Source organism: Symphalangus syndactylus, chromosome 13 (genome assembly GCF_028878055.3).
Source record: "Symphalangus syndactylus isolate Jambi chromosome 13, NHGRI_mSymSyn1-v2.1_pri, whole genome shotgun sequence".
In the NCBI taxonomy this organism is placed as follows: Eukaryota; Metazoa; Chordata; class Mammalia; order Primates; family Hylobatidae; genus Symphalangus; species Symphalangus syndactylus.
Genome location: NC_072435.2, coordinates 88,941,122 through 89,487,146, shown reverse-complemented (window position 1 = coordinate 89,487,146; position 546,025 = coordinate 88,941,122). Strand labels below are relative to the sequence as shown.

The following is a 546,025-nucleotide window of genomic DNA, read 5'->3' as shown; positions in this document are numbered from 1 at the left end:
ACCCTCCACAGCATAGTAGGGGATTTATGCGCTGGTGTTTTGACGCTTTTCTCTGTGACTGATGCAGAACTCAGTGACCTTCACTGGCTCCATGAACCGGCGATGGCAGTGTCGTTATGTGCTGAGAAGCAACAGTTCAATTCCATTCCAGAGATAGTTTTACTTCACTGGTAACCAAGTCATTTCTCTAAGTCCCGTAGAGTTGGTACAATCAGTCGCAGACCATCTTGGGAGCTATTTGGATTAAACATACTCTGTGGTGCGGCATTTTGATCACTACTCAATTCATTGCTGCTTCATTTTGAAAAAGAAACAACATCTTAAAAATACTACCCACAAGAAGTATAAATGGCTTTGATGGCTACAGTTCCCTGCCATTCTACTGGGACCATAAGCCCCACTCTTAAGAGTGGGCTTCTTTTTCCTCCCGTTTAATTGTATGCAGACTCCTACAGTGAAAGAAATCAGAATCTGTGCTAACTTTTTGGCATGAAAAACGTAGGCGACGAGAAAGCATATAAATGCATTCTTTGCTGATTCTACCCCCATTTTGTACAAACATGTTTGCCCCTTCCCAATTTTCTTGTGTACTAAAGCTCCACCTTCAGGACACAAGTTCACATTTGAAAAGTGTGGGAAATACGAACAACCGAAATAAATATTTAGGCGTGCGGGTTCTGTATCTCTTTGATCACTTTCTCTTGGACACCGCTGTCTGGCCCAGGGGTGCAAGTCCCCTTGGTGACAAAGCTTCCCTCTCCAACTGGCCGAGCCCATCTTGTTGGGTGTCACTTATAGCACATTTCGGAACTCCTTGTAACACAACTGGCTGAAACCCAAAAAAAAAAAAAAAAAAAAAGAAGATGGTGCAGATTTATCCTCCAGACAGAGGCCTGCTACCACGGAAACAGGCAGTTCAGACCGATTCTGAGCAGTTTTATTTGCAGTGTTCACTAGATGGGAAAGTCTTCATAATGAGAAAATATCAACTCCCTCAGGCACCGAAGGCAACCTGGGTTAACCAGGCCATCCACAATCAGACTCATTTCTGGTGGACAGGACTTTATAGATTCAGTGGTTTCCTGCTGGGGCCCAGGACATTAAGAACTGTTCAGTAGGCAATTGGTCACAGTCACAAGATGGCTATCATTGGTGCTTCAGTTTTCTTTCTGATTTTCATTTTTTTTTTTTTTTTTTCATCTGACAGTGGTCTGTAGCATGACTTGGCTGGCAGAGATTGAAAGCAACTGAGAATATTTGTTCTGGTGGTCAGTGAATTCTCTCTAAGCCTCATCTACATAGCTACAACCCCCTGGGCAGAATTTGGGAAATACCACCCAGTGGGTGGAATAGTACCTATATTGTCTTCTTAGGTTTTAAGCAGACCATTTCTTCCTCCACAGCTTTGCTGATATCTATGTGGTCTTCCACATCGAGGCCCTTATCAAAGCTCCCAGGCCCTTTTGGTGGCTGACAGGAAAAAGAAATGAGCCAGTCTTCTTTCTAGTCTGCTGATGAGTAGATGGTTGAAAGAAGATTAGAGGAAGAGCTGTTTAATAAGTTCGCATTGGTGCTCAGAGACGAGTTGGACACAGTTCAATCAACATGAAAAGTCTCTCTGACATGGCACAGTTAATACGTGGCTGAAGGAACTCAGTGCCTCATCCTCTCTGCCCACCCAACATGGCCCCAGACGATTGCTGGGCATTCTTACGCTTGGTGATAGTGCCCCCATGCCATGGTTTAAAGTGAGGAAGGCTTGTGGTGTTTCTTCAGTAGGTGGGACTTGGGGGTCACTCCCAACATTACAGTTGTCATCTTTTTCTATGTCATGATTTAATAGCTCATGATCATTCGCCAGCAGAGTGCAAATGTACATTGGAGGGTGGAGGGGAACGTACAAGAAAATGATTCTTTACTCAAAGTCCAATGACTGTCTTTAAGCTAAATAAGAGCATTCACTCCGCTTTAGGGAGGGATGAGCTATTGCCTAAAAAGACATAACAACATAACATAACATAACATAACATAACATAACATACATAACATAACATAACATCATAACATAACATAACATAATGTCAGATATGTTTAAGAGACTGCGAAGTCTAGGACATCACCTTAGCATTCTAGCACCTCTCTTCTCAGGGAGTATGTTTAGTGTCATGAAGTTTCTCTCGAGCCTTTTCTCCAAAACATTCACCAAAACCATCAGTTAAGAATCTGAGACAATTACTGGTTGAAAGTGAAGTATGGTAAATCATCAACCATCACGGTGTTTTTCTAGACCGGCTGGAGTTCACCCTGCAGGAAGTATGCAAACTCATCAGTTAATTACTTCTTCAGATTTGGGGAATCTCTGTAACTTCAGCAGTCTCTTGAAAATCTTTTCTCTGATATTCACGGGATTCCAGTCTGTCTCTCCTTGTATTTTCCTTGCTGTTCTTCGGAAATAGGGAGCCAAAAGGGCATCAAGGACTAGACAGAAAACGCTGATTCCTCTTTAATACAACGTTGTTTCCCGTGTCTTTGCCCTCCCATCACAGCTCTGAGACTCACTGTCAGCGTAATCCTAGGCTCTGAATCCTCTGATAACTGGCAGCTTGGCATAAACCCATTCTAAGAGAAGAGCTGCCAGAAACCAGGCCTTCATATTAATAATAACTCCGACTCTTGAAATGAATAGCAGAAGATAAGATAAACACGCAGATAACTTCACAGCCACTTGTACTTCCGCTTCCTTGAGATTCTGGTGGGGAGATGCTCTGAGCTGACAATAAAGTTGCTGGACTTCGCAGTGAGCCCTCTAGTGCTCTTCACCAAGCTGGTGTGCCTTCTCATTCTTATGTCCTTGCCACTCCCTAGAAAATAGCCCCACCAAGGTCGGGAGGAAGCAACCAATATCAGCTCTGAGCATGGGCTCTTGCGGTCCGGCAGCTTGGCGTATGGCCCCAGGGTGGGGGCAGCCCCTCTCATCACCCATCCTGGGGAAGCCCTGGGAATATGGCAGTCCAAACAGCATCTCTCAGGCACTCAGCCCCACACACAGAATCCCAAATGCAAAGTTCATGGAAGACCGAGTGTTTGCCTCGCCCTCCTGCCCCTAGTCTTTTTTTTTTTTTTTACAAAGCCTTCATTGAGGTATGACTGTCATATAAAAATCCTTACTTATTTATTATATACAACATGTTGTGCTTGGAGATAAGTCTACACCCTTGAAACCATCACCACAATCTCTTCCACCCCTTCCCTAGTCCTTCCTATTTATTTCTTCTTCCCCATCTGTGCTGAATAGTCTCTTCTTCTCCCTGCAGACCATTTCCCCACTCCTCCCCCTTTTGTTCGAGACTGAGAAATTTGACATTTATGGACATCACCCTTGCCTTTTGGCTTCTGGTTGGATTCAGCCAATGGGAAGCCCCAGCCAGAGATCTAGGGGTGGACAGCTAGGGTGAAGTTTGAATATTTATTCTCCCAGCTCCCTCTCTGCTGATCTATGCATTGGCCATGGCTCTGTCCCTCTACAAGGCCACAGCTCCTGTGGGCAGTCCTCTCTCACAGCTACACTGTAGCCACAGCCTTTCGTGGGCCCAGTAACCACTCCCTCACCCTCCTCCTCGGCCTGTGGGATTCCATGGTTGTCGCTGTGGCTAGCCTCTGCTGGTCTCCCTTCATCCGGGCATGGCCCAGCCATGGTCCCCTCCATTAATGTATCTGTTTGCATGTGTCACCTGTTTCCTGCCAGAATCATAACTGACAAACCAATCTACCTCCAAACATGGGTCTAGAGGTGACCCCAAATGATGTTTAAACCTGTACATTCACTTTGTCCACTGATGGAAAGCAGAAAGGCTGCTAGTCAAAATGGAACTCCTTTGTTTCCAAATGGTTGGTTCCCCTGAATCTGGCAATGGAAAAAAAGCTACATTTTTATTCCCTTTGCACAGGCTTTCCTACACTAAATTCAACCCGGTGATAAAGACAGATGGAAACCTGGCTGGGCAGGATTTTTTTTTTTTTCAGTTAAAACATAAAACTAAAAGAATCTTAAAAGTAAATCAGAACTACTGGGGACTAAGGGTTCAGAAGGTGGTGGGGGCAGAGGGTGGTTATGAGCTCTAAAATTCTGCTGAACGTTTGAAATATATTTTCAAACAAGATACAAAACCAAGCATGCCGCTTTTTCCTTTTTAGACATTTCTCCTTAAGTCTGAACTCCAGCAGTCCCTTCAATAAAGTTGAGAAATTCCATTGATATTCATTATTACCAAAGCAGGATTGTTAAGAGATTGCTATACTTCCTCATCTCCGGACCTCACCCTATGCCACCCCCTACTAATAATGAAGAGATAAATTGGATGTTTTTGGTTCCTTTATACTCAAGGAAACCTATGTAGTAGAGATAGAAACCCTCTAAAGATGCTACTTTTTTTAGGAGGTTTTTCTTTTTTAATTTTTAAAACATGTTGAAAAGTAAATCCATGTCTGCATAAGTTCCCAATCCCCATTTCTCCTAGCTTGTGGAAGGTGGGCCTGGTGGGCACCCTCAGCTCCTTAGTGTTTCCCAGCTGGCCCCTGAAGACAGAACTTCCCTTCCAGTCTCTGCTGCTGTAAGGCCCCTCTGCCCACCTCCCCCTGCAGCCTCCCTTCCCACCTCACCCAAGACTTATTGCTAAAAGAAGGGAAGAGGAATGAGAACAGCCAGCACACCCAACTGTCCTGTCCCACCCCCACGCTAAGGTCCCTACCCCCGACACACAAAGGGCAGGGCCCAGAGGCCAAGCCCCAGCCAACTAGGAGGCACCCATTCCAGTCCCAGCAAGGAAGCAAAAGTGCCCTTAGTCCAGCTCAAAGGCCCCTGAGCCCAGGTCATGGCCCCAAGAGATAGGCCCAGCTGCCAGGAACACATGCAGAACCCACAGGTCCGGGCTGGGCTGTCGGCAGCTCTGGGTCTTGGAAAGACCTGGCAAGAGCCCTAGCCCCTTCTGTCCTCAGTGACACCAGAGATGCCTGGGGATGGCCAGCAAAAGGGTCCTGGAGCCTGTGGTTGGTGGAGGACCTCAGGATTCAGAGTGAGGGCACTGGGGGCTCCAATCAGGGTGGGTAGGGGCTGAGGGCCAGGACGGGCAGCCAGAGCGGGGAGGTTGAGAGGCGGTGGGCACTGGTTGGGGGCCAACCGAGGCTGGAGAAAGCGGCCTTGCTGCATTGTGGGTGGCTGTCAGAGCAGAGTGGGAGCCGTGGGCAAAGGTGGCCTCAGCAGCAAGGGGCAGCTAGGGCAGAGAGGTGGGAGGTGGAGCGGGGGTGGTGCAGGGGGGCACTGATGGGGACACAGACATGGAGACCGATGTAATCTGGACCTCATCATCTTCTTCTAGGGCTGGGGCTGGCAAGGGAGCCCCTCTCCTAGCCTCCTCCATGGGGACTGTGGCTCCACGGGCCCCATCCTGCTCAGCCTCCCATTCCTGCAGCACCTCCTCCAGATTGAAGCAGCACCAATAGCTCACAAAGAAGGTCTTCACCTGGGTCAGAGTCTCGTTCCCAATCACCTCTGCAATAGCCCCAAAGTCTTTGCCATACCTCCGGATGGCTTGGGCAGCCAAAAGCTGCTCCTCTGTGGTCCAGCAGGAGTTGAACTTGGCGTTGGCCTCCAGGGGGCGGAGTGGATCAATGGCGCCCTCCGGGGCTTGGCGCAGGCTGCCGTTCCTCTGCTTTATGCTCTGTACCTCTCTCTTGGGGTCTCCAGCATCGGGCTCTCCCTCACTCAGGCCTCCTCGACTCTCTTCAAACTCATCACTGTCTTCTTTGTCCTTGCAGCCCCTCAGCCGCCGGGCCTGTTTGTCCATCATGCTAGTTCGGCTGTGGGTTTTCTTCCAAGAGTAGTGATATTTCACCAGGCTGCAAATCAACTTGTCGGGCAGCATCTGCTGGATCCACACTTGTCGTGGAAGCCAAAGGCCTGTTCACACAGCACCTTGTCTTCTACTGTCTACTCCTCAGGGAATGGGGTGAAGTTGGCCAGGTCAGCCAGTGACTTCTCCACATGGTGCTTATTCCACAAGAGCATGCCCAGCGTCTGCTCAATGCTGTCGCCATGCTTTTCCGTGGCCATCACAATATACTTGTTAAGCTTGGCATCTGACACACAGTGGTTGGGTGACCACACCAGCATCCCCTTCAGCTTCTTGTTGCTGTAGCGTGTGAGGCTCTCAGGCTTGCACTCCGGAATTACGGCCTGGTAATTGGTTCCAACGCAGATCATGCTGTCGTGCGAGTGCTCCTCCTCGCTGCTGTCATCCTCAGAGTGGGGCTGTCCGCCGTTGGGCACCGTCTTGGCCCGGCTGCGGGACGCGCATTCTCCATCACAGAGGGCATTACCCCGCTCAGCTGCCCCAGGGGGTGCGGGAGCCTTCGGAGAGCGACAGTGGTTGCCGCATTCGCCCCAAGTGCAGTGCCCGGCCTGGCCTGGAGAGGTCCCCACCTGCTATCTTCCATCTTGCCCCTGCCCCCAAGATGCTACTTTTTTAGAGGGTACTTTATTTTTACCCTGCTATGACTTCGGTACTTTAAGCATCTGAACTAGTCAATTTGAAACCTGATTCCCCTCATTTACTGGACATTCTTAATGGTGATTAAATATTTATGCTGTCGGAGGCCTTTTTTTCCCCACCATGAAAGCTGCAAATTTGGAACATTCAGGACTTTAATTGTGAGGACAGGCACACTTACAGTCATAGCCAAATGGTCGAAGATGCATTTCTCATTCTCTTTGATTTGGTGGGAGGAGGAGGAGGCATGGGGATGATGGCGAAAGGACAGGTGTCCTAGGGGCACGATCCTGGCAAACTGGATTTCTTGCTGACTGAGGACTGGACACGGAACTGTTCTGGGGCCAATCAGAAATAAGCAGAATTGCCATAAGACAAGGGCCTCTTGTGGTTGTCCTGTAGGACCACTGGAAGCCCACCCACATGGGTCCCAGAACTCATGGACCTGGGCTTCCATGTATCTCATTCCCAGCCGTGAGGGAGGTAAGGTTTGCCTTGCCAGCACGCACAGTCCCTTACATGCCCAACTGATCCTACCTCGATGGTGGCAGTTGTTACCCCCAGCCACCCTGGCCCACTGAGCAGTCCGGTGTAATGATTAAGAGCTTGGGCCTCAGCCTGGGCCACCCTGAGGGGCTTAGGTTTGCACAAGGGCACCCAGCCAAGGAGGAAAGAGGAATTAAAACCCAGCCTGTCTTCTGTTTACCAAATCTTGCACCCTGGCTTGGGGCTGGGTGTTCCCAAAGGAAGTGGCACCTTTTTCTTTGTACAAAGACACTGTAGGCCAGCAGTGATCCCAGTCAGGCCTAGGTTCCAGACCCTGTCCCACTACTCAATAACTACGTAGGCTTGGGCTCTCTGACCCTCAGCATCCTCATCATGGGTTGGAAAAATCGCATCCATCACATGGGATTTTCATGTGTATTAAATGAGATAATATGTGTAAAGCCTTTAGCACAATGCCTGGCACACAGGAAGTTGCTCCATAAATAATAAACATTATTATTATGATTACCATTATTATTACCAGGACTCTAGTGCTGTGTTAGCACTATTAGTATTAGGAGTTTGCTAGGACTGCCATAACCAAGGATCACAGACTGGGTGGCAGTGTATTTCCTCATAGATCTGGAGGCTGGATGTCCAAGATCAAGGTGTTGGCAGGGTTGGTTTCTTCTGAGGCCTCTCTCCTTGGCTTGTAGATGGTCATCTCTCAGTATCTTCACATGGTCCTTCCTCTGTACATATCTGTGTCCAAATTTCCTCTTATAAGAACACCAGTCAGATTAGATTAGTGTCCACCCTAACGACTTCATTTTACTTCTTTAAAGACCCTACCTCTAAATACAGTTACATCTGAAGCTACTGGAGGATAGGACTTCAACGTATGTATTGGGGAGATGGTGACAATTCAGCCTGTAACACACCTATTCTCCATCTCAAACCCTATCCTTAGGAAAACATTTTAACTGGCATTTGTTGGGCACATGTTTCCGCTCAGTACTGAGCCAATTTACTTCAGTTTCTTCATTTAGTTTTTCCAATAACCTCATAAACTAAAGTGCAGAGAGCTTAATGACAAGCCAAGGTCCCACAGTACGGTAGGCCCAAGCTGGGTCTTGAACCCCTTCTTCTGGCCAAGTCCATGGCTTCTACATCAGGTTTGCTGATGGATTCTCACCATATGATATTAGTGGCTGATAACACTTAATCTGTTACCCTCCCTGGTTGTTCTGTTGCAGTGGCGGCTGGCGGCCAGCCAGCCACAGCAGAGCAAACACTCTGTTCTCATAGTCTCTTCCTCTATAAAGGTTTTCCTCACTTCCCATTGCTGTGTTCTCACTGGATGTCTCTGCCTCTTCATTTCTCACCTGTTGCACTATCCTGCCAACCCCCGTATGTTCGCAATTCATTTACCTGCCTCTTGGTCCTACCGGCTTGAATTTCATGAAGGTTAAGAGGGGATGCCACTAGAGTTAAGAGTAGATGTGGGTGTTAGGTACATCAGAACCAGCAGGAACAGGGGAATGGCAACATCTGCAATCAAGTCTACATCTGTAATTGGTGGATGAGCGGCTCAGAGTCATCTCGGGATATCAAGAAGATACACGCCAGGGTGTGGTGGCTCACGCCTGTAATCCCAGCATTTTGGGAGGCCGAGGTGGGCAGATCACCTGAGGTCAGGAGTTTGAGACCAGCCTGGCCAACATGGTAAAACCCCATCTCTACTAAAAATACAAAAATTAGTCAGGGGTGGTGGTGGGCGCCTGTAATCCCAGCTACTCGGGAGGCTGAGGCAGGAGAATCATTTGAACCTGGGAAGCAGAGGTTGCAGTGAGCTGAGATCATACCACCACACTCCAGCCTGGGTGACAGAGTGAGACTGTCTAAAAAAAAAAAAAAAAAGAAGAAGAAGAAGAAGAAGAAGATACACAGATCTGTGATTTCCAAATGGCATAAAGAATAGGTCAGAAAAGTAACAACAGGAGGAGGGAGTGGAAGGGTTTTCAAGAAATGCAAGAAAGCCAGGGAGAGCAGCAGATTCAGGGGCAGGTACTTACAAAGAGGTGAGAAAGTGACCAAGAATACAAGTTGTTATAAATATTACAAGCAAATAGAACATATGAAACAGGATAGCAGATGGCAAAGCTGCCCCTGTGCTTGGGAGTAGTCCTTTTAAGCAAGGGAAGAATCTTTATTAAATATTAAATTTTGGGGTATACTGCTTTAAGAAATTTACCATCGAAAAAACCAGACTTTGAGAATAGGCAAGCATTACTAAAGCTTTATTACTAAATGCTATTTGCTGCCCATTAAATGTGTACCCCATGAATGCCGTGAACTATAAGGATGTGTGTGGGTGTGGGTGTGAAATTTGATTAAGTGTCATAGATACAGTACAAAGCAAAGAATGCTAATGGCAGTAGTATTATTTATCTTTTTAGGTAGTAGTATTATTTATCTTTTAAGGTACAAGTCCTATCTTTTCACCTAGACCTTCAGCCTCTGTGAACAGGCTATGTGTTGTTAACAGTATTAGGATTATGAGATCATTTGATTGCGAATGAAAGAGTATTCAAAAAAACATTGCTGGTTGTATGTGAATGGGAGTGACAAAACTAAAACCCAAAAGACAAAATATGATTAATGGAACCAGATTTTACCTAGTTGAGGAGAGGCTCACAGAAGTGACACTCAAGGGCCTGTAGGAGGTGTGCAGTTACCATGAAGGCATGAAAAGAGGGGCCTCGGCTGGGCACGGTGGCTCACGCCTGTAATCCCAGCACTTTGGGAGGCCAAGGCAAGCAGATCACTTGGGATCAGAAGTTCAAGACCAGCCTGGCCAACATGGTGAAACCCCCATCTCTACTAAAAATACAAAAATTAGCTGGGCGTGGTGGCACGCACCTGTAGTCCCAGCTACTCAGGAGGCTGAGGCAGGAGAATCGCTTGAACCCAGGAGGTGGAGGTTATAGTGTGCTGAGATTGTCCCACTGCACTCCAGCCTGGGTGACAGAGTGAGAAAATGAGACTCCATCTCAAAAAAAAATGAAGAGGGGCCTCAAAGAAATAGGTAGTGACTGTGAGCACTTTTCTCTGGTTTTGTTGTTAAATAGACTGTGTAGATGAAACAAAACAGGCCATGGTAACAGGCTGGTGGGAAAGGGCCTTCTACTGTATGGAGGGTTCTGTGGCCTCAGCACACAAAGTCCAAAGATGTTGCCCATAAACTGACCCCAGTGAGCAGATCCTACTAGCCCAGATAACACTTTCAGCTTCATACTTGTCCAGCACTTAAAACTTGTGCTCATCGCCAAATCATGAGTGAACTCCCATTCACAATTGCTTCAAAGAGAATAAAATACCTAGGAATCCAACTTACAAGGGATGTGAAGGACCTCTTCAAGGAGAACTACAAACCACTGCTCCATGAAATAAAAGAGGATACAAACAAATGGAAGAACATTCCATGCTCATGGGTTGGAAGAATCAATATCGTGAAAATGGCCATACTGCCCAAGGTAATTTATAGATTCAACGCCATCCCCATCAAGCTACCAATGACTTTCTTCACAGAATTGGAAAAAACTACTTTCAAGTTCATATGGAACCAAAAAAGAGCCCGTATCGCCAAGTCAATCCTAAGCCAAAAGAACAAAGCTGGAGGCATCACGCTACCTGACTTCAAACTATACTACAAGGCTACAGTAACCAAAACAGCATGGTACTGGTACCACAACAGAGACATAGATCAATGGAACAGAACAGAGCCCTCAGAAATGATGCCGCATATCTACAACTATCTGATCTTTGACAAACCTGACAAAAACATGAAATGGGGAAAGGATTCCCTATTTAATAAATGGTGCTGGGAAAACTGGCTAGCCATATGTAGAAAGCTGAAACTGGATCCCTTCCTTACACCTTATACAAAAATTAATTCAAGATGGATTAAAAACTTAAATGTTAGACCTAAAACTATTAAAATCCTACAAGAAAACCTAGGCAATACCATTCAGGACATAGGTGTGGGCAAGGACTTCATGTCTAAAACACCAAAAACAATGGCAACAAAAGCCAAAATTGACAAATGGGATCTAATTAAACTAAAGAGCTTCTGCACAGCAAAAGAAACTACCATCAGAGTGAACAGGCAACCTACAGAATGGGAGAAAATTTTTGCAACCTACTCATCTGACAAAGGGCTAATATCCAGAATCTACAATGAACTCAAACAAATTTACAAGAAAAAAACAAACAACCCCATCAAAAAGTGGGCAAAGGACATGAACAGACACTTCTCAAAAGAAGACATTTATGCAGCCAAAAAACACATGAAGAAATGCTCATCATCACTGGCCATCAGAGAAATGCAAATCAAAACCACAGTGAGGTACCATCTCACACCAGTTAGAATGGCCATCATTAAAAAAGCAGGAAACAACAGGTGCTGGAGAGGATGTGGAGAAATAGGAACACTTTTACACTGTTGGTGGGACTGTAAACTAGTTCAACCATTGTGGAAGTCAGTGTGGCGATTCCTCAGGGATCTAGAACTAGAAATACCATTTGACCCAGCCATCCCATTACTGGGTATATACCCAAAGGACTATAAATCATGCTGCTATAAAGACACATGCACACGTATGTTTATTGCGGCACTATTCACAATAGCAAAGAGTTGGAACCAACCCAAATGTCCAACAACAATAGACTGGATGAAGAAAATGTGGCACATATACATCGTGGAATACTATGCAGCCATAAAAAATGATGAGTTCATGTCCTTTGTAGGGACATGGATGAAACTGGAAAACATCATTCTCAGTAAACTATCGCAAGGACAAAAAACCAAACACCGCATGTTCTCACTCATAGGTGGGAATTGAACAATGAGAACTCATGGACACAGGAAGGGGAACATCACACTCCAGGGACTGTTGTGGGGTGGGGGGAGGGGGGAGGGACAGCATTAGGAGATATACCTAATGCTAAATGACTAGTTAATGGGTGCAGGAAATCAACATGGCACATGGATACATATGTAACAAACCTGCACATTGTGCACATGTACCCTAAAACCTAAAGTATAATAATAAAAAAAAAAACAAACAACAAAAAAAACTTGTGCTCATCTTTGGACTCTTACCATCATTATTGTTAAAAAACAACAAGTATTTATTAGGGGACTTTCATATGTAGGGCCTTATGCTAAGAGCTAGGAATATATTTGGTACTATCTCCTGTTGCTAGCAGTAGGATTTTCATGCTTCTTTAAATGAGTCAGGCTCTTTCAAGCCCCTGTGTCCTTGCATTTGCTGTACATTTCACCTAAAACACCCTTTCCATCTTCTCAGCTTTGTGAACTCTCACTTACCCACTAAAGTCCAGTGTAAAAGCTACTTTCTCCTGGGAGTCTTCCTTGAAATTGTACTAGAATGCCTCTACTAAACTATAAACTCCCATTTAAAAAATAAATAAAACTAGAAACTAAGTGCTGTCTCATCTTTGTGCCCCCAGGAACTAGGCCCTGTATACAGTAAGTACCCATTCATTTATCACAAAATAGTGAAGTGTGTCTCCTTCATGCCAGGCTCTGTTCTAGCAGTGTAACCAAACTTACCTGAATTTGTTTAATGGGGCCAGTTCCTCCCTTTGGTTATGAATTCCCTGCTCTGAATTTGAAGAGCACTTTATCTGTAAGTTGATAGCATTAAAATCTGGTGATTCACATCATACACTATGCATGGTTGTGTGTATAGCTCTTTCACTTAATATAATTTCTTTGAGATCAGAGATGCTGTCTTATTTAGTTTATCTCCATATTCCCTTTATTCCTCAAACTTTCTGTTCATTAACTCACTCCATCTTTTAACAGATACTTCCTGAGAACCTACCATGTGCTAGGCATGTGTTGTGGGCTGGGGTTACGGCAATGAGCAAGACCAATGGTGTTATTTTAGTGCAGATTACTGGGCCTTACACGGAGTCAGTATTCAATAAATGTCAGTTGAAGTGTAATGTTAAGGCTCTATACTCCTTAGGGGCAAGGGTCATTCTTTGAGGTACCCACAGCCCCACATACAATGACATAACTTGGCATCTCCACAATGCATATTTACCAATTCATGAATTGATTATCTCTGCAGAGACAGAGAATATAAAAGCAGAAAAACAACTCCTTGCCACAAAAAATATTATTGATAACATGGAGGAGCATCCACCGAACATAGCTTTTAAATTATTTGTTAATTTACAGCACCTTTCAAACTTTGTTTGAAAATGGCTTTATATTGAAAAGGGGAGAGTCTTATACTGTAATTATGTCAGGCAAGCTTATAATAATTATAATAATTATCAACTGAGTGCCAATAATACTTTAAGAACTCCACTGAGCATAAAGATCGCACTAGCGCCTAACAGGTATTTAAAATTAAGCTCTTTAAAATTGCAAAGGCACAGATTTGGTGTTTTCTATTTTTTAGTAAGTAAAGATTCTGACAAATAATTACCCTCTTTTTCCTGGTAGAAACTTGTTTACACGGAAAATTTTCTCTAAGATGGATTTCTTCTAGTGGGAATTTGAGCAATTTATTTTCTTTAACATATCTTGAATGATATTTTCTCTTCTGTTTGAAAAATATGATAACATGCCAGATCTCGGAGCCTTTCCAGAGTAGAAGACACACCCATGAATAGACAAGCAAGTTTTCGTGGGTATGTCGTTCTACTAAGCATAGAAAAAGGCAGACTTTGAAGCACGCTAGGATTCCCCCTAGTGGATGTAAAAGGTACTTGATTAAGGAAAAAAAAAAATCCACATCTGAGGGGAGTTGGTGGGTACTGTGGTTTACAAGCATTCATTCCTCCCTAGCATCTGTTCCTGAAAGTTGGAAGTATGTCACCGATTAATAAAGGTTTGATTAGCACTCCTCTTTCTATCTGGCATCCATAGTAATTAAGGTGTCTGCCTGCAGGCTTGCAAATGCAGCATGAAATTACCATCAGCCGGAGAACAGAGAAATAAAATGAACACTCTTTAAAACAACACCATCTAATTTCCATAAGACACTCCCCAAATCAAATTCTCATCTGTGACTGTTTTGGTTTAAAGTGATATGGTGCTTTTATCCAAATCATGAAAAAGATTGGCTCTTTTTAGAGACTCTATTATTATCTATGTCAGTGGTGGCCAGCTACTTAAAAAATGTGCTTTTGTGTATTGTCCAAATTAGATTCCTGGGTGTTGGTCTTTGTCCTGTCTTTTACAAATCCCCATTACTTATCATGTGTAGTGTCTATGAATTCATTCCATACACACTTGTTGATTATAGGCACAAGGCTAGGTACTAGATAGTGGGGGATAAAGGACACAGATAAGAATAAGACACAGATCTTGGCCTCTGAAAAGCTGTTAATCTATTCTGAGATACCAACTTTCTGTCTCCTTTACTGGCTCCACTTTCTCCTCCTCCTTTTTAAAGTGTTGACGTGTAGGTGACCATGATAACTATTTTTATCTGCCCAGAAAGGTTTACCATCCCTGTTCTTCTCATAAAGAAGCTGTACCCTCCTTCCAACCATACGGGGGCATATGACATGGGTCTGGCCAATCAAAGTGCTCCTTAGATTTGGTCTAAGCATGGGTCACGTGATTCTAGCAAAGTCAACCAGAGTTCTTTCCAGGAATTGTTATAGAGATGGTGGGAGAAAAGAGTTTTTTTAGGGGGGTGGCTAATCTGGGGCTAGCAGTGACTTTGCTCTCTGCCTAGCAGAAAAGTCCAGTATGAAGTATGAGATAGAGACAGAGAGAGATAGAGATATAGAGATAGAGATAGAGATAGAGATAGAGAGAAAGAGACAGATAGACAGAGACAGAGACTGACTGTTGAGGCTCTCCAGGACTGAGTCCTCAGCTCACTCTTGGTCCTTTGACATCAATCTCTTCTTCTGTCTTTGGCACCCTCTCATTCCTGCAGTATTCTCCCTGGTCAGTATCACCAATGCACACGGGCTTCTATCATTACTTACCTGCTGATGACTCTAAAATGTCTACACAAAAGTGATCTCTTGATCTCTGAACTTTAGGCCTTGAATTTTAGATCTACATGTCTAAATGCCTACTGGCCATTTCCCTTGGACATTCCATACATACTTCAAGTCAAGTCAATTTTCTTCCATACCTTTTCCCCACATGTTCCTAGTCTTATTGGGTGACACCACTGCCCATCCAGGTTCTTAAATCAGAAGGTGGAAGTCATCCTAGATACTTCCCTCACCTTCTATATTTAATCAACAAGCAAGCCTGCTGATTTGTATAATGGGCTTGATTTCTCATCATAAGATGTCTTATTTCCCAGATCCTCTCTGCTCTTTCCTTCCTACTCCTTAGCTTGCCCTCTCATAATTTCATCACTAGGCTATTTTAGGTGAGACTGGTGGTCCTGGTCCCAGATTCATTGCCCACCTCCTCCAACCCAGCCTTCGCATTGCCCTTTCATTGTCTTCCAAAATGGAAAGCTGATGGGATTACTTCCTGTTAAAAATCCTTCAGTGACTCCCCATTGTTTCCCAATTGTTTTATGCCATGGCTTCATTGGGCCTCACTCTTCTTGGCAACACCTTCCTATGCCAAACAAAGGCACTGGCTGCTGGAGGTGACCAGCCTAAGAGCCCCCTCTGTCAGGTTCCACCCAGCAGTCCCAAGGGCTGCTGAGGGCAGGGTAGTATCTCAACACACTCTATGGAACACCTATTGGGAAGCCCTGACTTAGAGGATACAGCTTATATTTCTTAGCTTGATATATAAGGTCCCTGCCTGACCATTCTTGCAATATTATGTCTCCCTTTGCTTCATGTGTACATGTGACTGGGCTCTGGGCTGAGCTAGGTGAACAGTAGCTGCTTGGGGCCAGCTAATCTGAACTCTGGGGATCTATTGGCACAGGCTGTTAAGCCTGCAGATGTTTGTTGCTGTTTTGGTCTGTCTAAAGGAAGAGGTTGACGCTAGCCTTCTATGGAAAGACACAAAGGAAAGTAGATGAAATTAGTATGCTTACTATTCCTCAGACCTTCCTTAATAGAGAGCAGGGGTAGTCAGGAGCTAGAAGGTATATGTTGACCAAAAGTTGATGACATTCAGGGCATTTACGTTGGGGTCCGATTCCATGAATGGAACTAGACCCATTCACCTTGGGGTCTAGTGACAGAGTGAAACACAGAGTCAGAGAGAAGGGCTTTCTTACTCTCCTTGCATCAAAGGGAGGATAGAGAGAATCAGGGAAGAAGCTACATCTCAAAGATATTCCCCTGGAGACTCCCCAAAATGACTGCAGAGATTGAAGGAGGAAGAGGTTGAGTCCTAGAGTTATACAAGTTAGGGATAATCAGGCAGAAAAACTCAGGGGGGTATTAGTTGTGACCCCATTGATACCCACTGGGGAGACCTGTGCAAAATAGTTTTCAGAAGCTGTATAAATTGGTTATGATGTGTTTAGCTATAAGGGGAAAAAACCCCTAATTACTTAGAGCATAGGCAAGTAGAGGTTAATCTTTTCTTACACAAGAAGGAGCCCAGTTGCTAGTACTGGTTGCTATTCAGTGTTACTATCAAAGAGCCCCTCCAGGCTCTTAATATCTTTCTGCTGTCACAGGATAACCGCCACAACTGTAAACATTGTATTTGTTTTCAAAACGAGGGGAAGGCTAATTTCTCCTAGCAAGACTCTGTCTTTTTTTTTTGCCCAAACAGAAATCCCTGAGCAGACTTCCCCCTTAGACGTCATTGACCAGAATGTGGTTGCATGCCCACACTATACCAACATCTGGTGAAGAGAAAAAGAATGACTGTAATTGGCTCATGAGCCCAAGTCTGGAGGAGGAACTTACCTTCCTTGAGATTATCCCAGATACAAAACTAGGGTTCTTTTAGCAGGGAAGAAATGAGTGTCCGGTATTTAAAGAATGCTTGTGTATTGCTCCATCCTGAAAGAGTAACAGTTCTTTGATGCTGGAATTCTCCCTGTCCCTCTTGCCATTGCCTAAATCCAACCCATGCTTTGGGTTCCCACTCCAGCATCTTCTCTGACTCTCGTTCTCATTCTCCAGAAATGACCAACCCTTGCCGGGTGTCACCAACATACATAGTCCATATGCCTACACTTGCTCGTTACACTCCATTGCGATATGTATTTGTCTAGTGTCCCTGTGACCTCAGAACTCCTTGAAGGAAGTTCATATTATATTCATCTCTGTCTCTAATATCTAGTATGATGCCTGGTACATAGTGTTCAGCATTTGTAGAAGAGATGTTCCATAATAAAATCCAAATAGACATAAGAAATCCAAGGCAGAAAATAATCATGTTAGCACTGGCATCTTCAACCATGAAGGACCACTGGATATGTACCATAGACAGTGATTCATTTCAGCCACACCTATTTATGGAGGATCTATTGTCTGCCAAGCACCAGGGGCAACACAAGAGAAGGAGAACACAGGTTCCGTGGGAAGACCGTATGCAGAGCAAAGATAACTAACAAACAAAAATAGCATCTGATAAGTGTCTCATTAGAGCTACAGGAGAGTGTGGTGGTGAGGAGACACAGGACATTGGGACAGTGGTAGAATGGTAATTAAAATCCACAGGTAATTCCAAGCCTTAATTTAATCAACACTTTCAACCTCCACTCGTCCACAACTTCTTAGCGATGTAGGAAAATTGTCAGATTTGAATGTCATTTCCTCGGGGAGCCCTGCCTATCTGTCAGTACACCTGTGACCCAGTAGTAAAAGAACCACATGGTAAACAGCCAAAGAGGAAACCAGGGAGAAAAGGGGACCTTGATAACTCACAGCTTAGATAGTCAGCTCTTGAATAGCTGAAAGCTGATGCAGTTTTAACCAGCGATTTGAAGATCAAATGATTCCATATTTTACAATTGTACTGCATTTGAGGTTTTTGATAAGATGTGTTATTGGAAAAGAGGTGACTAAAACTGTGTGAAAGGCACAGTGAAATGCACTAAATGGATCATTTTCGAGGCCCTTCACTGAATGGAAACTGTGCTTGCAGTGGGTCAATACTGAGAGTCTCCTAAGGCATACTTAACATGGCGGCGGGGGGCAGGAACCCCTTTGACAGTGTGGCGAAATCTATGGACTTTTAAAATGCATACAAATATAATACATAGAATTATAAAAGCCATCAACTATGTTGAAATACAGCTACAAAATAATTTTTAAAATATGGCATGGTAAAGTGTTATTTAATAACAGTTTAAATAACAAAAACTAGTAACATCTCTAATATTTAATCATTATCTGAAGTAACAATAAGTATAAATCAAGATAGCTGCAACAACTGTCATGTGATTTGAAAGATTTGTGATTTCTCTTGGTGACAAAAAGTCACAGGTGCTACTAATATTATTCTAGTTTGTTGCCTATATTTGTAATTGCAAGGAATGTTAAATTTCAGTTAGAGGTAAGAGAAAATAAAGATGTCATTTTATTTTGCCATCCAAGTTCACAGACCAGGTTAGAAACTGCTGTTATGAGGTCCCTCTACCACATGGCAACCATGTTGAGAACTAGGGCCCACACGTGTTTTCTTGACATTGATGTACACAGCTCTAGGAGGTCATGTCCCACCTATTCAAGCAATTAAATCACAATTTATATCATGCATCTTTAAAAAAATGTGTTCTTAGATAGATAAGTTCAACAACAAGAAGAGAGAAAGGATCCTATTAGGCTGCTGGTTGGAAAAGACCTTTATTGAATTCATTGCCATGAACTCTCCCTAGCACGTAGTTCTCTAAGACTGGCATTATTGTGTTTTCTGCTGAGTTAGTAGCTTGTTGGATCCTTTACATCCTCTTGTGATGTTCTTGCCCCATAAGATGTGGGCAGTTCAGATATAGGAAATGGTTCAGGAAGGGGAAATTCAAACTCTCCGCCTAGAGAAGCTGTTTGCTCTTTGCATGAAAGTGCTCTTTGAAAATGGCTGAGGGATAAAGACAGGCCTCTCTGGAAGGGGAATTTTGTGCCCACTAAAATACAAATAAGGAAGTCATCTTTTTTTTTCTTCTCATAAATGCAAAGTTGAAATCAATTCACTGGGCCGATTGCATAGGGATAAGAGGTACAGTTCCCCTTTCCTGTTTATTTTAGTACTTACCTAAATGAGAAGGGTGGAGGAATTGTGGGAAGTGTCTTAACACGGCGTGGAAGGGCAGATCACTACTTTATTGTTGCAAAAATGATGTTCCTCTTTAACTTAGAAATTAGCGCATCAGGCAACAATTCTCCTTCAACAATCACCATTTCGCTGATTAAGTGTGTCTTCAAAGATTAGCTTTCATACCTGTAAATTAAAAGGAAAAAAAAGGTAAAATTCATTCAACAATAGAAAAATCTACATCTAAACAGTAGGCCATTAGTGAAAAAACTGGGGGATTTGGAAAAAACAAAACAAAACAAAACAATTCTCAGACCAAATTTATGAGGGCAACACATTATAAAATATGGAGCTATCATATCTTCATATTGAAAAGACTTGGCTGGGCGCGGTGGCTCACGCTTTTAATCCCAGCACTTTGGGAGGCCGAGGCGGGCGGATCACGAGGTCAGGAGATCGAGACCACAGTGAAACCTCGTCTCTACTAAAAATACAAAAAAATTAGCCGGGCGTGGTGGCGGGCTCCTGTAGTCCCAGCTACTCGGAGAGGCTGAGGCAGGAGAATGGCATGAACCTGGGAGGTGGAGCTTGCAGTGAGCCGAGATCGTGCCACTGCACTCCAGCCTGCGCGACAGAGCAAGACTCCGTCTCAAAAAAAAAAAAAAAAAAAAAAAAGAAAAGGCTTTTGACTACTTACATACTTATTTAAACAACAACAAAAATGTAAGGCTAAGAAAACACCTTCTGGGTAGCTGTCTACTTGACTCGAGATCATACTTTTTCCCAATCACTTGCATTTGTATTTTGATTATAAGACAAGCAGAGCCTATATCTTACTCTATTACAGCTATTTGTGTGTTTTTTTCCTTGATTTTGAATTTTTGGAGCTGGCATTTCCAGAGTCATGCCAGGCAATTAGTAGGTTCTCAATAAACCTTTGCTGAATTGAAGGGAATTCAGAGAAGCATTGCTGATGAGGGAGGATACAGAAAGGGATTTTTCTATAAAGCCTGACCAGTAGTGTTAAAAAAGTTTTCCACCAATAACATGAATAATGGATTTTTTAAAAGAAACAAGCTTTTAAAATTTGCAAAGAACACAGAAGAAGTCTACTAAAGAGGCTCTCAATGAGCAGTGTAAAGGTCAGAAATAAACAAAATTAAGTCTGCCAGAAGTCTGAAAATGGTCATTATGCTATTATTGATGAAATTACTAATTCCAATAATAATCGTGACCACTATTGCATAGTGACTTGTGCAGTTTCTTCATCTGTGAAATAGGGACATGAATAGACCCTCCATCCTTGCGTGGTTATGAGGATTAAATGAGTTAATGCACATAACACACTTCCAGTAGCACCTGGCACATGAGAAGTGTTAGTTATGCCAGGTGTGGTGCTGAGTGCTTCTCGTACTTTACTAGTGGAAATAACAAAGAAGCCAGGATGAAGCGAAACCTTAGGAGCTGGGAAAAAGGAGAAGGGTCGAAACTTATGTTCTAGAGTTTTCATGTCTTAGTCTTTGTATGACTGTTGCTGCTGCCTGGCGCAACCTTCCGCAGGCTGGCTCCCGTGGCTGGCTCCCTCTCATCCTGCAGGTCTCAGCTTAAAAGCCCAGCTCAGACATGCTTTCCCTCACTCACAGTCGAAAGTCACGTCCCCTATATTATTCCCTCTTTCCACACAGTGTTTCTTTTTAGAACACTTAACACTGTGTGTAATTGCATAGCAATAGTTTATCTAGCTAGTGAATGTCTCCACCACTAGCCTGTTCACTCCACGAAGGCTGGTTGTGTTTACTGATTATCCTCAACTCCTAGCAAATTGCCTGGCACATACCAAATGCTTAATGAATGAAATGAAACTGTACCTGTTGCAGAAAATGAATGAATAAAAGTATACCCATTGTAAACAAATGGAATAACTGAATGTATCAGGGTTTCCATTATACCCAAGGTCACTTCAAGGCAGCATGGCATCCTCTTGGTCTACAAGATACTTGCCTTTTGAAAACACACCAGCACTTAGAAAAGTGGCGCTACTCCAAACTTTGTAATTTAACACTGGATCCTCTGATAGCTTCTTCTAGGATCCTAAAGTTTGTGTGTCCCATCTCCAGAGAATGTTCAGCCACCCCTACCTACATCACTATATACTTCCTGATTTTCATCAGGCTTACAGAGACAGGGGTGAGAAAGTAGGGTAAAGTTACCCTGATAGCAGCTGAGATATGAAAGTGGAGGAAGGCAAACTATAGAATTTGAGAATTCACTGCCCTTTTACTAAGAAACACTTCTTTTTTTTTTTTTTTTTTGAAACTTCTAGGGTGGCAGGAAGTACTTGCCCAAACCTCAGAGTCTGGGGCAATCGACAGTACCCTAACCTCCCTGAACAGGTTCAGACACCCAGGGCCGGGTATAGGAATAACCCAGATGTTTTTAAAGTTAAGACCCGAAGTGGAGAAAAGGAAAAAATGAAGAAAGAGCTCCAACTCCACAGTAGATGTCCTGGGATTAGTAGGGACAACACAAACAGAGCTCAGGGAAGGAAGACAGAGAGAGAGGGGAGGGGAAGTTTTTTGTTCTCAAAGTGTAATGTAGAAAAAAATAGCTCTGGCTGGGCGTGGTGGCTCATGCCTGTAATCCCAGCACTTTGGGAGGCCGAGGCAGGTGGATCACTTGAGGTCAGAAGTTCGAGACCAGGCTGGCCAACATGGTGAAATCACCTCTATACTAAAAATATAAAAATTAGTCAGGTGTGGTGGTAGGTATCTGTAATCCCAGCTACTCCTGAGGCTGAGGCATGAGAATCGCTTGAACCCGAGAGGTAGAAGATGCAGTGAGCCGAGATCGCGCCACTGCACTCCAGCCTGGGTGACAGAGTAAGACTCCATCTCCAAAAAAAAAAAAAAAAAACAAAAAAACAACAACAACCTCACAAAGCTCCTCACCTCAAACTGACCAATAAGAAGCCAGACTACTACTTCCACTTTTATGCTGTGGCTGGCAGACCACAGGGGGCCTGCCCTGGAGAGGGCGGAGAGGGAAAGCCCAGCTGCTGCTCACTCAGCCCTTCTTTGACAGAAGACTTGTCCCCAGATCAGGGATGACCAGGGAAGAGATCAGTGGACAGCGTAAATCCACAGCCATTTGATGTAGGGACATTTTAATTTGTGAAATCAAATGCAGGAAAGATATTACCTTACTGTTCATTTCAAGCATCTCACACACACCATTAAATGCCCCAAACCAGGCTACTATTGAACCTTAACCACGTACAAATTATGTATTTACTCAAATACCCCAGCATGCTAACAATCCTTTCTGGGTTGCATGTAGCCCAAACTGCCCCTGTGTGTGAATTACAAAAGGCACACTCCCACCCCTTCTTCAAGACACTTGGCTTACTTCTGTTGGAAAATTGTTGTCATGGGCTGATTTATTAGAATAAGACACACGACTATCATCTGCCAGAAAACTATCACAATAAATATACAAACTAACTGTGTTTACTATCAATGATAGTCCTTTAGATGTGGTGCCTTTGTGCAGAAGTCAGTTTGAAATAGAGAAGTTTGAAATAGTTATATCAGGGCCATCAAAAGCTTAACTTCTTTGTCCCAGTATCCTTATTAATGCTTTGCAAAATCATGATCCTTAATGCATTTCTCATCTTGCTATGGTCAACTTGTGGTACACTGAATGAACAAAATAGAATGAACAGAAATGAAGGATCTGTTTGTCAGATCGGTTAAACCAGGACGTTTCAAAAGAAAGGATTGTTAGCATGTTGGGGTATTTGGGTAAATATGTAATTTGTACATGGCTAAGGTTCAATAGTAGCCTGGTTTGGGGCATTTAATGATGTGTGTGAGATGCTTGAAATGAACAGTAAGGTAATATCTTTCCTGCATTTGATTTCTCAAATTAAAATGTCCCTACATCAAATGGCTGTGGATTTACCCTGAGCATTAGCTCTGAGGTTGGGAATAGACGACCTGTGTACTCCTGCCTCCTGATCATGCCTGGGGCTTTCTAATCTCATGGCCTAAAGGTCTCAAAACAGGTAAAACAAAAATGAATGTTCTCAAATTCATGGGGGAATCTCACCAGTTATTTTGGAAATAAATATAGCTGCATGCAGACAAGCTTCCATTTGTCCAGAATTACCTAACTAAGTGGAAGCTGCCCACACTATTACACTGGAGTTAAAGTATTCTGAGCTCCACCCACTCTCTACCCATTTTTAGCATAGTGTGATGGAGGCAAGCAGACCATGAGAACCCAGTGGAAATGTCACCAAGTGACCAGATCCCAGGCCTGTTTGCAGGTGGTGTCTGACTGCTGGTCACCAGATCCCTCCCACCATAAATATAGAAGTTCCTTGTCAAAATTCTTTCACACAAGTTCTCATGCTTTAAACTCACGAAAGGAGGACAGGGCTCTTATCTCTCCATTTTACAGAATGGGAAACAGGCTCAGGGAGGCTAGTGTGTAGAAAAGTCAGGAACCAGAATGTGGGTCTCTTGATTCTTTGGTCCAATATTCCATGAGTCTCAGCTCTTAGCACTGAAATCATGTGGGGGAACTTTGAAAAATGCGGATGCCCAGGCTCAGTCCCAGCTCTTCAAGGGATAGAACCTGGAATGTGTATTTTTCTTTCTTATTTTTTGAAACGGAGTCTCACTCTTATCGCCCAGGCTAGAGTGCAGTGGTGCGATCTCGATTCATTGCAACCTCCGCCTCCCAGGGTCAAGCAATTCTCCTGCCTTAGCCTCCCAAGCAGCTGGGATTATAGGTGCCCGCCACCCCAACTGGCTAATTTTTGTGTTTTTAGTATGGGGTTTCACCATGTTGGCCAGGCTGGTCTCTAACTCCCAACCTCAAGTGATCACCTGCCTGGGCCTCCCAAAGTGCTGGGATTACAGACATGAGCCACTGCGCCCGGCCTGGAATGTGTATTTTCTTTAAAGTGCCATGAGGGCAGGGCGTGGTGGTTCATGCCTATGATCCCAGCACTTTGGGAGGCCGAGGCAGGAGGATCACTTGAGCCCAGGAGTTCGACACCAGCCTGGAAAGATGATGAAACCCTGTTTCCACCAGGGGAAAAAAAAAAACAAAGGTGGGCATGGTGGTCCACGCCTATAGTCCCAGCTACTCAAGAGACTGAGGTGGGAGGATTGCTTGAACCCAGGAGGTGGAAGTTGCAGTGAGCCACTGCACTCCAAGCTGGGCGACAGAGTGAGACCCTGTCTCAAAATTAATTAATTAAACTAAAATAAAGTGCCACGAATTCAGATATGCAGCCAAAATTTGGAACCATTAGTCTGACATGTGCTTAATCGGAGGATCCAGAAAAATAATAAATAATCAGAGGATCCAGAAAAATAAGAAATAATAAATAAAAAAATCAGAGGATCCAGAAAAATAATAAATAAATAATAAAAAAAAATCAGAGGATCCAGAAAAATAAATAATCGGAGGATCCAGAAAAATAACAAAATAAAAAATCGGAGGATCCAGAAAAATAAAATAAAAAAATCTGACATATGCTTAATTGGGGGATCCAGAAAAATAATATGAAAACAAATTTAACTGGAGCATAAGGAAAAAAAGGCTTGGCTTGTTCCGTTTAGAACATCCATTAGAGTAATACCACGGTGTTGTATATTGTATTAAATAAGAAGGCACCTCTGAATTGTGCAAAGAGCAGAGATCCTGTGAGAAGGAAATTCATTGACAAGATCCCTACAAATACAGTTAGAATGCAAGAAGGATCAGGATGGCCCATTAGAGCTCTGGAAGACAGATACTGCTTCAATTCCCTAACACATTCCAGCTTCCACAATGCTAGGAAATAATATACTGTGCACTGTCTCCACAATGACTCCCTGCAGGCCTGAAAGAAAAGAGCCTTGTTGGAGACATGGCCAGTCTATTGGGGGTGATTATGGTCTGCTCTCTTCTTCTGTCATGTTTCCTCTCTAATCAGGGCTGACTCAAATATTCCAGGAGAAGTTAGGAGTCAGAACACCTGGTGCTGGTCCCAGCTCTATCATTCTCTGCAATGCGATTTTCTTAGCTAAGCTGACTTTGGTTTTCTAATTTTTAAAATGAGAAGCCTAATTATTGTTCCAGTCACTTTACATGCAGGATGCGTTGTGATGATGTATCCATACACATATACAAGCAGAGTATAGTGCATTATTATGATTACTTTGAATAGCACCATTGGATGTATTAGTTCCAAATGGGGCGTGTGCATTCTGAGTCCCGTGTGCCATTAAAGACCCTATTTTCTGGTAGCCTGACACCTTATCCATCCCTAATGGGGAAACATTTGGGAAGCATTGGTTTCCTTCTTTTGAACCACCCAAGCCAGAATATTCCAGAGAGTTGAAGAAAGGAGAGGGAGTCAGGGATCTAAGGTCAAAACAAGATATTGGAGGCCAGGTGTGGTGGCTCATGCCTGTAATCTTAGCACTTTGGGAGGTCAGAGGTGGGCAGCTCACTTGAGCCTAGGAGTTTGAGACCAGCCTGGGCAACATAGTGAGATCCCCACAAATCATAAAAAAATTAGCCGGGCATGTGGTCCATGCCTGTGGTCCCAGCTACTTGGGAGGCTGGGCTGGGAGGATCACTTGAACCTGGGAGGTAGAGGCTGCAATGAGCTGTGATCATATTACTGCATTCCAGCCTGGGTGCCATAGTGAGACCCTGTCTCAAAAAGAAAAAAAAAAAAAACCACTGTAAAGAGTGTAATTGGATTGTTTGTAACTGAAAGAATAAATGCTTGAGGGGATGGATACCCCCTTCTGCATGATGTGCTTATTTCCCATTGCATGCCTGTATCAAAACATCTTATGTACCCCACAAATATATACACCTACCATGTACCCCCAACAATTAAAATTTTAAAATTAAAAAAAACCAATGATTTAACACCCCCTTAAAAATTATTAGCTTGGAATGGTGATATGCACTTACAGTCCTAGCTACTCAGGTGGCTGAGATGGGAAGATCATCTGAGCCCAGCAGGCTGAGGCTGCAGTGAACTATGATCATGCCACTGTACTCCAGCCTGGTTGACAGAATGAGACCAGGAAGAAAGGAAGGAAGGAAGGGAGGAAGAGAGGAAGGGAGGAATGGGGGGAGGAAGGGAGGAAGGGAGGAATGGGGGGAGGAAGGAAGGAAGGGAGGGAGGGAGGGAAAAGAAAGAAAGAGGAAGAAAGAAAAAAAGGGGGCTGGCCATAGATCAGACTATTTGAGAATTAAGAGAAGGTCCTGAGAGAATAGGGAGAAAAACCAGGCTCTAGGCCTGTGCTGTCCACTACAGTAACCATTAGTCTCATGTGGCTATTTAATGTAATGTAAATAAATTAAAATGAAATGCAATTTGAAATTCATCTCCTGCTTCCTACCAGTCACATTTTGAATGCTCACTGGCTGCGTGTGACTAGTGGCTACCGTGGTTGCCGGTGCTAGAAAGCTCTTTTGGCCAGCACTGCTCCAGGCCTTATTAGGGGTGGACAGGCTGATTTTTTCCCACAGTGTATCCAGATTTCAGTCTGTTCTCAGTGTTCTAATGCCAGTGCACCTGGAGGCTGGGCCAGCTAGGCTGTTTCACTCTTCTTCCCGGCCTGCAACTGCTCCCAGCCCCAACCCCTCTCTCTGATTCAGCAGGAGGTGAACCAAGAGGCAGTGGTGGGAGTCTCTCTCTGTGTAAAGCTGGACTATGGGAGCCCTGGACAGGACTTTCTGGTGGCACTTAGGTTAGTGAGGACCTTCCCCGGACCTTGGGAATAGCCAGGGTCAAATGGAAAATATTTCAAAACCAAATTAAGACCATTGAGAGATTCCCTTCACATATCAGCTCTCTAAGGATGCCAGCCAACCTCTGCCAGCTACTGTCACATCTGTGAGTCTTGCAGGTCCTGCCCGTTAGGGCTGGGTGGGAAGAGAATCACCAGAGAATCGAAGGCCAGAGGTGGGCAGGGCCCTGGAGCCTGGAGTCCCACCCCTTCTTGGGAATTGACCTGGGCCACTTTGGTCACGCACTACATGTAGGTTCTTTTTGGAGGATAACAGCAGCCAGTAGAGAACATGAGGGATGAGGGTTATCTCTTCCCCTAAACCTCACATCCTCATTGAACAAAAGGTAAGGTTCAAGCCAAATTCTGCCATGCTTCCAGTTGTAAACATAAATTCTTTTTTAAAAATTTTTATTTTATTTATATATTTTACTTTTTTAGAGGCAGGGTCTTGCTCTGTTGCCCAGCTTGAAGTGCAGTGGTGCAATCATGGCTCACTGCAGCCTTGACCTTCTGGGCTCAAGCAATCCTCCCATCTCAGCCTATTGAGTAGCTAGGACTACAGGCATGCGCTACCAGCACACCTGGCTAATTTATTGATTGATTGATTTTTAATAGAGACGAGGGCTCACCATCTTGTCTAGGCTGGTCTCAAACTCCTGGGTTCCGGTGACCTTCCTGCCTTGGCCTGCCAAAGTGCTGGGATTATAGGTGTGAGCCATAGTGCCCGGCCTAAAGAGAAATTCTTTAGCCACACAGGCATCAAGCAGTTTTGTAGGTCTGATGAAGTTCCAGCTCTCTGTCCTTTGCTGTGCTCTGATCCACCTGGATAAAAGATCGCAAACCTTCTGAGGCAGGATTCTGTGCCCTTAAGCAGGCATCATGCAATTAAAAATTCCCTAAGCCAACGGCCAGAAAGTGATGAGTGCTAATTAAGAAATCATCAGCTGTTGATTGAGAAGTACTGCCTCTGGAGTTGGCCCTCTCTGATATAATGCTAGCTGACCTCGCTGACCTCCTTGAATGTGAATTCCTGATAGTGTGTTAATTGACCACCAGGCAGATGCATCGTATCATCCTGATTTTGCAAAAGTACTTAAAAGTAAATTACAAAAGTATAGTATGCCTCTGTTGTAATAGGAATGCTTAAGCAGAGCGAATTCAAGAGACTTAAAATCACAAAGAGAACTGAACAGATTCTACCTGTTCTGAACCCTGAATTGATTCTCCTAGTTCCCATTACAGCCTGTGTTCCCTCAAACATGATGTGTGTGTGTGTGTGTGTGTGTGTGTAACTCACCCTCGGTGATCTTCTGAAAGCCTCCGTCAGTTTCCTCTGGCCCTCATTCTTCTGGTCAAAAGTTCAAGACTTTGCTTCTTACTAAAGGGTATCTTTCTTTTGCTTTTCTTTTCTTTTTTATTTTTTGAGACGGAGTCTCGCTCTGTCACCCAGGCTGGAGTGCAGTGGTGCAAGCTTGGCTCACTGCAACCTCCACCTCACAGGTTCAAGTGATTCTCCTGTCTCAGCCTCCGGAGTAACTGGGACTACAGGCACGTGCCACCACACCTGACTAATGTTTGTATTTTCAGTAAAGACAGGTTTTTGCCATATTGGCCAGGCTGGTCTCCAACTCCTGACCTCAAGCGATCCACCTGCTTCAGTCTCCCAAAGTGCTGGGATTACAGATGTGAGCCACTGCGCCCGGCCCTGAGGGTATCTTTCAAAATTTCATCTTGTCCCAACTCTTTGGAAGATTGATTTTTGTGGACTGAATCTGAAATGATTCTAATTCTTTGTTCTCCTTAAGACTCATATTAATTTTAACAATTGTCATATGATTTTTGCTTAGTTTAATCTTATCCTTATTTAAACATGATCATATGTTGTTTTCTTAATTTAACTTCAAATTCCAAATACATTAGGGATAGGAAGCTCTTTGAAGAGCAAGGACATTTTCTTATTTTTTATATTTCTAGTGCCCTATGCAGTGCCTGGCACTTATTTGCCTTAAATAAATCATGCTGGGTAAAGAAACACAACTGATATAATAATTTCAAGGTGCAGAGTTAAAGTTTATTCCAGTGGTAGTTTGTAGAATGGAAGACTATTACTCATATAATAGGCCACCTTTGTATAACCCTTATTCTATACCAGGCTCTAGTCTAAGCACTTTATATATGTTCACTGATTTCATCTTTACAACAATCCTATTCAATAGATACTGTCATCCTGGTTTTACAGATGAGGAAATTACGGTGCAGAGAAGCCAAATGACTTGCCCATGATCATCACATAGCCAGGAAATGAGAAAACTAGGATTCAAATTCAAACACTCTGACTCCAATTCATGTGTCTGTTGTCTCTCTACTCTCTATTCTTTATGATCTACTAATTAGGGAGAAAATGGAATCTTTACCCCTATCTCACGTCCTACACAAAAATAACATATTAAGTGGTTTCATATGATCTTCTGCCAATCAAATAGCTAAAAGGCAATAAATAATCAACCTGGGAATTACCAGTGAATTTGGGCCAGCAGTGAGGCACATAAACTATGGGAATTAGTGAGGGAAGACAGAAGCTGTCTTCATCTCCTGGAGGTATGTACGTGTTTATGAGTGTGTGTGTACGTGTATGGGTGAGGAGGGATTGCGAGGGAAGAGAGAAGAAAGAGAAGGTGGAGAAAGGGCCGAGAAATCTTAGAAAAGGAGGAACTCCCTTTCTAGCCTTTGTCTCCGAGGCAGCCCCAGTCACAGAAGTGCAGGGGTAGGCCCTAGTATCAGAGAATAGCCACTCCTGTGGCCTATGGTCACCTGATTATTGCCACTCAGAGATGTAGACCCGGTTTTCCAGATCTTTAATTTTTAAAGAGAACAAGAAACCTGCATTTTTATGTGAAATTTCCTGATTTTAAAAACAAAACACCTCTCCCTACTGAAGGCCAAGTCTATCAGCTTGAAGACTCAGATCTTAGACTTCAGGAGGTTCCAGGATTCAGAACTGTAAAGACTTATTTATGATCCAGAATTAAATGGAAATGTCTACATCTGAGTTACGGCAATGAACCATCTGATTTTTGGGGCCCTTCCCCAGGAGCTGAGTTGGATTTGTTGTGGAATTCCTACTCATATTTTCCAAATATCATGCACGTAGACCCCACATCACAGTTTCTTCCTACGTTTGCTTACCATGCATATCATGATTTACTGAATACTTTTCTCTTTATTGGCTCTATATTAATTCCCTTTTAAAAACTTAGACTGACATAGCCTATAATAAAATCATAGGTTTCATGTGCTAGACAGATTTTTCTCTAAGTGCATTAAAATAAATAGACAGCTAGTAGAATAAATATTGCTCATTTTGTCTACCACTTAAAATCGTCCTCTGATAATATGCTTTTCATCACTGGAAAGCACTGCCATTCTGAAAAAGACTCTTCAGTCAAGGCTAAGATGGAACGTTAGAGAAGGGGAAAGAGACATTGATTGTGCTGGGCTGGGAGAGGAGGAGCAGGAGGAGCCCTGAGAGAGACAAATTTTATTCCACTCGATAAGAAATATGGGAACTTTACAGCTTAACTGTTAAGGACGCACTGGGATTTTATGAAAGAACTCCCCGGCCCCCACCACTGGTTTAGAAAAATCTCTGCCTATCTCCCATATTTTATTTGCCTGTTATCTCCCTACTGCTAAAAACAATTTGCATGAAAACAATCAGACTCTTAGCTCACAGGAGTCCTTGGGCTCCTGCTGTTTTCTTGCTTGCTCAGGCTGGTGCTTTGTCTGTGGTTTAATCACAAGCTCCTGCTTTGGGTACAGTTAGGAACCAGCAAGTAGTGGAGCCCAGTTTCAGAAACGTGGGGACGTGGCATTTCCATCTAGAATCCTTGAGGGCTGATTCCCAGGAGAGAATCCTTGGAAATGTACCCTCAGGACGGCTGGAAATGAAGTGACTGTAAGCATGCAGGAAGGTGGGGACTGAATTTTATAAAGTAAGTGGTACAAGGGGCTTTCTACTCTAGGGTGATAGAGGGGGGAGTTTTGTGTCACTGCCAGGAAAGAGTCCTTGTTCCAAGCATCTCGCTTTGGGCAGAAATGACAAATGGATATTCACCAAGGTTCAGTCCTTGGCACTCTCGGTGGGTGACACTTCAAGATGCTGCTAGATAACACTTACCCTGGAGAGAATTTGTTTTCTAGGAGTGATGATGAATATTCTTTCTTCCCTTTTTTTTTTTTTTTTTTTTTTTGGAGAGAGGGTCTTGTCCTGTCACCCAGGCTAGAGTGCAGTGGCATGATCATGACTCACTATATCCTTGACCTCCTGGGCTTAAGCGAGCCTTCTACCTCAGGCTCCTGTAGGTGGAATTACAGGTGTGCGCCACTACGATCAGCTAATTTTTAAATTTTTTGTAGAGATGGGGTCCCATTATATTGCCCAGGCTGGTCTCAAACTCCTGGGCTCAAGCAATCCTCCTGCCTTGACTTCCCAAAGTACTGGGATTATAGGCATGAGCCACCATGTTTGGCCTATCTTGCTTTTTAAAATAAATTAAAAAAAAAAAAACTATAAAAACAATTTTTCAGGACAGAGACCACGTTTATGTTCTGCCTATCATTAAATTGCTAGTGATGCCTCGTGTTTAATAAGTGCTTGAATTTTAGTTCAATTAAATCAACTCACTAATTATTTATTAAGTTAGCACATTTTGGGAGAAATGGAGTAGTATAAAAAGGAGATAAAAACTAGCAATAGTGTCACTAATAGATAGCCTGTTAATATTTTGCTGAATTTGCTTCTAGCCTTTTTATTTGCATATACATTTTTCCAAATACAATTTAGATCATGCTTTATGATGAATTTTGTATTGTCTTGAAAATTAATGTTCCATCAAGAGACATTTCCAAGATCATTAGTCTGAAGAAACATCACCTTTAATGATCATATGACACTCCAATATTGTGTATACCATTGTTTATTTAATCATTCTCATATTGAGTGGTCAGAATGTTTTCAAGTTTTCAACTGGGACCCAGAACAATAGAGGCTCATTGCATGCATTGTGCTTTTCTTTTCTTTTTTTTCTTTTCTTTTTTTTTTTTTTGAGACGGAGTCTCACTCTGTCGCCCAGGCTGGAGTGCAGTGGCGCAAACTCGGCTCGCTGCGAGCTCCGCCTCCCAGGTTCACGCCATTCTCCTGCCTCAGCCTCTCCGAGTAGCTGGGACTACAGGCGCCCGCCACCATGCCCGGCTAATTTTTTTGTATTTTTAGTAGAGACGGGGTTTCACCGTGGTCTCGATCTCCTGACCTCGTGATCCGCCCGCCTTGGCCTCCCAAAGTGCTGGGATTACAAGCGTGAGCCACTGTGCCCGGCCCTTCTTTCTTTTTCTTTTCTTTTTTTCCCGAGACAGAGTTTCACTCTGTCGCCAGGGCTGCAGTGCAGTGGCACAATCTCAGCTCGCTGCAAACAGCACAACAGTGTGGCAGAGAAAGAGAAAAGAGAAGGAGCATCTGAACGCCAAGAGGAGTCCAGCTGGGGGCGGTCAGAGAGGAGTTCGGCCACCAGACAGCCAAAACTCCAGGGGAAGGCTATCTTCCCACTCCATCCCCCTTCCAGCTCCCCATCCATCCCACTAAGAGCCACCTCCACCACTCAATAAAACCCCACATTCATCCTTCAAGTCCGTGTGTGACTTGATTCTTCCAGGACACAGGGCAAGAGCTCTGGATGGATACAGAAAGCTGTCACACTGGCCCACTGCCCTTGTGAAAAGGCAGAGTGCCCATTGAGCCGGTAAATACATCAGCCGTCTGTGGATGGCAAGGCTGAAAGAGCACAGTGTAACACGTGCCCACTTGGGCTTTGGGAGTCGCAGACACCCACCCCTAGACGCTGCCATGGGGCAGGAACCCAAAAGCACTCACTCCGGCTCCTGCACCTGACCTGTCAGGGGTTCGAGCAGCAGCAGAAGAAGTCTTTGGAAGAGTCTCCGTCCATGACAGGCAGGCAGAAAGCAGTGAGCGGGAAAGGAGGGAGATCTGTTAGAGCTACAGATGAAATGACTGAGAATCCAGGGGCTTGTCTGGTGGCGATACTGTCAGCCATGGAGGAATCCATTTCTAATAGCTGCTTCTTATACATTATTCATGAAAACAGGAAGACAGAGCCGATAACATCAGAATGATGCCACTGTCCAGCAAATCTAATGACTGTAGCTTGAGGGCATTTTAACTAGCATGGAAAAATATTTTTGCCAATTTGAGGTCCAGAGGGTTAGAAAGCTAACTCAACTTGAAGGGCTGGTGAGTTTCATTTGGAAAAAGGTGTGGCCTTCCACCAGCAACATCTGTTTTGTTGTGGTGTCTGGGCCATTCCTACCTTCTCATTTCTTAGTTTTTAATGGAAGAATTATTGCTGCTCTAGTTAAATAGCCCTAGGTTTTCAAATCAGTCTCTATTTTCCTACTTGTCATTCAAAAGACAGGGACAAGCAATAGGACTCTGTGAAGGGCTTTGCTGGATTTCTGTATAAATTATTAGCTTCTAATCTCTCCAAGCCTAAGGGACAAGTGCTTTTTAAACAGTAAGAGAATTCTGCTGCTGCTAAAATCTGATGTTTTCCCCCAATTTCTGATTCATTACAACTGCAAGATTCATTCCATCTTAAAAACCCCTTCAACTTGCTGTCAAAAAGCCAGGAGGTTAGTTTGTTGAAAGAGAAGAGAGGAAAATTAAGAGTGGAAGCCATTCTCATTGTCCCGGGGTACAGGTGGGAAGAGGGAGGCAGCAGCTCACATCCGTTCTTAATTTGCTATTTTATTTCACAATTTGTTTATTGTGAAAATCTTAATTTATTATTTTCTGACCTTCATGTAGAATGTTCTGGGTTCCTGAACATCGGTTGATGCATTTCAATCAACTACATTCATTCATCCATTTCACTAACAGTTATCAAGGGTGTGTGACGAGTCTAGGACAGCAGTCCCCAAACTTTTCGGTACCAGGGACTGGTTTTGTGGAAGACAGTTTTCCCACAAATGGGAGGGAGTTGGGAGGGATGATTTGGGATCAGGGATTAGATTCTCATAAGGAGCGCATAACCTAGATCCCTCACATGAGCAGTTCACAATAGGGTCTGGGCTTCTGTGAGAATCTAATGCTGCAGCTGAGCTGACAGGAGGCGGAGCTCAGGCAGTAATGCTTGCTCACCTGCACTCACCGCTTGCTGGGTGGTCCAGTTCCTAACAGGCCACAAACTGGTACCAGTTCGTGGCTTGGGAGTTGGGGACCCCTGGTCTAGGGCACTTGTAAACTGTTTGCAGAGTAAAACATGAATCCAGCTTCGGTGCCTGCCTTCATGCAACTTATAATCTCCGCAGACAGATGAATGAATGATTGAATAACATCATAAAACAATGTCATTCCCAGTGTACTTGGAGAGGAAATAATGGTGAGGAATGGTGGGGGTGGAGTTCAGATGATCAGGTTTTATTTAGATCATTATGTATTTTATTTTCAATTGTATTATATAAACATAACTAGCCCTTCCAACCTGTAATTCCACAGACACTGCTCAGGAGACTGATGAAGTTGATTTAAAGGAAGTAATAGTCCAAGTGGTATTAGGATGTAGAAAAATCACCAAGTTGGTAAATAATAGTAATAATGATTATAACAGCCAACGCTTATAAAGCGATTAGTATGGGCCAAGTACAATTTCTAAGTGTTTTTTGTGTTTTCGTATAATCTTTATAACCACCATGCAGTACAATTGTCATCCCTATTTTGCCAATAAGGAAACTGAGCAGCGAACTTATGTAACTTGCCTAAGGTCACACAGGTACTGGATTTGAATCCTGACATTTGGCATCTGCGTGCATGCTTAGAGAAACCAAGGTGTGGGACCCCCAGGAGATAAGGAGCAAACCAGCCTTGGGAGGTGAGAGCCAGAGACAGTTCAAGGCAGAGGTGGTGTTTAAAGTAGCTAATTTAGGATGAGTACTGTGGACCAATGGACAGGGGGCAAGGGCATTTTAGGTGGGAGGGCTGGGCCACAACAGGTGCACGGCGTGTTTGGGGTTGAGAGTGGTGGGCTGGGAGTGGCATGGTGGTGTGGCAAAGGGCACGTGATGTGGGAAATGAAACAGGGTTCATGCCACTGAAGGCCTCATGTGTCTGGCTGGACTTTACCCTCTGAGATATTGACTAAATTTTCACTCTGGAAAGAGACTTCAATGGCCATGGAGGGGGCTGGCCATGTCGGGGGCTGGCCACATGGGGGCTGGATGACTCAGAGAGGCCTGGGAGGGGAGCTTTTACTCAGTTGCTCAGGAAATGGAAACTTCATGAGTCAGAAGGAACATCTGCCCCCATGATCGCTCTCCATTGAGTGGAAGCAGTTATGAGATTGGTGAGATTGTCTGGTGGGGCCAGGGGAACACAACCCTATCCCTCCATTCTCCTTCCTCATCCACCCTGCAAAGCTCTGGTCTCATAAAGGGACCCACGCTGCCTGCCTCAAGCTGAGGCCCCTCTCCAGTCTTACTTCCAGATATCCAAGAGGCCTTCCTTACCCTCTCACTACACTGGCTGCTCTCTTTCCTAATCCTCATGGATGAGGATGAGGATGGGGGCGGGGGTGGGGGGTGGTGGGCAGCCTGGCATACTCCCTGAGGCTGCCTGGGTGTGGGTCTGCAGATACAATCCCTATCCTCCCAGGTCTCAGGACCTGGGGGCTTGGGGAGGGTGGAAGCCCAGTTTTCAGCCTGAGTACTTACTATCTTATTCATCAACCCAGCTGTATCAATAACAAATCAGTTACCATATTTCAGTCCCCACCTAGTACCAGGTCTGGTGTGATGAAGACTAAAAGGAAGGCATGCAACTGATTCACAACAATAGCCATTCCTTACTACAACCTCATGCATTATTATTGTCCCCATTTGGATAGGAGGAACAGGCTCAAAGGGCTTAAGCAACCTGGGGGAGGTCATAGCTAGTGATGCCAAAACCAGGAATCAAGCACATGGCTTCTCTCACTTAAAAAAAACAAAAACACAAACAAAAACAAAAAAACCCAAAAAACCCCCATATTTCAGGTTACTAAGCTAGCCTTTAAAAGTCTCTCATATACTAGTATAATTTAACTGTTAGATATCAGAAAGTTTAAAGAAATATTCTGTCTGCATAGTTTTGGATGTGCAACTAAAAGTCTTACAAATAAAATAATCATGAATGATGAAATTCTAATTATCCAAGAAAGGCAGCTGCCTATTTGGATAGACTTACACATTTTATAGAACTCAGTGTTAACACTGGCCAATTTTTTCCCTCTTGGTTCTTCTCTGAATTTCAATGAATTTTTCATCAGCATATCAATTAGTGCAAATCTTGGATTGCACTTTGTAATTAAGATCTTATGTGTTCCTCTAGATTTTACGTTTGAGTTAAATGTTAATTTTTCAAAGAGAAAAATTAGGAATTTGATAACTGCCTTCCTTCCTGGCAATAGAATATACATGCTGCCTGTCAAAAAAGATGGAATGCCTGAGTTTCTAAGATAGGGAGTGATAGATTATTCATCATGAAATTGCAAACTCATTTGCCCCACATCATAATCAATTGCTGACAGCAGATTTTCTGGAAACCCATTTGTGAAACGCATTTGGGAGTCTAGTCACCGAATGTTAACTCAGATTCCTTGACTTGCCATTAGTCTTTGTAACTTTTCCTTAGTCCATGTCCTGATTTGCTCTAATTTCTATCAATTTTAAAGGCACCAGAAGAAAGTTATGTAGTATAAGTTCATTTTTCCATAGTAATAATAACAGTTCTTACCACATGCTCTTGAGAGGCAATTCTCCACGGATCGCTAATATTTCTGCACATCTTACGAGCAGGAGCACTGACTTTTTGTTGTGGGTTATCTTTTCAAAGATGCTTATTAGCAAACAGCCTTAGAAGACAGAGATAGTATCTTCTCCTGGAGCAAAGGGCAGCCATGCTTACTGCCCATTATAAAAGATTTGGGTTCCCTAAGCTCAGGGTTCCCCTCCTGTAATGCAGACCACTGTATGTGCCGGTGATGCCTTTGTGTCACTCCATGGGAACTGAGCTCAGGGAACTAGCACAAATACTGATGTTACTGCTATAGCTGTTGCTGTGAGTAATAAAGTCCTTTGCCTCTGACCAGGGGTCTCGCGTCACCCACCATCTTCTATGAAATGTGGCAGGCTAACTTGTGAGCTTGCAAGTAGGGTAAAAATTCCAGAACTTTCACAGTCCTTGACACATGCCAGGCACTGTTTTCTTTGTGTGTGTGTGTGTGTGTGTGTGTGTGTGTGTGTGTGTGTGTGTGTGTCTCTTATAGCAACTGTATGAGATATTATCCTCATTTTACAGATGAGGAAACTGAGGCACAGAGACATTATTCAAGTAGGTGGCAAAGCCAAGATTTGAACCAGGCAGTGTGATTCTGTTGTCTGTGCTCTGCTTCATTTCTTCTCTCTTGAGCACATGATCCCAGAGCTTGCCTTAGCTACTGAATTGCAATTTAAAAGTGGAGTGCTGCCCTATACGTCTTAGAACAAATTGATCAGATATTGGTGTTAATGATGCTCCTTCAAAAGTTCCAAGAAGTTTCTGTGCATTCACCTTGCAAATATTTATAGAGCAAGAAACACCCTGGTTGTTGCCTGTGGTGTAGTCTATGCTTTTGGTGCCTAGGAGGGGATTGGCCTGAGAGTAGCCAGTAGGTATTCTTGTTCCTTCTTGTAGCTTCCACTGGTCAATCCATTTAGGATAGTCCTCCCCTGCCCCACTCCACTCTCAGGGAGCAACTTCTCCTTATCTTCTGCTTTCTAATGCCACTATTAATAACAACAGTAAATAACAACGATACCACCATCATTCAGCAAATATGTATCATGTGCCTAGTTTGTACCTGGTGTTATTATAGGCACTTAGAATGTACCAGTCAATTCAACTAAGACCTTGCTGCATCTAGCTGGGGAGACAAGCAATGAGTGAATAGACAAATATATAATACCAGGTATGGTTCCATGAAGAAAATCAAAGCAGTCAGGGGATAGGGGGTGATTGGGGGGCTACTTTAGATAGAATGGCAGGTGAGGCTCTCTAAAAGAGGGGACATTTGAGCCAAGATTTTAGTGCATGACCGAGATTTGCTGAGTGCCAACTATCTGCACTGTTGCAGGGCTTAGGGATACTTCAGTGAGCAAAAAAAAAAAGCATTCTAATTAGGCAAGGCAGACAATAGAAAGCACATAAATGAAACCCTGAGCATGGCCACAGTGGGAAGTGCAAGAAAGCAGGGAAGGGGGCAAGAAGCCCTGGGGGAGGGGGCAAGAGTGGTTCAAATTGAAACTGAGGAGATCAGTGAAGGTCTCACTGAGGAGGTGACACTGAGCAAAGTCCTGAAGGAAGGGAAGGAATGACCCGCAAAGCCAACTAGGATAAGAGTGTTGCTGGTAAAGGAATGTGTTTGGTGAATAGCATTGAGGTCAGGGTGCCTGGAGCAGAGGGAACCAAGGGAGAGGTAAGTGTCAGGCCAGATTGTGCATGACCTCATGCTCATAGTTAAGGACTGTGGCTTCCACTTTGGGTGAGATGGAAGGCGACCAGGGTGTTCTGAACAGAGACATGTCATTATCTGACTTATAAAATAGTAACCATAATCCTCTTGGTAGCTGTCATTTGTTAATGCTACTATGTGCCGGTCACTTGGATGTCATCTCAGGGAACCCTCGATAAGGTGTTCTTAGGGAGGCATTACTATTATTTCCATGGCACATACTATGATTTGAATGTTTGTCTCCTCCAAGCTTATGTTGAAACTGAATCCCTAGCATGGCAGTATTGAGAGGTGGAGCCTTGAGGTGATTGGGTCACGAGGGCTTGGGCCTCAGGAATGGATTAATTTATTTATGGGTTAATGGATTAATGGGCTATCCTGGGAGTGGGACGGTGGCTTTCTAAGAAGAGGAAGAGGGACCTGAGCTAGCACGCTCAGCCCCCTGGCCGTGTGCTGCTGTGCACCATCTTGGAACGCTGCAGAGGGTTCCCAGCAGCAAGGACGCCCTCAGCAAATGTGGTCCCTCGACCTTGGACTTCTCAGCCTTCATAACTGTAAGAATAAATTCCTTCTATTTATAAGTCACCCAGTTTCAGGTATTCTGTTACAAGCAACAGAAAATGGACTAAGACAGTACAGATGAGTTAACTGAGGCAAAGAATAATTGAGGACATTTCCCCAAAGTTGCACCATTTCTCCACACAGGATTCTTATCCCCTAACCCCATTTGGGCCCTCAACACAGCTCAGTGATCCTTTGGCCCGTTGACCGCCATCCTCCCCATGCCTCCATCCCCACAGAGAAACCCCATCCCTACCCCAGCTTCTCCTTGGCCTCGTGGTCCAGCCCTACACTTGTAAACATCGGTGCACCGCTGGTCTTCAGCACCTAGGCTCGCCTTCCTTCTCTGAGAGCCTCACGATCCCTACCTATCCCCTCCACTTCCGCCACAATCTAGGTTCAGCAGGCACCACGTGGCTGCCCGGCTCAGCCATGTTTTTCAGTCACGTGTCTAGGTTTGCACCAATGGAATGGGAGGGGAAGGGCTGTGTGAATCTCTAATTCCTGCCCTATTTTTTTCCTTTTTTCACAGCCACATTGCTAAAGAACAATCCCCACTTCCTTGCCTTCTGTGCATTCCCAGGCTGCAGTCTGGCCCCCTCCTTCCTCATCCTACTGAAAGGAGCCCTGCTGAGCCCACCATTGATCTGCTGGTGACTAGGTGTCAGGCATGTGCACAGACTTTTTCCATTTGAACTCCTCCAAGGCTGGCTGACGGCCACCCCCTTGGACTTCTGTCCACCCAACACCCAGTCAACCATTCTGGTGGCTCTTTCTCAGTCTCTTGGGTCCCCCAGTGCCCAAAATGGGTACCTTTTTTCTGAGGCAGAGTCTCACTATGTCACTCAGGCTGGAGTGCACTGGCACGACCTTGGCTCACCGCAACCTTCACTTCCTGGGTTCAAGTGATTCTCCTGCCTCAGCCTCCCAAGTAGCTGGGATTACAGGCATGTGCTACCATGCCCAGCTAATTTTTGTATTTTTAGTAGAGACAGGGTTTCATCATGTTGGCCAGGCTGGTCTCTAACTCCTGACCTCACGTGAGTGCCTGCCTGGGCCTCCCAAAGTGCTGGGATTACAGGTGTGAGCCACCGCACCTGGCCAAAACTGGGACATTTGAAGTTCTGTTCCTGACCATCTTCCCATTTTGCCAGCATCATCCCATTACTTCATTGACTCATGTACATTTAACGTTGTATTTTTAGCCCCAATGTACCTCCTACGTTTTAGTCTTTCTGTCTATGTGACATTCCACTTGGATACCCCACAGATGTCTGGACTCTCATGATCCAATCTGAGTCAATCCTCCCCGAACTCACCTCCCCACAGTGATTCCACCTCATTCTCTGCCCTCCTTCCTTTCCACCACCCCTGTCTGATTACTCAGTTCTGTAGTTACCACCTGCCTCAAAGAGTGCCACACCCGCTCCCTGTTCTCATTGCCAGTGCCTTGCTTGATTTTATCAGCCACTCCTGCCTGGACTACTACAGTGACCTACTTACAAGTCTTCCTATTTCTTGCTTGGTGGTTATCACAAAGATCACTTTGGAAGCTTCTTGAAAGTGCAGATTCTTAGGCTGTACCCCCAGAGAGTCTGATTCGGTAAGACCAAGGTACAATCCAGGCATGTGGGTTTTTTAATAAGCTCACTGTTGGAATCATCCAGTGCAGATGGTCCCCAGACCACTCTGTAAGAACCACATGACTTGCTCTCTCCTTATTCCAGTCCATTAACTACATGATTAATTACTAAAGCTATTAATTACTACCTAACATTTTTGGAACACTTATTATATCCCAAGGCTGTGTTGAACTTTCTATATGCCTATGGGCCACTAACATAACAACTCTATGTTTTAACTATGATTATGATTCCATTTTACCTTTGGGAAAACTGAGGCACAGAGAGCTAAGTTAACTAGCCCAAGGGCACATTCTCTCTGATCCAAAGCCAAGTTCTCATGAGTACATCTTACCATCTCCTTTGCTCCCCATGGTCCAGCTATGCCGAATGTCTTTAGTTCTCTGAATGACTTTAGTTCTCTGCTTCTTTATGGCTTAGAGCATTTGTCATGTGGTTCCCCTCTTTGAAATGACCATCTGTATCAGTTTCCTGTGACTTCATAACACATTGCAAACATAACAGCTTAAAACACCCATTTATTAGTTCATAGTTCTGGAGGTCAGAAGCCTGACTGCAGCATGACTGGGTCCTCTCTTCAGGCTCCTACAGAGATAAAATCAAGGTGTCAGCTGGGACTAAGTCTCATACAGCTTGGGGATCCCTTCCAAACTCCCTGCTTGTTGGCAGAGTTCAGTGCTCTTGCGGTGGTAGGACTGAAGGCTGGTTTCTCTGCTGGCTGTCAGGCAGGGGTCGTTCTGAGCTCCTAGAGTCAGCCTGCATTCCTTGCCACGTGGCCCCTTTCATCTGTAAAGCCAGCAAAGAAAATCTTGCCAATGATGAGTTCTTGCCACTTGTCAAATCTCTTCTGCCAGGACAATCCAGTCCCTTTCAAAGGTTCACCTGGCTAGGTTAGGCCCACCCAGGATCATCTCCAGATCTTAAGATCAATTAATTTGGGAACTTTAATTACATCTGCAAATTCTCTTCACAGAAGCACCTAAATTGTTTGATTGAATAACTGCGCAAAGGTGTGTGTACACTGCGAGGGGCATGGGCTGAGAATCTTCAGGGGTCATCTCAGAATTCTGCCTAATCTTCGAAACTCAGCTCAAGGGTGACTTTCTTTCTTTCTTTTTTTTTTTTTTTGAGACGGAGTCTCGCTCTGTCGCCCAGGCTGGAGTGCAGTGGCGCAATCTCGGCTCACTGCAAGCTCCGCCTCCCGGGTTCACGCCATTCTCCTGCCTCAGCCTCTCCGAGTAGCTGGGACTACAGGCGCCCGCCACTACGCCCGGCTAATTTTTTTGTATTTTTAGTAGAGACGGGGTTTCACCGTGATCTCGATCTCCTGACCTCGTGATCCGCCTGCCTCGGCCTCCCAAAGTGCTGGGATTACAAGCGTGAGCCACTGCGCCCAGCCTAAGGGTGACTTTCTTGATGCCTCTAGGCCGAGCTAGGTCCACCCCCTGTACCCCATAACATCAAATACACACTCTTTTACTGGTCCATTTCCCACCAGCTGGGCTGTGAGATTCTTGAGATCAGAAAACCAAGCCTTGGTCATCTCTGTGTGCCCAGCTCCCGGAACAGCACCCGACTCTATATTTGCTGCCTGAGAGCTCAGGATGTGCTCAAGCAAGCTCTCCAGACGAAAAGGGCATTTTCATTAGAATTGCATGCATCGCAGGTACAGGGCTGTTGACAGGGGACAGCAAGTGCTTCCGGGAGGTCCCAGGAAACGTCATCGGCACCCTAGGCTCCAAAGTCTTTTAGCAGAGAACCATGGGCAGGCCAGCACGCCTTCTGAAAAGCCCAGGGAAACCAGCATCGCCGTGACGGTGAGGCGGATGGGCCACTAGGTGTCACTCAAGATTAAATAAAGAGAAACGCGGGTGCTTCGAAAGCCGTTTCCGCCCTTCTAGGGAAGGGAGCTGGTTAGACGGTCCCCACCCATTATTTTCTGGTTCACGCCCCAAGCCTTCCGCGGCTCTTCATTTCCCTTCGCGGACAAGTCTGGGTCTAAAATAGGACCACACAATTCGAAGCTATAAGGCTGGGGGCCACCCGACCGTCTAATTCAGCCTCCCGATTTTGTGGACCAGCAACCAGAGCCGGGAGCTTGCGCAGGGCGGGGAGCAGAGACCCGCTTCAGCCCCCACGGGGATCCGCGTGCTCCTGCCTACCCTCGAGCAGCAGTGAGGAGGCGCCGGCTGGTCCCGGCTCTCGGCCTGGGTATCCAGGGTGTCCTGGGTCGTCCCGGGGGCTGCACCGCGAGGTGACCCTCAGGACTACTTTCAGATGCCCAGGCCACATTCAGCTGATTCAGCGCCCGTGCTCCAGAACCTAAGACGAGGAAGGTGAAAAAGAAGGTCCCGTGGATCTGTTAGGACCTGACCTTTCTTCAGATCGTCTCAAACAATCTCTTCTTTCTTTGGATTTTAGGGCTGGGGAGTGGGGACGCACCTGGCTTCCTGACAGCATCTGCAATTGACCACAGTCCTTTCACTTGTGCCGGGGGAGGTTCGGGGCTGAAGGGAGGGGGTAGCAAAATGCTTGTGCAAAGCACCTTCTTGTCGGGAGTTTGGTTTTTCTGCCCCCACCCTCCTACTTTCCCCGTGGAAGAAGTGGATGTCCACGCGCGAGGTTCGAACAGGCTGCAGGACCAAGGCACCGCGCGTGCGGACTGATCTTCCTCACCCCCGGCAGAGGGCGCCCTTCTCCCGCTTCAGCGCCCCGCCGGGCGAGCACCTCCAGCCGCGTCCCGAGCCCTGCCTCGTCCAGGCCGGGCCTCCAGCGCCAGGTGCCTGCAGCCCTACACAGGGAGAATTACAAAGCTACTTCTGTCTGACCTTGGGCACAGCCTTTGAATGTCCCGTTCCTTTTGCTTCTAGCTGACTTACTGCTCATTTTTATTTTCCTAAGTGAATATTGAAACTTACTTGCATTTTGTGGAGCTCCTGGTAACAGAGGGAGCTTACCTGGCAGGGTGAGAATCCCGCTAAGGAAGTTGGCTCAGGACGGAGGTTCTCGCCAGGGCTCACCCACAAAGGGAATAATCCTATCTATTAGACAAATAATTTCCTTTAAAGCTTGCAAAGGCGGGCGCACGCGGTCGCTCATGCCTGAAATCCCAACCCTTTGGGAGGCTGAGGCTGGCGGATCACTTCAGGTCAGGAATTCGAGAGCAGCCTGGCCAACATGGTGAAACCCGGTCTCTACTAAAAATACAAAAATTAGCTGGGCATGGTGGCTCGTGCCTGTAGTCCCAGCTACTCGGAGGCTGAGACAGGAGAATCACTTGAACCTGGGAAGCAGAGCTTGCTGTGAGCCAAGATCGTGCCATTGCACTCCAGCCTGGGCCACAGAGCCAGACTGTCTCAAAAAACAAACAAACAAACAAAGGGGTTTTCCTGTGTCAAGCTTAACCGATTCTATTTATCTCTTTCCTCTTCATGAAAAGGTTGATTTATTCATTTCTCAACTGATATTTTACTAAGTACCTTCTGTGTGCCAGGTACCAGGGTGAAAAAGGCAGAGTTGGTTCCTGGTTTGGGTGGAGCCGATGGCCTAATAAGGGAAGATGTATTGAATAAACACGTTAATTGGTCATACCTAAGATAAACGCTACACAGGAAAAACAGAGACTTCTGGAAGAGGCTGCAACAGGGAACCAGCTGAAGTCCTCAGCTGAATCTCAGGCATCCTTTCCCTCCCAGAAGCTCTCTTCTCACTTCCTGCTGCTGGAAACTGATAAAAATCATAGCCTCCCAGAAGCGGATGGTGAGTCAGTGCATTAAAGGCTGCACATCCCCAGGTAAGGTAACAAGAGTCAGGGTCTGGCTGAAATCTCCTCTCCCCGCTCGCACTCCTGGGCTGAGTGCCACTCGGCAAGGCGTGAGCCATTTTGCATGATGAAATCCATATTACAGATTTCTTCTGACGCCTGATGACTAACAAGGTCTGAAAACAACAAGATACCTCTGGGTGCTGCATCCTCCTCCTCCTCTTCAGTGTTTATGGAACACCTCCTAGGTATCTGGTGGGTGTTTTGTGCCAAGGATGCAAGCCAAACATTAGAGACAAAAGGCGGAATAGAATATGCCAAAGGCCAAGGAGTGTATGAACTAGTGGTTCCCAGAGTTTGAGCTTTTATGATCAGCTAAAAGTGAGAGCTTTATTAACTAGGATCAGACATTGCTAATTAGGTCAAAGGATAAAAGAGGTTCAGCCTAACAGTGGCCTAAACAAGACAGAAAATAAAAGTTTATTTCTATCATGAGAGTCCAGAGTCCAGAGTCCCACTGAGTAAGGGAAAGGTGAGGGTGAGTGCTTTGCTGCCCTTCCTGTGATATTCCCAAAGGAAAGATGGCAGAAAGAGGAGACTCACACAATCCATTCTCCACCCCGCAGCTGCAGCCTGCGTACTCTTTGAAATATGTCATTCAGATCGTTATCCTGCTTCTCATCTTCCTGTGGCTTTCTATAACTGGCCAGAAGCCCTCCCACAACCCCCACTGCCCTGCCTGCCTCCACCACCTGCTCCTTGCTCATCGCACTCTGGCTGTAGTGCCTGCCTTCTTCCTGCAACTTGCACACACCAAGCTCTTCCTAAAGCTATGCCTATGCATGCACAATGTCCTCTGGTTGGAAGGCCCTTTCTGCAGTTCCTTCTATGGCTTGTTCATCTCTGCCTTAGGCCTTAGCTCAAGTATCTATCACCTCCTCAGAGCACCCTTCCCTCAAGCCCTGGTGGGCAGTGGCTCTGTCACCTACATAGCCTCATAGTCACTCCCTCTCTCATGTTCCTGGTTATGTCTTTTTCTTTTAAGAGACAAGGTCCACTCTGTCATCTAGGCTAGAGTGCAGTGCGTGATCATAGCTCAGCGCAGCCTTGAACTCCCCGGCTCAAACGATCCTCCCACCTCAGCCTCCTGAGTAGCCGGGGCTACAGGTGTGTGCTACCACACCTGGCTAATTTTTAAATTTTTTTGTAGAAATGGAGTCTCACTGTGTTGCCCACGTTGGTCTCTAACTCCAGTCCTTAAGCGATCCTCCAACCTCAGCCTCCCAAAGTTTTGGAATTATAGGCATGAGCCACTGTGTCGGGTCCCTGATCGTGTCCTTGATAGGATTTACCACGATCTGAAGCCATCTCATTTGTTTGCTTGCTGGCTCTTTGTAAGTGTATGATCTCCTTGAGTAAAGGAACCTTGTCTGTCATGCTCACTTCTGTAGCCCCAGTGACCAAAAAGATGTCTGGGAAGGGTGTCACACATGCTCTGCAAATTTGTGACAGATGAACTGAATAGGAAAGAAGGATAAATTCTTTCAAACTCCATCAAAGATGCTGTTCCATGCTCTGACTAAAGTCAGAAGGTCTGAAGTCTGAGGTTTGTTGAAGGCTTTCACTGACGTAGATGAATCTAGTATGGTGGTAAGGTTGGCGTGTTCCACAACAGATAAGCCATAAGCCAAGACATTTACATCAACTCTTGTGTCCCAGCTCCATCCCCAACACACCATGAGCTCCAGTATGAAAAAAATGCTTTTCCTAAGAGTGAGAGGTTTGAGATTTCACATGCCTGAGTCATCTTCATGGCAGACCTGACTGGGGCTCGTTTGCATTATATGGAAATGATCTTTCGGGGTGTGAGGCTGTTGATGAAAGAAAACCTTTAGCATCTGCATCTTTTTCGTAAAGCTGGAGCACCCACTGGCTTTGTTCCATGTTGAACAGACATTTAGAGACATCTCTTTTTATTTTTATTTTTTGAGATGGAGTCTTGCTCTGTCATCCAGGCTGGAGTGCAGTGGCATGATCTTGGCTCACTGTGACCTCTGCCTCCTGGGTTCAAACGATTCTCCTGCCTCAGCCTCCTGAGTAGCTGGGATTGCAGGTGCCCACCACCACGCCCGGCTAATTTTTTTATTTTTAGTAGAGACAGGGTTTCACCATGTTGGCCAGGCTGGTCTCGAAAGTTTGACCTCAAGTGAGCTGCCCACCTCGGCCTCCCAAAGTGTTGGGATTACAGGCATGAGCCACCATGCCCGGCAGGAGAGGTCTTTTTTTTTTTTTTCCTGGCAGCATTCTTTGGTGATCACAGAAGACCTCCGAGGCTGTTTGGGAAAGATGGGTCAGCTGACTTGCTGGTGCTAGGAGAAATCAGCCCCCATCATCAAAAAGACTTTCTATTGCACATTGTAAAATTTAAAAACTCTCGGGGAATACTGTGACCCTGTCTTTAAAACATGCATCTAAACAACCCAAATGTCAATTGATATGAATGAATAAACAAAATATGGTATATACATACAATGAAATATTATTTAACCTTAAAAAGCAATGAAATGCAGATAGATGCTACAACATGATGGAGTTTGCAGACATTATGCTGAGTGAAACAGGCCATGAGCAAAAGGACAAATACTCCATGTATGTGAGATACTGACAATGGTCAAATTCATGGAGATAGAAAGTAGAATGGTGGGGTGGAGCCAAGATGGCCGAATAGCAACAGCTCCGGTCTCCAGCTCCCAGCCTGAGCAACACAGAAAACGGGTGATTTCTGCATTTCTGTTCGAGGTACCGGTTTCATCTCACTAGGGAGTGCCAAACAGTGGGTGCAGGACAGTCAGTGAAGCGCACTGTGCGCGAGCCGAAGCAGGGCGAGGCATTGCCTCACTCGGGAAGTGCAAGGGGTCAGGGAGTTCCCTTTCCTAGTCAAAGAAAGGGGTAACAGATGGCACCTGGAAAATCGGGTCAGTCCCACTCTAATACTGCGCTTTTCCAACGGGCCTGGAAAACGGCACACTAGGAGATTGTGTCCCGCACCTGGCTGGGAGGGTCCTATGCCCACGGAGTCTCGCTGATTGCTAGCACAGCAGTCTGAGATCAAACTGCAAGGTGGCAGCGAGGCTGGGGGAGGGGCGCCCGCCATTGCCCAGGCTTGCTTAGGTAAACAAAGCAGCCAGGAAGCTCGAACTGGGTGGAGCCCACCACAGCTCAAGGAGGCCTGCCTGCCTCTGTAGGCTCCACCTCTGGGGGCAGGGCACAGACAAACAAAAATTCAGCAGGAATCTCTGCAGACTTAAATGTCCCTGACTTACAGCTTTGAAGAGAGTAGTGGTTCTCCCAGCACACAGCTGGAGATCTGAGAACAGACAGACTGCCTCCTAAAGTGGGTCCCTCACCCCCGAGCAGCCTAACTGGGAGGCACCCCCCAGTAGGGACAGACTGACACCTCACTCGGCCAGGTACTCCTCTGAGACAAAACTTCCAGAGGAACTATCAGACAGCTGAATTTGTGGTCTCACGAAAACCCGCTGTTCTGCAGCCACCGCTGCTGACACCCAGCCAAACAGGGTCTGGAGTGGACCTCTAGCAAACTCCAACAGACCTGCAGCTGAGGGTCCTGTCTGGTAGAAGGAAAACTAACAAACAGTAAGGACATCCACACCAAAAACCCATCTGTACATCACCATCATCAAAGACCAAAAGTAGATCAAACCACAAAGATGGGGAAAAAACAGAGCAGAAAAACTGGAAACTCTAAAAAGCAGAGCACCTCTCCTCCTCCAAAGGAATGCAGTTCCTCACCAGCAACAGAACAAAGCTGGATGGAGGATGACTTTGACGAGTTGAGAGAAGAAGGCTTCAGACGATCAAACTACTCCGAGCTACAGGAGGAAATTCAAAACAATAGCAAAGAAGTTAAAAACTTTGAAAAAAAATTAGACAAATGGATAACTAGAATAACCAATGGAGAGAAGGGCTTAAAGGAGCTGATGGAGCTGAAAGCCAAGTATCGAGAACTACGCGAAGATTGCAGAAGCCTCGGTAGCAGATGCAATCAACTGGAAGAAAGGGTATCGCTGATGGAAGATGAAATGAATGAAATGAAGCGAGAAGGGAAGTTTAGAGAAAAAAGAATAAAAAGAAATGAACAAAGCCTCCAAGAAATTTGGGACTATGTGAAAAGACCAAACCTACGTCTGATTGGTGTACCTGAAAATGACGGGGAGAATGGAACCAAGTTGGAAAACACTCTGCAAGATATTATCCAAGAGAACTTCCCCAATCTAGCAAGGCAGGCCAACATTCAGATTCAGGAAATACAGAGAACCCCACAAAGATACTCCTCGAGAAGAGCAACTCCAAGACACATAATTGTCAGATTCACCAAAGTTGAAATGAAGGAAAAAATGTTAAGGGCAGCCAGAGAGAAAGGTCGGGTTACCCACAAAGGGAAGCCCATCAGACTAACAGCTGATCTCTCGGCAGAAACTCTACAAGCCAGAAGAGAGTGGGGGCCGACATTCAACATTCTTAATGAAAAGAATTTTCAACCCAGAATTTCATATCCAGCAAAACTAAGCTTCATAAGTGAAGGAGAAATAAAATACTTTACAGACAAGCAAACGCTGAGTGATTTTGTCACCACCAGGCCTGCCCTAAAAGAGCTTCTGAAGGAAGCACTAAACATGGAAAGGAACAACTGGTACCAGCCCCTGCAAAAACATGCCAAATTGTAAAGACCATCGAAGCTAGGAAGAAACTGCATCAACTAACGAGCAAAATAACCAACTAACATCATAATGACAGGATCAGATTCACACATAACAATATTAACTTTAAATGTAAATGGGCTAAATGCTCCAATTAAAAGACACAGACTGGCAAACTGGATAAGGAGTCAGGACCCATCAGTGTGCTGTATTCAAGAAACCCATCTCACTTGCAGAGACACACATAGACTCAAAATAAAGGGATGGAGAAAGATCAATCAAGCAAATGGAAAACAAAAAGGCAGGGGTTGCAATCCTAGTCTCTGATAAAATAGACTTTAAACCAACAAAGATCAAAAGAGACAAAGAAGGCCATTACATAATGGTAAAGGGATCAATTCAACAAGAAGAGCTAACTATCTTAAATATATATGCACCCAACACAGGAGCACCAAGATTCATAAAGCAAGCCCTGAGTGACCTACAAAGGGACTTAAACTCCCACACAATAATAATGGGAGATTTTAACACCCCACTGTCAGCATTAGACAGATCAACGAGACAGAAAGTTAACAAGGATATCCAGGAATTGAACTCAGCTCTGCACAAAGTGGACCTAATAGACATCTACAGAACTCTCCACCCCGAATCAACAGAATATACATTTTTTTCAGCACCACACCACACCTATTCCAAAATTGACCACATAATTGGAAGTAAAGCTCTCCTCAGCAAATGTAAAACAACAGAAATTATAACAACCTGTCTCTCAGACCACAGTGCAATCAAACTAGAACTCAGGATTAAGAAACTCACTCAAAACCGCTCAACTACGTGGAAACTGAACAACCTGCTCCTAAATGACTATTGGGTACATAATGAAATGAAGGCAGAAATAAAGATGTTCTTTGAAACCAACGAGAACAAAGACACAACATACCAGAATCTCTGGGACACATTCAAAGCAGTGTGTAGAGGGAAATTTATAGCACTAAATGCCCACAAGAGAAAGCAGAAAAGATCCAAAATTGACACCCTAACATCACAATTAAAAGAACTAGAAAAGCAAGAGCAAACACAGTCAAAAGCTAGCAGAAGGCTAGAAATAACTAAAATCAGAGCAGAACTGAAGGAAACAGAGACACAAAAAACCCTTCAAAGAATTAATGAATCCAGGAGCTGGTTTTTTGAAAAGATCAACAAAATTGATAGACTGCTAGCAAGACTAATAAAGAAGAAAAGAGAGAAGAATCAAATAGATGCAATAAAAAATGAAAAAGGGGATATCACCACCGATCCCACAGAAATACAATCTACCATCAGAGAATACTACAAACACCTCTATGCAAATAAACTAGAAAATCTAGAAGAAATGGATAAATTCCTCCACAAATACACCCTCCCAAGGCTAAACCAGGAAGAAGTTGAATCTCTGAATAGACCAATAACAGGTTCTGAAATCGTGGCAATTATCAATAGCTTACCAACCAAAAAGAGTCCAGGACCTGATGGATTCACAGCCGAATTCTACCAGAGGTACAAGGAGGAACTGGTACCATTCCTTCTGAAACTATTCCAATCAATAGAAAAAGAGGGAATCCTCCCTAACACATTTTACGAAGCCAGCATCGTCCTGATACCAAAGCCTGGCAGAGACATAACCAAAAAAGAGAATTTCAGACCAATATCCCTGATGAACATTAATGCAGAAATCCTCAATAAAATACTGGCAAACCAAATCCAGCAGCACATCAAAAAGCTTATCCACCATGATCAAGTGGGCTTCATTCCTGGGATGCAAGGCTGGTTCAACATATGCAAATCAATAAATGTAATCCAGCATATAAACAGAACCAAAGACAAAAACCACATGATTATCCCAATAGATGCAGAAAAGGCCTTTGACAAAATTCAACAACCCTTCATGCTAAAAACTCTCAATAAATTAGGTATTGATGGGATGTATCTCAAAATAATAAGAGCTATCTATGACAAACCCACAGCCAATATCATACTGAATGGGCAAAAACTGGAAGCATTCCCTCTGAAAACTGGCACAAGACAGGGATGCCCTCTCTCACTGCTCCTATTCAACATAGTGCTGGAAGTTCTGGCCAGAGCAATCAGGCAGGAGAAGGAAATAAAGGGTATTCAATTAGGAAAAGAGGAAGTCAAATTGTCCCTGTTTGCAGATGACATGACTGTATATCTAGAAAACCCCATTGTTTCAGCCCAAAATCTCCTTAAGCTGATTAGCAACTTCAGCAAAGTCTCAGGATACAAAATCAATGTACAAAAATCACAAGCATTCTTGTACACCAATCACAGACAAACAGAGAGCCAAATCATGAGTGAACTCCCATTCACAATTGCTTCAAAGAGAATAAAATACCTAGGAATCCAACTTACAAGGGATGTGAAGGACCTCTTCAAGGAGAACTACAAACCACTGCTCCATGAAATAAAAGAGGATACAAACAAATGGAAGAACATTCCATGCTCATGGGTTGGAAGAATCAATATTGTGAAAATGGCCATACTGCCCAAGGTAATTCATAGATTCAATGCCATCCCCATCAAGCTACAAATGACTTTCTTCACAGAATTGGAAAAAACTACTTTCAAGTTCATATGGAACCAAAACAGAGCCTGCATCGCCAAGTCAATCCTAAGCCAAAAGAACAAAGCTGGAGGCATCACGCTACCTGACTTCAAACTATACTACAAGGCTACAGTAACCAAAACAGCATGGTACTGGTACCACAACAGAGACATAGATCAATGGAACAGAACAGAGACCTCAGAAATGATGCCGCATATCTACAACTATCTGATCTTTGACAAACCTGACAAAAACAAGCAATGGGGAAAAGATTCCCTATTTAATAAATGGTGCTGGGAAAACTGGCTAGCCATATGTAGAAAGCTGAAACTGGATCCCTTCCTTACACCTTATACAAAAATTAATTCAAGATGGATTAAAGACTTAAATGTTAGACCTAAAACCATTAAAATCCTACAAGAAAACCTAGGCAATACCATTCAAAACATAGGCGTGGGCAAGGACTTCATGTCTAAAACACCAAAAGCAATGGCAACAAAAGCCAAAATTGACAAATGGGATCTCATTAAACTAAAGAGCTTCTGCACAGCAAAAGAAACTACCATCAGAGTGAACAGGCAACCTACAGAATGGGAGAAAATTTTTGCAACCTACTCATCTGACAAAGGGCTAATACCCAGAATCTACAAGGAACTCAAACAAATTTACAGGAAAAAAACAAACAACCCCATCAAAAAGTGGGCAAAGGACATGAACAGACACTTCTCAAAAGAAGACATTTATGCAGCCAAAAAACACATGAAGAAATGCTCATCATCACTGGCCATCAGAGAAATGCAAATCAAAACCACAGTGAGATACCATCTCACACCAGTTAGAATGGCCATCATTAAAAAATCAGGAAACAACAGGTACTGGAGAGGATGTGGAGAAATAGGAACACTTTTACACTGTTGGTGGGACTGTAAACTAGTTCAACCATTGTGGAAGTCAGTGTGGCGATTCCTCGGGGATCTAGAACTAGAAATACCATTTGACCCAGCCATCCCATTACTGGGTATATACCCAAAGGACTATAAATCATGCTGCTATAAAGACACATGCACACGTACGTTTATTGCGGCACTATTCACAATAGCAAAGAGTTGGAACCAACCCAAATGTCCAACAACGATAGACTGGATTAAGAAAATGTGGCACATATACACCATGGAATACTATGCAGCCATAAAAAATGATGAGTTCATGTCCTTTGTAGGGACATGGATGAAACTGGAAAACATCATTCTCAGTAAACTATCGCAAGGACAAAAAACCAAACACTGCATGTTCTCACTCATAGGTGGGAATTAAACAATGAGAACTCATGGACATAGGAAGGGGAACATCACACTCCGGGGACTGTTGTGGGGTTGGGGGAGGGGGGAGGGACAGCATTAGGAGATATACCTAATGCTAAATGACGAGTTAATGGGTGCAGGAAATCAACATGGCACATGGATACATATGTAACAAACCTGCACATTGTGCACATGTACCCCAAAACCTAAAGTATAATAAAAAAAAATACAAAAAAAAAAATTTTAAAACTTTTAGAGCAGGAAAGAAAGAAAGTAAAGTACATTTGGAAGGGGGCCAAGTGGGTGACTTGAGATATCCAAGTATCCTGTTTGACCTTTGACTTGGGGTTTTATACGTTGGCATGCTTCTGGAGTTTTGCATCTCTCCTCCCTTGATTTTTTCCTTGGGGCAGGCCGTCCACATGCGCAGTGGCCTCCCAACATGGGAGGGGCCGCATGTGCAGTGCACTTATTGAAGTTGTATGCATGCTCACTTGAGGTGTTTTTACCTTATCAGTTGAGCATTCCTAGAGGAAGGTCATTTACCAGTTAAACTCCACCATTTTGCCTCTTAGTGTCCATGCTTGAGCCCACTTGCCCAACTCCTGAGATCTTATTGGGAGGCGGCTGATCACGCACTTCAGATGTTTTCCATCTACCAGGAGACTGCCAATAGGTCTGTTAGGTGCTGTCTGTGATCAATTATTATTTTAGAGAGACGTTTTAGCAACCACTCAACCATCACTTGATGGTCGCCTGACATTCCTGAGGGGAGGGAGCCCTCTCCTGCCATGCTCATGTCTGCCTAACTGCCAACTTCAACAGTTTTAGTTTTTGTGGTTTACACATGTGTCATTGTCCGGGCAACATCTTAATTTTCTTATTCTTGTGAACAAGGTACAGGGGCTTCCTTAAGTCTACCAAGCAGTTATTCATAGAAAGATGATTCAGAAGACTCAATTTTCTGAATTTACCTTTTATCTCTGCTTGTTAATAATGACTCTATTATATGCCGGTGAGGCTAGACAATGCTGCAGTAACAAATAAAGCCCTGAAGTCACAATGATGTATCAGAACAAATTTTTTTTTCCCCCTTCATAGAATGTCTAGGAAAGGTTTCCTCCATGCGTTGACTCAGGGATCTAGGCTGTTTCCACCTCGTGGCTCATCAAAGGCTTTCATGGTCACAGCCAAATGAAATCGGAGAAGTGGAGGGACTCTCCTAGTGAACTGCCTTGACCTACATTTACACACTCCTCCTCTGTTCAAAGTCCATTAGTCAGACTTGTCACATGGTTCCAACCACAGCAGGTGAGGAAGTAGGAGGAACACATGGATTTTCTCTTCCCAGCACCCTAATGGTCTCTACCTCAATGCACAAACCCAGCTTATGGCCCTAAGTGAAGAACTGCTAGTTGCTTTATTAATCAAGTAATGAGAACCTTTTTCTTATTAATTATGGTCATGTATTTATTTGACTGAGACATAGCTAATTTATTCACTCTTTCAATAAGTATTTGTTGAGTATTTCCTCTCTACCAGGCACTTTTGGGCCCTGGGGATATGTCAGTAAGTGAAACAGAACAAAACCACTTCCTTCATAGAACTAGTATTCCAGTGGGAAATTGTGAAAGATAGATAAATAACCCAAAAAATAAGAAAGCGATATATTAGGCATTGATACGTGCAATGGAGAAAATAAAACAGGGAAGAGCTTTCAAGATGCAAGTGTGTGTATCTGTGTGTTTGTGTGTATTGAGGGAGGAACTTAAAATTAGATGGTTAGTGAAGACCTTCTTGCAAAAGTGACATTTGAGTAGATGCCCAAAGGAGGCAGGAGAGCTCTGGGGTAAAAGCCGTCTGTGAAGGGGAAGAAGGGAGTGCAGAGGCCCTGAGGCAGGAGAGTGCCTGGCATGCTGAGGGCAGTGAGGATGTCAGTGCGTCTGAGGATAGTGGTGGGATATGAGGTGAGGAAGGTGATGAGGATGTACTCACCCTGGAGGGCCTTGTAACCCGTGTAAGGATGTTGCTTTTACTCTTGCTTAAAAACCTCCAATTTTCTTCCCACTTCCCAACATACATACTGTACGTCTGTCAGTTCCCCTACAGCAGTGGTTCTCAAATTTTAAATGGCATTAGAATCACCTAGAAGGTTAAAATCAGACTGCTGTGGTTCACCTCGCAGGGTTTCTATGGTAGGGCCTGAGAATTTGCAATTCTAATTGGATCCCAGGTGCTATGGTCTGAATGTGTGTGTCCCCTCAACTCATGTGTTGAAACCTAATCCCCAGTGCAATGGTACAAGGAGGTGGGACTTTTGGGAGGTTACTAGGTCATGACAGCAGAGCCCTCATAAATGGGACTAGTGCCCTTATAAAAGAGGCTCCAGAGAGCTACCTAGCCCCTTCCACTGTGTAAGGTTGCAATAAGAAGGTGCCATCTATGAATCAGGAATAGGGCTCTCCCCAGAAGAGAGACCCGTATTCCTCACTGCCCCTCAGCATGCCAGGCACTCTCCTCCCTCAGGGCCTTTGCACTCAATAATTCCCCATCTCAGACGGCTTTTACCCCAGAGCTCTCCTGCCTCCTTTGGGCATCTACTCAAATGTCGCTTTTGCAAGAAGGTCTTCACTAACCATCCTATTTTAAGTTCCTCCCTCAATACACACAAACACACAGATACACACACACTTGCGTTTTGAACCAACGACCTTCTGTGTTTTATTTTCTCCATTGCACTTAACATGAAACCTAGCCGGGCACAGTGGCTCATGCCTGTAATCCTAGCACTTTGGGAGGCAGAGGTAGGCGGATCACTTGAGGTCAGAAGTTCGAGACCAGCCTGGCCAACATGGTGAAACCTCGTCTCTACTAAAAATACAAAAATTAGCTGGGCGTGGTGGCAGGCACCAGTAATCCCAACTACTGGGGAGGCTGAGTCAGGAAAATCGCTTGAACCCAGGAGGAGAGGTGGCAGTGAACCAAGATCACACCACTGCACTCCAGCCTGGGCAATAGAGTGAGACACTGTCTCAAAAAAAAAAAAATAATAATCAAATCTGCCAGTTTCTTATCTTGGACTTCCTAGTCTTCAGAACTATGAGAAATAGATATTGCTGTTTCAGCCACCCAGCTTATGATACTTTTTTATAGCACCTGAGTGATGTTGATGCTAAAGAGACCACACTTTGAGAACCACTGCTCTAGTGAAACAAGCTCCCTCTTGCTTTCCTACTTCCCCACGAAAACCTGCCCTGATTTTTGGACAAGGCCAGCTACATAATTTTTGTGGCTCAGTCAAAATGAAAATGCAAGGCCCCTGTTCAAAAAGGCAGGGAGAAAAAGGGCAGTATAAGGTACTAAAATATCAAAATTATCCTTCTAAAATATTTTATAGGTGGAGCATCCTTAATCCAAAAATCCAAAATAAATGTTTTAAAATCCAAAACTTTTTGAGCACTGATATGACACTCCCCCTAATGAGCATTTTAAATTTTAGGTATTCAGATTTGGGATGCTCAACCAGTAAGTATAATGCAAATATTCCAAAATCTGAAAAAAATCTGAAATGCGAAACACTTTTGGTCCCAAGCATTCCAGATAAGGTGTATTTAATACACTACATTACTTAGAAAGTATAATGACAGTAATAATGGCACATGAATAACAACACAAGTTTTTAAATAGCCAAAAAATATTTTTGGTGTTGTAAGTTTATATAACACAATACATAATAGTATCTTATATTAATGTGACATTATAATTAATCTGGCTTGCTTTGCTGCATATTTGTTAATTTCTGATGTGTTTTCTTGCATATTTATTTATTTATTAGATCATAAAAATTTGTACTTTTAACAACTTAATTTTCAATTGATCTAATTCAAAGCAATGTCAGTTGCTATTGGCAAATGCAAGATCATGAATACTTTTTGATAAATTTAATTTTGACAATTAAAATCTACTGATGCAACTCTTACTGGAGCAAGTTTATTTTTTTAGGCTGTAATGATATTGGGGTACATTTCTGATAAATTATCTTGAAATATGAATTTTAGTACATCTAGAGGTGATGATTCCTATAGAAATATTTTCTAAAAAGATTTAACTCTTCATACAAATCAGTTTCTTAAAAATCTGAATTTAATTGTACATGTAAATTTTAATATTAATTAATATTTCCTCCAGCAATTCCTGCAAGTTGTGGCAGTTACACAAGAAACACAAAAAGGCTTCATAATTTTTGTATAATTCAAGGCACTTGTTTATGCATTCTATCACTGCATCTTCGAATATAAGAAAATTTAATTTTTTCTTTTTTCGAGACAGAGTCTCGCTCTGTTGGCCAGGCTGGAGTGCAGTGGCACAATCTCGGCTCACCGCAACCTCCACCTCCAGGGCTCAAGCAATTCTCCTGCCTCAGCCTCCTGAGTAGCTGGGATTACAGGTGTATGCCACCACGCCTGGCTAATTTTTGTGTTTTTAGTAGAGATGGGGTTTCACCATTTTGGCCAGGCTGTTCTTGAACTCCTGACCTCAGGTAATCCGCCAGCCTCGGCCTCCCAAAGTGCTGGGATTACAGGCATGAGCCACTGTGCCTGGCCAGGAAATTTAATTTTTAAATTGTCTTGCTAATTTTTGGTTTAAGGTTTTCCTGCAAATAATAATGTTCTTTTCCGTTGAATAGGACAATCTTTAAATTTAATTTATATTTCCAAGCCTGTGGATATTTGGTTTGCAATGTTGCAATGGTTTTCAAAACTCTTTGAAGAATCTTAATACCTCCCTGATATGCTTTATTGCAATGTCTGTGTGTACATCCTTGTTTTATAATAACTTACTGACAAACTTTGCTGCCTGAGTACCAGCAGTTCCTGTTGCAGTGCTTAGACTAGAGAGTTAATATTTATGCAGATGCTGCAGGAACAGGCTCTGGGGACAGACTCTCCCGGGGCTGCCCCTCAGTGGAACCCCAGTGCTGCTCCTCTCTGCCACAGCCTCTACTTCTGCTACTTCCATGCATCTGCTGCTGCTGCTACTACTGCTGTCACCACCAATCTAGGCCCAGGTCCCAGCCCAGCTGCCCCCTCAGTTACCCCTGGTGCCCAGGATAGCCCCAGGTATGCCCATGCATACCAGATGGCCAGGCCATCTCCTGGTGCTGCCCTTTGCCATGCCTGTAGGCATGAGCCTGCACGTGTACACTAACACCTGGAATCTCCTCTGCTCCATGCATGCTCCATTGTCTGATCTGACTTCACAACACAAGGTCAAAAATAAAATTGTCAAGAATTTCAAGACAGTAACAGCAGAATATTAAACCAAGCATGGGATTCCTTCTGAGAGTAGGCCCTGTGTGTGCAGGTTGCACACCCAGAAGCTGGTCCTGCTTTGGATTAAGTGAATTACCATAACTTTTGCCCATGTACCTCTTATATTATTTTCTAACAATGTGTTACACTAAATTGTTTAAGGTCTATCTATTTTCTCCACTAAATCAGAGGTCAGCAAACTATGGCCCATTGGCTCAATCCAGCCATTTGTTATTTTTTAAATTGTTTATATTTAAGGTGTACAACATGATGGATTTTGTTGTTGTTGTTTGTTTGTTTTTGAGACAAGGTCTCCCTCTGTTGCCCAGGCTGGAGTGCAGCAGTGCTATCTCTGCTCACTGCAACCTCCACTTCCTGGGTTCAAGTGATTCCCATGCCTCAGTCACCTGAGTAGCTGGGATTACAGGGGTGTACCACCACGCCTGGCTAATTTTTGCATTTTTAGTAAAGATGGGGTAATCACTATGTTGGCCAGGCTGGTCTTGAACTTCTGGCCTTGTGTGATCCACCCACCTTGGCCTCCTAAAGTGTTGTGATTACAGATGTGAGTCACTGAGCCCAGCCAACATGATGTTTTGGTAAACACATACATGGTGAACAATACATGATATACACATACATTATTACCATCAAGCAAATTAACATACCCATCATCTCATATAGTTACCTTTCTTTTTGTGTGATAAGAGTCCCCAAAATCTACTCTCTTAGCAAATTTCCAATATACAATACAATATTAACTTAGTCCTCATGTTCCACATGAGATTTCTAGATTTATTCATCCTATAGGAACCACAACTTTGTACTATTTGACCTACATCTTTCCATTTCCTTTATTTACCCCCTCCCGTCGTCACCACAATTTACTCTTTGCTTTTATGTATTTAACTTTTTGTTTCTGCCTGTTTTGTAATAAAGTTTTATTGAAACACATAGACACTCATTTGTTTACATATTGTCTATGGCTGCTTTCAACAGAAGGTTTGAGTAGTGTGACAAGGAATGTTTGGCCTACAGAGCCTATAACATTTGCTGCCTGGTCATTTATAGAATAAGTTTGTTGATGCCTGCATTGGACTATAGGATCCCTGAAGGCAGGAATTATATCTCTCCAGTTCACTTCTGTGTTCCCAATGCCTAGAGCAGGGCCTGGCATATAGAAAATGCTCAATCAACCCTTGCTGAAAAAAAAAAGAATGAAACAAAAAAGTGAATATATGAAGAGCCTAGCCTTTTTTGAAGTAACTCATTTTATCTAAAAGAAAATCATCTTTGGCTAGAGTCACAGAGTAGAAAAAAAAGTAAAAGAAAATCCTGTAAATTTTGATTCCTTTTCTGTTTTGTTTTCACGTAAAAATGATGTTTAAAATTACTTACCTTATGGTGAAATTGACTCTCCAGGGAAATCTAAGGTGATTGTCTTGTAGCTTGGCAAGCCCTCTGGCACACACTCCAGTCTGGAGAGGCATAGGCATTGAATAGAATAGAATAGCATTCATCATTCAACAACTATTTATTGAGCAAAGCATGGGGCTAGGCATGATAACAGAAATGATAATGATTCCACTGTGTCTTACTCAATAGACGTGTAGAGCCTATAGACCAAAGAAAAAAAGACTCACAAATATATATGAATACTCATATATAACTATACTATAAAAAGTGTTAAGTAAAAAGGAAAATGTCTGGATGAAGTGCTTTGAATTTTCAGAGCCAGGACAGATTCCTTTTGGCTGCAGAATCCGGAAAGGCTTTGTGCCAGTCATTCTCTATTTGGTCTCAGATCCGATCCCTGCTCTTCTGCATTGCTTTGCACCACAAGATGCTGGCCCCTGCAAACTACATTTCCGTGGCTGCCCTGCCAACTGGCTCTATCTAGGCTCTGTCAGTGGGAGGCCATGGAAAGAGATCGGAGGACTGGACAAAGAGAGGAGAAGTGCCACGGCTCCTTTCTTTCTCGTGCTCCAGAGAGAGGAGGAGCCATAGTATTTCTCTTCTCTCTCTGAACCTCAGTTTTCTCACTTTTCCAATGGAAAAAGCAATTGTGTCTATTTCACGGGGTTTTTTATGAGAATGAAATGAGATCATGAAATGCAAAATGCTTAGCACAATACCTGATAAGTAATAAGCATTTAAAGAATACAGGCTGGGTGCGGTGGCTCACACCTGTAATCCTGGCACTTTGGGAGGCCGAGGCAAGTGGATCATTTGAGTCAAGTAGTTCGAGACCAGCCTCGGCAACATGACGAAACCCTACCTCTACCAAAATACAAAAATTAGCCCAGCATGGTGGTACATGCTTGTAGACCCAGCTACTTGGGAGGATGAGGTGGGAGGATTGCTAGAACCCGGGAGGCAGAGGTTACAGTGAGCCGAGATCACGCCATGCACTCCAGCCTGGGTGACAGAGTGAGACTCCATCTCAAATAAATAAATAAATAAATAAAATACAGAATAGAGCTGTTCTTGCTTTTGGGCTTGTTCAGGGAAGTGGGAAGGAGTGCAGTGATCAGTGATGTCTGCTAAAGGTGAAAGGTGAGAGAGTAGAGCTATGTGCAAGGAATATTTAGTAATGTATATTAAAACTGTATTGATATAAACAGTTCACTGATATTAATATATCAAAACTGTATTATAGAGATAGAACTGAAGGGACCTGGCAAATGGACCGGCAGAGTCTAGAAAGGGATTAGGAAAAATCAAAGACCTGGAATGGTGATACCAAAGCACACACAGTCAATACACAAGAACCAGTAGGCTCAGGAGAACAGATTATGAATTTACTTTTAGACAATGGTGTGCGAACCTTTCCAGTTGCAAAAAAAAAAAAAAAAAAAAAAAACCTACAGTAATACATTCAAGACACTTTAACAGGTGGGGATTTTTGTTACAGATACAAATATATGCAGTGAGTTAGCAAAACAAAAACAAAAACAAAATATTTCAGCAGTTGCACATTCTGGCCTCATGGAGAACTGGAAAACTATCCAGGAAACCACAGCAACTGCAGTTCCTAGAGCCTGGCCTATTCTGAAGAGGAGAAACCATTGTTTTTTACTTAGCAGTTCTACCTTGCCCAAGGCTCCTACTGTTTACAATCTCCCTCTTTCTGGTTTTCCCTTTCTTGCCTCTGTTTCTGTGGCTGGATTATCTGTCTTGCATTCAAGATGATTAGGTGCGATATTTACCACCCAATATGAAGCTTCCCAACTGGGCTGCATCCTCAGGTTGGGTCCGGCCCGTGTTGGATGCCCTGGGCTCAGCATAGCAGTTGTGGTCAGCACAGCAGATTCACCTGAAACAACGCAAAGACCCACCTTTCTCAGAAGGAGCTGTGTAATCAGTAGGTTTTATAGCCAGACTGGTGAAGACAGGGTGAATTAGAGATGTCAGTGGGAGCTCCAAGGAGCTGAAAAGGTAAGACTGGATTGTGATTGAGGGAATATTGAGGATACCTAATTACTTTTGATATTCTACATTTCATATGGATTTGTTCATATAAGATCAATATCTGTCCAAGGTTTAGGGCAGAGCAGGCAGAAGTTATTTCTGGTAAATATGATTTTTATTTCTGGTAAAGATGATTATTTCAGTGGGACCCAAAACTTAGATGATTTGCAGAGGGAGGAATTTTATTACTGTCCCTTATAAGGACTTAACTAATTTCTTAGAAGAACAACTTTGAGATTGGTTTGGAAGTGGGAATGTGGTAAGGTTAGGATTTCTTTACTGTATTGAGAGTAAAATATTCTACAGCTCAGGAAAACAAACAGAACAGCCCAACCCTCTGTGATTCTTCCCAGAACTCTTCTCATCCATCATCCCTCTTGATACTGAAGAAACCCAGAGCTTGCAACACACATATTCCAAAGATAAGTTGACACAAGCTCACTTATGCGAATTTCTTTAAAAAGGAAGAGAGAAAAAAGTGGAGAGACAAAGGACAAAAAAAAAATACATAAAAGAAAAAATAGCTAATATTTGGAAAATCTATTATTGATGGAGCTCTAAGGGGCAGATGAATCCTTATTCTTAAAATTCCAGGTGAGGAAAAAAACAGAACAATTGTTTATGCAGCTGTACCCAAGAGGTGGTGTGTGCGCTTTTCATCTAACTCTTAACAGAGAAACACCACAGCACTCAAAATCCTCTTTTAGAATAACTTGAATTAAAAATAATGAATTTCATAAATATCACTGAAGAAGTAGAAATTTTTAAATAAAAGAAAAATAGCCAGTATCTTATTATCCTCTAATTCTGCCCCCTTGTCTTGTAAGTACATTTATAATTCTAATTCACATGCATACACAATTTTTATGTAATTGTCATCAGAAGCCCTTGGGCTTACTACGCAGACCTTCTGAGCCTGAATGCTGTCTCAGCACTTCTATGTGATTTGGCCAGTTACTTAAACTCTCTGGGCCTCAGTTTCCTCATCTGAGAAGTAGGTATAATAATAATACCTACTTGAGGATTAAATGAGACAACATCTATAGAGTACCTAGTTCAATGCCTGGCACATGCTCAGTCAGTGGTAATCACTGATTGTCCATCATTAAAATCAGGGAGCTTTGTAAGCCAGACTGGTTGGACAGGAGAGCTTAGCAGTTAAAGTCTGTGTTTGCTCCCTATTTTTTCCCTCCCCACAATGATGCAATCCTGTATCTCTTTCCTCTGGCTGCCCGGCCCCACCCAAACCAAGATGAAAGACGTAACACACACAAGAAACATTACGTGAGCACCTGATACGTGCTGGAAAGGCCCTATGAGGACTGGGGAAATAAAATCCTGCTGCTAGCTGCTGCTGTAAACATACTGCCATGCCCCAACGCCATGTTGAGCACTTCATATGTGTAATCTAAACCAGCACCCATAAATGTGGCCATAGTGACTCTCATGCAGTTGAGGAATCCATTTCTCAGGAAGGTTACAGTTATGGGCTGAAGTATGTTCCCCCCAAATTCATATGTTGAAGCCCTAACTCCCAGTACTTCAGAATGTGACTGTATTCAGAGATAGGGCCTTTGAAGAGATGCTGAAGTTAAAATGAGACCATTAGGGTGGGCCCTCATTCAATCTCCTGATAGTGTCCTTACTGATGTCCTTATAAGAAGAGGTAATGTGGACACCAGGGATGCACACACACAGAGAAAAGACCATGTGAGGACACAGCAAAAAGGTAGCCATCCGCAAGTCAAGAAGAGAGGCTCAGAAGAAACCAACCCTGCCAACACCTTGCTCTTAGACTTTTAGCCTCCAGAACTGCTGTTTAAGCCACCCAGTCTGTGATATTTTGTTATGGCAGCCCCGGAAAACCACTATAGTTATATAATGTTTAAAAGCTTAGAAGGTATTCAGCCTTAAAAAGCAAGGAAATTCTGACACATGCTACAACATGGATGAACCTTGAAGACATTATGCTAAGTGAAATTCTAAGCAGAAGAACAAAGCCAGCTTCAAACTATACTTAAAACCCAATTTCAAAGTATACTATAAGGCTACCAGAACCAAAACAGCATGACACTGGTCCAAAAACAGACACATACAGCAACAGAACCGAATAGAGAGCCCAGAAATAAAGCCACACACCTACAGCCATCTGGTCTTTGAGAAAATCAACAAAAACAAGCAATGGGGAATGGACCCCTATTCAATAAATGGTGCTGGGCTAACAGGCTAGCCATATGCAGAAGATTGAAACTGGGCCCCTACCTTTCACCATGTACAAAAATTAACTCGAGATGGATTAAAGACTGAAATGTAAGACCTAAAATGACAAAAATCCTACAAGAAAACCTAGGAAATACCATTCTAAACACTGGCCTTGGAAAATAATTTTTAGCTAAGCACTCAAAAGCAATCGTGACAAAAACAACTTGACAAGTGGGAGCTAATTAAACTAAAGAGCTTCTGCACAGCAAAAGAAACTATCAACAGAGTAACCAGACAACCTACAGAACGGGAGAAAATGTTCACAAACTAGGCATCTGACAAAAATCTAATATCCAGAATCTATAAAGAACTTAAATCAATAAGCAAAAAACAATTAACTCCATTAAAAAGTGGATAAATGACATGAACAGGCACTTCTCAAAAGCAGACATACAAGTGGCCAATAAACATATGAAAAAACACTCAACACTACTAATCATCAGAGAAATGCAAATCCAAGCCAAAGGAAATACCATCTCATACCAGTCAGAATGGCTATTTCTAAAAAGTCAAAAAGATAACAGATGTTGCTGAGGCTGTGGAGAAAAGGGAACAAATATATACTGTTGGTGGGAATGTAAAGTAATTCAGCCACTGTGGAAAGCAGTTTGGAGAGTTCTCCAAGGGCTAAAAATAGAATTACCATTCAACCCAGCAATCTGATTACAGGGCATATACCCAAAGGAAAATAAATTGTTCTACCAAAACGACACATGAACTTATATGTTCATCACAGCACTATTCACAATAGCAAAGACATGGAATCAACCTAGATGCCCATCAATGGTGGATTGGATAAAGAAAATGTGGTACATATACACCATGGAATACGACATAGCCATAAAAAGAACGAAATCATGTCCTTTGCAGCAACATGGATGTAGCTGGAGGTCATTATTCTAAGCGAAGTAATACAGAAACAGGAAACCAAATACTGCATGTTCTCACGTATAAGCAGGAACTAGACATTGGATACACATGGTCGTAAAGATGGAAACTTTATCTGCCAGAAGGGGAAGGCAAGGAGGGCCAGAGGGTTAAAAAACCACCTTTTGAGTACTATGCTCACTACCTGCGTAATAGGCTCATTCATACTCCAAATCTCAGAATCATGCAACATAGACATACCCATGTAGCAAACCTGCACATGTCCCCCTGAATCTAAAATGAAAGCTGAAATGAGAAAAAAGAAGACATGCTAGTAAAATAAGCCACTCACAAAAGGACAAATACTCTAGTCCGCTCATATGAGGTACCTAGAGTAGTCCAATTCTTAGAGACAGAAAGTCCAATGGTGGTTGCCAGGATCTGGAGGGGAGGGAGGAATGGGAAATTATTATTGAAGAGATACAGTGTTTCAGTTTTGCAAGACGGAAAGTGTTCTGGAGGTAGATTGTGAAGACGGTTGCCCAACAACGTGAATGCCTCTGAACTGTACCCTTAAAAATGGTTAAAATGGTAAGTTGTATGTTGCCTGTATTTTATGCAATTAAAAATTAACTTTTTAACAAGTTTAGGGGGCTCCTACTCTCTGTAAAGTTCAATCTGATTGAATTCTTAACTAATTGCTTTTGGGGACAATGAAAGCAAGGAGTTGGAGGAGGGACTGGGGGAAGGCAAGAGAGGGCTCAGGATGAGGAAGGCCTGTTTGCTTTTCCTGTTCTGCGGGAACATCTTTAAGTGAATGCTGGCATCGCAACAGCTGTGCAGTGATCGCTGCCTCTGTCAACAATGATGATAGAAGAGAACAGGATTTCCAAATGAGTGGCCGAATTCCCTGAGCGTTTTTTATTTTTAATGAGTTTTTCTCTTCTTGTTTTCCAACTTTTGGGCCTGCTCTTTATCGCACACAAAAAGAAAACATTTCCCCTCAGTGGTGGCCAAAGCTCTTTTCAGATTCTTCCACAGCAACAATAAATCAGCACAGCCTCTCCTTGTGGCCACCGTAGATTTGCTGACCCTCTGCGTCTGCTCCCTGCCAAACCCAAGAGCTGAGGGTTGGGCTGTCAGCATCTGCCCCTTTATGCAAAGCGTTTTTGAAATGACAAGTCATGCCCACAGGACCCTGCTGTAGAATTCCTCGGGGCTGGGCAGGGACTGAGTGGGACAGAGAGAGACTCCAGTTCCCCTTCTTAGATGTGTTTTCAGAGAGATAAACATTTCTATTTGGTGGGAAAGGATCCCACCAAAAATGGGCTGCTGGTATGGTGTCTGAGCAGAAAACCACTGAAGGGTCTTCCACAGGGCAAATCAGGAAAACGTGGGCATCAAAATAAATAACAATGGGTCAGGCGCAGTGGCTCATGCCTGTAATCCCAGCACTTTGAGAGGCCGAGGGGGGCAGATCATTTGAGGTCAAGAGTTTGAGACCAGCCTGGCCAACATGGTGAAACCCCATCTCTACTAAAAACACAAAAATTAGCCGAGCATGGTGGTGGGCACCTGTAATCCCAATTACTCAGGAGATTGAAGCAGGAGAATTGCTTGAACCCAGGAGGTGGAGGTTGTAGTGAGCCAAGAGATCACATCACTGCACTCCAGCCTGGGCAACAGAGCAAGACTCTGTCTCAAAAAAATAAAAAATTAATAATAATAATTATAATAATGGCAGCACATTGAACCCATTAAATATAATAGGAAGCCATGACTCCACCTAACTGAATACATAAATGGAAAGTTTAATGAAGAATAGGATATATGTATGTTTTTAAACTACCTCACCACAAAATACTTATTAATTACTAAGAATAACTTATTAATTACAAAGACTAAACAAAATACTTATTCATTACAAAGAGTACAAGAACCAGTGGAAGGCCTGACAGACCTTAAGCTTCCTTAAGCAAGAGATCAAAGAGAACACTATCATGATGGGACAAGCTGCGCTCATGTGTCACCTGACAGGATGCAGCGAGATGACCCCGACATCCCGTTGATGACATTCCTGCCAAAGACACATAGCCTGAATCTACTCATGGGGAAACACAGACATACCCAAACTGAGAGGCATTCTACAACACAGCTGACCTTGAAATATTCAAAAGTGTCAGGATCAGGCCAGGCACAGTGGCTCATGCCTATAATCCCAACACTTTGTGAGGCTGAGGCTGGTGGATTGCCTGACCTCAGGAGTTCAAGACAAGCCTGGGCAACATGGTGAAACCCCGTCTCTACCAAAACAATACAAAAAATTAGCTAGGCATAGTGATGTGCACCTGTGGTCCCAGCTATTGAGAGGCTGTGGCAGGAGAATCGCTTGAGCCTGGGAGGCAGAGATTACAGAGAGCCAAGATCGTGCCACTGCACTCCAGCCTGGGAGACAGAGTGAGACCCTGTCTCAAAAAAAAAAAAAAAAAAAAGTATCAAGAAAGACAAAGGCTGAGAAGGTATTCCAGACAAAAGAAATAAAAAACACAACCAGCCTATTGTCTCAGCACTTTGGGAAACCAAGGCAGGAGAATCACTTCAGCCTAGGAATTTGAGACCAGCTTGGGCAACATAGTGAGACCCCGTCTCTAAAAAAAAAAAAAAAAAAAAAAGAACCAACTGTAACTTGGTTCTGGACTGGATTATTTTGTTGTAAAGAACATTATTGGGACAATTGGCATAACTCAAATGGGATCTGAGGAATAGACAGCAGGGCTGTGTCAATGTTGATTTCCTGATTTTGCTGGTTAATGTGGGGTCATGCAGGACCACATCCTTTTTTAGAGGAATTCCACACTAAAGTATTTAGGGGCAATGGGACATCAAATTGCAACTTACCATCAAATGGTTTAGGAAAAAAATAATTCTTTGTACTGTCCTCCAATTTTTCCATAAATGTAATTTTGTTTTTCAAAATAAAAAAAATAAAAAATAAAAATGAGAAAAAAAAGAAAGAAGTCAGTGGTTGTTTGGTTGGGAGGAAGGCCATGGTCTTGGGCACAAGCCTGCGATGTTTCTCGAAATTGAATTGCCTCTTTGCTGACTCCTGTGGGGACCTGGGTGGAAATGGAGGGGAGAGGCCTAAGATATCAGATGAATAAGTTTGCTCATAATCTTGCTACTCAGTTAGAAGGATTCATGATGATTTGATGTGTAACCTTTTAGGAATGTGTGTGTGTGTGTGTGTGTGTGTGTGTGTGTGTAGAAACCTATTTTTTTTTAACTGGACAACATACTATGCCTACCATTTATGAGCTTGCCTCCTTAACGGTATTCTTCAACATTATTTTTAAAGGTTAGCTAATGAGTATCCCATTGGATGTGAATCATCGTTTAGCTTACTAACCCCAGCTGGAGTTGGATTTGACATTCCTTGGTCCACCCTCCATACCTCATATTTTCAGTTCATGCTGTGCCTCAATGAGAAAGAAAAGAGGGAAGAGCTGCCAGGTTCTTTCTGGAAGGCCTTATATTATTTCCCACTTTCCCATGAACAGAATTGGGCTATGGGAGGAAGTTTTGAGGAAAGATTAAGATCACGCTCAGATGAGCTAGGTTTAATGACCAATTCTCCTCTTACCAGCCATGTGAGATTGGACATGTTACCTGACATCTGTGTGCCTCAGTTTCCTCATCTGTAAGAGGGGGTGAAATGAAAAGTACCCGTCTCACAGGGTTATTGAAAGATGAACAAACTGTAAGTAGCTGGCACATGGTAAGTGCTCATTGGTGTTGGCCATTGTTAATACTATGAATAAATGTAAGAGGCAACTTTTGAGGTCTGCAGAAGGTTAAAAAGACACCAAGTGGGGCAACCTCCTCTGCCGAAGGGGAAATAGTCCTCTGTGTTGGTGGTGAGGCATAATTATGATGGAAAAAACATTTTCCAAGGTCTGGAACTGACGTGTACTTCTTGTGACATTTTAATCTCTGAGTAATAGATTCCATTGCCTACAGGGCTGCAATTTTTCCATTTATTGCTTTTTCCTCTTCTCTCCCAAACCTGGATACTGCCTTTTCTCGGCTCCAGCCTGCCTCTAGCAACCATGAACTGTTTCTAGATAATCCCCTTCCCACGCCAGCTTCTCTACTCAACTCAGGCAAGGAAGCCTAAAGCCCCAGAGCCACACTGCCTTCCTCAGGGAAAGTGGAGAGGACCTAACCATTTTTTCCATTAGTTACATTGCTTTCCATTGCTCATGATAAGTCTCTAATGCAGACACTGCAATGATCCAGGGTGCAGCAGAGGGGTTCCATGAATGGGCTTTGGAATCAGCGAGCACAGGACTGGCTTTGCCTCTCGTATACTCACTGTGAAACCTGAACATCTGAGGCTCAGTTTTCTTATCTCTAGAATGAGCGGGATAATAATAATGACCTCAACAGGACTATTAGGAAGATTGAGTTAAATCACACATGTAAAGTATATGCTTGTATTAGTCTGTTTTCACTCTGCTATAAAGAACTGCCTTAAACTGGGTAATTTATGAAGGAAAGAGGTTTAATTGACTCACAGGTCAGCATAGCTGGAGAGGCCTCAGGAAACTTACAATCATGGCAGAAGGTGAAGGGGAAGCAAGGCATCTTTTTCACAGGTGGCAAGAAGGAGAAGTGCCAAGTGAAGGGGAAAGAGTCCCTTATAAAACCATCAGATCTCGTGAGAACTCACTCATTATCACAAGAACAGCATGGGGAGAATTGCCCTTATGATTCAATTACCTCCACCTGGTCTCTCCTTTGACCTATTGGGATTATGGGGTATTATAGGGATTAGAATTCAAAATGAGATTCAGGTGGGGACACAAAGCCTAATCATATAAATGGTTAATTAAACCTATTTCCTTCAATGGTACAGCCCCTAGAGCACAATGGATGCTCAATAGATGCTAATTACCGCAATTATCATTATTTGGAGTTGAAAAAAATGAGCCTTGGGGTAATATAATTATTATAACTATAATTAATAATTATAATATTCTCATTACATTTTGGAGGTGCAGAAACCCTGGTATACCTATCTCTAAGTTTAGTCCTTTCCCACTGTACACAGCGGCTTGTCCCACTGTGCTGAAAACTACCATTCACCTATCTTCTGTAGTAATAGAAATTCTAGATGATTGTATGACCACCAGCTAAGATTACATTTCCCAGGCATCCTCGAGGCAAGATGTGGCCATGTGACTAGTTTGGCTGGTCGAATGTGCATGGAAGTGATATTTGAAGCTTCCTGGTTAGGTATTTACAAGGAAAGGGCCTGCTTTCCCTTGTCCCTTTCCCTCTTGGGTTGACTGCGTGGACTTTGACATAGAAGAATATAAACTTCCATCTTGTTTAAGCCATTGTATTTTGATTCTCTTTGTTACAGCAGTCAAACCCTCAAAGAGAGGGAGTAGCAGTGTTGGTAGTAACAGGACTCAGGCTAGTAGTCAGGAGACTTGGCTCTATCCCTCATTTGCTTCATGGCTAAAATATTCATTTGCTCCCTTATCTGACAACATTTTGCCAGCACCTGTACAAGACATTAGCAATAGAGATAAAACATAGCTCCAGAAATTATCTAATCCATCTGCAGTCTTGGTGATGTTATCCATGTTAATCTTGGAGGACAATATGCTCCCTTATAGAGGATATGGAATTCAGTTGCAGATGCAGACCAGGGCTCTTAAATAATTGCTCTGCAGGTTCCAAACATTTTATGGGTTCAGAATGGGTTACAAGTCTGTTAATATACTGAGCAAAATGCTTGAAACAATCATAGATGTTGAGACACTTGCCAATTGCAAATCCTTTGCAAGATATTGAACCTCAGTTCCAGTTGTCATATGGAAATAATGGTATGGAGGGAATTAAATTAGAGAACACATATAATGTACTTAACACTCTATCTGACATTTAGGAAGCAGTCAATAAGTGCTGTTGACAATGACAACAATGAAAACGATGACAATGATGATGATGATGAAGGCATAGGCTTGATATTCCACTGCCCTGGAAAGTCGGCCAACCAAGGCCCTCAGAAGAGCGGTCATCACCAATACTCTGCCACCCATGTGTACTCTGAGGGCCAAACAAGGCTGTCTTTGTTAAAACACTTTTTAAGAAGGGAGATGTGATAGTGGGGGGACATCTTTGACAACATCCAAACCTGCAGCATTCTACTCTACCTACCTTGGTCCCTCAAATTACTTTTCTTGTCTTTGCCAAGCTCTCATCTGATGACTGCTGCTGCATTGCAATGCTTTGCTATTAATTCTGAGGGGTTATTATATTGACTAATGATCATCATCTAGTCTCCATGTCCACTGGGATCTGTCCACATACATGCATAATTAATCAGATAAAAGTCAGGAAAAGAAAAAAGTTTTAGTCTAATGATTATATTAAATGACCTCTCTACCTTTGAATATTCATAATGAGTTACCTTTTTGAATTTTGGAATGCTGACTCTCAATACAAGGTGCTATACATGTAATTTCATATATATTGTATCGTATGTTCCTTAATTCCACACACTAATGATTATTATCCTGACTGCACATAAGGAAACTGATTCAGGATGTAACTTCCTAGGTACACAGAGGCAAATCAAGAAACTAATAAAGTTTAAGCTTAGCCCTCTTATTTACACAATCCTCTTCCAAGGCCCTGTACTGATTTTGAATCCATGTTTGTGCTCTTTTTCTTAAAGAGCCCCCCAAATTTTATCAGCTACAAGCCCTACAAAATCTGGATCTGTCCCTATAAGTCATATAGATGCTAAATATTGGAGGCAGAATTTGAACAGCAATTATTTAGTATTTTAATTAAGTTTAACTTGAATTCATTGTAATTTATTAAAATAGTGGTATAGGCGCACAAAATTGTGCCAATGAACCAATGCTGGTCCATGAGTTTGGGATTGGAATCTCCCAGTGATATGCCCAAATGATATGCTGCATAAATTTTATGGAGTCAATATATTGATATCAGCACTTCCTATTGTCCAAGGTTCTACGCTTGATAATGACCATAATACCTTGGTTTTATAGAACATATATTCTCTACTATGCTCAGAGATTGCATCCATTATTCTGATGAGGCAGAATTATCTCCTTCACATTGTAATTGCTAATCAAGCTGAGAAAACAAACAGCTTAATGGGAGAACCAGAGTAGACGATAAAGGGACTGATCAGGAACACATAGGAGACACCCTCTGGGAATTCCAAGATATGACTCAGTGACCTGTCGAGTGAGGGCATTGGGCAGTTTGTCTTTAAAAGTGAAGAAATACACCTGACTCCAGTCTGTCCCCAGACTTGAAAGTTCTAACTGATCTCATTTTCTCTTTCACATCTTCAAGTCTTGGATTCCTGTATTCATCTCCTCTAAACACCACACCCCCAACCCCCATCCTTCAGACCTAGAATTGGGCATGGCAGGGGAGCATAGAAAAGAGAAGACAGCCACCATCATCCAACAGTATAGGAATGTGAAGATGGGAAAAGGATGCATGTGGCCACCTTTTTTGTTGTTGTTTTTTTCTTGTTGGTTTTTTTTTTTTTTTTTTTTTTTGAGATGGAGTCTCACTCTGTTACCCAGGCTGGAGAGTGCAATGGCATGATCTTGGCTCACTGCAACCTCTGCCTCCTGGGTTTAAGTGATTCTCCTGCCTCAGCCTCCCAAATAGCTGGGACTACAGGCATGTGCCACCACACCTGGCTATTTTTTGCATTTTTAGTAGAGACGGGGTTTCACCATGCTGGCCAGGCTGGTCTCAAACTCCTGACTCAGGTGATCCGCTCGCCTCGGCCTCCCAAAGTGCTGAGATTAAAGGCATGAGGCACTGGGCCTGGCCACATGTGGCCACCTTTTGCCTCCCATTATGAACCTGGGTTATGTTGATGGTTGAGCTGAATGCTTCTGTTGTGACACCAACCCTATCCTTCAGGATGGTTAGCCAGAGAGAACTCTCAGATTCTCTTTCTCTCTCATCTGCCGCCACAGAGTCTTCCCTGCCTAACAATCTCTATGTGTGGTTTAAATCACCTCCAGAGCTTCACCTGGTAGAGAAAAACAAACTCACCTAAAGTTTCCAATTCTTCTAATTTAATTCCAGGAAAAGTGCCATCTGCACATCTTTGGTATCAAGATCTCTGCTTATCTCATCAGCAAAATGTCAGCAAACAACAGTAAAAACTATGACTCACATTCAAACAAATCTGGTATTAAAGATAGGGAGGCGTGACTTTCTTTATCCCTTGAGAGGAGAGATAAAACTAATTCTTTCACATTTTTCCAGGAAAGCAGGGTGAAGGTTGGGTAAAAAGATGGGTGGAGGATAAGCCAGAACTTCTGAGTCCTGTGCCAACTGCTCCAAGCTTGGCAAAGGCATGCCAAGAAAACAAAGACATGCTTGAGGTACTCCACAGGTCAAGGTCCCTGCGGGGACCTCAGTGGAGGCAATGGAAATATGTGGCGATTCCCCTCATCCAGCACCCTCCCTTGGAGTCAGAGAGGGATGCTATGTAATGTGCCACTTTCCAGAACAGCTACTGGAGTGGTGTTTCTGACTATTTGACAAGGCTTTGAAATCCTGACCCACCTCCATTATAGATAGAACAGCTCTTTCTTTTTTTTTTTCCCCCTACTTCTTCAACATTAAGGCTGGGCACTGTGGCTCATGCCTATAAACATAGCACTTTGAGAGGCTGAGGCAGGAGAATTGCTTGAGGCCAGGAGTTCAAGACCAACTTGGGCAACATAACGAGACCCCCCATCTCTACAAAAAATAAATATAAAATAATTAGCCAGGCATGGTGGTGAGCCTGTAGTCCCAGTTACTCGGGAGGCTGAGGCTGGAGGATCACTTGAGCGCAGGAGTTTGAGGCTGCAGTGAGCTATGATCGCCACTGCACTCCAGCCTGGGTGACACAGTGAGACCCTGTCTGTCAAGAAAACAAGCAAAAACAAAAACAAGCAAAAACAAAAACAAACAAAAACTCCCCCACCACCACCCCCAAGCAACAACAACAACAAATTTAAATACTTAATTAATACACACATGGGGGAAAATTAAAAAGTTAAGATGAGTTTGTAATAAAAAGAAATAGTTTCCTGCCTTGCTTCACCCTAGCCAGGTCCCTTTTTTTGTTTTTTGTTGTTTTTTTTTTTTTTTTTTTGAGACAGAGTTTCACTCTTGTTGCCCAGGCTGGAGTGCAATGGCACGATCTTGGCTCACCACAACCTCCACCTCCTAGGTTCAAGTGATTCTCCTGCTCAGCCTCCCAAGTAGCTGGCGTTACAGGCATGCGCCACCACGCCTGGCTAATTTTGTGTTTTTAGTAGAGATGGGGGTTTCTCCATGTTGGTCAAGCTGGTCTCGAACTCCCGACCTCAGGTGATCCGCCTGCCTCGGCCTCCCAAAGTGCTGGGATTACAGGTATAAGTCACCACGCCCAGCCAACAGGTCTCTTTTTTTAGATACCATTTTTTTTTTATATTTTAAAGTTTTAACTTGTCTAGTGGTTGCCTTCGTATTGGTAAATACATTTGCTATACTGACGTTTCATGATTTATCAACTTTATAATTTAAACACTGACTTCCTGTGAGGATAAATTATTGTTTCACTCACTTAATTCCTCCTCTAATCCCCTTACCCTTCACAAAGTTGCATCACTGTTTTCAGTTCACAGCTTTTGTACTTCAAAATGTTACCTTTGAAGGATGATTTATCTTATTATATCTTATCACCTAAAACCAATTCTTGCTAATTTATTCCAAAAAATGAGGTTTTTTTTTTTTTTTTTTTTTTGAAGGACAGATACCCATACAAATCAAAGAAGGTGGCTTTGAAGTCGGGTTTCAGAAAAGCCAGCAGTAAGAGTTGTCCTGAAAATTTCAGGAGCAAGAATTAACGCATTGTCTCTTTAGGGCATTGCACAGTGTAAAGTAATGGGGATTTAACTTTTTATTTCTGAGAAAGAGAGAGTCTGATTGGCTTACATTGGGCCACATGCTCACCCATCGACTAAGCAAGGTAGGGCAGGTTGAAAATCTCATGAAGACTTCATGTGTTGGGGATGGTAAGTGACCCAAATAAAAACTGGAGTGCTGTTACTCAAAGACGAAAATAAGGTTGCTGAGTACTCAGCTCCTCCCTTTGTGAGACATTATACATTACATGATCACCCCTTCCTTCCCTCCACTTTTCCTTTCCTATGTCTCTCACTTAAATCTGTGGTCTTACACTAAGAAGATTCATTATATTTATATCTTTTTTGTGCATACTTTGTTTTTTTGCTGATTTCAAAAATTAAAAAGTTATTACACAGGGCTGGGTGTGGTGGCTCATGCCTGTAATCCCAGCACTTTGGGAAGCTGAGGCAGGTGGATCACTTGAGGTCAGGAGTTTGAGACCAACCTGGCCAACATGGCTAAACCCTGTCTCTACTAAAAATATGAAAATTAGCCAGGCATGGTGGCAGGTGCCTGTAATCCCAGCTACTCTGGAAGCTGAGGCAGGAGAATCACTTGAACTTGGGAGGCGGAGGTTGCAGTGAGCCGAGATTGTGCCATTGCACTCCAGTCTGGGCAACAGAGTGAGACTCTGTATCAAGAAAAAAAAAAAAGAAGAAGAGATAAAAATTATTGCACAGTTTTTACAGTACTATCTTTTTGGAGAGAAGAAGAGTGTGCTATGATTAGATTCATTTTCTTATAGCTTTTTATTTTTCCTGGAATTTCTAATTGCCTTCATTTTGTATTCTCTGCCTTTATCCTATGCTTATGCTCCTAAGAAGTCTCAAACACCCTGTCTGTTAAGGAAGCTCTTTTCTCCCCCAGAGCCCTCCTCTTGGAACGCTCCATTTATCACTCCCCTCATTTAGACTGACTGCCTTCTGGGACTGATCATAAGTTGTCATTTTCCTTCCCTTCCTTTCTCCCCTAAGTTGGGCACATCATTCCCTAAATCTCATGATTTCATCTTTCTTGACTCATGTGTCTTCTCAAGTAACTCCCCAATGAAGAATGAATAAGAAGTAAGCTTTTCAAGTATTGCATGTCTAAATATGTCTATTCTGCCTGCATTGTTTAATGATACTTTGTCTGGTATAGACTTCAAAGCAAAGATAATTTTTCTTCAGTTTTATAGGTTTGTTCCATTTTCTTTAAGCACTCAGTGTTGCTGTTCAGAATTCAGATGTCAGTCTTTTTCTTTCTTGTTCCTTTCTAGAGAAGATTTTTTTGTTGTTGTTCTGAAGCTTTTTAGTATGGTTTCACCTTGGAAAATTTTTTGGCTTTATTTCTTTTTCTCCCTTTTCTGTTTTCCCTTTTTGGAACTCCTATTAGTCAGATGTTGGATCTTCTGCATCGATCCTTTATGACACTTATTTTTTTCTCTCAGATTTTTGTCTCTTGTCTCAACATTTTGGAAGTTTCCCTCAACTTTATCTGTCTACCCCTCCCTTGAAACTGACATAGCAGGAGCACTGTCATCTCAGACAAACACCGCCACTTTAAGTGCCAGCTCCCTTTCTAGACTCATGTATTTCAAGGAAATCACTTCTGTTCTAATTACAAGCAGCCAGAAAGAGCAGACAGTAAAACACAGATAAGACAGCTCAGGCACAGAGGGAGGTGGGGGGAAAGTCTCTTGGGTAACTGCCAAACTTCACCCTCATACAGTAAAACAGTGGGCCTTAATAAGCACATTCATTTCCCTTCAGGTGCACTAAGTTAGGGAAGCTAAAAGCAGACTAGGGGGATATGCCTGCAGCTACAGAAAGATGTATGGGAACAGATACATAACTCACCCTCCCAGATAAGCACAACAAAGAGATACAGAAGCAGCCCAAGCCTCTGATAAACTCTCCCACCCTGAATCCTTAAAATCTCTTAGTCAGTAAGAGAGTGGGCTCTGACCTAACATGCCCAGAAGCCCCTCTCAGGTTTATTTAAAATAAACTTGTCCCTGTTGACTGAAAAGCCACCCTTTGTGTTTCTCTCCTCTTTCTTTAATTCTTACAGAAACTTTTATTTTGGCAATCATATTTCTAATTCCTAAAAGCTCTTATTTGTTATATGGTTGCTCATTTTTCCCAGCATACCATTCTAATTTTAAGGATGCAATTGTTTCTGAAATTTCTTTGAAGACATAATTCAATTTTTAACATATTCTTGTTTTTTAATATATCTCTCTCCTCTTGGATCATATTTTTTGTGTATTTTGTTATTTTTCATCAGTGTTGGAAGCTTTTCTGAAATGTATGATGATCTTGATGTTTTAAAGAAGAAAGAGGCAATGTAAAGCTGAGTCTTGAGAATGTGGCTGGAGCTTGCCGAATAATTGGCTCCACATTACAGAGAGGGTGGGAAGATGACCATGGCACTGGGGTCCCACAGTGTCAAAACATAGAGGTGTTTGGTGTCCATTACCCATATTGGTTACTCATCAATTTCTTGATGAGTAAAATGAATTGTTACGTGACAACTCATCAATTTCTTTAGAGAATAGATAAGTAAATGTTACAGGCTGAATTGTATCCCCCTAAAATTTGCAGTAAGTCCTAACCCCCAGTATCTCAGAATGTGACTGTATTTGGAGATAGTCTTTCAAGAGGTAATTAAGTTAAAATAAGGTCATTAGGGTAAGCCCTAGTGCCAATTGACTGGCATCCTTATAACAAGAGGAAATTGGGACACACACAAGAAGACCATGTGAAGATACAGGGAAAAGACAGTCATCTAAAAACCAAGGAAGAAACTGACTCTGCCAGCATCTTGATCTTGGACTTATGATCTCCAGAATTGTGAGAAAATAAATGTCTATTGTTTAAGCTGCCCAGACTGTGGTAATTTATGATAGCAGCCCTAGCAAACTAATATAATACTCTTCTTTTGGAGGCATAGATGGTAAACACTGGGTATGTGATGTAAATGGACTGGTCCTGTTTTAGGACTCAACTCTCACTGCATCCCTGTGCCCCCTCTGAGCATAGTCTAGCTTTTCTGTTCTCTACTCTGGTAGATTGGTCAATATTATTTCATCTGATTTTCAGAAATTTGTTTAAATTTCAAATCTGCTGATAGCTCTTCTCTTGTTATGAAATTGTACAATTTTGTTATGAAATTGTAGCTTTTATTATAACATCAGTGTGCTCTCTGGAGGAAAAGGACAGAAATGTATGTGCTTGGTTTGCCATATCAAACCTCCAGTCTAGGTCATTTTACTTCCACCATCTTTTATTAAAAGCCTACTATAGACCGGGCATGGTGGCTCACGCCTGTAATTCCAGCACTTTGGGAGGTCGAGGCAGGCAGATTGCCTGAGCTCAGGAGTTCAAGACCAACCCAGGCAAAATGGTGAAACTCTATCTCTACTAAAATACAAAAAATTAGCTGGGCATGGTGGTGTGTGGCTGTAGTCCTGGCTACTCGGAAGGCTGAGACACAAGAATTACTTGAACCCAAGAGGCAGAGGTTGCAGTGAGCTGAGATTGTGCCACTGCACTCCAGCCTGAGTGACAGAGTGAGACTGTCTCAAAAAAAAAAAAAAAAAAAAGCCTATTATATACTAGGACCTGTTCTAGCTACTAAGGATACAAGATGAACACCACAAAATACCTGCTTTTTTAAGGAAGTCAACAAGAGAAGGAGATAGTGATGTTATGGCTTGTGGCAGATGTAATTGGTTGGCTCACTCAACATACCTTTTGGCTTTCCATCCTCTGCTATAGAGACTAGCAAACTAAAATATACGTTTTGCTGAACCTCTTGCAGATAGGGTTCAGGTATATGGCCTGTGTTCTTCTAATCAGATGTACTAGCATAAGTGGAAACAGAAGTGCCACATGAGGTGGCAGCCACACACAGGGTGAATGAATTTTCTGATAAGAAGAGTGGTAGAAGTGTCAAGTTCTTCTGATGTGGCTGTCACCATGCTTATATCCTCAGGCCTTCAATGGGTAATTAATGATAAGGATCAACAGCAGCAGCCACCATGGCTCACTCAAGCAGCTAGTGTGGTTGAGCTCTTTCCTAGCTAGATAGCATTGAAACCTGGTTCCCTATCCCTCCCAAACACTCTTCGAGCCACCCCAATATCCTTTAACACATTTATTTCTGCTTGAACTAGCCAGAGTAACTTGGTTGTTTGTGTATAAGAACCTTGACATGGAGGCACATACTGGATATATGGGAATGGAGGCAAAGAGGCCTTCCCCTACCTGGAACAAAAGAAAGTATTTAACAGAATGAATAGCAACTGAGCAGAGACTTATTGGATAAGGAGAAGTTTACCGAGTGAGCAAATGTAGGAGATTTCAGGCAATAGTACATCAGTGAGAAAGCTCATATTCATTCATTTATGTATTCAATACTCATCAGCACGTATTATGTTCTAGGTACCGTGCTAGACTCTAGGCATACAACAATGAGTAAGACAATTATAATTCCTACCCACAGAATGTTTACATTTTTCCAAATTGTGCATGCAGATTATGCTAACCTGTAACCCTTTAGATATGGAGATCCCTGTTCATCCGAAGTAAGTGCCTTTTGAGAGGTGAAGAAATCCTAAGACTACTGAAATATTTGGTTATATCCAGGTAAAAATGATTGTCCTTTTCTGAATAGTCCTGTCGATCTGATATAGTTTGGCTGTGTCCCCACCCAAATCTCATCTTGAATTGTAGCTCCCATTATCCCCACGTGTCATGGGAGGGACCCTGTGAGAGGTAATTGAATCATGGGGGGTGGGTTTTCCTGTGCTGTTCTTATGATAGTGAATAAGTCCCATGAGATCTGGTTGTTTTATAAAGGGCAGTTCCTCTGCACACGCTCTCTTGCCTGCAGCCATGTAAGATGTGCCTTTGCTCCTCCTTCATCTTCTGCCATGATTGTGAGGCTTCCCCAGCCATGTGGAACTGTGAGTCCATTAAACCTCTTTTTCTTTATAAATTACCCAGTCTCAGGTATGTCTTTATTAGCAGCATGAGACCAGACTAATAATACACTATCCTGCTTAATCAGTCCCCAAAGTAGTGTGTGTTGGTGCTTCAGAAAGTCAGGGCTAGAGGAGGATAGGCATTGACAAGAGGCATAAAAACATGCCAGTGCCATGGCCCACTTTTCCATATCAGGTCTGATGGAGAGAAAAATCCAGTTGTCAAACCTCAAAACCACTTCAGACATCCACTATCATTATAGTCTCTTGGCTTTGTGTCTTAGACTCCAAATGGCCAAGCCCTCAGTCATGGAATGACAAGTCCCAAGGAACAGCATATGGTGGGGTTGATGTTCCTAGGCCTGAGGAAATTTGCTGTCAATGGCCTTCTGTGTGCTGATAATCCTTTTACCTGGAAGGCTTGAAGCTTTGGCTGGGTTTTTGATATATGAATGACTTGAAAGATAATGTCCCTTCCTGATTCACAGTGAGTTATTGTCTATAATACCATCCTTACTTTTCCTTGGCTGTCTCCCTCTTGAGAATTGGCTCAGTCATATGCTCATTAATTAAATCCATGGGAACTGGTGGGTAGCCAATGGCAATGGCAATCCAAGAAGGCAAATTTCAGATTCCAATAGCCAGTTGCAGAGTCTAATTTTCAAAGATTTCATTGTTAGAACATTTTGTGAAAGCAATCTATAATAACAATAGTTAACATTTATAGAATGCTTCTTATGTGCCAGTAGCTATGATAAGTATTGATATGCAATTTCATCTTTAATCTTCACAAACTCACTCTGACATTGGTATTCTTATTGTTGCTGGATTAAGATGATGACGTTGGGGTGGTTAAGTAAACTGTTCAAATTGAGTCAGCCAAGAAGTGGCAGAAACAAGATTAGAACCTGGGGCAGTCAAAATCTAAGGCCTGAGCTCTGAAATACTTCATTCTATTGTCTCCCTTTTAGAGTTGGTGCTTTGGTTCTGATAATTTATCCTCCGTTGCCCTCCTACGCCTCCTTGCCCCTGGCATAGAGTTTAAACAAAATTAAGGTTTACTTAAGCCAAAGATTTGATCATAATTATGAGTTGAACTTAATCAAGTTAGTTTCACATATAGGCACAACCTAAAATACAGCATTGGAAGTTTCTTCTCTGATGGGTCTAACTGGCATATGAATTGCAGCATTCATGGCTCCGAAACAGTTGGGATTTTAACTCAATAGAAAAAACAGGGGTACATTATTTAAAATATCCTTTCTAAGGTGCCATCACTTTGCAAGGTGTTTTACAACATTCAGTGATAACCCATTGGTGTTACTACTATGTGTGTGTGTGTATGTGTGTATTTATATATTTATATTTATTTCTAAGATCTTTACATAGAATATTACAGAAATTCAGCTGGAATTTGATCTTTACAAATCTGGAGATAACCAAATGGTTTTCCGGATTTAAGTGAAGACACTCTCTCTGCTAAAACAGCACTTTTCTTAGATTCATTTCTAGAATTGCATTAGTAATGCATGAAAGTAGTATAAATGTGTTGCTAACCCATCTGCAGATGGAGGTTCTCTCTTTGGTAAACATGCAGGGGCTGTAATAGCGCTGTCTAGAACAAATGGGGTAGGTTCTCTGATTAAGACTGATCACAACTAATTTAACCATTTCTCTACATTATGAGGAGATGGGAATTGAAAGCGATCACTTCCTTTTGATATATTTCCTTAATATTATTTAGATTTCGCCCTTGAGATACAAATGCTATAAGTTATTTCAGCCTCCTGAGCACAGGCAAGTTAGATGGCCAGCATCCAGATCGGATAAGGGAGGAAAAGTGGCTTAAATGCAATCTCTTCCATTGCAAACTCCCGAACTGTGAAGGACAAAGTCCAGTTTAGAAAATACAAATGGCAGTTTCTCTCCAAAGACTCTTGGAGGTTTTCTAAATAGATCCCAGAATTCCAGGAATTTATAAGAAGAGGACCTGAAGGATCATCCAGAGCACACAGGAGAGCCCATGCTGGGTCTAGTGTGAAAACCAATCACACCTCAGTACAATCTCCCTAACCCTCATAATGAAAAGGAATATGCCCTGACTGCCATTTCTCATTTAATTTATTTTATTGTGTTGTTTTTTCCTTAAAAAAGAGAGAGAGAGAGAAAGAGAGACAGGGTTTCCCTATGTTACCTAGGCTCATCTTGAACCCCTGGGCTCAAGCAATCTGCCAGCCTCAGCCTCCCAAAGTGCTGGGATTACAGGTGAGAGCCACCACACCCAGCCTGTGTTATATTTTCCTAATAAAATAAGTTTGTTGTAGAAAAGTAGAAAATAGTCCACTGTGAAAAGTTAGATAAAAAGATACATAAAACAAAGAAAAAAGAGGAGGCGAGGAGAAAAGAAGAAGAGAGAGAGAGAGAAAGAAAAAAGAAAGAGAGAAAGAAGGAAGGAGGAATGAAGGAAAGGAAGGAAGGAAAAAGAAGGAAGAAAGGAAGGAAGGAAGGAGGGAAGGAAGGAAGGAAGGAAGGAAGGAAGGAAGGAAGGAAGGAAAAAAGGAAGGAAGGAAGGAAGGGAGGGAGGGAGGGAGGGAGGGAGGCAGGGAGGAAAAGACCCAGTGATTCTACCACCCAGAGGTAACCTCTATGGATTTTGGGTATATATCTTTTCATTGTTTTTTAGTAGATCCATGTAGTATTTTTTCTGAGAGGAATCCTACTCTGAATAGGATATAAGAATATGATGCTGGGTGCTATGGTGCATACCTGTAATCCCAGCACTTTGGGAGGCTGAGGCAAACACTTGAGGCCAGGAGTTCAAGGCCAGCCTGGGCAATATAGCAAGACCTCATCTCTACAATTTTTTTTTTTTTAATTAACCAAGTGTGGCTGTGCACCTATAGTCCCAGCTACTTGGGAGGCTGAGGCTGGAAGATCGCTTGAGCCCTAAAATTTGAGGCTGCAGTGAGCTATGATCACACCACTGCTTTCCAGCCTAGACAGCAGAGAAAGACCCTGTTTCAAAAAAAAGAGATATAAGTCTAATCACTTAGGTAATTTAATTCATCTTATAAGCCTGTATTTTCTTGGGGGATAAAAAAGTAATTTTAGTTCAGAGTTTCACCACCACCCTTTCCCAAGGCCCCAAAAGGTCACATCTTTGTAAGCCAAAAATAAAATTCTAAGCTCCACCACAACCATCTGAATGGACTTCTTCCTCAGCCAGGGCACTCTTGAAATTTAACCTGAAAGACTGGTTCAAGCCATGATGGGAAGTCGGGGTCAGACGTGTTTCATTATACCTCTCCAGCGTTAACATCAACACAGACTCTAAGTTGGCTGAGAAACACTGTACAACCTATTCTCTCTGAAGCCTACTACCTGAAGGCTTCCTCTGCACATAAGAACTTTTGTCTCCACAATCCTTTATCTTAACCCAGACACTTCCTTTCTATTGATCCCAGGTCTTTAGATAAACACAACCAATCGTCAACCAGAAAATTTTTAAATCTACCTGTAGCCTGGAAGCCCCACTGCTTCCAGTTGTTCAGCCTTGCTGGACAGAACCAATGTATTTCTTTTTTTTTTTTTTTGAGATGGAGTCTCACTCTGTCACCTAGGCGGGAGTGCAGTGGCATAATCTCAGCTCACTGCAACCTCCACCTCCTGCAATTCTCATGCCTCAGCCTCCCAAGTAGCTGGAATTACAGGTGCCTGCCACCATGCCCAGCTGATTTTTCTGTATTTTTAGCAGAGATGGGGTTTCACCATGTTGGCCAGGATGGTTTCGAATTCCAAGCCTCAAGTGATCTGCCCATCTCAGCCTCCTAAAGTGCTAGGATTACAGGCATGAGCCACTGCTCCTGGCCCAATGTATTTCTTAAATGTATTTGATTGAAGTCTCATGTTTCTGTAAAATATATAAAACCAAGCTACAGCCTGACCCCCTTGGGCACATGTTCACAGGCCCTGTTCACTCATATTTGGCTCAGAATAGATCTCTTCAGATATTTTACAGAGTTTGACTCTTTTGGTCAACATCTTCATTCCTGGGTCCAGTTGCAATGTCAAGGCATCCAAGACCTGAAGCTGGGTCCTCACCTCCTATGTGATCATCTCCTTGTCTCTCCAATCCTCCACCTGGCTGGTGCTCTGAACACACAGCACTGCTGAGACCTGCCTTGTTCTACTGCTGGTCCCTCCAGGGCCCCCTCTCTTTCAGCTGTGTCTGTATCTCTCTTGAGTCCTCCTCAGCTGCAAGAAACTCAGTGAGCTTGTCCGAGGCCCTGCTGATTGCATAGCACTCTCAGATACATAGGTCCATCTGCCACAACCAGGCCACACTAGGGCCCAGGACATGCTCCCTGGTTACTGAAAGCCCTTCCGGCACACAGGCAACTCATCCCTGGGTCATTTCTTCTTCCCAGTCTTACCAAGAAAATGCAGCCTTCCCTTCTACAAATGTCCATGTATTTGAGAAAAGAAAAATGCTCAGAGCAATTTGAGCTCTGTGAGGTATGCCGGCCTGGATAGACATGAGTATGAGACGTCAATCATCCTCCCCCAGCGTCCCCCACTTCAATCATCCTCCCCCAGCATCCCCCTTCACTTGGCAGACAATTGTTTAAAGTTCATGTTCTTGGAAATTGTGGCACAAAGAACAGCATATCATAAATAACCTAACCAATAGCTTATGTGATTTTCATGTAAATTCTTGGCAAACAAAACAGGAACTGCCTCTTCCTTTCCTTTAAAAACCCACTTGTAACTGTGGCTATTTATTCAGAGTATTTATTCAGGGCATCTTGAATCTATGCTCCTGGGTTGCAATCCTCAAGCTTGACCTAAATAAACTCTCTATTTATATTAATTTCGTCTCAGCTTCTTCCTTTTAGGTCAGCATATTCATAAGCTCTCCAATTATTTTACCCCTCCACCCAGTATCTGAAGGCACGAGAATCTGCTTGAGCTCGGGAGGCATCTGAAGAACATTTATAAGAATCTTTTCTCTTTCTCATAGGATCTTCCAAATCTATTGTTCATGCTCTGAATTTTTGTTGTAATTGTTGTTGTTCTTCCCAAGGGCTCAACTTTTAAAAGCCAGGGCCTGGCACAGTGGCTCATTCCTGTAATCCCAACACTTTAGGGGGCTGAGGCTGAGGCTGAGGTGGGAGGATTACTTGAGGTCAGGAGTTTGAGGTTACAGTGAGTTATGATCATGCCGCTGCACTCCAGCCTGGGTGACAGAGTGAGGCCCTCTCAAAACACAAAACAAAAATGTCTTCTTGCTGTTCAATTTAATTGCTCAGACTGAAACTGTCTTTGCAAAAATTATAACCATGAATAAAGTATGACAACAAAAGAAATCTGATTTAAGCAACCCCTATCTTGCCTTTAGCCTCCCAATTGCCCTTAATCATTCCTGGTCTTGGGCCAAACTAACTTTGAGAGATATTTAGTTTATAGTGTAAATGATAATAGACCTTCCCCAGTACTAAACCACCTTTGTAAAGCTAATGAAAGACCACCAAGTTAGGAGAATGAGAGGAGCCTGAATTCTGCTAAGGAGTAAATGATTACCAGCCATTAATTCTGGAGGTCACAAGATTTGCAACTTCTCCAATTACTCCTGCAGATAACATCACTCTTGTAGAATCTGAAATTGGCCTTTTGAGATGTCTTCTCAGGTTTTTGCATTTCTGATGACTCATGGCTCCACCTGGACCTGCCAACTGCTCCTTTGGCCCCCACCCAGGGGTCAGACTCAGCACCCACAAGGACCATTTTCCACACCCCTATGATTTCATCCCCAGCCAATCAGCAACACCCATTCCCTGGCCAGCCAAACTATTCTTGAAAAACCCTAGCCTCCGAGTTTTTGGGGAGACTGATTTGAGTAATAAAACTCCAGTCTCCTGTTCAGTTGTCTCTGCATGAATTTAACTCTTTCTCTATTGCAGTTCCCCTGTCTTGATAAATTAGCTCTATTTGGGCAGTGGGTGAAATGAACCTGTTTGGGTGATTGCAAGGCAAAAACTCAAAATGGCCTTATTTGAAGAGTGGAAGGGCCACAGGAGGAAATGAAAAAGCAGGAAAGGAAAAGAACACCAGCTACAATTTTAGAATGGGGTCCCTCCAGTTGTGCTTACAGGACTGTAGCTCCTGCATTTCTCCTAGGGAGTTGGCTAGCACCAAGTGAAGGTGGCAACAGGCACATACCTGGAGGAGGTGAAAAGTAGAGTGACATTTGCTATAATCAAACATAAAGGAGGAAAGAGCTTTCTAAGAGAGGCTAGGGTGTCCCTTAGGTGTTGCTTGTACCTAAGTCCTGCTGTTGAAGCCTTTGCTTATGTAGATGCAAACACACAGGCACTTCCCTGGTTCTAGACTTTGCCCTCTAGATCCCAGAACAAAGGTGTCCATCCATGAAGAACCAAGTTTTCTTATCTCTCACCCTCACTGTGGGGATGGAGTGGAGGCAAGGGAAAGGGGGGAGAAAAGGAAAGCCCTTGAGCACAATAATCTAGAGAGAAATGTACTTTCTACCAGCAATGTAAATATGATTTATGTGACTCCTCCCGGCTAGGTTCCTTTTATTTCCTCGAGTTGGAAATGCAGACCAGAGGTTTGTACTTATTTTCTGTCCCAGAAGGCAACTCTCTTGGTAGAGGAAGGTTTGATATTGGTCCAGGATCTGAGGTAGAGATCACAGCCTTGAGACAATGCCAAGGCAGCCAATTAAGACGGTGTTGACAACACTTTCCAGGAACAATTTTCTAGATGCTTAACTTTGACCGAAGGTTTAAGCTTTAATAATCCCCAGGAAACACATTTTCCAGGGACTAGTGCCTGGACTCTTAAGAACTTCCAAGAAACTTGGGTTCTCAGAAGACTGCAGCCACCAAGCACACATGCCCATTCAAGAGCTTTAAGGAAAAAACAAAAGGCGATGTAAACTAGATTTCCTCACATGCCCTGGGAGAGTTGGACAAGTAAAGTCACAAAAGAAACTAATTAGGCCACTACACTGTGCTTGGGAAACTAGAACTTACCCTACCCTCCCTTCCTTTAACCACTGGCCATAACAAGGTTGGAAAGCCACAGTCTGTCAGCCCAAATGGTTCAGGTTAGTGCTGGTCAGGCCTTGCTTCTTTCATCTGGGATTTTCTCGGCATCCTTGCTCAGCTGAATATCACTCAAAATTATCACAAACTAGCTACTAAAAGCTGAAGCGTATATGCCTATCAACCCAGCGACCTCACTGGAAGTCCTGCGAGGTAGGCATCCATCTCCATCTTACAGATGAGAAAATTAAGACTCAGAGAAACTAAGGGATTTGCCCAAAGTTCCGTGCAAGTACAAATTAGAGGCTGGTTGTTCTGATTCACACTTGAGAATTTCCAAGACTAGGTAAGAGCAACAGAAGACCTTGGCCAGGGTGTGGGGGAGGATCCTGCTGCTCCCAGCATTAATCAATCCTTCAGTGACTACATCCTGGGGAGGCCTGGAACTGGCTGGAGTGGAGAAACAGAAAGGAAGCATGTGGAGGTCTTGGGACAGCAGCCTTTTATCAACCCTCACAGAAGTGTTTCTATAATTTTACAATCAGTGCTGCCAACATGGTGCCCAATGGTTGAATATCAGCCTAGTCATAATTACATTAATCGAGAAATAGAATAGTGGGATAAAGATGGGAGGAATGAACTCCATTTGGGTGGGAAGTGGAAGCATTAACAACAGGGTCCACCAGACCATCAGAACCACAGAGGGGAAGGGAAGGGCATTTCAGGGAGAAAGAAGAGCACAAAAAGGCTGGTGGCAATAAATGAAAACAGGGCCTACAACCTGTTTTCTGTGGTCAACTAAGGAAGTGAAGTTAGCGGTTCAGAGGGTGGGGAAGTCAAACATTTATGACAGATGAGACTGGAGGGACATAGAGACCTGGTACCTGATGTCTTGACAGGGAATTCTGATAAAACCATTTTTTGTTTGTCTTAGACATGTAGACATTTTTGGGTTATTTCTTCACTCTAAAGCATAAATTATTGAATCTTTGAATAACAATTTTAACCAAGTATTATGTATAATGAAAATCTTCATCCCCCAGAGACCTCCATTGTGTTCTCAGTGTCTCACATGCCCACTGAGGCACAGGGTCCCACTGGCCACTTCCTGTTGGGCTTGTCTTACAACTGCATTTCACCTCCCAACAATCTTGCTGGAACTGGATTTCTTTGCAAAACACCAGACTGCTTAGGTGAGTGCCTGACTTTTGCCTACATATTCCCAGGCCTCTTCCCTGGGGCTGGATCCTTGCTACTCCCCTTTCTCAACCAGGGGCTGCAGATTTGCTGTGAATGAAAGTATCATTCAGAATCACACCATGAATTCCCAACTGCCTTTAACACCCCCTTTCACCTGGATTCCCACTGCTTCCATTGATCTGCTGATTTGTATTCCCTTATATTACCAAGGCCTGCAGGTAGGACACCTGAGGTCAACATGGGTGCTCTAAAATGTGCTTCCTGCTATTCCCCTCAGAGGTCGGATGCCATAACCACGTGAATTTCTTCAACTCTTCATTCCTGTCTTACAGAATCCCAAATATCCCAAGTGCCTTGCTCTTTCCTGCTCACCCTTGTTAATGGAGAGGCATCACGCATTGTGCAAGAGTCCGATGATGTGACAACAACAAAGACAAGCAACTTAAGTGGTGCTTATCTCTACAAGATGTCCAACTCTCAGTGCAAATATTTAGACAGGTTTGGTCTTCATGAATTTGATTGCTCTTGAAAGAGAGGATGTACAACGCTCTAGACAGCCAAATGGAGACACATGCTCAGTGCAGGCAGGGGTCTGCTAAGGGGGTCTACTAAATCCATATATCATCCGTTCTCACACTGCTATAAAGGTATTACCTGAGACCAGGTAATTTATAAACAAAAGCGGTTTAATTGACTCATAGTTCTGCATGCCTGGGGAGGCATCAGGAAACTTACAATCATGGCAGAAGGAAAAGGAGAAGCAAGTAACTTCTTCATAAGGTGGCAGGAGAGAGACAGAGACAGAGAGAAAGAGAACAAGGAAATGCAACACTTTAAGACCATCAGCTCTTCAGAGAACTCACTCACTATCATGAGGACAGCACGGGGGAAACTGCCCCATGATCCAACCACCTCCCCCAACACGTGGCAACTACAACTGGAGATCAGATTTGGGTGGAGACACAGAACCAAACCATATCAGTCCCTATCTGTTTTAACAGATTTTGTTTTTCCTGCTCATTTTAAACCCTGGTGACCTAGGTTTATCAATTCAGAGTAGAAATAAGGCATAGTAGAAAAAGGTCTTGAGGGTTGTGAGGACTGAATTCTAGTCTTGACCATATGGACCTTAAGCAAGCTGGGTTACTCAACCTCAAATACCTTCTCCTTCTATAACTTTAGTTTCCTTAGACTTAAGGGGGAACTGGGGGCTTGACACCTTACTAAGGTGGTGATTCTCATTCTTCTAGTGCTTGCAGCACGCTTTCAAATAAAAGAATGTGGATAGCACAATTGAAAACTTTTTTTTTTTTTTTTGAGACAGAGTCTCACTCTGTCGCCCAGGCTGGAGTGCAGTGGCGCAATCTCGGCTCACTGCAAGCTCCGCCTCCCGGGTTCACGCCATTCTCCTGCCTCAGCCTCTCCGAGTAGCTGGGACTACAGGCGCCCGCCACCACGCCCGGCTAATTTTTTTGTATTTTTAGTAGAGACAGGGTTTCACCATGGTCTCGATCTCCTGACCTCGTGATCCGCCCGCCTCGGCCTCCCAAAGTGCTGGGATTACAAGCGTGAGCCACCGCGCCCGGCCTGAAAACTTTAAAAGACTGAAAACAATACAAAAATATCAGCAGTCACTAAGTACAATGCTGACTGTAATACAACAGTGTCTCCCAGTTACCGTAAAATTATCCACAGTTATGGCTCAATAGCTGACCAGCTTCACTACTTCATGGGTTCTTTGAATGGAATGGTTTACAGCCCTGACCATACTCTCTTATATACCCCAGAGTCAGAGGTTTCCTACATTCTGGAAGCTCTGCAATCCTTCATTAGCCTTGGCTTGACATCACACCCATATCCCACAGAGCATATTTGTTCCAAGTCACGCAATCCACACATCTCAATGTTGTATCAGACACATGAGCTGAAATATTGAGGACTCAGATGAACCCAGACTAGTTTTATATATTAACAAAAATTGGGCTAAATACTGAAGATGACTGCTCCAAGGGCATGCCAGCTAAAAACTTTTATCGTTCTATGAATTAAAACAATACAACATTTTGAGAAAAGAAAATCTAATTGAGGTAGGGTATTTAATTAAGATATTGAGTCTATGTCAGTTAAAGAAAGAAATCCTTGTTGATAAGACAGAGAGCTCTGAGGGCTTAAAGGGGCCCCAGTGAACCTACAGAGTTTGAAGGGCATTGTCAGAAAAATGAACGGAATAAATCACACAGAATATGGGTAGTAATGAGACAGAAGTTCAGCTTCTCTCTGTTTCTAACAAGTATATATATTTTAGAAAGTAGCATTTAAAGGTTTTTTTTTTTGTAGTAGGAAGCAATTATTTTTTATATTCTTAGAGATTATTATTTTGGGGGTACTAAACTATTGGCTCCATTGTATTCCTATAAATTATTTTTCATTTCCTCTAATGCCCTTTCCAAACATCTGTTGGTTTATTGTTCTGGGCACAGAAAATTATGATCAGTTTAGTAGTTGCATAATACAGATTCAGATTCGTTTGTCAAGGAATGGAAAAAAATCAAAGCATTTCAGAGCCAGGCAACAAATGGATCAAAGGAAATCCTTATTTCGTATCCTATAGTATGTGATTTATCTTTACATATCAAAAAATGGACATTTGGAGTTTATATTATTGTCATAAAAATACTTTTCTGCTTCTGAGAAAACAAGCTACCCAGCTAACAACCTGCACTTGTGCCAAGAAATGAGGTGGGTGTGACTAACGAGGACGGTGATTTTTCTTTTCCTCTCTAGTGAGCCTCATTCAATGGGTCAATGAGTTTACTTTAGTGTCTTCTCTATGCAAGACATGTGCTCGATGCTGAGGACACAGAGATGAGTGAAAACAGACAAGGTCCCTGCCCGCATCTAGACCAGCTGGGAAGACAGGCAACTGTGTAAGCAATTGCCTTAAATTGTAGTGAGTGTTACAACCAAGAGCGTAGACACACAGTGGAAGGCCCATAAAGGGAGATTTAACCTGGCCCAGACATCCAGAACACCTCAGTGAATGAACACCTGGGGGACAAGCAGAAGTTAACAAGTGAAGTCTGGGCCATGGAAGAGTGGGTCACAAAGAAATGAGATAAGGGAGGGCATGGTTCCCAGCAGGAAGTGAGTGGCAGTTCAGTCTGGGTGAAAGACAGAATACAAGGCGATATTGTAAAAATGCTAGGACTGAGAGGGAGGCCGTCAGCAGGTCACACAGGGCCCTGGAAGCCACATTAGTTTGTCTAGGAACAATGGGAAATGGTTGGGAGACTTTAGAGAGGAGGCTAGCATGAATGGATTTGTATTTTTGAAGAATCCCTGGAGAGGAGAACCTGTAAAAGGGTATGTGTCTGTGTGTGCATAATACACAGACTTCTACCAGTCCTGTCCGAGATGTACCTGCGCACATACACACTAGGCAATCAGAGAATCTATCTACAAAGCCATTTTCCCTTTTCATTATCCATCCACAAACTTGATGGCTTTCAGTTGAGGAATTGAAACAGGGTTCTCCACTTGAACAAGATGAGTGAGTAGGGGTTCCTTGCCAATAGTAGGGGCTTGATTTCCATTTCACAGATGTTGAGAGACAGTTTGTTCTTCAGTAGCAGTATATTTATTATGACACTGTGCCCATGGCAGGTGTTTGGCCAAAACTACCTCCAGTGCACTGCCCGACATCTGTCCTCCTCTTGAGAATCCCTCTGGAGGCACCTTGCTCCTTTCTTTCTACTCTTCCTTTTCTTCCCCTCCAGATCTGGAGACTTTCACCTGCCCTCAGCCAGGGGCAATATGGACAACGTTGGTGTTTGGGCTCCAAGCTACTTTTTATACCCAACTTCTCTTCCATTTGTTTTCTTTCCATTTTATAGCATTCTCATCTCTCCAGTTACACCAACTGGCCCCACATCCCCAAATATTATCAGAAGTCTTTAAAAAATGACCCAGAGCATTTTTTTTCAGCTTCTCCTAGTTGTCTATCTCCTCTCTTCTTCTGACCCCTGTTAGGGTTGTGTGAAAACTAGCATTACAATATTTCTGTTCCCTCTATATCTGATTACCATAAAGTGCAATGACTATGCACATCACTGTGTTGGATTAATTTGGGCTAAGCTTTATTGGTCACTATGTCATATTCATGTGGTTACTGATGTAACCTGGCTGTTTTTATACACTGTGATCAAAATCTAGGGCAATGATCATAATCAGGGCATAAAGTAGGGGCCAGTCTGCATCGTATCTCAAAAACTGTGCAGTATTAAGATGACTGTTGGGCTTCTATTAAAGGTAACTGTTGGCCGGGCATGGTGCCTCGTGCCTGTAATCCCAGCACTTTGGGAGGCCAAGGCAGATGGATCACCTGAGGTCGGGAGATTGAGACCAGCCTGACCAACATGGAGAAACCCCATCTCTACTAAAAATACAAAATTAGCCAGGCATGGTGGTGCATGGCTGTAATCCCAGCTACTTGGGAGGCTGAGGCAGGAGAATTGCTTGAACTCAGGAGGCGGAGGTTGCAGTGAGCCGAGACTGCGCCATTGCACTCCAGCCTGGGCAACAAGAGCGAAACTCTGTCATAGAAAAAAAAAAAGTAACTGTTGGTGGCTTCCTGGAAGACATCATGTTGAATGAATGAAGTCATAAGTAAATAAATGGAAATGTGGAGCTGCACTGCCAGAATTAACCCCCTGAACAAAAGTAAAGAGCATCCCAAGTTCAACGAGAAGTGCCGTGGGTAAACAAGGAACTCGTTCTGAGAGATGAAAAAATCCAGTGCCTGCACCCTACACTGGAACTTTGGTTAACAGTGCAAGGAGGAGAGCTTTTGGATATGATACTTGATGTTGCTATACAGTGTCCCCTTAGTCTCTGAGATTCTTATCCCAAGTAACCCAAAGAAGGGAGATAAAAAGGAAAGAGCAGGCTCCCATTTGGAAGTCAAAAAGGCATTATAATCTCTTCGGAGTACACCCTGTCCTAAATTCCAGGGCCTTGGCAGGGAAAACACTGATATTCATGGCAGCCAAAGAAAATGACCATATCAACTGAACCAAGAGGACACAGCAGCAGCAGAGATCAAGAGGGTCAGTGGCAGCTGGACTGCAGCGGTAGTTACAGAGGAAGGGAGTAAGCCACACAAGAAATTCTGGAATAAAGGAAAATGGCTTGAGGGCCTTGCAATTGCAATGATCTCCTGGGGTTGAAGCTTAAGTTCACTCACATTGTGACTGTCACCAAGGCTTTAGGTCATTCATTTAGTTTTAGTACCTCATTTACACACCACCTATGTGTCAGGCACAGTGGCAGTATTGGCCTAGGCCAGGGGTCAGTGAACCTTTTTTGTATAGCTCCAGAGAGTAAATATTTTAAGTTTCATGGGCCATATGGTTCCTATCACAACTACTTAACTTTGCTGTTGTAGTGCAGACACAACCACAGACAATGAATAAACAATGATTTGCTTATTGAATTTTTCTTGTAGAAACAGGTGGTGGGCCACATTTGGCCCATGAGTCTGCTGAGGCTCAGAAAATGATCCCCAATGTGAAGGCCTCAGAAACAGCCTCAGAAGTAAAGTCTCTTTTGGACCTTCTCCTGCCCTCCTGTCTCTCTCGCCTCTCATTCTCCCTGAGGCTAGCCATAGAAATGAGAATTCCTCTTCCCCAAGACAGGTCACAGAAACCAGAACCCCTTCTCCAAAGCCAGCCACAAAACCTATTACTCTAACTTTCTCCTTGCCTTTTTGTGTGGGAGTTGGCCATGAAGAAATTCTCTGACATTGGCCGGGTGCGGTGGCTCACGCCTGTAATCCCAGCACTTTGGGAGGCTGAGGCGGGTGGATCATGAGGTCAGGAGACCGAGACCATCCAGGCCAACATAGTGAAACCCCATCTCTACTAAAAAAATACAAAAATTAACCAGGCATGGTGGTGCATGCCTGTAATTCCAGCTACTCGGGAGGCGGAAGCAGGAGAATCCCTTGAACCAGGGAGTTGGAGGTTGCAGTGAGCCGAGATTGCACCACAGCACTCTAGCCTGGCGACAGAGCGAGACTCCGTCTCAAAAAAAAAAAACAAATTCTCTGACATGCCTTGTCTGATTGCAGATCATAAGCCTCCCATTCCAGAATTCCAGAAAGGATCCTGTCCCATATCCACAAAGAAGCAATGCTGCACAGAGAGGCCAGGAAGAACCTGAACAGACAGGCCTTGCTGGGTCTCCCCACTCAGTCTATTCCCGTTAGCTCTTACCCTTTTTATCCAGTTGCAGGCCTACACAGCTGTCCATTCTTCATCAAACCCAAGCATAAAAATGGACAGTTTTCCCCATGTATTTGTGTCTTCACTCTGAAGGATCCCATGTCACATAAAACTATGATTAAAGAAATTTGTTATGAGTTTCTCTTGTTAATCTATCTTTTGTTAAAGGAGTGTTGGCCGTGACCCTTATGATGGGGAGGAGAGGGATCACTCCCTTTCCACCCTTACAGGCAAGAGTTTGCCAACCCCTGATTTACAGGAACAAAGTGTGCTAGTTATTTTGTTGCCTTTCAGATCCAATCCATAGACTCCTTCTACCCTGCCCTTTATTCCAAGAGGCTGCCGTCTGCAGACTGTGCGACCCAGGCTCCCTGCCCTCTGGCTCCTGGTTAGGCTTTGGTAATCAGAAGCATGGGCAATAAATCAGAAGTTGGGAGGAGAAAGGGGTGGAGGAATGTCATCACTCTACACCCTCCCTCCTGGGCTGGGCTGTGGCAGTGGCTGTGCTCGTCTATATCTGGTCACAGCTCTGCCTGGTGGCCCATACCCATGGCTACACCTCTCACTCAGTTCCCATAACAGCTCCCTCATCATTCACCTTCAGCCCTAGGGAGTTGGAACTACTGTCCCCCTGTTCCCAGCCCTACGTGCTTCTCCATCCTTTGTCTGTTTCCCTTTGTTAAACTCTCTTCAATTGCTCCTTTGAGTGTGCCATCTATTCCCTGCTGGACAGTGTTTGAATACGCCCTCGTAGTGGACATTCACTGTTTTTAGATGTAACGGTATTGTTCCAACCTCAGATCCAGGATGGGACACGTAATCTAGACATGGCCAATTAGGGCACTGAATCACTCAAGCCACAATAGTTGGTTCTGGAATGTTCACATGAACCAAGTTGTTTCTTTTTTCTTTTCTTGGTCTTGCTCTGTCACCCAGGCTGGAGTGCAGTGGCATCATCTGCTCGCTGCTGCAACCTACGACTCATGGGCTCAAGTGATTCTTGTGCCTCAGCCTCAGAGTAGCTGGGATTACAGGTGTGCACTACCATGCCTGGCTAATTTCTGTATTCAGGTTTTTCAGTCAGAGGAAATACTAATACTTATATAGAAGCCACCAAGAAGCACCATCTATTCCACTGGATTTGAACCTAGAAGAGTAAATCTGAAGCTTCCAGAGGCCACTATGTGAAGCCTGAGGACAAGGCCCAACATGAAAGAAGGCAAAGTCCAGAGGTGGCCTTGTTTGAGTCCTTGGAACTGGCTGAAGCTAGCTCTGCTCCTCAATGATTTGTCAATAAGACAGTAAAATTCCTTAATTTTTCCTCAAGAAATTCTGTCACTTGTATTCAAAAGCAAAACTTATTTTTTTAAAAGACAAAACCCTTAACCACTTTACACCAATGTATTACATTCCCTGGATTATCTAAGCAAGGGACCAGTCCGATGTCATCTTTGGATTAGATACACACTAAGGCAGTGTAGATAAACCCCACTGAATTTCAGCAGGGATAGAAGCCAGAGAGTTGGTTTGCCATCAACCCACTTCCAAAAGGAAATGGCAGGAGTCCAGCAGCATCATGTAGTTATATTCTCCCATGCCAGGAAGAAACATCTCCCAAGCTCAAATTCCACCCACTTTGACACTTGAAAAGTAAAACATCTTCATGCGAATGAATGGGGAGATGGGTGTGATTACTGGCAGTGCAACAATGAGTTGAAACTTGATTGTTTATTAACTGTTGTAAACAAATTATGAATTTATGCCAGTAGCCAAAATAGAGACAACTGGGCATAATAAACATTAATTCTCAAGGAGATCATCTAACAAACTACCTAAAAGATCCTTTGTGGACTCCAAGGGTGTTAATTATATGAGACCTTATTCTCTATTCATTAATTCATTCAAGATTTTGTTGAGTGAATGTCAGCCTGCTACAGTACAGGGCTGGCAAATTGTTTCCATCTCCAGTGCTAATTGTGGTTATAGCTGCTCAGTGGGCTGTATTGAAAAAGACTGTGAGTCCAAATCTGGGCTTCATGAGAAAGAGTATCATAAAGATACTCTTCATTATACTCTACATTAGAGGCATCTTCTGTGAAGTGGAACAAAGGAGTGTCTGAGGTATTTGTCATTCCCGCAAGTTGGAAAAGGCCTTATCTGGAGTGAGAAGGAGTAGATTTGGGGTAAATCATTTCCATCCTATGTGTCTTTATTTCCTTAAATTGGTAAATCGAGCAAGTTCATCCAATAATTTATAAGGTTCTTCCTTCCTACACTTATTTATTCATCCATTATTTTATCTGTCCTTGCATTTGGGGTGATATCTCACCTTGTGAATGCATTCCTCCCTAGCATAAAAACCAAAATCTCATTTTCCTAGCCTCCTATGTAGTAAGAATACAACTATGGGATCTAGGTCCATCAGTCAGATACATCTGTTCTCCATTTGTTTAGAATATTATGTAGGAGATGAGACTATTTCATCCCAAAATATGACTGTAGGAGACCAGAATGTGTACCCTAAATATGCCTCTTTAAAATAAGGATCATTTCTAGCTGATTATTTGGGGAGACAGTAGACACAGGAGAAGCCCTGAAAACAGAGTAGAAGTTACGCTTTTGTACGAGAAATTTGCATCTATAAAGGAAATCTCCTTCGTAAGGGTGTCTCCTCTCTGTAGAAGAAAAAGGATGAGTCTAAGTTACTAAAAACTCTTATCAATAGAGAAGGCAACTTAAACACAGGTAAGGTTTTTTTTGTATAGTTACCCTGTTTAGGGTGCTTTTCCTCCCTCTAACTGAGTAGGAACTTTCTTTGTTTCAGGGAATAATATTTAAGCTTGAAGTCAAAGCTATATTACTTCTGAGATTTATTCAAAAGCTTTGAGATATTTCCTGTATTATTTCATGTATGTTGCTATAAAGGAATACCTAAGGCTGGGTAATTCATAAAGAAAAGAGGTTTGTTTGGCTCACAGTTCTGCAGGCTGCACAAGAAGCATGGCACCAGCACTTGCTTCTGGTGAGGGTCTCAGGCTGCTTCAACTCATGGTGGAAGGGGAAGGGAAGCTGGCATGTGCAGAAATCACATGGTGAGGGAGGAAGCGATGGGGGTGGGGGAGGTACCAGGCTCTTTTTAACAACCAGTTCTCGAGGGAACTAATGAGCAAGAACTCACTTATTACAACAAAGATGGCACCAAGCCATTCACGAGGGATCTACCCCATGACTCAAACACCTCCCATTAATCCCAACCTCCAACACTGGGATCAAATTTCAACATGAGGTTTGGAGGCAATACACATTCAAACTATAGCATTCCCCGTGAAGGATCCCAGGGAATTTCACACCACAGTATGGCACTCTGGTATGCTGATTGTAAACATTAAAGGCCCTTTAAGATCAGCAAATTCTGGGAGACACTTCACACTGATATTGCCTTATTTACCTTAAGACCAGCCCTGCCAAATAGAATACAATCACCTTCCATTACCCTCCCCTGAATTTGATTATCTATCACAGGTAGAAGACTGAAGAATCTACATCTGGATGAACTTCTTCACAAGATAATATCTAATTCTGAAGACAATAATTTACAAGCTAATTTCTGTCCCTTGGTTCTTTCATTTTCCCTAAGAAACATTTTACTACCCCTCAAAAGAATTGCCTACCATTCTCCATCCCTCCTCTTCCCCCTTATGAAGAAGTGTGTGTAATCATCTGGACCTCATTAGGTATTTGGGTTATCACTCTCCTGTGATTTTCCCTTGTGCATTTTAAAATTAAATTTGTATTCTTTTGCTCCTACTAATCTCGTTCTTATCAGTTCACTTTCAGTGAACCTTCAGAGGGTGAAGGAGAAGCTTTCCTTCTTTGACCCTACACCTGAATATCTCCCATATGTACATACATGAGGTATGCATGTTATTAAACTTTGTTTTTCTCTCATTTTGTTACAGCAGTCCATTCCAAACAAGAGCTCAGAAGGGGGAGAGGAAAAATTATTTTTTTCCTCCCTCATGCTAGTGATGGTGCACAGAGTCCATCTGGCAAGGATAAAGGTAGAGACATTCTGTTCATTAAAGCAGCAGTGATAGGGCCGGCTCTGGTGGCTGTCCCAAGCAGGGGGCAATGATGACTTCACTGAGCAGCTCTGCAGCACAGGTGGAGGCACTGTTCCTGTCTGCTAGCCTCTAATCCTTTGTCTCTGGGCCTCCCTTGGAGCCCTTCAGCTGTTTAATTCTTTTTTAAATAAACTCATTTTACTGCTGAAATGAGCCAGAGTGGATTTCTTTGTCTTCAAGGAACTCAAAGACTTATGATCGGGACTACGTGCCTTCAAATAGAATTGATTCTCCTTTAAAGATGAAAAAATTAATTCTGTTTTATCAATTATGAAGAGGATGCTTAGCTAATGGTTTTCAAAATGTATTTTATTGCAATTATCCGCAGGATAATTGTTGCAAATGGATAAATATATGTTATAGAGAGGTTATTCTCACTTGTATCGTCTTCATTATTCTAAGTGCACTAGAGAAAATGTAATTCCTTCAGTGTTTTTGTTTCATAGCTTTACATTGAGAGAAGAAACCCTCTTCTTAATCATTGCTAGTGTGATTTTCAAGAGTTTGCAGGAGCATTTTGGTAGGATTTTATAGTTTTTGTAATTCCTTTAATTTTCTAATGAAGATTAGAGCTAAGTATCTCATAAGGATAAATGGCCACAGCAAAGAAATTCACTTGACTAATTGCCCTTATGGAGAGTTTCTCTAAAGGATCAAAGAAGTTCTTGAGACTTACCCCCAAATTCTGTGTACAAGAAAGATCACATAGTTTTATTTTCTTTAATAAATCAAAATTCCCCCTCTACTTCCAGCCCACCATGCTAAGGAAACATAGGGTTTAATGACTCGTTGCAGGGTAATGGGGCTTAAAATGGCTTTACCTCCTTCATATTATCCATCAACAACCATGCTCCCACTTTTCAAATAGTCAATAGATATATTGTTGACTTTTTATGCAAAAGTGGTATTTATATGCAAATTCAAGCTCCTTCTTTGTAAACTGATTGTTGTTCTCAAGGTCTTCCAGTGCTGAAATTTTGGCACCTAAACAGTTAGGTTTCTTCCTTCTCTTGTCCTCCCAGCCATTCCTCCCCTAGGAACCTTAGAAATTTCTGGTGTCTTACAGCAGCACAAAGACTTACTGGATACAACTTCTAATTCCGGCCATGAGAGAAAAATAGATACCAGACTTGCCTTCCCACTTTAATGTATTTTTGTGTCCAAGTGTAATGTTGGACACAATATATGAAGAAGTGGTTTCCAGGCATTATAAAACAGACAATAGAGGAATATAATTCTTGAGAGAAGAAAAACACACAAAGAGCTTCCCATTCATTGCCATGAACATTCAATTTATAAGAAAAAAATTAAATTAACTAGGGGCACATTGCAAATAAAGGCAAAGGGACGTGGAACCCAAAGAGAATAAAGTGTTTTTCTGGGCAAAGTAAAGAGACATCAGAGTTCAGAAATGCTCAGGCTGCTTGGAATTTTCAAAGTAGGGTACTTGAGAGGAGAAAGTCCCAAATTTTGAATATGGGTCTCCTTGAGTCTTTAGCTGAGTACTAAGCTGCATGTGCTCAGGGTTCTCTGATAGAGAACAACTACTAGTAGATTATGAGCTAAATAAGGGGTTCAAGATATTCCAGTTTTGATGAACCAGAGGGGAAAGACTTCACTAAAAATTTACAGCAATTAGTTGACCATTATAATGACCAAATGTTAGAAGTAGGGCTACTTTAGCCCTAGAGTAAGAACAACTTTAAACTTACCCAATAAAGCCTAAAATCAAACCCTGATTGTCTTAAACCATTTGGGCTACTATAACCATTAAACCATTTGTGCTACTATAATAAAACATCAAAGCCTGGATAATTTATAAAGAAGAGAAGTTTATTATTCACAGTTTTGGAGGCTGAGAAATACAAGATCAAGGTACTAGCAGGTCAGTATGCGGTGAGGGCCCAGTCTGTTCTTCCAAGATGGCACCTTATTGGCTTATCCAGAGCAGAGGAACACTGCATCCTTACATGGTAGAAGAAAGGGGAAAAGAGGGCAGAATGCTGACTGAATCCTCTTCTATAAGGACCTAATCCCATTCCTGATGGAGGAGTCCTCATGACCTAATGGCATCTTAAAGACCACACCTCTTGATGCTATCACACTGGCTATTAAGTTTCAACACATAAATTTTGGAGGGGACACATTCAAACCATAGCACTAACAGACCAAGTGAAGTTGCAAGTAAATTAACTGCTAATGAGAATAAAACTCAGCACTAATTAAAGGAGGATTGTCAACCAAATAGCATTCTAAAAATTCAGCACACAATAACAAATTACTAGATAAACAAATAAGCAGGAAAAATGCGTTACATATCCAGGAGAAAAAAACAGTCAATACAAACAGATCCAGAATTGACAGAGATGTGAGAATTAATGAGTCAGGACTTCAAAATAGATATAATAAATGTATTCAAGAATTTGTTAAAATATTGACATTGTGTACAGAAGAGAAACCTAAACAAGGAAATGGAAATTATAAAAAAGAACAACTATAAATTCCCAGAGTGAAAAATGCAATATGTGAAATTAAAAATTCTCTGGATGGGCTCAATGGCAGATGTGCCATTGCAGAAGAAAAGTTCAGTAAACTTGAAAACTGGTTAAAATAAATTATCCAAACTTTGAAAAAGGATTTAAAAAATAAATACGGACTTAGTGACCTGTAGGGCTGTATCAAGAAGTCTAACATATTAGTAATTGTAGTTGCAAAAGGAGAGAAGAGAAAAACTGGGAAAGAAAAATACATTTGAAGAAATAATAACTAAACTTTTTCCAAATGTGATGAAAAATAACAACCCACAAGCCTCAAAAATCTGAACAAATTCCAAGTGGAATAAGCACACAGAAAACTATTTCTAGCCATATCATCATCCAATTGCTGAGGACAACAATGAAACAAACCAAAAATTCTTAAAGGGATAAGTTATCCCAGGAGAATGATAAAAATATGCACTAACTTCTCATTAAAATCAATGCAAACCAGAGAACAATGGAATCACATTTTAAAAGCTAAAATGGTTGGGACACCCTATCAACCTATAATTCTATATTCAGCAAAAATACCTTTCCAAGGTAAAGTAGAAATAAAGATACTTCCATAGAAACACATGTTGAAAGGATTCATTACAATAGGCTACACACACTACAGAAAATGTTAAAAGCAGATCTTCAGGTTGAAATAAAATGATAACAGAAAGTTGGGCTGGGCATGGTGGCTCATGCCTGTAATCCCAGCACTTTGGGAGGCCAAGGTGGGCAGATCACTTGAGGTCAGGAGTTCAAGACCAGCTTGACCAACATGGTGAAATCCTGTCTCTACTAAAAATACAAAAATTAGCCAGGCGTGGTGGTGTGCATCTGTAGTCCCAGCTACTTGGAAGGCTGAGGTGGGAGAATCACTTGAACCCAGGAGGCAGAGGTTGCAATGAGCTTAGATTGTGCCACTGCCCTCCAGCCTGGGTGACAGGGGGAGGCCCTGTCTCAAAAAAAGAACAGAAAGTTGAATCTACATGGAAGAATGAAGCACACCAGAAATGCTAAACATGCAGGCACATATATAAAATGTATTCATTGTTTTTTTATTTGTTTAAAAGACAATTGACTATGCAATATATAAATAATAATATATTGAGGAGGTTTGTAACATATATGGGAGTAAAATATCTGACAATAACAGCAGAAAGGATAGGAGGACATAAAGGAGTGTATATTGCATAACCGTACTGTGTATACACAAGGTGATATAATATTACATTCATAGTAGACTAGAATAAATTAATGGTGTATATTGTAGTTCCTCTTAAAAAGACAAAATAAACAGGCATAGCTAAAAGTTAATAAAAAGATAAATAAAATACTAAGAAATATTTGTTTAACCCAAATTAAGGCAAGAAAGAAAGAATAGCTGTAAAGGACAAATGTATCGAAAAGAACAGAAATAGCAAAATGATAGGGTTAAATCCTGTGTTATCAATGATTACGTTAAGGCAAATGGACTAAACACTACAATCAAAAGGTAGAGCAGGGCACAAATATATGTTGTTTAAAAGAGACATGTCCTAAACATAAAGATACAGATTAGTTAGATGTTAAATCTGAGGGAAAAAATATGCCTTGCAAATACTCATTGTAGTAAAGCTAGAATGACTATATTAATATTAGACAGTAGATTTCAGAGCAAAGAATATTGTCAGAGATAAACAGGAACACTTCATAACTGGGTCAATTAATCAGAAATCTATATTAATTCCAAATAAGCACACACCTATTAACGGCTTCAAAATACACATAGTGAAAATCTGACAGAACTAAAGAATGAAGTAGACAAATCCATAAATATGATTAGAAATTGTAATACCTTTTTCTCAGTACTTTAAATTATACAGAGTAAGTTGTCTGATTACCCATAATTAAGTTACAAATCAGTAACAAAAAGATATCTGAAAAATTCACACATCTTTAGAAAGTAAGCAACGTACTTCTAAATAATCCATGGGTCAAAAAAGAAATCATAAGAAAAACTTTAAAATATTTCAAAATGAATGATAATGGGAAAGTACAATATGTTAAAACATGTGGGCTGCAGCTAGAAAAGTGGTTAGAATGAAATTTATAGTTTTAAATGCTTTATTGAAAAAGAAAAAATATTTAAAGTCAGTGATCTGAGCTTCTATTTTAAAAAGCTACAAAAAAGAGCAAATTAAAGCTAAAGTAATGAGAAGATAAGAAATACAGAGCAGAGAACAATGAAATGAATAAAAGCAAATAATAAACTTGATATACCTCTGGCAAGACTGATCAATAATAAAAAGGAAACACAAATTACAAACACCAGAAATGAAAGTGAAAACAGCAGTTCAGATACTTCAGACAGTCAAAATATAAGATAATACTATAAACAATTTTGTGCCAGTAAATTGGACAACTTAGCTGAAAAAAAAAAACAAATTTCTTGAAAGATACCAACACTGACACAAAAATAAATTAAAAATCCATATAGTCTCATATCCGTTAAAGAAATTAAGTTTATAATTGAAACCTCCCCGACAAGAAATTTCTAGATTAGGTTTGCTCCACTGGTGAATTTGTCAAACATTTGAGGAAGAAATAAAATTTACCTTACACAAACTCAGAAAAAAGAGAAAAAGCGAACACTTTCCAACTCATTACACGAGGCCAACATAATACTGATACGAAAACCAGGTGAGGATATTACAAGAATAAAATTATAGACTAATATTGTTCAGGAACATAGTAGGAATAAAAATCCTTAACGAAATACTAGCAAACAAAATCTAGCATTAGAGAAAATAACACATTTTGACTAAGTGGGTTTATTCCGGGAATGCAGGGTTGGTTAAACATTAAAAACTAATCAGTATAATTTACCACATTAACGAAATAAGAAAATGTGATGAACTTAAGAAAGTATTTGGTAAAATTTAGTACCCATCTATTATAGAAATTCTCAGAAAACTAAGAATGGAAAAAATAATCAGTATGATAAACGATTTTTATGAAAAACTCAGCGTTATTATGAATAAGTCTGTTTGAACGTTCATAACAACCTTATACATCATGGCTCTAATCTGGAGACTATCCTAATGTCCACCAACAAGAGAATTAACATACGAACTATGGTTTATTCATACAACGAAATAGTACTCAGCAACAAAAAAAGATAAATTACCGATACATGCAACAAAAATGATGAGTCTTAAAACACTGTGATGAATACAGGATGCAAGACACAAATTGCACATACTGTGTGCCTCCATTTATATAAAGTCCTAGAACAGATAAAACCTATGTATGTTGATAGTAATCAAAACAGTGCTTTTCTTGATAGTGCTGGGATTGCAGAATATGGTGTCTAATGAATGCACATCACATCCACATCATCGTAAAGTTGAAAAGTCCTAAACTGAAAAATCCTAAGTTGGGGTCATTTAATACTTTTTTTTTTTTTTTGAGATGGAGTTTTGCTCTTGTTGTCCAGGCTGGAGTGCAATGGCGTGATCTCGGCTCACTGCAACCTCTGCCTCCTAGGTTCAAGTGATTCTCCTGCCTCAGTCTCCCCAGTAGCTGGGATTACAGGTGTGCGCCACCATGCCCAGCGAATTTTTGTATTTATAGTAGAGACGGGGTTTCACCATATTGGTCAGGCTGGTCTCTAACTCCCGACCTCAGGTGATCTGTCTGCCTTGGTCTCCCAAAGTGCTGGGATTACAGACGTAAGCCACCACGCCTGGCCCATTTGATAAATATTGATGTGCACTTTCTAATATCTGCCAAGTACTATTTCTGAAAGAGTGACTCTACAGACTCAGGCTAAGACCACACTATACCGGTTACGGTCAAGAGATCTGTATTGGAGGCGTCAGGTAGGGAGCCGAAGAGGAAGCAGAGAGAGAGGGCTTCCGGGCTTCGGTTTTTTATACTCTGAGACGTTACGTGGAGGTCAATGGTTGGCTGGGGGGCTGGGCTCAGACCAAGACGGGAAGGCGTCTCTTTCTGATTGGTTTTTCTTTGGCGGGTCTGTATCGAGGAGGAAGAAGAACCCGGAACCAGCGCCATTAAGGTACCCCTGTTACCTAACAATTTCTACGTACCGGTCATAGTAAGTTATGTAAAAAAATAGTGCAGAAGAAGGGAAGAAACAGTGACGGTGGTGGGCAATAGAGTGTGCTATTTTGTGTAAGATATCCTTTGACCTGAGCAGAGACCTGCAAAGGGTAAAAGAGTGAGGCATGAGCGTATCTAGGGAGAAAGCTTTGAAACAGAGGGAAAAGCATGTGCAAAGACTCAGAGATGAATGTGCTGGGCATGTGTGTGGCACAGCAAAAAGGCCAGTGTTGCTAAAGTGGCATGAGTAATCAGGACAGTGGGAAGAGATGGGGTGAGTGAGAGGCTGGGAGAACATTTTCATTCTAAATGATCTGAGAAGTCATAGAGGGTTTTCCATAAGGAGTGATGGCAGCTGACATTTTCATGGTATCACTCTGACTGTTTTTTTTTTGTTTTTTTTTTTTTTTTTTTTTTTTTTTGAGACGGAGTCTCGCTCTGTCACCCAGGCTGGAGTGCAGTGGCGCAATCTCGGCTCACTGCAAGCTCCGCCTCCCGGGTTCATGCCATTCTCCTGCCTCAGCCTCTCTGAGTAGCTGGGACTACAGGCGCCCGCCACCATGCCTGGCTAATTTTTTTTTTTTTTTTTTGTATTTTTAGTAGAGACGGGGTTTCACCGTGGTCTCGATCTCCTGACCTCATGATCCGCCCGCCTCAGCCTCCCAAAGTGCTGGGGTTACAAGCATGAGCCACCGCGCCCGGCCCACTCTGACTGTTTTAATGAGAATAAATAAATTACTAAGGGGGCGCAAGGCAATAATAGCGGCAGTTACTGCAATCTTCTGGACAAGAGATACTGTTGACTTTGGACTAAAATAGTAGTGGTGGGGTGATGAAACATGGTCAAACTCTGATCATATTTAGAAGGCAGAGTCATCGGGGTTTGCTGATGGATTCGATGTGGAGCATGAGACAGAAGTCAAGGACAACTCCAAGGTTTTTCTTTGGGAAATTGTAAAGGTTAATTTTATGTGTCAATTTGACTGGGTCACAGTGAACCCAGACATTTGGTCAAACATTACTCTGGGTGTGTCTGTGAGAGTGTTTCTGGATGAGACTAACATTTGAATCAGCAGAATGAGTAAAGCAGATTGCCTTTCCGATTGTGGGTGGCCCTCATCCAATCGGTTGAAGGCCTGAATAGAACAAAAAGGCTAATCCTCCCTCCAGGAAGAGGAAAGTCCTTCTGCCAGACTGCGTTAGGACACTGATTGGATCTAGCCTTCAGACTCGGACTGAAAAATCAGCTCCCCTTGGGTCTCAAGCCTGCTGGCGTTCAGACTGGAACTTACAACACTGGCTGGAACTTACATCACTGGCTCTCTTGGTTCTTAGACTCAGACTGGACTACACATTAACTCTCCTGGTCTCCTGGTCTCCAGCTTGCCAACAACAGATCTTGAGACTTCTCAGCCTCCATAATCACATGAGCCAATTTCTCATAACCTCTCTCTCTCTCTCTCAGTTCATTTATCTGGAGAACCCTGAATAATACAGCAATTAAAATAATGCATTTGCCATTTATGAAGAGATCAAGATTTCTGTTTGGCCATGTTAAGTTTGAGATGCCTCTTAGACATGTAGATGGAAATGTTCAGTAGGCAGTTCAATATATAAGTCTGGGGTTTAGGGATGAGGTCAAGGCCGAAACTAAAAAGGTAGGAGTTTTTATCATTTGATAAAATTTATATCCACTAGACTGAATGAGAACACCTAGAGAATGAATACAAAGACGAGAAGTGGTGTAAGGACTGAGCCCTCAGATACTTCAATATTTAGAGATCAAGAAGATGAAAGAAGTCTAGCAAAGGCAGCTGAAAGGGAGCTTGTTAGCAAGAAGACTGAGGGACATCCTAGAAGCCAGGAGAAGAAGTGTTTCAAGGAGGAACAAGTGATCAGCAATACCAAATGCTACTACTGACTTATGGAGAAACGAGATTGGGCCATTAAATTGGCAACAGGCAGGTTACTGCTGACTTTGACAAGAACATTGTCAGTGGAGTGGGTTCAAGAAACAATGGCAGGAGAAAGTGAAGACAAAAAAAATAGAAAAATACTTTACAAAGTTTTGACCCAAGACAATTAGAAAGATGGGACAATAGCAAGAGGAGTTTTTGGAAGTCAGGGAAAATTTTTCAAAGATAGCTACAGCATATTTGGATATTGATGGGAATGATCCAATAGAGAAGAAAAATTCTGTGACAATGTAGGGAGAAAAGGGGGAGCATTGCAGGTATGAAGTCCTTGTGTAGGCGAGAGAACATGGGGTTCAGGGATTGAGGTATTGTTCTTAGGTAGAGCCTGGAAAGATCAAATATAGTGGTAGGAGGGAAGACAGAACTTAAGGAAAAGATGCAAATAAGTTAGTGGATTTGATAGTGGGTGAGTATGAAAGTTCTTTTCCTAGTGCTTTTATTTTCTTTGTGAAAATCCAGATTACACCAACCTGGGTTTTAATTCCAGCTCTGACACCTTTTAACAGCTGTGTAATTTTAGTCCTGTCGCCTCACTTCTTCATTACAATCTGGCTAGATGAATTTAGAAAATTTAACTGACTCTGCAATGGTGGCATTGTACACTGTGCAATTTGCAGTACACGTGATTTATGATATAGACCATGGAAACTATGTCATAGTAGATTATGTGATATTGCAAGCTCAACTTAAAATCATAAATTCTCACAAATTTTATAGTTCAAGCCTCCTCACCACATTTAAATACATTTTCATAATTTTCTCCTCCAAGTTGGGTGAGTATGTACTTCAACTCTTGTATTAGTCCATTCTCTCACTGCTGTACAAAGAAATACCTGAGACTTGGTAATTTATAAAGAAAGGTTTATTTGGCTCATGATTCTGCAAGCTGTACAGGAAACATGGCTGGGAAGGCCTCAAGAAACTTACAATCATGGCAGAAAGCAAAGGGGAAGCAGGCAAATCTTACATGGCTGGCGCAGGAGGAAAAGAGAGTGGGAGGTGCTGTGTACTGTTAAACAACCAGATCTCACGATAACTCACTCACCACAACATCACCATGGGGGATGGTGTTAAACTATGAGAAACTGCCCCATGATCCAATCACCTCTCACCAAGCCCCACCTCCAACATTGGGGATTACAATTAGACATGAGGTTTGGGTGGGGACACAGATTCAAACCATATCAACCCTTTAAGTTCATTTCGTTTCCATTGAGGAGTTCCTTTTAAAGTCCCCAAAATAGTTCCTTTTTCCTCTTTTTGTGAATTACATATTAGATACTTCTCCCAGTAATTTGAACAGTGGAACTGGGTTATGATCCTCTCCTCATTCCAGGCAATAGCCTCTGCTGATGATTTCTGTGCTGTTGGCTCAGCTTCTTTGGTGTAGCCATTTGATTTTTCATAGAGACATCCTGGCAGTAAGCATCTTCATATTTTCTAAAGGAAGTTGTTTGTTAACAGTGCTCCCCAAATCTGGGTTGATCTGTTCTCAGCTTTGATTGCTGCACTCATGAAATCTTCTGTAATCATTTATTTAACCTCTGCAGAATTCAGATATATTTGGCTGTAGCACATGCCAAGATCCAGCTCATTCTTTAGTCTTTCCCTGACTTTACCATTGTGAGACTCCTGGCTGCCCTTCCTATTTGTCTGCAAGGATTGGCTTGCCAAAACTCTGTGGCCTACTTCAGTGATTTTCGTTTTTTTGGTTTCTCTGTAAGTTTCATGTTAACTTGTTATTTGGTCAGTTTCATTTCTTCTTTTTATTTGAAGATTATTATTTTTTAAGTTACTACTTATTGGAAACTTTTTATCTCAAGCCTATTAAATTTGATATAGAAATCAGATTCTGGCTTAGTACTCTGGTATATTTCTCATAATCCTCCTGTTCTATTTCCCCTTCTCTCAATGACCTTCTCAGCTGATGTCATATTTGGGCTAGTTGCCCCAAGAAATGGGAAGAGTTGGATATGATAACACCAAGCAAGCATCCCTAGGCCATGCTGAATTGTAGAATGACAGAATCTTAAAGCTGGGAGGATACCCAAAGTTGGTTAGTTCAATTTCTCTCCCAACGCAAGAATTTATTCTATGGCATCCATTATTACCTCCTCTGCTGAAATCCTTCTAAGCAGGGAGAGCTAATTAGTTGGATAAGTATATTTCTCCCTTTTTTCCAGTTCTAATTATTAAATTTATTTTTTTCTTTCATTGAATTGAACTCTACCTCCCTATAACTTCCTCCCATTGGTTCTATGTCTGCCCTCTGGAGGGCTAGAGAAGTGGATTTAATCGCCTAATAATATAATAGTAATTGCTACCATGTATTGAGTACTTGTAGGGTTCTGTACCAAGTGTCTTATGCACTGTATTAGTCATGGTTCTTCAGTTGCAAGCAATAGAAACCAACCTGGCCAACTGTTTTAGTTATCTTTCGCTACATAATAAATTACCCCCAAAATTAGTGTCTTAAAAAAACAAACATATACTACCTCAGTTTCTGTGGGTCAGGAATTCAGAAGCAACTTAATGGGTGCTTCTGCATCAGTCTTTCTCAAAAGGTTGCATCCAAAATGTCAGCCAGGGCTGCAGTCATCTGAAGGCTAAACTGGGGTTGGGGGATTCACTTCTAAGCTCCTTTACATGGCTGATGGCAAGAGGCCTCAGTTCCTCACTAGCTGTTGGCCAAAGCCTTCAGCCTTGTTGCCACAAGGACCTCACTATAGAGCAACCCTAACACAGACAGAGAGAGAAGCCACAGTGCCTTTTATGACCTAATCTCTGAAGTTACTGATTATATATATATATATAAATCTCACAGTAAACACAAGGCTTCTAGGTCAGAGACAAACTGATTATTTAGTTACAGAATATTTTAGTGGCAGTTACTCATGTCCCATTTCCCCCACTCCGGGGTAACATGGTGAGAGCCAGGTGGATCCTGCTCATGTTAAAGAGAGAATCTATATTTTAGGAGATGAATTATGAAATTATGAATCTCAAATCTTGTATAGGAGCTGGAACATCTACCCTTTCTCCTCTCCAAGAAAAGGGACAGAGGACTTGGAATGTAAACATATCTCTTGGGGGAAAGGAGGAAGGTCTCTACCTACAAATATAAGCATTTGACTCTGGGGAAGATAAGAAAGGTATTATTATGATTTGAATGGGAGTAGATGGCTCCATCAGAAAAGAAACAAGTGGTCTCAGTCTGTCTCCCTTAGAATGTGAAAAGCAAATGGCTCTTGGGAAAAAGAAAAATATTATCTATCTTCATGGCATGTCAATTTCCATTGCTCAGAATGCTCTGATCATGCAGACACATGAAACTATTCATACTGTTTTCCAACAGTCACTACCATTACTTCTTCTTCATTGTAGTATTAGGAGCAAGTCACTAAATTTCCCTGATGAACATAGATGCAAAAATCTTCAACAAAATACTAGATAACAAAATTCAACAGCACATCAAAAAGATATTACATCATGATCAAGTGGGTTTCATCCTAGGGATACAGGGATGGTTTAACATACAGAAGTCAAAAAGTGTGACACATCACATAAACAGAATTAAAGACAAAAACCATATGATCACCTCAATAGTTGCAGAAAAAGCATTTGACAAAATCCAGCATCCTTTATGATAAAAACTCTCAATAAACTAGGCATAGAAGAGACTTACCTCAAAATAATAAAATATATATATGCAAACCCGCAGCCAACATCATACCAAATGGGGAAAAGTGGAAAGCATTCCCCCTGAGAACAACAACAAGACAAGGATGCCTGCTTTCACCACTCCTATTCAACATAGTTCTGGAAGTCCTAGCCAAAACAATTAGGCAAGAGAAGGAAATAAAAGGCATCCGAATTGGAAAAGAGGAGGTGAAACTATTGCTGTTTGCAGATGATATGATCATATACCTAGAAAATCCTAAAGACTCCAACAAAAGACTCCTAGATTTGATAAAGGAATTTAGCAAAGTCTCAGGTTACAAAATCAGTGTACACAAATCAGTAGCACTGCTACACACCAACAATGACTAAGCTGAGAATCAAACAAAGAACTCAATCCTGGCTGGACATGGTGGTTCACACCTGGAAACCAAGCATTTCAGGAGACCCAGGCATGTGGATTTCTTGAGCCCAGGAGTTTGAGACCAGCCTGGCCAACAAGGGAGACCTTGTCTCTACAAAAAATACAAAAAATTACCTGGGTGTGGTGGTATGCATCCATGGTCCCAGTGACTCCGAAGGCTGAGGCAGAAGGATGGCTTGAGACTGGAAGGTCAAGGCTGCAGTAATTGCACCACTGCACTCCAGCCTGGGAGACACAGTGAGACTCTGTCTTAAAAAAAAAAAAAAAAAAAAAAAGAACTAAAGCTCTTTTACAACAACTGCAAAAATTAAACTATCTAGGAATATACCTAACCAAGGAGGTTAAAGAACTCTACAAAAGGAACTATGAAACACTACTAAAAGAAATCATAACTGATACAAGCAAATGGAAACACATATGCTCATGAATTGGAAGAATCAATATTGTAAAAATGACCATACTGCCCAAAGCAATCTACAGATTCAATGAAATTCCCATCAAAATACCAACATCGTTTTTCACAGAATTAGAAAAAACAATCATCAAATTCGTATGGAACCGAAAAAGAGCCCAAATAGCCAAACCAATTCTAAGGCAAAAAGAACAAATCTGGAGGCATCACATTACCAGACTTCAAATTCTACTGCAAGGCTATAGTTACCAAACCTTTTATAATTGTATAAAAGTAGACATATAGACCAATGGAATAGAACAGAGAACCCAGAAATAAAGCTAGATACATACAGCCAACTGATCTCCAACAAAGCATACAAAAACACAAATTGGGGAATGAATACTCTATTTCATAAATGGTGTTGGGAAAACTTCCAAACCACAAGTAGCAGAACGAAACTGGTTCCCTATCTCTCAGCTTATATAAAAATCAGCTCAAGATGGATCAAAGACTTAAATATAAGGCCTGCAATTATAAAAAGTCTAGAAGGCGACATTGGAAAAATTCTCCTAGACATCGGCCTAGGCAAAGATTCATGACTAAGACCCCAAAAGCAAATGCAACAACAATAAAAAAACTAAATAAATGACACCTGATGAAACTAAAAAGCTTCCACATAGCAAAATAAATAATAGAGTTAACAGACAACCCACAGAATGAGAGAAAATACTTGCAAACTATGCATTTGACAAAGACTAGTATCCAGAATCTACAAGGAACTCAAACAAATTATCAAGAAAAAGACAATCCTATCAAAAATTGGGCAAAGGACATAAATAGACGTTTCTCAAAAGAAGATATACAAATGGCCAAGAGATATATGAAAAAATTGTCAACGTCACTAATTAACAGGGAAATGCAAATTAAAAAACAATGAGATACCACCTTACTCTTGCAAGAATGGCCATTATTAAAAAATCAAAAAATAATAGATATTGGCATGGATCTGCTGAAAAGGGAACACTTATACGCTGCTGGTGGGAATGTAAATTAGTACAACCCCTATGGAAAACAGTATGGAGTTTCCTTAAAGAGCTAAATGTAGACCTACCATTCGATCCAGCAATCCCACTACTAGGTACCTACTCAAGGACAAGAAGTTGTATGAAAAAGACACTTGCACATATATGTTTATAGCAGCACGATTCACAATTGCAAAGATGTGGAACCAACCTAAGTGCCCATTGACTAATGAGTGGATAAAGAAAATGTGGTATATATACACCATGGAATACTACTTAGCGATAAAAAGGAATGAAATAATGTCTTTTGTGCCACTTGGATGGAGCTGGAGGCCATTATTCTAAGTGAAGTAACACAGGAGTGGGAAACCAAAAGCCACATATTGTCACTTATAAGTAGGAGCTAAGTTATTCAAAGGCATACAGTGATATAATGGACTTTAAAGATTCAGAAGGAGAAGGGTGGGTGAGGGGCTAGGGTAAAAAATTATACATTAGGTACAATGTACACTACTCAAGTGATGGGTGCACTGAAATCTCAGAATTCACCACTATATAATCTATATAATTTGTCTGTGTAACAAAAAAAAAAAACCACTTGTACGCCCAAAGCTATTGAAATAAACATTTAACAAAGGAAGCAAGTCACTAACTCCAGCCCACATTCGAAGGGAAGGGATTTAGGTTCCACCACTTGAAGACAGAAATATCAAAAAATTGGGGGACATTGTAAAACCACCACATTCTGCCCCAAGTTCACACACATGCAAAATATAGGCACCCCCTCTCAAGATTCCCAAAAGTCTCATCCTATTATATATCAGCTTAACTTACAGATATGTCATTTAAACCAAGATCAGGTGCATATGAGGTTACTTGGTTGTAGCTCCCTAAGTATAGTTCTTTTTTTAGAGACAGGGATCTCACTTTGTTGATCAGACTGGTCTCAAACTTCTGGCCTCAAGTGATCCTCCCATCTCAGCCTCCCAAAGTACTGGGATTAAAGGTGTGAGCCACCCTGACTGGCCCTTAAGTACAGCTATTGATCCAAAGATCTGTGAGCTAAAGTGAAAGTTATCTTCTCCACACACCCAACACACATGGTTAGGCAGGCATAGGATAACTGATATTGATACTTCTGTTCAGAAAAGAATAAAACAAAAAGCATACAGGAGTCACTGGTTCATAGCAATTTTGAAATCCAGTTGGGAAATACTAGAATTAGATTAAGGCTCAAATTATGGGAATAATTCTCCATAACTCTTATCTCTGTTTTTTGAGTTCTTAGTTCTGCCTTCTTAGTCATGCTTCCTTTTTCATGAAGATATTGGAACTCAGAAAACAATATCCCAAAGTGAAGGTGTCAGAAGCAGCCTCAGAAGCAAAAGTTTTTCTCTAACCTTCTCGTGTCCTCCTGTTTCTCAGTCGCATTTTCCCTTAAGGGTAGCCATAGACATGAGAATCCCTCCTCTCCGAGGCAGGTCATAGAAACCAGAACTCTTTTTCCCCAAAGCCAGAGAAGAAAACTAAAAATATTACTCTAACATTCCTTCCACCTTTCTGCATAAAAACTGACCATAAAGAAATTACCTGGTCTATTTTGTTTGACTGTAGATCATAAGACCCTCATTCCAGAGAGCGTCTTGCCCCACATCCAGAAGGAAGAAATGAACACTCAGAAAGACCAAGAATCTACACAGGCAGGCCTTGCTAGGTATTCCTGATCACTCTATTAGCATTAGATCATACTGTTTTGTCCAATCATATTTCTAAAAAGCTGCCCATACTTTGTTGAACCTAAGCATAAAAATGGACAATTTCCCATCTATTTTTGGGTGTTCATTCTGAGGGTTCTTATTCACATAAAACTATGACCAAATACATTTGTATGCCTTTTCTCCTATAAATCTGCCTCTTGTCAGTGAAGCACATTTTTGTAGCTGAACAGTTTTGTCAGCCTGCTTCCTCCTATTCATAGAAGTTTGGGGGTGCAACCTTCATTTTGTATTATCTCTATCCCTTTTGGTCTAAGCTGGTGGTGTTTCTGTGGATATAATTCTCTTAAAAACACTGTTAATCTTGTTGGGGTTTACTTCACTTGGCAAAAGCCACTCTTACAAATCATCTGGAGAGAAACTCTTCTCTGCCTTGAGCTTTTGCTGAGTTGACGACATAACAAGACCCTTAAGCTTCTTAGAAGTCCTATTATTTGATTGACAGGATCTGTGAGGCCCACCCTTAAACTCTTTAGAAGACCTTTGGTCTGAGTGAACAGATGTTGAGATAGACCTTTGGTCTTTCTGACATCTTAGAAAAGAATTCTAGAGTCATACCTTTGGCTTCATCTTTAGACCAAGCTTTCTTGATAGTGCCCTGGATTTGTATTTTTACTCAGAAGCCATTTTTCAATGTTAGTATTATTTGCTATATTGGGAGACTGAGAATTTTAAATCATCAAGTCCCAGCTCCTCCATGTTTAACATTACTTTTGTTAATTTTTTATCCTACTATCACATTTTATATAAGTAGCAAAAAGAAAACAGGTGGCAGCCTCAGTATTCCCGCTGGAAACCTCCTTACCTAGGTCATGCAGTTCATTCGGTATATTTTCTACTTTCCACAATACTGCAGGTGACAGTATTGCTAAACTTTCTACCACTGCATAATAAACATTCCCTTTCATCCAGTTTCCCAATAAATTTCACTTCACTTTCCTTTAGGCCTTCACCACAGCCTCTTGAAAGGACAATAATGCTTCTACAGACAATAGTTTCAAGGCTCTTGAGACTTCCTCAAATATTTCAGAGTTTCTACTCACTTTCTGGTTTCAAAGTCACTCCCAGATTTTAGTTATTTGTTATATAGCATCCCATTTCTAGGTACCAAAATCCATATTACTTATTTTTGCTATATAACAAATTAACACTTGGTGGCTTAAAACAAGGTACATGTATTGTTTCATAGTTTCTGTGAGTTAGGAATTTTGGAGCAGTTTAGCTTGGCAGTTCTGGCTCCGGGTTTCATGTGAAGTTGCAGTCAAGATGTTGGCCAAGACATGTACAGAAAATAGCTATGGGATCAGAACCCCAGCCTCCTGGATGGAATCCAGGGGAAAGGTCAGTTACACAGTCTGGACCTCACAGTGAGGGATGAATGGGAAAACCCTCCCCTCCAAAATGACAGGGAGCCCATAGGCCAAGAATTCTGATTAGAATTAGGAGCTGGGTCAGGCTCTGCCTGGCATAGGGAATGCCTGGGACTAAGTCTGTGAGTGGCAGAACTTTGGTGTCCAAAGCCAGGCAGGGACAGGCTCACATTAGGAGCTGCTGCATGATAGCCCTCTCAGCATTTGGGGTTAGTTACCACGTAACATAATATTCAAATTCTTCATCCTTTGGTGGCCTTTCTCCAGCCACACTCTACTTCATCAAAGTCCTTCTGATTCTGTGGTAGTTCATGCCTCAGGCATAGTCTGTCCAGTGCAGAGAACAGAGGGGCCATTAAGCGCATCCAGAAACTACGCCCAAGGTGCTTATTTCTGGGATGAATCAAACAAAAGGAGATTGTCATGACAAGAACTTGGGTAAGGATTGAGAAATGTCTCTAGATTCATAGGAACATGTCCAGTTTAAGTTCACCATTCATTAGAACCTTTTGTAATCCTAGCCCATCAAATTAGCTCTTGAGGTACAGACATGAACACCCACATATATTTCTTCCCAATTGAGAAGCACCCATTCTTGATTCTCAACTCCTTCAGCCTGCTTCTCTACATCAACTTCTTATGTACACTTGGGATTTATCCACTCCTCTCCCTCTCCTTCCATGTCCAAGCCATCATCATCATCATCGTTCACCTGAAAGACCACAGTAAGCTGACACATCTCTTTCTTACATTCCTGTGTTCCTCCAATTCTGTTCTCCCCACAGCATCCAAAGTATTCTTTCCAAAAGTTAAATCAGATGTTTGTACACAATATAAATAAAAAATCATTCCTCTGCTTAAATGTCTTCAATCACTATTTAATCCACTTTAATTTTGTTGTTGTCGTTTGATTGTTTGTTTTTGAGGCAGGGTCTCACTCTGTCATCCAGGCTGGAGTGCAGTGGTGCGATCTCGGCTCACTGCAACCTCTGCCTCCTGGGTTCAAGCAGTTCTTCCACTTCAGCCTCCCAAGAAGTTGGGTCCACAGGTGCCTGCTATCACACCTGGCTAATTTTTTGTATTTTTGGTAGAGACGCAGTTTTGCCATGTTGCCCAGGCTGGCATTTAATTCATTTTGGATTAAATTCAGACTTATAACCAGGGCCCCCAAGGTCCTGTGGGAGCTAATGCTCACTTCAGCTACCTTGTCTTTTCCCGTGCCCTCTTCACTCACTGTGCCACAGCCACACCAGCCTCCAGGACCTGGAGTTCTCGGGCATTACAAGTCTTTCACACCTCAGGACCTTTGAATGTGTCAGCTCCCAGCTGGAAGGCTCTTCATCATTCTGATCACACCCCAACACACATGTGTACTCTGTTCTTTGCTTGATTATGTCTATTTCATCCTCTAGACCTTCCTCAATCATCCTATCTGTACTATTTTCTTACTCTCCAATGAAGGCATACTTTGTTTCCATCAGATAATGCATCACAAGTTGTAATTATATGTTATTTACTTGCTTATACGCTATTTTTCTCCACCAAACTAAAAGCTTCTTGGGGTAGAGACTGCTTTGCTGCCCATTGTGTACTTAGGACTTAGTGCAATGCTTGGCCAATAATACCAGGCTCTTGACAGATACTTGTTAAATAAATATTTGTTTATCATTCACATAAATTACAAAAAGAAGTTATTAATTAGGATACACAATATATTTCCAGATTTTTATAAAGATTAACTTTACTGTTGTGAGGTATAAATGAGATATGTGAAAACATTTAACAGTTTGCCATCCGCCCCTTATCCCTCCATTCCTCCCTCCCTCTTTCCATCCCTCCATCCCTCTATCCTTTCCTCCCTCCTTCCCTTCCATCCCTCCATCCCTTCATCCTTCCACTCTTTCCTCCCTCTTTCCATCCCTCCATCCCTCTATCCTTTCTTCTTTCTATCCCTCCCTCCCGTCATCCCTCCACTCCTCCCTTTCTCTTTCCATCCCTCCATCCCCCATCCTTTCCTCTCTCCTTCCTTCCCTCCCTCCCTTCATCCCTCCCTCCATCTCTCCATGCCTCCCTCCATCCCTTCATCCCTCCTTCCCTCTTCCCATCCCTTCATCTCTCCATCCCTCCCTCCCTCCCTCCCTCCATCCCTCCATCCCTTCATCCGCCCTTCCCTCCCTCCCTCTTTCCATCCCTCCATCCATCTCTTCCTCCCGTTATCCCTCCCTCCATCTCTCCATCCCTCCCTCCATCCCTGCCTCCATCCATCCTTTTTTCCCTCTCTCCATCCCTCCCTCCTTCTTGTACTAAGAAAAACATGGAACTCTCTTGACTTTGATTTTCTTTTCTGCCTACCTTCTCTCTCCATGAAGTTTGACTACAATTAGATTTTTAACTCCCTAAAGAATCTCTCTTTCAAAGGATATGGATTATAGAGGAAAGAGCATTTTCTTAATGCTCTGTTAAAACCACCTATAAAGAGATCGCTCTATAAAATGTTGACGTCTCCTAAGACTTCACAAGCAATTTTTAGATAAAGTCATCACCTGGAATTTTGAATTCACTCTCAAGGATCAAAGCATAGAACCACACCTGAAGTAAACTTAGAAATAACAACCGCCACAACTAGTACTCAGTGAGGTTTTCCTCGCGCCAAGGCTACCTCGTCTCTTTTAATCTACCTAGTAGCCTGGGGAGAAATGGGCTGTGATTACTCCATCTCCCAGAGAGAACCTAGAGCTTAAGAAGCAGAACTCGACTGCAGGACTGTCTGACTCTAGAACCCTCTGACACTTTCCTGCATGGATTCCCAGCATTTATTCCTCTCTCTCTCTGTTTTGTACTTCAATCTGGCTCAAGTCTAGGCCTCTCCTTCTCTTGTTACAGCTCTTTAGGATTCCTTGTGGCAGCCAGCCTGGATGAGTATGCCTAGTTCTTCTGTGAATTCTCTCTACTTCATAATTGTTGACCTCGTCTTCCCACCTTCTTTCTTTCAGGTTATTCTACATTCCACATAGATTAATGTTGCTGAATTTACGTGTTTTTGTATATCACCTCAACTCAAAAGCTTGTACCAATCCCCCTGTTTAAGATGTCAGATCCAGTTCTGCCTTTTATTAGTTGTATCTTTGAGCAATGTAATGAATTTTTCTGAGTCTCAGTTTTCTTATTTCTAAAATGGATATGCACATCTGTAATCCCACATTTTGAGAGGCCGAGACATGCAGATCGCTTGAGCTCAGGAGTTCGAGACCAGCCTGGGCAACATGGTGAAACCCTCATCTTTAGAAAACATACAAAAATTAGCCGGGTATTGTGGCACACACCTGTGCTCCCAGCTACTCAGAGGGCTGAGGTGGGAGGATCACTTGAGCCTGGGAAGACAAGCCTGCAGTGAGCTATGATTCGGCCACACTGCACTCCAGCCTGGGTGACAAAATGAGACTCTGTCTCAAAAACTAAATAAATATAATTAATATGATGATATCCACTCCATGAAGTCATTAAGAAGATTAGACAAGGTTGTCATTCTGGACAGGTGAGGCTGTGCTGCTGTGATAAACAAGCCCTAAAACTCCGTGGTTTTGTTGTAACTCCTGTTACATGCCCCTTTCAAGCTCCCATCTTTACTTCGGGGCTCAGACTGACAGAGCAGCCTTTATCTGAAATGTGGGCAGATGTGGGCCAGTGAATATGAATGCTACAATCTCCTACAGAAAATGCAGAGCAAACACCCGCACAGTGTCTGACGCCTGGTATGTGCTGAAGGAACGTTCTTTCCTTGGAGCTCATCCTCAAGTGGGAAGTCTATTACACCAACGTCTAAACCTTTATGGGAAGCCTGATCCTGCAAGATGTGTGAAGTTCAGACACCAACCATTACAATCTTCTTTCAGTGGGCTTACACTATTGAATGATTAAACTGTTCTTTATGTCTCCTGGCTTCAAAATCTGTGTGGGTTACTACATGTGTTTCCTGGGGCAGCCATACCAAATAACCCCAAACTCAGGGGCTTAAAACAATGACAATTGATAAACTCACAGTTCTGGAGGCCAGAATCGAAAACCCAGGTGTTGGCAGGGCCACACTCCCTCCAGGGGCTCTCTGGGGAATCTGTTCTTGGTTTCTTCCAGAACCTGGTGGCCACACCACTCCAACCCCTGCCTCTGTGGTCGCATCGCCTCTTCCTCTTCTGTGGGTTTCCTCTGTGTGTCTCCTATAAGGACACTTGTCATGGTATTTAGGGCAGACTCAAATAATCCAGCATGGCCTTCTCACCTTAAGATCCTTAATTTAATTACATCTTCCAAGACCCTTCTTTCAGAGGACACATTCACAAGTTCTGGGAATTACGACATGGGCATATTTGGGGAGGGGGACCTCCAATCAACTCACTACTGTCATCAGGTGCATACTCTTAAGCGTTTTAAAGTTTGCAACTCGGTTATTTTTCACCTATTTTAGAAAGAGGTTGATTTTACACACCACATTGTTCTTTCAGTGACAAACATCTTATAAAAACCCAGAACTAAGTAAAGAGCATTTATTGCCATGGTAGCCAGTTTTGTCACTGAGAAACAGCCCAATGTATGTTCACATTGTCGTATTAGGAAAGCAAAAAAAGTAATTATATTAAAATAAAATACAGCTGCCTCTCTTCTTTCTTTCCTTTATTACTTCTGTGATTGACAGTCTATCAGGTGAGGCTTTTTTACATACAGACCATGTTGATGTCTCCAGAGGTTCTGCATGTAAGGAAAGCCAGATTTTTCACCTTTGACAAAAGTAGAATTTTTCCATTTAATTCTGCATTGACTAAGGTCTTCTGGGAGATTCTGTGCAGTCTCTGTACCTGAAATGCAAAGTCATTATGAAAGAAGCTCTGTGACAGAATAAAAATTATTACAATTCCAAAGGAGTTGGCCTATAATTAATTGTATTTTAAAAGGAGTTTCATTTGCTTTACTGCTTTTTTGGAAGAATTAAATGCAATTTGATCTCTGGGAGAAAATACCAACCTCTTCACGTATATACTTGTTTGTTTTTTTCCTAGCATTTGGTAAAAGTTAATGAGGCACATTTTTTTTGTATTGTTAGCACAAGTCCTTACTCTTGGTGTGAAAATATGCTGATATTTGCTACTGTTTCTATATCATGTGTAAGTGATAGAGGAAGGGAAAAAGAGAAAGAATAGTAATTTGTTGTCATGGAAATGAATTAATACAAAACTGGTGGTTTGTACTATGACTTGAGATGCTTGGGAAGGAGGAGGAGGAAGAATGATAACATCTATATCGTCACGAAGCCAAAATTCTTAGAGAAATACTGGCAAATATCTGGAGAGATTTTTATTCCCCATCTTTCTAAACCCCTCACGTGTTAAACCTATGATGATCTAACAGAACCAGACAAGGCCCTAAGAACTTTTACCATCTCTGAGCAAGGCACAGCCAAGTGCAGTGTTTGGAGATTCTGCATCCAGTCTCTGCATTTCTTGGACAAGTTTGACTCCAACTTAGAAAAAAATAACAGAGGCATTTTCGGGTGGGCGCAGTGGCTCACGCCTGTAATTCCAGCACTTTGGGAGGCCAAGGTGGGAGGATCACGAGGTCAGGAGATCGAGACCATCCTGGTTAACACAGTGAAACCCCGTCTCTACTAAAAAAATAAAAATACAAAAAATTAGCCAGGCATGGTGGCGGGCACCTGTGGTCCCAGCTACTTGGGAGGCTGAGGCAGAAGAATGGTGTGAACCCAGGAGGCAGAGCTTGCAGTGAGCCAAGATGGCGCCACTGCACTCCAGACTGGGCAACAGAGCCAGACTCCATCCCAAAAAAAAAAAAAAAAAAAATAGAGAAGCATTTTCAGCAGCTCCCCTTCACTTCCTGCAATTAGATTGGCTGCCCAATTTCCACTAATGCCCCATTTTCTGGCAAGTAAAACCACCATCACAGGGTTAACGAGAATTACAAGTCAGGTTTTAGGCAGAATTATCTTTAGGCATTGACCAGGGCACACTTTGACCACTCCCTTGCAGTTGCTAACTGAGAGTCATAAAAATAATAGCACACTGACTACCTGCACCCATCTGGATCCCATTATTCCTATAGATAGGCCTTTTTACCCATGAATTGCTTAGGGTGTTTTTCAAATCCAGCAGAATGGCTGACGCCAACCAGTCTAAAGACCCCCACCAAGGAACCAATTCAGCACAGGAATGCGGTTTCTTCATCACCCTGCCTGTCCCGTGACTTCACCCTTCACTTCTCAACTAATCAACAATCCCCACACATTAGTCCATCACCTGTACAGACTCCTTAGAAACAGAATCCCCAAACCTCTTGTGGAGGTGGATTTGAGGTTTTTTCTCATCTTCTCCTTTGGCTGTCCTGTGATTATTATACTCTTTCTCTGCTGCAACCCCCAGTGTCTCAGTATGCTGACTCACTGTGTATCAGGCAATGAACCTATTATAGTTACAGAAGGACCGTAAATCACAGAGTTGTCCCTTGTGGCCATGTCTGGACTATTGACCCTATATCCTACATCTACTTCCAGCCATTGGTTCAGGGGTGGAACCTGGCTTAATGTGACCAATTGCAGTAATTTGCTCTTTTGGGCATGGTTCATTGGTCCCGGAGTGGCCATCTGAGACAAACCAAATTAACCACGATTGTTCCCCAGAACTTTTCAAACTGGAACTAAGAAAAGGGAGCTGGTTTCATTTTGGAGGTGAAGATGTGGGCTCTGAGGCCTGGAATCTAAATGTGACCATGTGACCTACCTGTTAAAGCGATCATTTTAAGAGAATGAAGCATGGAGTGGCAGATGAGAGATGGGGAGAAAGTCTACTGGCAGAATGTAAGTTCCCAATTCAGTTGTCCTCATGGTCCAGCTGCACTTCACATCTTCCCGCAGTTATGAGAATCCACCTATGATAAATTCACATTGCTTGACTAAATTATTTAAAGATGGGTTTCCATCCATGGAAATCAAAACAAGTTCTAACTGGCTGGGTGCTGTGGTTCACACCTGTAATCCCAGCACTTTGGGAGGCACTGGTGGGTGGATCACTTGAGTTCAGGAGTTCGAAACCAGCCTGGGAAACATGGTGAGACCCTGTCTCTGAAAAGAAAAAAGAAGTTTTAACTAATATACCTCTCCTTACCCTTTCTGATTGTGACTTAAAGCATTCTCAGTTAAGTTCTAGGCATCTTAGGAGATGCTAGAGGCATGGGTGAGCCAAACAAATGAAGTCACAGAGCCCCGGCATATTTCTGTGTTATGTGAGGCCAGAGGAAACCCAGGGAGTTCTTCAATGGGAATATTCTATTTTGATTTGCTGAGATCTGCTGAAGGCTCCCTCTTGGGTTAAACACAAGCATTCCCCCAGCTTGCAGAGACGTTTTTGTTTTATTTTAAAAAGTACTATATCAAATGCAGTCCTTTGGTTGGCAGAGCTCCTTATATATCTTCTACATCTCTTGTGGCACTTTCACATCCATTATCACATTTTTACCTCTTAAGCGTTCCTAGAGGTGAGTGAGGCCAAATGGTACATGACTATTTTAAAAGGAGGAAGCAACTGCATTCCAGAAGGATTAAGTGTTTTGTTGAGAGCTACTGAGTTAGTCCAGGACAAAATCAGCCTGAAAATTGAGTTTCCTGACTCTCAGGATTTAATCCGTGCCCTACCCACATTTGACCAAAAACAAATGAGTCTTGTGGCTTCTCGGGTTCTTAGTCTGAGAAGGCAAAGACAAGGGGCTGGGAAATACCCCCCCAGCTGGCCACGTGGACTTGTAATAGGCATGTAAATATCATACTGGGACATGGCGGCAAGGCTCATTTGCTGCCTTCTCACAAAGTGGAATGGGAGAATTCGTTGCACGGTATTAACCAATTGATTGTGTAGTAGTCTGGTGAAGTGTATTAGGGACATTACCAGAGCAATGTAAGCTAAGGCCAAGGAGGACAGTCTGACCAGAGGAAGACCACAAAGTATGTGTTTCTACATTTACATATGCCTCAGGAGAATCATAGCTGGGACCATTTTCCAAACTGAAAGAAGGAATTTCTCTACTTGCGAGGGTGGCTGGGCAGGCTCCATGGAGGCAGAAGTTTGCCTGAAGAATTACTTGGCTTTGTGTATAGCTAGAGGTGGTCAACTACACTTCCCCTTCCAACAGGCAGCCAATTGGAGAGGGCTAGGGTTTGCAGATGGCTCTTCTGCTGTTCTCACCATGGCCCTGGTAAAAGCAACCATTGAGTCTCCATTTGTGGTGAAAGGAAACATAGTTGAAGGGTATGTTTTACCAGGGATGAAAACCAAGTGAACCCAGGAATATATCATGAGGCTCCTTTTTTACAGCTCAAGGCCCTGAAAAGAAAATAAACTTTGTTGATAGTATTTGACCATTGTTCATGTTTAAGGGCCTCCAAAATTTGGGAATGGGGGAAATAGGACTGACTTTTTAAGTACTTAACTGTAATAACTGTAGTATTGGACTAAATGTGAAAGATCAATGGAAAAAGACAGGATGATTTCCAAAGCCCTTGGACTGGCTGGGAGTGGGAGGACAGTGGTGCAAGAGGAGGCAGTGGTTGGGATGGGCAATTGTGGAAACAGAGAAAAGACAGACACAGAGACAAATATTGGCGGTGCTCATTCAAACCCTTCCCAATGGAAAAGAATCCTTAGCCAATAGATTTTGAGGGTGCAATGCCACTCCTAGTGGGTAAATGTATCTAGAAGGGTATAATAGCTCTTGTGTTTGTGCATTCACATTCTGTCTGTAAGACTATCTCTGTGTGACATGAATGATGTACTAAGTAGCTTACTTTGCTACTGCATACCTTTGGCTTATCCAATTCTCTTTGATCTGATGTCACACTCAACAAGTAGTCTCCTGATTACTGTTTAGCTCCTACAGGGAAAGAATGTATTGATCCTAGAAACTTCAGATATTCTTGTCCTTCTAAAGATGGTTTCTTATGAGAAGTGAATAACTTGGCATTCTGATGTTTTATATCAGCCTCTTGAATGTAATTAGCATGAGCCTTCCCTGAGAGATGCACTGCATGGTGTGTTGAAAAAGTCAGGTCTGAGCCCACCAGGCTAATTATCTGACTACTGATGATTGTAAATTTGTAAGGTAATAAATGATACCCTGTCAGGCCATTTGGGAGATGGCCGGCCAACCTTTCCACAGTGGGGTATCCTGGTATCGCCCTTTAACTGAGAAAGCATATTTGGAACTTTAATACAACCCTCTTTGAGAAAGAAATAGCTACAGCAAGGTAAAAATAGAGTGTTAGTGATAGGAAGTGGGAGTGGTGCTAAAAATGTTTATGGCATGAATATAGTAGCCGTGAGAATGTGTCTCACAGACTTCCAACCACAGGGAAGTAGCTGTGCTCTGAAATCTATTGTCATATTTGCACAGAGGCCACACTTCCAGTGGGTTGCTCGCAGTCAATGACTGAGCACAGCAGGAATACTAAGGCAGATCCATTCCTAGAAACACAAGACTCCTCTGATGGCTGATGTTGGCTTGAGAACTCCCCAGCAGCCTTGCCAAACCTCTTCTAGATTGCCTAGCAGTCTAGAATGCTTCCATTCAAGCTTCCTTCCCATACTCCTTCTCGGGGTCAGATTTTCATCATGCTCCTTACATATTAAGTCTTGTCTTTTCAAATTCCCTAAACAATCACAATGAAAAACATTGGATGAGATGTGAAAGGTCAATGGAAAACGATAGGATGACTTCCAAAGCACTTAGACTGGCTGGGAGTAGCCAGGATCCCGGCAGGAAAGAGAGGGTGTACTCAAATTGGGATACTTTGAGTACAGTTAAATAAAGGAATTGTTTTCAAAGTTATGGGCAGGGTATAGAGAAGCCACAAGGGAGAGTGTAGTTGTTCATGGATAGCTAGGTACTGCTCTCCATCCTAGGCCTGAAGCAGCGAGGGGAGAGAGCAGTTACTGAAATCCCAAGATTAAGAGGGCTGTGGGTAGAAGCTTGCCTTAAAGGAGCTAGGATCTTTGTATAAGGAATGCAGCCCATCTTCAGAGTCCCCAGCTGGAGTTGCTAAAGGAATCAAGACCCTTGCTTCCATGTACTGTCTCCCTCTGATCTCTTGCTTGCAATTGGCCCAGCCCAACTGGAAGCTGCAGAGAACATGAGCCTATTGATACCTCATGCGTCAGCCTCATGTATCCTACACAGGGAGAGAAAGGTGGAGAGTGGATCTGTAAAGCAGGTGGGATGTCTCCAGCCACAAGACAATAGTGCGCTTTTATGTGGTAGCAGCAAGCCTTCCCTTAAGGCTTCCCTATGGCAGCAATGATAAAAGAGAGCCCCAACCTGGGAAATGAAAGACACAGACTCCATTGAAGATAGTGTTGGGTGAAAGAAACAGCAAAGACTGTGAAAGAAAGTCCAGCCCTGCTGTCCTGCCTGGACCTAGACAGGACCTAGCCTTGGTTTGTTTTCAAACCAGGGCTGGTAGGAGGAGACCATTGGTTTTTAAGACTTGGGATATGGTGCTTTCTTCAGGATTGGACTCATGCGGTAGTCTCCAAAGAGGTCAGTAGGTGGGAGGATATCTTTTCAGCCCAGAATGGGCTAATAAGATAAATTCAGAATTAAACTGCTATGACTGCTCATAGACACAGAAAAGAAAAGGAACTGGATGGAAACAAAGGGAGAGCCTGCTGCTGGCATCTTTCTTTTTACCACTCTCCCCTGGGAGGTTTGTCCCTGTGGCATTGCAGTCTCAGTTGGAGACTTCTTGGAGGGAGCAGAAGAGCTTCTTGAGTCTAAATTGATGTTGAAAAAACACTCTGTATTACAAGAATACATCTGAATTCATCATGGAAGTCAACAGGAAAATGTGATTGAGGGAATTCTTAAACTCCACCCTGTCTCATCATCCCATGTCCTTATCAAGCACCATGTTTCATGGAGCCTTCCCCTGTCTCCTGGATCTGCCTACTTCTCTTCGTTCCCATGGCCACTGCCTGAGGCCAATTTACCATCATATTTGCTTGGATTACCACAACGGCTGCCTCACCAGTCTCCCTGCCTCTGGCCTGACTCCAATATCAGCCAGGAAGCTGTTGGCTATGAGAACACTGTGACTAAAATTGGCTTGCTGTTGCACCTAACCACAGGTTCCTTGTAGGGGCAGGCTCCAGAACAGCCCACCAAGGCTCTGTCTCTACTTCTCTCTGCACTTCTTAGCCTTAAACTCACCCACGTGTAACTTCGCCTGGCTGGTAGATTGATAATCACATCCATTCCCAGTGTCATATCCGGTCTCTACAAAGTCCAGAGGTAGAAAAGGCCATCACTTCTTGTGTGCTTCACTTATGCAGGAGGAAACCTTTCTAGAAGCCCTCTAGGAGACTCCCCTAATGCACTTGGCCACCCAGAAGAGGGGGATTTCTAAACAAGCTGGGAGTTCTGTTAGGAAGGAAGAAGGTGGCTGCTACATCCATTTTTCTACACAGCAAACTTAGTGATCTTTCTAATGCAGAAATCTGATCATATCATTTTCCTGCTTAAAGTCCTTCAGTGGCCCCCACTACTCTCCCACAAAGCCCAAATGTCTTACGTGAGCATATGAGGCTATTTTTGCGATGACCCCTGTCTACCGCCCCAGCCTTACTCCTCTCCCTGCCCTCTGTCCTGCAGCCATGCTAAACTCCTTGTATTGATACAAACAAGCCATGTTTTCCCCTCTATCAGTTACTTCTTGGCTTCTGCTGGGTCCTTTGTTTGGAGAACACCTTGCTTCTTCTGGCTTACTCGGGTCATTTTGGGAAACTCCATATAGATACCAGTTCTTCTCAGGAGGCTTCCCTTGGCCCTGCTGTGTGCTTACTCTTACACTATCCCTTGGCCCACCTTGGCCAAGCCTTCCCTTGGCCCATCTTGTGCCTACTCTTACACTATCTGGCTGTATTCAGATGACCTATTTGCCAACCCGTTTCTCTTCCTAGACTCCAGGCCACAAGAGGGAGAAGTCTGTGTGCCTACTGTAAGGAGCTGTCTGGTGCCTCAGGTAAGACTCAGGTTCTGGCATCAGACAGCCTGGATTTGGCTCTTGCCTTCAACTACTATAACTCATCATATTCAGTTACTATGAGTAACTAAGGTCACTAACTACTTTGAGTACTCAAGGTAGTTAGTGACCTTGGGCAAGTTATTTAACTCCTCTGAACGTTTGTTTCTTCATCTATAAAGCAGGGACAATAACAGTAACTACCTCATGCAGTGATTGTGAGGGTCACGTGGGATGATTTCTGTAAAGCACTTAGCACAGCGCCTGGCACCAAGCTGGTGCTCGGTGAATGTTAAGCTGAATGGTGATTTGGTGAACACAGCTGAGTCTCTCCTACTGTTCTGAGAATGTTAAAAGCACTCTGATACACGTGCCTGGATACAGGGCTGCCAAGGCTAATCTTATATACATAATTGAGGAGGATGTAGGGATACGTTGGCTTCTCAAATAATTATTTTACTAGCCTATGTTGCTGAATTCTTAATCCTGCCATTACAGATTGACTATTTCATGTTAGCAATCAATCAATATTTACTAAGAAAAAAATCCTGATAGTGCAGTGGCAAACTCACTCATTTCCTCCTCCAAAAGACATGGCCTTGTCCCACTAGTCAAGGTGTAGACAGCCAGTGCTATTGGACTTCAGAGAAGAACTCTACATTGAACTTGGAGGATGATGACATTTAGACAGATGGAGACGGGAGAAGAGGGCCCAGAAAATGAGAAGAGAAGAGGCTGGAGAGCTCTGTGCATGGTAGAGGATAGCATATGAACCTCTGGTGACCAGAGGGTATTGCAGGTACAGACTTGGGGATTTTCCCTTGAAAAATGTGAATTCACTTGAATTGATATTTTATCATAGAATTGTAGAACCAGAAAAGAATTTTAAATCCCCTTATTGAAGAAACTGGAGCTCAGAGAAACTAAATACTGGGTCCAAAGTCACCCAGTTAGTTGGTGAGAGAGAGAGAGACTATAAACCCAGGTTATCTGATCCCAAATCTAGACTTTAGAGCTCTTTTACCCACTACCAAACCACCTCTTAATTTGTTCTGTTCTATTTCTTCTAATAAGATGCTGAGATAATGAAGTGAGAGAAATTGGGGATTCATTGTGGGTGGAGGGGATGGGTGAGAAGGGAGCACAAGAGGAGAGAGAAGAGGAGACCCAGGAGGAAGTGGGGAGGTCGGAAACATGTGTCTCTAACCCTCAGCCTCATCTAATCCTCTTTTCCTTCTGAGCAGAGCCTAAAATGCATTCACACAAAAGCATAAACCACCCAAAAGCCAGAATCAAAGCATCGTGCTCAAGTAGCCTGTTATCAGGAGGGGCCTGGAGTGGAACACTACGTTGCAAGAGCCAGCACTTCTGAAACCCAAATTTCAATTCCAGTCTGCCACTGACTCACATTATAGCCTTGAGGAAAACATGCAGCCAATGGAACCACATAGAACATTCTAAAGGAATAATTCTGAAGTTATATGAAGACTGTTGCCATCATCCAGCCCTCCTCCCGAGGCTTCAGGTCTTCAGGCTAAATACCTTCCGTTCTTTATCAGTTCCTTAATTTCCAATTTACCCTGATTGCCCTCCTCTGGATGATTAGCAATCTGTCAATGTCTCTTTTCAAGGCACCATGAATAGGACATAGATTCCAGCTGGGTGGGTAGATCAGTCCAATTCTCTCCTTGCCATGCACCTCAGACTTGTATTAATGGAGTTTGAGTGCGGGGCCTCTTTGGCACTTTGTCTTACTGGTACTTTCCTCCCATGTGGGTGCAGATTCACTCAGTTACACATGCATCCATCCAACGAGGCTATCATCTACTACAGACTCCTCCATTTTCTCCAGAAACAAATTCAGAAAGACTTTGTTAAATGCCTTGTGGAAATTCAGATATGTTATGTGCACAGACATATCTTGATGTACCTGTCTGTAGTCACAACCAAAACAAAAAATTATATTTGGTCTTTCTGAGCTTATGTTGCCTCCTGCTGGTCCCCATCTCTTATTCCAAATGCTCATGGATCTTCCTGGTCTACAACCTGGCTCAGGTCACCTCCATGCTTTGTCAGGACCCATCTGCTTTCTCTAAAAAAAAAAAAAAACAAAACAAAAACAAACAAAAAAGAAACTTGTTCCCTACTTTTGGTTGTCTCTAGTTTTCCAGCATCCCCTCCATTTTCCTGATTACTGAGAGGATTACAAGCAGTTCAATCATCTCATTGCAAAATGCCTGATTATCCTGGCATGTAATTTTTATTTATTTATTTTAGAGATGGAGTCTTGCTCTGTCACCCAGGCTGGAGTGCAGTGGTGTAATCACAGCTTACTGCAGCCTCTAACTTCTGGGCTCAAGAGATCCTCTTGCCTCAGCCTCCTGAGTAGCTGGGAACATAATGGGTGCTACCACACCTGGCCCTGGCATGTAATTTTTTAAACATCTTTCTTATAAAAGACACTTCTGATAGAATTTAGGATATAGGTGAAGATGCAACATAATTTTTTTTTTTTTTTGAGACTGAGTCTCGCTCTGTCACCAGGCTGGAGTGCAGTGGTGTGATCTCAGCTCACTGCAACCTCCACTTCCCGGGTTCAAGCAATTCTCCTGCCAGGCTGGAATGCAGTGGTGCGATCTCAGCTCACTGCAACCTCCACTTCCTGGGTTCAAGCAATTCTCCTGCCTCAGCCTCTCAAGTAGCTGGGATTACAGGCACGTGCCACCACACCCAGCTAATTTTTGCATTTTTAGTAGAGACGGGGTTTCACCATGTTGGTCCGGCTGGTCTCGATCTCGTGATCTCATGATCCATCCACCTTGGCCTCCCAAAGTGCTGGGATTACAGGCGTGAGCCACCGTGCCTGGTCTTTTTTTTTTTTTTTTTTTTTTTGAGACAGAGTCTTGCTCTATCGCCAGGCTAGAGTGCAGTGGTGCAATCTCAGCTCACTGCAACCTCCGCCTCCTGGGTTCAAGTGATTCTCCTGCCTCAGCCTCCCAAGTAGCTGGAACTACAGGCATGTGACACCATGCCAAGCTAATTTTTATATTTTTAGTAGAGATGGGGTTTCACCATGTTGGCCAGGATGCTCTCGATCTCTTGACCTCGTGATCCACCTGCCTTGGCCTCCCAAAGTGTTGGAATTACAGGCATGAGCCACTGTGCCTGGCCCTGATGTAATTTTTTAACACCTTTCTTATAAAAGTCATTCCTGGTAGAAATTAGGATATAGGTGAGGATGTAACAAAGACTTGTGATCATAAAGAGTTGGCACAGAGAGAGGATCTCTCTGATGCCCACACCTCTGTAACAGTCCACGTGTAAGCAGTCCTGGGCTCCTATGGCAGCATCAGTGACCAGGATCCTTTGATCTTGCTGTTCCATCTCTAGAGAGTTGCTTTTGCCCATGTGGTTCAAGACGGCTCAGCAGCATCATTTCATAAGCCTCCCTGGAAGTGGAAAGGGGAAGAAGGGAGGAGGAAGGCGCAACCCTCAACTTGCATATGTTGCTTCTATTTATATCCTATAGGCAAGAACTTACACACAGGCACTGAGCCGAAAGGAAGCCTGGAAATGCAATCTTTATCCTGAGATGTAATATGCTCAGCTAAAAGTCTGCAATTCTGGTTCTATGGGAAAAGAGAAGACAGATATTAAAGAAAATTAGCGGTCTCTGCCACACTTCAACTTCCTCTGTAAATCTCTTACATTCCCCATTTTCCCATATCTGAAACTATAGAGTCACTTCTACTTTTCCTAATTCTTTTTTAGTTACTCACGAAATCCTATTTATTTTATTCTTTTAATCAATTCTATTTTACCTCCTAAAATATTTTTATCCATCCGTTTCTTCCTATATTCACAATGATTGACATCCAGATACAGACACTCATCAGTCTGGTTTTGCCAGCCCCAACCCAGAGTCCACACTGGTCATCTTCCACCTGCTGGGGGCTTGGCAGGAAAGGACAGAGGATAGCTCTCCCCATTGGCAAGTGGCATGGGACATAGTTTTCTGTTGCTCTCAATACTGATGCCTATTTGGCATTGGACTGGGGATGGGGAACCAACATTCTTCCTTCTTAGCCCCCTGTCAGGAGGTATTAGAAATCACTGCTTCCACCACTGCGACATCCTTCCCAGGTCCAGCTAATTCCTACTGACACTGGTTCAGCCTCACTCCCCAGAGAACAGTCCTCCTCCAGCTTATGTCATCTTTCTCCCCATCTTTTGGGAGCTGTGTTTAGCCATTTTGTCATTTAACAAGACAATAAGAGCCTTTTAACTTGTGTCTCTGGAAACATCTTGTCCTCCTCTCAATCATTCTGTGCAGAGCCAAATTAATCTCCTTAAAATAATGATCTCATTTTTAAAAATCTCCTACTTAAAAATTTCTAAAGGGTGGACCATTTGTCACAGTAGGGGTAGCAATAAGCAAATGCATGTTGCCTTGCTCAAGGTCAGTTTCACTAATTGATCAAGATACTCTTTCCAGCTCAACGCAGATGAAGCTTTAGAATCCTTTCCCACAGTTGGCACTACACTACCAACCGATTAGAATTGGCATGGAAGATAGATCTTGTTTATCACCCTTAGCCTATAAAATTATTTCCAAAAGTTAGGCTTTTGACAGTGCTCTATCTCTGAATGCTTTTTGTGTGTTTCAAACCTTGTTTGTCAATATATGCAGGGTCTATTTCCTCAAATAAACCATACATTCTTCATTCTGGTTTTCTTTTTCCCTTAAATGTCTGGGTTCTGCTCACAGAGTTGTTTATAGCCGTCCTTGGTCAAAGAGGAGATGGTGAAGGTGCTGAGGGCTGAGCCAGTGGCAGAAGAAAAGAAGACCAAAAGGAAAATCTAAGCTCTCATCAAGAAAGGCAGTAAAAGGCTGTAAGCAGAAAACTGGTGCCAGATGTGAGATCCAGGGAGCGAGGCAAGGTCAACAAATGGAAAAACCAGAGCTCAGGAGCCAGAAGGATGGGAAGCAAGTGGGGTTGCAGAGTGCAAGTTGGGACAAGGCAAATTGTTCAGACCTAAGTGTTTCTTGGAGCTCTCAGACCTGCCTCTGTGCAGGGTCAGCCATTAAACAGAACTCCACATGTAATATGCACTCACACGTGAATAAGCAAAAACATAAATCAAAGTAATACCATCTAACCGTATGTTGAAATGCCATATTGAACATCCATTTTCTAGTTTCCCTCAGTCTTCTATACCCAAGTTCATACAAAAATATTGGCTTAGCAACTTTCCTTTAAATTACTGGTTCTTCTCTAAATGTCTTTAACATTGTATTTAAACCAGAGAGGAAAAGATAACTCTTGGTAAGTGCAGTAATAATAAAACACCATTTAAAAGGTGGCAGATGGAAACCAGAAAGACTCCACCCAGGGAATTTTGCAGATTAGATTCACATGAAGCTTTAGTTCCTACTCTGCTCCTGCTAAGGCTAAGGGATGGGCTTCTTGCCACAACTGCCTTTGCAAAAAATAACATCTTGCTGCTACCAAGAAAGCAGGTGACAAGCTCAGCAGCTGTGCTTTGGTTTGTTTTTCTTTATGGCAGGAACATGTGCCCCTGAGTGGGCACTGTTTGTGGAATCAGTAAGACAGCAAATGCAAAGGCAAGGAGATAAAGGTCAGTCAGGAAGGAGAAAGTGGCACTTGGGGGCAGAACAAAACACCAAAAAAGCCAGGTGATGGAAGCAAAGCGAACTATCATTCGCCCAAGTTAACAGAAGCAAGTTGACTCATGCAACTGTGAGAAAAGCTAAGACTGTTTGCATGCACGTGGTGAGTCATCTAATGTGTAAGTCAAGCTACCAGCTAGAATTAATCTTGTGCATGGAAACAAATTCGAGTATTTTGAACATGAGCTAATGAGACTGACCTGTAGGATCACGCAGCTCTAATAGCTGAATAGGCACGTCAAGGATAAAGGCAAAAGCTAGAGGTGCCCTCGGGAAGTGCCTTTCTTTATGGCCTGTGCATTCACTCTGTGAGGGATGAGGGCTGAGCTGAATAAGATTTGCCCCACCCATGCTGCCCTCAAGTTCCTCTTTATTTATAGTACTATTCCAGGTAAGAGGTCTTCTGGAGTACAAGTGCAAAAGCTGTGTTTATGGCTCTTTCCATTTTCCAATGAACTTTCCTACTGGTTGTGGAATTTAGCGTGATGGGATGACCAAGTGCTAGTTGCTGTTGTTGTTTAGATTGGTAGGGGTCATTTGCTGGTTATTTTGGCAGGCCATTGTCCAGTCCACATTCCTTTGGCAATAGTGCCTAGTTCCTTCTGGGGATTTGCCTCTTCCCTTGGAGATGGTCTGGTAGGACTTTGATCAAGTTGTGCCACTCTCCCTCAGTCAAGGAGCAGGCACATGACCTGGGGATCTATGGGCTCCCTCCCTACACTTTCGGCCTTGACCAGAAAGACAAACAGATTGAAAAAGAGTAGACCCATTTTGACCAGGAATAGCTCCCAGAAAAGAAAGTTGGGTGTTCCTGTCACCATAAAGATCCATATAAGGTTTCCCTGGTGCAAAGCCTGGTGCTCCAGCCATTTCTGAGTTTGATCTCTGAGCCTATTGTTTTTGCTGTCCTACTGCCTTCCAAAAATCTCCTGTTTTGCTTAAGTCCACAAGAAAGAGTTGGTTTCTGTTACTTGCAACCAAAGAACCCTAGCTGCTACAGATTCATGTACTCAAAGTTTCCACTACAGATGTTCAAGGGAATGGAGACTATTGGTAAATCCAATAAGCTGATTATGTGAATATTGATTAAGAAAACTTCTACATATTTTATAAGGGTTATTACACAATACCATATCTTGTCTTCCTTATATCTCCCTGGCTTGAAGTCTCTCTTCTAATTTGTTGTTTATTTCAACTCCTTTAACAAACATTCCCCAAGGTATAATAAATGGGCAATATATTACCTAAAACCCTGATTATCCACAATATCTTTCACCCTGACAGATCTTATGGGAGTAGAAGGGGGTGGTACTTTGATTTTTAAAAATAATATATAAGGTATATGTATTTGACTATCAATTTATAAAATGAAAGGCAATCATTTGTGGAAAACAAAAATATAGCAAAATATTCAAAAATAATGGGAGAAAAGGGGCCAAGTGATAATAATAATGTATTTTATTGAATCAAAAACAATATCAGTTGTTGGAAACACTATTATTTAATGTACTACTAAGAAGAAAAAACATGCTACCAGTGAATTTATGGCACACCATCCACTCTAATCTAAATTTTTGTGTATCCCAAATTCATATGTTAGATCCTTCTGCCCAATTTGAGGTAGAGCCTTTGGGAGGTGATTACATCATGAAGACAGAATCCCCCTGAGATTAGTGTCCTTATAAAAGAGATTGCATATGCCCCTTCTTTCTGCTCCTTCTGCCATGTGAGGTTACAGTGAGAAGAAAGCTGTCTGTGAGGAAGCAGGCCCTTACTCTGAATCTGCCAGTGCCTTGATCTTGGACTTCCCAGCCTCCGGAACTGTGAGATCTAAATTGCTGTTGTTTATAAGCCATGCTATTGTATTTTGTTATAGTAGATTAAACAGACTAAGATACCATCCCAACTTCAGAGATATTGCAAAAAGGCAAAAAAAAAAAGTTTTAAAGTGATGAAATTTGGTAATAAAACTGATAACTCAATGTATGGAGTTCTAACTAAATGGTAGGCCCTGTTTGTTTATTTTTTTAAACTTTAAGTTCTAGGGTGCATGTGCACAACATGCAGGTTTGTTACATGTTTCTACATGATGGCAGGCCCTGTTCTAACTGTTCTACATGTATTAATTCATTTAATACTAACAATCTAATGGAGTAGCTATACAAGTATACAGGTATGATACACAAATAATATCCATAATTAGCCAAACAAACGGCTTGGAACCAATGTAAATTCAAAGTAGGGTTATTAAAAAGCTTTATTTGAACTGACAAATTTATGTTTCGATCAAAGCAATAATTAAAATTGTGTGAGAAAGCAGTGCTCTGATTTTTTTTTTTTTTTTTTTTTTTTTTTTTTTTTTTTTTGAGACAGTCTCACTCTGTTGCCCAGGCTGGAGCACAGTGGTGAAATCTCAGCTCACTGCAACCTCCACCTCCTGGGCTCAAGCAATTCTCATGCCTCAGACTCTGGAGCAGCTGGGACTACAGGCGCCCACCACCATGCCTGGCTAACTTTTGTATTTTCAGTAGAGACAGGGTTTCATCATGTCAGCCAGGCTGGTCTCAAACTCCTGGCTTCAAGTGATCTGCCACCTCAGCCTCCCAAAGTGCTGGGATTACAGGTGTGAGCCACCACGCCCAGCCTTGATGTTTTTTTTTATGAAATCAATATCAAAAATTGTAACCTTGTTTTTACTGAAAAATTCATTCTTAGTTTGTTTCAATCCTTAAAATTTAAAAACAAAATGCCATTGCTTCTAAGCTTTGTTTTCTAAATCTTGAAAGGCCCCTGGGCCAAAAGCAATCAATATTTTGCTTCTTTCCCTACCTCTATTCTAGGTTGTGTAAGTTGACAGTGTTATTCAGCATTTCTCTAAAGGTATTTTGTGGAATACTGGCATGGAGATGTTCTGTTGTAACTTGAATAAATCCCGGGGCCTACGTGGCCAGTCTCAACAGAGTTAGCATTCAAAGAAACAGTTCAGTAACCAAGTGTGATCACTCTTTCACTTTCTTTCATTTCTCAAAGAATATTAAAGGAGATCCAATCCATAATTCCTAACTTCATTTCTTAAATTTTTCTTTTCCTCATTCTTCTCCTTATATAATTGTCTCACATCTCAAAGCTTTCTCAACACCTCTCTTCCCCCATTTTTTTTCACTCAGCTCCGCACCAAATTATCTTGGACACCCTCTACCTTTGTAGGATCTTCTCTTTTCTTCCTCTTCCCCTTTCTCTCCATCATTTTAAATTTCTTTCAAGAAAGCCCTGACCCTGTCTGATGACAATCCCTCATTCCAGATACCCTGAGTCTTCCACTTCTGATTAGCTGAGGATGTAGAATGAGGACCATGAGATAAATATCAAATTGAGGGAAAGGTGCTGAGTGAACAATGTTAGACGTTTTCATTGAGGGTACAGGTCAAGAAAGAGGCAAACCATTTGTTCATACATTAATGATATTTTGTTTCTTTACTTTAAAAAATGCACTGTGGTCATTTATATTCATGAACTCTAGGTACTTTTTGAAAATTTACTGACACATTAGTATATCAAAGGCTCTGAGAAGTCTTGCAATTAAGGATCTTAATTATCTTTGTTTTATCTAGTATTTCTCAAACACGTTTCAAAATGATAATTTTCATCTCCCTTCCCCGCTTCACACATGTAAGTACCCATGAAGACGATTAGGGTAAAGTGGTCTTAAATAATAAAAGATGTAACAAAAACAATTGAAGGTATATTTGTAACATACACATAGCTTGGTTGGATGGATGTTTCAATGAGGACAGTAGTTTGAATGCAGTATGCATTTTTCACATAACATGGAAAGTAGTGCCATTTTGCTCTTTGTCTTGCAGTTGGAATATGAGATAACCAATGCAGAATAGCTACCAACTGAGTCTGTCTGGCCAGCGTTTACACAGATACTGTCGCACAACTGGCCCTGTACAACAGTTTTCCTTGAATTTGATTTGTCAAGATGGTTTGTGTTATTACCTCTGTGGTATCTTGATTTACCTTGGGTAGTGGCCAGTCCCTTAAGTTAATGTTGGCTATTAGCCCATTAGCTGTTATATGAGTTTACTGTCAGTGGGTGTGGAGGGTATGATTATTTGCAGATGGACTTGTCCACAGCTAGAGGTAATATGTACCTGGGTGTCTGAGCAAGTTTTCATGAGGGATCATCTGGAAAAGATTGGAAAACAGCACCTGAAGCCACATGTGCTCAGTTTGGCATGCAAAACCTTGCACACTAGATTCAGTAGTGGGGGCAACAGATGATGAATAATTTGTAAACTGGTAAAGTTTTAGCTGGACCTGATAATATTGGGGGAATCTTCTTATATAAAGATACAGAATATTCATTATTAACAATAAAAAAACAGACAATAGGCAAACAGATTTTAGGCAATCTAAGGAGCAAATTTAAGTATTCTGGCTCTTTTTTTGCATGTTTTACTTTGGATTGTTGGTATTTGGAGCAATGCTGGATGCCAAGACTCAAAATCATTATCATTGCTTGAGACTTATAATTTGTTTAAGATTTGCACCACCTCAACATAAATGGCTGGTTTTACTAACATTCCACCTGAAATTTTGTATACTTCCTTGATCTTCTTAAAAAAAATATGTATCCACAAACTTGCTCAGCTTAAGGAAAAATTAGAAAAAACTTAGATGCCCTAAAATAGGGAATCCTTTATTATATTACATTCATATATGGTAACCATATATTTCCACCAAATATTTCCAATTCTCCTTCTGGACACATAGTAGGATTTCATTTCTTTCCCACCTTAGGTTAAGTGAGGCCATGTGACTAGCTTTAGCCAAGGAAATGTGAAAGGAAATACAATGTGGCATCCAGGCAGAAACTTTAAGAACCAATGTATAATTTTTTTTCCTATGGTCAGTTTTTCTTCTACCTGGGTCCTGCAGTGAGAACATTATGTGACAGAGCCAATCCCTAACTGATCTGCAATTGACACACGGAGTGAGCAAGAAATTAAAAATTGTTTTATGTCACTGAGATTTTGGGGGTATTTGTTACTACAGCTTAACCCAGACCATTCTGGCTGATAGGCCACAATGGGACACTAAACAGTTCATGAAAATTACATAGTAGAAAAATGTCAGATGATAAAGGATACAGATTATATATTCAGTAAAAATTGCAAGTTTTAAACAAGTATTGGTTAATCATTGAAAAATACATATGAAATGGAGTTTCCTGGGATAGATTGGATCTTTAGAATTCTGAAGCTGAAAATAATTCAGTCAAAAAATATGTCTTTGGCAAGTGTCCGTCAACACACGGATAAGCAAAATATGGCGTATACATGCAATAGAACATTATTCAGTCTTAGAAAAGAAAATCTGACATGCTACAACATATGAGGACATTACGTTAAGTGGAATAAACCAGTCATAAAAAGATAAATGTTGTATAATTCCACTTATAAGAGGTATAAGTGTAGTCAAAACCACATAGACGGAAAGTAGAATGATGCTTGCCAGGGACTGGAGGAGAGGGAAATGGAGAGTTGGTGTTTAATGAGTACAGAGTTTCAGTTTTACAAGATGTGAAGAGGAAAACAAATCATTCCCTTTTCCTGGGCTTGGGAGAGGGCTTTGGGTCTCTCCTGCGTGAAATGGAGAAGCCTGATGATTCCTGGTGTTGAAGAGTAAGCTCACCCTGGCCTCAGAGAGGTCAGCTGGTGGTTGGGTGGGAGCCAGCCTCAACCTGTGATTCTAAGATTAGTGTGGGGGCTGAGGCCCTTGGTCCCCTAAAGGTTTGCTGTAAGATCACTAACATGAAGCAGATTGATGAATAGGAGAAAAGGCATACACATTTATTTCACATGTATACATGGGAGGCTTCAGAATGAAGACCCTAAGAAAAAATGAAAATTGTCCATTTTAATGCTTAGGTTCAACAAAGTATGGACAGCCATGTAGAAATATGGACAAAAAGGGTCTGATGTACTGTGAATAGACTGAGCAGGGAGACTCTGCAAGGCCTGTCTGTTCAGGTTCTTCTTGGTCTCCCTGTGTCGCATTCTTTCCTTCTGGGTATGGGGACTTTTGCCCTCTATGGAATGGGGGCTCTCTGCAATGGGGGTCTTCTGACCTACAGTCAAACAAAGTAGGTCAGATCATTTATTTCTGGCCCGTTTTTGTATGGAATATTTTTAGGTTTTTTGGCTGGCTTTCAGGAAAAGGTGTTCTGGTTTCTATGCCTCGCCTTGGGGGAAGAGGGATTCTAGTTTTTATGGCTAGCCTTGGGTTGCAGGGGAGAAAGGAACTGCAAGACAGGAGGACAGGAGAAGATCAGAGAAAAACTTTTGTCTGTAGCTGCTCTGAGGCCTCCATTTTGGTGTACTGTTTTTTGAGCCCCAATATTAGCCACTTGGTCTTGGAGCTGGAAGGCCTGTGTTGCCGTTGAGAGGGAAGAGCCAAGGAAAGAGTGTGTCACTTCCCAAGGCTCTCGTGGATGTATGAGGACCAGTCAACAGCGAAGGGTGGCTGACTGCGACACAGCCAGCAAGAGAGGATTCAGTCACAGAGAGAAAAATGGAGGCCCCCAGCCAGGGTCCTCCTGCAAAGTATGACAATTCAGAACTACTGGGGATGATACAGACAACATTCAGCCTCCAGTGTGTGTTCCTGTCTCTCCCTGTAGAGGACAGTTCTGGCTGTCAAAGTGCGCTCGGTGTGTCGTCATGGTAAAAAGGCGAGAGACAGCAAGCGCTTGATCCGAGCTGCGCCATGCCTCATTTTCACTCTCCCTGAAGACAAAAGAAGGTGGCAAGTAAGGAAAGCTCACCCCAGGGAGTTTTCTCGCAGGACATAAGCGGTCCCAATAGGGTAAAGGAGAAAATAATTATCTGGAAAGGCTGCAATTAATAGTGTCAGGTTTAACCTTTGTGCTAATATGGGAATCTAAGGCACCAAGTCATCCTCTAAGACCTAGTGCTCTCTGTACGACAAAGCTTTAGTCTTTTCATGTGGAAGTCAGTGCTTATTACATCCAATGCCTGAGTTCCCAGCGGACAGAGTTCCTTCTCAGGCAGCCTGCCAAGGACACCAGAAATTAAGCAGGGGTCTGTGGCTCTGTTATCTGGCTATGACCAAATTTAAATTTGTTCTTTTTGTCTTGCCTGCCAGTGAACCTGCTGCTAGGCTCAGATGTAAATGCCATTTTTGGTGTACATTAAGTAAATGTGAAATAATTAGCTCAAAGCCATGCTTATGGAGCAAAAATATTAAAAACATAAGTTAGAAAATCCTTGTGACAACGTTCATGTGAATGGTGAGGGTAGGGAGTCCATTGCATATATGTGTGTGCATGTGTGGAGGAGTATGTGTGTTGAATAAATATGCATAAAGAGTGCATTAGCAGTAGATCCAAGAACTTATGTATGGGGGTGGGTGTGGAAATCCACATTTTAGTAACATTTTTTCCTTCTTCACAGTCAAGTGACGTTTTTTCAAACATCTGTTCTGTGAGCAAAGTAGGGAGGGACGTACATCAGTGTTAAGTGCTTGGGAGAGGAATTCTGGAGGAACACTACCCACTTAATTTAGCTCAGCTCTATGAAAGATTACAGGGTTTGGGACTATTTCTAGCCACATCCGAGAGTCTGTGAAAAGTGGAAATAAAGTCATTAAGCGGAATGGGCATTTATACATTTGGTAATTTGTCTTGAGTCAGAAAGTCTAGACATTCCCCTGGGAGTGGGGGGAATGTGGGCCATGGTTGTAACCTTCAGGACTCTGGAAACAGGAATGACAAAGACCTGGAAGGTCCTGAGGCAAATGGTGGGCTCAATAGATCTTTTTCTTTTTTTTTTTTTTTGAAACAGAGTCTCACTCTGTCACCCAGGATGGAGTGCAGTGGCACAATCTTGGCTCACTGTACTCTCCGCCTCCCAGATTCAAGCGATTCTCGTGCCTCAACCTCCTGAGTAGCTGGGATTACAGGCACACACCACCACGCCTGGCTAGTTTTGTATTTTTAGTAGAGACGGGGTTTCACCATGTTGCCCAGGATGGTCTCGAACTCCCAGGCTCAGGCTAACCACGTGCCTCGGCCTCCCAAAGTGTTAGGATTACAGGCATGAGCCACCACACCCACCTTCTTGGTGAAGGCACATAAAGCAAAATGAAAGCCCACTGGTCTGGTGTTCAGACACAAGCCAGGCCTCACCTGACTTGGAGACAGGCAGCCCCAGCCAGCAAGAGAGTTACAGACCTCCGCTAGATCTGGGGACCACCAATTTCCTACCAGGGCAACCTGAGAATGTAATCTCTCTGTGCCTCAGCTCTTTCCCCTCTTAAATAGGCACAACCATTGTAACAACCAGAATAGCTAACATGGATGAAGAACTTCCTGTGTACCAGGCACCATAATAAATGCTACATCCATGTACTCTTCTTGATAATCCTACAATGTAGCATTATTATATTTCATTGATTCTAAGTATTCTTTTTTATATTTTAACATTCTCTGTTATCAGGATGAATAATTGATATGAAAGCATATAAGTCATGGTTAAATTTTTTTTTAAGAGACAGGGTCTTGCTACGTTTCCCAGGCTGGCTTTAAACTCCTGGCCTCAAGTGATTCCCCTGCTTCAGCTTCCCAAAGTGCTGGGATTACAGGCATGAGTCACCACACCCCGCCAGTCATGATTAAATTTATACTTTTAAATCTTTTTTTAGTGATATATAAATTGATGATGTGTTAGATTCAGTGAGGAAACTGAGGCAGAGATTTGAAAACTGAGGCACAGGTAGGCTGAATAACTCGCCTAAGTTCACACAGTTAGAAAGTGGTAGAATGAGAGTTTGACTCAATGCTGTTTCTAGAGTTGACTTTCTTCTAAGGTGGTAGACTTCCTGGTCCCTCCACTTACCAGCTGTGTGATCTTGGGCAAATTCCTAACCTCCCTGTACCTCTGGGGTTTTTTCATCTGTGAAATGGTGATAATAATATTAGCAACTGCTTCATAGGATTGTCATGGAGGTTAAAAATAGGATTGTCATGGAGGTTAAACATACGTAAAGTTCTGAAAATAGTGCCTGACATATGGCAAGTATTCAACAAACTTTAGCTACAATTACTTTTTATTCTTCTAAAGAGAAAACCAGCATCACTTGTTATGTATAGAAGACAACTGGAAAAAAGAGGGCTGAAACTAGCAAAAGGAGAATAAGTTCATCTCTGTGTCCCTAAAATCATCTTGGCCCCAGGACAGGTATGCTTACCATATTTTGGGAAATGCCTTTTTGTTCTATCTCTCCAAAATTGAGAGATCAAGTAAAAGCAAGATGGGGAAAAGTGGCTGAGAGGGAGTGGCTGTGAGAGGTGAGGAGGGAGAGACAAACAGAAGGACAAGATAGGGCAGCAGATCTAGGGCTGCCTTGGGTTTGCTTCAGAAGGTGGGAACAGCATGGTGCTTATGCTGGGGTGGCCATAGCAGTTGGAAGGAGCTATACTGACTGGTATGAAAAAGAGTTTCAATCTGCAGGTTGCAATTCATTAGTAAGTTATAGGATGAACTTGGTGGGTCACAATCAGTATCTTTAAAAATATAGGAGCAGAGGCCAGGTGTGGTAGCTCACAAATTTAATCCCAGCACTTTGGGAGGCCGAGGCGGGCCTGATCATCTGAGGTCAGGAGTTTGAAAATAGCCTGGCCAACATGGTGAAACCCCATCTCTACTAAAAATAGTTTTTAAAATCAGCCAGGAGTGGTGGCACACACCTGTAATCCCAGCTACTTGGGAGGCTGTGGCACCAGAATCGCTTGAACCCGAGAGGCAGAGGTTGCAGTGAGCCGAGATTGCACCACTGTACTCCAGCCTGGGCAACAGAACGAGACCCTGTCTCAAAAAAACAAACAACAAAAACAAAAAAATACAAGGGAAGGCAGGGGAATGCAAGGGAAGGCAAGGTAAGTATCAGAGGATATCATATGTAATAACAATACATATTGTTTTATTGAACTTGTATCTCAGTTAAGAGTGTATAGATGTGCGTAATGGGTTGGGATACAAAAGGTTCTCCATGGGTCTCAGTGCAAAAGTTTGGAAGCCACTGGACTAAAGCAAAGATAAGATTAGGTGTTGGCTGAAAAATAAATATACAGTATAAATTTAAAGCAATATGTTTTATATTAACAACCAGGGACCCCTGCTTTCACATGAGTGTAGCTTTCTAGAAGCATTCAGGGACCCTGACACACCACATGACATCTGTAAAACACTCTCCCTTCCTGCACCTCTTGGCCTTGGGGAAACTACTCACCCCCCACACCACCCCTCAACCCTGCCCAGATCCTGGGCTGACTTTGACTTTGCCTCTCCTTGGCTCAGCCACTTTGCCTTAGACCCAATTCCTGTCCCTCTCTCCTGCATCTTTCCAGATGTCCAGGATAAGGGCCAGCTTTTGTTGATCCACATAGCCTGGGACTCCACACAGGAACCTAGTCACCTCCAGAGGCTGAGCTGTCCTCTTTTGTGTTTTATGTAAGTGTTCTCGAAATATACATGACAAGGAATGACAGTGAATTGGAGAAGTAACACTCTCCAGTAGTGACAGAAGCTCAAACTCATGTGGGGCCTGAGTCTGAACAGGCTCCAAATCATGGGTTGGGTGATGGATCCTAAACCAAGAATTATGGCTCAGATTGGAACCAGGTAAAACAGCTCTGAAAGAATAGATCTAGCTTCATTTATACTAAAAAGTAAACAGAGACAAGTATTAAATCTGAGTCAAGTTAACATTGTTTAAAAACATACACATGCGGCCAGGTGTGGTGGCTCACACCTGTAATCCCAGCACTTTGGGAGGCCGAGGCAGATGGATCACCTGAGGTCAGGAGTTTGAGACCAGCCTGACCAACAGGGTGAAACCCCATCTCTACTAAAAATACAAAAATTAACCAGGCATGGTGGTGGGTGCCTGTAATCCCAACTACTCGGGAGGTTGAGGCACGAGAATTGCTTGAACCCAGGGGACTGAGGTTGCAGGTGAGCGGAGATCACACCACTGCACTTCTGCCTGGGTGACAGAGCAAAAAAAAAAAAAAAAAAAGGACACATGCAAATTTCAGAATAATGAGATCAAAATGCCTGCCAAAAATTTGGGAAGCTTTTTCTCTGACAATACTGAACAAGGCCAAGTCCAAGCGGTATAAAGCAACTCTCAATAAGATGCCTGGCACAGGACCAGCCGTTGATTCCTTCCTAATGTCTATACTTATCAAACCACATGAACTTGTGTGTTCAAGTTATTTTTAAATAACTTGAATAACTTTTTAAAATTATTTTTAACCTGCAGGTAAAACAATAACTGGAAATCATCAGCATCACAGGGAGGTCCCCAGAAGAAAAAGAAGTCAAATCTTATCAATATGTAAAAATGGAGGTGATCAGCCTGTTTTGCAAAAGATGAATGAAACATAGACATTAGCAGACTCATTATAATTCATTAAAATTACCTCAAGTTTAAAGAAAAGACAAAACCTGGGCATCATTGAGCGTGATAAAGACTTCACATGCAAGAATTCCCATAATGAAGGCATTTAAAACACAGCTACTATATTTGTAAACTTATGTTGTTTGCAATTCAAGTATACCTTATTATTCAGTGGCTTCTTTTTGGTCACTATTACATAAGTAACTTTTTCATTAACTATTTATTCTTCTTATTAATATGAAACAGAATAAAAGATTAAGATTCTACAATATATCCCTCGCCTTTAGTTCATTTTTGAACTGATTTTTATATAAGCTTTTACAAATTTCCCAGAATTTATAGAAACCTAACTATTGAATAAATTGAGACATGAATATATTACCTCTTAAGTCTTGTAGAAAACCAGGTCAAAGTTGGCAGGAGACAGGAGAAGAGGTTGGCCAAATCCCTAGGGTCTAAAAGGGATAAACAGCAAACTGGTCTTATCCTGAGGCTCCGTACCCAGGACCTGAGCTTAGAGGAGGCCCAATTTCTTCACAGCCATTCCTCAAAAGCATTCCTGGAAATCCTTACTTGTAAGCTCCTTTAGGGCCTGTGCATATTCTCTGGGATTTTCTTGGAAGTAGCTAACCTTCATTCTTTTCAAAATGGCCAGAAGTCAGTTGGATTTAGATCTGGTGAATCAGGTCAAATGCATTTAAACAAGCTGTGACTTTGAAGTGACAAGTCTGTCTTTCTCATTTAGTTCATAAACAGATCCTGTAGGAATAAACACATCAGTTCCTTAAGGGACATGGAAAATTGCGTGGTGGGTGGGGAATAACTAACAGAATTATTAATCTTAATGGCATGCAGCCATGATTACAGCTAATAAAGTTGATGCCAAAGCTTGACTTTAATGTTTAACAACAAGGAAAAAATAAAGATAAGGAATAAATTCTATCTCTTCTAATAAGAGCTAGATTCCAGGACAGTCAAAAATTCCAAGGAGAAGAACTGAGAGCCAGAAAGATCTCCCAGAAATGTTCCCTTCTGTAGGTAATTCCTCTTCCCTCTCAGGATTGAAAAATAACCAACCCAAACTGGGGAAGGGTGATGGAAAAAGGAAAGAAAAGTTCAGCACTTTCTTTGTTGATGCAAGTCACAGGTATAATATCAAAAATTAGAAAATAAAGCCACTTGTAAGCCTGGCATGGAGAGATAAACCCTATTAATATGTTTGGGCATATCTCCTTCAAAATGCTGATTATAACATATTTGTATAATTCTGTATTTATTTATATATGTACATATAAGTAGACATACACACATAAAATATATTTTTCTTTTAGATGGTATGCTATGGATGCTTTTTAGTAATTTTGTTTTCTGTTAATAAAATGAATATTTTACATGTCAACAAATATGTACTTATTTTATAATTTTAGATGTCTACTTCACAGTATTTTCATGAATAGATCATAATTTATTTAATCAAAGCCTAATTTTGAACATTTACATTTTTATAAGTATTTACTGTTTATGAATGCTAAGGTATCCCTATTCAGGCATACAGCTTTAAGCATTTGTTCAATTTCTTCCTCCCCATGGTGGAAGAAGGTCTCCTTGCTATGGTCTGAATATTGTGTCCCTCCAAAATTCATATATTGAAACCTAACCTGCAGTTGATGGTATCAGGAGGTGGGGCTTTTGGGAAGTGATTAGGTCAGGAAGGTGGAGCCTCATGATTGGAATTAGCAACCATAGAAAAAGAGACACCATGTGAGGACAGAGCAAAAAGGGCAGGCTGCCTATGCAGTAGTAAGCAGGCCCTCATCAGACTCTGTTGGCACCTTGATCTTGGACTTCCCAGCCTCCAGAATGGTGAGAAATAAACTTCTGTTGTTTATAAGCTACCCAGTGTTTTGTTATAGCAGCCCAAATGGACTAAGGCACTCCTGATATAAATCAGACATTGAAAATTGTACAATAGGAAGTCCTAGCCAGAGCAATTAAGCAAGAGAAAGAAATAAAAGGCATCTAAATAGGAAAAGAAGAAGTCAAACTATCTCTCTTTGCTGATGATATGATTCTATACCTAGAAAACCCTAAAGACTCTGCCAACAGGCCCCAGAACTGATAAATGACTTCAGTAAAGTTTCAGGATACAAAATCAATGTACAAAAAGCAGTAACATTTCTCTTCACCAATAACATTCAAGCTGAGAGCCAAATCAAGAATGCAATTCCATTTACAGTAACCACACACACAATATATATACCTAGGAATACATCTAACCAACAAGGTGAAAGATCTCTATCATGAGAACTACAAAACACCGCTGAAAGAAATCAGATAACACAAGCAAATGGAAAGATACTTTCCATGCTGATGGATTGGAAGAATCAATATTGTTAAAAAGGCCATACTGCTCAAAGCAATCTACAGATTCAATGCTATTCCTACCAAACCAACATCGTTTTTCACAGAACTAGAAAAAATGATTCCAAAATTCATATGGAGCTAAAAAAGAGCCCAAGTAGCCAAAGCAATCCTACACAAAAGGAACAAAGCTGGAAGCATCACAGTACCTGACCTCAAACTATACTATAAAGCTACAGTAACCAAAACAGTGTGGTACTGGTACAAAAAACAGACACACAGACCAATGGAATAGAATAGATAACCTAGAAATAAAGCCACACACCTATAGCCATCTGGTCTTTGACAAAGTCAACAAAAATAAGCAATAAGGAAATGACTTATTATTCAATAAATGGTGCTGAGATAACAAGCTAGCCATATGCAGAAGAATGAAACTGGACTTCTACCTTTCACCACGTACAAAAATTAACTCAGAATGGATTAAAGATTTAAATGTAAGACTTCAAACTACAAGAATCCTAGAAAAAAACCTAGGAAACACCATTCTGGGCACCACCCTTAGGAAAGAATTTATGACCATGCCCTCAAAAGCAACTGCAACAAAAACAAAAGTTGACAGGTGGGACCTAATTAAAATAAAGAGCTTCTGCACAACAAAAAGAAACTATTGACAGACTAAACAGACAACCTACAGAATTGGAGAAAATAGTCACAAACCAGGCATCTGACAAAGGTCTAATATTCAAAATCTATACAGAATTTAAACAATTAAACAAGCAAAATCAGATAACCCCATTAAAAGTGGACCAAAGACATGAACAGACATTTCTCAAAAGAAGACATACAAGCAGACAACAAACATATGAAAAAAATGCTCAATATCACTAATCATCAGATAAATGCAAATCATAACCACAATGAGATACCATCTCGCACCAGTCAGAATGGCTATTATTAAAAAGTCAATAGGTAAGAGATTGTGGAGGGCTGTGGAGAAAAGGAAACACTTATATGTTGTTAGTTGGAATGTAAAGGGAATGCTTATACACTGTTGGTGGGAATGTAAATTAGTTCAGCCACGGTGGAAAGCAGTTTGGAGATTTCTCCAAGAACTAAAAACAGAATTAACATTTGACCCAGCAATCCCATTACTGGGTATATATGCAAAAGAAAATAAATTGTTCTACCAAAAGACACATGCACCTGTATGTTCACTGCAACACTATTCATAATAGCAAAGACATGCAATCAACCAAGGTGCCCATCAATGATGGATTAGATAAAGAAAATGTGGTACATACACACCATGGAATACTATGCAGCCATAAAAAAGGAAGAAATCATGTCCTTTGCAACAACATGGATGCAGTTGGAGGCCATTATTCTAAGCAAAGTAATACAGAAACAAAAACCAAATACCGCATGTTCTCACTTAAAAGTGGGAACTAAACATTGGATACTCATGGACATAAAGATGGCAGCAAAAGAAACTGGGGACTATTGTGGGGAGGGGGAAGGAGAAAAAGGGTTGAAAAACTAACTATTGAGTACTATGCTCAGTATCTGGATGAAGGGATCATTTGTACCCCCAAACTCAACATCATGTAATACATTCAGGTAACAAACCTGCACATGTACCCCCTGAATCTAAAATAAAAGTTGAAATTTAAAAAAAAAGAAAATTGCAAAATAATAAATACATTAAGGAAAAATGTAAAAGCCACCTTTCTGAGAAAACATTTCAGTGACGATTTTTCCATGTAACTCTTTCTGCATTACGTACACATAGGCATAATATATGTGTGTGTGTATGTGTGTGTGTGCGTGCTCATTTATGTGTATTTTTATACACACACAAGGTTTAAGGGGGACATTTTTAAAGGGATTGGTGATATATAATTTTCTGTATCTTAACAATATATAATGGAAATTCCTCGAGGTCAGGTAGTATAGGTAATTAATTTTTAATTCTTGGATAGAATTCTACTGCAAGCATTATTATCATTCAGCTATTCTTTTACTAATAGAGTTTTGATTTGCTATCAACTTTTTGTTATTAAAAATAATGCTGCAGTACATACACACTCATACACACACACTTATGTATACTGGGGCTTTTATTTCTATAGTATAGAGTCCCAGGATTGAGATTCTGGGTTGAACTGCATGTGCATTTAAATTTTTAATAGAGATCACGAATTGCTTTTTCACATTTCTACCAGTGATATGTGAAAGTGCCCTTGCCCAACGGACATGAACAGACACTTCTCAAAAGAAGACATTTATGCAGCCAAAAAACACATGAAGAAATGCTCATCATCACTGGCCATCAGAGAAATGCAAATCAAAACCACAATGAGATACCATCTCACACCAGTTAGAATGGCCATCATTAAAAAATCAGGAAATAACAGGTGCTGGAGAGGACGTGGAGAAATAGGAACACTTTTACACTGTTGGTGGGACTGTAAACTAGTTCAACCATTGTGGAAGTCAGTGTGGCAATTCCTCAGGGATCTAGAACTAGAAATACCATTTGACCCAGCCATCCCATTACTGGGTATATACCCAAAGGACTATAAATCATGCTGCTAGAAAGACACATGCACACGTATGTTCATTGCAGCACTATTCACAATAGCAAAGAGTTGGAACCAACCCAAATGTCCAACAATGATAGACTGGATTAAGAAAATGTGGCACATATACACCATGGAATACTATGCAGCCATAACAAATGATGAGTTCATGTCCTTTGTAGGGACATGGATGAAACTGGAAAACATCATTCTCAGTAAACTATCGCAAGGACAAAAAACCAAACACTGCATGTTCTCACTCATAGGTGGGAATTGAACAATGAGAACTCATGGACACAGGAAGGGGAACATCACACTCCGGGGACTGTTGTGGGGTTGGGGGAGGGGGGAGGGATAGCATTAGGAGATATACCTAATGCTAAATGACGAGTTAATGGGTGCAGGAAATCAACATGGCACATGGATACATATGTAACAAACCTGCACATTGTGCACATGTACCCTAAAACCTAAAGTATAATAAAAAAAAAAAAGAAAGTGCCCTTGCCCTGACTCCCATCTCTGCTAATAATAGGTGCAGTTACTCTTTGATTTTTGCCACTCTAATGGCTATGATCATGGTAATTTTCATTTCCATTTCTCTGCCTATTGGAGGAGATTGAACATTTTATCATACTTGCTCTTCTGCCAATTGCCTATTCATATCCCCAAACTATTTTGCTATTGGGTTGATTATCTTTATCTTTTTAAATTGTGATATAGCTTTTTTTATATATAGATGCAAATTTTTATCTATCATTTGATTTATAATATTTTTTCCAGCTTGTTTACCTACTGATTTTGTTTTTGGTATCTCTTGCACTACAAATAATATCTTGAAGTTTTATAAAGGTTAGGTTGATCACCTACCTTTGTTTAAGATATTTCTTTAATTCTTAGGTGTACAGATAATAACCTAATTTTTTTATAAAATGGTTATTTATTTTTACTTTCAAGTCAAATTCATTAGGAATTTACTTCATAATTAATGTAAACTGGGGGGGTCCACATTTATTTTCTTCCTAGAGCATATCCAATTGTGATAAGATTATTGATTAAATTTCCCCACAATGAAATAATGAAGTATCATCTTCATGAGGTATTACACAATTCTGAGCTCTCTTTATTATTATTTTTTACTGATTTTTTTCGAAGTCTTGTGCCTATATTGTACTTTTTTATTATACTGGCTTTTAAGTAGTTTTAATACTGTAATTCTTTTTGTTTTTGAGACAGAGTCTCGATCTGTCACCCAGGCTGGAGTGCAATGGTGTGATCTCAGCTCACTGCAACCTCTGCCTCCTGGGTTCAAGCGATTCTCCTGCCTCAGCCTCCTGAGTAGCACACCACCACCCTAGGCTAATTTTTGTATTTTTAATAGAGATGGGTTTTCACATGTTGGCCAGGATAATACTATCATTCTTCATTCATCAATTTGAATATTTTATCCAATTAAAATTGACAGAGATTCTGTGGAAGTTGAACTAAATTTATATACTATTTTCAGGAGAACAGATCTATTTATGAGAATAAGTGTTACTTTTCAAGAATGTGGTATAAATTTCTAGTTGCTCAGATCCCATTTTTGTCCTCCAGTACGATTTTATTTTTTACATGGGTCCTATTTCTTTCTCATATAATTTATTCCTATTTTATGATTTTTGTTACTATTATTAATGGAATAGTTTCCTCATTTTCATTTGTATGTGGATATGGCTTATATAGAAAAAGCTAATGATTCTATATCTTTATGTTGTATCTACCCAATCCATCAAATTCTTTTTTTTACTTCTATTTATTTTTTTACTAGAGTTTCTTGATGATATCAGGTATAAAATTATATTGTCAGCAAAAAGTTTCACCTCTTTCTTTCCATATTTATACTGTGCATATTAGGTTTATTGCATTTACTAAAATATCTAAACAATATTAAATAATAATAGTAATAGTAGGTGTGATTTGTAAACTATATATTTGGTCTTCATCCTGTTTCCTGGCATACAACTCCTAAAATCCTTGGAATCCCCAAAGTGATAAATGTCTTTTTGTATGCTAATAAGTTGACTGGTGGCTGGCAGCCCCTAGATAGCTTCATGATGGGGGCTGGTCACCAGAAAAACTAATGGTCAATTAGAAAGTTGGGACTTTGCAACCCTGCTCCTCAACCTCTGAGGAGGGTAGAGGGACTGAAGGTTAAGTTGATCACCAATGGCTAATGGTTGAATGAATCATGCCTCCATAATGAAGCTTTTACAAAAGCCCAGATGGACAGAGTTCAGCAGAGCTTCCAAATAGTCAAACACATGGAAGTTCCTGGAGGGTGGCTGCCCAGGGAGGGCATGGAAGTTTCCCTCCCCTTCCCCACACCTCACCCTATGCATCTCTTCATCTGTATTCTTTGTAATATCTTTATAATAAACCAATAAACACAAGAGTTTTCCTGAGTTATATGACCTGACCTAGCAAATTAATTTTAATCCTAGAAGGGGGTCTCATGGGAACTCCGATTTACAGCCAGTTGGTCAGAAGCACAGGTAAAACAACCTGCGGCTTGCAATTGGCATCAGAGTGGGGCTCAGTCTTGTGGGTCCGAGTCCTCAACTTGTGTGATTGGATGCTATCTCCAGGTAAACCATGTCAGAATTGAGTTGAATTAAGAGGACACCCAGTTGGTGTCTGCTGCAGAATTGTTTGCTTGTGTTCTGGTGTCAGAAGCAGGTTGTGAGAGAATAGTGGGAGAAATTGAGTTAGTTTTTTCTACAGTAGACATTCCTGTCTTGTTTTTCATTTTAACAGAAATAGCTGTAACTATAGGAATATAAATGTATTAGTCATATGGTGTTATATAACTTCGGCTTTGCTGCAATAATAACCCTAAAATATCAGAATCTTGCAGCAACAATTTTTTTTTTTTTTTTGCTGACTTTATATGCTGGCCACTAATAGGCTGTGGGTTTGTGCCATTTGGTTTTCAGTCTGAATCTACACTAAAGGTAAAGAATCCATCTGGGATCTGCCATTCTGTGATAGAAGGAAGGAAAGAAACAAAGGCCAAACCATGAGATGGTTGTTAATGCTTCTGCTCAGAAGTGACATGCATTCCTTCTACTCACATTCTTTGGCCGCAGTAAGTCACAAGCCAAGCCTAATGTCAATGTTGTGGAAAAGAATAACTCAGAAAGAGAGAGAAGCAAATAACTGGAGACAAGAGTTTACCATAATCTCCTCCCAGCTTAAAAATATTTGCTTTCCTCTCTTTTGCTGAAAAAATGAACTCACCCCTTCCCCAAGGAAGTCCCCTAAAAAGTCTCATCCAATTGTGAATGACAAGGCTATTCAAGATTTTTTTCATAGTTCTTATACCAAATTTGGATGTGGCTCCCCTTGATCTCGAAACCTAAAAACTACAAAAAAAAAAAATGCTCCCAACATACAGTGGTAGAAAACAGGGATGAGCCAATTCATACTCCAATTTAAAAAGAAGAACGACGAAAGGTACACAGCAGTCACTGATCCATAGCAATTCTGAAATTCCTCAGAGGAAATGCAAGAACCTCAAATCCTGGGTGGAGGGGAATTTCTTGATTAGTCATCATCTTTACCCCTTGCAAGTAGCTTTTTGTCTTGTTTTGTTTTGTTTTCTGTTTGAGAGGCTCTGCTGTCTCTGAGATCTTTCCATTTCCATTATCCCTCTTAGTCATAAATATATATATATATATATATATATATATTTTGAGATGGAGTTTTGCTCTTGTTGCCCAGGCTGGAATGCAATGGCATGATCTTGGCTCACTGCAACCTTCACCTCCTGTGTTCAAGCAATTCTCCTGCCTCAGCCTCTGGAGTAGCTGAGATTACAGGCGCCTGCCACCACACCTCGCTTATTTTTATATTTTAGTAGAGACGGGGTTTCACCATATTGGCCAGGCTGCGCTCGAACTCCTGATCTCAGGTGATCCGCCCACCTCAGCCTCCCAAAGTGCTGAGATTACAGGCGTAATCACTGCACCCGGCTTGGTCATATTTTTAAAGGGCATTGGAGAATATGCCTTCCTTTGGGGGTCAACACCTGTCTTTCTCCTCTTGCCCTTTGTCAGTGGTAGAAGTTTGAAAGTCTAAAAGTTGTTTCCAGTCTTGAGTAGCCACTGACCACTCCAAGCTAGTGGCTCTTTTGGTGGTACAACTTTCTCAGAGTGGTGCCCACTTTTCTCTTGATTTTATTGGAAGTAACTTGGGCTTATACATTTCTGTAGGAAAGTCATAAAGTGGGCATTTTGCCCCTGAGCCATGTTTTCCAACTGAAAAGATTTGCTGAGTATCACCTTAATTGATTCTGAGGCTTTAACAGGAGATTTGATGGCTGTAGTCTTGATTTGGTTCTTGCCAGAAAGCTGTCTTATTGGTCCTTGTTGCTTGAAGCATTTCTCAATTTTATTTTATAATGGTTGGGGATGATAAACAATTGAATTTTCTAATCATACATGTAAACCAGGCAATTCTTTTCTGAGTTTATTCCCTCCTATTAATTTATCAAACTAAGACAATAGCTACCAAGCCATAGTTGTAACATTTTGTTTCCCAACCTCTTCCTAGAAATCCATAAACTCATTTGGTATATTATCTGTCTTCTGAGATACCACCAGCAATAATTCTGAGAATGTTTTACCATTAGATAACATCAGCTATCTCATCTTTCCATCTTCTAATGACAATTTCCTTGCTATAACTGCCTGGCTCTGAGAGCCAATGCCCTGTATTTTAAGTTCTCATTGTTGGTTGGTTTTTCCTTTCTTTGTTTTTGGCAGCACTCTACTTCTGGTGGCAATTTTTGTATTATGTAGCGCTTGCTATGATATTCTGTGGTAACAACCAACCCAAAAACTACAGTGGTTTATAGCAATCAAGTTTTATTTTTCAGTTACCTTACCTATTGGCTGTGGGTGAGCTGTGGCCCTGCTCTTGTGTTTTCTCATTCTTGGATCCAGGCTAAGTCCAACTTTTCACTGATATTTGCCAATTATATGATAAAAAAAATAGCAATGGCCAATTTATACAATGGCTCTTAAAACTTCAACTCTAAAGTAACATACATCACTTCCCCTCGTATTCACTGGCTAAAGCAAATCAAATGGCCAAATCATGGCCCAATGATGTTAATATGGCTAAGAAGTACGATATAATCCTCTCACAGGGAAGGGAATAAACAATTGAGAACAATAGTACAATCTACCACAGCATTTCATCATTTGCTATTGCTTTTTCATGCAAAATCTTTATCATGAACTGAGCAATTTTCTTCTATGCGTATTTTAGTCTGCAAGTGTGTATGTGTGTGTGTGCATACATATTTTAAAGATAATTGTTGAGTTTATCCAAACTCTTCACAATATCTAATGATATAAAACAGTTGTCTACTTTTAATTTATTGATGTAATATTTATAATTTTTCCTATACTTAACTACCCTTGAATTTCTAGAATAACTATGGATTATCCTCTTGGTAATCCAGTGAATTCTATTTAATACCGTGTAAAATTTTTGCTTCTATATTCATCAATATATAGAAGCAATTTTTGCTTCTTTTTTCTAGTATGATTGGTTGATAATGTTCTTTTTTTTTATAAAAAAGTATGGTTTTATTATTTGATCGATTAAACTTTTACTTTTTTATTTGATTAAACTTCTTAAGGTATTACATAGGTTCCTTTGCCAAAATGCACTTCAAAACATTTTGCATTTATAGCTAACATTTGGGATTTATTTAATGCAAATCTAATAGTATTCAGGATTAGCCAGTTATGATAATTAGACTGGTAGGATAATTTTCAGCTTTTTTTTATATATACTTCAAGTTCTGGGTTATGTGTGCAGAACGTGCAGTTTTGTTACATAGGTATATACGTGCCATAGTGGTTTGCTGCACCCATCAATCTGTCACCTACATTAGGTATTTCTCCTAATGTTATCCCTCCCCTAGCTCCCCACCCCCTATAGGTCCCTGTGTGTGATGTTCCCCTCCCTGTGTTCATGTATTCTCATTGTTCAACTCCCACTTATGAGTGAGAACATGCAGTGTTTGATTTTCTGATCTTGTGGTAGTTTGCTGAGAATGACGGTTTCCAGCTTTATCCATGCCCCTGCAAAGGACATGAACTCTTCCTTTTTTATGACTGCATAGTATTCCATGGTGTATATGTGCCACATTTTCTTAATCCAGTCTATCATTGATGGACATTTGGGTTGGTTCCAAGTCTTTGCTTTTGTGAACAGTGCTGCAATAAACAAACATGATTTACAATCCTTTGGGTATATGCCCAGTAATGGGATTGCTGGGTCAAATGGTATTTCTAGTTCTAGATCCTTGAGGAATTGCCACACTGTCTTTCACAATGGTTGAACTAATTTACATTTCCACCAACAGTGTGAAAGGATTCCTATTTTTCTACAACCTCTCCAGCATCTGTTGTTTCCTGGATTTTTAATGATCACTATTCTAACTGGTGTGAGATGGTATCTCACTGTGGTTTTGATTTGCATTTCTCTAATGACCAGTGATGATGAGCATTTTTTCATATGTCTGTTGGTGGCATAAATGTCTTCTTTTGTTCTTTTGAGAAGTGTCTGTTCATATCTTTTGCCCATTTTTTGATGGGGTTGTTTGCTTTTTTTTTTTTTTTTGTAAATTTGTTTAAGTTCTTTGTAGATTCTGGATATTAGCCCCTTGTCAGATGGATAGATTGCAAAAATTTTCTGCCATTCTGTAGGTTGCATGTTCACTCTGATGATAGTTTCTTTTGCTATGCAGAAGCTCTTTAGTTTAATTAGATCCCATTTGTCAATTTTGGCTTTTGTTGCCATTGCTTTTGGTGTTTTAGACATAAAGTCTTTGCTCGTGCCTATGTCCTGAATGGTATTGCCCAAGTTTTCTTCTAGGATTTTTATGGTCCTAGGTCTTATGTTTAAGTCTTTGATCCATCTTGAGGTGATTTTTGTATAAGGTGTAAGGAAGGGGTCCAGTTTCAGTTTTCTGCATATGGCTACCCAGTTTTCCCAACACCATTTATTAAATAAAGAATCTTTTCCCCATTGCTTGTGTGTGTCAAGTTTGTCAAAGATCAGATGGTAGTAGATGTGTGGTGTTATTTCTGTTCCTTTGGTCCATATCTCTGTTTTGGTACCAGAACCATGCTGTTTTGGTTACTATTGCTTTGTAGTATAGTTTGAAGTCAGGTAGCATGATGCCTCCAGCTTTGTTCTTCTTACCCAGGATTGTCTTGGCTATGCAGGCTCTTTTTTAGTTCCATATGAAGTTTAAAGTAGTTTTTTCCAATTCTCTGAAGAAAGTCAGTGGTAGCTTGATGGGGATAGCATTAAATCTATAAATTACTTTGGGCAGTAAGGCCATTTTCACAATATTGATTCTTCCTATCCATGAGCATGGAATGTTTTTCCATACGTTTGTGTCCTCTCTTATTTCCTTGAGCAGTAGTTTATGGTTCTCCTTGAAGAGGTCCTTCACATCCCTTGTAAGTTGGATTCCCAGATATTTTATTCTCTTAGTAGCAATTGTGAATGGGAGTTCACTCATGATTTGACTCTCTGTCTGTTATTGGTGTATAGGAATGCTTGTGATTTTTGCACATTGATTTTGTATCCCAAGATTTTGCCATAGTTGCTTATCAGCTTAAGGAGATTTTAGGCAGAGATGATGGGGTTTTCTAAATATACAATCATGTCATCTGCAAACAGAGACAATTTGACTTCCTCTCTTCCTATTTGAATACCTTTATTGCTTTCTCTTGCCCTGGCCAGAACTTCCAATAATATGTTGAATAGGAGTGGTGAGATAGGGCATCCTTGTCTTGTGTCGGCTTTCAAAAGGAATGCTTCCAGTTTTTGCCCATTCCGTATATTGGCTGTGGGTTTGTCATAAATAGCTCTTATTATGTTGAGATACATTCCATCAATACCTAGTTTATTGAGAGTTTTTAGCATGAAGGGCTGAATTTTGTCAAAGGCCTTTTCTATATCTATTGAGATAATCATGTGCTTTTTGTCATTGGTTCTGTTTATGTGATGGATTACGTTTATTGATTTGTGTATGTTGAACCAGGCTTGCATCCCAGGGATGAAGCCGACTTGAACATGGTGGATAAGCTTTTTGATATGCTGCTGGATTTGGTTTGCTAGTATTTTATTGAGGATTTTCACACCAATGTTCATCAGGGATATTAGCCTAAATTTCTCTTTTTTTGTTGTGTCTCTGCCAGGCTTTGGTATCAGGATAATGCTGGACTCATAAAATGAGTTAGGGAGGATTCCCTCTTTTTCTATTGATTGGAATAGTTTCAGAAGTAATGGTACAAGCTCCTCTTCATACCTCTGGTGGAATTATGCTGTGAATCCCTCTGGTCCTGGACTTTTTTTGATTGGTAGGCTATTAATTATTGCCTCAATTTCAGAACCTGTTATTGGTCTATTCAGAGATTCAACTTCTTCCTGGTTTAGTCTTGGGAGGGTGTATGTGTCCAGGAATTTATCCATTTCTTCTAGATTTTCTAGTTTATTTGCGTAGAGGTGTTTATAGTATTCTCTGATGGTAGTTTGTATTTCTGTGGGATTGGTGGTGATGTCCACTTTATCATTTTTTATTGCATCTGTTTGATTTGTTTTACTTTTCTTCTTTATTAGTCTTGCTAGTCGTCTATCTATTTTGTTGATCTTTTCAGAAAACCAGCTCCTGGATTCACTGATTTTTTTGAAGTTTTTTTTTGGTGTGTATGTCTCTATCTCCTTCACTTCTGCTCTGATCTTAGTTATTTCCTGTCTTCTGCTAGCTTTTGAATTTTTTTGCTCTTGCTTCTCTAGTTCTTTTAATTGTGATGTTAGGGTGTCGATTTTAGATCTCTCCTGCTTTCTCTTGTGGACATTTAGTGCCATAAATTTCCCTCTACACACTGCTTTAAATGTGTCCCAGAGATTCTAGTACGTTGTGTCTTTGTTCTCATTGGTTTCAGAGAACATTTTTATTTCACCTTCATTTTGTCGTTTATGCAGTAGTCATTTAGGAGCAGGTGGTCCTGTTTCCATGTAGTTGTGCGGTTTTGAGTGAGATTCTTAATCCTAGTTCTACTTTGATTGCACTGTGGTCTGAGAGACAGTTTGTTGTGATTTCTATTCTTTTACATTTGCTGAGGAGTGTTTTACTTCCAACTATGTAGAATAAGTGTGATGTGGTGCTGAGAAGAATGTATATTCTGTTGACTTGGGGAGGAGAGTTCTGTAGATGTCTATTAGGTCCGCTCGGGGCAGAGCTGAGTTCAAATCCTGGATATCCTTGTTAATTTTCTGTCTCGTTGATCTAATATTGACAGTGGGGTGTTAAAGTCTCCCATTATTATTATTGTGTGGGAGTCTAAGTCTCTTTGAGGGTCTCTAAGGACTTGCTTTATGAATCTGGGTGCTCCTGTATTGGGTGCATATAGATTTAGGATAGTTAGCTCTTCTTGTTGAATTGATCCCTTTACCATTATGTAATGGCCTTCTTTGTCTCTTTTGATCTTTGTTGGTTTAAAGTCTGTTTTACCAGAGACCAGGATTGCAACCCCTGCTATTTTTTGCTTTCCATTTGCTTGGTAAATCGTCCTCCATCCCTTTATTTTGAGCCTATGTGTGTCTTTGCATGTGAGATGGGTCTCCTGAATATAGCACACCAATGGGTCTTGACTCTTTATCCAATTTGCCAGTCTGTGTCTTTTAATTGGGGCATTTAGCCCATTTACATTTAAGGTTAATACTGTTATGTGTGAATTTGAGCCTGTCATTATGATGCTAGCTGGTTATTTTGCCCACTAATTGATGCAGTTTCTTCATAGCATTGATGGTCTTTACGATTTGGCCTGTTTTTGCAGTGGCTGGTACCGGTTGTTCCTTTCCATGTTTAGTGCTTCTTTCAGGAGCTCTTGTAAAGCAGGCCTGGTGATGACAAAATCTCTCAGCATTTGCTTGTCTGTAAAGGATTTTATTTCTCCTTGACTTATGAAGCTTAATTTGGCTAGCTATGAAATTATGGGTTGAAAATTCTTTTCTTTAAGAATGTTGAATATGGCTCCCACTCTCTTCTGGCTTGTAGGGTTTCTGCCGAGAGATCCACTGTTAGTCTGATGGGCTTCCCTTTGTGGGTAATCCGACCTTTCTCTCTGGCTGCCCTTAACACTTTTTCCTTCATTTCAACCTTGGTGAATCTGACAATTATGTGTCTTCGGGTTGCTTTTCTCAAGGAGTATCTTTGTGGTGTTCTCTGTATTTCCTGAATTTGAATGTTGGCCTGCCTTGCTAGGTTGGGGAAGTTCTCCGGGATAATATCCTGAAGAGTGTTTTCTAACTTGCTTCTGTTTTCCCTGTCACTTTCAGGTACACCAATCAAACATAGATTTGGTCTTTTCACATAGTCCCATATTTCTTGGAGGCTTTGGTCGTTTCTTTTCACTCTTTTTCCTCTAATCTTGTCACTTTATTTCATTAATTTGATCTTTAATCACTGATATCCTTTTTTCTGCTTGATTGATTCAGCTATTGAAGCTTGTGTATGCTTCATGAAGTTATCGTACTGTGGTTGTCAGCTCCATCCAGTCATTTAAATTCTTCTTTACACGGGTTATTCTGGTTAGCCATTCATCTAACCTTTTTTCAAGGTTTTCATCTTCCTTGCGTTGGGTTAGAATATGCTCCTTTAGCTCAGAGACGTTTGTTATTACTGACCTTCTGAAGCCTACTTGTGTCAACTCGTCAAACTCACTCTCCATCCAGTTTTGTTCCCTTGCTGGTGAAGAGTTGTGTTCCTTTAGAGGAGAAGAGGTGTTCTGGTTTTTGGAATTTTCAGCCTTTCTGCTCTGGTTTCTCCCCATCTTTGTGGTTTTACCTACCTTTGGTCTTTGATGTTGGTGGCCTGCAAATGGGGTTTTGGTGTGGATGTGCTTTTTGTTGATGTTGATGCTGTTCCTTTCTGTTTGTTAGTTTTCCTTCTAACAGACAGGACCCTCAGCTGCAGGTCTGTTGGAGTTTGCTGGAGGTCCACTCCAGACCCTATTTGCCTGGGTATCACCAGCGGAGGCTGCAGAACGACAAATATTGCTGCCTGATTCTTCCTCTGGAAGCTTCATCCCAGAGTGGCACTCACCTGTATGAGATGTCTGCCAGTCAGGCTACATGGGCGTCAGGGACCCACTTGAGGAGGCAGTCTGTCCGTTATTGGAGCTCAAACGCCACCCTGGGAGAACTATTGCTCTCTTCAGAGCTGTCAGGCAGGGACGTTTAAGTCTGGAGAAGCTTTCTGCTTCCTTTTGTTCTGCTATGCCCTGCCCCCAGAGGTGGAATCTAGAGAGGCAGTAGGCCTTGCTGAGCTGCGGCAGGCTCCACCCAGTTTGAGCTTCTCTGCCGCTTTGTTTACACTGTGAGCATAGAACCACCTACTCAAGCATCAGCAATAGTGGATGTCCCTCCCCCTGCCAAACTCCTGTGTCCCAGGTCAATCTCAGACTGCTGTGCTAGCAGCAACCAAAGCTCTCTGGCTGTGGGACCCGCCGAGCCAGGCACGGGAGGGGATCTCCTGGTCTGCTGGTTGCAAAGACCATGGGAAAAGCATTTTGGCAGGAATGTACTGCTCCTCCAGGTACAGTCACTCACGGCTTCCGTTGGCTAGGAAAGGGAAATCTCCTGACCCCTTGTGCTTCCCGGATGAGGCAACACCCCGCCTTGCTTCATCTTACCCTCCGTGGGCTGCACCCACTGTCCAACCAGTCCCAGTGAGACGAACCAGGTACCTCAGTTGAAAATGTAGAAATCACCCATCTTCTGCATCGATCTTGCTGGGAGCTGTAGACAGGAGCTGTTCCTATTCAGCCATCTTGGAAGTGACTGATAATGATTTTTCCTGATTCAGTTTCAGTTTGGTTATTAAATTATGCTAGTTTCATATGAATTGGGAAATTTTTAATCTTTATGTTTATGAATTACGATTTACCAGAATTCTCTATTCTTAAAGCTAGCTACAACTCAGGTTTGAAATTACCTGATCCTGAGGCCTCTAACACAATAGTGTATTAGCTATCTATCCCAACCTTTTTATTGCAAATGATCTCTTAAAGTTTTCTACTACTTGGGTCACTTCTGAGAACTTAAAATTTATAAGAAAATCTTTTGTGTATTATAGGTTTTCAAATTTATTGTCAAAGAGTTGCATGCACATTTTATTATATTTTTTATTTTGAGAGCTTGTTTGGAGGTTTGAGCAGGGAAACACAGCTACTCATAGACCCTTGACTGAAGTCCTTCTCAATCAGGATGGTCATCATCTTCAACTGAGCATGCAGCTTTGGGAGGGAAGCACATAGAGTGGTGAGGGAGGATTGGGACACCTGCCTAGCCAGCCTGATCAGCAGCCCTGGCAATCAGTGGGTGATGGATGTCCCAGGAAGATCACCCTCACATCCACCTTTTTTATTTTGTATCTGTGATTATGTCTTTTTGTTCATTCCAAATGTGTAAATTTTTATACTTTTTTCATAATCACTCCTGTGATTTACATATTTATTTCATTGATCAAGAAGTAGCTTTTGAATTTAGTTCACCTTTTACTATTATTTTCTGAATCATTAATTTCAGCTTTTATCTTTATAACTTTCATTTTTAGCTTATTTCCTTGTTCAAATTTTAATTTTTTAAGAAAAGTACTACCATTTTGTAAATGTTTGTCTTCTTAAGTAGCAGAGAAAATTGCAACTATAAGCTTTTCTTTATCAGTCTTTCATGTCTTATGGTGTAAATGGACTCATTTTCATTATTTTCTATTTATATAAATTCATAATATAAATTTTGTCACTTCCCCACACTATTTGTCTTCAGACACATAAAGTTATGGTTCTATATTCTCTTTTTGGTTGATCTCACCTACTGCTATGATTTAAGCTACCACTTTTAAGCTGATGGTTTCCAAATTTTCCAGAAGCTGCAGGCTCTGATAACTACCTTGCCTCATGTATATAACCAGCTCGATATGCTTAAACTTGTCAACATTTCCCCAAATCAGCAATAACTATATATTTTCTCAATTATTTGTATCATTATCCACCCAGTCACTCAAGTTAGAAATAGAATTCATCTTTCAACTGTGCCTTGCCCCTCACACCCATATCCTACCAAACACTAAATCCTGATGACTTTACCTTCTGTATAAAGTTTATCTTCTGCTGTTGCTGCCCCAGTTTTAACCCTCATCATTTATGGTAGATTATTTCAAAGGTGCACCTTTGATCAAGGACTTTTCCACCACAAACTCTACGTAGCCTACAAGGCTCTTTATATTCCCTGCTGAAAAGAAAAGCAACTACCAAAATAAATAACAATGTGAACCATTTAATGAGTTATTCTATTAATGTGCTTTTGTATTAAAAAAGATATGTAAAGCACTGGGTAGAGAAAATGACTAAAATTTATTCTCTATCTACTGTGAGCCTAGTCTTGTGCTAGGGTGTTACCATCTTATCTCATTTAATATTATACTATGCTTGTGGGTTGGGCAGTTAAGAATGCTTTCAGCTGCAAGTATCAGAAAATCTCACTGATGGTAGTGTAAATCATAAAGACAGTTCATTCTCTTATGTTACATAAGTCCAGAAGTTGTTGTTTCCAGCTCAACCATGCCATAGAAGACTCCCAAACTCTATTTTTCAATTTTGCTATACTTAACACATTGCCTTTTCAACCTTATGCCTGTTTCTTTGTAGAAGCATGAGGGCTAATGAAGCTCTAGTTTTCATGGGAAAAGAGAAAACAAGGCCGGGCGCCGTGGCTTACGCTTGTAATCCCAGCACGTTGGGAGGCCAAGGCGGGCGGATCACGAGGTCAGGAGATCGAGACCATGGTGAAACCCCGTCTCTACTAAAAATACAAAAAATTAGCTGGGCGTGGTGGCGGGCGCCTGTAGTTCCAGCTACTCAGAGAGGCTGAGGCAGGAGAATGGCATGAACCCAGGAGGCAGAGCTTTCAGTGAGCCGAGATAGCGCCACTGCACTCCAGCCCGGGCAACAGAGCAAGACTCTGTCTCAAAAAAAAAAAAACAAGAGAAAACAGGTGATGCTGGTGTGCTCTCTTTCTGAGTCTGGCCCCTTGACAAAGAAGCAAAAGTTCTTCCAGAAGCCTCCAACAGGTTTCTATTTACATCTGAATGGCTAGACTGGGCCACCTGGCTCCTCCCAGTTGCATGGAAGATGAGGGAGCAAAGACTTAGGGTTTCCAGTCTGCATGGTGAATGGCACTCAGGGAAAGGGGGAATGGGAGTGGCTACCAGATGAGCCCAGGATAGAGACTTCACATCTGCGATTGTAGATGAGGTCAAAGATGCCCAAAGGGCTACTGCTGGTAATTGGTGGAAACTGGATTGGGAATTAAGTTCTGTTTCCAAAGTTAATGCTGTCTTGTCTATACCACTCAGTCTCTCCAAATACTCTTTCTAAGAATAGAATATTCTTAGACATGATTTGAGTGACATTTCTTGGCACCTGCTGGTTTCTCCAAAATCACACAACAACTCTCCAACCCAAATGTCCAACAACGATAGACTGGATTAAGAAAATGTGGCACATATACACCATGGAATACTATGCAGCCATAAAAAATGATGAGTTCATGTCCTTTGTAGGGACATGGATGAAACTGGAAAACATCATTCTCAGTAAACTATCGCAAGGACAAAAAACCAAACACCGCATGTTCTCACTCATAGGTGGGAATTGAACAATGAGAACTCATGGACACAGGAAGGGGAACATCACACTCCGGGGACTGTTGTGGGGTGGGGGGAGGGGGGAGGGACAGCATTAGGAGATACACCTAATGCTAAATGACGAGTTAATGGGTGCAGGAAATCAACATGGCACATGGATACATATGTAACAAACCTGCACATTGTGCACATGTACCCTAAAACCCTAAAGTATAATAAAAAATAAAAATAAAAAAAAAAAACAACTCTGACATTGGATAGAATTATACCAGAATGTTCTAAAGATGAAGCCACCCTCTTACTTCTTTGATGAAGCCAAATGTAAACTGTGTTCCTTTTGTAAACTGAAACATTAGGGACTATACCAAACTTGTCTTAGATTGACTTTAAAGTATAGAATTTAAAAAGTATTTAAACTTGTATGGTATGCTTTCTGTGACCCTTAGATCCCCAATTGGGAAACCTTGCCAAATTTAATCTTTTAGTTGTGAATAAGCTTTTGAACACGGTCATCCTGACCTTTGGACATGTCACCTTGCCTAATGAATAGCTTGTAACTTAATTAATAATGATGGTTAAACCTCCTCTAATATATTGGAGAAAAAAATTTTAAATACTCACTTTAGAGTGATTCATTTCAACACAGAATTCATAAGGAGGGAAGATCTGCACATGAAACTTTATATCTTATACTCCTTTTCTCTTTGCTTTAATAAATGAGAATCCACAAGGCAAAGGTTCAATGTTTTGCTGCTATAAAAGGATTTAAACCTTTTACTAGTTACTGTGTCACAATTGTGACCTTACAATGAGAAGACTATGACTTTGGGTCGTAAGAAGTGGAGAAAGTACATATATAAACAGTAAAAACATAAATGTATACTAATTCTGACCTCATTGGAAATCATTCTTTCCTAACAGTAATTTTCAGTTCTACCTGCTGAAACTCATTTTCTATAAAAATGAAGCCACAGGCAACTTAATAGTCTAGGTTACCAAAAAAGGGGGTCTCAAAAAAGTGTCTGTCATTGGTGAACAATTTTTTTTTGCAAATCTTTTTCTTTTGAAGCTAACCAATCTTGACCATTAAAATGGACTAAAAAGACCTGCCTCCACCATCAAAGACTGGGTGATCAAAAACATTCATGTCACTCTCTTAGCACCATTAGGTTAAAAATTGCTATATTGTTTCCAGACTTCCTAATAGTTTTAATGATGTCTTCATTTTTCTTTTAAATGTAGACAGCCAATTTTCCTATGATGGGAGCATATTACTACTGGTGAAATAAGACATCTTGCATAGAAATGTTTGATGTCTTTGAACAAGGGACAGCCATTTCTTTACACAGTCTTCCCAAAAGCATTTGAAAGACTTGCATTTCTGCTGCTACATGAGTTTTCAGAAAAGAAAAATGTTAGCAAAAACAATTATGTATATTTATAACAATATAGATTAGATGTATATATGTAATCTTGAGACCCTCTGTAATTTATATTCAGAGATAAAAGAAATACATCACAGAGGCAAACCCTCAACATTCTTCAAATTTAGTTTATGCTACAATAAGCGTTGCTATAGAAACATTAAATCCCCAACAGAATTCCTGGAAGTTAAAGATCTGCCTGTAGACTTGCTTCCAGATGCTGGCTTGCTGGCTTGTTAAATAAAACTCGGCATTTATCATATGGGAGATTTTATGTCTAAACATGTTATGAGGACTACCTGGGACATTGAGTGCCGTGCTCACAATGGGAGAAGTGTTTATATAATAAGAAGGAGTCTCAGGACTTCCGATGTGGTGCCTATCAGGCTGATCACTTTTCCTCTTTCTCCATCAATATTCCCTATAAATAAGCAGCTCTAAAATAGGAAACTCCCTAAATGACCAGATGATGGAAAATCACTTTATTAATAAAAATTGTTCATCTGTGTTAAGCAGGTTAAGTCTTTCTGGATACCAGTGAGAAAATCACGTTTTCCTATAGACATTTTGCAGCTTCTCTTTAAGAGCAATTTCCCCCTGGTAATTATACAGCAGTTTGTTCTCAGAAAACAGACTGATTAATGAGGAAGCAGCTAAATGAGTTCTTTAAAAATGTCTAAAAACGTTCTTGCTTCTGCTTTTCTAATCCTCCTCAACCAAATTGACAGCTTTTTAAAAGAATCTCCTTAGTGAATGCATGACAATTACATTGGAACTCAAAGAATTACCACAAGCCTTAGTTTAAGAAGACATTTTAAATCATAAGAGTATTCATTACAAGGCCATCTGTCAGATGTTCTCCATCACTGACATCACCCACATCTCTACCTTCTTCTCTTCCTGTTGTTTTAACCTCATTTGACTTTTTTGACTGCTTTGGAAGAAAATCAGCCTATCTTGGCCAGGTGCAGTGGCTAATGCCTGTAATTCCAGCATTTTGGGAGGCCAAGGTGAGAGGATCACTTGAGATCAGGAGTTTGAGGCTGCAGTGAGCTATAGTCACTCCACTGTACTCCTCCTGCCTAGGCAACAGAGTGAGATCCTGTCAGAAAGAAGAAGAGAAGAGGAGAGGGGAGGGGAGGGGGAGGGAGGGAGGGAGGGAGGGAGGAAGGAAGGAAGGAAGGAAGGAAGGAAGGAAGGAAGGAAGGAAGGAAAAAGAGAGAAAGAAGGAAAGAAAGAGAGAGAGGGAAAGAAAGAAAGAGAGGGAGAAAGAAGGAAAGAGAAAGAGAGAGAGAAAGAAGAAAGAAAAGAGAAAGAAAGAAGAAGAAAGAAAGAAGAGAAAAAGAAAAGAAAAGAATAGAGAAAGAAGAGAAGAGAAGAGGCTGGGCATGGTGGCTAATGCCTGTAAACCCAGCACTTTGGGAGGCCGAGGCGGGTGGATCACCTGAGGTCAGGAGTTCAAGACCAGCCTGGCCAACATGAAGAAATTCCGTCTCTACTAGAAAATACAAAAATTAGCCAGGCATGGCGGCAGGCACCTGTAGTCCCAGCTACTTGGGAGGGTGAGACAGGAGAATCACTTGAGCCTGGGAGGTGGAGGTTGCAGTGAGCTGAGATGGCACCACTGCACTCCAGTCTGGGCAACAGAGTGAGACTCCAAGAAAGAAAGAAAGAAGGAAAGAGAGAGAGAGGGAGGAAGGAAGGAAGGAAGGAGAGAGAGAGAGAGAGAGAGAGAGAGAGAAAGAAAGAAAGAAGAGAGAAAGAAAAAGAAAGAAAGAAGAAAGAGAGAAAGAAGAAAGATGAAAGAAAGGAGAAAGAAGAAAGATAAAAAGAGAAAGAAAGAAAGAGAGGGAGAGAGGGAGAGAGGGAGGGAGGGAGGAAGGAAGGAAGGAAGGAAGAGAGAGACAGAAAGAAAAAGAAAGAAAGAAAGAAAGAAAGAAAGAAAGAAAGAAAGAAAGAAAGAAAGAAAGAGAGAAAGAAAGAAAATAAAACTTGCTTATCTCCATTAGGCCATTTGTCCTCAGGCTGTGAGCTCAGCCTTCCACTGAGATGACTTCCTGCCTTGCCAGCCACTGCTCATTAGTCACATTTCCATTTTTTTTTTTTTTGAAACGGAGTCTTGTTCTGTCACCCAGGCTGGAGTGCAAGGGCACGATCTTGGCTCTCTGCAACATCCGCCTCCTGGGTTCAAGTGATTCTCCCTGCCTCAGCCTCCTGAGTAGCTGGGATTACAGGCGCCCGCCACCATGCTCGGCTAAATTTTTTCTTTTTTTTTTTTTTCTTTTTTTTTTTGGAGATGGAGACTTGCTCTGTTGCTCAGTCTGAAGTGCAGTGGCGCGATCTCGGCTCACTGCAACCTCTGCCTCCTGGGTTCAAGCGATTCTCCTGTCTTAGCCTCCCTAGTAGCTGAGACTACAGGTGCATGCCACCAGGCCTGGCTAATTTTTTTGTATTTTAGTCGAGACGGAGTTTCACCGTGTTTCCCAGGCTGGTCTCGAACTCCTGAGCTTAGGCAATCTGCCTGCCTTGGCCTCGCAAAGTGCTGGGAGGCGTAAGCCACTGTGCCTGGCCAATTTCCAACTCTTTTTTTTTTTTTTTTGAAACAGAGTCTCGCTCTATCGTCCAGGTTGGAGTGCAGTGGCGCGATCTCCGCTCACTGCAAGCTCTGCCTCCCAGGTTCACGCCATTCTCCTGCCTCAGCCTCCCGAGTAGCTGGGATTACAGGCGCCTGCCACTGCGCCTGGCTAATTTTTCTGGTATTTTTAGTAGAGATGGGGTTTCACCATGTTAGCCAGGATGGTCTCAATCTCCTGACCTCATGATCCGCCCACCTCGGCCTCCCAAAGTGCTGGGATTACAGGCATGAGCCACCGCGCCTGGCCCCAATTTCCAACTTTTAATACATGTATATAAATATAGTAGAAAGTAATTTATCTTGTGGCCCTCAAAAGGGTGGTTGGGGTAGGGGGAAGCCCACTCCTTAAGTGTGAGCTGTACATAGTGACTTCCTTCCAAAGAGTACAGTATGGGAAGGAGGAACAAAAGAGTCAGTTTACAGTGGAGACAGCTGATAAATATGACCTCAGCCAGGTGATCATGGCCAACATTGGCAGTCATAAATCATGTTAATAGTTTGCACCTTTGCTATGATGTGAAGAAAACTGCACTTCACCTCTGATCTTCCCCAAAATCCATAACTCAAGTCTAATCATGAACAAAATATCAGACAAATCCCAAGAAGGAGACATCTCATGATATATCTGACCGGTATTCGATTGTCCAGATCCTTAAAAACAGAAGTCTGAGAAACTGTCACAGCCAAGAAGTGCCCAAGGAAAACTGATAACTAAATATAATGTGGTATCCTGGATGGGATCCTAGGGTAGTAAAAGGACATCAGGTAAAAATTTTATTTATTTATTTATTTAGTTTTGAGACAGGGTCTCTGTTGCTAAGGCTGGAGTGCAGTGGTGTGAGCATGGCTCACGGTAGCCTCAGCCTCCCAGAGTCAGGTGATCCTCCCACCTCAGCCTCCCAAGTACCTGGTAGTACAGGCACACGCCACCATGCCTGGCTAATTTTTTAAATAATTTGTAGATATGGGGTCTCCCAATGTTGCCCAGGCTGGTTTTGAACTCCTGGTCTCAAGCAATCTTCCCACCTCAGCCTCCCAAAATGTTGGGATTACAGGTGTGAGCCACCATGTCTGGCCTAAAACTTTAAAAATCTGAGTAAACTATGGACTTTAGTTAATAATAATAATGTATCAATATTAGTTTATTAATTGTAACAAATATACCATACTAATATTAGATGTTCATAATAGAGGAACTGTGTGTGGGTGGGGGAACTCTGTACTTATCTGCTCGATTTTTCAGTAAATCTAAAACTTAAAAAAAAAACTCTATTAACAACAAAAAAGGAAGAAGTGGATGAAGGGGTTCAAAGTATTCCACTTGAAATATGCCATTCTGATATAAAGATAATTTTGAGCTAAAGGAAAGTGAGAAGCAGCAAATAACTCTCTGGTCTCCTCTTCTCTGCAAGGAACAGCAGAACAATTTTTAACCACCAAAGACACTCTAGACTCAGCAGCACAGAGATGGCACCAGAGGAATCTACATAGCAAACCTTGCTAAAACAATCCTTATCCCTCTCCATGAGTTTTCCCATATATTGACCTTCCCATGGTTGGCCACACCTAAAGGCCTAAACTCCTTTTCCCTTGTCACTTCTCTACAAATTTATTGCTCTTTGTTAAGATGCTATATAAGCCCCAGTTAACCATGCCTTTGAGTTACTCATTGATGTGGTTTGGCTCTGTGTCCCCACCCAAATCTCCTGTCAAATTGTGATCCCCACATGTCGGGGTAGGGGCCTGGTGGGAGGAGATTGAATCATGGGGTCAGACACTCACTTCTCATGATAGTGAGTGAGTTCTCGTGAGATCTGGTTGTTTGAAAGTGTGTAGCACATCCCCCTTCACTCTCTCTGTCTCCTCCTCTGCCATAGAAAGATGTGCCTTGCTTCCCTGTCACCTTCTGCCATAATTGTAAGTTTCCTGAGGCCTCTCAGTCATGCTATTTTAAGTCTGTGGAACTGTGAGTCAATTAAACATCTTTTTTTCATAAATGACCCAGTCTCCAGTAGTTCTTTATAGAAATGTGAAAACAGACTAATACAGAAAACTGGTGTTAGGAGAGTGAGGCACTGCTATAAAGATACCTGAAAATGTGGAAGGGACTTTGGAACTGGGTAACGTGCAGAGGTTGGAACAGTTTGGAGGGCTCAAAAAAAGACAGGAAAATGTGGGAAAGTTTGGAACTTCCTAGAGACCTGTTGAATGGTTTTGACCAAAATGCTGATGGTGGTATGTAAAATGAAGTCCTGGCTGAGGTGGTCTCAGATGGAGATGAGAAATTTATTGGGAACTGGAGTAAAGGTCACTCTTGTTATGCTTTAGAAAAGAGACTGGCAGCATTTTGCCTCTTCCCTAGAGAGCTGTGGAACATTTAACTTGAGAAAGATGATTTAGAGTATCTGGCAGAAGAAATTTCTAAGCAGAAAAGCATTGAAGATGTAATGTGGCTGTTTCTAAAAGTGTATGCTTACATGTGTGAAGAAAGAGAAGGTCTGAAATTGGAATTTATATTTAAAAGGGAAGCAGAGTATAAAAGTTTGGAAAATTTGCAGCCCAACCATGCAGTAGAAAAGAAAAACCCATTTTCTAGGGAGAAATTCAAGCTGGCTGCAGACATTTGCATAAGTAGTGAGGAACTAAATGTTAATACCCAAGACAAGGGGGAGAATATCTCCAAGGCATTTCAGAGATCTTCATGGCAGCCCCTGCCATCACAGGCCCAGAGACCTAGGAGGAAAAAATGGTTTTGTGGGCCAGGCTCAGGGCCCTGCTGCTCTATTCAAGCTCAGGACATGGTGCCCTGCATTTCAGCTACTTCAGTTCTAGCCATGGCTACAAGGGGCCAAGATACCGTTTGGGCCATTGCTTTAGAGGGTGCAAGCCCCAACTCTTGGTGGCTTCCATGTGATGTTGGGCCTGTGGGTGCACAGAAGGCAAGAGTTGAGGTTTGGGAACCTCTACCTAGATTTCAGAGGATGTATGGAAATGCCTGGATGTCCAGGCAGACATCTGCTGCAGGGGTGGAGCCCTCATAGGGAACCTCTACTAGGGCAGTGCAGAGGGGAAATGTGGGGTCAGAGCCTCCACACAGAGTCCCCACTGGAACACTGCATAGTGGGTCTGTGAGAAGAAGGCCACTATCCTCCAAACCCCAGAATGGTAGATCCACTGACAGCTTGTACTGTGCATCTGGAAAGGCCACAGGCACTCAATGCCACCCTGAGAAAGCAGCCACATGGGCTGTTCCCTGCAGAGCCACAGAGGCAGAGCTGCCCAAGGCCTTGGGAGCTCACCTCTTGCATCATTGTGCCCTGGATGTGAGACATGGAGTCAAAAGAGTTTTTTTTTTGGAACTTGAAGATTTGATGACTGCCCTGCTGGGTTTTGAACCTGCATGGGGCCTGTGGCCCCTTTGTTTAGGTCAATTTCTCCCTTTTGCAGTGGGAGCATTTACCCAATGCCTTTACCCCCATTGTGTCTTGGAAGTAACTAACTTGTTTTTTATTTTACAGGCTCATAGGCAGAAGGAACTGGCCTTGTCTCAGATGAGACTGGACTTGGACTTTTGAGTTAATGCTGGAAGGAATTAAGACTTTGGGGAACTGTTAGAAAGGCACGATTGGTTTTGAAGTGTGAGAAGGGCATGAGACTTGGGAGGGGCCAGGAGCAGAATGATATGGTTTGGCTCTGTGTCTCCACCCAAATCTTATGTAGAATTGTAATCCCCTAGTGTTGGGGGAGAGGCCTGCTAGGAGATAATTGAATCATGGGGGCATACTACTTCCCCCTTGCTGTTCTTGTGATAGTGAGTGAGTTCTCATGAGATCTGGTTGTTTGAAAGTGTGTGGCACTTCCCTCTTCACTCTTTCTCCCCCTCCTCCTTCACCATGGGAAGATGTGCCTTGCTTCCCCTTCACCTTCTGCCATGATTGTAAGTTTCCTGATGCCCGCTAGCCATGCTTCCTGTTAAGCCTGCAGTCAATTAAATCTCTTTTCTTCATAAATTACCCAGTCTCAGGTAGTTCTTTATAGCAGTGTGAAAAAGGACGAATACACTAATCACTGAGTTTCTCCCAAATATACGCATGCTGCATGTGTTAATAAATTTCTGTTTGTTTTTCTCTTATTCATCTGTCTTTTGTTAGTTTAATTTGAAGAGCCTCAGTTGGAGAACCTAGGAGGAGAGAAGTAAAAGCTTTTTCCTCCCCTACGTGGGAATGACTGAGGAACATGTGTGGCTAATTAGGTATACAAAGCTTGGTATTTGCTGCCATCGAATTTGGGAGCAAACATGGACCCCCAAATGGGAAGGATATAAGGCACAAAGCCCCCACAGGGAAGCCGGCCTGGTTGAAGTAGCCTGGATTCAGTGAGCACGGGACCTATGCTTTCTTCATGTCTATAACTTCATGCCGATCTCAGCATCTTCAACATGAGCACTGATATTCATCAAGTATCCACTATGGGCCTGATACTGCACTAAGCACTTTAGATACGTTATCTCAGATGGTCTTCATCTTAGTCTGTTTACATTGTTATAAAGACATACCTGATGCTGGGCAATTTATAAAGAAAAGAGGTTTACTTGGCCCATGACTCTGCAGGCTGTACAAGAAGCTTGGCACCAGAATCTGCTTCTGGTTAGGGCCTCAGGCTGCTCCCACTCATGGCAGAAGACAAAGGAGAGCCAGCAAGTACAGAGATCACAAGGGAAGAAAGGAAGCAAGAGAGTGGAGATGTGCCAGGCTCCTTTTAAAAACCAGCTCTCATGGGAGCTAACAGAATGAGAACTCACTCCCCTCCCAGGTAGGGCATTAGTCTATTCATGAGGGATCTACCCCCATGATCCAAACGTCTCCCATTAACCCCCACCTCCAACACTGAAGGTCAAATTTCAACATGAGCTTTGGAAGCCTCAAACAAACTATAGCAAACTATAACCCAATTGTACACATAAGGGAAACTGAGGAAACAAAGTAGTTTACCCAAGGAAACACAGCTAGTAAATGACAGAGCCAGGACTTGAACCCAGGCAGTCTGACTTCCTAGTATCATCCTGTGTACCACCATGAGCAGATACTAAATACATACTGGCAGTTTGACATGATTTTCTGCTCTTACAGGTTACATTTCAAGTTTGAATCACTGGTTTTAAACATTTGAAATTCCCAAGCTGTGTTTGGCAGACCCAGTTGATCCTTAGCTTTGGAGATTTATGGTTCTTGGATTGGCATATCGGGGAGCCACCTAAGAGTCCATGACATGTAGCAATTTATAATATTGTTGAGACACAAACCAGAATCACCTTCCTGTGAGGCTGGATGGTGAGATTCCATTTAACAGCAGTTATTTGTTTTGAGCACTCTCAGAGGTAACCCGTGCAGAAGCTGGGTGGCCAGGTCCAACCTCCTTGGCTGCAGCATGTCCAGCAGCTCAGCATGCTGACAGAGGGTTACTCCTTAGTGGGAGGACTTGGGAGTGATACCAATGACAATCTTGTATGTGGATTTCTTACCTTGATGTCTAATTGGCAGCCCTACAGTATTGACTGGACATGTGATTAAACAAAGATCGCTCTATTTGAACATATCACTAAATGCATTTCCTGTATGCTTAGACCTGATGGTTTACCCAGGACAGTCCCAGCTTACAACTATTGTCCCCACATAATTATCATAGAGTCCTCTGTCACTCTCAGAAGTGCTCCAGTTTGAACAGTGACTTGTACTGCCTCCATATTTATAACACAAACAGTCGTCTGCTACTCCCAAGCTAAAACCTCTAGAGACCACACTAACTGCTATTCTAGAATATCAGTGACAGCTGGGACTTCTCTTCCTAGAGGTTTGGTAGAGTGAGTTCATCCGGGGAAAAAAAGGTGATTGTGAAAGAAACCATGATTTTCAGAAGTGTGATTATTCATTCATTCCAAATGGGAATTATTTTGCAACTTTCATAAATTTCAACTACATTTTATGCACTAAATGGTGAAACTACTGCAAAAACCACACGTATTTTAAAATAAATATACATTTGACTATCACCTGAGTTCCAAAGCCAGACAGTTGCCTTTAAGATGTGACAGATGGCATCATCCTCTAGGAGGACAGTCAGCATGATCACATGTGATGCCACACTGAGCATCAGGGCATCAACAGCTAGCCTGTTGGAACAGGGCCTGGAGCAAGAAATGCAATAGTTCGACCATAATTGTCTTGTCATTGAAAATCTTTTTGTAGTTCTCGCCCTTGACACACATCCTGAACTTCTTTTCAGGTCTGATATACCTTGTCATACACTGAGTGTACAAAATGTGACAGTGCTGCCACATCACCTGTCATCACAGAACTCTTCTATAATGCTTTACATTTCTCTCTCTTTCTCTCTCTCTCTTTTTTTTTTTAGATGGGGTCTCACTCTGTCACCCAGGCTGGAGTGCAGTGGCACAATCTCTGCTCACTGCAACCTTTGCCTCCTGGGTTCAAGCAATTCTCTGCCTCAGCCTCCCGAGTAGCTGGGATTACAGGCACCCACCACCACGCCTGGCTAATTTTTGTATTTTTAATAGAGATGGGGTTTCACCATCTTGGCCAGGCTGGTCTTGAACCCTTGAGCTCGTGATCCACCTGCCTCGGCCTCCCAAAGTGCTGGGATTACAGGCGTGAGCCACCGCGCCCGGCCACATTTCTCTTCTATCTATGTTGTTTTGTTGTTGTTGCCTTGTCCATTTCCTTACCATTTGTGAGGTCAACACATTCACTGAAAAATATGGGATTTCACTTCCAAAACCTTCTAAGGTAAGTATCAGCTATTGATTCCTATTATTTTCCTTCTCTCAAGAATTCTGATTTATTGCAAAATTTTCTTCTCCCATGGTCACAAATTTGTAGTAACCTCCAAAAATCCAAATATGCCCTTGATTCTAAGCCTCAATTAAGGCTGTTGATGAAATGTGGTCTTCTGTCTGGAAGAAGCTACTCTTGGGGACTGTAATGAGAAATTTTAAAATGTAGAACAAACCAAGTACTGGAGATGGATGATGATGATGGTTGCAAAATAATGTGCACATAGTTAATGCCACTGAATTATGCACTTAAAATGGTTACAATGGGAAATTTTATGTCATGTATATTTTACCAGTGTTAAAAAAAATAGAAAGAATACATCCGTCAGAAGCATTCGGGGACAAAATCTGTGAATACGTATGCAGATGTGTGTAGATGCTACAGGGCTTGGCTGACAAAAAAAAAAAAAAAGCAACCAAGAATTAGAGAAGAGGAAAGGTTCCTGGAGAATGTTTGCCCATTGTTGGATGGTCTGAACATGCAGCGAACTTTCATAAGGACAGATATGGGCGATGCCTTACTCACCAGAGCACACAAGTGACTGCATAAAGGCTGTCCAGGAGCTGCAAAAGACCAAAGTGGAGAGAGATTGAGTCTCTAAGTCTCTGTTGCTTTGAGCCACTGTCAAGACAGATAGAGAGAGACAAAGAGAGGCCGATAAACAGACAGAAAGCTCTCTGTAGTTAAACCAGCAGCCTTGACCCAAATACATGCCTATCTGGACTCCCATGACATCATGCTTGGATGACTGTAGAATGCAGAAGTGTCTTAAAAAGAGAGAAATAGATCCAAGACCCTAAAAGAAGAAGAGTTTCTAGAGCCAGAAAGAAACTGAAGCTTCACTCCAGGCCCTCCTGGAGAGAATCTTTCACAATTGTAATTCAGGAAGGGATTGGTAATTACTGCCAGAATCACACTGTATATAAAGACATGTGTTACTTGCTGTCTATAGTATATAACATATTTTATTTAACCATTACTTAATTATATACATTTCCTCCCATATTGTGGGTTTAATTCTTATCCCTAAGTTAAGTCTTTATAAAGCCCAAGTTAAAAGAATACCTTCTGGAAAGTTTATATAGAGACACTGGAATCACAGTCCTGCTGCCCAGAGCAGGTATGTGACACACATGTACTAAAATGGTGACCAAACAGGGACCCCTGGGGCACTAGTAGGAAAAAACACTACATAATATGGTGTGAGTGTGTGTGGCTTGGCAGGAGTGACCCATAATCAATAGGATTAGGCAGAGGATTAGGCTCAGAAAATATAATTGCAAGTGCAATGGTCCTTTAACGAATGCCATTAAGGTAAAATATTTTAAAGAATACCATCTACTTGGAATAGCTTTGGGGAAAGAATTTAGAGGAATTTCAAATGAAGAACCTTGCTGTGATTGTTGCTTTAAGCACCATTTTTGGTTTACAAATTACATGCCATTTTACAGACAACCAAAGAAACATGATCCAACTGTATTATTCTGTTACCCCATATTTTAACAGTTCCATATGGTTAACATCAGTTGGGTGGTTTCTTTAGAAACAATCAAAAATCTTGCCAGACACACAAGAAGCAACCATGTGAGCATGTTTTCTGCTTGCTGGTGACATTTTATCCCCTCCCCATCCCTTTTGTCTTTAAAGAATTACTCAGCCTGCTGGAGTAGGATCCCTTAAAGGCTGGGAAATGACAGTCCCTTCTTACCGCAACCCAACTTAGGTCTTTAGGCAAACAATAATGCAGAAGGACATCTGTTTTGTTTCTGTGGCACCCAAATGACAGTATTAGAAAATGAAGCCAGTATGAAAAACAGCTCAAAATGCAGTACACCATCAAGGGAAAGGAATTGACAATAAATCAATAGAATGTGAACCCATTTTGGAGGTTGCATTGATAAGGATAGTCTACATTTTGCTGCAGTAATATCTACCCCCAAATCTTAGTGGCTTATGATCACAAAGGTTCATTTATCCCTCATGCTGTCAGCTGGGGTGGGGATGATCCCAGCTCACTGCCAAAGTCATTGCTCTGAGACTCAGGCTGAAAGAGATGGAACCATCTGGAAAGCTATCAATCAATATGGCAGAGGGGAAAAAGAAAGTGCTAGGTTTGCTGCATACACTGTCTTACTCAACCTTTCTGACATCCAGTGAGATAAGTAATAATTTCCCTATGTTATAGATAAGGAAACAAGCTAAGAGTTGTTAAAGAACTTATTCAAGTACCACCTAGTGAATGGCAAAGAGAGAATTCAATTCTAGGTCTGTCTGTCTGAATGTGGCAGGCAGGCTCTAAAATGGCCTGCAATAATACTGGTATTCAGGTCCTCCTGTAATCTTCTCCCCTTGAGTGTTGACTGGACTGGACCCAGTAACTTGCTTGTAATGAGTAGCATATGGCAAAAGTGATGGAATGTTGCTTCTGAGATTAGGTTATGAGAGATAGTAATTTCCACCCTGCTAGCAGAATCTCTTTATTGACACACTCCCTTGCTAGCTTTGATGAAGCAACTTGCCAGGTTTGATAAACCTGCTTGGCAAGGGACTGAGGGAAACCTTTGTCCACAGTCCTAAATGAATGGAATCCTGCCAACAACCATGTAAGTGAGCTTGGAAGCTGATCATTCCCCAGTTAAGCTTTCAGATGAGACCCAGCCCTGTTTAACACCTGGATTGTGGCCTCACGAGAGACTTTGAAGTAGATGACCCATCTAAGCCATGGTCAGATTTCTAATGCAGAGAAGCTATGAAATAATAAATGTATGTTGTTTTAAGCCACTAAATTTGTAGTGGTTGGTTACACAGCAATAGATAATACACTGACTACAGAGTCCGTACTCTTCCCACTAAATTATTTAGCCTCTTTTTTGCAGAGTGAACCACCCGAACCTGTTCCTTATTCCACATTCTTTGTTATGGTTGGTGGCATTCTGTACATCAACACTCTTAAGCCATAAGCTTGAAAGTCATCCTAGATCCCACATCTTCTCTCATTCTTCACACAAAAAGAGTTACCAAATTTTATGAACATTGGATTCTATAATCTCAAAACTCTGTTGTGTCCTCTCCAATCCCTCTGTTTAAGTCAGGCCTCGGTGGTCTTTGCCTGGACTGTTTCCATGGCTCCTGTCTCCCTGCATCCAGACTTGCTCCACTCCAATCCATTCTCACACCCACCGCTGTCTTCCACATTGCTTCCAGTGTAGGTCTACACTCTATAGCATCTTAGTATGATATTGTCATCTGGTGATATTTTGCTCCAGACTCCCTGTTGCCTCCAGAACCTTCCCTTTCAGGCCCCAGGTTAATTGCTCCATTTACTGCTTCATGGAAAGGTTGTTGATGCAGAAACAGAAAAGTAAAATCAAGAAAACCTCAGCTTTTACATATTAAGATTGGGTAAAAGCCTTGAAGGACTGAGGGCATACATTTCATGCCATGTAATTTTTGAAGGATGTGTGATCAGTCACAATCTGTTTTCCTCACCTGAGACTAGACCAAGTTTCTGTGAGCTGGGGCACAAGAAGGATGCAAGGAGAACATGAGACCTAGATATATGTGTACCTGAGAAGAGGTTTTGCTTCCCGACCACATGCCCCATCCCAGTCTTGGGGAGAGGAACGACAGAAACCACAGGTGGGTTTCGGGGATCAGAGAATGGAGAAAGACCTTCACCTGGCTTCTGGGACCAAGAGGAAAAAGAAAGTGCAGGGAAAACCTGGCAGAGTTCTCTGGTATTCTGTGAGGCTCGGCTGTGAGCATTAGAGACCCAGCTAAGTGGGGCGCCTAGGCAGACAGATGGCCATCTGAGTAGACTCTCAATGGGAAGCCAGATGAGAAGGAGGGCATATTAGTGAATGATAGCACAGACAGGTGGGGATGAAGGACCAGCCCCTTCCCCTCTTCTGACCCTCTGTCAATACTTTAGCATGTTGGAAGCCCCTAACTGGACACAACTAAGGGACTGCAAAAGGGTCTTTAATTAATGGAGACTTAGCATTCATTGCTGGACAGATGAGAGATCAGAAACACAGGTTTCACCCTCACCAAGTTTCCCCCTAAAACTCTTTCTATGCTTCCCCCACTTGAAGAGAAAGCATTTGAGAAACTAAATGTCATCCTAAAAGTTTGTCACATTGAATAGGAAAGCGATTTATTATTATTATTATTATTATTATTATTATTATTATTATTATTTTGAGACAGAGTCTCGCTCTGTCACCTGGGCTGGAGTGCAGTGGCACGATCTCAGCTCACTGAAACCTCCGCCTCCTGGGTTCAAGTGATTCTCCTGCCTCAGCTTCCTAAGTAGCTGGGACTACAGGCGTGTGCAACCACACCTGGTTAATTTTCGTATTTTTAGTAGAGACAGGATTTCGCCATGTTGGCCAGGCTGGTCTCGAACTCCTGACTTCAGGTGATCTGCCCGCCTCAGCCTCCCAAAGTGCTGGGATTACAGGCGTGAGCCCCCGTGTCTGTCCACATGATTCTTAATAACTATGAGATGACACGAGAAGATCTAAGTAACAGAATCACCACCAAGGTTGAACCCACACACCCTTGTCTCCTCCGGCCCTTTCCACAGTATCACTGGCTAATTTTCCATCAAGTTTTCTCTACCACATCCCTTCCCTGCCTGCTCATCCTTTGGCCTCGAGGACTTTCTCCATGAATTCTCCTCTACTAGATCTGCAGAGTCATGGAAAGAAGCATGTCCATGAAACTATGTATGATCACACTCTACTTGTCACTCCTATTTGGTGTAATGGTCAGGAGACGAAAGGGATACTTACAGTTTCCTTCTATTTCTCTTTTTACCCCTCACTATAAATCTCTCTGTTGCCCATGCTGTGACTGGCAAGCATGATCTTCCCTGGCCAGCAACCCCAACCCCTAGGCTGCTGGTGGACTTTTGTAAGAGTCTAGAATCTTAGGGAGCTGGAGTGAAATTTTCTGGATTGGGGAAGTTGAAATGACAACATTTGGGGACTTGTATCTATTGGTCTTTGAGTGTGATTACATGTCCAAAGGCAAGGGACAGAAGAGCTTTTGGGCTAGTAAAAAATAGACAAGTAGAACAAAAACAATCCAGATAACTACTCATTCAGAACTTAATTGACTGGGTGTGATGGCTCGTGCCTGTAATCCCAGCACTTTGGGAGGCTGAGCCAGGAGGATTGCTTGAGCCCAGGAGTTTGACACCAGCCTGGGCAACACACCAAGACTTCAACTCTACAAATAATAAAGAAGTTAGCTGGGCATGATGGGGCATGCCTGTGGTCCCAGCTACCTGGGAGACCGAGGTGGGAGAGCCTGGGGGGTCGAGGCTGCAGTGAGACATGATTGCACCACTGCTCTCCAGCCTGGGCGAAAGAGCAAGACCCTGTCTCAAAAACAAAACAAAACAAAAAAAGTTAATTGCCGATTCTCCTAACCCCTCCATCCAATGTAGACAGGGACTCTCCATAGAAGAAGAGAATGACAGAAACACTGATTCTTTACAATGTGATCAACAAGCACAGTGAGTTTCAGTGAGACATTCAATGGTTGGTCTTTTGATCTGGTCCTAACAAATATCTAGAAATGCTTGTGTGATGATAAATCTGGGATCACAGAGGAAACCATGGAGAATAAAAATAAAACACAGGTTTGTTGTTGTATAAATGCGCTGTGTGTGTGTGTGTGTGTGTCTGTGTGTGTGTGTGTGTGTGTGTTTGCTGTCCCCGTGAGCTAAGGAAATCTAACCGACATGTCAGCCTTGGGTGCAAGGTAACTTACTGTTGTTTTTGTGTCTTCCTGTCATGAAACTGATTTCCTTTTTCCTCTCCCCTCCCATCTGTTGAATCTCCTCCACTTCAAGGCAAATCCAAACTTTCCTCTCCACATTCTCAACCAGTTTTCACTCATTTCTTCTAGTCTCTCTCTGTTCTTTGTCATCACTTTTGGGGTAATGAAACAATCCTTCCTCACTCCCTCCCTGGCCATTAAACCATACACACTGTGGCCTGTAAGGAAGGGCATAAAAGGAGGGGGGCCTGCACAGGGCTCTTAAAAGCAAGGCCACCCCAGTATGGTCTTGGGAGGACTGCATCAACATAATCCAGGAGCTCCTTAAAAGTGCAAAATCCCAGGCCCCACCCCACACCAACTAAATCTGAATCTTTGGAAGTAGCGGGGTGGGTGGCAAGTATCTGGGTGGGTATTTTTGCAAAGCTCTCCCACATTCCTTTGCATGCGAAAGTTGGAGAATCACTGCTATAAAGCTTGGGTCCTAGAACAGGGACCCTCCTCCTTTTGTGCTCTTGCTTACAGGGTACAGTGTCTATGGTTTAAGAGCCTGTACCCATCCACAGCCTAGACTCCTCCCCTTCATCTAGAATTCTAGCCAAGATGGAGTCAGTGATGTTGGGGTTTTCTCACTGTAATAATTTTGCAAAGGCAGTTTTAGTTTCCTCATATGTAAATTGACGGTACCTCACTGGGTTTTGTGATGAATAAATGAGTTGCATAGATAGAGCACAAAAAAAACAGTGTGTGGAAAATTTAAAAAAAAGCAGTCTTAGTTTTTATCTTAGTTTTATCTCCTTCAGGTTGCAAGGACAGAAATGATTTATCTCCCCCTCTGCGACATGTTGCCTCTTACAAGTCCGGAAGCAACATCCAGCTCCTCTGTTGCTTCTGTGAATGAAAATCAATTTCTAATTTAGGACACTTTTGGCATCAGTACTTTCTCATTTTCTCCTCTGGCAGGGTATTACTATGAACTAAGGATTTATATAGCAATTTTCATCTGAGGGAGCTCTATTTTTTTAACAGAGTGAATTTATTAAATCACCCACTAACCATCATAATAGCCCTTCAGATGGGGCAGATGCATTTATTGCATTTACGTATTTTGAACATCAAATTGTAGTAGCCTTCAGGAGCCTCTACTCAAGCTGGGAAGAAACACCATAGAGTTCAGGAAAACTGGAAAGACCACGCTGTCTTTTAGGTATAAGAATTAGGGAACCCAGTTGAATGGTCCCTTTTGGGGAACAGGGAAAAGGGGTTTGTTTCAGCTTCCTCAATCTCTTTGTGGACCACAGACTCCTTCAGAATGGAACTGGTCGATCCCAAGAATGGTTGTCCCTGGAACAGAATTACAAGTCCCAGGTCCCAGTTCAATCAGTCTGGATGGGCATGATTTTGCTATTGTAACAAATAGCACCCCAATTCTAAGTGTTTTAAAACACAAAGGTTCATTTCTAGCTCATGCCACAGTTCCCGCATGTATTGGCAGTGTTCTCTGCCCCATGGCATCCCACTCTAGGACTCAGGCTGATGTCTCCAGACCGGCAGCCAAAGAAAGAGAACATGGAAAAATTGCAAAACAGCCCTTAAACGTTTTTGCCAAAAAGTGACCAACCTCACCTCTGCTCATCTTTCGTTGGCCAGACCACATCTTACACCACAGAATCTGTCCCCCTCATGTGCCCAAAGTGAAGGGGAACTGGATAGATATCAGATATCGATGAACATAGTAATGTTTTTCACTCTAATTAGCTTTGGCTGCTTTACCACCTTGGTTCTGACTTATTTGCTTCCCTGTCAGCATTTGGAACATGACGTAATTTCCTTCCACTTCACCTCTCTCCTAACTTGACAACATCCCTAATATTCTCTGAAATCTGTGCACAGGAACTAAGCTCCTCAGCAGTATAATTTTTTTCCCTGAAATCTAAGGCTTTCTACAAAGAGGAACCTTCAGTGTTGTCAAGATTGTTTGTTTTTCCTCCTGAGTTTTCCACCTCACCCAGCCCCCACCCAGGTCTAGTTGTAAAATGTATCTGCATGTTTTAAAAGCTCATTATGTAAGTGTATCAGAGTCCATATCCATCAACAGATAATTTAAAAGACTCTATACATATTTATGAGTTCGCTTAATATGGCTTTAATGAGGAGGTTTACTAGAAATACCAAATCAAGGAAACAAGAAGAAAAACGCTCATCACAAAGGTGAGCATGAGTTTTCAGCCATTCTTGGTAGTTCTGAGAGCTGTCAGAACATTCAAAGAGCTGCCAGAACTGAGGCTTCCTGTTAGCCTACCATATATGGTAAAAAGCAGCTGGGGAAAGAGGTAAGTCATGTCGCTCAATATTTCTTTGAATCTAAGGCTAAACTTTTTTTTGTTTGTTTCAAACTGAAGATATTTGATGAGCCAAAGTCTCATGTTTCCACCACCTCTAGAAGCAAAGTCACTGTGGGAGATGGTCAAAAGTCTGACATAGCCCCCAGCAATGTCAAATACATTCAGAGAGAGAGTCACAGCTCTAGCCCATGTGGCTCCATTGTGATAATTAGATAGAGGTGCTTCCTAGGCAATGAGGAAAACTTGTGTCTCCCTCCAGCAGACAAAGCTCTAAAGGTACTTGGCTTGGTGAGGAGAAGGTGACAGAGATGTAGGTACCCCTTATTCCAGGTGGATAAAGTCAGTGGATGAAGCCTAGTGCCAGGACAAGCAGCTAGGTGAGTGGGACGTGGGCTAGAATTTAGCCTTCATGTGCCCTGACAGCCAGGCACATTAGTTTAGTGCATAATCTGCATAGTGGCAGCCCTGTCCGAAACTCATGAGTTCTCACCAAGAGCTGGTCAAACTCTGTAGGAACAGAAGACTTTTCCTCATTCTACCAACTAGTCTCTCCTGTTTACCCAAATGTCTGCTCAACCCCACCTCTGGGGCCTCTTAATTGCCCCTCTCTTCATTATTCACACACATTTTATTGGCCAGACCTCAGTCACATGGCACCACCAAAGTCCAAAGAAAAATGGGAAGTGTTGGCTCGCTGAGTGACCAGGAAGAAAAGGAAATCAGGTTTGATGATCACATAGCATTGTCATTGTCTGCCACAACTTACCTATCTGTTCACCAAACATTCATTTCACTCCTTTCCCATCATGTAGAACTCACGCATCCCAAATGAGACACCCTAAAAAGACCATGTAGATACTACAATCATCTCAAAGTCCAGGATCTCAGGGATGTTGTAGAGTCCTCCCCATTGGGTCCAGATTGGCTCCCTATGATCTGGTGACCTATGAACTAGAAGACGAGTTATCTGCCCACCCTGCCCCCTACACACTGGTGGATTAGAAAGAGGATATCCAAAATTAAAACTCCCATTCAGTCAAGGGAACCAAAAAAGAAGCAGTCTTTGCCCATAGCAATTCTGAAATCCTGGCTGTGGGGGAAGTTCCTTGATTTGACCTAATGCTGGACTCTGGGAAGCGCTGCCTTGTCTGTCACTCTCCTTTGCATGTCCAAGCTGGATGCTGACTAGTATGTTCTCTTGGGAAGCTTCACCACTATGGGACCCTGGTTCCTCCTGGAGCAAGTTTAGAGGTCTAAGGTTGTTTTGCAAGTTCAGCAATTGAAGGCTTCTTTTTTTCTTTTAAATTCAGGCTTGTCATTTCTTGGCTTAAACATAGTATATACCCAAAGGAATATAAATCATTCTATTACAAAGATACATGCAAGCGTATGTTCATCACGGCACTATTCATGATAGCAAAGATATGGAATCAACCCAAATGCCCATTGACAACAGAGTGGATAAAGAAAATGTGGTACATATACACCATAGAATACTATGCAGCCATAAAAAAGAATGATATCATGTACTTTGCAGGGACATGGATGAAGCTGGAAGCCATCAAATAAATGCAGGAACAGAAAATCAAACACTACATGTTCTCACTTATAAGTGGGAGCTGAACAATGAGAAAACATGGACACAGGGAGGGGAACAACACTGGAGCCTACTAGGGGTGGGGTTGGGGAGGGATAGCATTAGAAAAAATAACTAATGCATGCTGGGCTTAATAACTAGGTGATGGGTTGATAGGTGCAGCAAACCACCATGGCACATGTGTACCTATGTAACAAACCTGTACAACCTGCACATGTACCCCAGAACTAAAAATAAAAATAATAAATAATAAAGTGTGTAGTTCAATGGCTTTTAGTGTACTCACAAATCTGTGCAACCATCACCACAATTTATTTTAGAACATTGCTATCATCCCCTAAAAGAAACTCTATGCCCTTAGCTGTCACTCCCCAATTCCTCCTCTGTCCCCTATCCTAGCCCAAGGCAATCACAAATCTATTTCTGTCTCTGTAGATTTTCCTATTCTGGATATTACAAACAAATGGAATTATAAAACATGTGGCCCTTTGTGACTGGTTTCTCTCACTTGGCATAATTTTTAAAGATTCATCAATATAGTAGTAGCATGTATCAGTACTTTATTTCTTTTGTGTCCAAATAATATTCCATTGTATGGATATACCACATTTTATTTTTCCATTCATTAGACAGTGTACATTTGGGTTGTTCCCACTGTTAACTATTATGAACAATGCTGCTATGAATATTCGTGTACAAGGCCATGAGTGGTGGCCCATGCCCGTAATCCCAGCACTTTGGGAGGCCGAGGCAGGCAGATCACTTGAGTTTAGCAGTTTGAGACAAGCCTGGGCAACATGACAAAACCCCATCTTTACAAAAAACACAAATATTAGCTGGGTGTGGTGGCATGTGCTGTAGTTTCAGCTATTTGGGAGGCTGAGGTAGGAGGATCGCTTGAGCCCAGGAGGCAGAGGTTGCAGTGAGCCTTGATTGTGCCACTGCACTCCAGCCTGGGTAATAGAGCGAGACCTTGTCTCAAAAACAAAAACAAAAACAAAAACATGTACAAGATTTTCTGTGGACATACGTTTTCATTTATCTTGGCCATATGCTTATGTATGGAATTGCTGGATCATGTGGTAATCTATGCCCAACTTTTTGAGAAACTGCTAGACAATTTTCCATGGTGGCTGCACCATTTTACATTCCCACCAGCTGTGTATGAGCATTCCAATTTTTCCACATCCTCACCAACACATGTTATTACCTGTCTTTTTATTATAGCCATCTCAGTGCGTGTGCAGTGGAATCCAATTGTGGTTTTGATTTGCATTTCCCTTGTTGCTAATGCAAGCCCTTCTTATACTCACTAAGAACTCACTATCTGACGAACTCTGGGCAAATTATTTAACTTTTCTGTGCCTCTGTTTCTTCATCTGGGAAATGATGATAACAGTATTCTCTACCTCATCGGGTTGTTGTGGTGATTAAATGGGTAATTTGTGTGACCTGTGCCTGACACAGTGCAAGTTCTCACTAGATGTTAGCTCTTGTTTATAGAAGAACAGCACTAGAAATTTGAGCCACCTGTTTCTGTGAGTTACATCTTAACCACTGACAAGACCCCAGTTCCTGATGAAGAATAGAAAGTTTCACAGGCTTAGATTTTTAGAAACAAAATAGACACTAGTTCTGACATCCCAAGCCCATCAAGAAGTGTTTATGATAAATAATGAAAGTTGAGACTTATTCCAGCACAGATTTGGATAAATGGGTACCATCTAGGCATTCCAGGGATGCATTGGCAGCAAGGTTGAAACGGAGAAAAAAAAAATTCTGATAGCTCTGGATTGAGCTAGTAACGATAAATGTCTCTTCTTGAGAGTAAGCCCTCTGAAGATCAGTTTCTGATTGCCAACATCATTTTCTACCTTCTGTACAAAGTCAACCCTTCCACATAGCCTACCAAGCAGGGCTTGCTGCACACCTGTATCATGACTGTGCAAATTAGAAAAGGGTGCTTTTACAATATGAGCCAGGGTGGATGGCTTGGTGAGTTTAGCATGGGCTGAATTTTACCCACACCAGCCCACTTGGTTGGGCACCCTTTTGCAGTGCACAACCTGAACAACCATATATGAGCAGCCCTGCTACCAAGCACTCTGCATTCCAGAGAGTAGGTAACTCTCTGTATATTAATAACTAGATAGTCCTAATCCTGGTGGATATAAGAATCTTGGCAATCAGGAAGCTACTTGCCATAAATCAAATAATGAGTTGCCAAAACCTCCTCACTCTTCATAATCTAGAGGAAGAAACAACTATAGGAACAATAAATGACTGACAAGAGCCTTTGTCTGGCATAATGGAGATATAAGCCAATAAAACTCAGGTATACACAATTCAAGCCAAAGCCAGAATTCAATGCCAAACTCATTCATCTCCACTTCAGTACCTAATCCAGAAAGCCAGGATGCCCTTGGAATCCCACAAGATAGAATATAACACCAACAAAGAACTGGAGGTTTGCAACTCAGAGCTGCAGGCAAACTGCCTACCATGGGGCCAAACCATCTTCCAGCAACACATCCTGCTTCTTTAGGCACTTGACAGAGCCAACTTTAACACAGACTTTGAGAAGTGGTCCTGAGGAAACCCTGGCCAACAGCCAGCCAGCCACTACCCAAAAATGTCTGCCTGAAAGCAGCTCCAGGAGGCAGGCCATGGGGAGTGGAAGTGGGGGAGAAACTTAAGAGGCGCCAAGCAGCTGTCAGGGGAAGTGATGACACGGAGCAACACCAACTCTTATTTTCTTTTCCCCCCAGCTTCAAATGATGTGGCACAGTGGTGGCTTGCCAAGGAACTGCAGTCACAGATGGAATAGCAGTGTTCAGAAAGAGAGAAAGATGGTACATGCACAGAGAGGAAAAGCAATAGATTACAGCAGGTAGTACATAAACATAGGCACAACTCTAATAACGGTAATAATTATTTATAATAAATAGACTAATAAAGTTACTAATAAATTGCTAAACCTGTACTGTGCCCTTTACTTATATTATCTCACTTGCATTAATAAGGAACCCAACAATCCTAAGAGGTGAGTGTTATTAACACAAGCTTCTTATAGGTGAGAATGCTGAGACACAAAGAGGCTAAATGACTTATCCAAGATCCCACAGCTCCCAAGTAGTGGAGACTGAATCTGGAGCCCTGTGGTCTGAATTCAAAACCCAAGCTCTTAACCAGAGCCCTATCTTGTTTCTCAAAGGACTATCTATGGGTAAACATGAGGTGTAGTAATGATTGGGGTCACCTGTGAGTCTGTGAGTCACAATCACACACCCTGGGCACGTTTTCCATCTGCATTACGCCATTCTTGCATTGCTATAAAGAAATACTTGAGACTGGGTAATTTATAATGAAAAGATATTTAATTGGCTCTTTAGGCCAGTTAAGCCTCTGCAGGCTTTGTAGGAAGCATGATGCTGGCATCTGCTCAGCTTCTAGAGGGGCCTCGGGAAGCTTACAATTATGGCGGAAGGTGAAGAAGGAGCCGACACAACACATGGCAAAAGCAGGAGCAGGAAAGAAAGAGTGAGAGACAAATTGGATGCGGAAATGCCACACACTTTTAAATGACCAGATCTCATGAGAACTATCAGGAAGACAGCACGAAGCCATGAGGGATTCGCCTCCGTGAGCCAAACACCTCCTACTAGGCCCCACCTCCAGTACTGGGGATTACAATTCAGCATGATATTTGGGAGGGAAAAAATATCCAAACTCTATAACCATCCATCTATCCACAAATGAATACATACAGTTATTTAAGGAATATTCGTTGTGCTTAGCTCTTTGTATACATTATTACATTTAATATTCCCCAAAACTCTTAAGAGTTTGGGAAATACATTAAGAATAAAACATGGTCCGTGCAAAAATGGTTGCAATAATATCTTCCACTCCTCATGTCTTTTGTAATGTGACTCTGTCAATCCTCTCATTAAGAGGTAGAATCTATTTACCCTCACCCTGAATCTGAGCTGGTGTGTGACTTGCTTTGATGAATAGATTACATTAGAAGGAATATTCTGAGATTCAAAGTCCAAGGTTTAAGAGGACTGGCAGCTTTCACTTTGCTTGCATCCTGGCTACCATGTATTAGTTTGACTACTCTGAGGCCACCATGCTGAAAAGAAGCCCAAGCTAGCCATGTAAAGAAGGATTGGTCATATACATATACATATATACAGAGAGAGAGAGAGGTTTAAAGAATTAGTTCATGCAATTATAGAGATTGGTAAGTGTAAAATCTGCAGGGTGGGCCAGCAGGCTGGAGACCCAGGGAAGAGCTGATATTGCAGTTCAAATCCAAAGGCCATTTATTGGAGAATTCCTTCTTGTTTTGGTAAAGTCAGTCTTGTATTTGATTTGGGCCTTCAACTAATTGGACAAGGTCCACCCATCTGATGGAGGGCAATCTGCTTTATTCAAAGTCTACTAATTTAAATGTTTATCATGTCCAAAAGCACCCTCACAGAAACACCAGGATAATGTGTGACAAAATATCTGGGCACTGTGGTCCAGGCAAGTTGACACATAAAATTAACCATCGTACAGTCCAACTCAACCACTAGCATAATATAGTTGAGTGACCCCTGCTGACACCATGTGGAACAGAAGAACCACCCAGCTGAGCCATGCCCAGATTCCTGGCTTATAGCATCATGAAAACTAATAAATTGTTGGTTTTGAGCTACTAAGTTTTAGGGTCATTTGTTATACAGCAACAGAAAATTGAAAACTGCCTTAATGAAGCTTACAATTTAGTGGCCCTAATCAACAGTAAACATATAGATGTATAATTATATAATTTGATACATATTAAGAACAGAATTGGGCCGGGCGCGGTGGCTCACGCTTGTAATCCCAGCACTTTGGGAGGCCGAGGCGGGCGGATCACGAGGTCAGGAGATCAAGACCATGGTGAAACCCTGTCTCTACTAAAAAAAAAATACAAAAAATTAGCCGGGCGTGGTGGCAGGCGCCTGTAGTCCCAGCTACTCGGAGAGGCTGAGGCAGGAGAATGGCGTGAACCCGGGAGGCGGAGCTTGCAGTGAGCCGAGAATGCGCCACTGCACTCCAGCCTGGGCGACAGAGCGAGACTCCGTCTCGGAAAAAAAAAAAAAAAAAAGAACAGAATTGTTCCTTCACTGCATTTATTAAAAACCCACTGGGTAAAATTTTCCATGGTAGTGTCAGACAAGGCTATGGTGACAAGATCTTCCTTTTCCAGGCTCTGACTAATTTGTAGTGGTGACTGAGCAAACCACTGACCCTTTCTGGACCTTGGCTTCTCCATCTGTAAAATGGACATGGCAGCAGACAGCCTCTCTTCCTCACAGGCTGTTATGAAAATTAAATGGGACAAGAAACAAAAGTGCTACCAATGCTGAAAAGTCCTCTGCAAGCTACATCATAACCGAATAAATAGTCCCTTGTGCCAAAAATGCAAAAATGTTTCACAATTTATTGCTTAAATGGAAACATCTGGCTAAGGAAACTTGAAAGAGGCAGCAACCTTTCCGACCAAAGCAATTTCATCTAATAGCTGGTCTCTGGAGTCTCCCCTTCAGCTCTGATTTGTCCATTGCTGAGAATTTCACTTTAAAATATGTGAGCCTTGCACTTTTTTTTTTTTTTTTTTTTTGCACTTCTGCTTTCTCTATATTTTTGACAAGGTTAGAAAAGGAAAATGTTATACACGACAAATATACATTGTTGGGCATTCCAGCTAACATATAGGAATTGTGTCCATAAATTTATTCACCAATGTCTTTTAATTGTAGAGAAAACTGGAGGGAACCAGAATTACATAGGTATCTTAGAAGCAACCTCCGCAGGCTACAATTAGTCTACAATGAATGAGATTCCCACCTGGCTTACAAGACAGTGAACCCAGAAGCCAACTCCAACCACATTTTGCACCTGTTTAAAAACTTGTTAATGACTTACAGTGCCCTCTGTATAAAGACCAAGCTCCTTGGCATAGCACTGAGGTCCATTCCAGTCTGACTGTTCCTTACCTCTCCATCCCTGCTGCTCACCGCTCACCTTCTTGGGCTTCTAGTGTTAATGCAACTGTCTCATCTCTGGCCTTTGCATATACTAATCTCCCACCTAGTACACTTTTCCTGCATCCATCCCTGCCTAGCTAACTCCTTTGTCCTTCATATCTGACTTTAGATGCCCTCTCTGAGAAAACTTCCCTAAGCCCCTAAGACTGGATTTCATGTTTCTTGTCTTTCACCCCTTACCATTAAGGTGGTCTTACCTCTAAGGTGTCAGATGATAATTTCCAAGAAGTTAAAGGTGTGACTCTCATGCAAATACATCAAAGTCTATGCCAAAGATTTATTTAACTCATTAATGAGAGAACCAGCAGGATGATAAAGTTGGATCGAAGGAACCTATGAGAAGCTGAGTATATACAGAATAGTCAATGAAAGCAAGGATGCTGAAGTAAGACTGCTGACCTAGGTACAAAACTGAATAACGTCCTAGAAGCAACACAATTATAACCCTTTAGAACTGTTTATTCCAATGGATAGAAATCATTTACATCTCTGCCAGACAAAAATCATTTGCAACTTATCAATTTCCTACAAATTAAGATCGAACTTTTCAGGATCTAGACCATAAGAAGTTGTGATAGTGAGCCAAATCAAGGATTTCAGATGACCCTTGGGCTGGCCCATTAGACAAGGCTTTAGAGTGACACTGAAGGACACACAGACATCTTGCTGGGTAATTTCTAATGTGCGTGCGTGTGTGTGTGTTTGTGTGTTTACCAGTGACATCAATACTCCTTTGTAACTACCTGTTATCTTGTCTGAAATTCCCGGTAAACTGAAAGCATCTAGGGACAACAATTGTGTTTTGTTTACTCTTGTAGCCTCTCACCCTAGTTTAGTGCCTAAGATGTAGTAGGCACTCAGACAGTTATTACTGAACGAGTTAAAAGACTTTTCTCTTTCAGCATTGAGGTCCCCCCTCCAAGGAGCCTACCAGTTTCCCATAGATCCAGATTATGAATGATGAGGATTCTAGGCATTGATTCCAGCCCAGTCTTTCCCCAACTCCGGCCAAGTGTCCCCTGTGACCGGCATCCCCTCAGTCATTTCTCCTGCTTTGTTCTACCGCACAAGCCCTAATAGTCACCTGGATGATCAGGCACAGAAGGCAACAAGAAAGAAGCATGTCTCTGTGCAAGAAACAGGGTCTCGCCTTTCAAGGCCCCCTGCCTAGCCCCAGTCCCAGCAGATTGGCTAGAACTGGGGCCTGATGCCTGGTGCTGCCTCTGGGAGCACAAGGGCTCCTTCTATTCCTGGATTCAACTCCTCAGGGACAGCTACTGGGGCTCCAGGCACGTTGCTCATCATTCTCATTGGCTTACAGGGCAGCCAGATTTTCTCACAGATAATGAGCCTGTATAATTTACATCAAGACTAAATTATGCACTTAACAACGTGTTGTTCAGCAGGGATAAACTGCCTGGTTTGTGAATTGCTTTTCTTCCCACAGGAGGGAGGTACAACAGAGGGAGTGGAGACAGGGTGTGCTCCACACACCTTCCAGTTATTAGGGGTCTGGAAAGGTCTGGAAAAAAAGAAATTGAAATAGCATGGGTGAGAGTGACATTACCCACTTTGTATGTTGCCATTGTCAATCCTGTGAGGGTCTCTGAAAAAGCTCAGAAAGAAACAGGGAGCTGTCTGGGTTCAGACAAAAACCACAGGGAAGAGTTTCAGACTTCTTGGCTAAGTCTTAGGCTCCACTCACCCCAGGGGTGTTGGTAGAAAGTGGATTAGGACTGTGTGAAAAGGCAGCAGAGAGAGATCAGAAACGCACCAACAAAGGCTTTGCGTGCTCTCAGAAGCAGGGCAGGTCACTGGAAAAGCTGGGAAGTGCATGCAGTTTGCCTTTAGAGCTCCAAGTTTGCTCTTTCTGGGCCTCCTCCTTACTCTAGGGAACCTCTTTCACGGCAAGTGCTCCCTCCAGTTCTGCCTACCCCACCCCCCCAAACCCTGGGTTCACCATTTACCCTTTTACTGTGAATTTGAAAGCTGTGTATTTTCTCTCTCTCTCTTCCAGAGACATCCACACTGAAGCTTTTCCTCTGAAAAAGGAAAATAATGTGACCAAATAATTTATCATCCATCCAAAAACATTTTTGAGTACTCTTAAAAATTACACCGGAACCACAGGAATAAACCACAGCTGCTCTGGAAGGGTCCTGGACAAACTGGACCTAAGAGCACCCCAGAAATGAAAGGCTTTGTTTCTTTTTAAAAAACTGTAGACATCACTGAACAGGTGAAAAGGGCTCTCTGATTCTTTCCAAAGGGTAGAGTATCAAGAAAGGATGAAAAGGAGCAGAGATATATCAGTTAAGATGCTTCCAGTTGCACATAACTGAGTAGCCAGAGATAATGGGCTTAAATTAAAGGGATTTCTTTGTCTCACATAACAGTGGTCCAGTGACAGGTGGATCAATGGCTTAACCATATCAGGTGTATTAGTCCATTCTCATTCTGCTAATAAAGACATACGCAAGACTGGGTAATTTATAAAGCGAAAAAAGAGGTTTAATGGACTCACAGTTCCACATGGGTGAGGAGGCCTCACAATCATGGTGAAGGTGAAGGAGGAGCAAGGACACATCTTACATGGCAGCAGGCAAGAGAGTGTGTGCAGGAGAACTCTCCTTTGTAAAACCATCAGATCTCATGAGACTTATTTACTATCATGAGAACAGCACGAGAAAGACCTGCCCCCATGATTCAATTACCTCCCACCGGGTCCCTCCCACCACACGTAGGGATTATTAAAATTAGAGGTGAGATTTGGGTTGGGACACAGCCAAACCATATCATCAGGGCTTCTCAGAGACTCTCCCTCACTACTGCAAGATGGCTGCTAAGGCTCCATACACAATGTCTTGACATTATGTCTTCACATACAAAATGCTAGGAAGGAGTCATGGCTTTTCCTCTTACCTATTTCCCTTATCACATAGAATATATCTTGCCCAGGCTGGGCGCAGTGGCTCACACCTGTAATCCCAGCACTTTGGGAGGCCGAGGCAGGTGGATCATGAGGTCAGGAGTTCGAGACCAACCTGGCCAAGATGGTGAAATCCCCTCTCTACTAAAAATAAAAAAATTAGCTGGGCATGGTGGTGGATGCCTGTAATCCCAGCTACTTGGGAGGCTGAGGCAGGAGAATCACCTGAACCTGGGAGGTGGAGGTGGAGGTTGCAGACAGCGGAGATCGCACCACTGCACTCCAGCCTGGGTGACAGAGAGAGACTCCATGTCAAAAAAAAAAAAAAAGGAAAAAGACTATATCTTGCCCAGAAGCTCTCCAGCACAGCTCTCCTCTGGTTTAATTGGCCAATATTGGGTCACATGACTATTGTCATAGCTGCAAGGGAGGCTATGGAAGTGAGAATCTGCATTGTCTGCCTCTATGGGCAATGAACTCTGCTGGCCTGAGAAAGGGTAAGAAAATGGCTACTTGGTGGGCAACCAACAGCATCCTCCAGAAATAACCTCCCGCTAGGTCTTGTACTAAATCCCATGAGTCCTGCCTAGAATATAACCTTCAACTGGGTTCCCAGTGAGAGAAAAAAGTTTCAAGCAGACAATCTTCTATAAGTTAATATCCCCAATGAGATCCTGAGAAGTTAGCCATGAATCCACTCAAATGTTGCCACTGACTGCCATGGTCTTTTCAGAAATGCTTGGTCTTCATTCTGGTTCTCTGCTGCCCTTGGTTTCTAAGCCTTTATCTGGGAGTTGTTGTCTTCCTGAGCCTGACAAGAAGTCAGGGATCTCTAAGTGGGGACTGGAATGTGCCAGAGAGGGTTGGGGACAGGTGAGTGCTATTTACCAGAAACACTTGGGCCTCCAAAGGGTACACTGGGATGGAGCCTTGAAGTCTGACGAGGAATGTCAATCTGACCAGATTTAAAACAGATTTTAATAGACAACGCTTTCTGCAAAGGCCAATGAGGAAAACAAATCATCTTGGAAAAGTATTGGCTGAATCAAGAGATGAGACCCAAGTCCTGTGCCTGTCCTCCTCCTTCCTCCCAGGAATAACCACTGTTTCCTGGGAGCTAACTCTAAGCCAGATTTGGAGCTAAATTCATTTAATCTTCTCAGCATCTCCATGAAAGGGGTACATTGTTATTATCACTTAGCAAATGGGAAAACTGAGTTTTAGCAAATTTCAGTAACTTGCCCAAGGTAACTGTTTCCCAACTCTTAAGGTGAATAAAGGGCATAGTACAGGTCTAGCAAGTTATTAGCAATTTTATTAGCAAGTTTATTATTCATAATTATTATTAATGCTAATGCTCCCAACTCCTTATAGGTCCTATGTGATTTCCTCTTTCCTCTGTCCACGCTTCCCCTTGGTCACTATGCATCAGTGATACAGGCCTTATTTCCATTTCTCCACTGTCTCAAACCCTGTCCTGCCTCAGGACCTTTGTACTTGTTTCCACTGCCTGAAATGTTCTTTATCTAGCTACTTCCTTTGTTCAAGCCTTAACTCAAAAAGCTTTCCCTAACCACCCTAAGGTCCCCCCTTATTTTCTGTAACAGCACCCTATTTCTTTTGTTGGGTTTACCATTGATATTGTCTTCTTATTTGCTTGTTCATCTCTTTCAAACCCTGCCAAAGCCTCTCTGAGGTCAATTTATTATCAATTATCACCTTTGGTTAGAACAATGCCCAACACATAATATGTCCTCGGTAAATTTGCTGAATACCCTTGGCCGGGTGCAATGGCTCACTCCTGTAATCCCAGCACTTTGGGAAGCTGAGGCAGGAGGATCACTTAAAGCCAGGACTAGCCTGGGCAACATAGCAAGACCCTGTCTCTACAAAAAAATTAAAATTTTTTTAAGCTGCAACCCGAATCCAAGTTTGAGTAGCTCAAAAGCCTGCAGCTATGATCACCTAACTAGGAGTTTCTTGGAACACAAATTAGAAAACAGTGATCTAATCTAACCTCTCATTTTAAAGATATGAAAATAAGGCCAAAAGGGTTTTTTTCCCTTAAGATTATAAAGTAAATTAGTAGCTGAGTTAAAAAAAAGAAAAAAGAACATTGGCATTGGAAACTGAAGACTCCACTTTACAAGTCAAACCACCTTTGAAAAGCCAGTTAACATATCTAGCCTCAGTTTTCTTATTTGTAAAATATTGATAATGCAGCCTACCTCACAAAACAATTTTGAGGCCTGCATGAAATCAGGTAGGCAAGAGGCCGGCACAGTGCCCAGCCCACAGTAAGCACTCAGGAAAGGACAGCTTCACTTGAATCCCAGGCTAGTGTTCTTCATTTCTACCATGTTCTCACAGTGAGCGAATCCCTTCACAACATGATACATTACTCTCAACAGATCACTTTTGCACGGGCATGTTTTTGCACTGTTTCTTTCTTTCTTTTTTTTTTTTTTTTTGAGACAGAGTCTCCCTCTGTTGCCCAGGCTGGAGTGCAGTGGCATGATCTCGGCTCACTGCAAGCTCTGCCTCCCAGGTTCACGCCATTCTCCTGCCACAGCCTGCCAAGTAGCTAGGACTACAGGTGCCCACCACCACGCCCAGCTAATTTTTTGCATTTTTTAGTAGAGACAGGGTTTCACCATGTTAGCCAGGATGGTCTTGATCTCCTGACCTCATGATCCGCCCACCTCGGCCTCCCAGAGTGCTGGGATTACAGGCGTGAGCCACCGCGCCCGGCCTGCACTCAGTTTCTTATGGCGGGACTATGGGAGACTCATCAAACAATAAATGAGTAGAGTCCTGCCTCAGTTCATTTCTGCTGCTATAACACAATATCCAGGACTGGGTAATGTACAAAAAAGAGAGATTTATTTTCTCACAGTCCTGGAGGCTGGGAAGTCCAAGATCAAGGCACCAACACATTCAGTGTCTGCTAAGGGCTACTCTCTGCTTTCAGATGGTGCCTTATTGCTATGTCCTCGTATGGCAGAAGGCAGAAGGACAAAGGGGATCTAGTTAGTTCCCTTGAGCCCTTTTATAAGGGTACTTATCCCATTCATAACAGGCAGAGCCTTCATGACTTACTCATCTCCTAAAGGCCCCACCTCTTAATGTTATCACATTGGCAGTTAAGTTTCAACATATGAATTTGTTGGGGGGGAAGGGAGAGGGAACACATTCGGACCATGGCAGGTCCTAATAACTTATTTGTGAATTCCTGGTTCAGAGCTCAGCGTGCAGCCCACTGTATCAAGTCCTAGGCCAGCCAATGAAAGCTGCGTTAAACCTATCCTGCAGCAGAAACACTGGTGGAGAAGCCTGGAGAAACAGAAGCCTGCAGTACCCAGCAACTAACCAGGTAGAAAAGCAGCCATCTGGTGTGTCAGGACTGGGGTGGGTGGGGTGACAGAGAGTTGTGAAGGGAAAGTGGAAGTGGAGGCAGGTGACTATACCTTCAGCTGACCTGAAGTCAGCTGGCGTGACTTCAGCTGATATGATGAAATCCAGCTGGTTTCCCAGGCTGGGATGCCTTTTGCTTTCCACAATAGGAATGGCCAGTAGCTGCCAGCCCGTGGTGGAAAGAAGCAGCTGGAGATTGCAGACTCTTCTCTGCTGCCTTAACAGGCAACAGGATATTGGGGTTGCCACTGCAGGTTCTAGGGTCACAAAAACACAGGTTCAAATTCTACCTCTGCCCCTTACCAACTGTGCTACATTGAACGTATAACCTGAATTTCTCCCTGCCTTGGTTTCCTCCTCTATGAAATGGGAATAACAACATAGCACTGAGTTATTGAAGTTCAAAAGGAATAATACATGGGAGGCTCCCTGCATAGTTTTTGGCATAAACCTGGCTTCAATGAGATTAGCAATTGATATCAATTTATACAGTTCTAAATAGAGAAATTTTTCAAAGTAAAAGACTGAGAGATAGGGATACACAAAGGCACACAAAGGGAGGTAATTTTGCTTTCTCTGCTTGTCTTTTTGAACTTTGCAAGCAAGAAGGCAGGCAAGATTCAGCTTGTGCTCAGCATTTATGGCCACTTCATTTGAAAACAACCTCAGGCTACAGAGATGGAACCTGCAGCTTTCTCAGAAACCAAACTTTTCCGTTTCAGGCTGCACGAATGGAGCATGAGAACACCCTACAGCCTGTTATTTGCTGCATGTTTCTACGGGTGCCAGCAAAGCACAACTTCTAGTAATGGGATCAGTAACCCAAGTGAGGGAACTGAAAAGGCAAGTCTGAATTTATCTCCATCTGTCATGTTCCAGTGAACAATAAAAGCACAGTAAAGGGAAACGCTGCTTCTTACATGTTTGTGCCAGTCCTTCCCTGCTAGGTACCATTATTAGCAGCATTAATAAATGCCTCTGACTTGCAGTAAAGGTTCAGAATGCTGGATAGTTACAGGGCACGCCAAACACATAAACTGCCTGCCCCCAGGGCTGATGGGCACGAAGGCTATAAGATGAAGACCAAATGACAGAAACATTCTGACCAGGGAGGAGTGATTGCAGGTGAGGTAGGAATTTTTTTTCCAGGGCTGTGCTGGAAAGGAAAGAGACAAGCCTTCGCGCCCACTATTTGGCTGCTCATCCCATTCTATTCTTGGGAAATCATCAGAGAGATGAGAGAAGACAAGTGACAGTCCACTTTGAATGTCACCTCTACCATCCTGAACCCTTGGGGAAAAGCTAAAGATGTGTCCAGCCTTGTGGCTAAATAACGTTAGGCTGGCACAGAGACTGCTCATTGTTCCCCAGAGGCTATACTCTAACTTTTAGAAACACAGCTCTGAGTTAGCAGGGAACTCTTAAGACATGGAACTCCTCAAGGGTGACCTAGAGACACCCACCCAGGACTCTGTGGCAGTAGGTGTGGTCACAGGATTGGGCTCTGGCCAATGGGTTGAGCACAGAATTGATGAGCACAACTTCCAAATCACGGTGTTTTTGGTGGTGGTGGTGGTGGTGGTGGTTGCTGTTGTTGTTGTTTTAATACAGAAACACCAAGCCTTCCATTCTTACTTTTCCCCTCCCACTGGCTGGAAAATTGGAACAACTGAAGGAGCCACCTCAGGCCCAGAAAAAAAAGCCACATTCTGAAAGTTGCACATCTATCCAGCCAGCAACCAACTACACCAGCTCCAAACCTCTCACCTTCCTCTACCCCACTGCATGGAATAAAAGCAAACTTCTCTCCTACTTAAGCCACTCTGTTTTGGAGTCCCTTTCTTATAGTAGCTTATCTGATACCACATTCACAGATGTGGCTTTGAACTTGAGTAAGAGAGCAGTGTCCTGTGTTTGTAAAAGGTTAAAAGTTTATCCACATTGCCTTCCTCTTGTTCCTCTCTCCATCCCTCACCTGCTGGGCTCTAGCTGGACTGGCCACTTTTCTGTTCTTGAACTCCTTCACTTCTTTCCCATCTCAGAGTCCTTTGCCAGGAACTCTCTGTCTTGTCACTCTTCCCTTGGTTGACTCCTCACCCTCATGTCTTAGTTTACAAGTCACATTCTCAGAGAGACCTTCTTTGACCACCCTATGTATATTCATTTTCTATGGTACATAACCAGTGACTGTAAACTTAGCAGCCGAAACACCACAAATTATTATTATTATTATTATTATTATTTGAGACAGAGTCTTACCCTGTCGCCCAGGCTGGAATGCAATGGCACAATCTCAGCTCACTGCAACCTCTGCCTCCTGGGTTCAAGCAATTCTCCTGCCTCAACCTCCCAAGTAACTGAGATTACAGGCGCACACCACCACACCTGGCTAATTTTTGTGTACCTTTAGTAGAGACAGGGTTTCACCATGTTGGCCAGGCTGGTCTTGAACTCCTGCCCTCGTGATCTGCCCTCCTCGGCCTCCCAAAGTGCTGGGATTATAGGTGTGAGCCACCACACCCAGCCAACACCACAAATTTATTACCTCACGATTTCTGCAGTCAGAAGTATATGCCACATGTTATCTGGGTTTTCTTCTCAGGATCTCACAAGGCTGCAGTCAAGGTGTCAACTGGTTGTATCCTCATCTGGAGGCTCAACGGCGAAGAGATCCACTTCCAAGTTTCCTTGGATGTTGGTAGAATCCATTTCCTTCTGGCTGTGTGACCAAGGTCCCTGTTCCCTTGCTGGCTGTCAGCTCCTAGAGGCCACTCTTGGCTTTTTGCCACACAGCTCCCTTCAAAGGCAGCTCACAACAATATGGCACCAATCCAATAAGATAGACTCTTATATAATGTAACCTAATCAAGGGTGACTATCCCATCATATTCATGGGCCCTGCTCACATTCAAGGGGAAGGGATTCTACAGGGCAAGAAGAGGGTGGAGGGAACAAGCTCTTGGCAGCCATCTTAGAATTCAGCCTAGCCTATGGGCAAAGACTTCATGACTAAAACACCAAAAGCAATGGCAACAAACGCCAAAACAGACAAATGGGATCTAATTAAACTAAAGAGCTTCTGCATAGCAAAAGAAACTATCATCAGAATGAACAGGCAACCTACAGAATGGGAGAAAATCTTTGCAATCTACCCATCTGACAAAGGGCTAATATCCAGAATCTACAAAGAACTTAAACAAATTTACAAGAAAAAAACAAATAACCCCATCAAAAAGTGGGTAAAGGATACGAACAGACACTTCTCAAAAGAAGACATTTATGCAGCCAACAGACATATGAAAAAATGCTCACCATCACTGGTCATCAGAGAAATGCAAATCAAAACCACAGTGAGATACCATCTCACATCAGTTAGAATGTCAGTCATTAAAAAGTCAGGAAACAACAGGTGCTGGAGAGGATGTGGAGAAATAGGAACGCTTTTACACTGTTGGTGGGAGTGTAAACTAGTTCAACCATTGTGGAAGACAGTGTGGCGATTCCTCAAGGATCTAGAACTAGAAATACCATTTGACCCAGCAATCCCATTACTGGGTATATACCCAAAGGATTATAAATGATGCTACTATAAAGATACATGCACACATATGTTTCTTGTGGAACTATTCACAATAGCAAAGACTTGCAACCAACCCAAATGTCCATCAGTGATAGACTGGATTAAGAAAATGTGGCACATATACACCATGGAATACTATGCAGCCATAAAAATGGATGAGTTCATGTCCTTTGCAGGGACATGGAGGAAGCTGGAAACCATCATTCTCAGCAAACTATCACAAGGACAGAAAACCAAACACCACATGTTCTCACTCATAGGTGGGAACTAAACAATGAACAGCTGCTCACACCAATATCCAGTCTTCACTTCTCCGCCCCCTCTCCAATGTGATCCTTGCGGTCATCCTTGGTGACTGTCTCTCTCATCCCTCACATCCAATCCATCATTCAATAGTGGCCACTTCTCATCTCCCCCAGCACCCATCTTGCTCTCTTGCCCCTTCAATTTATTCTCTTCACAGTAGCTAGATAGGAGCTTTTAAAGCATTAACTTAGTCCCCTATTCAAAATCCTCCAGAATCCCCCTTCTTACTTGGAGGAAAATCTAGTTTTGCAAAGCCTATATGCACTTAGATGCTCCAGTCCCCACCTGTGCACCCTGAGCCTGCCCTGGCTCTCTCTATGGCAGGCTTGCTGGTCTCCTTGTGGTTCTTTTTTTTTTTTTTTTGAGACAGTATCTCCCTCTGTCAGCTAGATAGGAGTGCAGTGGTGTAATCACGGCTCACTGCAACCTCTGCCTCCTAGACTCAAGCGACCCTCCTTATCTCAGCCTTCTGAGTAGCTGGGACTACAGGTGTGTACCACCATGCCTGGCTAATTTTAAAAAACAATTTTTTTTCTTTGTAGATATGGGGTTTTGCTATGTTGCCCAGGCTGGTCTTGAACTCCTGGGCTCAAGCGATACTCCTGCCTTGGCCCTTGAAAAGTGCTGGGATTACAGGTGTGAGCCTCTGCACCTGGCCTTCCTGTGGTTCCTTGAACACAACAAGCATGCTCTCCCCTCTGGGACACTCAATGTTTTCCTGCCTGAAACACCCTTTCCCTCACTATCTGCTTGACTTGCACCTTCACTTCTTCCAGTCCTGTGAAATGTCACCTTACCCGTGATCCCTAGCCAGCCCTTTCTCCCCTCAGCCTGCCTTCTTGTTCTCCAGTGCATATATCACCATCCTTTTTAAAATAAATTATTTGCAATTCTGTTTATTTGCATATTGTCTGCATGCCCTGTATTGGTTTGCTGGGGCTGCCATAACAAAGTACCATAGACTGTGTGGCCCAAACAACAGAATTTTATTATCTCACAGTGCTGGAGGCTAGAAGTCCAAAATTAATATGTCAATAGGGTTGGTTTCTTCTGAAGGCTGTGAAGGAAGGATCTGTTCCAGGCCTCTCTCCCTGGCTTGTATGTGTCCATCTTCTCCTTGTGTCTCTTCAGATCATCTTTTTTCTATGTTTGTGTCCAAATTTCCCAGGTATATAAGGATATCAGTCATACTGGATTAGAGCACACCCTGATGAACTCATTTTTATTTAATTACTTCTAAAGACCCTATCTTCAAATAAGGTCACCTTCTGAGATACTGGGGGTTAGGACTTCAACATATAAATTTTGTGAGGACACAATTCAACCCACAACATTCTCCCAGAAAGAACATGAACATCATTCATCTGGTACAAAGAAAGCACTCGTTAATCTTTCTCGAATGAATCAATGTCCAAATATTCACCACTTTTATGATCATCAACATTATTATCATTATCAACCAGAAAACTTTAAATGGCATTTCTACACTTCTATAGGATACTGATGATTGGTATTAATCACGGTATCATGAAATTCTGTAAAGATTCCCAGACATCATTTGACTAATTGGATAAAGATTACACAAAGGCTATAAGCTCAGTATACTTTTAATGTTGAGTCTATTTTGTTGTATTCTACCCAAAATAAAATTTGGTCATTCATAGATAGGATTTTTTATTACTTGCCAAATATCTCGAATATTTGTTTTTACTCTAGTCTAAAAGAACTTGAGGGTTTAAGTAACATACCAAAAACAGGATTGCAATAAAATGAGAATAAAAACAGATAAACCTGGATTAAGCAAAGAAAAGCAAATGTACTTGTCATGGGAGTCACTATAATTGCTCTATTTCAGCACAAATTCATATTAAAAATTGGGGGCAACACAGCAGCTGGTAAAAACAATACCTCAGATGTAGATTTATAGCAGTCCTTCAGGAGACAGAAGATTGTGACTTGTGTGAAACTTAAAGAAATCTCCACGTCAGGCAGCTATGGGGTACAACTGTCTGATGCATCATTTCAATATCTTTCCCAACAGCTTCACTAAGAATTCAGAAGAATCCATGCTGTTTCTTGCATCCAGCATCATAAAAGGCAACAACATTAAAACATTAGTGCAGGTAGTTTTTGAGGTCTGTGATGCAAATTAAGAATAGCACGTAGACTATATAGTGGACTAAATAGATACCACATTCCTTAAATTCTCTCCCCAAATCTCATTGCTTTTCAGCTGGGCTCTATGCAGGAATGGGCTCTAGCACAATGGTTAAGAGAGTCTGATTCTGGCTTTTAATCCAAGTTCCTCCACCTCTGAGCCGTGTGACCTAAGACAATTACGTATCTAAAAAATGGGATGATTATAATGCTTATTTTGTAGGTTTGTGGATTAAAGGATTAAATTACATAATGTATATGAAGCTTTTAACACAATGCCTGGCACATGATGAGCACTCAGTAATGTTAGCAGTGATTCATTGTAGCGTCTTCATTTTTGGACCACAGGGGTGTGTGTGTGTGTGTGTGTGTGTGTCTGTGTGTGTGTACGAAAATACATAGGTGAGTGCTAGAGTTCACATTCCATTATGAAAACCAAGGTGTCCAAATGGTATGCCTGCTTAAGTGGAAGGCTATGCTCTGTTCACATGTTCCCATGAAAGAGGGATATAGGGGAATCTATTCTAGTTTCACTAGAATACCCTGTTCTCTGATAGACAACAGTGTGTTCACAGTATTTATAATTTCCCAAAAGTAATGTTCTCATTATGACCACCAGTTTCATTTCTTGGTATTAATTCACTCCATTAAATGGAAAACAAAGAGACTCTAATTACCCAACTCTAATTACACCACCAAAAACCTTTGTACGGACAACCCATCTGTTGTATAATCAAGCATTTGACTGGCCTTTGTCTCTGGCTTCTGGGAGGGAGACTCTAAGTTCCTGGAATTTCCTAGGTAATAGGTGTGTCTGTTATTCACACGTCTCTTGTATCACACCTGAGTGTAAAAGATGAGGTAGCTCAGGGTGGGATATGATCTCAGAAATACCAACTATGTGATTAGAAGGCTGGAGCTATGAGCCAGCTCAGTCTCTGGAGAGAAGGGGAGGGTTAGGGGTTGAGTTTAATCACATGCCCATGATTCACTCAATCATTATGCCTACATAATGAAACCCCAGGAAAAACTCTGGACACTGTGGCCGGGTGCAGTGGCTCAAGCCTGTAATCCCAGCACTTTGGGAGGCCGAGGTGGGTGGATCACAAGGTCAGGAGATCAAGACCATCCTGGCTAACACTGAAAGGGTGACTCTGTAGGCTCAGACTCAGACCACACCACACCGGTTGCAGTCAAGAGATCTTTATTGGAGGAGTCCGAGGGAGAGCCGAAGCGGAAGAAGAAAAGAGAGCGAGGGCTCTGCAGCCTCCATCTTTTATGCCTAGCGACGTTACATGGGGGTTGCTGGTTGGCTGAGGGGCTGGGTCTAGGCTGAGGCGGGAAGGCGTGACCTCTGATTGGCTCCTTTTGGCGGGCCTGTGTTGGGGAGGAAGAAGAACCCGGAACCAGCGCCATTACGGTGCTTTTGTTACCTAACAAACACGGTGAAACCCCATCTCTACTAAAAATACAAAAAATTAGCCAGGCGTGGTAGTGGGTGCCTGTAGTCCCAGCTACTCAGGAGGCTGAGGCAGGAGAATGGCGTGAACCCGGGAGGCAGAACTTGCAGTGAGCCAAGATCGTGCCATTATACTCCAGCCTGGGTGACACAGCGAGACTCTGTCTCAAAAAAAAACAAAAAACAAACAAACAAAAAAAACAACTCTGGACACTGGATACCAAGGCTCAGTGGAGCTTGCTGGCTGATGAACACATTGATGTGTTGAAGAGTGCTGTCCCCTGGCTCCATGGGGACAGGACATGGAAGCTCTGCAATCAGGGCCCTCCCAGACCTTACTTATGTGTGTCTTCTTTTGGCTGGTCCTGAACTGTACCCTATATAATAAAACTAGAATCATAAATACAGCACTTTTCTGAGCTTTGCGAGTCATTCTAGCAAATTGCTCAAACCGAGGGTGTTGTGGGGAGCCCCAAGACTTGTAGTTCACTGGTCAGAAGTGCAGGCAGCCTTGCTACTGAAGGAGAGGCAGTCTTTTTAGAAACCACGCCCTCAAACTTGTGGAGTCTGATGTTAACTCCAGGTGGTTAGTGTCAGAACTGAATTTCAATACACCTGTTGATATCAAAATACCATCTGAGTGCTCTTGGGGTCTTCAGAACGCCTAATCCTGGCTGTGGAATACATACCTGAGAGATAGGAGAGGCCTCAGAATGTTTGAGGTCTCCACAGTCCTATTTCAAAGCTGTCAACAATTCCTCTTTTTCCCAACCACCACCATCACCACCACCACCAGAGGGATCGCCACTGGCACATGGCAGTCAGCACTCTCAACAGCATCACTTACTGACCCCTTGCAGCAAGTCCTCTGTTTATGGTGTGGCAGAATTCACCAAACCCTGGGCTATCCTTCCATGAGGAAAGAACTTGAGAAAGTTTATAAGGCTGATGAGACAATTTTCATTCAGATTGCAGGTTCAAATTAAGCCCACATTTATGATGATGGAATATTACTAGCATCTTTCTTGTTTTTAAGACAGAGTCTCACTCTGTCACCCAGGCTGGAGTGAAGTGACACAATATTGGCTCACTGCAACATGTGCCTCCCAGGTTCAAGCAATTCTCCTGCCTCAGCCTCCCGAGGAGCTGGGATTACAGGCATCCACCACCATGCCTGGCTAATTTTTATATTTTTAGTAGAGATGGGGTTTCACCATGTTGGCCAGGCTGATCTCAAACTCCTGACCTCAAATGATCTACCCGCCTCAGCCTTCCAAACTGCTGGGATTACAGGTGTGACCCACCACACCCAGCCTACTAGTATTTTATTTACAGTAAAGAACTACAATATAAATAGTTACTAATTGCTGCAGATTGTAGTAGTTACTTCCTTGTTCATCTGTTGCATTCCCAACACATTTTTTCTCTCCCCTTTCTTCTCCTAACAGACTCTGCTCGTCTTCCATTGCCCAGTCGTAAGAACAGGCATGAGAGTACCTGTCCAGTCAGAGTATTTGTTTTAGTTAGGGTAGGTTAATTGCTATAACAAATCAGCCACAAAGCATAAGGGCTCAAACACAATAAAAGTTTATTTTTTGCTCACATAAAGAGTTCAAAGCTATTAAGGCCAGATTGGGGAGGAAGAGGGCTTTGTTCCACATATTCATTCAGTGATCAGCTGTCTAGCAGCTCCTTCCACGTGCTTCCATGATGACTTTCGGTATTAATTTCCAGCTGGTGGAAGGGAAACATGAGGGTGAAAGACCATCTGTTTCATAATCTCCATGAGCCAGAAGTAAGTAATACATATCAATTTCATTTGTATTGCTTTGATAAGAACTAGCTAAATGGCCTCATCTAGATGCAAGGGCAGCTGAGAAATGTAGTACTTGCCTGGCCTTCTGCTTCCCAGAAAGACTCCTCTACTGTGGAAAAGACAGTACAAATTTTGGTAGATGGTTAGCCATCAGAGATTGAATAAAGGGCGGAACCATGACCCAAACTGAACCAATTAAAGTACATTTGTGGGACTGATACTTAAAAGATGGGAGAAAAAGAGAACTTTCCTTCCCAGCCAAGTTGCAACACTGGGAGGATGCAAATCTGGACTTCTGTGGCCACACTCTCCACCATGAGGTGAAGTGCCTACAAAGTGAAGCCAGGGAGAGGGAGAGAGAATGAATGGGAAAGTGAGCGAGTCCTAATGGCCTCATCTCCCAGTTCTGATCTTGGAGGGTCAGCTTCCCTTTTTGGTCCTCTGTTTATGGTGAGGCAGAATTCACCAAACCCTAGGCTATCCTTCCATTAACAGAAAACTTGAGAAAGTTTATAAGACTGATGAGACAGTTGCACTCAGATTACAGGCTCAAACTAAGCCCACATTTATGATGATGGGATATTATTCCCAGCCACACAAGCCAATGAGTTCCTCTCTTTAAGGGTCAAATTTAGTTTCCATCACTTGCATCATTCTTTGAGCCTCAGCTATATGCCAAAAGCTACTAGGCATTTTATATAATTTCCCAAATGAATCCTTAAAACAATTGTAGGTATTATTAGTTTCATTTTATAGATGAGAAAACAGAAATAGGAAGTAAGGAGAGAAACAGTCCAAAATCTAGATCTAATGTCATAGGGCAAGGATTGACAAACATTTTCTGTAAGGGGAAGAGAATAGATATTTTAGGCTTTGTGGGCCATACGATCTCTCACAACTGCTTAACTATGCCACTGTAACACAAAAGCAGCCACAGGCAATAGTATATTAATGGACGTAGCTGGGTTTCAATAAAACTTTATTTACAAATCAGGCAGCAGGCTGGATTTGACCCATAGGGCATAGTTTGCTGACCCTTGATATGATGGGGTGTGGGGAATGAAGAATGCTAACCTGAAAGTCAAGACAACTATGGTTTTGTCTGTAACTAAATTTGTGATTTTGAACAAATTACTTGACACCTCAGCTGCTCTCCATTTCCTTATTCATTTCAATGCCCTCACCAGCCTTCCATTCTATTGCATCCTTTTCAGTTCCCACATGCATAATATATAATTAATTCATAATTTAAGCTGGAGTTCAACTGAGAATTACTAATGTATTTTTATTTTAACTTTGCCTTATCACAGAGTATATAAAACATAAATTAATCCTTTTTCTTGATGCCCCTAGTTCATGGAAGGTATCTGTGATTTGCGTGATTTCGTCCCTCACGTGCCCCTGGGATGTGCAGGGCCATTGGCCCCCATGCTATGTGCCGTGAGGTCAGCCATCAGTTTGTCTGGTGGCGCTGCCTGTTGCCTCTGCCATCACTTCTCACTGGTGCTAATCTGCTCCCTAATGAACACTCATTTGCTTAGATCAAGGTCCAAGAATGTGTCCTTGTTCGTCCCTCCTTCGAGTAAACTACAACTATGCCCCTAGAGACCATTCCCTTTGACTTCAAATTTCAGGGCCTGGGGGGTTGGCACTCCTAGAAACATGATCCTGGAGGAACAGGGCATTGTTTAAATGCCTGCCTGGTTAACTTGTTTAGCCAAAAATATGACACTCAAGTCATAAGACTAATTTTACGAACTACTCTTTTCTTAAGCAATTAGGCTTCCAGAAGTCTCTGGCACATGAAAATTTTCCATGAACTCCAAAAGCCAATTAGAACAGAGGAAAACAAAAGTTGGAGACTCCATATCCTTCATCTCAGTAAGGTCATGGAAGTCCCCTCAGGGCTCTCTGGAGAAAGTCCATTGTCAACATACTTGTGTACTGTCAGTGGGATCAAAAGAGCATCAAATCTGTTGGGAATATTTGGAACGAGAGATCTGAGGGTTAGAATGAGTCAAGGAAGGTGAAATGGTAAATGTTCATAGACTAGGCCTCCCTCCCTGATAAAGGGCAGATAGCAGATAGGCAACTGGTGTTTAGAAAAGGGCCAGATAGTAAATATTTTTAGGCTTTGCAATCTACATATTCTGCACACAGTCTCTGTTGCATAATTTTTCTTTTCTTTTTTTCTTTCTTTCTTTTCTTTTCTTTCTTTCTTTTTTTTTGCTTATTGGCTTTTTTTTTTTTACAAAAAAATTAAAAATTTAAATTAGAAAAACTATTATTAGCTCAAGGGTTGTACAAAACTAAGCAAATTTGGCCCACAGGCTGTAGTTTGCTGACCATTGCAACATGAATCCTGGCTTTGCCATCACTAGCTGTATGATCGGGAATGAATAACTATCCAATTTGTTTGTTTGTTTGTTTGTTTGTTTGAGACAGAGTCTTACTCTGGCACCCAGGCTGGAGTGCAGTGGTGTGATCTTGGTTCACTGCAACCCCTGCATCCCAGGTTTAAGTGATTCTCCTGCCTCAGCCTCCTGAGTAGCTGAGATCACAGGCACACACCACTATGCCCAGCTAATTTTTCTATTTTTAGTAGAGAGAGGGTTTCACCATGTTGGCCAGGCTGGAATCGAACTCCTGACCTCAAGTGATCCATCCGCCTCGGCTGGGATTACAGGCATGAGCCACCAAGCCCGGTCCTAGGGAATGAATAACTATGCATTCTGAGTCTCAGTTTCATCACATATAAAGTGAGAATGCCACCGCCTATATTGTAGGATTGTTGACTGGGATGCTGCTTCACAGCACTACCACATAGCTCCATTCAGTCCATGAACAGTAGCTGGCATTGCTAATTTCTGAATCATCATAGAGTCTCTGTTTTCATGTGGCTACTACTTTTTCTTTGTCTCTGCCTTCCCTGAAAAGGCCCTTAAATGCTAGTCTTAGGGTTTTAGGTAAGGGATAGATTTATACACAGGTAGGCCTTGAGGAATAAGATGGTGTTATAGTTTGGATGTTCTCAAAATGTCATGTTAAAATTTGATCTCCAGTGTTGGAGGTGGAACCTAGTCGGGGGGGTCTTTGGGGCAGATCCCTCTTGAGTGGCTTAGTGCCATCCTTGGGGTAATGAGTAAGTTCTTGCCCTATTAGTTCCCATGAAAGCTGTTTGTTGAGAGCCTGACACCCCTCGCTCTTACTCTCTCACTCTCTCTCCTCTCTCTTGTTTCTCCTCTGACCACGTGACCCTGCACACATCTCCTCCCCTTCCACTTCCACCACGAGTGGAAGCAGCCTGGGGCCCTCACCAGAAGCAGATGTCAGTGCCATGTTTCTTGTACAGACTGCAGAACCATGAACAAATAAGCCACTTTTTAAAATAAATTCCCCATACTCAGGTATTACTTTATAGCAACACAAACGGACTAAGACAGATGCATTTAAGACTCTGCTAAAAATAAAAAAATAAATTTAAAAAAGAGTAGTTCCTTAATATCTTTCCTGCCAGACTGCAAAGGCATGAATTTCCACCTGTGAATTGCCCTTTTGCAGCACAATATTCAGTCTGCATAGTCTCCTGTTACAAGACAAATCTATGACTAGAAGAGACAGGGGCCACCTGGCCGGCCTCACTAATACCACAGCACAAGGTTGCTTAGCAAATTAGCTCATCTTTGATCATAGAGCCTGAAGGAAATGCCCACAATGAAGACCACGCTAGCCAGAAGACAGTCTGTAGAGGAGTCACTCAAAGGCTTTACAAGAAACAAGGGCTGGAGGGAGACTCCCAGAGAGGAGGTGAGAGAAGACAAACTTTGTGATCTGATAGTCTGTACATTTCACTGTCCTCAACCGTCTCTCTCCCCACTCATAGGTTCTGGCACCTACTCCCTCCATTGTTGGTGCCTGAAATTTGTTTGCTCTCCTAATCCCAAGTTCGGTTAGCCACAGCCTGCCTCCATGACTTCCTCAAAATTCACCCCATGTCCCTTGCCAACAGGGCAGCTTGCATTTCCAGAAAGTCCTGTGTGCTTAAGTGAGGTGAAAGTGGATTTTATGTTATATTGTTTGTCTTTGTGATTGTGAAATCTAACTAATGTACTGAACAGTACATGGAGCATGAACCTGCATGAAAAGAAACCCATGGACGCCTCCTGCTCCTACGCACACTTCATGCCCCTTCCTGGTCATAACACCCTCTCTCCCCACTCACAGTCACCACTGTCCTCAGCATACTGGTGTTCATTTCCTCTGCCTTTTAAAAATAGTTTCCTTTCCTCATTATGCACACCTGGACAACATATTTAAATGTTGTCTGTTTTTGGATTTTATGAGTGGAATTGTGCAATGTGTATTATTAGATGCCTAACCTCTTGCTCAATGTTGTGTTTAAGAAGCATACCTGTTGTGGTGTGAAACGGCACTTGTTTTGATAGCTAAGTAGGATTCCACTGTTTGAACACACCCCAGTGTTTACCCATTCTACTACTGATAGACACTCGGGCTATTACCATGTTGGGACAATTGAAGTGTGGCTCTGAACCTCTTAAATTGTATATACTGGTGCTGTAGGCATGCATTTCTTATAGGCCCTAGGGAATTGGGGTCATAGATATTTGTAGCCAATAACCAATTGTAGCCAACTATTACCAATTTTTTTCCAGCAATTTTTTTCCTAGGCTTTTCTTGCAATTTTCAAGAAAATATTTCAATTCATATACCAAGAAGAAAGAAAGTGATTTTTTTTTCCACAATAGTCTTTTAAAATTTTTTATTTTTTTAACCACAGTCTCACCCTGTCACCCAGGCTGGTGTGCAGTGGCATGATTATAGCTCACTACAGCCTCAGCCTCCTGGGCTCAAGCAATCCTCCCACCTCAGTCTCCCAAGTAGATAGGACTTGGGACAACAGGCACATGCCACCATGCCCAGTGATATGGTTTGGATCTGTGTCCCCACCCAAATCTCATGTTGAATTGTAATCCCCAGTGTTGGAGGTGGGGTCTGGTAGGAGGCGATTGGATCATAGGGGTGGAGTTCTCATGAATGGTTTAGTACCGTCCCCCTTGGTACTGTATAGTGAGTGAGTTTTCAAGAGATCTGGTTGTTTAAAAATGTGTACCACCTCCCCCCTTTTTCTCTCTTCCTTCTGCTCTGGCCATGTAAGACGTGCTCACTTCCCCTTTGCTGTCCATCATGACTATAAGTTTCCCGGGGCCTCCCCAGAAGCAGATGCCACCATGCTTCCTGTACAGCCTGCAGAACCATAAGCCAATTAAACCTCTTTTATTTATAAATTACCCAGTCTCAGGTATTTCTTTATAGCAGTTTGAGAACACACTAATACACTCAGATAATTTTTTTTTAAGAGATGAGGGCTCACTATGGTGTTCAGGCTGGTCTAGAATTCCTGGGTTCAAGCAGTCCTCCCACCTCAGTCTCCCAAAGTACTAGGATTACAGGCATGAGCCACCATGCCTGGCTGTTTTTTTTCACAGTATTCTTAACCAGCTCTTATGCTTATATTGCACCACAGTACCTTTATTTCATCATTCACTCACCAAATATAGTAAGCATCTATCATATGCCTAGTACTATGCTTACAGTCATGAACAAAACAAGCAAATACCTCCAACCTTAGACAGCTGACATTCTAGTAGTGAGACAATTACAAATAAATAATACCTTTTTAAAAATACACCAGATGCAGAATATATAAAGAACTCCTACACCTTAACAACAACAAAAAACCTAATGAAAAAATGAGCAAAGACTTAGACATTTCTCCATTGAAGATATACAAATGCCAACAAGCCTATGAAAAGATGCTTCACATCAGTAACCATTAGGGAAATGCAAATCAAAACCACAATGAGATACCACCTCACATCCATTAGAATGGCCACAGCAAAAAAGAAAATAATAAGTATTGATGAGCATGTAGAGAAATCGGAACCCTTGGGCAAAGCTGGTAGAAATGTGAAATGTTACAGCCATTGTGGAAAAGAGTATGGCAGTTCCTCAAAAACTAAAAATAGAATTACCATATGATTCAGAATTCCACTTCTGGATAAATACACAGAAGAATTGAAAGTAGGGGCTTGAAGAGACATTTGTTCACCTATGTTCATAGCAGCTTTTTTTTTTTTTTTTTTTTTGAGACGGAGTCTCGCTCTGTCGCCCAGGCTGGAGTGCAGTGGCGCAAGCTCGGCTCACTGCAAGCTCCGCCTCCTGGGTTCACGCCATTCTCCTGCCTCAGCCTCTCCGAGTAGCTGGGACTACAGGCGCCCGCCACCATGCCCGGCTAATTTTTTGGTATTTTTAGTAGAGACGGGGTTTCACCATGGTCTCGATCTCCTGACCTCGTGATCTGCCCACCTCGGCCTCCCAAAGTGCTGGGATTACAAGCGTGAGCCACCGCGCCCGGCCTGTTCACAGCAGCTTTATTCACATTAGCCTAAAAGTAGAAGCAACCCAGGTGCTCATTGATGGATGAATGGATAAACAAATGTGTATATATACCACAGAATATTATTCAGCCTTAAAAAAAGAAGAAAATTCTGACCCATGCTACAATCTTGGGGACATTATGTGAAGTGAAATAAGCCAATTACAAAAAGGCAAATATTGTATGATTCCACTTATATAAGTAGTCAAATTCACAGACAGAAAGTAGAATGGTGGTTGCCAGAGGTTGGTGGGGGAAGGTGAGAGTAGTGAGGTAGGGAGTAGTTGTTTAGTGGATGCAAAGTTTCAATTTTGCAAGGTCAAAGGACTTTCAGAGATGGATGGTGGTGATGGTTGCACAACAATGTGAATGTACTTAATACCACTGAACTGTACACTTAAAAATGGTTACAGTGGGGGTGGAGGCAGAGCAAGATGGCCAAATAGAAGCCTCCAGCAACAGTTCTCCCCTTCCCCACAAGAACACCAAATTGAACAACTATCCACATGAGAAAACACCTTCATTAGCACCAAAAATCAGGTGAGCAATCACAGTACCTGGTTTCAACATCATATCAAGGAAAGAGGCACTAAAGAGAGTGGGAAAGACTGTCTTGAATCTCTGACATCACCCCTCCCCGATCCCTTGACAGTGGCCACCTGGTGCAGAGAGAAAATGTGTGTGCTTGGGGAAGAGAAAGCACAGTGATCGTGGAACTTTTGTTGGAATTCAGTGCTGCCCTGTCACACTGGAAAGCAACACATGGCAGAATTCAGCTGGTGTCCACAGAGGAAACATTTAGAACAGCCCTAGCCAGAGGGGAACCACCCATCCCAGCAGCTGGAATCTGAGTTCTGGCTAGCCCCACCACCACAGGCTAAAAGGCTCTGGGGTCCTAAATAAACATAAGGTTGTCTAGACCACAAGGACTGCAATTCCCGGGCAAGTCCTGGTGTGGTGCTCGGCTGGTTAGACACCAGCTGAGGTGGCCAAGGGAATGTTTGCATCACCTGTCTCCCAACCTCAGGCAATGCAGCTTACAGCTCTAGGAGAGGCTCCTTCCTTCTGCTTGAAGACAGGAGAAAGGAGGGTAAAGACTTTGTCTTGTAACCTGGATACCAGCTCAGCCACAGTAGACTAGGACACCAGGCAGAGTCCTGAGGCCCCTATTCCAGGCTCCAGCTCTGGTTGACATTTCCAGGCACACCCTGAGCCAGAAAGGAACCCACTGCCTTGAAGGAAATGACCCAGTCCTAGGAGGATTCATCATCTGCTGACTAAAGAGCCCTTGAACCTTGAACAAACATCAGTGGTAGTTAGGCAGTTCTCCCTGTGAACCTTGGATGAAATCCAGGGCTGTGCTGGCTTCAGGTGTGACCCAGCAGATTCCCAGGTGTTGTGGCCATGGAGAGAGACTCCTTCTACTTGAGGAAAGGGGAACGAAGAGTAAAGGGATTCCACTACTGGGTATTTAGCCAAAGGAATTGGCTAATACTGGGTATTTAGCCCAGCAATTCCACTACTGGGTATTTAGCCAAAGGAAATGAAATCAGTATGTCAAAGAGATATCTGCACTCCCATGTTTAATGCAGCATTATTCACATAGCCAAGATTTAGAAGGAACCTAAGCATCCATCAACAGACAAATGGATAAAGGAAATGCAGTACCTACACACAATGGAGTACTATTCAGCCACAAAAAGAATGAGATCGTGTCATTTATAACAACATGGATGGAACTGGAGGTCATTATGTTCAGTGAAATGAAGCCAGGCACTGAAAGACAAACTTCACATATTCTCATTCATTTGTGGAAGCTAAAAATTAATACAATTGAACTTATGAAGATAGAGAGTAGAATATTGGTTACCAGAGGCTGGATATGACAGTAGGGATGGGAGGGGGAAATGGGAATGGTTAATGGGTACAAGAACATAGTTTGATAGAATGAATAAGATCTAGTATTTGATAGCACAACAGCGTGACTACAGTCAACAATAATTCATTATACATTTAAAAATAACAAAATAGTATAATTTGAATATTTATAACACAAAGAAATCATAAATGTTTGAGGTGATGGATACCCCATTTATCCTGATGTAATTAATATGTGTTGTATGCCCCTATCAAAATATCTCATGTACCACATAAGTATACATACCTATTATGTACCTGTAAAAATCGAAACATAAAATTTAAAAAATGGCTAAAATGGGGGGTGGTCCAAGATGCCCGAATAGGAACAGCTCCGATCTATAGCTCCCAGCATGATCAATGCAGAAGATGGGTGATTTCTGCATGTCCAACTGAGGTACCTGGTTCATCTCAATGGGACTGGTTGAACAATGGGTGCAGCCCACGGAGGGCAAGCCAAAGCAGGGCAGGGCATCGCTTCACCAGGGAAGTACAAAGGGTTGGAGGATTTCCCTTTCCTAGCCAAGGGAAGCCGTGACAGACTACCTGGAAAAATGGTACACTCCTGCCCCAATACTGTGCTTTTCCCAAGGTTTTAGCAACTGGCAGACAAGGTGACTCTCTTCCATGCCTGGCTTGGTAACTCCCACACCCATGGAGCCTTGCTCACTGCTAGCACAGCAGTCTGAGATTGATCTACGAGATGGCAGCCTGGCTGGGGGAGGGGCGTCTGCCATTGCTGAGACTTGAGTAGGTAAACAGAGCGGCCCAGAAGCTCAAACTGGGCAGAACCCACCGCAGCTCAACAAGGCCTACTGCCTCTAGACTCCACTTCTGTGGACAGGGCATAGCTGAACAAAAGGCAGCAGACAACTTCTGCAGACTTAAATGTCCCTGTCTGACAGCTCTGAAGGGAGCAGTGGTACTCCCAGCATGGCGTTTGAGCTCTGAGAATGGACAGACTGCCTCCTCAAGTGGGTCCCTGACCCCCATGTAGCCTGACTGGGAGACATCTCCCAGTAGGGGCCGACAGACACCTCATATAGGCTGCTGCCCCTCTGGGACAAAGCTTCCAGAGGAAGATAAGGCAGCAATATTTGCTGTTCTGCAGCCTCTGCTGGTGATACCCAGGCAAACAGGGTCTGGAGTGGAACTCCCACAAACTCCAACAGACCTGCAGTTGAGGGACCTGACTGTTAGAAGGAAAACTAACAAACAGAAAGGAATAGCATCAATGTCAACAAAAAGGTCATCTACACCAAAACCCCATTTGTAGGTCACCAACATCAAAGACCAAAGGTAGATAAAACCACAAAGATAGGGAGAAAACAGAACAGAAAAGCTGAAAATTCTAAAAATCAGAGTGCCTCTTCTCCTCCAAATTATCGCAGCTCCTCACCAGCAACGGAACAAAGATGGATGGACAATGACTTTGATGAGTTGACAGAAGTAGGCTTCAGAAGGTCAGTAATAACAAACTTCTTCAAGCTAAAGGAGCATGTTCTAACCCATTGCAAGGAAGCTAAAAACTTTGAAAAAAGATTAGACAAATGCCTAACTAGAATAAACAGTGCAGAGAAGACCTTAAATCACCGGTTGGAGCTGAAAACCATAGCACGAGAACTTCGTGATGCATACACAAGCTTCAATAGCCGATTCGATCAAGTGGAAGAAAGGGTATCAGTGATTGAAGATCAAATGAATGAAATAAAGCAGGAAAACAAGGTTAGAGGAAAGAGAGTAAAAAGAAACTAACAAAGCCTCCAAGAAATATGGGACTATGTGAAAAGACCAAATTTACGTTTGATTGGTATACCTAAAAGTGATGGGGAGAATGGAACCAAGTTGGAAAACACTCTGCAGGATATTACCCAGGAGAACTTCCCCAACATAGCAAGGCAGGCCAACATTCAAATTCGGGAAATACAGAGAACACCACAAAGATACTCTTTGAGAAAAGCAACCCCAAGATAAATAATTGTCAGATTCACCAAGGTTGAAGTGATGGAAAAAGTGTTAAGGGCAGCCAGAGAGAAAGGTCGAGTTACCCACAAAGGGAAGCCCATCAGACTAACGATGGATCTCTCGGCAGAAACCCTACAAGCCAGAAGAGAGCAGGGGCCAATATCAATAGTCTTAAAGAAAAGAATTTTCAACCCAGAATTTCATATCCAGCCAAACTAAGCTTCGTAAGTGCAGGAGAAATAAAATCCTTTACAGACAAGCAAATGCTGAGAGATTTTGTCACCACCAGGCCTGCCTTACAAGGGCTCCCGAAGGAAGCACTAAACATGGAAAGAAACAACTGGTACCAGCCACTGCAAAAACAGGCCAAACTGTAAAGACCATCAATGCTATGAAGAAACTGCATCAATTAGTGGGCGGAATAACCAGCGAACATCATAATGACAGGCTCAGATTCACACATAATGATATTACCCTTAAATGTAAATGGGCTAAATGCCCCAATTAAAAGACACAGACTGGCAAATTGGAAAAAGAGTCAAGACCCATCAGTGTGCTGTATTCAGGAGACCCATCTCACGTGCAAAGATGCACATAGGCTCAAAATAAAGGGATGGAGAAAGATCTACCAAGCAAATGGAAAGCAAAAAAAGCAGGGGTTGCAATCCTAGTCTCTGATAAAACAGACTTTAAACCAACAAAGATCATAAGAGACAAAGAAGGCCATTATATAATAGTAAAGGGATCAATTCAATGGGAAGAGCTAACTATCCTAAATATATATGCACCCAATACAGGAGCACCCATATTCATAAAGTAAGTCCTTAGAGACATACAAAGAGACTTAGACTCCCACACAATAATAATGGGAGACTTTAACACCCCACTGTCAATATTAGACAGATCAATGAGACAGAAGCTTAACAAGGATATCCAGGACCTGAACTCAGCTCTGCAATAGGCAGACCTAATAGACATCTACAGAACTCTCCACCCCAAATCAACAGAATATACATTCTTCTCAGCACCACATCGCACTAATTCTAAAACTGACCACATAATTTGAAGTAAAGCAGTATTCAGAAAATGTAAAAGAAATCACAGCAAACTGTCTCTCAGACCACAGTGCAATCAAATTAGAACTCAAGATTAAGAAACTCATTCAAAACTGCACAACTACATGGAAACTGAACAACTTGCTCCTGAATGACTACTTTGTAAGCAATGAAATGAAGGCAGAAATAAAGATGTTCTTTGAAACCAGTGAGAACAAAGACACAAGGTACCAGAATCTCTGAGACACATTTAAAGCAGTGTATAGAGGGAAATTTATAGCACTAAATGCCCACAAGAGAAAGCAGGAAAGATCTAAAATCGACACCCTAACATCACAATTAAAAGAACTAGAGAAGCAAAAGCAAACAAATTCAAAAGTTGGCAGAAGGCAAGAAATAACTAAGATCAGAGCAGAACTGAAAGAGAGACCCAAAAAGCCCTTCAAAAAAATCATTGAATCTAGGAGCAGTTTTTTGAAAAGATCAACACAATTGATAGACCCCTAGCAAGACTAATAAAGAAAAGAGAGAAGAATCAGATGCAATAAAAAATGATAAAGGGGATATGACCACCAATCCCACAGAAATACAAACTACCATCAGAGAATACTATAAACACTTCTATGCAAATAAACTAGAAAATCTAGAAGAAATGGATAAATTCCTCAGCAAATACACCCTCCCAAGTCTAAGCCAGGAAGAAGCTGAATCTCTGAATAGACCAATAACAGGCTCTGAAATTGAGGCAATAATTAATAGCCTACCAACCAAAAAAAAAGTCCAGGATAAGATGGATTCACAGCAGAATTGTACCAGAGGTATAAAGAGGAGCTGGTACCATTCCTTCTGAAACTATTCCAATCCATAGCAAAAGAGGGAATCCTCCCTAACTCATTTTATGAGGCCAACATCATCCTGATACCAAAGCCTGGCAGAGACACAAGAAAAAAAGGGAATTTTAGACCAATATCCCTGATGAACATCAAGGCGAAAATCCTCAGTAAAACACCAGCAAACCAAATCCAGCAGCACATCAAAAACCTTATCCACCGTGATCAAGTTGGCTTCATCCCTGGGATGCAAGGCTGGTTCAACATACACAAATCAATAAACATAATCCATCACATAAACAGAACCAAAGACGAAAACCACATTATTATTTCAATAGATGCAGAAAAGGCCTTTGACAAAATTCAACAGCCCTTCATGTTAAAAACTCTCAATAAACTAGGTATTGACGGAATGTATCTCAAAATAATAAGAGCTATTTATGACAAACCCACAGCCAATATCATATGGAATAGGCAAAAACTGGAAGCATTCCCTTTGAAAATCGGCACAAGACAAGCATGCCCTCTCTCACCACTCCTATTCAACACAGTGTTGGAAGTTCTGGCCAGGGCAATCAGGCAGGAGAAAGACATAAAGGGTATTCAATCAGGAAATGAGGAAGTCAAATTGTCCCTGTTTGCAGATGACATGACTGTATATTTAGAAAACCCCGTAGTCTCAGCCCCAAATCTCCTTAAGCTGATAAGCAACTTCAGCAAAGTCTCAGGATACAAAATCAATGTGCAAAAATCACAAGCATTCCTATACACCAATAACAGACAAATAGAGAGCCAAATCATGAGTGAACTCCCATTCACAATTGCTACAAAGAGAATAAAATACCTAGGAATCCAAATTACAAGGAATGTGAAGGATCCCTTCAAGGAGAACTACAAACCACTCCTCAGCAAAATAAAAGAGGACACAGACAAATGGAAGAACATTCCATGCTCATGGATAGGAAGAATCAATATCATGAAAATGACCATACTGCTCAAGGTAATTTATAGATTCAATGCCATCCCCATCAAGCTATCAATGACTTTCTTCACAGAATTGGAAAAAACTAAAGTCCATATGGAACCAAAAAAGAGCCCACATTGCCAAGACAACCCGAAGCAAAAAGAATTAAGCTGGAGGCATCATGCTACCTGACTTCAAACTATGCTACAAGGCTACAGTAACAAAAACAGCATGGTACTGGTACCAAAACAGAGAGATAGACCAATGGAACAGAACAGAGGCCTCAGAAATAACACCACACATCTACAACCATCTTTGGTTTGACAAACCTGACAAAAACAAGAAATGGGGAAAGGATTCCCTATTTAATAAATGGTGCTGGGAAAACTGGCTAGCCATACATAGAAAGCTGAAACTGGATCCCTTCGTTACACCTTATACAAAAATTAATTCAAGATGGATTAAAGACTTAAATGTTAGACCTAAAACCATAAAAAACCTAGAAGAAAACTTGGCAATACCATTCAGGCCATAGGCCTGGGCAAGGACTTCATGACTAAAACACCAAAAGCAATGGTAACAAAAGCCAAAATAGACAAATGGGATCTCATTAAACTAAAGAGCTTCTGCATGGCAAAAGAAACTACCATCAGAGTGAACAGGCAACCTACAGAATGGGAGAAAATTTTTGCAATCTACACATCTGACAAAGGGCTAATATCCAGAATCTCCAAAGAACTCAAACAAATTTACAAGAAAAAAACAAACAACCCCATCAAAAAGTGGGCAAAGGATATGAACAGACACTTCTCAAAAGAAGACATCTATGCAGCCAACAGACACATGAAAAAATGCTCATCATCACTGGTCATCAGAGAATTGCAAATCAAAACCACAATGAGATACCATCTCATGCCAGTTAGAATGGCAATCATTAAAAAGTCAGGAAACAACAGATACTGGAGAGGATATAGAGAAATAGGAACACTTTTACACTGTTGGTGGGAGTGTAAATTAGTTCAACCATTGTGGAAGACAGTGTGGTGATTCCTCAAGGATCTAGAACTAGAAATACCATTTGACCCAGCAATCCCATTGCTGAGTATATACCCAAAGGATTATAAATCATGCTACCATAAAGACACATGCACACATATGTTTATTGTGGCACTATTCACAATAGCAAAGACTTGGAACCAACCCAAATGTCCATCAATGATAGAATGGATTAAGAATATGTGGCACATATACACTATGGAATACTATGCAGCCATAAAAAGGATGTGTTCATGTCCTTTGCAGGGACATGGATGAAGCTGGAAACCATCATTCTCAGCAAACTATCACAAGGACAGAAAACCAAACACCGCACGTTCTCACTCATAGGTGGGGACTGAACAATGAGATCACTTGTACAAAGGGTGGGGAACATCACACACTGGGGCGTGCCGGGGGGTGGGGGGCTGAGGGAGGGATAGCATTAGGAGAAATACCTCATGTAAATGATGAGTTGATGGGTGCAGCAAACCAACATGGCACAGGTATACCTATGTATCAAACCTGCACGTTGTGCACATGTACCCTAGAACAATAAAAAAAATTAAAATGCTAAATTTTGTTATGCACATTTTACCATAAATTTTTTAAAACATACATATATACAGATATAGATATATAGTTCTATATCAGACATATGTCTCTATATTTCAGATATTGACAAATAAAATGGGAGCAGTAGGGAGTGTTGGGGGGCATAGTTGTAAATCGAGTGATTGAGAAAGGCCTCCCTAAGGAGATGTTTGAGCAAAGGCCTGGAGGAGGGAGGGAGGGAGCCATGTGGGTTTGGTGTGGCGGAGAGGGAGTGTTCTGAATAGCAGGTGTAGTAAGTGCAAAGGTCCTAAGGTGGGAGTGTACCTGGGGCATCAGAGGGCTTGAGCAGAGCCAATCAGGAGATGATGAGATCAAGGAAGGAAGGAGGGTGCAGTTATAGGTGCACAAGGGCATCACAGGCCACTAGAGGTGCTTGACTTTTTTTTTTTTTTTTCGAGACGAAGTCTTGCTCTCTCACCCAGGCTGGAGTGCAATGGCACTATCTCAGCTCACTGCAATCTCCTCCTCCCGGGTTCAAGCAATTCTCCTGCCTCAGCCTCCCAAGTACCTGGGATTACAGGTGCTCACCACCACACCTGGCTAATTTTTGTATTTTTACTAGAGACGGGGTTTTACCATGTTGGCCACGCTGGTCTCTAACTCCTGACCTCAGGTGATCCGCCCGCCTCGGCCTCCCAAAATGCAGCCACTGCACCGGCTGAGGCATTTGACTTTTTGCTATTGTGGGGTTTTGAACAGAGTCGTGACAAGAGCTGACCTATATTTTAACAGATTCACTCTGGTCACAGTGTGGAGAGTAGACCATGGTGCTAAAGGTAAGGGCCAGGACCCAACAGGGGGCTACAGCACTTATCCAGGCCAGGGATGAGGGAGGAATGGATGAGGGTGAAAGCATAGGTGGAGACTGGGTTGGATTAGGGATATACTGTGAAGCTAAAGTCAACAGGATTTGCTGAAGGATTGCATGTGGAGTGTGAGAGGAAGAGAAGAGTCAAAGATTGCTACCAGGTTTGGAGCCTGAGCCCAATACTCCGTGGTTTGTGTGGCAGGTTCATGTCAATAATCTTATTTCATGCTCATCGTCAAAGCCTCATAGGGTTCACAATGTCAGGGCTTGGGTTTGGGAGCTACCAAGCCTGAGTCTGGTACTCATTTGCAGGGTGGCCCAAGCCAAGGCCCTTAGCCTCTCTGGGCCTCAATTCTCCATCTGTAAAATGGACCTACTGATGTTTGATAGATTTGTTATTGTGAGGATCATGGCACCTGCTGCGTAGGGATTGGTCAATAGTGGCAGCTGTTATTACTGATGAACGCAGCTGTTATTACTGATGAGCACAGCTGAAATTAGAACATGGTCCTCTGTTGCCAGTTCTGTGTTCCTTTCCTGATGGCTCTTTTCTCAATTTCTAGACAGCTTCTGGTCAATTGATCATTCTTGGGAATAGCATGTCACTTTCCAACGTTTTAATTATGCTTGGTCTCATTTGAGAAAAGTTTTCTTTGACTATTAGACTCTTTTCTAAGAGTCTGACAGTTCTTGAGTTGGGGCATGGTCTTGTGTGTGACTGTGGGTGTGTGGGAGGCAGTTCTTTCAATGACTTTTTCTTTTTTCTGAGACAAGGTCTTACTCTGTTGCCCAGGCTGAAGTGCAGTGGTGTGATCATGGCTCACTGTAGCCTCGACCTCCCAGGCTCAAGCAATTCTCCCGCCTCGGCCTCCCGAGTAGCTGGGACTACAGGCACACACCTGGCTAATTTTTGTGTATTTTTTGCAGAGAGAAGGTCTCACTATTTTGCCCAGGCTGGTCTCAAACTCCTGGCCTCAAGCAATTCTCCCGCCTCGGTCTCCCAAAGTGAGGGGATTGCAGGTGTGAGCCACTGCTCCTGGCTTGAGTGATTTTATTTGGTATTGCCCCCTTTCAAGCAGGAGCCTTGTGATCCAGAGCCCCACTTCTTACCTGGCTTAATACAGACTTTTCCCCAGACTGAACTGACTAGAACTTTTAACATTTATTAAGCACCCTCCTCTCACTCTGGCTAAGATTTAGTTCTGGAACACTAGAATAGAGAAACTTTTCCTCTCCCCCTCCCATAATTTAGCACATAAACAAGGAAATGAGAAGAAATGTTGAGCGCATCACACAGTAGACCACGTGGGGCTCGAAAGAGGGGCAGGAGGGACTGCCAGAGCACTGCACGAGGAGCCTGAACACCTGGGTCTCTACTAGCTGTCAATCAGAGATCACTACCTCTCTGATCTTTAGAGTCTTTGACTGCAAAATACAAATAACAGCATCTGACCCGGTACCTCATGGGGTTATTAGGAGGATCAAATTAGAGAAAGCATGGGAATTAAGGTGTCATAGGTCATGAATTACAATATTTATTAAATTCAAATGCATAAGCCATAATCCCACTCACCTTCCACTGTGTCCCAAAGTGTGGTTCGTGGACTTCCCTCATCAGAATCACCTAAGGTTGCTTAATGAAATACTAAATTCTGGGTCCCACCTCAGCCCAAGTCTCTCCCTCCCCACCTCCCAACCAGCCAAGTGATTATTAAGCATAACAAAGTTTGGAGCTGCTGGTCCAGGAACTAAGTTTGATGGGATAAAAAAAGAGGATAAAGGATAATTATTTAAGTGCCCATAGATTCTTGGCATTCACATAGGCGCCAACCTATAATATAAATGACTGGCCTTATTCATCATGTTTGAATATTCCCAATGGGTGGCACATTGTGTTCCATTAAAAATAGCTGGGTAAGGCCACTCGTCAGAATTTTAAATAGGCAATATAAATGGTTACACACGTCCCTTCCGAAGGGACATTTTTAATGTAGAATCTTTTGTCTAAAGATAAATTTCTAATGTTCTTTCCACCTGTCTCCTATGCCCCCAGAACACCCAGTCTTGGCTTTTCTTGGTACTTTACTAAATGCCACGAAGTTAAGGACTCACTGCTTTTTAACGCCAGCATTTCTGACCTAGGCTCCTCTCCCACAGCCAACCCATCACTAGGGCCAAATCAGCAATTGTACCTGCCATAACGATCTGGGTGAGTGCCCAGGGGACAGCCTGTTCCGATTGAAGCAGGACCTGACGTTCTAATTGCACATTGACTCAGCAGGACTCAGATGCTTCCACAAGCCAGATGGGCAGTGGGGTTTTCCATATCCTCAGCCTGCAATCTCTTTAGCCCAGATAAGAGGCCCACCAGCTGGTCATCCACTCCCAAAGTTTTCAGCTGGGCATTTCTCCATCCATTCAAAATACAGTAAGCTTTATAGATACATAGATGTTCCAGAACCATTTGGAATCAGTTGAGCATGTGGCAGAGGAAGACGGCAGGGGAATTCCAAGAATGACCAGCAGCACTTAGAGATTTGTTTCTTAAAAAACACGACTCCTTATCTTCTCTGATCCTGCGGTCTCTTGTGAAATGACCAGGGATTTCTCCCAAGGATCTCTCTCTCTCTCTCTCTCTCTCTCTCACACACACACACACACACAGAGAGAGAGAGAGAGAGAGAGAGAGAGGCCGTACTTGGATGCCATGATCATCAGACATTTCTCTGGCCCCTAGAATGAGTTGGAACAGAGATGCGGCGTGCAAAAGCCTGAGCCTGGAGCCCGGGCTGATTTTAGAAAAGCAACACTCCCTCACCTGGGAGACACAGAAACCTTGAGAAAAGTGTGGAGCAAGTGCTTGTGCTCAGGTGATCTATATATCTGGGGCCCAAGGTACCTGCATAGACAGCTAGTTAACATTCTTATTTTTGCCATTATTACTTTTGTTTTCCTAACTCCCCCGGACTCACTCTGCCCACCCCCACCAATGTTGTCTCCCCATTTGAAATGCCCTTCCTCAAAGCTCCCCTCCTCCATGCTGTCTTTCCTGACCAGAGTTCTCACTGACCTCCCGCCGCTCAGGGCGCTGCTAACAGCCATCTCTCCACGTTATTCTGTGAGTATGACTCTGACATTCCCAACATGATTACGCGTCAGGTGCCAAGCCTGGGCACCCTCCGTTATTCCACCTCACCACCCAGCCAAAGCAGGTGTCTGCTAAATGCCTGCTGACTCATTAGCTATGGGCTGGGACATAGAAATCATCTTTAAAAACTGAATTGGGTAATACAATAGACTTTGTGAAAATCAGATATACCTGAATGATGAGAAACAAGCTTTGGCAAAACAAGACAGTAGAATTATTCCATCATTCTGCATCTAAAAAAAGTTAGAGGGAGAGAGAAAAATGAAAGTTCCCAGTGACATCAGCTTTGGCAGTCCCTAATGGAAAGTGGTCTTGCCAGAGCCCTGCTCTCTCGCTCAATCAGGAACGCTTTTCATTAATGCTATTAACCTGGCCCCACAGTCAGAGGCACAGCCTGCTGGGCCAAATGTGCGCGGTTCCAATTGCTGAATCATCTCCATCTTGTTTGCCCTTCCTAATACCTTCAAGAACTAGGAGAAGCAAAGGAGGGGAGCAAAGAATTAGAAGAAGCACCAAGCACTATCAACATTAGCAAATCAGTACTAGGAATTAGCTTGGCCATTTCCTTCCATTTCCTTCCAACGCTGGGAACTCTTTCCATTAAAAACATTTCTCCACCACATCCATATTTTAGACTTCTCACTGTATCAGCCCAAAGGAAAACTCTCAGCTCTCCATCCCCAACCACATACCATGAGCGATTTCCTTCTAAGGGAGGAAAGTCACTCTTTGCAGTTTACAGCTTAATTCCTTGACATCAATCAAGAAACCCTAGTAACATCCTGGGAATTCTGGGACCTTCTGAAAGCAGCCTGGAAGATCAGAAGTCTTTCCAGCTGCCCCCTAGACTCAGCATGATTAAAAGGTACGGAAGGACCCCCAGATGGGAGACGTGGAGAAAAACACCAAGAAGGAAGTGAAAGTCAGACATAACCAAGAAGGAGGCAAATTTAATCTTCTCTGAGCTGGAAAATTAGAGCCAAGGGAATTCTATTATTAGGAACCTCTGTTCCGAAGGCTGGGTGGGGGCGGGATGCAAAAAAGGCTGCACTGCCCTCTATTGGGACCTAACAGCACTCAGCTAAGGGCTCTTCATTCATGATCTCAGTTAGTCATTGCACAACTTTTGGGAGCTATTAGTAATGGAAAAAAGACCAAAGAAATCAAGTAACTTGCTCTAGCTCATGCAACTAGGAAATGGCACAAGCAAGGATACTAAACCAGGGACAAATGGCTTTCCCAGTTTATTTTCTTGTCATTCATCTTTATAGCCAAGCTTTTCCTCCTTGGACCCAGAACATGGCATGTTGTAAGTGTTTGCCAGCAGTTCTCTCTAGCATGATGGGTCTCAAAGCTAGCTGCCTATTAGAACTACCTGGAGATGTGCTCTAACTTGCCAAGTGTTCAAGCCCCACCTCCAGTGATTCTGATTTTAATTGATCTTAGGTAGATCCTAGCTTAAGTAGGTTTTAAAAGTTCTCCAGGTGTTTCTAACATATAGCCAGTGCTAAGAATTCCTGTTCTAGCTGCAGAAGATATAGAGGCAAAACACATAGCCCCTTCCAAACCTGGGACTTGTATTTAATATAATTTAATACGTTTAGAGGGCTTCACTAAAGAAAAATCACTTTTGAAGGCTGTAGGCTTTCTAGTGGAACGTTACAGTTCTGCTTTATGATACGGTAGGCTGAATAATAGTCCCCCAAAAGAGCTTCAAAGAGCTTAATCCTTTGGAACCTGTAAATAGGTTATTTTACACAGAAAAAGAGACTTTGCAGATGTAATTACATTAAAGATCTTGAGTTGAAGAGATTATCCTAGATTATCTGGATGGCCCAGATATAATCACAAGAGTCCTTCGAAGAGAGGCAGGGGAGTCGGAGTTAGAGAAGATGTGATGATGGAAGTGGAGGTTGGAATGGTGTGAGGAAGGAATACAAAAAATGCAGTGGCCTCTAGAAGCTGAAAAAGGGAGAAGAAACATCCTCCTTTAGATCCTTCAGAAAGAACAGTCCTGCCACAGGCTTGACTTTAGCCCATTGAGACTGATTTTGAACTTCTGACCTCCAGAACCGTAAGAATAAATTTGCATTGTTATGAGCCACTAAATTTGTGGTTATTTGTTACAGCAGCAAGGGGAACTAGTACAGATGTGGTGCAGCTCACTTCGGCCATCTGAGGCTTGGGTTCCTCACCTCTAAAATGGGATACTCATACCTACTTCAATAGGGTAGCTGTGAGGACTAAATTCTATAATTATAAGGAATTCTTGTGGCTGGCACACAGTAAGTGTTCAATAAACAGCACCTACTATTACACGATTACACCTACTACTATTACAGCTACTATTACACTCATCCATAGAGGAACCTGGGATTCTGGGATTCTTAGGAGATGAGAATCCCAGGTTCCTCATGTTGCAGCTCTGAGTCAAAACAGGTGGGGCAGAAAGTGGAAAAAATGTAATAAGATGTGAGAAGAAAGTGGCTTTTAGTTGTGCCCAAATACATTTCTACAGGACAAGGGATCAAGGTGAATGGAAAAGAAATTAGCAAGAGAGCAGCGGTAGCAGAATTTCTCAGCCAGCTGGCCTCTGGGGGATGTTTGCACACGCTGGTTCTGAACATGCTATCAGATTCCTGGCACTATTGGGTCCACTTCCCAGGAACTCAGCCCCTTATTGTAAGAATTCACAAAGAGAAAGAGAAAAGGAATAAGAATCATCATAATACCTAAAGGACCCAGAAACATACAAGTTCCCCTGTCCAAATACAGCTAGCCCGTCAATTTCTGAGCAGTTGGACAATTTCAGGTACTGGCAGTGGGGAATGATTAGGCATGGATAGATGTTAGAATGACAGACTTGCAGACTCTGTGATCAGGTGAGAGAATGGGAGGAAAAAAATCTCATTTCCAGGTTTCTAACTTGGGTGAAAGGTGGTACCACTCACTAATTCAGGAAATCCAGGAAGCAGAAGTTTGAGAGGCAGGTAATGAGCTCAGCTTTTGACACCTTGATGTGGACACACTGAAGGCCTGTGGGACCTTCAAGTGGGCATGCGCACTTAGCAGCTAGATATGAGCCTTGAGTTCAAGATGAAGACTTGAGATTTGAGTCACTGGCCCATAGTTCGTCTATTTGAAACCATGAGAATGGGTGAGACCACCTGGGGACAGTGAAGAGTTCAAGGTGGAGGCATAACGTCATCCTGCAAGAATGCTGTCTAAGGAGGCACAGAGATAAGACAGTAATTGGAGGGAAGCAGGAGGTAGAGGGAGAAAGTGTTTTGCTGTTTTTGTGTTTTAACAAAGACTTGAGATTGTTGAAATGTTGCTGATGAAGAGGAATGGGGCGGGTGGGGAAAGAAAGGATTAAAGTAGAGTCGATCTTCTTTGTTCACAGATTTTGTATTTGCAAATTTGCCTACTCACTAAAATGCATTTGTGACCCTAAAATCAATAATCGCAGTGCTTTCATGGTCATTCCTGGATGGGCACCTGTTCAGAGTGTCAAAAAACTGGGTCCTCCTGATACACTTGTCCCCAGCTGAGGTTAAACAAGGCAATGCTCTGCCTTCCTGTTTCAACTCTCATACTATAAATGTGTCCTTTTCACAGAATATTTAGTGTCGCATTTTTCACATTTCTGTGCATTTCGTTGGTGATTTCGCCGTTTAAAATTGCCTGAAGCAAAATGCCGAAGTGCTGTCTAGTGTTTCTAAGCCCAAAAAGCTGTGCCTTATGGAGAAAACATGGGCATTCAATAAGCTTATTTCAGGCATGAGTTAGTGCTGTTGACTGGGAGTTTAATGCTAATGAATCAACAGTATATAGTAAATAAGGTATCTCTAGACAGAAATACACATAAAATAGGATTATGTGCCGATCTGTTGATGAAAATGTTGTGACCAGAGGCTCACAGGAACTAACCCTGTATTTCCTCTAGGTGCAAGGATCCCATATTCGCTAATTAGCGTTGGCAGTAACTTTATAAAATGCAACTACTACACATAATGAGAATCAACTGTATAAGAGAGAGGGCGAGTCAGAGATCCCAGAGGAGGATTTGGGTGGCGTGCTTTCAGTAATGGAGTAGTCTTCTAGAGTCCCTGATCTTGTCATGCAATAACTGTGCTAGACCAAAATATTCCTTTCAACTGAAGACACCACCAGGAGATAGCTTTCAGCTGGCTTTGCTCTGAACAAGCTGCCCTGGCACATGAAGTGTGGGAGGATGGGTAGGAAAGGGAAGTGAGATCAATAAGGAGACATTGAAAATAAAATATGGGTGGAGAGAGAAAGAGGGTCTCCTTTTGTTGCTCTCTCTCTACATTGTGCAATTTATAAAGTTTAATGGGGGGCCTTTTCTGATGATTTCTCAGGGACTCACGGATTTTACATTCCTGCTTCTTCTGGTGATACCGAACTTTATTTTGACCCCTACCCAAAACAGTACAGTTTAATCTTCACTTTGCCTATGCCTTGATTCAAAAGGAAGTTAGTTTCAGGCAATTGAGATTTGGCATTACACAGTAATCTCTTTTTTATTAACTCATCTCAGCAGCTGAAAGCATTGAAAAAACACTCCAACAATATTGTAACCAAAAAAAAAAAAAAAGCCAAAAACATTGTAACCAAGCTTATATCCTGAGGGAAACACTAAGAACAACTTCCCCCCTCATCTCCCTTTACCCTATAGAGAAAAGCAAGTCTTCTCTATTCCCAAAGTGAGTTCAAAGTAAAGGAAAACATTGCTTTGTTTTACATGACATGCGTATTTTGAAGATAGGAACAAGACTTCAAACAGGAGAAAAACAAGTTCCCAAACACTGACCATCCTTACTAAGCTAGGTGAGGTTACAATGAAACTCTGGTGTTGGGGGGAAAACTGATACCTGATCTATTTCCACGGCAGGTCACAAAAGGCAGCACCATCTGTTGCCAAGTATCAGAAACCTCTCTCATCCAGCCCCTGACTCCACTGATTGCTAATTTATAACTGTTCGGAGAGGGCTGGGCCAACCTCACTTCTGTTCTATCTGAACAAAAGAGGCTCTTAGCTGACTAACAAGGTAAACAAGTTCAATTTATTCAACTAAACATACTTTTTTGCAGATTATAAATTTAACAGAGTTTGTTAACACTAGTGAAATTTTTTATTTTTTTCAATTAATAGACTATATTTTTGAGTAGTTTTGGGTTTACAGAAAAATTAAGCAGAAAGAACAGAGTCCCATATTCCTCTTTTCCACGCACCCCCTGACACACCAAAATTTCCCGTTATTAACTCTTGCATGTCCAAATGTGGTACATTTATTAAAACTGATGAACCAATACAATATATTATTATTATTTACAGTCCATAGTTTACATTAGGGTTCACTCTTTGGGTACAAAACATACTTTTAATACGTGTTAGAAGCACTGAAATCATAATAATAAAGCTACCACTTGTAGAGAAATCTCCAGGTCACAGTGCTTTGTCACAAACAACCCAATTTTTTCCTTTATTTCGAACTCACTTTGGGAGTAGAGAAAGCTTGCTTTTCTCAGTGTTACACGTAGTGCCAATAACCACTGTCACATACATAATATTCATCATAACAGTCCTAAGATGGGCTGAGACTCTTACTTATAGAAAAGGAGCTGACGTTCAGACAGGCAAGTGGCCTGCCAAAACTCCTACAGCTGTAAAGTGGCAGAGACAAGATGGGAACCCAGGTCTTCTTAATTCTTTGCCAGTTATGCTAATGCTAATTTTTAAGAGGTCACTCTTAGCCCCATGTCTTCCTCACATTCAGATTTCTATTTCTAAGCAGAGGGTTAAGATGCACGCTGCTCATGTTTCCACTGAGAAACTGTGACAAGGCAAATGAGATGGCACTTGGTCAAATGCATGGCTGGTTAGGGGACACAGGTATTAATTATTCTTTTGGGCTTGGACATCAGGTCTGTACTTACAGCTCATTTACTTGTCTGTCTTCCCTCTAGACAGCAACTCTAGAAGAAAAAGAACTATGTCTACTTGCTTGTTATTGTCTCTTTGTTGCTTACTTACTGCCTGGGACAGAATAGCAATTAAACAGCAGTTACTAAGCATGTCGATGGAAGGACAGATAACCCTATCAGTAAGGACTACTAACCATACACACTGCCTCTGGAATCACTTTCTGATATTTTCCCTTTTGCTTTTCTGGTAGTTTTCCAATTACTCTTTCACATTGCCTTTTCTACTTCTATATTTTGGGCCTTATAATTTCAACCATATCCTATAATTACAAGATCATTTGAACCAACACCAAACTTCCCAATCATTTTCCTTTCCGCTACATAACAAGACCCAGACAGCCTACCATTTGTCTTAAGATAATATTTACATCTTTGGTCTGCGTCCAGTACCCAGGTCCATGTGCCTGTGGATGTGTCAGTGCAAATAGCTCTTGTCTTGTCCCTTCTCATTAACATGAATGGCAAAAAGGAGTTGAGAGAAGGAATGTTGGGTATTCCAGGAAATCTAAGTTCTAAATCTAAGTTCTGCTTGCAGGTCTTTCAAATAATGGAAACCTGTTTCCCTTTGAGTTTCTTAACCACAAAATGGGAATAATATCATGTGTTTTCAGGACATCTCAAAAACTGTTTTTTATACATGAGCAAACAAGGATTGTTAAAATGTTTGTACATTTCATTAAGCTGTTTATTAGTATTTGTAAATATCGAATTCAAAGCCTTGAGGCAAAAGTTACAAATTGGTAACTTGAGGGACCACAACGAGTCAATAAAAGTATTTTGTTTGTCCAGTGATGTTATTTTTAGAATTTAATTCAGTTACTAAGATGTTTTAAATTGGGAGACTTCACATTAAAATTTTGGCTTTCCTTAAAAAATCTCAGGATTAGGCATCCTAAGCCCACTGATATGGTTTGGCTCTGTGTCACTACCCAAATCTCATCTCAAACTGGAATCCCCATGTGTTGAGGGAGGGAGGTGCTTGGATCAAAGGGGTGGCTTCCCCCATGCTGTTCTCACGGTAGTGAGTGAGTTCTCGTGGGATCTGATGGTTTTTAAAGTGGCAATTTTTTCCTGCTCATGCACTTCTCCCTCCTTGCCGCCAGGTGAAAAAGGTGCCTGCTTCCCCTTCACCTTCTGCCATGATTGTAAGTTTCCTGAGGCCTCCCTAGCCATGTGGAACTGTGAGTCAATGAAACATTTTTCTTTTATAAATTACCAGTCTCAGGAATTATCTTTATAGCAGTGTGAAAATGGGCTAATACACCCCCACTGCTGTTTGGCAGGAACTGACCAAAGCTGAGCAATGATCATTTCCATCTAAAGCCATAAGAGCATTCTAGTTTGCCACAGTCCCCACCACTCCCTATTTTATCACACGTAATCCTATATAGTTTAGATGTTCTGTCCAAATCTCATGTTGGAGGTGGGGCCCATGTTGGAGGTGGGGCCTGGTTGGAGGTGTTGGAGTGTTTGGGTCATGGGGGCAGATCCCTCATGGCTTGGTGCTGTCCTCACAATAGTGAGTTCTTGTGAGGTCTGTTTATGTAAGTGTGCGGCACCTCCCCATCACTCCCTCTTTTGCTCTTGCTCTCTATGTGATGTGTCTGCTCCCACTTTGCCTTCTGCCGTGAGTGGAAGCCACTTGAGGCCACCCCAAAAGCTGCACAGATGCCGGCACCATACTTCCTGCACAGTCTGCAGAACCATGAGTCAATTAAACCTCTTTTCTTTATCGATCGCCCAATCTCAGGTATTTCTTTATATCGATGCCAAAACAGCCCGACACACGATTTTTGCCATAGTCCCTACCACTCCCTACTTTATTACAGCCAGTCTGCTTCACTCGCTCTTGTTACTGTCTGGTTCCCAGAGGCATTTGAATCTGACTACCCCTGGTTTACAGAAGTATTACACAGCATATAGTTGATTGATCAATCTGCACCTATCGGATTGATCCTGTTCACAAATAGTTCTAAAGAAGAAAATCCATACTATTTTGCAAGCCATTCAAACATTAAACCTTTCTCTTCTATCCAGAAAATTTTCCCCTCGCTATAAATAGGCCAATAAGAACAATGTAGGCTTAGAACTAAATGGCATCTTATAGCTCATCTGGTCCAACCACCGTATATAACATTTGAGAAAACTACAGGCCTAGATTGTGAAGAGGCCCAATAGCTAACAGGGACGAGAACCAGCTTCCCACAGGAAAGCTTCCTGGAACTTCTCATTCTTTCCAAATTAGGCATAGAAAATAGCTGCTTATTTTACTTTGCGAAAGCATTTTAGGCTTGGACTCAAGGGCAGGAAGTGTTTTTTTTCTCTTGTTTTAGATTCTCAGGAAACTTATTTTCCTAACCTTAATCACCATGAAGATTATCTGTTGAACCCTCTATTCGTTTCCTGGGGTTTCCATAACCAAGTACTACAAACCACTTGACTTAAAACGATGGAAATTCATTCTCTCACAGTTCTGAGGGCTAGAATTCTGAAATCAAGGGGTCAGCAAGGCCATGCTCCCTTCCAAGTCTCTCAGGGAGGATCTTACTTTGTCTCCCCCTGGTTTCTGGTGGCTCCTGGCCACCTTTGGCATTCCTCAGTTTGTAGTTGCATCACTCCAATCTCTGCCTTTATCTTCACATAGTCTTCTTCCTTGTGTCTCCACGTTTCTGTATCCTACTCTCTGTCTCTTATAAAGACATCAGTTGGCCAGGAGTGGTGGCTCACGTCTGTAATCCCAGCACTTTGGGAGGCCGAGGCGGGTGGATCGCCTGAGGTCAGAAGCTCGATACCAGCCTAGCCAACATGGTGAAACCCCATCTCTACTAAAAATACAAATGTTAGCCAGGCATGGTGGCAGGAGCCTGTAATCTCAGCTACTCGGGAGGCTGAGGCAGGACAATCGCTTGAACCCAGGAGGCGGATGTTGCAGTGAGCTGAGATCACACCATTGCACTCCAACCTGGGGGACAGGAGTGAGACTTCGTCTCAAAAAAAAAAAAAAAAAGGCATCAGTCATTGGGTTTAGGGTCCACCCTGACCCAGTATGACCTCTGAGATGCTGAGATGGTTAATTTTATATGTCAAACTTGCCTGGGCTTAGGGATGCCCAGATAACTGGTAAAATATGATTCTGGGTGTGTCTGTGAGGGTGTTTCCAGAAGGCACTAGCATTTGCATTGGTGAACTGAATAAAGCAGATGGCCCTCCCCAACGTGGGTGGGCATGATCCAACAGAACAAATTGGGGAGGAAAGGTAAATCCACTCTCTTGCTTGGGCTGAGACATCCATCTTCTGCCCTGAGACATTGGCCCTTCTGGTTCTTAGGCTTTCAGATTTGGACTGAAACTGTATTAGTCCATTCTCATATTGCTATAAAGACCTAAGACTGGGTAATTTATAAAGAAAAGAGGCTTAATTGACTCACAGTTCCACAAGCTATACAGGAAGCATGGCTGGGGAAGCCTCAGATAACTTACAATCATGGCAGAAGGGGAAGGGGAAGCAGGCACATCTTACACAGCCAGAGAAGGAGGAAGAGAGCAAAGCGGGAGGTGCTACACACTTTTAAACAACCAGATTGCGTGAGAATTCACTCACTATCTTGAGGACAGCAAGTGGGGAGTGTGCCTCCATCATTCAATCACCTCACACCAGGCCCTTCCTCCAACACTGGGAATTACAATTCAACATGAGGTTTGGGTGGGGACACAGCCAAACCACATCAGGGACTGGCACCATTGCCCTTCTTTCTCAGGTCTCCAGCTTTGGGCTGATTTACACTACCAACTTCCCTGGTTCTCTAACTTGTAGATCATGGGACTTCTTGGCCTCCATAACTGCATGAGCCAATTCCTATACTAAATCTCTTCATATATGCATGTATATATATATACAGTTGGCCCTCTATGTCCATGGATTCTGCATCCATGGATTCAACCAAGTGCAGATCAAAAATATTTGAGAAAAACATGCATCTGTACTGAACAGGTATAGACTTTTGTTTCTTGTCCTTATGCCCTAAACAACAACTATTTACATAGCATTTACATTGTATTAGGTATTATAAGTAATCCAAAGGTGATTTAAAGTATATGGGAGGATGTGCACAGGCAAGATGGCAAATACTATGCCATTTTATATCAGGGACTTGAGTAACTGCAGATTTTGGTATCCAAGGGAGATCTTGGAACCAATCCCACACAGATACCAAGAGATGACTATATGTATAGAATTGATTCTGTTTCTCTAGTTTTTTGTTCCACTACACACAGATGAGTAATTGGAAAGGGAAGAGTATATTAACAGCCTTTTCAGATCATGGTGAAGATTCTGCTGTAGATTATACCAAAACTTGACAAGTTGTAGTTTCTTAAAGGTAAATTGCCAGCTGGGCACGGTGGCTCACACCTGTGATCCCAGCACTTTGGGAGGCCAAGGCGGGCAGATTACCTGAGGTCAGGAGTTCGAGACTAGCCTGACCAACATGGAGAAACCTCATCTCTACTAAAAATACAAAATTAGCCAGGTGTGGTGGCTCATGGCTGTAATCCCAGCTACTCAGGAGGCTGAGGCAGGAGAATTGCTTGGACCCAGGAGGCAGACGTTGCGGTGAGCTGAGATTGTGCCATTGCACTCCAGCCTGGGCAACAAGAGGGAAACTCCCTCTCAAGAAAAAAAAAAAAAAGATAAATTGCCATATGAAATCTGAAAACATCAATGAATGTTTCATACTCAATTACTTTTTCAAATTTTGTAAAGTTATGCACTGGTCATTTGGAAAATATTGTTTTAATGAGTTGTACAGACCTTCCAAATGTTGACACATTTCAATATATAATATAAAAATATCACCTTCATAAATATCACCACCAATTTCATTCTAATTTCCTTTGAAAGCTTGAATTTTATCATTGGCATCAAATATTATCTTCCTTGACATGATTAACTCATATTGTTTTCCTTCACTGGAAAAACTCATTTCATTTTCTGAGACCATTTCTATCTAATACCCAAACTTAAATAACTACTTGAATAACTATAATTTGTCTGTCAGTTTTCGTTTCAAGCAAAAATAATGTTCTGTGGAAAAAAAAAAAAAAACCAAACAGCTAATTTAGCTAGCAACTCAAACAATCACGTAAGTGCTTTTCTGCAAGACAACCATCACCGCCTATGCAGTAGAAATGCTTTATGTGGGTCAGGCGCAGTGGGTCACACCTGTAATCCCAGCACTTTGGGAGGCCGAGGCGGGTGGATCACAAGGTCAGGAGATCAAGACCATCCTGGCCAACATGGTGAAACCCTGTCTGTACTAAAAATACAAAAATTAGCTGGGCATGGTGGTGCGCACCTGTAGTCCCAGCTACTCAGCAGGTTGAGGCAGGAGAATCTCTTGAACCCGGGAGATGGAGGTCACAGTGAGCCGAGATCACGCCACTACACTCCAGCCTGGGTGACAGAGTGAGACTCCATCTCAAAAAAAAAAAAAAAAAAAAAAAAAAAGAAAGAAATGCTTCATGTGTACTTCCCAAATCAAGGGTAGAGATGTAACACAATTAACTTTTACTGCTTCAAGGGCATCTGAGTAAAATGCTTTCTTTTACTCTGCGGTTGCGAAGAATACAGTGACTACAGTTTGGTGTCAGGATTTGTGCTGAGCCACCAGCAGTTTTTCCCACCATTGCTTTTCCAACATCAGTGCAAATGACTATGCAGTAAAAAAGGCAAATAATATCTTGAAATAATTATATATGCATATTTCATTAGATATAGATATTCCCCATTGAATATATAAAATTTTGAAAATAACTTTGACCTTGAAAACTTATGAAAGTGTCTCAGAGACCCCTAGATATCTTTACACTTGGAGAACTACTGCCCCAGATGAACAGAAAGATGGGACAATGACTATCTGAAATTTATCTCCTTTCTTTGGGAAGCAGGCTCTGCTAGCCAAGAAGAAGGAAGCAAAGAATAGATATTTGTTAGCAAAGACTTGGAACCAACCCAAATGTCCAACAATGATAGACTGGATTAAGAAAATGTGGCACATATACACCATGGAATACTATGCAGCCATAAAAAATGATGAGTTCACGTCCTTTGTAGGGACATGGATGAAGCTGGAAACCATCATTCTCAGCAAACTATTGCAAGGACAAAAAACCAAACACCACATGTTCTCACTCATAGGTGGGAATTGAACAATGAGAACACATGGACACAGGAAGGGGAACATCACACACTGGGGACTGCTGTGGGGTTGGGGGAGGGGGGAGGGATAGCATTAGGAGATGTACCTAATGCTAAATAACGAGTTAGTGGGTGCAGCACACCAACATGGCACATGTATACATATGTAACAAACCTGCACGTTGTGCACATGTACCCTAAAACTTGAAGTGTAATAATAATAAAATTAAAAAAAAGAATAGCTATTTGTTGGCTACTAACAGTACATGCCATCACCTTTAAAGCACACTTGACACAGAGAAAGCACTCATTGATGTTCACTGTTGTTGTGTTATTATTTTGTATATGAGCAGTTGATTTTCCTTCCCACTTGCCTCTCTAGCATGCTTTTTAAAAAGCAACTAATCTATTTGATTTTCTCAAAATTTTGTGAGACGCAACAGACATTGTTTTTAGAGAAATAGGTTATGTGACCTAAGATTTCACCCAAATTAAAGGGCAAATCACAATATCACCCAGGACAATGCTCCTGGGCCCCTCACCAACCTGTGTCTCACAGGGACCTCATATGTATCCACTGGACTCAGGAAGCATAGCTGGTGAAATCATATCAACTCAAACTCCAGAAAGCTACTTCAGACAGTTTGATCACACAACTATGTATGAGATTCTCAGGGATTTTTTCTTCTGTGGGACTATATATCCTTACCCAGTCAGCTAACAACTCAAATGAACGTTCTTTAAATTCTATCCATGTTCTTATGTCACCAGAGAGCTTACATTCTATAGTATATTATTTTATCTCCCTACAGAAATGTACTCATTGAATGGTTACCACCATATGTCACTGATATTATAATGTGTCCTTTTTTTTATTTTAACATCTTTTAATTTAGAATGAATTTTATAGTCTATGGAAAGTCATAATGTATTTGGCAGTGTTTTCCTTTTCTTACTGATACATAAAATAATGATATATCTATTATCAATGATGTCTTAAATTCAACAAAGTATGGTATTTAAAATGTGACTCTATACTGTTCCAGGACTGATATAAGAAATAACTACAGTCCTACGTGGCTTAACAACAGGATACATTGTGAAAAAATGCATTGTTAGGCGATTTCCTCATGTGCAAACCTCATAGAGTGTACTCACACAAATCTAGATGGTACAGCTACTACACACTTAGGCTGGCTGGAAGGCGTCACCTCTTGCTCCTAGGCTGCTAACCTGTACAGCATGTTACTTTACCGAACACTGCAGGCAACTATAACACAATGGTAAGTATTTGTGCATCTAAACATATCTAATCACAGAAAGGTACAGCAAAAATACAGTTTTATAATCTTACGGGACCACCATAGCATAGGCAGTCTATCATTGACCAAAACATCGTTATGTGGTGCATGACTGTATTTAAAGACCACCTCCATGCTTTCTACAAAACTATGATTATACATCATGCAGTCTCTGGTTTAATGCCCCTAAAAAAAAACTGGCACAATACATCTCTAGTTCTCTACTTTTAGCTCTTTTCTATGTCCAAGAGACTTGCACACCGTAATGGCTCCATAAATTGTTCCTGAAAATCATTGAAAATAATATAAAATTAAGAATACAAAACCAGGCATAAACATTTGGAAGGGACTCTGCAACTGAATGGCTCTGAGGCTTAAACTTCACTAGGCTCTAGGTGTGGCCACATGTCTGGCCAGTGAAACGCGAACAGAAGTGTTGAGTGAGACTTCTGGGAAGTCTCCTTACAGAGAGGAAAGAGGCCTGTCTTCTTTCCTTCCTCCGTCCCACTATCTAGAACTCACGTGTGGTGGCCTGGGCTCCAGCAACTATATCGGACCAAGAAAATAAGGGACATAGCCCAGATGGAGGGACAGAAAGTCTAAAGGAATCTAAGACTCTGATGACTGTGAAGCTGCCTGCCAACCCCAGGCTGCTTCCCTCCCAGACCTCTTGGGTTGTGAAGGAATGAAGCGTTGGTTGCTCAAACCACCATCTGGGGTTTCTCTTGTTATCAGCCAAACACAGTTCACCACTGACACAGCATCATAAAGTATCTTGGTCCATACAAGAAGGGCATAGGTTGGGGCAAGGATGGAGGTCATGGAATGAGCCTAAGACTGAAGGTCAGAAACTCTCATTCTAGTCTTTGCTACTCCAGTTGTGTCTTTAGCTTGCTCCAGGAACTTAAGAAACCCACTTAAGCTGTATTTACTTTAAGTTTCCTCATTTAAAAAAAATACAACTTTCTCCCATGGAGTTATGCTAGTAAATCATATACAAATAAGAAAGAACTTTGAGATGGTGAAATCACACATCTTTGTTCTGGTTAATTGTAGCAGTGATGCACTGAGAGAGAATCTTTTCATGGGCCCGTTCTTGCTGACTGAGTTCAAATCTACACCCCCATATCCTGGGCAGTGCTGATGTTAAAAATCAAACCATAAATAGTGGTTCATGGAGTAGGCACTTAAAAAGTCTTCAAATTATGAGGCAGTTGCAAAGAGTGATCAGTCAGTTCTTACATTCTCCGAGGATTGTGATTAGGAAAAGAAGAATTTCATATTTGGGTATCATCTCAGAGATCGTTCCCTAGGAGCAGAGCCTATGAGATTGGTATTCTCGTGTGAACAGATTTCAGGAGAAGTATGTAAAGGAGTTAGGGAAGCAGGTGAGACAGAGGAAGAAGATAGAGATGTGAGTTCGCTGAAGTCTAGCCTCAGCACCATCCCATGGGGAGCTCTGGAGTGTGGCCGGCACCAAGGAATTGTCCAACCTCAAGACAAGGGGGCCAGGCCTTTATAACCCTGTGTCTGCCAGTCACTGGTGCAGACCACCCCGAGGGTGAGGGGTTCTCCCAAGTGTCTCTGGCTGAGGAGGCTCCCACTGCCTGAGGACAATTCTCCAGAAAGAGTGTGCCTGAGATCAGGCAGCAGCCAGCACTCCCAGCAGCTGTGCGGCGGTGCAGTGGTCTAATAAGGGGACCTGGGTGTGCATCCCGGCATCTACCATAGGAACAGAACACTGGAATATTTGGGGAGGAAGCTCCTGACCACTTTTCTAGAAGGTATTATTCATACCTTTTAAGACTTCCCAATCTGCTACACTATAGACCTCTGTTTGGGGCAACAATAGGTGTGTTCTCAGTGATAAATTCTGAGCTTGTTCTTTAATAGGCAATAGGCAAGGAAAACAAGGAAAGTGTTACTGTCATTCAGGCTTGGCTTCCAGGATTTCTCCACAGCCTTGGGGATTTGAAGGTGTTGGTGAATCCTACTTTTCCTCTTCTTTGGATTCCAAACCAATGGAGAAATCATCCAGGAGGATCAAAGATCGCACGAATGGCATTCTTGGCCCGAAGGCTGGTTTTAAGACTTGTCCTGGATCCAAGACCAAAAGGAGTGTCTTCTCGTTCCTCTTGATTTGAAGTTGCACCCTGGTCACACAGCAAGCAATGGTGGGGCAGGCACTCTCAGCTGAGTGGAGGGGAGGGGGTTGGGTGCCATTGGGGGCAGGTAGAAAGTGTTGAGGAGGGGGACTTCGTGCCTTCTCCCCATTTTCCCAAGGAAGACTAGAAAGAAGAGCTGGAATTGCTCCTCCCATAATCTTCCTGGGGTGGAGGGCCAGGAGGGTTCCTGTAGGGATCATGTGGACTGGAGCCCACAGCCCCTCCCACAGCTTCCCTCCCACAGACTGCTAAAGACAAAAAGAAAGGATGCTCTAAATCTGGAGCTGGCTTAGAAGCCCTGGTGGACACACTAAGAAAGAAAAGCCAACCCAGACTTCTGAATCAGCCACACCCACTTCATCATTCAGCTGCCCCAGATCTCCTTTTTTGCACCAAGAACCGGACTAGTTTTGTCACTCTTGGCTGAATAGCTGGAACACATCAGCACCTATTGATACAAATCACTTCTGCCAGTCTCCACCAGCCAGTGCCCGACAGCTCTTTTTCCATGTCCTTTCTCTGAAAGCATTATGCAGCCTTATGTACAGGTTGACATTGTGAAGTATTGCTTCTTCTGAATTTACTGCATTTTCTGTTCTTGGAGGTAACAGATGGCCCACTCAGCTTTCCTTCGCTGCAGACACTGCTCTGTGGTCTCCATAGCTCCCGCACGCATTAGCGGATCAGGTAGGATGAGAATTACAGCATCCTGTGCTCCACCATGGCTTCCTGCTTGGCGTGGTGTTTTCCAATCTGCTGACATCTCATCAACAAATAAATATTGTAGTTCTTTTTGTTTTGTTTTGTTTTGTTTTGAGATGGAGTCTCACTCTGTCGCCCAGGCTAGAGTGCAGTTGCACATTCTCAGCTCATTGCAACCTCTGTCTTCTGGGTTCAAGTGATTCTCCTGCCTCAGCCTCCCAAGTAGCTGGGACTACAGGCACACGCCACCATGCCCTGCTAATTTTTGTATTTTTAGTAGAGATGGGATTTCACCATGTTGGCCAGGCTGTTCTCGAACTCCTGGCCTCAAGTGTTCCACCCACCTTGGCCTCCCAAAGTGCTGGGATTACAGGCGTGAGCTGCCTGGCCCATTTTAGTTACTTTTGGCTATACCAACAGGTCATATTTTTCTGTCTTTTCTCCTCCTTGGCTCCCAAACCCCTGTGCATCATCACTGTGATGTCTCCTGTAATGAATGACATACTTCCAGTTATAAGAAGCATCATAGGAAGCCAAGGAAAGGGCCCTGCCTTTAAGGCACCTTCTCCCAAGACCTCCAGGTCTTAGGATGTTGGACCTTGCCCTGGTGGCCTTGGGTGCCAGAAGAGTCAATGATTTCTAAAGGAGACTTGATTTGCAGGTTTGGTTAATCTGATCTTCTATCCCATATAAATGATCTCTTACTTAAAATACTTGCGCGTTTTGAACTGTCTGGTTGCCCAAGGAGGGTGGAATGTTCCAGAGGAAGCCACATAACTGCAGAGGTTTAACACACGTTGGGTTCAGCCTTGTTGTGCAATGGCTATTTTCCTGACAGCCAAGGCTGCTGCCAGGAGTCAAGGAGAGCCAGATCCCACAGGAGCCAACAAGAATTGTAGGCAAATATCCTCAGGCTGAATAATAGCGATGGTATCTTGAAATTGACTCGCTTCCAAAAACTCCATCAAACAGAAGAGTATTTTGCATAGATGTGATCTCTGCTTCACAGGGTTTTCTTTTATTTTAATGGTAAAACATCTTTTCAAAGGTCTATAAAACATCCCTTCAGCCCACCCAAGTTCAACTCATCACTGTCTCTCTCCTGAATTGACCTCATGTCTTCCTTCTCAGCTTTGACTTTCTGTCTTCCCTCCCACAGCTGCCAGCTTCCATCTCCTAGTGCCCAGCTTTTATCATGTTTTTCTCCAGTTAAAACTTGTCAAAGCCTCTCCTTATTGAATCGAGTACAAATGCCTCAGTCGTGGTCCCAGGCCTGCCATGAAGTAGACCTGATTTACCTTCCTAAGTGTGGCCTGCTCTTCCCTCTCTCCAAATGAGAGGGACCATGCTGCCTCTCCTTGCTCCTGCATGAACAGCCCCCAGCCACTTCTACCAGAATCTTGCCATCGTTCAAGGCCAACCCTTAATGCCATCTTCTTCAGGAAGATTACCATGATCTTTCTAGGCAAACATACTTTCTTTGGGTGTCGTGATGTGGACGCACAATTTCCTGTTCTGTTCTATCCATTTGTGTGCTTGTCTTACTCTTCTCTTTGAGGGCCATTTCTCTGTCTGTTCATCCTGTATCTCCCACATTATCTAGCAGTGTCCTACACTTAGTAGTTGCTCAATAAATTGTAATCAAATTAGAGTTAGAGTAGGTACTATTATTATGCACACTGAAATACTATCTTCCTGAAATTTTCTATTCTATGTTCAGAAATTATAACATGCATTTCCAAATACGGCATCAAGATGGAAAACTTCTGCTTTTCACTGTTCGGAACAATTTCTGTTCATCAAATTTTAGAAAGCATAGAGGTCTGCAGCTGGGGACAGGAAGACAGGGCCTACCAGCTTAGAAATTCCCAAGGTTTTGGAGTTAGGTTTGAATCCCTGTTCCATCACTGACAACTTATGTGAACTTAAGCAAGTTCCTCAACTGCAGTGAATCTCAATTTCTCATCTCTGAAATGGAGACAAAACTACTTATTTTATAAGCTTTTTATAAGAATTAAGTAAGGACATTTCTATGAAGCACCTAACTCAGTGCCCAGTAATAGTAGGTAAATCATAGTTCTCATAATTATATTTCTCCTAGTAGTAAATCAGCTTCCATCATCATCCTTATCCTACCCATATTTTATTCAGAATGAAATATTAAAGCTTTTAACAAGTATATACCCGACCCTTGATCAATGTGAGGGTTAGGGGCCCTGACTCTCTGTGCAGTCACTAGTCTGCATGTAACTTTTGACCCTTAAAAACGTAACTACTAATACTAGCTTACCCTTGACCAGAAGCCTTTTCAATAACATGAAAAGTTAATTAGCACATATTTTGTATTTGTATTTGTATTACTCCATTTTCACACTGCTATGAAGAACTATCTGAGACTGGATAATTTATAAACTAAAGAGGTTTAATTGACTCACAGTTCCACATGGCTGGGGAGGCCTCAGGAAACTTACAGTCATGGTGGAAGGGGAAAGGGAAGCAAGGCATCTCTTACATGGCAGCAGGAGAGAGAGAGAGAGAGAGTGGGGGAACAAGAGTGAGAAAGTGAGGGGGAACCACCAAAGACTTTTAAACCATCAGATTTCATAAGGACTCACTCACTGTCATGAGAACAGCATGGGGGAAACCGCCCCCCATGATCCAATCACTTCCCACCAGATCCCTCCCTCAACATGTGGGGATTATAACTTGAGATGAGATTTGGGTAGGAACACAGAGCCAAACCATATCAGTACTATATACTATATTCTTATAACAAAGAAAGCTAGAGAAAGAAAATGTTATTAAGAAAATCAGAAGGAAGAGAAAACGCATTTACTATTCATTAAGTGGAATTGGATCATCATAAAGGTCTTCATCTGCATTGTCCTCATGTTGAGCAGGCTGAGCGGGAGGAGGAAGAGGAAGGGCTGGTCTTGCTGTCTCAGGTGTGGTAGAGGCAGAAGAAAATCCACCTACAAGTGGACCCACCAATATACAGTTGACCCTTGAATAACATGGGTTTGTTAACAACTTAACAATTTGTAAGTTCAAGCCCATGTTGTTCAACAGTCAACTGTATATTGAGCACCTACTAATTCCCTGGTATACTACTGGGGAGAAAAATGAGGGTGAGTAGAGACGGGACTTCAAAAATTGAATAATACAAGATTATAATCTGATTGTACAGAGGATATTGGCAACAAGAACATTTACTGAACTGCCATAGACAGGTGTTCAATGTATGTTCAAAGGTAAAAGAGATCTACTTAAATCAAAGGGAGATGCAATGTACTTGTGGCAACGAGAAGCCCTTGGACAAGGCTTGTGAGCCCCACTGTCCAGGGCTCCTCTCCCAAGGCTGTCAACAGACTGATTCCAGCATTTTTGCCACCCATCTGACCACTGGAGCAGGGCTGGCTTCACAGGCCTGAGACCTGTGCAGTTTTATAAGCCCCACCAACCCCCACCACCACACTTAGAAGGCCCTTGTGGTTGGTTTAATTCTCTGCTGTTGTTGCCTTGAAATTCTTAATGATTCTCTAACATGCATCACATTTTCCTTTTGCACTGAGCCCTACAAATTATGTAACCAGTCCTGCTTTTGGAGTGTGAGAGGTGATGCTTAATTCATTTTTGTTCCCAGTGCCTGACACATCGTGTGCTCATAAATATTTTTGAAATGAATGAATGAATTTCACTTTTATAATCATATAGGTGACAAATGCTTGTACACCCACTGTATTAGTCAGGGTTCTCCAGAGGGACAGAACTAATAGGATATGTGTATATATGAAAGGGAGTTTATTAGGGAGAATTGGCTGACACAATCACAAGGCGAAGTCCCACGATAGATCATCTACAAGCAGGGGAAGAAAGAAGCCAGTAGTGGGTCAGTCCAAGTCCAAAAGCCTCAAAAGCAGGGAAGCTGACAGTGCAGTCTTCAGTCTGTGGTCAAAGGCCCCGGCAAACCACTGGTGTAAGTCCAAGAGCCCAAATGCTGAGGAATCTGGAGTCTGATGTCCAAGGGCAGGAAGCATTCAGCACTGGAGAATGATGAAAGCCAGAAGACCCAGCAAGCCAGCTTATCCCATCTTTTTCTGCCTACTTTGTTCTAGCCATGCTGGCAGGTGATTGGATGGTGCACACTCACGTTGAGGATGGGTCTTCCTCTCCCAGTCCACTGACTCAACTGTTAATCTCCTCTGGCAACACTCTCACAGACGCACCCAGAAACAACACTTTACCAGCCATCTAGGCATCCTTCAACAATCTAATCAAGTTGGCACCTAATATTAACCATCATATTCACCTTTACCTAAAGTTTAACACTTAAAATTTACTAATGTTAGGTGCACTGTACCTTGCACTTTGAATTTTTTCAAATAGGACATTTGCAATTTTCTCCAAAATCCACATGTGGAGGAAATAAGAACAGCCCAGCAGCTGGATGCCTTCTTCTCCACCTCAGTTTTTAACATCTCAGCTTTACCTGTTCTTTTTACACACAGTTATAACCTAGATCCTTCTATACTCTAACACACACACACACACACACGCACCTTTTGCTGAGATTATTTTGAAAACAACTTGTACTCTCAAGTAAACAAATTGATAGCATACATTAAAAAGCAATTCAAGTATGATTTCTGAAAACTGGTGCAGTAACAGTAGACAAAGTGGAAAAAAATTTAAAAAGAGATTCAGATTGTTTTTATTGTTGTAACATATATATAACCTAAAATTTACCATTTTACCGGAATAGACATTTCTTCAAAGAGGATATACAAATGGCCAGTGAGTGCATGAGAAGATGCTCAACATCACTAAATCAGTAGAGAAATGCAAACCGAAACTACAAGGAGATACCATTTCACATACACTAGGATGGCTACTATCAAAAAAAAAAAACACACACACACACACAGAAAATAACAACTGTGGGCAAGGATGAGGACCCCAGAGAAATTGGGACCCTTGAACACTGCTGGTAGGAATGTAAAATGATTCAACCACTGTGGAAAATGGTATGGAGTTCCCACACAAAACTAAAAATAGAATTACCATATAATCAAGCAATTCTGCTTCTGGGTACATACCCCCAAAAAACTGAAAGCAGAGACATGAAGCTCATCGCAACTTTATTTACAATAGCCAAAATGTGGAAGCAACCCAGGTGCCCACTGATGGATGAATAGAAAAAATAAAATGAGGCGTATACATACAAGAATATTAGACAGCCTTAAAAAGGAAGGAAATTCTAATGCATGCTACAATACGGATAAACCTTGAGGACATCATGCTAAGGGAAATAAGCCAATCACAAAAAGACAAATAGTGTATGATTCCACTCCTATGAGGCACTTGGAGCAATCATTGCCTCTATCTGCTCCAGAACCCTTTCGTCACCCCCAGCTGAAACCTCATACCTCATATTATTATGAAAAAATAACTCCCCATTCCTCTCTCCTCCACCCTGCTAACCGCCGTTCTACTTTCTTTTTTTTTTTTTATTATTATACTTTAGGTTTTAGGGTACATGTGCACAATGTGCAGGTTTGTTACATATGTATCCATGTGCCATGTTGTTTTGCTGCACCCATTGACTCGTCATTTAGCATTAGGTGTATCTCCTAATGCTGTCCCTCCCCCCTCCCCCAACCCCACAACAGTCCCCGGAGTGTGATGTTCCCCTTCCTGTGTCCATGAGTTCTCATTGTTCAATTCCCACCTATGAGTGAGAACATGCAGTGTTTGGTTTTTTGTCCTTGCGATAGTTTACTGAGAATGATGTTTTCCAGTTTCATCCATGTCCCTACAAAGGACATGAACTCATCATTTTTTATGGCTGCATAGTATTCCATGGTGTATATGTGCCACATTTTCTTCATCCAGTCTATCGTTGTTGGACCTTTGGGTTGGTTCCAACTCTTTGCTATTGTGAATAGTGCCGCAATAAACATACGTGTGCATGTGTCTTTATAGCAGCATGATTTATAGTCCTTTGGGTATATACCCAGTAATGGGATGGCTGGGTCAAATGGTATTTCTAGTTCGAGATCCCCGAGGAATTGCCACACTGACTTCCACAATGGTTGAACTAGTTTACAGTCCCACCAGCAGTGTAAAAGTGTTCCTATTTCTCCACATCCTCTCCAGCACCTGTTGTTTCCTGATTTTTTAATGATGGCCATTCTAACTGGTGTGAGATGGTATCTCACTGTGGTTTTGATTTGCATTTCTCTGATGGCCAGTGATGATGAGCATTTCTTCATGTGTTTTTTGGCTGCATAAATGTCTTCTTTTGAGAAGTGTCTGTTCATGTCCTTTGCCCACTTTTTGATGGGGTTGTTTATTTTTTTCTTGTAAATTTGTTTGAGTTCATTGTAGATTCTGGATATTAGCCCTTTGTCAGATGAGTAGGTTGCAAAAATTTTCTCCCATTCTGTAGGTTGCCTGTTCACTCTGATGGTAGTTTCTTTTGCTGTGCAGAAGCTCTTTAGTTTAATTAGATCCCATTTGTCAATTTTGGCTTTTGTTGCCATTGCTTTTGGTGTTTTAGACATGAAGTCCTTGCCCACGCCTATGTCCTGAATGGTATTGCCTAGGTTTTCTTGTAGGATTTTAATGGTTTTAGGTCTAACATTTAAGTCTTTAATCCATCTTGAATTAATTTTTGTATAAGGTGTAAGGAAGGGATCCAGCTGCAGCTTTCTACATATGGCTAGCCAGTTTTCCCAGCACCATTTATTAAATAGGGAATCCTTTCCCCATTTCTTGTTTTTGTCAGATTTGTCAAAGATCAGATAGTTGTAGATATGCGGCATCATTTCTGAGGGCTCTGTTCTGTTCCATTGATCTATGTCTCTGTTGTGGTACCAGTACCATGCTGTTTTGGTTACTGTAGCCTTGTAGTATAGTTTGAAGTCAGGTAGCGTGATGCCTCCAGCTTTGTTCTTTTGGCTTAGGATTGACTTGGCGATGCGGGCTCTTTTTTGGTTCCATATGAACTTTAAAGTAGTTTTTTCCAATTCTGTGAAGAAAGTCATTGGTAGCTTGATGGGGATGGCATTGAATCTATAAATTACCTTGGGCAGTATGGCCATTTTCACAATATTGATTCTTCCAACCCATGAGCATGGATTGTTCTTCCATTTGTTTGTATCCTCTTTTATTTCATTGAGCAGTGGTTTGTAGTTCTCCTTGAAGAGGTCCTTCACATCCCTTGTAAGTTGGATTCCTAGGTATTTTATTCTCTTTGAAGCAATTGTGAATGTGAATGGGAGTTCACTCATGATTTGGCTCTCTGTTTGTCTGTGATTGGTGTACAAGAATGCTTGTGATTTTTGTACATTGATTTTGTATCCTGAGACTTTGCTGAAGTTGCTAATCAGCTTAAGGAGATTTTGGGCTGAGACAATGGGGTTTTCTAGATATACAATCATGTCATCTGCAAACGGGGACAATTTGACTTCCTCTTTTCCTGATTGAATACCCTTTATTTCCTTCTCCTGCCTGATTGCTCTGGCCAGAACTTCCAGCACTATGTTGAATAGGAGCGATGAGAGAGGGCATCCCTGTCTTGTGCCAGTTTTCAGAGGGAATGCTTCCAGTTTTTGCCCATTCAGTATGATATTGGCTGTGGGTTTGTCGTAGATAGCTCTTATTATTTTGAGATATGTCCCATCAATACCTAATTTATTGAGAGTTTTTAGCATGAAGGGTTGTTGAATTTTGTCAAAGGCCTTTTCTGCATCTATTGAGATAATCATGTGGTTTTTGTCTTTGGTTCTGTTTATATGCTGGATTAAATTTATTGATTTGCGTATGTTGAACCAGCCTTGCATCCCAGGGATGAAGCCCACTTGATCATGGTGGATAAGCTTTTTGATGTGCTGCTGGATTCGGTTTGCCAGTATTTTATTGAGGATTTTTGCATCAATGTTCATCAAGGATATTGGTCTGAAATTCTCTTTTTTGGTTATGTCTCTGCCAGGCTTTCGTATCAAGACGATGCTGGCTTCATAAAATGTGTTAGGGAGGATTCCCTCTTTTTCTATCGATTGGAATAGTTTCAGAAGGAATGGTACCAGTTCCTCCTTGTACCTCTGGTAGAATTCGGCTGTGAATCCATCAGGTCCTGGACTATTTTTGGTTGGTAAGGTATTGATGATTGCCACAATTTCAGAACCTGTTATTGGTCTATTCAGAGATTCAACTTCTTCCTGATTTAGTCTTGGGAGGGTGTATTTGTTGAGGAATTTATCCATTTCTTCTAGATATTCTAGTTTATTTGCATAGAGGTGTTTGTAGTATTCTCTGATGGTAGATTGTATTTCTGTGGGATCGGTGGTGATATCCCCTTTTTCATTTTTAATTGCATCTATTTGATTCTTCTCTCTTTTCTTCATTAGTCTTGCTAGTGGTCTATCAATTTTGTTGATCTTTTCAAAAAACCAGCTCCTGGATTCATTAATTTTTTGAAGGGCTTTTTGTGTCTCTATTTCCTTCAGTTCTGCTCTGATTTTAGTTATTTCTAGCCTTCTGCTAGCTTTTGAATGTGTTTTCTCTTGCTTTTCTAGTTCTTTTAATTGTGATGTTAGGGTGTCAATTTTGGATCTTTCCTGCTTTCTCTTGTGGGCATTTAGTGCTATAAATTTCCCTCTACACACTGCTTTGAATGTGTCCCAGAGATTCTGGTATGTTGTGTCTTTGTTCTCATTGGTTTCAAAGAACATCTTTATTTCTGCCCTCATTTCATTATGTACCCAATAGTCATTCAGGAGCAGGTTGTTCAGTTTCCATGTAGTTGAGCAGTTTTGAGTGAGTTTCTTAATCCTGAGTTCTAGTTTGATTGCACCGTGGTCTGAGAGACAGTTTGCTATAGTTTCTGTTCTTTTACATTTGCTGAGGAGAGCTTTACTTCCAACTATGTGGTCAATTTTGGAATAGGTGTGGTGTGGTGCTGAAAAAAATGTATATTCTGTTGATTTGGGGTGGAGAGTTCTGTAGATGTCTATTAGGTCCACTTTGTGTAGAGCTGAGTTCAATTCCTGGATATCCTTGTTAACTTTCTGACTTGTTGATCTGTCTAATGTTGACAGTGGGGTGTTAAAATCTCCCATTATTATTGTGTGGGAGTTTAAGTCCCTTTGTAGATCACTCAGGACTTGCTTTATGAATCTGGGTGCTCCTGTGTTGGGTGCATATATATTTAGGATAGTTAGCTCTTCTTGTTGAATTGATCCCTTTACCATTATGTAATGGCCTTCTTTGTCTCTTTTGATCTTTGTTTGTTTAAAGTCTATTTTATCAGAGACTAGGATTGCAACCCCTGCCTTTTTTTGTTTTCCATTTGCTTGATAGATCTTCCTCCATCCCTTTATTTTGAGTCTGTGTGTGTCTCTGCACGTGAGATGGGTTTCCTGAATATAGCACACTGATGGGTCCTGACTCCTTATCCAGTTTGGCAGTCTGTGTCTTTTAATTGGAGCATTTAGCCCATTTACATTTAATGTTAATATTGTTATGTGTGAATCTGATCCTGTCATTATGATGTTAGTTGGTTATTTTGCTCGTTAGTTGATGCAGTTTCTTCCTAGCCTCGATGGTCTTTACAATTTGGCATGTTTTTGCAGTGGCTGGTACCGGTTGTTCCTTTCCATGTTTAGTGCTTCCTTCAGGAGCTCTTTTAGGGCAGGCCTGGTGGTGACAAAATCACTCAGCACTTGCTTGTCTGTAAAGTATTTTATTTCTCCTTCACTTATGAAGCTTAGTTTGGCTGGATATGAAATTCTGAGTTGAAAATTCTTTTCTTTAAGAATGTTGAATATCGGCCCCCACTCTCTTCTGGCTTGTAGAGCTTCTGCCGAGAGATCAGCTGTTAGTCTGATGGGCTTCCCTTTGTGGGTAACCCGACCTTTCTCTCTGGCTGCCCTTAACATTTTTTCCTTCATTTCAACTTTGGTGAATCTGACAATTATGTGTCTTGGAGTTGCTCTTCTCGAGGAGTATCTTTGTGGCGTTCTCTGTATTTCCTGAATCTGAATGTTGGCCTGCCTTGCTAGATTGGGGAAGTTCTCCTGGATAGTATCTTGCAGAGTGTTTTCCAACTTGGTTCCATTCTCCCCGTCATTTTCAGGTACACCAATCAGACGTAGGTTTGGTCTTTTCACATAGTCCCAAATTTCTTGGAGGCTTTGTTCATTTCTTTTTATTCTTTTTTCTCTAAACTTCCCTTCTCGCTTCATTTCATTCATTTCATCTTCCATCAGCAATACTCTTTCTTCCAGTTGATCGCATATGCTACAGAGGCTTCTGCAATCTTCACGTAGTTCTCGAAACTTGGCTTTCAGCTCCATCAGCTCCTTTAAGCCCTTCTCTCCATTGGTTGTTCTAGTTATCCATTCTTCTAATTTTTTTTCAAAGTTTTTAACTTCTTTGCTATTGTTTTAAATTTCCTCCCGTAGCTCAGAGTAGTTTGATCGTCTGAAGCCTTCTTCTCTCAACTCGTCAAAGTCATCCTCCATCCAGCTTTGTTCTGTTGCTGGTGAGGAACTGCGTTCCTTTGGAGGAGGAGAGGTGCTCTGCTTTTTAGAGTTTCCAGTTTTTCTGCTCTGTTTTTTCCCCATCTTTGTGGTTTTATCTACTTTTGGTCTTTGATGATGGTGATGTACAGACGGGTTTTTGGTGTGGATGTCCTTTCTGTTTGTTAGTTTTCCTTCTACCAGACAGGACCCTCAGCTGCAGGTCTGTTGGAGTTTACTAGAGGTCCACTCCAGACCCTGTTTGGCTGGGTGTCAGCAGCGGTGGCTGCAGAACAGCGGATTTTCGTGAGACCACAAATTCAGCTGTCTGATAGTTCCTCTGGAAGTTTTGTCTCAGAAGAGTACCCGGCAGAGTGAGGTGTCGGTCTGTCCCTACAGGGGGGGTGCCTCCCAGTTAGGCTGCTCAGGAGTGAGGGACCCACTTTAGGAGGCAGTCTGTCCATTCTCAGAGTTCTCAGATCTCCAGCTGTGTGCTGGGAGAACCACTACTCTCTTCAAAGCTGTCAGTCAGACAGGGACATTTAAGTCTGTGGAGGTTCCTGCTGAGTTTTTGTTTGTCTGTGCCCTGCCCCCAGAGGTGGAGCCTACAGAGGCAGGCAGGCCTCCTTGAGCTGTGGTGGGCTCCACCCAGTTCGAGCTTCCTGGCTGCTTTGTTTACCTAAGCAAGCCTGGGCAATGGCGGGCACCCCTCCCCCAGCCTCGCTGCCGCCTTGCAGTTTGATTTCAGACTGCTGTGCTAGCAATCAGCCAGACTCCATGGGCATAGGACCCTCCAAGCCAGGTGTGGGACACAATCTCCTAGTGTGCCGTTTTCCAGGCCCGTTGGAAAAGCGCAGTATTAGGATGGGACTGACCCGATATTCCAGGTGCCGTCTGTTACCCCTTTCTTTGACTAGGAAAGGGAACTCCCTGACCCCTTGCACTTCCCGAGTGAGGCAATGCCTCGCCCTGCTTTGGCTCGTGCACAGTGCGCTTCACCGACTGTCCTGCACCCACTGTTTGGCACTCCCTAGCGAGATGAAACCAGTACCTCAAACAGAAATGCAGAAATCACCCGTCTTCTGTGTTGCTCAGGCTGGGAGCTGTAGACCGCAGCTGTTCCTATTCGGCCATCTTGGCTCCATCCCCCTAAGCCTAAAAGTTTTTAATAAGCTTTCACTCCTGCTCTAAAACTTGCCCTGGTCTCTCCCTTTGCCTTATGCCCCTTGGTCAAATTCTGTCTTCTGAAGGGGCAAGAATTGAGGTTGCTATAGACCGTACAGATTCACCACCACTAACATGAACAGAGCAGAGGCAGAACCAGCCTCTTCTGCTGCACCCTCCCAAGGACAATGTTGATGGCCCATCAGGCTCATATCATTTCTTGGAAATAACTGAACACTAACAATGATAGGAATAATAATAGCACTAATACTTAGTGTTCTCTATGTGACAGGCATGTCCTAACTGCTTTATGCTTATAAACTTATGTTGATGGCAAAACCAAATTCTGCCAAAATATATTTAAAGAAGTTTATTCCAAGCCTATGTGAGTACCTTCATCCCAGGTTGCACAATCTCAAGAGGAACTGAGAAAGGAAGCCTAAGCCAGTCAGGTTACAGTTTGGTTTTAGACATTTCAGGGAGACAGGAATTGCAGTTAAAATCATAAATCAATATGTGGAGGGTATACGTTGGATTGGCCCAAAAAGTGTGACATCACAAAGCTTGATTTAAATCCTTGAAACCAGTAGAAAGGAAAGCCTGAATTAAGATAAGGAGGTTGTGGAGACCAAGGTTCTTATGTAGATGAACTTTATAGGTGGCAACCCTCAGAGAGAATAGATGGTGAATGTCTCTTCTCAGACTTTAAAGGTGTCAGACTCTCAGTTAACCAGGGAAAGACCTAGAAGGGGAAAGTCCTGGATACATTTATGGAGATTCTCTACAGATGCAAAATTTCCCCACAAAAGATGGCTTTGCAAAGTCATTTCAATCTGTTGGCCCTGTGGCAGCCATTTCAAAATATGTTAAAGAAATATATTTTTGGGGTAAAATATTTTGGTTTCCTTCAGGGTATGCTATCTGTCATGTGATGCTATATCTGAGTCAGGTTGTAAAGTAAGCCACATTATATAAGATTAATAAAACTCAGCCAGGTGTGGGGGCTTACACCTGTAATCCCAACACTTTGGGTGGCCAAGGCAGGAGGTCACTTGAGCCCAGGAGTTTGAGACCGGCCTGGGCAATATAGTGAGACTCTATCACAATAAAAAAAAAGTTACAATTTTTAAAAAATGGCTAATAAAGCCCATCTAATGAGATTTTATGGTTTCTAAGGTGTGACTCTCCAGGCCCCTTAGATAGGAATTTGGGCAAGAGAAAAAAAAAGTCAGAGTTAAGTTCTCACTCATTAAATCTATTTTTTTTTTCTTTTAGAGACAGAGTCCTTCTCTGTCACCCAGTCTGGAGTGCAGTGGTACAATCACAGCTCACTGCAGCCTTGACCTCCCAAGCTCAAGCAATCCTCCTGCCTCAGCCTCCCAAGTAGCTGGACTATAGGTGGCACCACCCATGCCTGGCTAATTTTTTTATGTGTGTGTGGAGGTGGGGGTCTCACTATGTTGCCCATGCTGGTCTCAAACTCCTGGGCACAAGTGATCCTTCCACCTTGGCCTCCCAAAGTGCTGGGATTACAGGCATGAGCCACTGCACCCAGCCTTCATTAAATCCTTGCAGCATCTCCATGAGCTAAGTCCTATTTTTATTACCACTTTTCACACAGTGAAACAGATGCAGAGAGATTCAGTAACTTACCCAAGGCCACACAGCTTGTGAGCGATGGAGCTGGGATTTGAACCCAGCAGTCTGACTGGAGGGTTGGGGATGATCCCTGGGCTGGGAGAGAGGCATCCCCGAGACAAATCTCTGCCCCAACACTCACTAATCAATTGACTTTTAGACAACAACTTAACTTTTTGCAGTCCTAATTTCTCCATCTCTTGACTTAGGGCATTGCTGTAATAATATGAATAATATTATACCTACAACATGAGATAGTTGTGATACTGGTGGGCTGGGAGAGGTCCCCAAACAATGGTGGGACCTCGACCCTAGCCAGTGTCCAGGCCCTTGGCACTTTCATGAGAAGGAATTCAAGGAGGAGCTGAACAACAGTGAAAGTATGGAGATTTGTTTATTTTTATTTTTGAGACAGAGTCTCACTCTGTTGCCCAGGCTGGAGTGCAGTGGCTTGATCTCAGCCTCGACCTCCCAGGCTCAAGTGATCCTCCCACCTCAACCCACTGTGTAGCTGGGACTACAGGTGTTCACCACCACGCCCAGCTAATTTTTGAATTTTGTGTGTGTGTGTGTGTGTGTGTGTGTGTGTGTGTGTGTGTAGATGGGGTTTCTCCATGTTGCCAGGCTGGTCTCAAACTCCTGGACTCAAGCAATCCTCCTGCCTCAGCCTCCCAAAGTGCTTGGATTACAGGCATGTGCCACTGCGCCCAGCTAGACACACAGCTTGATTGCAAAGCAAAACTACACACTCAAGACAAGAGAGTGCTGGCGTACTCAAAAGAGCCACATGGAACTTGTGATTAAAGAAATCATTATTGATTTCTTTAGCCAAGGGGTGGAATATTCATAAAGATTCCTGGAAAAAGGTGAGGATTTCTTGGAACTGTAGTGCCACCCATTTTTACACCAAATATGGGTGTTCCTGGAAATGTCATGGCGCTGGTGAGTGAGGGTATAATGAGGTCTTGGGAGAAACCTAGGTCAAATGCAGCACTATGTTGGGTCCAGTTGGTCTTAGCCAGCTTGGCCCACACCCTGGTTTTTCAGGGTCTTATCAGCCCCTAGCTTCTGTAGTTATTTCAAGAGTTTCCTTTTTGCAAGGCATGTGAAAATGCTGCCTGGAATTTTCTATTCTCCTGTGACCACGCTGAATTTTTCCTGACTCAGTTGTTGAGGATCAATTCAGATCATGCATATAAATTACTTTCTGTCTGATGACCCAGAGTAGATGCTCCATAAATGTTTTTGTTGCAATGATGATGTTCCAAATCGACAGCCTAGATATCTCCAGGTACCTGGAATGAGGTCTTAGCATGGTGAGACATTTAGTGTGTCTCTTCTGATCCTCACTGGAGTTTATGGGGAGACCTACTCCCCAGCCCAGGTAGCCAAAGGCAGCCCCTTTATAATATTATAGAATCTAACTGGGGTCCACTTCCCCAGTGCGGTAAGATAAGATATCTACACCGAGGTTTGCAGTGGGAGAAAGGAAGGTGTTTATTTGCAAGGCACCATGCAAGGAGAACCAGGCAACTAATGCTCAAGTCCCCACCTCCCTGATGGCTTGCAGGTAAGGGTTTTTAAAGGCAGGGGTAAGTTTCAGGAAAGCAGAAGTTACAGTCAAAATCATAAATCAATACCCAGGTTACATACTGGTTTGGGCCTAAAAGGGCAGTATATCTTGAAGCAGAAGGCTTACAGATCATAAGTAGATTCAAAGCTTTTCTGATTTGCAACTGGTTAAGAAGAAAGAGAAGCTTTTTAAAAAAATTTGGGGCCAGCAGAAATAAAGGTTAGCGCTACCTCTTTGGGTGTGACTTTCCCTAGGCCCTTCAGGAAGACATTTAGAACAAAGTACAGTGATCAGAGTTCAGTTCCTAGTTCCTCCTTATCTGAGATCTATATGTAGGGGGGATGGGTTTGGTGAGAGTCCAGGTTTCTGAAAAACAACTCAGAGACGCATGTTAAGATGCTATCTTTAGTTTCTATAGGGAACCAAACATCCTGTGACTCTGGCTTCCTTGGCTATTGTTTTAGGCTACTTTTTTTTTTTTTTTTTTTTTTAAGCCAGAGTCTTGCTCTGTCGCCCAGGCTGGAGTGCAGTGGCGCCATCTCAACTCACTGCAACCTCCGCCTCCCAGGCTCAAGCAATTCTCCTGCCTCAGCCTCCCAAGTAGCTGGGATTACAGGCATGCATCAACACGCCTGGCTAATTTTTGTGTTTTTAGTAGAGACAAGGTTTCACCATATTGGCCAGGCTGGTCTCAAACTCCTGACCTCAAGTGATCCACCCACCTCAGCCTCCCAAAGTGCTGGGATTACAGGCGTGAGCCACCGTGCCCAGCCTGTTTTAGGCTACTATTACCTTCTTGCTTATCAAGTTGCTTATCTGGACTAGGGTCTTAGCATGGGGCTAAGCTCCTCAGGGCTAGCTAGGTGCCTGGAATTTCCCTTAAAGGGACTCAAGGTTTTCCTTTATTTCCACGCTTGACCCTCTCCCACCAGTGCATCCCCTACAGGCCCCTAAGAAAAGGGTCCCTGCTTGTCTCATCTTTTCAATTCTGCAGCATCCATGGTGATGGCAGGTCCAACTACTAAAGTCCCCTCCTTGGGAGGCCTCCTCTCTTACCGCACCTACCCCCAGCCTACATAGGTTTCTCCCTTTGGGTTAAGCCAACCTGACCTCCCATCTGTGGGGATGGGAATAAGGGTGTTTATAATTCAAGGAACATCAATTGTCTGCACACAGGCCTACAATGACTCTCCTCCTCAAACACATTGACCCTGAGGTGAAAGAAGCTGTTGAAGGGTTTTCTGAATCATCCACAACAAAAAAATTTCAAAGAATGGTGGCAACCAAATCCATTTTGTTGTTTAGATCCCAATTTTTCAAAAATCCTCAATCCATGAATGACAGCAACCTGTGGGGGAAGGGGGGTGGAGGTGGGAGGAGCAGGGAGGGCCCTTAGGTCCTGGAGTTGGACACAGCCTTAGATGTGGCTTCACCCTGTCAAAGAGCAAAATTTTCACACATTGAATTTAAAGATCCAGTTGGTTTTTATTATCGATTTGTGAATCAGGCAGCATCTTGTCTATAAAACAGAAAAGGTGCTCTGAAGAGCCGAGCAGATGGATGGGCAGAAAAGCCTGGGGATAGCAAGATCAAGAAACAAGAAGTGGCTTGGTCATTTCAAAGTTACTTTCCTTATAGGGTTTATACAGAGGGGACTTCCCTTTCATGCCTGTGCAGGTGGATGGGGACCATTTTGATACAGGAGCTAGAAAGAAATTAGGCAGTTAGTGAGGGTAAGAGAGTCCTCAGCAAGGTTACCCTTTTAATAAAAAGCAGCCCCCAAATCATTTCTTTTCTAACAAAGAGTGGCCTGAAAATTTGAGCTGCAAACATAGATAAGCAAACTGGAAGCTTGCATGGATGAATGCTGGCAGCTATGCCAATAGGAAAAGGCTACCTGGGGGCCAGGCATGTTCAACATGGAGGCTCCATCTTCCCTTTTCTTTGTCACCACGTGTACAGTAAAGGAACAGGCAATATGGCGCCAGCCAGGTAGAGAACCCATCTGCATAATAAAAGATTAGAGTGGGGTGGCCATCTTCTTCTCACGTTATGTAAATGACGCACCTGGTCCAACCAACCTTTGGGGCCTATGTAAATCAGACACTCCCTCCTCAAGATCATCTACAAAACCCTGTGCATTTCACCATGGAACCGGAAGACCCACTCGAGAATCCCCCTCTCTGCAGGAGCGAGACCTATTCTCTTTCTTTTGCCTGTTAAACTCACTCTGTGTGTGTCCGTGTCCTCGAATTTCTTTGGCATGAGGCAGTGAACCTCAGGTATCACCCCAGACGAATGACACCACTTCACTTTCTATTGGTTGCTGTAAATCTCCTGATTTTTGGAAAACTGGCCCGTTTTAAAGTTCAGTTTGAGCACATGTCAGGTAGCACAAGTGACACTATTCTGGTTTGCTCTGGTCTGTTGAAGCCCGGTGGAAGGACTCTGTCCAAAGCAATGGCCTCCTGTAAATTTTATTTAACAACCTGAGCCCAGGTTGGCTCATTACCAGATAATGGTACCGTGATTAGAGGGTCATTTCTCCCTGGTGGTCACTGTGCATTTTACCAGACAGAACAAAGAGCAGCAGATCCAGGAATGGTGGTTAGCCAACTCAACAGCATTTCCCAGGGAGATGGCTCTCCGTGTAACAGTCATAATTTATCAAACATTTTTGGTCCTTCAGAAACATTCCTGTTTTCTTCTCTCTCCTCAGCACTTCCTGTTTCTCTTTCATTTGGAACTTTTTCTCCTTCGCTATGCCCATCTCCTTTTCTTCCTGGTATTTCTCTCGCTTTCCCTCTTCATTGCTAATCTCCTTCTTCTTCTCTTAACTGGTATCGTCTTTCATATGTATTGAATATGTGTCAGTGTTCCCTGTTATCAATTTAACAACAAGATCAATTTATACCCCAAATGGAGTGAACAGATTGAACAAAACACCTGATGCCCATTAAATCTGAATTTCAGATAAATAATAACAATATTTGGAATACACTTACACAAAAAAAATTATTGCTTACCTGAAATTTAAATTTAACTGGGCATCCTGTATTGTATTCTCACAGCCCTGCCTCCACCTATAGCTCAGTGTGGGCTTCAAATCATGTTTGTCCTGAGAATCGGTGGCTCTTGCAAATAAAACCAGGTCCCATGAATTCTCTATAATAAACCTGGTAACTGTCTTACACTTTTTTTTTGAGGCAGGGTCTTGCTGTAAACACAGGCTGGAGTGCAGTGGCACTATCATGGCTCACTGCAGCCTCAGTCTCCTGGGCTCAAGGAATCCTCCCACACAGCCTCCCAAGTAGCTGGGATTATAGGTGTACACCACCACACCTGGCTAATTTTTAGATTTTTTGTAGAGGTGAGGTTTCGTCATGTTGCCCAGGCTGGTCTTGAACTTTTGGGCTCAAGCAGTCCTCTCAGTTTGGCCTCCTAAAGTGCTGGGATTACAGGAGTGAGCCACCACGTCCAGCAGTCTCTTACAATTTAAAAAATGTGATTAATCAACATTTCCTGAACACTCCAAATTGCGGAGAGTTTTTGGTCTCTTGCTTTTATGTGACACCTACATCTTCCAGGAGCTTGTTTTTAAAGGCAGCTGGCCTTCTTAGGGCACTCTTAAGCCCTGCCATCACTGTGCCATCCCAGAAATTGGAGAAAGCTTGGGATGCAGAGATTCCCAGGGTGGCTGAATTCCAACTGTAATGTCAGGCCCCTGTGAGGGAAGTTAAGGGAAAGTTAATTCTGCGGGAAGTGGGGAGGGGAGGAGTAGAAATTATAAGCTTTTCTTTCAATATGACATCTTTGCCTTGTATTTCCTGTATCTTAGGAATGACCGAAGGATTGGGGAAGAAAATACTCCCCCTGCTGATGCTCCTTTGGTTCTACTTGGGAGTGACGCTCACAAGAGGAGGGACTGCAATAAACGTTCCCCAGATGATGCAGAGGTCTCTCTCTGCTGACAGTTAATACCTTGCCTCCAAGCCTGAATCGCCTTCCTGTTTGCGGGGTGTCTGAACAAACACAGCAAGATGTGCAGGTCACTGAGTTAGAAGAAGTCGGCAGGGCCTAAGTCCTTCTGCAAGGTGTGACTCTCTCCCTCCATACTGAGAACATTTTGAAGTGACTTCAGAGGCTGCAGGGCTTGGGAAGTCCCATGAGAACCGCTCCCCTTTCCCAGGGTACTGACATGGCCTGTAGCCAGGCATTGCTGTTTCTCAGCAGCCTGATCCAGGCCAGGCTTTCTGCTCTCCCTGCTGGAGGACCGCCATCCTTACTGAATGTATTTCCAAGAAAGCAGTTGACAGGCTTGGCTGTGCTATTTCTGGAAATGTTCAATAGGCCACCTTCTGGCAGGGACCGCTGCTGACGGATGGGTCTGAAGGGGAGACCAAGTGCTCAGCGCCATCTCGGCCCCGGCCTATTCCCAGGTGTCTCTGAGCAACAGCCGTCCCCAAATACCATGGGCTGTCAGCTGGCGGGGGCTGTGGGCCTCTGTGGAACTTGCTTCCTCCCTGGCAGGGAGGCTGCCAGCAGGCCTGCTGCTAAATGAAGACAGGCGCCCTGTGACTATAAATTATCAAACACATCAGCTCCGGGTGATGCACCGCATGTCCCGCAGTCAGTTCTGCAGGGGACACTTGGCCACTGCCAAAGGGCATTCTAGACAGCGGCTTTAATTCTTGTGGCAGCCACAGGAGAGAGGCCAAGCCTGTTGCTGGGCAGAGGAGCTCTTGGCAACTCCCAGAGGTTGCAATTGCTCTGGACTGCTGAGCTCTGTATAGACAGGGCTTCTCACCCTCTGCACTATCGACGTTTTGGACAACATACTTCTTTGTTAGGGGCCATCTGAGCATCGTAGGTTTAGCAGCATCCCTGGTATCTACTCACTAGATGCCAACATTATCCCCTGCCCCCCGCCCACCCACACACATACACGGAATTGTGACGACCAAAAACGCCTCCAGACATTGTCAAATGTCCCCTGGAAGGCAAAATCGCGCTTGGTTGAGAACCACTGGTGTAGAGGAAAGAGGATAGGGTCTGGGGTGATGGCAGAGAGAGGAAGATGCCAGTTCAGAATCTCCTGGTGAGCTGTGAAGCCAGGCAAGTAACAGAATCCTTTGGCCTCAGTTTCCTCATCTCTAAAATGGGAAGAAAGAGAAGGTCAAATCAACGGATATGGCGATCAGCTGAGCTAATGTGTGTGATGCACTTTGAGAGGTATTTAAGCTCTAGGTCAAACAACGCAGGAATAGATGATCTGGTGCTTAATCTTTTTTTTTCTTTTTTGAGATGGAGTCTTGCTCTGTCACCCAGGCTGGAGTGCAGTGGTGCGGTTCACTGCTACCTCTGTCTCCCAGGTTCAAGTGATTCTCCTGCCTCAGCTTCCAGAGTAGCTCAGATTACACGACATGCTACCGTGCCCGGCTAATTTTTGTATTTTTAGTAGAGACAGGATTTCATCATGTTGGCCAGGCTGGTCTTCAACACCTGACCTCAGGTGATCGGCCCATCTCAGCCTCCCAAAGTGTTGGGATTACAGGCATGAGCCACTGTGCCCAGCCTAGTGCTTAAATTTAAAGAACATGGCTCCCTTTGAAGAATTTAGCCAAGTATTTATAAAACTCCCCATGACTCTTAAATTAAAACAAACAAATGCTTTAGAAAGCTTTTCTCTTTATTTTTTTTCTTCTGATTTCTAACAAGAATAAGTATGCTGTGTCTGCCTGAGGTTAATGTACATGATTTCCCCTAGTCTTCCTTGAAAGAGGCTTCAAATTGTTGGTTTTTTTTTAAATCAACACCCTAGGAATTGTGTCCGTCCAATGAACAAACAGAAAGTAATGAGGGAAAGGAATGCCCCTCTATTTTATTCACAAAATTAGCCTCCTTTTCTTTATAGTTAGTAACAAAAACTGGTAAGGAACCACCACAGCCCTATAGAAAGACACTGTTGCTTTAAATGAGCTTTGCTGTTATATAATTCTCTGGCTGATTTCACCCTTCCAGCTTTCAAGGAACTGTAAAATCTCTAAAGGCTAATATTTCTCCTGTTCACACTGGCAGAAAAACACAAAGGAAACTGGTAACCTGAGCTCCCTGGAAGGTAAAAAAGGAAGAGCTGAGTCCTGGAGGACAGGGCTGCATGTGTCCCTTCCCGTCTTGGGGACCTTGTCAAGCACCAGGCGGCTGCAGCCCTTCTTTACAGCACAGGCTGTGTTCTTTCGGAAGAGCCAAGGCCACATTTGCTTTGGGAAACAGGACACTGTGATTAATCAAAGAAAACAAAAACAGCTTCGTTTTCCATAATGGGCCCATCGGAAGGCTTTTCTAGGAAAAATCTTGATCAAGCTGTTCCTTCTATTTCCCTAGTGGCCAACAGGGCTGGAGGGGGAGCACGGGGGAGCGGATGGGGTGAGCAAGAAAGTATCCATCAAAGTTTATTCCCAAATGATCCCTTCCAGAAAAAAGGCTTCATTATGTTCACTTGCCCAAAGCACTGAGAGCACCCACCAGCTAACAGCAAGGGCCCCCTTTCTAAGGCCAGGCATCACTGTCCCGGTACCCAAGGTGCCCACCCACTCCTACTAGATCATTCCAGTCAGACAAGGTTCCTTGAAGGGAGATTAGGGGAGTGACACTCTGAACTAAACAAAGGAACAAAGAAGGGTCAGAAAAGTCAGGCAGACTCGGCACTGTGGTAAAACACACTCACATGCTTACGTCACAGTTGCCATCACAACGTAATTCTTACACTGGTACAGACAGGCACAGGGCTGGGATTGGGGTAAGATCAGTGGGGGGGCACTGCCTGTGGTGCAAAATTTAAGGGCACCAAATAAATGCAATAATCAAGTAATATTTTAATGCAATATTTTTAAGTGAAAATTGATGTCAAAAGTCCAGGATGAACAAAATATCAAAATATTGAAGTTTAAAATCAAGATCCAGTTTCACAGACATTGGGTGTCCCTGCCGATCAGCACACACTTGACTTTGGCTTTGCAGGGCCTCCTTGAAGGAGATCGGTAAAGCAGGGTGAGCAAAGAAGCCCTGGATTTGGAGACAGAAGAGCAGGGGGCCTTGTGCATGACGTATATCTCCAGCCTCTCTGAGCTCTGTTCTCCTTTGCAAAGCGGGCTTAATACTCACCCGTCTACCTCACAGGGTTTGTTGGGACCAAATGAGATCTTGTTCATGGGAGCATTTGATAAACCATAATCTATGACATCCTTGAAATGGATAACAGAAAGTATAACCATAATACTGGTAATTACAGTAGTGGGTAAAACAGGATATTCTTGGAAAGGGAAGGGGAGAAGTGGCAGAAGAGAGGACAAGGAGGTCAGGAGGAGTAAGGGACAGGCAGTGTGGTGGGAAGTGTGAGGAGCCCAGATTCTGAAATCTGACCTGCATTCAAGTCTAAGCTCAGCTATGACAGCTTACTGAACCTCAGCCTATTCTCCAACCTCTCTGAGCCTCAGTTTTCTCAGTCTTAAAATGGGGATAATAATAGATTGACCACGAAGTAATATGTGCATAGCACCTAGTGTGGTCTGCAAACAGCTGAGTGTTAACCCCTTCCATCACACACACACATAAGTGTGTACATGCACACCTCCCTGCATACCCCAGTCCCCATCCCAGAGTAACCAAAAAGAGTCAAACTCTGTAAAATATTTGAAGAGATTTATTCCCTTTTTTTTTTTTTGACACGGAGTGTCCCTCTGTTACCCAGGCTGGAGTGCAGTGACACAATCTTGGCTCACTGCAACCTCTGCCTCCAGGGTTCAAGTGATTCTTGTGCTTCAGCCTCTCAAGTAGCTGGGATTACAGGCGTGTGCCACCATGCCCGGCTAATTTTTGTGTTTTTAGTAGAGATGGGGTTGCCGTGTTGGCCAGGCTGGTCTCGAACTCCTGGCCTCAAGCAATCTGCCTGTCTCAGCCTCCCAAAGTGCTGGGATTACAGGCATGAGCCACCACACACGCCATTGAAAAGATTTATTCTGAGCCAAATATGAGAGGGGCCTGTGACGCAGCCCTCAGGAGATCCTGAGAACATGTGCCCAGGGTCGTCAGGCTGTAGCTTGGTTTTATACATTTTACAGAGACATGAGACTTCAATCAAATACATTTAAGAAATACATTGGGCTAGGCGCGGTGGCTCGTGCCTGTAATCCCAGCACTTTGGGAGGCCGAGGCAGATGGGTCACTTGAGGCCAGGAATTCGAGACCAGCCTGGCTAACAGGGCAAAACCCCGTCTCTACTAAGAATACCAAAAGATTAGTCAGGTGTGGCATGTGCCTGTAGTCCACATGAAAATCACAGGAGGTGGAGGCTGCATTGAGCCAAATAGTGCCACTGCACTCTAGCCTGGGTGACAGAGGGAGACTCTGTCTCAAAAAAAAACATTGGTTTGGTTCAGTAAGGTGGGACAACTGGAAGCAGGCTATAGGTAGATTTAAAAATTTTCTGGTTGAGAATTGGTTGCATTTACAGCAGGATGGCAGGGCCAGTCTCCACCCATGACTGAAACCCACAAGCCCCGCCCAGGGACCCAAGCTCTGGGCTCCTGCCCTTCCCCTCCAGATCTAACCTCCTTCCTGCAGGGACAGAGGTCCCAAACTGACTGCGGGAGCCCGTCTTATTGAGCTCAGTGTTTTTCATTTTTTAAAATTATTTGCCAACATTTAAAAATTGGGAGATTCTTACAAAAAAATCCCAATTTCTAGCCCATCTATTAAAATCCAAATTTCCAGCTTGTCTAGAAATATCTAAATGTTCAGCAATTGATAACAATAATTCCCATGTACTGAGAATATACTCAATGCTGAGCACAGTGCTCAATATTTTAGTTTTTTTCTCTTTAAAACTTCACAGCAATTCTGTACTCCCTCCCCCTTCTATAGACGATAAATCTGAGGCTCAGAAAACTTAAATAACCTGTCCAAAATACACACAGCTAATAAACAGCCTGGCTAGAGTTAAACCCAGGGGAATTTGACTATAATTCCATGCTTTCAAATTTGTGTACTTCCCACCATCCTGGAAGGTATGGACTAAACTATCGGTTTTCAAAAGTGTTGCAAGAAGGCTCGGAGGCACGCGCTGAGTATGTATGGGGTGAGGTGGAGGAAGCTGGCTCAGGCCCCAGGGCTCCTACTTTTGTTAGGGCAGGTTTTTTTTTAAAACCATTTTACATACTGGAGTTCCCTTCAAGTTGTCTTTTGGAAAAAGAATCTCACTGCTCAGAAACAAAACCAAATAAAGCCCCAAGCCCTGGTGATCTCCACTTTACCTTCTCTCCATGGTACCATGATTTCCTGGGCCAGCAGGAAAAGCTCCTTCTTCTCCCGTTCCCAATTTACTGACCATGTCTCTATGTTATGGCATCACTTCCGGGGCTATCTCTTTATGTTACGGCATCACCTCCAGTTGCGTCTTTGAGCAGCTGGGGCCTGATTGGGCTATGACTTACAACCCTCGCTTGGCCAAGTGTCCAGAGACTTGGGAGCCGTGGAGCCACGGCCCTTCCTCTGAGACCTGCTGGGGGTAGATGGGCCAACACCAGGTGGGAAGTGCTGCAGTGGAGGGCAAGGGTGAGGGGGTGAGGATGGCAGAGGCTAAAAGCCACTGAGCCTGGTAGAAAGGATGCCCCCTTTTATCTGTCATCATGAATTTCAGTCCTGTCATGATTGCCTATGAATTAAGTGTTTTCTTTAGGGCAACCTCAGAGGAATTACAGTGTGGTGAGAAGAGCACCTGGAGGAACCTGAGCTGGGCTCTGTCACTGCTTGGCATTGCATGAACTTGGTCCTATATAAAATGTGCATGGCATCTCTCTATGTACCTCACCCACTAGCCCTGGAGACATAGGGAGACTAAAAGGCATAAAGTGGTATGTTAATGAATGTCCTGTTTTAATTACTTGCATATGGTTTGACAAGCACAAACCAGGAGAAAGTGAGAGCTTCCAGATCCTCTTTGAAGACAGGACTACTGGAGCTAGCCTTGTCACATGATGTCAGCCTTGGCATCAACTGCCATCCATGTGCCGATGACTCCCAGTTCCACAACCCATCTGGATCTCTCTCCTGAGATTCTGACGGTGGTTCTTATGGAACAGCTCCCCTTGGCTGTACCCCACCACTCCTCCAGCAGCATTTCCAAAACAGAGCTCCTCACCACCTCTTTGAAACCTGCTCCTTCTGCAGGGTTCTGCGGTCCAGGAGCTGGTATCCTCAGCCATACAGCCCAGAAACCTGGAAGCCATTCTTGACTGCTTCCCTACCTCATTCCACACATCTGACAACAATCTCAAGATGTGGTTGGTTCAGTCTACCTCTTAAGGAGCTCTTGAATCTGTCTACTTCTCTCCAGCTCTAATGGATTGACTTGGACTAGACCACCCCCATCTCTGGCCTGGATGACAACAACTCCAGCTGCTGGGTCTCCTGCTACTGGTCTTGCCCTCCCCATCCCACACCCCACCACCCTGCCTTGCATGCTCCAAATCCCCAAACAGATCTTTCTGAAACACATATGCACAGAACGATGATCTTTCTAAAACACACATATAATCAACTTACCCTCATGCTTAAACCCTTGCAACAGTCAGTTGGGATAAAGCCCTAATGCTTTCACATGGTATAGAAGGTGAGCCCCCACCCATCTATCTGCCATCTCTATTTATTTTATTTTTTTTTTTTGAGATGGAGTCTCACTCTGTCGCCCAGGCTGGAGTGCAGTGGCATGATCTTGTCTCACTGCAAGCTCTGCCTCCGGGGTTCATGCCATTCTCCTGCCTCAGCCTCCCGAGTAGCTGAGACTACAGGCGCCCACCACCACGCCCGCTAATTTTTTTGTATTTTTAGTAGAGACAGGGTTTCACCGTGTTAGCCAGGATGGTCTTGATCTCCTGACCTCATGATCCACCTGCCTCGGCCTCCCAAAGTGCTGGGATTACAGGCATGAGCCACTGCGCCCGGCCTGCCATCTCTATTCTTAATACTCTGTCCAGGTTGAATCTCTTTCAGTTCCCCAAACACACCCCATTCTCTCATCCCTATTCCTTTGTGCATGTTTCTCTTTCCACTGAGAATATACTCCATTAACTCCCACTTATCCTTTGGGTCTCAGCTCAGGTGGTACTTTAACCTGGAAGCTTTTGCTGCCTTTCCAAGACTGAGTTAGGTACCCATCTACTGCATTTCCCTGGGCACCTTGCCCTGCCTTCATGTTATACAAGAAGTATACATGCCATAATTCCTCGTTGACTTGACTGTTTTTCCCATCCAGCTATAAACTCCATGAACGTTAACGTGTAATTCTGTTTTCATTTGTATCCCCTGTGCCTTAGTCACAACCAGGCATGTAGTATGTGCTCAATAAATTTTACTTTTGTGACTAAAGTGCTCAGGCCATCAAAAAGATGAGTTGCCTTTTAGTAGAAGCATTAAGAGGCACTACTAGGAAAGAGTGTGCTTGCTAAAGCAAGTATTTTAGTCAGATGTGCAAATCAAACTGTGCTTTAACAATACCAAGAACCAACTATTAACACCCTGGCAATCTGCTAACTTCTCTGCTTCCTAGAAGTCTACATATTTTGGAATTTGTTTGTAGAAGTTGTGAAACACAGTCTCCTTCTACGTATTTAAGAACTTTCTGAGTTTCGCTTAATTTCTTCTTGCCAGACGGACATGGCTTCAGATCCTTATTTTGCATCCTCTGTGTTGTGACCTTCCTTACTCTCCACTCATTAGTGGCCCTGGCATTGAGATCTCCTGCTGATGGCAATATCTGATAAAAGGCTGCCATTAAAAGCGTATCTGTGCCTGGTGTCAAGAGGTAGGAGAAGCTGAGACTTTGATTTTTCATTTTTAATCATTGTTTTGACCTCCCTTTTACCCCAAGGTTTCCAAATTCTGGGGCTTTGTGACCTTTGGATGATTGGTTAAGCTATTTTAATTATCGTGTTTCCCCACACATTTTATCTCATTTTCAAAAGAGATAAACTAGCAGATTCAAAATGCACTGAACGCCTATATCCTGACTGGTATTGCCTAGGTTTTCTTGTAGGATTTTAATGGTTTTAGGTCTAACATTTAAGTCTTTAATCCATCTTGAATTAATTTTTGTATAAGGTGTAAGGAAGGGATCCAGTTTCAGCTTTCTACATATGGCTAGCCAGTTTTCCCAGCACCATTTATTAAATAGGGACTCCTTTCCCCATTTCTTGTTTTTGTCAGGTTTGTCAAAGATCAGATAGTTGTAGATATGCGGCATCATTTCTGAGGGCTCTGTTCTGTTCCATTGATCTATGTCCCTGTTGTGGTACCAGTACCATGCTGTTTTGGTTACTGTAGCCTTGTAGTATAGTTTGAAGTCAGGTAGCGTGATGCCTCCAGCTTTGTTCTTTTGACTTTATGTCTAAAACACCAAAAGCAATGGCAACAAAAGCCAAAATTGACAAATGGGATCTCATCAAACTAAAGAGCTTCTGCACAGCAAAAGAAACTACCATCAGAGTGAACAGGCAACCTACAGAATGGGAGAAAATTTTTGCAACCTACTCATCTGACAAAGGGCTAATATCCAGAATCTACAATGAACTCAAACAAATTTACAAGAAAAAAACAAACAACCCCATCAAAAAGTGGGCAAAGGACATGAACAGACACTTCTCAAAAGAAGACATTTATGCAGCCAAAAAACACATGAAGAAATGCTCATCATCACTGGCCATCAGAGAAATGCAAATTAAAACCACAGTGAGATACCATCTCACACCAGTTAGAATGGCCATCATTAAAAAATCAGGAAACAACAGGTACTGGAGAGGATGTGGAGAAATAGGAACACTTTTACACTGTTGGTGGGACTGTAAACTAGTTCAACCATTGTGGAAGTCAGTGTGGCGATTCCTCAGGGATCTCGAACTAGAAATACCATTTGACCCAGCCATCCCATTACTGGGTATATACCCAAAGGACTATAAATCATGCTGCTATAAAGACACATGCACACGTATGTTTATTGCGGCACTATTCACAATAGCAAAGAGTTGGAACCAACCCAAAGGTCCAACAACGATAGACTGGATGAAGAAAATGTGGCACATATACACCATGGAATACTATGCAGCCATAAAAAATGATGAGTTCATGTCCTTTGTAGGGACATGGATGAAACTGGAAAACATCATTCTCAGTAAACTATCGCAAGGACAAAACACCAAACACCGCATGTTCTCAGTCATAGGTGGGAATTGAACAATGAGAACTCATGGACACAGGAAGGGGAACATCACACTCCGGGGACTGTTGTGGGGTTGGGGGAGCGGGGAGGGACAGCATTAGGAGATATACCTAATGCTAAATGAAGAGTTAATGGGTGCAGGAAATCAACATGGCACATGGATACATATGTAACAAACCTGCACATTGTGCACATGTACCCTAAAACCTAAAGTATAATTAAAAAAAAAAAAAAACCTTAAAAAAAAAAAAATGCACTGAACCCTCCCTGTGTTACACTACAGGAAGTGCAAAGATCTGGATTCAAGTCTTCACACTACTGTTTATAAGCTTATAACTGTGGGCAACCCACCTAACTTCCTTGAACTTCAGCTTTCTCTTCTGCAGAATCAGAATGGCACCAGCCTCCCACCTCACTCTCTGTCTTGCGCGTGGTAGGCAGTGAATAAATATTAGTGTCCTTCCCAAACAGTTCTGCTATTAATTATGCCCATGACCATATAATGGTCCCTTTGGAACCTCCGCAGATTGAAATGATTTTCTATGATAATAAATCTCCACTGTTAGCAAGGGCAGTTGCCAGACAGTCTCGATGGCCACACTCACCCATGCTGCTAAAGCTTTTACAGCTCTTATTAAATGATAGGATTGTTTGCTTTCATTCTGTCAAAGTAAGATCCACATACTCTGCTCATTCTTGTGGTCATGGGGAAGGGAAAACCTCATCCCACATAGAAGACTGAGTCACTGACCTCTCCCATTACTTGAACTGCCTATCTCCAGAATTCAGCTGGACTACCGTCAGGTGAAACAAACTCATGTGAGGAGGAGAAAGTGAAATGCCTACGGGTGGGGAGTTGATAAACTCTCAAGGCAGTGAAATGTAAGAAGCAAGAGGCAGGCTGGGTGCGGTGGCTCACACCCGTAATCCCAGCACTTTAGCAGGCCAAGGCAGACAGATCGCTTGAGCTCAAGAGTTTGAGACCAGCCTGGGCAACATGGCAAAACCCCGTTTCTACAAAAAATATAAAAATTAGCCAGGTTTTGTGGCATGCACCTGTAGTCCTAGCTATTCGGGAGACTGAGGTGGGAAGATCGAGCCCAGGAGGTGGAGGTTGCAGTGAGCTGAGATTATGTGACTGCGCTCCAGCCTGGGTGACAGAGCAAGATTCTGTCTCAAAAAAAAAAAAAAAAAAAAAAAAAAAAAAAAGCAGCAGCTAGAGGCATGGCCATCTTAGCTTGGCAGTTGTATATCTTGTAGATATAAAGACTGATTCCTTGCCTTTGCCCAGCACCTGGGATCCTACAGTGATCTTTATTTTATTTTACGTGAGGCAGAGTCTCACTCTGTCACCCAGGCTGGAGTGTAATGGCGTGATCTCGGCTCACTACAACCTCTGCCTCCTAGATTCAAGCGATTCTCCTGCCTCAGCCTCCCAAGTAGCTGGGATTACAGGCACATGCCATCATCCCCGACTAATTTTTGTATTTTTAGTAGAGACAGGGTTTTGCCATGTTGGCCAGGCTGGTCTCAAACTCCTGACCTCAAGTGATCCACCTGCCTCGGCCTTCCAAAGTGCTGAGATTACAGGTGTGAGCCACTGTGCCTGGCCCCTACAGAGATCTTTCATAGTTAGGATCTTCTTTCATCCTTACAACCATCCTGAGAGGGTGGCAAATTTCATTATACCCATTTTTCAAAAGAAGAAACTGAGGAGAATATACCCAGATCACACAAACTTAGTATGCAGAATGGAGCTGGGATTTCACTGGGGGCTTCCAGCTCCAAGAACTGTTCTTTCAATGACACTCACCTGCGTCTCACTCAGTTGGGGAAGAGGAAGGTTCCAATCAGCCTCAGAGGGAACACATACTCAACAACCCCTCCACAGTGCCACGGAGGAAAAAGCACCAGATTCGGGGGGGCACGAGGACCTAGGCTTCATTCCCTAGGGATGTCCGTTTCTTTATCTCTGCAAAGAACAGATCACAAAAAATGTTTCCAAGTTTCCTCCCATGTTTGTATTTCTTTAAGTGGATCTTTGGTTTAATGGATAACCCAAATACCTGTGACATAGAAGAAATGCCTAAAAGATAAATCTGGAGTTCACCACAAGTTCAGCAGCAATTATGGTGTCTTTGACCTGATGTGACCACTATGGCTGAATTTAAAAGTTGGGATTTTCAGTCATGGTTTCTTGGAAACAGGCCTCACCAAACTTCAATTAACCTTTCCACATCTCAGTTTCCTTATACGAAAAACAGGGAAGACAATACCTTCTGTACAGGAAAAAGGACTTGTCAGTCCCTTTCCCATGCCATTCCCACCTCTTCCTAGCACCCCTGCCCCCCAACCCAAGGGAAGAGGAGTTGCTAATCTGATTGAACAGAGTGTGGGACCAGAGATAGCAACTTGTAGTTAGTTAGTAGACAGAGATGCCATCCTTAGGAATGGTTCTCCTTCTCTCCCACTCTATGCATTTGGGTGGACAAGTGCACCCAGCCCCCTCTCTGATTCTCCACCTCCTCATACAAGTGACTAAGGAGATAAGTCATTTTATTTTCTCTGTCATTTTGTTGCAGAATTTTCTCCTTAGTTCAGCTAAAACCAGGTTCTTGTCACTCGACCAGGAAAGATTAGGCTCACGGACACATAGAAGGGTGAGGAGAGGAATTTACTGGGCAAAAAGGAAAAAGGGAAAATAATTATCTGCAAAGTGACAGAAAATCCTGCTAGCAGGATTCCCACCTCACAGATTGAATCCCAGGTCACCACACAGAAACAGGAGAGGCCAGGTTCCTCCTCGCTGCAAATTCCATGAACTTCCCGAGGCTCCACCCCGTCCTCCCTGTGTGCAGGTGGGCGTTATTCAGAAAGAATCAGTCGGGAAATAACAGGCTTCATCTGGGACCAGCAGTACGGTTTTTCAGCCTTCAGGCTGTATTAGGCTTGAAGGCAGGGTTTCGCCAGGGACCTCTGGCTGTCTCCTGTCTCTATCAATTTTGTTACCCTTCCTCTATGCATCCTTCTAGAAGGTACTAAGATCCCAAGGTTTAGATTCAGAAAGAAGTAGGAGATTCTGCTTAGGCCTTACAGCTTTTCATTTTTAGTTAAAACTTGTAATGGAGGTTATTGGATGGTGGCTCAATTCGTAAAATGCAGTACTTTGTTATTTGACTTATGTCCTCTGCCTGTCTCTGGAGAACTGTGGTAGGCAGCCTCCCGAGACAGTCTCCAATGAGCCTCCGCTCCTGGTATTCATACCCTTTTTTAGTCCTGTCTCACCTGTACCAGGGTTGATCTGTGTGATCAAAAAACTATGGCAGAAGTGCTGGTGTGTCACTTCTGAGGCTGAGACTCTGCAGCCGCCATCTTGGCTGCTCTTTCTCTTGGATCACCCTCTCGCCACATCCTGAGAAAACTCCTGGAGAGGCCTATGGGATTCCATTCTCGGAACGTACCCTTCATTGTCTTTATATGAATCATTGCTTGACATTCCCTTGCTCCTTTTTATTTTGTTTTAGAGACAAGGTCTCACTCTGTCACCCAGGCTGAAGTACTGTGGTATGATCCTAGCTCACTGCAGCCTAGGACTCCTGGGCTTAACAGATCCTCCAGCCTCAGCCTTCGAAGTAGCTAGGACTACAGGCATGTGCCACCACGCCAGTCTAAGGTGGTGTTTTTTTGTTTTGTTTTGTTTTTGAGATGGGATCTTGCTATATTGCCCAGGCTGATGTCAAACCCCTGGCCTCAAGCGATCCTCCCACCTTGGCCTTCTAAAGCGCTGGGATTACAGGAGTAATTACAGGAGCCCCCATGCTCAGCCTTTCTCGCTCCTTGAGGTCAGAGATGGACTATTTCTTACTTGTCTTTAAATTCTTAATGTCTTATGTGGTACCTGACCCATATTACTATCTCAATAAATGATTATTCAGTAAAAGAAAGAAGGAGATTTAGTTTTATATTTAGCTTATAGTAATACTTCATATTTTAAATGTCAAAAGTGTAGGGTTTGAATTTCTTTTGGTAGGAAGCCAAATGTAGCAGTTTACATTAAATTTTATAGACACTATAGATTGCTGAATAAGTCCACATGTGGAAGTAAAAGAGAAGTCTAAGAAACCTCTTGGACTTAAATATGGGTTTTTATATTATCTTCAAACTTGCCCTCATAATTTTAGTTCCACCATGTACGATAGAGTGATCTCGTCTTCACAGTGGAGAACCTTTTCTCCCTCCTTTGTCCATATGCCTAATTAAATTATATCCCATGTTAATCAAATTATGCTTAATTATGCTGAATATTTTGTCCCCAAAGATATATTAATTCCAAGTCTCTTCGTGTTGCCACTTTGGGTCTGTTTTTACTCAATTACACAATCCCCTGAGACAATCAGATGTTAATTCCAAAGACTGAGGGTACCCTTGAGAATCACAGAATGGAAAGGAAATGGAAAGGAAAGGAAGAGAATGGAAAGGAAACCACAAAGGCCAGTTCCATCTTTAGTGTCTCCTAACTCTGGAATCTCAAGCTTCACCTGACATTGAGCCAAAGGCTCCAGGAAACCTGCTTCCCTCTTTGTGTGCATTTCATCTCCTTCCCTTGAAGGCAACGCTGTCTTCAGAAGTTGATCGGTTGATTTATGTATAGGTATTGAAAAGTTCAAAAACGTTAAATCAGAAAGAGGCCACATTGATTTTAACGGTGAGTAAGAAGAAAAGTGAGAGTTACCCAGCCAAGAAGAAAGAGGTATAAATAGACATTATATTCATGATGTATCTCAAAAACAAGGCCCTCTATACAAATCTTTTATATACAAATTTAGGTATGTATGAGTGTTTAAGACACACACACACACACACGGGGGTGGGGGGAGAGTGTGTGTGTGTGTATAATATGTATATATTTTTCTTTTTCCATTTTTTTTTTTTGAGACAGAGTTTCACTCTGTCATCCAGGCTGGAGTACAGTGGCACAGACTCGGCTCACTGCAACCTCCGTTTCCCGGGTTCAAGTGATTCTCCTGCCTCAGCCTCCTGAGTAAGCTGGGATCACAGGTACCTGCCACCACGCCCGGCTAATTTTTTGTATTTTTAGTAGAGACGGGGTTTCACCATGTTGGCCAGGCTGGTCTCGAACTCCTGACCTTGTGATCCACCTGCCTTGGCCTCCCGAAGTGCTGGGATTACAGGCATGAGCCACCGTGCCTGGCCTTTTTATATATATATATATATATATATTTTTGAAACGGAGTCTTACTCTGTCACCCAGGCTGCAGTGCAGTGGCGAGATTTCAGCTCACCACAACCTCTGCCTCATGGGTTCAAGCGATTCTCCTGCCTCAGCCTCCCAAGTAGCTGGGACTACAGACACATGCCACCAAGCCCAGCTAATTTTTATATTTTTAGTAGAGATGGGGTTTCACCAGGCTGGCCAGGTTAGTCTCAAACTCCTGACCTCTGGTGATCCGCCTGCCTCGGCCTCCCAAAGTGCTGGGATTACAGGCGTGAGCCACCGCGCCCAGCCTATATATTTCAATCACTCACATCTTTGGTGTAGGGTATAATGTTTTCATATCCTTGTGAGATAATCTCCAAGGGAGACACTTTATCAGACCACACAGTTCGGTTTATCTAGTTTCTGAAGATTAGTCTCAGGGGCAACTTTATATAATAAATGCTGACTGTATAGTACAAGTCTTCTCTACTTAAATCAAAAGTCCAAATTGTGACCCAGTAATACCAATAGTACCTTCTCTACTGCACATGCTTATAACTGCATATGTGGAGTGAGGGAGCCAGTTCTTTTGAAAACGTTCATCCCTCCCTCTTTCTAAGTGATTCTAGGATTTAAATGTGTGACAAACAAAAAGAAGAAAAGAAAAACCATTTTCTTGGAAGCTGCAAAGGATTGATTCCCCCCGCCCCCCACTTTTTTTTTGAGAGCTGCAGAACACACAAAAAATAAGACGTGTTTCTAAAAAGCTCTGACATATCTATTAGCCACAATCTTTTTTTGTGTGCTAAAAAAAACAGCCACAAAATACTGCTGCTGCCAAACAAAAAAAACAAAACAAAACAAAAAAAGTGCTGCCTGAACCTTTCTTAACTGCCTCCTTGCCAGATGACTTAGTCTTTCTTAAATCCTCATCAGAAGATAAGATCTTTGTTGCTTTGGGGCAGGTAGGGCAAGGGTGGTTTGATTGACTTTGTCACCTAGATGTGGTCACAGAGATATCAGAGGTTGACAGTGTAGCTACTTGGTTAAAAATGACAACCATCTAAAGAAAAGTACACAAATAGTGTCTACACTTTCTTGAAACTGGGAGTTGGCTTTCTTGGACCCTTCCCTCCAGCTTCAAAAAAGGAATTGCTAAATGCTCAATTTGGTGTTTGCCTAAGGGTGGCTAAACAAGCTGCCTAGTGAGGTGTTTGTCCTTATTTCTGAGAAGGAAAGCCTTTCACTCAGTTTGGTTCTAATAAAAACAAATCTACTGAAACCAGAGCAAGGAACGAACTTATCAACAAAGGTCAACTAGAAAAAGTACTGATTCTGAAAATAGAGTTTTCTGCCAAAGCTTGGGAGCAACTGAAAGGCAGAAAGAGATCTTTTGGGTTCCAAAGAAGACCTGAAGAAATCCACCTATCTGACTGATCTCCAGACATCAGGGAGTGAAGCAAAATTTGTAGAGACAGTCCTTCTTTTGAAGCATGGTAGGGGTTGGGATGTACCGGGGAGAGTGAGGGGATGAGATGCTCTTCTATTCACATGCTCCAAAAGTGGCACTTCCAAACCATATTTTTAAAAGTCACACTGATTAGGGGATCATGGAAAATGTTAGAAGCAGCAAAATGAAAAAGCAAGATGGTGAGCTGCGCAGTCCCATTCCTAGACTTGCTCCTTGATGTTAGAATTATGACTAGGACTCTGATTTCTCCCGCCAATCTCCAAAGAAACTCCAGTTACAGAGCCAGAACCAATGTAGGAATAATTGTATTCAAAGCCTTCCTTTGGGGAGTGGAAATGACTTCTTTTGTTTATAGAGTCATAAAGAACATCTGAACTCCACTAGCTCTTCCTCTTCCACTTGAAGCAAAAAAAAAAGGGGGGGTTGGTTCAAGGTGGTGCACTAAGCCAACATGCTTTCTCCTTTCCAGATCCCAGTGAAATGTGATCCATAATATAAGACTAAGTCCTAGACATTACCTAGAAAATGCCAGTTGAGGGGAGCTGAAGAATTTCTGGATGGTAGTAGGCTGACAGGAATACCAAAGCACTGAGAAACACACAGTCCACCACAGTGAAGGAGGGGGCTGCTGGATAAATAATTCTCCAGCCTGTAAACTTCACTGGGACAAGTTACCACCTGTTGTATTCATTACTGTATTATTTCTGCCTTGCATAGCTCCTGGCATAGAGTAGGTGTTTGATATTACCATCAAATCTGAATATGCTAATTTTCTCAAGAGAAAAATAAACCCAAGGCCAACAGGGCAGGGTAGAAGTGTATTGTAGGATGCTTGACAAGATAGTCAAAGTGCCAGGCTAGTGCCCTACCTCTCCCAGTGGCACATAGAGCAACTAGTTATTGTGTTTGCTCCCAGGGTCTCTGAGTAAAGGATCGTCATGGGAGACCCTTAGAATAAGAACTGGGGCCATAGAGAAAAGTAGAGCATTGCTCCAGTTATTATTGAACTGTTAATTAAGGAAAGACACAACTTGGGACAGGTGTGAAATGCCCTGAGGTGCTCTAAAAGGTAACTTTCCCTACTTGTTTATTTGAGGCCAAGCTGCTGGCCTCCCCCACCTGCCCATGAACCTTGGAGTAAAACACATGTGTTACAGTTAGTCACCACATTTAGGGGGCAGACGTGGCAAGAGATGTTGGAAGGGAACCTAAACAATTGGTGAGGAAAGGAGACCAGTTACCAATGCAGATCAATTTATATTTGAAAAGGAATAACTGAGAATCACCAGACCTTAGAACCAACCTTATAGCCTGAAAGCTGAATGAGTAGAGAATTAAATTCTGAGGAGAGAGCAAATGCAGGCAGCCAAAGAGAACATTCAAGTAATTTTATTAAGCTTCCTGAGATAAAATTCTTATTAGATCCATAAAAAAAGAGCTGTAGACAAAGTAGCAATCAGAGAAAAAGAGATCTTTAAAACCTAAAAATATGATTAACAAATTATAGAAACTCAATACCAGAAATGAAGTACAGAACAGATACAATTGAAAAGAGAACTAGTGATTTGGAAGACCAAATCAAGGTATTCTCTCTGAATATAGTGCAAAAAGCTACAGAAAAAAATTATGAGGAAAAAAGACAAAGAATATAGAAGATTCAGAAGAAAAAAATCTGCTTAATAAAAATTGTGGGAGATTTGGAGGCAGAGCAAGATGGTGGAATAGAAAGTGCCACCTATCTTCCCCCCAGCAAGAACACCAATTTAACAATGATCTACACAGAAAAAAAAACACTTTCATCAGAACCAAAAATCAGGTGAGCCCTCATAGTACCTGGTTTTATCTTCATTCTGATGAAAGAGCCACTGAAGAGATAGAAAAAAACTGTCTTGAATTGCCAATGCCACCCTTCCCCAGTGTGCTGTCAGGTTAGAGCAGAAAGGGAAACAGGACCAAACTCAGCTAACACCCACCCATGGAGGAGGCATTTAAACCAGCCCTAGCCAGAGAGAATCCCAGTGGTCAGAACTTGAGTTCCCACAAACCTCACCACCATGGGCTACAGTGCTGTGTTTCTAAATAAACTTAAAAGGCAGTCTAGGCCATAAGGACTGGAAGACTGAGCGAATCCTAGTGCTGAACAAGGCCTAAAGAGAGTGGACTCGGGGTGGGGCATGTGACCTACTGAGACACCAGTTGGGGCAGCCAAGGGAGTGCTGGCATCATCCCACCCTACCCCAGGCTATACAGTTCATGGCTCCAAAAGATACCCCTTCCTTCTGATTCCGGTGAGAAGAGGGAAGAGTGAGGAGTACTGTGTCTTGCATCTTGGATACCAGTTCAGCCACAGCAGGAGAGGGCACTAATCAGGGTCCTGAGGACTTCTTTCCAGGTCCTAGCTCCCAGATGACATTTCTAGACATACCCTGGGCCAGGAGGGAACCCACTCCGCAGTAACACTGTGGTTCTTGCAGACTCATAGAGGTATTGCCTTGATGGTCTTGGAAAAATCAGGGAGAACTATCTGGATTACCAGGCAGAGACTCTTGTTCTCTTCCCATACTTACTCCTGTACTTTCCTTACTTGAAGGAAAGGACCCAGTCCTGGCAGCATTCATCACCTACTAATTGAAGAGCCCTTGGGCCCTAAATAACCAGCAGCAACACCCAGGTAATATGCTGGGGGCCTCGGGTGGGCCTCTGAGACTGGCTGGCTTCAGGTGAGACTCAGGACATTACCAGTTGTGGTGGCTGTGGGGCAAAACTACTTCTGCTTGAGAAAAGCAGAGGGAAAAGCAAAGGGAACTCTGTCTTGCAACTTAGGTACTAGCACAGCCACAGGGGGATAGAGCACCAAGCAGGCTCTTGGAGCCCTCAACTCCAGGACTTGACTTTTGGATGGCATTTCTGGACCTGTCCTGGGCCAGAGGGGAGCACATGGCCCTAAAGAGTAAGTCCCAGGCCAGGCAGCATTCACCATAAGCTGACTTAAGAGCCCTTGGGCCTTAAGAAAACATGGGTGGTAGTCTGGCAGTACTCTTTATGGCCTGGAGTGGCAGTGGCTACAGAGTGAGGCTCCTCTGCCTTTGGAAAGGGAAAGGAAGAGGAGGAAGGACTGCATCTTGTGCACTGATCTGCACCTTGTGGTTTGAGTGCCAGCTCAGCTGCAGTACAATAGAACACCAGGTAGACTTCTAAGGTTTTTGACTGTATTCCCTGACTCCTGTACAGCACCTCTGGACCCACCTGGTGTCTGTGAGACTTTGCCACCCTGAAGGGAAGGTCACAGGCCTGGCTGGCTTTGGCATCAAGTGATCAAAGAGCCCTAGGGTTTTGAGTGAACATAGGCAGTAGCCAGGGAGTGGTTACATCAGGCCTTTGGTGAAATCCAGTGCTGTGCTGGCTTCAGGTGTGATCCACAGCAGTCATAGTGGTGGTAGCCACAGAGGTTCTGGTGTCACTACACCCCAGCTTTAGGTGGCTCTGAACAAAGAGAGACTCTGTTTGTTTGGGAGTAAGTATGGGAAGAGAACAAGAGTCTCTGCCTGGTACTCCAGATAATTCTCCTAGATCTTGTCCAAGGCCATCAAGGCAGTACTTCTATGAGTCTGCAAGAACCACATTGTTACTGGGCTTGGGGTGCCCAGTGAAGCAGATATGGCTTAGATCACAACACCCAGGTTCTTTCAAATATCTGAAAAGCCTTCCCAAGAAGGACAGCTACAAATAAGCCCAGACAGTGAGGTCTACAATAAATACCTCACTCTTCAATGTCCAGACACTAAAGAACATCTATCAACACCATCCAGGGAAACATGACCTCACCAAATGAAATAAATAAGGCACCACGGACCAATCCTGGAAAAATGGAGATATGTGACCTTTCAGGCAGAAAATTCAAAATAGCTGTGTTGAGGATACTCAAAGAAACTCAAGATAACACAGGGAAGGAATTCAGAATTCTATCAGATAAATTTAACAATGAGATTGAAATAAGAAGAATCAAGCAAAAATTCTGAAGCTGAAAAATGTAATTGGTATACTAAAGAATGCATCAGAGTCCTTTAATAGCAGAATGGATCAAGCAGAAGAAAGAATTGGTGAGGTTGAACACAGGCTATTTGAAAATACAGTCAGAAGAGACAAAAGAAAAATGAATAACAATGATGCACACCTATAGGATCTAAAAAATAGCTTCAAAAGGACAAATCTAAGAGTTGTTGGCCTTAAATAGGAGGTAGAGAAAGAGATAGGGTAGAAAGTTTATTCAAATGAATAATATCAGAGAACTTCCCAAACCTAGAGAAAGATATCAACATTCAAGTACAAGAAGGTTATAGAACACCAAGCATATTTAACCTAAAGAAGACTACCTCAGGGCATTTAATAATCAGACTCCCAAAGGTCAAGAATAAAGAACGGATCCTAAAAGCAGCAAGAGAAAAGAAACAAATAACATACAATGGAGCTCCACTATGTCTGGCAGCAGACTTTTCAGTGGAAATGAAAAGAGAAATAGCCCAGGAGAGAATGACATGACATATTTAAAGTGCTGAAAGAAGAAAATAAACTTTTACCCTAGAATAGTATATTTGGCAAAAATATCCTTCAAATATGAAAGAGAAATAAAGACATTCCCAGACAAATAAAAGCTGAGGGATTTCATCAACACCAGACCTGTCCTATAAGAAATGCTAAAGGGAATACTTCAATCAGAAAGAAAGGAACATTACAAGTTATCACTTGAAAGTACAAAACTCACTGGTAATGGTAAGTACACAGAAAAACACAGACTATTTTAACATTGTAATTGTGATATGTAAACTACTCTTATCTTGAGTAGAAAGATTAAATGATGAACCAATAACAAATAATAATGACAACAGCATTTCAAGACATCATCAGTACAATAAGATATAAATAGAAACAACAAAAAGTTAAAAAGCAAGGGGACAAAGTTAAGGTGTAGAGCTTTTATTAGTGTTCTCTTTGATTGTTTGTTTACGAAAACAGTGTTGTTATCAGGTTAAAATAATGGGACATAAGATAGTATCTGCAAGCTTTGTGGTAACCTCAAACCAAAAAAACATATAATGGAGACACAAAAAATAAAAAGCAAGAAACCAAATCTTACCTCCAGAGAAAATCACCTTCACTAAAGGAAGACAGGAAGGAAAGAAAGACGAAAGAGAAGACCACAAAACAACCAGAAAACAAATAACAAATTGGGAGAAGTAAGTCTTTATTTATCAATAATAACATTGAATGTAAATTGACTAAACTCCCCAATCAAAAGACATAGACTGGATGAATGGATGAAAAAACAAGACCCATTAATATGTTGCCTACAGGAAACACACTTCACCTCTAAAGACACACATAGACTGAAAATAAAAGGATGGAAAAAAAACAAAAATCAGCAGGAGTTGCTATAGTGCCATCAGACAAAATAGCTTTCAAGCCCAAAATTATAAGAAGAAACAAAGAAAGTCACTAAATAGTGTTAAAGGGGTCAATTCAGCAAGAGGATATAACAATTTTAAATATATATGGACTCAACACTGAAGCATCCAGATATATAAAACAAATATTAGAGCTGAAGAGAGAGATACGTCATAATACAATAACAGCTGGAGACTTCAACACTCCACTTTCAGCATTGGACAGATCTTCCAGACAGAAAATCAACAAAGAAATATCAGACTTAATCTGCACTGTAGATCAAATGGATCTAGTAAATATTTACAGAACATTTCATCCAACGGTTACAGAATACATATTTTTTTTCCTCAGCACATGGATCATTCTCAAGGATAGGCCATATGTTAGGTCACAAAACAAGTCTTACAACATTAAAAAAAATTGAAATAATGACAAGCGTCTTCTCTCATCACAATGGAATAAAACTAGAAATCAATAACAAGAGGAATTTTGGAAACTTTACAAATACATGGAAATTAAACAATATGCTCCTGAATTACCAGTGGGTCAATGAAGAAATTAAAAAGGAAATTAAAAAAATTTCTTGAAACAAATGATACCAAAACCTATGGGATGCAGCAAAATTAGTACTAAGAGGGAAACTTACAGCTATAAGTGCTTACATCAAAAAAGAGGGAAAACTTCAAATAAGCAATCTAACAATGCATCTTAAAGAACTAGAAAAGCAAGAGCAAACCAAACCCAAAATTGGTAGAAGAAAAGAAATAATAAAGATCAGAACAGAAATAAATGAAACTGAAATTAAAAAAATACAAAAATCAATGAAACAAAAAGTTGATGTTTAAAAAAGTTAAACGAAATTGACAACACTTTAGCCAGACTAAGAAAAAAAGAGAAGAGATGCAAATAAAATCAGAATTGAAAAAGGAGACATTACAACTGACACAACAGAATTTCAAAGGATCATTAGTGGCTACTATGAGCACCAAATGCCAATAAATTGGAAAATCTATAAGAAATGGACAAATTCCTAGAAAAATACAACCTACCAAAATTAAATCAGGAAGAAACCCAAAACCTTAACAGACCAATAACAAGTAATGAAATAGAATCCATAATAACAAGTCTCCCAGTAAAGAACAGCCCAGGACCTAATGGCTTCACTGCTGAATTCTACCAAACATTTAAAGAAGAACTAATACTAATCCTACTCAAACTATTCTGAAAAATAGAGGAGGAGGGACTACTTCCAAACTCATTCTACAAGGCCAGTATTATCTTGATACCAAAACCAGACAAAGACACACATACACACACACACACACACACACACAATGAAAAACAAAACACTACAGGCCAATATCTCTGATGGATATTTACGCAAAAATCCTCAACAAAACACTAACAAATTGAATTCAACAATACATTAGAAAGATCATTCATCACGATCAAATGGGGTTTATCCCTGGGATGCAAGGATGGTTCAACATATGCAAATTAATCAATGTGATATATCATATCCACAGAATGAAGGGTAAAAACTATATGATCATTTCAATTGATGTTGAAAAAGCATGCAATAAAATTGAACATCTCTTCGTGATTAAAAACCCTCAAAAAACTGGGGAAAGAAGAAATATACTTCAACATAATAAAAGTCAGATACGAAACACCCACAGATAGTATAATACTGAATGTGGAAAAACTTAAAGCATTTCCTATAAGCTCTAGAACAGGATAAGGATGTGCCCACTTTCACCACTGTTATTAAACATAGTACTAGGAGTCCTAGCTACAGCAATAAGACAAGAGGAAGATATAAAGGTCATCCAAACTGGAAAGGAAGAAGTCAAACTATCCTTGTTTGCAGATAACAGGATCTTACATTTGGAAAAACCTAAAGACTCCACAAAGAAACTATTAGAACTGATAAACAAATTCAGTAAACTTATAGGATACGAAATCAACATACAAAAATCAGTAGCATTTCTATATGCCAACAGTGAGCAATCTGAAGAAGAAATGAAAAAAGTAATCCCATTTACAGTATCCACACATAAAATTCAACACCCAGAAATAAACTTAACCAAAGAAGCAAAATATGTTTATAATGAAAACTATAAAACACCGATGATAGAAATTGAAGAGGACACCAAAAAAAGAGAAAAATATTCTATGTTCATAGATTGGAAAAATCAATATTGTTAAAATATTCATACTACCCAAAGCAATCTATAGATTCAAAGCAAATGCTATCAAAATACCAATGATATTCTTCACAGAAATAGAAAAAAAAATCCTAAAATTTATACAGAACTACAAAAAGAGCCAGAATAGCCAAAGATATCCTAAGCAAAAAGAACAAAACTGGAGGAATCACATCATCTGACTTCAAATTGTACTACAGAGCTATAGTAACCAAAACAGTATGGTACCAGCACAAAAACAGACACATAGACCAATGGAACAGAATAGAGAACCCAGAAACAAATACACACACCTAGGATGAAAACACTTTTTGACAAAGGTGCCAAGTATATACACTGGGGAAAAGATAGTTTCTTCAACAAATGGTGTTAGGAAAACTGGATATCCATATGCAGAAGAGTGAAACTAGACCCCTATCTCTCACCATATACAAAAATCAAATAAAAATGGATTAAAGACTTAAATCTAAGACCTTGAACTATGTTTTCTACTACAAGAAAGCATTGGCAAAAATCTCCAGAACACTGACCTGGGCAAAAATTTATTGAGCAATACCCCACAAGCAAAGGCAACCAAAGTAAACAGGTACAAATGATACCACATCAAGTTAAAGAGCTTCTGCACAGCAAATGAGACAATTAACAACGTGAAGAGACAACCCAGAGAATGGGAGAAAATATCAGCAAACTACCCATCTGACAAGGGATTAATAAGAATATATAAGGATTCCAACTCTATAGGAAAAATCTAATAATTCATTCAAAAAAAAGGGCAAAAGACTTGAATAGACATTTGTCAACAGAAAACATACAAATGGCAAACAGGCATATGAAAAGGTGCTCAACATTATTGATCATTAGAGAAATACAAATTTAAACTACAATGAGATATCATCTCATCCCAGTTAAAATGGCTTATATCCAAAAGACAGGCAATAACAAATGTTGGCCAGTTTGTAGAGAAAAGGGAACACTCATACACTGTTTGTGGGGATGTGAATTAGTACAACCACTATGGAGAATAGTTTGGAGGTTCCTCAAAAGCTAAAAATTGAGCTACCATATGATCCATCAATCCCACTGCTAGGTATATACCCAAAAGAAAGAAAATCCATATATCAAAGAGATATCTGCACTCCTATGTTTGTTGCAGCACTGTCTACAATAGCTAAGATTTGTAAGCAACTTAAGTGTCCATCAACAGATGAATGGATAAAGAAAATGTGGTACATATACACAATGGAGTACTATTCAGCAATAAAAAGTAATGCAAATCCAATCATTTCCAACATGGATGGAACCAGAGATCATTATGAAGTGAAATAAGCCAGACACAGAAAGACAAACATTGCATGTTCTCACTTATTTGTGGGTTCTAAAAATCAAAACAATTAAACTCCTGGACATAGAGGGTAGAAGGATGGTAACCAGAGGCTGGGAAGGTCGTGGGGAACTGTGGGAGAGGTGAAGGATAGTTAATGGACACAAAAATAACAGGAAGAATGAATAAGACCAACTATTTGATAGCAAAACAGGGTGACTATAGTCAATAATAACTTAATTGTACATTTTAAAATAACTTAAAGAGTAATCAGATTGTTTGTAACTCAAAAGATAAAGACTCGAGGGGATGAATACCCCATTACCTACCTATATACCTATACCTACACCTACTACATGTACCCACAACATTTTTTAAAAAATGTTTCTATTTAATGTGAGGCAGGATAAACAAAGATTCACATTTATTTTAAAAATTATAGGAGAGCATGGATAAGATGACATGCAGTCATTAGTAGAGAAACACCCACTATATCACTTGACTAGCCTAAGTAAATAAATGAATATTAAGTCGTTAGGTTAAAATTTAAAACCCAATAATTCTGGGCCCACTATGTGCCAAGCAAGAATACTGAGAGAGGTATACAGATACATCCCATTAAAAATTCTGAATTTCTGACTTGTTTGCTTTTACATTTATAGTGTATCTGTTGTATACGGCATGTAGTTGGGTCTTGTCTTTTCATCTGTTTGAAAACTTCTGTGCTCCCATTTTGCTTATGTCACAGTTACCAGACTCCTTTTAATTGTTGTCCACTATCATCTCCATTTCACAATAGCTTTAGACATGGTGTTCTCCATTTTCTCTTCCAAATAATCAGTCCCCTCAGGCAAATATGTGGGGTTGATCCTATGGCCTGCCTTTCCCTCTGGGAAGAACCCCGGTGCCACTCAAAAGGAGTTTGGGGTTGGGACCTGCTTTTCCTGGGGTGACATCCCCACTCTATAATGGGCTTTGAGGAGGAGTGGAAGTCCCTGGTCTTCTTGGCTTGCACATCTCAGTGTGAAACCTCCACCCTATGAGCTGGCTGGGGTGTAGGTGTTTGGAGCCCCATTACTCTTGGCTGCTGCACTTGGGGCAGAGCTTCCACCCTACTCCTGGCAGTGCATGATGGGGGAAGCAAGACCTGTTCCTCTTGGCCATGTCTACCAGGAATAGAGCTCCTGCAACACGGGGCTGGGATGGACAAAAAAATGTCAGTAGCCTGCCCTTCTGAGGATAAAACTGTAGCCCCAGACTGGGAACTTAAGGGACAGGAAGGTCCTGTCCTCATTTTCTTAGTTGCACATTCTCAGGGCAGAGCTTCCATAACACAGACCTGAGGATAGGTGAAGAAATGGAATGAGCAAGTCATGGTTCAAGTGACACAGACTGTCAGTGTTCTTATCAATATTTAGTAGATTTTCTTGAATAAATACTTCTCCATGTGTTGTATGTTGTATGTCTTCAGGACAATTTCCACAGACTTGGAATGATTTTCTTTTTTTTTTTTGGAGACGGAGTCTCGCTGTCACCCAGGCTGGAGTGCAGTGGTGCGATCTCAGCTCACTGCAGGCTCCGCCCCCGGGGGTTCACGCCATTCTCCTGCCTCAGCCTCCTGAGTAGCTGGGACTACAGGCGCCCGCCACCTCGCCCGGCTAATTTTTTTTTGTATTTTTAGTAGAGATGGGGTTTCACCGTGTTAGCCAGGATGGTCTCGATCTCCTGACCTCGTGATCCGCCCACCTTGGCCTCCTAAAGTGCTGGGATTACAGGCGTGAGCCACTGCGCCCGGCCGGAATGATTTTTTAAAAAATACTTTTCACCAGTTAAATTGCTGTTTTGCTTGGGAGAGGGCCTGGGAAGTCCTGCTCCCACCTCTAAATCATTCATTATTTCTGATGAATCATTTTCAGTGACTCTTATCTTTATTTCCATGTATTAAATGTGTCTTTTATCAGGCTGTTTTAAAGATTTTTTTCTTTATCCTTGGTTTTCAGCCATTTGTCAATTATGTGCCTAGATATGAATTTCTATTTTTTTCTGTTTGAGGTATACTGGGCTTCTTAGATTCATAAATTGATAATATTATTCAAATTTGGAAAATTTTCAGCCGAGTCTCCTTAAATATTTTTTGCCTCATTAATTCTCTTTTCTCCTGAATAACACATATGTTAGATTGCTTAGTATTTCCCTATTGGTAAGGAAGGCTCTGTTAATTTATTTTCAAATATTCTTCTCCTTCAGCTGGTGATTTTTGTTGGTTTTTCTTCAAGTTCTCTGATCTTTCCTTCTGTTGTTTTCAAACTGATGTTGATCCCATCCATCATTTTTTCAGGTATTGTATGTTTTATTTCAGATATTGTATTTTTCAGTTCTGAGATTGCATTATTTTAGTTCTGATTTCCATTTGATTCTTTTCCAACATTTTCATCTCTTTCCTGAAATCCTCATGTCTCCACACATTACACCTATTGTTTCCTGTAAATTCTGTGACATATTTACAATAGTAATTTTAAAGTCCTCATGTGCTAATTCCAATACCTGCTTTGTTTGTGGGTATCCTTTTATTTTCTGGAGTTTCTCTCTTTTTATTATTGTCATATATTTCTGCTTCTTTTCATGTCTGGTAATTTTTATTGTATGCTGGACAATGTAGAAACTCTAAATTCTGTCGTTTTCATCAGATGAGTATTTGGTTTTGTTCTAGTAGGCAGGTAAATTTCTTGTGGATAACCTTAATCCTGTGTAGGCTTGTTTCTAGGCTTTGTTAAGCTAGTTATATTTTATTTTTGCTCTTACTCCTAGGATATAACTCTGAGTTTGGGGATATGATCCTTATATCTAGGGCATGATGCTTCTGGCATACTGATGGAATTCAAGAGATGTTTATCAAGCCCCACTAATTTGGTGAGATTTCAACTTCAAACTGTATCTCTCCAGTACTAGGCAGCTGCTGAAATCTCTGCTCAGCCATCCAGCTGATGTTTTCTGCTATGCTCTTTGGAGTCTTGCCCTGCACATTTGTGGTTAAAGAGCCAGCCAAAGTTTTGAGAAGATTTTGTACATAATTCTGGGACCTCCCTGTTCTATTACTCCTAACCTCCTGGGATCCCCCCACAACCCACTTCAATTTCCAGTTGCTCTGGCAGCCCTGTACCCAAGTCTCTAATTCTTTAGTTGAAAAAGTCTACTTTTTCTGCAGGTGGTGGATGTCTGCAGGTGAAAAACCAGTTGAATATGTATTGTATCTCCTCCAGTTTGTGCCTATTTTTGGTCCTTCTTGTGTTTGTGTGTGTGTGTGTGTGTGTGTGTGTGTGTGCGAGAGAGAGAGAGGAAGAGAGAGAGAGAGGGAGAGGGAGAGAGAGAGAGAGAGAAGAATGAGTTTATAATCAGTGGAAGGTTTAGTCTGATACAAACTACTCTGCCATTACTCAAAGCTGGAAGCCTTTATATTTTTTAAACATTAATGAAATTATACTATATATTCTATTTTCTAACATTTTGGTAAAGTTGAACAACATATTTTGGGTATCATTGTATACATATATTTTAATTAACTTTATGTCTTTTGCCCCATATATGGTGTTCCAAGTATTCAGTAATAAGGCTGTAAAACAAGGATAAATTATAAATGGAGTTATAGGTTATGAATTAGGTCTCTTTCAATGTTCTTTGAGAGATACTAAATTAGTTTCTTTTGAATGAATCTCCTTATAAGAGTGGACCACAAAAGACTAGTTATATTTGGGTCCGTAGCACCATGAATTGAAATAATCCTCTATAATGAACATGTTGGTTGTGTTCAGTTTTCACTATTACAAGCAATGATGCAATGAACATCCTTGTACATTACTTTTCAGTCTTTCCTATAGGATTATTTGTAGGAATTGAAATGTTGAGTCAAACTAAATTCACATTTATAATTTTAATAAATAATTACCAATTACTACTTAATAAGTCTATACTCCCCAACAGTAAATGAAATTGCCTATGTCTTCACAATTTTAACAATATTGGATGTTTTCAATCTTTAAATATTTCCCATAAACACAAACATGCTCATAGCATTTTATAAAAGTGAAATTGTCAAGTCCTCTTTTGCTGTTCTTAATCTTGATTCTGAGCTATTTTAAATCTCTCTTTCTAATTTCCTAACATTGTGGCTCAGTCTTAGAATAGGAAAATCAATTTTGTCTCTGGGCTCCCCACTCAAAAACAATTTGGATTCTATGTCCAGGCATGTTGCTTCTGACTATACTGATGAAGCATCATTCCCAGTTCAACTTGGTCCAGGGCTTTATTTCCTAGTGTTCTTCTACCATGGGTATTCACAATTTACCTCATTCCTTTCACATTCCCTCATTTACTTTTGAAATTTACTGCATTCTCTAAAATAGACAGCTTTATCTTTGTAAATTAGGTCACTACAATTGCAGTTGAACCATATCCCTGTAATAATTGGTTCAAAAGTATTTTGTCAGTAAGAAATATTCTAATATGCCTCAAGAATTACTGCTGTAGCTTCCTTAACTTCCTTACTTAAAAAAAGTAGTCATTAAGAGAACAAATTACATATTGGAACATTTTATCAGTAAAATATATATGTTGATCTTGGACTTCCAAGTTTAAAAATATATATATATATATATATATATGAGTCAAATACAACTTAAAGATAGCAGATATTATACACACATGTTTTCCTGTACTTTTTATGGATCCCCACTAACTAACATATAGGAAGGAAACCGAAGGAGGAAAGGAGAATTGGAGGAAAAATGAAAGCCATAAAATGTTGTGAGTTAGAAAACAGAAAAAGGAAAGACAACTGACCTAGCAGGTCTAGGACAGCTATGTCCTAAGTGAGCAAGCTAAGTAGTACCCCATTTTCTAAAATAGAACCACAAAGCCTCAAGAATTAGAAGTAGCAGGGGTTTATGATTTGGGAGTAAAGGGGAAGACAAAAGTCTAGGAGTCAGACAGACACAAATACAAATCCTCCCCGCTCCCCAGCCCAAATTCTAATGCTTACTTTGTGTGATCAGAAAATTAACCCCTCTTTCCCTCAGCAGAAATTTGTGGTTTATACTCTAGAGAGAGCAAAAACAGAAGGTCTCTGAAGTGTGGGATATGTGGCACAGTTGAGGGCAGCAATCATTTTGAAAGCAAGAGGACTAAATACTAAATGTTGAAACCCTCTGCTACAGCTCATGGCCCTCTTCCATCACTAGGTTCCCAGAAAACTGTGCAGGATCTTAGAAGATTCTTCTCTGAAAACATCTGACAAGAAGAAAGAAAAGATCTAAAGATGCTGATATTAGGATTATCCAACAAACAGCTCAGCCTGATAATCCTACAAGTGAGCTAATGATCTTGAAGCCCCACCCACAATACAGAGTCTCATTCAGCTTTTTGGGGACCCAATTTTAAATATAAGTGAACAGCCAATGATCACCTTTTAAATAAAGCCTCTAACATGAAAGGCAGAGACTAAAAACAAAGAGATTAAAGTAATTTGGAGAAAACATAAATTAGATAAAAAGACAAAAACTATCAGAGAGCTAAGAGAATATATTGTAAACATGAAGCAATAGTATGCTTTTTTGAAATGGCGCATTCATACAACACAAGAGTCTTAACAATTAAAAATATTATGTTATAAATTAAAAATCCAGTAAGAAGGTTGGAAGGGAAATTTGATTAAACCTTCCAAAGGACAACAAAATGACAAAAAATAAGAGAGAAAGGGTAAGGAAATTTAAGGATCAAGCCAGGAAGTCCAATAGCCAAACACTATGAGTCATAGAAAGAGATAAAAATAAAACAGAGTAAATGAAATCATCAAAAAGTAATTTAAGAAAATTTCAAACTGAAAGTCATTGTGAGATAAAAGTTCCTATCAAGTGTCCAGCAAAATAATAAAATATATTAGTCAAAACATATCATTGTGAAATTTAAGAACATTGGAATCAAAAAAAAATTCTAAAGCTTCCAGAGAGTGAAAAATTGGTTAGGCTCTAATAAAAAATCAGAATGACCATTAATCTTCTCAATGATGCTAGAAACTAGAAGCAATTCTACAGAAAAATGAATTTTATAGAATTTTATACCCAGCCAAGCTATCAAATAAAATAAAGTCTTTTTCAGACATATAAGCTCTGAAACAGCACAGCCTCTATGCACCTTTCTCAAGATGCAATTGGAGGAGCTCCTCCACCAAAATAAAGGAGTAAAACAAGAAAGAGAAAGATATTGGAATGCAGGACAAAGGGGATCCCACACAAGAAACAAGTGAAAGAAATCCCAGCATGATATTCAGAGAAAATCTTCAGGATAAGAGCCATGTAGCAAGTCTACAGGGCAACTTATCTATATTGGAGAAAGCAAGAAGACTTTCTGACGATGACTCTAAGATGATGAAATTAATACAATGCTTGCATGTGAACATTTTTGAGAGTTTGGGGATGAATTAATGATAAATACATAGAAACTAAACAAACAAACAAGAAGAGGAATTCAAGGTAAATCCAAAATCTGGATAAGGAATAGTTATCATAGTTCAACATTTATATTGTCATATTAATACTGATCCCACCAAAATTATGGTATAAACATTGAGATAATGAAGGATAAGAAGTGTGTGCCAGGGGAGGCTGGGGGCGTTTCCTGACCATCTTGTCATAACTGGGCAGATCCCCAAACCATTTTTTCTTTGTTGGAGGGAAAGATGGTATTAAAGCCTGAACTCAAAGCAATATTTTTGAGATTTACTCACCTTGCCCTGAGTATCTACCATATATACATGTCATTAAACTTCTGTTAGTTTTTCTCTGATTAATCTATCTTTTGTTACAGGGGTCAATCTCAACTAAGAACTACAAAAGGGTAGAGAGAAAATTATTTCTCTAAATCACTTTTCCTCTTCTACATTGTCAACAGAGAACAGAAGGAAAGAAGTTCTTATGAGTGCCAACTGTGCCTGGAAATTCCAACAGTGAAGATACATACAGGCAGGTTTGTGTCTGAAACACTCACCAGGAATCTCAAATATTGGGACAATCACTACTCAAGGAAGCCCTGCATTATAGGGGAGGCCATCCTGCTTGAAGATCTGTTTATTTCATAGACAATGAAGCAGGGGAGGGAATTCTTTGGATTTTTACTTGGGAGCCCAAAATTCAGACTGACCAACAGTGACCTCAGATAATCTTTGCTGGACTTAACAAATTCAGAGGATAGACCATGTCCCAATCCTGTGGATGACTTAATAAGATTAACTGTTTGGAAGGCAGTATACATACCTGTCATCTCTAAAAGGCAGGAGGATTATTGCTCAGAGGGTAGAGTAAGCTAATGACATTTCACTATAGAAATGCTCCATGGGAACAGAAGAAAGGGTTTGGGGTGGGAACAGAGAGCAATGAGGATTCTTTAGAGAAGTCCAGAAGGAGCTCATCTTTTTTGGCCAAATAAAGTCAGAATACTCTCTAGATCACTCAGATACTAAGACAACTTCGTAGTGCTGTGCCTGTAATTGTGTGAGAAAGAAAGAAAATTTAAACCATTTATCTAAAATCAGTGTTGCCAGCAGTGGGGTATGGGATCCACCTGTCTTCCTTCTCCCTGAGCATCAGCTTTTCCTACATTTTCTCATGCAAAAAAGGCTATGGATGAAACATCATGAATGGAGTGATTTTCCATCAGCCTTGAGACAAATACCCTATTAAAAAACCCACGCCGTGACCTGCCCACAGACTGTCTCAGATGGGATCATATTGGCTGTTTACTAAATACCACAGGGCAGTAACTGCAACCTCACTTTGCTCTGCTGTTTTGTAGGACTTGACGGCTGGTGGCAGGCAGGACCTATTAAAGATTGTCTATTTTATTAATGTCACTCATTTGTTCTCTATAATGATAATGGGAGATAGATCACTAAAAATCCAGCTGGTGGGCTGGGCACATGTTGATATGCAGCTGACAGCACCTTTCTGAGGCCCTGGACAATACTTCAGGGGTTTATTTAAAAAACACTTCATAGGGTCCTAAGTTCAAATTTTGGCACTGCTATGTATTTTAGCCAAATGACCTTGGCTGAGTTAGTTAGCTTCCTCGAGCATCCGTTTCTGGCCTGTAAAGTAAAGGAAAAAAGGCTAAAAACTCTGAATCTCAAAATGGCTCCTGGCTCCTAAGATTGTCAGAGGATTAAATGACACAATGTACTTGAAATCCCCTTCCATGTGCCAGGGGCATAATAAATGCTTCATCATTGCTGCTTCCTTTCCTTTGTCTCCCCTTCCCTGCCTCTCTGTGCTCACTGCACACGAGTGTGTTGTTCCTGCAGAATGAGTTCATTGAGACGGAACAGGAATTTAGTTAATTGAACATGTTCTAGCATTGCCCTAAATAAATACAGTCAGCCCTCCACATCCGTGGGTTCCACATCCCCAGATTCAACCAACTGTGAATCAAAAATATTCTGAAAAAAAAATAATACAACAATAACAATAATACAAAGAAAAAACAAGATAGTATAAAAACTGTTTACATAGCAAACACTGTATTAGGTATGGTAAGTAACCTAGAGATGATTTAAAGTATACAGGAGGATAGCCTGGCATGGTAACTCACATAATTCCATCACCTTGAGAGGCCCAGATGGGAGGATTGCTTGAGTTCAAGACTAGCCTGGGCAACACAGTCATCTCTACAAAAAATTTTTAAAAATCAGCCAGGCGTGGTGGCATGCACCTGTAGTCCTAGCTACTAGGGAGGCTGAGGCAGAAGGATCCCCTGAGCTGAGGAGGTTGAGGCTACAGTGACCTGGGATCACTCCACTATACTGTAGCTTGGGCATCAGAGTGAGATCCTGTCTCAAAATAAATAAATAAAATATACAAGAGGATGTGGTATGTTATATGCCAATACTACATAATTTTATACAAGGGACTTGAGCATCCATGGGTATTGCTTTCTGCAGAGGTCTTGGAACAAGTCTGCCATGGATACCAAGGGAGGACTGTACCAGTATGCAGTTCCTGTGCAGCCTGTAACTAGGCAGGGGTTGGGGGAGTGGGGAAGGTGATACATGGGGCATCACCCTAGGCTATCTGTTATGAAAAGCTTTTCTTTGCTAACCATAGCAAGACCTCACTGGAGCTTGGGATGTTTTGCTTTAGCATCTACTGCTACTTCTGGGAACAGCTGAGCACCAAGGATGTGACCGTTGGAACATTCTAGTCTAGGATTTGTTGATTCACTCTTTCAGCAAACATTGCAAACCTGAGTACAAGCCAGGCACCACTCATTCATTTGTTTATTCATCATCAAATATTTCTATAACATTTATTCCATGCCTGACACTGTTCTAAGCACTCAACAAATACTCTCTCTCATTGCCTCCTTATAATGGTGTTATGAGGTTGGTTCTATGATTATCTGTGTTTCAGAGGTAAGGACAGTGAAGCACAGAGAAGTTACATAACTTGCATAAGAAACATGTGTAAGATTTTTTGACTCAGTGACGGTAGCATTTACAGTTCTCCATCACTTGCCCCGTACTGAGGGGTACACATACGTTTTTGTTTCCTTCATTCACTGAGACCTTCGTTAATCATGACTTCGTGTGCCAGACACTGCATTAGGAAAGAAGGAGACACAAGACACAGGTGGGCCCTCAGAGAGCTACATTTCAAGGAGGCAAATGCCAAGTGACCCTCACTTTTATCCTTGACTTTGGAACCAGCAAAGAGAATTGACTCAGGTCAAGAATGCTGTCATTGTCGTTGGGATAGACTACTTTAAATAAAATAAATGATGTTTATGGGGCATTAAACATGTGACCTTTGCCCTTATATGGCTCATGCTAAGGAGTCTATGTGGTGTACTTGTGCAGATGTTCCTGGTTCAGAAGAGAAAATGTGTGTAAGGCTAATATTTCCATCAAAATCCAACAAGAGGCTGGGCACGGTGGCTCATGCCTGTAATCTCAGCAATTCAGGAGGCTGAGGATGGAGGATCCCTTAAGGCCAGGAGTTCAAGATCAGCCTAAGCTGTATAGTGAAATCTCATCTCTACAAAAAATATAAAAATGAGCCTGGCATGGTGACACACACCTGTAATCCTTGCCACTTGGGAGGTGAAGTGGGAGGATTGCTTGAGCCTGGGACTTGGAGGCTATAGTAGGCTATAACTGTGCCTGCCCAGGTAACAGAGCAAGACCTTGTCTCTATATAAAAATAAATAAATACATAAATAAAATCTAACTGGGTATGTGGCCATAGCTCCAGTGTTTCCCGACTTCACGTGTGTATCATTAATTAAGAATAGTTTGTATTAGGTGATAGGTATTTATTTTTATGTGTACTGTAAAATATATAAATAACATTGACCCATATTTCAAGTATACTGCTGTTTGTTGAATAGATTTTAAAAAATTTAAGTGAATTAATTCAAAGAAAAATATTAAACTAATAATGGCACAGGTGGTACCTTAGATATTGAAAATTAGCAAAGTGGTACTCATGTGAAGCATACAGCAGTGCTTATTGGGGGTGTTACCTGTATTTTGGGTGGGGCAACTCTTCATTCTGTAGGATTATCCCCAGCCCCTGCCCATCACATGGCAGTAATGCTACCCCTAATCCTCGCCAATGTGTGGTGACAGCTTCACACACACACACACACACACACACACACACACACACAAATGCCTCCACACATTTTCAAAGGCCACATAGTAGAGGCCTGGGGGGATTTGGTATCACCTCTGACTGGGAACTATTGCTAAACGGAAGCTAAGGACTTGTCAGATGCCCCACTGGAAAAACAAACAAGCTATGTTCGGGTATTTTTGAAGTAGAATGAAGGGAAGATAAAACTCAAGTTCAATTACCAAGTGGCTTAGTTGGAGAGGCACCACAGTAAGCAAATGAGAACCGAAATGAGAAGATAGCAAAGGGATGAGAAGTCCTGGCAAGCATGGGGACAGACCGCAGAGGCCTGGGGCTATAGACAGAGCTTTCCTGGCTCGGGGCTGTTGTTATAGGGCAAGACCAGTTCCTTCCTGCTTGTCTTACAGGTGCCAGCTGGCATCTGACAACGACCAGAGACAATGCCCACTGCCTCCTGAGGAACAGGCAATACAACCACTGCTTGAACAGAAATGCAGTATGATACCAAGCCATGGGATATTTTGCAAGGATACAAGTCATATAATCAAAAATGTGACCGATTTATTAATCATTAAAGAAGGAAAAGAAGGTTCCAGAAAACCATGGGTCTCTTTCCATGTGCCCCATAATATGCTGCTAACAGTAAACATGAATTGTTGGAGGAGAATAAATCAACATTTTTGGCATACCACCTAAGATACTGTTCATACCTTTTTAAAAATCTTGGTTATCACTGGCTCCTTTGACCCACTAGGTTTCCCATTACACCCCAAGGTTGAGTGTTCTCTACCTCAATGTGTCTGTGGGACAAATCTTTCCAAAGATATTAATAGGTTGTGTCATGGAAGAGAGGTTTTCAATGTCAAATAAGTTTGGGAAATACTGCACATTTCTGATATGGAGATTCACAGTTCACACTGGCACTTTAAAAGTGTTGAGATTTCTTCTGTTTTCTTGGTAGTGTGAAGGGTGAAATCCAAACTCTTGGCCTGGTTTTAAAAATTAGCTGACTCACCCCACCTTACTTAACAGATGTAATTTTCATGAGAGGCAGGCTTACAGCAACGGCCCCTCCTAGGCATTTTATCAAAACATCTTCACTTCTGGGCCCTCTCTCACCTTCCCCCTTCCCCTAGTGCACCTTTCCCAGGCTTTCCACTTACTCCATACTCCTGTCAAGCCCCAGCTCAACATTCATCTCCTTAACTCCTATTCCCTACAGCGAACTTTCTCTCTACTGTGAAACTGTATCTATACAAGGTGGTGTCATGTCATTTTGATTACTTCAATGTTGCCTTGGAATTATTCTCGGGGTGTATGATAAAGGTAGTTTGTAAGCAGCTTTGCCTATTTTCAACTTCTCATGGGAGCCTATTATTGCACCATGGGCCTTGCAGAAAAAAACACTGCTGGAAACATTTCCTGGTGGACGTGCTGATGGCTAGCTTTATTCCTTTGTCAGACCACTTAGATTCTCTGTGGAGAAGGAAAGAGGTTTAATGGACTCACAGTTCCACATAGCTGAGGAGGCCTCACAAAGGCATGGTGGAAGGTAAAGGAGAAACAAATGTTCTCTTACATGGTGGCAGGTAAGACAGCTTGTGCAGGGGAACTCCCATTAATACAACCATCAGATCTCATGAAACTTACTATCACGAGAACAGTATTGGGGAAACTGACCCCATGATTCAAGGATCTCTACCTGGTCTTGACCTTGACACCTGGGTATTATTACAATTCAAGGTGATATTTGGGTGGGGACACAGCCAAACCATATCACCCTGTCTTCAAAAAAGAAATAAAATAAAATAAAATAAAATAAAATATATTCAGAACCTGACCACTGCTCACCACCTCAATGCACAAGCTATGTTCCCCTGGAAGCTGGGTCTGAGATGGAGCTGAGTGGGCAGGGAGTTTATTAGGGAGTACTCTTGGGATCAATGCCTGTGGAAAGGGAGAAGTTGGGCTGTGAGGTAGTCACAAGGAAGGCCTGAGCGGACTCCTTGAGGAGGTCTGAACTGGGATGACCTGAGTCAAGGTGCAGGGCCAGGCCTTTGTAGCCCTCACTAACAAGCCTCCAGGCAGGGGAAGTGTCACTGGGCAAGACAGCTGTCTTTAGCAAAGGAGATTCTTGAAGAAGGCTGACAGCCAAAGGCCATTAGCTGGAGCTTCCCGGCTGCTGGAGGAATAAATGTTTAATTCCCGAAGGAGACCTAAGCATCCTCCACCACACTTCACTATGGCCATCTTGATCGGAGCCCCGTCTTCTCAAGAGCAGTGCAACAGCTCCTCACTGGTCTGCCTGCTTCGATCCTCTTATCACACAAGCTAGGGTAATCCTTTGAAAATATGTTAGATGATGTCCCGTCTCTGCTCAAAGCAATCATGTCAGTACCTTCCTGCCTCAACCTGAGTAACATCCAAAGTCATCACAGTTGTCTGTACGACCCCACAGCCTCTGCTCCCTCAGCTCTCAGGCCTCAGCCACTACCCCTCTTTACAATGGCACTCTAGAGACTCTGAACTCCTCGCTGTTCTTTGAAAATCTTGGCAAGTTCTGTTAAAAGATAAATTTACGTGTATTAAAATTTCATAAGTTTATTGGAGCTTTAAGTGATTCAGGAATCGGGCAGCACCAGACCACAAGCAGCCCGGTGCTACGAGGGGAGGAGAGGAGGGGGCTTTTATAAGGTGTTCATGGAAGCAAGACAAAGAAAATATTTGGTTAAAGCAGAAAGTCCCTGGTGAGAGGTCAGTTTCTGACTGGTAAAGTCTCTAGTTAGAATTTAGCTGGCAGTTTCTGATTGGTTATGCTGGTTTCATTTTACTGTTTACATTGAGTTGGTTTTCCATTTGCTTAGGTAGGAACCAAAGGTGCTGAAGGTGGCTCAGCTAAATGTCCTCCCGATTAATTATTTTAACAGTTCCCATCTCAGGGTTTTCCCATTTTACTGTTCCCTCTGCCCAAAATGTTCTTTCAGGCCTCAGCACGGCTCCCTCCCTCGGGTTTTTAATTCCTGTCACCTTATTGTGGGGGTCTTCTCTGGCTGACCTTTTGGAAACAGTACTACCCCTTCCCCTGGCTCTCCCTGCCCTTTGTTGCATTCTCTTTCTCCATAGCAAGGGGCTCAAGGGGAGAAATTACAGACTGTCACATTGACTGCTGTATCTCCACTACCTATATTCATGCCTGGCACATCATAGCAGGTGCTCAAAAAGTACATTTTGAATGAATTTCTATAAGCTACAGAAAAAGGTTCCATGATTGGTCCAAACTGAAAATTGGTCCATGATTCTCAAGGAAAGTAAGAGGAGCTGTGTTTCCTTTCCTGTTGTTTAGCTTTGGTCAGACAAGTCAATTGTTTTTCTTTACTCAAATTAAATAAGGAGTTAGCTTAAGTGTCTCTTATTGAACAAGCAAACAGTTAAGATAAGTTAAGAATTCTGATATTATCTCATACCTAAACTTATAAAAACTTGTTTTTGTTTTTGTTTTTTCAAATTTGCGTTGGCCTCTTAAAAGTTGAAGAATTTTGACACTGTTAAACTTCCTCTAAGGCTTTTGTTCCCAAAAGCAGTGATGGTTAAGAAACCCCCTACATGAGCCAAATACAGTGGCTCATGTCTGTAATACCAGTACTATGGGAGACCAAGGCAGGAGGATGGCTTGAGCCCAGGAGCTCGAGATCAGCCTGGGCAACACGGGGAGACCCCGTCTCTACAAAAAAAAAAAAAAAAATAGCTGGTCTTGGTGGTGCACCTATAGTTCTGTAGTCTCAGCTACTTGAGAGGCTGCGGTAGATCACATGAGCCCAGGAGGCTGAGGTTGCAGTGAGCCATGATTACACCACTGCACTCCAGCTGGGGAGACAAGAGTGAGGCCCTGTTTCTTAAAAAAAAAAAGAGAGAGAGAGAAAGAAATCTCCCACCCTTTTGTGTTTCAAAAGAAACAGCCATCCCCACAAAGGACAACCCAGCCCTGGAATATTCTGTGATAAGACCCACCTTCATCCTTCCCCAAGGCTCCCATGAGGAATCATGGGAGACCAGGACCCCTTCCTTTCCTTTGAGTTATTCTTCATTAATAAATGTTCTCCCTATTGCAAGGGTATGAATAAAATCATATCCTTAATTGTCCAGCGTATTTTGTCTTTCACAGTTTGATGCCAAGACTTAGACATAATTGGACCTCACCTTCCAATTCCCAGTTACTCCACACAGGTAACGAGGCCTTAGGTCATCTCTAAGTTGTTCCGTGGGATGGAGTAGAAAATTGGTGATTCCTTTCCCCTCCATCATAAGGATCACGGCCAACACCCTATAACAAAAGATAAGTTAACCAGAAAAAAAATAACAAATGTATTTGATTATAGCCTTTTTAAAATAATTTAAAGCAATTCCATTTTAAAAAATGAAAGCACTTACATTAACCCTAAAAATATAAATACAGCAAACAGGTAACTGGGTGTGTAAAACACTCATTTGCACACACAATCAGGCATTTATGGAAGCATATGCCCCACTGTGCATGTAAAGACAGGTTTCATTTGCACTTTATTGCTTCAAACAATGAACAGCCTATTTGATCATAGTTCTACATGACAGGTGAGCCTTCATAACGAAGACCCAGAGATTCAGGAGAAGCTGTCTGATTTTATGCTTAGGTTTGATGAAGCAGGGACAGTCATGTGGAAATGTGACTGGACAAAAAAGGGTATGATCTAATGGAAATAGACTGCGTAGGGAAACCTACCAAGGCCTGCCTGTTCAGATTCTTCTTGGCCTCTCTGTGCAGCATTCCTTCCTCCCAGGTATGGGGTAGGACCCCTCTGGGATGAGGGTCTTAGTTTCTTTATGGCCAAGTGTTACACAGAAGAATGGTGGAAGGTTAGAATAATATTTCTAGGTTTTATGGCTGGCTTTGGGGAAAAGGAGTTCTAGTTTCTATGACTCATCTTGGGGAAGAGGGATTACAGTTTCTATGGTTGATCTCAGGGGAGAATGAGAGGTGAGAGACAGAGGGGGCAGCAGAAGGTCAGAGAGAGACTTTGCTTCAGAGGCTGCTTTGGAGGCTTTCATTTTTGGGTATTGTTTTCTGAGTCCCAACAGTGGCAATGATGTTCATTTTCAACAAAAGGGAGGACTGACTATGTTGAACTTAATCTAAGTCTTATACTCTAAAAAGTAGAGATGTAAGAAATCTTTTGCCCTTTTGGGTTGTAGGAACTGGCTAATTGCCAAGGACCACACAGGCTTTGCATATTCTGAAGTAAGACCCACCTCCATCCTTCCTCATGCTCCCATAAGACTCTCTTTGTCTCCATAAAAGCCAGGCTCATTCCTTTTCTTTGAGATATTTCTTATTAATGAATGTCCACCTATGGCAACAGCCTGAATAAAAATCATATCCTAATTTACTGGTGTATTTTGTCTTTCATACTTTCATAAAGAGGGGATTTGTGTTGGGAGGGTTTATTTATAGCCTTAAAGTGTCTGTTGGAAAATCAGCAGCTGACAATAATGAGTGACAAAAGAGCTCTTGACAATAGATAACAGACAGCCAAAGGGTCTGCTCCCTCAGCAGAAAACCAGCATGAAGCTCAGTTTCAGAGCAGGGAATAATTATTACTTCCAGAGGCTGACAGAAACTTGATTCAAGCAGATGGCTGGACAAAAATACATTGTTGGAAGTAATTTCCCAGCATAAAAAATAAATGTCACTTTATATAACTTGTCCATGAAATCAACTATCTCCAATGTGCCAGCCACAAAAGACTCAGTCCTTCTCTGTCTGGGGGCTCTGGTTGTTAAGAGATGAGGTGGAGGCAGAAGTCCCTGGAAGATGGAGACTGTCATACATCACATGTCTACAAGCTCTTGCTCCCCCTCTTGCCATGTGATCTCTGAACAGGGCAGCTCCCCTTTGCCTTCTTCCATCATAAGTGGAAGTAGCACAAGGCTTTCACCAGATGCCCAGTCTTTAGTCAGCAGAATCGTGAGCCAAATAAATCCTTTGTCTTTATAAATTACCCAGTCTCAGATATTCCTATGTAGCAACACTAAATGGACAAAGATAAACCACTACCTACTATTTATATTCAAAGAAACATTCCCTAGACAGAAACACCCTCATTCTTGGCCAGGGCACATACCAGGAGCACCAAATTCATCAGCAGTCTATAACTGGGCTTACTTACAGCATTTGTAGGCATTTGTTGTCCTCGGATTAGCAACGAGCTGATGAGTCGTGCTGAAGACCTTGATATTGGCCAAGTCCTCACAAAATTGATTCATCTTCTAGAAGCTGACAAGTAGGAGGTTATACGTCACCAAAAGAAAGACTAGTAACTCCTTGATCAAATCCAACCCATTTTATATTTCCTCCAAATATTCTCCATTAAGAATGTAATTTGACATCAAAAGCAGGCCTGCTTAGAGATAGAATATGAACACGAAATGGAAACATACGAGTATTGCCAAGAGTTGGGTTTGTTTTTACTTTTTAAGTGCTCAAACCTGGATTTCATAGCCTATGCTGTGCATTAACAATAGCTATCAGAATTATTGCCACATATTTTGCGTGTTTAATAGACAAGGCTTAATTGACTCACTGAACTATGTCTTTGTGAGACTTTAATTTTCCTGTAAGAACTGTAAATGCCAACAAGATAGACATTCCTGTTCTTCTAAGCTTTGTTTATAGTACCAAGAAGTAAACAGGCAGTTATTACATTAAAAAACATTCCCTGTATGTCAGCAACATCTAATTTGAATATGTGGGAGTTTTAGAGGAAAAGGGATAGGGATGTCATAAAAAAGAACCCCAAAATATGCCTAATACCTAAAACTTGAAGTCTGATCTTGATCCCACTGTGGATTAACAAACCACATGTTTCTCAATGTCACTGTCAACTTGATGTATAGGATATTTGCCACTTAGTTTCTAAATTGCTCTGAAATCACATTTTGGAGGCATATTTATCTTGTATACCCATGGCAAGGAGAGCCATTTGTCAAACTGGATGTAAAATAAATTAAATGAGATTCTGCTGCCCATACACATTAAGGCCTCCCAAAGAGACCAACATGCTAACTTGGGCAGGACTTACAAAAGCTCAGTTGAAGTATTACCTCCTCTGTGGCCAACCTAATTGCTCCCTCTGTGCTGGCCATAGTTGCTGGTGGTCATAGCTGTCTCCCCAATAGGCTGAGATCCTGAGGGCAGAGACTACGTCTTATTCATCTTTGTATCTCTGGTAACTTGCATAGTGTTTTGTAATCAGCAAGAATCTGCTCAAAGACTGTAGGTATTCATTTAATGGTAGCCAACTGTTAGACCAGAATCCACCCCAACTCTGAGTATGCTCTGAAGTGTGCCACAGTTCATAGCCACTTATCTTTAGAATCCTGATAAACATATTGAGGGACTATGCAGTTTCTATTTCTATACCACAAACATCTGCAGGAGGTGATTCTACCCTCACACTTCTCAGAGCCCTGGGAGGGTGAAGAAGATTAGAAAAACTGGGCCAGGTGCAGTGGCTCACGCCTGTAATCCCAGCACTTTGGGAGGCTGAGGCGGGCGGATCATGAGGTCAAGAGATCAAGACCATCCTGGCCAATATGGCGAAACCCCGTCTCTACTAAAAACGCAAAAATTAGCTGGGCATGGTGGCACCCACCTGTAGTCGGGAGGCTGAGGCAGGAGAATCGCTTGAACCAGGGAGGTGGAGATTGCAGTGAGCCAAGATCATGCCACAGCACTCCAGCCTGGCGACAGAGCAAGACTCCGTCTCAAAAAAGAAAAAGAAAAAGAAAAAGAAAAACTCTGATAGCCACAAGAATTCAACTCAATGGTTTAACAAAACATCTCTGCCAGGCACTGTTCTAAGCAGGTTACACCTTTCATCTCATAGAATCCTTACTGTGACCATAGGTGGGTACTGTTATTGTTTGCATTTTACATGTGGGGAAACTGGCACCCAAAGGTGGAGTAACTTGCCCAAGTGATAGAGCCTTAGATACAGCCTTATTATTTCCCATACCTCTCGCTTCCCAAGAAGCCAGGCAAATGAATCATTTCTCCTCTGCATTCCCATAGACTCGACACTCAGGCACAGGCTTGATTGCATTGTGTTGTAATTAGAGCTTCATGTCTGTCTCATTGGTCAAACAGTGAGTTCCCGGAGAAGAGGAACTGTGTATTTATTAGTAATCTTTTCACCTCCCTGCTTAGCAGAGTGACTGGTGTGCAGTAGCCTCTGCTTGAGAGTTTGCTGAATAACTGAATGAGGGGAGGCTCTGTCCAAAGCTGCCACACCCAGAGAACTCCCCAGACAAAGGGATGAAGACAGACTCATCCTGCTGCCTCAGGGCTGTGTGCGTATGTGTGTACGTCCAACAGCAACTTTCACAGTGGGCCACCAAAGTTAATTTTTTAAGACGGAGTTTTGCTCTGTCTCCCAGACTCCAGTGAAGTGGCACGATCTTGGCTCACTGCAACCTCCGCCTCCTGGGTTCAAGCAATTCTCCTGCCTCAGCCTCCCGAGTAGCTGAAATTACAGACGCTGGCCATCACATCTGGTTAATTTTTATATTTTTAGTAGAGACGGGGTTTCACAATGTTTCCCAGGCTGGTCTCGAACTCCTGGAGCTCAAGTGATCTGCCCGCCTCGGCCTTCCAAAGTGCTGGAATTATAGGCATGAGCCACCACATCCATCCCTAAAATATTTTTTTAAAGTTTTAAAAAAGTATTAAAAAGTCAAAATAGTTTTGAAAAATATGTTATTAATATTTTAAGCCCAGTGATTCCACTTCTAGGAGATTATGCTAAGCATCATCATGGCTATATGTCTACAGGCCATAAACATAAATGTGTGTGGCTGAGCAGGTAGTGAGCAGGTGGAAGGAGCTGGGCAAAGGATGTGCATTCTGTGGGGTGGGGGATGGGAAGGACCGTGGCATGCTAGAAAAGGCTTGCCTGTTATTGTGATTCAAGGACAGGGATCCAGAGTAGCCAAAGATTGTTTTCCAATAGGGCCCAGAAATCTTAACTTAAAAATATTGGCTGTGGTGGACTGCAAGAAATGGACCCAAATTATTCCCCTCCTCTCTCCATGCCTTTTGGTAGAGCCCTCCTGCACCGACTCTGAGCTGGCACATGACTGGCTTTGGCCAGAGATGTCAGCAAAAGGGATGCAAACAGAGGCTTGGAAGGTGTTTCTACATGGCAGCTTGCCTTCTTGCTGCCCAGGGAACCCCTGCCACTACTACCAAGTAAAGAAGGCAGGGTAACCTGACAGATAAAAGGCATGTGACCTAGACACAAGTGACCCATTGCCCCAGGAAATAGCGTGCTACTTTCCAGGCACATGAGTGAGGCTGTCCTAGAGCATCCTGGCTCAGCCAACCCACCAGCTGACCACAGATGCACGAGAGAGCCCAGCAGAAATCAGCTGAGCTGGCCCAGATCAGAAGAGCAAGCTGAGCCAGCTCACAGAATTGTGGGCTAAATTTTAAGCCAATACATTAGTTGTTTTAAGCCATTACATCTTGGGGGTGGTTTGCTATATAAAAAAGCTAATAGAGAACAAAATTAAAATATGTTTAGTGCTAAACAAAGCAGGGATCCAGTTCATTGTAACGTATGTTGAATGTAAAGATTTGACCACAAACACTCCCTTCCTTGCATCACTGTTTGTAACAATGAAAAGGCAAAACCGACCTAAAGATCCATGCAGGGAAGTGGTTAAGACATGATGGCGCATCCACATATTGAAAAGGTATGCACCATTGAAAATGACAGCAGCAAATAGTGGCAACACGCAGACTATCAACCCTTCATAAGCGTGCCATCAAATTTTGATCAACAGGTAAAATTCATTTGCCCTCCCAGAACACGTACTCTTGTGGAAATGGAACATGAAGCTGATTGGATCATCAGGCAGTATAGAGGCCATCTTGCTGTAAGGAAGAGATAAAATCTCAGAATAAAGCCCAGACTTTGCTAAACTTTGCTTTTTGAGGATATAAGAGTGCACGGAGGGGAGCCGTAAACAGCTCTACTTAAATAGTGGAACATGGTTCCAAACGGGGATGGAGCAAAAAGTGGGACAATGGTTTTGAGAGTGAAAGACATTGCTATACTTATTGTCATCTTTTTAGTAGCTAAGTGTCCTTTTATCTCTTCAAACATGCCACGAAAAATTATAGGACTCGAAAGTGTGTTGTGAACACAAAGGATATTGAAATCATTGGCACAGAGAAATAATGACACAGAAAGACAGTTTGATGTTATATAAAAGACGCCACTTGTAAAGCAGCAGGTACGATATAATCCCATTCTTGTAATAAAATTGAAAATTTAATTTAGTTAATTTTAAGCCATGAATATAAAGACCATTTTCAGTATGCCATTGAGGAATATTAAAAAGACGCGTCATTTTAATTACACATTTTAGTCTCTCTAAATAGTCCCACATCGACAAAAAAAAATAAGTCAAGTGTATTATCAGTTGGAAAATATAACACTTTTTATAAGGAAATGCAGAGAAAATCCTATTATTTTTATGAAAAGGATATGCAGGCAGAGAAAACTAATTGGAGGACAGGGATGAAAATTGGGATGTACAGTGCTTAGATGGGAGTAGGGGTAATTCTTATTTTTCTTCATCTTATTTATTGTGCTTTTTTTCAAACCGCCATAATAAACATGTACTTCGTGTTGAAAAAACTAAAAGTTATAGTTTTAAAAACATGAAGGGCCACACTCATGCATGCATATGCACATACACACACACACACTCCAACCCAACCCAAAGTGGTGCAAGACTGTATATTCATATACTTTCTGTCAGTGCCTACAAATGCTCTTGCCACCTCGCTGCATTCATTCAGAGTTTTCTTGGGGATAAACAGTCTCTGAAACTGTAGAATCTTCTCCCATACAAAACACAGGAAATCCCTGCAGTCTCTTCACCTCCCCAGTTCTGTTAGGAGGCAGGCAGCTGCTATGTAGCATTATGCTTCATGGCCAGAGGTAGTACCAAGATAGGGATTCAGCTGCTCTGTTCTTCCACTCTGCAAATCTTCTGCAAGCACGTGAGCAGACCAGGGAAGGGCTGCTGCCATTTGGTGGTGAAGACACTCTGCTTGTGAAGAGCAACAAGTCAGAGGTCTCTAAGGGCCCCCTCGGCCCTGTCTGTCTGGCCCATCGTGGGCTTGTTCTTCACTAATTGTCTCTCACTGCTGACAGAGCCCACAAGTGTCTTTATGCGTGACAGATTCCTTGCAAATGGTGAATGGTGGAAAGATGACCGAGCTAATCATCAGACCTGCTTCTAAAATACCATCTAGTCAGACGCAGCAGAGCCCAGCTCTACTCACTCATCCATAAATGTGACTCTGAGCTGTGAGAACAAAAGCCAAAGCAACTCTCTATTAGGAAACCCAGGGGGAAGACAGCAATGTAACAAGTCCCAGGTTCAAAATGACAAGTGATTCACTGAAGACGCCACAGTGGTACAGTCTATCACTGGGCACAGTGATACGGCCAAAAGCATGAGAATTTTACAAGTTAATGAATTATTGGCTGGACTACAAAATGAAAAATTTGAACTGATAAGGCCAGTAGACTATCCTTTTGAACCGAATTCACTGGAAGAATAAACTGTGGCATAGCAGCTCTTTTTTAGTAACAGGAATATGGTTACAAGATGCCTGAATGGATGTTATCCACACACTATTGTCATCTTTTTAAGCACCCACTTCGTGCTCAACTCTACCATTCTATAAACTTATTCTTGGAATGGAGAGAAGTAAAAAACATGATTTTTTTCTCCCTTTTGAAAAATCCTGAATTATGTTAGAATTAGGAAAGATTCCATAATTATTAAGAAGGACAGATCACAGATTGGCCCTATTGTAAAGTTTATAAAATCAAATCCCATTTTAAAGCTTAGTAAGAAATGTGGCAATAGCAGCTCCTCCCATAGTGCCCTCAGCTTTCAGCCACTATTCAGCTTTGCCTGTGGTCTAGCTATACCTTCAGCTACAGTGGCGGCAAATTAACAGCTACCATTTCCTGAAAGCTGACAATGAGCTGCATCTGGATGTGCTGTTGGCGGACATTATTGCTTTAATCATCACAAAGACCTCAGAGGTGAGTACAATCATTTCCCCATTCTACCAATGAGGAAACTGAGGCGTAGAGAGGGTAAATAACTTGTCCAAGGCCATATACCTAGTAGGCGGGGAGCAAGATTCAAGCTTCTTCAATGAGCATGCAAGAGAGAAGGGGAGGAGCCCTGTGGAGCAGTTGGAAAGGCTCAGGAGCCGGCACCCAAGCTCATTCACCCTGAGCCAATCACTCAACCTCTGTACAGAAGGAGGTGAACCACCTTGCCCACTGCCCCACAGCATTGCTGAGAGGTCCAAATGAGATCACATACAGGAAAAGCTCTGACAACAGTACAGCATTCTATAAACACCATGTGCTACTGATAAAAGGACAGAAGACTAAATCATACTCCTTAGGAGCACAACACTTCAGTCATTCTGGCTTCAATGGAAAGACCACACCCCCTCTCGTCCCCTGACTTAATGCTTTCAATAAACAGCACAGGATTTTCTTGAGCAATCTTTTAAAGATGAAGGGCTCGGGTATGCATGCTGGTACTTGAACTGGTCTTTGCAGGGAGCTTTAGTGTCTTACAATTTAATACAGACATCCTGCCTGAGCTATTTATCCTGACTTGGGAAAGTAACCATTTCACTGTTACTATTAATTCTGTTTCAAAAGAAAAAAAGACTATTGTAATTTTACACCCTTAATCTATGCAACACAGGAATGAGAAAGAAAAAAAAACCCAACACAGTAGTTTCTCATGAATGAGGCACATTATATATAGTAATTCACATTTTATTATTTTATCATTATGAATAGTAAAGTCCACAGTTCAGTCCTCAGACAACATTCAGGTAAATGTTTTACATATGAGACACCTGCCTATAATGTGATGACTATATATATATATATATATATATATATATATATTTTGAACCACTGTGATTTACTAGTCTATTAAAATGCCATTACACATTTAAAAACTGAACAATTACAACAATGCAATCTTCAAGCAATTAAAAACAAAGAATTGTTGAGCCAACATGGAAGATCTGCTGAGTAACCTGGCCTTTCAAGTAATGTCTAGTGGAAACCCTGTTTTCTCCTTCCATCTGAAGATCATTACCAATAAAAAACAAACCTACACAAAAAACCACCTGCTCTGAGTGAAAGTCAGGATTCAGCCCACATGACTCAGGGACACACTCCCCAGCAGTTGGTGGAGGCACCATCACTCCAACATGTGCAGGAGCAGCGAGGGGTCCACCTCCACAGCCCGCAGCCCGTTGTGCAGGCTCTGGAAGGTGGCCTGCTTCCCGAAGCGCTGCCGCCAACGGACCAAGGCCTCCACCACCTGCGACTGCACATTGTGGGGGTGGTTCGCCTTACAGCGGTAGATATCCGTCTGGGACAGTCCCAGAGACAGCACCACGGGCTCCCACTCAGGGCCCAGCCTCTGGGCCAGCTGGTTAATCTGCCGGTCTGATGGGGAGCTGTTGAGGATGTGCAAGGGGATCCCAGTCAATCTGTCACCTGAGGAGGAAAAAGACACCCGGGTGAAATGAGCAAGGCAACAAACACATCATTTGGGGGCAGAAATGAGAATCGTGGGGAGAAGAAAGCAATGCTTCCAAATGGCAGAGCCAATTGGCTCTTGTCTTCCTGGGGGCTGCTCTGTTCAGGGCTTCAATGCTGTTAAGTATCTATGAAAACGTTTTTTACAGAAACTTTTTTTTTTTTTTTTTTTTTTTGAGACGGTGTTTCACACTGTCGCCCAGGCTGGAGAGCAATGGCATGATATTGGCTCACTACAAACTCCACCTCCTGAGTTGAAGTGATTCTCCTGTTTCAGCCTCCCAGGTAGCTGGGATTACAGGCAACTGCCACCACGACCAGCTAATTTTTGTATTTTTAGCAGAGACGGGGTTTCACCATGTTAGCCAGGCTGGTCTTGAACTCTTGACCTCAGGTGATCCACCTGCCTTGGCCTCCCAAAGTGCTAGGATTACAGGCGTGAGCCACAGCAACAAAATAAAAATAACTAGAAATCCCACTAGAAAAACTCATTGATAATTACTAGTCTATTTCCTTTGATATATAAAACACACATGAAGGGTAACCTTGTACATGCTGCTTTGTAACAGGCTTTTTTCACTTCTTTTTTTTTTTTCTTTTTTCTTTTTTTTATTATACTTTAGGGTTTTAGGGTACATGTGCACAATGTGCAGGTTTGTTACATATGTATCCATGTGCCATGTTGATTTCCTGCACCCATTAACTCGTCATTTAGCATTAGGTGTATCTCCTAATGCTGTCCCTCCCCCCTCCCCCCACCCCACAACAGTCCCCGGAGCGTGATGTTCCCCTTCCTGTGTCCATGAGTTCTCATTGTTCAATTCCCACCTATGAGTGAGAACATGCGGTGTTTGGTTTTTTGTCCTTGCGATAGTTTACTGAGAATGATGTTTTCCAGTTTCATCCATGTCCCTACAAAGGACACGAACTCATCGGCTTTTTTCACTTCTATCCCTTTTACTCAAGGCCAGGCAAGGCATTCTGGGGGAATTCAAGAATGGCTGCACGGACCCCAGCTCCCTCTGGCACTGTCTGTGGCCTTAGTGATGGGGCCTGTTCCAAGACTGGGAATGCCCCTCCCTGCAGGAAAGGCAGGTGCTAGAGGACAAAGGCTAAACCAAAGAGCTACCCTCCCCGATGAGGCTGAACTTGAGATATTACCGAGAAAAGGTGTAGCTGCTAACAGAAGCCAGAGCCAAGAGGGCTGCTGAGAACAAAATAAACCTAAGAGGCCATGCGGTAGCAAGAAGAGAAGAGAGCGGGGTTTGTTCGTAGCAGAGGCCACAAGAGTGGAGTTACCGTTCTGGCAGAGCCCAGAAGAGGAACAGGAAGTATGAGATGGGGCAACGAGGAAATCTGACCTTACACTTCCTGAACTAGATTCTTATTTGCCTGAGGCCAGTCTGCTAAGAAGCATGACATTGAGTGAATGGTTATAAATGTGCCCAGCAAAATCAGTGAGCAGTGCCTTTGGTTATACAGAAAGAGCTCCTAACTTCATTAGGGAAGGCCTTCCAGGGGAAGGAGGCTAAAGCTAAGCCCTGAACACTAGGAGGAGCAGCTGGGTGATGAAGGAGGAACAGGGCGTGGTACATCTCGAGAAGAGAGAATTACATGTGCAAAGGCCCAGAGGCAGGAGAATCACAATGGAGGAAGAGAAAGGCACTCACAGCAGCCAAGTGCAGAGATTGAGAGGGACTCCAAACACCCAAAGTCATTTGCTAGGTTCAGACATTTGTTTGACAGCACAGTATACTATACTCCCATCCATCAGCATCACAGGGATTCAGGTCAGTCTACTTCACGCTCACCAGTCCACTATTGTGTTTTGATTTATGATTCAACAAGAAGGCAAAGGCACCTTATTACAAGAGCTGATGTTTTCCACAGCCCATGCCTTTGGCCTCTGGGCAGTGGCCAGCACCTTAGAGATGAGTTGCAAAAATATTGTCAAGGGCTCTTTCTGGTGTTTGTCAACACTACAATTTAAAAAACAATGACTAAGAAGCAATTAGAATACTGATGACACTACTGATCAATAGTTGAGATGAACAGCAATGATTTTACGGCTTGTATAAAAACATAGGCTCATTAAAAAAAAAGAAAAGAATTCATCCAATATCCCGCCATTGTGTTTACAGTTGGTGACCATCCTTCTGGATATCTCTGTATGCACATACACTGGTAGAAGGCTAGATAGAGGTTAATGGGTTCATTTAAAATGATAACATATGAACTTTTCTTTCTAGTAAGAGCTATTTAATTTTGTTTGGATGTAACAGAAGAAAAAGCAGAAGTGAAACAAAATGACATTCTGACAAGCGGTTACAAGTTAACACACTTGAAAACATACACACACACAATTTAATGCACAGAAAAAAGTTACGAAAACTCAAGGGTTAACTGCATGTTTTTATAGTAATACTCTATAATTACTTTACATTTCCTCTCCATTTCCTCACAGTTGATTTTTTTTCACTTACATAATTTTTATTTTGTCAGATGCCTAATAGTTATACATTTCTTTAACAATCATCCACGCCCCCTTGCCCCATTGTTTAGTCCTAAGGTGGCATTATAATGGTTTGACTGCTCACCAGTGTTTTGTTGTTGTTGCTGTTGTTAGTGTTTTTCATCTGTGGCTTTTCTACTCCTGGGTCTGTTCTTCTGATTTGAGTCATTTGGGTCAATTTCATCATAGGGAGGATTTTTTTTTTTTTTTCAAGAAATGCTCATGATTGCAATAGTCCCTGACTTCTTTCCGGTCAAGGCTTCCTGCTTATTGCATTCACTGGAATAATAACTTAATATTTAGAGAGCAATTTTATATTACTTCTATCTTTTTATATTCTTTTTAACAGTATAATATAAAATTATATTCATAATTTTAAATTATATTATTTAAATAATTTTATTTCCCTTACAAGTTTGTAGACCTTGTTCATACTTTATGGTAGGGGTTGCTGATGTGGAGAATTCTGATACCAACTTAGTCATCCAGTATTTTGTGTAACTTGCTTTTCCTGTCTGAGGTCTAAATACTGAAACTTTAGACCAGGGTATATGTTATCCATTCTACATCTGCACTTCCAGATATGTGGCATAACCTTCTTTTTTTCTGAGATGGAGTCTCGCTCTGTCATCCAGGCTGGAGTGCAGTGGCGCAATCTCAGCTCATTGCAAGCTCTGCCTCCTGGGTTTATGCCATTTTTCTGCCTCAGTCTCCCGAGTAGCTGGGACTACAGGCGCCTACTACCATGCCTGGCTAATTTTTTCTGTATTTTTAGTAGAGATGGGGTTTCACGTGTTAGCCAGGACGGTCTCGATCTCCTGACCTTGTGATCTGCCTGCCTCGGCCTCCCAGAGTGCTGGGATTACAGGCGTGAGCCACTGCGCCTGGCTGGCATAACCTTCTTACCAAAGATTCAGTTGTTTCTTCCTTTTGGGAAAATCTTCCTGGGTCACATGGTTGCATTCTTTTCTTGCTCCATATGCTGGACGGCTGTGCCTCTCCTCCATGGCTGTCATATTGTCCTTATTGCTTTAATCCCCTCCTTAAAAGTATCTCATTCTTTGATTTTCAGCTCTGTCTATCGTGTGTGTGTGTGTGTGTGTGTGTGTCTTCTGGTTTTAACATTGTATTGTGTTTTTGTTAATTTCTTTTCTTGGCTCTATCTTTTAAAAATTCCATTCCACTTCACACTCATTAGGAGAGCTACTATCAAAACAAAACAAAACAAAACAAAAAACAAGAAGTCCCAAATGTTGGCAAGGGTGCGGAGAAATTGAAACCCTTGTGCACTATTGGTGGGAATGGAAAATGGTGCAGGTGCTGTGGAAAACAGTATGGCATTTCCTCAAAAATTTAAAAATAGAATTAGCATATGATCCAGCAATCCCACTTCTGGGTATAAACTCAAAAGTATTGAATGCAGGGACTCAAAGAGAAATTCGTACACCTATGTTCATAGCAGCACTATTCACAATAGCCAAAGGTGGACGCAAACTGAGTATCCATCACTGGATGAATGGATAAGCAAAATGTCAGAGACATACAATAGAATATTATTCAGTCTTAAAAAGGATGGAAATTCTGACACATGCTCCAACATGGATGAATCTTGAGTACATTACGCTAAGTAAAATAAGCCAGTCACAAAAGGACAAATACTTTCTGATTCTATTCATATGAGGTACTTGGAGTCATCAAATTCAGATACAGAAAGCATCTGTATTGCCTGGTTGCCAGGAGGTGGGGGAGGGAGAAATGGGGCATTATTGTTTAATGGGTGCAGAGTTCCAGTTTTGAAAGTTGAAGACTTTTGGAGACTGGTTATAAAACAATGTGAAGGTACTTAACACAACTGAACTGTACATTTAAAAATGGTTACAATGGCAAATTTTATGTTATGTACATTTTACCACAATTAAAAATAAAAATTAAAAGAATCCCATTGTTGTTTTATCATGACGACATCTTGAGTTTTTGTTCCTACTCAATTGATGCTGAGTCTTTCTATAGCATAAAATACCTGTGAGGTTGAGTTTTCTTATAGACCAGATTGGTTGTATGTTTATTTTTGCAAGCTGTGTTCCTTTCTTTATTAAAAAAAATACATATATATATATATATTTAATAGAGACAGGGTCTTGCTGTGTTTCCCAGGCTGGTCTCAAACTCCTGGCCTCAACTGATCCTCGTGCCCCAGCCTCCCAAAGTTTTGGGATTACAGGTGTGAACCACCGTACCCAGCCAACAAGCTGTGCTCCTCTCTTGCATTCCTCTGCTGCAGCATTTCACAGAACAGTCATGACACTCACTGCCGTCTTGTTCATACTTATAACGTGAACATCTCTGTCCAGAACTGCTCTTTGCTCTCCCAGAGCAAGCTGATGTATCTTTTGACACTCTCCTCACTTCATAGGGAACCAGGTGTCATTCTACCTCTGAGCTACAATTTTAGGTTGGCTGCTGCTTTCCATGAACATTTCTGCCATGGAGGAGAGGTAGGAGTCATGAGGCCTGTCCTTGGGGGCTCTACACTCTGTCCTCTTTTGGAGGGGAGTTAGATGTCTTAGACCAGGGCCCATTCTGCCAAACCAGGGCAGACTCACTCCTGTGTTGTCTTTCCTGTAACGCAACACAGAGACTAGGAGATGGCCTCCCCGGGTGCCTTCCTGACTCTGCCAAGGGTTTTGTTTTTTGTTTTTTTGTTTTTTAACATCTACCAAGTCTATCCACTCACCTCCTCAACAAGCTGCTTCTCATATTGATCTGTATTAGGAGGAACCCTCAGGAACTGGTCCTCTCACCTTCCTGTTCCAGCACTGCTTCTGAGGGGCTACGGTGGGGTGCGCCCTTCCTTGCCCGCCACTTTTCAAAGTGGCTGAAATAAAGCTGTAATTGCTTTTTGTTCGTTTGTTTGCTGCAAGTGCCTATGGGGCTGGGTTTGATTTTGTTTCTAACTGCATTTTGGTTCTGTTGCTTGGGTGTTGGGAAGGGAGTGTCTGTGTTTCTGCTATACTCTGTCATCCTTCTCTCTCACTCTTGGCCAACATGAATGCAACATATGCTTCAAGCCAATTATTTGGAAGTAAGGACAGAGTTTGCTCTGATTCTTCCACACTTTCAGGGTCACTTAGCCCTTGTAAATAGGGCCACATAACTGGGAGATGGCCAGCAGTCTGTGGACACAGGCCAGAGCAAAGGTAATTGGCACATAAGCACCACCCCACCAAGCAGATCAAGCCCTTCCACATGGACATCTTTGCACATATAGAGAGGCAATCACAGCTGTTTGTGCTGTCTGACCTCTAGCAGGGAAAGTATCCTCAAGAGACCCGTTCAGTTCATGAATTCTGCTGAACACAAGGTTACTTAAAAATAAGAGTCCCAAGGCTTTGGTGTCAACTCTCAAGGATATACTACATAAAATCAGGTCAAGCCATAAATTAATCCACTGTGACCATCTGGCTACTATTTCTCAAAGATAGCATGCATGCCACTAGTGGAGTGCAAGATGAACATTCTGTATTGCAATAGTCATCTATTTTAATATGATTAGGAAAATATCAATAGCATTTCAAATTCATGATTGCAAGGATCACAATAATTAAAATGCAGATATAGAATGACAACTAAAAACTTAAAAGTCAGTTAAAAATAAATTTAAAGGGCCAGGCATGGTGGCTCATGCCTGTAATCCCAGCACTTTGGGAAGACAAGGTGGGTGGATCACTTGAGGTCAGGAGTTCCAGACCAGCCTGGCCAAGATGGTGAAACCTCGTTTTTACTAACATACAAAAAAATTAGCCAGGTATGGTGGTGTACGCCTGTAATTCCAGCTACTTGGGAGGCTGTGGCAGGAGGACCGCTTGAACTCGGGAGGCAGAGGTTGCAGTGAGCTGAGATCGCACCACTGCACTCCAGCCTGGGCAACAGAGCGAGACTCCCTCTCAAATAAATAAATAAATACATAAATACATAAATAAAATAAAAATAAATTTAAAGAAAAGCATTAAATTAGGCTGGGCATGGTGGCTCACGCCTGCAATCCCAGCACTTTGGGAGGCTGAGGCAGGCAGATGACTTGAGCTCAGGAGTTCAAGACCAGCCTGGCATACATGCTAAAACTTCATCTCTGCTAAAAATACAAAAATTAGCTGGGCATGGTGGCAGGCACCTGTATTCCCAGCTACTTGGGAGGCTGAGGCAGGAGAATTGCTTGAATCTGGGAGGCGGAGGTTGCAGTGAGCGAGATCGTGCCACTGCACTCCAACCTGGGCAACAAAGCGAGACTGTCTCAAAAAAAAAAAAAAAAAGAATAAAACGACAAAAGAGAAAGAAAAAAAGCATTAAATTAGTCGTAGAAATGGTACCTAGATACCGCAAAAATTAAACAAGGGGACCCCAAATGACTGAAGCTTGGGAAGTGCATTATTTCTCCACAAGTGTGCCCTTAGCATTCTAAGCAGACAAAGTGCTGTACAGAGCTTCTCCAGTACATGACGTGGTCATCAGCATCCCTGGCTTGCACCTTCTAATTGCTAGTGATACCCCTACCCTACCACAAACACACATGTTCACATACCCTGGGGTGAGGCAGTACTACCTGTGGTTAAAACCACTAGACGTTGTGGTATAGAATGTTCATCCTGGTTTAAAAAATCCTAAATGGGAATTTAACTCCTTTTAGACAGCCCTCATACAGGGCTGTATAAAATGTTCTCCCTTATACAGATCCTAAAGTTTTCATGCAATCTTTTAATCCCATTCTCAGTGAAACTCGTTGGTTTCAAAACAGGCAATATACACTGACAACCCCATTTACTGCAATGAAGCCAAGGATCCACTTAAAGGAAAATGGAAACCCCTCCCCCTACTCTCCCCCACCCCCGCCCCCCAACTTAACTTATTCTCTCGCCCCTCCTTCTCTCATTTCTGTGGTCACTACATGAAGGAAAACAACAAGCATTCTCCCTCCTTCTCCAGCTATCTCCTCCTCCCTCAGCCATGCCTATCAATCACTGTTTTGGCCTCAAAACTAAAAATCTCCTCTCTAATCCCTATTGCATTTTGTGAAAGTTTCTCACATAATTTTTCCAGGTTTTGTATATGACATTGCTGACTCCGAAGCTTCTTATGGGCAGAGACCAGGTCTTCTACTTCTGTGACCTCCTTCCCCTCGGTCTTTAGCCCTTTGCCAAGCACAAAAGGGAACTCAACATACACCTTTCCAGGAGCTGATGATCATCTTAAAGCAAAAAAGCCCTCCAAGTCAAGTTTCCGATTCACCATCTCCACTAGCTGGGTGTTTGACTTCATCTGTTCCAGAAGAAAAGCCATGTCTTCTAACGAATCTCTGTGCAGCAGTACTTCCTACCTATTCCTTACTGCTTTCACTGGAATAACTGGTTGGATGTGGGTTCTGTGAGTGAAGGACAGTCCACAGGCCCAGGGTCCTGTCTGGCCAACCTCCTGTTTTCACCTTGCATTCAATGATGTGATCACCTTACAGGTAATCTGAGAATGGGAACTCTCCAGGGTTCAAACGCACAGTTGAGAAGCTGAAGACCATGGATTAAAGAAGAGGTGCAGCAGACACACAGACAGCTGCTGGAGGAGTCAAAAAGGTTTTTTAACTATGAAATTCCTTTTTCAACTTCAGTTATTTTGTGATATGACAGGAGATGTTGTAAACAGATATGGGTTTTTTTTTATATGACGGTGACTGGGTTGGTCATGGGGTAGCACTTTTAAAAACTCTATACATTCCCCCGGAGGGTCTGGTAATATACCAGTCACCCCAGCTCACGGCTGCAGTGAGCCACTGTTACTGATGTAAGCGTCGTATGCTGCAGGTGTGCGGGACTAGAAAAAAAAGCTGAGCTAAGAGACTGTCCCGTTCCAGTGCAGCCGTTTTTTAGAAGATAGGGCTAAATCCTGCTGTGAGGACAGTTAAGTCCTCTGCCCATGTCAAGTCCACTAATGCTCCATTGATCAAAGCAAGATATGTGGCCAAGCCCAACACCAACAGGAAAGGGAATTAAATCTTCCCATGGAGTAGGAGGAGTGAAAGTTTGCTGAACAATGACCTCTAAACACTCAGAAGTGTTGGATATTGGTGCAGGAAAAACAGAAACTTGAACAGACCAAAGTATGAAATACACTGAAATAGCAAACAAAGCCCTCCCTTGACAAAGAGCCCTAGGCCCAGATGGCTTTACAGGTAAGCTCCATCAAATGTTCATGGATCCTGTGGACCTTGGACAAGTTAAAGGGGGAAAAAGAAAAAGCTCATGGAACACTTAATTTCCTATCATATGTAAGTTGTTCCAGAAAATCAAAAAAGGACAAAAGCTATCTAGCTGATTTTATGAGGATGCTATAGTTTTTATTCCAAACAGGGTAAGAATACAAGAAGAGGAAAAATTATAGGCATGTTTCAGTTATGATTTTAGAAGCAAAAATTATAAATAAAATAGTAAGTAATTGAATCAAAAAATTTAAAGTAACATATTATGAACAAGTAGAATTTATCCTACGTTTGCAATAAATTTCAACATCATAAAATCTACCACTTAATATATCAATCCACCAAAGAGTAAAGTCATTATTATCTTAATAGATGCAGAAAAAAATTTGATAAAGTTTGACACATAACTATAATTTGAAAAAAAAATTCTTTAAAAATTCAAAATATGGGAAACTTTCTTAATTTGGTAAAGACTGTAAAAGCATTTGATTTGGTGGAGAAACTTTAAATGTATTCTCCTTAAAAGACAAGGATGCACACTTGTCTGGACTGTATAAGATCCAATACTGTGGAAAACAGTATTAGATGTCCTGACCAGTGCTATAAAGAAAAGAAATTAGTTTCGGGAGGCAGAGGCAGGCAGATCACCTTAGGTCGGGGGTTCGAGACCAGCCTGACCAACATGGAGAAACCCTGTCTCTACTAAAAATACAAAATTAGCCAGGCGTGGTGGTGCATGCCTGTAATCCCAGCTACTCGGGAGGCTGAGGCAGGAAAATCGCTTGGACCCAGGAGGCAGAGGTTGTGATGAGCCGAGATTGAGCCATGGCACTCCAGCCTGGGCAACAAGAATGAAACTCCGTCTCAAAAAAAGAAAAAAAAAAAAAAAAAGAAATGAGTTAAATTAGTTATAAATAATAAGCATTTCAAGGGAAGAGATAAAACTAACAATATTTTCAGATAATATGACCTAATACATAGAAAAATATCAGGATTAGCAGATAATCCATTAGAATAAGAGGACTGAGCAAAATTGCCAGACACAAGATCAACCTAAAGCAAAAAACTACAAAGCAGCATTTCAACACTCTTGCAATAATCAAATACAAAACATAATAAAAATACAATAAGCAATGAGAAGGATAAAGGATCTATGAAATTAATAAAGACTGTATGAGACCTTTATGGGGAAAATTTTAAGCCTTTATTACAAGACATAAAGCAAGATCTGACTAAAAGGAGAGTCACTGTTATGCTAGGTGGGATGACACTGTTATAATATAAAGATGCCAATTCCTATAGTGACAATTAAAATTCCATAATGGGGAAAGAAGAGGCTTTTCCCCAAACTGAGGAGAACTAGCTAATTACAGAGGAAAAGAAAACTGGCCTAGAGCATCACACCATGAACAGTGGTGGATCCCACGGAGACAAAGTCCCAAAGGTAAAAGGTAAAACTATAAAGTTCATGGAAAATAAGGCAGGAGTATCTTTATGGCCTGTGGTCAGAAGTGGTTTTTAAAATTAATCTCCCAAAGGTAAATTTTTTATATCAAAATTAAGGATCTCTGCTCAATGAAGGAGATGCGATCCAAGCTAATGTCTAAGACCAATAAGGGAAACACTATCTAGGCTGTGTAAGGTGTTTCTGAAAACCAACAGCAAAGGTAAGAACCTCCACAGGCAACAGAACAAAGGTATGAACAGGTGATTCGAATTAGAGGAAACACAAAAGCGAGCACATAAAGAGATGCTCAAATGCAGAAATTTAAGAAACAAATGTAAACAACAATGATAAAGCACTTTATATGTATAGAAATCTAGACAATACCAAGCTTTGGCTGGGACGTGATGTAGGGAACCTTGTTCACCGCCGATGGAAATAAAGATCGGACAGTCATACTGGCCAGCAAGTTGGCAGTGTGGGTAAAATTGAATGTACTTTCCAATCTTGTTCTGTTAGATGTACCCAAGAAAAGTTCTAGGAAAGACCTGTAAGGGACATGTATTAAGTTGTTTGTGTAAAGCTTCATTATTTGTGCTAGCAAATACACATATATCTTATAATCCAGAAACCCTCTTTTGGGAGATAGAGATATAGGTATAGACATCTCCATCTCAGGAAAATTCTTACACAGATCCATGAGGGGTCACTATGAGGTTGTTTATATGAGGTAATACTGTTGGAAGAGAGGAGTTGGAAGGAATCTAAGAGCTCATTGCTGGGGGAAGAGATATAGAAATACAAAACAGCACATAGGGAATACTGGCAGAGTTAGAGGGGATGGACTAAATGCAGTGCAGAGCAAAAAATGTAAGGAAAAGAATCAGGTCTATACAAACGCAAATTAAGAATATATGTCCAGGCCGGGCACCCATGGCTCACGCCTGTAATCCCAACACTTTGGGAGGTCGAGGCAGGTGGATCCTTTGAGCTCTGGAGTTCAAGGCTAGCCTGGGAAACATGGCAAAACTCCATCTCTACAAAAAAAAAATTAATACAAAAAATTAGCCAGGTGTGGTGGTGCACAGCTGTAGTCCTAGATGCTCAGGGGGAGGCTGAGGTGGGAAGATCACCTGAGCCAGGGAGGTCAAGGCTGCAGTGAGCCCTGATTGCGTCACTGATCGAACTTTAGCTTGGGTGAAAGAGCCAGACTGTCTCAAAAAACAAAAAAGAATGTATGTCCAAAACACCACTTACAAAAACACACACAAATAAAGGAATACATATCAGACAGAATAGTTATCTTTATCTATGAGAGGGAGGGGGAACAAGAGTGAGTACACGAACGGAAAAGGAAGAAGCTTTTCACAGACCAATTAGTGAAGTAGGCCATAAACTGATGAGTGCAAAGGAAAAAAAAAAAAGAGAGAGAGAAAGAGAGAAGCAAGGGAGGAAGGGAAGGAAGGACGGAGGGAGAGAGGGAGTGAGGGAAGGTCAAGAGTCACTCTGAACCCAGCTGTCTCATGGTACCCCTGGGGCTGACAACATCCAGTTTCTCTGTAGCTAATGTGAGTGGAGTGAGTGGAGTGAGTGGAGTGGAGGAGGTCAGGGGTAGGGCGGGGCTGTTCCAGGCTGGAAAAACTAACCTGACCAGCCACCTCCCAGGACTCATGAATTAACCCTGGTCCCTGAGTGCAAAGGCTCTGCAGAAAAATCCTTTGGCTGAGAGACTGGCTGCCTAGAAAAAGAAAAAAAAAAAAACCTCAAAAGGAAAACTAATTAGAACCCCTTGTTCTGCTTGGTCTGATAGATAATCACAGAGAACAATTTGGTCCTCACAGAGAGATGGAGAAATCATGTTTAGTCTTTTTAAAACCGATTTCCAGGATGATTAAGTGAAACCCACTCCAAAGAACAAGGTTATGTTGCAAAATACAAATAAATCCCATTTATTGTAACGGAAGACTCAATTTGACTATCGAGTCCATGGAAGGTCAACAATAAAACTGTTAGCAATAATTGAGCTAGCCCTGAATTAAAAGGTGGGTGGTAGGGTGGACACAGCTCTGGGCTAAGAATTAGCAAGCCTGGGTAGTATAAATTTGAATCTGCTACCACCTAGCCATATAGATTGGGATAAGTCATTTGGCCTCTCTTAGATTGCTTTCTTCTTTGTAAAAGGTAAAACCAGATGACTTCTAAGGCTTTATTTCAATAAAATACATTATCTTTTTTAGAAGCAATTTTGTTATTTTCAACAGATCTTATGATTTTTGACTTCTCATTAAATCAAACCATTTATTGTTGTATCACTTTTCTTTACACATTTTCTAAGATAGAAACAACCCTCATGGGCCTTTAGTAATGATTTTTGCTTATTTGTTTCTGCCTTTTAAAGATCACACATGGAAACCGCCCGGTGGCTCACGCCTGTAATCCCAGCACTTTGGGAGGCCGAGGCGGGTGGATTACCTGAGGTCGGGAGTTTGAGACCAACCTGGCCAACATGGTGAAACCTTGTCTCTATTAAAAATATAAAAATTAGCTGGGTGTGGTGATGCACGTCTGTAATCCCAGCTACCCGTGAGGTTGAGGCAGGAGAATTGCTTGATCTCAGGAGGCGGAGGTTGCAGTGAGCAGATTGCACCACTGCACTCCAGCCTGCGCAACAGAGTGAGACTCCCTCTAAAAAACAAACAAACAAACAAACAAAAACCAAAAAAACGTGAAATGAATATCTGGTACAGTAAATTTTCAAAACAGTAAAAACAACGTACGTTACAGTTTGCTGGTCCATTCATTTCTCTCACATGGACCAGACACGGCTCCATCAATTTGTCATTCATCCTGTTCCTTGAACACACCAGCCAGCTGCAAACCAGAGAGCCTTGCACAAGCTGTTTCCTTTCCCTGGGACACTCTTTCACTGACCCCTTCACCAAATATAACTTCTCAGGGCAGCTGCCCTGACTGCCCCATTCCAAACTGCAACTCCCATTCCACTGTCATTCCCTTTGTCCATAAATCACCTTGTAACATGTGACATAGTTTATAGATGTGCTGTATCTATTGTCGCTGCCTGCCCCCAACCCTACACACTCATGCCTGCTGGAATGTAAGTGTCTCGCAGGCAGGGGAGCTTTGTTCATCCTGCTCAGTGATGTACTCCAGGCACCCAGGGTAGTGCCTTGCACATAGTAGGCACTCACTACATATTTGTTGGACGAGTGAATGAATGAAAAGGAATGATTCATTACAATGATAACATACTCACTTAGCTTTATTCTCTATAGCTACAGTGTTACCAAGTGCTTCTACTTTTAATTTACTTTGTATTTAAAACCAGAGAAATTACATTGCATAATCTGAGGGTGAATAGAAAATTAAAAAGAGAGGAAACTCCATAATGGTAAAACATTGTCAAGGTCAGACATAGGCTGTTACCTCTTTTTATGCCAAACTGGGCTACAGTGAACTCCCCTTTCCCACATCCATGTTTCATTTGAAAAGAGAAAGACAGGCAGGCCCCAAGATGGCTTCTGGGTAAATATGGCAGCGTGAGGCCTGACCCCAGAGTCTCCATCCCCTAACACCTAAGGAAATAAAGGAAAGGTAATAAAATAAAAAAGAAGTCCATCAAAAAAGATGGCAGAGCCACTTTCCAATTCCTACCTTCCTGAAGCTCTATCAATTATTCACCCAAACTCAACTCTAAAAGATTCACTCTACTATCCCCAAATCTAGAGAGGAAAAAATTAAGTGGGTTTCTTACATTTTTTTCTCCTCTAATTTCAGCAGAGTGGAGACGGTAACTGCTACATGAAGCGACAGGAGATAAAAAATGTGGACAACGAGGACTAACTGTCCCTGGCAGAATGAGAAGATATTCTGCATGTTCTCAGGAGAGATTGCACAGCACAGGCATTATAGGGTGGCCCACGCGTAAACAACTTGGTGAGCTCACTTCCCTGCCCTGCTCTTTTGCTTACATGTGCCTATAGCCTGAAGAAAAGTGAACAGGACAGGAAATACCTGGTCCTAAAGGGGTAATACACAGGGGTCAGAAGGGTGCCAAGGAGAAATCACCCCAGTGGATCAGAGCCCCAAAGGCCACAGTCACCCAAACATATGCAAGATGGAATGAAACAGCATGGCAAGTGAGTAACATACCAGAGTAACACATGAATTAAAAATAGAGCACTATGTGGAAGAAAATGGGCCAAAACCAAAAATCTACAATCTCCAAGGAAGAAACTAATAAGTGAGAAACACCAAGGAATAGAATTAACATGGCTCAAAATTGTTTATATCCTAGGAAGCCTTCAGGTAATCAGAGATAAAAGGCAAAACTTACAGAGAAAAATAATAGACATAGAGGAGAAAAAATATAATCCATCAGAAAGATTAATGAGTATCCCTGAAGTAGAGAACCCAGGCCAAAGTATTTAAAGATCCAATACGAGAAAATAGGGAAAATGAGCAAGCAACAGAGCTCTAAGTCAAAAGAGCATACTTCATTTTTACAAAAAAAATGAATATGAAACAATTAACTGAAACATGTACCCTGGTTCAATCATTAAATTTCCACTTCCAAGAAACAATTCTTCAAGCAGAACAAGCCAAGTTGCCTACAATGAGGGGAAAGCAAGTCATTGTTTTCAAAAGTATTTTAAATGCAAAAGATAAAGAAACAATTCCTCCAAAATTCTAAGGGGAATAAAGTATAGTGCATAAATATTACTCCTAGGGATGATATTGAAGTATAAAGGTAAGGTAATCATCAGATATTCTTGAACATGAAAAAAAACTAAAAAATTCATCATTCATGAGCCCTCCTTGAAAAGTCTTGACAATCTAGTCAGTGCAATGAATAAAATAAAGCTATCAGTAGTGCATACCAATGCGGGGGTCAGTGAAAATGGTTTGCTTCAGATGCAGGCAATAAAGGGGACAGTGTTTACAGAGAATTTTAAATTAGTAACAAAACTATTAAAAGTCTGTTTTTCACATCGCCATGTGCAGGCAATTCTAAACAATGCAAATGATAAAATACCCCTCCCCTCTGCCAGGCAGTCTCCACTAAGCCCCTTGATCTGTTCCTCAATATCAGTACCAGGAAAGCCATAGGAAAAAGATTAGTACTGGGCACTGAATTCATTTAAATATAAAACTAATTTTAGGCTGGGCATGGTGGCTCACGCCTGTAATCCCAGCACTTTGGGAGGCCGAGGCAGGTGGATCACCTGAGGTCAGCAGTTTGAGACTAGCCTGACCAACATGGAGAAACCCCATCTCTAATGAAAATACAAAATTAGCCGGGTGTGGTGGCGTATGCCTGTAGTCCCAGCTACTCGGGAGGCTGAGGCAGGAGAATCACTTGAACCTGGGAGGTGGAGGTTGTGGTGAGCTAAGATCGCGCCACTGCAGTCCAGCCTGGGCGACAAGAGTGAAACTCCATCTCCAAAAAAAAAAAAAAACAAAACTAATTTTAAACAACTGAACATAACATTATATACCTTAACTATATGAAAATAACATAACTAATCAAAATCAAAGCTAGATTATAGAATAGAATGTAAATATTGTATACTTGACTATGTGAAAACAGCAATGTAACTAACTAAAATCTAAAAGGAAGGAAGGAAAAAGAGTGAAAGTTCTTAATGACCTTATTTATCATGGCAGAAAGGAAGTCTATACTGTCTAGTATGAAAATGATAGCATCAGGCTAAGCTAAGTAATCTATGGTTAAAAACAAGTCCCAAGTCTCAGTGACCTAACAGATCAAGAGTTCATTTCATGCTCATACTCCCTGCACTGTAGGCCCATGGGGGTCCTCAGGGCTGTGCCTTTCACGTGCTGGCTCTGCACTCTGTGCTGTGTTGATCTTATGCCCCCACCACATTAACATGAGCACCCAGGCTCACCAAGGTGATAGAAGAAAGGGTGAGACTGGAGACCTGGCAATTAAACTCATTCATCCATAATGGTCGTTTCTGCTCATGTTGTGTGGCTAAAGCAAACCACAAGGTCACATCTAACTTGAAGAGAGTGAGCAAATATGATTCTCCTATATCCCAGAAGAAGAAGAAAACTGGGTGAACAGCAACAGTGCCTACCATAAAAACATAATTGGAAAAAAAAAACACAAAATGAAAACCAGCAAGTTCTTATCATCTCTTTACTTAACCATAGAGGGGTAAAAAAAATACCATTTTTATGTGAAAAAATGTTTGTTCAAAGTTCAGTAATTCCTTAATTCTCACTTAGTTTTCTCCAGTTAAAATCAGGTAAAATTAAGTGTAATGGTTTTTACATTTAAAAATTAGTGTGTATAGCTGAAGCAGTGGCTCACACCTGTAATCCCAACACTTTGGAAGGCCGAGGCAGGAGGATCGCTTGAGTCCAGGAGTTCAAGACTAGCCTGGGCAACATAGGGAGACCCCCCCGCCGCAATCTGTACAAAAATAAAAATAAAAAATTAGCCGGGCATGGTAGTGCATGCCTGTGGTCTCAGCTACTTGGGAGGCCAGGGTGGAAGGATTGCTTGGGCCTGAGAGGTGGAGGCTGCAGTGAGCTGTGATAGTGCCACTGCACTCCAGCCTGAGTGACACAGGGAGACCCTATCCCAAAAAAATAAATATAAATAAAAACTTAGCCTGTATCATATGATCACACTTCTTTGAAAGCATATCTATCTCTCCATCCATCTATCTTCCCATCTGCAAACATGCATAGGGTGATATCTAACACATTGTTTCCTTAATGTTAATGAGGCTTATTTTTAAATGATAGAATTTATGATTTGTTTCTTTTTACTTTTCTACATCCCTTGGATTCCTTATAATGAACACTTATCATTTGTGTAACGCAATAAAGTCATGAGCAGTTTTGCCACAAAGGCAAAAGAGCCTGCAGCCCAAGAAAGGCACAATGTGGCCCTGCTTCTAATATTTCTAAATCACAAATTCAGTGGCAGATGGCAAAAATTACATGTACTTCAAAACTACCTTTTGAAGTTAAAAGCAGAGTACAGATGTTGAGAGACAAAATTCTGAAGTGCCTTGTCTGTTTACCAAAGCGCTCAGATAACTATTGTAAGTTCAACATTAATGACAACACTGCTTCTTCACAGGTTATTAGCAAAAGACGTTTAAGATTCCTTTACATACAAGTTACATACATGAATATACTATTTTGCATTCTTCAGTCTTCCCCCTTTTCTAAATAGGGAAAATGAACTCCCTAATCACGTAACTATTTCCTACTGATGATTGTTCTCCAAAATATTCAAAATTGTTTAAAAATACTTATAACTTTAGTTTCACCTTCAATATCAAATATGTAAGTATTTAAACAGATATTAAAACTGAAGAAAATAAGGTGGCCTATGGTTCCTTGCTATTATCTTTGCTGCTGTTTACTGAGTAATAAAGAGTATAGAGAAAGATTAAGAAGCTTTAATTGCATATTATAAACTATAAAATAACAACTCTGATGGACTTATGTTTTCCTTATTAGTGCCAAACCTGCCTAGAAGAAGGGTAAGATTATCAGTAATGCTAAGAAGGCAGCTGATTTCAGGCATCAAAAGCATATTTCTTTGATGGAGTTCAGCTGTGTTGAGTGGCTTGGCAGTAAGACCAAAGAAATGAAAAAAGTATGGAGGTCGCGCAAATTTACCAAGCAAAATCCTTCAAAGCTATGACACAACAACAATCTTATAAATGAAACTTTCAGTTCTCTTATCAGCATCCCAGGAAGAGAGAGAGAAGGTAGGCTTTTAAATTTGCTGCCTTCCCAAAGCTGTAAGGGACAGTGATATGGTGATTGACATATCAAGAATCAAAATAACTTTATTAGATTGATGGAATGATCCTAACAAGATTTAATTTGTCATGGGATAAATGTGATATCATCAAGTTAAAAAAAATCATAAATGTATAGAATGTTTTCAACCTGGCTATAATGCAATTCAGAAGGAAAGGTTCAGATGTTTTCACTGACTGCAAATACACTATCACCCTAGCAAAAAACCCAAAACCAACCAAAAACTTGACAGCAAACTTGTTTCCATTAACACACAAGTTTGGAATCAGGAACAAGGAAGATGACTGTCTCACAGAATCCACATTAATCAAACAGACCACTTCCAAATCAGTGACCTGACTGCACATGATACAGGCAGATGCAGGCAAAGCCTGATCACAGGGTCTGCCCAAAGACATTAACCTGCAAGCAGGTATTAACTCAGCATGAGAGTGTGTGGCATATACCACGGTGAACTAAGAGTTAAAGGAAGATGAGAGCTGTGTCTTTCTTGTTCACAGCTAGCCCCTAGCACAATGTCTGGTAGGAAGCAGATCCCAAGAAGTATCTTTTAAGAGAGTAATTTAAAACACTTGTGGAGCAGTTGCATTTTGGGTAGCAGCTGCATTCCCCGTGCAGCTGCACGTAATGCAAAACTAACTTGACAAAGCACAGAAGGCGCTGCCATGCAGGAAGAGCTAACCACAGTTGGGAATCCCATTTGGCTTTGAAATTGTATGATTCTTCATATGTTTTTAATTTTCTAGGATTTGCAATATTTCAAATTAAAAAAAATTTATTAAAAAATTTCGTTCTTCAGAGACATGGTCTTGCTATGTTGCCTAGGCCAGAGTGCAGTGGCTGTTGACGGATACAATCCCACTACTGATCAGCACAGGAGTTTTGACCTGCTCCTTTTCTGGCCTGGGGTGGTCCACTCCTCCTTAGGCAACCTGGTGGACCCTGCTCCCAGGAGGTCACCATATTGATGCTGAACTTAGCACAGACACCCATCTGCATAGTGCACTACAGCCCAGAAGTCTTGGACTCAAGTGACCCTCCTGCCTCAGCCTCCTGATTAGCTGGGACTCCAGGCACAGGTTAATGTGCCTGGCAATATTTCAAATTTTGTGCCTAAAGTGAGAATTCAGTGAAGAATTTTATTAGTGAATTCAAATATGCCCAATGTCACATAAAATACAATGGCACCCTGAAGACAGACATATTGATTCAGCAAATATTAATTGAGGCCTGCTATATTGCCAAGTACATTTTAGGTGCTAATGATACAGAAATGGGCAAATTTAGCTATTTCTGTAAATTGCTTGGGGATTGTCTAAAGCATCTCTGTGAAACTTAGGCTTGAACATGACCTTTTCTAGACCAACTCACTTATTTCAATGAAGGAAATAAAGTCAAGAGAATTAAAGTCACTTGCTTAGTCTCATGATTACTGTGGAGCTCAGTCAGTAATAGAGTGATTTGCAGATGATTATCCTAGCAAGTATTCAGTACCTACTTAGTGTTGCAAATAAGCAGGTGAAGGGGCATATTTATAAAGGACTGCAGAAATAACGTAGGCTTATCCTTAATAAATATTCTTTTAATCTCCTTGTTAACATTCTTGAAATCAAACATTTTTCCAGATTCTGTTTTTATATATGTTTAACCAAAATTTTCTTTTAAGTTTCCTTTAAAAGAAGCAGGTGCATGTGTGTGTGAGAGAGACTGAAAAAAAGTTTAACAAAACAAAAAATACTTACCTTCACTACCTGCTATCCTCTTTTATTTTAAATTGATTTCATGTTCCACTAACAGGTAGCAAGGTTTGACCAACACTGTTGTAGAGTAGATTCAGCTGGCTAATTCTTACTCTACATTCAATAATTAGCTCACGTGTCATCTCTTCGAAGAAGCTTTCCGGGAGCCTTCCAAGCATAAATCAGCCATGCTCTTCTTGGAGGGCCTGAAATAAGTGAGTGAAGATTCGAGGAAGGGGCAGATTCAGGTGAGAGTAGGTGGTGGCACTGGGATGCCTCTCTCTGTCACGCCTGAGCTCCACATTGAAGCAGGAGCCTCTAGAACCCGCGGCAGGCACTCCCCACCGCTGGTCAATTTCCTGTGCACCCAGCATTTCCTGGCACATCAGGAGTGCTCCATAAGCAACTGTTGAAATTACCGCCAGGCGCGGTGGCTGATGCCTGTAATCCTAGCACTTTGGGAGGCCAAAGTGGGCGGATTGCCTGAGGTCAGGAGTTCAGGACCACCCTGCCAACATGGTGAAAACCCCTCTCTACTAAAATACAAAAAATCAGCCAGGTGTGGTGGCAGGCACCTGTAATCCCAGCTACTCAGGAGCCTGAGGCATGAGAATTGCTTGAACCTGGGAGGCAGACGTTGCAGTGAGCCGAGATCATGCCATTGCACTCCAGCCTGGGTGACAGAGCGAGGCTCCATCTCAAACAACAACAACAAAAACAAAACTTTAGGGAGCTGATGAAAGAGCTGACCCTGAAAGCAAATAAAAGAACCCATCCATCAGAGGCTGCACAGTGGTAGCGATGGACGGAATTTGGCCCATAGATGTGTTTCATTTGGCCTGTCCAGTTCAAAAAACTACAGAAAGAGCATTTAAAAATTGAGAGGTTTCACAAAATTCCAGATTTGTAGCTTTGCTTGTCTGCTCACCAGAGCTATCCTCATGCTGGCTACCCCCAGCATCCACTCTCCTACCACGCATGAGAAAGCCCAGTCGCTGAGATGATCTCTCAGCTCCAGGAACTCGTAAGCCTTATAGGGGTTTGATTTCTGCCTCCTGTACCAGATAATGGTAGAAAATCCTGCACAGCATAATAGTCTAAGGCTTGGTGGATGAGCCTCCAGCCAGCTGGGGGAAGGAGAGCATAACAAAACAGACTCTTTTCACTCCATGCAGCACAAATCCTTCCATGTGTCTGTGGTCTTTTCCCAGGGGTAAAGGACTGCCTGAGATAACTGTCTTCCCTCTCTCTGGGATGAGATTGAAAAAAAAAAAAAAAAAGGTGAAATCATAGGAAATAAGGACCAGAATTAGAACATTTTATTTTTCCTTGTATTCTTTGGCATCAAATAACACTATTTTTCACAGATGGGCTTTCAATAAACTTGGGAGCAAGGCTGTGGAAATTTTTTTAAATGCTGTATGGGTCTTAAAATGCCAGTTGTTCACATATAAAAATGTGTTTCCTCGCATGAACACATCCCCCTGGAAAGCTCAATCACTCCCAATCAAAATGACTTCCAATCAAAATCCAAACATATTTTTAAAAATAGAAATTGACAAGCTGATTCTAAAATTTATAAAGAAATGTGAAGACCTTAGAAGAGCCAAAATAATTTTGAAAAACAATGCAGCTGGAATAATTACACTACCTGATTTTAAGACATCCTAAAGCTATAGAAATTGACAGTGGATATTAGTGAAAAGGTAGACAAATAGGTCAGTAAAACATGAGAAAGTTCAGAAATAGATTTACACCCATGTGGAAACCTTTTGACAAAGGTGCAAAGGCAGTTCAGTGGAGAAAGGATAGTTTCTTCAACAAGTGATGCTAAAACAACTGACTCTCCCTCCATACGCACAAGCACACATGTGCACACACACATGCAGACATACACAAGAACTTAAGGCATACCCCATATCATATACAAAAATTAACTCAACATGGATCATAGACCCAAATGGAAAACCTAAAACTATGGAACTTCTAGAAGTTCCAGATGAATTATTTGCAAGCTTAGCTGAGGCAAAGACTTCTTTAAAATGGCACCATACTAAAAACATGATCCATAAAAGAATAAATTGATAAACTGGATGTCATCAAAATTTAAAACTTCTGCTATTTGAAAGACACTGTTTAGAAAATTAAAAGACAAACCACTGACTAGGAAAAAAATTTGCAAATCATATCTTGTAAAGGACTTGTATACAAATATATACAAATAATTCTCAAAGCTTAACAAAAACAACCCAATTTTTTAAATGGGCAAAGATTTGGACAGACACTTCAGCTAAGAAGATACATGGATGGCAAATAAATACATGAAAAGACGCTCAACATCACTCACTAGAGAAATGTAAATTAAAATTACAATGCAATACCACTCTACTCGAATTAGAATGGTTGCCAGTCACAGAAAGACAAATACTACATGATTCCACTTATTTGAGGTATCTAATATAGTCAAACTCATAGAAACAGAGAATAGTGATTGCCGGGGGGAACCACTACTGGGGGAAGGGGGAAATAAGGAGTTGCTGTTCAACAGGTATGCTTTCATTTATGCAAGATGAGTAATTTCTAGGGATCTGCAACATTGTGTCTAGTGTCTATATATATATATGTATGGTCTACAGTGTCTATATATATGTCTATATATATATGTCTATATATATGTCTATATATATGTCTATATATATGTCTATATATGTATATATATGTCTATATATATGTCTATATATATATGTCTATATATATGTCTATATATATATGTCTATATATATGTCTATATATATATGTCTGTATATATATGTCTATATATGTATATATAGACATATATATATGGTAATTTCTAGGGATCTGCAACATTGTACCTATACTTAACAATACCGTATTGTGTAGATCTCATGTTAAGTGTTCTTACCACAATAAAAAAATTGGTTAAAATTAAGAAGACTGAAGACAATCCTGGCACAGATACGGAAGAAATGGAACTCTCATACACTGCTGATAGAATCATAAAATGGGACAAACCTTTTGGAAAATGGTTCGGCAGTCACTTAACACGTTAAACATACATCTACCGTATAGTCTAGCCATTTCACTTCTAGGTGTTTAACAAAGAGAAAAGAAAGCCCATGTCCATGCAAAGACTTGTAAATGAATGTTCCTAGCAGCTTTATTTGTAATAGCCGACAAAACAAATGTCTGTCAACACGTGAATGGATAAACAAACTATGGCATATCTGCAAAATGAAATACTGTTCTACATTAAAAAGGGACAAAGTATTAATACACACTTCAACATGGACGAATCTAAAAATAAATATGCGGAGTGCAAGTTGCCAGACAAAAGAGAATGCTGTAGAACTCCATTTATGTGAAATTCTAGGAAATGAAACCAACACATAATGACAGAAGGCAGATCCGTGTTTGCCTGGAGATGGGGGTGATGGGAAGAAGGAATTACAGAAGGGCACGAGAAAACTTTTAGGGGTGTTGGATAGGTTCATCATTCTGACTGTGGCAATGGTTTCATGGGTGTATAAGTGTGTGGAAACATCAAATTACATACTAAGAACTTGTGCAGTTTACTATATGTCAATTATACCTCAATAAAGTTGGGTTTTTTTGGGTTTGTTTTGTCCCCTTCTTGTCCCTGGCCCCACTTCACTGGGTTAGGTCCTGTTCCCTAGACTCTCCCAGAATACTGCAGTCTTGATCACTGTGTATCACTGTCTTGATCACAGTCTTGATCACTGTGTATAGTTTTCATCTAATTATTAGGTCGAGTCATTTGAAATTGCCAATATTCTACCATTTCTGGTCTACAACAATGGCAGTTTCACATGGCTCAACCTAACACTTGCTTGCCAGCCATATCTGACAGTGAGCTCGCTGAGGTCTGGGAGTGTCTGGTTCAGCTTCAGCGATGTTTGCTGCGTGAAGGTGGTGATACTCTGAAAGTTCTCTCCAGGCACTTCTCTGTTGGGTCATCACAAGGAGCTGAGAAAAAGACTCTGTGGGCCTTGCCTTTACAGCCTTCTCCCTTTCATCCATTTAAAAATCACTCAAACACCCCATACTGTAAGACCTCTTTTTTGCACAGTTTTAAAACTTCCCATTTGGAAATCATCTTTCAAAGCAACAGAAACACACCCCTAGGCTGCTGGAAGCAGAAGATATAGCTTTGAAAATGTAAAAAGTATTAAACATTTAAAACAACTATAAATTGCAGGAAGACTTGGGATCCTGACATCTCTCCAAGGAAAAATTCCAGAGGCTGCAGCACTTTAAAATAATATCATGTGCTTTGGTTCTAGTCTTGGCTGCTTCTCCCTTGGAGCAACAAAAAGAATCGTGCCAGCTATTAAAGGCGGTCTTGTTATATAATGCAGTTAATCTCACATACTCTTCCCTGTGGGATTTAACCCAAGTTTCACAGCGGTCTATTTTATTTAGCATTGATAGTTTTATTCATTTCTTATTAAAGAAATCTTTCCACAAAATTGGCTGCTCTCTCAGCCTTGGCTTGAGAAGGAAGGATATCTGAATTAAAAATCTGTGCAACAGATGGACCTCAGTTACAAAGAATATCTCTGGCTTCAGAAGTCCCTCATAGAGGCAGGTGTCAAGCATGTTAATAAGTTTCGGGCTTTCAGATTTTCCTGAAGAGAGTTCAGCCCTGCCATTCATGCACTTTATGGGTAGAAGAGAAAATAAAAGCACAGAATTCCATAAATACTTGTCAGATTCTAGGGATGTATTTGTCTCGCTTTTTGTTCATTTAAAAGGAACTGTGCTTGTATTAATGGGGAAGACAAAACCATCAGGGAGATGGAAGGAGGAGGCAGAGGGGCCACGTTGCCGATATGCCTGTCTTCCTCTGTGGCATCAAAGGGTCTGAAAAGTTAGGGAGAGAGGTACTGGACATCCTGCTTGCCTTTTTTTGGTGTCGGTGGCTCCTCCTCTTGCCAGAAAGAGGTTAAGCAAAATAGGTTCTCACAGCCTAATACTGCTGTGCTTCTCCTAGGCTTAGCCAGCCCGTTGTTTTATCTCCTAGCTATTGGGTGGATAACAGAGAAGAGAAATAAAAGAAGTCATTTCCCTCTCCACTGTATGACAAATATGACACATGCTCCATTCCAAGCTTAGAAACAGTTTCTAACACAGCCCCTTCCGGTTCAGAGAGTTTTGAAATAAGTGTGCTCCCTCCTCCTATCATTTTCAAACAAGGAGAAATGAAAACAAAGGAAACACTTTTACTCCTAAAGCCATCGCCACAAGATAGGTATTACCATCATCTTCTCCCAGCGGGTCACTAATGTTTGGAGAAGCTGAATAATCTGCTCCAAATCACTCAGACTAGTAAGTGACAGAGCCTGTCTGGCTCCAGGTCTGTCTGGCTCCAGGCCTGTCTGGCTCCAGAGTCAGTGCTCTTCTAGATGATTCTCTATGTCCTGCTAAGTCTCTGGTTGGATGAATGTTGACAAATCTCCTGAGTGAGACAGAGGATTACTGGGCAGTAATTTCGGGCTAGTTCAAGTATCATTCCCAGACTATGCAGATACCAGAGACATCTAAACGGTTGAGCCTAGAACCAACGTGGGAAGAAAATGACTGCAGAGAAGAGTGCGCCCTTAATTCATTCTATAGCCTGAGGGAAACTGCCCTCATCAAACAGTTTTGGGGTTAGATGTACTTTAACAAAAAGCACCAACAGCAAAAACTTATTTTCATGATCGATTTGGAACAAGCCCCTTGTATTAATGAATATATACTTGTGACATCTATCTAAGCAAAAAGATAATGTAAACATTTAATTGGCAAAAAGATGGGTGGTCCAAAGAGACAGCTGTAAGTCACTCCACCTCCCTCTGCGTGCTTCACTCTGTCCAGGGGCAGCTTTTACCTCCTGCTGGGCTATCACATTCCATGGACAGAAGAGCCATTCCCCCTGGGCAGGAGACGCAGACACCACAATCAGCATTTAAAGTTCTGGTAAATAAATATTATCACTTCTAAGAGTGACTGGCTTCAGGAATACTACTCGGCAGAAGGCTAGGTTTCAGCTTCAGCTCTGATAATGTATCATAGAACGATGCGTTCTAATGTATTCTTCAATGTTAACATGACAGTTCCCTAAGTAAACTGAACTCTGGTAAATATACTCTTCAAAGCAATTTTTTTAATTTCTTTTCCAGCAGCAAGGTACTTCTTCTAAAAAGAAAGAAATAAGCAAAACAACACAAAAACCCCATGTAATATTATTTTAGCCTACTTCCTGGTTGTATGTGTGTGTGTGTGTGTGTGTGTGTGTGTGTGTGTGTGTGTGTGTGTTTTCCAAAGAGCACAGAAGCAGCTTTTATGGTTAGAAAATTGAAGTGCTATCAAACCTAGGAAATTATAGGGATGAAAAATGAAACAGCTTATCTACATATGTCCCATCTGCTTTTGGTTTTGTGTTTTGCACAATCCATTACTGGAAGCATTGGAAAGTATGCTGAGACACTGAAAATGAGACTGGGGTGTGTCCTACAGCAGCCTAGAGGTGAGGGTAACATTGCCACTGAGCTAGCACCAAAACTCACAGACTCAAAGGAGAGTTTCCAGGAAACATCAAAGTAGGGTATTACAAATAAAAACAAAACACACACCAAACCGAGCCAGTGTTTTGGAACACGGTAAAAAGCAACTTTCCATTCACTGGGGACACACCATGTATTTCATTATTTTGTCAGTTTGGGTCACTGTGTTCTCCACAACTCAGCATTTTTACTGCAGAGAGAAGTTGCTCCTAAGCTGCTTCAAATGTAGACTCTCTGATATTTGACAATTTCCCAGGCCTGTGCAGCTAGGTTTTCATGATGCGAGCTCCTTCTAGTACAGTCTCTTTAGACTTCTCCATTCCAACAGCCTTGCTTTTTTCTCTTCTGACTATTCCTCACTCCACTTCCCACCTCTATTACCTACTTGTAGGCTCTCCCTGAATTCTCAACACAATCATTATCTCCACTTCTGCGTGAACCACAGGCAAGGAAAAATACCTTACTTCTAAAAAGACAAAGTTAGACACGATGAGAACAGCAATGGATTCACACTTCAAGCAAATAAATGCCTGAACTGAAGAGGTATTATAGTGAATGAACATTCTTTGGCTGAAAGAACTTAGTGGCAGAGAATTCTTAAAAGAAAAAGAAAACAGCTTTCTACTCTGTTGATCCAACCAATTAATGAAAGTACAACATTAGTAGAAGTAATTTGAAAAAATTGTTTTAGTCTAAGGGTAGGAAGTGAAAGGGGATGGTGCTAAGTTATTAATCCATTAATCACTCTTTTGGTGTATTCATTAAGAGGGTCAGAGGAACAGGCCCTTGGGAGTCTATAAATCAAATCAACAATGCTAGCATATTCTTCTTTTTTGTTTGTTTGTTTGTTTGTTTTTGAGACAGAATTTCACTCTTGTTTCCTAGGCTGGAATGCAATGGCACAACCTCGGCTCACTACAACTTCTACCTCCTGGGTTCAAGCGATTCTCCTGTCTCAGCCTCCTGAGTAGCTAGGATTACAAGCACCTGCCACCATGCCAGGCTAATTTTTGTATTTTCAGTGAGACATGGTTTCACCATGTTGACCAGGCTAGTCTCGAACTCCTGACCTGGTGATCCTCCTGCCTTGGCCTTCCAAAGTGCTGGGATTACAGGAGTGAGCCACCGTGCCCAGCCAATGCGAGCATATTCTTAAATGAGAATATTTTGTTTGCATAAATCATCACGTTCATTAGTCTGCTGTTGTAAGGAGATGACAATCCATGAAATCATAAAACTGATTTCCATTTTTGAGCAATTGCACAGAGATTTGAAAGAAAAAAATTTGATTTATCTATCTATGTCTAGAGAAAAATATTTCTCTTGCTGATACAATATTCTAATTACATTGGCTTAATCATTACAGAGTGTTAATATATGCAGAAGTTCTTAGATATACTTTTACATGGATAAAGGAAGTACCATCGAGTATCATTAAACATTTCTAGACTCCAATGAGAAACAAAAAAACAGAATAATCCAATAGAGACAAAACCCAAAAGGTGACTGCATGTAACACTGAACTCCCTCCCGTGGCTTCTTTTTGGGAACTTGTCCCATCATTACTTTTTCCTCCTCCCAAACAGTCTGATTCTCTATTGCTTATGAAGAAGGAGCCCAGGATCACCACAAGGATGAGGTCTGGAGTTGCCCATGCCTGGAGTTGCCCATGCCAAGCCTTGTCTTAGCTTCATGGCAACAATTCACTGTGGTACAAAGAGGATGCAGTATCAGGGGATGTGGGGGTTGTCAAGGCTCATTTCCGTATGAAATGATGTAACCTCCTGCTCTAAAGACAACCGGAAGATTTTTCCATCTTACTCCAGGCTCTGAGACTGTGGTTGATTTTGCCTCTTGATTGGTGAAAGCCATTGTTCCCCAAGGCAAATGACAAATTTCCCTTTTTTGCAGTGTTCTGCCTGTCCACAGTAATTCTAAGGGAGTGGCAGGGTAGGATGGGGCATCAAGCCTAAAGAAGAAAAGGCCTTTCAATTCTTTTTGTGCCACTGACTCATTGCTGCCTACATCTTTTTTTTTGAAACTGAGTCTTCCTCTGTCGCCCAGGCTGGAGTGCAGTGGCACAATCTTGGCTTACTGCAGCCTCTGCCTCCCAGGCTCAAGCAATTCTCATGCCTCAGCCTCCCAAGTAGCTGGGATTGCAGGTGCCCACCAGCATGCCTGGCTAATTTTTATATTTTTAGTAGAGATGGGGTTTCACCATGTTGGCAAGGCTGGTCTCGAACTCCTGGCCTCAAGTGATCCACCTGCCTCAGCCTCCCAAAGTGCTGGGATTACAGGCATGAGCCACCACGCCTGGCCTGCTGTCTACATCTTGATGTTCACATCCCTTAAAGAGTGGAAACCCAACTGACTCCCCACTGTCCTGCAACACCACAAGGAAGAGGCTGTGCCCCTCTCAAAAGCTGTCCAGATTTTATTTTCCCTGTCATTTTCAATCCTCTCTATTTCTCTACCTTTCTTCTTTGGTCTAGTTTCATGCAGGGTATGAGATATTCTTAGAATACCATCTTGGCCCTCCAGACCATATGTTCCAATTTCATGTGGCAACAGATACAAGCAAAACAACTAAAAGGCACGTTGGCTAGCAGTCACAGCAGGAAGGATAATTAATCAAGTTACATGGTGTGTTTCTTTTTTGTTTTCCACTGAGAGCTAAGTATGGTTCAACAGAGGGAATAGGGGACTGGGAGTCAGAAGCCATTAGATGTTTCATGATCCAGTACATGTCCTAGAGACCGACGTGCCAGCTAGGTCTCACCTTCCAAACCTGTAAAATGAAGAGGTTGAACGAGCTTAGGAGTTGAAAATGTCATTGTCTACAGGGGCTTGGTAGGGAATATAAATGAGTATAGAACACAGAGCTATGCGGGCTGGGGAGAACTGGGGCAGGCATGCCCCATCTCAGGGGACAGTGGCAGCTCAGAAGCAGCCAACTGTTGCCCTGAAAGAAGGGTCCAATGTCTCCACATCTGCTAATCTTTGAGAAGCCATGGGTCTATATTTTAGGTAAAATCTCTATTTTAAATAATGTCAACTAATTAAAAAGATTTTTAAATGCTGTGAGCCAGGAAAAATGTGTCTGCAAGCTGGCTACAGCCCTCAGGAGCACAGTCTTTGGCCTCTGCATTAGGCAGTGTCTCTAAGCTCTTTTTAAGAGCTAACATCTTATGATCTACTCTGGAGCATGTTTTTACAGCAAAATCTCCTTCCTGATGAATGGCCATTTGATAATGCAGCCAGAAACGACACAGCGCGGGACTGCAGGTGACAGGACAGAGCTGGGATTTGATCTGGAGCTCAAGAGCAACAGGAAACCAAGAGGGACTGGGCATGGGGGTGATATCAGAGAGAAATGGGGCATGATCCAATTTACATTTTCACAAATTCATCCTGACTGCTGTGGGAAGAATGAACTGAAAAGAAGAATCATTATACTTGGTCAAGCCAGTGTGGCAAACGCATGAGCACCAGCTGAGTGGCAAGCGAAGGGGAAATCTGGCCCCTGGGCTGCATAAAGACCTGGCCCAGTGATGCGTCTTCTCAGAGGGGAGCACGCTTTTTTTTTTTTTTTTTTTTTGAGACAGAGTCTCGCTCTGTTGCCCAGGCTGGAGTGCAGTGGTATGATCTCAGCTCACTGCAAGTTCCGCCTTCTGAGTTCACGCCATCCTCCTGCCTCAGCCTCCCAAGTAGCTGGAACTACAGGTGCCCACCACCGTGCCCAGCTAATTTTTTGTATTTTTTCTTTTTTAGTAGAGATGGGGTTTCACTGTGTTAGCCAGGATGGTCTCTATCTCCTGACCTTGGGGAGCACGCTTTCTCTATATCAAGGTGCCCTGTAGGTTTTCCAGCCAGGGGGCAGGGGTAAAACAAGATGGCAAGCTAGAAAGCTCCTACAGGGGAGGGACGATGATGATTCTTGAACTCAGATGGAGGCAGTGGCTGTGGAGGAAAAAAAAGACAGGCTCCAAAGATATTGAGGAGGTAGAAGGGACATCTGTTTGTGACTGATTAAATATAGGGGCAAGACAGAGGGGAAGCATCAAAGGGGGCTGACGGTCCAGTTTCTACCTTGAATGACTGGGTGGCTGGTATGGAAAAGACTGAAGGAGGAGCAGGTAGACATGGGAACCAGAGATGACTTTTGAACATGTGACACATGAGATGCCTGGGTGATATTAGAGTGAAAAACGTCAAGTCAATGACTAGATTTGCAGAACCCACATGGGTCTGAGTTAGAGAATCAATCCCTTCGAACTCTGGAGTTTTCTTTGCTCATTATTTTTGAAGTCTTCTGTTGGCTAACTCTAATATGAAAAGAAACAGTTAATCTACACACTGAAGAAGATTTTTCACTGATTCTCGTTTGGTTATGTGGTGCAACCCACAGTCAGCTCCCTGCCCTCTTACGCACACCAAATAACAAGTACTTCTATAGTGTTTGCCCTACCAGGCATTGTTCTGAGTATTTACTATGTGTTAGCCTGCTTACCTCTCACAATTGCCTTGAAGGATAGCTATCATATTATCTTCACTTTCTTTTTTTTTTAATTTTCTTTATCTTCACTTTCTTAAATGAGGAAACTGAGGCACAGAGAGATGAAGTAACTTGCCTTGTGTGAACAGGCCAGCGATGTTTAATCAGAATTTGAACCAAGTAATCTGGTTCCCGAGTCATGCCTTTTACCACCACACATTAAGCTTTGCTGCCTCTTCAAACGTCAGAAATGATATTCAAGGCCACTTTTAGTTCTCACCCTTCCACATTAAATACCCCTGCTCCTTGCTTGAGCTGGTTTCTAGATGTTCCCCTCCTTCATCAGCCTTATTTTCCTGCTCTTGAGCAACTAAAGTTTGCTGGCTTGGACCATGTGTATGAATGAGTCCTCTCTTCTGGATGAAGGGCAGGAACCAGGCCCTGTGTTTATTCCTTCTGAATCCTTTATAAAGCTGCCAAGAGTACGCACACAGAGCAAGCCCTCATAGGCGGACAGGGCGGGCCAAGTAGGGATAATAGGCCTGCCCACATGGGTGACATGAGTCAGCTGGGAATATACTTTTATCTGTCACAACCTTAATTAAGGGAAAAGGCCTTATTTTGTAAAATACTGGCCTTGTAGCTAGAAATGTCAACATAATGAATTGGCTAATTGTTCTTTCTTGCTGCAGCTCTTCGCCAGTGTGGTCTCTAGATCACAGCATTGAAGCTGGAAGGCACCTTACCTGGTTGCACTCTACGACAGGACTGACCTATGCTATGGCACGGATGCTGTGGGGCCAGGCCGCCTCTCACGAGGTTTTGGATCATGCTCTGTCTCTTTGGGAGGATTTTTCAGGGACAGATTCTCCCCAGTTCTTTCACCCTGTGGTTTTCCTTCCTGTCCTGTTCCTTAGGGGCTGAGAAGTGTCAGAGAACAGCCACTGTCTGCTCCCCGCCAGGGGTCTGGGGACACTCTGTTGTCACTGGGTCACTCCTCACCCTGCCCCTTGCCCCCTCTGCAGATATTTCTAACTCATAAACCCCTGCATGCCTCCTGTGCCAACTGGCCTCTATCACTCCCACGGCTTATGTTCCTCCCCACCTCCCACCCGCTAGTATGTCATAAGACAAAACCCGCCTAGGAAGGGAGCCTAACCAGAAGACACAGGTCACCTGGCCAGCACAGCAGCTCCATCCCTGCCAAGGAAATGGAGGCCTCAGGCAACTGAACTTACAGAAGACATTGGTCCTAAGGGTTGCCCTTGGGAAGGGGCTAGGGAGTGGGGATTGGGGAGGTGTGAAGGAGAGGCCGCCTTTTCACTAGGTATCTTTTTGTATCACATCTTCTTCAAATATAAATACTTAGATTTTCAGCAATAATCTAACTCTCCTAGCTCTGTTTCCAAGTGCATTAAATAACCTTCAGATAATAGTCTGGCTCTTCACACAAGGTTTTCTAGAGAGAAAAATATGCTGACCTGCAAGCATGCATGTTCGTGTCCTTGTAGGAGGAATTTTTCTCTTAACCCATTAATAAACAGGTGTTCTGATTTATACACCGGTTCATGAATCTTTTTATCCCATCTCTTTTCCGAGCCTGATCTGCTCTGGGTCCGGGAATCCCTTCGTTTGCGAAGCTGAGGACCAGACCTGGAGAGGGGGGGGACCCTGGCAGGGCCCTGCCTATCCACAAGGCACCGCTGCATGGCCAGCAGCCTTCCTCTGGTCTTGGAAAGCAGCTTTGCTTCCTATAACAGGTTAAGGCTGCAACAGTAGTAGCAACAGCTCCCATATTCTGGGTCCCCAAGAGAAGGCAGGCCAACAGGATCCCTGACTGGCTGTAGAATGAACAAGTGAGAGGAGAGTGTCACGCATTCCCAGCCTGAGCTTCCTGAGGAAGGAATGTGAGCCATCAAATGGAAAACCAGTTGAGAAGTCTAAGGGCCACCGAGAGTGGATCCAAAGCCCCCAACCTGCTTTATGATGAGGTGCTCCTCATCTGATGCATGTTTGTGGTTGAGGAGTAGGGGAAGAAAAGGGAAAAAGATGTCATGAAAAAGAGGAAATGAAGGATGACTAAGAAGGGGCAGGCAGGTTTCCACCAAGAAAGAAAATTCAGCCCGCCAACCATGAAGAATGAAATGGCGACAGCCACTGTGACCTTGGAGGAGTTGCTTAACCTCTGTTGCCTCCGTTTCCTTTTGTGGAAAATGAGAATAACGACAGCATCGACCTCAAATGTTGTTCCACTGACTCAACAGGGTCATAGACGTAAAGCACTTTGCCTGGTTAAGCTCCACATTCCCTGTCCTGACCCTGACTCCACAACACAAGCACACACACAGCTGAACGTAAATAGCTCTTGGGCATTGAAAACACACTCAAAAACCTCAGAGCCACTTGGGGAGAGACCTGGCCAGAAGTCACAGTCTCTTGAAGGACCAGATCTGAGTCTCTGATGGACTTCCTTCCAAATTAGGAGACAGTGACAGCAACAAGGAGAAAAACAATCATCTGGTCTAATACCTTTTATATTTGTGCACCATGAATGAGCCAAACGAGATTAAGATACAATGAGAAAAAAAGGTATTACTTTAAAAATAGTATATTTGTAAAATTATTCAGTAAAGTTCTACAGAACTAAGCCCTCTAATTCCTGGCAAGCAACCACTTCTCCAAATCCAGACCTCTGATTTCAGATCACTAGTCCTCTCTTCCAAGGCTTGAACTCTGCTACGTCGTTGCATAACCTTGCAAGTAAGTCTTAGCAGAAACCGTCCCGCATTTTTAAAGCCTATGACTCTAGCGCACAGAGGAGTGCAGGGAGTGGGTGATGGTAAACTCCACCTGTTGCACCCCCGTTCCCCATCCATTGTCATTCTACAGGGATGGGAAGTCTCCTGCCTAGACAGGTGAAGTGGGTAGAAGCAGAAGAACTACTGAAAGCCATTGCACTAGAGCCGCACTACTCAATATGGCAGCCACTAGACATGTGTGGCTACTGAGCACTTGAAATGACCTGTGTCTGAATTGAAGTGTGCTCTAAATGTGAAGTGCACACCAGATTTTGAAGGCTTAGCATAAAAGAAGCATAAAATATCTCATTAATAATTGTTTTCTGGCAGGGTATGGTGGCTCACACCTGTAATCCCAGCACTTTGGGAGGCCGAGGCAGGCAGATGACTTAAGGTCAGAAGTTTGAGACCAGCCTGACGAACATGGTGAAACCCTGTCTCTACCAAAAATACACACACACACAAAAATTTAGCCAGGCATCATGGCACACACCTGTAATCCTAGCTACTTGGGAGGCTGAGGCAGGAGAATTGCTTGAACCACAGAGGCGGAGGTTGCAGTGAGCTGAGATCACACCACTGCACTCCAGCCTGGGCGACAGAGCAAGACTCCATCTCAAAAAATAAGTAAATAAGTAAATAAACAAATAAAATTAAGCCTTTAAAAATAATAATCTATTCCTTTCATGTTGAAATAATAATATTTTGAATATACTGGGTTAAATAAAATATATCATTCAAATTAATGTTACATATTCTTTTTACTTTTTAAAATGTAGCTACTTCCAAATGTAAACCACATATGTGGCTCCAATTTGTGGCTTGCATGATATTTCTGTTAGACGGCCCTACTCTAGAATCAGCTTTCTGTGTTCTTTCTGTTTCACCATTACCACTACTATCCTCATGGTTTATCCTTACTCTTCACAGGAGTGAGCAGTGACACCAGGGCAAGCTAACTAGCTATTCCTGGGCCTTTGTAACCCTGGAAAAGAAAGGTGAGAATAAACTAAAATCATATTCTTTTGGTTGGTTGTTTCACTCCCCCCTCCCAATGATCACAGCAATTTCTGAATGCAATACAATGCATGTAAGACTTAATGGGCTTCAGTTTACTCACCAGTAAAAATGAAGGCATTCGGCTAAATAATCTCACAGGCTCACAAAATTTAAAAGCTAAGAGACTTTAGGATTACCTGGCCCAGTAGTTTTCAACCCAATCAGATAAAACACACTTTTTATAACAAACATTTTATAGTACTCTACTAATCTGGTATAAAATCCATAGATCATATAACCTGCCCATGTTTTTAAATTAATATAACATGAAAACTGTAATACAAAGGAGAAATGAAAAGAAAATAGCTTACAGAAAATGTTGTGTATTTCAGTATGTGGATACTCTGCTTGATTGCTCTAAAGGACAAGGGAGGCTCAGATTCTTATACCTGTAGAATAACAACGAATGTGATATCACAGTGCAGACAGATATAGGTGTGTTGCTTAGTGACTCAAACATCATTAGTGTTTGCTATAATTTGGTTTGTTGGAGATTATTAATAACTCTTGGTAAAGTTCTGAGCAAAATAAAGTACAATCTTACCTCTATTTATACACACTCCTGGAAAATTCAGTGCATATTTTCAGATGTGAAAAATACTATATGTTTATATAGAAAACATAGTTGAATTCCTTGAATGTCTGGCGGGACATGAAAGTCATGCCGGATATGGGCCAGGGGCTCGCTTTGTGGGATTGCCCAGAGCATTGTTTAGCAGTTCTGCACCTGCCCATCCAATGTCACCAGCACCCCACCCCCAATCATTGTGACATCTAAAAAGCTACCTTCACAGATTGCTACCAGCACCCAAGGGGGTGATTCCAACCTCTGCACAGAATCTCTTTCAAACACTGCAAAATTTGAGCAAAATGTGGGGCAAAATCATACAAAAAATTGATATTAGATCTAGGAATGGTAATTTTTTTAAGAAAACATTGTACATATACACGATCACGTAGGTTTCACAATTTATGTGGCTGGTTTCACGCATCCCTGTTGGCTCTGTCTCATTTCCAGTTATGAAAATGACTTGTCTTCTGAGATGCTTTGCTTGTGTCCTTACTTGACAAAGGAGGCCTGGAGGCTCAGAGAGTTGGTGGCAGGCGAAGCTGGAGAACGCAGGCCTCGTGACTGCCAGTTCTGTGCTCTCAGGCTAGCTTCCTCTGGCATTCTCCAAAGTTTGTAGGATGTCACAGCAGCCGTTGTGCTAGTTGCAACACTTCTGATTCTAACTGCAGTGTTTACTTTCAGAGCCTCGGCCTTTGCTGCTTACATAGGATTCTAGGATCCGTGATGGAGGCAGATTAAATATTTAGATCCCTCGAACAAGTTAAATTACAATTGGGCTGGATTCCCACTGGGTAATCCCACTTGAACCTTGTGTACTCTGGGGGCAACATGAACTTTACTCATTTCATTCAAAACTCACATGAACAGAGAGTGAAGCTGGCTCCTCTCCATCTCCCCCGCCCCCACAAAAAAACTGCTTATCTCGGAATGAAAAATCCATCCAGTTCCTTGGAGGATTCGCTTTGCCTTGCCCCATAGCAGACACAGTGTGTGTATTCAGCGGGAACAATTTGCTCATGCCAAGAAACTAGATCCTGTTTGAATGACAGTAGTTATGGGAAAACAATATGTCTACAGCCCACACCAAAGCATGGCTTGTACTTTATGGCTGGCATTGCCCCAGCAGAGAATTGGCAGGCAGCTGAGAAACCTCTCATGGCCACTGGACTCGGACAACCATCTCTACTGCCCTCGCTTGCCCTTAACTGCCTATATCCCTTAATTTGGGCTTTTGGTCTAGGAGCAATATCCTCCAAGTCAATTTCTGTTCTGTGGCACTCTCGGTAGCTGGGGGAAAGGGTGATTCTGGCTGGCCCTGGACTCTTAACTATTCTCAGAGTCTCCAGAAACATCTTTTATTCTTCTTTCTTTCTCTCCTTTTTTTAAAGCCTATAGACTCTTTCCGTTTCCTCGGCAGCTCTAAGCTCATCCTGCCCCCTCCCCTAGCTTAGCTCCATACCCCCCTCTCAGGACAGTGGTTCCTTAATGTCCACAGAACCCAGGTCAAGCCCATGTCATGACAGCAGGTGTCCCTTGTTGCTGGGACTTGGACCACCGAGGCCCTCTGGGCTTTGAGATAATTTGTCGTACACACTCTGATACATGAGCCAGAGAACTCAACCTAAAATAGTTACAGGTGGGACAGAAGAAACAAATGAAACTGGGCATCAAGATTTCTCCAACTGACACATATAATGTGAATGTGAGAGAAAGCATAGGAGCACAGATTGGTGAAGGAAAAAGAAAAGGCCATGGAAAGAGAGAGGAAGTTTCTGTCCCAACTTTCCCTGATTACTTGAAATTCTGTGTGTCTGAAGTGAGCCAAGAAAAGCTGCCAAGAAAGAAGCTGTGGAAGATAAGGGCACAAATGCAACATCTAGTTTTCAGTGCTTTGTAAAAGCCCAAAGACTATTGTGTGTTCTTGACAACTGCATTACCACGTTAGATTCCAGTTTTTTTGAATTTGGATGTTTTGGGAGTTTTTACATGACTAGATTCTTGGCATCTAGTGATAAAGGAAAGGGACTCTGACAATGCAATTTCCAGTTACAAAATAGGTGTTAGTTCTTATTTAATTATACAATCCCTTCTACTCTATCAGCTATTGGCAAAGTTTTCTGTGCATTGTCTTAATGCTTTGTGATACAATTCTTTTATGATACAACACGTATCACTTAAATTTATATTTCCTGCCTTTTCTTCCTGCACTAATTTGAACCATACCAAAAACTGATACAAAAGAGGAGAAACTTCATGCAGGACAAATAAGGATATTCTATTGGGGCAATTCTCAATTAAAGTTAGCATTTTACATAACAATACAGGATATGGCAAAATCAACTCAAGATGCAGTATATTGCGATCGCATTATAACTAACCAAGTCCAGATCTAAATTTTACATCAGTTGTAAATCATGGTGAGAAAAATAAAACTTATGCCTGAGCCAGAGTTTGCTTTCCTTGGATTTGGCAACAAACTATTACTAACTTTGCACAAGATAGGCCACAGGGGAGAAAATAACTACATTTCTTTGAAACAATCCCTGGTTATAAAGGGTAGCTAATTCTCATTTAGTAACCAGCTGGATTTTTAAATAATAATATCACCTTTAATGAAAATTGATACATCTAACCCCAAAAGAAACTATGTCTAAATGACATTCCTGGAACTTAGAATACAATTTTTTTTTTTTTTTTTTTGTATTTTTTTAGTAGAGATGGGGTTTTGCCAAGTTGGCCAGGCTGGTCTTCAACTCCTGACCTCAGCTGATCCACCCACCTCGGCCTTCCAAAGTGCTAGGATTACGGATTTTTTTTGAAGTCCACTATTTATTTATGCCAGTTAGTCAGTTAGTTTATATACATTGCCTTGTTTAAGCTTTTTAGAAGACTTATTAACTAAAGTCCATAGTTGACATTAGGGTTCCTTCTTTGTGTACAACACAAAGAAGGGTTTGTCAAATACACAATGTCATGTGTCCATCATTACAGTATGTTCTCTAGTATCATTCTATGATTGATATAGTAATATAGTATTCTAGATACTATAGAACAGTTTCACTGCCCTAAAAGTCCCCTATGCTTCATCAACTCATCCCTTACTCCCTTCCCTGAAGGCTTGGCAATCACTGATCTTTTTTACTCTCTCTATAGTTTTGCCTTTTCCAGATGTCATACAGTATACCGCCTTTTGGACTGGCCTCTTTCACTTATATATAGATGTTATACAGTTTTGCCTCTTCCAGATGTCATACAGTATACTGCCTTTTGGACTGGCTTCTTTCACTTATCAATATGTATTTAATGTTCCTCCATGTCTTTTCATGGCTTGATAGCTCATTTCTTTTATCACCGAATAAAAGATACAGATGGACATACCACAATTTATCCACTCAGTTACTGAAGGGCATCTTGGTTGCTTCCCAGTTTTGGCAATTATGAATAAAGCTGCTACAAACATTTGTGTGTGCAGGTTTTTGTGTGGACATAAGTTTTCAGTTCCTTTGGGTAAAAACCAAGGAGATGGATTGCTGGATCATATGGTAAGAGTATGTTTAGTTGTATAAGAAACTGCCAAACTGTCTCCTAAAGTTGCTGTACCATTTTGCCTTCTCATTGCTTCATCTTTTAGCAGTCTTTCAATGTATGTATTTTACCACCTGTTACTCAGATGAACAAACTGAGATTTCAAGAGATTAAATCACTTGCCCGACGTCTCGAAGCAGAGTGAGGACTAATGCTGGGATTCAAATTTGGGTTGATCTGGCTTTAAAGCTGGTGATCATCCTGCTACACTACACTGCCTCACCAAGCAAACCCAGCACTGAGCCAGGGCAGAGTCCTTCAGTGGTGCCAGTATAGGTAGCCAGCCTCTGCGGAATGTATTAACGGCCCCATCCTGAGTCTAAAGCCAAGCACCAGGGAAATGTTCTATCACACAGCCTTGAAACTTTACTCCTTCCCCTGAACCAGAGTCACTTTTTTCTTCCTCCTCTGCCCCAGTTCTGGGGAGGGGCTGTAAGGCACTGTAAATCTGGCACAGAGCAGGCACTAGAAGTAGTCATGCCTCAATGCAACTCTAGCTGTAGGCAAAGACAGCCTGCTCCTATTAAACTTTGCATTATCATGCCATGAAACCACACTCAGTAATGCAAACACTAACCCAAAGCCCCAGCATGAGGTTTCAGAATTCAGGGCTTCTTTCAAAAAACTAGACCACCAGCAGCCGGCTGTTCTAGGAGGGGGGCTAAGGGAAAAAGTCACTGACATCCCCTTAAGCCAGAAACAACTAAAGATAACTTACCACAGGCTCATATCTATAAACTAAGGGACTTAGTCACTTGAAAATGCTTCTAGATTTTTAGCTCAAGACAAGGGAGTTTTGCATTGCATTTTCCAGGTGTGATCTGAATATTTCTCATTCTCAGTCTGGCATAAATCCAAATACACTTGTACTTCAGTTAACTGATTGTCACAATGTATAGCATAGGTTGAAAGACAGGCAGTGATAGTGCTGGGAGAGAAGGCCAGGTTGAGCCTACTGTTGGGGCTGGGCTTGAGGCTCAGCCCTAGCAATGACTTAGTAGGGCCTTGAGGCATGACATGGAGCCACTTCACAAGGAGGCTGGGAGTAATATTTACCACGTCATAATACACACATCAGCCATACTGCATTCTGCAAAGGGCCTAGTGAAATTCCCTATTCTTTTTTTTTTTTTTTTTTTTTTTTTTTTTTTTTTTTTTTTGAGACTGAGTTTCCCTCTTGTTGCCCAGGCTGGAGTGCAATGGTACAATATTGGCTCACCAGAACCTCTGCCTCCAGGGTTCAAGCGATTCTCCTGCCTCAGCCTCCCAAGTAGCTGAGATTACAGGCATGCGCCACCATGCCCAGCTAACTTTTTTATATTTTTAGTAGAGATGGGGTTTCTCCATGTTGGTCAGGCTGGTCTCAAACTCCCGACCTCAGGTGATCCGCCCGCCTCGGTCTCCCAAACTGCTGAGATTACAGGCATGAGCCACCATGCCCAGCCGAAATCCCCTATTCTTAAGGCACATCGGTTCTTTCTCTTCCTGTCTTCTCTCATCACCAATTCCAGCTACATTAGTCACGTCAGCTTTCAAACAGGGCACAGAATGTCCTACTTCAAGAGAAAGTACAATTTGGTACAGTCTAGAGACATAGCTTAAGAAGAGTGAGTCTTGTTTTCAGGGTTAATATGGTCTGGTTAATTTAGAGAGTGTACTTTACACAGCAATTTGGACAAGCCTAGAAGCACAGCCCTTGCTGATGGTAAATTCTTTAAAAGGTTTGTACAACTTTTCAGTTGTTGAGCGAGAAGGTTATGTAAGACTAATTCTTTAGCTGCCACTTGTAGGAGTGGTTAGATTTCTATCAAGAACACAAGTTGAGGGGAAGGGATGAGACTGTTGAATACGAAAAGAGGCTAAATTCATGGAACTATTATGCCCATGTCTTTATCCACCAAGGGAGGGCTATGGATTTAGTTCACATTTTCATATATGTAGAAAAGGGAAACAAGAATAATGTGTAAACCAGCTATGCCAAGATGCCCGTTCATTCCGTGTTCATTCAATTATAAAGAAAAGTCCTTACTGTGACTATGAGGCAGTAAAGAGGGTAAGGCCATACTGGCACACACTGGACCTTGGGGTCTAGGAAGCACAACCACTCAGGCACTGGGGAGGCATGGTCCTGGCATTCAAGACTCTATGTCATTACAGCATGACAGAAAGAAGGGATTTTGTGATCTAATCTGATCAGTCACTGCCACCCAATTCACATCAAAGAAAATGGAGACCAATGGGTTTAAATGATCTTCCCAAGGTCACACAGCTAATTTATGGCAAAGATGGGGCCAGAACCCCATATCTCTACCCCCAATCCAGGATTTCTTCCGGAACACCCATGTTCCTCAAACTGAGGCAGACCTACTCTCTGAGCACAACTGTATGCACAGCAAAAGAATAAATCTGGTGTATTTTCCTGGAGAGTCCATTTAAATGATAAACATTTTATATTAAAACACATATGAATATATTATGAATAGAAGTAAAAGTTCAGGCTGGGCACAGTGGCTCACACCTATAATCCCAGCACTTTGGGAGAGCAAGGCAGGTCGATCATGTGAGGTCGGGAGTTGAGACCAGCCTGGTCAACATGGTGAAACTCCGTTTCCATTAAAAATACAAAATTATCTGGGCGTGGTGGTGTGTGCCTGTAATCCCAGCTACTCAGAAGGCTGAGGCAGGAGAATCGCTTGAACCTGGGAGAAGGAGGCTGAAGTGAGCCAAGATGGTGCCATTGCACTCCAGCCTGAGCAACAAGAGTAAAACTCAATCTCAAAAAAATAAAAAAAGAAGTCAAATTTCACAAAAATGTTTATAATAAAGAGAAGCCTTCACAAAGATTCTATGCTTGAGATGAGCCACTGTGGTCTACCTTCCCCAACCTCCTAGGAACATGGTCAGTCTGAGGAAGGCAGGGGATCTTCAGAGGTGACCTGGGCAAGCAATGCAGTACTCAGTACATGCAGCTACTCAACAGCATTGGCTCACTCAGAGGTGATTGGGGACTGAAATGTATCAAATGAAGCCACAAAGAGCTGGACTGATAAGAGGCAATGAAGAGCACTCCAAAATACTGTGACCTGACAATGTCTGCTAGTCTCATTGGCTTCCTTAAGAAACTGGGTGGGCACAGTGCTGCAGTAAAGGGGAGCTGGATGTTCTCATGGGATAATAAAAAGAGAACTGATATGGTATTGCTGTGTCCCTACCCAAATCTCACCTTGAATTGTAATAATCCCCATGGTGGAGATCACTGAATCATGGGGGCGGTTTCCCCCATACTGTTCTCATGGTAGTGAATAAGTCTCGCAAGATCTGATGGTTTTATAAATGGGAGTTCCCCTGCACAGGGTCTTCTTGCCTGCCAGCATTTAAAACATGACTTTGTTCCTCATTCGCCTTCTGCCATGATTGTGAGGCCTCCCCAGCCATGTGGAACTGTGAGTCAATTAAACCTCTCCTTTATAAATTAGCCAGTCTCAGGTATGTCTTTATTAGCAGCATGAGAACGGCCTGTGTGAGGAAGAGCTAGAGCAAAAGCTTGAGCTCTCCCTTCACACAGCTCCTTCTACACAGCTCACTCCTCCACCTCATTCAAGTCTTCACTCCCAGGACACCCACTGAACGGGGCCTTCCCCACCCACCCTAATTAAAATCACACACTACCCACATGCTACCTCTGTTCCTTAGCCTGCTCTATACTTTTTTTTTTTTTTTTTTTTTTGCCTAACACTTACCATATTCTAACGTAATTTACTTATTTATAATGCTTATTGTCTGCCAGCCCCCCTTCTCACCCAGTTAGAATGTGAGATCCCCAGGCCTGTTTTCCAATGTAAACCAAGTACCTAAACAGTGCCTAGCACATAGCAGGCACCCAATAAATACTTGCTGACTGATGGATGTACTCACTGGTTTTTATGTGGATGGCTTTAGGTCTCAGCTTAGCTGCTACTTCCTTTGAGAAGCCACTTCTGACCAGCCAAGCTGGAGGTGCCATGCCAGTCATATCACTCAGGTGATCTGCATCATAGCATTTATCACTACCTCTCATAGATTCTCATAGATTTGTTTATTTTCTCTGTCTCTCCACCTCCCCGATCCCCAACTTCACAAATGTGGAACTTTGTCTTGATTACCAGGGTGTCTCTTGTACCTAGGACAGTGCCTAGCACATGGTAGATAATAAATGTCTCTGGTCATCAGCTGGAGGGCTGGCTGCCTGGTTCTTGATCCAGCAGCTTGAAAGAATTAAGGGGGCTGAGGCCATGAGTAATCTGAGTTTGCTGCTTCAGGAGAAGCTCCTCCACCTCTTCTGTTGGAGGTAACTGCCTGCACCCAGAATGAGCCTTGGTGCACCCTCCACATACCTGACATGGGGAGCATTCCTATTCTCTCCTTCAGTCTGCCTTGTCCATCCCTCTGTGCTCCTATGAAAAGGTATTTATTGAGTCCATGATCTATTCCAGCAGTCTTCAAATGGACTTCCCAAAGATACTAGAGCAGGGATAGTTTCATAAAAATGAGTTTCTACATCCACAATTTCCGTATGTACTAATTTCTGAAACTGCCTGAGAGCCTTTGGGCATCAACAATATTCTTTCTCCCACTCTACAAAAGAAAGTCACACCACTCATATCTCAAATCTTAATATGGTGTGCTGCCCTAAATGATTCCAAATACTGGTTGGGGGAAGCCTTAGCACTTTCTATCTCTCCCTGTCTTGCAAGCAAGTCTGTAAGAGTAGGGTTGGCCAGTCCTGGGTAGTTCTGAGTTCAGGACAAAGTAGTACACATAAGTGATATGGATTATCTTTAAGTAACCACAATGTTTTCTGAAATCATCAGATCTTTCTAGATGTGCGGATAAAGTCTACATATAAGCTTTTTACTGATTTCCTTCCAATTTAACATGTTATTCAATAAGGTCATTAAAACCTAGTTTATCAAATCATGTCACAAAATATTTATTCCACACACAATCAATCTTTACCTTATGAAACATGTAATGTCTTCTACTCCTTATTTTTAAAATGATGGAAACATTTAGATGTCAAATTTAAAAAGTGAGATGGTACATAGTTTTTAAAACATTCTTTCAATGGTATATAACAAAAAAAGTTTGAAGACCACCGACGTGCAGATGAGAAGCTTAAGTGGGTAGAGAACACTTTGTTAATGTTCAAGCCACCAGAAGAACAAAGACTGACCACGTGTCAGTCCACCTTTTTTTTTTTTTTTTTGAGACGGAGTCTCACTCTGTCACCTAGCCAGAGTACAGTGGCACAGTCTGAGCTCACTGCAACCTCTGCCTCCCGGGTTCAAGTGATTCTCCTGCCTCGGCCTCTTGAGTAGCTGGGAGTACAGGCATGCGCCACCACGCCCAGCTAATTTTTTGTATTTTTAGTAGAGACAGGTTTCGCCATATTGGCCAGGCTGGTCTCGAACTCCTGACCTTGTGATCCAACCACCTCGGCCTCCCAAAGTGCTAGGATTACAGGCATGAGCCACTGCGCCTGGCCACCTCTCTTGTTTTTTTATAAAGGCCAACTACACCTGGCTCACAGTAACTGACATTTTCAGCCACTGAAAGAAAACAGGTGTACCTGTTAAATTTCCCAAGGCAAAGAAACATATTGAAATACCTAATCTGCTCATTACCAGCCTGCTGCCACTGCCAACATCTAAAGACGTAGCAACTCACACACATATTGTTCTTCTTTCCTTCAACAGGCCTGAGAAATTACAGCCCCCTTCAGGGACTTGCTGTACTTTGCCCAGCCAAGCATCTCTGGGTAATTTCAGAAGGAAATGAGCTCTATGCCACATTATGATAATCCATGCCCTCCTTCTTTCCCTCTGACAGATATGTCATCACCAAGGCATTTGCTACACATTGTTCCATGGCTGACAAGCAGGCTGCTGCATGGGGTACAAGGTCTGGGCACTAAGCAGCGGGATACGGTTTTAATGTCCTAATTTCATGTAACGAATGTGGATTTCCAGCAGTCTTGCTAATACATATTTCTTCAGGCAACTTGTTGGGGAAGGAGAAGGAGGGTTTCCTACGTTAGCTGTTTATTTTTATTTTTATTTATTTATTTATACACACAAAACACTGTGTTCTTTTTCACTGAACAGCTCGATGTACTGGGTAGGAGAAAAGGGCAGTTGAGGAAACAGGCTCTGAGGACTGGCTCAAAAAAATAAAGAAAAAGAAAAACTGAGTATAACGTAATGTAAAATCTTTTATATACATTTATTAAAATAATTCGTTCAAATTTCTAAAATAAAAATAAATGAATTAGACTGTATATACCCTTTCAAAGTAATTTCTATACTTCTTCTAATGATTTTCCATTTATTCTTACTTTAGAGTTTTATCACATATATATTAAGAAAAAAAGACTCAAAAATATATATTTTCTCAGTGTAAGGCTGAAATCTGTATTACAGGATTTCCATGTAGAGTAAGAGAGTGAAACCTCAATGGATATGTACAAAGGCAACATGATTTGGTCTTCAGAATTGCTTTATAACCCCAGCAAGGAAGTAACTGTGGCTTTAAGAATATTCAGTACACAAAGATAAGTGGTGCCTAACTCAGAAATGACTTACTGAACTCATCACAGTCATTAAAACAATAGAAACTCTAATGGATTCTGAGAAATCTTGAAAGCAGTAGCTATTATACTCGGCTTACTCATCATCCTTAACTACCATTTATTAGTTCTCACCCCCTTTGTATAGCAGGTATTATTAATCATCTGTCAGAGTTCTGGGAAGTTAAGGATCAGGGAGGATAATGCAAGGTCAGACACTGAGTCTATGGGCAAACTGAGATGAGGTCTGAATTGAGGAGTCTTTCATTCAATGTTTGATTCTGAATTATGTGTTTACATCCTTTCCTCCTCCCTCTCACTCCTACCCACTGCCTGGCCATGAGGTTTTATTTTCCAACTGTTTTGCTTGGTGTAAATTGGAAGGACTCTAATGGAGAGATGAAACAGCCACATTTCAACAGTAGAGGAGGGGTGGTGATTTAGAAGGAAACAAAATCTTAATGGTGTCACTAGCCAAGGGCCTGACCACAGTGTTCAGCAGCTCATTCTGATGAGTACACCATGACTCCGGCAGACACCCCGTGCTACATTTCATTGTTCTCCTGAGACTTGGGGACTTCTTTAGTTCCATCCAAATCTCTCATAGTCTGGGTATGTCAGCACTTACCAGAGCATCTGGATGAAAACTGAAAATTTCCTCTCAGATGTAGCTGGTATATACCTGGTTATACAATTCCAAAATCCAGATATTTGAAATCATACATGTGGCTGACTAAATGTGTGGATTTTCCCTTCAATGTCAGGCATCACTGCAATAGCCTGGATATATTTAAGCTACCAAGGAACAACCTCACTGGCATCACTCTTGCCAAAATGCACTAAACACCCAAGTTTCCAGATAAGGATGACAGGCATTAAGAACCTACAAATGTGCCTACTCTATAGATATATGTATTTTTTTTCATTTAAGTGTTTTGTATGGGATGGTGTATTAGTTTTCTAATGCTGCCACAACAAATGGCCACATATGTTAATAACTTCAAACAGTACAAATTTATTATCTTAACAGTTCTGAGGGTCAGAAGCCTGACCTGGGTCTCACTGAGTTAAAATCAAGGTATCTGTAAGGCTGTGCTCCCTTTTGGAGGCTCTAAGGGGATTGCATTGCCTTGTTTATTCCAGCTTTTAGAGACTGTATTCCTTAGTTCCAAGGCCTTGCTGCCATCTTCAAAGACAGCAACAGTGGGTCAAATCCTCACATCGCATCCGTCTGATCCACTCTTTTCCTCCCTTTTCCAATTCTTTCTTGTGATTAGGTTGGGCCCATCTAGATAATCCAGAATAATCTCCCAATCTCAAGATCAGTACCCTTAATCACACCTGCAAAGTCCCCTTTGCCATGCAGGTAACATATTTGCAGGTTCTAAGGACTCAGGCATGAACATCTCGGTGGGAGGGACATTAGTCTGCCTACCACAGATGAGTTTCTGTTTTGTTTTGTTTCTTTTCCATTTCAGCTGGAAGTAATTTGAGACTTCTGCTTCTCAGAATGCCAGGAGAGACAGATCTCCCGAGTTAAGACTTGCTAACAGCTTGCTGGCAAGGCAGGGCACTCACAGTTTTTTTTAAAGACGCTTAATGCCAAATGGTGGACATGGAATGGCTTTAAAAGAGAAACTGTATTTAAGATGGCCTCAACTACAGTAGATATTTTTTTTCTTGCTCACAAACAATACTTGGCAGGTGAATATGATAGAGGAGTGGGCCTCTTTCTTGCCATTATTCAGGAACCCAGCTTAATAGAGGCTCTGCCAACTTCCAAATCTCTCCCAGGAGCTGCCTCCCCCGCAGCCAGCCTGAAGGGAAAAGGAGGATGAAAGAGAGAGAGCATATGGGAGGTTTTCATGGGCCAGGCCTGGAAGTGGTACATATTTCTCTATTCATATTCCATTGACTAGACCTCAGTTTCTCTTAACTGCAAGGCAGACTGGGAAATGTAGTCTGCCTGTATATCAGAAAGAAGAGGAAACACATGGTGGGAAACAGCTGAGAGTATACCAAGAAATCATCCTGATCTACTCTAGTCTTCTCCCAGAAGTTAGTATTCTGTCAACTTCCAAAGGTCATCAATCTCAAACAATTACCATTGATGGCTCTGAAGCATGGCATTTTATCTCTGAAATAAAACTGGCATTGGGGGCAAAATGGTATTGTTTCAGAGGCATAGCTCTCCTCTCCCTTCCTTGCTCTCAAGCTGACACTAAGGGGAGCCCCTGCCTACTTGCACACATGCTATCTCCATTACTCCAGAGAAACCTTTTACACAAAGGAAAGGCTGGCTATTGGAAGATGTCCTGAAGCATTCAGAGCTCACACTGAGAAGCTCCCCCAGTAAGTGAGATGCTGCACCCACAAAAGTACCTTGGTTTGTTCTACAGATTACAGGAAAACAAATGGCCTCCCAGAGAAAAGGTCTGGATGGTGTTTTCCCCCCTTGTCAGGAGACTAGCAGACCGAAGAGGACATTCAGAGGCCCCACAAAGATATATTTACCTGCAGAACAGTGGAAGATTGTCCCATCCCACACCTCTTGAGCTTGCACTAGATGAGAAAAAGGAAGTAGCCATGACCAGCTGGCCACTGGGATACACAGCTTGTGGCCTGGCCCAGAAATTCTCCTGGCTGCTGCATCACTGATACCTGGTTCTAGTCTGTTTTCACACTGATATGATGATGGCTGACATGAGATCAAGCTCAGAGAGCCCTGATTTAAAATAGAGCCTAAGACACAATTATAAAGTCAAAAAACAATAGATGTGGGCATGGATGTGGCGAAAAGGAAACACTTTTACCCTGCTGGTGGGAATGTAAATTAGTAAAACCACTATGGAAAACATATAGAGATTCCTTAAAGAACTAAAAGTAGAAGTACCATTCAATCCAGTAATCCCACCACTGGGTTTCTACCCAGAGGAAAAGAAGTCGTATGAAAAAGACACATGCACATGCATGTTTATAGCAGCACAATTCACAAGTGCAAAGATATGGAACCAGCCTAAGTGCCCATCAACCAACGAGTGGATAAAGAAAACATGGTGTATATACGCCATGGAATACCACTCAGCCATAAAAAGGAATGAAATAATGTCTTTTGCGGCAACTTAGATGGAGCTGGAGGCTATTATTCTAAGTGAAGTAACTCAAGAATGGAAAACCAAATACTGTATGTTCTCACTTATAAGTGAGAGCTAAGCTATGAGGATTCATAAGAATGATGTAATGGACTTTGGGGACTTGTTGTGGCCAGATGGGAGGGGGTGAGGTATAAAAGACAACATACTGGATACAGTGTACCCTGTTCAAGTGACAGGTGCACTAAAATCTCAGAAACCACCACTAAAGAACTTATCCATGTAACCAAAAATCACCTGTACCCCTAAAACTATTTAAATAAACATTTTTTAAAGGCCAGGCACTGTGGCTCATGCCTGTAATCCCAGCACTTTGGGAGGCTGAGGCAGGCGGATCACCTGAGGTCAGGAGTTCAAGATCAGCCTGGCCAACATAGTGAAACTCCATTTCTACTAAAAATACAAAAATTAGCCAGGCATGGTGGTGGGCGCTTGTAATCCCAGCTACTCAGGAGGCTAAGGCTGGAGAATCACTTGAACCCAGGAGGTGGAGTTTGCAGTGAGCCGAGATCATACCACTGCACTCCAGCCTGGGCAACAGAGTGAGACTGCATCTCAAAAAAATAAATAAAAATAAAATAGGGCCTAAGAACTACATCTAAGGGCAATCAAATAGTTAAGGAGGGAAAGTTCTTCAGAGATCAATACCAGCTAATAAATGTAGAAGAATGTAGGAATTAGGAAACCATCATTTTGCTTCCACCTCATGAAGTATTGGAATTTGGCAGTTATCAATAAACTATTAAACCATTGTGAAAGGTTGATAAAGAACTTTATAATGGAAAGATCAAGGTGAAAATGTCAAAACCTCCAATCAATCTATGATCATTACACATGGGACTGACAGGCTTTATGTACCTCCTGATGTGGTATGGTTGAAAGTCTACAGCACCACCAATAAAAAGTATTCTTGCCTGAAATATTTAACCTGAATCTAATCGAGCCTCTAGATTCAACGACTAGCTTACAGGAAATATAGCAAACAGAAAAGCATATTAACTACCACCATAACAATAAAATCACCCCAATCCAGAATAAATGATTCAGCCACTTTAATAGTGTATGTGATGGTTAATTTTGTGTGTCAACTTGACTGGGCTTAAGGGGTGCCCAGATAGCTGGCAAAACATTATTTTCGGATGTGTCTGTGAGGGTATTTTCATAAGAGAGTAGCATTTGAATCAACAGATTGAGTAAAGATCACCCTCACTGTATTAGTCCATTCTCACACTGCTATAAAGATACTACCTGAGACTGGGTAAGTTATGAAGAAAAGAGGTTTAATTGACTCACAGTATGCATGTCAGGAAACTTACAATCATGGCAGAAGGCAAAGGGGAAGCAAGGGGCAGATCTTCCATAGTGGCCAGAGAGAGAGAGAGAGAGCAGGAGTAAGTGCCATACTTTTAAACCATCAGATCTTGTGAGAACTCACTTATTATCATGAGAACAACATGGGGGAACTGTCCCCATGATCCAGTCATCTCCCACCAGGTCCCTCCCTAACACATGGGGATTACAATTCGAGATGAGATTTGGATGGAGACACAGAATCAAACCATATCACTTGCCAATGTAGGTGGGTACCATCCAGTCTGTAGAGGGCCCAAATAGAACAAAAAAGTGAGGAAGAGTGAATTTTCCCTCTTCTTAAGCTGGAACATCCATCCTCTCCTGCATTTGGGCAACAGCACTCTTCTTGGACATTCCAACACTGACTGGGACATATACCATATCCACCCTATACACCCCCAGACCCTACCCCGACACACACACATACTGAATTACACCACCAGCTTTCCTGATTCTGCAGCTTGTACACAACTTCTCAGGCTCCAAAATTATGTGAGCCAATACCTACAATAAATCTCATATCTATATTTATCTACCTGTTACTCTCTCTGTGTCAATCTATCTATTAATATTATATCATCTATCTACTATCAATTCTGTTCCTCTGGAGAACCCTAATACAGTGTATCCCAAATGTTAAGTTAATGAAAAAGTAAGTCATCATGGTATACTTACCACATTTTCTACTAATGAATTTTAAGCTGGCATATTCAGAGATGAGATCCATGCACTATATCTGCTTACAAAGTAAATAACACGGCTACTTTGATATAGGTTGTTTTGACACAAATAATTGTATAGCTGCAATTACTACTCTATCAGTCTTATTTCTGTCACCCCTACAGCAATGAGACTCTGATTTGCCCTGTTCTGATTTACAGCTTTAAACTATCTGGGTATTTTTTCAGCAATTCAGAATAAAACAGTCATTATTTCATATCTTTATTTTGTTCTCATGATCTCAAGTCAAAGATTCAGTTTGTTAAACAACTTAGGGTGGTAAAGATGTATTCTATAAAATGCCTTTCAATGGAACATTTCCACTGCAAAAGAAAACAGCAGACTGGTCATGCTTACAGTTACATGCTATGATCTTTTTATTGAAGGTTGTAATCTGATAGTGGGTCATGACTACCTGGGAATAGAAGAGAGGGGACAACAGGGTACTCCCTATGCAGAAAGGGTGAGGAATAGTTTAGGAAACTCCTGGTGCATTTCTATTTACATGTATGTGTGTGCTGGGTTACAATGTAAAATGCATTTCAAATTGTCTGAATGTGGCCACTGTAGGTGACTGACATTTGCATGCATCACAGTCACAAACATAACCTCAGAAAGTAAAATCAAGAGGCAGGACTCCATTGGAAGATGATCCAGAATAAGGTTACATTTGTTGTTTTAGTTAATCATTTACATAAAAACACCTAGTTCTCATAGAATTTTTGCATTCCTTGGGTCCTTAAATCCCAATTTGAGAAAGAATAACACAGTTGAAGTCCCTTATATTAATATAAGGAAACCAAAGGCACCCCGGTAGAAATGCATGTCCTTTTCTCCCTTCCCCCTCTTCCCTCCCTTCTTCTCCTCCCTTCCCCCACTCCTAATTCTGTTCCTGGGAGTCCCTCCCTCTTCCACACAGGTGTAAGAGAGCCCAGGGCTCCTAAAGCGGTAAGAGAGCCAGGCTACAGGGTGTGGACTGGTGTGGGAGGGCTGGTTGTTGGCATGGCTGGGTATCCCTGTGCCTCAGAGAGAAACTCATCAGCACTTCTTGGCCTGCTTTCCTTGGACTCACCTGTGCTCACTATCAGAGTGCTAAGTAGAGGCACATCTGGAGGGGAAGTGCTTGCCAAAGGAGCCAGCCATGTGGTTTGGTTTGGCTCTTTATTAACAGTACAGTAATAGTAACAGCTGTGGCTTGGCAGTTCCAGGTGTTCAGGAGCTGAGGTCTCTCAGTCTCTTCCAACCTTGGAGAGGAAGAATAATGGTCAAGAGCCCGGTCTCTGGAGCCTACCTTGAGTTCAGATCTAATGGCCACCTACTAGCTGTGACTTTGAGTAAGTCACTTGACCTCTCTGTGTTTCTGAGAGGTCATGATTAAAATGGAGGGGAGGGAGGAGCTGATAATTGCTATCTCATAGGGTTGTTACAAGGACTGAGTGAAGTGTAACGTATGTAAAATTCTTACAAGAGTGACTGACAAAGGTGCAATTATGACTCAATCAGTCTTATTTCTGTCTATAACCCTTCACCTTACCCTTCATTCCAGAAAAAAACACAAAAACCGAAAAATACTTCTGCTTCTACTGTACCTAGGGCAGTGTCCCCAAGAACATTCATCCAGCAAATATTTGTGGGGATTCACAAAATACAGACAAAACACAGTTTCCTGCCTTCAAGAAAGGTATCATTTCCTGGGAAACAAAGAAAAAGTCATCCCACCAATTATAAATCATGTTCCAAGGGTTAAAACAGAGAAAGCTATAGGATCAAAGAGGAGCAGCGGGATTTTACCAGAAGGAGTCTCAGGTGAAGCTGAAGGAGGAAAATGAAGCTTCAACTGAGGCTTAAATGATGTGGAAAGAGATCGTTTCCAATCTTGAGCAAAACCTTATTGGTTCTCTTAATAAATCACCCAAAGCCTGAGTGACACGACTAAAATGGAAAAACAGAAACAGCTGGTTCAATAGGGTGCTGGGACTGCAGGCTCGATCCTGGAAGCCCCCTAAAGGCAGGAACTGCCTCTTATTGCCCTTTCTACGCCATACTTGCCTGCCAGACACTGAAGGCACATTTGGCTGAATGTGTCCTTTTGTCTTTATTTTTAATATTGCTATTGATACATAGTTATGCATTGTTATAATGTTCTTTGTGCAATAAAAAAATTGTAATAGAATTAAAGACATATAAACATACCAAGCACACATAAAATACAGTACCAGCAGTTGAGTTACCTATTGCAGTGGTTTTAAAATTCTTTTGGCAAAGTTATGCCAGGTACCACCAAGATGTGGCCCAGACATTATGTGGGATTCTTATTGCCCTTCAAGATGTAGGAAAAAATTGGCTCAAACTGCCACCAACTCTACAGCTTCTGGAAACCCAAAGCCCTTCTTAACATTTTGGTGAGGGATGATGTTCTCAGGGCCTCCTTCATTCCTGGGCTCCCTTTCCCATGACTGTTGTCTCTACACTGACCTGCACTGACTGTGATGTGAACGTACGCATCTCCAAGTTCACCCCCTGAAATCCACTCCACACTACATGCTATACTTCACAGAAAAGTCTGGAGACCACGAGGAATAGGTGCATCAAGACCCGCCCCACAATTTTATGCCATTTAGTTGATGCCTGCCATTCTTCCACCCTCCCCTCTCTTTCTTTCTCTCATGTGTTCCCCTCACTCTCAAAGCAACCAGTAAATGCTTGCCCTTGGCTCACACAAAGCAGCTCTCTCAATACCCAGGTCTTTGGGGTTTCCTTTTCTTTCTCAAGCACTCATCAAAGTGTTTTCCCCCAAGACTATTTTTTTCATAAAGCAAATTCTGATGCCAGATGTTCTAATGATAGTATTTTCATTTTCCCCACCTCCAAATATTTGTAAGGAAGAGGAGGGGTTGACCCCAGTGGAGGCAGCAGCTGCACCAGACAGATGCAACACTGGCCAGTGAAAGCAGCAGAGGTGGTACCAGGATGTGCCACGTGATCTCCAGCCTAAGAGGCACATGAGCATGTGAGACACTGCCAAGGGCAGAAGAGAGGTTTCCAAAGGGTTAGAGCTCTAATAGATAGCACAGGGTCATCAGAACCAGCAAAATTGAAATGATTAATGTCAGAGACTCATTAACCCTAGGGTCTTAGAAAATAGGGGCTTCAGGTAAAATCTCATAACAAAAATGACAGTCTCGACAAGGAAAAGTCTAGCCCCACAGAAATGTTTTCATTGATCTAAAAGTAAATACTTAATACTAATAAAGAATATGTATTATCCAGATGGCTTTTTTTTTTTTTTTTTCCACAGAGTTTCGCTCATCACCCTACTGGAGTACAGTGGCGTGATCTCAGCTCACTGCACCCTCCGCCTCCTGGGTTCAAGTGACTCTCCTGCCTCAGCCTCTCAAGTAGCTGGGATTACAGGTGCCCACCACCACGCCCTGCTAATTTTTGTATTTTTAGTAGAGATAGGGTTTCACCATGTTGCCCAGGCTGGTCTTGAATTCCTGACCTCAGGTGATCCACCTGCCTTGGCCTCCCAAATTGCTGGGATTACAGGTGTGAACCATCGTGCCCAGCCCAGATGACTTTTATATGGTAGTTCATAAAGAATGATCCTGACAAAAGAACAGATTTGTATTTATACCATGCAAAGGAATGGTAATTACAAAACTGTTGGCTGTGGCAGAAAAAACTTCCCAATGGCTTAGCTTTATAGACATATTACCTGAAGAAAAAGCTCAAAAGTCCTTGAAAAAAAAAAAACAAACTTATCCTCCCAGCCACTTGATAAAATAGACATAGATAGCTATTATTACATGCAGTAGATAATATTTAGCGATACCAACTTATCCCCAGTCTAGAAGATTCTTGAAGTACTTATCTACTCTAGGATGTGACCAAAGATTTCACCTTGGTTAGGAATTTCCTTATGCCCTCCTCTGAGAAGATTAGAAATTGTTCAAATCCCTGGGGCATCCCTGGTGTGTCTCAGTCCAAGAACCAAATTAATATCCTTGCCCTTGTTCTAGTTATTTTACAAGAGGCTGCTCAATTATCACATTAAATTAGGATTTGGGTATAGCTTTTCGTTATATAAATAAGCTTGAGAAAGGGCCTTCCTAGCAGCTAATCTGACTAAACTAGAGATATATGGGTTGTTTTCCATAGGAAAAGAAAAATAGATGGGAAAGCGAAAAAAAGGAGCAATTTGACAACTAAAAATAGTTGGGAAAAGATAAGAAACGAGTGAGTCTTAGAGCAAAGGAGTGAATGGAGCCAACAGATCTCTGTTGCTGTTTGCTCAGATGGGGTAGGCCTTGGCTCTGCCAATGAGTGGTGTAAAGTCCAAATACTGTAAGAGAAGAGGACGTGCGAGCAGCCATGAAATATTCCTTTCTGAGAAACTAGGAAACTGGACAAGACCCCTCCGGATGGTGCCCAGGATAGAATGTGACTTGAAAATGACAAAGAGCCCAAAGTGCAGTACTTCTTTTTTTTTTTTTTTTTTTTTTTTTTTTTGAGACGGAGTCTCGCTCTGTCGCCCAGGCTGGAGTGCAGTGGCGCAATCTCGGCTCACTGCAAGCTCCGCCTCCCGGGTTCACGCCATTCTCCTGCCTCAGCCTCTCCGAGTAGCTGGGACTACAGGCGCCCGCCACTGCGCCCGGCTAATTTTTTGTATTTTTAGTAGAGACGGGGTTTCACCGTGGTCTCGATCTCCTGACCTCGTGACTTCTTTAACCTGTTTAAGAATGTTGAACAAGTCTTTACACAGTTTGTAAGCACACAGTCCAGATGAGCAGGAACTTAGGGATGAGGAAGAAGTGTGGGGTAAAACTGCACAGATTAGCCCTTGGGGAACAGTTCCTTGATCCTAAATCACAAAGTAATTCATTTGTTTATTCATGCAATAAATATTAACCTTCTATATGTTCCAGACATTGTTCTAGGCGTCAGGGATACAGCACTGAACAAGACAAACAAGGTACCTGCTCTTCTGGACTTTATAGGTAGGGGCAAAAAAATAAGTATACAGAAACACACATGCTTTATATAAATTAAAATAAAATAGACTATGAGACAGAGTGTGGCCTGGGGTTACACGAATACTTTACATAGGGTGGTCAGGGCAAACCTCTCTAAGGAGGTGACTTAAGATGAAACCTAGGTAATAAGAGGAAGCCAGCCTTATGGTGATCTGTATAGCAGGGAGAGAGAAGAGAACTGCAAAGGCTTTGAGGTAAGACTCCCACTTGGTATATTTGAAGAACAGAAAAGGGATCTGTGTGACTGCAGTAGTGAGTCCTGGCAGGGTGGGGCAGACATAGCCAGCAGGTACATCACAAAGGAGTTCAGCTTTCCTCCTAAGTGCTATGGGATGCCAATGGGCGAGTTTAAGTTGGGGAGTGGCACTTCAGTTTAAAGAGACCACTCTGGCTGCTCTCTCCATGGACTGCCAGGGGCAAACACAGAAGCAGAGATGGATTAGGAGGTGATATGGAAGTCCAGTGAGAGACGTCAGAGGTTCAGACTGGGATGGTAGCAAGAGAGGAGAGGAAAGTAGATGTATTCAGGTAAATTTGGAGATATGACAATAGGTCATAGTGATAGGCTGGATGTGAGATATGAGGGAAAAAGAGCAATCAAGGGTGATGCCTAAGGTTCAGGGCTCTAGCAGCCAGATATACAACAGTGTTATTTACTGAGACGGGGGTAACCAAGAGGTGAGGAAGAAAGGAAGAAAGGAAGGCTGTGATTAAGAGTTACAATTTGGATACGTTAAATCTGAGATGCCTCTCAGATTCAAATCTGGAAGTCAGGGCTACAGATGTTAAGTTAGCAACCAGAAGGTATTTAAAGCAATGGGACCCAATGAGATTACTCAGAAAGAGTACAGAGAAACCCAAGGATGAAGCATTGGAGGCTTTCCAACAGCTAGAGGTCAGCTGTTGGAAACCAGCAAGATGCAGAAGAAATGAGAACGTGTGGGTGCACATGAGCCAATAAAAGAAAATGCTCCAAGAAACAAAAAGTGACCTATTACATCAAATGCTGCTGAAAGTCAAGTAACGTAAGAAGAGAGAATTAACCACCCCATATGGCAAGATGGTGATTGGTGGGGACCCTAAAAAAGGTCATTTCAGTCGGCTGGTGGGGAGGACAGCCAAGTGAATGGGTTGCTTAAATAATGGAGGATGAGGATGTACAAATGAGATATACAGAGAGTTCTTTTTAGAAGCTCTGCTGTGAACAAGAGCAGAGAAATGAAGTAGGTAGGACAGTAGTCAAGGAAGGTTTTTGTTGTTGCTGTTAACTTTTTATTTTCAAAGATACAGAAAAGTAGAGAAAACAGTATCATGAAGCCCCATGTCACTTGCTTTGACAATTATCTGCCCCTCATCCCACTTCTTCCACCTATTCCCCAACTCATTCCCAACTCTTTACCCACAGGATTATTTAGAAGCAAATCCCAGACATCATTGCAAGGAACAATTGTTTTTAAGTGAGAAGTACTATTTGTTATGAAAAAGGAAAACAGAAAACTCTGTTACACAGTGCTCTCACTGAGAAAATTCCAGCTCCATCACTTTAGCAGACTGACTTTAATAAAATGTACAAACTGTATTCTTCCTTTAAAGCACGATTCTCAAACTATGACCCACAGCCCACTGAATGGACCACAAGGGGCTTCCACCTGAACAGCAAACCAATCCAGCAAAGCACAAGTCCTTCCATTGTTATAAAGGATAGAGGAAGTCCAAGTTCACCTTTTGTTTTCTAGTTTTATATTTGTGCTTAAGTAATATAGCTTATTAAGTTATTTAGGATTACTAAAAGTAGTACATCTCTAGAGTTTCTAGGTAAGAAGTCTGATTGCCACACAATGCCTGGCACTGTTGTGGAACGCATAAGCTGATGGTTGCAATTTCTGTAAATTGGGGGAAGGATGCATAATCCCCCATGCATGTCTTGAGTTGCTTATGGTTTGCAATTCTATTTTTGCGTTTTCACTATAAATTATTAAGCTTCATTAGCAATTTATTGTGGGTTGTTTAGCTAAACTCTCAGTATATAATGATACATATGTGACTATTAAGAAATTTGCAACTTGTTCAATCTTCAGTTATCTGTGATCCTAGATAGAAAGATTTGAGACAGAAAAAAATTAAATCCAGAAAATTCTATATATTGTTAACATTTTCTGTGGATTCAGGGGAAAATTTAATTTTATGGAAAACCTCAATCCAGTTAAGACAGTATAGCAGTTAAGGGCCTAAATGGGATCTAGAGAGTGCAGGTTCAAATCAAGGCTTTGCTACTTAGTAGCTACATGACCTTGGGAGGTTATCTAACTTTTCTGTCTCTCAGTTTCCTCATCCATAATTGGGGATTATAATAGCATCTACTTCATATATTTAAATGAGTGTCCATAACTGAAACAGTACCTGGCATATATTAAGTTCTGTATTTTTCCATAGAAAATATTACTGCTATATCCACTACAACAATTCCTACAACTATTACAGTTTATGACACCAGGGTTCTGAGAGAGGACAACCTGAAAATCATGAATGTGACTGAAATCTTCCTAAGTGGTAGATCTAAATACCATAAATGGTGGCTAGCTTTATAGGAAAACCCATTTAACCCGTAATATAACCAAACTATTCACTAACAGCACTAGCTTGAATTTTGGATCTTGGAACTATTCGGTGCAGAAAGCAGCAAGATATGTATCCTTCTCTGAATACGGGCCAGCCATAGAAAATGTTCTATAATAGATGAAAGAGGGTCTCCAGCATCTTCTTTCCTCCTTTCTGTAAGCCTCTTCTACCTTCTAACTCCTTGCTTTCTAAGCCCCATGTACCTGATAACTTGATTTTGTCCTGAGTCCTCCCCTATAATACTTAGCACGCCAGTTCTCCCCTAAGACATTCTATTTTTCAAAAATGAATTATTCTCTAGGATGTTCCGCTTCCAGCTATTGTGAAGAGAAAAATGCTTTTATAAACTGTATGGTTACTTATATATGGCTAATATCTTAAGATTCTCAGAAGTATTCCTATTCTTAAAGTTCTTATCAGAATCTCTAGTTATTGGAAATTAAGGCAGAGTAACAAAAAGTTAAGTGAAAAAATTCAACCAGTCTGGGCCACCATAGAGCCTTGTCTGGAAGGCAGCCTGGAGATTAAAAAAAAAAAAATCCATTAGGACTATTTGCATGTTTTCTTCCCTCTATTTTGAAACAATATAGTATTTATGTTATATTATTATTTCTTACTGAGAAATAATAATTGTATCTATTTAGGGGATAAAATGTGGTATTTTCATATGCATATACCTATGGAATGACTAATTCAAGCTAACTAACATATCCATCACCTCATGTACTTACATTTTTGTGGTGTGAACATTTGGATTTACTCAGCAATTTTGAAGTAAACATTATTATTAACTACTACAGTTACCATGCTGTACAATAGATCTCAAAACTTATTTCTCCTGTCTGAGATTTTGTACATTTGACTAACTTCACCTCCACCTGCCTTCCACCCCAACTCCCAGCCCTGGTAACCACCATTCTACTCTCTGTTTCTATGAGTTTAACTCTTTTAGATTCCACATGCAAGTGAAATCACGCAGTATTTGTCTTTCTGTTATTGGCTTATTTAACTTAACATCTGCCAGGTTCGCCCACGTTGTCTCAAATGACAGGGTTTCCTTCCTTTTTTTCAAGGCTGAATAGTATTCCATTGTGTGTATATGCACCACATTTTCTTTATCCCTTCATCCACTAATGGACACTTAGGTTGATTCTCTATCTTGGCTATTATGAATGATGCTGCAATGAACATGGCAGTGCAGCTATCTCTTCGATATACCAATTTCAATTTCTTTGGATATATACTCAGTAGTGGGATTTCTTGATCATACGATAGTTCCATTTTTAGCTTCTTGAAGAAATTCCATACTGTCTTCCGTAATGGTTGTACTAATTTACATAATACAGTATTTTAAAAATATTTTTCTCTGCAACAGCTCCTGTGGTAGCAGAGATCCCAACCCCAATGTATGAATGAAAAGGCAGGAAGTCGGGGGGGGGTGGGGAGTGATTAGTCATTTGTAGGACTATTCAAGAGTGTGTGTGTGTGTGTGTGTGTTATGTATATGGCATTTTATTTCTTAGAGGAGATGCAGATACTCAATAATCACAGTTAATTAAGTGATTTTTTTTAAGTAGATGATTGTGTTCATAAGAAATTCAAAATCTGGGACCTAGAGTCAATTCCTAAGGTCAGGAGTAAAGATCATGCTTACCTGAAGAACTGTTCTGGTTTTTCAAATTTATTATAATCCTCAATTCTTCTAGCACAGCTGTCTCTTGCCTAAAGAAAAGCCAGTGGGTTAAACCACAGATTTCATTCTCTGACTCGCTACAAAAAGGATTTTAGGGGATTTCCATCAAGAACCATATAAAACCATATAAATATTACACAAATATAGACTGCAAGCCAGAAAACTATAAATAAATAGAAATTCGAGACCAGCGAAAATATAAACACAAGTATGCAGACCATGCTTGTTATAGGTCAGTTTCAAGTTTATCTCTGAGTCTCTTGGGGGCCAAAAAGAAGAAAGAAGCAGCATCCATTAAAGTTATTAGAAATGATGATGCTTGTTGTTTTCACCCAGAGAAGCAAAGCTCTTTCTGCGGCTATAGGTTCCACAAGACATTTTTCAAATGAGTAGCAGAGTTGAAAACATCCTTAACTCTGGGACCTCTGGCCAGAACTTAAACTTCTTAGGAGTTCCTAAAAAATTGCACTAAGTGACAAGCTCCCCAGAGGGTGGGAGAGGCTTGTGTTCCATTTACAGAAGCAGTATAAACACACAGTTTCCTAAAACTACAACTACTACCTTTAGAGTTCAGGCTACTTTCACATATTGTGAAATTTTAGATAAGAGGACCCAAAACAACAAGAAATCTTTGGAGGGAGGAGAACAAAACACAGAATAACTTAGACTGTGTTTGATTTTCCTTTCTAGAAGCTATCTTCTACAGAAAAACATCTCTTTTCCAAATTTTCCCTTCTTTCGGAATAATAAAGGTATACCATTTTTAACTACTTTATTGAGGTATACTTGATACACAAGAAACTGCACATATTTAAAGCATGCAATTTGATATGCTTTCACACATGTATCCAACCATGAAACAGTCCCCACCAGCAAGGTGATAAGCACACCCCTCATCCCCCGAAGTCTCTGCCTGCCCCTCTGTCATCCCTCCCTTCCACCACACTCTACACCTCATCTCCAGCAAACACTGAGTTGCTTCCAATTTTTTAAAGATACATGATTTTTTAGAAAATGTTTCCAATCAGAAACTAAAGTCTATACTGAACATTATTGTTTTACATGTGCTCCTTAGTCATCCCCTGGCTCTTCTAAACCAATCATCATCCTTTCTGTCTCTAAAGTGATTGGAAATACTGGAAGTCGAATACCGTATCTTCAGTTCTTTCATGCTCCTGCAGAGTTGGCTATGTCAAGGCTGCATGCACAGCCTGTTCAGGAAAGGTGCATGGACCACCTTTCCCCTGAAGCACATCTCCAGCTTCCCAGGCAATCCACTGGAAGCAAGCTACACACATTCTGAAAATAGATGACTGCATCAGGTACTTCTTAGCCTCTGCTTGGGGAGAAACACTGACCTAGCCTCTCACAGAAAAACTCTGGTACTCTGGGAAATATGAAGATTTTGTCAGTCAACATAGGAAGTGGGAAAGAGAAAGATGGGGCAGGGGAGATAAAAAAATTTAAAAAAGTCTCTCACCACCACAGTCTCTCACCTTGAAATGGTTGACCACCAAGGATAAGACATACAAATAATGCACATAAGAAGAAGAGCTAAGAACTGTAGAACACAGTGCTCCAGGGGTCCAGAGGAAGGAGAGGTGCTTCTATTTCAGAGTAGCCCAGGCTTCACTATGGAAAGGCTGATGACGACAGGGACTAACATCCACAGTTCCCCAAAGGCTCTCTCACGCCCTGTCTCCTGTGATTCCCACAAGAGTGCTGTGAATACCACAGTGGTATTTGGTTTCCCTTAAATGGTGGGAAAACTGAACCTTGCATAGGTCAGGAGACTGCTAAGGAGAGGTAGAGCTGAGGCTGGAAAGTTTGTCTTTTGATCCCAATGCCATTGCTGTTTCTATGACACCAGACAGCGTTCTCAGGTGGAGGATATCCAGACAACTAGACAACAGCTACCTCACACCCTCCCTTTAAAATCAATAACATTCCTGAATCAAGAATATTCAAGAGATAAAAATAAATTTAAAAAAATCAAGAACATCATTCTAACAAGGGTCCAGTGGTACATTTGCTAAGGAGGTACTCTGAGAGCCACCGTTGGGCCTCAGGGACCACACACACTGTGGTCAGGTGTTGATACGGTTTGGCTGTGTCCCCACCCAAATCTCATCTTGAATTGTACCTCCCATAATCCCCACTTGTCGTGAGAGGGACAAGGTGGAGATAACTGAATCATGGGGATGGTTTCTTCCATCCTGTTCTCGTAATAGTGAGTGAGTTCTCAAGAGATCTGATGGTTTTATAGGAGGTTTCTCCCTTTGCTGGGCACTCATTCTCTCTCCTGCCACCTTGTGAAGAGGTGCCTTCCGCCATAATTGTAAGTTTCCTGAGGCCTCCCCAGCCTGAGAAACTGTGAGTCAATTAAACCTCTTTGCTTTAGAAATTACCCAGTGTTGGGTATTTCTTCATAGCAGCATGAGAACAGACTAATGTAGATGACATGGAAGAGATGTATTTCCTCCAGAGCGTACACACATTCCAATGGTCATGAGATGAGCCATATTTCAAATGCAATAAAGAGGCTTACCACTTCACAACCTCCAAATAATCCTGTAAGGAAAAGACAAGATAATTACCAATACTACTATTAATTACACTCAAGTTTCTTGTTGAGTGAGTTTGTATTCTTGAGGATCAGACTTCCTTAGGTGAAGCATGCTCACGGCCTCACCATCATCACCATGGTAAGTGATAATGCCTGCCATACAGTGGACTCCAAAAGATGTTTGTGGAATGAACAAATGAGGTCAACAGGCCACACTACAGAACTCTTTAATTCTCATGTTAAACATGCTGATGGGAAATTATCTGTCCCTAAATCATGGCAGAATAATCACAGTCAGCTACGAGGCAATCCTTTCCAGTTTGGATAGTTTTAAAGAACTTCATATAAGCATGTATTTCTTTCCATTAAAGTCCTTTGAGAGTGGATCTCATTTGTTTCATTTTCTTGGAGAAAATCTGTCCCTGAACTTGAAAAAACATTTAAAAGGAAAAAACAAAGAAACTGAGTTTGCTAAGAGGTTAAGTACAAGGCTCAGCAGACATACTACAACATATGCACATGTGAGCACCACTTATTTCAAAGCTAGCCTGTTAGGGAGCTACAAATATATTCCAGTGATACTGTTTTGGGGCAAAAAATGTGCAGAATGCCTTTTTGGAACTATCTTTATCTCTACAATCAGTTGATGTGATATACAAAAAAAAAAAAAAAAAAAAACACAAAAACCCTGTCATACTACTTTACAGTCCTGGCTCCTTTTTAACCAAAAATTACTCTAGCCAGTTTAACCACCACCCATGAGGCTGACTTAGTGATGAACAACTCTTGGCCAGTCTCTGACATCAAATCCACCTTCTAAGAATGAATGCCACTAGGGTAAAAAAAAAAAAAAAAAAAAAAAAATCTTCAGCAGAATGTGCCAAGGCTCTAAAACCAAATTCCAAAGACAGACTTCAGAGATACTTTGAGCAATAGCAACATTATTGGAAGATATGTATAACTTCTCAAAGTGGACTCACACACAATTTGCACAAACTGCAATATAAATCCTTAAACAGCCAAAACATACTTGTAGGCAACAATTCCATTATGTTTTGGTTATCTTTACATTATTCCCCTGGCATAGTGCCCAGTACATAGTAGGGCATGCAGCAAATGCTTTCAAATTAGATTTCCTATGGGAATAAAATACAGAATTACCATTAGTCACAAAAGGGCCATTACCCACTAGACTTTTGTCCTAAGGAGAAAATGCTGTCTCGTGTTTCCTCATTGTCAAAGGTGGGTTTTACTGCTTTAGGGGCTCTACCTCAAGACAGTAACTGAAGATCTATTTGGTTTTACTGCCTTCTACCTCTACTGGCAAGTAGAAAATTTATCCCTCTGAATGTTGTCTCTTAAAGAAATCTTTATTTTAGTTCTGTGAGTTGTTTTCAAAGAACTGTGTAGCTGCTTCCATAATAATGCTTAGAGGCTGAGATGGTTTGGCTCTATGTCCCCACCCAAATCTCATGTTGAATTTAATTCCTAATGTTAGGGCCAGGACCTGGTGGGAGGTGATTGCATCATGGGGGCGAATTTCCTCCTTGCTCTCATGATAGTCAGTGAATTCTCACAAGATCTAATGGCTTAAAAGTGTGTGGCACTTCCCCCTTTTCTCTCTCTCCTGCCGCCACATGAAGGTGCTCGTTTCCCCTTCACCTTCTGCCATGATTGTAAGTTTCCTGAGACCTCCCGGTCATGCTTCCTGTACAGCCTGCGGAACTGTGAGTCAATTAAACCTCTTTTCTTCATAAATTACCTGGTCTCAGGCAGTTCTTTATAGTGGTGTCAGGGCAGACAAATACAGAAAATTGGTACCTGAAGAGTGGGGCATTGGTATTAAGATACCTGAAAATGTAGAAGCAACTTTGGATCTCGGTAACAGGAGGAGGTTGGAACCATTTGTAGGACTCAAAAGAAGACAGTAAGATGAGGGAAGGTTTGGAACTTCCTAGAGACTTGTCAGCTGCTTGTGACGAAGATGCCAATAGTGATATGGACAATGAAGCCCAGGCTGAGGTGGTCTCAGATGGAGAAAAGGCACTTATTGGGAACTTGAGTAAAGGTCACCCTTACTATGTTTTAGCAAAGAGACTGGTGGCATTTTGCACTCCCTAGAGATCTGGGGAAATTTGAATTTGTGAAAGATGATTTAGGTTTCTGGCAGGAGAAATTTCTAAGCAGCAAAGCATTCAAAATTGACCTGACTCTTTCTAAAAGTATATGCTCAAATACATGAACAAAGAGATTATCTGAAACTGGGATTTATATTTTAAGAAGAAGTAGAGCATAAAAGTTTGAAAAACTTGCAGCCCAGCCACATAGTAGAAAATAACACTGATTTTCTGGGGAGAAATTCAAGCCTGCTGCAGAAATTTGCAGTAGTAAAGAGGATCCTAATGTTAATAGCTAAGACAACAGGGAAAATGTCTTCAGGGCATGTCAGAGACTGTTGCAGTAAGTCAGGGACCCCAAACGGAGGGACTGGCTGAAGCCATGGCAGAAGAACGTGGATTGTGAAGATTTCATGGTCATTTATTAGTTCTCCAAATTAATACTTTTATAATTTCTTATGCCTGTCTTTACTGCAATCTCTAAACATAAATTGTAAAGATTTCATGGACACTTATCACTTCCCCAATCAATACCCTTGTGATTTCCTATGCCTGTCTTTACTTTAATCTCTTAATCCTGTCAGCTGAGGATGATGTATGTTGCCTCAGGACCCTGTGATAATTGCGTTAACTGCACAAATTGTAGAGCATGTGTGTTTGAACAATATGAAATCTGGGCACCTTGAAAAAAGAACAGGATAACAGCAATTGTTCAGGGAATAAGAGAGATAACCTTCAACTGTGACTGCCAGTGAGCCAGGCGGAAAAGAGCCATATTTCTCTTCTTTCAAAAGCAAATGGGAGAAATATCGCTGAATTCTTTCTCTCAGCAAGGAACATCCCGGAGAAAGAGAATGCGCCCCTAAGGGTGGGTCTCTTAAATGGCCCCCTTGGGTGTGGCTGTATTCTGTGGTCGAAACTGTAGGGATGAAATAAACCCCAGTCTCCCACACTGCTCCCAGGCTTATTAGGACGAGGAAATTCCCGCCTAATAAATTTTAGTCAGACCAGTTGCTCTCAAACCCTGTCTCCTGATAAGACGTGATCGATGACAATAGTGCCCAAAACTTCATTAGCAATTTTAATTTTGCCACAGTCCTGTGGTCCTGTGATCTCGCCCTGCCTCCATTTGCCTTGTGATATTCTATTACCTTGTAAAGTACGTGATGTTTGTGACCCACACCCTATTTGTACACTCCCTCCCCTTCTGAAGGTCCCTAATAAAAACTTGCTTGTTTTGCGGCTTGTGGGGCATCACAGAACCTACCGACATGTGATGTCTCCCTCAGATGCCCAGCTTTAAAATTTCCCTCTTTTGTACTCTGTCCCTTTATTTCTCAAACTGGCCAATGCTTAGGGAAAATAGAAAAGAACCTACATGACTATCAGGGCAGGTTCCCCAATAAGAGACCTTCACAGCAGCCCCTCCCATCACAGGCCAGGAGGCCTAGAAGAAAAAAACGGTTTTGTGGGCCAGGCCCAGGGCCCGCTGCTCTCTGCAGCCTTGAGACATGGCACCCTGTGTCCCAGCTGCTCTAGCTCCAGCTCTGGCTAAAAGAGGCCAAGGTACAGCTTGGGCCATTGCTTCAGAGGGTGCAAGTCACAAACCTTGGCAGCTCCCATACGGTGTTGGGCCTATGGGTACACAGAAGGCAGGAGTTGAGGTTTGGGAATCCCCACCTAGATTTCGGAGGATGTATGGAAATGCCTGGATGTCCAAGTAGAAGTCTACTGCAGGGGCGACCCCTCATGGAGAATCTCTACTAGTGGAGGGGAAATGTGGGGTTGGAGCTCCCACACAGATTCCCCACTGGGGCACTGCCTAGTGAAGCTGTGAGAAGAGGGCTACTGTCCTCCAGACCCCAGAATGGTAGATCTACCAACAACTTGCACCATGTACCTGGAAAAGCTGCAGGCACTCAATGCCAGCCCATGAAAGCAGCCAAGAGGGCTGTACCCTGCAAAACTACAGGGGCGTAGCTGCCCAAGGCCTTGGGAGCCCATGCTTTGCATCAGTGGGCCCTGAATGTGAGACATGGAGTCAAAGGAGATTATTTTGGAGCCTTAAAATTTAATACTGCCCTGCTGAGTTTTGGACTTGCATGGGGCCTGTAGCCCCTTTAATTGGGCCAATTTTTCCTTTTTGGAATGGAACCATTTACCCAATGCCTGTCCCTGCATTGTATCTTGGAAGTAACTAACTTGTTTTGGATTTTACAAGCCCATAGGTGGGAGGGACTTGCCTTGTCTCAGATGAGACTTTGGACTTGGACTTTTGAGTTAATGCTAGAATGAGTTAAGACTTTGGGGGAATGTTGGGAAAGCATGATTATGTTTTGAAATGTGAGAAGGACATGAGATTTGAGAGGGCTCTGGATTGGAATGATATGGTTTGGCTCTATGTCTCCACCCAAATTTCATGTTAAATTGTAATTCCCAATGTTGGGGAAGGGACATGGTGGGAGGTGATTGGATCATGGAGTGGATTTCCTCCTGGTTGTTCTCATAATAGTGAGTGAATTCTCATGAGATCTGATGGTTTAAAAGTGTGTGGCACCCCCTCCTTTGCTGTCTCTCTCCCCTGCTGCAATGTGAAGAAAGTGTTTGCCTCCCCTTCACCTTCTGCCATGATTGTAGGTTTCTTAAAGCCTCCCAGTCATGCTTCCTACTACACCTGTGCATCAATTAAACCTCTTTTCTTCATTAAAAAAAAAAAAGAAATTTTTATTTTAAAACAACTAAAATGTAAATTGAAGGGATTTCAGAATCTATAAAAAAGCACTGGCATCTACTACACTTTTAAAAACTGTGAGCAACTGGCCATCAAGACAAAAATTAAAAAATTACACAGGATCTACCTCCATAGAAAAGGTAATGGAATTCCCTTTGAGGATGTGCCTACTACGTATTAAGTATTATGCTACGTGCAGTCTTCAGGAAATCCTACAAAAGAGGTATTATCATTCTCATTTCTACAGATAAAGAAACTTGAAGCTTTGAGAAGTTAAATACAGATGTATAAGTTTACATATTCCTTAGAGGGCAGAGCTAAGGTTCAAATTCAGGTCTGTTAGAATCCAGGTCTGTCCTTCACCTCTCAACTGTGGAGTTTATTCCAGAAGTCTAAAGCAGAAGGCCCACTGGCCAGCCAAACGGGGCCTAAAACAGTGATTTGATAAACACGAATGAATTGCCAAAGTTTAGAAATATGAGGTTTTGCATAAAATATGGATTTGTACCTCCATTATATCAAACCTACATCATTCGTCTTCATAGGCCCGGCAGTTAATGCTTTTGAGTCTGTGACCTCTGCTATTCCCTGCTGCCTCCCCAATACTTTCTTTTAAAGCAAAAACCAAAACTAATGCTCCACCAGTCCTGTCTTACCTGTATATCCCACAGGAATTTAGAATCATACCATTTTGATGAAGTAAGATACAATCACTGAGATCAAATACACGACTTTATGGTGAATTTAAGGCCAAAGGGTCACGTGACTTGTTCATGGTCACGAGCTGCAGGCCTCAATCCCATACGTCCTTATTCTTGTCTGCTCTGCTACTCAGATTCTCACTGGCAACCAAACATATATATGATTTAATGGCCTGTGAAGTAGGGTAACACCATTCTTCCACAATTCCCTTTGAAATGACTATCATGAGCTTGCATTTCTGATGAACATGCTGGAACTGCTAAGACTTCACATCTATTTTCTTTCGTTTGCCGAAAGTCCCCTATAAATAAATCACTCAGCTTCCACATAGCCTCTCCTTGGTCTCCCATTCCTGTTCTGCCAGGAGCTGCCAGCAGTAGCTGTGGTTGAATACTGAAGGGGAAAAGAAGCTACAAAGGAAGCCCCAGTGGAGCATCTTTGACTTCTAACCCATGGGTCAGGGGATCGGGAAGACACATACCAGTGAGTGACTCATAGGTCACGCATACCAGTGGGTGACTCAAGCCACTACCCTTTGGAGTAGACACAATTTTTATTTTCATTTCGGATGTTCGTCAGAGGAAATCAGTTTGAATCATTTTCAATTATGTAAATACTAAAGCATATTTCAACCACATAAGATGGTAAAATTTTCTCCTCCTTTCTCTCAAAGGTACTAAGTTTATCAAATTAAATGATAAAACTTCCTCTCCCAAACTAGGAAAATACACCAAAAAATAGCTTGCCAATTGAAAATTATTTTTAGAGGTGTTTGGAGTATATGCATTATCAAATACAGTTCTTATTTAAAAAAAAAAGCAAAACATAACATTGTACTTATTCCAATGTTTCTATATGTGACTGAAGCCAGAAACTGTATTTGTCAAAATATCATTCTTTTGAGGAAAGCGCATAAAATTAATAATAAGTTGTGCCTGAAGAGGTTTTAGAATCTCAAAGTAAGCAGGCTCTGTACTTTTCTAATAAACTAATGAAGAATAGACAGCTCTTTATTAAGAAGAATCGACTTTTTATTTATACCAAAGTGGTGTTTCTTTGACATTTGTTTTTGTTTCATTTCTGACCTACTTTCTTTCTGACAGTCTTGAATGAATATCTATTCTTATGTCCTTTAACCGTCTTGCAAGGTAGCCAGGCCAACTGGCTTTCCCCCTGGACAGTAAATCACTCTGGGACTCTGTGTTCTAATATCACCTCGGCCAGAGATTTGCCACATGTGCTTTATCAGTCTCTCCATCTCTTCTGCTTGACTTCAGACATCTGCAAAGCTGAAAAACAGCTCTGACACAGAACAAAGGGTTTTAAGGTGCTCTGAAAGCTCACAGAGGGCCAAACCATGGCACCTGTGGATTAGCAGGTGCTCATTTCATTCTGCTGGTGCTTGGAGACTGCACAGTGGTTAGAAGAGCAAAGGCCCAGGGGTCAGACGGCCTGGGTTTAGAGCCCAGCTCTGCCACTTATTAACCGTGCAACCTTGGGCAACTCATTTAACCTTTCTGTGCTGCAGCCACCTCAGCTGTCAAATGGGACATTGAGAGTTAAACATGATTAGATATTCAAAAGACTTAGTGCAGTGCCTGTCATACCATAAAACTGAGTAAATATCAGCAATATTTATTATTCTTCCATTTTTGATGCCCTCACTGACATGCCCTGAGTGTGAGTAAAATTTTGTCATTCAGCTTGACTATATTTAGTGCCTTGGTTCTTGAAGGAAACAATGTCAGAACCATTAGTATAATTTCCTAAGATCTAGTCAGACATCTCTAGGGCATAAATTGTTAGGTGGGACCAGCCATGAAGTACTGCACTGCAGGTGTTTTGGAAAGTCGCGCTAAATCTAAGCAGAGGATGTGAACCCCACGCACCCTGCAGCAAGAGTTTGGCGGGGTGGCTTGCTACTCACTCTCTTCCCTGACTGATGTCTGGTTCTGACATCCAGAGCATGACACATGACAGATGACAGCGACACATCTGCACATGCCCACCAGCACACCCAGGTTTTACAAAAGCCAGTGTCAGTAAGTAAAGAAAATAGTGGCACAAGGGATGTGCAGAATTTCACTTGTTCATTTGCTTTGACATTTTTAGGGAATTTCTTGTGATAGTCCTAAAAGTATTTTACAAACACATGAAAAATGAAATTAGCCATTTTTCTCAGGCTTCTACTTCCATAAAAAGATTAGCAAATAAATGCTTTTGAAGAACAAGCATAAATAAATGTTATTTTATGGCTTAAAGTTACAATTTATAGGCTTTACTCTTTTCTGAATATGAAGAAAGTTGCCACACATTTTGCTTTTATCACTGCTTGCCTTTGATGAAGTCTTTGTAATTGTTACAGTAACGACCATACCTTGCATCTTTCTCACATGCAAAAAACACAAATGCTACTCTACTTGATCTATCTTAATTTACTCATTGTTTAAAATTTATCCATAAACAAAATTAAAAATAAAAAAACTTAAAAACTATAAAATCAAAAGACTACTCCTGGGAGCCAGCATAAAATAAAACAAAAGAGCTGAGATTTTGGACACAGGCGGACCTGGATTTGTGGGTGAGAAACTTAGTCCCTTCTCCGCTTTGATTTCCTCATCTGTAAAACAATAATAATAATAATACCTATACCTGTACCTTGGAAGGCTGGTGGTACCAGGACAGTCCCTGGGGGAAAATGTGGCCCAGCAAATCATTTCTTAAGAAATAGAAGGAAAGTAAAAAGGAAAGGAAAGAGGCAAAAAAGGAGGGAGTAGCAGTGACTCTCCCCAAGCTATACAAATTGGGTTATAACCCAGGCCTTCTGCCAAAATTCTGCCTCTCAAATAGAGTACTTGACTGTTTTTATTATGTGAATTTTCCATACATAACAAAGTAGAGGAAAGTGTAAAGAACCCCCAAAAACCTATCACCAAGCTTCAACAATTATTACATTTTACCATTCTGATTTCATGTATTTCCCTATACACATGCTTTTTTTCTTTTGAAGGAGTATTTTTTAAAGTCTTAGGCCTCATATTAATTCATTATTAAGTGCTTCTAAATAGATAAGGACTTTTAAAACTCACAATACCACCAACTCAAAATTACCAGTAATTCCTTAGTAACATGTAATAAACAGAGTATGTTTCATTTTTGCCTGTTTAAAAAAAAGGCACTTTTTAGTTAGTTGTTCAAATCAAGTTCCAAACAAGATTCATACCTGCATTTGGTTTACAGGTCCCTTAAGTCTTTTAACTTAACAGTTCCCCATCTCTACTTTTTTCTCATAGCATTTATATACTGAAAAAAAAATGGGTCATTTGTTTTGTAGAACTTCCTACATTCAGGCATTGGCTGATCTGTACCCTTGCGGTGGTGTTTAGCATGTTCCTCTGTCTCCTGTATTTCCTATAACCTGGTATTAATATTTAGATGTGGATGTTTGATGAGCTTCTGGTTCAGCCTCGTTGAGGGAGGGGATGTGGGTAAGAATACTTCACAGGTGGTGCTGTTTCTTTTCTATGAGATCACATTGGAGGAGCATAACTAATGTTCAGCTGTTCCACGTTTAGTGCTATGGAGACTGATCCGTGGGTTCAAGTGTTGTCAGCCTGATTCTCTGTTAGAAAGCACCAATTTTACCTGATTTTATCATTCATTAATGGTTGTTGCTTAGCTCCATTACTTCATTAGATGCTACAAAACCGTAGGTTTTTAAAACTTTTCTAGCACTCTTCTGCATTTATTAGCTGTAATTCTCTATAAAGTAAATAGGAAAGCAGAGGTGGATGTGAGATCTTTTTAAATCCATTTTCAGAACAATGACTTGGTGTCCTAACAATCTCAGAAGTGACAAATGAGGGATTTTTTTGTTTGTTTTATTGTCTTGTGTCTTTAGAATTTTGTCATAAACTTATGGACTTTTATATATTTTCATACATTTCAATCCTTTCGATGCTCAAACTGTCGCATCTTTGCACTCTGGGGGATCCCCTCAGCTTGGCTTCTGAATCATTCTGACACGATCCCAGCAGTCTCTTTGATGGCTTTGCTCTATATGGTTCGAAGAGAACCTTTAAAAAAAAGTAATCAAGAGGCTGGGCACAGTGGCTCACACTTGTAATCCCAGCACTTTGGGAGGGAGGCGGGTGGATTACTTGAAGTCAGGAGTTTGAGACCAGCCTGGCCAATATAGCAAAACCCTGTCTCTACTAAAAATACAAAAAAAAATAGCTGGGCATGGTGGCACGTGCCTGTAATCCCAGCTATGCAGGAGGCTGAGATATGAGAATCACTTGAACCTAGGAGGCAGGGGTTGCAGTGAGCCAAGATCACACCACTGCACTCCAGCCTGGGCAACAGAAGGAGGAGACTCTGTCTCAAAAAAAAAAAAAGGTAATCAAGAAAGTCTTTATGTGTTGTTTATCATTTTGATATTCCATTTTCCTTGTTTCACAGCAATTACACACTGTGGCTCTTCAATAACATCTACTGGCATGTGTTTATGTGCCTTACAATATAATTTAAACCAAAAAAATGCAATCCTGTTGAAAACACTAGATGTGACAGGCATGGGAATCAGGGAGTCCAGTGAAAAGAGCCAGGCTTTGAAGTTAGTCAGACCTTGATCTGAATCCCAGCCCATCATTTACCAACTGTGTAACTTCAGGTTTGTCATTAAATCTTCCTGTGCCTCGGTTTTCTCATCTGTAAATGGGACTGATAACGTAATACCTACCATGCACGCCTGCCAGTAAGTACTTTAAAAAGCAACTAAATTCTCTTTTACAGTACTCAGTCCCGAATAGAAACTCAAGAAACTGTAGACACAACTATTATTATCATTATCTATCGTGCATGCTTCAATTTATCCTTAACTATGTTTATGTTACACATTCCAGTTTGAACATCATTGTCTTTAATAGAGAAAGAGAAGCCAAATAGTTGAGTAGGTCTGTTTTTCGTCATATTTTAACATTATTCCATCTGCCCCAAGCAATGAGCTTAGCCTTTACTTGTTTTTCTTGTTATAAGCATAGCTTTAAAGAGCGCTTTCTTGTTGTCTTTAACATTCTCTTCAGCTTCAGCTCAGTCTGAACTTGTGCTTTGCAGATATTTTCTTACCGGTTTACGCCACTCTTCTGAATTTGTCCCTGATCATGTGCTTGTCTTTCAATCTTCTATACATGTTCTCTTAATATCCAAGCCCATCAAAAATTCCTTGTTCTTAAAATGGTTCCTGGGCCGGGCGCAGTGGCCATGCCTGTAATCCCAGCACTTTGGGAGGCTAAGGAGGGCAGATCACCTGAGGTCAGGAGTTCAAGACCAGCCTGGCCAACATGGTGAAACTCTCTCTACCAAAAAAACAAAAATTAGCCAGACATGGTGGTGGGCACCTGTAGTCCCAGCTACTCCAGAGGCTGAGCCAGGAGAATTGCTTGAACCCAGGAGGTGGAGGTTGCAGTGGGCTGAGATTGCACCACTGCACTCCAGCCTGGGTGACAGAGCGAGACTCCGTCTCAAAGAAAAAAAAAAAAAAAGAAAGAAAAGGTTCTTTCTTTTTCCTCATTCCCTCAAAAGATAATTTTGCTGTCAGAAACTTTCTCTATTTCTCTTTCTTCTTTTTATTTTTCTGTTCTCTTTTCAAGTCTCTATATGTTGAAAAATCCCTCTATATGTTGAAAAATCTATATTTTCCTTTGAAATATATTTTCCTAATATCACCACTACTATTTGGTTATGCCCAACTTTTCTTTCTCTTGAAGTTACCAAACGATACTATCATGGTTACTCCCGCCCAAGGTTTTAGTCAATTCTACTTCAATAAAAAATGTTTCTAGGTAGTTAGAACTAAGTTCGGGGTAGTATTTCCATCTCATTGCCTCCTCAATCTGTGGTTTAAAAAATAGAAAGGCTTTTCTGGATTGAAACATCTATGTTTCTGTGGAATGAAACATTGATCAGACATTGGGTAGAATTAAAGTCCTCATCAATGACTACATCTTGGCTGTGGCGATTTTGATATTTAGCTGAACCTAAGTATGTGTAGTATCAGAATCCAGCAAAATAAAACTCTTATTCACTTGTCTATACTAACCTATAATCGTTGTTCAGGCATAACGTTTTGGCTCCACTGACAAGAGAACAAGCTGTGTTTTGAAGTTAAATCATGGCAGTTCACAGTCACAATTTCTAAAGGGGCTGGCAAAGGATAAAATCTTATACCCCCAACTCAGTAAGTGGTGGAAACATCTTGCTCTTACATTGTTGAGTTCTCCTATGAATTCATTGCTGCTTCCAGAATCCTAACACAAGAACACAAAAAGAAATTCTAATACAGGCAATAACTAATTATCTTTAAAATGTATTTAGGAGAAACAAACTGAAACCAAAAAAAAAAAAAAAACCAACAACAACAAAAAAAATACACCCTGTGTGGCTATGAATAGTGGGTTAAGATTTGGCTAATAGACAAAAATAAACAGCAACTTAGACTGTCTTGCAGTTTAACCTGTCAACATTTTATTCTTCACGTACTGAATGAGAGGAAATTACATGACAGAAAGATTGTATTTCAAGAAATCGGCTAAGCATACAAAGTTTTCCCAAAGGCCTTGACATTGACATGAACAAAGTAAAATCTCTAAGACTAATAAGTACGGCTAAGCTTAGTTACTCCCTACTCAGCTCCAGGCCTTAGGCTAAGAATAGCAATAAATATAAAAATATCCACCAGTTGTCATTCAACTCATGCGCATGTGCCAGAATCCCTCGCTTCCTTTCCCTCGCACTCTGAATCATCAACCAAATTTTCTCTCCCTGCTAAAACTTTTTTAGCAATTCAAAATAAAATCAGTGGAAAAGTTATTTCTTGGAAAGGTTTAAAAGTGGGTGAGATTCCTGTTTATGTCCTAATCATGCACAAAGACTATTTGTTTAATAACCATGGTATTTTCAAAAATTAAGTTTTTAGAGAATAAAGCATATCCAGGATAGTTAATCAAACACAGTGACAAAAGGACTTCTGTTTGGTCCAAAATTATTCTGCTATTAGGTCAATACTGAACCACACATGGACTGTCTTGGGCTTCTATACCAAACTGCTGGTAAACAAGCAGTAGCCACCCAAAAATCTTCAAAACGGAACCATGGAGACCTCTGTTCTTTCTGAAGCTGAAAACCTTGGACCTGAAAATAACTAAGAAGATTTGGAGGTCATGGTTTGATTTAATGTATGGAAGACATGGTTTGATTTAATGTATGGAGGTCATGGTTTGATTTAATGTATGCCACAGAGCCACGATGATGGGGAATGAGAAGCAAAGAGCAAGTTCAAAAAGCCGCAAGCACCAGGAAAAACGGGCTTTGGTGAAAAAGTGTGTTGATTTCCCTTTAACTTTCAAGGTATACTATGAGATTAACCCTCATTCCGTTGAGCTAAATTTTATCCATCAGCACAACTCAGAGGTCACTTAAAATCATAACTTCCTTTTAAACATTCTTATGATATTTACTAGCAAACACATTCCAAAAGAACAGTCACTTCCACTATGTAGAAAGAGCTTAATTGCTAAATTTAAAACTGACTACACTTATTCACAAATGAGGGCCTCATCTTCGTTGGTGACCCCTAGGTCTTCCTTCTCTTCTCCTTGACTCAGCAGCTGAGCTCAGCTTCCTCTCTCTGACCTCCCTTTTCCAAATGCTGGAGCACAGCAGGCATTTCTAGGTCAGCAAAGGAAACTATTACTGCCTTCCAGGAGAACAGTATCTTCTGTGTATTCGAAGGACTGAACAAGAACAACAAGTAAGAAATTCAGTGTACTAACCTCAGTTCTGACCCTGTCTAGGTCATGGCATCAACTGCCTCTGATCTCTATTCTGTTAGGGGAAAAAACTCCACCATCCACCACTATAGCTGATTGTCATCAGCCACCTGAATACCCAGCTCAGCATAGCCTGGCAGAACACCTTCCCCCACCTTCCCTGGCTCGCTGGCTATGGCACTGTCTTCCTGCCCGACCCACAGGCCCATGAGAATGACCATATCCTCATCCTTTCCATCCTATAGCATGCATTCTGCCACCACTTATTTTTTAAATAGCTTTAATGACATAAAAGTCACATATTGTAAAATTCACCCATTTAAAGTATGCAATTCAGTGGTTTTTAATATATTCAGAGTTGTGCAACCATCACCACAATCTAATTTTAGAACATTCCCATCATGCCAGAAAGAAACCCTTTACGTATCAGGAGTCATTTCCCAAATCCTCCCCACCTCCCACTCTAAGCAACCACTATCTTCTTTCTGTCTCTATGGATTTGCCTATACGGATATTTCACATAAGTATGCGTGGTATCTTATGACTGGCTTATTTCACATAGCAGCATGCTTTCAAAGGTTATCCACCTTGTAGTCTTTATTGCTGAATAATACTCCATTGTATGTATATGCCCCATTTTGTTTATCCATTCAGTACTGGATGAACAGTGGGCTGTTTCCACTGTTTGGCTGCTATAAATAATGCTGCTATGCACAAGTTTTTGTGTGAACCTGTGTTTTTGTTTCTCTTGGCCACCACTTATTTTTAGTACCCACTCTGCTCTTTGTCTCCTCTTCTCTGGCTTCAAGTCCTCTTTAAAAAGAAAAAGCCTTAGGAAACAGGCATTCACATACCCTGTGGATACAATGAAAATGGTACTGCCTTTCCGGAGGACAATTCCCCAATATCTATCAAAATTTTAAATACACACACTCTTCAACAAAATTTTAAATACACACACTCTTCAACCTAGAAATTCCATTGCAAGTCCCCTACAAATAACCCCTTTACAGGTTTGCAGATCACTATAAGGATGTTCTCTGCAGCACGTTGCATAATAAATGCAGACATTAAGAAAATAAATTTAAATACTGCTCGATAAGAATCACGGAAAAGCAGTACAGTGGACCACTATTCTGTTGATTAAAATAAAATACAGAAGAACTATATAATCGTATGAAAGACTGTTCCATATATTAATTAAAGATATCAAATTACAGAAAATGCATATATTAAATGGGTTCTCTCAGATAAAAGAGGATATATTGTGTGTGCTTGAATGTCCATATAAAATTTCTGAAAAGATACTTTTTTAAAGATGAGGATTCAAGGTTTTAGAGAAAGAGAAAATTATTTTGCATTTTATCTCCTTTTTGTACAACTTGAATTGTTACTATAAGGATACTTTTAGAATTTAAAATGTATATTTTAAAATAATACAAATACTTCCTAGAGTCCTCTGAAACCCTACTGTGAATCAGCTGGGAAGGGTATGAGAAAATGAATGCCAAGGAGAGAAGAGACACACCAAAGAGGAGTTAATGATGCTGAAAATGAACATCACCTGTTTCATAATCGACCCCTGGCAACCCTGACTCTAACCTCCAGATGGAAAGCATCATAGGATTCTGACCCCTACCCACATTCTCCGCAAGGCACTATGGTGCTATTGGAGAAGGACAGGTGTCAGACAAGCCCGGGGTACTAAGCCAAGCTCTGCCACTTACTAACTATAAAACTTTCATTCCATCCCCCTTCTCCAAAAATCCTCTTTGCCAGACTATAGAGTAACCAGTGCTCTTTCACCGCTGTTTAGTACCTACACTTGAGATGCCAACTCCTAAGCATGTCCATCAGCCCTCCAAAACTCAACTCTAAATAGTACGTCTCACAGAAACCTTTCTGAAAACCAGGCCTCCTAATCCAAACCTGTGCACATCCTCTACACAGGTGTGTGTCCTCCTCTTCATACTGGTACTTAATTTACTGTTATTTCATGCATCCTACCCCTGCCCCTACAAATTTGAAGGGTCTGTACCTAACCAAAAATTATTGGGCACATTGGATCTAAAACTTGCTGGCATGTGATAAAATATTGCTTGTTGATGTTTGAGCTGTATCTGGAAGGTTACTTTATTAATTATTTACTGGTAAAAACTTGACAAAATTATAGATGAACGGTAAATGTGAGCACCAAATGCTCACAGGAGCATTGATCATCATTTTGGGTTTTTCTCAGTTTCTTTCTTTCATTTTTCTCAATGCACATCCACAACTAGCCAAGGTTATTTGCACCAACTACACAAACACAAGTGTGTGTATTTCAGGACAGATCAAATTCCCAACAAACTGTGATCCATTCTTCAAGACCCGGCCTCCATGAAGCTTTCCTTATGCCCTCTCCCTCCCCACCCTAGCAGCTGTTCCCTTCCACCTTGTTGCTTCCTTGCTCCTCATTTCATTTAGTAATTATTGTGTAAATATTTGACACCTTCCTTAGGTTGTGAGCATCCCAGTCTTATTCATCATTGCATCCATATCACCTTGGATGATTTGTTACACATAGGAGGGGACTAAAGAAAAGCTATTTAAACACATGAGTGAGTGGGTGAAGATTAATTTTCATTCTCAGTACAAATTACTGAGAAGCTGTAGAGCCTCCAGCCCTGAGGGTACATCTATCCTACTACCCTAAAATACCAAACCTCTTCTTCCCCAAAGAAAACTGAAGTCTACCTATCATGATCGGAATTACATCCTTAACCCCCCTCCCACCTCCTAACCCATCTTCACATTCCAAAAGGCAAGGGCAACCCTATGGCAGAAAACAATGATATTTTAAATAATTAAATGCAGAATAAACAGCAGCATTTGGGGAAAGTGGGTTCAAGTTCTGGTCCTGCCACTAAACAGCTGGATGATCTTGCATTGGCCACTAAATTCCTCAAGCCCTCAGGCTCCTCCTCATCTATAAAAGAAAGGGTAAAATCTCTATCACTTCCAAGGCCCCCACCAGCTCTAATACTCTAGGAATCTATGAAGAAGAAAATTCATTTCATTTTTTCTTCATTGATTCAACAAGTATTACTGTATGTTTGTGGTGAACTACATAGTGATGGACTATGTGTTTATTAAACACATCCATTTTGGTTTTCTCTTAAGCACAAATTTCCCAGGTTCACTGGAAAGTAGCTATGGAGGCCAGACACAGTGGCTCATGCCTGTAATCCTAGCACTTCAGGAGGCTGAGGTGGGTGGATCACTTGAGACCAGGAGTTCAAGACCAGCCTGGGCAACAAGGTGAAACCCCATCTCTACAAAAAAAAAAAAAAAAAAATTAGCCGGGTGTAGTGGTGCACACCTGTAGTCTCAGCTACTTGGGAGGCTGAGGCAGGAGGATCAGTTGAGCCCAGGTGGTCAAGCCTGATCACACCACTGCACTAGAGCCTGGGCAACAGAACAAGACCCTGTCTCAAAAAAAAAAAAAAAAAAAAAAAAAAAAAAAACTCACCAAGTAGGTATGGCTATGAGTTCTAGCCAATGCAATCTGAGTGGAAGCAATGTGCCCTACCTCCAGCCTGGCCTCCTGCACAATCCCTGTTCACTCTCTCCCCTCTCCTGCCAGCAAGAGACAGATGATTCAATGAGGGTACCAAGGCCTTAAAAAATGACAAGGCCACTAGATGAAAGATGTCTGGGTCCCTGAATGTCTGCATGGAGCAAAGCCCTCCTTTCTTCCAGCAGGAAATAACCTGTATTAGTCTGTTTCACACTGCTGATAAAGACATACCCGAGAGTGGGCAGTTTACAAAAGACATTTAATGGACTTACAGTTCCACGTAGTAGGGAGGCTTCACAATCATGGCAGAAGGTGAAAGGCACACCTCACATGGCAGCAGACCAGACGAGAGCTTATGCAGGGAAAATTCCCCTTATATAATCATCAGATCCTGTGAGATTCATTCACCACCACCAGAACAGCACAGGAAAGGCCTGCCCCCATGATTCAACTACCTCCCACTGGGTCCCTCTCACAACATGTGGAAATTCAAGATGAGATGTGGGTGGGGACACAGTCAAACTACATCATAACCTAAGTTAAACCACTGAGATTTGGAGTTCTTTGTTACAGCAGAGAGCCTACTTACGTAAGACATATTGCATATATATTGTCATGTTTAACCCTCTTAACAACCTGACTGGTAAATATTACTATTTATATTTTACAGATGAGGAAATTGAGTCTCAGTGAAGGGAAGTAACTTGCTCAACATCACACTACTTCAAAGTGGCACAGGCAACATCTGAACCTGTGCAGCTCTAACTCCAAAGTTCATCTTCTTTATTTTTTGGGAGATGATTGCTACCAAAGCTCCTCTATACTTCCCTCCTTGCTCCTGGGTACCCTTCCCAGTCGTAAACAGTTCCTGCAGGTGCCGCTCCTACATAAATACACTTGCTACTGAGAAGCAGCGCAGGGCACGATAAGCAGGCCTAGCTAGGAAACCAGAGGCAAAGGAAGGCCAGAACCAGGCTTTGCTGTCCAGTCTAACCCTGGATCTGACTCAATCAGTCTGTGAACAGTAGAAGATAAAAGTTCCTACTAAGCCCATATCTTCAGAAATATCAATAATATGCTCTAGGAAATAATCCAGAGATGACTACACTATTTTAATTTTCCCTTAAAAGAGTCAATCTAACATCATTAAGAGTGACATTTAAATGCTAATTGAAAAAGCACTGTTCACATGTCTCTAGACAAGTATTTGCATGTTAATCAATTCTAGGGTTAAGAAGACCGGCTTCCAATATGTGGTGTCAGAAGAGAGAGTTTCTTTGCAGAGGAAGAGAAAAGGCTATGGCATAGACATAATTAAATAACCTGGCTTCAAGAGTTCTAAAAAGAAATAAGCTATCCTTTGCAATGCAAATTCATATTGCCTCTTTTGTAAAGGGCACATTCTAATGAAAGGACCAAAATATAGATTTCCAACTTCAATACTCTTTTAATGTAGTGCCCTCATCACAGATCAAAATGGCTTTTACCAGAACAGTGGCTAACGAGCTCATAAAGACTGTCAATATGGGAGACTGAAACCTAATGCCCTAGAAGCCAATAAACCACAGACACACTCTGAAGAGTCACAAAGGATGTCAATTTGATTTTTTCAAACAACAAACCATTTCTTTTTAAAAGGAGTCATGCAAATTAGTACAAACTCACAAACCACAGACTCAGAATGATGGCCATTAGGCTGAATATTTTATAAATTAGGTTACCCCAAAAGATGATAATTTAAATAAAGCACACATTCAACTTGCTACACTTACACTATATTTGTTGGCATTATAATTTCTATGGCATAACTTTCACTGTTTGCACTATTGCATTTCATATATGATCTCATCGTAGACCTGGAAGATAAATAAGTGTGCCTACTACACAGATGAAGACATTAAGACTCAGAGAGAATATATGGTTTAATCAAGATCATGGAGGTAAAGAGCAGTGAGGTCATGTCTAGAATCCAGTTTTCTGGATCTAATTTCTATGTTCTTCCCATGCAATTATATTATCTTTCTTCTACTTCATTTAGTTGCTGATTGTCCCTGCTACTAAGTTCATTATTGCTATGATATTCCTAAATGTGCAAAGGACATAAACATTCAGGGAATAATCACATTTCAAACAGGCTTAACAAGGTTTTCTTTTTGTGCTCTTCTGTAAAGGTCCACTCCAGTAACAAAAGTATACTGGTTAATTCATTTATCACACAGACATATTTTACAAATACACGTGACAAGGGGTTACATGTGGTACAGAAAGAGCAATTATTAATTAATAGGAAAATATAAAAACACTGAGCAAAAGCCATGAAAAGGCTATTCACAAAAGAACTACAAATGGCCAGATGAAAACTAGTTCACTGTCAATACTAATTAAAAAATTCAAATGGAAAATACAGTGAGTTATTCTCCAGGTTCACAAGAGTGGAACCTATTATAACTCTGGGAGAGAGTTTAAAATGATAGAACTCACTGGGGAATATGAAGGTGCATGCTGTATGATCCAGAAATTCCAGTTTCGGGAGTCAATTCCAAGGAGACAGAAAGGCACTAAAATATGTATATTTGTGAATGTTCACAATCACATTGTTTACAACAATGAAACAAAACAGAAACAACCTAAGTTTACAACACAAGGAGATTAATTAATAAACTTTTATGTTAACCAAAAAATATTCTATAGCCATTGAAAAGAATTATGTTGAAGGTAAATAACTAAAACATAAAACTTTGAATGAATTATAGAAAACCCGAATAAACGGAAAGATACTCTATGTACAAAGAGGAAGATTCAATATTGCAAAGAAATCAATTCTCTTAGAGATTTGATTGTAAAAGAAATTGATCTATAGATTTAAAACAATCTCATTAAAAATCTCTGCAAATCTGAGTGTGTCTCTGTGTGTATTTGTGGAAATTGACAAGCTGTTCCAAGCTGTTCTAATCTTTTCATTTGGAAATGTGAAGGATCAAGAATAACCAAGAATCTCCAGGAACTGGTGAAAAGAAGATGTAGTGCTCAGTCTACTAAGCTACCGTAATCAAAGTATGTGTTATTAGCTCAAGGGAAATACTCCAGTGGAAGAGAATAAGGAGTCCACAGCTGGACCCATTCATATATGGATATTTGATTTACGTTATGGAACAGGTTGTATGGCAGAGCAATGGGGAATGGATGGTCTTTTTGATAAGTGCTGCTTGAGCAACTGGATATTAATGTAGCATAAAATAAAACAACCTTAACTTTTCAACATACACAAAAATTAATTCCACGTGGATTGTAGATCTAAATGTGAAAGGTAAAAGAATAAAGTTGATAAAAGATAACATAGGAGGATATCTTCATGACCTTGGGCATAAGTGAAGATTCTTGAACAAGCCTCAAAAAGTACTAACAACAAAGAGAAAGACTGGTAAGTTGGACAACATTAAAATTGGGAAGCTCCATTAACCCTATTAAGAGAGCAACAAAGGCAAGCCACAGAGTGGAAGAAGACATTGCTGACACATATAACCAACAAAGGAACTTACATCTAGAATATATAAAGTACAAATAAATGAGAAAATGTCTGACAGTTCTATGGAAAAGTAGGCAAGAGACAAATACTAAACAAATACTTCAACATGCCCACCCAAAAGACATCCAAATGGTCAATAAACATATGAAAGTGTGCTCATTAGCCAACAGGAAAATGCAAATTAAAATCACAAGAGACTATAACAGGCCTACCAGTTTGGATAAAATCAGTTAAGACAGACAAAACCAAGTGTTGCCAAAGATAGGGAACAACAGTAACTCACATAAATTGATGATGGGATTGTAGATTTGTGCAACCACTTTCACAGTATTCCCTAAAGCTGAACATACACATATCCTATCACCTGCCAATTCCATTCCTAAGGCATATAAACAAATGAACAACTTTGAAACTGCACACATATACCAAAAGACATGTACAAGAATGTTCATAGTAACATTTTTCATAAAGCCCCAAACTGGAAACAACCCCAATGGCCATCAACAATAGAATGGAGGGCCAAGCGTGGTGGCTCATGCCTTTAATCTCAGCATTTTGGGAGGCCAGGGAGAGTGGATCACTGGAGCCCAGAAGTTCGAAACTAGCCTTGGCAACATGGAGAAACCCCACCTCTACAAAAAATGCAAAAATAACAGCCAGGCATTGTGGCGCATACCTGTAGTCCCAGCTACTCAGGCGGCTAAGCTGGGGGAGGATCACTTGAACCTGGGAGGTGGGATTGCAGTGAGCTGAGATTGTGCCACTGCACTCCAGCTTTGGCAACAGAGTAAGACCCTGACTCCAAAAAAAAAAAAAAAAAAAAAAAGTATATAACAAAAACAACAGAATGAGTAAATATTACGGTATGTTCTTTCATATGAAATAATAAACTGCAATGAGAATGAATAAACAAATAATACATGTGAAAAACATGGATGAATCTCACAAACAAATATTGAGTAAAGTAAGTAAAAAAATCAAAAACTACAGATATTTCATTTACGTAAAGTTCCAAAACAAACACTATAATGTTAGATTCGAAATAGCTATTATCTCTGGTGGGGAGGAGGAGGCCATGGGAGGCTTCTGGGGGTACTGGGAATATTGTTGCTTGACCTAAGTAGGGGGCAGTAAATGGATGTGTTCACTTTGTGATCATAAACTGAGTTGTACACTTAGGATCTGTGTACTTTTCTGCATGTATGTTATATTGCCAGAAAATGTTTTAATCTATATTTATTGGCTTGAAAACATGTTCATGATATATTACACGAAAAAAAGCTGCTTAGCAAATTATGTTATTCTTTTTTGAGATATATAGAGTAGAAGCATTCTTATCTAACACATTTAGGATCAGAAGTTAATTGCTTAATTTCAAAAGCTAGTGAAAGTAAGGATTCATAAAAAAAAAAAAAAAAAAACCACCTGCTGCCTAAAACATTTTATTTTAACTTTAACACTGAGGACTTGAGTATTTGCTGGCTAGAATTCCACATAATCTTTCCTGCATAAATCATATCCATAATCCATCTTCTTCTCTATTTTCAGTTTCAATTTCTTTAACATGAAACAAAAATTTAAATACACTTGTGAAGCAATATGAATGTTGAATCCTTTGTGACTTTTAGCATTTATTTTCAAATCTTTCAGTTATTCCACCTACTCTGAATTCTAGAGCAATTGTTTTAGAGATTTGTTTTTATCACATTTTGCTAAAGCATTCAACCTAATTTTAGTGGCAACAACTCTATTTTTATACTCATATTTCATTGGTTTACATAATATTTAATTAGATTACAGAATTACAGTAAGTTCGATTGGCATAAACAGTACTAACAAAAAAAAAACAAATGGCTCTTAGTAAGCACACAACTTTTGTTCTAAGAAAGAGAAATTTATTAGCAGAATGCATTTAGCCTTAAGAGTGTTTCCAATGTATATACTTAATTCTTTGCATAAGAAACAAGGAAAGATATACTCTAAAATGTCAATACTGGTTTACCTTAATTGAAGGAGTTTTTGGTGGTGTTGAATTGAATTTGCTTGTGTGTATTTCTTCAGAAGACTTGTATTGATTGCATTTAAAAATACATCTTTTCAGGTCATAAGAAGCTTACAGCATTCTGTGGTATACTGCTGAAGAGTGGTGGTGGTTGGAGGAAGCAGATGGCATGAACCCTGCCTTCCTCTAAGGGGTGTGAAATGTGATGATTCAGGCTTTTAAACTAAATGCATAAAGATTCAAACCCCAGCTCTGCCATTTACTAGGTGTACATCCTTGGGTGTGTCTCTCCTCTAAAACTTAGGTTTCTCATCTGTAAAATGGGGATAATGCCACCTACTGCAAACAGTTGCTGTGAAAATTAATGTGATAATTTAGGATCCAAAGCCCTAAACACAGGACCTGACACACAATAAACCTCAATGAACGGTAGCTCAAAAAATGACAAGAGTATCTAATAGAGGACACAGAATAAACGTATGCATGATATAACCAAATAAATGCAAAGCATCACAGCACAGCCTACTGGCAACTGAGGAAACACAAAGTGAAACAAGGGACCTGAGAGAAACGAGGCCAACCAGGGAAGGCGTTTATCCAATAGAAGAAGTGGCTCCAATTAAGGCTTAAAGGAAGTGAAGAACAGAAATGAACAGTTTAATATTTCAACCAATCTCTGGAAGGAAGAAGATATGAACAAATCATAAATAAATTTGTTAATATCACTTGCACATGGCTGGAGCTTGGAACATGCAGAAAAACATGCAGAAACCAGATCCTTTGTGAATGTGGGATTTAATATTTTAGAAAGCACAGGCAATGTGCTTTTTCCCTAGAACCACACAGAAAGGACAAGGCTCGAGGGTCTGGTTGGGTACATGTGAGTGGGAGAACATCCTGGAAATGTGTCCACACCCATTTGAGTATCTGTTTCTTGAGACCATGAGTCCTTGGCACACACATTTCTATTCTAAGTTAGGCCAGCTATCTCTTGAGAGTCCCTACAGGAAAGTTTCATTCCTTTAATCAACACATCTTCCTCTACAGTGTTCTGGGCACTGTTCTAGGCACTAGGAATAGAAGGTTGAATAAACAAGCTCAGTGCCCTCAAGGAGCTTACATTCCAAATAGAAAGTCTGACTCTTTATCTTCCAGCAAAGGATGGTTGATGCCATTAATACTAAAACCATCTGTCTTCTGAAATGGGTGCACTGCTCAAGAAAGAGAAGCAATCGACCAATCATCAGGACCAGTTTCACCTTGAAGTTAATTTTAACCTCTACTGAAGGTCAAATGAAAGCTAAAGAAAAGCATTAGGGGCACTGCCAATTCAGTAAAGGGACTGCAGGGCACAGCCAGAGAAAACTCCCAGTGTGGCCAGAGGAAGTTTGAACAGTTCAAATCAGATAACACAGCTCAAAGGGCAACTCCAAAAAAGTATACTGTGATAGGTGACAATTGGGAGTCTATTAGCTTTTGTTTCAATCAGAAAAAGCAGTATCTTTAATTACATTAAGTATTCCATTATTACATTCTCATCACTAAAGGACTGCACATTTTTGGCTAAATCAGGTGTAGTAAAAGACATTGCAATGGGGCAGGGAGGGCCAAAGAAGACACTGCATGGTGGCACAGCCTGTTTGCTAAGCTAAATCCCAGAATCTTAAGATTCACTAAGGAACGCTTGGGGAGAAACAGTCTCAAAAATAACCAGAGACTTAGTAACTTGACTGGTGTAAGCTGTCAGAGGATGAACGATGACAAGTAGAACAGGCAGGCGTTTTGAGTTTTCCATATTTACCAGCTATATCTCAAAAATAAGATTTCTTGTAGAATGCTTTCCCTTCAAATATGAATAATTTAAAGATCTAAACAAATGTTCCTCAGAAGGCAATAAACTACCTTCATTTTAAGGAATGTCAATTTCAATCACTTTCAAAATGCTTCTGCTAGCGGTTCTTAAATTATGCCTCCCAGGATTACTGGTTGGAGTTCCTCAATCTGGATCAAGGTATTCTGCTAAAATCATACATGACAGTCTTTTACGAATTCACAGAAAAAAAAAAAAACTTAATAAAACATTCTCAGCTTTAGTATTTTTCCCTTAGTTTTTTTCTAAAACCTGTGGCACTAACTAATGCTTTCCCAAAGAATGCTAACAGAAGACACGAGAACAAAGAACAAATAAATTTTACTAGGAAAAAAAAAATGAGAAATAGCCTATCATGCTCAGTCCAGCAGCTTGTTACCATCCGCAGGTGTGACTGGAGTTGTGCTTTTAATATTGCAAACTCTAACTCAATCCTAGGAGGGCGCACCCAGGAGCCAGTTCATGTCCTCTCGCCCTCAATAAAGAGGCTTACCTTCTCCCCACACAGCTGCATTGTGGATATCATTGTAATGCATGGGGAATATTACTGATTATTGGGAAAAATTACCGCTCCAGGAAACAGATGACCTCAGGTACACTTTCTGAATCTGTTTTGGCACCTATAAAATGCTTACTTCACAGAGAGCTAAATGGATCCTGCACTCTAAAGAGCAGTGTAAACTGCGAAGTGCTATACAAATGTACACCATCATCATTATTATTACTATTAATATGATTTACTAAAACTTCCTTGTAAAAACAAAAAATCAGTAACTCCCCCTTGACCTCTCTCTGAATAACTCTTCCAAAAGCCCTTTACTCTCTGAGCTGCAGGCAACTTGTGATAAAATAATGCTTCTCTTCAGGCATAACAAATGCATCAATCTATTCATTAATAATGTCAAAAATATTGAGTCTTTTTTGCTCTCTGGAATGGACCTAGACTACATGTTACGTTTCGGATGTATAACCATGCCCAAGATTTTAAATTTCCATTTAGCCATATCTCGACCGCTTTCCCAATAAGAAAAAAAAAAAAATTCAGAATTTCTGAATTGGAGAAATCTAATTATCTCAAGTTCATTCCTTCATGGGATTTTTTTCCCAAATAATTCAAAACTGGATAGATGTCTTTCATTTATATAAAAAGGATAAACAGGTATTTATCCTCTTTACCACACTCACAGAAAGTTAAGTCTTATAATTTCTCCTTACAGAAAAATGTATCACAAAAAAATTAAGAGAGAAAAAATGAATTTTTATATATTTCTACGAAAGTAATTCCACTCCTTGTAGACAAAAAAAATATATATGATTACTAAACATCACAAAGCATTCCACAATTTGGAAGAAAACTGTCATAAGGATACCATCTCTTCCCTAGTAGGAAGGTCAATTTCCAGAGCAATTGAGACTCTTAAACCCTCCCCCACCCATGAAAAATGTAAAAGAAAGAAAAACCTAGAAAGAGCATGAAGAAATATATCTGAAACTTTGAGATGACTTTATTGTATTAAAATCTATCAATAAGAGGACTAAGAAATCATCCTCTGTATACCCTTTGTCAACCAAAAAGTGCCACCAACCAACCAGCTGCACAAACAAGAAATATTGCAATTACCCTGAAGTCCTCTTTCTTTCTCATCTCTCACATCAAGCCCTGTTCTCTTGTATCCCTAAACGTTTCTAGAATTCTCCCCTTCCCTCCAGCAACTCTGCCATGGCCACCTCTCACCAGGGTTAGTGCGACAGCCTCCAAACAGGTCTCCCTGACCCTAGTCTTGTCACTTCCAATTCACTGCTCACAGAGCAGCCAGAGTGATCGTTCTTAAGCCAAAAAAAAAAAAAAAAAAAAAAAAAAAAAAAGCTGATCATGTCTGATCCCCTGATTAAAATAACTGCCCAGGAAAAACATCCTAAAACCATAATGTGATTTACAAGACCCTTGAAAATGTAAGCCGTGCTAATGGCTCCAGCATCACCTTGGGACCCTGGCTGGCTCTTCACACTCTGTCTGCCCACCAGACTGAATAAAATTCCCTGAACCAGTCATACCCTCTCTTTGTTTCTGGGCTGCAGGAATGATAGAACAACTAAAAGAAATCGGGTTTATTTCTCTCATTTAACAAGAAGGCCACAGGTAGGCAGCAGCAGACACTGATGAACATTTCTATGGTTTCAGAGCCAGTGGATCGTCACCATCCTGACACTATACTGACCCACATGTCATCCCTGAGATGGGGGGACCCTGGAGTCCCCTTCTGCCAGGGGCTTGGGGATTGTGAGCACAGCCTGGGGCCAAACTTATACATATGCACACTAATAAAAATGTTGCCTGTGTAAAAAGCAAGAAGACAATGTCTTCCCAATTTTACATTTTTTGCATTTAAAAGTAGGTAATACTCTTTATTCAGAAGAAATGTTAGACAAAAAAGAAAAAAAATGAAGAGGAATTTCTAGACTTGAATCCAAAATGCTAATAAGAATTAAAAGAAGAAAAAGAAGTATATATTTGTTATTCATTAGACTGTCATTATTTCAGGTTCAAAAACTCAAAATGAGGGAGGCAGTTTATCCACATGAAAAAAAAAGAAGAAGAAAATATTGACTTGACTTGCAAGCCCCTGAAACTGAGCTGTGAATTTGCCCTTCTCCTTTGAGCAGATTTTTTTTAATAGAGAGGAAGTTAGTTTCCACTCACTTTTTTCTCTTGGGCCACCCCAAGTTCATACCAAGGACTCAGTATGTAAAGCCATAAAAGAAAACGGCAACAATGATACTAGAAATACAGAACCAAGAGCTTTAGATCCAGAGGGGTAGCATAATATGGTAGGAAAAGGTCAGGTCAGAAGTCAGCTCTACCTCCTATTTGCTGTCTGGCCTACAACAGGCTGACTTAGCCTGAGTTCCAGCCTCGTCATCTGTCAAGGGAGGAAAAAGCTCACCTTACAGAGATGTGAGAAAACAGATGTGAAGTTCTAGCATAGTATAGCACTCAACACAATATTATTACCATTCTCTAAGTGCTGGAGGGTTCAGAGTTGCTTACGTTTTAGCCACCAATACTCCAATCAATGAGAAGGCAAATATCTTAGGAAAAGCAAACCTCACTCATGTACTGCTCCCCACCAGTCAATGAGACCAGCACTGTTCCAGCCTCCCCATAGGGAAGTTGACTTGTTTTTGTTTTATTTAGTTTACCTGTTCTTTCTTGTTTTAGCACTTGGAAAAGGATAAATTTTACAAATGAAAAAATAAGAAAAGCTATATATATATATATATATATATAAAGTATGATGCTATATCTGGAAGGATTTGTAGGAAAGGAGTCATAGCACTGCCTCTGGAAAGGGAAACTGAGGGACTGGGGACAGGAATAGAAAGGAGACCTTTGGCATTTTTAACTTGAGCATATGTTAGCAGTCCCAAATAAGTAAATTTAACTATTAGCACATAACGGTAAATAAAGGTCTCTATATCATTTAAGGTCCAGCTCAACTTCCAACTTGCCTCAGCCAAATATTTGCGAGGCAAGCCCTATTGCCCATGAGGCCTTTACTGACCTCATGGCTTTTCCTGCCTGACCTCTCCTTTCTTTTAATGTGTACTGCCCTCATCTCCGTAAGTTAGCTTCCAATTACATCTAATGTAATTGTTTGTTAACCGGTTCAAGAAAGCCAGACATACCTCTCCAATGGACTACAAAGCCCTTAAAGACAAGGAAGACGCCTTCTGAATTCCTTATTGCCCTCAGCCTCATCCCAGAAATGAAGACAATAAATTCTTATTGACGAATCACTTGCCTGATGTAACCCCCAGAGTAGCAGCTGCAATTACTCACAACATCGGCCCGTTTTCTTTATTTAGAAGCTATCATGATGCAGACCAGAAAAGGCACACTATCACTTTAAAGACAAGGATTTTATTTAGCTTAAAAAAGTTTCCAGTTATTAACCTTTGCAAATTTATTTTAAGCTTATTGGGCTCTTCCTTCTGCTGAGTTGAATCTTTGTTTTAGTTTTTTTATTGAAGTGGGTAGTATTTCTCTTAAGGTTGGAAGGAAACAAAGCACAGAAGATGGCAGGAAAGCAAAGCTCATCCTTTGACACCACAATTTTCTGAATCTACAGTATTCATCCTCCTTTATATTAAAGCATAGGCAGAATTTTTCTGAAAAATCAGCAAGAAATCCATCAGGGCTCAAAGTATGCTGAGCAACAGAGAATTAAAGCTGGGAAAATTATTGAGAATTTTCTCTCTATTCCTATTTGTCATGAAATGAAACTAGTGCTCATAATACCAATTTGGTCACACAGTGAATTTTGCTGAAAATAAGGCAGAGAGTCCATACTAGGCAATGTGCAGCCTACTAGTGCTATAATAGAGGTATGAACTTAAAGAGTTGTAGGAAGTGTGAGCTATGTCTTCCAGGAGCCCAGGACAATGGGAATAATATGACATCCCAGGTCTGCTGATCCTCCTCCCACCTGTACCACCTTCCTTTAGTCATCCCTAATTCTATAAATGGCCACTCCACCCACCCAATTGTTCTGGTCCCCAAACAACGAGTTATCCTTGATTTCTCTCTTAGTCTCATTCCTCACTACCTGAAAGTGACCACTTCTCCCAGTTGTCCTCACTGCCAGCCTCGTTTAAGCCACCATCATCATCTCTCACTCAAACCATCACTAGAGCCTCCTAACTGGTCCTCCTGAAGACACCCTTTCCCCTTCTCCCCCGTGTACCCTTCACACTACACACAGCCTCAAAGCAACCTTTTAAAGAATGAAAAGCTGACTCTATCATTCTCTTCCAAAGCTTCCCAGTGTAATCAGACCAAATCTAAACTCACATTAGAGTCACCTGGAGAACTTTTTCAAAATGCTGATGTCTGAGTCCACAGAGATTCTGATTGAATTGATCTGCGGTATGGCCTGAGCCACCTCGATGGCTGCAAAGTGCAGCCAGGGTTGAAGACACTGCCAGACTGCCCAGTCTCATCTCCTACACTTTCTCACCTTGTTCGCTAGACTCCTACCTCAGCGGCTCCCTCTCCCTATCTCACGTGCCCACCTTACAGCCCTGGCTTTGCAGGCCCCTCTGCTTGAACCAGTCTTCCCCTTGATCATTACTTAGGTTTTGGCTCAAATGTCACTCACTTCTTCTAGGACACCCTTCCAGTATCTGCTAAAGCCGCCTACCACTGTGCAGAGTGTCAGCAAATCATCACTAAAGAAACCAGCAGAGAACTGTAGAGGCACCTGAAGAGTAAGGCAATTCTCACACTCACCCAGGATAAACATCCCTACAACAGTGCTGGTGTGCAGTGGGTGCTTGTCGAATGAATGAGTGAATGAATGGCAAACAAACCAATGAAGACAAATGCCCTTAAATGTAAGTTCCTACTGAGGAGCCACCATCACACACCTGTCTGTGCTCTGATTGGGCATACTATGAGAAGTAGATATGAAATTGCTGACTGTGGGGTAGGGCAAATTATATATGAAGATTCTAATATCTCAGACATCTTATTTTCTAAAAACAGAAAGTGGACACTGCTAACCTAGCTCATTTTTTTACAAAACAAAAGAACTAAGATCTCTCATAGTAAATAAAACATGTCTGGATAAAATAAATAATGAGCCTTCTGGATTTATTAGTCAAACTCCTAAAAACGTGGCTGGTGTTTAAGACCTTCCATAATTGGGCAGAAAAAGTATACTTTCTTCTCCTCACACACACTCTCCCCGCAAGTCATACCAAGTAGCTTAGCTCTTCTCCAAGAGAAAAGTCATTTATAATTAATTAATCACACAGAGATTAATAAGATAATGGTTTTCTCCTAACTACAACTCCTTTGGCTGACATTTCTGTATTTTTTTCTCTATCCTCTTTTCTTTCTTCCTTCCATTTCAGCTGAACATCCTCCCCATACTTTTGTGCTGCTTCTACCTTGGGACCCAGGCTAACAAGTGACTGGTAGTCTCCATGTCTCTGCGGGCTAGGTTAATCCAATCATACAATTAGCAGCCTGACCTTCAAAACCAAACAATACCTTTGCCCTTGTTTGCCACTCCCTACCATCGGATGGGAGTAACTGACAAGGTGGTCAGCCCCACGTCAGTTTATTTTGAAAAGAGTAGACTCCCAACAATTTCCATTCCTGGAAGTCCAATGAACAGTCCTTGTTGTTCTCTCATTTTCCTTTGGCAACTTCTGCCTATCTATGGAATTTATTAATAGCTACATGTTTTCCTGTATTTCCTGGTGCTTGTTTTTCTGGAATCAGACTGAGATAGGGTGCCTGTAAACGTATGTACCAAAGGGATTTTTGAATTGGTTCCTAAAAGGAAAAGTCATGGTTAACAAGTTTCTTTCTTGGCTATAGGAAGAGAGGCGGGGGTAAAGGGAGCAGTAGGACAAAGGAAGAAGAGTGAGCTGGGGAAACGATCCCAGAGGGCAAAGTGCAACAAAGTGGAGAAGAGAAATGATTTCAAAATAGTCAAACAGTATTCTCTAGGGACCAAAATGAAAGATGAAGAGAATCGGTGAGAAAAATAAAGGAATTCGTTTTTTATGCAAAGAACCTAAGAGGAGATTATTTTTTTTTCCTTTCTCGAGCTAGTTCTAAGCAAAGAAAGAAGTTTGTAAACTTTCAAGAAAGCTGGGTGAAGGTTTTATTATTATTCATATATGCAACTCTTTTTAACTGTAATAATTTTACTGTAAATTGGTAACAGATTTTTTTCTCCTCTCATGCTATGTTCCTACTCCCCATTCCCCCACCCATCGCTACCTCCAAGGCAAGATTATATCAACAATTACTATTTCTGTGTTTTTTTCCATTCTAGTTACATCATGTCCACTAAAAGTAAACATTTATAACATAGCAAATTGTGTAACACAATACACTTCTGTATTTTGCTGGTCCTCAAAACTTCAAAAGTAGTAAAACATTCTACACTTCCAAAAATTAAATACGTTGGTATTTCAAGTTCTTAGTAGAATGTTTCTTAGGCCTTGAATTCCTGGAAACCTGTGAGGATAGCTCAAAAGAGACAAAATACCACAAAAGCACAACAAATAATGGCTGCAAAATGATTACAAGAACTTATTTGATTTCATAAGATTTAGCTCTGAACAGTCCCAGCCTCAAGTTTCCATACTTCTGTTTCTTATAATAAGATAATAAGACTATATGCTTGAGGTTAAACTGTGTATACCCAGGATCTTAATGAAGCATTCAGATATAAATCAATATAAAATGGTATCAGATTAAAATCTACCAAATCTAAAATTAAATCTAAATTTTCATGTAAACAAGCTAATAACAAAGCAATTTGCCTTACCAATTGAATAACACCAAACGTAAAACCTTCCACTGCATTTAAAACATGAAAACAATTTTGTTTTATTCAAAGCTGTGAACTATAAAGAACCACAAATATTTTAATTAAAAGAATTAAAAGTCATAATTATATTAATAACCATTAATATAAGTCATGGTTATATTAATATTAATATCAGTTAATATTAATTTAAAACTCATGGTTATATTAATAACCATTAATAAAATAAGTTATATTTCTTAGTATCCCATGAGAAACATTTAGTTATTGACTTGGAGATTTGTGTTTATTTTCTTAAATATTGTGGAGTTTCTAAACAAGCCCCCAAATTATCTTTGTTTGATAAACAAAATAGTAAGAATAGCAATGGGGAAAACTATCATGCTCATTGTTAAACATGTGTTCTGACAGGTCTTTGGAACCAGATTCTAAATTCTAATCTCAAAACATCTGCATTGCTTGCCCACAGGGTAGAGACTGGTTTTAATTCTATATATGGTAACATACCTTTTGGAGCAAATCCAACCATGGTAACAGCAGCAATGAGGATTAACTGATACATTTCATTAACTGATACACTTCATTTCTTACAAGAAACACATGTAGGGTGTGAATACACATGACTAAACTAATGATAGGAGAAATGTACCAAAATATCTGACACCGGGTCCTGTGTGCTCTACTTCCAATGTATGCTGAGTCCAACCAACCTTTTCTATCTGCACCACTGCCACCCTCGTCCAAGCCATTGACCCTCACATGGACAGCTACCATAGCCTCTTCAACAGCCTCTCTGATTCTTCCTGGATCCTCTACAATCAATTTTCCTACTCCAAAGCCAGAGGAATTTTTTTTAAAACTATCTACCAGATGATGACACTCCCCTGTACTTTTTTTCCCCAACCTTCCTCCTCCTAACAATTCTTTTCCTACAGAAATGGAGAGGCTGAGCAAACAACGTCCTATTGCTATTGTCTCCTTCTTAAGCTCTAATGAGAACCAGGCTAAGAAAAGTCATCTCAAAAATTGGCACATTTTAAGCAGTGATATACTGCTACTCTCAAAATTTGGAACAGAAAAACGATAAGTTATTAAAACCTCATTTATCCAGAAGCCACATGTCTGATGAGCCCAACTTTCCAGAGCACTGCTGAGAAGAACTAGAGATGGGAGAGATGAAACAGGAGGATTGTGGGTATCACAAAGTCTATACATTAAACTTCCTTTGTATTTTAGATGAATCTAATAAACTTGGCCATCTATTTTTCTACAGATAACCAGGGAGAGTATGTTTTGGGGGATTGGAGACTCTTGGGGCAGCCATCTAGGCAGCATTAGAAAATGAACACATAACCTACCAGAGAGAGAAGACAGTAAAACCATGAAAAACAGGCATGAGAATTCAAAAAATACAATATATGGTCTTCAGCATAATGAAAACTCTACCTGGAGTAGACGCTAAGTATATTACTATATAACAGCACAATGTTTCCCAAATGATCTTGAGATAATACGAAAATCTTCTAATGCTTTATTAAGAAGATGGGGAAATACACAGTATGTTTTAGTAAATTTTCCAGCAAAAGTGGCTGGAATAGTTTTAAGTGATGGTGCTTAAAAGGTTACAATTCATTCATCCCTTTCTGTATAGGAGTAGAAGAAGGAGGAACAATCCAAAGAGGAAATAGGTCCAGTGATAAAAGCTTACAAGAACATGCCAATCCCCAGCCATGTGGAACTGTGAATCCACTAAACCCTTTTTTCTTTATGAATTACCCAGTCTCAAGTATTTCTTTATAGCAGTATGAAAATGGACTAATACAGTAAACTGGTACCGGGAATGAGGTGCTGCTCATTTTTTTGGGTAAAAATGTGGAAGCGACTTTGGAACTGGGTAACAGGCAAAGGCTGGAACAGTTTGGAGGGCTAAGAAGAAGATAGGAAAATGTCTTCCTCAGAAGACAGGAAGATGTGAGAAAGTTTGGAACTTCCTAGAGATTTTTTGAATGGCTTTGACAAAAATGCTGATAGTGACACAGACAATAAAGTCCAGGCTGAGGTGGTCTCAGATGGAGATAAAGAACTTGTTGGGAACTGGAGCAAAGGTGACTCTTGTCACACTTTATCAGAAAGACTGGTGGCATTTGCCCCTGCCCTAGAGATCTATGGAACTTTGAACTTGAGAGAGATGATTTAGGATATCTGGAGGAAGAAATTTCTAAACAGCAAAGCATTCAAGAGGAAGCAGAGCACAAAAGTTTGAAAATTTTCAGGCTGATGATGCAACAGAAAAGAAAACCCCATATTCTTGGGAGAAATTCAAATCAGCTGCGGAAACTTGCATAAGTAACAAGGAGCCAAATGTTAATCACCAAGACAATGGGGAAAATGTCTCCAGGGCATGTCAGAGATCCTTGAGGCAGTCTCTCCCATCACAGGCCCAGAGGCCTAGGAGGAAAAAATGGTTTCAAGGACCAGGTCCAGGGCCCTATGCTGTGTGAACCCAGGACTTGGTGCCCTGTGTCCCAGCCATGGCTAAAAACGGCCAAGGAACAGCTTGGGTCATGGCCTCAATGGGTGTAAGCCCCAAGCCTTGGCAGTTTCCACGTGGTGTTGGTCCTGCAGGTGCATAGAAAACAAGAATTGAGGTTTGGGAACCTCCACTTAGATTTCAGAGAATGTATGGCAACACCTGGATGTCCAAGCAGAGGTATGCTGCAGGGGCGGAGTCCTCATGGAGAACCTCTGCTAGGACAGTGCAGAAGGAAAATGTGGGGTTGGAGCCCCTCACAGAGTTCCCACTGGGGCACTTCCTAGTAGAGCTGTGAGAAGAGGGCCACGTCCTCCAGACCCCAGAATGGTAGACCCACTGATAGCTTGCACCATGTGCCTGGAAAAGCCATAGACACTTAACACCAGCAGTAGAAGCAGCTGGGAAGGGGGCTATACCCTGCAAAGCCACAGAGGCAGAGCTGCCCAAAGTTGTGGGAGACCACCTCTTGCATGCAGCAGGACCTGGATGTGAGATATGGAGTCAAAGGAGATTATTTCAGAGCTTTAAGATTTAATTACTGCCCTACTGGACTTCAAACTTGCATGGAGCCTGTAGCCCCTTTGTTTGGGCCAATTTCTCCCATTTGGGATGAGTGTATTTACTGAATGCCTGTACCCCCATTGTATGTAGGAAGTAACTAACTTGCTTTTCATTTTACAGGCTCATAAGCGGAAGGGACTTGCCTTGTCTCAGATGAGACTTTGGACTGTGGACTTTTGGGTTAACACTGAAATGAGCTAAGACTTTGGGGGACTGTTGGGAAGGCAGGATTGGTTTTGAAATGTGAAGACATGAGATTTGGAGGGGTCAGGGTTGGAATGATATGGTTTGGCTGTGTCCGCACACAAGTCTCATCTTGAATTTTAGCTCCTATAATCCTCACATGTAATGGGAGGGACCCAGTGGGAAGTAAATGAATCATGGAGGTGGGTTTTTCCTGTGCTATTCTCGTGATAGTGAATAAGTCTCACAAGATCTGATGGTTTCATAAAGGGTAGTTCACCTACACACAATCTCTTGCCTGCCACCATGTAAGATGTGACTCTGCTCCTTGATAATGGTTTGGCTGTGTCCCCACCCAAATGTCATCTTGAATTGTAACTCCCACAATTCCCACATGTCGTGGGAGGAACCCGGTGGGAGGTGGTTGAATTATGGGGGCAGGTCTTTCCTGCACTGTTCTCATGATAGTGGATGAGTCTCACAAGATCTGATGGTTTTACAAAGGGGAGTTTCCCTGCACAAGCTCTCTTCTCTTGTCTGCCACCATGTGGGATATGCCTTTCACCTTCCACCATGATTTTGAGGCCTCCCCAGCCACGTGAAACTGTAAGTCCAATAAACCTCTTTCTTTTGTACATTGCCCAGTTTCAGGTATGTCTTTATCAGCAGCATGAAAACAGACTAATACACTCCTCCTTCACCTTCTGCCATGATTATGAGGCCTCCCCTGCCATGTGGAACTGTGAATCCATTAAACCTCTTTTTCTTCATAAATTACCCAATCTGGGGTATTTCTTCATAGCAGTATGAAAATGGACTAATACAGTATCCATTTTACCATCAGATATAATTTTTTGTCCTAAATGTTTGGAGTATATCTTTTACTCAAGATAAGTAAAAGCTACAACTCTTAGTATAAATATGTGTCCAAGTGCCTCATGACTGCTAACCACAGGGATCCTGAGCTCTCATAGCTCAAACACACAGTGTTTACTTTACTGGTCTACTTCTCCTGAAGACCTAAAAGGGCCTATAGCCTCAGTAGTTGACAAAACAACATATTAAAATTCCTCACTGATCACTAACATAACGTAAAATCCCTGCTTTTGACATTAGCGTGGCAGACATCCTTAGCAGGCCTAAATAGAATGGCCTTATAAGTGGATCCAAAGGGCTTCTGAATCATGAGTTAGCCAGATGGTCAGCATCTCCAGTCCTTTATGCTAATATACTTTGGAAGGCTACCTGGAAACCATCAGCAAAAGCCATGCTTTACCCTCCACTGGGAAATGAGGTCCCAGTGGGAATGAAGTCCCAGGAATGGGAATGGTCATAGCCCCCTTAGCAAGTAAAGATGCTTTAAAGGGCTCTCAAGCATACTTGCCTGCCTGTCTACCTCAACCCTCAGAAGGCAGAACTACGCTATTTTCTGTGTCTTCACTACCAGGGGTCTTCCTCAGGGTTAGGTGCCTATGTCCACTCATTTACTGTTGCCAGATATTCAGAACCTGCTTCTTTGTTGTCATACATTGCTGGATATAAATTCTGAGTTCAGACTGTACCAGAAAATTAATAATAACTGTAGTTTTTATGTAAATACCAAAAATGTCCTCTGTCAGTGAAGCTAAGCAAAATAACTAGATACAAGTAAACTTTTCAAAAGCTTTGTTAATTTGAGAGTAAAAGAATTTAAAGTTTTAAAACGTTAAGCCTTAAAAATTTTGTTTATTTTAAAACAGATTAGTCTTTTTGTGATAGTGATATGGTCTGGCTGTGTCCCCAACCAAATCTCATCTTGAATTGTAGCTCCCACAATTCCCATGTGTTGTGGAAGGGACGCAGTGGGAGATAATTAAATCATGGGGGCAGTTTCCCCCAACTGTACTCGTGGTAGTGAATAAGTCTCATGAAATCTGATGGTTTTATGAGGTTTCCCCTTTTGCTGGGTTCTTATTCTCTCGTCTGCCACCATGTAAGATGTGCCTTTTATCTCCCTCCATGATTGTGAGGCCTCCCCAGTCACGTGGAACTTTTTCCTTATAAATTACTCAGTCTCAGGTATGTCTTTATCAGCAGTGGGAAAATGGACTAAAACAGATAGCCAGCCTGAAAAATGACCCAGTGATTCTTGCCTCCTGGTATTCATACCCTTTTGTAGACCTCACATCACAACATACCCCACCTCACCTCACCCAGGGTGACCTATATAACCAATAGGATATTAGTGAAATGACAGAGAAGCATGACTTCCAAGAACTAAGTCATAAAAGACATTGTGGCATCCACCTTGCTTTAGGAGTGCAAGGAGTGTTCCCCTGGGAGAAGGAGTGTTCCCTCTGGAGAGAAGCTAGCTTCCATGCCTCAAGGTCCATCAAGCAGCTAATGAAGAGAGTCAAATGGGAAGAATTTGAGACCTGCCATCAACTGGCACCACGTGAGTGAGCCATCTTGGAAGCAGAACCCCTGGCCCCAGTCTAGCCTTAAGTGACTCTGGCCTCAGCTGATATCTTGAGATGTCATGAGAGACTCTAAGCCAGAGCTATTCTGTTAAGGGATTGCCAAATCCTTGACCAAGAGAAACTTATAAGATAATAAGTGTTTATTGTTTTAAGCTGCTAAATGTGGGGGCAATTTGTCAGGCAGCAATAGACAACTAATATAAACCTTTATATTGTTAAGTTACTAGCTGACAAATGAACCATCAGATGTTAACTATCAATTCATACTCTGTCTAGCTCTACATACATTTGAATAAACAACACATATAAATTGGTGGTCAACAGAATGGGCTCTAAAGTCAGACTGACTGGGTTTAAGTCTATGCTCCATATTGTGTGATCCAAGACAAGTTATTTATCTATTCCATTCTTATAAGGTGGGGTAATAACAGTACCTGTCCCATGACACTGTTGTAAAAACTGAGTTAATCCTAGGAAAGGACAGTGTATGGAACATGGTAAGTTGCAATAAATGCTAGCTATTATGATGTTTGAATAACTAAAATAAGGCCATTCTTAGTGAAGGGGAAAAATGGCAGTACAATTGATTGGGAAAACACACTTGTTTGGCTGTTGACTTTTTTTTTTTTTTGGCCTCTGCCACACATAGGGAAGGAAAAAAGAAGGGCAGAAAGAAAGACCAAAGAAGGCAGACAAGACTTGGGTTAATAACAAAATTTTGTCAGGTTACGTAAAGTAAGGTGGCTATATAAATTATCATACAAACTGGGTACTTCTGAGAGAAAAAATTGAGCCCCATTAAGAATGATGCTGAAGGCTGGGCATGGTGGCTCACATCTGTAATCCCAGGACTTTGGGAGGTCGAGGTGGGAGGATCATCTGAGGTCAGGAGTTCAAGACCAGCCTGACCAACATGGCAAAACCCGATCTCTACTAAAAATACAAAAATTAGTTGGGCGTGGTGATGCATGCCTGTAATCCCAGCTACTTGGGAGGCTGAGGCAGAATTGCTTGAACCCAGGAGGGAGAGGTTGCAGTGAGCCAAGGTTGTGCCACTGCACTCCAGCCTGGGCAACAAGAGTGAAACTCCGTCTCAAAAAAAAAAAAAAAAAAAAGAATGATGCTGAATATATCCAGGTAACAAACCTGCACATGTACTCCCTAAACCTAAAATAAAATTTGAAATGTTTTTTAAATGATGCTATAAAAGCAGGCATAAAACAGAACTGTCTCTAGTAAACCACATATAAGTGGACCCGAAGGGTTTCTAAATCATGAGTTAGCTAGATGGTCAGCATCCCCAGTCCTTTATGCTAATGTACTTTGGAATGCTACCTAGAAACCTTCAGCAAAAGCCCTGCTTTACCCTCCTCTGGGGCTCAGTGGGGATGACAGCCCTGGAATGGGAACGATCATGCCCCACCCTTGGCAAGTACAGATGCTTTCAAAGGTTCTCAAGTACACTGCAGGTGGTTACTTGCTGGCCCGGCTACCTCCACTCTTAAGTAACTACAGTGCTGGCAGTTGAGAATAAAGCTCTGGAAAGCAGATTCAAATTCCAGAGCTATCCTGAAAGGAGCAAAGTAAAGATAAAGGATTTTTTGTTTGTGTTTTTGAGACAGAGTCTTGCTCTGTCACCCAGGCTGGAATGCAGTGGTGCGATCTTGGCTCATTACAGCTCCTTCTCCTGGGTTCAAGCGATTCTCCGGCCTCAGTCTCCCAAGTAGCTGGGACTACAGGCACACACCACCACCCTGGCTAACTTTTGTATTTTTAATAGAGACGGGGTTTTGCCATGTTGGCCAGACAGGTTTCGAACTCCTGACCTCAAGTGATCCTCCTGCCTCCGCCTCCCAAAGTGCTGGGATTATAGGGATGAGCCACTGTGCCTGGCCCCAGATAAAGGATTTAGAGTCAAGTATTTAAAGTATTGTACTAAAACCCTGATTGAGGTCAGTACTACGATTTGTTTAAGCAGTGATTGGGAAGTTTTTACCAACAGGTACTAAATGAATGTTTTGCTTACTTAGTTTTTGTCTTTATGTGTCATCTGTTCAAAATACAGCATGTATTAATCTTCATTTTCTTAACAGTGTTTAATGAGGAATAATACATATTAATGTAGGTTTCAGTTAATAGTGATTGACTGAACTTCCTGTTTAGATCAAGAGGCTCTCAACAGGGCATCAGCTGGTGACAGACTGCCCTCACTGTAGGTAAGTATCTTTGAGAAAACAAACACCATCCAGGGCTGAACTTCCCGATGTAATTGGAGAGATTTTTGTGATCTGTGCTTTGTAACTTCCTTTGCTATTGGTCTAGTAGTAATTCTTTATGGTAAACAACTGGAATCTACTTTTTTCTGTAATTATGTTCATAATTTTTTTAAGCAAAAGAAGCAAGATTTGTATTTGTGGAATGTCTCTCAAGTTTACAATTTTTATTTTTTCCACAATACAAGAAAGAGTATAGTAGACACAGGCAAGTTACCAAGTCAGTTCAGTGACAGCATTCCCTGAGGCTGGCCTAAAATTAACTAAGATTGTTTCTATCGAACTTCTACAAAGACAGAGTGCCTCTGAGAACCTCTTAAAATTAAAGTTCACATTTTCTGTAAGTAAAATGCTTACCTCTCTATCATACTATAATTCCCCTTATTGTGACATCTGTGATGTGTCCATTTAGAAGTTACATGGTGTGACATAATTAGGTAACTTGGATAATGACATGTACATTCATGTCTAAAGACTTTACTGAATATGAATGTCAAAATATAATTTTCAAAATGTTAAAAATATAATCTACATGCAAATATATAGTGAGCACGTCAAAGACACATATACCTCATTAATGAAAACAGTACAGTGGCTAAGAAATTGATACATATAGTCAGTATTAGAAGAAGAATACTGGAATAAGATTCTAAATTACATACAAAACGTAGGGTTTTTTTGTATGTAATTTAGAATTTTTGTATGTATTTTTTGTTATGTATTTTTTTATGTAATATGTGAATATTCTATAGGACAATAAAACAAAAACTTTAGAGTTATCTTTTCTACCTGCCAGAAATTATTTGCATCATATCAATTTTCTCTAAGTTAACTTCTAAAATGAAGTCACATCCTCTACAGAATCAGATGAGCCTTAGGTCTTGTTAGACAACGCTCTACTACGACTCTGAGAGATCATTCTTTCATCTTATTACCAAGTTCCGAGTCATTTTTCCTAGTGTGAATAAAGCCCCGATTCAGTTGTCCATGATAACTACACTTCCCTCTCCCTGAAGAACTCGCCTACTAAAAAGCCAGAATAGAGGCTGGATCTGAGGTTCGGGAGTCAGATTTATATGCCCAAAGTTCCTTTCTACATTGTACATTTCTGCATTCTTCCTTTATTAGGCTTCTATTGCAAACATTGGCTTTAGGTTCTGAAGTAGCCCTGCTTAAACAGTAGTCTGCTTAAGGGCAGGAACATAATGGATTAGTCTGCATGTTCTTCACAAAGCCCAGGAGATCTTGCCCCTAAAGGTTTATTCATTCATGTAACAAACATGTCCTGAGTACCTACTATGTACAAGGAGCTGTGTTAGGTTTGTTGTACTGAACCAAGTTCTATAAAGCAAATCAGCACAGACAAGAGAAAATGCCCCTAACGGACATGAAATAAATAGACAAACACAAAAAGAGTCTATCACAAATCTGAAACAGGGAGGAAAAGAGAAAAGCTTAAAAGAGAGAGCATGCCAGTGCTGGCAGCAAAGGATGGGCGTGTTGGGAGATAAATAGATAAAACCCATAATAGAAAGCAAAAAACAGGCAACAGGAGAATTGCTCAATACTACAGACATGACTGCTCACATATTCTTTAATTAATGATGATAGTTAATTGGATTTGAAGAGAAAACCTAAAAAATAAAGAGGGAAAAGTGACTTAAAATTATTTATATTTGAGTTAAAAACAAGAGAAAGGCTGGAGTATCACTGAAGAAGCCCAGCACTCTGCCAGTTTTTAATATTGCATGACATCCACTAGAGAGGCAAAGTGGACTCTTCTATGCAAACTATGTCCCTGCCCTACCCAAAAACCTTCAAGGGCTTCTTGTTTGAATAAAATCCATTCTCCTGTCCAGGACTTATAAGGCTCAGCAAGGTCTGGCTCGATCCTGGATCCTCTCCCCTTTGCTCATGAAGCTCCAACAATGTGACTTTCTGGCAGGTCCCAGAACACACCAAGCTCCTCCCCATCTCGGCCCTTTGGACTTGCTGGCCTCTCTAGCTAGGAGGCTACTGGCATGGCTAATTCTTGCTCATCCTTTAGGTGCCAGCTTCAGTGTCACCTCCTCTGACAGCCCTCACCCACCCGTCCACCCTTATCTTGCTATTTTCCAACATAGTTCCCTCATTTGTTTCCATGACAGCAGGGATCTTGTCTAGGTCATTAACCATCATGTCCCCAGAATAGTGCCTGGCAGACATTACGCACTTAATATTATTGAAAGGTTGGCACTTAATATTATTGAAAGGTTGCATGCAGTTAATATGAGGAGCTATGGTACCACCAACCAGGGCCCATGTCAAAGTCCTAGAATAGCTACGCAATTTCTAGTGGCTTCTTGGAGGGCTTACTGCTACTCCTGCTAGGCCCTGGCCATGGGATAAGGCAAGGCACTATCAGCCCTCACATCTGTGAACAGCTTTGGGTAAGCCCCAAAGATACCTGTTTCCAATCAACTCCCAGAAGAGACTGCAGATTAGTCTTTCTTCCATAAACCTCTAAGTCTTAGGATTTACCAAAGCCAAAAGCAGGTCCCAAAGGGGGACTGGATCCCTCAGTTAGGCCGGATACAAACACCCACACTTTAGGGCTTTCATGCTTTTGCAGATCACTTCCCCAGTATGCCTGCCATACTCAACGCTTAAGAAGCTTGTTCCTGGCTGGGCGCAGTGGCTCACGCCTGTAATCCCAACACTTAGGGAGGCCGAGGCGGGAGGATCACCCGAGGTTGGGAGTTCAAGACCAGACTGACCAACACAGAGAAACCCCGTCTCTACTAAAAATACAAAATTAGCCTGGTGTGGTAGCGCATGCCTGTTATCCCAGCTACTCAGGAGGCTGAAGCAGGGGAATCGCTTGAACCCAGGAGGCAGAGGTTGCCGTGAGCTGAGATCGCGCCATTGCGCTCCAGCCTGGGCAACAAGAGCGAAACTCCATCTCAAACAAAACAAAACAAAACGAAACAAAAAAAAGAAGAAGCTTGTTTCCTCCCCTTCGCAGCTGCACTGTGGCTCCCTGCTTCCCAGCCAGAGTTCAGGGAGACAAGGAAAGGATTTCCGGAAGGTGCGAGAGGGGACAACAAACAATGATGAATGATATTACCATCTACTGAACTCGCATTCTGTGGGAGGGACTATCACCTAACACTGCACTGAATCTTCTCTACCATTCTGGGATGCTAATCAAAGATATATGCACAGCTCCAATTTATATAAATGTATACTTACTAAATGATATATAATATTACATAAAGTATTTCATATATATATATATATATATATATATATATATAAATTTTTTTTCTCCACTTTACAAGCTGAGCAAACAAACCACTTAAGGTCCCACAGCTAGAGGGCAGAGCCAAGACTGAGACCGTGGTCTAACTACCTTTAAAAGCTGTATTATTTCAGCACCCTCCAGTGTCTTTACAGGTAGTTCGAAGGAAAGAGTGGGAGAGGAGGGAAGCATAAGGCCACCTGACACCACTGCCATGCTCCTTGCCCTAGCATTAGAAGGAAAGGAAAAATTAGGCCAGGTGCGGTGGCTCACGCCTGTAATCCTAGCACTTTGGGAGGCCAAGGCAGGCAGATCACAAGGTCAGGAGTTCGAGACCAGCCTGGCCAACATAGTGAAACCCTGTCTCTACTAAAAACACAAAAATTAGCCAGCATTGTGGTGCATGCCTGTAGGCCCAGCTACTTGGGAGGCTGAGGCAGGAGAATCACTTGAACCTGGGAGGCGGGGAGGTGGAGGTTGTGGTGAGCTGAGATCGCACCACTGCACTCCAGCCTAGGCAACAGAACAAGACTACGTCTAAAAAAAAAAAAAAAAGACAAAAAAAAAGAAGAAGAAAAATTAAGAGGAAGGAAAAAAGAGAAAAAGTAGAGAAATGAGTAAGGGAGAAGGAAAAGAATAATACTCACCCTTGCTTTCCCGTCTCCCTGTCTCATGCCCCTCCCCAGTTCCTGGCCCTAAGTCTCCCAATACTATCACCAGTACCTGCCTGACAAGAGCCCTCTCTCTTCTGGGTTACAGAGGAGGTCCTTTTCTGCTCTGACGCCAGCCTGATGGAAACACTCCATTTTTGCTACAGGGCCGCAATACAGCAATGACTTATTGGCTTCCTTAATAGGAATTCAATACATTTTTCCATAAAATAACATGACATTGTGGTTAAAGTTTATAATACTAGTGGCTTTTTATTTAAAAAAAAAAAAGTGTAATAAAGATCCACTAATCTGAAACCCCAAAAGTGGTGAAAACCATTCTTTTTTTTTTATAATTCATTTGGCAGCAAAACCTGACCTGACCTGAACTCCTTTGGCCTGAATTCATTTGGTGACAAACCTGACCTGAACTGACATGAGGCTATTTATAGTTTTTATTTATCCCACTGCGTGTGAATATTCATCAGTTTCACTGCAGAAATATTAATGTGCTTGATTATAGGATCCTGCTCCAGACCACACTGCTATACGACTGGTACATGCACAATATTATCCTTCTTTCCTTCTTAAAAAAAAAAAAAAAAAAAAATCCAAATTCAGCAAAATCTGGTCTCAATGGTTTTGAATACAGAATTGTAGAACTGTATTTATTCAGATTTAACCTCTTTGAACCTTGGGTTCATCGCAAGTCTGAAATTAGATTGTAGCCAACATCATTTCTGGAGGGAAATACATTCTTAATTTCAAACAAACAACTTAAAAAGGAACTTTTGGAATACCACTAATTCCTGGGTTGGGGCCTAACTGTATAAAAGTATGCAATAAAGAAAAAATCTTGATGATAAAAGGTTTCCATTCTGCAAAAAAATTATCAGGTTCCACTTCCCATTCCCACATAATCTTCAGGGAAGTCCAACTTCCGGAAAGAATGGCCAATCTTCTTGGACCACTCTGTGTGCTGAGGAGCATATTGGAATATTAGAATGTGGACCGAGGAAAAGAGAGGTAATATTAGAAATCCTGTGAACTGCTTCCATTCTGTCATACTGTTCATTTATGTTTCTGCCAAAGTTGTGTTTTTATGATTTTTATTGCAACTAAAAGTTAACCTTTCTAGCAGAAGGAAAGCATCAAATACCCCCTCTTTCAAACAAGATGGGTTCAAGGGAAAATCCCAATCTTCTTTAATCATTTTATGAATATGATGAATCCTGTAGCTCATTAATTTTCTCTCATTTTGTTTTGGCTGCTAGAAAATCCAGAGCCAAATTTACAGCCTACCTCTAGCCCCATACAGAATTTTATATTACATGTTCTTTGCCCTAACCCTATTCATCCTAGCATGGTTATTTTTCTCCTAGCCTTATTTTCCCTTTACCTTAATTTCATCTATTCATTTTAGGTGGTGGTGGTAATAGTGTGTGTATGTGTTTAAATTTCCTCAATATCTTTTTGTAATAAGGTGGAGAAGGGATAAATAGGCAAATAAGTAATTGTATACTTAATAATGTACTGGCATGGATCCATTTACTTCCAGCTGTAAAGACTTCAGTAATATCAGAACTCTAAATCATTCCACTTGGTTAATTACACAAATACTGAGCCATAATTAAAATCTTCTATACCAAAATGCCCACGACCATAATTCATTATATGAAAATAATCACAAATTAAGAGAAACAACAGAAGTACCTTACCTACGTTGCACGTTTCAGATATAGAGTCACCTGAGATATATGGCTAAAATTAGATTATCACATTTCCCACAAGGGCTGAAGAGGTACTGGTTTCAAGTGTCGACAAATCTGCTGCCTATGCCTCTACCTCACATCTCCAGACCACCAGTCACTTCCCCATAGCACAGCTTCCTAGTATGAGACTGTGAGATCCCCACTTCTCTCCCTGGGCCTCCTACTTGCTAGAGTTACTGGAAGACATTAGAGTTACTAAAAGAAAGTGGGGAAGTCCAAAAGAGTATTCATAAAACTCCCCTAAAAGCCAAACATTTTCTGTCCCTTGCATCTGTTGATCATCCATTTATTTTTTCCAGTAATTTCAAAGCACTAGAATTTGCCCATATGTAATTCATACTTCTGAATAGTTGTCCAGTTAAAATTAATGAATGAGAAAAATTAGAATTTAAGTAGAAAACAGTAATCGAGATCCATAAACAGTAAATTTGGACGTATAAGCAAGTGTGCCCTCCCGTCACCACAACAAGCTTTAAGAACTATGCAGCTCTATAAGAAGTGAAGAGGGGGTTTACATGTTTACAATTTGTGACTTGGAAGTTGCAAATTCAAGTACATTTTAGATATGAGTAAGTGGCAGCTAGGTCAGGGAACCCAGTTTCTTATTCAAAATTGGAATCTAATAGAATTATATTTGAATATACCAAAAACTTTCCATGGTTAAAATCAGAGTGCAGAGGAAAACCATTCTTTTTAAAATGCAATTATTATTTTTATTTTATATAGTGGTGGTACTAGAAACTGATCTATTATGATACCAAAAACAAAACAAGAAAATCAAGGAAGATTTTGCAAGGTAGAAAAACTTTGAGTTTTAAAAGCAACAACTACTTATGGTGAATGTTTATTGTTTTTTATTAAACCTCTAGAATTATGTATAAGTAATATTTGATGTTACTTGGATTTATTTTAATTTTACCTTGCAAAATTTTCAAAATTAAGGTGCTTAAAATCTCTTTTAAATGGTTGCCTATGATGTTACCATCACAACAAAGTGGTACCCAGAGGGGTATGGTAAGCAGAATGTCAAAGATCTCTCCCGAGAAGTCCCATTACCCAGTTATTCAATCATGCACTTAACTAGGTACTGCTATGAAGGGACACTGCAAGCGTGATTAAGGTTACTAATCAGTTGACTAGCGAGATTAGCCTGGATTATCCAGTTGGGCCACTGTAATCACATGTCCTTTAAAAGTGGAAGAGAAACACATTAGGGGAAGGCAAGGAAATCTAAAGCAAATTCTGCACACTGTGGCTGCCTTTGAAGATGTAGATGGGCAACCTCTAGAAGACCCTGGGTAATGGCCAGCAGTTAGTGCTCTCCAAGAAAGGAAACTGGGCCCCCAATACAACTATCGCATGGAACTAAATTCTGCCAATGAGCCTGGAAGTGGATTCTCCCCTGGAAGGCCTACAGGTACAAGTCCAGGCCTGCTGCTCCCTTTACTTCAGCCTTGTGAAGGCCCTGGACACAGAAGCCAGGAGAGCCAACCTGTGCCAAGCTTCTGACCCACAGAAATGATGAGAAAATAAATGGATATGGTAAGCCACTACATTTGTGGTAATCTGTTATGCCTGTAATAGAAAACGAATACAAGGGGTAAAGCAAAAAAGAACCAAAAATGAGCACACAAGAGTCTGTTAAACTCATTTATCTTTATTTAGTGATTTCAGCTAAAGCACAATAAATTACATAGAAACTAAAAATAAAATAGAAAACAAAACTACCATAACAGAGAACAGGATATAAGTGTGAAATAATCAAAGGAATTTTTAAAATAAAAAAAAATGTTGCTAACATAACATTTTATTGCATAATTTCAAGCACTACCTTGAAATTGGAAATTTTGCCATTGTTTCTAAACAATTCAAAAGAAGATGCATAAAGCAAGGATCTGGAGCCCAATATGTGATTATAGTTGCCCTGAATATAAGAAGAGAACACTCATCACGGTCTTCAAGCATGCACCACCCTCACTAAAATATATGAGTAAGAATAATTTTAGGCTTTTATTATTGAAAGGACAGTAAGAATAATTACACACGGAATTCAGCTTACTATAAGGAATAATGTTCTATTAGAGACCAGCCTGGGCAACATGGCGAAACCAAATCTTTACTAAAAAATACAAAAATTAACCAGACGGTGACGAGGGCCTGTGGTCCCAGCTACTGGGGAGGCTGAAGTGGGAGGATCGCTTAAGCCTAGGAGGTGGTGGTTGCAGTGAACTGAGATGGCCCCATTGCACTCCAGCCTGGATGACAGAGCAAGACCCTGTCTCAAACAAACAAACAAAAAAAGAAATAGCATCCTAATTATTACAGATCTCCAGCAATGGTATAGACTGCTTCGAAAAGCAGAAATGTTATAAAAAGATTCCTAGAATCCCATAGAAAAATTGGCCTAAAAAACCTCTATATTGTAACTCCAAAATTCTGATTCCATTAACTTAGTAACACAGGGAATACTGGCATTATCGGAGTACTAGTTGTTACTATTACTCTATATGCCACATTAATTCATTAAATTTAATATTAGGTATGCAGGACAATCGTCATAGCAACATAAATTATTAGCATTACAAGTTCCTAAACAGAAATATGCAAAATACTAAAACGAAACTATTTTAAAGGGCAGACATTTATTTTTAATTCTGCAGGATTTCTTTTCAAAAGTGAAGTTTGGTGTAGCCTCTGGTCTGGGGCGGAAGATGAGAATGTGAGGGCAGCCTGACCCCCCTCCTGATGAGGAGGGACCCAGCGCATAACCTGTTTAGGATCTGGAGCCGCACAAACACCTGACTCGCCCCTTCAAAACAAGATCTGCGGAATCGCTCGGGACACAACAAGAAATTGCCGGCAACCTGTGATCGCTTATTTTTACCGACAGTGGGAGGCGGGCAGTCAGAAGGAATGCCCATTTCTCCGGTGTTCCTTCCCAGAAGCAAATGAAAGTGTTTGTTTATGCAAGATTTACGTTTCACTCAGGTTTAGGTTGGGTTTGTTTCCTGGAGATTGAGCTGAGTTTCCCTGGTTTTGCTGTAGTGAGGACAAGCTGATCGCTCCGTATTTACCTTTCACTTGGGCCAAATTGGACAAACGCAAATAAACAGGTCTTGCAGGCGCCCCCCGGCAGTCGGCGCCGCCTCCCCGTGCTGGGCTGGGCAGCCGGGGCCCGCAGAGGCAGCCAGCGCCCTAGGGCGGCTGGGGCCGCGCGCCTCCCTGCCCCGCTGCGCAGCCCGCGGGTGCCCGGCCAAGCGCTGGCTTATCTGCGGCTCCCACAGCGCCCCCGCACTCACCAGTTCCTAGAGCAGGGATTCCGAGAAAAAAGAAAGAGCCGGGTTCCCTAGAAACATTAAATTAACACAAGGGATCTGGAAACAAAACAGCAGATGCCTGAAAGTCTTCTCCTTGACGGCTTCCTGCCTTCTTGGAAAATCTTTGCATTAAAATAGATTGAATTACCCTGCTCTGCCAGATGCTGCTCGGGAACTTCATTTTGGGCTAACATGAAAGGAGAGTTTGACATCTTTTAAGGGATTTTTCTTTTCGAGGTGGTTTGAAGAGCGCCTTTGGGTTGCTGACATTAGCAAGGACCCATGGCTGAGCTTTTTGCATTACAGTAGGGAACTTTCCATAACAATGGCTAGCAAATCAGATAACAAAGATCACGGCGTGTAGAGGAGACGTGGTGGAGCATAGAATGAGCACTAAGGGTTCAGAAGCAGAGGTTCCTATCTCTGGGAAGAGCCTAGAAAGAGCACAGGCCAGCTGCCTCCTTTTACAGGGGAAAAAATGTCTTTTATTTCTAAGCCTACTTATTTTGATCATAGCTATGAGAACTATCTAATGGCATTTCCAGAGAGTCACAAACGAGCAGAAAGTCTTGTGAGTAATATTTTATCAGCCTCTTTGTTCTAAAGCCCATGGTCTAACCTCCACCGACCCCTATCTACAAATTAATCAGACCATATAATTTGTAAATTCAAACCCAGATTAATAACCACACACCTTGAACAGTGGGTCTTCAGCACAGAGTGTATTCCACTTTCCTGTCATGTTAACTTTCATATTTAAAGAATTTTGGTAGCTGAGAACAAGATCCAAAGCTTCCTATGAGGTATCAGGATTTTACAGAGGAAATTGTTTTTACTGGAGTAGGATCTTCTTTGACATTTTAACTTTTTTTCATGATAACCTTTGGGAAAGGACGCTATAATCCTTAGTCGCTAATTTATATGTGTCATGCTTTCTAGTAAACTGGAAAATAACCTACAGTCTTAAAAGGATTCTATGCTTATCCCAAACTTAGGAGCACGAGATGGGGGGAAGTATATTACAACAAGATACTCTAAACAAAAATAAAATTAAATATCCTTGCCTAAGCATGAAAGCAATAAAACTCATCTTAAAGCAATGCAGTCAGACAAAATCATTGCATCTGTAATAAGGGTAAGTATACAACTCCGGGAGTTAGCAGCCCTAAATATTTCTGTTCTAAGGACACACAAGAGATACACAAAATCTATCATTCCTCCCTGATGTACGAAAAAATAAAGGGCAATTTCATAACACCTTTGGTGCTTTCTAACTTAATAGCTGGCCTTCAGGAAAAGCAAGTACGATTTTTGAGTGTTTATAGGAAAGCAAAGGAAAATGTTGCAAAAAATTACTTGGCTCAAAGGCCACAGAGAAAGCCGGAATTTGCAGGACTCACCAAGCTACACAGCTGTTTTAAAACCGAAAGTCAAACAGCTTTTAAAAGGTATTAAGTATTTTCTGCAACAAAATTATCAAATATACATACTTCTTTTTATACTGCAAATAGACATTTTATTTCTATTAGAAAAAAACTATAGTTACACAAACAATAACTAGACTGCTGTAATAAATATAACTAGCCACATAATACTAGTCAACACTGGCTTTTTAAAAAATTACCAGAGAATTTCAAAATGATTCTGAATGATCAAGTGTGACTCCTATATTTTTTAGATAGGCATTGATGTTAAGAATATGGCTTTCACAGAAATATAATCCAATTTATCTTATTTCCATATATTAATCATGGCAACAAATAAAAATGATGACAAAAATCACTAAGATAGCTTCTTTAAATTTTTTTAAATTAAAAAACAAAATCTTAGGTAAATCTGACAATCCTTCTCCAAAATTGTTTTTCGAAAAAAAGTCTTAAGGTCATAGAAAAAATGTAGATGGCTTATAACACTTAGAATTCCTTTTAGTTAATGAGAATCTCATTTTTGGAATTTCTTCAAACTTAACTGAAATGTTAATGAAAAAGAGAAATATTTAGATGTTGAGAAAAAAAGCTGTTCTAATTATTCTGCTTCACTATCTAATTTCAGCTCATCAAAGTTAAATAGCTAGTAAACAACTGGTCTGTTTTGGCAGATTTATTTTCTATTTTAAAATTCATTACTAAACAGATAAGGTTACTGCTAATTAAAATTCTGAATCCAAATGCCATACATGCTGTTGTAAAAACTGTGCAGTTTTAAATATATTTTTACTTCTATATACTTTTGAATCTTTAGCCAAACTCCTCCAGTAAAGTTTTAGTTTATGATGTTTTCTAAAATAAAAATATTTGTATTTTATGCTATAAAAATCAATAAATGTCTTCTAAAGTTAGGTGCTCCAAAATAAATGATTCAAAAGTTTTAATGAAAGCCCTCTTATAATTAAAGAAGGTGATTGGTAATGAGGAGGAAAATAGGAGGCATATTTACAATAAATCAAAAGCAGAATTGTGATTAATGGGCTCCACAATGATTATTAATGCTCTCCCTATAAAATACTGGTCTTTGTATTAATTTAAAAGTACAGACTGGGTTTTTTCCTTTGTTAAATGAAAAATATTTTTTTTCCTATTTTAAAATAAGAATGACTATTTTAAAAACAGAAGACTACGTCCAAGATCTTTCCCTTTCCCCATTTCAAAATTAGGAGTTTTCTTTTTATCTTTCTGAATTCTTGAAATCCAGTGACACTGTCATAGCTCTGAGAACCAAAATAATAGAAACCACTAACTGTAGGAGATAGCCTTGATGCTTTTGATTATATTTTCCTAGAAAGATTTTTATGATATTAATAGCTTTTTTTTTTTAGGAACTCCTCTAATGCCAATAAGTGAGAATCTAAATCTCAGGAGTTTAGGCAAATTTAGCCCATCAGCATAGCCTAAAAACAGGATAATTTAATAAAACCTAAATAATACCTTAGTTTTTAAAAAATATGTTATATACTTTAGATAGATATATATATATATCCTGTTAAGATTAGTGGGTACCAACCTCATATCTGTATTGGAAATAAGCAGGGTGCACATTTTTAAAAGGAAAACAGGCTACACTACTACTCAAAGTCTCCTCAACATTTGGATGCAGGAGAGAAATGGAAAGAAAGTCGAGTTCATTAGGGCTGGTGCCCATCCCATGGCACTATACTTCCTCCTATCCCCTGACCACTGCCAAGGTCGGTCAGGATAGGTGGGTTCGTATCTCTACATAGTCAGATACCTGTGTATTTTGCTGGGAGAAGGGGGAAAAAAATAAACAAATAAAAATAAAGCTCTCTATTCCCAAACTCCCTGTATCCTTTCAAAGTCACATTTTATCAATGGAAATTAAAATGATGAAGAAAGAAACCACTAGTAACCTAAATGATAAGTTTCCCCTTAAAAACACATTTTAACACCAAGAGGACTTTCTTCTTTCACTTTCTTCCTTCCTCCCTTTCCTCATTTCTCTCTCTTTCCTTCTTTCTTTCTCCTTCCCTCTCTCTCTTTTCTCTTTTTCTTTCTAGCCAGAGTTTGTGACTTACTAATTATTTTTATTCTGTCTGAATAGGGTCCCTGTTATCTTTTGTGATTTTCTGAAATGAAGTTAAGATTTCCATTATTTATGAGACTAAAACAGGAGGTTGACACTTTATGCACAAAAAAGAATAACCAAAGGTTACAATGACACCAGTTTTAGTTTTTATTGAGGGCTGGCGTGTGGTGTGGTGCAGGGCATGGTGGTGGGAGTGGGCTGAGGCAGGTGTGAGGAATGAGTTTGTTTCTTCCAAGAGAAGCATTTGCTTTGGTCAGTGTTGCTGCAGTCCCAATGAAGGGGCCCACTCTGCCAGCTCTTCCGGGTAGACTTCATAACAGAGTGGGCAGGCTCAATTCTCTAGGAAGCCTGACGTTGGCAACTGCATCTCATGGAAGAATTCCACAAAGGGTTAAATTAGGGTGAGACTGTCAACAGGCTTCAAAAAGGCAGAGTTCCAGGGCCCATGCCTGAGGTCTCATGGGCCTCCTTCAGGTCCTCGTCCCCACAGTCTGACACTTTTGGCCCTTCTCTTCTCCAGCTTCCCACCCCATTCTTCGGCCAGTCCTTCCTTTTTTCCTCTAACCCTGCAAAAAATGAGCAGCGCTGTTGTTTTGTTCCAACTGACAAAACAGCTAAGAAACAGCAGAACATGACTGCCCTTTGCAAAATGGGCCATGTGATCCTCCTAGCTCAATTCAACACTTACAGTAAAAACGAATAGAAAGGGAGCTGTTTATGAAACTCTCCCTCTTGCCTTCGGAATACTCTCATCCTCTGCCTTCTCAGCCTCCTAAATACCCAAGTGAATTTATATAATGAGCTTTATTTTATCACCCTGAAATTCTTCCTCAGTCCAAATTGCTAATGTGGCAGGTTCCAGCTGCCCAAATTCCCTAAACAACATTGCCTGTTCCATAAAAAGCATGCAATTGCAAGCACAGCAGTCCTGCTCTGGTTCTTAGAACTATAAACTGACTACCCAGCTCCCTGGCCCAGGAAGGCTATGAAACAGGCAACATGGACAATTTAAAGGTGTACAATATCCGAGGTTCCATTTCACCCTCAAGCAGCCCAGAGTGAACAAGTTAAGGCCACCCTCCATTTTTCTTCTGGCTACTATATTGATTCTCTGGAAACTCTCTCTGCTCCAAAAGAAACCACCCAATCCCATGGAGAAAAGGTGACACTGAATTTGCACTGCTTTTTATGGTTGCATTTGTTTGACTAAGAGGGAGCAGAGTTCCATACGACAGACTGCTTTAGTTGGGTGACTTGAAAATAACACATACCAGATTAGTTCCCTAGATGCAGATTAGTACAAAGTTTGAATCCTTTCTTTTAAATTAATTAATGTAATCTCAATGTTTACATAATAGGCATTGACTTTCATCTGGCACATACAGTATATGACTCTGCCTTTAGCAAAAATACCATTCAAGCTATCTTCAGCAGATGTGAACGCTTTATTTTTATTTTGAGGACTCCAAAGAGAGTCCATAACCTACCTTGGCATTTTCATATCTCAAAAAAGCTTTCTTCATACTTGCAATATAGTAATATCTAAGTACTTGGACATCTCTGCACAAAATATATGGGTCCACATATCCCTGTTTTTCCATATACTATTCCCTCTGCAACCTTGTTCACATAGCAAACTCAAATTTATTCTTCAATAGGCAGCCTATGCCACCTTCCCTCAACTATCCCAAACCAATAGTCATCACTGCCTCCTCTGCCCCTTGTACATTTCTCTATGTGGTCTCACCAGACAGTACTATGTTTGCTCACATGTCTGGTCTTACCAGACAGTACCATGTTTGCTCAAGTCAAAGTTCCTTGAGGAACTAATTGTATTTGTATCTCCAGTGCCTTGCATATTTTGTATCACATAATAAGTTCTATAAAAGAGAACTAAACTGATGTGGCTATGAAATGACTTACAGCTTTTAACTGGAATGAGCCTCGTACAAGACTCACATAGATGCTGGTGGTGATCCTAAGTTTCTCATGCTGTCATCTGAAATCATTTGCTCTTGCTTTACATTCAGAAGAGAAAGAAAAACTGGCGACACTTCTCTGGCCTCTATATCATAATTAGACCAGGGGTAGGAGCTGAGAAACTAGAAAATATTTAGCCTACCCCTAGTCACACCCTAAAAGACATCAATGTCTTTTAACAGTTAACACACCCTATATCCACCCATTATAACTACTTGAATTGGCATGGATGGGAATAGAAGATAGATTTTATTGTGGAGAACAGAATAAATCTAATAAAAGAAAGAACTAGAGGAAAAGTTGGGGCTAGTTGATGTTTTTAAGTAGAGATGGGAAAAACATAAATGATGGTGGTCAGCACAGGAAGTTTTGAATATAAGGACTTTAGAAATCAATGTGGTCACTCTTTTCTAGTAATAGGCTGACCATGGACAAACATAATAGGAACATTATTCCCCAGTTCCTTTGCAATGTACTGTACTGTTATTTAAGCATCCCAGCATCATGCTTGCTTTGATAAATACAAGTCTAGCTCAATTGCCACAATTCTGCTTTGAGGCTTTCTCTTTTTTAATGATTTATATGTCATGATCCCCAAAAGTCTTTCTAAAATTATACCAAAGGGAAAGAAGCAAAAAAAGGGAAGCTTAAATGTTCTGAGGAGCTGTTAGATGTGCCTGGTGCTTGCTATGCACTTTTTTTTTGAGACAGAGTCTCCCTCTATCGCCCAGGCTAGAGTGCAGTGGCGTGATCTCAGCTCACTGCAACCTCTGCCTCCAGGGTTCAAGGGATCCTCCCACCTCAGCCGCCTACTAGATGGAAATACAGGCCTGATCCACCACAGCCAGCTTGCTATGCACTTTATATACACCATCTATATGTATACCACCCTCCCAACAACTCCACTTGGTAGGAATAATTATTCTCATTTTAAATCAGTTTTAACCTAGGTCTCTCTGGTTCTAGATCTAGTATTTTTTCTATAAATAATACTGTTCCAATTTCTTTTTTTTCTTTATTTTGTAGAGATGGGGTCTCACTTTGTCACCCAGGCTGGTCTCAAATTCTTGGCTTCAAGCGATCTTCTCGCCTTGGTCTCCTAAAGTACTGGGATTACAGGCTTGAGCTACTGTACCCGACTGACTTTTCCTATTTCTAATATCAGCATGAAGAACACAAGAAGTCAGCTTCAAAGGTAAGAGGTATATCATTCATTCATTCAACATTTATTCCACAGCTACTATGAACCAGGCACTGCAGTCTCTTTGAGGATATAAACATAAATAAGTTCTGGGACTTGACTTCAACTTGCTCACAGTCTAATGGAAAAAGAGACATAAAAACAACTTGGTTTATTCTATTTTCCCTAGGCTCTGTATTTGGGTCCCCACCCCTTGTCACTTTTTGCTGCCACTTTACAAACTTTCCATATCTTAAGAGTTACTTTATCTTTATTTACACATTAGTAAAACACAAGAAACCTGCACCATTTCGTAAGCTGCCTACACTGCTAAAATCACATCCTAGAGGGAAGTGAGATGGAACAAACCATAAGCATTTGAACTCGCTTGTGCCGCTCTGGGTTTCCATGCTGCCAGGGTGTTTGTTCATTCATTTATCTGCATATTTTGGAGGACCTACAGGAGGCCCAGTGCTAGCCAGGGAAATGGTGAAAATGACATAACTAGTGTTCTGCCCCCATGGAGCTTACCCTCTAACCTTTACAGGAAGGGGAGGCAGACAGTCAACAAAATCCTGGATTGTGATAGGTGAGTCACGAAGGAAAATCACAGGGTGCCATGAGAAAGCACATATGGTACAGGGACCTGACCTTGGCAGGGGGATGAGGAAGGCCTCCCCTAGGAAGTGGCATGAAAGCTGAGTTCTGTGAGTTGAGTGGGATTAGCTTGGTGAAGATAGGGGGAAGAGGGACAAGGAGGGAAACAGAGAAGAGGATTCCAAGCTGAGGGAACAGTGCATACAAAGGGCTGAAGCTGGAAAGAACACAATACCTCTGAGTTCAGGAAAGAAGGCTAGCGTTTGCAGAAGACAGGCAATATGAGGGACAGGGTCCGGAGACAGAGCTGGGAAGGAAGCACTGGTCTGATGATGCAATGGTGTTCTGGATTTCAAATCTCATTCTAAGAGCAGCAGAACATATTGAAAGGTTAAAGCAGCTCAGTTGAGTGCACTTAATGTTCTTTAAAATTACCTTGGCTACCTATGATTGAAGTATTAAGAAAAACACAGCGTGAAAACATGTTTCATTAATGAAAAACTTGTTTAGAATACAAAAGTGGTATAGATAAAAGAGTTCTAAATAAAAAATAATGGGTTTTATTCATAGCACTATTATCCCGGGTAAGTCATTTAATCTCAAAATATTTTTGTTTCCTCATCTAGCAAATGAAAATACTAAAAAATTCAAAATTCACATACTTGTTTTAAAAAGCAAATGAAATAACACAATTGAAAATGCTTTGAATCTCTAAAATGTAAGCTCCTTGAGGGAAGGGACTTTGACTATTTTGTTCACTACTATACCTAGGACCTAGAAGATGAATGGATGGATGGATGGATGGATGGATGGACGGATGGACAGGATGGATGGACGGATGGACGGGATGGATGGACAGACGGACGGACTGATGAACAGATGGATGGCTGGATAAAAGAAAGTAAGGGAGGAAGAGAAGAAGGGAAAAAAAGAAAGGAAGGGAAGGAGGGAGGAAGGGAAAAAAGGATGGACAGGCCAGGCACGTGGCTCACACCTGTAATCCGAGCACCTCGGGAGGCTGAGGTAGACAGATGGCCTGAGCCCAGGAGTTTGAGACCAGCCTGGGCAACATGGCAAAACCCTGTCTCCTCAAAAAATATAAAAACTTAGCAGGGTGTGGTAGTGCATGTCTGTAGTCACAGCTTCTCAGGAGAAAAGCTGTGGTGTAGGATCGATTGAGCCTGGGAGATTAAGGCTGCAGTGGACCTTGATCACCACTGCAGTCTAGCCTGGGTGACAGAGTGAGACGCTGCCTCAAAAAAAAAAAAAAAAAAAAAAAAAAAAAAAAAAAAAAAAAGGATAGATGAATGGATGAATGAATCACATCAAGCACCATACTGTGCAAATATGAAGCAAGACATACAGCGTGTGGAAGTCCACCTGAGCAGGCAGCCTCCCCAGGAACTCGATGTCACAGCATCACCACTGCTTGCCAAGCAGCCAGGCCTTCCTTCAGTGCTGGCACACTGGGCACCTCCAGCAGCTATTCCAGATGGCTGGGTGATGGGGGCAAGCACAGCGTCAGAGGCCCATGACATCACCTCTTCAGTGTGGCTGGTGAGAGGGGCGATTGTGAGAAATGAAACACTGCCTTTTCCTGCTTCTTCTTCCTCATACACTAGTCTCTGACACGCACCCCAAAGCCAAGCCCTAAGTACACATCCTTCTCCACTCATATAATCCCTACCTACAGATTCTTATTCTTTGTTTACCAAATGTAGTATTAGAATACATTTTTATATAACTTATTAACACTTTTCTTATATTGCACAGTCTTAGCTATGTGTACCCAATTTCTTAAAGAATTACAACTAAAGATAAAAAAGAGAAGAGGAAAAATATTAAAAGCCATAAGATGTTCTTTGATACTTATTAGCTTTATAACAATAATGATAGTAACCATTCGTTGAATACTGACTTTCCTCCAGGCATAGAGTTTGACACTTAGCCTATATCACTTCAAATCCTCACAACCCCCAACAAGGTCAGCATTATGACTCCATTTCTTGGGGAAGAAAATTGAGGCACAGAGCAGAATGATTTGCCCAAGGTTAGGAGGTTGTTTAGGGTAGAACCAGTGTTCAAATCTGGGTCTATTAGACAAGACAGTGTGCATTCTTTCCATTACACCACATATTATTATGAAAATCTTCTAAAAGAAATTGGACTACTTAAGATAAAAAAGAACAACCACTTATTGAACATTTAATCTGCCAGGCACTGTTATGCTCTTTACAAAAATTATTTCATTTAATCCTCTCAACAACTCTGTCAGGTCTGTACTTTTGAAATGAAGAAACTAAGGCTTAGAGAGACTAGAGTGACTTGCCAAAGCTCAAAAAACGACTAAGTGGTAGAGCCTGGATTTTAACCCAAGTCTGTCTGACTCTAAAATGCACCCTCTTAACTGCTGCACAAGAGTTCCACTATTCAAATATCATCAGTATAACTTGTATGCCTTCAAAGGAGAATGTCAAAACAGAAGAACAGGGTCAACAAACCATTTTAAAGATAATTCAAAATAACTACTGCATTAAGACACCATCTCTAAGAGCCCATTACTAACCATTTTCTCTGAGATGTTGCTGTGTTCTGTTGTCCCAAATGGCCTTTAGAACGATCTGCAACCAGTGTTTTCAATACAAGTGTTTTCCTTTTACATTTGGTAAGTAATTTAAAAATCTGTTTCTAAAACTACCAGTTCAATCAAATGGAGCTTGTAACTCTGCACCCAAATCTTTAGAGACACTGAAAATGCACACTAAAGTTACTTAGTCCACAATTCTTATTAAATAATGTTCTTTGATGGTCAGGATAATTTTCTTTTTTTTTTTTTTTTTTTTTGAGACAGAGTCTCGCTCCGTCACCCAGACTGGAGTGCAGTGGCGCAGTCTCGGCTCACTGCAAACTCCGCCTCCCGGGTTCATGCCATTCTCCTGCCTCAGCCTCCCAAGTAGCTGGGATTACAGGCACCCGTCACCAAGCCTGGCTAATTTTATATTTTTAGTAGAGATGGAGTTTCTCCATGTTGGTCAATCCGGTCTCGAACTCCCGACCTCAGGTGATCTGCCTGCCTCGGCCTCCCAAAGTGCTGGGATTACAGGCATGAGCCACCACACCCGGCCAGATTTCACTGTTTCATAATAAATTTTGAAGATTATATCAAGCATTTTAAGATACGCCCAACATGATTGTCTCCCTATCAGAAATAATTCTTTTCTAAACCAGAAGAATCCTCAGGTAGGTCTCCTTAGCTATACTTGTTAAGCTATATGGCTATATTTGTTAAGCAAACTTATAGCTACATTTGTTAAGCCAACTTTTTAAAACCTCATTTGTAATTAAGAAGGTGTTCGCCTTCTTGATCTACTGATTGGGCAAACAGGACTTCCTTTTATCTATGGAGAAGATACTCACATAACTTTCACACTGATTGGATGTGTAAACCAAGTCGCTGGCAAACTATTACCTTAAACACAGTGAAATAGAAGCCTGGCAATTCTTGGAGTAACATGTGGGAAATAATGTATGTGTGAGCACATGCCTGCGTCAACTTTCAAAAAGTAAAATATAACTACAGGAAGTACCTACATACTCCCTAAGAAAAGCAAAGTAAATATACAGATCTGGATGAACATCCCCAAATTCTGTGCTTAATCTTCAAGTTGAGATGTTCTAACAGTCTGAGAAAATCATAGTATGTGTTTTTAAACACTTTTTCAACTGGAGTCTATGTATGGAGCAAAAATAAACCAATAAATACTGCAAAAAAATATGAAGAAAAAATAAAACACTAATAATTATACCACTGTCAATTGATGGACTATCAATTGCTGATGGACTGTCAATACTGTGTTTCACAGCCTCCCCAGACTTTTTTCTTGGCATATGTGTATATGACTTGGAGTTTTTCAAATATACAGTTGCACCACAAAACTGTTTTGCAACACGCTTTGTTTTATTTTATTTTTCCATCCAATAGTAAATGAGGGTCAGCCGGGTGCAGTGGCTCACACCTATAATCCCAGCACTTTGGGAGGCCGAGGCAGGCAGATCAGTTGAGAGGTCAGGAGTTCGAGACCAGCCTGGCCAACATGGTGAAACCCCGTCTCTACTGAAAATATAAAAATTATTCAGATGTGGTGGCGTGTGCCTGTAATTCCAGCTACTTGGGAGGCTGAGGTGGGAGAATCGCTTAAACCTGGGAGGTGGAGGTTGCAGTGAGCCGAGATTGTGCCACTGCACTCCAGCCAGAGTGATAGGGCAAAGCTCCATTTAAAAAAAAAAAAAAAAGTAAATGAAGATCAATGTTTAAATAATAAATACAGCTCTACATCTTCAATTCTCTCATAACTCATTTCACCGATCTTTCACTGATGGACAAGTTTCTTTCAACCTTTTGCTTTTATAAACAATACTGAAATGAACACTGTTTACATATAAGCACTTATCAAATTAGTCCTTTCAGACAAATTCTTAGAAGTAAAAAGACTATATCAAAGAATGTAGCTTTCAATACATATTGCCAAAGTGCCTTCCAGAAAAATCATGCCAGTTGACACTACCAGCAGCAATATATGAGAGTGCAGGCTTCACACTCTGACCTTCCCTGGCTATGAATATTCCTTTTCAACTGTTGCCAATCTAATAGGCAAAACAAATGGTAACTTCTGGTTGCTTTCACTGAATTTTCTTTTTATACAAATACTGATATATAGGAGCAGTAGGTGAGTGCTATACTGAAGAGCAAGAGTTTCAGAGGCAGATAGCCCTGGGCTGCAACAGTTTTGCTAAACGTATGCTCTAGGACAAGCTGCTTTAGCTCCCTAAATTGGACTGTCCTCATTGCACAATGTAAATAATTGCACCTGTCTCACGGTATTTTCTTAAGCAAGATATGATACTAGCCCAGTGCTTGGCAGACAATAAACAGTAAATGGTAGCTGCTAGTAGTAGTGATAGCGATATAGTAGTAGTAAACAATTTGGCGGCCATTTGTATTTCTTCTCTCGCAAATTACCTTTTCATATCTTTCGTCTGATTTTGTCATGGAGAATGCATCTCTTATTTATTAACCTGTAAGAGCTCTTTATAAACTATGGGCAATAACCCTTTGGCCACTATATATGTAGCCAACATTTTCTCCACATTGACATTAGTTTTTAATCTTATTATGGTGTTCTTTGCAATTTTTGCTTAGTTAAATCTAAGATTTTTTTTTGAGATGGAGTCTCTCTCTTGTTGCCCAGGCTGAAGTGCACTGGCACAATCTCGGCTCACTGCAATCTCTGCCTCCCAGGTTCAAGTGATTCTCCTGCCTCAGCCTCCCGAGTAGCTGGGATTACAGACATGCACCACCACGCCCCGGTAATTCTGTATTTTCAGTAGAGACGGGGTTTCTCCATGTTGGTCAGGCTGGTCTCAAACTTCCGACCTCAGGTGATCTGCCCGCGTCGGCCTCCCAAAGTGCTGCAATTACAGGCATGAACCACCGTGGCTGGCTGTAAGATCTCTTTTTAGAATTTATTTAGTTTCTGCTACTGGTATCATGCTTACAAAGATCTCCACTACCACAAGATTATAAATAAAGATTAAGTATATATTTTGTGTTTTATAGATTCTTTAGTTTTTTAACATAAAATCTTTAAACATAAACAATATTGCTATTAAGTAGGAATTTAACTTTATCCTTTTTTCCTCTAAATGACTAGTATGTAATCCCAACGCCTTTTATAAATCTCATCACTGACTTGATGTGCCACCCTGGCATTAAAGAGTTGACAATTCCTAACCTGAAATTCTGAAATCATAAAGCTCTGAAAACAGAGTTTTTTGTTTTTTGCAGTTTGGTGCTTAAATTCATTTGGTGGCAAAACTTGACCTGAGCTAATGTGAGGCTATTTCTGGTCTTTATCATCCCATTTAGTGTCTGTATTAATCTGTTCTGCTGTGGAAATTTACATGAATTTGATTATGAGATACTGCTAAAAACCCTAAATTTTGAAATATAACTGGCCCCAAACATTTCAGATAAAGGACTGTGGACCTGTACTAGGTTTCCATGTATACTCAAGCCTGCTTCTAGACTTCCCGTTGTAGCTATGCTCTTATTTTCTCTTTTTTTCAATAAATGCAATAAATTACATTGATTTTCAAATGCTAAACCAATCTTGCATTTCCAGGATAAATCCCATTTGATAATGATATATTATCCTTTTTCCATTTTGCTGGATTCCATTTGTTAATATATTGTTGATGATTTTTGCATCTATGCTTAAGGCTACAATTTTTTCTTGTAGTGCCTTTGTCAAGTTTTGTTATCCAGATTATACTGGCTTCCAATTTCTTAGTTTGTCTACCATTTTGTTTATATTTACTATATTTTATGTTTTAATACTTGATGAGATAAAATTTTCCCCTCTTTTTCATTCTTCAGTAGTCTCAGGCAATGTTTTTCTGAACTTTACTATATTTTATCAAATTCCATAGAATAAAAATAACATTACAGCTTATGCTGGATTTGTATTAAATTTTAGGTTAATATGGACAAAAAGTGATACTGACATATTTACTATATTGACTCTTCTCACCAATGAACATATTTCTCTATTTATTCAAGTGTTCTTTTATGTGCCTTAGTTAAGTTTGGAAGAGTTCTTCATAAAGGTCTTGCCCAATTTCTGTTAAGTTTATTCCTATGTATTTTATAATCACTCTGACAATTTCAGCTTTATTCATCCCTGTGCTACCATATTTCATTAGTTCTGATTATCAATTATAGATAGCTGCTGTAATTGTTTCCATACTGCTATAATTGTTTCCATGGAAGGGTGGAATGCCTTGTGGAAGAAAGGAGCCAAACATGACTGTTTCATTTATTTAACAAACATGTATTGAACACGTAATATGTACCCAGCACTGAGAAATCAAAGAGTGATAAGACAATATCCCTGTCCTCAAGGGTTCACAGTCCAGAGGGCAGATAAACAAGTTGCATATAGTAACATGCAAGTTCTGTGTTAGAGGAGAGTACAGGAGAAAAAACACGGTCTACCTCCAGGAGTAGAGGATATTGTCAGGAAAAACATCTATAGAGCTGACTCTTGGGGTGGGTCCCAGTTTCCCCCTTGAACAGGTGTGGTGATGAGGAGGCACATCCAGAAACTGCATTAAGTCCTTCAGACTTAAGAATGTCATCAATACAGAGCTGAGTGCACCCTGCCTTCCATGTCACAGCATGGCAGCAAATCCCTTTGGCTTGCTGGCCTCTCCATGGCTCAGCTCTCCTGGCTGCCTGTCACTGAACTGGGCACTGAGCACTGTGGGTCACCGAGCCACATTTCTCTTACATGCCTCTGCTCATATAACTTCAGGAAAAGGACGTCAGTGTCCAGTTGAGTCATTACAGCTTCAGTTGCTAACTGGCCTGGCTCTAGATTCCTTAAAGCTCATAAAGTGCTATCACTTATTACTACACAAGGACATCATGTTCTGGGAGAAAATCATTCTATTTCATGCCTAAAATGGTAACAAAGCAAATGAAAGCTGATCTGCTGTGTGTCTCCTGGATAGTGACAGGTTCTGGTACCCAAATAAGCAGACCTAATGAAGCTCAGAGATTCCCAGCTTGGATGAACTATTTACTCCTTATGAGCTCAATATTAACTGTGGAGTCATCTTGCAACTACAGAGCCCTTTGCAGACTGACCACACGAAGCCAGGCATGGAGGAAGAAGGCGAGAATAAGCAGTCACTTGTGTTATTACTGAAGAGACCACAGGGATCTGTCCAATTATTCAAATGCACATCTGGAAAAAATTCATCTGTCTTGAACTCTGTTTGCTCAACAGCAAAACAAGCAAAAGCACCACAAAATGCTCAATCAGGGCGATCTTTTCAATTGTGGAGGCTGAACGTTTTCCCACCTGAGCATCATAAATAAGACAAATTGCATAACAGGATAATAAGAGTTGTTGCTGAAAGATGCAATCACAAAATAAAAGGACCTTTTGAAATCTGAGTATAGATGGTAATTATCTAGGAATGGAATATAAAGAGGAGCAATTTCAAGGTTCCTGCTTCGTCATGTTATCGTGAAACTGAGACGGCCAAATGCCAAAGAAGGCTCTTTCAGTTACAAGAGAACTTCCAATGTCTTTGACAACAGTGCTATTCCCTTCTGTTAGAGTGCTGTAGTACACCATCTTGTATATCAGTCTAATCTCAAATGCCACAATTCACAAAGTTGCCACTTGTTCTTTCCTGCTACCAAAACCAGAATTCCAGCTGGTAAGCTCCACAGCGGAAAAAAAAAATGAGGAAAAAAAGTAATAAATTGTGGTTCTTCATACTTCAGTGTTATTATTGTATTTATAAATAAATACAATGTATGTATGTATGTATCTGAATAAGATTCTTTCCTGATAAAGAGATATACCTCTCCAACTAGAGTACTAGTAAAGCTTCTTTCTCTAATGTAAAAAGCAAGACCTGAGATAAATAAAATAGGTAAATGTAAAAATACATTTATGGCCCCAAATAAATACATGCTCTCAAATAAACAGACCTAACAAAGTTAAGGGAGTCATTAAAAAACTAAACTATTGGCCAGGTGCTGGGGCTTATGCCTGTAATCCCAGCACTTTGGGAGGCCAAGGCAAGCAGATCACCTGAGGTCAGGAGTTCGAGGCCAGCCTGGCCCATATGGTGAAACTCCATCTCTAATCAAAATACGAAAATTAGCTGGGCATGGTGGTCGGTGCCTGTAATCCCAGCTACTTGGCAGGCTGAGACAGGAGAATTGCTTGAACCCGGGAGGCGGAGGTTGCAGTAAGTCGAGATCGCACCATTGCACTCAGCCAGGGTGACAAAAGTGAAACTCCATCTCAAAAAAAAAAAAACTAAACTATTTACTCTTCACCAGTTTATGAACATTAATTAGCCACAGAAACAATTAGAGCCACAGACTTTGCAAGCATTCAGGTTAATTCAGTAGAAGAATAACAGGTCTTGAAGTCAGCCCTGGGTTTGAATACAGCCCCATGATGTACTAGCTTTGAGACCTTGGAAAAGTTCATGTGTCTGAGCTTCCTTATCTGCAAAATGGGGAAAATACCTACATTATAGGCAGGGGGTTTTGAGGATTAAGAGAGAAAGGTATATATAAACCCCAACAATTAATGGGACAAACAGGCACTCTATACCCACCTACTTTCCTATTCAAATTCTCTACATGCTAAATGGTAAAATAAATCTCCCCAGCTTCTCAACCTACAATAGACCCTTACTGTTTAATATAGCAAATGCTTTCCATTAACAGTGCACCAAATTTTGCATTACAATACTCCACAAGTCAAATTCTCTGCTTCAGCAAAATCTGAATCTCTTATATATTTTCAGCTTTTTATTTTCATGCTCTTACAAATATCATCACACCACCACCACCAGTAGCGTTTCCCAAAGTAGTTCACAAAGGAATTGGGGTAAGAGGAGTAGGGCAAGATTGGGTGGAATGAGGGCCTTTCAAGTCAATAAAGACAGTAATGGCATTTGGTTCAATTTCTACTTTTTAAAAACATTTTTTTCTCCAAAACAGAACAGTGTGAGAACATGCAACTGCTGCAACATGCAATCTAGGGAGTATATGCAGTAGTTGGTGACAACTGGGAAACAGAACTCAGCTAAACACTGCTACTAGTCATGGTGGTTTAAAATTGCTTTATTCTTACACACATATTGTTTCACTGATACCCATATTGGACCACTGGTTAAAAATGAAAAGCAAAGGGAATATTGTGAGTGAAAGATAATTAACAGGGGGATGAACATAAAAAATAGTAAGTCTGGGCCGGGCGTGGTGGCTCACGCCTGTAATCCCAGCACTTTGGGAGGCCAAGGCAGGCGGATCACGAGGTCAGGAGATCGAGACCATCCTGGCTAACACGATGAAGCCCCGTCTCTACTAAAAATACAAAAAATTAGCCGAGCGTGGTGGCGGGCGCCTGAAGTCCCAGCTACTTGCGAGGCTGAGGCAGGAGAATGGCGTGAACCCGGGAGGCGGAGCTTGCAGTGAGCCAAGATTGCGCCACTGCACTTTAGCCTGGGCGACAGAGTGAGACTCCATCTCAAAATAATAATAATAATAATAATAATAATAATAATAAGTCCGTTCTTTACAGATATATGTCACATTCTTCTGCTCAAAATTCCTTTGTAGCAAAATAAAATATCTAAAACTATGCTAAAAAATGCAAGACAGTAACAATTATATCCAATGTGCCTTATCATTTACTGGGAATACAAATTATCTACATTGTGTTTTTGCATAACAGAATTTTCAAACAGCACCCTGAAAGAGAAGTATTAACTACCTGACTTTTTCCAAAGGCAAAAAATGAAAGGTCAAGAGGCTTCTAGTTTCCAGTTCTGCATTTAAGGAACTGAAAAGTCACCACTCCATCCTAACAAGTAAAAAGCCTGAACAAACTGAAAAATCAACAAGTCTTCTTAGTTCTGTAAGAAAAGTGAGATCACAAGATAAACTGATGCCTCTGAAATTGAAGCAACAGACAGGCAGATACAGAGAATCACAACATACTGGAGCAGAAACTTTTTTTTTTTTTGAGACAGGGTCTGGCTTTGTCACCCAGGCTGGAGTGCAGTGGCACGATCAGGGCTCTCTGCAGCCTCGACCTCCTAGGTTCAAGGGATCCTCTCGCCTCAGCCTCCCAAGGAGCTAGGACTACAGGCATGCATCACACACCCAGCTAGTTTTTGCATTTTTAGGAGAGACAGGGTTTCTCTATGTTATCCAGGCTGGCCTTGAACTCCTGGGCTCAAATAATCTGCCCACCTTGGCCTCCCAAAGTGCTGGGATTACAAGTGTGAGCCACTGCACCTGGCCTGGAGCAGAAACTTCCCCAAGAAAAATCCCTTTCCAGCAGGAGGAGGAGGGAAAGGAACCATTTTGAAATATGCCAGAGCACTGGGGTCTTCCTAACAAGGCCTGTCCTCAGGAGAAGCTATCTAACCAGAGCCTCATCTGACAGTGGATTTTACCAGAGCCTAACCTTGCCTGGAGGGAAGAGAAAGTCTCAGCTCTAGACCACTCAAGCCTTCCATATGATGAACAGAAATATATAATTCCAGCCGAGTCTAGCGACCCTGTCCCACCTAAGAGGAAATAAAACCTGAGAAACACTGTGAAGTTCACAGTCCAGAGGCACAGGCTTACTCAAAGACTGAGACCTACTCACAGGACAAGAGAACACTTCTGTATTCACCAGACAGTTTCATCTTTCCCACTGCCCAGCAAAGCCGATGCACTGAGAACAGCAGGTTTTTGCAATAGAGAAAGAGTTTAATAAACCCAGAGGCAGCTAAGCAAGAGGACAGGTGCTTATTATTACTCAAATCAGCCTTTCCAAAAATCCAGAGGCTATGGTTCTTCAAGGATAATTTGGCAGGCAGCAGGGTAGGGAATAGGGAATGCTGATTGGTTGGGTTGAAACCATAGGGAGTCGAAGTTTGTCTTCTCGTACTGAGTCAGTTCCTGGGTGGGGGCCAAAAGACCAGATGAGACAGTTTACCAGTCTGGGTGGCACCAGCTGGTTGGTTCATCAGAATGCAGGGTCAGAAAAATACCTCAAACACCAATCTTAGGTTTTACAATAGTGATGTTATCTATAGGAGCAACTGGGAAGTTTAGGAATCTTGGGGCCTCTGGCTACATGCCTCCTGAGCCAGAATTTCTAATCTTGTGGCTAATGTTTCAGTTTTACAAAGGTGGTCTAATCCCTAAGCAAAGAGGGGGTTTGTCTTAGGAAGGGGCTGTTATCAACTTTGCTTCAAAATTAAACTATAAAGTAAATTCCTCCCATATTTTGCTTGGCCTATGCCCAGGAATGAATAGGAACAGCTTGGAGGTGAGAAGCAACATGGAGTCAGTTAGGTTAGATTTCTTTCACTGCCATAATTTTCCTATGTCAGATTTTTCTCACGGTCATAATTTTGCAAAGATGGTTTCACTTCCTCTCCTCCCACACTTCTATCACTACATTACTAAAGGCCTACTTAAGCGTGATCCCTTTACCCCATATTCATGCCCAGCTATCAAGAAAAAATTACAAGGCATACTAAAAGGCAAAACAACACAGTTTGAAGAGACAGACCAAGCATCAGAAACAGACATGACAAGGATGTTGGAATTATCAGATAGGGAATTTAACACAACTATGGTTAATTTGTTAAGGGCTCTAATAGATAGTCAGCATGCAAGGACACATAGGCAATGTAACCAAAGAAAAAGAAATCTTAAGAAAAAAAATGTTAAGGATCAAAAACACTGTAACAGAAATGAAGAACGTCTTTGGTAGGCTTATTGGTAGACTGGACATAGCTAAGGAGAGAATATCTGAGCTTAAGGATGTATCAATAGAAACCTCCAAAACTGATAAGCAAAGAGAACAAAGGCTGAAAAACAGAATATCCAAGAACTGTGGGACAAGTATACAAGGTTTAACATATGTATAGTGGAAATACTAGATGGAGAAAAAGAAAGAAACAGAGAAAGTATACAAAACAATATAGGCTGAGAATTGCCCCCAAATTAATGCCAGACACCAAACCACAGATCCAGGAAGCTTAGAGAATACCAACCAGGATAAATGCCCACAAAAACTATACCTAGGCTGTCATTTTCAAACTACAAAAAGTAAAAGATAAAGAAAAATTCCTGAAAGAAATCAGAGAAAAGAAGTAAATTGGCTATAGAGAAGCAAAGATAAAAATTATATCTGCCTTCTCAGAAATCACATAATCAAGAACAAAGTGGAGTGAACTATTTAGTGTGGAGAGGAAAAGAAAAAACCCACCAACTTAGAATTCTTGTACCTTGTGAAACTATCCTTCAAAATTGATGGAGAAATAACAACTTTCTCAGACTAACAAAAATTGACAGAGTTTGTTGGCAGTAGACCTGCCTTACAAGAAATGTTAAAAGAAGTTCTTTTGAGAGAAGGAAAATAATATTAGGTCAGAAATAAGATCTACGTAAAGAAAAAAAGAGCATCAAGAAGGAGTAAGTGGAGGGAAAATAAAAATGTTTATTTTTTAAATTGATCTAACAGATCAAAGTTTGTTCAAAATAATAATGGCAACAATGTATTTGGTTATGTATGCTTATGTGTACAGTAGTCCCTTATTATCCATGGGAGATTGGCTTCAGGGCCCCACCCCCAGTGGATACCAAAATCCATGAATGCTCAAGTCCCTTATATAAAATGGTGCATTATTTGCTTTTAATCTACATACATCATCTTATGTACTTTAAATCATCTCTAGATTACTTATAATACCTAGTACTATGCAAATAGTTGTTATACTGTATTGTTTAGAAAATAATGACAAGAGAAAAACATCTGTACGTGTGCAGTACAGATGCAAGTATCCATTCTTTTTCAAATATTCTGATCCACAGTTGGTTGACTCCATGGAGGCAGAGCCCACATATATGGAGGGCTGACTGTGTGTGTGTGTATATATATATATGTGTGTGTTTGTGTATGTACATACACATATAGTTATATATGCCTATGTATAAGTGAAATGAATGACAGCACAAGACAGGAGGGAGAAATTAGGAATATTTCATTATTATAATGAAATACACTGCCCATGTATTAGTACAGAGTTATTTGAAATTGGTCTTGGATGAGTTGTAAATGTATATGGCAAACTTCTAGGGAAACCACTTTAAAAAAGTTTAAAAAAACAAAAAAAGGAGCATGGTGGCTCACATCTGTTAATCCCAGCACTTTGGGAGGCCAAGACGGGAAGACTGTTTGAGCCTATGAGTTTGAGACCCGCCTGGGCAACACAGTTGAGACTTCATTTCTACAAATAATTTTTAAAAAGAAGTATACTTTATATGTTACAAAAGAGAAAATGGAATAATGTAAAATGATTTAATACTAAATATTAAACCATAAAAGGCAAAAAAGTGTGGAAGATAAAAATAGAAACAAAAAACAAGGGCAACAAATAGAACACAATAACAAATATGGTAGGTATCCAACTATATACCCAACTAACAATCACCTCAAATGCCAATGGTCTAAACACACTAATTGAAAAACAGGAATTGTCAAGGTAGATCAAAAAACAAAACCCAATCATATGTGGTCTACAAAAAGTCCACTTTAAATATAAAGACATACATAGATTTAAATGGTTGGAGAAAGCTATACCACATTAACAATAATTAAAAGAAAGTGAGAATAGCTACAGTAATTTCAGACATAGCAGACTACAGAGCAAGAAAGGTTATCAGAGATACAGAGAGGCATTACAAAATGATAAAGGGGTCAATATTCCAAGAATACATAACAATCCTTAGTGTGTATGTGCCTAACAACAGAGCATTAAAATACATTAGGTAAAACTGATAGAACTGTAAGAAAAAAGAAGTGAATCCACTATTACATTTGGAGGCTTAGCATCCCTCAGAAATAGGCATATTTGGCAGGCAAAAAATCAGGAAGGACATAAACTCAACATCAATCAATTGTATGTAAATGACATCTATAGACTATTCCATCAAACAACAGCAGATTACACATTTTTCTCAAGCTTATATGGACTATTCACCACAACAGACCACATTTTAGGCCATAAAACACACTCTAATAAATTTAAAAACATAGAAACCATATAAAATCTGCTGTCAGATCACAATGGACTTAAATAAGAATTAATAACAGAAACACAGCTGGAAAATTCCAAAGTACTTGGAGATAAAACAATACACTTCTAAATAACATAGGGGTGAGAGAATTCTCAAGATAATTAAAAAAAATATTTTGAACTAAATAAAAATGGAAAGAACTTATCAAAATTTGTAGTTTCTAGCTAAAGCAAAGGGAAATGCCTAGCATTTGGATGCAAAAATTAGGAAAGAAGAAAGACCTAAGATCAACAACCCAAGTTTTCCCCTTTAGAAACTAGAAAAAGAAAAGCAAATTAAATCCAAAGTAAGCAAAAGCAAAAAAAAATTATAAAAATTAGAGCAGAAATTAATGAAAGAGAACACAAGAAATCAATAGAAAAAAATCAATAAAGCAATGTTTGCTCTTTGAAAAGATAGATGAAATCAGTAAGCTTCTAGACAGGCTAAGAAAAAAGGAGACAGAATACAAATTACTAATATCAGAAATGAAAAAGAGAACATCACTACAGATCCCATGAACATTAAAAGGATAAAGAAATTTTATAAACAACTTTATGCCCACAAATTTGATAACATACCTGAAAAGGAACAATTCATTGAAAAACACAATCTGCCAATACTCACACACAAAAATAAATAATCTAAGTTGGCCTGCATCTATTAAACATTTGAATCAATATTTAATAACCTTTAAAATAGAAAGTACCAAGCCCAGGTGAGTTCACTGATAAATTCTATCAAACATTTAAGGAAGAAATTGTAACAATTCTCTGCAATATCTTTCAGAAGCTAGAAGCAGTGGAAATACTTCCTAACTCATTCTATGAAGTCAGCATCACCCTAATACCAACACCAAAGACATTACAAGAAAAGAAAACTATGGACAAATGTCTCTCTTGAACATAAATGCAAAAATCCTCAAAAAAGTATTAGCAAATCAAATCTAAAAATGTATAAAAAGAATTATACACCATGACCAAGTGGGATTTATCCCAATTATGCAAGGCTGGTTCAACATACAAAATCAATAAATGTAATCTAATCCATCGCATCAACAGACTTAATTAGAAAAATCACATAATCATATCATTTGACAAAACTCACCACCTATTCATAATAAAAACTTTCATCAAACTAGGAATAGAAGGGAATTTCCTCAACTTGATAAAGAACATATTTTTAAAAACCCTACAGCTAACATCATACTTAATAGTGAGAAAGTCAGCCAGGCACGGTGACCCACACCTGTAATCCCAGCACTTTGGGAGGCTGAGGCAAGAAGATTGCTAGAGCCTAGGAGTTCAAGACCAGCCTGGGCAACATGGCAAAACCATCTCTACAAGAAATACAAAAATTAGTCAGGCATGGTGGTGCACATCTGTATTTCAAGCTACTTGGAAGACTGAAGTGGGAGGATTACTTCAGCCCATGAGGTCAAGGCTGCAGTGAGCCATGTTCACACCACTGCACTCCAGCCTGGGTGACAGAGCCAGACCGTGTCTCAAAAAAAAAAAAAAAGAGAGAAAATTGAGGCTTTCCCACTAAGACCAGGAACCAGGCAAGGATGCCCCTTATTACCACTGCTTTTCAAGATCAAACTGGAAGTCACAACTGATGCAATAAGACAAGAAAAAGAAACAAAAGGTATATAGATTAAGAAGGAAGGCACAAAACTGTCTTTTTGACAGATGAGATTGTCTATGTAGAAAATTCCAAAAGAATAAACAAAAAATTCCTGGAACTAATAAGCAATTATAAAAAGATTCAGAATAAAAGCTTAATATACAAAAGTTAATTACTTCCCCCTATACCAGCAATGACCAAGTGAAATTAAAAATTAAAAACACATTACCATTTACATTAGCACCCCCCAAAGATAAAAATGCTTAGGTATAAATCTAACAAAGTATGTACAAGATCTATATAAGGAAAACTACAAAACTGGTGAAAGAAACCAAAGAAGAACTGAATAAACAGATATCCCATGTTCATGGACTCAACACTGTCAAAATGTCAGCTATTCTCAACTTTATAGATTCAATGCAATCCCAATCAAAATCCCAGCACACTATTTTGTGGATACTGGCAAACTGATTCTAAAGGTTATATAGAGAGGCAAAAGATCCAGAACAGCCAACTCAATGTTAAAGGACAAAGTTTAAGGACTGCCACTACCTGACTTTAAGGCTTAATGTACAGCTACAGTCATCAAGACAGTGTGATATCAGCAGAAGAATAGACAAATAGATGAATGGAATAGAACAGAGAACCCAAAACTAGACTCACATAAACAAAGTTAAGTGATCTTTGACAATGGAGCAAAAGCAATACAATGGGGCAAAGACAGTTCGTTCAACAAATGGTGCTGGAACAACTGAACATCCACAAGTAAAAAAACAAAAAGAATCCAGGCACAGATGTTAGACCCTTCATAAAAGTTAACTCAAAATAGATCATAGGCTGGGCGCAGTGGCTCACGCCTGTAATCCCAACATTTTGGGAGCCCGAGGTGGGTGGATCACTTGAGGTCAGGAGTTTGAGACCAGCCTGGCCAACATGGTGAAATCCCATCTCTACTAAAAATACAAAAATTACCCAGATGTGGTGGTGCATGCCTGTAGTCCCAGCTACTTGAGAGGCTGAGGCAGGAGAATTGCTTAAACCCTGGGAGGCGGAGGTTGTAGTAGGCCAAGATCACGCCACTGCACTCCAGCCTAGGCAACAGAGCGAAACTCTAAAAAAATAAAAAACAGATCACAGACCTAAATGTAAAACACAAGACTTTAAAACTCCTGGAAGATAACATAGCAGAAAAATCTAGGTTATTATGGGTATGGTGATGACTTTTTAGGTATAACACCAAAGGCAGAAATCCATGAAAGAAATAATTGATAAGCTAGATTTCATTAAAATTAAAAAGGGTGCTCTGTGAAAGGCACTGTCGAGAGAATGAGAAGACGAGTTAGACTAGAAAAAATATTTGCAGAGGACACATATGATAAAGGGCTGTTACCAAAAATAGACAAAGAACTCTTAAAATTCAACAAGAAAATGAACAACTTGATTTAAAAAATGGGCCAAAGACCTGTACAGATATCTCACCAAACAAGACATACAGATGGCAAGTAAGTACGTGAAAAGATGTTCAACATCATATATCATTAAGGAAATACAAATTAAAACACAATGAGATACCACTATACACCTATTAGATGGTCATAATCCAAAACTCTGACAACACCAAATGCTGGTAAAGTGTGATGCAACAGGAACCCTCATTCATTGCTGGTAGGAACACAAAATGGTATAGCCACCTTGGAAGACAGTTTGGTAATTCCTCACAAAACTAAACATATTCTTAAAATATGATCCAGCAATCATGCTTCTCGGTATTTGCGTAAATGAACTGAAAATACATGTCTACACAGGAATCTGCACATAGATGTTTATAGCAGCTTTATTCATAATTGCCAAAACTTGGAGCATTCAAGATATCCTTCAGTAGGTGAATGGATAAATAAACGGTGATATCCAGACAATGGGATATTATTCAGCACTAAAAGGAAACGAGCTATTAAGTCATGAAAAAACATGGGGGAAACTTCAATGCATATTACCAAGTAAAAGAAGCCAATCTGCAAAGGCCACACACTACATGATTCCAACAATATAGTAGTCTAGAAAGGCAAAACTATGGCGACAGTAAAACAATCAGTGGTTTCCAGGAGTTGTGCGGGAGGTATGAATAATCAAGAGCACAGAGAATTTTTAGGGCAGTGAAAATACTCTGTATGATTCCATAAATGTGGATACATGTCGTTATATATTTGTCCCAACCCATAGGATGTACAATATCAAGAATGAACCCTAAGGTAAACTATGGACTTAGGGTAATAATGATGTGTCAATATAAGTTCATCAATGATAACAAATGTCACACCTCTCCTGGGAACTGTAGACAGTGGGAGGAGCTGTGCATCTGTAGGGGAAGGCAGTATACAGCAATTCTTCATACTTTCTACTCAATATTGCTGGGAATCTAAAACTGCTCTAAAAAATAAAGTGTATTAATAAAAAATAAACAAACTTTATGAGACTATCTTCAAAAATTAGGTCATCTAAGTAATTTTTTTCTTTTTTTTTTTTTTAGGGGGAGTCTTGCCCTGTCACACAGGCTAGAGTGCAGTGGCACAATCTCAGCTCACTGCAACCTCCGCCTCCCAGATTCAAGCGATTCTCGTGCCTCAGCCTGCCGAGTAGCTTGGATTACAGGCATCTGCCACCACACCTGGCTAATCTTTGTATTTTTGTATTTCACCATGTTGGCCAAGCTATCTTGAACTCCTGACCTCAAGTGATCCCCCCGCCTCAGCCTCTCAAAGTGCTGGGATTACAGGAGTGAGCCACTTCGCCCAGCCTAAACAATTTTTTTCTACTTCAGATTACTTCTTTATCAGAGACCAAAGAAAATGGGGAAAAAGGATTTAAGAAACTCCCAAGAGGCTAGTAGAAGTCTGTTACAGCCACAGAAATTACAAGTAAAAAGAGTTTGGAAAAATCTGTTTATACCACCAATTCACATATACTTCCATTAAATATAGCTCTAAACATTTGCCATTAATGTTAAAGATGAAAAAAATTTTTTTTAATTTCTATTTATTTATTTTTGTAGATATGGGATCTTGCCATGTTGCCCAGGCTGGTCTCAAACTCCTGGGCTCAAGCAATCCTCCTGCCTCAGCCTCCCAAAGATAGTTTTTTGACAAAACATCCTAACACTAAATTTCACCCAACTAGTTTCTTACCTCCTCTATGGTAGAGGCCCACTGTCTCAATTCTTTCATATTTCTCATCATAAGCAGGTTCCTCTACAATAAATGCCTGTTCGGAACTGCTAACATTTGTATGTGTTTAGCAATGTTCTTGTGAAGTATTTTTGTGACAAATAACTACTGTTATGGACATATCATTTGCAGATAATGAAAAATAAAACCGAGATTCTCTTCTTTGCTGATGAAGTCAGGAAGGTGGAAAGGGCAAAGCAAGAACTCTCACTCTTACCCTATGAATAATTTCAATAGAAATCAAAGGCGTGAACTTCTCGGGTCCTCAATTTTCTCCTCTCTAAAAAGAAAGAATTGTTTAATAAAACTCATCCAAGACTACAATCATCAATGGCAGCTAAAACTACTTAGTGAAAGAATTTTTTTTTAATTAAAAAAAAGGACATTGGATGATGTCTCAACTCCCAAGCACTTGATGTTTGACTTGGGAGTGGTGCCCTCAGTCACACCTAAAACCATCTGCGGCAGACCCTGTTCTTTTTGACTGACACAAATGCCATTCCCAACCTCCTTCTCCTCCTGTCTTGTCTCAATCGTAGAGTCTAGAAGAGCAAACATTCACTTTGCAGCCTCCCTTGCACCAAGGAGTGGCCATGAGACAATTCTGCCCAATGAATCAGAAGAGGAATTGTGTTGAGGATTTCTGGAAAGACTACTGCTTTTCCCGAGAAAAGCGACAGATGCAGTAGGGGCTGCGCCCCTTCCGTGCCTCTTCCAGCCTTACAGATGCACTGTTGGTAGCTGTGACTGCCTTGCTACCACGAGGAAAAGGAAGGCCAAGAGAATAGCAGAGACACTCGCTCTGATGCCTTTGAGCCAATGAATCAATGCCAGAAGCAGCTGACCTCCAGAGTTGTTGTTATAGGATTAAAATAAATCTCTACTTATTTGCCATTGTCACTCTGGTTTGTTTGTTTGTTTACTTGTTGCCAAGCACATTCCTAACTGATACACTGTTCACCAGATTCCCTGGGATTAGACAATCAAACATCTTTCTATAACCAAGAATGCAAAGCTCCTCAACTGGAAAATACTCACGTGAAAGTTTAAAGGAAAAGCACAGGGAGTGAAATAAAATGCTTTCTTCTCCTGCCCACAGAATCCATTTATTTCATGTAGCTGTAAAATCAGCCGTTTGCCCAATTTCATCAAGTCACAAATTCTCAGGATTGGAAAGGCATTACTTTTAACCACCTGACCTCTCTCTAAACGACCTCATTAGGTAGCTATTTAGCCTCTTCTGGAATTATGTATAGTGACAAGGAATTCATTATCTCTAGAAGGAGCCTATATTTTCTCTGGACAACTATTTTAGAAAGGTCTATCTTACATTAACTTGCTTTTTCTATGTCTTCGTTCTACCTTTTGAGAAACACAGAACAGAAAGAATCTCTTTTATGAATGAGAGCCATCCAAAAGCTGAAGGCAGCTGTCATATCACCTCATCTGCAAAGTGATATCCACCAGTTCTTTCCACCTTTCCTCCTGAGAGAGGTATCAAGTTCTAATGAGTGCCAGTCACACATATAATTTTAAATTGTCTAGTAGCCACGTTTTAAAAAGGAAAAGCCAGGTGAAATTAATTTTAATATATTTTATGTAACCCAATATATCAAAAATATCATTTCAACAGATATTCAAAATAAATCATGAGATATTTACATTATTTTTTCATACTCAGTCTTTGAAATCTAATGTGTATGATACAGTCAGCCCTCCGTATCCCCAGGTTCTGTATGTGCAGATTCAGCCAACCTTGAATTGAAAATATTTTTTAAATAAACAATAACAATACAACCATTAAAAAAATACTTAAAAAAAACAAACAGTATAACAACTATTTACATAGCATTTACATTGTATTAGGTATTATAAATTATCCAGAGATGATTTAAAGTATACAGGAGGCTGTATGTAGATTACATGAAAATAGTATGCCATTTTTATATGAGGAACTTGAGCATCTATGGATTTTGGTATGTGCAGGGTGTCCTGGAACCAATACCCCTCGGACACTGAGGGGTGACTGTATTACATGATAGTCTATAATCAACTTACAGGAGTCACATTTTCACTGCTCAATGGCCACATATGGCTACGTGCAACCACACTGAACAGCACAAGTCTGACAGAAGAACATAACACTGTTTTCTGCAGAGTCACTACAGACAGCATTCGGTTAATAAGATAAACTGGCAAAATATCATGGTGCCAAGTTTCTGAACCTAGAGTACCGCACAGACCTCTTTTAAAGTGGTGGGAAGGAGAACTAAATCTCATGGGCTCCTGAGACTGTGTCTAGAACTTTCAGAGGTCAATGTAACCCAACTGAAAAACTGTTTTTGAAAGTGGCTTTTTAAAAAAACGATCTTCAAAATAAAGACGCACACAAAAAAGATTCTATTTTGCTTGAATTTGAGCAACTCTATGGTCCCAGATTGAAAACACTACTGGAACAGAGAGAACACTGGTCTGAAGTCAGGGAGTCTTTATTCTCAATTCTGCCACCAATCTCAGTAGTCACCTGAAAAAAAAAAATCAATTCATTTCTCCAGGCCTCTTTTCTCTAAGGGTGCTCCACTTTCCCACTAAACAACACTGTCCTAAGCATTCACAAATCATCCTTTTAATAATCCATTCCAGAATTCTGCCCACAAGTAGCATAAAGCTCCTAAGTCTACAGATTTTAAGCCCACATTCCTCACTCTCGAAAATCAGAATGTCATTTACCTGTCTTCATAATTCCAACAATTTCCCACTCTTCAAAATTTCATAAAAATAAAAATTAACAATGAATTATCCCTAGGTTCTTTCAGTGTCCTGGAACAGAATGCTTCTGGACCAAAAATCCAAAACCCATTTTGAACAACTAAACAATCTTTTACAATCCGTTCAACTTTCACAAGCTTTAATTTAATGTTACTAATGTTTTTTCTGGCCTGTTCAAAATAAATATTCCTGCCTTTCATTTATTGACTTTATGAGTACTTGTCGAGGACCTACTGTGCATGACAACACACTGGGAATACGGATGACCTGTAAAAAAGATACGTAAATGCTGTCCTTGCTTGCAAAAGGCTGATACCAGCAATGAATGAAAGACAATAAACTAGCATATAAGTAAGCAGGACAATTTCAGGTAGTAAAGAATGATATAACAATAAAGCTATATTTGAGAGCAATATCATGCTTCAGATACTCTTCTAAATAGTAACTAGTTTAATCCTCTTAACAACTCTACGAAGTATGTACCTCTTTTATTAACCCCACCTTTATACATGAGAAAATAGAGACAAAGAACAGTGAGTGCTAGAAAAAACAGAACATAGGACTGTGAGAGGGCGAGTGTCTAGTGCACCGTTAAGAGTCTAGGAGACCAGGTGTGGTGGCTCATGCCTGTAATCCCAGCACTTTGGGAGGCCGAGGTGGGCAGATCACCAGAGGTCAGGAGTTCAAGAGCAGCTTGGCCAACATGGTGAAACCCCAATTCTACTAAAAATACAAAAATTAGCCAGGAGTGGTGGCTCACGCCTGTAATCCCAACTACTCAGGAGGCTGAGGCACAAGAATCACTTGAACTGGGGAGGTGGAGGTTGCACTGAGCTGAGATTGTGCCACTGCACTCTAACCTGGGGGACAGAGTGAGACTCTGTCTCCAGAAAAAAAAAAAAAAAAAAAAAGAGTCTAGGAGGGTACAAAAGGTTTTTATGAGGTCCTCTGGGCTGAGGCTTGAATGAAGAACCAGCCACACAAAGATCTAGGGTCAGAGTGTTCCAGAGAGAGGGAACAGCAAGTACAAAACCCCTAAAATGGGATGAATTTGGCAGGATGAACCTCGAGGGCTCAAGGAACAGAAAGAAATAAAATGTGGCTGATAAAGAGGGAGGGGAGAAGAATAAGAGAAGAGGTAAAGAGGCAAGAGTGGGAGCTAATTTATGATGAGGAGTCTGGATTTTATTACAAGTACAGTGAAATCCCCCCTAGGGTTTTTAAGCTGGAGAATAACATGATCTCATTTACATTTTTAAAAGATCCCTCTGCTTGCTATGTGGGAAATCAACTGTAGGAAGCAAGAATTGAATCAGAGAAACAAGGAGAGAGAAGATGGAAGCCAAGCAGCAGTTGAGTAACTCAAGCTTCCCTCTGCCATTTAACATTATTATCAGCCCAGAGCAACTGGCTTGTTTCCTTTTTGCTTCTTTTCCTGAGTTTACTTGTCCTGCTGATGGAGTCTCTTGCTCTAGGTTACAGTAAGACCCACAGAAGAGCTGAGGACCCCCTTCAGATTCCTTTGGCTTTTGATTTCAACCTCTAATATACCCAGAGGAACATGTACAACACAATATGAATGGCAAGTAAAGCAAAAAAAAAAAAAAAAAAAAAAAGGTGGGGGGCGGGGTGTGGGGGGAGTCAATCAGTGATCATCTTCAGCTGCAGCTCAGTAAAGCCCAAAATGTTCACAGCAATTCACTCTATAAACAATTCATAGCTCAAAACCAAAGGGTTCAAATAATACTCAAAGGCCTTGGACTTCACTAATAATACCTATCTCTTACTGAAAAGATAATGCTAACAAATATCTAAGCATACTGAGGAGGACTGTCAGCAAACATCACCACTAATCATTCTTCCTATCCCTATCTGTGCATCCCAACTATCCCATCAAGAAGGGGAATTTAGCCGGGTGCGGTGGCTCACGCTTGTAATCCCAGCACTTTGGGAGGCCGAGGCGGGCGGATCGCGAGGTCAGGAGATCGAGACCACGGTGAAACCCCGTCTCTACTAAAAATACAAAAAATTAGCCGGGCGTGGTGGCGGGCACCTGTAGTCCCAGCTACTCGGAGAGGCTGAGGCAGGAGAATGGCGTGAACCCGGGAGGTGGAGACTGCAGTGAGCCGAGATCGCGCCACTGCACTCCAGCCTGGGTGACAGAGCGAGACTCCGTCTCAAAAAAAAAAAAAAGAAGGGGAATTTACTTCCCCTCCCTTTGAATTTGGGCTGGCCTTGTGACTCACTTTGACCAATAGGATGTGATGAAAGTGATGTGCCAGTTCTACATCTAGGCTTCAAGAGAAATAGAAGCTGGCCAGGCATGGTGGCTCACACCTGTAATCTCAGCCCTTTGAGAGGCCAAGGTGAGTGGTGGATCACCTCAGGTCAAGAGTTTGAGACCAGCCTGGCCAACATGGTGAAACCCCATCTCTACTAAAAATACAGAATTTAGCCGGTGTGGTGGTGTGCAACTGTAATCTCAGCTACTAGGGAGGCTGAGGAAGGAGAATTGCTTGAACCTGGGAGGCAGAGGTTGCAGTGAGCTGAGATTATGCCACTGCACTCCAGCCTGGGCAACAGAGCAAGACTCCGTCTCAAAAAAAAAAAAAAAGTAAAAGTAAAATGAAGTAGAAGCTTCCTTATTCTCACACTTGGAACCCAGCCACCATGCTGTAAGGTGGCTGGTCTAGATACCAGAGGAAATGAGACATTATGGAAAAAAACTAAGGAACTCTAGTCCACAGCCAACAGGAAACATGAGAGTAAAGCTTTCTTGGACACTCTAGTCCAGCCAAGTTCTGAAACTGAAAACATCTGCTGTATTAGTGATGCTAGCAGACACCACCACATGGAACAGAAAACCACTCAGCTGAACCCAGCCAACACACCAAATTGTGAGAAATAATAAATTGTGGTTTTAAGTCACTATGTTTTGGAACATTCATGTGGAATTTCAACAGGTCAATACAAAAAGCTGGATATTCCAGACAGAAATATGAGCAGGAGCAAAGACAAAGAATGGTATAGTACAGAATATTTTTCAAGAAACGCAAGTTCTCCAATAACTGCCACCAGTCATGAACCAGCTATTCTAGTTAAAATGAACCACTTGTGGAAAGTACTATGGCTCAAAGACCTAAAAGCAGAACGACCATTTGACCCAGGAATCCCATTACTAGGTATATAGCCAGACAAATATAAATCATCCAACCATAAAGACACACACACATGAATGTTCACCGAAGCACTATTCACAACAGCAAAGACATGGAATCAACTTAAACGCCCATCAATGACAAACTGGATAAAGAAAATGTGGTACATATGCACCATGGAATACTACACAGCCATAAAAAAGAATAAGATCATGTCTTCTGTGGGAATATGGATAGAGCTGAAGGCTAATTACCCTTAGCAAACTAACGCAGGAACAGAAAACCAAATACTGCATGTTCTCACTTTTTAGTGGGAGCTGAATGATAAGAACATATGAATACAAAGAAGGAAACAATAGATACTCGGGTCTACTTGAGGGGAGAGGGTAGCAAGAGGGAGAGAAGCAGAAAAGATAACTACTGGGTACTGGACTTAATACCTGGGTGATGAAATAATCTGTACAACAAACCTCTGTGACACGTGTTTACCTACCTAACAAACCTTCATATGTATCGCCAAACCTATAATAAAAGTTAAAAATAAAGAAAAAAATAAATCACTTCCTGTGCAAGCCCTATTACAATGCTTACATATTTGCAAAATGGTTTGCAGGACTCAGAGTTGTAAAATAAGGACCCCCGGTGTCAGAGAGCTGATACAGATGATCTATGAATATATTATGTACTTTCTGCTTCTCTTTCACTCTGTCTTGCAGGCATCCAGCAATATCATCTATTCTCCACTTTGCTAAATCTTACCTTTGGCAGAGCCTTCATGAACAAGATTGGTACCCATATAAAAGAAGCCCCAGAGAGCTATGACCCTTCTACCATGTGAAGACACAGTAATAAGGTACCGTCTATGAACCAGGAAATGGGCCCTCACCAGACACCTAATCTGCTGGTGCCTTGATCTTAGACTTCCCAGCTTCTAGAACTGTGGGAATTAAATTTCTATTGTTTATAAGCTACCCGGTTTACACTATTTTGTTATAGCAGCCCAAAAGCACACCCTGTTTCAAGATTCTGCATTCATTTACTCATTCATACATTCAGCCATATTTTGTTGGGCACCAATGATGCCAGGCACTACTCTAGGTGCTCAGGATACAATAATTAACAAGGCAGACAATGCCCCTGGCTTCATGGAGATAAACTGTGTTGATGAACAGGAAGTAGATAGAGTGGTCAAAGAAGGCTGGAGGAGAGCACAATTGACCAGAGATCTGATGGAAGTGAGAAAGCAAACTATGGGAACATCTGGAAAAAGAGCATTCCAGGCAGAGGAATGAGCAAGTGGCAAAGATCCTCAAATGTCTATACTTCCATGGGAGAAGGCCAGTGAGTGAGGAAAAGAGAGGTAGCAACGGGGATCAGAGAGGATGCAGGGATCCAGATCTCAAAGGGACTTGTAGGTAATGGCCAACACTTTGGACTTTATGTTTTCAGAGTGATGGAAAGTCCTTACAGCCTTTCCCAGCCCCTAGCTAAGCCTCTATTGATTACTTCTCCTTCTTGTGCTCTTATCACCTGTACTTTTATTTACCAGTTAGTCTATATTCCATGGATTTCTATTCATCTCTTGTGTATCAGTTCTATGTCCTCAACTATGTCTCAATGGCAAGAATCAGTCATATTCTCCCCTGTATTCCCAGGGCCTGGCACCTAAGAGATGCTAAATAAATCTTTCTGGAAGGTGATAATGATGATGTAATCTCTTAGAATCTTTTCTAGCTGTTAAGATCCATGGTGCCTTTGAACTCTCTCAACAAACTAGTTTGCACAATGACTCAGAGGACTGACATCTTTCTAGATATTTTGAGATTATATTCATGCCACTTTTAGAGTCTCCATCCATCAAATGACTAGAATGAATTACATCAGAGTTTTGTTTAAATGAAGGCTGTGCCACTTGGAATGGGATTCCCTTACATGGAACTACCTACTAATATTTGCACTTTAAGCCACCTGAACCTCAGGAGAGTAATAAATTGCTATTAAATAAATGCTATTCTGATGTGATCTCATCACTAGCCATTAATGATGGCCTCAAATCCTTTGTTTCTTCTCCCAATGAAAAGTGAAGGATAATGCTACTCCCCTCCCCGACCCCCTCCTGACCCCAAGTCTGGGTTGGACTTAGTGACTTACTTGACCAATAAGCAGGAGAACTGGTGTTCTGGGACTTATGAGTGTATATCCTAAGAAACCTTGAGCCTTGAAGCTTCCATCCTCACATTTTGGGAAACCCAGCTCCCATGCTAAAAGAAACCTAAGCCACATGGAGAGACCACATGCTGGGCCCCAGCTAAGCCCCCTGCCCAGAGCCACGCATCCCAGTCGAGGCACCAGACATCTGAATCTGAGATCTCAAAAGTGGATCCCCTATCCCCAGATTCCTCAGCTGACACCATGTGGATCAGAGACAAACTGCCCAGCTGAGGCCTTTCTTAATTCCTAACCCACAAAATCATGACCAAGATAAAATGGTTATTTTCAGGTACCAAGTTTTGGAGTGGTTTGTTATGTAGCAGTAAATTTAAAAAAACAAAAAACAGAAACAGAATCATATCACTACTGATCCAGAACTCACAAGAGTGCCTTCCTCCCAATCATTTATAAAATTGACAGACGGACACAGTCTGAGGTTTAACTAAGGTTCAATGACCGCTCTGCCCAGAGATTTGATCCATGACAAATGACACAGACAGATGAGATGACTTTGAATGAGTATCCTGAATCAATCATACTAATATAATTTCAGACCAATTAAAGTCATTTGAAATGTAACCAAGGTAAAAGCCACGGCATCCATTTGGATTGTAGAGGTCACAGAATTAGGCTATTGGCCAAATTATACATATTTTTTTCACTCAAGTCACCCTGCTGGGAAGAAAATAATTTATTACACTACTTAAATACATGGATAGGACTTAAAACAGAAATGAAATGTACAATTCTATCATAAAGTTAAAAAGATCCAGCTACTAAACAATGATTGCATGCAATACTAAGAATTTCTGAAATGATTTTCAGTCAGATGCTGCCAGAATGGAAAACACTCAATTGCAAATAGTCCTCTCCTTTAGAACATCCTTTACTTGTACAAAGAAGTTTTATTATGAAAACAAAAGCTCCCCAAAATGGGTAGGCAGTTTTACCCCCATCAGTATGAATATCACTTCTCCCAACAGCTGTCACTTCAGGCCCTGTGAATAAGAGGCTTCTGATAAAACAGCACACTCATTTCATATTGCTCCTCATCCCTCTCCCCAACTACCTTCAAGTCATATTTGGCTCTCCAAAAAAATACAGAACCATTAAGCGGACCCAAGGAGAAGAGTAAAGGTAAAACACACATACAAAAACAAATTTTGGTAGCAAATGCTTTAGAGCATCAATTTTTCATATAAACTGTTATCTTGAACTATGTCTAATCATAGTCTATCACCTACATTTTTCATACAATGAATTCACACTCACCATTGGTACATTTTAAAGAATCAACAAAAGAAAATAATGACTCAAGAAAACACCCTGAAAGCTAAGGGCATGGCAATGTGAAAATGGTAAAATGCTTTTAAGAGAAAATATCATCTTCCAACTTCATATTTGCACATATTTGTTTGAAAGTACACATTTGCTTCAAAAATCATTCATTAGCAATAACAACAATAAAACCATAACGAAAGAAACCAAAATGTCAACACTTGTCTCACTGGCGGCTATATGAGTACATGTATTTTTTATAAGAGAATTCCAGAATAAGAGGAGAAAAACATATTAACTTCTGATGAAAATATTTAATGAAAAAAAGAAAACCATTGCCTTCACACAGAAACCACTCCTTCAGCAGCAGTGAATCAATAACTCTGAATAATACATGTTTAAAAACATGTACTCATATTCCTATACTACAACACATTTCCAAAACTGCTTAAAAAGCAAAAGTAGATGGTGATGCCGCCAAAGCAAATTTAGTGACATTCTGGTTATGTGGCTCTGACAATCAAATGAAAGTTCAACAAGAATTTAAGAAATGAAGCTGAGGATATAAATCATGTTCTTTTCGTTTAAGTGAGAACATCAGCAGCTCCATCTGTTCCAGCTCTAGGAGCCATTACTGACACATTAAATTCCAAAGAAGAGGAAGGCCTTTAGGTTAACAAGGAAAGCAAGTCTGATTAAATGTCAAACCACATGATACTAAGCTTCTTGCACCTTCTGTATCACCAAGAAAGTCAAACTCTGCTCAATGCTAATGCAAAAGCACTGCTGATGGGGGAAAGGAATGTACTTCCAATGCATCTCTTCCGATCATTAAGGTCATCTGTCTAATGTGTTCAAGGCAGACAGGAGACTGTCCCTAGAGCACAGAAAACTTATCTTTCCCATCTGAAATGATCCTGCCTCAGGAAAAGAACTTTTACTAAAACACGACTACACAATAGGCAACCTGTAGTACACAGAAATTTAATCATAAAAGTTCCCTTCAGAATCCCAAAAAATTAATGATTTTAAACATTTCATTTAATTAAGTAATTTTTTCAATTTCAAAATCCTCTGTGATGATCTGGTCCATAAATGCATCTGCTCAACACATAATTATTGATGGGACAGGCACTGTCCTGGGGTCTGGGGATGCAGGATAAACCAGGCAGTTAAAGATGCCCTACTTCTCAAAGAGCTTACAATCTAGAGAAGGGAAATTCATTTGTCAAGTAACAAGTCCAATCAAGTGCAGGGGATAATTCCAGATAGTGTTAAATGCTGTGCAAGAAACAAAACAGGATAATGTTGCAGAAAGTGACTTGGACTGATCAGGCAGGCCTCATCAAGGAGGCCTGACACCTAAATTACCAGAGGGAGCCACTTATTAGAGCAAAACTGGGAGCAGGGCACACCAGGCACAGAGAACGGCTAGGCTGGAACAAAGGCCTCGAGGTGGGCACTGACTTGGCCGACTGGAGCGACTGTGCTGGGCTACAGGGAGGCCTACAGGGGAGGCCTGTGCTGGGCTACAGGGAGAAGGCGGGGAATGGTAGATGTGACTGGAGAAGCCAGCAGGAGTCTGCACGTCACGGTGTCCCTTTTGGGCCCTGGTGAGGAGCTCTGATTCTCAGTGCAATGTAAAGTCCTAGGAGGAGGTTTTAAGCAGAGGAATAACAAAGTCTGATTTCTATTTTTAAAAGATGGCTCTGATTGCCATGTGGAAAACGTTTTACGGGAAAGTACATGTGGAGGCTACTGTAGTAATCCAGGCAAGGGATGGAGTCAAGTAGACAGATTTGGGGAATGTTGTAGAAGACTTGCTAATGGAATATACAGAAGGAAAGAGGGTAGGTACAGCAAAGAAGGAAACAAGGATGATGCCTAAGTTTTTGGCTAGAACAATGTGGTAAAATACAGATGGTGCCTTTTAAAATACAGTACACATAAGGAGGTTTAGAGAAGGGCAAGTGGAAATCAAGATTTGTTTCATTTAGCTCACTCATTTCAGAGATGAGTACATGATGTACCAAATATACAAATGACTTAACCAAAGAAGTTTAACTGCCTAGTTGAAGAGCTGGAATTAGAACCTGACTTTCTACTTTCTAATCCAGTAGTCTTTTTGTTAAGAGTATTAAATTGAGATTTCCAGATTAAATAATTTCCAGTTTTGCTATTATTAATTATTCACACAAAGGCTCCAAATAGGCCAGGTGTGGCGGCTCACACCTGTAATCCCAGCACTTTGGGAGGCCAAGGCAGGCAGATCCCTTGAGCTCAGGAGTTCAAGACCAGCCTGGGTAACATGGTAAAACCCCCATCTCTATTAAAAAAAAAAAAAAAAAAAAAAAAAAAGGGTCCAAATAATTTGAAGGTAAGTGAGCATTAAAAATCAAAAGCATATATGAATCTACAAAGATAATAAAATTTCACAAAACTACACACACTAAAAACAGATTGCACGTAAAACCTATTCCAGTAAGGTCTGTTCTTGAATTACTAGTATTGCACCAATGTCAATGTCTTGCTTCTGACAATGTGCTATGATCATGTAAGATATTATCATTGGGGGAAGATGAGTGAAAGATACCCTGGGATCTCTCAGTACTATTTTTGCAACTTCTTGTCTTAAATTATTTCAAAGTAAAAAATTATTTTTTAAAAAAAGAGGCTGAGTATGGTGGCTCACGCCTGTAATCCCAGCACTTTGGAAGGCTAAGGTGGGCAGATTGCTTGAGCTCAGAAGTTCTACACCAGCCTGGACAACATGGTAAAACCTCATCTCTACAAAAAAATACAAAAATTAGCCAGATGTGGTGGCATGTGCCTGTAGTCCCAGCTAACTGGGAGGTTGAAGTGGGAGGGTTGCTTGAGCAATGCTTGAGGCAGAGGTTGCAGTGAGCCAAGATTGCGCTGCCGCACTCAAGCCTGGGCAACAGAACCAGACCCTGTCTCAAAAAAAAAAAAAAGAAAAAGAAAAAGAAAGTAAACTTGCCTAAGAACACAGAACCAAGGGAGACTGCCAAAATTTGAGAATTGATCAACTGATTTGTGGTTGACTATACCATAATTTTTATTCAAATGTTGTTTAAATTAAAATGACTTTTTAAAAAAAATCAACATCTTATGGCACCTACTTTCTTTCTTAGATAAAGAGAAACTTCTTTTGTGACCTTTGGAAGGTAATCAGTCTTTGGCTGGATCTGTTTTCTTCCGCGCTCAAGAACATAGTCAGTATGCAGTCAGCGATCTAGGAGCCAAACTCTGCATTTGGCTGGCTTTGGGAGTCTATATTAGGTGTAAAATGCTGTTCTAAAACAATTAAAATGGCAATGCTTTCATTTCCTGCGTAGATTGAACAAAACAACATAAATGATTTAAGCCACTTGCGAAATGAATCGGAAGGGAATTTACCAAAAAGGTGATTCTGTCCAATTTAACCAAGGCCACTGCTCTCAAGAGCCTGCAGAGAACTCTCGATATTGCTAAAAGGCTGGCAACTACATCCTCAGTTACGGGACCACCAGAGCACCTGTATGGTGCACTTGCCTGAAAAGAATTGTGTTTTGGAGGGGGCTGGGAGGGTAGAGAGAATAGAGCTAAAGATTGGGGTGGTGGAACAGTGTGAACAGTGTTCTAAGAAGCCTGGAGCCAAGAAAACCCAGAAAAGGAGTCAAAGAACAGGTTGAATTGTTTTCCTCTTACAAGAGAAATTGCAGAGTTGAGAGCATTATATCTCGTAATGCCACATTCAGATACCACCTAGCATTTGGGATTCTCAGTTCCTCCCAAAGCCTATCACCATCAGGCCTAGCAGCAGCACCAACTGAAGCTAACTCAGGTTGGATTTTCTTAAGGTGAGAAACAGAATGAATGTCTCTATGTCAACTAAGATCTGGGGAAATCTGGTGGATGTGGGGCAGTTAATGAAGTCAACACCCTAGAAGACAGGAGTTGAAGTGATGGTTTTTTTCTCTCCCTAGGCCAGCTCCCTTATATTCAGGGCTCACTCACCCACCCTACCAAGCCCAGATCCAAAGCCTAGATATCAAGATCATCCAACAACTCGTCCCCTCTCTTTTTACCTGTCTTCTAAGCACATCAATTCTTTATTTGAGCTAAAAAGTCTGTTTGCTTTCCTTCCCTCACAGCATGCACTCGTTTAAGATTTAAGAACCTACTTTGTTAAAGGTTCTGTGATGGCTGCAGCAGATGTGAACAAGGCATAGTCCCTGACTTAACTCAAGGGGATGGCATTTGATGGTGAGAGGGAGCTAGGGAAGAGTTAGATAAGTTGACAGGTAACTATGTTAAAACATGGAGAAAGATCATCACAAAAATCTGTGGAGGTTCAAAGAAAAAAAAAAATCCCAGTTGAGGAAAATGTGAAAAGGCTTCTGGGAAAAGAAAGGAATTAGGCTCTGAAGAATAGATAAGATTTTGAGAAGCAGAGATTAGAGAAAGTGGGTGGGGGGAAATTATAGTCCAAAAAAAAGAGCTCAGGCAAATGCCTACTGAAAAGATATTACAACATCACTGTATCAGCGGGGGAGAGATAACAGCTCCTCTCTCATCCTCCAAAGATAGGTCCAGATCCAGGTAATTTCCTCCTTTGCCAGCACAGAGAATGTTACTCACTAACTGAATCATATTCTCAGGAATTTGGCATCTTCAAAGCAGTAAAAAGTTGTGGTCTCCTAGAAACTCTTTTCTTCCCAGAAGTTCAAAGAACTAGCATTTGACGAAAATGTCTTTTTCACGTTAGCTTCCTTTTTGTCTTCCTCTCTCTTGAGTCTCCCTTCTACTTTGCTAGCTCTATTCCCACAAGGGACAAGATGGCCTGGGGCTCCAGTAGCCACTTAGGACCGTGAGGGAATCTTGAGAATGGAAATCACGTGCCAAGGATGGCAAGGCATAAAGAGAGAAGAAGCCTTGGCCTCTGGTAACTGTGGAGCAGTCATACCAGCCCACAGCCCTGGAGACTACTTATAGATGTGTGTGTGTGTGTGTGTGTGTGTGTGTGTGTCTCGGAGAGAGAGACAGAGAGAGAGAAGGATATGGAGGAGAAACAGGAGGAGGAGAAGAAAGGAAAAATAAACCTTCCATCTTGTTAAAATCACAGTCATTTGGGTTTTCTGTTAAATGTTGCCAAATCTAATTCAATAATTAATATACATAAGGTCGGGCCATATTACGGAAGGTCTGGAGTGAATTTAAAAACGTCTGAAATTAATTTTGTAGACAATGAGGAAAACTTAAATATATTTTAAGAAAAAAAATATTTTATTTGAGCACTTACCATTTGTCCAATAGCACTAGGTCCCTGCCCTCTGGAAGTTACAACCTATTATAGAGAAGCACACCAAATAGGAAGTGCAAGATGCTCAGAAGCCCGTGAGAGAGGACTTAATCCAACATAGAAGGTGTGGGAAGGCTTCCTGAAAAAACACCTAAGCTGAACCCCAAAGGAGGAACTGGAGTTAACATGGCAAAGAGAGAAGTAAAAACATTCACACTATAGGCAAAGACACTGAGGCAAAACAAAAATCAAACAAACAAAACCCAACAGCACAGCACATTAAAAAACAAACTGGGCCGGACACGGTGGCTCACACCTGTAATCCCAGCACTTTGGGAGACCGAGGCGGGCGGATCACGAGGTCAGGAGATCGAGACCATCCTGGCTAACACAGTGAAACCCCGTCTCTACTAAAAATACAAAAAATTACCCGGGCATGGTGGTGGGAGCCTGTCGTCCCAGCTACTCGGGAGGCTGAATGGAGTGAACCTGGGAGGCGGAGCTTGTAGTGAGCTGAGGCCGCCCCACTGCACTCCAGCCTGGGCAACAGAGCGAGACTCCATCTCAAAAAAAAAAAAAAAAAAAAAACTGAAGGAAGTCAAATTTTGCTAGTATGCGGAAGAGCGGTTCTCCAGAGAACGGCCCAATAGGATGCTGGAATGGTGTGCAGGGGTCACAGTGATGGGAAGAAAGCTTTGGAAGACAAATCTGGCAGCTTCTCTGTACAGGGAGACCAGTTACAAAGTAGTTTGGAGAAGCAATAAAAGCCTAAAGTAAGCGGCAGGTGCATAACTCAGAAAACCATGACATTGATGGAAATACCGAGGGCAGGAGCAGGAACTAGATTCAGTGAGAAAAACTCATTCCATCTGCGACATGCTGGGTTTAATGTTCTAGCAAGGCATCCTGAGATGTCAGGGAAGTACTTGGCATCTCCTCTGTCTGGACTGGCTTCTTCCCCTGGAACCAATGACTCTATCTTCCATAAAACCCAGATTCACCTTCGAATCACTCCCTACTTTATTCCCTTCCTCGCTGAGATCGCTCCTTCATGCTGCATGCACTGATGGAATTCCATTCACTTTGCAGGCTGCTAGTACATGTTCAGAATTCATATGCATGTTACCCCTCTCTTACCATACAGACTTCAAACTCCTTGAAGGACAAGGGCTCTCTAGCTTCTATTTCTGATGGAATGCTTTTGATACCTTTTAGAGCCCACAGCACTCTACGAGCACTTAAAATGTTAAATTCCTTAGGGGATTGAGAAACCTAATACAGGCTACACTTCTAAACAACAGACAGAAATATTAATAGTACAACGGCTATCTCAGGGAATGGGAAGAAATTCATACTCTGGCTTAGCATTACTCATCAGAACGTTTGAGTCTCAATGACAAAAGATTTCCTTCAAAGGAGGTGAAAACAAAGACAAGGTGGGGGGATGTAAAAAATACATTAAATACCTAATGGATGGGAACAAAAGGCAAATGCTTCATGACTGCAGACCTTGCTTAATGCTTTCTGTGGTTAGTATTCAAATGCTAACATTATCTCATCATGCCAATACTTAAAAATCTTGAGACTAAACCATGAGTAAATACACAGGGTAAGCTGAAACTAAATCCTCGTGTGAATGTGCAGAGCACAAAAGGGTTTTATCTGTTTGGTTTACCTAATACTTCTTCTCTTATGTACAATTGTAGAAAGGAAAGAAAAGCTTCAATGGCCCTGGGATGACAAATCTCTTCTGGCAAAATCTAACTCAAAAAAATGGCAAAGATAATGATATATATTCATAGGAAAAGTTTACCCTGAAGAAAGGCCTCCCCAGTTTTGACTCTCAAAACAATTTTAGAACTCAGCATTTGCTTTAATCCAGCACTCAGTTAGGCAGCAAGTAAAGAAAGGCAAATAAAGCTGATTCCGGTCATAAGAAAAAAACCAAAGCTTTTTTGGGAAAAGCCACAGGTTTTTTTCTGGTTTCTGGCCTTTCTCACTCTATACCAGGGGTGGTAGGCTTTTTCTGTTAAGGGCCAGATAGTAAATATTTTAGGTTTTGTGGACCATAAGGTCTCTATTGCAGCTACCTGACTCTGCCCTGCTGGTGTATTGTGAAAGCAGCCAGAGACAACATGTTAACAAATAAGCATGGCTATGTTCCAATAAAACTTTATTTATAGACACTGAAATTTGCATTACATGTGATTTTCAAACATCATGTAATCTTCTTCTTTTCTTTTTCAACCATTTAAAAGTGCACAAACTATTTTTAGCATCTGAAGGATATAAATATATTTTAAAATGCCACTGGCAAAAGCTTACTCAGAGTCCAACAATTTGGGGAAAAACAATGAAGAGAAAAGATTTAGAAACTTAAAAGCATACAAACAGAAGACACTGAAAAAAAATGAGGTTATATAATAATCTAGTGAAACACTTTGAAACAGTATACTCATAGAAAGACAAACAAAATACTTTAAACAGCAGAGTGAAAAATACTCTTCCTGGTTCCTGAAGAGTCATTTAGAGAAGGTCTTTTAAGTACGGTGCTATCTCTCTGATAGTTGAAATAGCAGCATGCCTTGATAACAATTTGAAAAGACTACTTCAAGTTGATTCAGAAGTTTTACTCTCTGAAGAAAAAAAGTATATATACTTTGTTAAACACACACATACTCGTAATCTTCTAAATTTTCTTCTTGTTTTGGCATCACATAAGAAATTCCAGATTTCAGCAGCAGTGTCCAGTTCTAGAAGTAACTGGAGTTTAGCAAAGAGTGGGCTTCTGAAATGGAATTTCCAATGGTAATGATGGGATTCAGGACACACTGGCCCAAGATATGGCACTTGGAATCCGAGAAGACAGCATAAGCAGGCAAATCACTCTAACCTCCCCTCAGCTCCCACGATTCTCCCTTAAAGCAGGTTGTAAACCCTAGAAAGGATTTTCTGACCTTCCCCTGAAACAGGTAAAGTGACTCTCAGGTGCAATGCCTTCGCTATCCCCAGAGGAAAGGAGCATCCTTATTTCGGAAGATGCAGATCACAGAGAGAATAGGAACACATAGCCCTAGCAAAGTTTACCCTAGTTCATTATCATTAGAGCTTATATTCTTTTTCCAATCCCATTTCCCCACAACCATCCACATGCCATCAAATCTAGCATAAAAATACACAAGTTTAACCATCTCTTTGGGTCTTCACTCCCTTATAAAAGTTCCTGTGTCATGTAAAATTTATATTAAATAAATTTCTATGCTTGCTCTTTCTGTCCTTTGTTATAAGGGCCTCAGTCATGAACCTAGAATGAATGAGGAAAAGAGATTTTTCCTCCCCTAGAGCAAAAACTCAAATGTCAAGATGATTCATTTATTATAAACACTGGCTATCTCTTTTTTTAATTAACTTATTATTTTAACTGACAAATAAAAATTGTACATGTTTATCGTGTATAACATGATGTTTTGAAATACGAACACTGGCAGTCCATTTTTGCTGCTATAACAAAATATCACAGATTGGGTAATTTATAAACAATAGAAATTTACTTCTCACAGTTCTGGAGGCGGGAAGTCCAAGATAAAGGTGCAAGATCAAGCATTTGGTGTCTGGTGACGGCCGTCTTGCTGCATCTTCACATGGCAGAAGAGGTTAACACTGTGTCCTCCCGCAGCAGAATGCCAAAGGGCAAGAAGAGCCTAAGCTAGTTCCCTCCAGCCCTTTAGTCAGGCACTAATCTGTTCATGAGGGTAAAGCCCCTATGACTTAATTACTTCACCCCTTAATACCACCCGTTAATACCACCACAATGGGGATTAAGTTGAATTCTGGCAGTCATTGGGACCATAGCAGGATGGTCATTGCAGGATGGCTAAATAGAGATAATTAAAATATGCATTACCTCATATACTTATCATTTTTTGTGAAGAAAACATGTCAGATTTACTCAGGTGATTTTCAAGAATGCAATAAGTCTACAGTCATTTGTCAGTATCTGCAGGGGGACTACAGGCCCCCACTACCACCCAAGATACCAAAATCCAGGGATGCTCAAGTCCCTGATATAAAATGGTAACAGTATTTCCATATAACCTGTATACATCCTCCCATATATTTTAAATAATCTCTAGATTACTTATAATACCTAATACAAGGTAAGTGCTATGTAAATGGTCGTCCTACTATATTTTCACTTGTATTCTTTTTTATTGCTGAATTGTTATTTTTTATTGTGTTTTTTTTTCAAATATTTTCTATTTGTGGTTGGTTGAATCCATAGATACAAAGGGCCAACTGTAGGTTGTTAATTATCTATAGTCATCATGTTGCACAACAGATCTCTTGAACTTATTTCTCCTGTCTAACTAACCTTTGCATTCTGTGACCAACATCTCCCCAGTCACATCTCCCCCAGGCTCTGGTATCTACCATTCTACTCTCTGCTTCCATGAGTTCAATTTTTTTAGATTCTACATATAAGTGAGATTATATAGTATCTGTCCTTTTGTGCCTTGCTTGTTTCACTTTGCATAATATCACCTAGGTTCATCCATGTTGTCACAAATGATGGTATTTCCTTCTTTTTAAAAACTGAATAATATTTCATTATGTATATATGCTACATTTTCTTTATCCATTCATCTGTTGATGGACACTCAGGTTGATTCCATATCTTGGCTATTGTAAATAATGCTGCAGTGAACATGAAAGTGTAGCTATCTCTTTGATACACTGACTCCACTTCTTCTGGATATATACCCAGGAGTAGGATTGCTAAGACACAGAGTTCTATTTTAAATTTTTTTAGGAACCTCCATACTGTTTTCCATAATGGCTACACTGATTTACATTCTCACCAAGTATGCAAAGGTTCCATTTTCTCCACTTCCTTGCCAGTACTTGTTACCTTTCATATTTTTAATAAGCACCTAGAATTCTAATAGGTATGAGGTGATATCTCATTATAATTTTAATTTCCATTTCCCTGGTGATTTGCGATGTTGATCATTTTTTTTCATATACCTGTTGGCCATTTGTATGTTTTTTGAGAAATGTCTATTCCCATCCTTTGCCCATTTATTTATTTATTTTGAGATGGAGTTTCGCTCTTGTTGCCGAGGCTGGAGTGCAGTGGCACAGTCTCAATCTTGGCTCACTGCAACTTCCACCTCCTGGTTTCAAGTGATTCTCCTGCCTCAGCCTCCCAAGTAGCTGGGAATACAGGCGAGTGCCACCATGCCTGGCTAATTTTTGTATTATTAGTAGAGACAGGGTTTCATCATGTTGGCCAGGCTGCTCTTGAACTCTCGACCTCAGATGATCCACCCGCCTCGGCCTCCCAAAGTGCTGGGATTACAGGCATGAACCACCACGCCAGCCGCCCATTTTTCAATTGGGTTGTTTTCTTACTATTGAGTTTTCAGAGTTCCTGGTATATTTTGGACATTAACTCCTTATCATATATATGGTTTGCAAATAATTTCTCCCATTCCATAGGTTACTTCTTTACACTGTTGTTTCCTGTGTAGAAGCTTTTGTTTATCCCATTTGTCTATTGTATTTGTTGCCTGTGCTTTTGGGGTCGTTTCCAAAAAATCCATTGCCCAGGCCAATGTCATAGAGCATTTCCCCTAGGTTTTCTTCTAGTAGTTTCATAATTTCGGTCTTATGTTTAAGTCTTTAATCCATTTTGAGTTTATTTTTATACATGGTGTGAGATGAGGGTCTAATTCATCTGCATATCCAGTTGTTCCAACACCATTTATTGTAAAGACTGTCCTTTCTCCAGTGTGTCTTACTGGCACCTTTGTTGAAAATCAACTGACCACAAATGTGTGAATTCATTTCTGGACTATCTATTCCGTTCCATTGGTCTATGTGTCTGTTTTGATGCCAATGCCATGCTGTTCTGACTAGTATAGCTTTGTAGCATATTTTGAAGTCAGGGAAGGTAGTATGATGCCTCCAGCTTTGTTCTTCTTTGCTCAAGATTGCTTGGCAATTCAGGGTCTTTTGTGGTTCCATATAAATTTCAGAATTGTTTTTTTCTATTTCTATAAAATATGTCACTGGAATTTTGATAGTGATTGCACTGAATCTATAAATCACTTTGGGTAGTATGGACATTTTAACAGTATTAATTCTTTCAATCCATGAACATGAGGTTTCCTCCCATTTATTTGTGTCTTCTTCAGTTTCTTTCATCAATGTTTTAATAGTTTTCATTATACAGGTTTTTCACGTCCTTGGTTAAGTATTCCTAAGTATTTTTCTTTTGGTAGCTACTGAAAATGGGATTGTTTCCTTGATCTCTTTTTCAAATAGTTTGCTGTTTGTGTACAGAAACACTACTGATTTTTATGTTAATTTTGTATACTGCAACTTTACTAAATTTATTAGTTTTAATAGTTTTTTGGTAGAGTCTTTAGGGTTTCCTATATTTAAGATCATGTCACCTGCAAACAGGGATAATTTAACTTCTTTCTTTCTAATCTGGATGCCTTTTATTTCTTTATCTTGCCTAATTATTCTGGCTAGAACCTCCAGTACTATGTTGAGTAAGAGTGGTGAGAGTGGGCATCCTTCTCTTGTTTCTGATCTTAAAAGAAAAAGCTTTCAGTTTTCCACTGCTGAGTATGAAGTTAGCTATGAGTCTGTCCCCTATAACCTTTTTTGTGTTGAAGTATATTCCTTCTATACCTAATTTGTTGAGAGATTTTATAATGAAGGGATGTTGACATTTGTCGAATGCTTTTTCTGCATCTATTGAGATGATCATATAGTTTTTGTCCTTCATTCTGTTAATGTGGTATGTCATATTTATTGATTTGTGTATGTTAAACCATCCTTGCATCCTTTGATCACAGTGAATGATTCTTTTAATGTGCTGTTAAATTCAGTTTGCTAATATTTTGTTGACAATTTTTGCATCTATGTTGATCAAGAATATTGGTCTGTAATTTTCTATTCTTGTATCCTTATCTGGCTTTGATATCAAAGTAAATTCTGTCCTTACAAAATAAGCTTGAAAGTATTTCCTCTTCTTCAATTTTGCAGAAGAGTTTGAGAAAGATTGGTATTTGTTCTTTAAATGTTTGGCAGAATTCAGCAATGAAGCCATCAGGTTCTGGGCTTTTCATTAATGGGAGACTTTGTATTACTGACTCAATATCCTTATTCATTACTAGGCTAATCAAAATATGTATTCTTGATACTGTTGGATGGAATGTTCTGTAAATGTCTGTTAGGTCCATTTGGTCTAAAGTGTAGTTTAAATCCACTGTTTCTTTATTACTTTTTTTATCTGGGTAACCTGTCCATTACTGAAAATGGGGTATTAAAGTTCTCTACCATTATTATATTCTAGTCTGTCTCTCCCTTCAGATCTATTAATATTTGATTTATATATTTAGGTGCTCCAGTGATTGGTGCACATATATTTACAACTATTATACATTCTTAATGAACTGACCCCCTTATTATTACATAATGACCTTCTTTGTCTCTTTTGATAATTTTTGACTTAAAATCTACTTGGTCTGACATAAGTATAGCTGCCCCTACTCTCTTTTGGTTTCCATTTGCATGGAAAATCTTTTTCTATCCCTTAATTTTCACTCTATATGTGTTCTTAAAAATGAAGTGAATCTTTTGTGGGTGGCAAATGGTTGGGTCTTGTGCTTTTTATAAAACCCATTCAGACACCCTGTCTTTTAACTGGAGAATTTAATCCATTTACATTCAAGGTAATTAATGATAAGGTCTTGCTTCTGCCATTTCGTTAACTGTTTCCTGGTTGCTTTGTAGATGCTTTGTTCTTTCCTTCCTCTGGCTGTCTTCCAGTGTGATTAGGTAATTTTCTCTAGTGATATCCTTTGGTCCCTTACCTTTTATTTTTTGTGTATATACCATAGGTTTTTGTTTTGTGGTTACCATGAAGCTTACAAAAACATTTTATAAATAGCTGGTTATTTTAAGCTGATAACAACTCAATTTTGATCACATACAAAAAATTCTACACTTTACTCCACCATCACCCCCATATTTTATGTTTTTGAAGGCATAATTTATGTCTTTTTGTTTTGTATATACTTTGTAAGTTGTTATATCCATTTTAATAGTTTCATCTTTTAACCTTCAAACTAAAGACGTAAATGATTTACGTACAACCATTACAGTATTGGAGATTCCGAATTTGACTATGTAAGTTTTATACTTTCATATATTTCCATGTTATTATTAACCTTCCATTTCTTTCTACTTGAAGACTCCACTAGCATTTCTTGTAAAAACAGGTGTGGTGGTGATAAACTTTCTCAGCTTTATCTGGGAAAGTCTTTACCATTCTCTCCTTCACTTCTAAAGAACGGTTTTGCCAGCTACACTATTCATTGTTAGCAATTTTTTTTTTCCATCAACATTTTGAACATATCATCCTACTCTCTCTTGGACTATAAAGTTTCTGCTGAGAAATGTACTGCTAGCATTATTGAAATTGTCTTATATGTTATTTGCTTCTTTTCTCTTGCTGCTGTCAGGGTCTTCTCTTTGTCTTTGATTTTTGACAGTTTAATTATAATATGGCTTAGTGTAGTCTTGTTTGGATTGAATCTAATTAGAGACTTTGACTTTCCTGTACCTGGATATTATATCTTTCCACAGATTTGGAAAGTTTTCTGCTAATATTTCTTTAAAACAGCTTTCTACCACTTTGTCTCTCTTCTTCTGCCTTAACTCCTATTACTCAAATGTTTGTTCTTTTGATGCTGTCTCATAAATCCCATAAGCTTTCTTCATTCCTTTTCATTCTTTTTCTCCTCCGACTATAATTTTAAATAATGTCTTCAAGTTTACAGATTCTTTCTTCTGCTTGATCAGTTCTGCTGTTGATACTCTCTATTGCATTTTTCAGTCCATTAATTTTTATTTCAGCTCCAGAATTTAATTTTAATTTTTACTTTAAGTTCTGGACTACATGTGCAGGATATACAGGTTTGTTACATAGGTAAATGTATGCCATGGTGGTTTGCTGCATCTATCAACCCACCACCTAGGTATTAAGCCTGCATGCATTAGTTATTTTTCCTAATTCAGCTCCGGAATTTATATTTGATTTTTTAAAATAATTTCAAAATTTCTCATTTTGGTCATTTATTATTTTTCTGACTTCATGCAATTATTTCTCTGGATTTTCTTGAAGTTAGCTACCAGGTAGGCTACTCTTACAGACCAGCCAGTGTGACAGTCACTTCAACTCCATCGAAGTCTGAATCTCAGCCTTAGAGGTGGGGAGGGCCCTCTTCCACATTCTTAGTGACTGTATCCTGCACTACCTTTCAACCTCAGAAAAAGTGGCTTCTGCCATTCCTGTACTACTTAGAGACCTCTTTTACCCCATTTAGTGGTTAACCATGGTTTGCTTTTCACCAGTTAAAAATTCTTTAAATTGGCCGGGCACGGTGGCTCATGCCTGTAATCCCAGCACTTTGGGAGGCCAAGGCAGGCAGATCACCTGAGGTCAGGAGTTCGAGACCAGCCTGGCCAACATGGTGAAACCTTGTCTCTACTAAAAATATAAAAATTAGCCAGGCATGGTGGCAGGCACCTGTAATCCCAGCTACTCGGAAGGCTGAGGCAGGAGAATTGCTTGAACCTGGGAGGCGGAGGTTGCAGTGAGCCAGGATCGCGCCATTGCACTCCAGCCTGGGCGACGAGAGTAAAACTCTGTCTCCAAAAAAAAAAAAAGAAAAGAAAAGAAAATTCTTTATATTAAGTTTTCCCTATTTAAATTACTGTGCGGTTTCTGTCTCCTGAATGAATTGTGACTAGCACATGACGGAATAAAAGGGCTCAAACAAATATGAAAGGCCTGAAAAGGCACATTTGCCCATAGCACATGACTAATTAATAATAAAGAGATTGAAAGGGAAGAGAAACGTTTAAAAACTAAATGAACAAAAATGTCCATGTCAATCGCATTCAAAACCTTTATTTTACCTAATCATATTTATTAGAAAACATCTTTCATTTTCTTTCGTATTTTTTTAAATTTGGTAACTGTTAAAAAAGAGACTGACATACACATAATGAAAATGCTGGCTATATGTGAGACCTGAGGCAAGCAAGGGTCAGAAAATAAAGAAGCTGCAGCTAGCCCAGGTCAGGTCATCTAAGCCATGTGACTCCAATCAGATCTAAGAACTGGTAGTAGACTGATAGAGACAGGACCCTAGTGATTAGAAGCATAGACTGTGAGCCAGACTGTCAGTGTTTGAACCTCAGCTCTGCTACTGCCAAGCTGTGTGACCTTGAGCAATTTATCTAACACCTTAGTCTCCTCATCTGTGAAATGCAAATGGTAACAGTAGTGCCTACTTCAAAGGGCTATTATGATGATAAAGTAAGTTCATATATCTAAAGCCCTTAGGCCAGTACTCAATTCAAATTCTCTTTCTAAACCTCCTCTTTACATCTACATTCTCAATCCATTTTTCTTCCCCAACATATTCTGATTTTGGAAAAGTTTAAGGAGACCTATGCTGCTCCAAAACTGCTCTCCAGTGTTTTATCTACCACCTTTGGCCCTCAACTTGGGCCTTGCTGTATGAAGAAGAGGTAAAGCATCCTCCTCCCTTAAAGGGCTATCATTTTTTTTTCCAGGCCCAGGGGCGTGAGACCTATTCAATCCAAAAAGGAGGATGGCAGAGTAGACAACTCTTGCTTCAATCAGCTTTCACCTCTTTCTTTTGGAACTTCCTTTCCCCACTTCAGGTGATTCTGGTGTCCTAGGGGAAGGGCTCATGACCCAAGTTTGGCCAATAGTCTGAATCGGGAAGGAAGGTACAGTGTAGAAACTTGATTGGAAATGACCATCTGATGGCCTGAGATCCCCCGCTGTTGCCTCATTCCTGCCCTTATTAAGCCCTGAAACCTTTATCATTCCTTCAAAGTTGTGAACTACCCAATATATTTCAGAGAAATTCCTATTTTTATGTTACACGAAGTTCTACTATTTGAACAGAAGAACCCATATGCATGCTGTTAGACTTGGATATCCCTTCGTTTCCTCATCTATAAAGTGTTTCTAAGATCCCTTCCAGCTCTAACCTTCTATAGTTCTAGTAACAGGACAAGTCACTGCAGATACGCTCTACTTGATCTATAATTCTCCACAGCAACTTCACCATTACTACTCAGCACCCACAGACCTTATCAACAAATGGTAGAATTGGGAGATGCTTTTAAAGTCTTGTATCTAGGTTATAAAACCACAAGCCTCTCATTTGCCACTTAGTACGTCTTGGCGGTATTATTTTGGTAATGGTACTGCCACCCTCTCTGCTATGGTGCTGAGCATAAATAGAACATGAACACTTCCAGGAATTGTCAACTTGGCACTTCTTAGAAGGAGTTAAAGTTTCTTTCATAACATTAACAAAATAAAGCCTAGGAATAAAACCTGCCCCAAACTTCTTCTAGAAACTACATTCCTTTTCAATTAAAATTTACTGTTTGAAAAAACACAACATACCTTTTTTTTCTTTTTTTTAGTCTGGGGGAAATGCCCTCAAAGAATCATATGTATACACTCCTTACTGCTTAAACTGAGGAACAAGCATAAACACAGCTGCCTATTAACATTATGTAAAGCAAACATTCCCACAGCCAGCTACAACAGCAGCCTACAAGTTTGAACTATACCCATAAAAAGAGAACACTACCTTGCTAAGCATTTGGTGAAACTCCGAAGCTGCACCACCAGAAAAGCTGGTTATTGGAACTGATGGCTTTAGATAGCATGATTTAAGAGCTGCAAAAGTGGGACTGGATTCCAGTATCAGGGGAGCCAACACACTATCTCCTGATCACAGCCAAGGAGATTTAGTATTTTTTTTACTCTCAAAGTAGCAAGTTGAAATGGGAGAGATTCAGGGGTTCTGTTCCGTGACCCCTCCCCACTTTATGTTCTTCCATTAGACCCTAGCCTTCCCCCAACCAAAAAAATAAAAAGTATAAAATGAGAGGAGAGAGAGATACCAAGCAGGAATCAGCCTTAGGACAAAAGGCAGGAAAGAGAAAGCCTCCTGAGGCTGTGTGTCTGGAAGAAACCGGAAGTGGGGGAGTTTCTGAAGAAGAATGAGGGTGATGGGCTTTGGAGCAGCCACAGGTTATCAGAATTAGGAAGAGGAGAAAACTGAATGCCGAGAAAGTGCTTTTATAGGATATGAATCAGTAGGCCTTGAAGTCAAATTTGACTTTATGTTGTGTGACTTTAAGTAAGTTATTTAACATCTCTGTGCTTACATTTTTGCATCTGTTCAAAAGGGTAATAATATCACCTCGCTCATCAAGTTATTGTCAGGATTAAATGAATTAATAAACACAAAGGATTTATAATATAGCTGGCAGACAGTAAGTCCCCACTAGCTATTATGATTATTTTACTGATGTTATCTTAAGTTCTTTGTGAGACACAAAAGACTGAATTCTCTTTTTTTTTTTTTTTTGAGACAGGGTCTCGCTCTGTCACCCAGGATGAAGTGTGCTCTCAGCTCATTGCAACCTCTGCCTCCTGGGTTCAAGTGATTCTTGTGCCTCAGCCACCCAAGCAGCTGGGATGACAGGCGTGTGCCACCATGCCCAGCTACTTTTTGTATTTTTAGTAGAAACGGGGTTTTGCCATGTTGCCCAGGCTGGTCTTGAACTCCTGACCTCATGTGATCCTCCCACCTTGGTCTCCCAAAGTGTTGGAATTATAGGCGTGAGCCAATGCACTTGGCCTGAAATTCATTTTTAATTATGAACAAAGACCGTGAGCAGACAGCCAGCCAGTCTGACAGACTAAGCCAGTCCCACTCTTCCCAACTAGCCATTTGTCTCTCCTTCTTTCTTCCATCCTCAAGCCATCTTCGGCTCACTTTTTAACTGAGAGGAGCATCCAACTCATCCTTCAGCAGGAGATTCTGTCTCCATTTGGACATAACCTGATCTACAGAGCACAAGGTACTGCATGTAGTTTGTAATGACTGTACCAAATGATGTGAATAGCAATAAAAATAATTCCCAAATTCAAATTCACCAGCAATTCAAAATCCTCCAATTTTTGCCTCATGTGTGTAGCCTATATATCCCCATAGAGCTCTAATGGATTTTAATGTTGGTAGTAGCATTACCCCCTGTATGGGGTCTGAGATTCTGGAACATTCTTGAGCAACGATGCTCAGGAAATTCAAGGAATGAAAGGATTTGCGAACTAATATCCCTCTACACCCTGATTCCTACCACCCTTCCATCTGGTGCTACCTGAAAATAAGAACAATGCTTCCAGCAAGTACACAGCTTTGGGAAGCCAGGACTTGGAAGCAGTGAGTGAGGAAGGAAGCATGCTCCTAACCAGCTGGTCAGAGCTCAAGGTTCTCAACCCTGGCTGCAATTTAAGATGACCTCGGGAAGCATTTGCACATGTGTCTGACTTACGCATGGGCATGCCCATGTGTGCCTTTAACATCATTGCCCAGACCCCACCCTCCAGAGGTTGTGTAATGGATTCACCTGGAGTAGAGCCTGGGCATCAGTTGTTTTGTAAAAGCTCCCCAGGTGATTCCAAAGCATAGCCGCAGCTGAGAAACACTGAGTTAAATCAACCCTGATGGTCAATACAGTGTCTGATGCAGCCGAACGGTCTATACATCCACAGAAGGGAGAAAAAAAGGCATAGTCAGAATTTCTAAGTGAAAAGAATACCAAATCCATGTTTTAAAGTGAAATGGAGGCATCTCTGCCAGGGCAAGACCTGTCACATGTTTGCTATTCCTAGAAAGACCTGCAATTAGCTGCCAACAGATGCATTATTTCATCAGTCCCATAAATACTCGATAATCAAGTCTTCCGCTTTTCCTTTATGTCAGCCTTGCAGAGGTAGGGAGAAAAAAAATCTTCTGATAAAATGCAGTACTGAACGATCATCATTTCCTTTTAAATGATTAAAATTAGCATTCATAAAAATAAAATATTTTAGTAAAATCTCATTCCAGCATACCTCTAAAGGCCCTTGGAAATTCTCCTCTTAAAATGAAAAAAAAATGCATTAGTACAGTTTTAAAAAGACTCTTTCAATTATTAACACTGCAGCATAATACAATTCCATTTCAAACTCAGTGGGAAGCCAAGATTGCGCAGCAGAAAAAGTCCTAAATCAAGAGTTGCGAAGCCTGGATTCTAGTCCCAGTAATAAATTACATTAACTAGCTGTGTGATCATGGGCAAGTTGACTTAATCTCCCTGGGCCTCTGTTTTCTCAGAGAAAAATTAGATGACCTGTGAGTCCCACCCAGTTCTAAAATTCATAATACCAGGATATGGCTCCATCTTGCTGACTTTGTTTCACTAGCAAGTAAATGTGTTTAAAATTTAGAGAACTTACGAATTTTGAAATCCTAGTTAATTTAACTAATTCCTGTCACTGGGCATAAATTGAAAGAGCAAAACTGTGAAGCATCAGGAATACAGCTCTAACTTCTATCTATACTAGAACTGGAGCCTTCCTGCTTTAACTATGCCAGCCAGGTGATGGCTCCTCCCCCAAAATGCCTGTCTTTCTTTTTAAATTAAAAAAATATATGATGAAAAGCAACTTTTGGCCACATCCTCACACCATTATTCTTTTCTTTTCTTTTCTTTTCTTTTTTGAGATGGAGTCTCACTCTGTTGCCTGGGCTGGAGTGCAGTGGCACAGTCTTGGCTCACTGCAACTTCCACCTCCTGAGTTCCAGTAATTCTCCTGCCTCAGCCTCCTGACTAGCTGGGATTACAGGTGCCTGCCACCACACCCGGTTAATTTTTTGTATTTTTAGTAAAAATGGGGTTTCACCATGTTGGCCAGGCTGGTCTCGAATTCCTGACCTCAAGTGATTCACCCACCTGAGCCTCCCAAAGTGTAGGGATTACAGGCATGAGCCACCACACCCAACCATTACTTCCATTGGTTTCTTTTTTTTTTTTTTTTTTTTTTTTTAGATGAAGTTTCGCTCTTGTCCCCCAGGCTGAAGTGCAATGGCGCGATCTCGGCTCACTACAACCTCCACCTCCCGGGTTCAAGTGATTCTCCTGCTCAGCTGGGATTACAGGCGCCTGCCACCACGCCCAGATAGTTTTTGTATTTTAAGTAGAGATGAGGGTTTTACCATGTTGGCCAGGCTGGTCTCAAACTCCTGACCTCAGGTGATCCGCCCACCTTGGCCTCCCAAAGTGCTGGGATTACAGGCGTGACCCACCGTGCCTGGCCTATTTTTTTATAGTCTCCTTTATGTTGACACATTTCTACTTAAATATAAGTAATGGTTTTTTCCTAAATAATTTGGTATACTTTCAATCTTATTTCCCATTCAGTATTCCTATGTAACTTTTTTCTTTTTATTTTTGGTTGATACATAAAAATTGTATATATTTATGGGATACAGGGTGATATTTCAATACATGCATACAATGTGTAATGATCAAATAAGGGCAATTAGTATATCCATCACATCGAACATGTATTCTTTCTTCGTGTTGGGAATATTCAAAATCCTCTCTTCTAGCATTTTGAAAACACATAATAAATTCCTGTTAACCATATTCACCCTACAGTGCTAGGACATTAGAACTTATTCCACCCATCTAGCTGTAATTTTGTATCCATTAACCAACCTCCCCTATCCCTGCCTCCCTCATACCCTTCCCAGTCTCTAATAACCACAATTCTACTCTCTAAGAGTCATGTATTTTTAAAAGGAACTTCATAAATAGAAAAGTTTTGCTTGCCATAAATGGAAGGAACCCATTGAGTTGACACAAAAAAAGCAATACAACTAGATTCTAGCTAAATACTGTTGCCCACAGAAGGCTTTAAGCATGAGGACCTCTTACCATTCTTATCTGAACTGAAACAGAAATAGAAAGGAAATAACTTTCTCATCATGTAATTCAATATTACTTAATCCCACATCCACATATCAACTAAAGTTATGCTAGGAGCCACCCAAGATCACGGCTGCACACACATCTCACATGTTGAGAAGCAAAACAAACCGTAGCCACTGAGCCTCTGCTGATGTGGAATGTGATTCATCCCAGGGAGGAAGGCGTCTTATTAGCCACATTGTCACCTGTGGCTCCCACTCGACTTCCTGTGTATTTGTGGTCCCCTCTATCTGAAAGCTCTCCTCCCTGTATCAACTCTGCGGCCAAACTCAGTTCTCTGCTCAGTGTCCCCTCATCAGAGAGGCTTTCCCTGACCACCCCCACCACCACACACACTGCTTCTCTTCATAGCGCTCTTCAACACCAAATGTTATTTATTCATTTGCTTATTATCTGTCCCTGCCCTTATACGCTCCCGCTACTAGAATACATTGAACTCCATGAAAATAAGGGCTTTGTTTTGTTTACTGTTATATCTCCAGCACCTACTGTCTTGCACAGGGGTCCCCAACCCCCATACCGGTCCGTGGCCTATTAGGAACTGGGCCACAGAGCAGGAGGTAAGTGGCGGGCAAGCGAGGATTACCACCTGAGCTCCGCCTCCTGTCGGATCAGCAGCGGCATTAGACTCTCATAGGAGCATGAACCCATTGTGAACTGCGCATGCCAGGGATCTGGGTCGCGCGCTCCTTATGAGAATCTAACGCCTGGTAATAATCTAAGGTGGAACAGTTTCATCCTGAAACCATCATTCCCCCCAACTCCCCCGTTGGTTGAAAAATTGTCTTCCACAAAACCAGTCTCTGGTGCCAAAAAGGTTGGGGATCTCTGGTTTAGCACATGGTCAACACTCAGCAAATATTTGCTGGATGAATGCATGAACGCCCTCAGCTGATCTGGAGATCCTCCATTTGTCTTTATATACCCAGTACCTGGCATTCAGTAGGTCCTTAGGAAGTATATGAAAATCAGGCTGGGTATACACATAAATCTGGGCCCTCTGCAGACTCTCCCCTTACCAGAGGGAAGGGTCTTGCTATGGATGCTGACCCACTGTTCTCCCTCTAGCACACAGGACGCCACTAGGCAAACACTACTCAGCCACAGTGGAAGCATGTGGATAGACTGCAAGCTAGATACACTGAATCAACACTGAACTTACATGCAGAGCAAGGTCAGTTACATGGTATGATTGGAGGAACCTATGAAAAGCTAGAAACCTCTCTAATAAACCCATCACAATATCTAAAATATCTGCCATTAAGAGCTCAGTGACTTCAGATGCATCCAAGTATGCAACTCAGAGCTACAGTGTATCTCAGGAGGGCGGCAGGTGTGGTTCTATGTCGCCACTCAAGGCTGGCGCCACAAGGGGCAGGCAGAGCCCTGGAGCCCACAGGTAGGGGGGAAACAGACTAGCCAGTCCTGCGCACTGCTGCTGTAAGAGCAGCCAGGGAGTCCAGGGCACAGAGTCTATGGGGAGGACAAGGTCAAGCCCAGAGAAGGTTGAAGCAAGTGTCAGCTTAGGGACAGCCATTCCAACAGGCTCAAGAGTTGAGACATCCAATGCTGATGCCGGAGGCACTGAGCTGTGTTCCCAGAGCTCTGTTCTTCGCTCTCGCCATGGCTAAGAATACATAAAGCATGAATCAAACCAACGGAGGAGAGAAAAACAAAAACACTCCCAAGCTTAAAGGAAGACTGGGGCAAAAGGCAGGGTTACCAGGCAGAGAATCATGGCAGACACCCAGACCCACAGGCAGGGCCAATACAGTGGAACAGGGGGTCCTGTGGCCCAGGAGTCACTCCCACCATGATTTACGCTGAGTCCCACCAGATGGGGAGCCTGGGCTGCCATCAACCTCCTTTCCAGATCCAGATTAGCTCAGGCACTGGAGGGAGCTTGTCAGTGCCGACAGGCCCCATGAGCAGTGAGAAGCCAGGCAGGCAGGCACAGGCTGCCTTCATCCAGATACAGCACTGTCCCTATCTCCTAAATGACCCGACAGGAGCCCAGAGAGGATTTCCTGCTGATCTAATGTCTAGTATGTGACCTTGGCCGGAGAGACAAACCATGAAGTGTTCTCTCCACGGTGCCAAGGTGGATTAAGTCATTTTACCACCAGAATTCCTCTTTTAAAAGGTAAGAGTCCTTACAGGGTGAGAAAAACACAAAACCAATGATCCATTAACAACTTTAACAACTTAGACCTTTTTTTTTTTTCTAACAGAGATTGGGAGACTAGTCACCTAGGCAGATTCTGAGAGAATCAAAAGGTTTAGGGTGTTTTTGTATGTTTTGAGATTTGATGGGGGTGGGGTTCAGAAGAGTAGAGAAGAACAAGATACAGCTCAATTCTCTAAAAAAATTATATCCAGCACATAAGTAAAAAGCAACTAACCAGGATCAATCACCAAAATAAAGCCTCTGAGACAGCTCAAAATTTACAAGTGAAACAACAAAAATTAAAACAACAAACCAATAAAGGAGAAACCAAGCATCTCTGGGAAGACCAACACAAGAAAACCTTAATGAGATAAAATCAGTTCATTCTTAGAGAAGGATCAACCTCTTGGCTAAAAAAGAAGGCCATCCCTTCCCATTTGTTCTCAAGGCCTCCCAAGAGAAGACTACTGAATCCATACAAATTAATTAAAAAGTATGATCAAAATGAGGAAAAGGTAAGAAGAGTTTAATGTCTACATACATTAAGAGGTTAATGTGTACACACATTCTCCTATAGTCTAGATCCTCAAAACTCAAATATATCTTTACAAAAATTTAAGTGGACTATTTTAAATCTTACTAAAATTACTCTATTACAACACTGGAGAAGCACCGAGGTCTCAGGCAGTAGGTTCTGGATTTCTTTTTTATAGGGACGTTAAATTGATGGGATTTCAACTCTGATACTCTTCCCAGGATTTACAAAAGAACGAAACCTAGGTTTCCAATTCAGTAAATCCCAATTTAATTTTAGAATTAAAATATTGCCACTAATTAAATTACTTTAAACAGTAAAAAATATTTTAAGGTCTGAAACAAGAGAAGGTGTTAACTATCAAGTTTAAATGCATCATTTCTTCCATTTCTTCCACCCTTTCCTTCCCATACACATAAAAAACATATATATCTCTCCATATATACATATATATATCTCTATATATACACATACACACACACACACACACACACAACCTCTAGAACTTATGGTATACAGGATTTTCAAAAACATATGAAGATTTTAAAAGTGATTTTTAGGAGATAGGAAACTATAAAGTGAAGAAGTGAATGAATGATAAACCCCCAATTCAGGGCTTTTCACTGAGTGGGGGTTGGGAATGAGACAAGATTGGGAAGGAGTGCCTGGGGTTTTTAAAGGCAATCGTAATATTATTTTTCTTAAACTGAGTGATGAGGAGACGGGTGTTCACTGTACCATTATTCTCCATATCTTACTTATATTTTGTAATATTATTTAAAAGTCAATATTTAATAAATACAAGTCTTTTTTAAAAGAGTTTATGTGATTGTCACTGTGGAAGGTATTCAAAGACATATATAAATCAAACCCTAACTTCAGAATGTTTTTTTCAATAGCAGTGTTACTCAATAAAAAGTAAAACAATTAAGATGACCGTACGAATTTGTTCCAGAGCCAACCTTCTACAGAATTAACAAATCTTGAGAAAAACCTTATTTTTCTAAACTACACAGATATGCTCAATTTTTTTCCCATTATGTACTGCTTCATTCTGTTTGCTTTTTTAAAAAGCTATTTTTCCTCAGCTTCTCTGTAACTTTCATCATTTTGTAAAAATGCCTTAATTCTTTGTAACTCTCTGAATGAATCTGAAGAAATAATGGGGTTATGGCCGAGCATGGTGGCTTATGCCTGTAATCCCAGCACTTTGGGAGGCCGAGGTGGGCAGATCACCTGAGGTCAGGAGTTTGAGACCAGCCAGACCAACATGGAGAAACCCCATCTCTACTAAAAATACAAAATTAGCCGGGTGTGGTAGCACATGCCTGTAATCCCAGCTACTCGGGAGGCTGAGGCAGAAGAATTGCTCAAACCCGGGAGGCAGTGGTTGCGGAGGGCCGAGATCGCGCCACTGCACTCCAGCGTGGGCAACAAGAGTGAAATTCCATCTCAAAAAAAAAAAAAAAAAAAAATGGTATCATACCTCTACGAATGACATACAACAGCATGATTTGTATCACCCAAAATGACCATAAAATTGAATTCAGTATTTTGATAGTGAAAGGCTTTCAGTTCACCTGTTTTGTTATTTCCAACTATATGATGCCAGCGGAAACCTCTAAGTCAAATATCAGGAAAACACCAATAATTTTTTAACATTTCTCCAACTCTATGTTATCTATTCTGCTTTCAATAAAGTCATAAAAACATCTTAGATACAGTTTGTTCAGACATGTGGAGTATTTAATTTTGTAAGGACAATCCAAGCAGTGAATTCCAGTGATCCTCAAAAGCCAGCTATTTCTAATATCTCAAAAAGCCTAAATATACATTTACCTGTAACGAGCCCAGACTACGAATGAAAATACTTTTGCTTTTTCCACTGGGATCTTACCAGGTCTTCCTAAAGTTAGTTGGCTATGTCATGCTGATCAGGGAGTCAGACATACGTCAAAATATGAGGTCCATGGAGCAAAAATAGTAAAAGCGGTCTTATTATCAGTATTCATTTTTTTTAACCAGTATTTAAAAAATAGCAACCACGAAGTCTGGGGCCCACTGAACTGGAATAGTTCTATCACTCTTATCAGAAACCCCAGAGAACCTTGATTTTCTAACTTTGTTAAAAATTTGCAAGTCAACTTTCAATTACTTTTTTTTTTCCAATTTTTAATTTTTCCCAGTTCAGTTCTCTGCCCCTCTATCTTTGTAAAACAGAGTCAAGGGAGGTTAAGAAGAAGCAAATGTTTCCATATTACAGCTTCTTCCTGCTACAAGCCAGGCTAACAGAACCAGAACTGTTTCTCTCTTCTCCAGCTTCCAATTCTCCTTCAAATTAAACTGAGACCCTCCCCAAACTGTTGCTCTTTGCAAAATTAAATACTCCAGTGTCTGAACAAAGCTAAACTAAAAAGGACATTTTAAACGAATAACCTTTAAAAACAAACAAAGTCAGCCTTCAAAATAATCCCCTTTGGCCACATAGGACAGCCCAGGGGACAGGTGCAGGGCATGCCTTCCTAGAGGCTGTCTCCTCCTCCGTGAATCTGACCTTTTCCAGCTGGTAGCTCTGGCACCTCACAAATCAGTTGTCAGTAGGCCGAATGCCTGCTTTCCCATCTGCACTTTCCAAATGACTCCTGATGCCAACGGCTGAGATATGACCTGGCTCTCTGATGAGAACATGCTTCCCAAGTGGCATGCCAGGTTTCCTGGAAGCATTTCTAAATGCATTCTCTGAGCTCCCTCCCTCACCTCCCAGTCACGGTTCATTCTTCCTTCCCTGCACTTCCTAGTGCCACCTCCTGATCCTATTCCTCCAACGTCATGTCCCTTCAGTCCCAACACCTTACCCACTTTCATCAACCATTGACCCCTGTCCTGCCTTACATCCTAACTTCAAATCCAAAGGGCATAGTTCTGACTAGGTGTGGTTGCCACATCTGTAATCCCAGCACTTTGGAAGGCTGAGGTGGGTGGATCACCCGAGGTAAGGAGTTCAAGACCAGCCTGGCCAACATGATGAATCCCCATCTCTACTAAAAATACAAAACTTAGCAGGGCATGGTGGCGAATGCCTGTATTCCCAGCAACTTGGGAGGCTGAGGCAAGTGAATTGCTTGAACCCAGGAAGCAGAAGTTACAGTGAGCCGAGATCACACCATTGCACTCCAGCCTGGGTGACAGAGCGAGACTCTGTCTCAAAAACAAACAAAAAAGCAAAGGGAATAGTTACAACATTTTGGAGCTGGTTCGAAGTGATCTTTCTGAGGCCTACCTGCAGGCAGGTCGGTCATGACCTCTTCCCTTGCCTTCTTCAGCTTCTCCCTGACCCAGGGAAACTCCTGTAGGGAATCTAGGAATGCATCAAATGCTTTAGGGCCCCTGGAAGGTAGGATATCCAGCAGGAGCATTGTTTTCCGGAGGCCTGTGGTTTGAGCATTGATTTCTTGAACATGGTTTTCTGTCAAGATTCCTTCCTGGTAGAGGTACTGAAGAACCAGTCCCTCCACCAATACCTCTGCACCCAGCTCCAGGCGAAGTGAGCGGAGTACTTGTTTGTCTCTGGCCTCCATTTCTCCCTGGAAAGAGCCAAAATCACAGCTCAAATTACAGACATGCTGATGTGGCCCTAAAGACAGTGTCACTGCAATGTAAGTTCCTTCAGGTCAAGCACATCTTTAAACCACAGTAGACTGCCAGGTCATGGTATTTAATTCACTGGTTAAGCCAAGCCAAGTTAATTTTGAATGTTTCCTAACATAATGAACAACACTGAAGATGAATCATCTTTTCTGTTTCTGCTTTTCACACAATGGGGTCCCAGCTCAGTTCCTCGTTTAATAAAGAAATTTGGAAAAAGAAAAAGTGGGTCAGAGACCCTTCTGAAAAAGCAATTTTTATCTGAAGATTACAGAGCAGCATTAATTTTAACATGCTGGAGAAGAAATCGTGGTTTTATTTTAGCATTGCCCTCATCAGACCTGCACCACCACCACCACCACCGCAGAAACTGCCAAGGTGGACGCAGGTGCCCTTTTTTGATCACAAGTATTTGCAAAACCTGATCAGTAATAGGAGTGCAGGACAGAAATCAGCAGGTTCAGAATTTAAGGCTCTTTTCGCTAAGTCCTCTACACCATCACCTTTAAGAAAATTGTTTGTGCCCAGTCTACAATAAACTTTACACAACATACAGTCACAGACTCCATTCCTTCCCACTAAGAATTCCGAATCTCCAGCACAATACTGTCGTGGCCACACATGCATGGGACATTTTATGGAATTTTTTTTCTTTAAAAAAAAGCTCACACCCCAGCACTGGTCAGTAGCCAGGCACGATTTGAAGGTGCAGTTCCACCACCCCTGCACCAGTGTGCTGTGGCTTGGTTGTGTGTAAGGCAGTGAAGGTTAAGTGACCGGGAAGGCAGGCAGGGATGACAGATGCGGCTTCAGACACACCCGGGCAGTACGACCACGGCTAGGCGACACCCGATCCCACACTCCCCCTCACAACCCTGTAAAGTTCAGGAGGTGACAGGTGAGGGGGGAGGTGTTCACATTTGGCTGTGAGCGCCCATTGGGAACTTTTTTAAAAGTCTCTGCTTCGGCCGCTGAAACCCTTGTATCAAACAGGACTACTACGGGCGGTTTCTGCGGCAACTTGACCCGCTAAAGAGGGAGTGCTGGGAATGAACTTAAGAGCAGACCAAGGGGAGAGCGGGCCTCCGGCACTGCCGCAGCCACCCAGCCTTGGCCCGGATCGGAAACGCGGGGCAAGTTAGAGGTGCGGGGAAGCCCCCGCAGTGCCCAGGTCGCAGACGCTACAATGAAGGACTTTCAAAGAAAAGATGGATTCCTGTTACTTACGTCTGCAACCACGTATCTTTGGGGCGGGGGAGAAAAACTGCAACCGGAATCCTGACTGTTAGGGAACGTGCCCCATAAGCACCATCTTTGTTAAAGGCGAAAACCCTAAACAGGAAGTGTTGACACCATCTTTGTTGAGGGCAAGCACAGGAAGTGCTGTCGCCATTTTTATTGAGTGTTCAAGGGTCGGATCGAAGCTCTTCCCGCCATGTTTACTGTGGGTAAACAATTCAATCGCAGGGAGATGGACAAGAGGGTATCTAAGTAATGGAGTAATTGAATCATTGCGTTTTAACACAGTAACTCCACCAGGGCCTTGCACACAATTGACCTAACAGAGAGGCAGGTCAAAAGTCACCCTAGTAGAGAAGACCTTCTCTGACCTATCTGATTAAAACGGCAAGACAGCTGCGCTCATCTCCTGCACTCCCCATTAACCAGCTTTATTTTTTACGTATCACCATCTTATTAAAACTTTTCACTTATTCATTTGTTTATCCTTCTGCTTCCCTCCAATAAAATGCAAGGTCATTTATTTATATCAAGTGTTCCTGCCTGCAAAGAGTTTACAAATCTGTCAGTCAGGATTTCATTGCAGCACTCAGCTAGCTACTCCTAGTCAGAAAGGGATTTGTCAGGGGGAACTGGGGACATTCGAAATCATTGGGAAGGCTGGAGAAGGGCTGAACATCCATGGATGACTACCTAGATAAGAGTGCTGATTGTGGCTGCTGCCCACAATCAGGAAGATGGCGTCAGGAAGTTGCCATGCCTCGTCCCCAACCTCCTCTCAACACCGACAGAACAATTAACAGGACACTGGAACACTGCTGCAAAAAACCGTGGTCTCCACGGCTGCATTTGCCAGCAGCATGAAAACAGCACCTGCAAATCTTGCTTTGCTGCATGCAATTGGTGAGACCAATTTGACATGCAGAATATTAGCAGCAAGGATGTTTAGAGCATGTAGTTGGTAGCTTTACAGCTTGTGAAACACAAACAGGTATAGTAAACGAGGGAAGGGCTGATACTAAAAGCCAATCTACTGCATCCGCCACATTTTCAATTTGGAAAGCAAGAAAAAATGCATGACCCAAATACAGAGAAACACAGGAATGCCAAATTGGGTGTCCTTCCTCACATTCCTTTGTGAAGTGAGGCAGTCGATCAATAAATTCACTCATTGATTCATTTTTAAATCAATTGGATGATACATACAGAAAGTCATATGCTTACTAAAAATTAGTTGACAGTACAGGGGGAAAAAACTCCTAAAATATTATTTCTTCAAAGGTTTTCACAGCCAAAACCTTTGATGGAAAATGAAAATATCTTTGTAAGCAAATCAATGGAGAACAGTTCTGAACCTCCCTCCTCAAAACCTTCTGAAAATTGTATTCAATTTACAGTGTTACTATGCCAGTTACCATTTTACTACATCATTAATGACAGTATTTTTACCTATGTGGCAAGTATTATTATTATTACAGTCATGCATTGCATAACAATATTTGGGTCAATGACAGACTGCATATATGATGGTGGTCAGAGCAATAGGCTATGCTATATGGCCTAAGTATGTAGTACGCTATACTATCTAGGTTTGCATAAGTACATCCTATTTTGTTTGCACAATGACACATTTTTCACAATGAATCTCCACTGTTATAACTGTATTAGCATTTGCATGTATAAAGACTGTGGAATCAGAATGGTCAATTGTCTTAGCCAAAATCTCACAGCTAATATAGAGCAAAACTTGAATTCTAATGAAGTTTCTCTGATTTCATGCTCTTTCCAATACACCATACAACCCTGTATAGTGAAGAGTTTATTGTTCTAATGATAGCCAAATATTATTTGCAAATCATCCTGTTGCCACCTCCTATTCTTGATACTCTTGAGTTCCAGGTGCTCTCTTTTCTCTCTCCCTTTTCCCCTTTTGCTCGAGAATCATTGTCCTTTCCTCAGCAAGATTTCCCATCTGTACATAGACAAGTGTTAGCACCATTCTTTGTCTTCATTCAGATAAAGTGCAGACCACTTGCAACACTGCCAAGCATTGAGGTTTACAGGTTAAACATCCCTAATACAAAAACTTGAAATCCAGAATCCTCCAAAACCTGCCTGAGAGTGGTGGCTCACACCTGTAATCTCAGCATTTTGGGAAGCCAAGGCAGGCAGATCATTTGAGCCCAGGAGTTCAGGGCCAGCCTGGGCAACATAGGGAAATCCCATCTCTACAAAAAATACAAAAAATTAGCCAGGCATGGCTGTGTACGCCTGTAGTCCGAGCTTCTCAGGAGGCTGAGGTGGAGAATCAATTGAACCTGGGAGGTGAAGGTTGCAGTGAAACAAGATCGTGCCACTGCACTCTGGCCTGGGCGACAGAGAGAGACCCTGTCTCAGAAAAAAAAAAAAAAAGAAAAAGAAATGCTCCAAAACCTGAAACTTTTTGAGTGTCAACATGACGCCACAAGTGGAAAATTCCACACCTGACCTTATGTGATGGGTCTCAGTTAAAACAAAAACCTTTGTTTCATGTGCAAAATTATTTAAAATATTGTATAAAGTGACTTTCAGGCTGTGTGTATAAAAAGTATATATGAAACATAAGTTTTGTGCTTAAACTTGGGTCCCATCCTCAAGTTACCTCATTATGTATATGCAAAAATTCCAAAATCCAAAAAAATCCAAAATCCAAAACACTTCTGGTCCCAAGCATTTTGGGTAAGGGATCGTCAACCTATACTAACTTTTTTAGAGATGAAAAGCAAGTGGATTTTTTTCTAACTGTAAACTTTGATAAATTTCAAACATATAGGAAAGTTGAAACAAATAGCGCAATGAACGCCCATATAAAGTTTCCTATTTCTTGATGACTCATCATATTTGGAAAGGCTTGAGATCTCCTAGGAGCTAGAAGGTAAACCTTGATGATGATGCCCAGGAGGAGGTGGGGAACCAACAATAGGATCCGTGAGGGTTCACGGAAGAGAAGCAGCAAGAGACAGCAGGAGAGTGTCAGGGCAGCAGCCGAGGGTCATGGCGTCCTATGGTAAACAACCTGAGAGGGTGGCCATTAAAGATCTGACTTAAATCTGCAGCATGAAGCTTTTAATCATCAAATTCCTCTTCCTATGGCAAATACAGATGAGGATCCATGCTGTCTCTTAAGCAACTAGGCTGAACGACTAGCCCACTGCCATCAGCCACCCCACCTCAGCATAGAGCGATACTTCATGGCAGCACACCAAAGACCCAACTTTACTTAGACAGATTAGCTAAGGCCAGAGGGCTTCTAAGGAATGGAACACAGATCAGAATCATTATCACAGGTGATTACTCCTCCACTCTGGCCAGTCCCTCTCTGTAGTCTGAAATTGTGCCCCCACGGAGTTTAAGCACCTGTTACCCAGTGGTAACAAATCCACAGGAAGGACAGATATTTTCATTTTTCTCTCTCCCCTAGTATGTTACTTGTGTCAAGATATCCCTATTGTGAGTCTGCAAAAGAAAGAGTCAAAAAAGAACAAATGCAATATTTTTCTCTTTCGATTTGGTCTTTGGTTTTGCAGCCTTCAAAAATAAATCAAAGGAACTGGATGTTTTGGTTCCTCCTGTTTCATTGATGTAGAAATTAAGTCATGGGGAAAAACAGTCTTTTCAAGCATGCTTGAAACATTTATTAAAATAGATCATAAATTAGGTCACAAAGAAGCATTAATAAATTCCTGAAAATCACTATCATACAAACTATGTACTCTATAATTATATAATAAAATTAGGAATTTTGACAGGATAGCTTCCATAAATCCCATAAATTTGGAAACTAAATAAAACAATTCTTAAACTCTTGGGTTTAAAAAAAGTCACACATGTATAACTAATAAAATATAGAAAGAAAGAAAGAAAAAGAAAAACGTGATAGTGGAGAAACCTGGCAAACATCACCTTAACCAAGTGATCAAGGTTAAACATCCCCAGTAATTAGTCATGGAGGTATCACGTGCTCCAATACGATGTGACAAGAAAGGCATATCTCCTTTGTGATATTCTCCTTCAAAATTCATAACCTCAGTGTTTTTGTAAGAAAACATCAGACAAACTCAAACTGAGAGACATTCTATTAGGTTGGTGCAAAAGTAATCGTGGTTTTTGCCACTACAAAATATCTGACAAGTACTCTTCAAAAGTGTCAAGGTCATGAAAGACTGAGAAATTGTTACAGATTGAAGAAGACAAGGAGGTGTGAGAACTTGAGGAAGGAAAGGAGCAAGAGAGGGATGATCAGAGGAGAAAGAAGGAGAAAAGGAACGCCATAAAGGACTTGCCCATAGTCAGGGAGAAATGAAAACTTCTGGGACTAAACTCCTAGTCCCCATTTTATCTTAGCTATTTTCTTGACATGCAGCATAGAATTTCATATGGTCTCTGTTTCCTGGACCAACACTCCCCAAAAAGAGATAAAATAAGAATTTGTCAAAAGAAATACAGACATCTATCCCTGTAACTGTAAATCCTTAAAAAAAAAAAAACTCACTTGGAATATGCAAGTGTTGCCTCTTCCTGTATAACTTTTGATTAAGATATGCTGTAAATAATGTCATCTGCACAAATAAATTATTATTTTACTAAGTTATGAATTCCAATGATTCATTCAATTCCTTGCTATCTAATTTTCATCTTAATTACTGTTTGTTGTAAAAATCCTGAGACTATTTACAAAAACCTTTTAAAAGAGCCAAATACATTATTATGCAGCGTATCATGTACTAATTTAATACTCCAACAGTTCTAGAAATTCGAAGCATTACACCATAAGACTTTAGTGGTGGTAATACTAGGGCTATTATAATTCATTAATAATTGGCAACAACAAATTTCTATTGAGCATTGATTACATGCTATGGTCAGCTAGGGATAACCCACTGAAAGACAGAGATGGTCTTAGTCTTCATGGAACTTAGAATCCAGTGGAGAAAACAAACTTTAACAAGGAAACAAAACAAAAGTAATAATTACAAATTACTGTAAGTGCAATGAAGGAAAGGTGCTTTAATAAGATAAACTGGTTCAGCAGCTAGGAGATGGGAGCTGATTCTAACTCAATCTTCGGAGAAAGCCTCTCTGAGGAGATGATCTTTCTCCTAGTTTTCTTCCAAAGACTTGGCAGGACTTGTAAAACTGTACTTGTTAGGCAACAGGGGTACCTTAATGGCGCCGGTTCCGGGTTCTTCTCCCCTCCTTGACCGGGCACTGTCTGAACCCGCCAAAGGAGGGCCAATCAGAAAGAAGCATCTCCCGCCTTCCCTTGGGCCCGCCCCACGTAGGCCCAAGGGATTTAAAACCCAGCACACCAGCAGCTCTCTCTCTCTCTTCTCTTCTCTCTCTCCCTCCCCCGCGCGACCTGACCTCTACCTCTCCAATAAAGATCTCTTGGCTGCCACCGGTGTCGTCTCTGACTAGCCTGTCGCCCTTCAGTACTACACACGTTTAAAAGATGGCCGGGCATAGGCTTACGCCTGTAATCCCAGCACTTCGGGAGGCCGAGGCAGGCAAATCACTTAAGTTCTGGAGTTTGAGACCAGCTGTGGCCAACATAGCCAAATCCCGTCTCTACTAAAAATACAAAAATTACCCCACCGTGATGGCACGTGCCTGTAATCCCAGCTACTCAGGAGGCTGAGGCAGGAGAATTGCTTGAACCTGGGAGGTGGAGGTAGCAAATGAGCTGAGATCATGCCACTGCACTCCAGCCTGGGCAACAGAGAGAAACTCTGTCTCAAATAAGTAAATAAATAAATAACAGCTGGATTTAAAAAAAAAAACAAGAATTTAAGGTATTAGGACACAAAAAGGTATGAGGACATGTTAAAATAACTTCTTAGTTTCCTGGCACTCACAGTAAAAAGACAACATCATTCATATTGTAGAGTTCTCATCTCTCAAAGAAAGAAAATATACTGAGTCACCTAAAAGGACTAATATTTCTCTGGCACTGGTTTCAAGCAGGAATTTATCATATGATTCTTTCTGTAAGGAATATCAGATAAGTTAATAAACTGCCATTTTCTCGTATTATTTTGCATAAGATACTAAAGTGTTCTTCAAATTACATTTCTGATCATAACCCAATATAAACCACAAGATAATGCAGTCCAGGTAGTGACTTTCTGGTGATATAACTACATGCAGGGACTGAAAGAAACTAGTAAATGAATGCCACTTAGATTCTCTCAGGTACTAAGTAACAACCCTGAACTTCGGTATTCTGAATAGCAAAATTTAATAGCTAAAAATCTCTGCTGAATATCTACTGGGCTGACATTGCATATCATTGATGGAAGAGAAATACATACGGTTCAGATAGCAGACATGAAGGGGACTGATTTAACATTTTGTGGCGAACGATTTAATAGCTAACCTTCCATTCTCGTTCAAGCAAATTGACATAGAAGCAGGCTGCACTGGTACCAGGGAAGAGGGCCAAGATATTTCTCAATGTACAACAAAAAAAGTTTGAACCTGTTTCAGAAGATGGCCAAGTATTTGGAGATCACAGAACTTGACAACATCAAGCATAAAGAAGTTATTTTGACATCCTCCCCCCAAAAAAATCTCTGAGTATTTTATTTGGCCATATTGACCACAAAAGAACTTCACCGTGGACCCTACTAAGAATTTCTTTCCAATCAGAATTACATCACCATTAGTCTGCCAGGATGTTTTATCAGTAAATGTCCCAAGTAGTTGAAGGAACAAAGCTTTTATCTGGGGTTATTTAATAAAGTTCATTTAAAAACTAAATGACTGCTAAATATAACGATTTTTGTTTCCACATAATTAATGCTGGCTGTTCTTTCTGACAATAAGCCATGAAAAGCCTCTGCTGTATCTTTTTTTTTTTTTTTTTTTTTGAGATGGAGCTTCGCTCTTGTTGCCCAGGCTGGAGTGCAATGGCATGATCTCAGCTCACTGCAACCTCTGCCTCCCGGGTTCAAGGGATTCTCCTGTCTCAGCCTCCCAAGTGGCTGGGATTACAGGTGCATGCCACTACGCCAGGCTAATGTTTGTATTTTTAGTAGAGACGGGGTTTCATTTTTTGTTTTTTTGAGTCGGAGTCTCGCTCTGTCACCCAGGCTGGAGTGTAGTGGCGCGATCTCGGCTCACTGCAAGCTCCACCTCCCAGGTTCACGCCATTCTCCTGCCTCAGCCTCTCTGCGTAGCTGGGACTACAGGCGCCCGCCACCAAGCCTGGCTAATTTTTTATATTTTTAGTAGAGACGGGGTTTCACTGTGGCCTCGATCTCCTGACCTCAGCCTCCCAAAGTGCTGGGATTATAAGCGTGAGCCACCGCGCCCGGCCGAGATGGGGTTTCATATTGGTCAGGCTGGTCTCGAACTCCTGACCTCAGGTGATCTGCCCACCTCGGCCTCCCAAAGTGCTGGGATTATAGGCGTGAGCTACTGCACCTGGCCTCTGCTGCATCTTAATAAGGCAAATACAACCATTGGCCTAGAATAGGGTGCTTCCCTTCCCTCCCATTTTTGCTGATAAGTGGGCATGCATCCAATCTACATACTAGCTAGACAGGAAGCATAGCACTTTGAACAAATAGTGGATTTTTTTTTTCTTTTCTTAGAGACAGGGTCTCTCATCTTGAACTCCTGGGCTCAAGCGATCCTCCCGCCTTCGCCTCCCAAAGTGCTAGGATTACAGATGTGAGTCACCACATCCAGCCCAAATAGTGGATATTAATGTGAAAGTGGAGACTGTGTTTGATTTAACAGGCAAAAAAATCAACCATTAAAAATGTCCATGTCCCTTCTCCTGTAATAATGGGAATATGAATGCTGGGGTGCCTACAGTACCTGTTAGCTAGCAATAAAATATGGGCTGAAATACACTTCTCTTTACTCAGAGAAGCCCGCCCATTGTCAAGAAGTGAGGGGAAAAGACAGGAGGGGAAAAGACAGAAGGAGTTATGGACTGTGGCCTACCTCACCAAATCCATTCGGCACAAACGGGTTCCTCCTAGTGGCCTAAGAGCATCAGATATGTGGAAGGAAGCATACTGATATGGCTTAGATCTGTGTCCCTGCCCAAATCTCATGTCAAACTCTAATACCCAATGTTGGAGGTGGGGCCTGTTGGGAAGTGATTGGATCATGGGGGTGGAATTCCCCCACGCTGCTGCTCTCATGATAGTGAGTGAGTTTTCGTGAGATTTGGTTGTTTAAAAGTGTGTGGCACCTACCCCACACCCCTTGCTTCTGCTCAGGCCACATAAGATGTGCCTCTTTCCCCTTTGCCTTCTGCCGTGATTGTAAGTTTCCTGAGGCCTCCCCAGAAGCTGAGCAGATGCCAGCATCATGTGCCTGTGCAACTGTGAGCCAATTAAACCTCTTTTCTTTATGCATTATCCAGTCTAAGGTGTTTCTTTATAGCAGTGCAAGAACTCCTAGTGGCCTAAGAACATCAGATATGTGGAAGGAAAAGGAAACATTTTTCTTTTCTTGAAACTTTTGAGTGGTTTGTACTCCCTCCCTAATTTAGACCGTTTTTTCTTGGGGCAGAAAATTTTCCATTTTTTAGTCTCTACCCAACTCATCTGGTACTATGCTCAGTAAATGTTTGACCAACAACATGACTGTGCTATTGATTTCCTTTTACATACAGTGCCTAGCAGTAGGCAGTCAAAAATGTGGGTCAAAGAATGACTAGTGTATTACAATCCAACTTATTTCTGATCCCCATTCATGTATACTAAAGAATGTGAAAAGGCCAGCATTTCCTATCAATTTATTTCCACGTGGGTAATTCTACAAGGATTATATTTTATTACTATAAGCTTTTGTTATGAGTCATAGATACCTGAAAATGTAAGAATATGCCAGGAACCTCTTCTCTTTTTTAACTCCCATTGTCGAGAAGTGAGAGTGTGCTCTTTCCCCTAACCATTCTCATCCCCCCCACTCCATTAAATATTATCTAAAAGCAAAAATCCCCCAAATGTTTAGCTCTGACCTCGTTATCCAGTTGTCTACTTGACACCTCCAGTGGAGTTCAATAGGCACCTCAAACTTAATCTTTCCAAAACCAGACTCCTGATCCTCTCACTCCCAATTTACTCTACTCAGCCTGCTCCACTTCTGTAAATGGTACCACCATCCACTCAAGTCAAAGACTGCAGGGCTCCTCCTTAATTCCTCTCTGTCCCTCACACCTACTGTCCAACCCGTCAATAAGTACTGTTGCTCTTCCTATACATCATCCCCTAACCCATTCGCCTCTCTCCATCCTAACCACTACTACTCTCTTCTACATCATATCTTGCTTGGACCCCGGAACTTTGCTTCATCTTTTCATCCATACAGAGGCCTTCCCTGAACACCCAATCTAAAATTGCTCCCCAGAGTCTATCACATTGCCTAATTTCATGTTTTTCTTAGCATTTATCACTACCAGTTAATTTTCTTATTTGTTTGTTTTTTTATTGGGAAGGAGGATATTTTCTGTCACTCCCCATTAAAGCGCACGTCCATAAGAGTAGGGACTCTTAATGTCTTGTTTGCTGCTATATTTCCAGTGTTTATAATAGAGTTTGACACATAATAGGTGCTCAATAGTCATTGAATTAAGAAATTAATGAATCAATTAGTGAATAAGCCTAATGTATATTTGAACATGAAACATGAACAGAATGCAGAACAACACAGGTTTTTATGTAAGTAATAGATTCATTGAGACTAAATTTAAATTATCCAGTTTCCTTTGACAGCTCCCACCCTAATATTTTTTAGTTAACAATCGTTGAACATTTATTACGTGCCAGAAACTGGACATTTTTTTACACATATTAGCTCACTGAATTTCATTCCATCCTTGTACAGCCTTATAAAGTAACTACAACTAGCTAAGTTGCAAAGTCAGGATTCAAATAAAAGTCAGGCTTATTCCAGAGTCCCAAGTTCTTTATTACCATATTAATATGAATGTTCCTTTCAGATTGGCCAGATTCCCTAGAACACTCATCCAGCAAAGTAAGGTCAGGGCAGCTTAGCCTCAATGTAGAGCCCCATGGCTCTCCCCTGAAAGGCTGCAGCATTTGTGTGGTTTCCTTTGAGAGCACATGGAGATCAAAGCTTGGCTATACAAGACCATCCTTCCCATGACGCATATCCTATGAGCACAGCAAGACATTAGCCAAAACAGCATTTCTTCGGTTAGTTAATTAATAAATATCTGAGTGTTCTGCTGAACCTGTACAATGATTATTACACATTTTCTAAGATTCAGGCCTCCAAAGTTGATACTTGACAAAATTTTCTTTTCACATACAGGATTGGATTCTTGTAAGGATCAAGTGAGCTAGCGCATATGATATCTCTTTGAAAAAAATATAAACTATTACATAGAATGTGCACCATAATATAATCACAGAATTCTGGAAATGGAAAAGAACTAAGAAATGGCACCTAATTTTATGAAAGGGAACAATGAGGCACAGAGAGGTGAAGTGACTTGTGGTTGAGGGGCTAGTAGCCTATAGAATGAAATTACATTGTTTATCACATTTAATTTTCTTTTTTTTTTTATTTTATTTGAGATAGATTCTCACTCTGTTGCCCAGGCTGGAGTGCAATGGCACGATCTCGGCTCACTGAAACCTCCACCTCCCTGGTTGAAGCAATTCTCCCACCTCAGCCTCCCAAGTAGCTGGGATTACAGGTGTGCACCACCACGCCTGGCTAATTTTTGTATTTTTTTTTTTTCAGTAGAGACAGGGTTTCACCACGTTGGCCAGACTGCTCTCGAACTCCTGACCTCAAGTGATCCACCCGTCTTGGCCTTCCAAAGTGCTGGGATTACAGGCATGAGCCACCGCGTCCAGCCCCAAATTTAGTTTTCAATCTGAATCTCAGCAATGGTCCTTACAATCATCTTAACTGAGTTAACACACCTGATTTCAAACTTTCAAAATGATACCAAGTTTATGATATTGATGTGGACATATTTTTTCTGGACCTTATGTTTTATATAACATTTTTTGAAGAGACCAGTCACCCATATAATGAGCGGTAGACATCGTTTCACCTTAATGTCTGCAGGAAAAACAAAACAAGACAAAATTACTATACATTTATGATCAATGATCTCTTCAAAAATTGTCACAGGTGGAACTGTAACATATGGCGCATTTGAACAGTAAAAGTCCTGCAGATGGACACTCTCAGTGGGTGCTTTTTTCCCTAGTGTCTCTCAACAGGAAATGCCAACATTTGGAAATGTATGAAGATTTTTTGGGGGGTTGTCATAATGATTAGAGAAATCTCCTGGCATTTGGTGTCTAGAGGACAAGGATGTTAGCATAAATGGCCTGTAATCCAAGGAATAGTTCTACATAAAGAGCCATGTCACCCAGAATTCCAACAGCTACCCCGGACAACAGAAAAATGACTGCAAGCATCTACCTGCTTGAGATAACTCCTTTTAATTATATATAAAGCATTTATTTTAATTTGGAACTGTCTTAGTTCATTTGGACAGCTATAACAAAATATCATGAACTTGGTGACTTGTAAATAACAAAAATTTAATTTCATACATGTCTAGAAGCTGGGAAGTTCAAGATTAAGGCACTGGCAGATTTGGTGTCTGGGGAAGGCCCGCTGTCTGGCTCAGAGATGGCACCTTCTTACTGTGTCTTTACATGGTAGAGGGGATGAACTAGTTCTCTGGGACTTCTTTTATAAGGACACTAATCCCCTCCATGAGGGCTCCGCCCTCATGACCTAATCACCTCCCAAAGGCTCCACCTCCTAATACCATCACATTGGGGATTCAATTTCAACATAGGAATTTTGAGGGAACACAAATATTCAGACAATAGCAGAAACTTTTACAAATAAAGAAGAAATTTATCAAAATGACCAAGAGCCTGGAAAAACATAATAGAGTTTACTAAATACTTAATATTATAAAAAATAGTTTCAACATCTCTGGCAACATGGTGGATAAGAGATCCTGCAACCTAATGCTACGCAATGTTAAAAATGCAAGAAAAAATATAAAAGTTACTCTTTTATGAATACATAAGCCTACAAAAAATAAGAAAATTGCTCTGAGGCCATGACCAGAGTGGGTGCACGAGTCCAGGGAGGTGGCTGAGCCTTGTAGCACCTGATACTCACCTACAAATTATAGGGCTAAAAATTTAGCGGCAGTGGGTGAAGTGGGTAGCAGAGTGGGAGTCGGTGGAGAGGAAGGCTAGAAGTAAAGCCCTGGACTCATGGAGGTTGGGAAGCTGAATTGGAGACCATCTTGTACAGAGCTAGGATAGGCAATGGACTATACCTTCAGGAAAAATAAAAATAAAAAAAAGGTTGATGAGGAAAACAAACGTCAGAAGAAAACAAATACAAAATGAACAACAACAAAAGGCTAGAAGACATTCAGGGTATAACAGCTAGGCTTCTCTCTCCATCGGCTCTCCAATTTTTTGCCATTGCCTCCTCTTGGCTGAACCCAACTGGAAATCAGACAACACGCAGCCCAGGAAACTCGGTATGCAGAGCAAGTCAGGGGAAAGACAAGGTATACATTCAAGGTCAAGCAGACCTAGAACCTGCATAGCCAGATATTCTGATAAAGCACTTCTATGCAGATTATCTGATTTAATCTTCACAACAGACAGGTACTACTACATGCCCTAGAGTAAATTGGATCTTAGCATGGCCAAGTTTCTCTTCTAAGCATGCAGCCAGTAATGGTGGCACTGGGCTCTAACCCCAAGTTGGCCTGACTGCATACCCTGCACTCTTAACCATTTTGCTGTATAGTTGTAACAATAGTGTGATTCTGATGTTGACTTCTTGTGTCTCCTCACTGGGTTTTGGGAGACACCCTAACTCAGGAGTGGCCTGTTCTAATCTGGTCCTCATCTGCATTGTCCTGGTTTTGCTTTTCTTTCTTACACTTTATAGTTCTACATGAGTCCATGTCTGATGGCTTTACTCGTGTCAGGTCATTTTCCATCTCTGTCAGCAATGGTTTAAAGTGCAGGGCTATCCATTGGTTCATAACAAACTGCCCCAGAATTTAGTAGCTTCAAACAACAACAATGTTACAATATTTCACAACTTTGCAGGTTGGAAATGTGGTCAGGGCTTGGCTGGGTGACCCTTCTGCTCGATGTGGTGTTGACTGGTGTTACTTGGTGGTATTCATCTGATGGTTCATCTGGCTTCATTCCCAAGCTTGGCTATTTGGCAAGGACAATGAAAGGCTGAGCTCAGCAAGACTCTCTCATTATCCATGTAGTCTCAGGGCACTTCACCTGCCCTCTCCAGCAGGGTAGTTGACATGGTTTGGCTGTGTCCCCACCCAAATCTCATCTTGAATTGTAGCTCCCATAATTCCATGTGCTGTGGGAGGGATGCAGTGGGAGATAACTGAATCGTAGGGGAAGGTTCCCCCATATTGTTCTCGTGGTAGTGAATAAGTCTCACGAGATCTGATGGTTTTATAAGGGGTTTCCCCTTTTGCTTGGCTCTCATTCTCTCTTGTCTGCCACCATGTAAGATGTGCCTTTCGCCTTCCACCATGATTGTGAAGTCTCCCCAGCCACATGGAACTGTGAATCCATTAAACCTTTTTCTTTATAAATCACCTAGTCTTGGATATGTCTTTATCAGCAGTGTGAGAACAGACTGATACAGTAGTCTAATGCCTTACTTGGCAGCTCAGGGCTCCAAGGGACCAAGGAAGAAGCTGCCGGTCTTCTTGCAAGCCTAGGCCTGAAACTGTCATACTCTACTTGTTAAAGAAGTCACAGCTCAGATCCAGGGAGGGGGGAAATATATCCCACCTCTCAACAGCAGGAATTATTTGACATCAAAGAATTTGTGGCCATCTTTAATCTGGCCACAGGAATAGAAACTTCACTAACTATATTTCTATATCTTTAGCTATTTATGTTCCTATTCACTATTCCTTTAATCTGTATAATTTCCAGTTTTCAAGAAATATCCCTCTTCTTCAACTCTGCATAAGCCTATTACGCTGACTCGGCAAAATACCATATATTTATTACAAACAATTGTTTGTAATGCCTACCATGATGCCTGGCCCATAGGAGTTACCCAGTAAATACTGGACAGACAAATGACCATTTAAAATAGTGCCATTTTTTAATTGTTTGGAGACAATTGGGAGGTGCATTAGGGTTCTCTAGAGAAACATAACTAATAAGAGATACAGATATATGAGAGGGGATTTATTAGGGAAATTGGCTCTGCAATTATGGAGGCCAAGAAGTCCCATGACAGGCCATTCACAAACTGGAGACCTGAGATGCTGACAGCATGGCTCAGTCCAAGTCCAAAGGCCTTAGAACCAGGGAAGCCAATTGTGTAACTCTCAGTCCAAGGCCAAATGCCTGACAGCCTGGCGGGGCTGCTGATATAAGTCCTGAAATCCAAAGGCCAGGGAGCTCAGAGTTGTTGTCCAAGGCCAGGAGAGGAAGAGTGTACCCCCAGCTCCAGCAGAGAGATCGATGTGTTCTTCTTTTCTCTGTTTTTGTTCTCTCCAGGGCCCTGGTAGATTGATGGTGCCCACCCACATTGAGGGCAGATCTTCCCCACTTAGTCTACTCAGACACACATGCTAATCTCCTCTAGAAATGTGCTCATAAACACACCCAAAAATAATGCTTTACCCAGTTTCCAGGTATTCCTTCAGCTAGTCAAGTCAACACCTAAAATTAACCATCCCAGACAGTGTTTACAGACAGATCCAATTTCAGCAGGAAGTGAAGGCTACTGTGAAGCATCTCCTCCATTTCATATGCTATTTTCTGCATGCTGTCTGAGTTACCACTACAGATTTCTTCCCCAGTTCCAAATGGCTCGGGGGTTCCACTGGTTCCCAGGGCTCACTAGTACCAAACAGGACCTAACTCGTTACTCTCTGCTTCTTAGTGTCTCACACAGTGATCCCAATCCCTTAACTCAGTGGTTCTCAAACTCTGAACTATAGAGGAATGACCTGGAGAGCCCCAGAAAGCACCAAGCACTGAACCTGTCTTCAGAGTGTTTGATTCAGTAGGCCAAGGATGGGGCTCGATAATCTGCATTTCTTCCTTTTTTTTTTTTTTTTTGAGACTGAGTTTTGCTCTTGTTGCTCAGGCTGGAGTGCAATGGCACGGTCTTAGTTCACTGCAACCTCCATCTCCCAGGTTCAAGTGATTCTCCTGCCTCAGCCTCCCAAGTAGCTGAGATTACAGGCACCAGGCATGACATCCAGCTAATTTTTGCATTTTTGTGGAGAAGGGGTTTCACTATGCTGACCAGGGTGGTCTTCAGCTCCTGACCTCAAGTGATCTGCCCACCTCAGCCTCCCAAAATGCTGGGATTACAGGTGTGAGCTACCATGCCCAGCCAATAATCTGCATTTCTAACAGGTTTCCAGACGCTGCTCATTTCAAGTTATGCCAACAAACAACATAGTTTCATCAACATTAACGGGTATTGACATTACTTGAGATGGATTTTTATAATCCTGAATTTAAACTAAAACACAGGGATTGGTGACTTCTAATCCATACATTAGATCCATGCCTTTTATAAAACTGATTATCTGAAACCTTCTTGTTGAAGTGTTTCACTTAGAAAACAGAACAGTGAGCTATTGTGAGAGACTCCCATGAAAGTCAGATATCAACTGCTGATTAGTACTTTGGAAAATCTTAAGGAGTATTGTTGCTGCTAGAAATCTATTAAGCATTTTCCATTTAAAAATTCTTCCATTATACTGAACAAAGAAGAATTTTTGTCCCTGTGCAGTCTAGACCTGGTTCTGTTGCTTAGCAATGGGCTCTGCCGTACCATTACAGCCCTGTGTTTTCCTCTGCAAAAAAGAACAGTGTGCCACAGGTGCTTTTTAACTTTACCACCGTGCTCCCATGAGGAAGAATTCATAATCATTTTGTATTTAATCTAGCAGACTGAAAATTCTCAAGGTGAGAGCTTTCTTTTAGGATGTTGAAAATGCACTGTGCTCTTTCCTCAAAGTGAAAGTCTCTGATTCCCAATCACTGAAAAAAGTTCTGGAGGGATTCGCCTTTCTGACAAAGAGCCATCAATCAGTTAATACAGATTTTAGTGTGCCTCGTCCATATTCAGCTGTGGGCCGAGCAAGTGGAGGAATCAAAAGACATGTAAAAGAAATCTGTGCACACATTGCATATACTGTAAAGCAGCAGGTTTAGATCTTACAATATCTCCTTCATAAGATCTATGAGGCATAAGAAAAATAAGATTAACTTAGGAGAAACAATAGCAAACTGTATAAGACAGTATGCAATTAGCTACTAAATTATGAGGCTCTCAATGAAAAGCCTCTTAAGAATTCAAAGAGGGTAGAAACTATTAAGAGGAAGGGCTGGCATTTATCAAGCGCCTTCTATATGCTAGGCACTTCAAATGCATTATCTGTTTCAGTAGTCACAACAGTCATGTGAAGTCAGAATTATTATCATCCTCATTTTCAGACAAGGATTGCAAGTCTTAAAGGCTAATTAGCTTGCTTGTAAACAAACAAGGTCTGGATTAAGTAAAGGAGAAAATCGAGGAGTGTGGATAGACAGAGATCCTCCCGCCATGCTGCCCTTTCCCTAGCATCTCTTTGCATTATTCATAAATGCAGGGCCAAATTCCAGTTCTCATGGCCCTCAGGGAAAAAACCCAAGCTTTAATTCATGCTGATAAACCTCTGTGAATATCTATTCTTTTAGCCAACAGAATGTCCCCTGGGACAAACGTGAAGGAAGAAGGATTTCTTTTCATATTATTTTTGAACAATGAGTTCTGTAGAGTGATACATGATTTGCATAGAAGTGGTCTATAAAAGCGCACCCTCTATTTTCATAACAGCGGAATCACATCAACCTTCCAGACTTGAATTGTTTAGCATTTCTCTCCAAACAATCTTTCTCCTTGATTGCATTCATAATACTCTGCACCTCTTCTGATTAATCTGTTTTTGATTCAACTATTCCTTGAATTTTATCCCCAATCTTGTCTTAAAGTGCTTCAGACGCTACAAATAACAGTACTTATATCCTGTATATGATTTCACCCCGATACTTTGCCGCAAGTCCTCATATGCACATAGGAAAACACAAGATAAGAAGTAATGTTTTCCTGGAGGTTTTTGAGACAAAAGATAAGACTGGCTAGGTCCCCTCTACTGCCAGACTTGGGGTGGGGGTTGTTTTTATTCTTTTATGAGACTGCCTCTCAGGGGCACCCCCAAGAGGTGACATAGGAGAGGCTCAGGAAAACAAAGTTTGTGACCTGGCACAGTGGCTCCTACCTGTAATCCCAGCACTTTGGGAGGCAAAGGCAGGTGGATCGCTTGAGCCTGGGAGTTTGAGACCAGCCTGGAAAACATGGTGAAACCCTATCTCTACAAAAAAACCCATCTCTACAAAAAATCCAAAAAAAAATAAAATAAAATAGCCATGGTGGCCCACACCTGTAGTTCCAGCTGCTCAGGAGGCTGAGGTGGGAGGAGGATCACCTTCATACGGGAGGTCAAGGCTGCAATGATCGTGCCACTACACTCCAGCCTGGGTGACAGAGTGGGACCCTGTCTCAAAAAAAAAAAAAAGTTAATTATACTCACAAGTCCTAGAGACACAGCATGCCACACAGAGCCAGGTGGGAAAGGCGCCAGCGTAGGCAGGAGGCAAAAGACAAGAGCTAGAGGAGAACATTAGGCCACTGCCTTTATTGGAGTTTCTGCAAGAAAGGCAAGATAGGGCAGGGTGAATGGTTTAGGATTGGCTAGTTTGTATAATTTCAGTGGGCTCTGAAACTCTAAGAGTGGTCTTTAGTTGCCTGGTACCCAGCCCTGGGAAGATTGAGAGAAAGGAATATTGTCTGCTGGGTTGTGCAGCCTGATAGAGAAGGCATGGCTCTGCACTGATTAGTTTGCATACCAAAGCCATGCTCCTATCTTGGCTCTTTGCCATCTGTAAGAATTGGCTAGCACTTGGAGGGGCAGTCTCTCCTCACCTAGAAAGGGTTCTTAAGATATCAAAACATCAAAATACACAGAACATTTACAATATATATAATACAGGGTAGGTTGTCAGGGCACAACCCAAATCCCAGGCATACAACTTTGGCAACTACCATAGAATGTTTCTGAAAATTTTGTGGAAGGTAGCGGGAAAAGAGCATGACAGGTTAATATTTGAATCAACTGCTGAGCCCTAGGCTGGAAATGAGTCCTGGGTTCTAGAACTGTTTCTGCCCAAGTCTCAAGGCTATAAAATGTGAAGGACAAGAATGAAAAAAGAAATAGGTATTATCTAGCACTGTCAAGGATGCAGTGAAATGAGAACTTTCATACTCAGCCAGTGGACATGCACATTGCTACAATCTCTTTGGAGAGCAATTTGGCACACGGCAAGTACTGTCCTAGAGAAACTCTCTCATATGTGCACTAGAACTCCCACACAAAAATGTTCATTGCAGGTCAGGCTCAGTGACTCATACCTGTAACTCTAGCACTTTGGGAGCTCAGGTGGAAGGATCACTTGAGGCCAGGAGTTTGAGACCAGCCTGGGCGACATAGCAAGACCTCATCTACACACACACACACGCGCGCACACACACACACACACACACAATTAGCCCAGTGTAGTGGTGCACACTTATAGTCCCACCTATTGGAGGCTGAGGCACAAGGATCCCTTGAGTCCAGGAGGCTGAGGCTGCTTGCAGTGAGCTATGGTTGCACCACTGCCCTCCAGCCTAAGCAACAGAATGAGACCCTGTCTCAAAGAAAAAAAAAAAGAAAGTTCATTGCAGCATTGTGTATAATAGTGAACAACTGGAAACAACTACATGTCCACCAGGCTAAGCAGGTAAATAAAATGTGGCATATTCATAAAATGCACTATAACATTTCATAGGAATAAACTAGTCCTACATATTAAGATAGGTAGATCTTTTTTTTTTATTATACTTTAGGTTTTAGGGTACATGTGCACAATGTGCAGGTTTGTTACATATGTATCCATGTGCCATGTTGTTTTGTTGCACCCATTAACTCGTCATTTAGCATTAGGTGTATCTCCTAATGCTGACCCTCCCCCCTCCCCCCAGGTAGATCTTAAAAATATAACGTTGCATGAGAATAAAAGCAAGTTACAGAGCAATTTGTACTAGAAGATACCACTGTATATAACTTAAAAGAAACAAACTTACATACAAAAATATCTGTCTTGTTCCTGGATACTGTATATTCAAGTAAAGTATTATAGTATTTAAGTGACCTGGAAAAATATACACCAAATGCACGGTAGTGGCTGCCTCTGGTGAAGGAACTGTGGAATCTGATTAGGGGTGGAAGATGAAGGAGGCTTCAGTTTTACCTAAAATGTCCCTGTTCTATTATTTAAATTAAAAAGGGCCAGGCACGGTGGCTCACACCTGTAATCCCAGCACTTTGGGAGGCCAAAGTGGGCGAATCACTAGAGATCAGGAGTTTGAGACCAGCCTGGCCAACATGGCAAAACCCTGTCTCTATGAAAAATACAAAAATTAGCCAGGCATGGTACCATGTACTTGTAGTCCCAGCTACTCAAGAGGTTGAGGCAGGAGAATAGCTTGAACCCAAGAGGCAGAGCTGCAGTGAGCCAAGATCGCACCACTGCACTCCAGCTCAGGTGACAGAGTGAGACTCCATCTCAAAAAAAAAAAAAAAAAAAAAAAAGAACTTTGAAGAAAAGAAGCAAAATGTTAACCATGATTGGTTCTGGAGTGAAATGATGTTTATTACAGTATTTTATGTGTTTTCCTAGGTTTCAAAATGTAGGTTTCATTACAAAAAAAAAACCACAAACAAACCCATAGCTAAATAATGCCCTTTTCAGCTCTGAATTTTAGAATTGTGTAATTAGGAATGTCATGCATTTCAGTTAGAGGCTCAAGGCTCACCTAATTCTGGTCTGGCTTGGGCATTCCCACCAAAATGGAAGGTTGAGCTTCAGTGAAATCTTTTCGGTCCTCTTTGGTAGGACTGGCTTCATGGGCCCCAGGTTAGAAAGGGCTTCCTGCTTGGTTTAATGCTCTGCTGTCACCATCTTGAAATTCTGAATAACTTTACCTTTGAACTTGAGTTTTGTAATTGAAATCCGATGGGACGATGGAGTGTGCGTGTGAGCAGAGGAGATATGCATAATATATTAATATGTGCCCACAGTTTCTCGCCATCCATTCACACAGAATTTCAAACCCATGATCTGTGGGAAGTCAGCAAGACTCAAAGTGAGTACAAGATAGTGAATTATGGAAGCCACCAGCTTCCACAGTGTTGGTAAAAGTATGCACATCGGCCAGGCGCAGTGGCTCACGCCTGTAATCCCAGCACTTTGGGAGGCCAAGGTGGGCAGATCACCTGAGGTCAGGAGTTAAGACCAGCATTACCAACATGGTTAAACCCCATCTCTACAAAAATACAAAAATTAGCCAGACATGATGGCGGGTGCCTGTAATCCCAGCTACTTGGGAGGCTGAGGTGGGAGAATTGTTTGAACCCAGGAAGTGGAGGTTGCAGTGAGCTGAGATTGCGCCATTGCACTCCAGCCTGGGCAACAGAGTGAGACTCCATCTCAAAAACAACAACAACAACAAGAAAAACAAGTATGCACATCAAGAAGCAAAATAAAAACAGCTGAGTTAGTTTAGTTTTGTGCAACAATTCCACTGTTGTAATAAGAACAAGACACATGTGCATGTATGGGCCGCAAAATACAAATTGGGCAGTATCTGTGATTCCACATATGAATGAAATGCTCTTATACTAGCATTTACAATTGCACAATAGAAAGAGATTTGGTAAGGTTTTTGCGAGCAATTTAAAGAAAGACAGGAAATGGCCTTATATTTTAATATGTTTATTGGCACTCTTTTCTTACTTTTTGAATAAGGGGACCTACATTTTTATTTTACATTAAGCCCCACAAATAATGTAGTGGACCCAGCCTTTTGGCTTTTACATCTGATGTGCCTAAGAGAAATTGTCATCAAACAACTGGGTGGTTGCCTGGAAAAGTTGTGATGATTAATTTTATGGGTCAACTTGACTAGGCTAAAGGGTGCCCAGATAGCTGATAAACATTATGTCTGGGTGTGTCTGTGAGGGTGTTTCTGGATGAGATGAGCATTAGAATCAGTGGGCCGAATAAAGAAGATGGTCCTCACCAATGTTGGTGGGTATCATCCAATCCATAGAGGGTCCAAATAGAACAAAAGGATAAAGGAAGCTGAATTAACTCTCTTTTTGAGCCAGAACATCGATTTTCTCCTTTCCTTGGACATAGGACCTCCTGGTTCTCAGGCCTTCAGACTTGACTGGGAGGCACATCACTAGCTCTCCAGGTTCTCCTGCTTGCAGGTAGCAGATTGTGGGATGTATTGGCCTCTGTAATTGTGTAAGCCAATTCCCATAATCTCTCTCTCTCTCTCCTATTGGTTCTGTTTCTCTGGAGAGAAACAGACTTGACTAATATAATAGTCCCTGTACAGCAAAGCCAGGGACAACTGAGAGCCCAAATCTTACCACATCCTGCTTTTTCTCTTGTTCCCAGGAGCCCAGAGTTATCTGGTAACTTTGCAGAAGTGGCTCCTGACCCAGGTGAACATTACTTCAAGACAAACAGGGGTACAGGAACACTTCAGGGATGTGGGTGAGGCACCTTCTTTTGCCCAGAAGACAATGGTGAATAGTCCAGGCTTTGAAGACTGCCTAGATTGGAATCCCTCCTCTACCACTTAAAAACCCTGTGACTGTGGGCAAGTAAAGTAATTATTTGGTGCCTCAGTTTCCTCATCTGTAAAATGAGCTAATACTGACATGTACCTCGTAGGGTTGTGATGATTTAGTGTGCTGTGCCAGCTATGTAAGAAGCTTTCTCCCTTAGGTCTTCAGTTTCTAAAGGGGAGAGAGTGTAAGGTAATGTAGTTACCTTTCTAAAGGGGAGAGAGTGTAAGGTAATGTAGTTAGATCAGGTTCAAGTCCAGCTCTGTAGGTCCAGACAGGTTTCTTCACTTGCTGAAAAATGAAGAGAATGCCCATCTTAGCCTGCTTATTGTGAGGCTTTATGGGAGATAACCTATAGGAACTTACCTGTGGATTCTCTTCCCTCAGTTTTCTTTTTGACAAAAGACCCACCCATACCCTACGTGCCTATCTGTAGTTGTCCTAAAAAGCAGATGGGAAGGTGGGCATTAGAACCTTCTACGTGTCCCTCAGAAATGTCAGAAGAGCTGACTGCTTAACAAGCGAAAGGAGGATAAGAGAGGTGTTCTAAGCTCATGTTCTGTTCCTTCACAGGGCAGGGAAGGGAGAGAAAAACCATTCAGAAGCTGTAGATGGTGGAAAATGAAGCAAACCATCAGGCCCTGGGGCATGCAAAAGAAAAGTAAGGTAGCAGAGAGGGCATCAAGTCAGGATTAAAAACATATCCCCGGGGTTCAAACTGCCAGAAGATCACCTTCCCATCCCGTAAACTCCCTACTCTGAATGTCAGCCCTCCAGACCCAATCCAATGGAAACTCAAGCCAAGACAGTCACCATTAACAGCTGACAGCAAGCCCTGAAGACAAGGGTAAAGGAAAATGGAGGCCCCAGTAAGGAAAGAATAAAACTGCCATTCCAAATTGGAACACAAAACCCATTTCCCCAGCATTGCTATGTGTGAAGATTAACTTCTCTGGAAGGCTTGACTCTAACTCTGGTCACTGTGTTGTAATCATCTTAAGGTCTACTTCTAGTTTCCAGAGTCTGGAATAGAACCAGGTGCATCGCAGGCATCTAATAATATTTAATGAGGCTGGGCACGGTGGCTCATGACTGTAATTCCAGCAATTTAGAAGGCTGAGGCAGGAAGATTGCTTGAGGCCAAGAGTTTGAGACCAGCTGGGGCAACATAGCAAGACCCTATCCCTACAAAAGAATTGAAAAATTAAGGCTGGGCACAGTGGCTCATGCCTGTCATCCCAGCACTTTTGGAGGCTGAGGTGGGCAGATCACCTGAGGTTGGGAATTTGAGACCAGCCTGACCAACATGGAGAAACCCTGCCTCTACTAAAAATACAAAAATTAGCTAGGTGTGGTGGCACATGCCTGTAATCCCAGCTACTTGGGAAGCTGAGGCAGAATCGCTTGAACCCCAGAGGCAGAGGTTGCAGTGAGCCAAGATGGCACCATTGCACTCCAGCCTCGGCAACAAGAGCAAAACTCCGTCTAAAAAAAAAAAAAATTAAAAAATTAGCTGGGTGTGATGGTGCATGTCTGTAGTTCTAGCTACTTGGAGATCGGGGTGGGAAGATCACTTGAGGCCAGGAATTTGAGGTTACAGTGAGCTATGATCACACCACTGCACTCCAGCATGAGCAACAGAGCAAGACCCTGCCTTAATAATGAATGAATGAATAAGTAGGGAATGGATGTTTGGGCATCTAGGAAATGACACCAGTAATGGTCTTAAGGGAAGATCTCAGCAGTAGGGACAAAGTCCCCAGTGGTGAACTCCAGTGAGTAGGTCTGAGGTATTGTCTTGACCAGCCATATACAGTTCTGCAGATTGTCCACTGAGCAAAGACACCTGACTAAGCAGGTAGGAGGAGGTCAAAATACAGCCTGTGCTCCCCTTGCCGAACTGTGAGCCTGTCCTAGGGCTTTGTCTTAACGGAAGAAGAAAGCCTTTTTCACTGCATGCAAAGACTCTGAATGAACTAGCACTGCCCCTTCATGGGCCTTACTAGACTCAATATGTTTATGAGCTATTTTTCTTCAGGTAGGCAAAAGTAAAGCGTTAGTTGCCAACTGAGGAGGTTTGATGGAAGAGTAAGACGAAGAGTAAAAAAGAATGCCAGGGACCTGAAAGCAAACTTCAGCTTAACCATTTGTTGTTGTTGTTTTCTCTGCCCTAGTAAAAGCAAGCTTTGCTTAAGAAGTCCAGCTTTGCTTAGGAAAAGCTCCTAAAGGCAGAGATCCTTACCTAATGCCAATGGTTAGCTTTCAGAGTAGATAATTAAATAAGAGCATATTCTAATCTCCAGCCAGTGCTTCCTACTAGCAGAATCTAACCAGAGAACAGCTAGGAGTCTGGGAAATGTAGTTTTCAGGCTTCCAGTCCCTTGCAAAACAGAAAAGAACATCAAAGGGCAGGAGTGGAATAAAGTAAGGGCATGTATGGAGATGAGTTAAGCGGCTGTTGCAATCATCCTGCTGAGTGGTGCTGATGCTTGGAACAGAGTATAGCAGATAGAAGTATCACTTGTGTATCAAAGACACACTCTCTCCCTCCTCCTCAATGAAAAACCATTACTCCCTTCTCGGAATTCCCTTGCAACTTCCCTGATGATATTCACCACTTTTTCTAATACAATCATGCATCACTTAATGACAAAGATACGTTCTTAGAAATACATCGTTAGGTGATTTCATCATTAGGTGATACCATCATAGAGTGTATCATACAAGCATAGCCTCCTGCACACCTAGGTTATATGGTATAGCCTATTGCTCCTAGGCTACAAACTGTACAGCATGTTACTGTACTGAATATTGTAGGTAATTTTAGCACGGTAGTAAGTACTTGTGTATCTAAACATATCTAAACATAAAAAAGTACAGGGAAAATACAGTATAAAAATTTTAAATGGCACATCTGTATAGAGCAGTACCATTATAATCTTATGCGATCACTGTCATATTTGTGGTATATAATTTACCAAAATGTGCTTACGTGATGTAGGACTGTATATTACCGTTATTTGCGTATTACTCTCACATCCTCTACTCCACCACAATCTCCTGAGTTGAGTTGCTATCTATCTGATTCATCCTCATGTCAAATAAAATAATTATATGAAAAACTTTTAAACTGTAAAATGTAGTAAGAATAAGGTGAATCCTGTTGCAATTCTTGTATGGGCCAGGAAAATGTTGAATATATCCATGAATGGCTATATATGAATATCACACAATTGTATCTCAATAATTTTTTTAGTTTTATGTTACTGTTTTCCTGATTTCTTTCTAATTTTTACGTTTTATTTTCATTTGTGGTAGCTTAATAAGACTATCATTGAACACTATTTATTAAAGGTTGGAAGAGTCAATATCTTCACCAAATCATTTGAACTCTTGTTGACCTATTGGTTGGGAAATGACCCAGATGTATTTTTAAAAATCACTGAGGCCAAGTGCAGTGGCTCACACCTGTAATCCTAGCACTTTGGGAGGCTGAGGTAGGCAGATCACTTGAGGCCAGGAGTTCCAAGACCAGCCTGGCCAACATTGTTAGGAAAATCATTATTGGGTTCAAATCTGGTTGTAACACAATTTCAGATTATCTATTCTTTCTTTTTTCTTCTTCTTCTTCTTCTTTCTAGACAGAGTCTTGCTCTGTCACCCAGGCTGGAGTGTAGCAGCGGATCTCGGCTCACTGCAACCTTCGCCTCCCAGGTCCAAGCAATTCTCCTGCCTCAGCCTCCCAAGTAGCTGGGATTACAGGCATATGCCACCATGCCCACCTAGTTTTTTTTATTATTTTTTTATTTTTATTTTTTAGTAGAAATGGGGTTTCACCACACTGGCCAGGTTGGTCTCAAACTCCTGACCTCAAGTGATCCACCCACCTTGGCCTCCCAAAGTGCTGGGATTACAGGCATGAGCCACTGCGCCTCACCTAAACATTCTTAATTAAATCTATTTTCATACCACAGAAGCTCACAACTTTTTATTTTCCTTGTTTGTCATTTCCTTTTTCTCAAACTACCTTCTTATGAGTAACTTTTTAATCTTGACCAGCTGTGGCTTTTATTAGCCCCACAAGAAAACTCTTAGCTAGAAGGAGAGTGATCTTTGATTTGTTTGGTCACGTTGCACATTCACCTTCACACACACAAACTATTACAGTGCTCTGCAAACCATCGATGTTCAAAAAAACCATCTCAGTCATGATGGCACAGTCTGAGATATTGACAAGGAAGCATTATTTGGAATGGGTTTGAAATGGCGAAGTAGATTCAGTCTCCTTGGTCTCGTATCAATGGATGACTTGTGTCTGCTGGAGGTTATGAACACTTAGATTCTGTGTAAGTCAAGTGAGAGCTTAGCGTCTGGTCAGAAAGTGGACAGTGAGTCTTTAATATTTTATGTCCTATTTTGTTGGTTAAATAAAATAGAGTGAATTGAAATTGCAGCAAATGGAAACTTAATTTACTTCCAGAAAAATATTCCTAACAATGAGTATTGTAAAAAAAAAAAAAAAAAAGTAGGAAACTGTATTAGTCAGGGTTCTTCAGAGGGACAGAACAAGTAGGGTGTGTGTGTGTTTGTGTGTGTGTGTGTGTGAGTTTATTAGGGAGAATTGGCTCACATGATTATAAGGTGAAGTCTTACAATAGGCTGTCTGTAAGCTGGGGAAGAGAGAAGGTGGTAGTGGCTTATTCTGAGTCCAAAAGCCTCAAAAGCAGGAAAGCCAACAATGCAGCCTTCAGTCTGTGGCCAAAGGCCCAGGAGCCCTGGCAAACCATTGGTGTAAGTCTAAGAGTCCACAGACTGAAGAACCTGGAGTCTGATGTCCAAGGGCAGTAGGAGTGGAAGGAAGCATCCAGCACAGGACAAAGAAGGAAGCCAGAACACTCAGCAAGCCAGCTTGTCCCACTGTCTTCTGCCTGCTTTGCTCTAGCTGCACTAGCAGCCGAGTACCTGGTGCCTAACTACGTTGAGGGTGGGTCTTCCCCTCCCAGTCCACTGACTCAAATGTCAATCTCCTCTGGCAACACCCTCACAGACACACCCAGAAACAACAATTTACCAGCCATCTAAGCATCCTTCAATCCAATCAAGTTGACATCTAATATTAACCATCACAGAAACCAACATCAAATTTTCTTTTATGGATTGTTTAACATAGAATGGCTTTACGCTTGAAGAGTTTAATAGAAGGGAAAGTCCAATGGACTTAAAACAAAACAAACAAACAAAAATGAACAAACAAAAAAGCCAGAACTTCACCTCCAAGTCCACCAGTTATTGATTACATAATTAAGGACAAGTCATTTACATACTCTGTTTTCAGTTTTCTACGTCTATAAAAATGGACAGTAATTCTTAGGCAAAGATGGTAGTTGTTCCCTAACATCCACTCTCCTTTTCCATCTTTGATAAGGGAACGCCCAAGTTCTGGCTGGGGACATGGCCACTAAGCTAAAGATACACTTCCCAGCCTCCTTTGCATCTAGATGTGGTCATATGATTGAGCTCTGGCCAATGGGATGTGAGCAGAAGTCACGTGTGAAACTTCTCAGGTAAATCCATAAAACAGGGGGGCATGCCCTGCATTTCCCTTTTCCCTTTCCAGAAGCTGAAATATGGACCTCCCTGGATCACTACCTTCAGGCTGTCACATGAGAGAAAGTTTTATTTTGTTTTAAACCAGATTAAGTTGATCTTTGTTAAAGTGTCCGAGCCTACACATTATTACACTTCTACTTGAAAATGCTACTGGGATATTCTTATTAGAAGAAAAACAAAGATAGCATCTTATAAATGTTGAATTGTATACTCATTAGCCAGGATTATTATGATGTGTCTGAGTTATTTCTTTAACTTTAATTTGTCATTTAATCACAGTTGTTATTTAATTTTTCACGTGTGAATGTCTTCTCAGATAAAGTGAAATCCACTTGAAGCCAGCAACTTTTCATTAATTGCCAGCATCGCTAAATATTTTCTTCATATGTACTACTCAATATTTATCATTTGATTTTTTTTCATAGCACCCAGTTTGGTACTATGCAACTAATAAGCATGAAATAAATGTTTGCAAAAAGAGAGAGAAAAGGAGCAGGGTAGTGGGAGGCAGGGAGGGAAGATTGATTGATTTCATTATGCTCATGCCTAAAGATTTGTGGTGATTGATGCTGGGGCCTAAGGGAATGGTTTAGATCAATGGTTCTCAAAAGGTGGTCCTTGGGTCAGCAGCATCAGCTTCACCGGGGAATTTATTAGAAATTAATATTCTTCGGCCGGGCATGGTGGCTCACGCCTGTAATCCCAGCACTTTGGGAGGCCAAGGCCGGTAGATCACGAGGTCAAGAGATCGAGACCATCCTGACCAATATGGTGAAATTCCATCTCTACTAAAAATACAAAAATTAGCCAGGCGTGGTGGCGTGTGCTTGTAATCCCAGCTACTCGGGAGGCTGAGGCAGGAGAATCGCTTGAATCTGGGAAGCAGAGGTTGCAGTGAGCCGAGATCGTGCCACTGCACTCCAGCTTGACGACAGGGCAGGACTCTGTCTCAAAAAAAAAAAAAAGAAAGAAAGAAATTAATGTTCTTGAGCTCCACCATAGGCCTACTGAGTCAGAAAGTCTGGGAGTGGGATTCAGCAAAGATGTTTCAACAATTCTTCCAGACACATTCGTGTCTGAGAACCATTGCTTTAGCTGTTCTCAGCCACCCTGCCTATGAGTGTGATGGACTCCTCTCCAAACCAGTAAAATTAGAGGATCGGTGGTACTATCCACATGATTGTGTATTAAATGTACATTTTGCATTAATTCATGTAATTAACTCATGTAAATTAATTACATGACCACTTACAACACCACTTGTAACAGTGCCAGGCATATATGAAGCCCCAATAATTAATGATTGTGTTGTTTTATTATTGTTACTGACAAGGTTCCTACTGCAATTTGCGTTCAAATGATGAAGCAATTTCCCAGGTAGGAACAACACCTTCTTGAAACAATTAAAATGCAGTCAGAGAGTTTCTTTAAAATGGGGTTTAAAAATTCCATTTCTAGGCACCTAGAGAATACTTCTTTAAGAGCACAAGGGATATATATAGTAATTAATTAATGTATATATATGTGTGTGTGTATGTGTATATATATATGTGTGTCTGTATATGTCCCTTGTGCTCTTAATTCTGTGTTTAATTTGTTCATGATTTATGATCTATGACACTTACACATATATACACACATATATACACAAACATATATATACAGTAATTAATTACTATATATATATATATATATATATATCTCCCTTGTGCTCTTAAAGAAGCATTAGGTATAAATGCCCATTACATTACTAATTCATAGCCCTTCCAAAAAAAGTGAAGGAATAACCTATTTACATTTGAACACATCTCAAACACGTATGGCTACATGAAAATGCAAGTTTTAGAGGAATACTATCATGTGCATTTACAAAATAAATATAATTTACAAAAATTAGACAGATATGGTGGCTCATGCCTGTAATCCCAGCTACTTGGGAGCCTGAGGCATGAGAATGGCTTGAACTGGCGAGATGGAGGTTACAGTGAGCTGAGATCATGCCACTGCACTCCAGCCTGGGCAACAGAGCTAGCCTCTGTCTCAAAAAAAATAAAAATAAAAATACATATAACAATATTATATATACATATTACTTACCAATACAGTAAGCATTCTAAAATATGTGTGGTGACACCTATTCATTTCAGGATAGTTATTACCTCTGGACAAGGAAAAGATAAAGGGAAGAAAGATAGAACTTCAGCTGTAACTACTGCATTTTATTTCTAAAAATTTAAAAAAAAAATGAAGGGGAGTGTATTAGTCCATCTTGCATTGCTACAAAAGAATACAGGCTGGATAATTAATAAAGAAAAGACGTTTATTTGGCTCACGGTTTTGTAGGCTGTACAAGAAGCATGGTGCCAGCATCTGTTTCTGGGGAAGCCTCAGGAAGCTTCCAATCATGGCAGAAGGCAAAGGGGGAGATGACATGTCACATGGCGAGAGAGGGAGCAAGAGAGGTACCAGGCTCTTTTAAACAACCAGCTGTTGTAAACTAACAGAGTGAGAACGCATTCATTACCATAGGGAGGGCACCAAGCTATTCATGAGGGATTTGCCCCCATAACCAAGCTTCCACTAGGCCCTAATTCCAACACTGGGGAACAGGTTTCAGCATGAGATTTGGAGGGGACAAACATTCAAACTATTTCAGGGAGATATCTAAAATAAAGCTTACCTATATTAAATTAGGATACATGAAAGTCTATTAGAGTATTTTCTATATGCTTAATTTTTTCATAATTTATGGTCTATAATAACATTTAAAGTATTGATATTAACTTTTACATGCAGTTTTATTACTTAGTAAAACTCAAATATCACCTCCCTTGGAAACTTTGCTGGAATCTTCTGGAAATCTCCCTCCTTGGGTTCCCACAGGTCCTGTTCAGTTCAGTACCCTTTTGTGGCCCACATCATTTATTTATTTATGACTCAGGTGTAAAGTGTTAGGATCTCAATCGCAGTGACTGGCGCTCATTCCTCTTTGTATCCTACTCAAAGCTTAAGTCTAGGATGGCTGCATTATTATATGCCTAAAAAATACTTATTCAATAAAGTAATGAAACCAACTTACATATTCCATAATTGCTGATGAGGTGTGCTGATGGTTGCTGATAAAAATGAGGAAGGAAATGCATATGAAGAAAGGTACAGTCATGAAACAATAACCCTGATAAACTCAGTTGTTGATCAAATCCTCAGGCTGCCACAACAAAATACCATAGGCTGGATGGCTTATGGAACAGAATTTTTTTTTTAAGACAGTCTCACTCTGTTGCCCAGGCTGGAGTGCAGTGGCGTGATCTCGGCTTACCACAACCTCTGCCTCCCAGGTTCAAGCGATTCTCCTGCCTCAGCCTCCCGAGCAGCTGGAACTACAGGTGTGTGTCACCACACCTGGCTAATTTTTGTATTTTTAGTAGATATGGGTTTCACTATGTTGGCCAGGCTGCTCTTGAATTCCTAACCTCAGGTGATCTGCCCACCTAGGCCTCCCAAAGTGCTGGGATTAACAGCATGAGCCACTGCATCCAGCTGGAACAGAAATTTATTTCTCACAGTTCATGAGCCTTTGAAGTCCAAGAATGAGGTGTCAGCTGATTCAGTTCCTCGTGGAAGCCCTCTTCCTGGCTTGCAGATGGCTGCCGTCTCTCTGTATCTTCACATGGCACAGAGAGAGCTCTGGTGTCTCTTCCTCTTCTTATAAGGACACTAATCCCATCATGAGGGCCCTACCCTCATGTTCTAATCTAACCCTAATTACCACCCAAAGGCCCCACCTCCAAATACCATCATATTGGAGGTTAAGGCTTCAACATATGAATTTGGGGGAGACACGAACATTCAGTCTATAATATCAGTCCAAAGTTAATTCTCTACCCATGATCATTTTACAGAATGAGCAGGCAGGATTTCTGCTCTAGGGGATGCTACCTCTGGTCAGAGACTCATGTGGATTTGGCAGGGAGGAAACTGGTCAGAATTGTATGGCCTTTTTCTTATTGGCATGTTTCTATAATCTCTTCACATACCTGAATGCCCGAAGAATAAGTGAATTTCAACACATATGTGCTTTGTAATTCTCATCAGCTTGTCATTGCCATTGATTGCTCTCCCATCAAGATGATGGAGAATTTTAGCTTTTGCAAACAATTATAGAATCTCCTAATCAATTACACAGTCCTTGAATGGTCTGCATATCCTTCATGCAAAAGTCATTTCAATTATTAATTATTTTTTTAAAAAAGAAAGAGTGATTTGATGCATTCATTCTTTAAGGTAAAAAAAATAAGCATAAGCAGTTAGAATTAGATAAATTATTGTAAAAGTCAATTCAATAATCAATTATTACCAAATCTAAATAACTACTTGCACATGACGGTTGGGTAGGTTAGCATAATCAGGTAATTGGTTATTGATAGACCATAGGGTACATAATTATTCATTACCTGGATGCAATGCTGATTTCTCACTGTGCTGATGTATATCATTAGCCACATTTTTAAAAAGACCTTATTCACTTGCTTAAGGCTCCATAGAAGGTAGATCTTTTTTTAATCTCTAAACAAAAAAGATTCCTTTTTTATTTTTTATCATGACATTTTAAAATTGTGTACTTTCCTCATTTAGAACTCCAAGCTCCTGGGTTTGTAAGACCAACTGCCAAGCCTCCTATTGTCAAAAGAAGTTTCTAGGAGTCCCTCCTGCTTATTCCATTTCCATAAACCTCAGGATTCAAACTGATGACTCACCGTATTAGGTTTCTGGCAATAGACTGATGTTTCTCGCCATTGCTCTCTAGAGCACTGTAATTTTAGCCTTAAGATATCATGATAATTTCTCCTACCTGCAAATTCACACTCATTAAACTGGGTGATAATTATGCAAGGACTCACTAACAAAAGGATTACAGCCAGGGAACAATTCCATAATTAATGTCTAGGTTTTGTTATTGTTCTTGTTTTTCCTTTGAGTGATAGATTTTTTTTCTCCGAACCCAACTAAGATTTTTCAGCTTAAATAAAGATGACATTGTAGTGGTCATTGTAAAATTGATTCAAAAGCTAGCCAGTGAAAAAATATATTAAACTAACAGAAAAGAAAGTCAGGTTTTGTTTTATTTTACTTTTGAGACAGGGTCTCACTCTGTTGTCTAGTCTGGAGTGCAGTGGCATGATCACGGCTCACTGCAACCTCAACTTCCCTGGACTCAGGGGATCCTACCACCTCAGCCTCCCAAGTAGCTGGGACTACAGATGTGCACCACCATGCCTGGCTAATTTCTGTATTTTTGGAGGGACAGGGTCTTGCCATGTTGCCCAGGCTGGTCTCGAATTACTGGACTCAAGTGATCCACCCAACTTGGTCTTCTCGCAAGGTGTTGGAATTACAATTGTGAGCCACTGTGCCTGGCCCAGAAAGCTGAATTTTAGACAGGACTGCCTGATGTCTTATTCTGTTTCAGGACTACCTTAAGTCTGTTCTCCACAACTTTTTAGTCTCTGTAGGCCAATTGCACTAGGAACCACTCTCCCATCTATTATTATTTATAACTACAAAACACACAGCAAACTGTGTGTAGGCACATACATGTTTATTCACCTGATGAGCTTTTACTTTGTGCTAACTATATGGCTGACATAATCTGTGGCTCTGTAGAATTAAAAAATAAAACAGTCACTTTTTAAAGGATGCATAGGTATAATATGACTCAGTAAATCACAGAAGAAATACAATGACCAATACATATTTGAAAAACTGTTCACATCTACCAGTAATCAATAAAATATAAACAAAGATGACAAGAAGGAACTGTCACCTATTAACTTAGAACAGATTTTTAAACATTTTATTATTCTGTAGCAAGTGTGAAAGGGACTTGGTTCCTATACCACAGCTACTCCCAAATCTTCCTAATAAACAGCAAAAAAAAAAAAAAAAATGCTGAGGTATTGAATCTTATAGGAAATATCTGGATGGTCTAAACTGATCATAATCTCACTACCCTTGCCAGTACCTAGTTTCTGCATATGCATGTAATATGGTTTGGCTGTGTCCCCACCCAAATCTCACCTTGAATTATAATAATCCCCATGTGTCAAGGGCAGGGCCAGGTGGAGACAACTGAACCATGGGGGTGATTTCCCTCATACTGTTCTCATGGTAGTGAATAAGTCTCATGAGCTCTGACGGTTTTATAAATGGGAGTTCCCCTGCACAAGCCCTCTTGCCTGCCGGAATGTAAGACATGACTTTGCTCCTCATTTGCCTTCTGCCATGATCGTGAGGCCTCCCCAGCCATGTGGAACTGTGAATCAATTAAACCTTTTTCCTTTATAAATTATCCAGTTTTGGGTATGTTTTTATTAGCAGCGTGAGAACAGACTGATAAAACATGTGATGGAATTCTGTCCGTGAGACACAAAGGGAAATCTGCTAGGGAGAGGGGGTACCTAGAAAGATTCTCTTCTTTCTTAGAAAGGGACCGAAGACAGTAATTAATACTCTCTGCTTTCCTGCCTTGTTTATATACCTCTTGATCCAGCAATCTAATCCTAGGTTTTTATCTTAAAGAAATAACTAAGAAAATATGCAAAACTTTACATACAAGTCTATTTAGTTGCAATCAGCCTGTTCTCTTGAATAGGACAGCCTTGAATGGAGTTCATTTACTATAATGAAAAATTAGAAACAGTCATAAATGTCCAACAATACGAATTTGGTTAAGAAATTATGAGACATCCATAAGCTACTACATATTCATAAATCATATTGTAAATGAGTGGGAAAATCTTCATGACATACTGTTAAGAGATAAAAGTACAAAAGCAAAAATTTTTAGAAGCGTGTGTGTGTGTGTGTGTGTGTGTGTGTGTGTACATATATTCCCCTAGACAGTGGAATAATGAGAGACTCTTATTTTCTTTTTTGAGCTCATTTGGACTTTTCAGTTTGTAGCATTAACATTTTTTCCCTTTGCAACTGAAGGGAAAAAATGTTATTTTTAAAAACTGAATCACATTTGGGTGTTATAATAGAGCACAAAGGAGAGATGGCCTAACCCTAAGTGGGAGTGGGCCATTTCTAGAAGTTGTGCTGGAGCTGAGTCCTGAAGTCAGCCAGGATTATCTGCTGGTGAAGGGAAAAGGGTATTTCAGGCAGAGGAGAAAACATACATGGAGAATCAGCTTCGGAGAGAATCAAACTCCAATTTTTGTCCTCCATATCTTGCAGCACCATGTCAAGGTCACTTTATGGACTTTGCTGCACCACACGTTAAGTACCAATGCATGGATAATGATTCTTACCCCTTACTTACCTGCATATTTTAGCATGGTTCTCGTGTCCAGTGTGGCCCACAGGCCAAAGCCTGCAGCCCCTAACTCTGTGCCTTCCAACACTGGATGGGCAATATTGTTGCATTCAAGCTATATAATTTGAGAGCAATTGGGAAAAGCTACCCAGCCCCAAAATGTAAATCACTAACCGAACACTGAAAAGACATCCATAGAGATTCATTCTTTTGGGGTATATAAAAAGAAATGTATGTCTTCACTCTCCCCATGTTTCTTTTTAAAAATGTTAACTGCAAGCATGGAGCACAGTGTCAACTACGTTTTAGGATGGCTGCCAACCACCATTTTTCTGGGGAATTGTCCTTCCCATATCCTCATAGACACTACATGTTGATTGGTTCAGTCAACATCCAATACCAGCTGGACCTAACCCAGTCTTCTCAAAGGAATTTGAAATAATTGAAGTGTTTTTAGTTGCAATCAGCCTGTTTCCCTGAATAGAAGAGTGGTCAACTTGGTTGTTGTTCCTGGAGGCCCTTTTTCCATCATGATGAATAAGAAGGCAGAGACAGTGGTGTGCAGCAAGATAGATGAATGATGCAGGGGGCAGGGAGAAGCAGACCTGAGATACACTGTATGTATTAAGGTAGACTACCTACTATAAGAAACAGCCCCAAATCTCAGTAGCTTAAGACAATACAAGTTTATTTCTTGCTCATGCAAAAATTCAAATCTGATGATGCTGGTGGGACAGCTCTCCTGTGAGCTCTTTCCAAGTGGTGACTCAGGGACCCAGGCTCCTTCCATCTCATGTCTCCATCATCTTATGGCTTCAAGAGCCCCATGACATCATCCCGACCAGGAGAGGGGAGGAAGAGAGAGAATGCGCAAGATCACAAGAGACATTTTGTGATGTATGCTGGAATAGGCATACCTCACTTCCTTCCACTATCCGTTAGCCAGAACTCAATCACATAGTTCTGTAACTGCCCTGGATCAATCTGGTTCAACTCCTATGTAACAAAGTTGTGAGTTATTTTTTAGTTGCCATGGACCCCCCGACCCCCGCCGCCTGCCCAGGTTGAAGTTCATGTAACCTGAGCATGCCCAGATGAACCAAGCGTGCAACCACAAGTGGAACCAAAGTGCTTGGACTGAGGGGCAAGGACTGAATCAAGAAGCAGACATCTTGGAACGTCTTGGATTCCTTCATGGTAGGATCCAGAATCTAATCAGATCGAGCCCTGGGGTAACTCCATGGCAGAATCCCATCAGATCATGTCTCCTGGCACCACCGCATTGTAAGATCCAATCAGATCACACCTCACTACACTATGCTTATAAAACCCGACCCAGCCCCAGCTTGTGGAGACAGATTTGAGCATTTCCTCCTGTCTCCTTGCCAGTTCACTGGCAATAAGCCTTTTTGCTGCAAAAACTCAGTGCTTCAGTGTTTCGCTTTCCATTGCATGCAGGCAAACGAACCCAGTTTGGTTTGGTAACAGTTCTATCTAGACGCAAAGAAGACTAGAAAATTTAACTTCACTTTGTGCCTACAAAGGTAAAAAGAACCAGATATTTGTGAACCCTAGAAGGATCTGCTACATACAGGAAAGATAACGTCTTGGATTCCTTCTTGATCTTGTGCTATATGACACTTGATTGGTCAAATCCAATATCCTTACTCAAGCTAGCACAAGTGAGCTTCTAGTATTTATGGACTAACAAATAATCAAAACACTTTCAGATGATAAAACATTATGACAATCTCATTTAACTTTTACATCAAACCTGTGAGGTAGATCTTACTATCATTCCCATTTTGCTGAAGGAGAAACAGAGTCCCAGAGAAATGATGTGAATTGCCTAAGTCCTGCAACAGCAAGTAGAGCCATGGCTGGAATTAAATCCTTCAAACTCTAAAGCTGGGCTCTCTTTCCACTTCACTGTGTGCAAAAGCCGCTGGGAGAGACAGAATTAGACTCCTAACCCCTTAGTGTGAGTGATTTTATTAGATTACTTACAGTCTGGAGGAGGAGAGAATGACAGCGTGAAGCCACCAGCTCTCAAGAGAAAGGGTAAGTAGAAATGAAATCAAGGGTGCAAAGAGGAAAGTCCAGGCACACCACGCACTTCATCTTCTTCATAGTTTTGCAGAGGTTTTGGTTGGAACTCAGAAAGAAATCCAATCAAAGCCAAAAGGGTAGGACTCCTCTCTCTATGGAGGGCTGCATTTTGTGTTTGACATTGGAAGACACTCCAGTGTCTGACACGAATAACTTACAGAAAGCCCTGAAGAAAAGCAAGACAAATGGTGACGACCTTGAGTCATGACACCCAGATGAAAGGCATTGGGTTGTCACAGCCTGGGTGATGAGGACAAGGTTGAAGGAGAACTGTAAAGCCACCTTTGTGCACAATAAATGATGAGATAACCCTGGAACGACAGCGAACAGCTGCTCGGTTTCCTCAGAGCTAACAGCTGCCACCTCTGCTGGGCTTTTTCCACCACCAGCTCCTTTGACAACCAGCCTAACAGAATTGATGATCAAGGCTCTCCCGTGTGGCAGCGAAGCCTTTGCCGGGGGAAAGGTCTTTAAATGTTACTGGAGTGAGAAAGGAAAGTGCCAGGTAGGAACAATCTTGACAGAATAAAGTGAACAACAGAAAGTGCTGGAATAAAACTGTTAAGAGGATGTGGATACAGCTCTTGAGGCAGCAGTTCCCAAATATCTTTGTGGAGGTTTTCACTGGTCCCCAACAAAAAGGGACAATGTAGCAAGTTTCCCTTATACCTTTCACTTAGGCTGTCCTTTATTCCAAGATTTCTTCTTTCATAGTTTTGATGTTAAATCTCCTTTTGTGAAAAGATGATAGAAGATGGTATTCTTTTTTTTCCTCTCTCTTATATTCATGGCGAAATAAAATGTTGGCAACACTCCATCAGTCCTCAGCTTTTTTTTTTTCTTTTTTACTGGTCCATGAAATTTAAAAGTCTGGTACATATGCAAATACCCAGAACTCTCTAAGAATCATTCACAAAAAGAAAAAAAGAAGACAACGAAGAAAACACCCATATATATTAAAAGGATAAACCACATAAATTTCAAGGACAAATCAATGCTCACAAGTGAAGTAAACAGCAACGTCTTTGAGCAAAGTCATAGCAGGAAACAAAAAAGGATTAGTCAGTTTCTGTCAGCTGTAGGAATCTGAACTCTCTGACTTTCAAAGACATGTTGAAAAAGGGAATGGATGGCTCAACCAAGCCTTGACCATTACTCACAATTATCTCTAAAACGAGAAACACAGCTGACATGAAAAACTAGGGGCTATTAAACTTTTCAGAATGGATTACAAAATACTAGCCAGGAGCCAGCTGCAAAGATTTTGACAACAGAACAGCTCCCAATGTTCACAAGAGTACTGAGAAAAACTAACAATAGCAGCTGTTTTGCAAAAAGTGCAAAAGAAGGTTGAAGAATGAGAACAACAAACAGATTGTGAAAATTCGCCACGTTAACTCTTGGAATAGAAGCTGTAAATGTTTCGATACAAAGGGGACTCCTCTACAATTCATCTGCTTATCCTTTAGGACCAGAGTATGTGACAAAATGACAGTGTTCAGGAAAGAAAAAGGATTGGACGAAAGTGCACAGAAATGGAGTGAAAGAGGAAGGCATGTGTGAAGATAGGTTTCCCTTGAATTTCAGAACTCATGAACCCATGGAATTGCAAATTGTGTTCCTGACTAGCAATAGCGTAAAGAAACACAGCTGAGATATAAATGGAAAAAAAATGAAATGTAAAGATATTCACATTTGCTGAAAAGTAATAGCATTCATTCTCTTGCCTTATGTTTATAACTTTACGATGGAAAGGAAAGTGATGGGGAATATTTTGGGGAAGGATCTAGAATTTATTAAACATATATTGAGGACCAGGCACAGTGCTTGAAACTCATAGCCTCTCTATATAGTATTTTACAAACTTCTAACAACAACATTCTAAGGTGAGTATTATGACCCCAGTTTCCAGATGAGAACACTGAGGATCATAAATAAGATGCTTACCCAGAGGGGTTGTAGCTATCAAGTGTCAGAGTCAAGTAAGCATTTTTGCCACTATTCTCAATATCCAGTTATCCTCTCTGCCAAGATGCAGAATGAATGATTATAGAAACTGAGGGGTTCTCTGAGAATCCTTCCTCCCAGGGTTGCCCCCTACATCACCTAAGGTGCCAATTCCAAACTCCTAGGTCTGCTGTTCCTTGTGCTGAACCCTCTTATGAGCTCACATTAAAATTGATTTACTTTATGTCTTCTCAGGTAAGTCCAGAAAGTCACTTCTGAGTGTCAAAGTAGAAGAGAATTTATCTGATCAAATAATACGTAGTTATATACTAATGGAAGAGGACAAAAGAACAATTCTCCTTCCAGGTAGAGATAATGACCCAATCTTTATTAACAACCTGGGGGGGTTGTAGCCCCACTCCTTTACAGGACCTGACTCCATCACAACCTTGGTGTACCGATCACTCCCCAGTGCACATTGCCAACCACAGAAGCTGATGTTCCCAGGGGCATCGAAGCCCAAAGAGAGAGAGAGAAAAAAAAAAAAAAAAAACCCACACACCTGAAGAGCATCACTATAAAAGGAAATAGGACAAAAAGAAAAGACACAGAATGAATGTAGTAGGTAAATAACAAATGCTAAATAAGCATAAAAATCTTCAAACAAATAAGAGACAATATTGGCAAAATGAAATAAGAACTAACAGAATAAGGAAGAACCAAGTGGAAAACCTGATTACAAAAAACATGATAGCTGAAATAAAATAACTCAGTAAATAAGATAAATATCTCAAGGAATACACCTGAGAAACAAATTACTGAGCTGGAAGTCTGCCATATCACACCCAGAACAAATAAAATAATAGGCCGAGTACAGTGGCTCATACCTGTAATCCCAGCACTTTGGGAGGCCAAGGCAAGTGGATTGCCTGAGGTCAGGAGTTCAAGGCCAGCCTGGCCAACATATAGTGAAACCCCATCTCTACTAAAAAACACAAAAATTAGCTGGGCATGGTGGCACTCACCTGTAGTCCCAGCTACTTGGGAAGCTGAGGCAGGAGAATCGCTTGAACCTGGGAGGCAGAGGTTGCAGTGAGCCAAGATTGCACCACTGTACTCCAGCCTGAACGACAGAGCAAGATTGTCTTTCTCTCAAAAAATAAAATAAAATAAAATAATAATAATAAAAGTATATAAGGAAAGTTGACAGATAATAGTAATGTCAACATGTATATAATGAGTGTACCAGAAGGAGGAAAAAGAAAAGAGAGTAGTCAATGTTTGAAGGGATGACAGAGAATTACCAGGATTAAGGAAATTTTTTCAGCTTGAAAGTCCTTATACAATGCCAAATAAGATTAAGGAAAAAACAACACCTAAATGTGCTATGTTGAAATTTATATCCAGCTGAACTGTCTTTTCCATGTGACTGTGAAATAAAATATAAAAAAGAGTCAGAAGGCTTACCATATAAAACCCTTTTTTAAAAAACCCTAGAAAAAAGAGATATAAATATAGAAGAATGCTTAAAAAAAGAACAAAAGATAAAGAAAAGTAAATTACTTAGAAACATTTGCTGTCAGACAAGATGGAATTCAAGACCAAAAAGCACAGGGGATAAACAGGGACATTATGCATTAGAAAAAGAGAGACTGGGCACGATGGCTCAGGCCTGTAATCCCAGCACTTTGCGGATCACGAGGTCAGGAGTTTGAGACCAGCCTGACCAACATGGTGAAACCCCGTCACTACTAAAAACACAAAAAATTAGCCAGGCATGGCGGTGTGCACCTGTAGTCCCAGCTACTCGGGAGGCTGAGGCAGGGGAATTGCTTGAACCCAGGAGGTGGAGGTTGCAGTGAGCCGAGATTGCGCCACTGCACTCCAGCCTAGGTGACAGAGTGAGACTCCATCTCAAAAAAGAAAAAAAGAAAAAGAGACTAACTTCGATAAAATGTAATGACACGAGCATCTCTCCATTAAATAAAGCAAGAGCTGGCAGAACTATGGAAAAAAACAGAAGGTACAATTGTTGAATATTTCACGTATTCTTTTCAGAAACCAATAGATCATTGGACTGATTCTTGATATCAGAGTTTAAAGAAAAGAAACTGATAGATCAAGCAGATAAAAACAAATATATGGATCATTTGAAAAAACAATGAATAAAGTTAAATATAAACCAATTATTTCCAAGCAAGTATAGAATTTTCTCATTCTAAAAACCACAAAGTAAACTTTAATGAATATAACATTCTTTCCAACCAAATATAGAACCCTCATAAAAATTAATCCCAAAATAAAATTTAATAATTTTATTTTTGAGTTAGCATCTTACCAATCATGTTCTAATAAAATTAAAAACCATTGACAAAAAGATATTAAAATTATTCTTTATGTCTGAAAATCAAAATGTATTCTACTAAAGTAACTCTTGGGTTAGAGAAGAAATTCAGCAGCATTAAATGTGCTTAGAATTGAACCACATTGAACATGTTGCATGAAAGAAAGTACAACAGAGTGAAACCCTGTCTCAAAAAAAAAAAGAAAGCATGAAACACAATTAAAACAGAACCAAAACAATAGTTTACAGCTTTAAATACATTTGTTAGAAAACAAGAAATCAAAATAAAATAAGCTAAACTCTGAATTTGTGAAACTGGGGAAAAAGTCTAATCAGTCTGGTGAAATATAAAGGAAAGAAATAATAAAGATAGCTACAGAAAATAAATAAAAAATACTAATAAGCCAAAAATTGATTATTTGAAAAGATGAACAAAATAGACATAACACTATTAATAGTAAGACTCATCAGGTAAGAAAGAGAATGATCTGTGGGATTTTACCATTGAATGCATATTTTAGGTACATTTTAGAAGGATGCATATATTATTCAAGGATCTAAAGCAAATACACTAAAATGGGTGTCTATAGATCACATAGAATGGGAGTGAGATCAGTGATGAAAGTAAAAAATGTAAATAAAGAGAAGGGCCTCACATGGATGAAGGAGGACAGAATCCCATGGCATCAGATACAATAGGCAAAGGAAGGGGCATTCAGTATTCTGTTTGAGCACAATTTTGGGAATAAAAGTAATGTTAAATCTTTCTTTACTCTTTACAATATTTTTTTTCAAGTCTGTTAAAAAGTTTGATGCTAAAAATGAAACCGATAGCTAAGTAAACAGATTATCTTATCAATTTGGGGAAGGATTTTGAAAGCACAAAGATAATAAAAGAAATAAAAAAGGAGAAAAATGACTTTAAAAATGAAATCTTTAAAAAAATCTTTTTGTCTATCAAAAAATCACAAAAAATGAGACGTAAAAAAGCAAATAGGAAAGAATATTTGCAACAAAAACTACAAAAGAAGAAAATACAGTCAATACATGGGTTTATGCAAATAAGAAAACACAAAAATATTAATATTATTAAAAGTTGAACAAGAGAAAAAAATTTTTAACAATCCACAGAGAAAATAAAACTGGTTAATAAACATGAAAAAATATTCAATTTCAGTAGTAGTATAAAAAAATGCAATTAAAACTGAAATTTCCCCTCTACCAAATTAGCAAGCCAGCACTGTCATACACTCCTCTTGGGAATATAAACTGGTTCTACTTCCTGGAAAGCAATTTCATACTATTTGTCAAGAGACTTTTGACTCAGTAATTCCTCATCTAAGCATCTATCCTTGGAGAAAAACCTACACATTCATCAAAATGAGAATGCTAAATTTGATATGTTCATACTGTGATGAATAGTCGACCTCCATGAGAACATAGTCTCTGAATCCCCAGGACCTGCTACATTAGTAAGGATCAACAAGTATTTGTTAACTGACTCTGGAATTCTATGTGGTAGCTAAAAAATAAAAAGGAGTTCCAATTATGACTTAGAAAGATATCCTAGACCTGTTAAATGAAGAAAACAAGGTGAAAAGGAGGATGTACAAGCTGATCCCATTGATGTAAAACTAAAACCAGAACCAAAACAAACAACAAATATAAAACCTTCTCCCTTGTATTAGCCTGTTCTCACACTGCTGTAAAGAACTGCCAACACTGAGTAATGTATAAAAAACAGAGCTTTAATTAACTCACAGTTCCTCATGGCTGGGGAGGCCTCAGGAAACTTATAATCATGGCAGAAGGTGAAGGGGAAGCAGACACCTTCTTCACAAGGCAGCAGGAGACACAGAGAAGCCCAGAGGAAATTGCCATTTATAAAACCATCAGATCTCATGAGAACTCCCTCACTATCATGAGAACAGCATGGGGGAAACTACCCCCATGATCCAATCACCTCCCACCAGGACCCTCCCTCAACACCTGGGTATTTGGGTGGGGACAGGAAAACAAACCGTATCATCCCTATTCCTCTTCATCTCTCTGTGTATGTGTAAATGCATAGACAAACATAAAAAAAGGTACACACACTAAGCCCATAAGCACGATTATGTTTGGGAAGGAGCTGGGGATGTCCAGAGAGAGCAGATTTGGAGGGAAATTTTGTTGTCTGAATGGTTTTACATATAAATATATTCTCAGACTACTTGTTGTATTAGTCTGGTTTTACACTGCTGTAAAGAAGAAGGCACCTTCTTCACAAGGTGGCAGGAGACAGAGCAAAGGGAGAAGTGCCATTTTTATTTTTATTTTTTTATTTTTTTTTAGAAGGAGTTTCACTCTTGTTGCTCAGGCTGGAGTGCAATGGTGTGATCTCGGCTCACTGCAACCTCCGCCTCCCGGGTTCAAGCGATTCTCCTGCCTCTGCCTCCCGAGTAGCTGGGACTACAGGTGCCCCACCACCCGCCCCCCCGGCTAATTTTGTGTTTTTAGTAGAGACGGGGTTTCTCCATGTTGGCCAGGCTGGTCTTGAACTCCCAACCTCAGGTGATCCACCCATCTCAGCCTCCCAAAGTGCTGGGATTACAGGCATGAGCCACTGCACTCAGCTGGAAGTGCCACTTTCAAAACAATCAGCTCTTGTGAGAACTCACTCACTACCATGTGAACTGCATGGGGGAAACCACTTCCATGATTCAATCACCTCCCACCAGGTCCCTCCCTCAACATGTGGGGATTACAATTTGAGATGAGATTTGGGTGAGGACACAGAGCCAAACCATATCATTCTGCCCCGGCGCCTCCCAAATCTCACGTCCTTTTCACGTTTCAAAACCAATCATGCCTTCCCAACAGTCCCCCAAAGTCTTAACTCATTCCAGCATTAACCTAAAAGTCCAAGTCCAAAGTCTCATCTGAGACAAGCAAGTCCCTTCCACCTATGAGCCTAAAATAAAAAACAAGCTAGTTACTTCAAAGATACAATGGGGGTATAGGCATTGGGCAAATGTTCCCATTCCAAATGGGAGAAATTGACCAAAACAAAGAGGCCACAGGCCCCATGCAAGTCCAAAACCCAGAGGGCAGTCACTAAATCTTAAAGCTCCAAAATGATCTCCTTTGACTCCATGTCTCACATTCAGGGCACACTGATGCAAGAGGTGGGCTCTCAAGGCCTTGGGCAGCTCCGCCCCTGTGGCTCCGCAGGGTACAGCCCCCACAGATGCTTTCAAGGGCAGGTGTTGAAAGCACATGGTGCTAGCTGTCAGTGGATCTACCATTCTGGGGTCTGAAGGACAGTGGCCCTCTTCTTACAGCTCCACTAGGCAGTGCCCCAGTAGGGACTCTGTATGGGGTCTCCAACCCCACTCCTGGTACCAATTTTCTATATTAGTCCATTTTCACACTGCTATAAAGAGCTGCTGAAACTGGGTAATTTATTAACAAAAGAGGTTTAATTGCATCACAGTTCTGCATGGCTAGGGAGGCCTCAGGAAACTTACAATCATGGCAGAAGGTAAAGAGGAAGCAGACACCTTCTTCACAAGGTGGCAGGAGAGAGAGAGCAAAAGGGGAAATGCCACTTTTAAAGCCATCAGATCTCATGAGAACTCACTATCAGGAGAACAGCATGGGGCAAACTGCCCCCCGTGATCCAATCACCTCCCACCAGGTCCCTCCCTCGACACGTGAGGATTACAATTTGAGATGAGATTTGGGTGGGGATACAGAGACAAACCATATCACTTGTATACTTTTAAAAAGTTTTCTAAAGGATGTATATGCAAAGGTGTTTACGATAGCATCATTTGCAGTGATTAAAAGTTAAAAACAACCCCTTAGGAGAATAGTTACATACATGCTGGTCACAACATTTCATGTGGACATAGTAAGTTGTGCTTTGAAAGAAGAATTGACAGGAAATGACATGGTGGACTGTTATGGGAAACACACAAAGATTCAATGCAAAAAATATAGGCACACTTTACCAGAACCACTAAGGAAAGTTGTTTGAGCTAAAAGCAAGTGATCCCAAAGAATAATTTGATTCTACACAAAAAAACCGAAGAGCATCAATAAAGGTAATTATGTAGGTGATTATAAGAGAAAATCGAAACACATATTTCTTTCCCTTTCTTCTTTTTTATAAAAGCAATTGTATAAAATAATACATATATAATTGTATTGTTAGGCCCACAACATAAAGTAATGTAATATATTTGGCAATAACAACACAAAGGAGGTAGATGGTAGCAAAATCACATTGGAGTAAGTAAGTAATACCAGAGAGTAGCTCATATCCAAAGGAATAAATGAAGATAACCAGAAAAGGTAAATAAGGTTAGTATAACAGACTCTGTAAATATATACTTGCTTTCTTTTCTTCTCTTGACTTCTTTAAAAGACATAAAATGATATGAAGTAATAATTATAATAACATATTGTTGGATTTCTATTATATACACATATTATATATGTAACAACAATGGCACCAAAAAAAGGAAGGAGAAAATAGGGCTATGTAGGAATAAAGTTTCTATATGTTACTATAATTAATTTAGTATAAATCTGAAGTTAATTCTGATAAGCTAAGACAGATGGGAACCCCTAAAGCAACCACTAAGAAAATACCTCAAAAATGCAATGCAAAAAAAAAATCATTCAAGGAATTAAAATGTTACTCTAGGAAATAATCACTTAATGCAAAAGAAAGCAGCAAAGCAGAATAGAGGAACACAGACAAGAGGCAGAAAACACAAAAACCAAAATAGCAGATATAAATGCAATTACGTCAATAATAACAGTAAATGTGAATGAATGAAACAAGCCAGTCAAAAGGCAAAAATTGCCAGTATGTTAAAAACAAGATCTAATTACATGCTGTCTATAAGAGACACACTTTAGATTTAAATATTCAAATAGGTTGAAAGTTAAAGGATAGAAAAAGATATACCATGCAAACAGCAGTCATAAGAAAGCTGAAGTGGCAATACTAATTTCAGACAACATAGATTTTTAAGAAATGTTTCTAGAAATAAAGAGGGACATTTTACAATGATAACAAGGCCAATCAATCAGGGAGATATAACAATTAAAAACATATCTCTGCACTTAACAACGGAGCTCCAAAACATATAATGTGAAAAATAACAGAACTAAATGAAGAAATAGACAATTCAACAATAATAGCTAGAGACTTCAATATCCTACTTTCGATAATTAATAGAATTAGGCAGAAGATCAACAACAAAAAAGGTAGATTTGAACAACACTACAAACCAACTAGACTTAACAGATACCTATAAAACACTTTACTAAATAACAGCAGAATACATATTGTTTTCTAGTGCACAGAGAACATTTTCCAGCATACATGATGTGGTATTGGCCCTATACTTTTTCTTTTTTTTGTTGTTGTTGTTGTCGAGACAGGGTCTCACTCTGTCACCCAGGTTGGAGTGCAGTGGCACAATCTCAGCTCACTGCAATTTCTGCCTCCCAGGTTCAAGCAATTCTCCTGCCACAGCCTTCCAAGTAGCTGAGACTACAGGCAAGTGCCACCACACCTGGCTGATTTTTGTATTTTTAGTAGAGACGGGTTTTCACCATGTTGCCCAGGCTGGTCTTGAACTCTTGGCCTCAAGTAATCCACCCACCTCAGCCTCCCAAAGTTCTGGGAACATAAGCATGAGCCAACTTGCCTGGTCAACCCTACTCATCTCGATAAATTCTAAAAAGATTGAAAATTTTTTTCGACTTTTATTTTTTAGATTCAGAGGATTCATGTGCAGGTTTGTTACATGGGTATATTAAATGATGCTGAGGTTTGGGATCTGACTAATCCCATCACCCAGGTAGTGAGCATAGTATCCAATAGGTAGTTTTTCAACTGATGCCCCATTCCTCTCCTCCGTCTCCCATCTAGTAGCCCCCCCATGTCTATTGTTCACATCTTTATGTCCACGTGTACTCAATGTTTAGCCCTCACTTATAAGTGAGAGCATGCAGCATTTCGTTTTCTGTTTCTGGGTCAATTTGCTTAAGATAATGGCTTCGGCTGGGCACGGTGGCTCATGCCTGTAATCCCAGCACTTTGGGAGGCCGAGGTGGGCAGATCACAAGGTCAAGAGTTCGAGACCAGCCTGACCAACAGGGTGAAACCCCATCTCTACTAAAAATATAAAAATTAGCCAGGAGTAGTGGTGCGTGCCTATAATCCCAGCTACTCAGGAGGCTGAGGCAGGAGAATCACTTGAACCCGGGAGGTAGAGGTTGCAGAGCAGAGATGGCACCATTGCACTCCAGCCTGGGTGACAGAGTGAGACTCCATCTCAAAAAAAAAAAGATAATGGCCTCCAGTTGCATTTGTGCTGCAACAAAGGGCATGATTTCATTCTCTTTTTAATGGCTGTGTAGTATTCCATGGTGTATATATACCATATTTGCTTTATCCAATAAAAGGTTTGAAATTATGCAAAGAATATTCTCTGACCACAATGGAATTAAATTAGAAATCCACAAATATGTGGAAATTAAACAACAGATTTTTAAATAACAAATGGATCAGAGAAAAAATCACAAAGGAAATTAGAAAATGCTTTGAGGCAAATGAAAATGAAAGCCCAACGTACAAAAGAAACTGAAAATGACCTAAATAAGTGGAAATTTATTAGAAACTTAATATTGTTAGGCTAGCAATACTCCCCAAATTGATCCACAAATTCAATGCCATTCCTTTCAAAATTCCAGCTGGCCTTTTTGCAGAAGTTGACAAGCTAATCTCAAAATTCATATGAAAATTCAACAGTCCCAAAAATAATCCAAACAATCTTGAAATAGAAGAATGAAGTTGAGGATTCATACTTCCCAACTACAAAACTCACAAGAAAGCTACAATAATCAAGATAGTGTGGTATTGGCTCCAGGACAGACATATAGATCAACAGCATGTAATTCAGAGTTAGAAGTAAACCATACTTACAGTCAATTGATTTTTGACAAGAGTGCCAAAACAATTCAGTGGGGGGAGAATAATTTATCCAACAGATGGTACTGGAACAATTGGATAGCCTACTGAGTAAAGTAGGACCCCTATCTCACACCATCTACAAAAATTAAATCAAACTAGATCAAAGACATCTTAAATGTATGAGCTAAAACTATAAAACTGTTAGAAGAAAAGATAGGTGAAATCCTCCTGACTTTCGGTTAAGCAATGGCTTCTTAGATCTAACATGAAAAGCACAGCAACAAAAGGAAAAATAGATACACTGAACTTCACCAAAATTAAAAACTTGTGTGCTTCAAAGTACACCATCAAGAAAGTGGAAAGACAGCCCACAGGATAAGAGATAATATTTACAAATCACATATCTTATAAAGGAATTGCAACTACAATGTATAAAGAATGCCTACAACTCAATAATTTAAAAGACTAATAACCCAACTAAAAATTGGCCAAGGATTTGAATGATCTTCCCAGGAAGATACATAAATGGCCAATAAAAACATGGAAAGATACTTAACATAATTGGCTATTAAGAAAATGCAAATCAAAGCCACAGTGAGATACCACATAAAAAAGATAGCTAATAATAAGTGCGGGCAAGGATGTGGAGAATCTAGAATAACACTGGTACACTGCTAATGAGAATGTAAAATGGTGCAGCACCTTTGAAAGAAAAAAGTCTAGAAGTTTCCCCAAAAGGTTAAACATAGAGTTACCATTTGACCCGGAAATTCTATTCCTAGGCATGTACTTAAGAGAAAAACAAACACATATGTCCATATAAAAACTTGTACACAAATCTTCATAGCAGCATTATACACAATAGCCAAAAAGGTAGAAACAACCCAAATTTCCATCAACTGATGACCATATAAATAAAATGTGGTATATTAATGCCATGGAATACTATTGGCCATAAAAAGGAATGAAGTGCTAACTAATACATCCTATAATATGAATGAACCTTGAAAATATTATTCTAAGTGAAAGAAGCCAGACATGAAAGGCTGCATATTGTATGGTTTCATTTATTATGAAATGTCCAGAATAGGCAAATCTTTAGAGGCAAAAAAAGGTAAGTGATTGCCTAGGGATGGGAGGAGGGTAGAGTTAGAGGGAAATAGAGTGACTCCTAGTGGATATGAGGTTACTTCTTGGGGTGATGAAAATGTTATAAAACTTATTATTATGGTTATACAACTCTATGATATACTAAAAATCATTGAATTGTATACTTTAAATGGGTGACTGATATGTAAAGTATATCTCAATAAAGCTGTTATTTTAAAAATATAGAAAAAATCTACAGAGAAAATTACCGAATAGTAATTAACTTTGGTTAATTACCATTAACCAGAGATTACAGATGGTTTTTAGTTCTTCTTTGTATAATTCTGCATTTCTTAAATTCTCTATTACCATATAATGTTATGTCATCAGAGAGTTATAAATATTTCAAAATAATTATTTACTCATTCAACAAATACTTTGTAAACACTTTCCAGGAGATAAGTACTGAGATTCAGAAAATAATGTAAGTCCCTCCTTGTGTTAGGCAATTCTTGCATTACTATAAAGGAATACCTGAGACTGGGTAATTTATAAAGAACTGAGGTTTAGTTGGCTCACAGTTCTGCAGGCTGTACAGGAATCATAACACCAGTATCAGCTTCAGGGGAGGCCTCAAGAAGCTTACAATCATGGCAGAAAGCAAAGGGGGAACAGGCATCTCACATGGGGGAGAAGGAGCAAGACTGGGGAGGTGCCACACATTTATAAATGACCTGATCTTGTGAGAACGCACTATCACCAAGGCAGCTGCAAACCATGAGGGATCCACCCCATGACCCAAACACCTCCCACCAGACCTCATCTCCAACATTGGAGATTACCATTCAACATGAGATTTGGCGGGGACATATATTCAAACTATATCAACAAGCATGGCATCAACATCTGCTCAGCTTCTAGTGAGGGCCTCCAGACCTTGTGTGAACTCAGAAAGTGAGAACTTACTTATCACCAAGAAGATGTGCTAACCCCTTAATGAAGGATACGCCCTCATAATCCCATCGCCTCCCATCAGACCCCACCTCCAACACTGGGAATCACATTTCAACATGAGATTTGGAGGGGACAAACATCCAAACCATATCACTCCTCTCACAAAGCTCAAAATGTAAGGCAGATGACATGAAGGTTTAGAGAGTGCTGTAACACAGTTGCATACAAGGTACAGTGGTGGATGAAAAGTTCTGGTGCTATTTGGAAAGGTGAGAAGGTTGTAGGGGGGTTAAAGCCAAAAAAGCTTCAGTTGGGTCTTGAAGGATACGTAGGAGTTCTCCAGGTGGATGAGGTGGAGAAGGGCATTCTGGGAAGAGAACAGCATGTTCAGAGGCTCTGGTGTAAAGCATCCTGACCTGCTTGGTAATTGTGTGATTCGTTAGGTATGTCTGGATTTTAAATGCTGTTGGGAGGTTGCAGTGGGGGTAGAGGAAGGCCAGCAAGATAAGGCTAGCAGGGTGAGCTGTGCTAAGAAGGGAGGACTGAGCACATTCAGCAAAGATAGTGTCCTATTGCCTTTATGGCTGCATTCAGCAGAGACCAGACATTACCTTAAGAAGCCTTCAAGGAGTACATTGTTAAGAGAGAACGGCATCTGTGGGATAAGTAGAAAGAGGCTCATTTTACTTTAACTACACCCCAGAAAGATCTAAGCAATGATCTCAGGCTGGAAAGAACCAAACCTTTGGCAGAACAGTCTAAAACCCAGGCGCTGAGGATTTGCCGTGGTGTCCACTTTGGGTCCCACTTGCTTCTGTTGTTGCTTGTATCAGGCCTTTTTCTCGTGGTTACCGAGCACCCAGTATTTGCAGGCTGCTTTAAAATAACAAGATAGAGTAGCACCACTACCTCAGTTAGTCTCATTATTGAGGGATTTCAGATACAGGGTTTTGACGCAGAGCAACTGAAGGTAGCAAATCAACCAACACAACGTGCTAAGAGACCAGCTTTCTTTTTACAAAATAGTAATGATACGGAATTATTTTCACCAAGTAATTCTTTTTTTTTTTTTTTTTTTTTTTGAGATGGAGTCTCACCCTGTTGCCCAGGCTGGAGTGCAGTGGCGCGATCTCGGCTCACTGCAACCTCCGCCTCCCGGATTCAAGCAATTCTCCTGCCTCAGCCTCTCCGAGTAGCTAGGATTACAGGCATGTGCCACCACAACCAGCTAATTTTTGTGTTTTTAGTAGAGACTGGGTTTCACCATGTTGGCCAGGCTGGTCTCAAACTACTGACCTCAGGTGATCCACCCGCCTGGGCTGCCCAAAGTGCTGAGATTACAAATGTGAGCCACCGCGCCCGGCCCTCAATAAATTCGTAAGCTTTGAAGGGCTGAATCCTGAGTTTGACAATTTCGGCTAAACCTGGGACTTGGTTAAAGATTAAGTAACTATACCTTTATTTCAATTGCATGAACTAGAAAACTACAAAACAAGTGAAGACATGCACTGAGAAAGTGGAGTATACTATGACGGTTAATAGAAACTTTTTTTTAGCATTTTAATGACAGAGAGAGAGTGTGTGTGTATGACACATCAACAACAAATAAATAAAAGAACTGGTGAGGATAGATGAGTCACTGAGAATGTTTAAAACTATTTGGCTCCCCCAGGAGATGACCAGATAGTCAGTGAATGATTCAGCATGGGAAATAACCAGTAAGAGCAAATGCAAATGCTAAAGGGATATGAAAGAAATCTCAGAGATGGGGAAAACAATGGGGTCTTCACTTGCCACTGAGAGTTTTAAAAAGATTATCTCAGGGGATTAGTAAAAGGCAGAGCTTCAACCTGCTTGTTCTAAAGGTAGCTCATAAGGTATAGTTGAGAAAGAACAGGAAGAAGCATTAGCCACTGTATTTAGCTATTAACCCAAGAAGATTGTTTCCACAAAGAAACCTATTGTTAGGTCTTGTTTTAGGGTTCTATCTTTAATATGAAATCAGAAACAACTTTGCCCACACAGTGGCATACTGTGTACTTCTACTTATTCCACCCTGCCCCCAACTTAATGGGAGCCCTACTAAAGGTTCCAGCAATTTCTGATGCCTGCAGCATTCATGTATCACACTCTGTTCTGCTCTTATAAAACAGTGCCTTCCAGAGTGACTTGGGTGATGAGTGTTGTCTTAGTCTATTTGTGCTGCTATAACAAAACACCTAAGAATTGGTAATTAACACATAATAGGTTTTTTTTTTAGATGGAGTCTCGCTCTGTTGCCAGGCTGAGTGCAGTGGTGCAATCTCAGCTCACTACAACCTCCGCCTCCCAAATTCAAGTGATTCTCCTGCCTCAGCCTCCCTAGTAGCTGGGACTACAGGTGCCTGCCACCACACGTGGCTAATTTTTTGTATTTTAAGTAGAGACAAGGTTTCACCATGTTGGCCAGGATGGTCTTGATCTCTTGACCTCATGATCCACCTGCCTCAGCCTCCCGAAGTGCTGGGATTACAGGCGTGAGCCACCACGCTTGGCCAGAAATTTATTTTTCATAGTTCTGGAGGCTGGGAAGTCCAAAGTCAAAGCGCTGGCAGGTTTGGTGTCTGGTGAGGGCCTAGTCTTTGCTTTCAAGATGGCACCTTGACCTCTGTGTCCTCATGTGGTGGAAGGGATGGAAGGATAACAAGGGACAAACACTAGTTTCCTCCAGACCTTTTACAAGGTGGCTAATCCCATTCATGAGGCTTTCACTCTCATGACTTAATTACCTCCTAAAGACCCCACCTATTAATATTCGTGATCAACACCAGGCGCAGTGACTCAGGCTAGGCGCCATGGCTCACACCTGTAATCCCAGCACTTTGGGAGGGTGACGTGGGTGATGACCTGAGGTCAGGAGTTCAAGACCAGCCTGGCCAACATGACAAAACCCTGTCATTACTAAAAATACAAAAATTATCTGGACATGGTGGTGGGTGCCTGTAATCCCAGCTACTTGGGAGGCTGAGGCAGGAGAATCACTTGAGCTTGGGAGACAGAGGTTGCAGTGAGCTGAGATCGTGATTGCACTCCTGCGTGGGCAGCAGAGCAAGACCCTGTCTCAAAAAAAAAAAATCCGTGATTAAACGTCAACTTATGAATTTCAGAGGATGCATTTAGACCATAGCTAGTACCTAGAGGGTAGCACGCACGTCTCTATACAGCATTTTAAATGGCGTCTTACATGTTCACCCAGAGACACCATAAATATTGGTTGGTGCTTGTGTAAGTCCGTTTTCACACTGCTATAAAGAACTTCCCTGAGACTGGGTAATTTATAAAGGAAAGAGGTTTAATTGATTCACAGTTCCACATGGCTAGGGAGGCCTCAGGAAACTTATAATCATGGCTGAAGGTGAAGGGGAAGCAAGGCATGTCTTACATGGCAGCAGGAGAAAAGAGTGAGTGAGAGGAGGAAAACTTCTTGGCACTTAAACCATCAGATCTCATGAGAACTCCCTCACTATCATGAGAACAGCCTGGGGGAAGCTGCCCCCATGATCCAATTACTTCCAGCCAGGCCCTTCCCTGACATTTGGGGGTTACAATTCAAGATGAGACTTGGGTGGGGACAAAGAGCCAAATGCTATCAGTGCTGCAGGTTATCCAGGCAAGAGTAAATATCCCTGTTGAATTTCAAACTCTGAACAGCAAAGTTATCATGCTACTTTGAACCTAAACTGGATTCCTTTTTTAAGAACTGAAAGTGATTTTTTTATTTTAAAAAATCCACCTAAACTAGTCATGCCTCAAACCTTCCATAAGTTTATAGGGCTGAATCCTGAACTTGACATAGAGATTCCATTTGTCCAGTTGCCCTCAGTTAGATAAATAGGTGGAGGAAGCTGGGTGCGTGTGCTTGAGCAATTTCTGAGTGAGATGTGCCTGGCAGTCTTGGCCTGTTCACTACCTCTTGCCTCATCCCTCATAGGCACATCCTGCCTTCCCACTTAAGGGCAGGAAGTGTGAGACCAGCTTTCCTAGGCTTTCTTCCAACCAGGGTATTGGCATAGAAGCCAGTCTTGGCCAATTGTGAGCTCAGGAGACACTCAGCTAGGGTTTTTTTTGTTTTGTTTTGTTTTAAAGGTTTCCTTTATAAGGAAAAGAGACCAGTAAAAAGACATCTGTTCACTGGTCATGTATCTGCATGTGACACGTGTGAGCTTTTGGAGGCATCAGTAGGTATGAGTGCAGCATCATAGCTGACATGCCAGCGATGTCAGAGAGGACAGGTGGAAGACATTAGCAGTAAAGGAGCAAGAGTCTCCGACAACGCTTTTGTGCCTCTGTATGAAACCTGGAACTACCCTACCTCAGACCTCTTAATTGAGATATAAATTCTTACTTGAAGCGACTATTAGTTGGGTCTTCTGTCACTCACCACTGACGTCATCCCCACAGAATCATGGCACACTACCAAGGTGCATTCCTTATCTAAAGAAATCAGCAGCCCTTAGTTCCTGTGGGTTGCTGCCAGGTAAGGATTTTACAAGAAGAGCCAGAAATCAAGATTTTTACATAAAACTCCAGAGTTTTAAATGTTGGCTCAAACTAAAGAAAATTGTGCAAGCCAAACAAAACATATCTGCAAGCCAAGTTCAACCTACAGGCTGACAATTTTCAGCCCCGATCTAACTAAGAGTTGTTGTAAGAACTAAATTAAATGAGTTTAAAATAAAATCAGTAATCATAATAGCAAGTACTCACATCACACTTAATATGTGTCAGGCACTATTCTGCTCGCTTCACCACTTTAGTGTTCACATGTTAACTGATTTAAGTCTCAGAACAACCTTATGAGGGAGGTGTAATTACTATCTCTATGTTACAGATAAAGAAAGCAAGGATAAGAGAAGTTAAGTAGGCTGGGCATGGCGGCTCATGCCTATAGTCCTAGCACTCACTTTGGAAGGCCAAGGTGGGAGGATTGCTTGAGGCCAGGAGTTCAAGACCAGCCTGAACAGCATAGTGAGACTCCATCTCTACAAAAAAAAAATTTTTTTTAATTAGCTGGGCATGATGGTGTGCGCTTATAGTCCCAGGTACTGGGGAGACTAAGGCAGGAGGATCTCTTAAGCCTGACAGTTCAAGGCTGCAGTGAGCTATGATTGTTCCACTGTGCCTGAGTGATAGAGTGAGACTCAGTCTCAAAAAAAGGAGAGAGAGAAGTTAAGTAACCTTGTTCTGGTCATACAGTCATGAAGACATGGGGCAGGGATTTGAACCTAGACCCAGGCAATCTGGATTCAGATTTCACCTCTCTTAATCAATGCTTTATGCTTGCAGTACAAGCTTCTGATCCATGATAGATAGTCTGTGTAATTTCCCTTCTCAACATCCCCTCATGTGCTTTGAGGCAACTTCAGAAACAGAATTAGGGATTTTCTGATGCTAAAGAAAGACAGTTTGGTATTTTAAATACTAATGAAAGTTGTCATTTCAATTAGGCATCTCAAAAACTACTGTGATATCTAGATAGGTGATCAGTATAATGATACATGGAATCTATGTAGTCTTGACTGGGAGTTGGAACAGTCACGAGGACATATATGCTCAGCTCTTGGTCGCCAAAGCACAAGAGCTGTACTGAAGATGGTGAAATGTTACATCTTCAGAGAAGACCACCAGCCTCCCATCATGACTGCAGCTCTCCTCACCTGGGCTCCCAAGTAGTGCAGACTTGGATAGATGGATATGGATGGATGAATGGATAGATGAATGAATGGGCTTCCCAAAGGTATTCATCTATCTGCATATACCAGGAGACACTGTTATTTTGACTCTTCCATTATAAGATGAATTACAAAATAAACTAGAGTGTCAAAGTTAAACTTATCTGGTGTAGTTAACAATTATAGTGTTTAATCAAATCTTCACTAAGCATTCCCTAAAGAAGGGCTTGGTGAAGGAAATTGATTCAATAGAAATAAATGTCACTCCAGGCCAGGCGCGGTGGCCCATGCCTGTAATCCCAGCACTTTGGGAGGCCGAGACGGGTGGATCACCTGAGGTCAGGAGTTCCAGACGAGCCTGGCCAACATGGTGAAACCCCAACTCTACTAAAATACAAAAATTAGCCAGGCATGGTGGCGCATGCCTGTAATCCCAGCTATTGGGGGGCTGAGGCAGGAGGATTGCTTGAACCTGGGAGGCGGAGGTTGCAGTGAGCCAAGATTGTGCCACTGCACTCCAGCCTGGGGCAACACAGCAAGACTCCATCTCAAAAAAAAAAAAGAGATATAAAGAAAAGAAATGTAGCTCCAAACCATTCAGGACAACATTGATATTGAGGCAATGGGGGATGCCATCCACCTGAATGTCCACAATAGAAAATGATTTAAATTTTGGTACAGCCATAGAATTGACTATTAGACTACCATCAAAACATTGCTTACAAATGATGTGTAATAAAAAATACTTATGATCCAATATTAAATGAGAAAATGATACAAGTTGTTTATACAGTATATGTAAAAATGTATCATTTAAGTGATTTTTTTCTTAAACAAAAAAAGACATTGAAAATGAGTTATATAAGACAGGTAAGTAAACCAGCAAATATTTATTGATTACCTACAACAAAGATACAAAGCAATAGACAAAAAAACCCACAAAAATTTCCAATTCCAAGATATTTCAATATAGTTGAGGAGATGAGATGCTCTCAAATAATTAGATTACGAAGAAATAGATGGCAATTGAAACGTGAAGATATATAACAGTTGCTATAATATCCGGAAGAGAGAAAGATTACCTTTGGCTGTGGTGATCCAGGGCAGGCTGTGAAGACGAGGAGCATGAGCTGAACCAGAAGTTAACTGGGATTTAGGCAGGCTATAGAGCATTCCGGCAGGAATGGGAGGGATGCAGGTTCCAGGCTGATGCAAGCATGGAAACGTGCAATATATGTTTAGTGTAATGCAAGGGAAAAACACTTGGAACCTCAGCTGGAATCCTGGCTCCATGATTTCTCTTTAATAGGGTATGTTAACCTCTAAGGGCTCAGGATCTTCAGCCATATACAGGGACAGTAAGGTATCTCATAGGATTCCTGTGTGGGTTAAACAAGATTATTTATATATCATGCCCACATGGCACCCACCAGGAGCTTCCTAAATGTTAATTCCTGTGGATATCCCTTTGTCTTTCTCTTCAGCTTTCTTTGTGGTTCATTTATTCATTCATTCGGTCAACCATTCATTCAATCAGCATGTGGGAGCACCTATGTAGCAAGCATTGTAGGGTTGGCTAGGCTGTGTTTGCTCCAATCCTGCCCTGTGCCCCACCCTTCCTGCCCTGTTCTGGGGCCCCAGAGTCTGACCTCTATGGACTGTGTAAGGCTCTCTTGCTCTCTGGCTTCCAGTTGGGCTTGGCCAGGAAATAATGGCAGGAAATGTGAGGGTGGGAGGAGAAAGAAGCGGGGCAACTTCCCCAGTCTCCACTCGTCCCCTGCATTGTCATGGCTGTGGTGGGTAGCTCTTCTCCCATAGCCTCAGCTCTTACCATCTCCAATCACAGCTCCGCACTCTTGCCCCTTCAGTTCTACCAGTGAGGATAGCTTTCCACCGTGGAAGGCCCTGGGTGCCACATCATGTGTTCCCTTAACCCTGCCCACGTTTCTGTACCTGGTTCCTTTCTTAAATTCCCTTCAGTTAAACTCCTTTAAGAATGCCATCTCACTGGGTGTGCTGGTGTGTGCTGCAGGCCCAACTACTCCAGAGGCTGAGGTGGGAGGATTGCTTTAGCCCAGGAGTTCAAGTCCAACCTGGGCAACATAGTGAGACCCCTTGCTGGTACCCTGACTGATACAAACCATAAACAAGGTAGACAAGATCCTTGCCCTTATGGGGCTTATGTTCTGGTAAACAACCATATTAACATAATAGCTTTGGATACAATGAAGAAAATAAAGTAAAGTAGTGAGACAGTGACATAGAATGGCTGAGAGGGGCTACTTGAGGGAATGATATTTAAGCTGGGACCTAAGGAATCAGAGGGAGCCAGCAGTCCAAAGATCTGGGAGGCTTCTATTTTAGGCAGTAGAGGCATACATGTAAAAGCCCTGAGACTAGGACAAGCATGGGGTGTTGCGAGAATGAAAAGAGGCCAGTGGGGCTGAGACTGGTGAGCTGGGGAAGGGTGGTGGGCAGCTGGTCAGAGAGGCAGGTGGGGACTGGTCAAGGATGGACACAGTGAGCCATGGAGAAGGATTTGGACTTTGTGTCAGGAAGTCTTTGAAGGGCTTGGGTGGGAGGCCTGGGGGAAAGGAGAGTAATTTGAGCCATATTTGAAAACTATCATCTTCTGATTTTCTACTGGGTAGGTGTCTTAGTGCATTCTCACACTGCTATAAAGAAAAATACCTGAGACTGGGTAATTTATAAAGACAAGAGGTATAATTGGCTCACAATCCTGCAGGCTGTACAGGAAGCATGGTGGCATCAGCTTCTGGGGAGGCCTCAGGAAACTTACAATCATGGCGGAAGGCAAAGGAGAAGCAGGCACATCTTACATGGCCAGAGCAGGTGGAAGAGAGAGTGGGAGGTGCCACACACTTTAAACAACC

General features: G+C 41.4%; 1 protein-coding gene, 1 long non-coding RNA gene and 1 pseudogene across 6 annotated transcripts; all 3 read right to left on the bottom strand.

Annotated features, from left to right (window-relative positions):
- Positions 1-4,975: 4,975 nt before the first annotated feature.
- Positions 4,976-8,374, bottom strand: LOC129460255 (REST corepressor 2-like; annotated as a pseudogene).
- Positions 8,375-18,735: 10,361 nt separating this feature from the next.
- On the bottom strand, positions 18,736-43,119 carry LOC129460439 (uncharacterized). Its single transcript, XR_008650225.2, has 3 exons — positions 42,999-43,119; positions 41,171-41,421; positions 18,736-19,413 (listed from the first exon to the last, which is right to left on the bottom strand). It is a non-coding gene; the product is annotated as an uncharacterized lncRNA (long non-coding RNA).
- Positions 43,120-120,134: 77,015 nt separating this feature from the next.
- CRADD (CASP2 and RIPK1 domain containing adaptor with death domain) lies at positions 120,135-487,362 on the bottom strand. 5 transcript variants are annotated; one of them, XR_010114890.1, is made up of 8 exons: positions 487,233-487,362; positions 485,641-485,944; positions 303,289-303,395; positions 301,286-301,409; positions 272,567-272,725; positions 176,468-176,505; positions 122,841-122,988; positions 120,135-120,908 (listed from the first exon to the last, which is right to left on the bottom strand). XR_010114890.1 is itself a non-coding variant. In XM_055237591.1 (3 exons), the coding sequence occupies exons 2-3, from the start codon at positions 485,936-485,938 to the stop codon at positions 262,569-262,571; spliced, it is 366 nt and encodes a 121-aa protein (XP_055093566.1). In that variant the 5' UTR covers positions 485,939-485,944; positions 487,233-487,362; the 3' UTR covers positions 261,847-262,568. The 5 variants fall into 5 exon arrangements, 4 of the variants coding, with proteins under 4 accessions (XP_055093566.1, XP_055093565.1, XP_063470354.1 ...); XM_055237591.1 differs by lacking the exons at positions 120,135-120,908; positions 122,841-122,988; positions 176,468-176,505; ... (1 more) ...; positions 301,286-301,409; positions 303,289-303,395 and adding an exon at positions 261,847-262,636; XM_055237590.2 differs by lacking the exons at positions 120,135-120,908; positions 122,841-122,988; positions 176,468-176,505; ... (1 more) ...; positions 301,286-301,409; positions 303,289-303,395 and adding an exon at positions 309,968-310,749.
- Positions 487,363-546,025: the final 58,663 nt, after the last annotated feature.

Excerpts from the sequence above, each read along its gene's own strand:
- CRADD (XM_055237590.2), bottom strand. The coding sequence starts at position 485,938 with ATGGAGGCCAGAGACAAACAAGTACTCCGCTCACTTCGCCTGGAGCTG. Across the intron at positions 310,750-485,640 it reads CATGACCGACCTGCCTGCAG|GTGACAGATTGACTGGGATC; the intron begins GTAGGCCTCAGA and ends TTTCCTCCTCAG.